This window comes from Corvus cornix, chromosome 1A (genome assembly GCF_000738735.6).
Source record: "Corvus cornix cornix isolate S_Up_H32 chromosome 1A, ASM73873v5, whole genome shotgun sequence".
NCBI classification, from domain to species: domain Eukaryota; kingdom Metazoa; phylum Chordata; class Aves; order Passeriformes; family Corvidae; genus Corvus; species Corvus cornix.
Genome location: NC_047057.1, coordinates 41,298,884 through 41,875,599, shown reverse-complemented (window position 1 = coordinate 41,875,599; position 576,716 = coordinate 41,298,884). Strand labels below are relative to the sequence as shown.

Below are 576,716 nucleotides of genomic sequence, written 5' to 3'. Positions count from 1 at the left end.
GTCAGGCAACAGGCTAAGAGCTTATGAATAAGGATGTTACAAAGATACAGACTTTCACATGCTAGAAGACTAATTGTAGTTCTGAGTTTTAGAAACTGGTGCCTAGAATGACATGGAATGGTTGATCCTAGTTTGGATTATAAAGATGAAATACCCAATTTTTTAAAAACATTTTTTTCTGAATGATGACTCAGCTTTCCCTTCTCACCAGTCCTTTACTATCATTCAATTATATGGTTGGTTCTTCCTTGTTTTATCCACTCTTTCTGATGTGCAATATATTAATTCAGTTATAATGATTATTGTTTTTCAATGTGTACGTTCAAAACACTCAGATTCATATGTGATTTGTGCTATTTCCCTCTTGTGCCCTTATACTTATTTTTTCTTCAATTTGTGATTCCTGATTTGCATTCATTAAAATTATAATTTCTGCCTTTCATTGTAAGATTTTAATTTGACTGCATTTTTAATCCAGTGTGATTTTTGTAATTTTTTCATTTTCCTAATCCAGTGTGATCTCTTCTTCTGAATATCTTGTAAAAAAAAAAATCTAAGGTGATTTCTGTGTATCAGAGCATTTGTTTCCTTTTCTTTGGATGATGATTAATGAATAATGAAAACAGTAATTCTTAATGCACCACATCCTCCTCAGTAAGAGACTTTGCTTTGTTCAGTTTTTTAGATGAAGTTTAGTTCGAGATGACTTGTTTCTGAAATCTCACAAATTATCCTAAGGGGAGGTATTTTCTCCATTCCCCATGAAAGTAGAGAAAACAGATTTTGATGTTTTACCTCTTGCTGAATGTCAGGTGTGAGAACAATGCAATGAATGCTTCTTCCATAAAAAAGTTCAGTCAGAATTCACATCATTGTATACATTAGAGATCTCTTAATGAGACATAAATCTGTAGGTTTTGGTTCTGTCGCTCCGAGATTCACTTGTCAGTGCTGTGATCATTTTCTCTTCTGAGTAAAGAAAGGTCTGTGATGTAGAATGCTACATCCAACAAAAGAATGATGAGAAGACCTGTCTGTCAAAGACTTAGATGATTTTTATTCCATGACTAACCTTAGCATTGTCTAACAAGAGGTAACAAGTCAGTATTTATCATAGTGAAGTTACTTGTGGCAGCACTTCTTACGCTTTACAGATAAATGTTAAAGCACAATGTATTTCCTGACTTCCACCCTGCCCTGCAGCTGCAGAGGACAGCAGCAATTCAGAATTGCACTAACCTTATGACAGCACTCCAATGTAAAATGGCATCTGTGGTGAGGGAATCAGCTGGCCAAAGAGCTGACACCTGCAGAGCTGATGAGATAGGTCAAGTCAAGTTTAAATTCACTCTGAATGTTATGACATGCTGAAGTTTTCTTCCCTGCCATATTTCAGATTCTGACTGCTCAGGCCTGGAGTTTTGATTCAAGCACAGATGCAGGCTGACAATTGCTGTCTGTAGGAGACCTGCTTTTAGGAGGAAGCCTATTGTGTCTTCAGTGGGTACTAGTTATCCTTTGGATAAATTAACAGAATTGGTTTCAAACTGCTAGTTGAGGCCTAAACGCTTTCTGAATTTTCCAAAGAAGATTCATATTTATAGGCAAACGATAACATTTTTCATGTATATTTTTCCCATTCCCCTCTCCAATTTTTATTCTCAAACTCTGATAAAATGTGCAGTTTCTCAATAAAATATATAGAGAATTTTATGTGCATGTTTGTGTAATTTACAATAAATGTGGAAATTGAATATTATTAAATCAAACCACCTTTGAATGCACATTATCTCTTCCCTACCTTTGGAATTTTAATGCTGTTCATTTTGCTCTCAAACCTCAAGGTTAACACTTCAATACCCCTTCTCATAACCCAAAGGATTACTGCTGCTGCCAATTTACATACTCCTTCAATACCAAATCTTAAAAGGAAAGAAAAAATTATCTTTTTCTTTTTGATATTTGCATATTTTTTTCAATGGTTTCCCTAGTCAGCAAATAGGACACAAACTTGGGTGAAATTATACTGAATAAACCTTGCTTCTACAAAAAGCCATATAAAATAATAATAATTATTAAATATGGTCTTTTCATGTAAAATTAGCTTAAGAAAAAAGATCTAAAATGTGCTTTTCTTTTTTTTCTCACTGTGTGCAGAGAGGTGTACTCCTATGTATTATTTAAGCATGTGTTTCACTGTCACACAGTATATTTTATTTTTTTGCCTACCTATTTAGTAACATCTTAAAGGACAAAGGCCTTTTTAATATAATCCTTGACTTTTCTATTTTATTTCTCATGTTCTTTCCTTTTTTTTGTTCATCTCTTTTTCATAGGAAGCAACACAGGTGAAAGTTAGGTTTATTATTTTAATAATTATCTGTGAGATTTAAGTAGAATGTTTCGAGAGGAAGCTTTCTTCCTTCCCCCCCATCCCAACCACACACTTGAGGAATGTATGGGAGTTTTTTTATTGATTTGTACCAATGCAATTATTTAGAAAGGCTTTTAGCTACTAGCAAGCAGCCTAAAGATAACAGTTGTAGTGCATATAGGCATGAAGCATTGTAACTTTTTCATCTGGCTATAAAATCACTTTGGTTCTTTTTAAAATTAACTTTGAAAAGAGTTATGAAGTAGAAATTCACCATGTATTTCAAATACATAGTCCGATCTGCTAAAAACATAACAAATTTTTATACTCTGTTATTAACTCTTGATGCAAATATGCCTAAAGTAAGGGTTAAAATGAGAAACTTCTGTTTGATTTTGTTAATATTTTCCATATAGCTTCATAAGTAAAGGTGTTGTGTTATTATTTTATAGGAAGAATAATACACACCTTATTTTCTAGAACAGGATTAAGAACATAATACAAGAGAAAAAAGGTGAACATTTTGCTCACTGGCAGAGCATGGGAAACTGAAAAGTCCTTGACTTAAGGTGAGCACTATTGGGCAACAACTAAAGATGAGTCTGTCATCAGCATTATTCTTATGCTAAATTCACACCCAAGATTGTACTGGCTACTGGGAAGGATATTAACTCTATCCCAGTTGAAACCAGGACAGCAGTTCTGCTACCTCAGCCAACTTTTCTGTTAACTTCCAGCCTTATAAATTGTGGCCACTGTGTGGCTAGGTATCATCATCACAGAATGAGGGAGAATTACAACAACATTCACTGATGAACTTTCTTAAACAATATGCAAATGTGCAAATCCATTAGGCTAATTTCTTGCACTACAGCACAGTAATAGTGCTCAAAAGATATAGAAAGGGCATTAAATTTGCCCTATTTGCTCCATTATGACTCTTCTGCCAGAACATATCTGTGAAAGACAGGATGTGTCGCCACCTGAAATAGACTCCTACCTCTTAGTCTCATAAAAAATTTGCAAAGGTGGGTATCTATGCTGTATAATTCTGAATACTTTCAGTTGTGGTCTTTGGGGAACATTCTGCTCCATCCATTGCCAAACTTACCATCACGAAATCTGTGCAAACAAAATACTTGACAAAAAGCCAAACATATTTCTGTGTCTTGCCATAGTGAGTATTAAGAAAAAAAACACGTTTTGAGTGTGACTTTTCACAGGCTGTGGATCTATTAGATGTGAATTCTGGCTTTTTCCACCTAGTTGCTGAAGAGTTTCAACAGCAATAGATAATTTGGTGCTGGGAACCCCAGGTATTACCAGTAGATCTGCAGAAATGACTGAGCTATGGTCTATGGCGAGTGACAGAACTCACTCTTATGTGACTGCTGCCCAGTTTGATGTCTGAGCTGTGCTTGAATTGAGGTGGAGAGAAGTTACAAGAGCCCAGCTTACCATAAACCTACTTAGATTTTTGTCTTATGGATGAAAAAATCACTCTCTGGATTTCCAAGTGGAGCTATGCTTATATTGATATTGACTCCTACTGTAAAAATGCAGAAAGAAACAACTAATGTTTATTTTGTATTATCAAGTGGATTAAGAAATGCAAACCTTGCATCTTTTTTTTTAGGTATTAATATGTTGCTAGCTCATTATGAAGAATATGCTACAAATATAGCCTAGATGTTAGAACCACAGATGTTAATGTTATTAATTAATAGTATCAAGTTGTTAATCATAATTTTAAATGGTAGGCCATTTTTAATTGCATTGAAGAACACTGACAGTTTTCCCAATTGTAGGTTGTTCTGAAGAACTGACAGATTTGTGATCATTCTTGTTTCCAAATATTGAAGACAATTGCAAACCTGTACCAGAAATATGCTAGGGAAACAACCTCAGGCAATATTTCATGTTTAACATTTAAAAGTCATTAGAACAGTGGAAACTCATTATGCATCTTAATACGTATCTGTTTCTGCTAGAAAAACAAACAGGTGTAAATTGATCTTGAAATTTTGCATGTTTTTAACATTAAAATGGAGGCACACATTGCACGATACTTTTATGTCTGATATTTCAGAATGCTGAACTGACAGCAGCCGTCAGGAAAGAATGCCTGGCTGCCATGTGATGTACACAATACCTGCTAGCAGGCTAACCTGGAATCCCAGCTCAGCAATGTACCCAAAACGTGCTGAGCTTTAAATGTCACTAAAATTAAAAGGCTTTAGAAATGAGTATAACCTGAAGCAAATAGTTTTTTACTCTATTGAATCATTACCTACGTAGGTGTTGTTTCATTGAGTGAAAAAAATTAGCTAGGAAGACTGATTCTATAAGTATTTCTGTAAACTCAGGCTCCAGACTTTGCTGGGTGGCAGATAAGGTGGATATCAATGACACTCCTTCCTGTTGACTATAGCAAATAATAATGGAATTTTGAGAATAGTCATGGTTTTAGAAATTTAAGACTGAGAGTATATAAGCTCTGAAATAAGAGTGAAATAAGAGTTTGTAGTCCAGCTTTTCCCTTTTGCAAGCATATCAGTGTTATCTGGTGTTGCTGATTGAACCCAACAGTCCTTGTTATTAAGTGCTACCACCTTAACAGTTTTTCCTATAGGATGTCTAGAATATGCATGTTCAGGTTTTTCTTTTGCTCAACAATTTTACATCTAAAATAAATAAGCTATCATGCAGTTTTCAGTCTCACTAAGGATGGCTTCTTAGAAAAATCTTTGGAACTCTGGAATAGAAGTATGTATTTATTAACGTACAAACTGCTCCAAAAATATTGAAGGTGCCAGTGAGATGGGGAGCATTGTTTGTATTATATCATTGAATAATATATCCCAATTTGGAAATGGAAAAAACAATTTAAACTATTATCCTGAGAGCATGGCAAATGAAGATTCCAAGAATTAAAAATTAAATTAATTAAATTAAGCAACTTCACGGTAACTTCTGCTAATGTTACTTGCATTAATACTAATATTAAGAAATACATATTACCAAGTGTAAGGAGATGGCTGTTTACATTTTATTTGTTCTAAGCATTAAACCACAAGAAGTTTTATGGTTGTTCTTTCATCATCTGTCTTAAAGGTTATAATTTGCTCATTCTCTCTTGTTGTAGGTTGCTGCTGTTAGGGATTCATCTTCAAATTATCTCAATACTTTTCTTAGATGAATACCTAATTCTGCTTATATAAAAATACAATTAAAATTTATAATTGGCTTTTGAATCTCTTTGCATTCATTAATCCTACACATTGTTTAAGCAGTGATGTGATTTGAATATTAATAAAATAAGCTTTCAGGTTTCAGTATCTCTGTACACATATTTTGGAGGGTGTTTGTTTATGATATAAACTATATTTCAAAAGTCAAAATTGTCATGTTATTGGTATTCCTGTGTAAGGGTTTAATTTTCAAGAGGAGCAGTTGGATTCAACAGAAAGCCACAGTTATAAAGGCAGAGATGGAAAACCATCGCTGTGCTGATGGGGGTGAGTTTTCACACGTCTCATTTTCAATATATCGTGCACTGGCATGGGTTTTAATGTAGGTACCTGGACCAATCAAGTATTTGATGCTAATGATCTTCCACTTAATTGCATGGCTCCTGAGCCATCCACTGGAAGTAGGGAGACCATGCTGCACCTGCCCAGCCTTGTCAAATGCGACTGAGAATGTTCAGGCAAGATACTGATGAATAGTGACTACCTATACTTTCACACTGAGGGAAACTATCTAGGGAAGAAATTAGTGCAGAAAATTCTTTTAAAGTGTCACAGAAACATCATATAGACAGAATGAAGTCAGTCTTTACTGATAGATCTTGACTTATCACCTCATTCCAGCTGAAACCTTTCAAATTCAAAGCTTTTGGAAAAACATCATGAGTTATCTGTGCTATGGCTAGGGTGTGTTTTATCTAGTAATTATTTTTGATATTCCTACTAACAGAAAATTGTTGAAATCAATTTAATCAGCCTGTGCTTCATGTATATTCAGACCTTAAAATTCACAGTCAGGTTTTGGAATTAGATACAAAGTTGGGACTCTTGGAAATAAATTCTAATCTGTGTTAACTATAAGATCCTCCATGGCTGCACATAAATACCCGCCATTTTGGTACTTCTTTAGTATAACATTTCATAATAGTGGAGAAATACTGAACGTTATGAAGATTCTCAGGCCAGGGTAATTGGCCTGTTATGCGTTCTTATTTTGGCATTCGCCCTTACATAACATGCCAGTGTAACAGGGCATGATGTGCTGTCAAGATGATTTGACAAGCCTGGGAAATTTCAAAGACAGTACCTTGTTGCCTGAGATTTTTTATTTATTAGTAAACTCTGAAGGAATTTTTAAAATATGCTCATTACCCTGTTTGCATAGTCCATTTGGGTTAGTGAGCGCAGTGACATTAAAATGTTTGTTTCCAGCAGCCTGGAGCTGGCAGCATACAGGGAACTACTGAAAGCAAACAGCACAGGATCCATGTCTGGTTTCTCTTTACTTCCTTGACTCTGTATTTTTATTTTGCATAATAATGCCTCATGACCTTGATCTTTACTAGGTCATCTGTTACAATAATATGCTAAAAATAATAATTATGGAGAATTTGTTTCAGTTTGAAACTTGAATTTTTTTCAAACTTTGGAAAAGAACTGGGAGTCTGCTCCTCTGTCTTCATCATGATAAATCACAAATTTGAAAGTACAAATACTTTTCTGTGCTGCTGAATGTCCTTCCTGCAAGATTAAATGACAGTGACAAATACAAGTAAATATATTCCTCTATCTCTTGACAGACAGAACTAAAAAAATTCCCACTAGACTTGTATTTAATGATCATGATGGAAGGATAGTGCAAGTTCCCATATTGTTAACCAAACAAGAATGCATTATACAGTTCCCACAACTTGTGCTGAAGCAACCTGTCTATTTCTGTTCAATGAGGAATTACTATGAGCAGGGAATTATAGAAATGTAGCTATACCTTATCTCAGGCCTTCCTAATCTATTGATGCAGTAGGGCAGCAGTAGGGTTCCTTATACGGACTGGGAATCTCCTAGATGACCATAACATGGTGTTTATCAAGTGTGAAGGAGTCTGGTGCTGTCTTGAAGCATCAGATCTATTCTGTATCCACTAGGTTGGAAAAGACCTCTGAGATCATAGAGCCGACCTATCACCAAACACCACCTTGTCGACTAAACCGTGACACTGAGTGCCATACCCAGTCTTTTCTTAAGCACCTCCAGGGATGGTGACTCCACCACCTCCCTGGGCAGCCCATTCCAATGCCCATCATAATTTCTGTGAAGAACTTCTTTCTCATGTCCAACGTAAACCTCCCTTGGCACAGCTTAAGGCTGTGTCCTCTTGTACTATCACTGGCTGCCTGGGAGAAGAGACCGACCCCCACAGAGCTATAGACTCCTCTCAGGGAATTGCAGAGTGATAGAGTCTTCCCTGAGCCTTCTTTCCTCCAGGCTAAACATCCCCAGATCCTTCAGCTGCTCCTCGTAGACCTTCTCTTCTAGACCCTTCAGTATGGTTACAACAGGCAGACACAACTAGTCTGATGTTATTTCAGTAGATGATCTGGGTGGTCCTTATGTAGAACCATAGAATATCTCAAGTTGGAAGGGACCCATAAGAATCAGCATAAGTCTAACTTCTGCTCCTCACACAGCTACCTAAAATTGAATCATATGACTAAAAGCATTGTCCAGGTGCTCCTGGGTCTGTAACAGTATGAGTGCTGTGACAAATTTCCTGGGAGGCCTGTTCCAGTGATGGACCACCCTGTCAGTGAAGAACTTCTTGTTAATGTGAAATCTGAATGTTCCCTGGTACAGCATCATTTGAAGCCATATTGTCTACCCATTTAGGTTCTGGCAAGTAAGAAAGTGCAGGGATGTTTTGTAACCTTTGTTATTGGCTGGGTGGGAGCTGAAATGAGCTGATCTCAGTATTGCAGTTACAATAGAGCTGCTCTGATGATGGCTTTGTCAGAAGTTCTGTCTTCCCCTGTAGTTTTCCCTGAACTGTTCAGACCAACAGAGGTCTGCATGTGTCAGAAAATGATTATCTAAGGACCTAAATTACGATTAAACACAAAATTCTCATCTCTAAACATCTTTAAGCTTTGCTGTCACAGTGGTGATAGATTGTGCTTGGTAAGGTAGGATTAGGAATTTGTGTGTTACTAGTTCTGGATAATTGCATGCTGTGTTTTGAACTCATTTTAAATTCACTTCATGCCAGCATAACCGTGCAAAATGTGACAGAGTGGAAGCAATCTGTCCTAGCTCATACCAGATCTCTAGATGTGTATTCATGTTTTAATGCATGTTCTATGATTGCATCAATAGTTGTTATATTTTTGTTTAACAGTGTAATAGTTTATATAAATGTTCATAATCTGTTGCTTCTGTTTTCATAGGACTCTTAAGTAAGAGAGGGAGGTACCTGTTAATAGAAAAAAAAAGCTTCTTTGTAATAAAAAATTGAACTACTTTAAAATTCAGAAAATTGTTCATTTTCCTAGTGGCTTTGTTGCTTAATTGGAAAAAAACTCTGAAGCCCTCTGAACTTCTATTTTCCCCCAGGGACTTTTTATTTCTAATACAATATAGTATCTGTCAATAGAGAATCAGATGAATTGCTATGTTTCTCAGCAAATGAGACTGAAAGAAGGTCAACAAATAACCAAAATATTTTATTTTGTTAGATATTTTCTCATATCGTTACTTTCCATTTCCTTTCATATCTTTTATAAATAGACGTTTTTCTTTAATAACTCTAGATATCAGCTACTTCTGATATTATAAATCTCCATAGCAAATGGTGATAATCATGTTCACAGATGTACACAAATACATCAGGACATATTAGTTTTAATACTGATAAAAAATCCTCTGAAATTATCGCAAAGTTTATTGGGTTTTTTTTTTTAATCCTCTTATTTTCAGTGGAGATTTTGTTCAGGCCTAATGATCTCAACTGCTTTGGTCCTTTCCATTGTGTTCAGGGAGTGGGAAAGATAATAACCCTTATTCCCAATTTTTAATTCTGTTTGAACTATTTTTTTTAATCAGTCTTCTCTAAAACTTTGTATCCCTCATGAATGAAAACTGGCAAGGATAATGGAAATTTCTGATTACCTGATTTTATTTGTCAAAAATAAATGAAAAGCCGAAGAATTCTGTTCTGCTGATAAATATCTTTGATCTCAGTAGTAGCTCAAGTTAATTAGGAAAATATGTTTCCAGAAAAATCAGGTTTTTTTTTTTCCTTTGCATTGTCTGGTTGTACTCTGATAAAAGCATATTACGCTATTAAATTTTGAATTTGGTCCCACTGCTCTAGGTGATACTATATCTATCACTTCATTAATTTTACTGTAAATTTCATTAATGAGGTCAAGGGAGAGTCTTATGTTATTGTTTGAGTGTCTCTTTTTATGAATTAATTTTGGTAGAAATCTATTCTAATAATTTTTGCTATTGCTTGTGTGAGTATTTTGCAGGCTGAATTAATTAAGAAAATTGGCCTATAATTACTGCCGTTACCCATATCCTGCCAGGTTTTAAAATTACAGAAATAATTACAGTCCTAAGAGAGTCAGGCAACTTTTCAAATGCTGCATTATACATGCTATACTAAATGCCATGGAAGACTTGGCTTAAATATTAATGCATCTCAGCTGAAAATCCTAATGTGTCTTTCGGCTAAGAGCTTTGCTTACAGATGAAATTATTTTGCTTGAATTTTCAGAAAAGTGTGCAGTTCTGAAGGTCTGTGGGTTTGTTTTTTGCTGCAAAATTGAACCAGTTGATGCACACATAATACCATGTTTTTCATGGTAAATACCTAATATCAATTTCATTTGTGTTTTAGTCTGTAGAAGCTTCAAATACTGGAAGGAAACATCTGTGAAGACATTTAAGTCAGTGAGAAGAAGAGAAAAGAGCTGCTTCTTAGGAAATGGCATTTCTCAGAACAATAATTTCTTCAGTAGTGATGTAACCCTTAAGTGTTTTTAACAGCCTGTACTCTACTATATGTACTGTCTTTGTTTTCATGTTTTCTTTCATTATAATGCTTATATTAAAAGAAAGCAAGTAACATCTGACAAAATTATATAAAGACTCCTGAGCTACCTTTAGACTTGCTATTACTGTTTTTGAGCCTTTAGATGCTAATGGTGACTTCTGTGTGGTGCAATCAACACACAATCTTGTACTGCATTGATGGTACAGTTTCAGGTCCCATAGTACCAGGCTGCTTAGGGAAGGGGCTACGTGAAGCAGAAGATTGGCTTCTCTCCTGCTTCTGGAGGAAGTAAAGTGGAGAGGGAGAGTGAAAAGAAAGCAGCTACAGAAAATACATATCCAGCCCCAAGGCAGTATGGTGATCCAGGCTGTTAGACTTCTGCCTTTTTGTAGTTTCCAAAGTCAAATATTATGTAGAGCCTATAAGTTCCTCTGCTGCAATGATTTTTTGTCTGTAAAACCCCGAATGTGATCCTGGCGCTCAATTCCGAAATAAGCCCTTTTACCTGAGTGTTAGAAAAACTAGGTAATAGAGCCATGATCATCGTGGATCTCTTGCATCTTATGGGAAGTCTACTAGTATAATTTTTCTCCCCATTCCTTGCATTGTCAGACTTCACATGCTATTTTATATCTGTGTTTCATCTTTACCCGTTCCATTTTCTGAGACTTTGTGATAGACTCTTTTTGCTACCTGGCTCCTGACGAGTGCAGTCACCCACAGCCCGTCTGACAGCTTGGTGTCTCAATGTGTTTCAGGGGGAAAAAGAGCAGACAAGCTGAAAACAATTTTTACCCTACTACCTTACGGCAACTTCATATGTCAGTGGTTCAGAAAGGAGATGATGGAGGATTTAGTGACAGTTGCAGTGGACAAGGGTCAATCTCTGCACTCTTAAAACAAGCTGAACCTTCTCTGTGCCTGTCCGTGACACAGTCCTACTCACAAATAACTGAGGTTACTGCTGAACATTGACAGCATGTAGCAAGTGGTCAGAATTTCCTATCCCCTGTGAGCATCTATTTTTTGGATTCATTCGAGGCAAGGATCAAGTATCTCTGCAGATAATAGAGGTGAACAGCAGCAAAAAAAAGAACCACGAAACAAGTGGATAAAATCCTAAGTACTGAGAGGAACCAAAGCAGGAAATATATAGAGATCCCAATTCAGAAACTCTTTTCCTTAACATACTCAATACTGCAAAGAGAAAGAATTAATATACAATTTATGCCTTATGCTCATGGATGGATTTACAAGAAGAATGGCTCTTTGACCTAAGTAATTTTACATTATTAGTCTTTGTGAGTTGCCCAAAGACCAATCTTATTTCCTCCTTTAAGAAACAATGAGATAACATAACAAACTTTTTTTCCCATGCACGTGATGTGTACTAGAACTGTGAGTAATCATTGTTCTTTCTCCTAATAAAAATCATACATATTTGATATGAGCTTATTTCCAGATATGATATAGGTTTTTTGTGCATTGACTCTAAGAACTTGGCATTTTTCTGGAATAATCTTAGTGAAATGGGACATCTTTTATTATAATCTGTATTGAAATTTTGAATATTACATTTGGATTAAATTTCCACACTGCTGAAAACCCAGGGTCCTATTTTCAGGTGTTTAAAAATGTTTAGGATACACTGCCAGCAACACCATCAGCTTTTTTTTCCTAGAGTGATTGCATCTGTTTCTTTTCAGTAAACAAATCCTATGGCTTAGTATTGGACACACTTGGATGTGTCTACCATATTGGATTCTTCCAACTCTTTCAAGCATTTCTCAGCCTTGTTTTGGGTCCCACTTAGATGTAGAAATGAAGCTGCTCAGATCTAGAAAATGATGAACTAAAAAAAAAACCACCTTCTTCCAAGGTCGGATAAGAAAGAATGCACATCTTTTTTGGCCTTTTCTGATGCTTTCACTGGATGGTTTCAAAGGAGTTTCTTTGGTTTCAGAATCATCTTACTAGGAGACTTCATGGAGAATCTCTTCACAGAAACTTCATGTTCTGTGAGAATGCACTAGAATTGCTGCATAGCACTTCTAAATGGTAACACTTCATCTTTCAGAAAATTGTCCCATCGTAAAGTTGCTTATCTATTCTCATCCACTTTTTTATTTCCCAATTTTTAACATTTTTACTGGTTTTTATGTTTCTGACTGCTTTTTTAGTTCTTTATCAATGTTTATTAGGAAGTGGCAGATCTTCCCCTTCCTTTTTTTTTACCTCAAGCATTTAAAAATTTTTAGGTGTATCCTGCAATTTTTTTGTGAGTGGGAGTTTTACTACCCACACTGAACAGTTTCACCACACTCATAGGTTTACATTCCTGTCAGGAGACGCTGATGTAAGAGAGCTCTAGGATATTAATGACAGAGTTTGCATTATAAAAAGGGAGTTACAATATATAAGCAATGGAAGTCATCATATTGCATGAAATATGCTGGATTTGAAGTATGGAAATGTTAAATGAAGTATTTTTAATTACTGAAAAGAAAAACAAGTAGGATCTCTTAAACCTCAGAGATTAAGTACTAAGAAAATTAATCAGGGTGAAAAAAGACCTCACATGTTTGCAGTTCCTGTTTTTTCTAGCTAATGACTTGAGTAACCTAAATAATGCTGGCATTATCAAAATGGATTAGCAAATATATATGCTAGCCTGACTGTTCAGCATGTCTGCACTGATGAATATAAACATCTTGTGGGAAAAGGCTAAATTTGCAAAGGCTTCAACCTGCACTCTGTAACAGGACATAACTTCTTAATATTTCTGATTGCCTAAGATGAATTCTAATGAGCACATTTTTATAACCTAGATCATTAGATGGACGTAAAATATTCCTCCAGCAAGTGTTTGTGGAAAGGATTCTTAACAAATGAATTGCTAAACCTTTGAGAGCTTCTTCATACATTAATTTACGTGCCTTTGTAATTAAACAACCACGGTTTGCTAGAAAATAAACATGAAACCTAGAATTCAACCAAATTAAGGAATATTTTCTGCCTTTTCTTACTATTTGAGTAAAGCATCACTTTTCATGGAATGAGAAAACTATCTAGAACTGACCGAATTCAAAATTGATGAAGAATTACATCTTTCAGATATCAACTTCCCACAGAAATGTCACTAAAGTGGTGTCTATAGACCCAGATGAGAGTAAACTATAGCCTGTTGGATGGGGCAGCCACTAAAAGTTGGAAAGTTGTATGATGGAAAGCTATTTTATGCAGAAAGATTTGTGCACTTGATTCTAAGCTGGATTATGAACAAAGTTCTTCACCGTCTGAAGTGAATGGTCTACATAGCAGGATAAAGAATCAATATCTGTTGAACCAAGGTAAACTGTTAATGTCAGGCAGTAAAACTCTATGAACTCAAAATCAAGCTTTGAAACCTTAATATTTTACTGTATATTTTCTTGCACTCCAAAAACAATCTACACTCAGTAATAACACAGCTCTTGTATTTTCTCCCTAAAGCATTCCCAACACTGACATGAGCAATGTAGTGATGTGGTATTTTTCACCATTCGCAAAACATCATATATTTATGAATCCATCAGCTTTGTTCTGTTCAATAGGGCAGTCCCACCATGTACACACACTAGAACTCTCAGTGCTCATCTACTTGGGGTACATCTACAGAACCTCTACAATACAATACATTAAATAGTTTTTCTTTCCTATATCCATCTGTGGTTTCATAATAATCAGAGATCATGATGACTGGATACTTTGCAGTAAGTCTTCTAAATTAATCCCTTCTATGGATTCCCGTGTGCTTGTGGAATTTCTAGTATAGCAAAACAAAACAAAAAAAATATAGGTCCAGGGCTTCTATGTTCTTTGATGTCATGAAATATACAAACAGAGGGATCTCTACAGGCCGGGTGAGACAGTGACCGAGAGCTAGGCATAGCTGATAACAAATGACACTTTTCATGGATTGTAGCTGCTTGGGTTGTGTCGTACCAGATGGAACGAAGCTGTGAGTGTGGCCAAAAGATCGATCTGAAACTTTCAAGTAGACCCAGCAAGTAAAATGTCTCAGATCTTTAAGATATGGGACTGAGCTCTGCAACCCAGAGATGTCCAGCATAGATCAATGCATCTCCTAGAAGGATGGTTACTTAACATGGTGTTTCTCTTTTCATTATTTTCATCACTAGGATGTTTTTCCTTGCTATGTTTGAAATAAATACAGTATTTGCACTTATTTCCCTTTCATTTTTAATTTAAAAATCCATTCCTAATCTTATCTTTTCTGTGATCAAATTTTGGTTAAGCTGTGTCTCAAATTTCTTTCCAAGATGGATGAATTCAAAATACTTCAGCTGAAACAAGAGATGGTAAAATGGTGTGTTTTTTTTTTAAGGTTACTCTAATGTGTATCAATATTCTTACTTTAGTTGGTCAGAGGTAAGCGGTTATAATTTTCTTTCTATCGAGAATGAGTGTCCTTACTGTGACTGTTCAGAAGAAGATCACATTCTGAGCATCAGAAAGCATTGTGTTGTATTTACATAGATTATTGTAGTCTATGGGAATGTTACTTGTTTGCTTTAAAAATAAGCATGACATATTGTCATAATTATTGTCATAATTAACCTCCAAAAGTAAGTTAAGGGCTCTTTTTCAGCCATTCTTCATCTCTTGAAAACCCAGCTTTGTTCAATGATGTGAACTTCGCAGGTATGAATAATGCAGAATGATTCTATATTTCTTCTTAACATTCTACTGAAATCTTGATCTATGTCTTTTTTTTTTCTTTCTTTTTTTGTGGAGGTAGGGAGCCAAGAGGAAAGAATACTTGGAGAAAGAGAGGAAATAGAGTTACTTTTCAGTTGTAGACATCCAAAAACCTTGGACTAAGAAATATCTATTAACTGTAGAAACGGCAGGTGATGACAGCATGAGTCCATTTTTCCCCTTCAATGAGTAAGATCCTTAGAAAATTTTTGCTTGAGGATATTAATAAATCTATTCTGTGCAAAAATCTGTCATGATCCAATACTTTATCTCACCAAGGAAAAGTTTTTCTTTTTTCCTTCACTCATTCATTATTTACCTAGGCTTTAACCTTTCCAACATCCCCTGAGTTAGCTTACAGTACAGGCTTTTCTACAATGATTTATGTATCACATGATGAAATGTTCATAATAAGCTAGCCTTTTTCTAAAATAAACCCCTAAGACATTTGGATATGCCCTTTTTAAAATATATTTTTACAGTAGTTGATGCCATTTTTTTCCCTGATTAAACAAAACCACTTTACCAGTGCATAATTTTATTAATACCTTTTTTATAAGCAAGTTGGACTTGGCTTACAACTATGCATAGGAAAAAGTTGGTAAGCTTAATAATAATGTAATATATTTTTCATCACCACATGAATTAACTTTATTGTTATCAAGAAATAATAGCATCTTTGTAGCCATAACCCACAAACTTTCTGAGTTTACGTCATATGAGACACATATGGCTAAGAATCTGGTGGTAGATTGTGCCTAGAGGCTGAAGGACTTCAGCTGTGCTGGGTCCTGGGAGGTCCAGGTCTTCTTTCTGCCAGCCAGTGTATGATTTCATCTCTGCTTCTGCCTGCTTTCAAACTGTGAGCATGTTTTCTATATTTTGCCAGAAAATCTCATACACAAATTGAAGTGAACCGGAAAATCAGTCATTTTAAATACAGACCATCTATCTAGTGCACACTAGTTTGCTTTCAGGGGCATACTGTTACTGTGTTAGACCTGATCAGAAAAGTTCTTTTGAGATATTTTGCTGCAGTCAGATTCTTGGCTAGAAATAAAATTGATTTTGGTGAGTTCACTGAGAAAAATGTAAGAAATGCACTGAATAAAAAGAGCTTAGAACATATTTTTATTTATTTTTATAGTCTTTAATTATGGCAGTGACAACACATGAATTGTAGTTTCTACTGGAAATTGTTTGATTTAATTTCATTCATTTACAGAGTGCTTTTCTAATGTACTCCCCAGAAGATATTGAAAACTTTGAAATGTTGACATTTTCTATATAATTAATGTCTTCAATTTTTAAAATATAATCACTAATAAAAGGACCAGTTGCATTTAAGACAAAGGTAAGATACTAAAATGAAAAATCAGATGTGTGGTATCTGACAGTGTTTAAATGAACTGATACAGGGAAGATACTATTGGAATCATAAATAGACAAATTATTTCAACTTGCCAATTACTGCACATAAGCACTTAAAAACAGATGTAAACCATAATGAGCTAATTGTTAGTGAACTAATATTTAGCTGTAATTAATGATTATTTCTAGTATTTGAAGTTCTAATTTTTTAATCAATATTCTATCCACTGAAAAAAAAAAAAATCCCTAATGAGAGGTGTTGTTTCTTGTCTTTCTAAGTCACCAGAAGAAACCCCTAGAAATAAAATGGGAGATAAGTTCATCTGGAGAAAAAATTCACAAAAAAAATTGAAAGGAACTGATAGAACTCAACTTTCCAGAACTGTGGTTTCTAACAAACATTGCTGTTAATTTAGAATAAAACATTTTGAGTACATAGAAATATTTATCTTTAACTAAAAAAAAAAAAGTAAATGAGACAAGTAGGCATATCCAAATTATATTTTATCTCAAACTTTGTTTTTAAGTAACTATGTCAACATTTTCTTGATTAAAGGTGAACACCAATGTCTAAGCATAGCAAACAAACTTGAAGGCAGAAAATCCAGTCTGTTTTTTGTTTTTAGATCTTAGACTACTGGAGATAATTAAAAGTTTGACAATTATAGAATCACAAAATGGTTTGGGTTGGCAGGGACCTTAAAGGTCATCCAGTTCCAGCCCCACTGCCATGGGCAGTGACACATTTCAGCTAAAGATACTTTTAACATTCATCTTGTCTCACTGCTAGAGATCTATTATCCTAATGTAATCTGACTGTTCTAGTCAGAATTCTTATGATTTTGGAGAAAGAATAGCCCTCTTGTTTGTTTATCTTTTCATTAGTGAAGAAACTATGTGCAGTATCGATACTTTGAATAAAATAGTAACTTGCATTAGAAGCTAGAATTTAAGGAATGGGGTGAAACTCCTCATTGATATACTAAAAATTATGATTATTACCCGAGGAGGACTATGCTGGGTTACTGCAATTATGGGTTTGAAGTACATTGTGGATTTTTAAGTTTTAATCCAACAGTATTGTATGCTGTTTTATTTGCTGAAATAAGTAATAGTAGGACAGTCATCCATTTGTCTTATATTTTCTGGGGATTTATTGTTTGCTTGGCTTTTGTTGTGGGGTTTTTTGGTTTTTCTCCTCTGAAATATTTTTGCTGAGGAATGGGAGAGATTTGATCCTGTTGTATACCCTAACTCTTTCTCCAGTGTGGAATACTACTCTTAGACCTTTTAAAATAGTCTGTTTTGAGACTTTCTAAGAGTGATGCAGGAAAAGCAGAATTCAATCAGAGTTAATTTTTAAATATGCAATCACACAGCAAGACAACTGAATTAAATACCCACCTCTTAATAACATAGTCTTTCAAGAAAATGTGCAGTTAAAACACTTCAGCATTTTTAACATATCAAGTGAAATGATGCTTCTGCTGTCATTGTTATGTTGTTACTGAGATGCATCCGAGCAAATGAGGGCAGAGGTGTTCGTGTCTCATATGATCTGTCACATTATCTACTGTTCTTCAATAGATTATATTTTGAATATATTTTTTAGTTGTTAGTGTTTGTCCTGGAATCTGTTCTACTTTCCTAGCAGTCAGAAAGCACATATTTTAAGGAGCATATTTCTGTGTAATTGTAATGGTCATAGTATAATGAGGTTGAAGATGGGATTCATACTTATTTTGTTTTCCCATCCAACGTACCTTTTTTCATGTGGAGTGGAGAGATGTTCTCTAGAGAGAAAGGTGCATCATCATTTAGAATGAAGGAAGGAGGTATCTAAGGTCCAGTTCCTAATCAGTAATCACCACTGAAAAGGGAGTTACCCCCTTAAACTTTTCTTGTGGGGAAGTAAGAATACACACATATGTGCTTATTCCCGTTAGCCTATGCAAGCAGATCTGTGTTAAACATTGTGTTCCTTTTTTTATTAAATTTCTTATCTGTGATACTTTTGCAAACATATCCCATATAGATACAAATCTGAGCTCTTTAAATTATGTTGAAAACTTAGACCTTTCGTATAGGAATATAAAGTAAAATCCTAAGAAAACTGCATGCTAAATACTGGTAGTTCCCTAGGCATGTCTGTCATCAATAGCCTGTGTCTCCAGAATTAAGAACCAGACTATAAACACAAACTCAGCTCATCACCATTCTCCTGAAAGGGAAAGAGAAACATAAAAAAAGTTAGTATAATTCTACATCACACTAACATGCAGAATCAGATGAGAATATAACCTTTGTATTCTACAGACGCATTTTGCTCGAAGCATGCTCTTCTTCTTTCCTTTTTCTCATATACACTAGAATCTTCGCATTCTCAATTTTTTAACCTTTGTACTTGAATTAGCCTTCAGAAACTTCTTCAGATGTCATAAGATAAAGCTGATTTTTTTTTTTTTTTTTACCATCTAGTCTTTTGGGAGAAGAAGTATTTCAAAACATCTTTCTGGAAACATAATAATTTCTGTGGTACCAACAAACTCATCAATTGTATTTATAATGCCTTGTAAAGTAGGTTCTAAAATATGATGATTCCTGTTGGAATAGGTCTATTAAATTTTTATAGCTAAATAAGTGTTTGGATGGATGCATCATTGCATAAGACAAGTTAATAATTCAGATCCAATGCTAGAAATGTTCTGATCCTCCTTTTGTTTGAGCCAGGAAAATGCTGCTTCAGGATGAGAACACAACCGATCATAAAACACATTTTACATATTTGAAACTGTGCTGAACTGACTGTAGAATCTCTAAAAGACATGGAAATGTTCTCCAAAATGTGCTCACACATTCAATGTAGTTATTACTCATCCCTAGCCTGATTGCTATAGCATAGGTTTTTCTCCAGTGGTTGATTTTATAGTGAAGATTTGTTCAGTAGAAGATTTTTGTATAGAAGGAAGCTTTAATCCAATAAATTACTATTTCTTTGGAATTTGTTTTGGGGGTTTATTCTAATGTTTCTGTGGAAAATGTCTTTGATTTTGTTGTTTGGGCTATAGCTTTAGCCTCTCTGCTAGACTGTTTGAAATACATCCTTTAGAAATACATTTGAAAATGAAGTTATTTCATTGAAGCTCTTCTTCGTGTACATTTTCATGTTCCTTCACATGTAAATCTGTCAATCATTTTAATATGAATTTCAATTTTCTATGTAAGGGCATAGTTTTCGTTAAGAATGAACAGAGAAATTCATGAATCTACAAATAATAGAAGTTCCATCTCAGAGAAAAAAATAAAAGGCTTATTTGAAGAAAATATAATTTTCCTTAGTGAAATTCTATTCAAGAATAAAATATCTATGTTTAGTGGTCCAAACATGAGCAGTAGTTGCAAGAGAGCTATTCAGCTTATACTACAGGTCACTCATGGTAGAATTCAGTTGCTTTAACATCAATGCCAAATGCTGTTTTAAATGTTCATGCGTGCTGATATCTCCCATTTCCAGCAGTCTTTACCAAAGGCTGTAGGTTTCTTGAAGATCAAGGCAGTTTTACCTAGCAGTATCTTCCAGAAAGTTGTTTTGCTGACTTCTCAGTAGAGGTAGCCTTTACTTGCCTAAATCTAAGTGCCATTTGAGAGAGACTTAATCGCCATGACTGCAGGACATGACACGGGCAGAATTGTTGAGTTCTCACAGATTTCTAATTATGAATAGAGTTTAAATCCTCTTTTATACTTTGACGTGTTTTCTCCTCTTTTTTGGAATTATTTTCCAAGGGAAACAGTCTGCGAACTTGAGTTTAGCCTAAGTATTTATTCTTAGTTTTCAGTGTATCCATTGCTTTTTGTTTTTCAGTAAAGGAATTGATTTCTTTATTCTTGTTTCTAACTACCTATTGCTATTTCTCCATAAATCCCTACTTCGGAATCTGTCATGATGCAGAATTACAGTGTTTGTTTGTCCTCCATGTTTGTGTAGTGGGTGTTACAATGACTTGTCAACATTTGGAGGTCGTCACTTAGTTCATGTTTTGATGTCTTTTTCATTCTCAGTCTAGGATCTGCTTCTATGTTTTCTAGAATGCTCTTATAACTTTGTTTTTTTTTCACTGGTCTGCGTCTGCAATGACCATCTGAAATCACCATGTACAGTGCCATCTACATTGTCAGGAACTATTTCTTTTTCTTTTTTCTTTTAATTTATCTAAAGGTCAGTTTTGTCTAGCTAAAGGTTTTGAAGTCATTAGCTGACTATGGGTGGGCATTTACAGCCATGATGTCTCCAGTGCCCCCCTGTGTCTCAACTGACCATCCTGTGTAGGTGCACCTTTGTGCCACATCCTGTGTCTCCCCTTCCTAAGGTCTCAGCTGTGACACCAGGCCTATATTTATCAATACAGCATCATTATGATAGTCATAAAAACACTGTGGTATTGCCATATAAAGATAAGATAGCAACAGCCACCTGGACAATTGTTAAAAAAAAAAAATCTGCTAAAAAACCAACCTGCTAAATCAGACAGTTCAGCTAAAGTTTAGAGAGAAAAAGTCTGTCAAACCTCAGTCCTGATTGTATAAAGCTTGCAACCTCTTTATTGACAGCATCAATAGTGCATTATGGGACTGCAAGGTTATGATATGTATATAATTAATACTGATGAAAGATGACTTTTTACAAACCTTGTCTTGCTACATATTCTGCGGGCAAATGCAATAGGAGTAGCATCCCGGCTGACTCAACAGAAGTCGTTCTGGTTAGTATGTTGGATAGTGCAAGAGGTTGAGAACACCAGATAGTATTTACTAAAGAAGGATGATGTACTTGGGCTGGGAAAACAACACCATCTGCTTTAAACTTGTACAAAAAATTCTGACCCAACATTTCATGCTCTAGAAGAGATGAATAGGAGAAAGGTTTCAGCGCATTTGTGAAAATTGAGATGAGTTACAGAGGAAACTTTTTACAGTAACACTTTAATTTCTGTTTCACTTTGTAATCTTTCTCTCTAAGCAGCTCTTCAGGAGTAATTCAGCAGTTACTTTAGTCTGCCTTATATGTCTTTGCCTTTTACGAAACAACTGTGATTTTCATTGTTCAATTGCAATGCTGTCAAAGAATGTTTTAAAGTGCTGAAAAAGTGTTGCCTTATTCCTCACTAAATAGAGGAATCTAATTATATTCTATCTTTTGCAGAAGAGTACTGTGTTAGAAGATACTTCTTGTTGCCTTAGAACTCACAAATGAATATGACCAAGAATGGTTTTCAGGAAAAACAATATAAGTTTTGTTTGGAAATCATAATTGTCCTCTAAAGTATGTACTGGCCTTTTTTTTATTCCCAAGACTATAGTCTAACAGTGCATTCACAGTTAGATATTCCCATCTGTGGGAATCCTCTTTATATACCCATAGTTTTGTGTTTCTGTTCCGTGATTTTGGTTTCTTCAGGAAGGATTCTTGGCAAGTCCAATTATACCATTCTGAGAATGAGCATAATCACTGTTAATACATTTGTCATTACAATGTGTTTCCTACTTCAAATCGACTTTGAATTTTGACCTTTACTTCATGTGTAGTTTAAACACTTGGGCTGCTTAGAGTACACATGAAGGGTGTCTCCTGTTCCCTGTACACCCTGGCACATGCACAGATGCATTTTTGAACTCAACTTCCGTGATTTGGGTGCAAAAGAACTAAGACAGGAATGAACCCACATCTTTTATCCTTTTCTTGAATGAGGTGCTCACACTGCTGTCTAATGACTTCCAGTCTGAATACTTAAATAAGCCTGATAAACATGTCTGTATATAAATAAATTAGACACCTACACTGACAAAGAGAAAAGAAAGCATGGCTTCTGCGGAAATAATTCCTAGAAATTAATTGTAAAACATTCTGAAAACAGACTTTACCGAATCTTTCTGAGCGACAGAATTATCTCCAGGGGTTTTGTAGAGTTAAGTTCTCAGGATCAGCAGTCAAGAAACAAAAATTTTCTCCAAAATAAGTGATTGTAAAAGTATATTAGCTTCCCTCCCCCCCAGCCCCCCACACTGGAACATCATTTAGAAACACAGACTAAAATCCTACCAAAACTTTCAAATTCAAAGAAAACTGGTAACCTGGTAAACTGACCAGTGATTTTTTAACGCTTTTCCTATTGACATATTTAAAGTATAAGGCTCTAACAGATTTTAAAGCCGTGAAGATAAAATGCCATGCAGGTGATATTAGGAAGCAGTTGATGCTTCTGTGAAACCATGTACTTCACATACATAAACATGATGGACATAAACTGAATATTACTACCAGGCACTTCTAGTGCTGTCATCTTAAACAAGTGCAGCTTTTGTTAAAGCTTTTGTGCAGCCATTCATTTTTATTTAATTAATGCCTTGGTTTTAAAGATTGGGATCATTCTGATGCCACATTGTTATTCTGTGCAGCAGCTTACTCCAGGCTAATTTATTTTCATGTCTGCATTCTTTGGGAACGTCAGATTTGTTTATTCAGAGCAGATAAATCTGCCATGTGGTAAATGATAAGAAGGAGATGGTCAAGTATGTTATGTTTCTAACCCTCTGAGTTCTGTCAAAATTATTGTAAAAAATGTGTGATATATTTTAAAAGGAAAAGAATAATGTGTTGTTTTATTCTGTGGAACACTTATGAATTCCATATAGAATACTATTAGTCTAGAAATTGGATGTGCCAGTATACTGTAGAGAAATGAGTTTTTGAATATAATGTTCTGCATTAAATGGAGAATGCTATTTATCATATTATTTGGCATTTAAATAGAACTTTTCTGAGACTCTAAAAATTTTAACATTTATTAAGTGAGGCGCATGACAGATTCTTTGAGGTAAGCAATTCTCTCATTAAATTAAGAAAAAGAGATAACAGCATAGAGTTGGTGGTTAGTCAGAAACATCCTTGTCTGCCTTTCCTAGGCTTCTTACTTCTATGAAACCACAGTCCTTCATTCCTTGAAAAAGAATAGCATACCAAGAAACCAAAGAAAATTTAATATTAAGTTTGTATTGGCTTATTTCATTAAGTAACACATTGGGGTGTATTAGTTTATACCAGTTATTTGTTTGTTGTTATGTTATTGCTTTCCTGAAATATGGAATAAAATTCTCTATTAACTCTTGATAGGTTGGTGGGTGATGATCTTTTAAACTTATACTACTACTACTAATGAACCATTCAAAAGTAGTCTTTTATTTAAAGATATTTCTTTGCATAAGAAATATAATATCCCATTGTATTTATACATACTTTCATTTAGAAAACACATATTTAATTAAATGTATTCTTTGCTATAATTTTTAATGACTCCTACATGTTGCAGATAGAGGTTTTCATAAATTAGTGGTAATTATCCCATTGATTTGTTGAATATAAAGGATTTGTTATGACAAAACTTTGAAAATAGAAAAGAGACTGTTCATTGTGATATCTTAAGACTGAATCTGTCTTTGACCTCTTAAATACTTGGGATTGACCAGGTTCCAGTGGACCCTGTTATATTTTTTATAAAGCACAGATTTGCTAACAGAAATGTGTTAATAACAGAAAGCTATTTGCTGCTGTCATTAATCATGTCATATCCCAAACAGTTTTGGAATGACATTATGTTGGGAAGATCAGAAACTAGCTGTATCTCTGTAGTTTGCCCTGAAGTTCTTACTAGTAATGAGAGTTTAAGAGCCTTCAGGACCCTCAAGGAGAGAAGTAAAATGAAGCCAATAAATTTTATATTGTGGTGAGGAACAAATCCAGATGAACTTGTAAAACTGTCTCATAAATTTGGTGCTTGCACAGAAAATATATTTTTCAATTGACTGATAAAAAAAAGAAAATATTAAAGAAGTTTGAACTAGTTTTTAAAGTGTTCAATAAGAACAAAAAGCAGCTAAGGATTTCTTATGCCAAGAAAAGTATTGTGGGTTTGATCCCTGCATGGGCCATTCACTTAGGAGTTGGACTTGATGATCCTTGTGGGTCCCTTCCAACTCAGAATATTCTGTGCTTCTGTGATTTATATGGACAGGATTATAGACTAGAGCACAGAAATACATCAAACTATGTTCTTCTGTTTTCAAAGGGTATTGCAGAGGCCTAGACATTATGGAACTCACTTCACTTCATGTATCTTCACAAGTCATGACCTTTATGGTGGATATTACTCTCCAACATAGACAAAAACCACTTTTACTAAAGTAAAACATTAGCCACCATTAGCACAACATTTAAGCAACAGAAAGGCCAAGCAAACCTTCACTGTTAAGATTAGAGATTCTAGATGAGATTTTTTTCTAACATGGAAAAGGAGAAATATAATTGCTTTTATGAAAACAAACACTTGAAAAATCTCCAGTGGATGAGTTAATCTTTCCTGTTCTCTCAGAAACACACGGTGGTTTATTTTGTAGTTGGAAAAGCTAGGCATAATGAATGTACTACACAGAACAATAAAAAAAAAAAAAAGAAAATTATAGAAGCAGTCCAACTGGCTAAACTCTACAGATTTCATCTGACCTTAGAGAATTGTTAATACATTTCAATAGTACAGACTGCTAAAAGTGGAAATCCACAGTTTATTAAATAAAGGCAGCCACTTACATGTGCACCAACACTGAGTACAGTGGACAGTCCCCTCTTTTGCCTGGCTAGTCTTGCCATGTTTGATGCAGACCAGGATGCAGTTTGTCTTCTGGGTTACCAGGGCTCACTGCTGACTCCTGTCAACCAGCAGCCCCAGATCCCTTCCTACAGGGCCCGATTTTCACCCAGCACACTGTGAACTCACTGGATATCCACAGCTGGATAACATGTCCAGAAGAATTCTGTGGGGGATGGGAACGGAAGCCCTACAGTTCTCAACTCCCTGGTACAAGATAGATATGAGCATACTGGGCAGAGTACAACAAAGGGCCATAAGGATGATTAAGGGACTGGAGCATTTCTCCTACATGGAAAAGCTGAGAGACCTGGGACTATTCAGCCTGGAGAAAAGAAAGCTCAGAGGAATCTTATTCATGTATGTAAATAGACGAAGGTAGGGTAAAAGGAGCACAGAGCCAGGCTCTTTTCAGTAGTGCCCAGTGACAGAACCAGAGGCAATGGGCACAAACTGAAACACAGGAGGTTAGCTCTGAACATCAGGAAATATTTTTATACTGTGAGGGTGATTGAGTAATGGCACAAGTCACCCAAGGAGGTTTTATATTCTCCTGCCTTGGCGATGGTCCTTGGCAACCAGATCTATGTGGCTCTGCTTGAGTAATTGGGGTGGCCCAGATGACCTCCAGAGGACCCTTCCCACCTCAACCACCCTGTGATAAGCAATGTAGAAACTGTGACCTATGGAGAGCCCACACTGGCACAAAACAGTAGGTAGCAAAGCTTTATACAATTCGGTGAACAATAAGGTCAATTACTTCATATCTACTTGTAGTTCAGCACAGCTGGACAGAAAAAACTGCAATATCTGACTGGCATTCTGTAGCGGTTTAATGCAGAATAATAATAGAGTTTAAATTGCCAGTTTACCAGAAGTGTCATTCTGAGTGGGAAAGCACAGAAATGAGAAGCCAGCTGTCTGTCAGAAAAGTATTACAAAAAGAACTGAAAAGTATTAGTAGAACAGAAAATAAAATAGTAAACAGCACATTGCTTGTTAAACTAGGCATCTGACATCCTAGATTTTCATACGAATTTTTTATTAAAACTAACTGGTCAGACTATTGCAGGAATTCTTTACTATTTAAACACTGTTAGTAGCTTTTTATAAAGCCAATTTACATCAGTATAAGTTCCCAAATAATCAACAACTGAATTCAAAAGTTCATTTGCACTAGTAAAGTTCTTTAAAACAAATGAGTTCTTTAAAAGAAATAATTTTCCAGCGGAAAATTTGAACAGTAAAGATTAACTCCCTAAATGCATAAGAAACATGAAGCAGTACTCTAGTAAGGAGAACTAGAGTTAAAAAGCAATAGAGGACAGTCAAAGAGGAATTTAACATATACTGATAAATATGCAGTGAAAAGAGCATTTTATGTCCTTAAAATCATTAAAAGAGGATGAACTTGCCTGGGAAAGCCATATATATATAGTTTCACAAACTTTGTAATTTAAAAAAGTTGACAGGAACTTTTAAAGAAGTAGAATGGTTTTGATATGATCTTCCCAAATTTAATATCAAATCCACTGATACAGACAGCTTAGTGCTTGCAGGCAAATTCAGAAAGAAAGTGATTTTAGAACTTGGACAACTTTTTTTATACAAATATTTGTGGCATTACATGAAATACATTCACTAAGATGGGCTATCCTCATTTTATAAGGAAAGATACTATATTTTAATGATTATTAGGTTTTCTTACACAGTTTAGAATATTTGATTTAGGTTTATTTTGTCCAGAAAATAGGTGATAAAATTTTTAATGTTTTTCATTTTATAATTTTTATTGTGTAGGTTAAGCATGTTTTAAATGGCAACTCAGAAACATAAATGCAGTGATAGGATTTGTAAAACAGTTTTTCCTTTCAATATTTTTTGTTTCCTTGTGTCAGATACCATGGGGCTACAAAACTGTAAGGAAAGTCTTGATTATGAAATTTACTGTATCTATAGGATTCCTAATTTTCTTCAAGATATCTGTTACAACATCCTCTGTGGATTATCCTTCCATTGGAGTTTCCAGCGGTACTGTATAATATGGGGGTATTGCACTGCAAGTTTAAATCCCATGTTCCTTATTAAAAGTCATACAGCATAGCTCTTTTTCAGCTTTTCTGAACCTATCAACTTCTGTCTCTTTTGATGTTGCAGGCGAAGTTGCTACATAGAAAGGAGTCTTGTCAACCATATTTCTATCTAACTCTTCACATCACTGTCATCCAGCTGTTTCACTATGTCTGCTGTGAAGGAAAAACAGGAATCCCAGAAGCAAGTGATGGGAAGAATAGAGACGGAAATTAAAATGGTAGCTGGTGGCGGAAAGCTTTTGTCAGTAATTGCTTATCTTGAATTTGAGTGGCAGCAGGGTCCACACAGATTAAAAGGCTAGTGTTCTGGCTATTTTCAGTAAGAAATCTGGCAGTCAGATTTTCAGTTTATGCCTAGCTTAGAAGAATACAGTTTTCCCTCAAAACAGTGAAATAGGAAGTTTTGTTACTCAGGGGAATATATCCTGTGCATCACAGGGAATTCATTCTTGGAAACCTTTTCAGATAGAACCGGTATAATTCCACACACTTGCTTTTTCTGAGTTAGAGGTTAATAAAAACCTGGTAGATGCCAGTTCACATGTTTCTCCTACTAGCACAGCTTTTATTTTCTAAGCAATGAAATTTGGTTTGGCTCGTTGTTAGGTCAAGCGCCAATTATAAGTGAGTTTTCCTTGATGAAGAACCACAGAGTTTGTCCCAAAGATATTAAAATCTCCTTCTTTTAGTCAAAGAGTAGTCATGGTAATGGTAATGAAGGAATTGTTTGTCATGTGAATGTAGTAATTCACACTTGGCTTTTTGCAGCATGGGAACATTCTTTTACAACAGACATTACCCATTGCTAGAAGCTGGCTGCCAGATTAAATGAATAAATGGTCTAATCTAGTGTGGCAGCATTTATAAACTGAATGAAATAAAATTAACTTTAGTGCTGTTATCAGTGTACTTGGCTGTTGTCTATATGACAATTCCTTGTGAAAATCATGATTGACTGCTCTCAAGGCAACTGTTCGAATACAAAGGGTAATGGAAACAGGAAAATAAGACAAAAGTGAACAAAATTGTTTGGTCTTGTAGCTGCTGAGATGGCAATGTCAGCAAGTTCTGATCTTTTCATTCAGTCTTGCAACATACTTACAATTTTTGACAAGCTGCCAAGCTCTAAATTTGACTGTTTCTATCTACACTGGCTGTCTCAGACAACTTTTTTTTTCTTTTTTACCTGGGTAATGCACTTTTCTTCCTTGTCATGAGAAAAATGTCTTGCTAACCCAAATTTATAGATCAGGATAGGAGTAATCATAATTAAATTCTGTTTAGTCATACCAGTAGTTCAGGGAGAAGGTTACTGATAGAAGTTTTCTCTATGCAGGGTATATTGACATAAACATCACAAGATAAAACCTGAGAACCACACTTTCTTCTGAGTTCCAAATCAGTTTTTGGGTCCTTACTTGTGGTAGGGATTATGAAGTAAATAAACTTTCAATTCTAACAATTAGTTCCATTTTTTGTTTTCCCAAATCACATAAAAATAGTAATGAAAAATATTAAAAAGTAAAATATAGCCTTAATTTTATAAACTTCCTTCCCCACATATGAGGTTTTTTTTAAGCACAATTTTAATCTTTATTTTGGCCTTCAGTTCCTTCAAAATTGATAGATAGTTGTAGAGCACTGTTAGAGTCCACAGACTACTTTCCTGTATGAAATTCTAACAAGAGTTAAGAAAAGAGCAATTACTGAATTACTAGGTAATCACATTAATTTACTCTTCAACAGTAGTCTTATCTAAGATCTCAAATACCAGAAGAATTTATGTAAAAATAGCATATTAGTTACCTTCTTCTGAAGTTAGGTCTAGAAATTCACTATCAAATGAGTGAACAGAGTCTTTAGTAATAGGAGAAGAATGAGGCAAATTTCAAGGGTTGCAGTGGTCTATGCAGTAAAAGGGATTAATGTCTAGAAGTACCTCTGGTTTCTCACCACAGCTGCAATTCTGAAGTTGTTCAGTAATTTGTAGCACTTTGAGAAAGTACAAAAATTCTCTTTTTTTTTTCAGTAGTCATGTCTTTTTCTAAAACCAAGATGAGAAATTTGCTCTAGAGTTTATTTAGAAATCAATGAATGTTTTTTTATTTTTTTTGTATAATTTTCATTATTTTGAGAAATTAAAGATAAGAATAACACACTACATTCTCAGATATAACCTGAGGGAAATATGTACTGCAGGTTATCTGTAACAGACAACAACAGACATCACACACAACAGTGTGCCCCCATTAAATAACCTGCTAGATATAAGGTGTTACATAATGGCAGCTTAATGAAGAGTGACAGAGAAGCTCTTAAATACACTGTACCTGCATCTGCTTCCAGTGGTACATCATTCCATATGTAGTCTTACTGAAACCAATTGTGGACAGAATTATTTTGCTAAATTTTGAAAAAATGATCTAAAACATGCATGTTTGAACATATGTATTTATCTTATATTGAATTTCAGTACAGGAGTTTTAAATTTCTGTGTAAAAGTGGATATAAGTTTTAGCTGAGCAAAGACTAGAGGATCTGTTCACCTAAATGTAAATTTTTGGTGATTGAGAGAAATCAGCTGAATTAGAATGACATGAGAAGGAAAAAGTTACAATTATCTGTCTGCCCTGCAAGTAAGGAAGGAGCTCTAGCAAGCTGCTCTTAAATTACACAAACACTCAGGTTATAAAATGAAGGCATAGCTATTCCACATTACTTTTTCATGTCCTTTTGTGAGGTAGAATGCCACTAAGTTAGATTGATGGACCCACTGGGAATCTGTCTAAAGCTTATTGCTCTCTTGAACATATACTACTGGTGTTTTCACAGATGTATGGGAAATTACAGCATAGCAGCAGTAGCAAGTTTATAGGTGAGATCAAGGGATTCTGAACTGTGAGGGAACACCTGGCCTTTGTAAAAAACTAGCAGTTTATGCTCCCATTTGTTATCTGCAGCCTCTCCAGAAAGGAGTCTACTTAAGACGTGGTCTACTTAAGAGTATTAGTAAATCTCCATGGTCTACTTAAGAGTGTTAGTATAGGAAGTATATACAACTACTCTTCAGATTGTTAGATGACAAAGATTTTCAGTATTTTGAAAGAACCTGAGAACACATTATATAGAGAGTCTTGCTCTGATTTTTCTTTCTGAAACACAATAGAACTGCAGAGAGATGACTACAGGAAGACCAAAAGATTTAGTAAAAGGCCTAAATGAATCTTCTCAATCTGAGATGCAAGTAGTGACCTCCAATATGCTGATATTAATTTTTGAAAAATACTGTCCTCTGGGATTCTGCAGATCCTTACAGATTTGGTGCCCCAGTCTGTGGCTTACTGGCTGACCTGAATGGAGGGCAAAACAAAACTTTATTATTTGGAAGAGAACAGAAAAAGCGGTAAAGGCACCTTCCCTATCAGAGCGCAGAAAAGGTAGTGTTAGCTCCATTAATCTTTGTAATGACTGCCTGCTACCTGTCCCCATAAGCTTCCTCTGGGGCATTGTAAACTGCAGTAGGCACATTGGCTGAACAAGAAATCCTTCTCCTTTCTAAGTGAAAAGCCAGAAACCGGACCTGAGGGTTTGCCTCATGATCCTCAAGAAAATGAACTTCCATTAACTTCTTTGTAGTCTGTGCTTTATCATGACTTTAATGGTTTAATGATTTAATGGTCCTTGTAATTCTGTTTGCAGATAATGTGGCACTTGGCTTCACTGCAGTTTGCATTTGAATATAACATTTTTCATCTTACAGCTTTCATACATGAGAATTTGCATCCATAAAATGTGTTTAGACTATCTGTACATTCTTTCCTTCAACAGATTGCTTATGTATGATGAAAAATAATTTTTTTTACTTGGTTATTAATTTTTTCCTCTCTACTTTCCCTCACTTAAAAAAGCTTGGCTTTCTGTGAATACATGGAGCAATTTTCAAAGAAAATGAAAATTAAAATGAGATGGGTGTGTTTTATAGCTGCCTTTCCTTATAAAGTAAATATATACATCTCTTCTAAAAGATAACTGCTGTTCAGCATCCCTTACATGCAGCAATCATCTTAATTAAATTTGCAAATGATCTCCTAAACAGTGACTTATAAGATGTTAATGCTTTAGTAAACACAGAAAATTGTGTAATAAATACATAAATATACCTAAATATGAATTAAGTGCTTGAGTTGATACAAATAATTTTAAGTTAGGTTTTTAGAGAGAGCAGGTACGTGTTTGGAAAAAAAAAAGCATTTGTCAGCCCAAATACCCTTGACTTAGATGTGTGCTACTCTCAGCAGGAGTGGCACATCCTATCTCAGTAGTCCTTGCACAAGAAGTATTGCAGCAAATTATATTTTTGATTGTGTGTTTGGAGTTTGTTTTTTATTTGCTTATTTGTTTGTGGATTTTTATTAAGAAATCAAAGATTAAAATCTAGGTGTCAGAAGACATTTATATATGCATATACATATACACGTTCTGCTATGTGATAGGTGGCATATTTCTCTACATTCTGCTTACAATTTTTTTCCCTAAACTTTTCCATATCAATAAGAGATCATTTTTTCTATAATATAAGGATTGTTTATGGAATGTTTGCCTGCAATAACCAGTTATCTCTGCAGAGCAGGTATCCAATTTTTTTCTGCTTGGACCAGAAAGAAGTGCAAGGTCTGTCAAAATGACAGATGCACACAAATTGTAGCACGTCCTTCTGTTAATTAATCATACAGGTCTAATTGTAAATAGAAAAAAACCAGTTTTAAACCCTGTAGTGAAAGTAGTATTCATTGGGCCAATTTTGGCCCCACATGGTGAAAGGCTTTCTTATCTCCTTGGAGAGTTCAGCTATACTGCATTGCAATGCCAGCCTATAACTCCTATTAATACCATCATTGGAATATCTCATGCTTTTGGACTTACTATAAGTATCTTTGCCACTCAGTATAAAAAAATCTTTGCTTTTAAACAAGTCAGTGAAGGGATGACCTTCACTGAGCAAACACTCCACAGACAGGCTGGGACACAATCCTAAAGCCCCCGATTCCTCAGTACTATCAGAGGAAGACTGAAACCTTTCAATCTCCTTTCCACCAAAAAAGTCCCACTTATGCCTTGGCTGCTCATTTGATGAATCCATTCGGGGGTGATGGTGGGAGCTGGGGAGCTTCTCTGTGGAGGACTCTGCATAAATATCTTGCAGCAAGAAGTCGTCCATATTCTAGGCAATAGCATCCACATCTGCCAAATATTTTTAAAAGAGAACATAATCCCAAAGCATATCAAATTATATTGTTTCACTTATGACTTGCAGCCACTTCCTCAATGAACATTTAATCTCCTCTAATTTAGCCAAAAAACCCAAATTAGGCATCTTCACTCCATGTGCAGATGCCACTTTATACAATTAGGTCAAATGGAAGATTTTCTTGACTTGAATAGCCGAGTTGTATGTGTACCTGTGCGCTTCCACATGAGATTTTCCCTTTTACTCATACATGGCTACAAGATTTACATGAGCAGAAATTCAATTTGAACATTCATTTTTTACCATGAAGGATGCATAAATCCAAAATTAACTCTGAGAATCTGAAGATACTCAGATCTCGAATTTTTATGACAGTAATAATGCCAAATTTTCTTCTCAATTAAGATATCCTAATTTCACCTAAGAGAAGCAAAATTCAGCAATTTTTTTATGCTAATTGAGGATCCATCAATCTGACAAACAGCACGTTATTAATTTAAAGGCAGTCAAAATAATCACACGTCTCAGAGATTATAATATGCAGTTACTGACACTGGTGACAGAATGCAGTTCATTAGTAAGCCTTCTGTCATGTTGGTGGCTATTCTGCCCTTAAAATAAAAAAATCCCTTAGTAACGGAATTAACTTACATTGTCAGTCAGAACAGCCAATAAATCAACTCTCTCTCTAATCCTGACTCAAATTTAATTTTGTTGCCTGACTATGCAGGACACTTGAAAGTAAGAAATAATAAAAATTTCCTGAGGCCCAAATTCGCATCAGCTATAAGGTCCACTATCTCAGTTTTTCCTTCCATTTAAAAATTTGAAGCATCAGCTTACCAAGTATTTTAGGAGTTAATTACTACAAATATAGTGCTGGCCAAAAGCAGATTCCACCTCCATAGTTCATTCATATCTCAGTATCTCGCATCTCTCTGGAACTCCATATCTTGATGTTTAAAGTATGGGTGACATATGATTTATATTGGTTTTGCACCTGACATTTATTTGTTTCTCTTCTCTGACAAGATGAGAAAACAATGTGTCTTGTCTTGTCTCAACACATACCACTCAAATTCTGGCTTACAAAAGTGGAGAAACATGCATCTTTTTGTCATATACATGGTTCACTGACAATCAGTTTAGATATTTGTGGACAAGAAAATGCCCCCTGTATTGTTCCTTATACACTGTGCTTTCTCTTTCACTCAAAGCCTTTAGAGTGTACAGGACAGACACCAAGTTCAGTAGTTATTTTTGTTCCTTCAGATTTCATATGTTGAGCTATTGACGGGGTACCCTTCCTTCTTGGACCAGAGTAAAAGAGCAGAGGAGGCTGCTGTTGTGTGAAGTTCTTTATTTCACAGTCTTACAGCTTTCTTGAAGGCAGAGTTCAAAGGGGGTTACATGGTAAAGCCAAGCAGCAGCAGCAACAGCAGGCAAAACCAGTTTCTTCTTCTTCTATATGCTCTATATGCTCTATATGCTCCATATATTTTTTCTTACAGAAGTGTGGATTGTATTTGTTAATTGACCAGTAAGATTAACACACGATTCTAGTTTTCCTTTTCTTAACCTATCCTGGTCTAATTCTAACAATCTTAAGTCTTACACAAGTGCTACATAGGTATTACACAGATTTGTGTATATAGTTTCTATCAGCTCTTATTGTTTATGTGAACACTATCTAAAAAATGTGAGCAGTGTAGTTCTATCTATATTTTGCCTAAAGTAAAGAATTGTGTGAAAAGGTAACACTGCTACAGCTTTTTAATGTTTAAGGCACTTAGCATATATTTCTACTAAAAGTTAAAAATCTATATTTCTATTTCATTTTAGTGTGGCTTCATGTATCTCAGCTTGTCCAAAGGTTTTAATTCAACCCCTGTGCTTTGGCTTCCCTCTGGGCCTGAGTCCAGAGAAGCCTTCACTCCAACATTCATAGAAATATCTTGCTTTTGGCAGTTCATATACAAGTTGAGACAATTCCACCAGGTATTGCCACTAGTGACTTCACACTTCTTAGCGAGCCGGTGAGCAGCTTGACTACTGTTGAGGAGACCTTTTTCATCCATTTTGGCAGGAAGCAGTGGAACACATTTCAGGACAGTCAATGAAATTTAGGTTAGACTGACAGAGATTAAAATTTGCTTGAAGACTTCACAGCAGCTCAGAGAAGAGAACAGAATGAGTTTAGATGATAATACAGACAAATACAACTGTACACAGAGAATATACAGCAATGTTAGAATTGGCTGTATCCACACAGGATTCAGCAAATGTTGTAATTTTACTTCTGTAAAAATCAGTGATTCTGAGTGTTAAAAGTTGGAATTGCTGCCTGTGGTATTGTTTGTCTCACTGAAGAAGACAACATAGGGCCCAATTAACTCATATTATCTTTAGTTAGTCTCAGGACATCACTCAAGCAGAAATCATGTAGCATTTGTGTAGAGGCCGGATTTCTAAACTCAAATCAGTTTTTCAGCTTGTTCATCTTATCATGTCCTGGCAGGAGTGAGATATTATGAGGGCTGAAAACAGCAGCCTTGGAATATTTGAGAGAATGACCCCTTTAAATATATATTTCACATTTTAATTATACATTTTTTTTCATATTTAATTACATATTTGTGAAATGTCCTAATTATTCTAGTTAATATGCTAAGATGTTCATTGCTGACAGATTTAATATATGCATACCATATTATTATTGTGCTTTAAAAGTGTATTATTAATTGACCTAAACCGTCTAATTTCTCTTTCCATCACTAACCTGTTGGCTTGCAGAAAAATGGCCTCAGCATTCTCTGTCAATGTTTCTAAAATACTATCAATTTCTGTCAAACTCCTAATGTTGGTAATTTATCAACTTCCATTTCTGTGAAGCTGTACTTCAACAAAGGCCAAAATCAGCAACCGTTCTTTCGGCCAAGACTCTATCATGCTGGTCTAAGCCAACTTTCATTTAAATTTTTCCTCAAACCCAAAAGTCAGTAGCTGAAATAGATTGAATCTGCAGAAAGAGATCTGTCTAGAAGAATTATGGGAAGGAGAACAAAACTAGAACCATGTTGCTCCAAATCAGAAGAGTAAAAGAGAGATTTTTCTGACCACTTTTTGGCAGGAGAGGGAAGAACACCGGATGGGCTCAGTCTCGCCTCCTGTCTCAATATGTGTAGTCTCCAATGAAGGGATGTTCTAAATCAAATCTGTTTGGAAGAAATGCCAAATGGACATAGGCTGTTAAAGTGAGTAATTGGCAATGTCATTGTGATTGATACGGTCTATTGGTGAAACTTGCAATTCACATCTTTCTACTGGTTTTCAGTCATTTTCACAGCCATCTGGTTTAGGTTACATTTTTAAATAGTCAAAGTTAATCCAAGTAAGACAGTTTTCAGGTATACTGCTCTGAAGAAGAGAGAAAAAGTCTAAATGGTAGATGAAATACAGTCAATATTTTACATGTTTATATTTTGAGTGCAACTGAAGTTTCATATAAGCTCAGAATGGTAATATTTAACTTTACCATGTTATATCATGCAACATAGCTCTATATGACAGCTTAGTGTTATTTTGGAAAAAATCCCAAACCTTTAAATTCAATACTTCAAATACTCTAGAAGCAATAAACTGATGTATAGCCTGAAAACGAATTTGAAGTTCTTAGACACTGTATAGCCACTAAATTGCTATTTTATACCCCAAGGAAGTTATATTCAGAAAATATCACAAAAGAAAATAATATGTCTTTTGCCTAGAAACATTTAAAAAATAATTTACAGCCTAGATAGAAGGCAGATCTATGTGTCCTGGTCTTCCTTACAGCAGTTTTGCTTATTTTACCTATTTCCTCTGTAAAAAATAATTTTTGCTACTGAAGTTTTTATAAAATAAAAAATTACCTGGATATTCCAGTGACAATTTTATTAATATCGCTCTATATTTTTAATTACAAGGTTAAGGTTATAAATATTTGCTTAACTCTAACAATTTGAGATAAAATATTACATTCCAAGTATATCATTAATAATAATCTGGAGGACTGGTTTTTTATGTTTAACTGGCTGATTTACCATGATAATCTTAAGGAAAGTGCAACACATTTTTGGTAAGAAACACAAAATAGAAAAAAGACATTACTTTTCCATCTAGAAGTTTTCTACTGAAACTGTGAAAAACCTCCTTGATTTGGAAAGTACATTGTGATTTGAACATAAATAATAGGGGCCAGTATATATCTCAGAGGAGATATCTGTTTCAGGTGTACTGTGATTATTCCATCCTCAGATAATCAAAGCCTGAGATGTCTGTTGCCTTGACTGTGCCACACAGCTGACAAGGTTTGCTCTGAAAACAGGATGAAACTTAGGAACTGAAAGTGGAATTTTTATTTCTTTTAGAAAGAATAATAGATTTGATCCACAAATCAGATTCAGATCCTTTCATATGTGCACACACAATCTTAATTTTCTTGTTGCACTGAAAAGTGGTCTGTTTTCTTATAGAACTGCTACACATTTTGTTCGTATCTGTTACCAATGGAAAATTGATTCATGCACTTGAATATCCTTCAGGTAGCTGCTTGTACCACACATGAGAACTAATGAGAAAAAGTAAAATAATTATGGGAAGTACATTCAAGTTTGAGGCAAAATTGTGATTAAAGAACATTTTTCAGACCTCTGAGCATGGCTAGAGATATTTTCTCTCTTATTCAAGTTTACCAAATTAATGGCAGAATGCTAGAAGTTATTCTGAAATACTTGAATAGATTTTTTTTTCTAAATTAAATTATTTAGAACAAGGGAAAGAAGAAATTAAAAATATTTATATGATCACAGATAAATAATTTTGGATTGATAAGAAAAGTGCTACAGAATAATGAAGAAATATTTTAGAAAATTACCTGTAATTAAAAAGTTAAATGCAAAACAACAGTAGAAATTTTAGAGAAATAAATTTTAAAGCTTTCTCCAGAGATGTGTGTACTTGTGGAATTCTAGCAAAAACCCCTTGTTTTCTAAGCAAAGAGCCATCTGGTAGTCTGATGGGGTTTAGATTAAATCTAGGATTTTAAAATTTATAAGTGTTACTACTTGTATTCAGAGCTGCCATTCTGCATAACTCATTCTACATCCGAAGAGGAAAGCGCCTTGTTTTCTGTTAACCTTAGTGGAACATCTGTTTTTTTCCCAACTGTTCGGTATTTAATGAAATATTTCCTAACATATGTTACCACCTGCCCCCAGGAAGGCAAGAGTAACCCAGGTTTTGTCAATAGATCCCTTGGCGCTGACTAGAGTGAAACAATTCTGAATGATTGGTGTTTGTAAATACATACATATATGTGTATATATATATATATATATAGGGTTTATTATGGAACAAAATGTTTGCAATTGAAAGCAGGTATGTAGCCATTTTGGTTATTATTCTCTACAGAAATATAGCAACATGAAAGCATAAAAATATTACTTAAGAAAATGTATAAGGGGAAAGAAAGAAAGAGAGAAAAGTCCAGCCATTACGCACCCAAAAACTCACCTCTCTCTCGAGGGATACAAACCTGGCCTCAATAAAGCACACTGCCACCTCCACAAATGGGCAAACATTTTGACTCATTAATTATTTATAGTCCAGTCTCTCACAACATATTATCAAGCATTTAAAGCAAAACAAAGAAACTAAATAAAGTCCTTCTAAAGGAGTAAATGAAAAATTTACTGTAAATTACATCAGCAATAAACATTTACTGGTTTTTTTTGGGTATTTTTGAGTTGGAGTAAATAATAGATGACCCTTTATTTGTATAGTTTATAAGCAATGCTTATGCAACACACTTCTTTGCAATTTACAGTGATTCTCTGAGCCAAAGAAGTATCACACCCTTTAGGAAATCAGAGAAAGATGGTATCCTTACTATCTTCTTGCCATATTTCAGGTCCTGTGTGCCAGAAACTGCCCACCTCAAGGTATGGAGTACAGGAAGGAGAGATGGCATTTGTTTTCCCAAGTCACTGTTTACACGTGATGGAGCCCTGCTTTCCTGGAGATGAGTGAACACCTGCCTGCCATTGAGAAGCAGTGAATGAATTCCTGTTTTTTGCTTAGCTTGTATGTATAGCTTCTGCTTTACCTATTAAACTGTATCTCGACCCAAGAGTTTTCAGTCTTTTACTCTTCCAGCTCACTCCCTCATCCCACTGAGTGTAAGTGAGTGACTGGGTGGTGCCTAGTTTCCATCTGGGGTTAAATCACAACAGAACTATGGAATACTCTTAGAAAAATAGTACCTGAGTTACATGAAAAATAGACTATTCCAGACCTAGCAGCAGGTGAGTGAAAACATGACCAAAAGAGCAGTGCTGGACTGTGAAAATAGTTTTGATTTGATATTCAGGGAATATTAAAGTTATTGTATTCAGGTCTGAGGATCCATCAGTGTTTCAAGGGTCATTTCAGGACAGCAGATCTTCAAGGGGCATTTCAGGACACTGAAGTTATACCTGAATTTTTCTTTGGAAACGCCTCCTTTTCCTTTCTTCTTTTTCTGGCTGTAAAAAAAAATTAAAAAGCCTTCTGGGAATCATCTCCTTTGACTGAAGTTTTCCTTTGCAGGTATTTCCATTTAGTTAATTTAATATAAAGATAATAATAATAGAAAGTCGTATCTTCTAATAGCCTCTGTTTACTTATAGAATAAAGCTATTGGTGCCAAAATTTTTAGAAGTATTTGATTGCAAATGGCAGTGTTTCTTTGGAGGTAATTAATTTTATTAAACAGTGCATTGGTTTTGAAGTCAAAAGTTTGATGATGCACCGTTTTCTTGCATTTGCGTTAAATAAGAGTGCAATTGAACCTGTCCAATCAGCACATCGTGCTGTGGAAGTGACATACTTCAGAAGTGCACTGTTATCTTGACTGCATGGTACACTTTTTAGTTAAAAATAGGTAAAGGATTTTTCAAATTGCATAGATAATCTGAATGATCTAAGACTTAAAAAGCTTGGGCAGCCATTTCTGTAGGAAGGTGATGGAGGCTGCAGCTAAACTATATTACTTTGAACACCTCTTTAGCTTCCAGTCTGTGTTTAAAGTCAAATCCATGATATGAAAATAGGTAGATATGCTAATTACAAGATGACATGTAAGAATATGGGATAATTCAGAAGTATTTATTCACACGTCTGCCAAATGAATATGACAGCAAAGAACTCAAAGAGCCATCCAGTCCAACCACTACTACAATGGGTGTCTAATTTATGGGATCCTTCATAAACTTATGAATTGCCATGATAAAACTAGAAAAACTGTTAGTGGACAGCACTGCTGGAAGGCAAATAAAAGCCTTCATGTTCTACTGGATAGAAATCTTCTGATTTGCAGCTTGAACATGTTAATGGTAAGTCTCTACTCATTCTTTTGCCAACAGTGCCCTTCAGCTCCAGTGTGCTTTGAGATAGCAGTCATATTTTCTCTCACTGTTTGCTTTATTTTAGACAAAAAATGTCTTTTTCATTTATTTTCCACTTACGAGATAGACTTTCATTCTCCTGCTGAGAGGCAGTGTACATTTAGCTCAAGGACAGTGCTGCTGAAGCTGTGCAGCTTCTGAGCAACACAGGTTGAATCTGCCTGGCTGGAAGTGTGTGAATATTTGTGTCCATCAATGTAGGCTAGCCTTTCTTAGGCTTTTCTGTACCTGGATTTGAAATAATCTTTAATGAAGATATACAGGCAGAATTGCAGACCATAGGTGTGAAAGAAGGGGTGTTGAAAGGATGAATGGAACACGTAACAAAGTACTGAATTAAGTCTGCTGTAAGAGTGGTTCATCACAGTATTTGCCTAGTTCAAATAGGCAGTTAAAACCTTTTCTTACTGAATAGAATTTTGAAATTTGCAAAGAATCAGCAAGAATCTTGGTTTCACAGTAAGAATTTATGCAATGGATGAAATTAAATACAAAGAAATATACTTCTGAAATCAATTTTACTATAATCTGAGGCTGCAGTCTTATCCAAACTCTTCCTTCTGCTGGAAGGAATTACTGCAGGATTTTTAATATATAACATAGTCCTACATATCTAAAAACATCAAAGAAAAAGTATTTAGAAACTTGAGACAATACTTTCAGCTGGTCCTAGTATGTTTTCATTCAAAGGGTATATAGATCTTACATCTTGATTTCAAGATTTGGCGTAGAAAGGGCCCAAATATACTTTGAGTCTCCCCCTTCTCACACTTGACTTCTCATCAGTGTCAAGCTAGAAGTAATCTATTATCTAATTAGCCTCAGTTTCAGAAAATGTGTCTTAATGTTCTGTCTTACCCTGTTTTTGATATAGTGAAAATGTAAGAAACAATAAAAAAATGCTTGAAGGATCAGGATGGTTAATAGTACTCTGACATTCAGATTTTATGTAAAATACACTTTTGGATGAAAAGAAGTAATTTTCTTGAACTAGACTGATCACGTTTCTGGGAAGGTGGTCAAAAACAAGACTGCCACCTTGGAGAAATTGTCTGTGCTTCCATTAGATATATATATAATTTTTTTTTGACACAGCTGATGCAAGAGTTAAGGAAATGTTGAATGGGTTGTCCATAACAAAGAAAGACCTGCTTGAAAATGTTAGTCCAATGAGGAACCTCCTGGCCTATGTGTTCCACTGTCACTAAAATTGTATAAGAGACTCATCTATGCATTTCTGTGCTGGAGTTTTACAAACACTACCATGGATACATATGTGGTCACTTGGGAAAATTTGAAAAGTAACTATAAATTCCCTTGTATCCCTAAATCCCATACAGTAACTCAAAACAGCCTTTTTTTCTTTTTTTTTTATTATGGGGTAATAATCTCTGAAGCCTTGAATTGTTCTACTTACATACTGTTAGGACTCCCTTGAAGCAACATTTGTAGAAATGTCTGTCTTTTTTAATTGGGAGCCATTGGTTTAATCTAAATGTGCATATTTAGAAGAAGAGTAGAGTAGAACAGGAATAGTAAGGAGTGGAAAATGTGAGAGTGCAGCATCTTGCTGCGTTAAATTCAACTCTGTTTTCACTGCTCACTCACACAGAAGCGATCTGTGACACCCAGGGTTATTCCTGTACAAATTACCATTCAGTTAGCAGAGCTTTATGACAAGAGGTTCTAATAGCAGTGCCTTGTCATAATGCTGCTGCAAAGCTTGGAGATGGATTTGGCAGATGTAATTTTTTTTGGAGATATATAATAATAAGAACAACCTTCGTGTTATGCAGTGTAAAAAAATCACAGTAAACCAAGGTCTTCAGCTGACACAGTGGCACTGCCAGAAACACAGCATACACTTGTATAGACATAGTAAATGGGACAAAGCTTGCTAAGATAAACCTCTGCATGAATTTGCTAAGCAAGTCAAAGATATTAATTTTATCTTTTATATCATGCCTTAATATCTAATACAATGTTAGAATTCAAAGTATTTGGTTAACTATTTAAAGTTGTGACTGAAATTGTAATCATTGATAAATGAGTAAAGGGCTTCTATGAGTCTACAACAACAAAGTATACAAAAGGGCACTGGATTTACAGTTTATGATATGACTGAGACTGTAGAAGCAAATAGGTGATTTTGCTATTTCTTCAGGTTGGAAGCAGGATACTCATCTAACAAACAAGTTAACTTCCTTTTTGGCTAAAAGAAACTATTATGTTACCAAAAGTATGGTGAGAACAAATAGAAGATTATTTCTAGGAAGCAGATATGAGGAATTCAGAGAGTTGTCAGTAAGAGCATCCTGTGAATCAAAAAGAAGAAATAAAAGTAGTGTTTGGAGAATTCATTTACATTAAATAGATTTATAAGAACAACTTAACGAGTTTTTCCGATTTTTCTGTGAATCGACGTTGGAGTTACAAGTCTAGCTGATGAAATGCTATTTTAAAATGCACACAATTACTTTTTTTTCAACAATAACACGTATGCAGTGGCAAAATATAGAAATTACAACAAACCATTATCACAAAATCAACATGACCATGGACAACAGACTTGTGTGATAAAGCTATTGTCAATGAATGGCTTACTTACATTTTAAGTGTGAATTGAGTGCAGTCAAAGACATCATTTCAGGTTACTCTGTATGATTTAATTAGTTTTTAATTTCTATTTTATTAATTAATTTTTTTTTGCTTCTATTACAAAGAATGATCTTTTGTTTGGCAGAGATATCTTAGTGGACACTTTCAAATAGTGTATTTGTCTGTCTTAGACAGAGAGAAATTTATCATTATATTCCTGGCTCATAAATATAACATTGTATTGCAAACTGTTCCTGTTAATTTACCTTGTAACAGAAATGACATCTGGATTTTTTGAAGGTGTAGCTTGATTGCTTTCAAGGAGACACAGAGGGATTTTAACATTGATTAACATTGTTTGTTCTGCTTCATTCCTTGGGAAGTTAAAACAAGTTTAGTTGAACTATCTGGGAAATGTGGAAAAAATACCAAGAGGCTTTTTTAATGGTGTGGCAAAATGACACTTCTGTCTGTAAAGTGAACCTTCTTGAATGATTTAACATTGCTTCCTTTATTCAAAACAGAGCTAGGATATTTTGAGTAAAATTTCAAGGACTTCTATAGAAGAGAACAAATATTTTGTCTCACCCTAGGATAATAATAAATCCCAAAGACAAAAATAAAAGTGTGCACTGAAGAACACAGTAACTATGAAAAAATCCACGTAAAATACTGGAGGTTTTGCAAAGTTGGAAATACAATCTTACATTGGCAATGCCTCAAACAATTTTTAATCATTGTGAGGCTATCCGCCTCAGGTCTTCTGCGCTATTTTTATTGTAGTGCTTTACATGTTCCAGGTTCACCAGTTTCTTACCAGAAAATATTAAGTTTTTAATATAAATTTTGCAGCTTTTAGACTTTTAAACATCAGCTGGCTGAGAAATTAATGAGCTAAAGGTTATTTAAAGTGTTAAAATTCATGGGCAGTATGCACAATGCAAAAATAGATGAAAAGCTAAGCCATGAATAAAATGCTTGTGTAATGAATCATACACACATAAAGAAAGAAAAGAGTTTGCTAAAAACTTTCTTCTTTTGTTAAAAACTTTCTACTTTTGTTAAAAACTTTCTTCTAGTTTTAACACAGTTTCCTTAGTGGTGTTTTAGAGCAGGAGATAGAGGGAATTTCTGTACTGAGAGACAAATTACCAGCTCATTTTACATCCTTAACTTATTCAAAGTCAGCTTCCTCATTAGGTTAAAAGTCTTGGTCAAGTTCTACTTTTAGCATACAAATGTGATTTTATGTGTGTGCTTGTTTAGGACTTTGTCTGGCTCTAGACATGTGAAGGAGAGTAATTTATGAGCTCTTTATGAATAAAAGTTTTGACTTGTGTTCTTTCTATAATTAGAAGTTTTCTCTGTATAGTTTGCATACTAAACAATTCTGGTTCATCTCTAGCAGTTCTCACAGTGCTTTTTCTTTTTGATTGGATTTGATTAATGTGTCCAAAGACACCTAGAGAAACATCATCATTGATGAATAAGAACAGACTTCTACTGGCTGCATTCTTTTGAACTGTGCTTTTGGTTTGACTGAGGGATACTGTTGGGACTCACACAGATTGAAAAATACTAAAGCAGTAGCATGCAGCAGAATCACATTGTTTTCACAGCTGGCAATGGTCAAGTATATGCACTGGTGTCTATGTCTTTTTTTTTCCTATTCAGAACAAAATTGAATGGAAATACCTCACTAGACGGCCAGAAGTACTCAAAGTTTGTGGCTATATCAAAGATGTCAGCACTAGTCTACATTTTTTGAGGCTGAAAGCCATAGAAAAGGAAAACATACCAGAGAAGTGTCTTTCACTCATACAATATTCTCTCTACAATATTGTATTTCTTTTCAAGCGTTCCGCTTGACTGCTGACTTGAAGTGTGGAACAAGAAATTTATAATGCTGCCAACTTTCCTCTTGTTGAGACACCAGACAATTCACTGCAGGTTTTCTCTTGTATGGGCTTTCAGTATAAATGGGATTCTATTCTGAAAGGACTAATGTTCAGACAGTCAGATTGTGTAAGTCAGACTGTACAATGTGTATGTGTGGTCTGCAGCATATAGGAAATTCACCTAAAAATGTGTGGTGTTCAGAATAGGAAGAAAGCTTGTGGAATCAGGGACAGAAAACCAGAAATGAATATTTTATTATTTTAAACATCCTGCATCTGGTGAAATTTGTCTAATTTGGTCAACACAAAAGCACTGTCTCTGTTTTTATTTTGTCCTATGGCCATCCTCCTTGCATAGTAGCCCTAGTTTGTTCTTCTTTTAGTTTTTATGACTAAGGAACCATTTTTTTATCTTTTGCAGTATTACAAAATGTCTAACTCAGCCTGGCTTCCAATAAGTCTTGCCTATTTAAGTTCCTATTTAAAAAAAACCCCATTTTTTCATATGCTTGATTTCCAATAGGTTTGTAGTAGTAATCAAACTGTAACCTATCCACAAACCAGAGCACCTATAAGCCTTTCTCTGTATATTGTGCTATGTAGCGTACGTTTAAACGTGATGTCACTATGCGAAAAAGCTCATGGATTTAATGAATATGATGTGCAACACATTTAATGACAACCAAAGCTTGTTAGAGTGTTCACTGTGTTAGAGTGTTCTATTTATAAAGCACATAAAATAGAAAATGTCATCAAGGGGAAAAATGCAATATTTCAGTAATAAAAAATATATCACACCGAAGAGATTTGTATACTAAATGAGTTTTGTCATTTGCTTAAGCTTTGCATTTAAAATAATTTTTTGGTGCAAGATAAGTCCTTAAGTTTAGGCATTCTAACAGCCTAAAGTATTCTCTACACAAATTGTAGGCTTTCTTATTCTTAGACTGCTGTCTGGAACAGGAATAGAACTAGACTATAGGATTTCCAAGACACTTCAAAATATCAGTTTTTTAGTTCCTAAAGCATACAGAATACCATCAAGTGTTAACTTGATCTATCCCTTTCCTAAACTTTATTCATAGACAAAATAATTTTGTATTAAAAGCAATGGCATCATAAACCTCTAAAGTAAACAAAACATTTTGGGTCTTTTAAAGACATGTAAATTCAGGATTATAAATGATATTCCGTCTTTACTGTTCTCGTTTGATAATTTATCTCTAACCCATGACTTCTCTCTGTGACAATTCTTGATTGTATATACCTCTGTGAGACTCAAATTTTTGTAATTATTTAAATACCTTATTAGGAAGGTAAAATCTCTCTTAGTCGAAAATACAAGTGTGAATATCCAACAGCCAAGAAAACATTTATTTTTCCAAATTATTTCAAATATATTTATTTTTTAAACATATTAAATTCAAGTACACCTTATAGATTCTGTTATATACTGTTATTGAATAAGTGACTTTTAAAATATATTTTAGTATGGAAATGAAAATTATATACTTCCAAAATTAATAAATGACACTAGATGCATTTACATTTTTAAAAACTTGCTGCAAATATTGACATGTCTCTCAGAAACTGAATGTAGTTTAGTCAGATTTTGCAGTTAGAGAACAGTAAATATTCAAACCTGTTTTTCTGGTCATAGTAATTAATCTTTTCTAACTGTCAAGTCAATTAAATAAAATAAAGTTTTGATGCCACATATGTTCCAACTGAAATACTTCCAACAAGGTAATGTTTCAGTACTGACGTGCAGCCAATGACGTTTAAACATATCTTATGGTTATAAGTGCCTTCTCTGTACATTGCTGATTCTGTGGCAAAAAATATGACAGCCATTGGAGGAGTGATATTTCTAAAACAGAGCAGTCCTTCAAAGTATCCTATTAAAAAGAACTTCTAAAATAATTTCTGGTGTTGTGTTATCGCTGTCAGCTTTTAAGGTCCAAAATGGGTCTGAAAAAAAGTAAAAATCAGGAAAAGATTCTTGACTTTTCCTGGTGGTAGTAACAGACCCCTATTACCTGTTACCTGCATCACTAAAATGTACAAATGGTCAAGGCATACAGTGTTAATTCTGTCCAGGCAATATGGTAAAACAAATTGGATCTTTTATCAAATACTTTGTTAACAACTCAATCGAAATATTAAAGGGCTCTGTTTTCACATTTATGTGAATCCTGGTAAAGTAAACCTGAATGTTTGGCTTTTCTTTAAGAATTACAAAATTCTGCTCTTCTGTTTCTCTGAAGGCTTCAAGTGCATCTAAATTTGTCTTAATCATGGCAATTGTCCTGTGTACAAACCTACACTCATTCTTATTCCTGAAAAATGACATTTGTGTGTGTTTAAAGGAAGTACATATTAGCAACTATCCCATTACTAATTTAGTATCCTACATTCTTCTTTCAAAAGGAATCTAATTTTTAACAAAAACAAACTAAGGAAAGCTGGGGTAAAGAAATACTTGAATTAGCATATTGTAGAGGTAAATCGTTAGGAGGTTTTATTTTATGCTTGCGTAATGCTGCAGTCTACCTCCAGGAAGATATTGTCTGATTTCCTACTTCATACTGTCTTTCCACATTTAGATCAGGACTTTCTTTTTTGCCATTTGGTTGGAAGACAGTGTTAATTAAAATGAAGACAAACTTTGCCAAGATCTAATGTATTTTTCTTATCCAAACATGAGGAATTAGCAAAAAAAACCATTAAATAACACATGGAATCTAGCCGAGCCATTTCCAAGCTTCATTTCCTTATGTTTTTACATCTGTGGTAAAATAAAGCAGAGAAGGAATACTACCACAAGGCTGGACACTGGAATTATCTGGGGTTGTATTTTATATGCAAGTCAGCATTACACTGGATATTACATAATATCAGATAACAACAATTCCACTTCATAGAATCATAGAATGGTTTGGATTGGAAGGGCACCTTGAATATCATCTAGTTCCAACGCCCCTGCTGTGGGCAAGGACATCTTCTACTAGACCAGGTTTCTCAGAGCCCCATCCAATCTGGCCTTGAACACTTCCAGGAATGTGGCATCCACAGCTTCCCTGGCTAATTTATTTCATTGCCTCACCACCTCAGAGTAAAAAAATTTTTCTGATACCTGATCTAAACCTACTCTCAATGTGAAGACATTCCGCCCTGTCTTGTCACCACATGCTCTTGTAAATAGTTTTGCCTCATCTTTCCTATAAGTTTCCTTCAAGTAATATAAGGCTGCAGTTAGGTCAACTCAAAGCCTTCCCTTTTCCAGGCTGAAAAGTCTCAATTCTCTCAGCATTTCCTCATAGAAGAGGTTTTCCATCCCTCTGGTGAACTCACTATCCCTCCTCTAGTCTTGATCCAACAGATCAATGTCATGTGCTGATCCAACAGATCAATGTGCTGGGTACCCCAGTCTCTCAGGAGCAGAGCAGAGGGACAGAATCCCCTCCCTCCCCTGCTGCCCACGCTGCTTTGGATGCAGCCCAGGACACATTTGACTCTCTGGGCTGTGAGTGCCCATGGCTGGGTCATGCCCAGCCTGTCATCCACCAGCATCCCCAAGTCCTTCTCAACAGGGCTGCTCTCCATCTGTTCATTCCCCTGTCTGGACTGATACCGAGGGTTGCCCCAACCCAGGTGCAGCATCTATCACTTGGTCTTGTTACACCTCATGAGATTTCCATGGGCCCATTTCTCAAGCCTATCCAGATCCCTCTGGATGGCATCCCATCCTTCAGGTGTGTCAACAGCACCACTCAGCTTGGTGTCATCTGCAAACTTGCTGAGCGTGCACTCAATCCCCTTATCTATGTCATTATTTAAGATATTAAATAATACTGTTCCCAGTATGGACTCTGAGGGACACCACTTGTCGCTGATGGCCATTGGGAATGTGAGCTGTTGACCACTACCTTCTGGAGGCAACCATTCAACCAGCTCCTAATCCACCTAACAGTCTATCTGTTGAATCTGTCTCCAGTTTGGAGAGAAGGATGTTGTGGGGGACCATGTCAGAAGCTTTACAGAAGTCCAGATAAATGACACTGTAGCTGTTCCCTTATCCACTAATGTAGTTACTCCATCATAGAAAACCACTAAGTTGGTCAGATAGGATTTTGCCAGGATACTGGCTGTCTCAAATTATGTCCCTGTCCTCCACGTGCCTTAACATAGCTTCTAGAAGGATCTGTTTCATGCAGTTCTCAATAAATTAGTTGTTGTGATGATGTCAGGGGGATTGCAAACACATGTTGAAGGGTTAAACTCAGTCAGGTGTTTATGATATATTGGATGTCTGTGGATAATTTATAAATTGCAGCTGTTCAGTTTCTTATAGAGTAGATTGTGTTAGGGACTGAGATGGAAGTACTGGTTTGGACTAGAAAATTTTCCTTTTAGTAGCTGTGACTTGGATTTGTGCTGAAAACAGCATTGGTATCACAGGGATGTTTTAGCTATTGCTGAGCAGTGCTGACACAATGTTAAGGCCCTTTGTGCACCTCACACTGCCCTATCAGCAAGGAGGCTGGGGGTGCGTGAAGAGTTGGGAGGGGATGTGGGTAGGACAGCTGACCCCACTGACCAGAGGGATGTTCCAGACCATATGATGCTTTGTTCAGCAACAAAAACTAGTGAAATAGGAAGGAAGTGGGGGAATGTTTGAATTGTCTTCCCAAGTCACCATAAGACATGATGGAGTCTTGTTTTCCTGAAGATGGCTGAACACTGGCCTGCTGTTGGGAAGCCGTGAGTGAATTCCTTATTTTGCTTCTTGTATGTGGCCTTGCCTCTGTTTCTACTCACAAGTTTTCTCACTTTTATCGTTCCCATTCTCTCCCCCAGTCTGAAGTGGGGCAGTGAGTGAGTGGCTGTGTGGAGCTTGGCTGCCTCCTGGGGTTTAAATCACAGCAATGGAGTATTGCCTCTATGAAAATAAAAAACTGTGTGTGAATGGGTTTGAGAGCACAGATTTTCAGTGTTACTTGCTTTAATTTTAAAGGCCAGTTGGTTGACATGCTTAAGATTACTGGAGAGCTGTCGGGTGTTTTAAACCTTAATTGTTGAGATTAATTGATTACAATAATTGACATTTATTTTGGTGAACTTCCATACCAATTGGAAATATTTCCCACAGCCATTTATGGAAAGGCTTGTATGAGATGTAGAAGTACATATCTGATTACAACATCAGAAAATAGATACATCAGTACCAAAAATGGTTATGTATTTCATAAGCTGAAATAAATGGAATATAGAGAATGTTGGAATCAGTCGGCTTCTCTGAATCATCAAATAGGTTTACAAATTAGATACAAATTTTTGACTCCTTGCATGACTTATTCTCTAAGTCTGAAAGCTCTATTGTGTAAGATTAGAGTATGAGAAAGAAGAATAATGTGATACACTATCTGAATTCTAAAAAATATCACTGAGTGGGATTATGGTTTTAATTAACGTGTAGAAGATCTGGGTTCATCTTATATTTATTCCATTGTCTATATATATAGTATATCTCTATATATATACTATATTTTGTTTAAATTACACCATAAAACAAATAAAAATGCTTTTAGTGGGTTTTTGTTTCCTTCTTTTCTGTCCTAGCTTTCTTTTAATCCCCATATATTTATATGTATGTGTAAATACAGCAAATGCTGGAATATGTATAAAATATCAGTATTTAAAAGTGTGTATGAAAAAAATTGGTGTGTGTGGTGCTAACATCTATATAACTGTGCTTATTATCATGATTTCAAAAGTTGGACACAATCACAAATGGGTATATCCCAGATTTATTGGAGGTTCTCGGACAGCTGTAATCTGCCCATCTTCACTGGGCAGATTACAGGGACATGTATTATTTTGCGTTGTAGAAACAACAGCCACTTCATCAATATTGTGACTAATCTCACCCTGAATCTCAGCATAAAGGTGTAAGAAAGTACAGTACAGTGCAGATTCCTTCTTATTCCTTAGTATGGATGAAAAAGTAGAAGATTCACCTGAGCTTGTGTATTTACACCACTGGAATACAAATGGTAATTCTCTGTGGTTTTTTGTTTACTTCCATGTTTATTAAATCATTTAATTCTTCCCAGCTCCCTCTAGACTGGCTATTGATTTAAGTGCTTTAATAAAGAGATGGCAAACAAAGTAGATAATAATATGTTTTAAAGAAGCCACTGTTTTGCATAAAGAAATTTCACTCTGTGGTCAGATAGATTTGTAAAATGATTATTCAAGGGAGAAATTCTTTATTTGTGCTGCAAAACCCAGCGTTTTCAAGGCTTTCCCTTCTCATTTAATAATCACACCAATTCTGTCTTACTCACAGTCTTACTTCCATAGATAATATACTGCAAATAATAATATAAATATTATTCAGCTATTGTATCTTTAGGTTGTCCTGAGCTGATCAACTTTTGTTAGTGCGTTAATATTTTCTCAGTGTTTGCGGATTGTCATTCTTCTTCTTGTCCCTTAGAATAAAATTGGCCAGACATAAACCCCTGGGACTTTGATTTCTTCTCTCTTTCTTCTGCATTAAACAGTGCTGACAGGATTGATTTTTTTTTTTTAATGCATTTCAAATTATTTCACCAGCTATGAATTTTATTTTTGCACTATAGCTATTTTATGTTACTGGCAGATAAATCTACCATCTAGAAGTTAAAAAGAAACTGCATAATGTGGACAAATTTATTTTCTTAATTCTAATTCTTATTAATTTTAAAGAATTTAGTTGAGACAATATTTAAAAAAACCTTCTCACATGCTAATAATCACTGAACACTGTCAAGATTTTTATGAAACCAGAATAGCATTTATTAACTGGGTTCATTTGCCTTGTATTTTTTTATACAATAACTATATTGGGCTTTCCTAGTGTTAATATCTAACATATATATGTATAAAATTAAGGAGAGTATTAAGGATATGGGAAGATACTTAAGGTCAGTCACTCACTGTCTGCAGCAATTTTCCTTTTCCCTGCAGACATGTTGAAAGAAGCTAGGTTTAAAATTAATGAATTAACAGATGTTTTGCAGTTTACACTTTGAAAGGTATAGACAAATTTTTATAACTGATGCAACAGTGCCTCTGCCTTATACAGCCTTTTCTAAGCCCATTTAAGGACCTATCTATTTGCAATATCTTTTTTTTCCTTTAAGAAATAATCCCTCCCAAACAGACAGAAACATGCAATATCACACCTTCATTTGACAAAATCTAGTAAAATGTCCTTGCAAGAATGGCGTGAAGTCACAGTGTTTAGAATCTCAAACCTTTGAGATGATGGGGTTTGTTTTCTTATTGGTTATTTCCAGTTCCCTTCAATGCTGTGTCTAAGTACAGGAAAAAAATTACATTTCTAAAGCTCCTGTTTCAATTCATGTTTTATTGAAGAGTTTGAATATACTGTACTGGTAAAAATGGATAAAATTTCATGTAAACTTCATCTCTAGGGGATGCCATTACTAAACTGGCTCAGTTATTTTGGTGTGAAGTGAAAGGGAATTGACCTGGGGTTCTCAGCGTCTTACAGTAGATTATCATAACTACAAAATAATACTTTTGTATACAAGTGTCTCAGAAGAAGCAGAGATTCTTGGGTGTTTTTTAGAAGTGAGCATTTTAGATATGATTGCAGATAAATTTCAGTTTATTCTTAGAAAATAAAAGAAAGTTACATACATTTTCATGACTGCAGAGTATCTCTTCCTGAATATTAAATAACTTGGTGCCTTGCCAGGTATGCACCCATATTACTTTTTCATCCTTCAATATTTAAATGTTTTAAACAAGAAAGGTGTTGCAAAGTATTTTAACATGAATAACAGTAACCAATTGGAATTGAATTGTAGGTTACAAATGTAGGCTGTACCTTACAGTAAGTCAAACTTTGTTGTGTTTTATTCTACTAAAATCTACCATCTTCTTTACATTAAGTGTTTTTGTTTCCTTCTTTATAGAAAGTTGTAGTTACTTCAATGGCCTTTAAAATACATCTCTAATTCTGAGTTGTAGAAAAAGATAAATTTTTTTTCTTAGCATAGAAGTCAGTGTGTTCTCTGAGAGAAAAACTATTGCATTTCTTGGTATTTTTTACAGCAACTCCTAAATAATTTCTTTCCATAACTGCTAAGTGAGAAAAAAATCTTTTCCAGGATCTGCTCTTAGGCTAACTAATAAAATGAAAATAAAGAAAAAAAAAATCTGCCAAGAGTTAGTATAATATATATTCTGCTGCCAATTATTATTTCTGATCTGTTTTAGAAAATTTTACTGAGATCTCCTTTTATAGTTAGCTATATAGTTGATTCAGAATTTGAAAAATTATGGAAATTTGACTTTATATGGTTTTTTTGTAAACCCAGAAACACTATGGTAGTTCAACTTTATGAATAGATTTACTGGGGGATTTGGGCAATAACATCTAAAATGTAGATCCTCAGAATCCTGGTCTGGCATGAAAGAAGCTCAATTCCTTGGGCATGTAAATTTCTCTTAGCAAAATCCTATAGATATCTAATTTTCTGCTGCAGGGTATGAAGAGATAGTTGAAATTCTGACAACATTAATCTGTTTGGAAGTTCTCTCCTGTCTAAACTGCAGTGGGAGCCATAAATTACAGGTTCTGTACCTGTCTCTGTACAGAGCCTATTCCTGAAGGCATGGTAAGCAGGAAATAAAATGGCAGCTTTCAGTCTTTATTGTGTAGCAGCTGCCTGTAGCATTTTAATAAAATGAAAAAAATATGATAGAAGAGTTTTACGCAAGACATGGTATATGTAGCATGCTACTGAGATACATAGAGTGATTTCACAACAATAATAGAAAACAAGACTTCATAAACTTTTCAGTTATCTCTGTGTTGTCCACCTATTCTCTTTTTAAACCCTTCCAGAAAAAGTTTTAATCCAATATCTCATGTAGGAGAACGTAACTCAGGGCAACTATCCCCCTGAGCTAGTATATAGGGATGGGGATCAGAATGGCTTCTGCTATCATCCAGGAGGAAGAAGTCAGTGACCTGCTGAGCCACTTAGACACTCAGAAGTCTATGGGACTGGATGGGATTTTTCCAAGAATACTGAGGGAACTGGTGTAAGGGCTCGCCAAGTTGCTCTCCATTGTTTATCATTAGCCCTGATTGATTGGGGAGGTCTCAGATAACTGGAGGTTAGGCAACATGATATCCACCTGTAAGAACAGCTGGAAGGAGTATTTGGAGAACTACAGGCCTGTCAGACTGACCTTGGTGCTTGGGAAGGTTATGAAACAGATCATCTTGAGTGCCACCACACAGCACATACAGAACAACCAGGGGATCAGGCCCAGACAGCATGGGTTTAGGAAAGGCAGGTCCTGCCTGACCAGCCTGAACTTTTATGACCAGGTAACCCAGCCAATGGATGAGGAAAACTCGGTGGATGTTGTCTACCTTGACTTCAGCAAAGCCTTTGATGGAGTTTTTCATCCCACTCTCCTGAAGAAGCTGGCAGCCCGTGGCTTGGACAGGTACAGTCTTTTCTGGGTTAAGGTCCAGTCCAGAGACTAGGGGTGAATGGAACTGCATCCAGTTGGTGGATGGTCACTAGTGCTCCCAAAGGCTTGGCGTTGGGCCCAGTTGTGTTTAATATCTTTATCGATGATCTGGACAAGGGGATCAAGTGCACCCTCACTAAGGTTGGAGAAGATGACAGTAAGCTGGGTGGGAGTGCTGACCTGATGGAGGGCAGGAAGGCTCTGCAGAGGCATTTTGACAGGCTGGATCAATGGGCCAAGGTCAATTGCAAGAGGTTCAATAAAGAGAAGTGCTGGGTCCTGCATCTGAGTTACAACTCCCTGTAGCATTACAGGCTGGGGGAAGAGTGGCTGGAAAGATGCTCAGTTGAAAAGGACCTGGGGGTGCTGGTTGTCAGCTGGCTGAATATGAGCCAGTGTGTGCCCAGGTAGCCAAGAAGGCAGAAGGCATCCTGGCCTGTATCAGGAATAGTGTGGCCAGCAGGACCAGGGCAATGATTGTCTCTCTGTACTCAGCACTAGGGAGGCCACGCCTTGAGTGCTGTGTCCAGTTCTGGATCCCCCACTGCAAGAAAGATATTGAGATGCTGGAGCATGTCCAGAGAAGGGCAACAGAGATGATGAAGGACCTAGAGAGTGTCATATGAGGAGTGACTGAGAGAGCTGGGGGAAAAAAGAAGGCTCAGGGATTCCTTTCAAATCCTTCTAAAACTGTGTTCTGGTTTTTAGTCTAGCCACACCTTATTGCATGTGTATTTCTTTCTGTACCACTACTCCTTTACCAGTAGTTGTGGTGGGTGATTGTCATGCTCTCAGGTCCAGGCTGCAAACCACAACCAAGATCATCAGTGTAGATGGGATGTCTCTGGCCACTTTCTAGAGTTCTAGGAGCATTTGGACAATGCTCTCGGGCACATGGTGTGATTCTTGGACTTGTCCTGTGTAGGGCCAGAAGCTGGACTGAATGATCCTTATGAGACCCTTCCAACTCCAGGTATTCTATGATAAATCTCAGCCTCATTGTTCTCTACAACTACCTGGAAGGATGTTGGAGCCAGGTGGGAGCTGGCCTCTTCTCCCAGGAAACCAAGAACAAGACAAGAGGACACAGCCTCAAGATGTGCCTGGGGAGGTTTAGGCTGGCCATCAGGAGGAACTTCTTCATGGAGAGGGTTGTTGAACATTGAAATGGACTGCCAGGGAGGTGGTGGAATCACCATCCATGGAGTTTTTCAAGAAATGACTGGATAGAACACTTAGTGCTATAGTCTAGTTGACAAGTTTGTGATCGGACAAAGGTTGGACTCAGTGTTCTTGGAGGTCTTTTCCAACATGAATTATTCTGTTATTCTGTGACTCCAGATCTGTCTGTGATAAGGGCTCCAATAAAGACTGGTAGTAGAGTCTATTAGGTAAAAAACCACTTGGAATAAAATGAACATCCAAAAAAATAATCCTTTTCTTTCTAAATGTCCTCACTAGAGTTGTATTTCAGTAAAATTCTCTCTGAAGCACTGGTATAGAAAGTCTGACTTTCATTTCCCTCAAATTTTCTTAGGGAAGGTTATTTTCTGTCCAATGCAACCTTCTTCCACATTTATGGTTAAACAGGTTATGTAGAGAATACTTTTTCTGGTAAAATACATACATTTTAACAATTACATTAAAAATGCTAACATGGAATTTTTCATGACTGCTAATGATTTTTTTCTTATGTTTGTTTCTCTGACCCTGTGATTTCTAATTATATCCTCTAATTCTCTGTCCATTTCTGTGACAGACAATTCCTAAACTTTAATTCTGGGCTATGCATTAAAGAAGAACTATGTAACAAAGCTTGAACAGTATTTTCAATATAGAAGGATGCATAGAAAGTGTTGTGATTACCCAGAGGAAAAGAACAGATCAATAGTATCATGCTGGAAGGTATTTTCTTTAACTTCTCAAGTAGTACCATAATGATTGGTTTTAACAAATGGATGACACAAAGATTATATGAGTAATACAGAATAAGAAATCAGTCTTATTCACCCTTGTCCTTTCTGAGATTTCTGAACTTCTATCACATATCCTGTAAATCATCTCTTTTCTAAGCTAAAAGTACTTGACCATTACCCTTTTAAATATGTGGAGGCTGTTTCACCATCTTTATCACCCTTTGAACCACTTATGTTTATCTGTGCTATATTCTTTGTTTAGGTGAATGAAAATAACTGCACACAGAGTCCAAGGTGTAAGCAAGTCATGGATCTGTACTGTGGAATAATGAAGGGTTTTTTTCGCCTGTCATTCTTTTCTAATTTAAAAAGCATACCAAATGCTAGCAGTGGGTCTCTACCACTGAGCTGGTAGTTTCATGGAGCTGCCTGTCACCAAAATCACTCCTCCACCTCCCTCCTGCCAAGATTCTTTGTTTAGTTAATAAGTAATTTCTGCATCTCTTGTGAATATAAAAAGTGATGCTGTGATTATTCCATACAAGTTACTTTATATTTGTCTACCTGAAATATCATATGACATTTTATTTCTCAATCAGTTAATCTTACAAGTTGCTTCTAAAATTCTACAATGTCTAACTTTATCTTTATGTGATATAGACTCATCAGCAGACTTAAATCCTAATTTTGTTTTGCTGTTACATATGGCTGTGAGGATTAGTGCAGATCCCAGGTCAGATCTCTGCAAAGTTCTTCTAGTGGCATTTGTTTGGTGACTGTAGGGAAACTCAAAAAGTGTTCCCACTCACCTGTTTCCTGCCTTTGAGTAAAATATTTAGGTATGCAAGGACCTTCACACTTCTGATGTGCTATGCTCATACACTCGGGCTGATTTTTGTTCTTTGGAAATTCATGGAAATGACATCATTCAGTTTGCCATTAATCTTGTATGAGTAAGAATTTTACCTGCATGACAGACTTAGGTAAATAACCTAGAGCACAACTGTCTGTAAATAAGGAGTCAGAAATTGCATGGTTTCAAACAAATTATTATAAGAACCAGAATGGATAGCACAGTGTGATGTTAGTTGGTGTGGACACTTGTCTGGAGACTTGTACTGCTTCACTTCTTTATTCTCTATACTTGTTTGCAAAGTAGTGATAGCAAAGGCTGCACAGGAAGCTCAGAAAGAAGAGGAAATAATGCATGTCAGGGAAGTACTTCAGGAACAGATTTTTTTTAGGATATGAAGATTCCGTAAGTACTTCCCTAAAGAGTTTGCAGCAATGACTCATCTGTCATAAGTGTAGAAGTGCTGTATTTTTATTCAGCTCTTATATCTTGAGTATTTCATCCCAGCGACAAATATTTTACAATTATACTATTTTGTCATTGCAAACAGGGCTTGGAGAACAAAGTGATAGCATGTTTGGTCTCTGTTCTAGGCATATAGACTAACTGATGATATGCAGAAACATGACAGCAGTTGGTTTGTTTTGCTCTTTCTCACTTCAATAATGACTATTTGAAACACAACAGCGTTCAACCAGTATGCATCTCTTGAGTGCTACTTCCTTTACAAATATATTCTGTTAATACAGAAAACTGAAGGTGGGAGGAGATAAAGAGGACTCAAAATCCTCTATAAAACCTAAGTAATCACTTTTTGCTGAAATAAGACTGATTTCTTTACTGTCATTTATTCCTTGGCTATCACAACATATATTTCAAGGAAGTTTAAAACAAACAAACCCAAAAAAAAGAGAAAAAACCAACAAAAGTCCTCTCAGAAATAACTTTTAAACCTTTGTATTTTAGTTTTTGATTGACTTTGGCTAAATCTTATTGTTGCGCTGAAAGAGTCAGTTCTGCTGATTAAAATATCAGCTCTGCTTGAATTCCTTTAACCTGTCCCTCATGAGGCATGCAAGCAACACACATAAAAACTGAGAGGTGTGTGCTTTGAATTAGCAAGGGCTGCACAACTTGGAAGGACCTTCACCATTGCTTTTTGACTGCTGTATCTCGAGTAACTTAAATGAATATATTGCAACAGAATACATAGGTGAACAGCTTTGTTGCTTTCGTCACCAAGTGTTGAGTCCTCCAGAGGTCAATGATTCTTATAGTACATATCCTGGGGAGAATTTACATATACAAAAAAGTCAATTGATAGGATAAATATTGGTTAAAATTAAGACTGTAGGAAAAATTGTATAAGGAAAAAGAAAAATTATGTGCTCCACTGAAGTATTAATTACTAAGGGAAAAATAAGCACTTATACTAACAAAATACATGTTCATAGCATTCTTCTATTTTGAATGATAGATCATATATAGCTACATTTCAGAATATTTTTAAACACACATAATTATCAGATACATAGGAAATTTATTTATATTTGAAGATTCTTAGATGTCTAGGACTTGAAGTTCTGTAAGTGACATTTGCTTCAAAGCCTTGCCTACAAAACAAGTAAAGAGGAAATTATGTCTGGATTTCAGAGCTTGGTGCAGAAGAAATCCAATTAACATTTAGTTACATGAGGATCTTTTCATGGAATGCGTGTTCTAGCAAAAACTTTGATAGTCAGGTGTCTGTGACCAGGCTGAGCTTGGCAGGGTTTATTAGCATAAGTGTGATTCTATGCTGACTCAGTGACACTGCTTTGAAGAGTAGCTGTGCTAGATCCTTTTACTGTGCACTACTTTGCACACAGACCTTCTCTTCAGTTATCCTTGTGTTGCAAAGCATTCTCTATTACGATAGAGTCCCTTAGAATCTAAACCACCTTTGAAGGCAGTGGGCAAAAGCTCAGAAATTGGTCTCCTGTTGTTTACTGGCTATTTATTCTCCCAATGAAAAGAAGATTACCACCTGTTTCAGACAAGATAGCTTTTTTCCACTGTACTACTAGCCTTTTTCAGAAACTTTTGTAGTGATTGGGAAGAAAACAACAGTTTCACAAAGGGACATATTTTCTTATTTCATTTCCTGCTGCACATAGGCTATTTTTTCTTCCCAGACCATGAATTTGACTGTTGTACTGAAAAATGCAATTTTTTGGTGGTATTTCTCAGCTCTTTTGTAGTTCTACTTGCATGGGGTGTATGTGTGCGTTTGTTTGTTTTTATAAAACTTAGAAAGAAATTGAATGGAATCCTGAAATGGAATATCAAGTAATAGATGACAAAAAAATTTCCAAAAGATCATTCTCTCTAATTTTAAGGTCATCTTCATCCACATTTTTCCAGCAGAATATCATACCTTTATAATTTGTAGCAGTTATAGGTATAAATCTCTTCTGTATTTTCTGAAAGATAGAAATAGCCTCTCCATTTTATGACAGATTTTTTTCTGTTATTTTCTAATCTTGCCTTTCTCTCCAATTCCTCCCAAATCAGGAGCTCACATTAAATACTAAACTTTAGAAGTCAATCATTTCACATTGTCAAGTTTCAAAAAAATCCAAACCTGAGTAATTAGAAATTTTGCTTTTACATCTTCAGAATACATTTTCAAAGTAGAAAAATATTTGTTTTCTCATATTTTAAAATAATTCCATTATGAGGGAAAAATTAGAAAAAGTTAGGGTAGAAATGTAGGGCCTGTCTGTGATGATGAGGTGGGCCATGTTTTGATTGCCTCATATGCTAGCCCTGCCTGAATTTTCTGCTGAATAAAGTCCTTTTATTGCCCCACTGTTTGCCACATAGATATAAATTAAAAAAGACCTTGCAAAGTTTTCAACCTGGAACCATTGGAAATATAATTGGAAGAAAAGGGAATGTCTTTCTCTTCACTAGTATGAAAAGAAGGGAAAGGCAAGCATTTCTCTGTTCAAAGGCAGGTTCAGTTATGAGATCTCACAGTGAATTTGTCTTTTCCAAAGGATGTAGCAGTGAATCTGGATGTTTTGGCCTTTCTAGCTGACCAAGAGGGTCAGGCTGCATGGTTATGATAGACAGCATCACCACAAGGGTCTAAGCGATCAAGCAAGAAGATATCAGTTCTACCCCACTGTCCTGAAAAGCAATTAGCAAATGAAACCATACATTTCAGATAAGAGATTTTGTTGTTCATTTAACAGGTATTTTTTTAAAAGCTAACAGACATTTGAGTGTTTTTTTTCCCACCAGTAATGGTCTATCCTATAATTCTCATCAGTTCAACCTATGGTTAAAAGGGAATTTTTCAGACACATAAAAGGAGAGTTCCTTCAGGATCCAAGGAACTTTAGGATATTGAAAACCTATAAAAGTGGAGACTACATAAGCTCTTTGAACAGTCTGTAGAGACACTAAAGTTATAATGCTTTATGGAGATGCAGAACAATCTATTGTAAAACCAAGAAAGATATGGATGAAGTATGTCTTGAATAAAAAATCTTTCTGGCAAAGAAAATCTTGTATTTTCATTTAAATCAATCTTAAGGCCTATATTTTCCCCTCTACAAAGCCTTTCTGGGGTAATATCCTTTTTTTTTTTTTTTTTTAATTTATGCAGAGAGATTTTAAGAGTATTGCTTATATTTTACATTTCTCTCTTTGAAATAATTTTAACTCATTTTATCAATTTCCAGGGAAGTTTTGATTATGAATCAGCATAGCATATGGTGTTTGGCAAGTAAAATATCTGCAATGGAAATGCGCCACAATACTCAGATTTCTTTAAGTTGTCATTCATGTAGTGACTTTCCACCTTGAGTATTAACCCAGTGTACTTATGCTACTTGCTTGAGATATCAAGCTGAAGTTATACTTCCTGCAGTTAACTCCTTGAAAAAAAAAAAAGATGAGCTGGTCTGCATCAGACTAGTAACAGTATGTGACAAGCCAAGCATTGAAGCAGGTTTAAGGAAAAAAAAAACCATAAAAAATCTTCCTTCCCAGTTCTTAATGTAATAAAACAAATTATCTTAATTCTAAGGAATTAAAATGGTAAAGTTAAAATTTTGAATGATTCAGCTGTCTCTTTATAATTGCTAAATATAGGACTGCAAATCTAGTGGGACCCATGTAAGCAGTAGCAATTTTATTTTGAAATATTTTGACTTCAAATATTATTTCTCATGCTGTTCATATATTATAATAAAATCTGCAGAGATGCTTTTAAGAAGTGTTTTCCAAAGCAAGTCACAAAAACATCGAGTAAGATCAGTCTTTGTGATCCGCATAAATTCCATTTCTCTGTTTGTAGATTTTCCTGAATGGGAAATGTCTCCTAGATCAATTTACACCTCTTTGGTTATGTCCACTTAGAAAAAAAGTCTCCAGTTAAAGTCTAAAATCTTCCTGTTTTTTCTTGATACACTTAAGAGTGCACTTATAAACCTTGTTGTATTTGATTATATGGTTAAAATAACGTTTAGGATCCATTAAAATAGTTTTAGAGGGACATAGTGCAAACATCACTCAATCTTTCTTTGAAAAGTGGTTGTTGATTGTGTAGGATGCAGCCTCCTGCTTCTGTAGGCTTAACCACAAACAACGCTTTACTTGTGCTCCTTGCTTAGAAGGTAGACTGGGAAAGATCAGCATCTTATCCGTTAAGCCATCAAGGTTCTTCTCAAACAGCAGATATGAAGCTTAAACTTGAATCACCAGTGTGAAGTTCAGCAGTCTTTGGTGCAGTGCATATTGGTATTCAGTGTTCTGAGTGTCAGTACACAATGACAGACTGTCAAATACGTTGAATCATATCACTGAAAGCCAGGAGACAGAGCAATTTTCAGCTAAGTCCAATTTATGTTTATAAATGGAAAGCTCAGTTTGAGCCCTACTTAACTGAACAGACAATGCCTGCATGAGGTTAGATTTCTATATGAGCCTGTTTATCTCTAATTATATGCTAATCAATTTGATTTCTCATTTAAACTCAAACTGGGAGGCTTCCTTGTAATAACCAGCTCACATTGAAGCAACAAAGCAGCTTTATATTTACCACATCAGCAGGGTTTAATTGCACATTTGGACAATGGAAATTAAGATGGATTCATTTTCATTGTCCTTGCAATGTAGCAGTATACAACACACTTTTAGTTTGAGCTGACACATTTATGGTAGACATATTAAACTATAACATCCAAATATTTGCTAACACATTGCCAAGCTATTTTGTTCATATTGTTTTCTAAATGATGCACATTGTCTTCCCACTGTTATATTTCCCACCACTTAAAAATACTGACACTAATTGTATTACTTTGGTATGGCATAGGTCAAAAGAATAAAATTAGGATAAGGTATCTTTCTATAAAAAAGAGACATAGTCCAAATTATATGTGAGGAGCACAGACACATTTCCTAGTGCAAGTCCCCAAAGAAGAAATGACAAGCATGCTATATTGCTAAACCTGTGTGAAAATATCAGGTAGAAATCAAATTCATTTGTGGGCACTGCAAGAGAAAATTTGGAGAGGTGGTAGTACCTCTTTTTCTGCTCCCACAGATATATAATCATGATGATTTAAAGCACACTTGAATCATTGAAGTTAAAAGTTTTATTTCTTAATCATGGCTTTTAATTATGCAAACCTTTAAGTAGTCTCTACATACATGACTGTGAATGTACCCAAGGACTTTACTGATTTCAGTATGAGATAAAACTGATATCCAAATATTTGTGTGACTTACTCTATTAAAATGGACAAATGAATATCTTCATGAAATATGTCTGATTTATCTGATTTACTTTTGAACCCTTTGACACATATTGAAAGTGTATTTGTATGAAACCTTTATCCCAGCAGAAAACATAGCAAAATGTAATACTGAATCAATCAGGTTGCTGAAAAGACAAAATTAAATCTTATAGCTAGGTTCTTTAATTGGATGTTAATTGTTAATTTTATGAGACATAAAAAGGAATATTGCATTCATTGCTCTGAAATGTATTAAAACCTTGGAATTTTTGGATACATAAAAATTGTCACTCCTAGTATAAACAATTCCATAGAGCATTTGTGTGATACTGTGCAGCTCTTTATTGCATTCTTGAGATGCATTGACTGGCATGGCAAAGCCTTTCTTGTGCAATTGCTGTTCAGCACGGCAAGACAAAAATACTTTTACTTATAGTAGTATTTCTACAAACTAGACATTTTGAAAACACTCAAAAGAGTTGGCCTTTGATCCAAGGCAATCACACTGTGAGGAAAATAAAGGTCTTGTACGTAAATTTTGACTGTGAGGAAGTGTTTTCTATGGTTCTGGGTTGAATGGTTTTTTTAGCGTGATCCGGTTTGCACTCACATTGTGGCTGAACTAGTAATGTATAGACATCAAATCTCACTGTTTTCCAGCTGGAACATAGTAAAAACCTGCTTCATTCACCATGTTTGCAGAAGACCACATAAAATAAATTAATTTTCTCTCAAATGTTTGGCGACTCAAGCAGTTATTCCTGTAATTTCTAGAGAGGAGTCCATTAATTTTTCAGAGGATAATTTGTTGTGATATTACAGTCCTTTTTTCTTGGAGCAGTGACCATCTCTGCTGCTGCATGAATTGAAGTACATGGTGCTTCAATCTCTCCACTCATTTTCAAAATAATGTATGCTAGAAAGCTGGCATTATCAGAAGACTGCCATAACCAATGCTTCTATAATGGAGAAAAAGTTGAAGTAATAATTGAATACGTGCAATTTCAAACAGGGTTGTAAGTGAACATAGCAAAGCATTGTTTTTGTTGATAAGCTTGTGGAGGTCATATATTGTGCCAACATGAAGAATTTCGGCTAGTAAAGGCAGTCTGAGGCTGTTTGAATGTAACATATAATTTAAAACTGGTGACCGTATGTGATATGAAACACAAATATTTATGCAGACTTTTAGAAAGTGGACAAATAATGTTTGGTGAAATTCAGAATCCTTTTTTTTTTCTTTCTCTTTTCCAAAACTTAAATGATTCAGCTTAAGTATAAAACAGTTTCCACCACACTAGAAAAGATTTTGAGAGTTAATCACTTTGTCAGGTGAAAAAGATTCAGTAGTTGAGCAACAAAACCTTCAGTTGTCTCTGTCTTTTGCTGAACTACCAGCCACACTGAAGTAAATTGCAAGCTAAAGATAGAACACGTGTACTTAGGTTCTCCCTCCAAATAAAAATTGAACAGAAACATGGATAATTTTTAAACTGTTGACCCACCTTTTCTTTATAAACTGTTGAAGAGATGTCCAGGAAGTATGAAATAACTGCATGTTTCAGAAAAGGCAATTTTAACAGAAATTTGTTGGAAATCTTGGATGAAAAATGCAGAAAATTATAATAGTAATATCCAAGTGATGCATAAGACAAATCATATATGCAGTACAGTGACTAGGAAAGTGGCAGAAAAAATTTAGATCTTAATTTTCTGCTGTTTGATATTCCAGGAAAACAAATAGGCATTAAATTTTCTAAGGAGAAAATTTATTTCACATTTGAAGGTTACTTTCTTTTTACAGTTTCATACCTACTAGTTGAAAGCTCAGATTTAATAGGAAGTCAGGTATATACGTATGAATATTGGTCTGTAATAATTATAATTCAGTAATCTTAGCAAGTACAGCTATTCTGCAATCAAGATACATTTACTCTTGTCATTTGTCCACAGTTTAACTATACCTCTGTATTTCTTGCTGCTGAGTTGTCTTAGCTATTCCCATTTCCTTTGCTCAAGTTTCCCTTATCATTACTTGGCACAATTTACATTGACTTGTTATGTCAAATATATTTGATGGTTGCAGTTGGTATCTCCGTATGCAGGAAAAAAGATTACAGCTTGTGCTTGGATGCTTTAGCTACTTTACAAGGGAGTCTGCCGGTCAGATTTGTATTAGCCCATACGGGTGCTGTCATTAAGATTTTCCCTTTTGTGGGTGTAGGCAAGCTCTCAACCAATTCCAAACAAAAAACTATGCCACTGTACTAAGGTGGCAGTGAATTGGTGCTGCTGCAGTACAGCACCATACAGAAATGAGTAAGGACCCTTTCGGTTTGGCATTCAGCCGCCTAAGGAAAGGGACAGAGTTTTCACATGCTTTCAGAAACAAAGTGAGGATGGAATCACTGTAAGGTTCAGCTGTTGAAAATTTCATCTCGTTGTCTCAATTTTAGTACTTTTTAGGGTGTAGCACATTAATGACACTGCAAATTTTAATGAGTTGCCCAAATTGGCCAAGACAATCATTCTTTATTTCAACTGGACAGGTTTTATCAAGTATTGGAATGTGACTGTGGTAATGTTTCACAAAATATGATGGTGATAATATTTAGCAAAATGTGCAGCTGTCAGGCTTCAACTCTGCATTGTGTACTGAAAATGAAGAAATGAGTTTTTAGTAGTTCTTTTTAAATGGTCACTGTGGCTCTTATAAGGGACTCTAAATGAAAGCCCTCTTGATTCTGTCTTGGGAAATAATGTCTTCAAGTCTCATCAGCTTCTGTTCCTTTGCCATTCACCGTTTCATTCCCAGCAGCTTCAATTCTGTTCTGTTTCAGTTGACGCAGTCATTTGGTGCTACTTCATCCTTGAACAGGTCTGCTGCATTTTATCTTATCTGGTTGTCTGAACACATTCTTCTTCTCTATTATTTCAGGCAGCAGTAGGAACTCACCCATCAGGACCTTCCCTTGTGGAGACTGTTTTGCATTATATCTCCTGCTCAGCACAGGAATGGCTTGTTTGACTCCTATCTTGGTAAGAAAACAGAGACCAAGTAAAATGTATGTGATAAAAAAATCAGCTGAGCAGAACCTTGGGGAAATAGTGTGGAAAATAGCTGGGAAGAATGGAAACACAGGTTGAACAAGAGGAATGTATATGAAGACAGAAGGCTAAGCAGAGCATCTATATTTATAGTTTGATAACATTGGATGAGAAACTATCATATGATTGCTTTGCACAGGTATAATAGAGGGAAGAAAAGTGAATAGTAAGGTCTTCTTAGGTGAAATATGTATATATGAAAGTATTCAGCAAAGAAATGAAGTTAAAAGTATCCTATGGATGATAAATATATATATGTGTGTGTGTATGTGTGTAGTGAACTACATCATGTCACATAGAAAAAGAAATGAACTGGATATTATAATGCTACTATTTCCTTTATTTTACATACATTATTCAGCTGAACAAGGACCAAGAACCAATTAAAGTTCATGCCTAAAAAATATTTAGGACTATAATTTTAAAGAGCCGTGATTCCATTTTCTAAAAATAAAATGTATTTCAGGTGAACAGACATCTAATTCAGTTCTTTCTCTCTTTCTGAAAAGTACTTGAGAACATAGAGGAAAAAACTTAAACAATTTTGCAGTGAAAAAAATTGTGAACAATAACAGACCGACAGAAAGGCAAAGAAAAGGGTGAAAGAGCAGAGTATAATGGAATTTCAAGAGTCAAAAGGAATGTGTATGAGAAGAGTTTAACTATAATTAACAAAGGCATAAGTGTTTTAGTGTTGTTAAGTAGTAATGTGAATACTACACAACAGGAATTCTACAGATAAACTGTACAATTGCAGGGGTCTGGTTTACACTTTTTATCACAACTAATAAAGTGTTCAGGACAACTGGCAAGATAATTTCCGTTGTATTAACTCATATGTTATATTTTAGATTTGTCAAAATATATTTATGGTGCAAGCTTCCAAATAATCACAGAATGACTGAGGTGGGAAAGCCCCTGATCAGGAATGGATGCCACAAGCAAGGTCACCCAGAGCTGATTGCCCAGAAATGTGTCTAGATGGCTTTTGAATATCTCCATGGATGGAGACTCCACAACTTCTCTGGGCAACCTGCGCCAGAGGAAAAACTTTTTCCTGTTTTTCAGAGGGACTCTCCAGTGTTTCATTTCATGCCCACTCCATCTTCTCCTGACACTGGACACACTGAAAACAACCTGGCTGTGTCCTCTGTACACCCTCCCTTCAGGTATTTGTATGCATTGACGAGATTCTTGAGCCTTCTCTTCTCCATACTGAACTGTACCAGCTCTTTCATCCTCTTATGGAGAGATGCTTTAGTCTTTGAATCATATTCGTGGTCTTCTGCTGGATTCTCTCATTATGGCCATGTCTCTGGTGTATTGTGGAGACCAGAACTGGAATTGGCACTCGAAATAAGGCATAACCAGTTCTTTAGTCTTGAAACATATTTCTCTCATTGATGAGAAGGATTTCATTTGTTGTTCAATATTGGGAATATGTTGTACCTTAGATGTTTAGTGTTTTACATCTAGAAGATGCCTCATCTCAGTATGAGACACAGAACTGAGTTGAAGGGGGGAAAAGAGCTCTTAGAGAGGAAAATATAACTGCACCAATGATCTGTTTTGATGTTGACTTCAATCTCCTTCACCAGACTTTTATACTTAGATTACTGACAATCAAAGATTTATTTCTGATAAATAAACACTTTCCTGGAACCAGAGCAATTGGGTAATTTTATGTTCACCTTCATCTTTGTTAACCTGACATATTGCAGAGAAAATAGGAAAGTCAGAATAGTCAGAAATCAGAATTTATTTTACATTTTAGCATACTTTAAGCTTTGTTCTACTTTTAATAAATAAGAAAACACATTTTAGAAGACAGTCTGAACATAGTTAACAAGATGTTTTTGAAAGTAAAACCTTTTTATTTTCTAATGATAACAATTTCATGCTGTATGTCTAGAACATTGTCTTTCAGAGGAATCCCTAAGCACTCCCTGTAAAACATTTCTATTTAGAACTTATTGTGTTTATTCAGACATGGCATTGGGATATAATGAGTTTGGTATTTGAGCACTAAGAAGCAGCAATATGTTACATTTAGGAAAGAAGGGAGGAGGGACTTTTTCCCATGAAATTTCTAAGATCATTTAAGTGGACAGAATGTAATTAATTGCTAAATTGGAATTCAACCAAAGGACTGGAACTAAATATTTCTTACTTGCCAAAACAAACTGAAAAGCCAAAGAGAAACACCGTGGTGTCTTTCATGACAACTGGTGGAGATTTGAAATGTAAATCATGTTCAATTGATTTAGTGTCCAGAATTTAAAATGCTAATCCTCAACACTTGTTATTTTGAGGGTTTTTTATTCTAAATAAAATGGAAACCAGTTGCTTTCATGACTGGAACAGTCACAAATGCAATTGATCTTGGCTGCCTGAGAGAACATCTTTGTCAACAGTCAGAGATGCTATATTTCTGTCAAAAAAAAAAAAAAAGAAAGACATTTTCCTATGTTGTGCAGAGAAAGCACTCCATGACCTAGAAATCTGGGCTCAATATTAAAACCAAAATATCTTCCAAAAAACACCCTATGACAATCTTGGTTTTGTAATCAGCCATCAATTATTTGGTATGTCTCTCCCTTCTGTTTTCACCAGTGAATTGCTATGATATGTTCCCAGGTTGATTATTTCTTAAAAAAAGGAAACACAAATAGAGCAAGAGTTTTGTAGTTCTAAGAATTGTTGTTCTGACAATCTCACTGCTTTTTAGACTATACTAATGATTAATCCATAGCAATAGATATTTTTTTGGTTTTACAAATTATTTTGAACACTTTGTTTATGTGAACTACAACTCTTTTCCATCTGAATTGCAAGGCTGGCCTCTGTCAGAAACATAATAGACTGTTAGACAGTTGAAAATAGTGCCTCTAAGATTTGGAAATCCAATTAAACTTCTCTTAGAACTGTGAGGGTGTGGGATAGGAGGAACCTTTGAGAGGGTGGCTAGATTGTGAAAAGTTGTGTTGGCTATTAGCAGAAAAGGATGAAAACAGCAAAAAGAATACTGAAAGTTTCTTGAGTGACAAAAATTGTGACATTTCTTTGAACTAATTTGAAATACCAAAAATATCTGGGAAAGAGTCATTCTGTGAAAGTTAGAGTTCAAGAAAATTGTTCACTCGTTCACCCTCATTTACTCTGAGGGTGACTTAAGCACTTTAACGGGTTGCCAAAAGAGGTTGTGAAGTCGCCCTCCTTGAAAATACTCAAAAGTCATCTGGACACAGTCCTAAGCAACTGTCTCTAGGTGTCCCTGCTTGAGCAGGGAAGTAGGAGCAGATGATCCACAGAGGTCCCTTTCAACCTCAACTACTCTGTGATTCCTAGTCCTGGTACTTCCAAGAATGGCATTATTCAGTTATCTTCTGGAAAAATAAATATTTACTACATGTGCACCTGCTCTTCAGCATTGGGTTACTGATAGTTTTTGTTATTTCATTGACTTACAAGTGATCAAAGAGGGGGAAAGTAAGGTGAAATCTAAGTAAAGACCAGTCTTTGAATAAAGACAGGGCACATCTGAAAGTTGATCGACTAGTTCTTTATTCTGTACTTGTAAATGTTCTCCTGTAATCACAACCAAATCCTTCAAATCCAGGGGCACTTCAGTTTCCCAAACTGTGAAATGGTTCAAATGTCATGTAGTAATAATCTTATCCATTAATATAATTTCAGTTCAAATTAGAAATTTTAATTTCCATTTAAGGGTGATTAATGTAATTTAACTGCTAATAGAAAATGCAGCGGAAGAACCAATCCTTTTTTCTGACGGTCGTGTGCTGAAGGACTATATTATGTGCAATAGCTTTCGAAAATACTGTGGAGAAGTTTTCCTATTGATAGAAATCCAGCATGAGCTTTGCTCAGAAAAGTAAATAAATAACTAAGAGCAGAAGACTAAATTGTGAATTGAAATGCTGGAGGACGATGGGAATTAGGATCTACAAGAGTAGCGGTGTATTTTATGTTGATATAAACAATGTATGCTCTGGTGAGTTAATGCTTTGGTTACCACAAAAACTAGTTAAATGTGCTAAAGAAGGTTTAGTATATATGCAGTTGATAATAACATGGAAACACAGAATTACAGAATGCTTGAGTTTGGAAGAGACTGTGGAGGTCATTTGGTCCAACGTCCTCTGCTTAGGCAAGGTCACACAGAAGTAGTTGCCCAGAACTGTGTCTGGGTGGCTTTTGAATACCTCCAAGGACAAAAAAATTCATACTCTCTCTGGGCAACCTGTGCCAGTGCTCAGTCACTTTCACAGTGAAAAGAAGTGTTTCCTGACGTTCAGGTGAAACCTCCTTGTGTTGTGAGGTAACCTGGCAGGTTACACACATCTGCTTGTTCGCTCCTCCACACAGTGGGATGGGGGAGAGAATGGAAAGGAAAAAAATGTAAAATTAATGGGATGGGATAAATACAGTTTAATAGGACAGAGAAGAAAAAGATAATAATAGTGATAAAAGAATTTGAATATAAAAATCAAAGATGCACAATGTAATTGCTCACCACCTGCTGGCTGGTGTCCAGCCAGTCCCTGAGTAGCAGCCCCATGGACAACTTTTCCCTAGTTTATACAATGAGTGTGATGCCATATGGCAAGGAGCATCCTTTTGGTCAGTTGGGTTCAGCTGTACCAGCTGTGTCTCCTCCCTGTAGCTTCCTCTGCTCCCTGTCTGCTGGCTGGTGGCGTGGGTGAGAAGCTGAAAAGTCTTTGACACAGAGTAAGCACACCTTAGCAACAACAAAAAACATTAGTGTGATATCAAGATTATTCTCATCCTAAATTTGAAACACAGCCCTGTCAGATACTAAGAAGAAAATTAACTGTAAGTCAGGTGAGACCAGGGCATTGGGTTTCAGTTTGCATCCATTGTCCTTTGTTCTGTCACTAGGCAGCACCTGACAGTCCTTAGTGCATCTTCCCTCCATTCTTTTATGCATTGATAGGATTTCCCAAAGCCTTCTCTTCTTCAGTCTGAACAGTCCTAGATAAACTTTCCTCATAAGAGAGATGCTTAATGTCTTAATCATTTTCACGGTTATTTGCTGGAATCTGTCCAGTATCTCCATGTCTCCAACAGATCTATTTAAGTGGTACATTTTTTTTTCTAAGTATACTAATTGTTATTCCAAGAACCTTAAGCCTTTACTCCTAACTGCCTGTGTCAGTAACTTTTTCAGGATAATTTTGAATTAAGCAGTGAATAATCCATATGATGCTAAAATTTAATGAGATTATTAAAACAGGTGGAGTGGATTTACCTGCAACATACCATGCCAACCAAACTAATATTTTTTCTGAAAGGATAACTGAAATACTGAAAATTGGAAAGCATCAGACAGTAAGAACATATCCCAGTAGCTTTTCAGTACTACCCAAGTTACAGTGATCGAGATATTCTCCGAGCCCTCTTCTTTCTTATAGAGTATCTGGAGGTCCTCTAGCTCTTTGGAGTCCTTCAGGCTTTGTTTATACAGGCATTCTCTGTAAATTATCCTGCATGATAGGACAGGAAATCCCTGGTAAGAGTTGTAGGTACCACAAAGGGTCTATCTAAAATTTCAACCCTTAAACAAATTTCTTCTGCTATCTGAGAATGTTAATACAGTTCCCCATAGAATCCCTACCACTTCTTTTATGAGGCTGAATATACAACCACGGAGAAAACTTATAGGAGGTATTTAAATAGTTGCAATTACATTTTTTTTTAAAGGATGTGTGCTTTTACAGAAGAGTTCAATGAAATATTAAGTAAGTTTTTAACAAATTGCTGTGTTTCAAAGCAATATGTTGTATCTTGGAAGCAGAGGGAAGAACCAGACACAACATTTAAATACAGAAGGCAGCAAAATGAGGACACCAAAAGTGTATCAACAAGCTTGCTTATTTGCTTAGATAGATTTATATAAATTCTGTTAAAACTAGACTAGATTTTCATTTGTTTTCAATTACCAACATTATCTGCCCTAATGTTTGCATGTTACATTTACAGTTTACATTTTTTTACATTTTTCTCCTGTTAACAACCTTTTGTTTTACCTAAAGCTGTATACTATTTCAATTTTCAGGTTGGTTTTTATTTTTTTTTTTGCACTAAGTAGTGCAGTTTTTGTCTCTTTTTTAAGTGTGCTGGCAGACTGTTCCATTTAATTCATATCCTCTGGGTGGCTTCCTAGAAGAGCACTATCTAAAGTTATTGTTACAAACAACAGTTCTGGTGTAAATTTCCTGGCTCTTTCTTGGGGCGAATAATGATGATGCTTCCTTATACTATACTGAACACAAACGATTTCATTTATTTCATACCTTTTTTTTTAATGATGCACGTTTCTGAAACCAGACATAAGTTTTTTTCTTTTCTCAGAAGCCTTCAACATTTCATATTCAGAAACAGGGAGGTTATTCTAGATACTTAACATTTTTCTAGCTTTAGATTTTTTTTCTTTAAGTTCTTGGCTCATTTCCAGTCCTTAGTCAGTCCTTATTTGAAAATTATTTCATGGTTAAACTGCCTAAGGTAGTAATACTGTTCTGAAAGTACTTTCTTTGTCAGTGCCATATCACTGAGGAAGAGAAAAAAAGTAACATGGTAATATAAAACTTTGATTCTGTATTTGGTATTTCTCTCTGCAATTTTCCTGACTGAATCTTATAGAAGCCAATTTAATAATGATGATTTAATGTTGATTTTTTTAAAAAATGAACAACATTCACTTCTACTTATATTTCTTACCTAGAGATATATCATCATGAGTAGCTGAGGCAAGACTGCAACATTAGTACTTTATAATTCCATCATTGTCTTAGATCATCAGTACTTTACAAATTGTAAGGTATCTTGTAGCAGACATTGTCTTTGAGTTTTCCAAGAGGCTTGTGATTTTAGTGGTTACTGCTGCTAACCTAGGAGCAGCCTTAGCTCAGGGGTGACTCTGGCTGCTGACATTTTGTTGGAAGACTTTGCCATTAACGTTTAAACAAAGCTTGAGACAATGAGCTGTGTAAAAACCTTCCACCTTTATGTGGCTGAAGTCATATGGAAAACTGTGCTTGAGCAGGGCTCTGCTTGGGAGCCGCTATGTGGCTACCACGAGGCTCTGGTCATCAGTGATGCAGGGTCTAGGAGTTAGACATTTAGACAGAGGAATGGGCATGATGTATATCCAAAGAGGAGGTATGTTGATGCCTTAGGATTTTAGCTTTTATATTTTTCATATCCTGTAATTCTTTAGTATACAACTCTAAACTCCATATACAGTGTTAGCTGCTGTTCTGCCATTTTGGTCAGACAAAACAATTCCTCTCTAGACCTGGGAATTAAGGACACCTTGCTGTCTCAGGCCCCAAGAAATGTAAACAGAAGTGATTTGGGGGGCAGCAAACTTGGGGTAAATGACTTCATTACCTGAAGCTGTAATTGGAGAATTAATCCCCAATATGCAAATGGACCAAACTTATAAAAGTATGAAAACCCATGACGCTTTGTCCATTTTTGGGTGTAGCCCCTGGGGCGGGCTTTATCTGCTCTAAATATACCTGAAGACCCTTCAATAAATATAACTGGTTTTTATTATCTGAATTTTATCTAGCCCCTGTTCTTAGGTAGTCCCAAAAAAGCATCAATGTGAGCACTTTGACAGTATTGGAAGGAAGAGAATGAGTGACAATGTATGGAAATTTGCACTGGAAATCAGAAAGGAGGTAGAAACTGAGGACCAGTGAGTGTTCTAAGCACCAGCAATAGTCATTCTATTTCTTTAGACAGATGGAGATTTAATTGTTTTACAGAGTGAAAAACAACTTTGAACAAAAGATTCAGGATAAAATGACATCCTCTTTTTTAATCTGACAGATTATTGATATATTAAAAATTTTCTCCTTGCTCTGTCTTTTCTGATTGTGACTCCTTTTCTTATTCTGGGGGGATCCTGACCGTGCACTGAAAGAGTTTGCTAAAGTGATCAAAAAGTAACCTGACAACAGCTGTTTTCATCCTATCCTGATGGGTTGGATCAGATCAATAAAAGGACTGGAGCAGCAGAGTACCTTCAAAAAAAGATTCAAGAATATGCAAACAGAAAAATGACATAGGAAGGAAGTAGAATAAGCAGTAGCAAATGTTGAACTCTGATTAACTGAGACATAAAATACAGTTTAGTCTGGTGAAAATCATAGGATTTTTTATAGTTCAGTGTTGTTATCTGTTGAAAGATTCATTTATAACTGGATTTTGATTCGAATCCATGCTCTAGACCACAAGAAAAAAAAAAAAAGAAGAAAGGATTACATTTCATTTTCCTTCATCTTTGATACATTTTAACCACCAAGCATCTTGCAAGGCTCACTTTGTAATTATTATAGAGCTAACTTAAAACACTGAAATAAACCAATTGTGCTGATATTTATCAATTCACTCTTTGCCTGTCCCTCGATATCAGACATATATTTCCAGAACATGCAATTTTTTGATGCATAAGTGAGGTGGAATGTATAAATGCGAGAGCATCTACTCTGCTCTCACAGTTGAATTATGATGTTATTCCCAACAGAGGGTTCATCTGAACCATGCTGCAGAATAACCCTTTAAGTGCTCTGGTCAGAAGGAGGAGTCTATTTGCTGTTTCTCACAGAATAAAGATGAGACTGAAGACTCATGTGACATATCACAGGGTAAGGTAGAGTAGATTCTCTGTTTCTGTGATTGTTCAAGAAATCTTACTGATGGTTCTCCATACTGTGTTTTGTTGCTAATATTGGAATATTTGCATAATGTGTGGAGATATTATTAGTATGTGTGTGGAGATGTTATTGGTAGCATCTTGAACAAAAAATGTTGCAGAAAGAGAGGAAGGGTAATTAAATCTGGAGTAAAATTATGATATTCCATGCTAAACCTGGAAGTTGGCTTGCTTTCCGCAGATGTTGGCAGGTACTCTGACCACTTTGGCTTTCTTCTCTTGGACTTTTTTTGTACAATGTGTTTTTCAACTTGTAATGGCCTGAAATGGTTAAAATGGCCCTACATTAGTGGTCCAAAGGAACTGTGAGGGTACTGAAGCCAACAACACATTTTGTACTTCTTTCTGTCATAGACTCAGTTTTAGAAAAGATTAAAGGGATAGTTTCTGGTGCTGCTGTACAACACCTGTAAAAGGCCTTCACTGATACCTCACCTATAATAAGAGAAAAAATATTTATGATTTTTTGAGGTGATGCCTAAATGTTTTATCTTGATTTATAAAAAGTTTTAAGAACCATACTGGCTGGTTCCAGTGGAAACATGGAAAATAAAGGGTTATTTACAAGCAGATTGTGTATTATTCTAACACTGTGGTTTTGAAGGTTTAATATAATTGCTAATTGTTTTCATCTATAAACAAAAGTGGATTAGTATACTACATGCAGTCAAAATAGATGAAACAGCGGGACACATTTCATTTAGTAGCTTTTTTATGTTAAAATATGTGAGTTTTTCTTTGATTCCAGCATTTCTTGCTGAGATAGAGCTATTATCAAATTTTGGAATAGTCTTTCATAGCAGTACTTCACTAACTTTCTTTGCACATAAATGAAAAGTAAATAGGAATTAGATCTTGCTTTTACAGTGGTAATTTAAAATTGTCTCCTAATAGAGCTTCTCATATTGTAATCTCAGTTTTCACTTATCCCTGTGGTGGTTCTAGCAAAATCATTCATGTTTGAATGAAGATTTAACTTTTAAGAGAGGATAATAATACCTAGAATAATATGAAGCTGAGTCTGGGGTGGTTTATGTTAAATATCAGTAAAAAATATTTCACCCAGACGGTGTTTGGGCTCTGGAACAGGATTTGCAGAGAAGTGGTCACAGCACCAAGCCTGACAGAGTTCAAGAAGCATTTGGCAACACTCTCAGGCACATGGTGCAATTTTTGGGGTGTCCTGTGCAGGCCAGAAGTTGGACTCAATGATCCTGATGGGTCCCTTCCAACTCAGGATATTCTATGACTCTATGATTTGAAACTTCAAGTTAACACAGTTTATCACATAATTAAAAAGTGAAATGAAGATTTTTAGGCTTTTTTTCTATCATCAGTGTAAAATGACTACTAAATAAGTTTTGTCACTGCTTAAAGTGGTAAACATTTTAAAATTCTTTAATTCAATCATTATAGACCTGTATTTTTAGAAAAACTTAAAGTTTATTTTTTTAGAAAGAATTTTTTGGAATTCAAACATATTCTTAAGATGTTCTTTCCACTTCTGTACTCAGTAAATTTTTTCCATTAACTTGGACTAGCCAAGTGCTGGAACAGAATAAGCTTCTATTTAAAAGGTTTTTCTTAATGAAATCACACTTTATATGAAATCACTCTTTATATGAAAAAAATCTTGACCTTTTAAAACAAATTTTTCTTACAGTAGGGAAAAAAAGGGTATGAGAGTCACATCTTTGTATAACAAAATTTAAATTATATATGTAGAGTCATAATTACCTGTGTAACCTGCATAACATTGCAAACTCAAGAGTAACAGAACCCCCATGCTAAATGGGAGCCTATGGTCAGTCAGTTAATAGTCAACTCTTTTGAAGGAAAGAATTTTTTCTATAAAAACCCAATGGCAAAAATTTTAAATAATTATGTTTTAGTTTCCATTATGCCTAGTGCTACAGTGACCCTTGTCACCAAAGTACAATTTGAATAGTAGTTAATTTCTTAATATTTATTTATTAAAATTTAAGGATACTATTTGACTATAGGGTGGAAAGAAGCTAAGGACAGGGGGTTTTCAAAGTCTTCATTCAATTTCCTTTTCACTTACAGTTTTGATGGTTATTATGAGCATAGATTAATACTTAGCTCCAAGGTAGAATTTGTTCTCATATAAAATGGTAAGGGTCATAAAAATATACCAATTTTTGCTTAGCTCCAGCTAACCTAGCACTTTAGAAACACTCATCATGGAATCTATTCTCTTGAATGCCGTGTGTCAGGAAACATATCACTGTTATACGTATCACCATTAAACCTTAGCTTTCCCTTAGGGCCTGTTTCCAATACTTTATTCATGTAGATTTTTAAGTAACTTGCTCAGCACTCGTTTCAGTGTTATAAGGAATAGATTATACTTTAGCACAGTGCTACTCTTGGGTTTTTTTTGTGCTGAATAACAAACCTAACAGAAATATTCCTTTTGTAACGGACACTGGTAATTATTATTAAACTGACACCAAGGTGGTATGAAAACACAGAAATACTGTCAAGAAATGAGGGATAAGCTGAATGAAAAACAAAAGTCCCTCTGTATTTATTTTAAAATAAATATACATATATACATGTGTGTGTAAGTGTAAGCACAACAGCTGTTTACTATTCAGAAATAACAAATATATTGTAGCAGTTCAGCACTAGTTGAACTAAAATGCAGCCATTTCCATATACTTTCAAAAGCATGGTAAATCAACACCGTGGAATATTTTGTAGGAAAGCAGGATGCCAAATGTGTATTTCAAGGATGACGAACAGAAATGCAGCAACAAAATGGAATTTCTGTAAAAACTACCACTAGCGCTGTACAGCAATGGTACATCTGCAAGGTTTTCATTAACTCTTCTTTCTGCATGTGACCAGAAACATTTATAATTTGAACTCCCAAGTATTTACCTGGAAAAATCATTCTGAACTTCCCAGCGCATTGCTCCTGCTTGCCTGTGCTCATAGCTTTCAGAGATTTACCCCCTAGTATCTTGTAGAAACATACCTAGCACTAGTATTTTCTTTTTGTTGCTAGCTGTATCTCAGCACCTATATCAAACTGTCACCATGGCTTTTTGTACTTCAGTCCCTTCTTGTTCTTCCCTAAAAGATGTCCTCTTGATCCTTTGTTGGAGAGAGGTTCCTTCTATCTCCTCAGCTTTCTCTTTGGCCTGTATTTTCCTGTCTCCTTCCAGCTTTGGTAGGACAGTAGTACATAACAATAAAGCTTTCATAATGACTCTCAAAGTCCTGTCCCCTCATAGAATACAACAGGCAGTGTCATTATGTTGGCCTTTTCAAAACTTTTCAGTTCCTTCTAGTTAATGTGTTTGATGGGGAATATGTGGTTCACCTTTCTGTCCTTCTTCTCATTTCAGCATCCTCTAAGTGTTTCCTGTACATAAACCTCCTAAGAAAAGAGAAATTTGAGGTATACTTAGAAATACTCCTCCCCAGCTCCTATTTCAGGGAATTTCTGCAGATGTCTCAGTCTCTTTCTGCTTCCTTTCTTCTTTTACAAGTATCAGAACTTATTCAATTCTTAATCTCTTCAGTTATTGGTCTGTTATTTGGTAATTTAAACTCAGATTGGCTAGACTGCCTTAATAAAAAATTAGAAAATGTTTCCCTGAAATGCCTTTAGTACTAACTATCGTGGGCACCAGTGGTTTGACAGCACAGTATAGGCTGCTTCACCCTGCCAGAGAGATATGCCAAGGAATGGAGGAACTCTCCTATGAGGAAAGGCTAAGGAAATTTTTCTTGTTCAGCCTGGAAAAGTGAAGGCTTTGCGGTGACCTAACTGTGGCCTTCCAGTACCCAAAGGGTGCCTACAAGAAAGATGGAGAGAAACTATTTACAAAAGCACGTAGTGAGTACAAGGGAGAACGGCTTGAAACTGAAAGAGCATAGGTTTAGATTAGATATGAGTGAGAAATTCTCTGCTCTGAGGTTTGTGGAATAAGTTTCCCAAAGAAGTTTTGGATGTCCCATCCCTGGAAGTGTTTAAGACCAGGTTGGATGGGGCTCTGAGCAACCTGGGCTAGTGAAAATGTTGGAATTAGGTGATCTTTAAGGTCCCGTCCAACCCAGGCCACTCTATAATTCTATGTTATAATGTTAAAACTTGAACGCCCTAGTATGTGTAGGGATAACATCTGCAGCAGTTGGGATGAGACAAACTGTCCAAACCCAGAGTATTTTGTATGTAAATAATACTTGAAGCAAAAGAAAAAAGCTCCTAAAATACTGCTAAATCAAAGCCCTTAAAATATTGCTAAAAGCTAATCAGCTCCACATCTACCTGGATTTTCACATGCAGGTGGATCCTTACAATATGCAGTTGGATTGGTGAATTGTGTAACTCAATTGGTAAAATATGCAAGTTCTCAAATACTAAAATAAGCAACACTCAAAAGTATGCTGGCTGATTAGTGAAATATGCAGCTTGAGCAGTAAATTATATAATGTGATTAGATGACTAGATGTATAATAGAATTAGGAAAAAAAATTTACTAATTTGTATACTGTCCTTGATATTTCAGGAAATACGAGCGTAAAATTGTCACTTTGAAAGCTTTGGTACATCGTTTTGCAATAATTTCAAAGACTGTAGTGTCATGGGCATTTTAGTATTGATTTGAATTGAACTTTTGATCTAAGTAGACCATATAGAAAACACAAAAAACTATGAAAAAACAGTAAAAATGAAATTTTTTTCTCTTAATATAAAAAGATTTCTCCTTCTTATTCTATTTCTGTATACAGGATTTTCAAGGGCCAATGAAATCAAAAGTGCAATGGACCAATGAAAAAATGTAACAAAATTGGTAGAAATTGTCCCTATTTTCCAGGGAAATCTTCTGAAGCCAAACAATCAGTTTAATTTATCTCTTTATATTTGAGAAAAATATTTTTAAGCACAAGGGTTTTTGGATTTGCATCTTCTGTTCCCTTGATCTAGTCAAACACACTGTAACGAAGTTAATATTTCTTTAATTCTCTTGATAGTAAGAATTAATATTAGTTAATTGTTTAATATTATTGTATGTAATAAATATTAATATTTATTACAAGAAGTAAGCCTTCTTTCTGTAGATGTTGATCCTGTTCAGCTCCTTGCATTTCATAGTCTGCTGAGATGGGAGAGGAAGATTTTTCTGGGTTGGGACTTCTTTCTGCTTCTGATGGAGTTGTAGATGGTAGCAACTGTCATATTTCCCAGGGATATAAAGTGGAGGAACAGTGGTCACTGCTTTTCAAACTGATTAGTCAAAGCTTCAAAAGTGAAAGCATATTTTGCAGTCTTGGCCTTTTTCTGACACTAGTGTTAATTACAGATTTAGTAGCTTGTTTCTGTAGTCTCGCTAATGCAGCACTCCCCACCAATACATTTTTAGCCCTAAAATACTCTCAAAAAGTCTAAGAGTTAGAAACCTCAGAGTTAGAATAAAAAAAATTCAAAAAAATTTGAAGCACAACATTTCCCTTTAAAAATACTTTCAAAAGAAACACAGTTCAGGTTGCTTTCCAAAATATATAAATATTTTATAGCAGCTTTTGTACTTAAGAACCAGGAAAACTCTTTTAATAACTTGAGAGTGGCTACAGCCCCTATTATGGCATGTAACTTACTGAGGGATACGTTTTTAACCTGATTACCTTGTCAAATATGCAATATATTGACAAAAATGGCAAACCCATTATAAAATTTGCTTAAATAACAAGCATTTTTCTAGTTTTGGAATACTCACTGTCATCCAGCAGAAACTCACCTTGGCAGACTGCCATCTTCTTTTCCCTTCCTTACTCTAGTGACTGTTTCTTTGAAGTAAACAGGCCTCATGCAGTTAGGTGTCAATGTCACTAGCTCTAATTATTTGTCTTTTCTATCTCTCTCCCTATGTACCACTAAATTACTGTCCTCATTTTAAGGAGGAATTTGTTAGACATGACCTTTACATCTCTTTCAGTAAACAGAAAGAATGATCTAAGAATAATTCACAGCTATATTGTTAATGAGCTGGAAATGTCTTGCTAAGAAATATAAACAAATCATGTCCTTTGATTTTCAACTAAATTGCATGATATGCAGCTTCAAATGTCCTTTGTAGGTGTAAATAAAATGCTACTCTTCCAGAAAATGCTGAAAAGTCACCATTCTTTTTATTCCATGATACCACAAAATAATGCTCATGATTATTATGAATGTTTAACAGTGACTATTGTTTATGAATGTCACTCATGTATTAATGCTATTAGTATTTATTTTGAAGACATTTGAATTTGCAAGCAATAATTTTTCCAATCAACCAGTGTAAAATAGCAACACTTTGGTTTTTACTCTAAACAATTTCATTGTTTTCCATAAATAATGTGTTACATTTACTGAGTATTTCCTCAAGGAAAAGAAATGAGTGGAACATAAATCTAACAGTCTGAATTAAGTCATTAGTCAGTAAGTACATGTTAAATGTATATGTTCATAAAATCCATAACGTTTCCTTCCTTCAGTCAGACCAAATGATTCCTGATCTGTGCTGTTTATTTTAATCCAATGTTTCCTATCCTGTCTATGGACAACACAAAGAAGGCAAAAAAAGTCTGGCTCACTTGGCTTGAAATACACAAATATTTCAATAAATAAGTGTTCCTAAATAGTACTTTTGAGACTCTCCAGCGTCAGGCTTTTAATTCATAAGAGAGGAGCTGGCTCCTGCCAAAGGTGGTGGTTTTTGTTACATTCATGGTTCCTAATGCCATGCCCTAGGTGCTTCTCCTAGATTGAGAAGGCCAGTTCAGAAGGTCAATTTCTCTTTGTAGCATAACACTGTTCTCAGTAAGACTAGTTGCTGTGCTGTCTGCTCCCATGGAAGCCAATGGAAGATTTGAGTTCTGATGTTCTAGTATGGCTTAAACAGTTGGTTCTCCATTCTTGTATAGTCTTCAGAATACAATTATTTCTTATATATATATATATATATATATATAATATTTCTTATATATATAATTGGTATCAAAAATATCAGGGACAATACCTGTATGGGTTGTGAGCAGGCTGATGTTCTACTCAGCCTGGTGGTACAACTTAAAGAGAAAGTGGAAAGGTGAGGGAGTATCAGGGCATCTGAGGAGGATTGACTACTGGAGCTGCTCTGTACCAACCCTGAGGCAGGGTAGCAGCCCACTGCACCCAGGAAGTGGATGATCTCCTATGCTCTGCCTCACAGGCAGGAGGGGACCTAAGAGACAGAAAAGAGTGGAGGCAGGTCTCTGCTTGGGGTAGCAGACAAATCCCTTCTTGGTCTCCCTTCCCACGCTGGCTGCCCCTATGGAAAAGATACAAAGCTCCGGAAACTGGAAGCCAGGAAAATTATAAGGTAGGTGAAAGACCATCTTGGACATTGCCTCGGGTGAGTCAGCCAACCTCCTGTATTGAAACTGGCTTTACAAAGCAAAAAAGGAGGGAATCATCATAGGCAACTCCCTTCTGAGGGGTACAATATACTGACAGGACACATCCACAGGGAATTTTGCTGCCTCCCTGAGGCATGGGTATGAGACTTTATTAGGAAACTCTCTGATCTGGTATGGCCCTCTGACTGTTACTCTCTGTTGGTTATCCAAGCTGGTAGTGTTGAGATTGAAGGAAGAAGCCCTAGGGAAGTCAAAAGGGACTTCATGGTACTAGGGTATCTTGTCAAAGGAATAGGTACATGAGACGTGCTTTCAATTCCTTCGGTTTCAGGCAGGAATATTTTGAAGCCCACTACCCCAACAGAAAAGAAATACTATGAGGGAGTTAAAGCCACTTCAGAAGTTGCTGCTAATGAAGCACGGTTCCTCTTAGTGTCACAATTGTATGTGTTAAACTGGATGTGCAAAGGAAATATCCTCTCTGTCTTCCAAACACTATGCATATTGAGGGCCAACTTCCTAGGAACTGGCTGGACGTTGCTGCCTGATAGGAAGCGGAGAATAAATCTCCTTTGGTTTTGCTTTGCTTCAGTCTTTGCCTTTTTTTTTCCCTTCCCCCCCACCCCTTTCCCTTCTTTGCCCCATTAAACTTCCTTTATCTTGGCTCACATGTGGTTTTTTAATCTTTTGTCCTATTGAGGAGGTATGCAAGGGCACCTTGGTGGGCATTTGGTAGCCAGACAAGGTTAATCCACCATGATAGCTTTTGAATAAAGTGAAGGGCAGATGGTAGACCTTGTCTAGGGACATCTAGACTCTAGTAGACTGCACAAATAAATCTTGGAGAGGTTGCAGTTTTTCAAAGCTCTGTGGTAAAAGAAATCTTAAAAAAAAACCAAAAACCTGTCTTGCAAAGACCACGTAAGTTTGCTGCAAATCCTTTTAAAATTTACCACTGAGAAATATTTAACAAAAAGAATTTTCATTTTCCTTTTTCTTTTTTCTACATCGCATACTCGTACAATGATATGAATCTTTTGTCAAATCTCCTATATATCAAGGTTCCTAAAACATACTAGTGACAGTGCTGAAATGCAGACTGTTTCAGTATGGCAGCACCTTCCCTTTTTCAGTACTTGAGCTATTACCTGAGTGAATGGTTGGCTGTCTTCATGTGACCAGTTACCTTGAATATGTAAATAATAATAATAATAATAATAATAATAATAATAATGCAATCACCTGAATTTACCAGCCAGTTACTAATTGGATGTTTGGTAGTAATTAACAATTGTACACAAAAGTAACTTCAGATAATTGGTGTGCCAATGTGGTTGAGGAACCTCAAGTGACATTGAGACAGGCTGTACCTGTCCCATAGATATGATCAAGGCCAAGACAGGGGTATAAGGGTCACCATGGCTGTGGTGGGAGAGGGGCCTCTTTTGTGATGGTGAAGAAAGCAGGCTGAGAAACAGCAGGAGAGCAAGGAAGCATTAAAATTGAAAATGCATCTTTGCAGGGATGGGAGGTTGAGGCAAGGAGAAGACAGAAGGAACAAGTGCCACCTGCAGCCTGCACATGGCTTTCAGCACAAAGCAGGCAACTGCCCAAGTGTCTTTGCCAGTCGTGATGGCACATTTGTAAAACAGTACTTGTGGCTCCTGCTGGCGCACCTGGAACTTCAGTATTACAAAAACCAACAAACTTGGAAACCCTTTTCTGTCTTTCTGCTTTTCATCGAAAGATATGGGCTGCTTCTGAAGTTATTTGGAATATAGCGCGGTGGTGACTTAGTCTAGTGAGTAACTCCAAGTGACAGGATAGGAAGAAGCTTTGTAACTTTCCTTGACTTTCACCTGCCATATCTGCTTGGAAACTACTCAAACCTTTGAATTCTTTTCTTGACATAGTATGTGTTTTGTTTAAAAAGAGGCAGAATAAATGAAGACATTAATTTGGGATGTCTGGCAACATTCTTCATTGACTGTGCTGAAATGTAAGATAGAGAATACTCCTATTATAGCAACAATGTGATTATCTGCTGACACTTTTATCCTCAATGGTAACTTTTTAATACATATTAGGATCCTTTAAACAGTGCAACTGATATAAGTAAATGAGTATAAACTAATTAAATTTTTAAAATTCTAACAGCAAGAATATTTACCAAATTTAAAGGAAATAAATTAAATAAAGAAATGTGAGTGATAACATTGTTCAACTTAGCTTTTTCTAAACTTTTTTGATTGGTTAGAAAGCCATTTGTAAAAAAGAATGACAAACCTAGGTATAATATACTGTGCTAAGTGTAGGAAGCTCTAAATTAAAATTCATTACATTCAAATAGTGATTGTTGTAAATATTCATGTTTTAAAATCAAATGCTTACACTTCTTCATTTTTCATCTCTGGCCATATGTGTGTGAAAGATGTTGAGTAATTCATCCATCACTTGGCAAGTTAACAAACCTGTGTTTACAAAATGTAGATCAGAAGGCAAAAATATCAGCTGGGGGAAAAACATAGTCTTAATCATGCATTTGGTCGTATTTTTTTTTTCTTTATTGGCTTATTTTTAACATTTATTGTGTTAAAGATTTCTGCTAGGAAAAATCAAGTGTGGCACGATGATTTGATAAATGTTCTGTGTTGAAGCTCAAAACACGGGTTTGGCAAAGCTTTAAAAATCTGAGTCTGTTTTTGACAACAAACTCCCTGTGTCCTGAAGCCTATGATGCCAATCTTTCAGGATAATTGAAAATGCAAGATGGTAACAGTCTTCTTTTTGGCATATTTTGTTAAATAATCCAAAGTACTTAGAATCTGTGCATTAATTATGAAAAGAAGTTATGGTATGGAACTAACAACCACCATGTGCGTTTTTCAAGGGAAAAAATTAAAGACTATGTTGCTTTTATTCACTTTATTCAAATTACTTTAACTTCAAGAATGAGTCAGCAAGAGCTCTCTAATTTTGGTGATGATATACACTCAAAGTTCTACACGATCTGAAGAAATGAGACAATGAGTATGGTATCAAATTTTTTAGTCAACTTAAGAAAAAGTAATTTACATTGATATGCCAGGATTTCTGCGTTAGACTGGAGGAGAAGTAAAAGAAATAAAAAGAAGTAAAGGAGTAAAAATTGTCTGGTCTAGTGAAATTTGATGTAAATATTTCTAAGAAATGCAAAAAATAATAATGCTTTTTTAATAGAAATTAATATGTGCACGAAACAGGCCATAAGCAGGATGTTCCTCACAGATCAGAGCAGAGGATCTTTTTTTCCCCTCTCAAAATACCAACAGGTATGCTCTTGGAGACCTTAGTAGTCATACTGTACTGCTAAAACAATATATCTATTTGCATGTATGTGTGCATATATACATGCACACATGATTTCAAAAACTTTTTCTTTCTCAGGAAATCAGAGGTTTGTTAGTAAATGTAACTTTAGGCTTAGGGGGTTGCTGATTTTTTTATTTTATAGAACAACACAGAAAGGATGATTATTTACTAATCTCCCTGATCTATGGATATGGTGTTTCATGTATGTATTTCTTTAATATTGTCAAATGCCCTTAATGGGTAAAATTAGAGCTAAATACCTATGAAAAATCTTAGAGTTTGATTTTCTTCATCAACCACTGAGCTCAGCTGCATAGAAATGGAGTCAGGACCTTAAGATATCAGAAACTGATATGATAATGATGAGTGGGCATTGTGTCAGAACAGCTTAGCTAGAGACAAAAATGGTCCTGCCTTTGACCTGTTTCACTAATGGAGTAGCTGTTTATATGCATTTCATGTTCAGCACATTTTTACAGTGATTCTGAGTTCTGTTTATTAATATGGAGAAAAATACACTGGTTTGATTTAGCATTGTACTCTTGGAGGAAGTAAAAATTATCTTCAGTTATTCTGAAGATATTATATTACCCTCTGTTAAGGCCAAAACAGTTACTCATGTCTTGTTCTTGAGAAAAATGGCTACACAGTTTACAGTTAAAATTAACAAGAAGTCTTTGTGATCTTCTTTATGGCTGTTTAAAATACAAAATTTGTTCTACAATTATTTCTTGTGAATACTAATTATAACAATATACAAATACCTACCTCATAGTTGGTAAACTCTAATGTAATAAGTCTAGTTCTTGCTCCTTAACTTTACTAATGATTGTAAAAGCAATGTTGCTACTTATTTGTAGCAGGATCTCCCTCACCTTCTGTAGATAAAAGAACTCTCCTGTTTTTAATTTGCTATCAAACACATTTTATTACTGCAAACTCATTAGTAAAATTAAAAGTGCTATCTTTTGCTATTAAGTAAATTAGTGTTAAATTATTTATAGGATAAGTAAATTAGGGCTCAAAGAGTGTGTCTTAGTCTGGGTCTTTGTGCATGCACTCTGCTCCAAACTCCCTCACAGCAATAGGATTGATACCAAGTCACAAAGTAGAGTAAACTAGGACACATTAGAGAAGCACTTCTACTCAGGTGACAGCTAACTAATCCTCAAGTATGTCTTGCACAAATCTCAAGTCACATTTCCAACCTGAGAAAAATCTTTTAGATCTAAATGATAAAATACTTCAAATCTCACCTCTATGCCTCTATTTTTCTTCAGTAAAACAAATAAATTGTGTGGATACTTGACTAAAGTTCTTGAAATATAATCCATGTTATTTCTCTAAGCTGGAGGCACAATATAGTTTGATTTGTGTTTGAACATTTTGAAGAATCTAGAAGTGATGAAAAGAAAATTAATTGCAGTTGATCCATGGTATTCTGTCATATACACATAAATAACTACTTTCTCAAAGTATTAGTATGGAGTAAGGGTTCTCTGTATGTTTTAATATATTTAGTTTGAGAACTTTTATTTGTGTTTGATTGTAGATTACTCTTTGGATCATTATGCTGTTTACTCTCCCCGAGACTAGTCAAGTAAGAAGAGTACCATCACAACAAGGCTGTGCAACTAATTGATTTTTTTGGTTCATTGGCTGAAAGAAACAATTGTGGAAATAAACACATTTAATGATTCGGATTTTCATGCTGAGAACAAAAATAAAAGGTTTAAATGTATTAAATATTTGATATTGAAATAATTACTGTGTAGTTCAGTTATGCCCTAAAAATTGGTATTTTGTTTAAAAAGTAGACCTTCTATGAACCTAATACCAATATTTGCTCCCCCTTCTTTTTATTGCAGTGGCAATAGTAAGAAGTTTGTTACTGTGTAGTTGCCTATGTATGGCTTTTCAAAAGTGATTCAGCTCTATTTCCATAAAATATATTTTCTATAAATTTCTGTTATTACAAAATGTTTTGTGATACAATACCCTTATCATGCCACTGTCATTGTAATAATAAGTGTGATTTTTTTCTCTTATAGACCCTTTTTTCCTTTGTTAAAAAGCAATTTTATTAATCACAACTTTAACACTTGGATTGCAGCATTAAGATATAATTTATTAAAATTTGTTCCAGACAGCATGAGTCATGCAGTCAAATATTTATTACTGTTTCCAACATTTTTGGCAGAAAACTGAATTTTGAAAAATAAGGAATTATTTTATATATATATAATATATTGATGATATCAGTCTGTAAAATAGTTACAGGGTTGTGTGGATTTTACTTATCTAGACACAGTCTCACCTCTAGCATTCTCATAGACAAGATGATTGAGCATGAACTGGGGGGCAGACTAGGGTATAGACAGATAACTAGCTGAACATCTAGGCCCAGAGTGTTGTGATCAGGAAGCTGATCTACTTGGAGGAGAGTTCCAAGTAATGTACCCTAGGGGCTGATAGCAAGCCTTACACTATTTAGCATCATCATTAGTGATGGGACAGAAGGAGCCCTGAGGAAGTTTGCTGATAATACAAAACTGGGAGTGGTAACTGATACACCAGAGGGTGGTGCTGCCATCCAGAGGGACCTGAACAGAAGACCTTTCCCCCTGAGGGAGGAAAGGACTGACAGGAACCTAATGCAGCTCAACAAACTGAAGTGCAAAGTCCAGCACTCGGGAAGAATAATGTACCTCTGGATGCTGACAGGCTGTGAAGAAGGTTCGCAAAATAAGGGATGATGGTGCTGATGGGGATCAAATTGAGCACGAGGCAGCAAAGCATGTTTGTGGAAAGAAGGCCAGCAGTCTCTGGGGCTGCACTAGGTACAGTGCAGCCATCAGGCCAAGGGGTATGATCCTACCACTCTACTCACCCCTGAGGAGGCTACATCTGAAGAGCTGAGTCTAGCTCTGGACTCGTCAGCACAACAGAGGTATTGGGCATACCAGTGTGAATTGTGTGAAGATGATGAAGGGCCTGGAGCATCTTTCATATGAGGAGATGCTAAGGGAAGTGGGGCTGTCTAGTCTGGCTCAAGTTTTACCTTATCAAGGTGTACAAATATTTGGTGGGAATAGGAAAAATGACAGGGTCAGGACAGATTCAGTGGTGCCCAGTGACAGGAAAAGAGGCAATGGACGCAAGCAGGAGGAAACACAGGAAATTCCATCTAAATATAACAGAACACCTTTTTATGGTGTGGGTGATGAAATCCCAAACCAGATTACATAGATGTACTAGACATTTTAAGGGCTACAGTTGAAAACTACTGTTTAACTGGAGGCTGAGCTAATGCTCAGTGCCTTTTCCTTCAAATCAGTAATATAAAATATGAAATTAATTCCAATGGATTTTGCAACCACAGGAAGAAGCTACTTGTTCTTAAATTTCACAGCATTTTATCTAGCTTATTTAGTGTTACTTGCAACACATTTTGAATCAGTCTGAGCTGCTTCCTACTTTCACTCCCCAGTGCAATTCCAACTCCAGCTGCAAGTGCCTTCTCCTTTTTTTGTGTGCTAGTATTAGTGCTTTTTTATCCTTTGATAAATGGATTCAAAATGCCAAGCTGGAAGAAATCTAATCTAATAGAAAAAAAAATGCTATCTCATATCAAGAAACAGAAATGGATGATTTCTGCATTAAAGACAAGGCTTTATATTATAATTTTGTATTTATAAGACTGTGGCTTATAAAACAGTGGCTTATAAGCCCGGAACTGATGTGTTCTATTCTGTCCCAAAGAGCTTGAAGTTTTAAGTAATATCCAGGATTAACACAAATGTAGAGACTTTCCCTCCTTCCCACCTGCCCCTGACTGCAAAATAACCTGATTCATCTACCTCTTCAGAAATCTATACACCCCCAAACCCTTCAACTCCCCTAGCTTCTCTAATATCTGACATCACTAACTTCTAGTCAAGACCTACTCTCAAAACTTGTCCATGTTTCTTGCCTTACTACTTGTCACTTGATCTGACTCAGTCCTCTAAGTCGAATGAAAAAAACCAGAAGGGTTTTAAAGAGGATGCACTCTTTTATTGGTGGTAATTCAATGCTTTTTCTCCAGTTGAAATATTTTATTCACTTGTGGATTTAGTAATCTATCTTCACAAAAATTACAAGATTGTTTAGATAAACAGAACATCAGTCTTATTTTCTCCAAAATTATTTTTCTTGTGAGAGGTGAATTTTAAGGGACAGTGAAGCATCAGTTCTGGCGATGCATTTAAAATTATGGCACTGCAGAAAATTATTTATCTGAAGGAAAGGGAAGAATGTTGTTACTGCTTTTTGCATGGAGTGACTCTTGCTCTGTGAAACATCATTTACAGTTCCAGAGATAAATCAGCTGGGCTGTGCTCTTGCAGACATCCTTATCTTTCAAACAAAATAGTACTAGGTCGGTTTTAGTAAAGAGATATTCCCATTAATGTGTTGCACGTTTTATTCATGCTGTTTATATATTTAAGCAGAGTACATAATAATTATAAAATAGTGAATAAAATTTTTTTATTAAATTTTGACAATGTTAATAAGGTTTACATGCATAACAATTAAACACATCGTATTGAGTTTGTCATCTTATTTTAATTCAAAAAAGTTTAAATAAAAATGTATTTATTTTCCAATTTTATTTCATGAAACTTAAACAAGATCAACACAGATCTTGTTTGATCCAATTAAAATTTGGATTCTTTCACTCTGGCAATGCAAATTAACCTAGTAATCAAGGCTGATCCCTCTTCTCAGTGTGTACCGTGGATAGGTTTTGAAATCTATGAAAATATGATCGTTTTGGCTGATGAAGAGTTAATCTTCTTCATAGTAGCAAGTATGGGACTGTGTTTTGGGTTTGTGGTGAATATGGTGTTGATGTCATGGGTATGTTTTAGCTGTTGTTGAGCTTACACAGAGTCAGGGCCTTTTCTGCCCCTCACACTTCCCCACTAGCGAGGAGGCTGGGGCTGCACGAGGAGCTGGGAGGGGGGTCTGCTGGGACAGCTGACACCACTGACCAAAGGGACCATATGGCCTTAAGGGCTTCATGCTCAGCATATAAAACTGGGGGAAGAAGAAAGAAGAGGGGACATTATTAGTGATGCCATTGTCTTCCCAAGTAACTGTTTGAAGCGATGGAGCCCTGCTTTCCTGGACATGGATGAACAACTGCTTGCCCATGGGAAGTGGTTAGTGAGTTCCTTGTTTTGCTTTGCTTGTGTCTGCTGCTTTTGCTTTACCTACTGAACTGTCTTTATCTCAGTATAAGACCTTTCTCACTTTTACTCTTGAATTGCCTCCCTCATTCCACCAAGTGAATGAACAGCTGTCTGGGGCTCTGTTGCTGTGGCTCTGTTGCTGGGGAGAGATTCAAATTAAATCATTATTAACCTGTTAGTCCTTTACTTATGGATGATTGGATATTCCTATTCGTGCCAAGGCCTTTTTTATTTTATGAGAAAATAAGCAAAACCCAACCAATCAACCAGCTACCCACCCCCCAGAAAAAGAAAAAGAAATCTGTAGTTTATAGTGGTCCATCTTCAAGGGAAATTTTGTTTCTGATTCTGACTTAATGGACACTGTGACACAACTTCAAAAATCTGTGAAAATTTTCATTTCACTGAAAAGACAGGTCAGAAAAAATTGTATAGTTTACTGTGTCTGCAATCTATAATTAGTTCTATTAGTTGCCGAAAAAAAAACCCATTAGCAAATTTATATATTGTGAGGAAGTTCTAGCTTAAAAATTTTTCAAAAACTGAGTTTGGATTTTGGACATACAAGGCACCATTGATGTTAGATTTGTACTTCTTGGTTTGTATCCAGATGAAATCTGGGAGCACTTAAACAACAGAAAAATCATAATATTGTTGACATGGTTCTTAGAGATCCAGAATTTGTTCTACATGTACTCCATACTATTCAAATACATAAAAATGCATTTTTTCTTGGAGACCTTATGATTCATACTTAAAAGGAGACAACAATTTTTAAACTCATTAAATCATGCATGTTGGGTTATCTGACTAGGGAAGTGAATAGCAAGATCATGGAGTAGAAGATAATAAAATCTTACATAGCATTTAGGACACTTTTCTTCTACCTGGTTGGAAAAGCCTTCTGTTTCAAGCAGAAAGGTTTTTTTTCTAGGTACATGATATTTTTAAATGAAAGACCTTTAGTTCTGGATATTTCTTTCAGAAGAAATATCAGAAGTCTGTACAAAGATTGTTTGCTAACCTTTAGAAGACAATGAGAAGCCTCCTGGTTCTCTCTGTCTTTGCTGTTAAGTATCACTGTGTGATTTAAACTACAGTGGAAAGTGAATAGGAAGTTTTGGGGGTTTTTTTGTAAAGATAGATTAGGAAATGCCATAATTACTTTATGGAAGTGAATTGATTTGCATTTCTGTAAATCATTTAGTGAAATGTATATTAATGTAGAATTTTAGATTCAGTATGCACCCACTGAATTTAAATAAGTTATAAAAATTCTTGTAGTGAGACTAATTTACATAGTTCAGTGCATTTCAAACGGTTCTCACAATAGAATGTGTTATATATTGCTGTCAAATACAATGGTGATAACACTGAGCACAGATTAAGGCTCTACTGGGTAAGGTTTGATAGTGCAAGAACAAAATGATGGGATGCATTCTGGCCAATTCTGCATGGTTGAAAGTAAAGTAAATAATGCTTTTGACTTTACTAGAAAGATGACTAGATTCAGGTGTGTGGTAGTCCTACAGCTGGAAAAATAGAATGCTCTTTTGGAGGCAAGAAAAGTCAGACCTGTACAGTAAATATTAGCATTTAGCTACACAGCCAAGCCATGCTGTAGTTAGAGAGAGACTTGCCAGGTTTTGAGTGACACAAAACCCCTTCCATCTGACCTATAATATTCCAAATCAAAAATTCTAAGTGAACGATTTTCTGTAATTTAAAATTATCTTGCTGGAGGATTTAGTTATCATTTTGTCTGGTTTCCTTTTCATGTAAGAATTAAGATATAAGGTCAGGTAAGGTTATTGCAGAAAGTGTACTATTTAATGGATTTATGCAATTTGCTAAATAAAACAAAATTCTAAGAAATTGAAAGCCAAACCAAGCCTGTGATTTATACGTAGACTCTCTGGAAAAGTAAATCCATGTGAGCAAAATTCTTATTCCTAATATATAAAAATGAAATTTTTCACATTGACATACAACTTGATTTACGTGTTACAAGGATTTAGCACTGTGATAAGGGTATTGTTGACATTAGAAAAATGCTATTTCTATCTCCTAAATCCAAGTACTCTGTTCGGAGGTTCTGTAACAGAATATTTCTTTAAAAGGTTTAAGATTTCATATCAAACATGAGATTGCATTTTCAGAGCCTGAATAAAATGGCAGCTAGTCATCTAGGTTATTTACTGTGTTCACTAATGTTGCTATTGTTTCTGAAATCAATAATGTTTTTTTGGCTCTCAAAATACAAGAATTGAATTTTTCATCTTTTCTTCAATACCAGCTAATGCAAAATTTCAAGTCTTCCCCCATAAAATCCCATGTCTTCTTATAATGTTCTTGAGGGTACAAAACACAATGAAAACAATCCTTCTAGTTCTGACTGAGATTTAATATCCTGCAAACAGGACTAGGGGATAAAATAGGTTTTGCTTACTTGTGCAGTTCTACAGCACAGATACTTGTATTTTTTTATTGTTATACATTATTTCTAAGCGTTCTTTATGACATTTCATCTTGACAGATGGATAATGATTTGCATAATTCAAATATATTTTTCCAAGGAAAATGAAAATAAAGTAGATTAGGTAAAATATTTAAAAAGTGATTATAACTTCTACAGGAAGTTAAGAATATTAAAAAGTAAAGATTTTGTGTGGAGGAAGCCGTATCATCTTTCTCTCAAGGAGTTTTGCTTTGGAAAAGAAAGAGATTTTCTTACAGTTTTTGGGCTATGGCTAAATAGGTCGTTTTTAACTCAGCATCTCATCCTATAGCTTTGGGCAGTAGTGAACATGTGCATGGCATGCATAATTTCTTTGTAATAGAAATACCTTCTTTTCTGAATTCTGCTATTTATGTTTCTCTTCAGAAACCCCTGCTTTTATTTACAGAAAAGAATATTCTATTAACCAACTTTCTTTTCAAGTTTTATTTTTAATTAAAAAAAAAGGGAAACTCAGACTGGAATTTTGTTTGCACATGATTTCATGCCAATCCTGTAACAGTATATTTTATACAGTTTCATAAAATTAAGCTGTAAAGAATTAATAATGTCCACTAGCAGCACAAATAAAAAAGCATAACAGATAACTGCATATGTGACAATCATTACTTAAACAAATATATGCTAGAACATAGAATTCCCTAAATACACAAAAACAAACCAATGTTGTGAAGCAAACATTATTCCCCTTGAAAAATCTGAATTCCCTTTGTGTGTTGAATTTCTTAACAGCTTTTTCTTTCCCTCTCTAGTTCTCCTACACTCAGACTAACTAGTTTTTTCAGTAGGACAGCCACACTGAGGGCCTGATGGGTGAAAACTATTGTTCCACAGAAAGGCTCAGACTTCCTGTAGTATTCTACAGCTTTTGGTAGGTACTGTGTCATAATAGCAAGTTCTCCAGGTACACCATGTGGTTACATAGATGCATTAGAGACTGTATCTGTCCTATCAGAGAGCAGACGTACAGAACTTGAACATTAACCCTCAGAACTATCTGCAAAAATCTTCATCTCCTGGATCCCTTGATGCTGACACCAAAGATGGTTGTTAAGCCTTACTTTGAACCTGTACCAGTCTACATACCCCTGTACCCACCTAAAAAAGTGGTGTTCTTGTCTCAAGCAATTTTTGGAAAGAAAGGAGGTTAGATACTTACAAAGATTTCCAAATTCCACTTAAAACAGGAAATTATTTTTTAACCAAAGAAACATAGTCTCATCCCTAAGAAATATTTTTGTGACTGGACTCTGCAAATGTGAGAAGCCCCTTTATTTTCAGGAGTGGTCCTGAAGAGCCTCAGATTTGTTGTTTTGATGTTTAATACCCATAACATAATTTTCTCCATGCAAAAGTGTTGAACTGCATCCTGAGCTGTGTTTGCATTTTTGCTTAAATGGTACAACTTTCCCATCTCAGGGTGTTGGGTATGAAACAACACCTTATGGTACTTCAGTGGACTCTCATTTGCTCAAAAGTCCTTTGAAATTCTAACCATGGTTACAGGGAGCAAAACTATCAAGAAGTTTGTCTACACTGCACAAAGGCTCTTAGGGATAATACACATTTTGATGGACTTCTGCTCTGTGTTTTTGTGGTGGTTTTGTTGGTTGGTTGGTTGGTTGGTTGGGTTTTTTTGCTGTTGTTGTTGCTTTTTTTTTTTCAAATGAGTGTCTTTGAGATCTATATTCAGAAAATCATAAATATTGTGGGGTTACTGTTGTAGTCTGTATATCACTTGAGCACAAAAAGATTTCCCTACTATGTATAGGTCTTTAAGTTTGTTTATCAATACAGAAAATATTTTGCTCTTTTTTTCAATTTCATAGAATCCTGAAAGTATGTGGCAGCACAGCAGTTCTCTAGCTGAGTCAAATCTGAGAGAGAGCACATGTATGTTCTGCCCCACATAGCTCTATGAAATGTAAGAAAAAAGGCTTACAACTGGAAAAAAATCTCTAGTTTTGAATGCCTGGTGTGTATATAGATATATATATATACACATACATATATATACTTGCTGTGAGAATGTACATCTGTGCTATGTATTAAACACGATATACTGGTTAATTACATCTTTTTCATTTTTATTTAGAGACAGTTTGGTATGTGGTCTGTGTACTCTACTCCAAAGCATTCAAATATATCCCAGAAACTAGCCTTGGATAAAGGCAGATCCTACTTCCTGTCAAAGCTCAAAAGGTGGAATAGACATCAGTCAGTTTGGATTTTTGTCTGAAAATACGACACAAAATTTAATCTCTTTAGAAGATAACACAACAACAACAATAAAATCTGTCTTAATGACAATCAAAATCACCCATTTTTCTCCATCATTTATTTTGAAGTTATGATCTGATAGTAATTGTTCATGCCAGATACATTCTTAGAGGCATTTCAAACAAAGATTTTAATTATACTGTCATCTCTGAGTTACTTTCTGGCAATGACCATTTTTTGCAAATGCAGCATCTTTTGTGATGGCCACCCCACAGTTAAGTATCTCTAAATTTTATTTCTATTCTGCTTTCATATGCATAATTTCTTGTAAAAATCTCTGCATCATTTTTGAAATCAAAGACCACTGGGATGGGAAAATTCAGAGGACTAATAGCCAGATCAGTTTTCAACTGTAAATGAAGTTCATTCACTAATGACACACTACTTATAAGTGGTCAATCCTTTTTGTAAATTCATCAGTTCTTATTATCAGTTCAATGCATCATTATTAATATATATACAATACCTATAAATATATATATATACACACACACACAATACTGTTATCCTTTAGCATTTCTATTATAATTTAGCTGTGACTATACCATACCATGGACTAGAAGCTGTATTGTTAGCAGTGATGTCTACTGTCATTTGTGCTTTTAGCAATTTAACAAGAGAATTCATAACCAAAGTGGGCTTTTTGACACATAAAATGGGTTTGTGGTGCCTATATCAAAGTAATTTAGTGACTTGGATATTTCCACCATAATCCTGAAGGACTGGATATTCAGTTGTTCTCCGATTATCCTAATCAGTGACCCTATTGTGGAAGTTAGTATTGTCTAATGTTTTACAGAAGTGAATCAATATAAGAAGGTAGGAGTATTGTTTCTGCTCAAAACTCATTGCATTTCAGATAAATGGTGAGCAGACACCCAACATCTTAGAGAGGGAGAATGTTTTTCTTCACAGAAGTAGCATCTAAATAATGTAGGATTTGGGATAGGGAGATCTTTCCAAGCATTTCCTTTTTTATTTAGTGTTTGATCTGACAGAGAAATCAAAACAGAACCTGGGTTATGGATCAGATAAGAAAACATTTCTTTCCATGAATAATATTCTACCTAAAAACTTGAAGAGTAGGTTAAATATTTGATTTCTGGGGATTTGCTTCTTGGGGGTTCTGCCTATGCAGGAGTCCTACATCCATAAGAATTGTGGACAGTGATTGAAGTCTTGTCTATGCTATAATCTAGAAGATAAGGTACTGGAAAGAGGGTAAAGTAAGTTGAATTCCTCTCATATTTAGGAAGGAAATGATCCATGAACACTGATTTCCTACATGTGTTCTCTATTTTTAGTGGCTATTATTATGTAAAAAGTGGACACTGTGGACATCATCATTTCAAAAAGAGTGACAGCTGCCCTCTATAACTCATGATAGTTATATGTCTATCCACAGTACAGAATCCAGTGCTCTGAATTCAGAGTAGATGAGCTTGATAGCAACCTCTTTTCCTGCTGTCTAAATTCATGAGGGAAACTTCCTCCTCCATCAATATGTCTGACTGGCAAACTCAAGGAGGCTCAGAGCTTAAAATTCAGGGATACTCTTTGGTGATGCATAACTTTCATGAGAGACAATAATGGTTGTGCTCCTAAGGGAGGTGTCTGAACTAACCCTCCAAATCTGAGGAGGGTGAGCAAGATAGAATGCCCTGATTCTGAACATGTGCCTCTGTGACACATTGAGAATATTTGGCAGTGGATTCAATTTATTTTGCAGTGCAATGCAAAACTCCTCTAACTACAGTCAAATACCATAAAGGGCAGAGCTCCAAACCGGAGTTTATCCTACAGTCTCAGTATCCCTTATCTTTGCTAGTACTAAACCTTAATCCCAGATACATTTTATCAGAGAATGAAAACATTTAGGCTTGGTTGCCACTGATTGTAAGTGTTCACACACCCTCCTTTTGCCCACTTACCACACCCAGCCAAAGCATTTGCTCAAGAATAACCCATAAGATTTCTGTAAGCACCTCATTTGAATATTTATTGCAGTGATATTCAACATTTACATAACTATTATATGCGTTGTGTAGCACTTCCATAAGAATGACCTCTGAGGTCAGCATTTCTTGACAATTAATGACAATCCAGAGGAGTTTGCCCCAAAGTCATTGGCTGTGAGAAAATATTAATCCCAGAGGCCATTATCTATAAATCATGCAAAATTAAGAATATATAAAGCACTATTTCTCTACGTCTTCTGTATCTCATGCTCTCTATGTGATGCTCTTTAGGTAATTTTCTAGCAGTTAATGACTGGTGCTCTAACAATAGGAAATCAAGGCTTCTTTTTTTACCATTCCATTACCCCTATAATAAGTTCTGAAATTCATCTTCCTTCCTTTCTTTCTTTCTTTCTTCCTTTAACAAAATCTTTGTCAGTTACTGATTGAAAAGCCCAAATAATTGGCATTTTAAGTGCCATCTTAACATTGTATCTTGAGTTTCTTTGTTAAAGTTAAGATGAATGAATAAGCAAGACTTGTTTTTTTCCTTTTCTTTTTTAAAAGCTTGCTAAAAAAACAAACCAAAAAACCCAAACCAAAAAAAAACCCCATACCAATTTCCATGTAACATATCTTAGTTCAGTGCCACATCATACAACTCTCACTTCAATTTAGTGTCTGCAAAATGTCTTTCTTAGATATCTTTGGTATCATATATGTATCAATTTGACTTTTTTTCTTTTTCTGAAATTTTTATAGCTTGATGTTTAGGTTGTGTACTGTTCTTATTGTGACTCCTTTGGATGAATTTCAGCTTGCCTATTGATGAGTACTAAATCAAAATGTAGTTTAGCTCTGTGGCTATGTGTATTATTTAATATCTTTCTTTTTCCTTTAGTATTTTAAATGTTTCAGATTTCCTTGAATTATGTGTTATAAATTTCCCATACTAACCACACATATTCTGAATTTTGTCCTTGACAAATGTAACTACTCCTGGACAAAACCATTTTACAGACCACTTTAATATATTTTATCACCGGAGGAATATTTTTGCTATTCCAAATTTTGACATTTCTTGACAGTATTCTTAGATCTGTATCTAACTGTGAAGTTTTTGCTAGACAGTAACTTCAGGGATTTACATTTTGCATGGTGGTACAAACCATTTTATTTCTTCAGTTATTGATGGAATATCTCTATCTGGATATTTTAGTAGCTGGAGATCCTGTTATTTATTGTTCTGAGGTGTGTTTTGAAGATTGAGATCTGTCAATATAGATCTGCATTTTTTCTCAGTGCATTATTCAGTTACTTTTGTAAATTGCCTAAAATCTTGTGTTTAGTATTCCAATACAACAGTGTAGTAAAACGAATTCAAACTAAATTCCTTTCAGTGCACTAGAGCAGGGAACATACTTCACTATACTTTTTTAAATAGATCTGTTCCATTTCATTCCTCCTTACTCAGTGGTTTATTTAACATGTGTATTTGGAGGTTATTATTGACTAGAAAAAAACCACAGGTAGTTAAAAATAATCCTTTGCATAGTGACAGAAAGATGGATTTTATTCTTTCTCAGAATTCTTGCAGTCATGTCCTATTCTTCAAGAAAATGTACTTTCCTCTTGATAATCTGAATTGAAAAATGGTAAAATTCTTCAAAGAAAAATTAGTATGATTAACACTGGAGCAGACATTACAAAGAAAATGTATAATTTTTTTCTTATTTGAAGTATGTATTATTGAAAATATCTACTTATATGAAATAATTTAAACACAGTAGAGATTGGTTTAAACTTTAAACTTGCAGAAAAATTACCATAAGCTTAGCATTAAAAGTATTAAATGTGTGCAGGATGAATGGAAATGGGGAAATGCTCTGAGCATGACATAAAATGTAATAATACTGAGTGTTTAATGACAAATAAATAAAAAATTAAATCATACAGGAAATAAAGAAAATACTGTGACATCTGATTCAGAGATGAACTGTAGCCAGATGCTTTCACAATTTCAGGATTTCAAAAATACAGAAAAAGGAGCTTTACAGTGCGGGTAGTTAGCTCCTTTTCATGCTACCCCCATACCATGCAGGTGGAAAAGGGCCAGAAAAATTGGATGTCTGTTATCCTCAGACATTATCTGGAGTGCCCATTGAAGGAATATCATGGTCTTTGATATTTAAACACTGCTTCTTCATGAAGTTGAGGAACAGAACATTAAAAACACTTAACAGAAGTAGCAAGATATAAGACGGAAAGATTCACCAGGAATATACTTTAAAAAGCTATCTGGATGATTGATAAGTTGAAATTGTCAGTGAACTTATCTGGGTGAGATTTTTAGACTATGCTAAGAAGATACAGAGCACCTATGTTTCTCAATTTATTATAAAGTGAAGAGATAAACCTTTGAGCAGGTTTTGAAGAGAGAGAAAGCCTGGAATTGTATAGTACATCCCTAAAAATACAGTGGATAACTATTGATGACTTCTAAGCAAGAACAAATTACATTTTGAAAACCCGTTTAAACAAACACAGTGCAAGGCAAAATGTAATGACCTACTAGCAGAAAGATTTGAACATCCAACCTAATAGAACTTTTTTTGCTAATAACATCTAACTGAAGTTACCAAAATCTTGAAATCAAAATCCTTTAATATAATAGCTAGACTATAATATTTCATATTCTTTCAATTGTTGCTAAAACTTCAGGAAAATTCCTACTTGCTTATTGACTGTCTCTAGAGGTAGTACATTAGGATGTAGAATGCCTCATATAAAAATCAACTTGTGTGCAGATAGGATGTTTTGAGAAAGCCCCTAAAGAACCAATCCATTTGGAAATATATTCCTTGATTTCCTGATGATAGGTCTTTTCCCAAGTTGATATTTTTCCTGTTTAGATGAAAAAAAAACTGAAAAAAACCTACAAACAAAAAAAAAGTTGCTCCTTGTTTGATTTAATGCATAGAGTTGTAATAAAGTGAATGGTTTGGAACAGTGATCTTCAGACTTTTAGCAGAGTACAGATAACTTTTAAGTAATAAAATTTATCGTGATTCTAATGAGTTCTTACCACAGTGTTTATTGGAAAACATTTTCAAAGTGATATATTCTGCAGGTTAGCTAGAGGCTGTGAGTTTTGGATTGCAGTCCATTGATGCAAACTACAAATATTGAAAGGTGATGTTCTGTGCAGGAAAGGAACCAGAGGGATCCTTAGGGAAAAAGAAACTAAAAACCATTCTAGTAAATAAATCCAAGTTCCAGAAAATGTTGCAACTGAATACTACTATCTGAATTTTGCTTATCAAATAGATTGGCAGATTTGCTTTGAAACCAATTCAAAAGAGGTGCAAAGCAAATTAGTCCTGGATTGAAAGTTCAGAATAAACTGATGTTTGCTTCATTAAGCACTTGCCATATTGATACTTGGATAATAAACTGTTAACATGATTAAGATATATTGCTACAACCAAGGAAAGGCTAGATGTGAAGGAATGCATTTTGTGTTTTACTGGTGTCTCATTTTCAATTGTACAGGAAGTTTGCTAGAAGCAGGAGAATCCATTTAAAAGTCATGTTAAATTACAGTGCTGTTCTGTCTCTCAGCAACTGGTTAATTCAATCAGAACACAAAGATTTTTCATCATTATTTAATTTGCTTAATTTCAGGGAGCTGTTGTCTCAGAAATTTTCTCATCGTTCAGCTCTGTGACTATTGCATTCATGCCTTGTGCTATTCTTTCTCTGTCATTTCCATTTCAATATAGATTTTATAGTTCATTACCTGTCAATCAGTTTTAAATGGTACAGTTTCCATTTTATCATGTTCTGTAAAAGTTGCATGCTTTTTTCAATGTGTTACATTTATTTCAGTTTGAGCTCTATTTCTCTAAGCACTGTAGCTATCTATAGTTATATTCATTTTAATGAGTATTTATTTTAGCAAATGCAGTATTTGGTTTTACATTGCATTTATTTGGCATGTTGAATCAAACAAGTGAATTCTGACTCAACTCTGAAACTCTATATCAATTTTTTCCATGATATTTTTATTTGTCACAGAGCTCTCAGTCTTCATCATAGCTTCCTTAAAATAAAACCAGCAAATTAACACAGAAATAAATACTTCTGTACAACAAGTTCCTGCTTTTTGTTCTGAACCTGTGGATCATGCCTTACCTCACAAAAGAGCCTCTGCAATTTCCTGGCCAGAAAAAGTGGCTTTAGTTATTTAGTAAAAGATACTTCAGTTGACATTTTCTGCTCACATTGGGCTACGCACAGTATGCCATTATGTTGTGGAGAGACAAAAAGGTTTTTTATGTCTATTGATGCATGAAAATCTGAAGTTGAAATGTATCATGTTTGTTTGTTATTTGGATTGCTGGTAACATCCTGAATTCTCTGAGAAATTTACAGGATGAGATTGTGGACAGTGAAAATAGTATACAAATTAGAAGAGTCATGAAAATATTTTTAATTAGGTAAAGTCAGTATCTATTGTCAGTAGTTAAGAATATAAATTCAGTCTAGATGTGCTCAATCCCAGCAGTGCGACCAAAAACTGTTGGATGTTTTGTGGTGATTGCAGGTTATTTTTTTATTTCTGTCCCAAGACAAGCATGCTACTTCTGTTTTCCAGTGGTAGAGTTAATATTTTGTAAAACTTAAAACTTTCCTCTTGCAATTGTAAATGCTTGGAGACGGGGATAACATGGACAGTTTATGGGAAAAATAGAGGTATATATCAGCTGTTGGGGGATGTATCAGTTCTCCACTCAGTTGCACAGATCGGGTGAAAATGGAAGCTTGTGCATATACGTTTAATGAACAGTCATTCAGAAACAGCTGTTGTTGCCTTCATAGTGCACTGCAGCATAGCAACTATTAAAAGAGTTGTTCTACTATTGCTGCTTGCTGTAGTGAGTCAATATAACTGCATTTCCTTGCTGTCATCTATATACACTTACCAGCAGTAAACAAAAGTCTTCAGCCTTGACAAAGAACATCCATGACTTTTTAAAAATATTTGTTATTTATACTGCCTTTTTTTCCATAAAGGAGTATTTTCTATTCAACGTGTATTAAGCTAGTATTTTTCTGTTTTATGATCAGTATTGCTGCAGTGCATCTCTCATTGTCCAGTCCTGAACATTGTCACAAAAATTCAGAAATTTTTACTGAAAACATACTGTTGATCTGAAATGTAGACTCACCCAAAGTGCAGACATTGAAACCATTCTACTCTCCAGAAAGAAATAAAAATTAATTTACTATTGTGTTTTCTGTTCCACTGTGCAGCGAGAGAAAGATGGCATGATATCTGCTTCTGATTATAATTATTAAAAGAGAGAAGCACACCATCCAAAAGGGAAATAAGTTAGCTGTTAGGCCTTGACCTTTTTCTAATCCACAAATGGCAATTCAGAAACTAGGATTATGTGTTGTAGTCTGGAAGGCTGCTAGCTAAAAATGTGACAGAACTTAATTTTTTCCCATGCAGAACGCCTAGAAAATATAGATGATTATATATATAACATATATAATAGAAATATCCTAGAAATGAGAAAATTGTATGTAGGACAATGCTGCTTTGGATATCACATCTAGGTCCATAATGGTGAGAACTGTCCTGAGAAAGCACACGGTTGTGGCTGCAGATATCTCTAAGGAATTGCAGTTCCAAGGGCAAGACTCATGTTTAGTGTATATACTGATGTGAGCTCATCCCACAAATATTTGATGGACATAATGAAATCTTTAAATTTGCCTCAGTCTTGATCCAAGTCCATATATATGTCCACACAGACACTATTTATTTTACACACTAATTCTTTTCCAGGTAGGCCCTGGTCTATGTACAGGCCTGTCTTTGCATAAATAATCTTGGAGACAAGCCTGATGGAATTATGACAATATTTTCATAGTATGGTGAAGTGCATAATTGTTGCCTGCCTTAGAGTGACTATCAAATTTCTCATCCCAGCCTCTTTCAAGGGACTAGGTTTCAAATTTACATTAAACAACCCAAATTATAATTTCTGGTGACTGAGTTATGGCTATCATAGGCAAGGATTCTGCCATCCTTTTTTTATTGTATTTAAGATACCGCCACTCTGTCACCCTGGCTTTGTCCTTCTCAAGACCTCTTTCTCACAAGAAAAATTAAAGTTAGTTTGTCTCAGAGTAAACTACTAGATGACTTTGACTTAGAGCATATTTGCTCTCTAGAGAACACTCTTATAGACAGCAGAAGAAATTTTAGTACATCTACTTGACACATTAAATCGTTGCATTTGTATACTGGTGCTGTCATAAGTCACGTTTCCCAGCCTCAATGAAATTTCCAGTTCAAAACTAAAGATGTGCAGCCTGTAATTTTCTTCTGTTACAGCCAATTTAGCAGTCATTGTGGCTTTATGTCTTCAGGTAAAAGATTAATCAGCATTCTCACTCCCCTGGAGAAATTTTTGAAGGGTCTAATAGGCTTTACCTACAGCTAAAGATCTGCTTTCCAGTATGATATGGATAGGCTCTTTCAGTTCAAAATGCAGGCTCTGCTAACCTTGAATGTTATGATGTCTCCTCATTTATCTATCAAAATAATTTTCAGTAGCTACGATTTCTACAGGAAAGCTTAGATCAGATACAGGGTCTTAAGTCCAATTCCCCTTGTGTCATTTCCATAAGGAAAAAGCAACATTTAACAGGCTTTTCAAGGTTTTCCAGAGGAGTTTTCTGACTGCCATGCCTCTCCTGAGTCTCATGATTTCTCAGTAAATACGACTCTCTACACACTAGAGTATAAATTCTCACTGTCCTTTCACACTGGAAAACCTCCTTCAGGAGGTTTCTCAATGTCCTTGTGTAAAGGCTGAAAGACCTCAGGGGGTGTCAGTGTCCTCACAAAAGTTACCATCCTGGTTATCATAACATGCAAATGAATGCTATCAAACTGCTAGCAGAGAACCTCCCTTCTTGCAAGGGCTCATTTGGCCATTTTAAACAGTGGCAGTGGCTTCTCTGTGGAACACTGCACACTTGGCATTTGCAGAGAGGCCACCAGGAGCTCTGTTCATACTTATCCTAAGCATTATGCACTTGCTGAAGCATCCAGTGATCATGCTGCCTTTGGGAGTTATTCTTCAATCTTTGTTTAATTAAGAACTCTAAGGGTCCTCCTCCAGGTAATTGTTAGTTGCTCCTCTTCTCAGTCACCCACGGTGTGAGTGAACATATAGACAATTACTTCAAAGATATTTACAATACTCCCTCTATCTCTCATTCTCTCAAAGTCTTACCTAATTTGCTGTATGTTTTAAGAGGAACTGAAAAGAAGGGACAAGCTATGCCCTGTATTTATGGCTATCATTCAAGGAGAGGAGCACGAGGAAGGACAACACTAATAGAGATGATTTCCAATAGTATTAATCAGTGCATACTGACATTGTGACTGTCACACAGATAACACATCTCAATGAAGAAATGCTATAGATGTGTATATCCAAACACTCTAGTTACAGGAAAATTGGTGTCTTAATTTTGTAGGGGAAAACAAAAGATGTCTTCTGAGTGCAGTGTTTTTTAAATTCCAGTTTAAATACTGAGGTGAATTCCTGCTGACACTGTTTCCCTAAACATATCTTTAGGCAAATTTTTATTTTTTATGGACGTTGGTGCAAATATTCTTATAAATTTACAGATAATCAGACCAGTATAGCAAGTAGATTTGCTTCGTTTGCACGTATCTGATGAGAACTTATGTTTATTATTCATATAGTACCTGCTTTTAAGATGACAAAGATGTTAGATCAAATACAGGAAGACCTTCTTTTAAGCTAAGCAGCAAACCTACCTTGAAAAACATGGAATCAGTTAAATGCTGCTTAAAGTAGTGTAAAAAAGTGATTGACAGGAAAAAAATAGAAGCAATCTAGATATAAGTGTGACACATTTGAAATCAACATATATATTCTAATATCTTTTTTTTTTTAGGAATATAGTACAAATATTGGAAAGGAAACATCTAAAATAGAGCTTAGTGCCTAAACACAATTATGTCATATAATCTTAAGTCTGTTTCATAGGGTAATTAAATTCACGTTAGCTGTGTTTTTTCCTGTGCTGTTGAGTGCAGGGTTGCTCTTCTCTTTTAGAATCATAAATCTCCTTCTCACTTCTGGTGAACATTACTTACTGTCACTTAAATCCATTTGTTGTTGTGAAAGCTTTGTCCTTGAATTTGAATAGCAATCCTCCTTCCCTACTATTCAAGTTCTTGAGTATTTAAGGACAAGTATATTTTCAGACAGTCTTAATTTTGGTCGGCTAAATATTTTAAGCTTTTACCGTAGGATCCACTTCTAACATCTTTATTCTTGTATCAACCTTCCATTTTAAGTTCACTAAATTCTTTGATCTATTTCCACATATACATTCTCATTAACTTTCACACATTTCCACTTATATTCCACTATGCTCTGGATAAAATCTGAGAGAAAGAATACAATTAATAATATGTTGCCTTATCCTCAGTGAAAAACTGATATATGCCTGTTCTTTCTTCTTTATTTCTGTAGTGACAAAATCCTTTCATATTAATTTCCTATCTTTTTTCCTTTTTGAAATCTAAATCAGTCCCTTTTTATAAATTGTTCGGAATGGCAGGCACACCGAGGATCCCAAAATGATTTGCAGGTGCCATATAGCCCTGTAAGTCTTAAACACAAATTCTCAAATTTTTTTTCTCTAGCTACAATTTCCTGAAATCATTGAGTCACTGCTTATGAATCAATATTACCTGGAAACACCATAGTCTTGCCCATATTAAGTAGATTACATCAACCCCTCCAAATTCATGCTTTTCCATCTTTCTTGCCTAAAGGGCTCAAAGCAGCAAGTAGTCTTAGAGAGTGTCCAAATCAAGCAGCAACTTTTGATTTTCATCCATCAAACCTTGGCTGAAGTCTGTTACTCTTCACTTGTAAAGCAGAATCATATTTAGAGGAATCATACATGAAACTAGGTTTCCAGATTCCCCTTTAAGGTGTCTTTAAAATTTATCTGATGAATATTTCAAACAACTCCATCCATTTCAACACAGTGGATAGCTAAGATTTTAGGCACTGCCACTGCTTTGAAGCCTCAGCTTTTTCCTTAGAGTGTGTTTTCTGTATACACCATGCATAGAACTTGACCTGTGAGCTTTGAGACCCAATTAATTAGTGTGTGTGTTCTTTGTTTTGGAAGGGTTTTGTTGTTGTAGTTGGTTTGGTGGGATTTTTGTGGCTTTTGATTTTAAGTTTAGGGTGCCTTAAATAATGAGGGAATTGTGGCAGAATGGTCATTTCATTGCATACCCACAAGGAAGGTTGTTGCACATGAGATTCTTTTATAAGGCGTGAGTGTACTGGGTATCACTGTAGGTCACTTCAAGTTCGAAAGAACTAAACTTGGTGCCTTTTTTTTTATATCACCTATACACAAAAATTCTAGTGGGAATGGAATAGATTATTGGGCTGCCTTTTGTCTGAGCAGGAACAATTTGTTTTCACTTTGAAAGAAATCCAGAAACTAATAACAAATATTCAATATAAATGATAATTGGGAGAGAAACCCTTAAAATGGGAAGAAAATGATTTGTCAATGTAGGCACAACCACAATCACTATCCTTCCCTCTCTCTGTGAAGAATGTCTTAAAAACTTATATACAAACTGGGATAACTAAACAGGAAAAACATTCAAGCTGTCTCTTTAGTAATATTAAAATCTAACTTTATCTGTATCCTGACCTGTTCACCTACAGCAGATCCTTGTATTAAAACAATAAAATCTCTTTTATAGTCTTTTCTCTGAATAATTCTAGTCAAGGCTAACTATGTTACATCAGGTTTTCCATCTTTGCAAAATCTTATATTTTTTATGAGCACAAAAATTAATTTTAGCTTATTTTAATATTTTTGAATGGCTTATGCCCTAGCATAACCTTCCAGCTGTGAAGATTCTTCTATTATTATAGCATTTATTCTCATGCATTTCAATAAATTAACTAGTTTCTCCATTTTGTTATTTTATCAAATTCTCTTTGTTGTTTATTTCAGATCTCTTATATTCTGACTTTGCTGTGTTGTGTGTCTGATGGTTAATCATATTGGTATCAAACCTTACTCTTTACTTATTTGCACAGCGATCCCTGAAAAAAAGCCTCTACCCTTTACTGTAACCTCATGAACGTGATTTTCTACATCCCCTATTATAGCCAGGCATGGAATTTAGAGTTGCCTTCATCACTGTTCTCTCTTGTTTCCTGTTTTAAAGCTCTTATAAGTCTCGCCACACTGGATCCCAAAAAGACCACACTCGAGAAACAGTTGAAATCTATCTAAAAAGAAAAAAATTCCTTCCACAGATGCTGGGAAAAATCAAATATCTTCATAATTGCATCATGACTCCTATTCTCAGGCCACCTGCTGAGCTTTACTGATTTGCTGCACTGTATGATGTATTCACAGAGAAAACATCACTGGTGCCTAAAATTCTTGAAATTCTTCTTCAGCCAGATGACTCAAGGAGAGAAATACCTAACATATCAGATCCATCTTGTGAATTCTCACTGGAGAGAGAGAGAACTCCTTTCTTCTTCTTGCATTATACAAAGGAAAATTTTTGTAAAAAAAAAGACAACTGATGTGCAGAGACAGTAAACATTTATTGATAGACAGACAATCAAAATTTTTTTAAAAAAACAAAGAAAAATGCCAAGAAGATACTAACAGTTCACTTACAGTGATGTGAGCATTTAAGAATCAGTTAGTCAATTGCAGCTCCTTATGTATAAACAAACAAACGAACAGGTAAAAAATGTTATATGCTGACCTTCTACCCCTTTCTCTGGCTTTGTTCTGGCCTTCACTCCAAAGTGTGGTCACAGTGAGTTGTCAGTGTTATGAAATCATTGTTGAAAGAAGTATGACATCCACGGAAGAGGTTCTTTCCCCTCACTTGTGGGCTTAACTGGAGTTAATCTATTAACTTTGCTGACATGGTCTAATTTATCATTCTTTTCTTATTTACTCATAAAGCTGATTTTTTTTTTTTTTTTTTTTTTTTTTTTGGTATATGGTGTTTTACATGTATGAGATATTTGTTCTTTTCTTTCTTTTTTATCCTTAAACCAAGTTTAACCCAGCTCAAAAGGCTGTTTGTCTGCAGTTACTGCTAACCTCTTTTTAGAGCCCTTAGGGTTTCTGGCATGATGCTGTGTTTGTACTTTCAAACATGGTTATTATCCTGTACATTTAGATATCACTTCCTTTACCTAGGATCATAGATAACTCACTCTCCACAGAGCAATTATCTGTAGTTGCTGTATAATAGTTACAAAAATGCATAGATAGTATTCTAGCAATAAATGTTCAAACATATAATTGTGCAAAGCTAAGCTAATATAAGCAAAGCTAATATAAGTTAGATAGCTGTTACCTGGGTGTAAAAAATCTGTGATTCTCTGGAAATCCTGAAAAACTAGCAAGTTCTGGGTCCTTGCACTGTTGAGTTAATACAAAGTTTCTGATCCTGTTTTTAGAGACAGCAATGTCTTCACTGGAGTATACGCTCTATAAATTGAGCTGTTTCAGAATCTTCATTCCTGCCTTTATTTTGTCATCATTGCTGTGATTCTCTAGTTTTCTGTCATCTATTCTTTTTCTGCTATCATTTCTTCAACAACATTCATATAGAATCCTCTTTTCTTTCTTAGATTCTGATGATTAGTTCTTTTCTTTTATCAATTTTTTTCCTCTGCTGACAAGATCTTCCATTTTTTGTTTTATTCTCCATATTTAATTACTAATGAAATCTGAGTAATAATTGAAAATACCTATTGCTTAAAAAAAAATTGCAATAAATTATTCCATCAGTCTGCAGTGGGTTTTGTTGTTTTGCTGTTAGTTTCAATCTATTCCTGTCAGGAAAGCATGAATCTAAATTATTAACAGTCTAATAATATATTGCGCTTACTATAAATAACAGTTATTAAAATGTGCTGAACTATGACATGAATTTTTATTTATGAAAACATAGCTATTTAAATTTTAGAGCTTTAAAAAGGCTGTAAATATCTGATGCTTCTTATATTTTTTAATCTCAATTTGGATATGATGGTGAAGCTTGAAGCATAAGACATAAATTACTAACAAAAACTTTTCCAGGTTCCTTTGTCATGGACAAAAATAAAAAATGTTATATAAGGGGGTTTACATAACTGGAACCATTGATTTACTAATACCACACTATCATTCTTGGAAATACAACTCAAAATGCTTCAGCTTTGAAGATTAATGCATAGCTTGGAGCACCACAGCAGTTCAGATAGCAGTTGTTATGAAGCCCTCTTTATTGTGTCAATAGGGCAGAAAAGATTAAAACAATAAAAAGAGAGTGATGATTCTGAATTCTTCCATTCTTCTTATAGCTCAGTCAATACAACTTGGTTACCTTTGAAGCTTTTAATATTCCAAAATCATCCTTAGTTATGTTTTATTATAAACAGGAAGAGAAAGGTTGTGAAGGGGATCCTATGAAATATAAGTTTTATCTTGAGGCAATTGCAAACAGCAGACAATAATAAGTAAGAGTCTATGTTTTTGATAGAACTCAAACTAAGAAGTATTATCAGTGTTTTTGTGACTAGCTTTCAGATAATGGCATTGCTGCCTCAAGTGCTTGTAGCCTACTGCTATAAATAATGAGAGGACATAAAACAAATGCAGCCAAGTAGCTCAACCAAGGCATAATGTCTTTTGGCTACTTTAACTATTTGAGTTTACTTTGAGGAACAAGACAAAAAAGAAGGAGTATGACTGAGAAATGAAAAAGGAATTAGAATTGTGTGTGTGCAGAAAACTTATAAAGAAGCTTTATTGTTCAGGCTATGAATTAGTTCCTGATCATATAATATTGCTTGTGTATGAGAGTGCCTTTTGATGTTTGTTTGCCTATGGAAATTTTTATGGTACTATCTAACTTGGTGTCTGAGCATTTCACAGTAAGCAAAGTGAAAAAGTTCTTTTTGTGCTTCTATTTTATATAGCAAAATCTGAGCAATGAAAAACAATAAAGATACTTCTTTTTCATTTTTTTAAAGTTGCCTGAGCTAAAAAAGAGTTTCTGTTTGCCCAAGTTTCAGCTGTGGTCTTAATGCACTGACCCTCTGAAACATCAGATGAAGGTAATGCTTATCACTCATCTTCCCAGGTATTCGGTCTAATAGCGAATGTGGGATGAACATGAAGGCATGATGGGGCATACTGGGTTTCTAAAATTGCATGGTTAATATGAATGCTTGAAAGTGTGAGGACATAATGCGGCCTTTCAGAGCAAATTAAGTTTCGAGAAGATGTGAGCAAGACAATTTGGAATACTTTAGAATTGCTCTTGCCATATTTTCTGTCTGCCTTTTTCATTGTATTTTTTTCTAATTTCCAAATTTCATTTAATTTTTTTCCCTTTGTTTCCTCCTTGAACATTTTTTTTCATCAGCGTGGGTAAAATGCATCAGAAATTGGCTAGGGTGTTGAGAATGTTTTCTCTTAAGAGAGCATGTGCAAAATAGCAGGAGAACATAAAACTTATAAAGCTAGGCTTTCTTAGAATACTGACCCAGACAGGTATTTCTTAATTGTAAAACCTTAGATCTACTGGCTAAGAGAGAGTGAAAGTAGGGAGAGTTGTATACAATCTGTACTTTTTCTAGTGTGCCTTTTCAGGATGAGTATTTGCTCCACTGTTTTTATCCTTTACAACAATGCAAGACAACAGCTGAGTGCCATCACACTTCAGCTGATGCACTCTGAATCTCTGTTCTGCCTATTACCTTATGCACTTCGCTGGTCACCTCTGTCCTATTCTTTTCAATGGTTTCCCAGCCTCAGCTTGGCCATGATATTCTTAAGTTGATTTTCTATAAGCCCCTCAGAAGACTCACGCTGAAAAGTTCAGACATTTGGAGGAAAAGAAAAATTTAATCTTTCTAGAAGTTTCTATCTCATTGAATTACAGCAGCCAGGAAAGACAAATAAGCAGCTTTTTGACTTTGCTGCACAACCACCCCTTTTTAAAGAGGTACAGCAAAACCTGGTAAGCAAACAAACCAAGGCAAAACAAAAGGACAGTCATGATTGTCTTTCATCTGATCTTTATAAAACATTCTTATTCCACTATGTTCAGTGAAACAGATGACAAAGTCTTGCAAAAAGGAGGAGGCAAGCTATGGTAACAGACCACTCCAGTGGTCACTCTTATCTATCTTTACACAGCTTTTCAGTAGTGCAGATCCTAACCATCTAAGAAAAAAACTGTGTGCTTTTTCAGATTCACACATCAGAAAAAAAATCAAGGTTTTACTCGGGACATTCTCTCTTTTGCTCCTGAAGAGAAATCCTATCAGCATATTCTCAGATGCACTTTAAGCAGAGTGCAAAAAATACTAGAAATGGCTTGATTTTTTATTTTTAGTCCTAGGATAAGTTGAAGCAATTGAGGAGCAGAAAGAAGCTATTATACATTGCTGGATTTGCTTTGATCAGCACCTTCTTTCTATACAGTGTAATAGAACCTACTGCAGTTTTCAAATGATAAACAGAGCACCTGTATGATCTGGCTATCAGTAACCTAAATTTCACTGCAGACTTTGGTTTAACACTTTTATACTGAACCCAAATCAGAAAATGTTTTGCATGATTTATATCTTTTTCTTAACCTGGAAATATAAGTTGTTATTTCAAGGTACAGCCTAATCTGTGGCTGAACCAGATAACTTCAGCTATAGATGAACCTGAAGTGGAACAGGAATGTGGAGGCCACCCCATAATTTCAAATATTTATTCTTTAAATCCTTTTTATGTCATAAGGGGCATCAGGAGGAGTATGATGTTAGTGGAAGGAGGTTTCCTCCCTACTTGTGGATCTACTTGGGTTTGTTCTTTTTCTTTTTTTAAACAAAATCCTCTTGTTCTTCATTAATTCACATTTTCATTTACATTCAAGTTTTAAGATACACATGGTATTTTATATATGCTGGATATCTGCTGTTTTTTCTCTGTCTGATCTCTAAGACCAGTTTCACCCTGGTCAAAAAGTTACGATCATTTAATGACAAGTAATTATTCATTCATGATGATGATTATAGTTGTGTGGCCTCTATATTTTTCTGTGCTTTTATTTTGAAGAACTCTGTTAACATCCTTTACTTATACCTTTGGGAACCTTGTGTTAAGATCTGATTACTGAGAGATGCCTCTGACCAAATTAAGGTGCAAACGAGAACATATGCTGAAGTCAGTAACACAGATATTATTTAACAGAGAAATAGAAAGAAATAGAAAAGTGATGGGAAGGGAGAGAGGGAGAGAGAGATCAAGAAGCAGATAGTCACCACCCATGGATTCTGTGGCCTCTTGCTGGTCCTTCTTCCCCCTGGGCTTCTTGGTGGTGGGGGTCCTGATGTTCAAAACTTTTCACTAGTTATACATTTTATCAAATAAAGAAATTGATGCTCATTGGCTACACAGTTCTCTTATGCTACTGGTTAAATGATTTCCTCACTTCTAATGCTAATTAATCCCGTGCCCAGTCCTTCTCTTCTTTTGAGTTGGAGGGTTTCCTGAGTCAGTGGGTAGTGAGGTGGTGACTATCTCCCCTTGCTGAAATTACCTTTTACCCAGTCAGAGCCGATTTCAGCACAGCTGCTGAGTTGACTTTCTTTGTGACCCATAGATTCTGCATTCTTTATGTCCATTATCAGTGATAGATCCTTCTCCCTCAGCTTGTTAACCTCCCCCTAGGTCTGAGATAACACTTGGACATCTTTTTCTTATCTCAAGTTCCTGTTAAGGTGGCTTAAACAATCCACAATGAAGTGACACTGCCTACAGAGAAGACTAGGATCTTTTGTTGAAGGCAAAAAAGAAATGAAAAAGTCTGAAAACCTGTCCATGTTCTGCCATTTTATTATTGTAGAATGGATCCATCTCTCCAGCAATTGTCTATGTCATTTCAACTTTCACCAACTGCACATTTTACCTTCTAAGAAAAAATTGCTTTTCATTCACCTCCAAAGATTTTTTTCTACATTATCATTTTATTTTGGGTCAGGACTACATTTTCAGAGCAGATCTCCCCAGTCACACTATTTATTGTGCTTTGGTTTATTCAGAGTGGTCTCAGCAAGCATAAAAACTAGCTGTTTTTTTCCTTTAGCAGCATTAGATTGGAAAATGCATTTCAGAAGCACATAGTCCTATTGCTAAGGTACTTTCAGTCCATGAACCATACTAAATTTAAGCTGAAGTAAATCCTGATGAAGTATATATCCTGCAGTCACCATGTCCTTAGCACCAGTTTTCTCCACAGGTCTGCTGTTATTGAACTATGCTAGCTGATGCTGAAGGCACAGCCGAGGATGTTTGTCCTGAGAAACAGGAGTTTCCAAAAAGTGAGTCTTTTGGCAGTCCTGAGAAACTCTGTTTGTTGCTCCTTTTGCACTGCAAGCTTCTAACTGCTTTCTCTCATTTAAAACCTCAGTCCAGGAACTTATTCTATCCAACCATGCTTAATTACTGTCAAGGAGCAGGACATCACTCCCTCACACCAGCCTCACAGACAGTAGTTAGAAGCAGTAAATTTATCTAATCTCAGCCTTGTGATGTAAAATTTAACATGCTAAAAATAAGGGATAGTGAATAACACAGAAAGACAATAGGTATTTTCTGACACAAGTGAAGTTCTTGCTGGAAATAAAAATGTGAACTTTACAATTTGCTAGATTGAAATATTGGAGATGATGTTGCAAATGACTTAAAACTCCCAGTCTCTTTTAAGAGTTTTGGATGAGTTGGATATTATGATTCAATTGTGAATAGATGTCATGCTGTGTCTATTATGTATGTTTATACACACAAATACCCACATTTCAAATTATATATATAATTCTCCATAGAAAATGAAAGCACACGCAATGTGTTTACATGGGTTTGCAACTTAATGCACAACTCATAATCTATCAATTAATTTGTATCAAACCCATGAAATTTGTGTCAAGCCTCTTGTGAAGCTTTTTCTGTTTAATATATGCTTTGATTTTCACTAGTATTCCTATGCAAGGGGAAATGAACATGGAATGCTAGTAACATCATTTAATATCTAACAGTCTCTGTCCACGCATTTCTTATACAAACATTTAGAGAAGAAACTTGAAAATGTTCATTACTTGAAAATGAAGGTTGTTTACTATTTAACTGCTATTACCTCCCTAAGTACTCTATCAAAACACATTTAGACTTTTCTCACAAGGTTCTTATTTTTTGTGGGTAGTCAGATTTCTCTTATAAAACAGATGGCTGAATGGTGATTCAGGATGATAATTAGTCTTTTTAATAATGATAATTAGTCATTTTCCATCTAACCTTAGGTAGACCCATTCCTCTGAGATTATGCTATTCATCTCTATACACCAGCAGATACTCTCTAAAAGACTTCTGTAATGAACCCTTCAGGAACAAAAAAAATCATGATTAACTCTGGTATAGAAAACACATGAAACCGGCAAGATGCTTAGCAGCACTGTGGCATTTTCAAGGAGTGATTTATATGTTTCAACATTGTCTTACTGTGAGGACTCTTCAAAGAGAAGTTGGAAATACTTGCAAAGGTTCAGGGAAAGCTGCTAATTTGTTGGACCTGTGGAATTTGCTTTGGAATGTGGTCATTTATCAAGAGATAAAGTGAAAGGGAGACAATGTGGTTAAAAAGAGAATTCAGAAGAGAATTCTCACTTTTTTTTCCTCCTATTTTGATGAAAAATTCCATCTTGGTTTCAGAGACTTTTGTCAGTCAGCTTTCATAACTGATATATTTTTTACAGCAAAATTTAGTCTTGATGAATTAACAAATTATAATTACCACTGCTCCTCGTTTAAAAAAAAAAAAAAAAAAAGCTCTTGAATGCTGAAATATTAGAGGTGTACTAAAACCAGTCCTAAGAATGTCTGTCCAGTTCTAGCTATTCAGTTAGTCAAAGTTTTTTGTCTAGTCTGAAGCAGATATGTAATAGTAATATGTAGGTAATTATTACTTAAGGAAAGGAAAGAAAGTTGAGTATCTTGATATTTGTATCTTTTGATAAACTCAGATAAGAATGAAAGAATCACTCTGACAAGGTAAATAGCAGTACTTATGTTTTGAGTAGCCTTGGTTCTACTATTTCTTGCAATACTAGAAAACATTTCTTAAAGAGAATAATAGATGTTGGGAACCTGGTCTAAAATGCATATTTGAGATGAACTCACATTTGGGTTAAGTATATAGATCAAATTTTATTTTTAAAGATAATAAGCATGGGGAGAATTGGTTCTGAGAGGTTAAAGAGGCTGAGCTGGAGGGAATGTATAAATTGGAGATTGATGCAGAGCAAAGTGTGGTTTGAACCTTTCCTTTATCCTTTCAACACTGCAGGGAGAGTCAGATAATTGACAATTTCATGGATGGCTTCTAGTCTTTTTAATTTTAGAAATTTAATGTCATGTTTATTATTTTCTTATTAAATATAAATACTGTGGCTAGAGCAAGTACTATACTTCTTTCTTGGCATGCTTGTACACGTTCTGAGGTTATTTCAGCATAAGACTTATACGCGTTGCTCACAGGAGGTGATTTTTAAAGGATAAGGGTCAGAGGTAGCAGCTAATAGGAAAGCATCTGTGTGAAAGGAAGGCTATTTCTCTGCAAGAAATACTTTCAATTTTGTTCTAATCCTGACTCTCTCTATTCCAAAGTCGTTATTACGTTTCAAAAGATACCTGGCAAATATTTTAAGGCAACATATGAATACCTTATCATTCTGTACATTGGTCAGATTCTGAAATGTGGATATTTAAAATTGTGCTTATAAATCCATATTTAGACATCACTCTTGCAGTAATTTCCTTTTCAAAGGTGCCAAAATGAGCCAGAATTTGTATTCCTGTTTTGAATTACCTACCTGGGTAATTCAGAGGAAGTCACTTTATTTTGTGTTTCTGTAAGCGTATGGAAGACATTTGCAAAGTGAAATAATGTCGCTATAAAATACTGCATTGTACTGGTGTCTAGGTCTATTCTAATTAACTTCAGATTAGAAGACTGTCTATGGGTTCATTTGTTGTTGTTGTTTTTTTCTTGCAATGCTTGGGAATTGAAAAGGCATTTAGTCATTCACGAAGATCATTCCTTTCTAACTTAACTATTTATTCAGCACAGCAATTATTAATGAATTACAGGCATACCATGACCTTAGTTACAGTTCCTTTTGTCACATGTATAGTTGCAATATGAAATATATAAAAAGAAAGTATAATCATGTCATGGTTTTGCTAAATTACGCTAGTTCAACACTAGTCTTTTATTCTAGACACTGAAATTCACATGCTCCAGCCAACATGGACTTTATGGTAAATTTTGAGACTTGAAGTGACATGCTTTGATATTTATCTATCATGAGATCCACTAGATCTACTTCTTGGTGATTTCAGTGTGGACATCTAGATCTCAATTAATTATCCTAAAGTCTGTTTCTCTAAAAGGTTTTACTTTTTTTTTTTTCCACAGATCTACCTTACACTCAGGAGATTCACAGTGTAGAAGTGACTATTTCCTTTTACTATATATGGAAGGTCTTAAATGACTGCTTTAAGTGACAAACTTTTATTAGAATGACGATTTTTCTCATCTTTTATATACTCTTCCTTTTCTAGATTTTCCCAAGTATTTCTGCATAGCTGGCTATCAAAGGAACAGAAATCTCATACTGTGTCAATAAAGCATGTTTAGAACATGTTTAACACAAGTCCAATTGCTCTTATGTCCGCTCTCCTAATATTCTCTAAGCCTGAGAACTGTCAGAATGCTTGACACAGAGCAACTCACAGGCAGAAACCTCATATAGCTGTTACCATGATTGATTTTTTTCTAAACCTAAAACTACAATGCACTGGACTGGAAGGGACTTTACAAATCATTTAATCTAATCCATTCTTTGAAAGGCATCTATATAGCAATAACACATAATTTCTGGAAAAATCTGGCAATAAAAGCCAAAATGAGACACAGAGAAAGAATAAAAGATTTCCACTTTGATAAACATCATCAATTAGACTGTACCAGCAGTATAGAGTAAGTAACAGAAATGTACAATAAAAAAAGGACAGACAAAAATGCAGAATAATAATAGCACCTCTATCTACCTCAGATGAAGAAAAATATGTATGAGCCATTGCTGGTCAAAAATGTCTGCTCTTAATACCACTTTAAAATTGTCTGCAGTTGCTTTAACATTAGACATAAAATATTACTATCATAATCTATATTATAATTTAGAAGGAGGAAGGAAGTACTCTAAAATATCAACAAAAATAAAATGTCTGTTTACAATACAGAAATCATCAGTTGTTCAATTATATTATCTTGGTTTTCTAAAATATTAATAATGCTATTTTTAAAGTCTGATATCTATTGTGACTAGGGTTTAGGTCGTCAGGGGGACTCCAAGTGTGGCTTGGAGAGATGAGAAGATGCCAGAAACTCACCCCATGTCTAATAGAGACATTTGCAGCAGACTCCAAGATAGACTTGCTGCGGGCTGAGGCTGAGCACATTAATAATGGCAGTAGCACGTCCAGGATAACAGATTTAAGGAGAAAAAACTGTTGGGCAACAGCAGCTGGAGAGAGGAGTGAGAATATGTAAGAGAAAGAGCTCTGCAGACAGCAAGGTAGGGGAAGAAGGAGGAGAAGTATGTGCTTCAGGTGCCAGAGCAGAGACTCTGCTGCAGCCAGTGGTGAAGGCCATGGTGAGGTGGCTGTGACCCTGCAGCCCATGGAGATCCACAGGGAAACTGAGATCCATCTGTAGCCTCTGGACAATTCCATACCAGAGCAGGTTGATCTGCTCTGAAGGAAGTGGTGACTTTATGAAGAGTCCATGTGGGAGAAGGCTCCTCGAAGGTTGTGAAGAGAAAGGATCTCATGCTGGAGCAGGTTTGCTGGAAGGACTTGTGACCCTCTGCGGGTCTCAGGCTGAAGTGGCTTATTCCTGAAGGACTGCACTCCACAGAAAGGACCCAGTGGAGCAGTTTTTAAAGAGCTGCAGCTCATGGGAAGGATCCAGTTTGAAATAAAGGACTGTTTCCTGTGGGAGGGGACCTCCTGCTGGAGCAGGGAAAGAGCGTGAAGAGGAAGAGCAACAGAGACAAAGCAATATGAATTGGCTGCAACCCCCATTCTCTGTTCTTGTCCCCAGGACAAGGTAGAGAAGCTGGGAATTAAGCTGAGCTTGGGAAGAAGAGAGGGGTGGGAGGAATGTATTTTTTAGTGATTTTTTTTCTTATTTCTCATTATCTTACTCTCTTAGATTTGCAATAAATTCAATTATTTCCCCAAGTCAAATCTGTTATTTTATAAAACTAGATCCATAAATATTCTTGAATGTTCATAAAACAAATAGGGTCTCCTTTATGCTTCAGGAATCTCTGGAAATATGAAGGCTTATCTTATATTTATTAACATTCAAGCGGCTTTGGATCAGGGCAAAGGCATAAGAAGTACACAACACGTTATATTTGATTTTTTTTCTTCAGGCAGAGATATATGTTTTTGTTGCTGTGAATGTGTACGAGTAAATAAATTCAAAGAACAGTCTTTTTGAAGTTGACTAAAATACATTCCACTTATCTATGTCTTTTTATACTCTGAACTGTACCCATTAGGGTAACACTAGAAGTTTTATTCAAGATCAGTACCTTTTGATGTGCATAGCAAGAAACTATTTTTATGCTGAAAAGCAAGCACTCCAAACCACCAAATGGAATGGAAAATAAAGTGGGTTTATCCTCATCATACTGATAGAAAACCACAACGTACAGATAAAGAGTTATATTCTGGCTTCCTTGATGTTAACAGCAAATTCCCTTTGATTTCACTGAGACAAAATTTTTAGTTGGCGTGTTTGCTCAGACATCATTAAGAAAATCCAGCCAGAAATTCTTTAATTTGCATAAATTTTTTTTATTTTTTAGCAGAAAGATTAGTCAGTTTTGGATCTTGTCATTTTATAGCACATATTTATGAAGAATTCTAGATTTCCTTATCACTGTGTATTATTAATTTTCTAGTTTTTGAGACTCCTCAAAGACCTGAAACAGTGTTGTCAAATAATCTCTAAAATCTTTTGAGAAGAAATAAAGGAGGTGGGTTTTCACCCACCCATTTGAATGATTGGTAGCAGGCCCGTCTTCTGGATCAAAGTGAAAGTTACCTAGAGACAATAAAACAATACAGATAATTGGGCATTTATCACAGAATGATCATAGAAAAGATTATTATGATTATTATGATTTACTAAAAATTCTGCAAGCATATATCATTAATATATATCTTTAAGCAATATAAACAAACATAGTGACTTTTCATACAGTTACAGACAAGTCCTTTGAATACTTTTAATGTTCATTAACCTGTCTCCAGAATGTTTGCTGGAATATGATTGCCAAGGACATTTGCTAAGACTTTCACATCCAGGTAGGACCTGCAGTGCTATTATTTCTCTCTGTTATTCTCTCAAAGGGTAGAGCTGAAACAGGCAAGTTTATCTTTAAAGAGACAAATTTATCTGCTGAAGAACACAAGTGTCAAGACAACAGCACTATTTGTGTGAAATTTAACCAGTAATCCTGTGCATTCAAATGTCCAGTTGATGCACTATTTTGGAGCAGTGTACATTTCGATTTTCATTGGGATAATATCAGTAAATACAGAAAAATTTGCACTTATCATATCTAATTATTGATTTTTTCCAAACAACTGGCACACCTAAATGCTGTAATATTGCTGTAAATACATCAAGTAGTGTACTTTGAAGTATAAATGCACCTTCTTAAATAAAAAAAAATCTTTCATCTCCTTGCACTATTTTAGCAGGCAGTGTAGGTTTATATACTTCAAGTTGATCAGAGTAGCTGGGAAAGAACAATGTGGCTGTCCATTTTATCTGATGAATAATAGGGGGATCCAGGAATTACTACAGACTTTTCGCACAGAATACATTCTGAAATTGTTTTCTTTTACATCTTGTTTGTATGTTTGTTTTTCTTCTATTGAGTCTTTATACAAATTGGTGAGAATGTATGAGTTTTAATACATAATTTGTTATTGTTATAATGTAAAGAAAAGACAAATTTATCCAAACTAGACTACTATTTGAATAGCATTAGGACAGTAATGTTAGCTGAAAAATTCAAGCAAAACAGGAAAACTATTTCGTAAGTGTAACAAGAAAGGTTGTACTAGAAACAAAATTTATGACAAATGTGAAAACATACTGTGCATGACAATTTAAGGATAAAACCATTGTATTTATGCTGCAAAAATCAATGACAGCCTTAATTTTTTTTTGCATAAGAGTTTAGCCTAGGTTTAACTTAGCCTAAAAAAGCTAAGTGATGGATCATTTTGTGATCTCTTTTAGTAGGTTGGGTTTTTTTTAATATGTTGAGTTTCACAACATTTGATATGATCATACTTTCAAGTGAATTAAATTTAAGGTAGAAATGCAGAGGTAAAATATATATATATATCACTACCAGTGAATTTTGTCAAAGAAGCCTAGATATATTTCTTTAATGTTTTTTTTAGAAATGTGGGGCTACTTGGTCCTGAGAGACAATCTGTGGAAAAGGGAATAGAATAATGTGTTCTGCACATCCAGGGATTTCAGTACTTGTGAAATTAGAGCTAGCTGTGCTTTGTGCCAGCTTTTCATTTGCTATATTTTCAGTATATATGGTATTTAAATTTGTTACAGTCTATTAGCTTTCAGCTGTGGGCTGATAAGAAGGAATTTCATCAAAATATAAACCTCAGAAATGAAAATCTGAAAATCTGAAATTACAAAATTTTTGCAGTAACTTTACCTTAATTACGGCTCAAAGAACAGCGGTGGCGACAGTTCATTGCAAAGTGCAGAAATTAAATCAGTGATGAGTGCCCAGTGGTAGTGCTCAACATTACAAAAATTACACAAATGATCTTCCTTTCTCATTATAATTTTCAAAGCCCTGCTGCTTTTCCTAAATTGCTGTCAAGTACATTCTAGGTGGGGTCAGAATGAAAATTTGTCTTCTCAGTGTACACTGCAGTCCTGACTGTCTGCAGCAGAACATGACCAGAGCTGCTCAGAGATAATGTTCTTAACAAAAAGTAACAATGGATTAAAACTGCATTAATTTGTTAAGTTCATTTCAGCTTTGATAATTTAATTAAAAATAAAAGGTGGCTATATTTTTCAGATTGTCTACAAATGTTACTGAATACATGGTTTTAACAAGCTGGAATTTCATCTGTGAAATTTATTTACATGTACATATCAAATAAAATAAAAAAATAAAAGTTATTTTTAGCTATTTTCATCCATTGCTTAATTTTTCAGGAGGCTGTCATCATCTTTTTAGTGACTCCAAGCAGTGAAAACTGAGCAAACGTTCTTTAGCTGTGTTCCTGTAGGGAAGATGTACAAGACTGAGGGCTGTGGAGTTTTCTGACACATCTTTGAGAAATATTCTCAAATCCAAGGAGACAAGAACTTTTTTCTGATACTGCTATATGATAATATTTAATCACTTTGTGGGCACACTGACTGTTCCTCTTTAAAGATAATTTTCTTAAATCTTTGGATTTGTTTTCTGATCTTGCTCCAGTACCTCACTGGTAAGTATATCTTGCTAAGACTGATGCCATTTTCATTGGAAATTGAAATAGATAAGAGGATTTCTATTTGTAAAAATATTTTGAAATTATTTCCTGTTTATTTCCTCTCATAGATCCGGATTCCCTGACAAATTGGACTGTACAAGAAAATTAACTGAAAAGTATTTGAACCAAAGTCCTTGGAAGCAACTTCTGGACTCAGAAGCTTTTTCCTTGGCATTGCTCTATGGCCAAATCTTTTTCTTCAAATGAAAGACTAATCAGTATGCCAGACTAAGAATGCTGCTTCTTATAAGTACTTTTGCCTTATATGAGGCATGTGACTATCTAATTTGCTAATTACCCATCATTTGACACCCAACACATTAGGAAAAAAAGTTTATGTTCAGAGTGCTCATAATAGACCTCAGAGCAGCAACAGTTGCTTTGACTTTGAAGGGATGTTTCGGTTGGTAACATTCAGAACCTGTTTAAGTTTTCAAAATGAGTAAAATTACAGCTCTGCAGATAACCTTTCAGTAACCTACTCTGGAGGTACAGATGTATAAAAAAATATTATGAGCCATATATGTGTGTGTCACAGCAAATTGCACTGCATTTCACCCACTTTTAGATCTACTATCAAACTAGTAAAAATAGAGAGTATTTCCTGTGCTTGAGGGTATAAGGTGGAGTTTTATGAAGACAGCAGAAATCTGGGTTTATTTCTAATTTGTGTGAAATTCTGAGTATGTACCATCCCAGGGGTTGACACTTCTGGGTAAGTGCCCATTCTTGAGTCTGTCAGTGATTTCCCAGGCATTTTGTAATTTATAAATAAACCCACTGATGGTTTTAAATTCACATATTTTGGAAAAAATATAGGGATAAACACTTGCATGCTTTATAAAGTGATAGATAGTGAGAGTAAAAGTGGTTTTTACAATAAAAGAACAAGATAATTTATTTAAATAGTCAAGTACAGACATTTAGATTTCATGCCTCTGAGTGCCTCTGAGCCACTCCATTGACTCTAGCATTGCAATTTTTTACCCTTATGCTGCTTTCTATTTCTGCCACCTATTGAAACATCACATGGCAACTGTCATATTTGATTATTTTGGCCTCATTACATAATATTTACGTAGCTCCAGCTTCATGTAAGATTGCCCAGAACTGTTCCCTATTTTCGAGGACAATGCACGGTATAATAACCCCCAAAACTTCAACCTTCCTCTGAAACTGTAAGTAGTCTACCAGATGCGCTTGATTCAAGTCATCCAAAAGAGTGAATTGTTCATTTCTAGAATGGTGCAGTCCTGAAAGCACCCTTGGCATATGTATTCAAAATAGTGTTTTACACCATATTTAGCACTATTTTGCCATCCTGGTACAGAAATTATTGGGGTTGAATTTGGCTGAAATAAATTCTCTGTGAGGCCAGATATATTCTTTAGCTATTAAATGTTCGTGACGGAGTGTTGATGAAAGCTGGTGCTAGATTTTGTGAAGTGAAAATATTCTCTGATATGCCTATTTTTGATTTTTGTAATTCAAATAGCTCCAGATGAAACAAAATATTATTCAGTCCATGGAATACGGAATGTCAAAATTGTTCAGATATTGATAATCAATTAAACAAAAGGTGTTTTGGAGGGACTTGCGTCCAGGTTTTTAAAATAACAATACTCCAGAAGTGTCAGGTACTATGAGTCACTAAACATAGAAGCAAAAGCTTATAAACATACAAGTACTGGGAGTATTGAAAGTATGATGACTTTTCCTGCCAAACTGTGATTTTGTGGGATTCTTTTATATCCTATTCCTGCTTTAGACAGGTGGAAAGAGGAAAGGCAAATTGAGTTGTAGATGGTACTTCAGCCTTCACTTCAGCCTTAAATAGAGCTTTTGAAATATAGGTAACTGCGTATTACATAGAAGATACTATTGTTTCTTGGACAGAGAGCTCATACTTATAGAGTTGTGTCATTTTGCTTGTCCTTTAAAGTAAGATGATAACTGTTCAGGTCAAATTTCTAGAAAACTTAAATCTACAGAGAATATTGACATTCAAAAGTTATTTACAACATGAAATGAGGAACCCAATTTTGGTTTTTTTAATTGTTTCCATTTTTAAATGGTTTCATTTTTGTTGTTGGGTTTTTTATTTCTAGTGATGGTGATGTGTTTTGTTTGGTTTTGTGTTAAGGTTAAGTTAGGGTTAAGGAACTGTTCTTTGTTTCTGATGTTAAAGAGTCAGAGTTTTAAGCTGTATAAGGTGATTTTAAGATGGAGTAGTGAGAAGAAGCAAAAAAGAATTGCCAAACTTCTGGTAACATTATGGGAGTCCTAATGGTGTGTAATGTGCCTCTGTTATCTTATATATTGTCTCTATTTCAACTTGAATAAGAATATTTTGAGGAGATCAAATAGTAAAAACTACTTAAAATTCAGTATGTGTTCTTGAACAAAATTGTAAAGTTTTTTTACTTGGTTTTGATTCTAAAATAATGAGCCTTATTCTTCTGTTCAGTGGTATTTCTCTCTGATATTCTCTTTGGCAAAGCACATAGGCAATCAATCTTGCATTTAGCAGTGTGTCACAGCTTTATGCAGCACAGTTCAGTACAAATGTTATCTCCCTCATACCAGATACCATGAACCAAGTGACTGCACCTCTGCAACCACATATTTACAAGTGGAGAAAGAGCAAAGTAACTATTTATCACAAAATATATCTTTATCATTATCTGTCCAAATAGCTTCTACTTCTGTTGACTGATTACGAAAATTTTCCCTGAGAAGTCTGCTTTACATCTAAATTCAGCTCTCGATGATGCTAAAAAGTGAGAATGATATTTTAGTGGTTAAATTATGATAGACACAGATGAGAATAAAAGGCCTTGGCCTTTCTTCAAAATGAATACGGAGACCAAGGTGCTAATTATAGGAGGAAAGAAATAAAGTGGGAGTCACAGTCACTGTATAGCATTCAAAAGTTAGTAAAGCAGAAACACCTAAATCCTCATTTGTTTGTGTATTCTTTTTCCCTTTTGCAAAAGTAATATTTCCTTAGAAGGACAATAACTATTAATTTCCCCTTATATCTTGAAAATATATAATTCATGGACTTCATTCCTGCCCTTTGCCCATGGCAAAAGGAATGAAGCTCACGAATAAATGTTCATTTCACCTGTAGTGAGTAAGTAGCCTTTAAGTTTCTTCAAAATGATATAACATCAGGGATAAACCTGTGGTATAGTAGGTCAGGGCTTCATTGAAAATTTAATGATGTAATAGATAATGATTAGCCTGGTAGTGCTTAGAAACCTGACTCTTTTTATGATGAGCTAAGAACTAGCACCAATAATAGTTGTGGCTATTGCAAAGACAAAACCGTTGCTGAAGGAAGCATTTACTGTGAGTGCATGTCTGAAATATAAGTACAGCATTATCTGCCAAATAGTCTTGAATAGCATTTGGCATACATTAATGTATTTTACATTACTTTTCCATAGCTTGTTGTTGTTTTTCTTGATGCAGAGCATATTTTTTTTAGAATAAAGATATATAATGGAAGAAATTATGAATTTTTTTTTATTAGAAGCCTATTTTGAAACATGCAATATATGAGATACTTGGAAATACATTAGAACACTAAGCATAATTTTAAATAAAAGAAAGATACGGAAATGTTGTGGTTTAAACCCAGCCAGTAGCCAAGTACCACACAGCTGCTTTCCCACTCTCCCGCCATCAGGACTGGGGAGAGAATCAGATGGAAAAAGGCTAGAAAGCTTGTGGATTTAGATAAAGACAGTTTAATAAGGAAAGCAAAAGCTGTGAACACAAGCAAAGAAAAACAAGGAATTAGTTCACTGCTTCCCCTGGGCAGGCAGGTGTTCAGCCATTTCCAGGAGAGCAGGGTCCCATTTCACATAACAGTGACTTGGGAAGACAAATGCCATCACTCCAAATGTCTCCCCCATTCCTCATTTTTCCTCCAACTTTATATACCAAGCATGATGTCAATATGGTCTGGAATATCTCTTTGGTCAGTTGGGGTCCTCTGTTCCAGCTGTGTCTCCTGCCAGCTTCCCATGGACTCCCAATTTTCTAACCAGGAAGTTATCTCTGTGTTATCTCTGTATTCAACCCTATGTTCATCACAAGTCCAAAACAGCCTTATACCAGACACTAAGAAAATTAATTCTACCCCAGCTGAACCCACCACAGGAAGTTACCTGCTTGTCTTGTTTGTGATAATTTAAGTACCAGTAGTTTCTTTGCTACAAGCAAAATTGCATCATCATCAGCAGCAGCAAAGCTGCTCTTGTGGTGAGACCATTCTCTAAATTCTGGGAGATATTGGAAAGTTCTCTGCATGCAGAGAGAACAGTTATGTCTGTCTGCATTCACTTAGCAAGTCTATTGTTTCAAACTTTGTTAAGTATTGGCAGAATCAGCTGACATATGAGCTAGATAAAGCAGCTGTCAGTGGTGTGAAACTGGAACACCATTATATTTTGAGGGCTTGATATGTTGCTTTACTAAACTGTCCAGATGAGTTATTGTAACTCATAGGCAAATCTGATTGAACAAAAAGTGTTAAGTTTTCATGCAATCAGCAGTGAGAACATTATTGAGGGTCATATCTAAGAGAGCACTTAAAAACCTGAAAATTACATATCAAAATTCTTAAATGGCTACAAATGTACTAAACTAAGGTTGATTTCTAGAGATGCATCTCCAAGTTGCACATGAGTTAGGCAGAAATCATACATCCATGCATACCTATGCCTAAACCCAACTTGACATGCCTAAACCCAAGCAAGAAAAAGTAGTTCTGTCATATATCTCATTTTATTATTTCTTATTGCTGGCTTAGTTTGGTATGCCAGGGCTCATACAGCTGAATTTTGTGCTACTTGAGTACAGCTCCTTTCTGTTTGATGGCACAATATTGATATTGTGAATTGCATTCTTGTGAGGTGAAGGCTTACTTTTGTTTTGTTTCAGTGCCAAATTTCCCAGTATTGTTCTGGTTACTTCCATAAAAATGGATTAGATAGGGAAACTGATCTAATCCAGAGTAGACTTTCTAATGTTTTTCTTTTTTTATTGTAATGTACCGTGCTGTAAATTTTTTAGTACATTCTTTCATACCATAATTTTGAGAACATAGCACTATTAAGCAGATTTTAATTAATACTGAATTTGTTAAGGCTTCACACTGAAATTACATTAATTTTACCCAGCAAACAACAAAATGAGAAGGACTTTTAGCATGAATTGCAGAAAATAATTTTAAAACATTTCTTCTTGATCAGATGTTTTCACATAATCTTCAGTTAGATTTAACACATTCAGTTTAAAATTTTATCCTTTAACAAAGTTTACAAAGAAAACTATGTAGAATTAAAATTTCTATATTTGTTCCTGGAAAAATTCCAAAGGTAGATGATATTACATAATCTATAAAGATCTTTTTATTTTTGGGATGTTTGTTTGGGTTTCTTTAAAGTTTTGTTATAATGCCAGAATATGTATGACTATGCTTATTAGCAGGAGAAAATAACATAATGGGGATCTTATTAAAGAATATGGGAAAGATCTGAAAGATAACAAAATATATAAAATTTTGACTCTATGGAGATAAATAGACATAACAGTAACATCTTTTTTGCTTTTCCTGCACTTCACTTTAATACTACTGAGCATCGTTGTATTAGATAATTTAACAGTGATTTAACCAAATAAATAGGTCTGCAGGTCCAAAAGTAAGTATTGCTTTTAAGCTCTTACACCTTCCAGAAACTGCTTGTATCATCACTTTTCTTGTCCCTTATGCCAGTATGTCTTGAGGGGACCAAAACTGTAATGTGAAAAGATGCTGCCTAAGGACTTTAATAGCTATCAACAGAAACACCGCAGCTGTAATATAAAAATTATTCACATTTGGTTTTATTAGGTCCTAGAAGGATATTTAAGAATTGTGAAGCTTTCATACTAATTGCAATATTTTGAAATATACTGCTTGTTGTATTGGCTCACTGGTTTCATCATGTTCACCTGGGAGAAATTGTTCAAAAAGAACTATCTTGTAAAGAAACAAAGTGGAAATTGGTTCCTTCACTTCTGAAAAGCTAAAAGATTAAATGAGGGTACAATGAGCAGTACTTGAGCAAAGACATCTGTGTAATGCCCTTACTACTACATAAGTGGGTAGTCCTGATTGAAATTTTTTGCTTCAGCAGAATATCTTTTAAATTCATAATTATAAGATCTTAAGGAAGCATTTATGAAAAATAATAAAAGGAAATTAATGCTTCAGATTTTTAGTGAATACTGTAATCTAACACACATGGAAAAAAAGATTTTCCTCATATCTATGTTCTGTATTATGATTTCTAGACTCTGAACAGAAACTCTTCCTGCCTCTTTAAATTCCAGAAAAATCAAGAGTTACTACAAAAATGATACAATTGTTCCCAATATAAACATTTGAAAGGATAGTGAAGCTTTCCTTTGCAGAAAAAAAATATTTTTTGATGTAAAATTCATCATTTCCTATTACTATGCTAGGATTGTGTTATACAAATGTCATATAGCTTATGCTGTTGTCTTGGGGTGACTTTATGATGTGTATCCCATATCGCTGCCCTATGCCCAGAAATTAATTTTTGTGCCTTTCTTGCCTTTAAACTGAGCCTGAGAGGGGGGAGGAAAAACTGGAGGTCTTTCCACCGAGGCCTTGGCCCTAGAGGTAGGCCCACCATCCCGTCACAGCTCCAAGGAGGGGGAGAGAGATCTACGGAAGGACTCTGAATTTTCCCCCAGGTTCCTCTCAGCAGAGCGGGAGGTTTTATTATTTAGCATCATTATCCCTTTTCCTGTGTGTTTATTAAATAAATGTTTTTTATCTCTTTCACGTTCCTTCGAGGAAAATTTATTTTTTCCCAAACCTGGGAGGGGAGGGGTGGTTATAGCCTGCCTTCTCTCAGAGGATATCCTTCTAGATTTGGCCAAACCGGAACAGCTGTGTACTACAAACTTCATGATTTCTTCTCATGCAGCTTTGTCATTGCCTCGAAAACACTAATTAGACAGTTGGTGTCAGCTTCTTATTAAAGAACATTTTCAGGAATGGAAGATTCAAGATGGAACTTTCTCGGTCATCTCATTGTTCTAGACATACTTTTTTAAGGGGTATTTGGACCTGCCTCAATTGGTATTTTGTTATCTTAGATTTTCATGACTGATAGTACACACAGAATAATTAGGGATTAGGGACATAGTTTTCTTGTATTTGAGCTCTGGAAATTGTGAGGATGAATTCTTATACTATTCTTTCATTATAATTCTGTGGATTCTGCATTTTCTAGTAGCAATATAATAATATATTGTTTGAAAGAATAAAAAAATAGATCAGTATCTCAATTTGAATACCATGACTTTCCAAACTTAGAGTTTAGACTGGAAAAATATTGTGATAGAGCATACACATGCATAGAATCTGAGCATCTGGTCTAAAACTTCTCTTCTTGATCTTAAGTGGTATTCAATTGTTAGCAGACAAGAAATTTTGGATTCTTTTTCAGAATAATAATTTCAGATGAATATGTATTTGTTAAACACTGATAAAACATTGACCTAATTGTAGCTTCAACTCTGAACTCTGGTACCAAATACAAGTTTCTAGCTCAGAAAATTTTCTGTCATGGAAAATAGTCATATAGTACTTCATCTGGGGAATGTATAGCATTGCAAAGAATGCAGGCTAAATCACATTTTCTGTCATTTGTGCCACAAAATATTCTCAGGGGTAAAAAAAGAAATCAGATTCAAATATATTGCCTGAAGCTGGCTGGAGGAGAGCAGAAGAGTCTGAAGCTGTTAGAATTTATAATACAGCATAACAAGAAGATGAGAAGAAAAGATATGGTTAGATCTCTCACTGCAAACCTCTGATCTATTGCTTTTGGCAATGGGATATCTCATTACAAGGACCTTAAAAGCTTCCCAATGCTGTAAAGGATATGTAATAGTTTTATAATGGGAGGTAAAAATAATCAGAAAATAAATTTCTGCTTTCCCCATTTTTTTGTCACCTTTTAAAGTCTTTGAAGTGTATCGAAGATATGAACTCTAACATTATAAAATATACAGAAGTTCCACCACAGGTATTTCAACTGGGCATTACTTCAAAAAAAGGCTATTTTTCTAAACGAAAATAGGCATTTGTGATTCCTAATTTCCTTTGGATGCTTTTGAAGATCTTCTCTTAAACATTGATAGACTGTGGTATGCTAGTTGCCTCACCAGGATTGGAAGCTTTTCTTTTCTGGTGATGAGCACCAATTGACAAAGAATACTCACAGTATCACGTTTGGGTCCACTGAAAATCCTTACTGTGCTGTCTTATCTGTTGCTTGAAAATTTGCTCCTACACAGGTATTTTCTTATGACTACTGGTTTAGCATCCAAGGCTCCCTGTTCTGTATTAAGTTTCTACACAAGCTGTTGTGTTTTTCCTCCAATCAAATTCATGAAAATACCTAAAGACCACATTATTTGCTGATGTGTAGAGGATATGGAAAATTAATTTATTTCTTTTGACTCAGTCCATGCTACAGTTATTATGGGGGAATGATGAGAACTATTTTTGTACCCCTCCCATGCTAGTCAGGTGTCTTAAATATGTAGAGCCAATGGGAGCAAGTTATAATAAAACAGGGAAAGATAAAATAATAAAGGGTCATAATCAAGTAAATTACTCACTCTGTATGGAGTAGGGAGATTCTTTTTTATCTCTGTCACAAATTTACTGAGCAGGGCTGTCAAAGTGCTGCAGATTCCATGGCATACTTCACTTTATAGTACGAATAGTAATACCTCTTCCTATCCTTTTTTTTTCCTTTCTTGTCAGTTTAGGTGCAGTGTTTGGATATTCAACATATTAGCTTAATAACACCAGAATAAATGTATTTGCTCAAAACTCATGACAAAATATACAGTTGTTTTCATTTTCTTGGTAGTCAATATTAATGAGGAATATTTTATAAGAGGTGAGTTTCTTTTAAAGAGTTACCAGGAGGGAGAGCTGGGAAGTGTTTTCCATTCATGACATATTTCATAAACAATCTTTTCACCAAATACTATTGAATGTTAAGCCTGAGTACATATATTTGGTAAATAGCGATAACCTAATAGCAGGTGGTGAATTTTCACATCCCTTTGTCTACATATTATAAAACCTATAAATTCTTTTGTGTGTCTTGGGGGTCCCTGTAGTAGATGTTGTAACCATAGGTCTTATTTCTGCTTCTTGGAGAAATTCCAGTTTGGGTAGGGTCAAGGACATGTACCTTCTCAGGTTCTGTAGTGTTTACTGGAGTTCCATTAGCTAAGCCTTCATTCCCAAAGGCTTTCATTTCAGGACAATGTTTCATTATCGGTACACTTTTTGTCAGGATGCTAAAGGATATTTCATTTTGCAGTTTTGGCTGGGCTATACAGAACTATTTTATTTTTATAAAGATGGATCTAACTCATGTAGATTAAGTTAATTAGAAATCTAGATTTTCGTATTTTATCCCACATTTGGCTGATGGTTCGCTTTTGAAATGTCTTTGTTCCCTGAAAAACTTTAAAATAGATGTGAACCACTTATAAATTAGGGGGCATCAGCTCTTCATGTAAAGAAGCATTCAGTTGGATTTGAAGACAAACATACTTCAAGTTTGTTGAAAAGTCAGAAATTTTATACTGGTATATGTATTAATCTGGAGTAAAAAATTTCCTGTAAATAAGACTTTCCATTCCTATTATTTAAATTATGTTGCAGACTGAAGGCCCTATGGGGTAAATGCATTATGCTTTCCACAACTGCTAATTTCAGAGCTCTGAATGAAGATGCAAATTTATCTCTGATAGCTTATAAGAATAAATACTCTATATTAAGTCTTACCATGCAGTGGTAGAGGACAAAATCATCTTTTTCACAGTTGCAGTTATAGGTACAGATTACTACTATTAAGCAAAATGGAAAAAAAAAAAAAGAGGAGTGAGAGAGAAATGAAAGAAAAAGGTACAAAAAGCTACTATTGTTTAGGTAGCTGGGATATAAAAGATGAAAATTCAGTCTTCCATGTGCTTCTATAAACTCTTTACATATTAAGATAAACTCATTATGCCTTCTTGGTGTGAATTCGTGGGAGATTCAAAAGCGTAATTCCTTACTGCTACTCTAATGGTGTATTAGAGAAAACAAAAAAAATTTCGTTCATTTGCTTTCTCTCTTCAAAGGTCTATGTCTGAAAAAGCATGTAGAATAATGTCGGGAACAACATCTCTCACCAATCTTCTATCTATTAAGCAAAAAGTTCAGTAACCAGCAGAGTGGAAAATAGAACTAATTCATTCTAAAGATAGTATTTCCATAAGGCAGAAAAGACAGTGTGAAGCATCACTGCAATTAAAGAGGATCCAGCTTTCTTTGTCTTCTTTTCCAGTGAAAAAGCTTTACTGGTATTTCTCCTTTAATATACTCACTACCCTATTGCAACATCAATATCAGGACATAAATTCCACTTTATACAGAAAGAACTCTTAAGAAGTATTTTAAACGATTCTGCCTCCAGGGTGTATCCAAATTGCTATCATCCTTTTATTGATGTGAGCAATGACACTTTGCCGTTCAAATGTGAGGGGGGAGAAAATCACTTTTTAGAACCTTTCCTTCACATTTAATATCACCATCAAAATATAAAAAACCATGGATTAAAAGGATTTACATTCTCTCCGAAGGACCAAACTGCAGAAGAAAACTGTAGAAGTTGCATAATTCTACATTCAGTGCATTAATTTTACATGACTACAAAGGTTGTTTTTTACTCTTCCCTGTGCATTCTGCTTGTAGTTTGAGCATGATGACAGTCTTGTTTATATAGAAGACCTTGTTTCCTTTAAGAGTAGCATGAGTCTGAAAATTGAATTGGTTTTTAAATGTTTTGGTTCTCATTAGTAATAAAATCAGAAAACAAACTTTTATCCAATAGTTTTGAAATAAAAGATTAAGAAGACTATACTAAAATATCTTATTTTTCAAATTACCAATGATAATGTACCAATAAACCCTTAATTTCTTCTGCTGTCTCATCACAGACTTGTTTCAGAGACATTAGATAACTTTCATTTCAGTGAATTCCAATTAGAGATGCATAAAGGCATTTAGCAAAGAAACAAGATTCTAGTGAATAAAAGTATCCTAGTTGTTCAAAAAAATGTCTCCAGGCTATCTCTGTCCCCTTCTCAGAATTGTAGAGGCTGGATAGGAATATCCAGAAACAAATTCTATTTTTGAAGGACTTTTCATAGTCAATTTTGATATTTTTGTCAATATAGGAAGCTCTTATTTTTGATTTATTTGTTAGTAAGGGACCTAGAATTAGAGTGATAAGAAAGGGCAAAACGTTTGTTTTGTATTAGGTAACTCTAAGCTTCATAAGACATGTTTACATTGTGAGTTTTCTAGAATGTAAGCAGTGAAGGGGAGGGGCAGTCATTGATCTCTGCTCTGTGGTGACCAGTGACAGGACCTGAGGGAACGACCAGAAGTTGTGTCAGGGGAGGTTTAGGTTGGGTATCAGGGAAAGGTTCTTCCCCCAGAGGGTGGCTGGGCACTGGAGCAGGCTCGCCAGGGAAGTGGTCACAGCACCAAGCCTGACAGAGTTCATGCAGTATTTGAACAATACTCTCAGGCATGTGGTGTCATTCTTAGAGTGTCCTGTGCAGGCCCAGAAGTTGGGCCTGATGATCCTGTGGCTCCCTTCCCACCCAGCTGGTTCTGTGATTCTTTGTTTCAGTGTAGGAAAAAGCCTGTAATTTCTAAGCGCAGGAAAGCTGTAATTATATATATGCTAAAATCATCTCATGTATAGCTAATTCATATTGTGGGGGAAAAAAGGCGGGGGGAATTTCGCTGTCATGTGGGGACAGAGTTATTTTTTAAAATTTTATTTTTATTTTTGACACTTTAAACCGTGTCTCTGCTGGGGGATTTCATTCATTTACTGGCAATGCCTTTATGGTATTGGTCTAAACCATCACTGAAAGGGATTGGTCCCTTGTAAGACTGGAAAAACTACAGGAAAAAAATGTGCTCTTGGAAGGTCTTAGAAATTACAAGGCTGAGCTAGCTTTCATGAATTTAAATTAGTGATGTGGAGATACTCATCCAGCAATAGCATGTTAATAAAACTGCTGATAGAATATGTAGCATTAATTAAAAGAAAAACGTCTGAAATGAGAGAAGTTTCAAGGCTCGCAACAGCAAATGCAGTTGCACAGAGCTCAGTGAGAAAGTGTCAAGTGCTTTGATAACAGAGTTCTTGAGGACATTGTGTCTGACTCAGTTGTTTGCTACCCTCAGTGCTGCAACGTGCAGCCCTTTGTAAGTTCTATAATTTCAGTGTTATCTTTTGTGTTTTATATTCTCTAAACCCCAAATAATGTACAGATACTAGATAAGTGTTTTAATTACTTTTTAATTTAAAATCAGAGACAGAAATCCCTATAGCGATCAGGTTATAGAAAAAACTTAAAGTCAATTAAAAGAACACAAGCTTTGAACTCCTGTATAATACCATTTTTACTGCTTGTAATTAGACGTACTTTTGTTCTTCTGTTATCAAAATTAATTTGTAAATCCTTAAGGGTATTGACATATCCCATTCCAGAAAAAAAAAAAAAAAAAATTTGACTGCCAAATTAATTATTTGAACAGACTAGTAGTATTTTAGTAACTTGGGTGAAAATATAGATATTTCAGAAAAGTTTATTTGCACTATTCTTTTTGTAAGAACATACAATTGTAATGGACACAAAATAAATCACATTGTGTGATTTTTTTCAGTGAATCACCATAGATCAAGATCTTTCAGACTTAAAAAAAAATTTTGTCTTTACAGATTACATTTTCCCCATAAGATTTAGGTACACCAACCTATATCTTATGTTGATTAGCAGACGGTTGTAGATAATATTTATATTGTCCATTACAGAGTTTTACACAGAACAGTCTTTCAGCTTCATAAATTGAAGACACCAGCTTGGACTGTACTTCAACTGCTAATTTGGCGTAAGAGGTATTAGCAGGGTAGCATCTGTGATCCAAAACCTTTGGAATTACTTAGGCAGTTTTCACAGCAATGTTAGCTTGCAGTTCAGTGAGCATGACACATAATTTATCTTGAGCTATGCAAAAATAATTCTTTTATAATTGTTTTGGGATTGTTCATTTCACATGGTACTTATGAGAAATGGCATTTTGACTAATCTATGCCGTAGTTTGTTGCTGCAGGAATTGCACTTATTCAAGTGGCTGTTTTAGTAAATAGTGAAATTCTCTACATAAAGTGTGACATGGTCCAGAAAGGGAGTTTAAGTTCTCTATCTATCCAAACTGCAACCACTAGAAATAAACTCTTATATACAAGTGTCACTGGAACCTTTTCCAGGAAGAAACACAGAAGGTCTAGTTAGTACTTGAAAAGTGCAATAAGAAAAATCTATCAATAATAGTAATTACAAAAGTTGTTACAAGCTTTCAGGTGCTATAGATTACAGATTCAGCTTTTTCGCATCTTTTCACTATCACATCAATATTTTCTAGCCCCAAATGTTTATCACTCTTTAATTGTATGTCAAAATTGGCGCTGATTTTTTCTCTCCAATCTAGCATAGTGAGATGTATTATATGCTTTTATATCTTCTGCTTTTAACTGCAGATGTTCTTCCAAAGTTATTTAAACAGAAAGAACTGAGTGTGATGAAAAGTGAATGACATCTGGATGAATATTATAATCTTAAGCAAAATAAGTCTAAATTATAGAAAATAATTTAGTCAAGGTTTTTTTAAATAAAAAATCTACAGCAGTATAACAAAATAAAATTTATTGTATATTTGTGTGTGTGATCTGTGTCTGTTTCAGCAGATGCTCTGCTGCTGAAATCTAGATTATAAGGCAGTGAACAGCCTAAAAAACTACAAAGAGAGCAATATTAATCTAGACGATATTTAGAGATTACTAGTGATCTTACAAGAAATTTTTGTTTGTTTTGGGGTTTTGATTTTTTTTTCTTTTTTTAGTCATTTTTTCTCTTTTTTATTTAACACTTTTCAAAAAGATTGGAGCTTGTGGTTTTTTTCACCTTATAAGTCCAGTTTTACTGTAGAAGTTAACTTGTATGTTAACCATCTATTCCTAGACAGCCTTTTGTTCACATCACATCATGAATTTGGGATCTGTATATTTATGCTTAGAATAAACGGCAAGTCTTAACATCCTGTTTGAACAGAAAATATTAAGTGTGACCCATTTGAAATAGAAAACCTTAAGTCCAATCCCCACAATCTAAATTCACAACCCATGGCTGTGAAAGCTGTGTATTTTTTTCACTTGTGCTGTCCTGACCCCCTTTCTATGTCAGGCCTTCTACTAACAGTTAAAGAAAAGCCCCAGTGGAAATACAAATGCAGCCTCACTCACTGGACAGGGTAGCAAAGTATCACATGGTACACAACTTCAAAGGGTGTTACAGTACAGGACATTGAAAGCAGGTGGCTTTTGAGAATAATAATGAGAAAAAATCAAAGCTGATGCTGAGATGCTTATATACTGATACAGAATTTTAAGCTACGTATATAAAAATCCTAATTAAAGTGAAACCTACAGATGCATGCCAAATTAGGTACACTTGTGAAATTGAAACATAAGCGAGAAGACCTAGTTTATATAAATATAGAACACCGTGGAAGCAAATGTAATGCCATTTGTAAGTACATGTCGTTAGACATCTTAAACCACACTCCCAAAAATTCCTTCTCTCTTCACTTGTACTGCCTCTAATATGAGAGCTAAGGTTGTCATTTTTTGTATGGACATACACCAGAGAGTAATTATCTGGATGCACTTTCTAGAGCCACGTGCTCTAGAAAGACCATGCTTGAGCAGGAAGGTTGCACCAGACAACCTCACCAGTGCTCCCATCCAACCTTAGCCATTCTGTGATTTTGTGTTTCTACATATTGCCAGCTAAGAGAGCCACTCAAAAAGATGCAGATGTCCACAGTCTGTGGGCTAATAGAGGTAAGCAGTGATTTCTCAGTGGAGAATGTAGACAGTATGAGTCACTGTTCAACACTAAAAGGTCTAAAGGACTTTAAATGTCTACTTTTCTTCAGCAGACTCACATTCCAACTTGTCTAAACCAACAAGGGCCAAAAACTTCAGTATGTCTGAATCCTCTGAGCACCAAATACTTCCTGTGGTTTCTGAAACCTCTACATACTTTAGAGTTGTGAATCCTCAGTTTTGGTATGCAGACACAAATCTCAAAACATTGAACACACTACGAGAAGCAGGTTTTGTAGAATTCATAAAAAATCATCTAATAATCAGGTTTTTCCTTTAACTTTTGTATGTATTTATATATGAATAGGGAATTAAACCTTTTATCTTAAATTATAGAGAACTCAAAATTATGCATTTAAACTTTTGCAAACTAGCATGGATGTTTAAGGATTCAAAGAATCTCTTTCTAAACATTTGATTCCCATTATTAATATGATCACCAAATAATTGTACTAATTGTCATGCCCGTGAAGTACTTCAAGTATTCTCACTTCAAACCCTGTTTTTTGTAGGCTTCTGCATACCATGAAAAACTAACAGCTCAAATTTACCTCTTTTTAAAGTAATTAAGAAGCACACCAAAGAACTGTATGATCTGCAGACACTCTAATGCCGTTAACTCTTATAATGTTCTTGTGCAACAAGACCTTAAATAATTATTCAACAATATAGTTAGCATACTTTTCAAGGGTCTCCTGTTGTTGCATAAAATAGGAGTGTACAATTTTATTCAGAGAGGACCTGAAGAGATGACCCAGTCTTTTCTTAAACTAAAGCATTTGTTGCTACTCAGAATTCATAAATCCAATACTCATCACTACCCAGAAAGCAGTTTTTGCCTTCCACTATCAAACAACAACCAGAGAGGTGAAATATGGACTTTCTTCTTATATCACAGTTCAAGGGATACTGCAATTACACAACATGCAATTTTCCCACTGAATTTTTTTAAACTGATTTAAACCTTCATCTTTCATCCATAAGGATTACGACTACTAGATCAACACAGAGATAGCTAAAGATATTTTATTTGTATACTTAATTAAAGAATTGTTTTTAAGAGGGAAAGAAAGCATCAGAGAGAAGGTATATGAGAAGGTATATAGCATGAGAAAAAAATAACTCCTGTTACAATTCTCTTTCAATTTTTGTTCTATTTTCCTGGACAGCTACTAGTTAATATAAAAACTGAAATACTAATTGGCTCAGGTACAAGGACAGCCTGGGTAAGCATCCTGATCACTAGGATGGAGAGCTGTGGTAATTTACATGATGTTTTTGGTTCTGTTCATCTCTATTTGTGTAAGAAGAGTCTGAAATTTTTACTGCCAATTCCTGCTCCTAGGAATATCCTCTTGTAGACCACATTATTTTGGAGTGCCAAGAGAGTTACCAGAGAAGAGAGGAAAGCCTGCATCATTTCAGGCAAAGAAAATAATTGAGCCCTCATTTTCTACCTCTAAAAACCCTTGTGGTCTGTTTTAACAGGAAACCTGATCTTCTAAATCTGTTCAGAACACACCAGACTGCCTCAAGCAACTCTGGTTGATGAATAACTATTCTATTAATTTTAACTGGATTTGTAGAAGAGACAGGTGAAAAACTGTGAACACTAAGGAACGTCTGTGCTTGCTTGGAATAGTAATGTCTTAGGCGTCTGGGAATCTCTGGACATTACATATATCCATAAACAGATAAAACAGTGTGTAGAGTGAAAATGGATTCATTTTATGCTTTGCAAACTCCTCTGAACCTTTGCAGCCAACTACTCAGCATTTGTGCAGCAGGAAATACCCAGGGCATACTGCTCTTTAATAGATGGGTGGCTGAGCCCCTTTCATTCCTGATGTTCTGAAATGCAGCCACAGGGGCTACACATGAGGAAGTGGATCTGGAGCTGAAGCAGAACTTTAGCAGCTCCAGCAACTTCAGTACAAAGCCTTAGATTCAGCACTTCTGATGTGCTTCCCAGCTAAGCGTACTTAGAAATCTCCAGAACTTTAGGCACACAAAGTTAAGCTAGGTATAGCCTTTTTGCCTTTTATTCTGGGAGACTGAATTACCTTTTAATGGAACAGTGGGTGTAAGTCTGTCCAAAATTAGTGTAATAACCAGTTTTATGCAGGGAATGGATATGCACTGATTAATCTTTAATGTCAATAATTCAAATTCACATGTCTGGATTAGAAATTATTTTAGAACTATCTGGTGTTGAAAATTTGCCAGACTCCTTGTTAGACTGGACATGGATCATATAAGATGACAGAGATAATTACAAAAATATGAATAAATATGAAATAGAATCAGGTGTTTGTAGTTGGTTGGTTGGTTGGGCTTTGTGTTTGATTGGTTGGGGCTCTTTGTTTTGTTTTTGTGTATTTTTAGTACAAATACTTTTAAAAGGTTATAAAAGACTAGTCTACCATTCTTTGCTGGTGGGGCAGAAATTTTTAAACGGTAACAATAGCTTTTAGAATAATTTAGTGTCTGTGAAGCTCTAATGATAAGTGATGGTGATTTTTTTTTTTGGAAAGAATATTTTTTAGTTTTATTAGCCCCATTGATGTACCTAGAACTCCCCACCTCTCCCAAGTTCTTATAGGGTTCCTGGAAAGGGATGTTTGGCTTAATTAAAAATTGAAGAAGAGGCTATGGTCTCTTTCCAGTTAGTTCTAACTAATGAGAGTATTTCAGTAACGGGAGCCAGAAACTGTTGAGGAGCTTCTATATCCAATGTAATGGCTTAGTTCTTTCAAGTAGTTGGCTCCTCCCCCCCCCCCCCGCCCCGCCAAGATATTGCAAAGCATACATAATCAAATTATTCTTTCTTTCTAGGTATCTAATATCAAAGGAGATTGGAGCTTTTTTAATGCAAATTATAGTAATTACTGCACTTTGATATGTATCCAAGCTAGCAGATAAACTTAATTAATTAATGTGGTCTTCCTTTGTTCTGCACTGTGAACAAATTTGGTTCCTATATTTTCCACTCCCAAAGTAAAGGCTTTCCATCAGTTCTTGTTGGGTTTTTTTTGTTTGTTGAAGTGTCTTAAATGATCTTAATATATTTAGTTATTAGAGATTAATTCTCTATTTTTCAAAAGGCTGTTGAGCACCTGAATGGTGTAGTTAGAACTAGTAGTTTTACTTGTATAGCATTTGAAAGTTTTTAAGATAAGTACAAACATTAACCAGTTCTAACTAATACATAAAGATTTAAAGCACCGGTTTGATTAGATTGTCAATTATTATTTTATAAGTAATCAATGCTAACAGACAATATAGGGATAAAAAGGACTTGGGAAAACAATAGAAGATACTGTGATCATATATTTGAAACCTTTGAATGTTGTTAAACTTATTTAATTATTCCATAATTTTTTAGCTAAATTCAGGAAGAAATCTAATGTTCAATTCATATAAATTGCTCTATTGTTCAGAAATATTAAAGGAATGAGCACAACTGAGAACTCCTACTTCATAGTACTTCAGGAGGAAATTAGCAGATCAAGAGTAATGACTCTCCATGAAATATGAGTGAGCATGCAAAGACCATGACATATTATTAGAGAGAAAGTTTGGACCTATTTGTAGTCTGCAAGGTAATTTGGATTTTATTGCATAATTGCCATTTTTCTCCAGACTATGACTGAACTGTTCTTTTGAGGTTGGCTGATGAAAATGGACTCCTCTGTGTAATTGACAACAAAGTCAGTTGGTTGAGTTCATGGAAAAATTGTGTTTGAAGAAACAAAAATTGTAGGGAGGAAGAGCCATACAGTTATACTTTTGTACTTATTGCACTTAAATGACATGAACCATACATACATATATCTTCATCATACACAACACCATGGGGCCAGGGTGTAGACCTGAATATTAATGCCAAATATCTCATTGTATCAGAAGAGTTTATAAATATTCTTTCCATTAAAATGTGAATACAATGTCCCAGTATTCGCAAATGTGTCAACAGGTCAAACATTTCTCCTTTCACTATAATCCTTGCATTTCCTTCAGCCAACACGTTCCAAAACTCTGATCCTTCGAGATGGAATTAACTAATCAATTCTTATTATAAATTTTGCATTTAAATTATGGATAATCTTTTAACTGTTCTTAATTTACTTGTTATACATCTCAATCAAAGTACATGGCTGCATATGTAACAGTTGGCAGAGTTTATGTGTTTGTTCACATAAACACTCCATAATTTACTTTTGCTAATTTGTGAGTTAAGAGAAAAAGAAGAGGCTGGAAACTTTTCTCTCTCTCACTTCTCAGGCATGCAGTCCCTAAAACAATGTGAATACATTTCACAACTTTTTACCTTCTGTTCTTAATATCAAGGGCAAGACAAAAACAAAACACAACAAAAAAATTCTAGACTATTCAAACTAAACAAACAAACAAACAAAAAAGCCTTAAGTAAGTGAGATAGTAATGAAATTTTCCTTTGCAGAGGATTTGATAAGGAAAAAGTGGCCTTAAATATTGTTCTTTAAGAATATAGAGGTGATTAAATAACGTGATGTTAGGTATTGTTAAAAACTGACTGATATTCACATCACAGCTAAAAGCATAAATAACTGTGCATGAGGACTTATTTCAAACAGTCATATAGGAATAAGTTTATCTAAAGTGGACTTGTTACATGAAAGGAAAATAGCAGCTGTTATTTATATTCTCCTTCTTAGAAATTGAACTGTTTCTCTGTTTTTTTTGTTTGGTTTTTTATTCTTCTTCTTTGGACAGAATAAGTTATTCAGTAGAGGTCTCTGCCATTTGCCTTTATTTCCTGGAAAGTTACATACAGCTCTCTTTGTTGAAGTCCAGTGATGCTAGAACCTGTTTTCTTGAGGTTTGATCTGTCCTGAAAATTGTGTTGTGTTCTATATTTTGTTTAGTCATAAAGTGCCTTTGGAAGCTGATATACTGTCTCAGTTGTTTTGAGTTTAGTATTGGGAATAAATTAATAAAATAAAAAATCTATTAAAAAAAAAAGATCATGGCTACTAAATTTAGAAATTAATAGGTTGTGGTTTGTGTAAATTTATATATATGAACAAAATGTTTTATTATTATCATGGGCTCTATTAATTGTAGGTGAGCCATGTATACTATGGTATATAATTTTTAACAGTCACAATTGATACTCTACATTTTTAATTTATCTCTTCATATGACAAATTAATTTGGTCCTTTTAGAAACTTCAAATGTGTGTATCAAAGTCCCTGAATAATGATAAAACCAGAAAAAAAAGCCACAGAACTACCTTTGATTCAACAAAAACCCCCCTAATTCTGTGGTTTTTTCTAGTCTTCTTAGCATTCTAATTAAAATAATATATAGCTGGTGTACACATTTAATTAGCTTTGCCTGAATTTTTTTGTTCCTTTTAATTTCTTCCACTAGTGAATGTACATCAGATTGGAGCAGAACTGGTGACTGGAACACTTACACAGGAACAGATCATTTACAATTCCAGCTTCTACCAGAACAGAATAATTACTTAAAATACTACAGCAGTTTTCAGAACAGAAAAAGGAGTTTCTTTCTCATATGAATGTTCCAACAAGTGGCTGAAAAACAATTCCATTCTCAAACTTTGGCTTAATAAATGTGTAATTATTTTCTCCTTAATGATATGGTTTCAAAAAACCAGAGTGAGGGTGTCTAGCACCGTGATATGTCAGTTACTGTGCTTAATATGGGTTTATTTCCTCTCAGGTCAAATGGAGGAACTGAACTAGATATCCGCTTATCCTGAGCCATTGTGTAAGCGTGGCTGCTCAGAGATGGGGAGGGCTTTCTCTATGAGGGCTAAGAATAATGCTAATTAGTCACAGGCTTGAACAGGATGCTTGGATCTTCTCACACTGAGAACTAAATGTTTGCAACAACTTTCAAAGACAGAATTGTACACTGTAAGGAACCTATAACACCAAGAGTTTAGTCAAGGATAAAAAGTGAAATTTTTAATTGGCACTAAGAAAATATTTAATTAGGATATATGCAGACAGGACAAAGACACCAAAATCTTTTTATGACCTTGATACCTGGTTATACTTGAAAAAATAAGTTCTTTTTTAAAATGATTTTATTTCTCTTTTGTTATGGGGTTTTATTTTATGTCTTTTATGCTACTTCTCCTCTTCCTTTGTTTATTCTTTTATCACTTCTTAATTTAATATGTTTTTAGGGTAAATTACCTAAAGTGACAGGATATTAAGAAGTCATGATTTAAAAACCTATGATCGGTTTATAACAGACATGACTGACTGTTACTAAGCCATCCTTTATGTGCTAAATGGACTCTGCTCTATTAAGGATTGAAAATACAAGTTTAGCCATGTTACAGAAGCAGATCTGCTTTTCAACATCTTACCATTGTAATTAGTTCTTATGCTGAGCAAAGGGACTTTTTGTTGAAAACATCTTGTGAGAGAAAAGTGAGGGTAGGAGGTGAAAGTTTCAAGGTGACTGTGACATTTAAGGATTTAAAGCCAGCAAGCGGTCATTCCTGCTTAAATGCCTTATCTAAGTCTGATCATTTCTTTATGTTTGGGGCATATTCATCCCTCAAGCAGAGCCAGAATCTGTAGATGAACTTGATTATTTCATACTCATCCAGTCGACCCAGATGAGCAACCCTATTTTTTTTAAATATTCTTTTGGTGTAAACTGTCCTCATTTTAGTGGAAGTTATTAAATAAAGACAAATTATTCCTATAAAAAGTAGTTGCAATATAAATATGAGATAAAATATGTTGAAAACCCTATTGTTGAAATATAGAAAGCACTCACAGCTTTCCATTTTTAATTCACCACAATTACATAATTTTTCTTTCCTCTGTAAAGTCTGTTTTGCTCTGTAAAGCCCATGTAAACTGTCTCCTCAGTTTCTACAGCACTATATACTTTCATATTTCAATCTACAAATCTCAAACATACAGCACAAAAAAGATCATGAAGATTAGATTAACATTAGGAGTATGCACTTGACCCTGAAACATGCAATTGTATCAAACTACAACAATAGATACAAGTACACTATTCTGTAACATAAGGATGTGGAATGTCAAAGAAAAAAAGGATAAAATTGACTCTCAGAAGTGTATAATTTTTAAAAAGATTGATAGAAGATTGTACTCAGAAGTCGCTGGAATCGGTAGGAAGCCAGTATTAAATACTTCAATCTAATATTTCAATAAGTCATTAACAAAATATGATTTTTTCATTTTTATGGTTTCTTGCACCTGCTGCTCTCTCTTGAATGCTAGGGATGCTACGAGTGGTTACTAAGGAGACAGAGATCTTTGGATTTAATTAAGACTTGTCAGGTAAAGCTCTTTAGGTTGTTTGACTGGGGATTTTTTAAGGAGAGAAAAACAACTTTAAAAATAATGTATCTTAAAATCAATCTGCACATATCTTGCTACTGATAAAAGCTCCCAAACAGATTTAAAACAGCCTGCAGCACTTATCTCTTATTCATTTGCTTAGCAATGAAAATGGCCACTTCTAATTTACTCCTCATTCTGTACTATCCTTTTAAAATGAAAATAAACTATACATAAAAGACTATTTGGGGTCATTTAAAGTCCTTGTGTGTTGTAGCTTCTATCACAGTGGGAAATAATAGCTGCTTATGGCTTACTTTGATAGCAGTACTTCACATTTCACTGATAGCTTAGGTTTCATGATTTCGTGTTGAATGAGTTTGTCATATTGAATAAACTTTCCAAGGGTACAATTATATGGCAGCAGAATTCTTATCTGTCAGAGGTATCCATTTCCTCCTCTCCATGGTAGGTAAGGGTTTATATGATGAAATAAATGCGGCCTGAATGAGTACTCAGTAACTGTGGAGCTACTGAAAACTGCTTAGACTCTAAAGCTGACTGAAAAATCATAGACAAGGAATTTTAGGCAGGCACCCGTCCCACAGAAAACCATTAAGAACATGCTGAAAAATGTGGGAAGAACAACATTCTTAAAGGGAAGATTTTTAAATTAATTAAGGTTTTTTTAATGAATTTCATTAAGACGTACACATCTTAAATGTGTATATCAGACAAGCTGGAAAATGAGTCAATTTTCCTGTTCTTTGACATTGTAGTCTTTCTTTTTGACACTGTTCATCTTCTTAGTTGTTAAAATTAACTTTCCAGACAACACCAAAAATGTAATCAGAAAAAGGAAGGAGGTGTTTGATTTTTTGGGATATGTGTGTGTGCGCGTGTGTGCGCACGTGTACTTTATTTTTTCCCCTGGTCATTTTGTCTTGATATTCTTCCTTTGTTATATCCTCCTCAGGCATGTTCCCAGGTTTGTACAGTTCTCTGAATTTTTTCTTAGGCTAATCTTATGTTTCTTTAACCAGATGCTGTTTTCTCGGTGCCTTGACTCCCTCTATTTCTACCTTCCTTTGCATTTACTGCAAAGCTACCGTTGAACTCAACGTCCTCTTCACTCTGAGATCTTAATTTTATAGCAGACAATAATGAGACACTGATAATGAGCAGTAATATGTTAGGAAAACCCAGGAGTTCAGAAACGTGTAGTTCTATCCAAGACCAGATAGGGAATCTAAAATACTAGCATGATAAGCATCTGCATAGTCCTGTTTTGTGCTTTGCTTTTCCTTTTCCTTTGATTTTTCTTTGAATTTTGCCAAATAAACAAGCCACAAATGGAAATAGAAGTGATTACTTGGGGAGGAAGAGAATACAATAATTCTGTAAATTTAGGTCACCATTTTGTTCAGATTAAGTTGGATTTGGATATTTATTTGCATCATCCATAGATCGGTACATTCTACCATGCCTACATATTTAAATGCAATTTACTGTGGAGGTATCCTTACAGCTTTTTACCAGCTAGTCTAGTAGTCCAATACCTTAGAAAGCCTCAGGCAGCCTAGAGAGGTAGCATGGGCAATCCAGCATTTCAGTAGCTCTAAAAGCAGTAAATGTATTGGCTGCAAAGCTGATACCACCAGTAGAAGCAAAGAGGGAGAAATATAGCTCCCAGCTTGCCTAATTTCCCGCAATTAGAAGCTTTCAAAAGAAACAGAAGCACACAGATGTTCGCAGAAAGAGTTGCAAAGCCAAAGACGGTGGGCCCTGCCTTGGTCCTTTCTTTTATTCGGAGAAGAGGAAAGGGGAGGACTGGGGGCGGACCTGGGGTGACCGACCAATCAGACACTGCTAAAGAGTTTGAGTTACATTCAGTTTTGCCCGCGCTTGCAACAAAGAGTTTCAGCTTGGGGAGGGGGAGGGGAAGCTCGGTGCAGGCACCAACAATTTACCTTATTACTTGGATTAAAGCAGTGCTAGAGTTAGACTGTAGTCTACATAGATATCATTTCCAATTACATTCATTCCCACTTCTCAAGGTATTTTTAAGAGTTATAAAGAGTTGCTTTAGGGTTTGATGCCATCACTATATGATAATATATATATATATGACAATATACTGCTCAGAACACAAAGAATATCACATCAGTTCAGAATAAATTGGATCTTAATTAAAACAAGATATTGGAAACTAAAAAGAATATAGAAACATAAAGTCCAGCACGATTTATGTCTTTAGTTTTACCTGGGGATTTAATTTTACATGAGGATTCTAAGGTAAGTGCAAATGGTTAAGTTTAGCTATGCAATAACTTCAAGCTCTCCTGCCACTGAGAATCATTTAGGTTGGAAAAAACCTCTCAGATCGTTGAATCCAACCTAACTGTGTCAAGTCCACCATTAAATCATGTCCCATCTAGTTGCATGTGCTGATTTTGTTAGTGATTTGATAACACCAGTAAAAACAATGAGTCTTCCAGCATGCTGATCCAGCACTAATGCTGAGGAATAAGTTGTCCAAAATAGTCACTATTAATGTTATACTGTGCATCAAATGGGTAATTTCTGACTCTGTCCTGTCCAGGTTCCATCGAAAACATTATTAATTAATATTTAAATAGTACCTTAACAAAATGTGCAATAGGAATGTGTCATTACTTAGACATATTGACATCACGAGTGGTGCAACAGTCCTGAAAATTTACATTAGTTTTTACATAAAATTTTAGAACTGAATGTAACTAAACTATGATTAGAAACAGATTTTTTTTTTTTAAAGATGCTAGCTGGATTGTCTGATACTGACAGTTTTAAAACTGTAATTCTACTAGAAATTGTAATACAGCCTCACATACGTAGTATTCTTATTTAAAAAGTTATTAAAGCATTATTTAAAGCAACTGATATGTCAAAATGTCGTGGTTAGATGGATACATCAAAACTGCCACAAGAAATCTGGCATTTTCATTAAATTATTAGCACTTTTGTTATGATTTGTTATGATTTTGTTATGATGTAATATAAGTAGGCTTGCATGCATGATTTTGAGCTGATGATTGGATACTTCAGTGATGACAAATACATAAACCTTAAAAACCACAAAAGACACATGTCTAAATTTTAATTTAGTTTAAATTGCTTTTATTTGTAACACAGTGTTATTCATTTTCTCTTCATATGCAACTCACAAAAATGTTTCCCAAACAACCAGAAATCTGATTCACTTGTAAAAGTGTTCTTGAAGGCATCTATGATCACATGTAATTTAAATACTCCTCCGTTTGAGCAGTAAAGGGCTAAAGAGAAACAAACAAACAAAACAAAATCCAACAAACATTTAAAACAAGTTGCAATAGCTTTGATTATAAGTTGAAGGACAAAATAATTTCCCTCACGTATCTATAGGACTGGCATAATGAAATATAAAGCTTCTTATATAGTATAGTTTTATAAATATTTGCACAACTTTTAATGCTGCTTAAAGATTGTTAGCATGGAATTTATATTCTGTTTAGTGACTGCTCTGCAATGCAAGTGGAAAGAAATATTATCTGCACATTATATGTAATGGCTTGTCCAGGGATCAGGATGCATGTACATATTTCAATCCTGGCTACTCTTTATCACAGATGGACTGCTCTATACATCTTTCAGAAGGGACGTGTGAGAGATTCTTTAATAACTTCTCAAGTAGGGCAAGACCTTATCATGTAAATAATCCTGTAACACTCCATTCCAGATGCACAGCATAATTCAGTTTGCAGTGTAATAAAAGTGTGTAAAAGATACAGGAGGAGTAATCTAATTGTTCTCTTACTTGTAAGCACAGTTATTACCTGGGCTATAACCTTGGTGCTTGCTATTTGTTGCTCTTTGAAAATGACTGTGACTGAGCAGCATTTCTCTTGCAATTAAAGGTAACCTATGGTTTAATAATATTTCCTGTTGTTAAGCAACAAATACTCCATCAATTTTTAGTGTTCTACAAGTCAGAGTCATAGAACTGATCTAAAATATTACAGACGTTAGTGGTAAATATTTCCTTTTCAAACAGAAATCTGTCACATGTGGGGTCCCACAAGGATTGATAATGGGCCAATGCTGTTCAATATCTTCATAAGTGATCTGTACAACAGGATTGAGTGTACCCTGAAAAAGTTTGCTTATGATACCGAGTGGGGAAGCAGACACCTTGGAAGGGATAGCTACTCGGCATAAAGATCTGGATAGGCTGAGAGGGTCTTATGAAATTCAGTGAGGACAAAGTGTAAAGTCTCATGTCTGGGAAACATAATCCAGGAGTGCAGAACAGGCTGGCATTTACCCACATGGGAACCTGGGGGTGCTGGTGGACAAGCTCCTCATGAACGAGCAGTGCTGCTGCAGCACAGAAAGCCAACAGGATGCTGGACTGCATCAACAAGAGCATCACCAGCAGTGATGAAGAAGTCTCTATTCACTCTATTCAGTGCTGGTCAGTCCATGCCTGAAAGAGTGTGTTCTTTTTTTGGTCCCTGCTACTCAAAATAGCTGTGAACAGGCGACAGAGGGTTTAGAAGAGGGCCACAAAGATAATCAAGGGGCTGGGAAGCCTGCCATGTGAGGAAAGCCTAAGAGAACTGGGTTAACTGGGTTTGTTCAGCCTTGAGAAGAGAAGGCTGAGGGGAGACTTTATCACCCTTTTCCAGTATTTAAAGGGAGGTACAAAGAAAATGCAGACTCCATTTTTATGAGGAGTCACAGGGAAAAGAGGAGGGATAATAGGTGCAAGTAACTTGTGGAGAGACTCCTACTGGACAGAAGAGGAATAGTTTTCACAATGAGAACAATCAACAGTTGGAATAACCCGGCCAGAGAAGTAGTGTTCCAATATGGCACAATTTTAAGATTCATCTCACCAGGATGCTGGACCCCCTTGTCTGGATTGTGCTTTTGCCAAGAAAGGCTGTACCAGATGATCCTTGATGTTCCTTCCAACCTGATATTCTATGCTTTTCTGATTCAGTGATTCAAATAAAATCACATTACAAATTATCTTTCTTTACAGCCTAACTCAGATAATCTCAAAAAAATACAATTTTAAAATATAATTCACATACTAATTTTTGGAATTCACGGTTCATATTTTAGGAGTATTAATTACATTTTATGCTATTGTATTACGTTTCTATGTATATATGTAGACAATGACAGATTACTTTCCCATGTGGCAGACAGTAAAGTAGATCACAATGTCATGGATTTATCATAGGTTGTTTAGATCAGTCCACACAGTCATAAGTATATACATTATTTATGTGGGAGAGTAAGATTATAAATAAAGAATACTAATCAGCTTGTAAGAGAACTGCTGTCTTTACATTTTTCATTCTCCCTCATAAAATGAAATCTCAGGCAGTCAGCTTTTGTTTGTACTGACATAATATACTACTGTCCTTAGTACACACATGCAGTCAATGAATTGGAACCCATGTTTAAAAAAGAGGAAAATAAACTAGGAAGTGAGGCAGACAAGATGAGAGAGACAGACAAGATGAGAGAGACAGACAAGATGAGGAAGGCAGAATTACACCAACATGTGGGAGCATCGATGAGCATAATTGAAAAACGAATGTCAAATACTCTTTGCTCACTTCACACAGGTATTGCATCATTATAAAGTTACGAAACCCTTGGAGTCATAATTTCTCATGTAAGCATGAAGAAATCAGTGATCAAAATGAAATTTACCTTGCTAAACACAAGTATCTATTTTAAAGTAATGGAAGCAATCACAATATTTTAAGAAATATATTCAATAGATGATTATCCCATATGGTTAGTTTTCAGGTGATAGTTCAGTAAGTTCATCATCAAAACTGTCCATGGGACTGTCCTAGTTTCAATTGCATTTTAATCAGTAAAGACTTCTATATAGTTGAGTTCATATCAATTAGGAAAGAAGTCAAAGCATGACTGGTATGACAATTAGGGCATATGAAACATTATTTTATGTCCCATTACTTATTAAATAAAAGAAGTGTCAATAGAAGGTATTATTGTATAAAGGAAAAGTTCTGAGGTGTTTCTTGTTTGGATTGGATGTTATTCCAATTAATATCCTCTTGCTGAAGAGGAGAGGAACCCCAGGAGAACCTTCTTATTGGAAGGTCTTTACTACTTCCCATATGAGCACTTCCTAACCCTGTTATTTTGCAAGATGACCTTAAGTTGGATGTATCCCATCAACAGAGGACTGGGAATACAGCTTTGTGTGTATCAACCTTCATCCACTTTCCTTAACCAACAAGATTATCTGTATATTGATTTATAAAGGGGAAATGAAATTAATGAAGTAGAAATATGAAACTCTCACTTCTGTAAAGGCTGGTGGAGCAGAAATAATAGAACTGGCTATTCTCTTATTTTGACAATAACATTTAGTCTTTTCCAAATGAGCTCAGAATACTCTGTTATTTAAATTTATGTCAAAGAAAATGTGGTACTAAGGTTTTTAACTATGACTTTCAGGGACGTGAAATGATCAGTCAAATTGATATTGTTCTGAGAACATATATTCCAAGCAATATATTTTGAAAATATTTTAGGTGGATAATATTTGTTGCGGTGTGAGGTGAATGAAAAAATTTTAATAGACAAGTATGTAAAAAATCACGTTTTATATATGTCTCAACACAGGAGAAAATTATTGCTTGCTCTATACAGACAATTATAGATAACATTTTATCTCCACAGAGGTTTGCAAAATCTATATTGTTTCTATCCTAATGTTTATATTGTGAATTCATCTTGTTCTTACCTCAGAGCGTCAGTGTAGTTTTAAGCCACAGAATCCATGCACAGACCTATAGCCTTCAGTTTTTTTGTGATTCTGGTACATGAACGAATTTTGTAGAGAGAGTTTGGGGTTTTATTGAGAAAGCTCTCATAACAGTAAATTTTTGTTTTGCTCTTAAATTCTTAGTGTCTGAAAGTTTCCAGACTTGAAGAGTAAACATCGTGCATTTTGTCTCAGAAGTGGTTTTCTAGCATCTAATACACATTTATAGTTTATTTCTTTGTAAAGTCTTTATCGGGATTAAATTAATTTTCCTTACGTGATTTTAGATTCATGGACACCAACACCAACCTCTGTATACACACTTCACCATTATGCTCAAAATAGGCTGCACTGTATTTTTAATTTGAAGGTTTGGAAGATTGAGTACATCAATTTCATTTTAAATAGTAGGTGTTCCCTATTTAAACATAATCTTAGTCAGATTCCTCAGCTTCTTTCTCTCATTTGATATGAAATTCATTGCTGAGACTGTATATAAAGAGAAGCCTTGGGAGTGATCATGAGTGTGCTGGCTACCTGGATCAGTTTCCTGATCTGTTTATGCCTGAAACTGGCTATTGAATTGAAGATAAGCTTAAAATTGACCTCATAGTTATTGCTTCCTCCAAATTTACATTTTGACTTACAAAAAAAATATCCACATAATTAGGTAGCTGCTCACACTTCTGTAGTCTCTGTTAATGTCATGTCCATAAGATGTGGAGCAACTTTGGAAAATTTGTTACACAGTCTGTGAAGACAAGAATTAGTTTTGAGTTTCATGATATCCTTACAGAGAATGTGGAGGTATCTTCTTATAATGTTGTCTGTATAAGACTTCTGCTCAGGAAAATCTCCCTTGGAATTATTTTTGTGAGCAGCCATCTCCACAGCATGTGTGTTCTGATAACATCACTGAGAATGATATAGCAAAGGAACTCTTTTGGTGTAAAGATACCTCAGTCTCAGCTCTTTGTCTTTGGGCCTGGTTCAGCTTTGTTTCAGATTCAGACATACTTAGTAAGATTAAAAGAGCTCAAATTTTCTTGTATAATTTGGAATTTAGATTCTAATGCTGAGGTATTTTTAGATGGAGTCCTGATATTTAATCCTTTCACCTTTTCTCAGACAGGATGTAATTGTCCATGAATGCAAAATATCATGGCTCTTTGTTATTGATTTTTATACATAAAGTTTACAGAGAAAGTCCACATTTTGAACATCTTACTTCTATCAGTATATATATGGGATCCTTTCCAATACAAATCCCATTAATTGCCTTTTAGTCTTCATTCAGCTATATACCTACAATTCAGACCAAAAATGCTTCTGTACTAAGGTAATGTTTAAATATTTCAAGCAATAAACCAAAAAAATTTCTGGAAAAGTTAAAAAAAATACATCTATTGTATACTTTCTTTTTGTTGATGAAGTGAACAAGGTTGAAACAAAGAATGAAATTTTTCTTTATATTGTTTTCTATAACATGAAGAAAAGTCAATATCAAATGTATTTTAAAGAAAAAAGTACAAAATCAATCTTGCATTGAGTTTTCAAAAGACAATTATGTAGACTAAATCCTTTTTTTCCCTTAGCCATCACATTCCAGTGGGAATAAAAACTCTTAACATAAAGAATTTTTTTGTAAAATACCTTCATTTCTTCTACATTGTAAATCAAATTTTTGCATTAAAAGTCATTACTTGATATAATGTATACAACACACAAAACATCTATTTATCTCTGAAATAATTTAATATTTCCTACATAATTTTTTCCTATTGTAGACACAAAAAAACAGCCATTAATTGAACACACTGTGAAAAGTTTGTCTTGGATTTGGAAATTTTCCTCTGGAATAAAATCACCCTGACTATGACAGTCATGTCCATGTTTATGCCCCCTCTTGCTCTCTCCTGGAATAAAATGAAATAGAAAGTGTTTTCCCTGAAGAGATGAATTCAAATATAAGGACTCAAGTAGAGTTATCTATTCTTTCTTGGGTTAACAAAGTTCAAATTTGAACTCTGTACAGCAGAGCTGTGTATACTAGGTACTGGAGATGCTAAAGGGAAGGGAGGTAAACACCAGATGGTTATGTCTTGCTGAATGCTTAAGTTTAAATTACTGTATATCAAGCTGTCATCTTTTTGCTATGTTAAGTGAGGCAAGTTTACTGTAGAAAGGCAAACCTACAAATGAAACTGATGGAGTCCAATCATTTGTCACATCAATAGGATTCTTAATTAAACCAGCAAGGGCCTCAGATGTATACTGACTGAAGATTTACTCATAAGGACAACTTATTCTCTATTTCTTGCTAAAGAAGTGCATATAAAAATCCTGTTACAGTGATGCAGGGACTAGCAGAATAGTTACACAGTAAATGAGTTTTGAATTTAAAATTTTGCTTAAGCAATTTATATTTTCATTGTTTATTTTACATGGAGTCTTATCCTTTGGATATTTAATTATTACAATATTCACTGCTTGATGGTGGAATCACTGATGTTACAGATTTATATACCCAAGATACATTTTTGTTTGTTTGCTTGTTTTCCGCTGTTCCTTTCCTTTCCTTTCCTTTCCTTTCCTTTCCTTTCCTTTCCTTTCCTTTCCTTTCCTTTCCTTTCCTTTCCTTTCCTTTCCTTTCCTTTCCTTTCCTTTCCTTTCCTTTCCTTTCCTTTCCTTTCCTTTCCTTTCCTTTCCTTTCCTTTTCCTTTCCTTTCCTTTCCTTTCCTTTCCTTTCCTTTCCTTTCCTTTCCTTTCCTTTCCTTTCCTTTCCTTTCCTTTCCTTTCCTTTCCTTTCTCTTTTCTCTTCTCTTCTCTTCTCTTCTCTTCTCTTCTCTTCTCTTCTCTTCTCTTCTCTTCTCTTCTCTTCTCTTCTCTTCTCTTCTCTCTCTTCTCTCTTCTCTTCTCTTCTCTTCTCTTCTCTTTTTCTTTCTTTTCTTTTCTTTTCTTTTCTTTTTCTTTTCTTTTCTTTTCTTTTCTTTTCTTTTCTTTTCTTTTCTTTTCTTTTCTTTTCTTTTCTTTTCTTTTCTTTTCTTTTCTTTTCTTTTCTTTTCTTTTCTTTTCTTTTCTTTTCTTTTCTTTTCTTTTCTTTTCTTTTCTTTTCTTTTCTTTTCTTTTCTTTTCTTTTCTTTTCTTTTTTTTTCTTTTCTTTTCTTTTTTCGTTTTTTCTTTTCTTTTCCATTGTATCACTTGGGATGAGATACCTCTGCTAAATTCTGTTAAATACAATTAAGATGGCTGTGTACGAAACCCACAACAGACACAAGTTGTGTGTGAAGCCTGTGCTAAAGCATGGTGTTTTTGCCGGTTTTTGTCGCAGGAACAAACAGGTAAGGATTGTAATTTCTTCTCCCAAAGACCTTTGTTTGGCTGAAACTTTTTTTCAACCTGTAATTCAAATGTAGATTGGAGTATAATTAGTCATGAGATTTGTTTTAAAACAGGCAGTTACTTTGTGTAGCCAACTCTGAACAAAATTACAAACAAAATGTTCTAGTGCCTAAGTTGAATTTTCAACCCCCACTAGTCCTTATATCATCATAGATATGCTCTCCTTTGTTCCTAGGATAATTCAGATATACAGAAGGGGTGATCAAAGATCTGAACTGTTAGATAAAAATGTCATTAGTCATATTGACCCGTAATAAATGTCATTATTGTGAAGCTAAAATTATGATCAGTTGGTGACTATGCTTTTCTTGGAACATGGAAAAGTATAATATAGCTTAAATTAATGGTGCACTGCATGCATGTGTAAACAAAGTTACTTAGTGTATTTCTAAAGGAACTAAAACTAATACAGTGTGGGTTGAAAATGAACGAAAAAGTTGCTAAATGACAATAAAACCAAAGCTATTGATGTGTACAGATATCATTTTTCAATGTCTTGCTGTATTGATGAACAAAGTTTAGAGCTCATGATTGTTTTGGTTTAGATAAGGAGTGAAATATGTTGGTACTATTCATAAACATTTTGATGTGTTGCAATATGGAACTTGTACTGGAATTGCATAAATCAGAATAGAACATGCAGGAATTAGCCCACCTCCCAATGCCTTTGACAGTGATTCAGAGCTATGCAAATAACAAGAGGTTGTAACAGAGCAAGATAAACTTGTTAAAAAGTGAAAAATAGTTTGCTATCAGCAAAATTTTTTGGAAATTATGAGAAAGACTGCTTCTCAGGATTGCTTCTCTCAAGAATTTCATTGTTTTTCTTGAACATGGCTCAACAGTAGTTTTATTTCTAGTACTAAGGTATAAGTAGCATAAGCATAAAGGATCTGTGATTATTTCCTTTTGATTAAAATATCATGGTCACGGACAAGATGAAAATAAGAACCTGTGCCCCAGTTTCTCTGATCAGTTTATTTTAGATGTTTCTTTCTCCCAAAACCTTTCATTTCTTTCAAAGGCAAAACAATCTTTGTGAGAGAAACTATGTGGTATTTAGATGCTGTATAAAAAAGTTCCAGTCAATTACTACCCGATTTTTTAATATACTCTTTGCAATACTGTTGCAGTTTATTAAATTAGTGAGTTTGCATTTTTGTGTTTCCTAGATTTATCTAATAAATGTATCTGACTCTTCTCCATCTCCTGAGACAATGGGAATTTCACTGAGTCTTGAAAAGGAACAAAAATTTTTCTCTTCAGATTTGTCTTTATAATCATCAAGGGTTTTTCAGCAATCCTGTTGCAGTTGTCGTGTATAGGTCTTCAAAAATAGTTACAGCTTTTTGTACGTCCATAAGAAACAAAAAGAGGAGTTATGTTCTGAGCTATTTTGTCATGGCTCTTCTGACAGCAGAGAAGAAAAGCACTTAAATCTTTAAAACAACCATTCCCTTCTCTCTCACTACTTTCCACTCTTTTTCTCTTCCCCTCTCCCTCATTAAAATCCAGCAATGTCATTCATTGTCAGCCTTTCCAGCAGGAGGTTAGAGGCTATGTGTTAGCCACAGGTGAAATATGATCCAAAGCAAATCTTGCAGTCCAGGTATACATCCTTTCATGACTATCAGTCACGATGAATGGCGCTAGAATAATTTGTTTTGAAATATAGTAGTGATTGTACAGAGCTGATATTATTTTCATTTGCTGTGAAAATCTTTATTATAACAGGTTTATGACATTTCACATTTGCTGTGATAACTGTCAAAACAGTTATATAGTCGTTGAAAGATAACAGTAAACAGAATTACCTTTGATTTTGTTAGCTTTTTGAAATTTCATTTGCTAGTGAAAATTTTTCATGATTACAGCTTTAGTAATCTGTAAGCAAATACAGAAACAAACAGGGCACAAAATGCAGAATATCGAAAATGCTAAAGTAATACAGGCAGACTGCAAATACTGTAATCTCCCTTCAACTTTAAAATTTAAGTTTCAGTAGTCATGACTGAGGCTACACTGCTGTGAATGCTCTATCTGTATCTAACATCATGTATCAGGATATCTTTTCTGGGAAAAATATCATTACTTTTGTGTCTTGGTGCTCTTCTTCCTTGCTTCCTTTCCCATGCTCATGGCATTTTGAGAAGCAGCAGTCGATGATAAATTCATAGTCTGGTTATAGAGACATTCACCAGAGCCAGAGGGGACTAAATAAATTCCGTTTAGGCCTTTTGCATCCAACGTGTTCTCACATGTACTGGTTTGAAAGCAAACCAGTGAGAGACTCGAAATCAGAACTACAATTTAATAGGAAAATTAAAAAATAAATGCAATAGTAGAAAAACACTGACAGTCAGGATGCAACATGTCACCCTGTCAGTCAGGGTGGTGGTAACAGTCCAATTAAGTGGTGGCTGCAGTCCTCCTGAAGTGATAGATATGGTTCTGTCAAAGTGGTGATCCTGCAGAAGGGTCTGGTCTTCCCCTGAAGGTCCACTGGTAGTTACATAGCTCTTGTCCTCAGGGAATCCGTGAGGTAAGGTTTGAGTGTGGTGTTCCAAACCTCAGATTATATCCAGGTAGGAATGCTTGGTTCCTCCCCCTGGGCGGAGCATCTCACAATGGGATGATGTAATTTTATGAGTCATGCAGTGATGCTGGATGGCCCATTAACAGAAAAACATCCCTCTGGAGGGAGCTATCAGGGATGTGTCATGGAAGAGATAAAGAACACTGCCCCACCTGGTTTTAACAGCTGGTGATAGAATAGATACTTTTGGTTACATTTTACATTGTAACCTAAGACACCACACCGCATGTGAGTGATAATCTCAATTTGTCAGGGCTGCCATACAGAAAACTGCACAGCTCCATTCCTGTAAAGAATAATTATGACTTCTAAGAATTGTTAGGATATGGCTGAGTATAGCCCAATATCAAAGGAAAAATGGATTGTAACACTTTTACAATCTTTTTACTAATTCTGTTGAAGCCAAGACTGTCGTTTTTCGGAATATTGAATCACTGCTGTTTCTTGTATATTTTTTTTCATTTTCTCTTTTTTTCCCCCTTATATTTCAAGATTTCTTCCTGTTCTGTTGCAATATAGTCAGAATTCTAGAATTTTAAGTCACTATGTTTATCATTAATGGAATTATAGCCTACTAAATTGATATTGGTCATAATTTTCTGTGCTCTCATAGCATCAGACCTTCATGTCTGATATTTGCTGCCACAGTGTTTGACAGTAGGGACTCAGGGAATTCAGAACAGAATTTAGCTCATCACTTACCATTCTTTAAGTGAGATTTTAGTTATTGGTGTGAAATGAGGTCCGCTTCAGCAAATGGCGCCAATGCTCTGCTGAAGACATAATTAATGTCTATGCTAAAATCCCTGAGGGATGATATCAGTGTCTGGGTACTAGATGCTGTCTTGGTCATGATATTTATTGGTCTTCTGTCTTTCATTTGCTTTTGGTAACTAGGACTTCTATTGTGCAGCTGCGAGATACTTTGGAGAGTTGTTGATTTACCTTGGTCTTTTGTAACAGAAATTTATTGTGAGCCATTTTATAGCTTTTGCTTGCTCAAGTGGAATACAGATAATGCAATCTTGTAAAGCACTTGGTTTCAATTCCTAATCTTTGTCATAAGTCACTAGAACTATGAGGCTTTGTGGGGTTTTTATTGGTTAGAGGTTTTTTAAGGATTTGTTCAGCCTTCTATATTACAAGCATAATGTCATCCAAATATATAATTTTGATGATAGTGTTGATATATGGTAAAGGTTTAATGGGAATGAAGGGGAAAAAAAGAATATTCGAGTGTGGAATCTTAAAAATCTATTGTCTGTCATATCCCTGGCTTGGTTGCCAGGATAAATTTTCTGGTTTCTATTGCTGAGTGTTTTAATGATAAAGGAAAAAGTGAATAATGGTGATTCCAAACACAGATAAGAAATCAAGGAATACATTTTTTATCTTTTTACTTCTCTTGGTCTGTAGTTGATCAATGCCAGCATGTGATCACATGAACTGCAACAGGATTTAAATCAAGTTTGCAGAACTGGACATCATCCTGAAAGACTGAAAATTTACATGGAAAAAAAAAAGATGATCAAAGTGACACAAAAAGAGAAAAGAAAAGCAGAGATTTTCTCAGACTTTATAATTTGAACTGAAAAGACAGTATTCCCTATCTGGCTTTGTTTGGGCAAGCCTAGAGATATTAGTCAATAACTTGCTATTCTTCCGATTAAAATTCTTGATCAATTTTCAATTGATCAAGAGTGTGAATATTTCCCTAAAAAGTAAATAGATATTACAATAATTCACTTTGTGTTGGCTTTCCAAACGACTGGCAAATTAAATGTCATTTTTTAGCAGGAGTAGCTAGAACTCCAATGTCTGTTTTAATGATATTCCTAATGATTTTCAGATATCAGATTTTTTACTAAACATGAGCAAACTGGTGTGCGTTATAAAAGGTCAAGGTTGATGCCAAGGAAGTTGTTACCTACATTGATACTTTGAGTAGTAATCCAGTTTGATTCTGCAATGCAAATTAGTCATTAGGCATATAGCAAACTGTCCTGCTTACAAAAGCAAGTACTCATTGTTAGCAGCATAAAATCAATATTAATTTGTACCTGAAATTAAATATTCTAGTAGAGATTTCCAGAATTTTAATCCAAAATTATGTTTGGGATGTGGAAGAGCTTCACAATCCACTTCTTATTTGGGGTAAATCTTCATGGCTTCATAACTTTACTGGAGCTGTGTTGGATAATCTGATGATATCTATTCAGTAGGAATCTTATTGTGTTTATCATGAATTCTTCTGAGAGGCTGATAGTAGGCCTGTGACACTCCTTGCATTCCTCATAGGAGCAAGTCTCAAAGCATTAAAAAAAATAACTTTGTTAGGGACACTATCTCTGTGATGGATGACACCACCTTGTTTTTGATGCTCATAAAATTGCAAGAAAAGCATTTTGAGTCACAAGATTTATCATTTGCCTGAGTGTTAAAAAAAAAAAAAGTGGGAGCATAAAAATTACTTTATTAAGGTCATAGTCCAGCAAAGCTGGTAAACAGACATTTAAATTAAAGCAGCTGGGTAACTCTACCAATGTTAATTGGGCTTCCTTACATAATAGGTGTTTAACTATTTACGTAGGTGAAGGACTTAACTGCACTGCTATATATTTTATGTATTCCTCTTGTCCAACTTCTGCAATGGAATGAGGATGTAACTAGAATGAAAATGTCATGTTCTTGTCAATTAAAAATTCAAATGAGTTAGAGTCATAAGAATGCAGGAAGTGGTCCTTGATGCACCAGCTATTTTAGTTTCACGTGCAAAATGCTCACCACAGAGCACGCTACCTCAGCCATGCTAACTCAACCAGAAGGAAGCCCTTCTCCCTGGAAGAGATCCCTCCCCTCCTCTCTACCCGCCCCCCCCTCCCCGGCAAATGACCTGGGGTGGTATGGAATAATCTCTGGGTCCTGGATATGCCCCCTCCTAGATATGGCAAAAATTAACTCTGTTCTGCCCAGAATCAAGACAGTAACATCCTTTGTTCACAGTGATTGAATAAATAAAATTTCCCTGTATCTATTCTACAAAATTTTGGACAGAGACATAAATTAATAAGAAGGCTATAAATCTTTATAAATCTTTATTACTAACTGCAAAGATTATTCTTTGCTTTCATTTTGATCACATTTCTGATAATTTAGTTGGAGGATGGAACACTTCGATGGTGGTTACCTGGGAAGAACAAGAGACATTTTTACTTCAGTGCATGTGAATTGTCTCATAGCTTTATCATTTTACATAGTTCTAACTCTTAACATAATTGTATGTTCAAGATTCTTAGACAAATAATGAAAATAAATAATTTCCAAGTATTTAAATTAATATCTCAGTCCCTTCTGTGTGAAATCTTCTGAAAATTCATAATAAATTCTCATATGGTTTAATAGGACTTATTCAACAGTTGTGGATACTAATACAGTTATTATTCAGATTTAATTTTAACCATGCCAATGAAACTTTATGGAAAATAATGAGTCAAAATTGTTAACTGTTAGCATCCATGGATTCATTTTATACCAGTTTTACAGCTTTCTTTGTTTTAAATAAATTAAACAGTATCAGAATACAAAGAACTACAGTACTTTTAACTGTTTTGAAGAAGAGATCAAAATCTGGATTTGGCTTGATTATGGCTGAGGACTGTGATTTCTGTATTCGTACTAACATCCTTTTTCTCTAGTTCCTCTGCCCATGGAGGAGGCTGCAGCAGGCAGTGGAAGTGATTCTGTAATACCATGATGGTTTCCTGTTCTTATGAGATAGAACACCCTCCCTTGCCCTCACTGGCCATCCCCAGGAAGTGTTGCCTCCAAGACTGGCTTCTGCACTTGGCCCTATCAGCAAGGGGATTCCAAGTAGCCAGTGACCCCCTGGCGCTGCATTCCCATTGTATGGCTCCCTGAGCTCCTTGCTCTAGTCATGTTGGACCAGGTTGGGATTGCAGCACACAGGGGAGGCAAGCAGGAAAAAGGCAATGCTGCAGTGCTAGACTGAACTAGCAGCAGGAGTGCAGAAAAACGGCCATAACTGATCAGAAAAACGGAAATACATTTATATGACAAAAGATCCTTCCCCACCTCCCTGCCCAAGTGGCCCAGAATTTGTGAGAAGGGATGTAGATGTGTAAGAGCCCTGTTTCTTATGTGCATCCCAAATAGCAAAAGCAAATATATATTTAAGTATGTCTTAACTAGTACATTTGAAGTTTCAGCAACATCCTTTCAGGTTTATAGATTCCTTAACAAAACAGTTTAACATTTGAAAACAAATCATGAGAGCACTGAATATACAGATATTTTTCTATGCTGTCTATAAGAAGATACTGGAAAACAAATGGGAATTAAAAAGAGCCTTCTTTGGTTTTTCAACCTTTCCTTTGAAGTGTCATTATTGATTATTTGCTACTGGAATTATTCAGGCAGTGTTTTTTATTGTGCCTCAGGTACACACATGTTTAATTGTTTCAATTACATTTACAAATTACCATTCAGATTTTTTTTCCAGGATTCACCCCTCTTTTTTCAGATGCTTGTCTTACATACCTCTGATGACATAGTTGTTTTCTTTGAACTGTTCTTGCCCCCAATAAACCAAAATTATGTTTTGTCTATTAAAAGTCAACAGTAAAAAGACTAAAATAAAAATGCTAATAAGAATTTAACTCTCAGTTGGTACACCCTTCATTTTATCCAGAATCCTTAATGCCTTAATGCACATTTATTTGAAAAATTGCTCTTCTATGAACTATCTTTGCTCAAAGCAAGTGTTTTTCACCACTGAAAAGTTGTTTTAATAGTGCTGAGACTGCCCTTTCCTAAGTAGTCAGTAAAATGACATGAGCTGGTAAAGTACCTCTCAGCGGCAGATTCCCTAAAATCTATTTAAATTAATCCCAGTGCAACTTTCAAAGTTCTTGATAATTCTATGTTTTAAGGCAAGTCTATTCTACAGTTAGGATAGTTCTGCTAATTAATGGTGTGAATTTAAAGACAATTAAATTCTTGTATGGAAGTCTCCTCCCTTCCCCCAAAAGCAGATTAACACTACCTGTCTTTTGAATGAGATAATCAAGGAGGTGTTTAGTACATTTTATATTCACATCTTTAGTTACCACAGTTTAATTTTCTTTAGAACAGAAAAAAATGTACTTGTAAATTCTAAACTTTTAATCACATTATGACTTCCATAACTAACCATTTCTCTATTACTTTTAATTAGAAAGTGTTCCTAAACTGCATTCTCTATTTCATCAGTTTCATTGCCAAGGGATATCAGGATGCTACCAGCAATCTTACTTTATGTGAACAATGAACTATTCTATTCTGCTTTCCTGAACTCATTTACTTGTTCCTAAAATGCTTCGAATCAAAAAGAAATAAAACTCAGACAGTGATGAAATTAGAGAAATATAGATGAAGAGTGAAGTATAATGGCACAAAGAAAAATTGCAGCAGCCCAAAGGGTGAATGGAATCAGTATTACAAATAAAAGGAAAAAAAAATGAGGCAATTTTAGTTAAAGTCAAAAGTAGAGACAATGCCAAGACAAAGATTATATTCAATGTCTCTTTTATTATGTTATCGTTGTAATGTAGGATTGTGCATTTAACATAGGATGTATATAATGTCACTTTGGTCTAAAAACAAACTGACAGAAAATATTATAGTGATGCATTAAATTAAAAAAAAAATCTTCCTTATTTCTTTAAAAATTGTTCGGTCTCTCAGACATATTTCTCACTGGTGGCAGGAGACAAAAAGTACAACAAAAACGGTAGATGAAGATGCAAACACCTTTTGCAATGAAAATGGAAGAATGGTAGTAGGCACAGAGATAGGATAGAGAAAGGACAAAAAGAAAGCTGCAACACCAACATGATTTCTTTGAGGTATCTTTTATTGGACAGAAAGTTCTAGAGATGTGTTGCCTCATATTAGCTTTGGAAATAGGTTTAGAATAAAGAATAAATTATTATGCGTTTAAACTGACACTTCTGTTTCTTCTATTTTTAAAATTTCTTTTTTTTTTCTCTCTTGTTCCTTTAATTCCTTAATCATCCATGAAAGAAATGATTTAATTTAAATGTTGCTCTCTAAAAAATAGATTATTAAATTTTGTGTATATTTTAGAAGTTAAAACACCTTTAGGAGAACATATAAAATGTGATTAAAACTGCTGTTTTAAACTTTTTCTGGTCAGGCTCCAAAGTAAATGGAATATTTGGATTAATGAATACATTGGTAATTGTCCTCAAAGTAATCTCATAGACCCCTTTAAAAGGTGAAAGATGATAGATAGACATAGTATCAGAGTGGTTTCAGTTTCCACTGCAATGGCTTTCCTGAAAAGGTAGGACCATGTTTTATGAATTGTTCACATACTGCTGTCTCTGTAGGATTTTTGTGTTCTCACTCTCCTTGTTCTTCCTCTCTAGATGAAACCAGCATTCTTTTTCTAAATTCTCAGTAGGATTTTATGTAATTCAGAGCTGTACATTTATGCAGAGAACTGGGGAAATAATGCTTCCAAGAATCCCTAGCTTTCTCAATCTGATCAAGCATGAACAATTTAAGTTTCATTGAAATTCAAGGGGGAAGGAGAAGTAACAAGATACTACAGAATCAGTTTCCAGGAATGAGAGTAGCATTTTGCACAACTAATAATTTACATAACCACTTTAATTTTGTGGCTATAATAATAATAATAATTACAAGCAGAAATCTTTAGTTAATTTAATTAAAGTAATACAATATTATATCTGGATAGGACCAATGTCATTTGGTAAAAATAAGTTATCCAGTACTTATAGCTTATTCATACATTGTTGCTACATTTGGAATGTGCTGATTGTGAAAGCTTTAAAGCTGAGTAGAATCAAAGAAACTAATTTTATTTCAAAACTCTTCTATAATTGTTCAGGTTAGAACACTGAGTGAAATCTCTTTCCTTCCCTGTCTATGTATTATTCATAAAGGCCTAAAACTGGCCCTCTGCGTCCATGAAGACTGTTCTTTTTGAATTCTAATGTAGTACTATTCTTATGTACTGAATTATGGAGCCATCAGATCAGCACCCATGGAGTGAGGAATTTAAGATGATTAGAATTCTTAATGATTAGCTCCACAGTGTAAGTCCTACTTTGGCTCATTTGTATGGAAAAATGCTTCTGATGCTCAGCAAATGCCCCACTGTTGTATTTTAATGAACTGAATTTTAACGTCATAAAGTTTTAAAAAGTCTGCCACGCCTCCCCTCCAGAATTTTTAATGGAAAAAAAGAAGGAATGAGGATTAAAATTTTAGCATTCTTGTCCGAATTAAAGAAGAATCGTTTCTCTAAGGGGGCAAAATATTAAGGATACATTTCGCTGATTTACAGTTGGTAAAAAAAAGGTACATTTGCAAGTGTTTTGAACACTTCCACCAATCTAGTTTTCTATCATAAAATGCATATTGGTGACCTGCTTTATTTAAAAAGCATAGATTTTACACTATTTCATTTTTCTCTTCTACAAAAAAAAAAAAAAAAAGCAGGGTAATGATTAATTTGAAGAGCAAAATTAGCTTTTATTTATTTATCAATTATCTTTCCATTAAAAATACCTTACATTTGTGTGTATTAAAAGTATAAAATATAAGGTGATTAGATATATGTAACTAAGGTTTTCTATGTATAAGTGTATAAAATATATTATATATACAAGTAATAGGTATAATTTATTTGAAATTTAATGTGTGTATTATGTAATTATAATATATAATAGAATATTCAAAGTAGACTAAATGATATAAAATTTTCTTTACTCATCCATTTCAGTTTTCCTATATTAATTATATTATTTTTTTCTCTAGGTTCAGGTTTGTACTAAAAAAAAATCAAAAATAAGTTTTAGTTTAAAGAAAGGTCACTCTCTGAATGCCTGAATCTACTTGCCCTCATTTATGTCAGTGCAATCCTAGACTTAGCTGATTTGCATCAGTGAATAGAATAATTGACTAAGGCAATTGAGAACAAAATTTCTTACCCTAACCTTCCTAGAAGTCAGTTTAATTCTCCAGTGTTAGTAATTTAATGCCCCACATATACTTTAACAGTTAAAAATATTCAATTAAGTGTATTTCAGTGACAGTGATTTTACTTAGTTTCATTCAATTATCTTTCCCTTCACTGTTTCACCCCCGCCCACTCCACTTCAAGATTTAATCTATCCAGAAAGTACTGCTGAACCTATTGACTCACAGATCATGCAGGCTGCCAAATGCTGGGTTCATAACCAAGTTAGGTGTTCAATGCTTGTAGGGGAAGCAATCATTTGCTGCTATAAATAAATGCTGAATTAGGCATTCCTTTCTGCCCATGAGCCTTATGCTTTTGTCCAGACTATACACTGTTTTCAGTGATCAGATCATGCAATAACAGCATTAGGAGTGTGTAAAAATAAATGTGATGTGTTTTGTGTAACTTGTGCTGTTTGGCACTGTGTTGCAGTTGGGAAGCTAAATATTCAATAGGAAGAAGTGAACTAGCAATGCTAACAAGTGAAATACAGGAAAATTACAACCTTCAGAAAATCAGTCAAGCCTTTGGAGTTCTTGAACTAACTAATTTTTCTATGCAGAAAGTCCAGTATCACCTCTGAAAGTAAAGAATATGGTATAAAACATTGGTTTGGTTTTGTGTGGGTGTTTTTGTATGAACAAAGGGCTGTATTCAGTTTTTTATTGTGGGGGGTTGACCAGCACCTATGCAACTACCCAGTCACTCTCCACTTGTGCCCCAGCAGGATGGAGGGGAGGATGAGAAGGCGAAAAGCTGAAAACTTGTGGGTTGCAATAAGGACCGTTTAACAGGTGAAGCAAAGCTGTGAATGCAAGCAAAACAAAACAGGAATTTCCTCCCTCCTCCCCACCAGCAGGCAGATATTTAGACATTTTCTGGAAACCATGGCCTCAGCATGGGCCAGTGTTAGTTGGGAAGAATATGCTGCGCTTATTACTGTGCACTTCATTGGGTTTTGTTGAAATACCTACTTATAAATCCACCTACTGCAGCATGAGACTAAAGAGTTGATTCACACAGAGCTAAAATCTGGACACACAAATTTTGGATTTTTAACCGAGATGTGAGTCCTCTAAAAGAAGTTTAATACCTGCTTCTAGAAATTGTATCAGTGAGAAATTATATTGACCATAAAAAGAATATGACACTGCATAATTTATAGAAGAAAAGAGCAGAAATAAAAGAAGATTGTACTTGAACAAACTAAATCTCTAAAAAGTTTAAGCATGTAAACAAAAAGATTAGACATATATTTTCCTCATTTTATTTGCAAGATGTAAAATGGGTCTCATAAGAGTTATTGGGTTTTTTTCCCCCATTTTCTCAAATATTTTCCAGTTACTTGACCACTTCAAATGCAGTTCAGAATCAAAAATGCCATGAATTAGTGGGATTTTTTTTTAAAACTGCCTAGTTTTAGAGGAATGGGTTATGTAAGCCACACAATTGAAAATTTTAGATGTCCACATGCAGAAAAAACCCTAAAATAATAACCTCAAGTTATTACTAATCTATATTTTTTAAAAAATTATTCACTAGTGTGGATTTATTTTACCTTTTTCATAGTGTCTTCCTTTTTTAATTCACATAATATCTTTTTCCTTCTGTTTCCTAAACACCTCTCATTACAAATAGTTTGCTGTCTCTGTCCATTTATTTTTTATTCTTTTTTTGTTTCTGTTAAGTGTATATTATTTTCCTGTATCTATTTTTTTTCACCTTTAATAAAATTGTTTCTAATACTCTTTTCCAATTTAAACAGTCTCTAGTTATTTTTTCTTTTAATCTCTTCTCCCTCCAATACCTTTAATTGTATTTCTTCATTTCTCTGTCTTTCATTCTTCTTTCCACGTACAGTTCACATACACATTTACCCAGATAATATATCTTTTTTTTCTCCCAGGTACTGTCTCTGTTTTTCCCATTTTGTTTTACTTCAGATGTGTTTTCCTGTGATTGCTCTTTTCACAAATGAATAGATCATGAGGCTGTGTGTTGAAAGTATTCAAATTCCAGTAACCTTTTTTCAGTCTTGCACACACCGAATACTAAATTGATTCAGGTCTTGCTCCCAAATTCAAGCTCCAGTGGGATTCTTCAGCTGCAAAATAAAGAACAGAACCTGATGGAACAGCTAGCTGAGATCTGAAGGAGGTAACATTTGTAGACAGTCTATTTTAATGGATATTTTGAAATATTTTTATGTGATTTTTTAAAGGAATGGCATGCTCATCACAGTTCTACAGCTTAATATCTTCTTGATGCAGTAAGAGAAAAAGAGACAGAGGATAGCCAGTTATCTATTTCTTTGTCAAAGGGAACTTTTCAAAAAGATGAAATGCCTGAACTCTGTGGAAGTCTACTTTCAGTTTTACTTTTAAAAGATAAGATCAAGCATCTGCCAAAATACATTATTCACAGTGAAACATTTCACTGGTTCTGCACTGGAGATACCTTGAGGCCTATATCTTCTGGCAGTATTACTGCAGCAGCAGAACTGACAAGAGGGAAGGGTTATTTACAGTCATTGGGAGCAGCTCTTCCCTGACGATGGGCAAGCTTTTGAAGCTGAACTTGTATATTGGAAAATGGAGAGAATTTCCTTTGTATGTTTTATCTCAAAGGACAGCAGGGAGCTGCAGTGAATATTTTTTTTCTCTGATTTTGTTTTCTGGTGACATGACCTATTTAGTTAATTTTTCTTTCTTAAAAAAAAAAAAAGCAAATCTCAAAAATCCTATCTAAAAACAAAGCCCAATTCCCACCAAAATTAAAAAATTAAAATAATTAAAAAAATTTAAATCTCTCTCTTCTGCATCTTATAATCTCTTCAATAAGCATAAATTTACCTTTTTGCTTTTCAGTGTAGCAAAAATTCAGTGAGATGGAATAGACCTCCAACTGTGTCTAAAATTGAATTTAACTCCTGGCTGTGGTAGATTTTCAAAATTTAAGAAACAGGTAATATCTAGACATACTATTAAAAAATAAAATTTCCTCCTGCTCTTATCACCTGTATGAGGTGTCATCCAAGACCCTAAATTTATCAGGAACTTGTAGAGAAACCTAGAGACTGAACAGAACTAACTACCCCAAATCCTTAACCATTTGGGGAAGAGTTAGTCATTGAATCCTGCCCAGGTTCTTCTTGGCAGGTCTGGCAGTTCTAGAATGGTCAGTCCTAGGCTGGTCAGAGAGCTGGGATCATGCCCCTTAAATTTTAATTCTCTGAAATTTGTTTTCTGCTACTTTGTTCTCACTTTCTATCATCAGATTTTTTTTTTTTTTTCAAGAAGCAGAGCCTCTGTGAACTTGTTATTTCAACTTGGGCTACAGAGAGGCCAGAATACTTGATGTTTCTTAGAAGCACCACTTAGAGCTCATATGAAAATGAGAGGCTCTGAATGAAAAATAAGTTCTATTTTTCCAACTAAAAATTACCCAAGGAGTTGTGTTAGATGGGGGAAGTGAAAATTTGAAAGGAATTTATATAAGATAGACAAGTTCATAAATGCCAATTGCTTCCAGCTAATTAACAAAATAATTATATTTTCAGTCATAAATACTAATTAAATTATGTAGTGCTTATTATCTTTGTTTGCATAAGTAACAAAGCTATGGAATATTTATAAGTCTTACCTGAGATAAAATATGAAATTTTGTTGTGCCAAATTTGAACTGGTCTTCCTTGTTCTCTTCATAGCCACAGGAAATAAACAAGCATGCAGTGACTTATTCCAGCCTAAAACAACAATCTAAGGAAAGAAAAGCTACTTTAAGTGATTATTTTTTAAAGGTTTATGCCTATATTATAGAGGAGTCTAAAGAGGTTAGATTATGGCCAAATGAAGTCCTTACATTTTAAATAGCTGGAGTTAAGTGGGGTCTCATTATTAGAAAAAAATGAGTGATGCATTCAAAGAATGAAAATTTAAATGGATTGTTTAATATCTTTTGCTTATGATATAGTTTTATAAATGTAAAAGATGTGGCATTAAATTCTGCTGTTCAAGTGGATTTACAGAAAGCAAAAAGAAGAATTTAAAGCATCTCTCCTGCTCCTATTTTGTTACAACTAGTCATAAAGGAAGAACTGATTCCTTTCTAACAAATCACAAAAAAATTCTTGGTGTTAGCCAGCATAACAAAGGGATATCTTATTGCTACACTGATCTATCTAACAAGTCTGAGGTCACATTGCTTGTCTCATTCAATTTCTATAAATGGATGACAAAGTGATTCAGAGGAATTGACAAATTTCATCTAGCATTGAATATGCAAATTATCAAAGTTTAATTGCGAAGATTTTAAATATCTAACAAATGGAATATAAATATCTCCATTCTTATGTGATCACAAAATGTGTTTCACAAGTCTGTTACACATAAAAATTGATATATTGGGAATTTTCAGAATTATTGTTATTACTTAATGGTTTCTTATGCACATGACAGTTGTAGGCTCAATTTAGGCTCAATTCAAAATATTCTCTCACAGAAAGCACTACAGTCAGTATTTTATTGATCTGTTTAAAACAAAAATTAGCATTTAGTGACAAAGTGTTTTGATAGTTATATTTTTTCTTAATCATGATGGAATAGCATGATTAATAGAAAATACTGCTTGAATATTGTTGCTTTGTGTTGAATAGACATCCGCTGTAGTGTTGAATTTGGTAATAGGTAATCTCTATATGTTGATTATACTAGAGGACAAAGTCAACTTTTGTGCTGCTTTCTATGCCAAGATTCTTCAAAATACGGACAATTTCTATCCTAATTATTTTTATCTGAAATTAAATAGAAGATGAAACAAGCCTTCACACAGTGCGAGCACAGTTAGCATTCTAACGGAGACATCCTGTGGATATATTAAACTGGGTAGGATGGCAAATTCAACCAATAAATAACATTAATATTACTGAAACATATACACATCAGGTTTTTTCCACACAATGATGCACTTCTTATACTTTAAAAAAATAATCTCTTTCTTTAAGATAGTAACATTTGTCATTACTTAGAAAAATATCCCAAGCACCATGGCATAGGTTTTGGAATAAGAACTAAGTGTTAATGATGGACTTGAGTGTGTTTTCCCTAGTGACTAATGATGTGATTATTTGCATTCTTTTTCCATATTAATTAGTATTTACATTGATTTTCTTTTTTTTTGGTAAACAAATAATACTATTAGTAAGAATTGAAGTTGACAGCTTATATGTTATATAATGCAGTGTTCATTTTATAGAAGTAATGTTTAAGCTTTCAGCATTTTATAGGTATCCTAGAATCATATATTACAGTGTAAATTGTCCTCAGGAATATAATTTTCCTCACATGAAGGTTGCTAGGCAACAGCACTCTCAATATTTTTGTTGACCACAAACTTAGCTCAGTGTGGTCTCTGAAAGAAGAATGCATTTTCATTTTTCTCTGTAAGGGAAGGTAAATATTAACTTTAATCTCCCTAGAAGCAGATGCAATAATAATAATAAGATAAAACTAACAGATATTTATTAAAATCTCTACACTTAAGATACACTGCCTTTACTGCATAACGATGTTACAAGACCATTATTAACGCAGGAAGGGCTTGGTATCAGGAAAATGCACCTAAAGGTTATGGTAAAAAATTTATTATATGTTTGGCTGTACAATTTGATGTTTCTAAAATACTTTGGTTATCTAGTGTGTTGGAAGAGAAAAAGCAATTTGGGGCTAGAGTATGGCTATCTGTTATAGAAAAACATGTTGAAAAATGTGTAGGTAAAATCACGCAGACACACACAGTGTTTACAATTACCTCCACCCAGTCCCCCTGAACTTGAAAGCTTTGTGGATCACTAAATCCAGAACTGACCCCAGACTCTACCCTGGCCCTGCATGTGATCTTTAACAAGAGTGAGATCTGGCCTCAGCCTGGAACCTTCACCTTCATCAACATCTCACTGCTCCTTGCAGATACCTTACTACAGCACATTGCAGGACAGGATATTTAGAGACTGGCTGACACTATAGATACACTTTAAGATACATCATTTAATGTACAAAATATAATCTTTTTAGGATATCAAATGATTTTGAGTAAGTAGCAATAGAAATAACTACCTATAATAGCTGCTTTTTTGGTATTTTTGTTTTTTTTTTTTTTTTTTTTTAAGTATACCTTGAAAACACTGCAGTTTAGCCATTATGAAGCACAATTTTGTTTGATACTTTCTGGATATATAGTTTCGGACTAACACGTGTGGGAGTACTATGATATTTTGTTAGTAGATGATTTACAAGTAGATATGTTAATATACTGTTCATACCATGAAATATTCATACACTGAGTTACTAAATATAAAATAAAGGAGTAAAATATACTAAAATATATTAATATTGTAGAGAACTTAAATACAACTAGTACTCCTTAGGTTATAAGAAACTACTAATTTAAGCAAATAGAGTGAATTCTTTATATATTGTTATGTAAGTACAGCATGAAAACATTTTTCACCAGTTTAGTTTTATAATAACTAAAATATTTTTAATTTTTAGGGGTTTTTGTTGGATATATGGAATATTAGATACTTGTGTATACCAAGTTTAATTGTTCTTCAATAAAGCATTTATGTTTAATGTGTATGTAATTAATAGACTGTATAATTTCAGAATGTTTACTTGCATGCCATAATACATAAGTTTTATGGCATGGGTGAAGCCATGCAAAAAACCATATGCAAAGTCCTATGAGAAGTGTAGAATGAAGCAAGCATATTCAGCTTTACTGAAATTTCCAGAAAGACAGTTATGTTTTGTAAAAAGTTCACACTCAGCATCTCATGAGTAAAGAGGTATTTCAATTTACTTTGAAAAAGATTAGCTTGAATGAGGCATAAGAATAAAGCAGGTAATTGAGGCATATTTACAATGGGTAGAATTAAGAAATTAATACAAATATTTTTGGAAATGCACAGAAATTATATTAAAGGTACTGTTTGTTATTGAAGATGAAAATAAAACAAGTATGATAAATAGCAGGCAAACTTTTGCATCTGGATAGCTAAAAATAATTCTTAATGCATTAGAGCCACAGATGGCTTGCAAGAGTAAATTCTACATTTCTGTGTGGGTATTTCAAAGGTTGCATGAAATGAAGTTTCTCTTCTGATCCATATCAATTTGTAAAGGTAGGTAATTCAGCTCGCTTTATGAAAAATATTCTTATGAAGCATGACAAAATCCAATTTACCAGTAAAATCCATTTAAATTAAAATCAAAGTGTAATCTTTGTATGATTCACTACTTGTACCATAATGATGAAGTGAGATCAGATACCTATAATCATTTTTGTACCCTGATTATTTTCAGCCATATTCAGCAGAAATTATCCTCAATGCAAAAATGACAAGAAGGTCATTTCTTGATTTTTAACTCTGCCAAATTGTTCAAGCACAAAACTATACTAGTGGCCATATGACAGATTTGCATGAAAACTGCTGGTGTTTGTGTATCTGACCAGTGATATGACTATACCTACCTCCCTCAGAGAGGGAATTCACCTTTCTTCCTTCTCTCAAATTTCACTCTAAAATAATTTTAGAAAAAGTTCACATTACTGTAAGAAGATGTTCTGGGATGCTTTAAAATAGTCTCTTCTTTTTTAAAAAAATCTCATCGAATCATGGAAAGATTGGAAGGTACCTTAAAGATCATCTAGTTCTAACCCTGTGCCATGGGTAGAGATACCTTACACAGATTGCTCTGAGTCCCATCCAGCTTGGCCTTGAACACTGACATGGTTGCATCATCCACAGCTTTTCTGGAAAACCTGTTCCAGTGACTTGCTAACCTCTGTAAGGAATTTTTTCCTTATATCTAATCTAAACCTACTGTCTTTAAGTCTAAAGGCACTTACCCTTGTCCTGTCACTATGAGCCCCTGTAAAAAGTTCCTCTCCATCTCTCTTGTAGGTCCACTTTAGGTACTGGAAGGTGTTATTATTTCCCCAGAGCCTCCACTTCTCCAGTTGGAGCAATGCCAACTCTCAGTTTTTCTTCATAGAGGAAGTGCTCCAGCCCCCTGATCATCCTCGCGGCCATTCTCTGGACTCGATCCAGCAGGTTCATATGCTTCTTATGTTGATCCCAGAGCTGGACACAGTAGTCCAGGTGGGATCTCATGAGAGTGGAGTATGGGTGGAGAATCACCTCCAAAAGCACGTGCTGGCTGCTTTTGATGCAGTGCAGGATATGATTGGCTTTCTGGGCTTCAAGAACACATGGCCATGCCACATAGAGCTTCTTGTCAGCCAACACCACCAAGTCCTTCTTGGCAAGGCTGCTCTCAATCCATTGTTTTCCCAGCCTGTATTTGTGCTTTGGGTTTCCCCAAACCACTTTCTAGACCTTACACTTGGCCTTGTTGCAACTCATGAGGTTCATACAGGTCCACATCCCAAGGCTGTGAAGGTCCCTCTGGATGGCATCCCTTCCCTCCAGTGTGTCAACTGCACCACACAGCTTGGTGTCATCAACAGCTAGCTGAGGATGCACCCAATCAAGCTGTTTGTGCTGCGAGCAAAGAAGTTAAACACTGCTGGCCCCAATTTTGACCTCTGAAAAACACCTTTATATTAAGTATTTGATGTAGTATCATCCAGTAGAAATAATTTCATCCTGTAGTATGACCTGATTTTTTTGAGGATTTGGGGACAGACAATTTCAAGTAAAATAGGAGGAGCTGAAAATCCTTCTGAAAACCAACACAGGTTACATCTGGTCAGTTATTGGTATATGATGTGATATTTTCTTCAAAGGCTCATATTATGTTAAAATTTTAACAAAAATTCAGTTCTGATTCACCAAAATGTTTAACTTAGTATTGAAATCTGTAGTCAAGGAAAACATTTAAGTTTGGTTTTATATGTGTACTCAAGTTTTTTGTAAGATATTTTAACTAGTGTTTGAAACTATCATCATTTGCCTACTCAAAATGAAGCAAGAAAAGAACAAATTGCTTTCATTTAAGTAGGGTATTTCTTGACTACCAAGCACATATTGAAATACAAAACTATTCATGCTTAGAATGGACCTTTGAAACTTCTACCTAAATCTAGTTCAATGTTGGAGATTTCAAAAGGTTTTCAAAACCACTAATTCCCATCAGACACTCATTACTGAATTCTTACGTGCAACTTTAAAAATTTGCTCTGATCATGGTCAATCAGAAAGAGGGATTTACAGTAATTATCTACAGTAATACTTAGTTACTTAAGGCATCAAAAACTTTCTGAATAAAGCTGTTAGAAACGTTAGATTTAAGTGTGTATATTTTTTTTTAAAGAAGACAGAAGTGCTCATTCTGCTTTATAAGACAGTAAAAACAGTATAAAGAACTTGGTAAGGTAATGCTTGAAACCATATTGAGGTTTCAATATGGTTTTGAGATATGGTTCAAGATATTGAGGTTTGTTAGATGAAAAATGTGGGGGTGGATGTTTCCCCACAGTAAAATGTCTTTATGAAATTTTAAAACTCCTATAGTGTTTAAGACAGGATTTAAAAAAAAAACCCAAAAAAACAGAACAAAAAAAACCAGGCAAGCAGAAGTTACCATATTTATTGTGGTGTAAGTTATAAAGAGCAATGATGCTTTCTTTTCTAAATTTCAATATTTTTAAAAAATTGCAAAGGAAAGAAAAATCATGCCAGTTGTCAAAACCATAGTATGGCACTGTAAACACATTAACATAATAGTTCCCTAATAATTCCCTTTTTTTGGAATTGCTAAGCAGTTTAAAATTTGAATCTGCATGTCAACTAAATTCAGGAGGATAAAATACCTGAAAAAAGAAGTAAAAGAAAAGAACTCTGATTGATTTTCGTATGCCTGTCCTTTGATATAGATTTCTTGTTGGGTACATCACTAAAAAGGATCTTAATTGTTTATTGATATAATTTAGGAAGTCAATTACCTGTTTTGATAGAATCAAATTAAGGAGTTCTATCAACAACTGGTCTAGATCTAGTTATTCAGTTAGAGTGTCTCGTAAGCATTAGAGAGTTTCTGACAAGGGTTAATCCATCATGAGATAACTTTCCAGTAGCAAAAGTTCTCTTTAAACTGAAAGTTTAAAAAAAGCTCGCTTTTCATCTTGGACTCTGCTCACTAAATAAATTCTTAAGAGATTGGACTGAATTGGTAGCTCTTCTTGTGGAAGTACTAGTTTAGCATTGTTCTTTAAATCATCTCACTGATTTCAATACTAGGAAAAATAGCAGAATTTAGATCTTGAAAAGTCACAAGAATGGAACAGAAAAAAAAGAGTTTTTTGAGTCTCAAAATAGACTCACTTTGAATTTTCACTGATTTTTTATCTAAATTGTGAAAGTTTTTAGCTCTGCATTAACTAATATGCGGTTTGCAGTACAATCCCGACTAAGTTAATCCTTTTGGTAGGTTATGTATTGGTTTGGGAGTTTGTTTTTAAACATTGTTTTAGGTGGACAAGTGGGTTGTCCATCTCCAAAAAATGTACTTCTCCTTAGGGTACATCTACTTGGACAGGGTTGAGAAATAAGTTCTTTGTATCTACAGCTATCAGATTGAGTATCATTGGAGTCATATCATAATTGAAAATAATGGGACTGGAGACATAAATTTTCTCCAACTCAGTTCATCATTAGCAAAAAAATAACTGGTTTGGTGATTTAATTATGTTTTCTCGTAGGCAGAGACTACATTTTTAATAATCATATAGTGAGCAAGCATCTGATTACCCAGCCACTACCTGAGGAAAAGCAGAGCTGGTGGGGACAGCCAAGGTCAGCCACAGCTTGGTGTGAGCCAGACAAGAGCACAGTCGCAGCAGACAGCATTCAAAGCCAGGCCAGTTCATTCGGCCAGGCCAGGGACAGGGATGGGCATGGGCATGCTTGCAGCACAGCTCCAGCCAGGGCAAAGGGAAAGTGCTTGGTACCCAAGGCAAAGGACAAAGTTCCCTAACTCAGCTTCCTCACAGGGGTTTCTTCCAGCAGTCTGATTCATGGCACCTCAGCTGCACTGTCAGCAAAGCTGGCCTTGAGCACAGGCAGCCATAGCCCAGGTTGGTAAAGGCTGCAGAGACATGGTCTGCTCAAGGCCCTAAAAATAACAGTGTTTCAAGTACTTTTCTTCACTGTCATGACTTTCTTTTTTTGCTGATGAATCTATTACTCAAAGAAAGAGGAAAATATGTGTTTTGTTGAGTGACATGCAGTGTGTGGAATGCCTCACTGGTTGTTCCACTGATATTTTGTGTACACTGAGGTGCAGATTATGTACACTTCTCTTACAAAAAATTCTGCACTGGAGAAAATTGTATTCATTTACGTTTGAAAACTTAAGGAGAAAATCAATTTTGTTCATTGTGCTTTCTCTGAATGGGCTCACATAACCCCAATTGTTAAGTAGCCAGATATAATTTTAACAAAGAACATTTAATTACTCTTAAATGAATGCTGAATTGCATTTTGAGGATTCTAAACCAGACTAATTTAAATCACCTCTCAGCAGTTTGTGTCAGAAGAATAACAAACTATGTTTTTTCAATGAATGCTAAATCAAAGGATCTGGTAAGGTTTTTCATTTAATGCCCCATCCAATACTTGTTTCCATCAGTCAACAAAGAATAAATCCTCTTTCTCAATTTACTAGCATTTAAAATCTATGACTTGTCCTAGCAAAGAGTGGTAACCTGCAAAAAGGGAATACACAGTTTGTATTGATGCCTTTTCCTGGTCTTAAAATCAGGAGTCAAACATGTTTAGAAGGGGAAAAGGGATTTTACATTGGTATTTATTTTAAGGATCCTTAGGTGCACACGTCCAGTCTTAGCTATTTTTTTGTTCTAACCTTGTTTTATTTCATGGGTGTTAAATTATTCAAAAAACATGCAAAACAAGAACATTATTGTTTTTTCCATTTAACTCTACTCTGTATGATAACATAAATACAATCTCACTTGTTTTAATGGCAAGATTATTTTATTTTGAAGTTTATTTAGGAAGGGGGAAAACCCAAAAATACTTAGATTTTACAAACCAATTCTTATTGTTTCACATTGAATATGAATTTAAAGTTAAAAGTTCTGAAAGATGAGTAAATCCTATGGATGTTTATCTATCTATCTATCTATCTATCTATCTGCATTTTCTTAGCATACCTGTAGGCGGGAGTTATTTGACTAATGATTTAATCCTAGATAGGAAGAATTACAGTTTTTGTTCTCCCTCTAGAGGTAATTTTTATGTAAAATTTAATGCTGGTTCTAGAATTAATATTGTCAGACTATGTTGTATTTTGAAAAACTGATTATGAAATTTAAAGTAAATGCAAGAGAAAAACTCTTCCTCTCTTATTATGTTCACATTGGCAACCAATTTCCTTCTGCGGATTATTTAGATTAGAAATTTGTTTAATTTTGGTAAGTCCTGGTTAAAGAGCAAAAGTTGTCTTCTTGTCATCAGTATAATGCTTCAACCAGGGTGAAGGCCAAAAAAATACATATAATACAGTCAATGTAATTAAATGAATTATAAAAATGAGCATGATGACTAATTACGTGTTGTGGTTTAGCACCAGCCAGCAACCGAATCCCACACAACCTCTTACCCACTCCTCCACTAGCAAGATCAAGGAGAGAATCAGAAGGATAAAAGATGGAAAAGTCCTGGGTTGAGATAAAGACAGTTTATAAGGCAAAAAAAAGCTGCACATGCAAGCAAAGCAAGACAAAGAATTTCTTTACCTCTTCCCGTGTCTTACCTTCCCACAGCTCTTCAGCCATCTCCAGGAGACCAGGGCCCCACCACATCTAACTGTTGCTTGGGAAGACAAACTTTGTCACTCCCATTTTCTGCCTTTCTTCCTTCTTCCACCCACTTATATGTTGAGCATGATGTCCCATGGTCTGGAATATCCCTTTGGTCAGTTGGGGCCACCTGTCCCACTTGTGCTCCCTCTCAACCCCCTGCTCAGACCCAGCCTCTTCTCTGGTGAGGAAGAATAAGGGGCAGATCATCTACAAATATATTAAAGAGAGCTGGCCCCAGTAGTGAGCTTTCAGGAATCCCATCAGTGACTGTCCACTAACTCGATGCACAGCAATTCACTGCCACTCTCTGGGCCTGGTCATCCAGCCAATTTTTAACCCAGCAAGGGTTTCACCTGCCCAAGCCATGGGCTGCCAGCTTTTCCAGGATAATGCTATGGGAAACTTCATCAAAGGCTTTACTGTCCTGGTAGACAACATCCACAGACTTTTCCTCATCCACCAGGTGGGTCACTTGGTCATAGACGGAGATCAGGTTTGTCAAGCAGGACCTGCCTTTCCTAAAGCCATGCTGGCTGGGCCTGATCCCCTGGTTCCCTGTACATGCCATATAATGGCTCTCAAGATGATTTTTTTCATAATGTTCCTTGGTGCTGAAGTCAGACTTGACGGGCTTGTCGTTGTACAGATCCTCCTTGTAGCCGTCCTTGTAGACAGATGTCACATTGGCCAATCTCCAGTCATTTGGGACCTCCTCAGTTAACCAGGACTGATGATAAATGATAGTGTCTTGGCAAGCTATTCCTCCACCTCCTTCAGTACCCTCACTGAATCCCATCCAACTCCCTAGGTTTGTAAGCGAATATGTGGGTCAGGAGGTCACTAACTACTTTCTCCTGGATTACAGGGGAGGTCCCTGTCTACAGGCTCAGGGTCAGGTTTCCCTAAGGATAATCATTCTTTAAAGACTGAGGCGAAGAAGGCATTAAGGTATTGATACAAAAAAGGGTACATGGGTGTTTTAAAAAACTAAATTATGAGATATTTTTCCCATAGAGAATATTTTTAAAATTGTAGAGTTCTTGAAGAAGAGACTTCACATTTCTTTTCTTTTCTAGTATATTCTTGCAGCAGTCAAGCAGCCATAGTAGGTGGTTATAGCTCTTAATTAGAAGCAGTGAGAGAGATGACATGCCTGAAGGTTTTATTAGAGCTTTAGGGAACATGATTCATTCAAAAGGACGAAAAAACTTGACACCTTCCTATCCTCCAAAGTCCCCACAGAGGTACACAGAGTTGTAGGCTCACTACCACCTCTTAACAATGAAAGATTGAACACCACATGATGAGATAAGCTTAAATAGCTTGAATAAAAGGGACATGAAAAACCTTAGATAACAGGCAAATGTGAAAGAAATAGGGGTGTAAATATTTTGGAAACTAAAACAGGAGACTTCAGTTTGTGTAGAGAATAAATGTTTCCAGGAAAAAAAGACCCTGCCACACTGCCTCAAGGGAAAAGTTCTGTAGCCAAGAGATTTTATATAAAGAAGTCTGGGAGTAGAATAGTTGTTGATGAGGTGAGATTAGAACTGTATTTACCTAGCTGTGTCTTTAAGTCATTGAACTCACATTCCTAGTCAGGCAAGCAAATCAGCATCTAAAGCATGTTGTCTGAAATGAATTAAGTTAATCTAACCAGCAGGAAATAATTCTGGAGTTAACCTAATTCTTTCATCCTTCTTACACAAACTGAATTGCTGACTTTAGAAATGTAAAAAAAGAAATGCATGCAGAGAATTTTAAAATATTTACTCATTATAGAAGCATGATAATCTACAGTCCTGTTCCAGACATGGAATTTTTCAGTTTCTAAACAGCTCTTCCCTCCAAAGGCTCACCAGGGTGACATTGGCTTTTCAGCATTTTTATTATTTCAAGTGAAAAAAACCTCTTACTGTCCTGTTTCTTTTAAACACTGCCATACATCTGTCCATCTGTGAGTTGTGTCAACTATGCTTACACAAATTTTAGCCAAAATTTCACTGATGCATTGAAAAGCAGGTGTAGTGAAATAAAATACATCAAAGCTTTGAAGGCTTTGCAGATTTGAGGAAAATAGGTCATCTTGGGGAAAGAAGAAATGTTGAAGCTATTACGCCCATTGGGATTTATTCTTTATCATATTTTAGAATGACAGAATAATATAAGTTAGACTGGACGTCTGGTGTTCTTTGACAATCAGAAGAATTCTAAATTCCTTATTCATTGTCGGAAGCCTTCTCACACCTTTCAACATTTGCATTGATGCTGTCTAGGTCTTTTTGAGTGTCATTTCTGAAATAAAGTACCTTTTTGATATAAAGGGACCAGAACTGCACACAGTGTGTAAACCATAGGCTGATAACAGTTATCTTCTGTATTTATTTTATTCTTCATTCCTTTCCTGCTAATTCATTACACTTGTTTTGTTGTAAATGGTCCCCACTGAATACTAAGATGATGTAATCCCAGAGATATCTTCCCTACCAAAACTCCAGGTAGTGGTAAATTAGAGAAGACTATTAGTAGAAGACTGTAGATCTACAGAAATCAAGGGTTCATTAGTTCTGCTTGTGCACTCGATGTCTAAAGCTAGGCAGAACTTCTGCAACTCCATGAAAATAGACTATGCTGACTATTTAGATGAGAAATACATATTTTTAAAGGGCTAATGTTTTAGAGATGGTTGTTTAACACTGGATTGCTGGTTTCTTCGTACCTTTCTCTATAGAGTAGAATTCAATTGGTGAACTATAATTCATACAGAAAAAAACCCAAAAAACAGCAAAGCCTGCAGATGTTTTACTTATGTAAAGGGACAGCGTGTGACAATTTTAGTTACTTTCTTTAAAACTTTCTGGAAGGAAGAAATGGATCCACTATTTTACATTTGAAATATTCTGAAAAAATAATTTGAAATCACATTTTCTGCACAACCACAGAAGTGGAAGATCAATATTTGAAAAACATCTTTTGAAGGCTTAGGACTAAGGTAGTACTTCATAGGCAGTTCCAGCTTTTATGCACACATTTGCATCGTCGACCAAAAAAATCCCAGATGAATTATGTCAGGCAAATCCTGCTGTTCAAACTCCTTTTCATTAATCCTAACCCGCAGATAAATATACAAGGAGGCTGAGATTTGGAGACTGCATAAAAGATTACCTTTGAAAGTTGCCCTCATCTTTTGAGGTGTTTACATATGCTGTAAAGGGCTTTTCACTTTGCTCTTAAACAGACAACTTTCCTGAGAATTCATTTCTCAATCTCCTAGATTCCATCAGAAGCAAAATGTATTGTAGGGAAATAAGTGTATTCTAGAACACTTTTAAAGCAAATAGCAGAAAATGAGACAGAGGGGAACACAGAGATACTACAGCAATTTTGCAAAGAAAAAAAGACTAGTGTAAAAATCTTAAATGAAAAAACCCCCTTTTTATTAGATTAACAACATTTTATGAATTTCAAATTTCCAACAGACATCTACATCCACAGTCTTCAGCATCTCATCTGCTCAGACTTGGGGCTGAAAATGAACTATACTGACTCATAACTTCTGCCCATCAGAACAGCAGACAAGTTTCTGTAATTTGGTTTTATACAGAGTTGCTCAGGTCAAATGAAAATGTCTTCAATAGACTCCCTAATGAAGTGAATTGCATATTTCCTGAGTAATGATAAAGAACTCCAAAGTGCAGTCCTTTCCTCCTTCAGCCAGGTACCAGCTGCAAACTGATTTTCACAAGTGTGTCTTCTTTGAGTTTGATGTTAGGTCTGATTTTTTTCCAAGCTCAAGAAATCTAAAAAAGGTAGAAAGAAAATTTTTGGATCACGAAATATGTGATTTTGAATAATTTTTCACTTGAAGAAAGCTCTGAGTTGTTTCTTTTTGTACTGCATAAATAAGTTTCTTTCTTCCCCCCTGACTTTTCTGTGCTTTAGTATTACTTGCTTATAACATATTTGCAGTAATCAGGGGTTCTTTTAGTCATTAATCATTGATATTTTTATTGATGTTTCAGGTAGGTTTTCTATATTTGTTTATTTCACATATGACATTTTCACCTCTTCATAGAAGGTTATAGCTATAATTAAGGGATTAACTAAGGGATAACCTAGACTAAGCAAAGGTTTAAAGATATTTTATGTCATTTCAGCTACTTATTTAAAGTCTGAGTTTAGATTTCTCTTAATTTTTGTGGAACTAACCATATGAGCTCCTGGCTATGAGTAACCAAAACTGGAAAAGTTTCACATTTCCATGAATGCAACTACTGTATACTCAGTATCTTCTCCATTACTGTGGGATAACAGAAGAGCATAAAGTGTACCACAAAAGTTATCTGTACATTTATTTTAAAATTAATCTTGTCCAACATTTCACTTAACAGAAAAAGGAAAAAATAAGTTTGACTCTTCTGGTAAAAAATAAATAAAATAAATTAATTTCTGAACAAAATATTTGTGTGTTTTCTTTTGATTTCTTCTTTCACTTAAACACATGACAATGTAAAATAATATTTTACCAATTTGAAGAAATCAACATGAAGAGCTCACAACCTTCTCATTTATTTGTATAGAACTGCATTTTTATAATGTTTAATACTTATTTAGTAAGCATTCCATTATTTTAATTGCAGATATAAAAATTAACTGATATCAGACTATAACGGTTATTTTTGATAGATTCTTGCTGAGCTCTGTGCTTGTGTGAATCTGTGTGTTTTGTACACAGGAAGCTTCTGGGCTTCCTGAAGCTGTGAGGAACACTACCTAACATTAGTGGAGCCCATGAAACAGTCGTATGGTCCTGGGGTACTGATATCTGTGCTTCATAAAAGGCCAAATTTTGAAGGCATGCTGTTTCTTTAGATCTTTTTCCTATTTGTTTCTTTGACAGGCTGATATTTCTGACATTTTTGTCTTCCAGCAAAGGCCTGGAAAACAAGAATTGTCACCAAAACCCCCCTATTTTACTCTTGGTAGTCTTACTCCATTTTTTCACATTACCATGTAATATAATATTTCGTCTTATCCGCCTAGGATGTGCACTCCAGCCCATGGTTGTGTGGGATGCTATTCTAATATGTTACAATCCAGCAGCAGGAGGAGGATGATAACTTTTGGTGACAGATCAGAATAGGATGGCAGATTTCCAGAAAGAAGATGCAGGTTTGACTGCATTTCAACTCTATGTCATGGCCTTCATCTTGGAGAGATAGAAAATCACCTCAACTGAACCAGTTTCCCATTCTGGAAGTGGAGAGCCGGAATTATTCATGTGCTAGACATCAGAGAGTTAGCTAGGCTGCCAAATGGTAATTAAATGCAAATATAATCATTCAAATCCTTTTGCCTGTTTTTATCCAGTGTCTGTGACTATGTTGGAAAGCAATTTTATTGACCCTGGTCCTTACTTAGAGAAAATAAATTAGATTTTCATTTTGACTATGGTTGGAGGACATGAAAAGCTTTGAGCTGAAGAAACCTGAAGTCATGGTTTATTCTGGCATACTCAATTCTAGTGAAACAAATTTTAAACTACTTACACATAATCATGAAGCAGTTCCATTCCATCCCAAGAAAACAGAGTAGGGGAATCTTCTATAATTACATGATAAGATCAATATTGATACAGTATTAAAAAGAAGCTTATAAAATAATAATCCTTTTATATAGATTTAAAGGTGTTTGGAAGATTAAAACCAATATATTTTGCCATGCTTACTCAGGAATTTTTCTACGTTAGGCAGCCTTAAATAGATAACAGTCCCTGAGGATAAAACTGAATGATTTTTCTCTTTTGCTTTGCAGTGTCAGTACTGGGAGGAAAGCTTCCAATAAAATAAAATTTTCCAAGTGATATACATTTCTTCTAACAAAAATTTCAAATACATATGTAGTTTTCTGTATGTATCTTTGCTTGTGGTTATCTTTTAATAAGTAAATAAATATATAAATGTATAAATATAAAAATATATAAATGTATAAATATAAAAATATAAAAAATATTTATATTTATATATAAATATATAAATATATAAGCTGCAAAGTAGAAATATTAGTAATTTGGAGATTTCATAAGGAAAATCTAAAATATCATACCCCCTTCACAAAACCATTATAGGCTATTTATAGAACTCTAAGTGGCATTTTCTCAAATGCCATGATTTATGATCAGCTTCCATATGTATTTAAGCAAGGTACAAAACTTAGACTTACAGTAGGAAAAACCCGTGAGGTAACACTGGTTATATTTATAGATTTCAGAGGTGCTATGGGATTGGGATATAATTCAGAAATTCAATATGGTTTATAAATAGCTCCTAAATTCTTGTCAAGCATATTCTTTCCTCCTTTACTCAAAAAGTAGTAGAATAAAAAGAATAGTATTATATAAGCATCTTTAAAATGAAACCTACATGTACAAAGTTTGATGCTAGAGTTGCATTTTGACCCTATTGACTATGAAAGATTATACAATCTCTAATAGCTCCCACATGCCTAATTCAGCTACAGTAATTTTAAAATCTTCAAAAGCGTTCACCTCATTTATAGTTGACCCAGATTCTAGTCATACTACTGAGCGCGTTACTGATACAGGGCATAGAAATATTTTTATAGAAGCAAACCCCCAAAAATTATGAAACAAACAACAGTAAGGTAGTTTAAAAATAGGCCACAAAAAATCACTAGGAATATTTCATTTCAGTAAAATCAGTATTTTATCTCTGAAAAACCTGATACATTCAATAATATTTGGGTTTGTTGGTAGTCTTCTGAGAAAAGCTTAACATTAGGAAACTTGTTTGGATTTAGAATTAAATATTTCATAAATTCCAGCTCTATGTATATTATTTCTCCATGGAGTAAGCATCACCTTCTTGTCAATATTAAAGAATATTCTAAATGCCGAAATTCCTTCGACATTTGTCATATTCTTTCGTGGATGCCACTGAAGCTGTGCAGATTCATGATAGCGATAATTTCTTATTTAAAAAAGTTGCACATGTAAATAAAACACAGAAATGGTGAATAGGACATTGAATTCAAGACTACCTGAATTTGTCTAGTAAGAATGTTGTCTCATCACTGATAGCAAGGCTGTATTCGTTAACTAAAACATGAAAGTAATCCCCTTCTCTTCTTTGGTCTGTACTCTTTAATTGTCCTGTGTTCTTACATCATCTATTTGTACTTAGGGAATGCAGCCAGTTTATACATCTTTTTATACATTGGAGAAAAATGGCATGGTCAAGATGTATGAATACTGGTCACAGAACTCATGAAATTTAGTAACTTCAATTCTTTTGGGCCAATCAATTTTTTACTTCTCAATTTTTCAATGAAGTGCACATGGAAATAGAAGTAACATTGAAGTTTTCTTCAAAATTTTCCCTTTCATATCACAAGCCATTTTAAATGTTGCATATTTAAATTATTTTCCTTTGAAAATCCCTTTATGATCATGATTTAAAGTTTCTTGCAAATTTTCCAAGAAATCTGTAGCTGAAAACTGCATGCAACAGAGTAAAAGAGTTGGGGATCCATGATCAAAATAGTAACATTTAAGATGGCTGAATAAAAGTGAATTTTTACTATATTAAATTAGTTCTCTTCCATGAAGAAACACTCTCAGAGAGCAGCAGGAATTTTTCTTTAATAAGAAAGACAAATGAAGACAAATTAATATTAAATAGTATAAATTTCTATACAATTAAAAGTACAAAATTGAGCATATTTAAACAAGGAATGGGTTCTCAGGATGCTGCTGTTAGTATCCCTGAAAGGATAGAGCTCAAGTGTATCTGGGGTTTGTGCATAAGTAGTCTGCTTATATTACATGCTCAGAATTTACAGGAATGTAAATTCCTAAGGAATGTAGGAGTTTATTGGTAGAATAATTTTATTTGTGGCATCTTTCCCAGATTTAGAAATAAAGTAGAACTTTTATGATAATTTGGTTTGATCTATTGCACACTGTGACAAGGAATTCCAGTTGAAGAAAAAATTACATAAGGCTGTGTTCTCTGCAAAAAATGACCATGTTCTTTCAAACAACATTTAATTCCTCTCAGGAACTGCAGTAACAGAAAATTCATTACATTCCTTCGTAAATTATTCCACTTCTGTGATTAGTCCCACTCTTTATAAGTTGGCACATTATTGTTAACCTGAGTAAATTTTTCCAGTGTAAAGTTTAAATGTTATTTTTCTGATGCTCCTTTTCCTAGGTAAAAAACCTGCGTAGTTTCATAAACAAAGATCATAAATTATCTCTACATTTTAACTTCTCTACTGTGAGGGAAGATTTTGACAATTTCATTCTATTTTCACCCTGATCAAAGATTAAGAGACAGTACATTCCAGGTAATACACACAAAGAAGAAAGTGGTATTTTTCTTTCATGTCTAAGATTTTTAGATGTGTCTAAATTTTCTCAGATTAATTCCTTAGGGGAAAAAGTAAAGAATTAAAAAAAAATAAGCGATGTCATTTATATGCATCAATTCCATTGAGAAAAAGAGTCTAATTGCTTGTAGGCTGCTACAGAATTACACTGGCCCAGGTCTGTGATTGGTTTCATTGCCTTTTACACACCAAAATTTTGCTGTGCTATATTCTAAACACAGACTTAAAACTCCTGGTTGTTTTCAGAGGAATTGGGGAAAATTAAACAAAAACAGGCTTAGATATTTGCTGTACAATCACATGCATGATAGCAATGGCCAAAATTAGACATTTTTAGAAAAAGAAGGAAAAGATTCATAGACTTTATGTATTTATGTGTTATATATATTTGCATGGAAAGATGAAGTTAGGAAGAAAAAGGAAACAAAAAAATTGATGATTTAAGCTCAAATGTGAGAACATATTTCACCAGCAGAAAGAGGAAACATTTATGCTGGAAGTGTACCTTGTGGTGTGTACTGGGGTAGAGCAAAAACCTGTCCCGCTAACTCTTATGGCAAAATTCTTATTAACTTCAGTCTGCGTGTAAAATGGGTACAAATCTTTCCAGAATCCAAAGATCGGAGTCAAGTAACATAAATCACCTTCCCCAAGGTAACCTTACTTTGCATTAATAGCTGCAGAGTAACCTGGAAACAGGTGGTACAAAGCAGTATCTCATAGTTAATAGACGTTTTTATAGAACATATGTGCAGCCACAGCTCTGCGTAGTTGTCATGAGCCATGAATTCCACAAGATCATATCAGTGCTGGTGGAATTGCACCTTTCTTTCAAAAATTTTGTGATGCCTTCAAAATACTTTACTAGTACTAAATCTCATCTCCACATTCCAAAACAGCATTTAGTTTTCAAAATATGACAAAGATGGACTTTCTTTCCCTAGCTACACAAAGGTATGAAAATACAGATACAAATGACAATTAAGAATGACAAAGGTAAAAAAGAGAAACACAGAAAGAATAGAAAATTGAACAGGAAAAAAATTAATGTATCTCTTAATATTTTTCTTTTTGTCTGCTGATACCAAGTGGTTGTTCTTTGTTTAAGTGACGCCCTGCAACTCATAGTCTGACCCTCCTATTTCTCCAAAAGCCATTTCTTAGATAACGTGATTCTTTTCTTTTGTGAAGACAATATTTAATGAAATTGCTGGGCTTGATAGTCAATATACAACCCAAAGCTTAAGCTGAATTGAGTCCAAAAGGTGCAGAATATATGTAAAAGAGTTTGGGCCAAACTCACTAGTTCTGGGGAAGAGATAAAACACCATGCCTCCAGTAAAACCAACCAAATCAAATTTGTAGAACTATATCATCTGAACCAAGGGTGTCTGTTCATTCACAACTTTGAAATGCTGATCTTTTTCATAATTGTTTAGTTTCCTTTTGTATTATTTTTTCTACAGTACCAGAAGCTTTGGATTATGTGATGCTGATTGTTAGCCACAGTGGCAAACCTCCCCGAATGAGTGAGTTTCACTCCTTGTCTTTTAGTTGTGACTCTCTACAGTTCAGAACTTTTTTCAGAATATATTGTGCTTGAGCTGTACTGTGTAACTGAAAGGCCTTCAAAGTTATGATAAAATATAGAAAGATTCTCAGCAATCAAATCCTGGTTCTTTTTTTAGAGATAATTAAATAAAAAGAGTCACACATATCTTTAAGGTGTTAATAGTGACATCATTGTGTACAGATGAGAATTTAATGCCTGAAATTATACCCCTTTTCAAAGGAAGGATTTAGTGGATTTCAGCCTACAATATATTGTCAAAATGAAAGCCTTAGAGAGTGCTTCATTAGAATAAGTTTTGGGTTTTAATTTTTGACAGGTGTGAATGAACTTAAGTTATTGCTTTTTTTGTTGTTTTAAGGTAAGAGATATATTCCAATTAAGGTCAGAGTAAAGATTTTTTGTAAAAACGTCCTTTCACTATAGCTAACCATATATGAAAGAGCAGTGTTAACAGACAGCCTGCACACAAACTGGGTTCCGGCCATATCAGGCAGCTCCTTTCTGAGCCGTGACACTTCACATACCATGGGGTGGATGGGTTTGGAGGGGCAGAACTGAATTAGCTCCCTGTCTAATCTTTCAGCAGAAATGTAGTAATATAGGGACAGCTAGGAAAGTAAATTGCCCCTTACCTGATTTCATACAAGAGATTAGAAATCTTTTTCTTCTAAGTATAGCTAACTGGGCTATATAAAAATATCCAAATATGCAGTTCAGTGTCTTACCATTTGGTCAGTTAAAATGTAAAAAAAAATTTACATTTCTTACCAGTATGAGGATAACAGTACATAAAGCTAGATAATATTATTTTTATAACGTGACCTCTCTTTTGCAAAAGCAATTTATTTAGTCATCCGCAATTAAACTATGCCAACAGATGGAGAAGACAAAACCTGCTAAGTCTGTAGACTTTTATAAACTTTTATCTACTAAGAGACTAATTTCTCAGCATTGTCTTTATGTGATTGAAAAAATTGAGACTATGACTGGCAAATAAAGTTAGAAACGTGAAAATATAGATTCTACAGTTAAAAAACTAGTTAAAATAATCTAACAATCTAAGCTCATTTCCCTTTTTTTTATAATACCTCTCCCTAAAGAAAAAGATGTTAAGCAGGTGCATGGAAGGGTGTAAATATATTACCGTAAAATTTGTTTAAAATGGTTAACACAGATCTTTGAGGATGTTTTCTGCTAGTTTTTGTATTCCCCCTGACAAGCATGTATTTTTTTCAGCTTGGATGAAATGTTCAAAGAAACCAACTAGCTGCATTAAAACACTAGCTATCAGACTTTTAGTCCCAGGGTGGTCATCTGTGTCACCTGTAATGAAAAGAGTGAGGTTTATTAGATTGGAAATTATATACATTACAGGAATTTTTTTCCTCCTTAGCTTTTCTTTTCTCCTTTTAGAAATTCATAGTACATTAACAAATGCTCACTTTTTTTTTTTCATTTATGTGGTCAAATATATTGCATGAGTACATTAGGAAAGTATTTGCCAAGAAAAGGTGTAAACCTGATGACATTAAAGGAAAAATACAGTTATTTACAATTAGTAATATTTTTTTTGTTGTTTTTGGACATATGCTTAAAATACTCCATAGAATTATCATGCAATTTGATTTTTTGCCAGTTTGTCTTTACTGATCAGGAACCAACTTCTCCATTCTTGCTCTTATCTTGATGACTCTTTTTAAGGCAATGGAGCTGTAATGTACAAAACTAGGAACCAAAAGCATGCTGCTAAACCAGTTGAGAATATATTTAAAATCAAGAAAATCTTGAAAAAACGCACTACTTAATACTTCTCTGCTCTCTGTGACTTAAGAAAATGATGAAATGATGTGAATTAGTTTTTGTATTGCTATAAAAAGTGGGAAATGTAGATATGAATTGCCAATTAAAAGAAAAAAAATTAGGCAATTCCCAGGAATCTTGTAAAGCTAACAAAAAAATATTCACTGAGTTCTAAGAAATTTCTTTGTGTGCTATGGAAAACTTATGAAACAAATTGCCTCTCTGTACTAAAATGCTACTTTAGAAAGCCTAATTTGTTGCAAATCAGACTAAATCACAACTTAAAATGAGAACATTGCTACCTTGCACTTGACGTTACAATGCTGCATCCTAACAGCATGTAAGCCATCACAAGATTTAGAGCTCTGCTCAATCAGGGACAACAAAATTAGAAATAAATAGAGACAGATCAATACAAAGTGTTGTCTGGCATAATGAAACAGCCTCTAGGTAGAAAATCTATTTTATTTCTCTCTCAGTAGATGTACTCTTCGACAATCTCTGACCCAGTCCAGTAAACAGTCAGGTTATTTATTTTATTGAGAAAAAACATGGAGTTACATGTCTTATATTACACAAATACTATTATGTTGATCAATAAAGTGGTTAAACAATTTAGGTTTTATTGCTAAAGATACTTGTGTTAACACTGCTTTTATTTAATACAAGATTAAGAATTACCTTGTATTTTATGCTGTTATGGCAATCTATGGTTAGTAGGTAATGTCATCCACCGTGCTTTTATGCAACATCAGACTTTGTGCCAGATGTTGTTGAATAAGGACAGAAATAAAAAATATTCCTTATATGACTGAACAGTCAGCATCTAGTGTGGAATGCTCAGAGCTCTGATATTTATGTCAAGGTCTAAGGAAATACTTGTCTGTATATATTGAGATTTTTAATATAGACCATTATGCCACTCATGCCTCTGTGTGTCTTTTTTTTTCAAAGCCTCCCTGGATGCAGAAAATTCTGCTTCTGCACATGCTCATGGGTAGTTCAGTCAATAGGGATACAGACCATGATTTCAAATCTATTTGTTGGGAATTAAGATGTTCTTAACACTTTCAGCTATTCTTAAGTGGATGATCTTGGCAGTCTTTTCAGATTGCTATTGACTGGCCCTATTACTGCACTATCAACAACAAAAACAAAAGCAAAACCAAACAAAAAAAGGATGTGAGGTATATGTATCCAAGTACACAAAAGCACTTTATATTTATAATCAAGGCATAATGACACTGAGTTCAGAGTTTGAAATATGCTCCATCTCCTTTTGACAAGCTTAAGAAACTTCACAGTGTCTTCTATACCTTGTTCCAAGTGTGAACTAATTTAGATTCTGTTCAAAGCTGTCACAACTCCAGAGATTTGATTGCTCATTTATGCAGATAATACCAAGTAAATAATAATGTTTTAAATGAAATACCAAGGGCAAGATAAAAAAGGGAAAAAAATAGTATGTTGTACCACTACCACATTGATCCATTATATTTTTTCTTAGAATTACTACGTAGAACTTAAATAAATCATTAAATTCTTGATGTTTATAGCACAGAGCTGCCATAGTATCCATACTATGAAATGTGCTTGCACAGGGAAAAGGCCTTCTTTATTTTTAATTCTTTGTTCCAGTAAAGTTATGAATGTTTTGAGCCATCCACAAAAAACATTAGTCAGTCAAAATCCCCTTCCTAACACTAATATCTGAAACAGAAGCAAGGAATTATATCTTGGTAAAATTTTGTAAGGTTTTGATAGTAAAAAAACCTTTCTCCTGATGGAGAAGTTTGAATATTTTATTTCTTCAACTGTGTCTATTTTTGTATTCAGAAGTCTGAATATGGTAAAATTACATGTATGTGTTAGACTAGCAGCACTAAAGAGTCTATCTAGAAAATCAGAAAATGGGAACTTTCTTAAAGAGAACTGAGGGTGATTGTCTGAATGCTATAGGTGCTCATTACTTAGCATTCAACAGTGTTATTCTGAACTTCGTAAGTATGAACTTTTAGAGCTTAAACTACCAAAATAGATGATAAATTTGCATCCAAGAGTAGAAAAGGCAGTTTTCATATGCATGTTCTAACTTTTTAACCTGTGTTTCAGTAACAGTGATTGGTTTACGTAGTTCATATCAATAACAACTAAAAAATTGAATTTTAGAAAATGTACTTGCCAAAAAAATTCACAATCATGGTCAGTTAAAGTTCTAATTTGGTCTAATAGTTGGCAATGGTTTTTCGGTTTTTTTTTACTTCTCTGTAAGTTCTATATCTTTCACTGTGCAGTCTAATACAGGGAATGAGAGGCTGAAGAGCAGCATTGTGGAGAGGAACCTGGGGGTCCTGGTTGACCGAAATTTGAATGGGAGTCAGCAGTGCCCTGGCAGCCAGGAGGGCCAACCTGAGGTGTCCTGGGGTGCATCAGGCACAGCATCACCAGCTGGGCAAGGGAGGGGATTGGCCTGCTCTGCTCTGCACCGGGGCAACCTCACCTCGAGTGCTGGGAGCAGTTTTGGGTGCCACAATATAAAACAGATTATTATTATATAAAAGAATAATATTAAATTATTAGAGAGTGTCCAAAGGAGAGCAACAAAGATGATGAAGGGTCTGGAAGGGCAACCTTATAAGGATTGGCTGAGGTCACTTGTTCTGTTCAGCCTGGAGAAGACTGAGGGGACACCTCATTGCAGTCTGCAATTTCCTCACGAGGGGAAGAGGAGGGGTAGGCACTGATCTCTTCTCTCTCATGACCAGTGACAGGATCCAAAGAAAAGGCATGAAGCTGAGTCAGGGGAGGTTTAGATTAAATATCAGGAAAAGGTTCTTCACCCAGAGAGTGTTTGGGCACTGGAACAGGCTCCCAAGGGAAGTGGTCACAGCACCAGCCTGACAGAGTTCAAGAAGGGTTTGAAAAATGCTCTCAGGCACCTGGTGTGACTCTTGGGGTGTCCTGTGCAGGGCCAGGAGTTGAACTTCAGGATCCTTATGGGTCTCTCCTGACTCAGCATATTCTATGATTGTAACAAATACGGATGAATTTTAATACTTACTGCAAATATGAAGATTAGAAAGCAGCAATATCTGATACTTCTAGTATCAGATATTAAGAGCAAAAAATAATATGGCCAGACACACTGAATTTATGTTATTCTACTCTTCACAGAATCACTAAAAAAGAGTAGAGAAGGTGCATAACTGCTGTTTCAGCTATAAATTTGTGATGATGTAATACTGCTGTAATACCTCAGCTGTGGGTGAGAATGGACACCCTCTGCCTAGTTTTAATCCTCTTAAAAGAAGCCTCTTGAGATATCACCTCTTCCTCAGCTGTTTAGAAACAGGTCATTACTTTATCTGACATCTCAGCCACCATCTGCTAAGAAATTTTATCTCTTTGTGTGTCTGCTTATTTATATGCCTTTCCATAGAAATGGAAAGAGAAGAAAAAACGGCACAAAACATTTTTAGAGGCATCTCAAAAATCTCTTAACAGCAATTAGAAATCTAAATTGCTAAGACACTGCATTTTTTCTTTATAGCTCAAAAATATGTCTCTGGATTTAATATTAATTCTGTATGATTAAAATTTATTATTGAAACAGTATATTTCTACCATATTCTATTTGATCCCCTTATTGTTCACGTTCATTGATCAAATTCATTGTTCATCTCTCCCACCTCAAAATTTGAGTTTTCTATTCTATGATAATAGCAAGGTTTTTGGGTAAACTTAGAGTTCTTTTGTCTTTAATTTGAGGAGGTTTTAACACACAGTTTTAATTTTTTATTGTTGAACATTTACTCATTTTGATTTCTGTGTAAATTTTCTTTTAATGTAAGTATTTGATAGGAACGGAGCCCTGTATATTCCACTTGAATCAGAATTTACATCTATTCAGTTGGGGAGTGTTACTTAGTATTCTCTTGCTATGAAATGTCAAAGTTTTTTTCCCCCAGTAAGTTTTCACATGAAAAGTTTTTCAGAAATGGAGTAACTGAAGAAGGTCAATGAAGTGTGTTCGGAATATGCAAAGACATTTGGGAGAAAAAAACCCAAAACAATCCCCAAACTAAAATCCAATAAAAGGACTGAAAAGGAATTATTTTGAAAAGCTACACAGTAAATTACAGTTCTGTCATCAAGTGCTATATTGCATTATTTTCTCTCAAGTTGAAAAGAATATCAACTAAATTGAAAGGTAGCTGACAAAAGCAAACAAAGAAAACTTAGTTGAGTAATCACCAGAACTTGCTTGTGGAAAAACCACTTTTCATTGGTAAGTACCTAAATATCTTTGAAAGCTGATTTCACAAAGAGATAGTAGTTCATGCATTCATAGACATAACCCAGAGTAGTTAAAAACACAGTGTCCAACTAAGCAGACATTGAAAAAAATATATATGAAACTAACATGAATTCTGCTTGTTCTAAGTACTAGTGACCTTTAAATGAATGGAAACCTTCTTTAGATGAGACCTTTAATAAGCATTTTCTGGGATATTTTTCACATGCTCTCCTAATAAAGTTGGCACAAGCTCTTGATGGAGACTAATAACTGGACTAGACAGATGGGTAACCTAGCCCTGCATCACTAATTATACATTCCTCACCAGGAGAGTTTTCTATATTAACACATATTTTTCAAAGCATTTCTTTTCCTTCTGAAATTTTTATTTACCCCTTCATTCAATACAAAATGACAATGCTTCTTGTAGACCAGTTCTCTAGCTCTGTTGTGCTATTTTTCTTTATTTTTTAACTTTTAATGATAGAAATGGCTAAGTCATCTACAGACATTATTTTGCACTTTTCTCTCTTTCTTCTTGATTTTTAATATTAACAGAAGAAAAATTTTAGTCTATAAAAAAGATAATACTAATATGTACAGATTAGTCTCTCAGATTCATCTTCCCCTGTTTGCCTCTCCATCAATTTCTATGTATTTTCCACTCTGAGTGTACATATTTTCACCACGTGAAATCTGTGGAAATCTGTGGAAATTTGTCTTTTTATAGAGGGCAAAATGATATTTAATGTATATGTGCACACTCTGTAATAACCTGTAGTCTTAATACCTTTATGGACATTTGCGTTATCCTTCAAAATTCAAACTATCTTGGTACTTCTTTTGGGATTTTTAATTCTCAAGTGAATTATATTTGTATATCTTTTTTAGAAGAACAGGACCTTCCTGGGATAGCAATTCATAAGAAAGAAAGTTCATAGAAAGTTCATAACTTCTTTCTCCTTTGGTGACATTTGTGTTATGTCACATTCTAAATTAAATGCTTTGCTTAGTCCTGGCTCTCCCTAAGTATTTTTAAAACTCTTAGTAATTTTCTTTTTCAATACAATGGTTCAACATTATTAATTACAATATCTTTTTCTTATTTTTAAAAATAACCTTGTTGTTATTTAGAGATGTCTAGAGCTCTCTTGACCCTGCAGGTCACTTTCTTTCTGTTTTGTGCAAACTTCATCTGTCTTTCATAACAGGCAGGCAAGTATTATAAATCTTTTTTTAAATTATTATTTTTCATAGTTTTGCTTAGTTTGAAATTTCAATATGCTATATTTTCTAATTTTTTAACCTTCAGTGTGTCAGAACTATTGCCATAAATTAATGCTGTTTACAAAAGCTGCAATTCTATTAATTTCTTATTTTATTTTCAAGGTGAACGCATACCTGCCTTAGCAAAGTTCTTGAATAAGGTATTTACGATATGCTTTCAGTGACATCACTGAGATCATCACGTTTTTTTCAGCTGGTTCACTAGAGTGAAAAAACCCTAGAGCAGAATTTTTTTCATGATAGTGTGAAGTTAATTTCATCCTCATTCTATGATAATTTTTGATTAAAAGCTTATGCCAGAAAATTCATAAGCCAGGTGTGAATATTTGTAAAGAGATAACGTTGTTTATCACTTCCTATCTTTCCATCAAGGATAGACTATTTTCTATAGCTTATAAATGAGGCTGAAGATTCATGCATAAATTGTTATGTAAGGTTTTTGCTTTTGATACCAATCAGTATTGCAGAAAAAGAAAGTCTTGCTGAATAGATTCTGGCTTTATAATCCATTTAATTTAATAGTGAAAGTAGGATTCTGGACAAGACAGCTAAGCCACAAGATTTTACATACCCAAAACACATGTCATCCTGTGGGAATGTAATCTAATTGTGTAAAGGAAAGGTGGCGCTTGGTGTTTGGAAACTGAAAGTAGTTTTGAAGAGTACATGTTCTTTGATTTACAATGTTTTCATTGTAGAACCGTGCAACTTGGTTTGTACTGATGAATAAAACAAGAAATTACCATTTTGTTTACAATTTGAATGCCATATGGAGATAGGACAGCAGTAGTTGAAAATTGGGTACTGTCCACTCAGCTTTCAACATTGTCACAGTAAATTGCATTTGCAAGTTTTATAACTATAATAATGTTGTGCCTGTCTGACCACAACTTAATGCCTGTATCCATACCTTTGGATACTTGACAGTTACAAAAATACTTGTCCTTCACATTTCAAATGTACTTCATGGAAAAATACTTTATTTTTTCTTTCTGAATGAATACATTAAATTTTTGCTCATTGCTCACATTTATAGGTGTTCCAGTGAAGGACGGAACAATGGAAGTTATCAAATTAATGATGTGTTATCACCAGGTAACATAGGAAAGGTGTAACGTTTTTAATAGGAGAGACTAGATTAATGTCATTTCAGCCACCAGGAGCTGGGAATCAATTTCAATGCTAATCAGTGGTTTAAAGAATAGATTAGCAATGCAGTAACTGCCATTAACCTTTCAAGCACTGCCTCTACATGAAGCTGCCTGCAGAGGTATAAAGCAGTGTGCAGCTGTGACATAAACAGAGCAAATACAATAGAAAAAGGTATTGAAGATTTTCTTGGTCTATTTTATGACAAAACTGTGCTCCAAACAAGTCTTGCTTAAGAAATAGAAAAGCCTTACCCTGTTGAAAAAAAACCTAAACAAATCAAACCAAACTAAACAAAAGAAAACCCAAAAAAACCAACCCAAGCTCCAACCAACTTTTTTAATAAAATACTTATTTTTGAGCTGGAGTTTCCTGAAATATGAAGCACCACCTGTGTGAAGTGAATTTATGCAGGTAACACCAAGACAGCCACCATCTGCAGCTAAAGTGTGAATTAAAAGGTTTATTCCATTATTTCACTGGAAGAGAGGCACATAACACTGCTAAGTTAACCCAAAATGATCAGGGACAAAAAACACATGTGACAGGCCCATTCCCTGCTTTGATATAACAGTGGGTCAGGGACATGCACATTCCTTTGCAAAGCTGTGATTTTACAGTCTCTGAGCTTCTCATCTGTCTTTTCTTCTCCTCCCACACCAGGAGACCTAGGCCTATGGAGAGTGTTTTTTAGTTGTTTTGCAGCATTCTATTATCTTCTACAGAAATTCCACTTCTCAAGACAGAAAGAAAACCATAAGAAATTTTCCAGGCTGAATATTCTTAGCATCTCCCACATGCAAAGTCATCTTGAGTGAAAAAAATTCTAAAAAAACCTCTTTCTCCTCATCAATCTTCCATTTTTAACCCTTTAATCCCAAAAACACCAGAACTAAAGTTTTTGTGCAGATTATATAATATTCACTAGTATGAAGCTTGATTTACAAAACATGATGGGTTTTTCACAACTTCATATTAAAATGGTGTACAAGAAAATGTATAAGTGGCTTTTTAAACTTCTGCACACACATGATCATTGTGAGATATTCTAATATTATTTACAAGTTTTCGCATCTGTTTTAATGGAGATCATGAATTCGGCAGTGACACGTACCATGATCACAGTGTTCCCCTTAATGATCTCAGCAAGAAGGAAAACCACATTATTTAACTTTATGATGGTCAAGAAGAAATAATTTCCTCTTGCATGAGACCACAAAACCCACTGGTACTGGAAGAATTTGGTTTCTAAACTCTAAGACTGATATGAATGATATCTGAACTTGGCAGTACAATAGACGATAACTCATGAAGTATTTTTCTGTTATGCTCATTAAACATTGTTCTCTAGGTAGTTAAAATGTTATACTGGTATCAACATTGTAACTATCATCTTATTTCTAATCCCCAAGGGTTAAAATTACAAAGGTATTTCGCAACAACACACATTCTATGTGTAAGAAAGTTCTGTGACCTTGTAGAATAAAATAGAAACTAATTCCCCTTGTATAAGAGTAAAGACCTTGGAAATCTAAACTTTAATATCAGCTATTCTCTTTTTCACTTTTTAATGTTCAATCAGAATGGTGAGATGATGATACATGTTCCCCAAGCTTTCTAGTACTGGTATTCCATCATTTTGAAAGCATTGTTGATACAATCGATGAAGATAAATGATTCATCTCACTTAATTAGGCTGAGAAAAAAGTGAGATACTTCAAACAAAACTGTTTTTAAAAGATTTAGCTGTTAGAATTTCCCAGCCTCCTTCATTTTTATATATGTTAGCATTTTTTTCTATCCCCATTAAGATAGACATATCAATATTTCATATGTTTTAGATTAAGACAAAATTAAATTAATTTCTCAAGTGCAGATTGTTTCCAGCCACAGTCTGTCTTTTTTTGGTTGGGTTTTTGTGTGGTTTTCTTTTTTCTCTTGTGACGTAATTGAGAAAATATTATTTGGTTGATTTGTTTTACTGCTCCAACCAAATCGTTATCATAAATACTAACTTCAACAAGCAGTCTATATATTTGTTTGGGGAAGATTACAAGTCAGCACCATTAAACAACAAAACAAGTTGGTTAAAGATGAACTGACAACTAAAATTAGGTTTATAAAATGTAGGTAACACCTTTGGTGGACAAAGGCTACCTTGTATGATTATAGTAATTACTAGTGTTTCAAAGACAGGAATAAAAATCTGTCATAAAAAACAACTCTTGTGAAAAAAGAGCCTAGAAATTGGAATGGAAAACATAGTACTCTAAGCCATTGCTAAAACCTTTCTTATCTCCATTTCCAATGCTAGAAGAGGCTATGTTTAGTCAAGAAAGGCTGGAAAATATTGAATTGTGAAAGAATAGTAATGAAAAGGAGAAAGAAGAATAAAACCCAAGAGAAAAAATTTATGCACAATTTATGCTCACTGGCCACTGACAGATGCAGTGATCAGTCCCTCCTGGCCAACTCCCCACAGTTTATATACTGAGCATGCCATACTATGATATGGAATATCCCTTTGTATAGTTTGGGTCAGCTCTCCTGGCCATGTTCCCTCCCAGCTTCTTGTGCATCTCCTCAGTGACACCATGTTAGGTGATGTTATTTATATTATGTGAGGTTCTCCTAGAGAATAGTAGATACTGCAAAGAGCAGTTCCATCAGTACAAGTCGAAGTCTTAATGGATGGTGTTTACCTTCTGACCCTTCATTGTTGCAATGCAAACCATTTCATTCACTTCTCATGTTTATCAACAAAAAATAATGAAGTTTAACATTAAAAATTAAATTAAGGGACACTGGTATAAAAAAATACTTGAATGTTTTGAGGATGACTCAAAGAGATGACTTACGAGTTGATGCATATTAAATGAAATACATCTCCCCCAAACTCTCCCATCTTCCTATCTCCCTGTAAACAGTCTCTAGAAATTTAGAAATATGAGAAGATATTTGACAAAATTAATTTAGAATCTAAGTCCCAAAGGGCATTTCTTCAAAATGTCAGTGCCTGGCAATAGAGAAAGGATGATCTTGTTTTGATGGCACTAAGCTGGACTTTGAGGGGATTGTGTTTCATTTTGTCCTTACCATAAACTTCCCTAAAGAGTAACTGTCTTCATCTGAGCTTGTGGGATCTTGGCTGACTTGAACTAAATATGTGAAGTAATCAAAAACTAACATAAATACAGTTCACAGGAAAAAGTAAAATACTCATTATTCTTTGTAAAACTCATTACTCTTTTTGTAAAACTGTGTGTTTTACATCACATATTTCAATGCATATAATCATGTACAGTGAGGATTTCATTCAAAGTCTGTCTTACATCATTTAGCAGCGTTAGTGAATTTTGGATTATATTCTGGAATATTGTTTTACCAGGAGCAGCATCAAAGAGAAGCTCCTCACTGAATTCTCAGTTCTAACTTTAAATAAAACAGAAGGATATTGTAATGCTGGCAAAAAAAAAAAAAAGGATTCTAAAATTCCATTGATATAAAAATATGAGGTGCAAAATATAGAGAAACACTTCATATTCCAGTGGCAAGAGTGACTGAAAGTGAAAGGCAATTTGCACCAGATGAAGCTCTGTCCCTTTTAACTTTTAAAGGTGATTACCAGACACTGAGATCTGTGTAACACTGAGCATGTACATTCTAAGTTTAGTATTAGTTTTTAATAAGAATCTTGTAATAGTTCTGCTAAACTAAGAGTAGAACATCAGAACATTTATATTCTAGTATTCTCCTATGCAGTGTTTGTAGCCTATTCATGAGTCTGATCATTTTTACACTCTTAATGCACTCTTAATCAGGAACATTGAAATTATTCTTGTAATTTCTATTGATGAAAACAAGTTTCCCAGAAAATACTCCATGAAAAATTGTGAATGATTGATTTTAAGCAAAACCTTTTCAAACTTTTACAGTTTAACTTGATAGCTGCATGAAGGAAAAGCTTTATTAAACATGCTGTCAATGATCCTACTGTTATGTATAGTCAGTGTTGAACACTACTTATATTCTGCAAGTATAGGCTTATCACTATCATATCCTGAACTTTTCTGAACATGAAATGGGAAAAAATGTTTCATATTAAAAATTCTTTACCTCATGGTTTCCAGCTATACCTGTTACCCATTTCTTCCCTATATATTTGTACAAATGTGACAATCTGTCTGGAAAGAGAAAACAAACAAACAAAACTGCCATAAGTTTAAATAATTCCTTAACTGGAGAAAGTTTTACAAAAGAGTAAAAATATTCTGTTTCAGCTTCACCTGATCTTCATACTCTTTTCTCACTATCCAGTTTGTTCCTCAAAATAAAACAACTAAAAAATAAAAAGAAATATTTTGTAATACTCTAAGTTGCCAGGGGAAAAAATAAAAAGCGAAATAGTTATTTTTATATTAATTCAAATATGGGTAAATGATCTTTTTGTTTATGAATATTGATACTTATTTCAGTAAAAGAGACCTTTCCATAGAACGGACAACTTATAACTCTTCATTTTGTCGCAGTGATACTTGCCTAGGTTCTTCTAATAAAACCCAACAGAATCACACATGGAGATCTTTTTAAACAGTGACAAAAGCTTCTAATCAGTTGATACCTCCATCAAAATCATCAGCTTGATTATTGTATAAGTCTCTATGACATATCTCAAAGGATTTTTACATTTCACTCATCCTTTATGGAAGCTATTCATTATTTCTAGAAGACCTGAAAAACTTTAACAATGATAGAAGAGCCATAAAAAGAACATTTTGTTCACTTCCAAAATATCTCTTACCTCTGGTAACCTTTTCTGCTTCTGAACAGAGATTCTTTTCATGAGAGCTTATTTCAACAGTATTTTGGATCCTATTAACATTCATAGTACTAGAAAAAAGTTCTTGTATGGTTTCAGAAGAAAGGATTTAACTCCTGACACTTTGATCCCACAGAAACTATGTCATGGGCTTTCAGTGAGAGATCTCAGAAAATCAAATTCTTTCATTTTACTAGTGCAAAGTTTATAAAATAATTCTATTTTTTCCTTGCATGTTTCAAAAGGAAAGACATAGAATAAGGAAAGTATGCAGAAAAGTCTTCATGTACACTGAACAATATGTAAAACTGCATTTAAATTACAGAAAGTTCACATGGCTCACAGCTTCCATTCACAAGTGTCTGACCAAATTAGTGTTATGTCTCAGACAACTGGACCATCTTATACTCAGTAGAAATGCCTGCCGTTTCTTACTCAGGGGAGGAGGCTGATGGCTCTCCTTCACAGCTGAGGTGAGACAGGGATAGAAGGGGTTAATGTCACCGTGAGTAGTTGCAAATGGCAGTAAATCTTCCTTGACTTTTAAACCTTAGGAAAATGTAGCACACCATGGGTTTTCACAATACCTTTGACATTCAGGTCAAAGGTATTATAAGCAAACATTAAGAGTACCACCACTGTATTTGTTAACACAGTAAAGGGATTCAAGATCTGTCCATGGTAGATGAACAGGTAATTTGTCTGTGGAACTGATAACAGTGGTCAGATAAGATTTAAGTAAGATAGGACCAAATAAGATAGTTCTTGTAGTTCTGTTTCAACCAACAGCCTCAGACACAACTACAAGACATCACAGTTTTATAACAACAAAAATCCAGCATTTGTTAATGTGCACAACCCCTCTGTGTCTGCCTTTTATGTCCTTGTCCACTCTCTAGTTTCTAGTCATTGGGAATCACTTTCGTATTTTCAGGTTGCTAGCATATAAGGTAACTAGTGCTTATAAGTTATTTAAATTATTAAATTTCATTATGTCAAATTATCGGCACTTATCATATTATCATAATTATAGAATTGTGCTGTCTTCCTTAGTAAAGAAAATCTTTTCTTTCTGATTGTTGAGATGTCCCAACTTCAGACAAATGACTTCTGCTTTTCTTCCATAATCAATAGGAAAAAGTCCTCACAGCCTCTGATTCAGTAAAATCTATCTTATGTGTGAGGATACTTAGAAGCAATTTTCTAATGCTATGCTGAGGTATTAGACCTAATTTTTGTGTGCATTTTTTTCTAATGGTTAAACAAGAATAGAAGCATAAAAGCTTCTCACTCTTGGTTCTCATACAGATGCATATTAACATTTGCTTTCAAAATGTATTCCCAGGCCAGCTTCCATAGATTATTCTCTCAAATCAAGAAGATGTTATAAAATTGTAACAGGAATATTATATTGACTTGGTAGAGAAACTTTATCTTTTCACAACAGAACAAGAAATGGAATGTTCTTTTTCTTAAAAGATAAAATCTGCATTATTTTTCATAAAGCTTTTTAATTTCTTGGTTTTACAGTTTATTTTATTCTGTTTTCCTAATCCATTTGTATTTTACTGTTTTAAAGAATACAAAGCAACCAAAAGTCAGAATAATTCTGAAATGAAACAGTTGGAAATCTTTAAAAACCTCTTTTTTTTCCTCTACTTGATCATTTAGACCTTGTTCTTTCTTCCCCAGATCCTCACACAGTTAAAATATACAGGAAGAAAACTGACTATTAAGAAGCAGATTTAGTTTAGAGAGAATTTATTTCACATGCTTGGTGACTATGTTCATGTCACAAAGTAGACCACAGTTTTGAATTTCTAGTAGGCTACAGAAAAGAGATTTCTCTTCTATGGTCATCTCTATAATTTTCTCATAGTTTCAAAACTTAAACTCCCAATTTAATAGAAGTTGATATTTTTTATTAATGTATTAAGTTAAATACACATCCCCTTGAGTCTTCTTGCATTTCCTCTCTTGCTATAAGAATAAAAGCATAAATAATTTTCTAGTATTTGAGTTTCTAAGTAGATTTAGAAGAAACATTTTATGAGACAGCAACTACACTGTTAAGAGTTCTGACAAGAAGGTTATTCTTTCAAAGTCAGACAACCTCTCTGGTTTATGAAAGCAGCTACTTCAGTTCCGCAAGATGGTAATTTAGTGGTCCTTGTGATAGAAACTTTTGGGTTGGGTTCTTGACTTTCATTTACAGATGATAAATCTGTTTAGAATTGCTGCACTTAATCCAGTTAGTAAATTGCACCCAATCTGACTTTGCAATGAAGTGTCCACACTTGAATATTCTAGAAATTCAAGTCCTGTGTGAATGTCTATGACATTCAGGTTCCTTCTGGTAGTTCTGTTAAGAATATGTTCTTAGATTATGTATGTACTGAATTAAACACAAAGCTTTGTGTTGGAGATCACATATTCAAATATATCACCTAGATTATTATTTTCACTAAGAAGTATTGCAAGATATTTTACTAGATCCAAATGATTTTCCTCCTTTTCTGAATGGTACTTGAGACTAATGAGAATTAGTTATATGTCAGCAAATATATGTCAGCAAAAGTTAGTTAGTATTAGTATCTCAGGATTTGGGGGTTTTTGGTTTTTTTATTCTGATGTTTTTCACTTAATAGGGATTGAGAATTTAAATATGGAGGTACAACAAAATGAAAGGAATGATACAGTGAAACAAATTATTCTCTCTTCAACACTCTGGGCTTATAATATTCATACATATAATACATGTTGAAGACTTTCAGTTACAAACAGTCCAGTTAGTATCCCTTTTCCACAGCCTAGTTCCTAAACACAGCAGTCAGCAGTAAAACTTGCAGTGTCATGCATTTCTGAAGTAATGAAAAATCTTTTGTGGTGCACTTTGAATTAATTTTTGACATACACCTACTACAGATTTACAATAATTTATCTTGGGTGCTGAATAAGCCTCCTATTTTTCACACCTCACCACACCACTGTTGTGAAGCTTAATTACAATGTTGTCTGTTTTCCATTTAAAAATGTCAGAATTTATATTATAACTTTCATACTTAAACCAGTTAGCCCTAAATAGTCGTGTAATCCAAAACCATGTTCCACTGAAGCTGAAAAAATTAATTTTTTTGCAGTTAAGTCCAATCTCCTACTGGTTTCCCTTTCCCCCCAGGAAGGCTATGTTCTATAACTTAACAACCAAATTATTGATAAAACATGTAGTTCTGAAGGATTGAGATAAATGTATGTTAGTATTTTTTGCCAATTAAACTTAATAAACAGTGCCTTCAGCTTGAAAACACATTCTGAACAGTTTGGGGTGAGCTGACTGGTATCTAGGAATTTTGCAGAAAGAAATCAAACGGTTTCCTTAAAATGTGAAAATGTTTTATGATATTTTTATTAAATTGTGAATTCATACCACTTTTTCTTCACAGTAATTTTAATGTGACGCACTCAAATCAAATGGGTGCTTACTCAGAATCAAAAAGTTGTTCTATATTTAAGAACTATGTATCAACCATATTAATTTCTGTACTATATGCTTTATGCTTTCAGAGAATATCAAGTTCGTGAATTCCAGCACCCACTCAGGTCCCTGAAGACCCGATGGTTTAGAATGTATTTCTTCATTTTAATTAATTACAGAAAAATTCTCTGGGAAAACAGATCAAAACAACCTTCTTATCAACTCTAAAAAATCTATCCTTAGTGGAATTAACCCACACATTTTTAATGGAGAATTATATCATTTTAGGTAACATTTTTCATGGAATTTGTGATTTTGTGTTAATTTTTTCCATCATGGAATATGCAACGACTTCGTTGAAATATAGTCAGTTGTAAAAAAGTTGCTTTTCTCTGATTCTTCCAAGAGAAAAGCATTCCTGTGCATGAATATTTTCTCAATAATGCTAAAGATTTTATCAGCTGAGTTACTGATACACAACACAGCCCAAGATGTTTTCCCCTGCCACTTCTGTGACAATCCTGTGCTATGCGCTGAAGCTGTTATCTCCAAGGGATCAGCAAAGGAGGTTACAGGTACTGAGATCGAAGCTCCTTGGTTTGTTTAACTACTTTAGTTGAGCCACTCAGCATCAAATATGGTGAATTTTTAATATTTATTTGGCAGTATGCATTTTCATTCTAAATAAATCTGAATTTTTCTTAGTAAATTTTGCTATAAGGAGTTCATTTTTATGAAGTAAGGAGAACATGCACTGCAACTTGCCTGGGAGAGCCCTGGCAGACTCTGCACTTGCGTAATTTAACCTTTAAAACAGACCTTAGGGACATTGAACAAGATTTCATTTTCCAAACTCTATTTCCAGTTTGGTCAACAGCCTCACATTTACAATACCTCAGTATCTTGGCAAAGGATTTCACTATGGGCATAAGGTATATTGCATCTCATATAAGGTGAACCTCCTAGTGTCCGTATGAGGATGCTTCAAGGGACAAAGGTAACAGTGATGTGAACTGTAGGTGTGGTGTACACTCTTGCCTGCCCCAGAAACCTGCCACAGACCACTGTGCAGCCAGCACACAGCTGAAATACCTGTACTGTTCAAACACATCCAAAACACAGGATTCTTCTCTCTTCTGTTCTAACACAGTACAGACCAATGGATTCTCTCACCAATGATAAGGTTTAGGTAAGGCCAGTTTGATTTGCTTTCCACCACACTGCAGATGATGTTAGAGACAATCTTTGTATTTTGAGAGACTTGTAAAAGAAAGTTTTATATAAATAAAAAGACTGAAATATTTCCTTACAATACGAAGTGAATGTTTAAAGCAGTATTAGAGAAAAACACTTCTATCTGAAGTGCTCTGACATTACAACCCTTAGAGCATCTCATTAGTCTTCTCAATTGCATCTGCCAAGTTCAACTGACTTAGTACTGAGGACTGTGTTTTAAGTCTCAGGAAATGTTTGATTGTAGATGAAGAATGTTATCAACAACAAAAATATGGAAAATGGACCAATAAACTTTTCAACACTTCAACAATTCTGAAGGTTTTAATTTTTCTGTAAAATGTGGTTTACAAATAGAAAGAAATCATGTGGTATGTTCTAATTGGTTTTATTTGTTTTTATATATATATAGCATATATATACAGAGAGAAATTTTTTAAGGTTGGTAGATCTGAAGAAGAGAATCCAGTTTGGCACTTCCAGATGCCCTGCTGTGCATCTTTGCCAATGTGCAGTTGTCTCTTTCCTTTCAAATAGATTTGAAGTTTGTAGAATAGCTGGCAATGATAAATACAAATTCAGTGAAGCAGACAGAAGGTTTGTTTTATTTTCTCTTGCCTCCTGTCCTAAATATGAACACAACAACTACACAGAACACAATGTAGTACACGTCACAATATTATGATTCCAGGCGAACCCACTCATTGATGGATGTGAGAGCAGTAAAAGGTACCAATTCAGAAAAAGGAAAAATTGATTTAAAATATGCAAATGTTTCACATAGAAACATGCTGTTATTTTATACAATATCTATGTTAGATAATTATATTTGCCATCCTGAAAGCTGGAGTTGTAGTCTTTAATGTGTTAGTCTGTTTTCCTGACTATCCACAGAACTTAGTCGGCTTAGTAATTAGTTTGAAAACCTGATACATTTTGTTAAAGAAAAAGCTGTGTTTATTAAAAATTCTGAATAAGTTCTTCCTTGATTTTCTTAATTTTCTTTTTAAAATATAAATGACTAACTCAACTATAACGTGTGTTTGACAGAAATAATTTGAAAGTAATTATACAGAGCCAAGCATTTAAACTCATGGGTAATTTGAATGCAGCTTCTTTCACCCTTTGTAATTATGTACTTCTGGTGTTGTGCTATTGAGTTAACATTACCGTTTAAAAAATGCAAAGATGTAAGTGTTCAAAATTCACTCTGCAGTAGGAGGCTTCAAGATATGGTACAGTAAAATAATGTAGAACAAAGAAATCCCTTCTGTGAAGTACAGATGTATTTCCAGCAGGGACTTAGTACTCTCAAAACAGGTATGAGAGACTTTTTTCCTGTTATAAAAACAAATTCCCTACTTTGAAAAAAGAACTGTACAGACAGTGTGTCTACGGACAGAGAGCAGCCATCCATAAGCCTAAGATAAATAATCTTATTTTTTCTGATTTTGATTTTGCCTCTGCTTGCTCATCAGTAGGTCAAGTGAGATGGCTATCCACTTTAATGGGTTTTAAACCTACATATATTATTTAAAATGCAGTGATGTTTTCAATAGAATTGTTTTGGACCGATCTCAGTTAAATAACACAATTTTACAGTAGTGGCTCTTCTTCAGTGTGTTTAAATTCTATGATAAGGGTCATGTCTCCTCCCTGATCTTGTTAAGCAGGACAACATAACATCCTCTGGTACTGTTCATTTTTCAATGATCATCCATTGAAGCAACAGAAAAATCATAAATACCAACATTTCAAGAAGGACATTACTTTACTGGCCTTTAGCTCCATAACATATTGGAAGTTATTGTAACACAGGGAAGTTTCCTCATTACCAGTCTGTAGTGTTGACATGGGAAGGCTACATATAGTTTTTTGTTTTATTCTGAAGAGGTTGTGACTTTTTTTCAAGGCTTGACAAGAAATTTGATATGGACAGAGACAAGTGTTTTATAGGAATTAGGTGGTCAATGAAGAAAAGTAATATAAGTGTGGCCAACAAATGGAGAGTGCTTCATAATTTATGAAACTAAATTTTAGCAGGAGTAGCAAGGTAGAAGCATCATACTGGAATTAGGAAAATTTGGAAAACTGTCTCCTGTGGTTAGAAACAAGATGTGTGTTGATTCATGTTCTTGAGACCACTCAAAACTTGCTGATAGTAGAGTTTTTCAGTACATCTTTAAACTCAGAATTTCACAAGAAGAGTTGAATTGTTTGTTCTCACTGAGTTTAAGACCAAACTTGTTTCTTTAAGAAAAGAATAACTTAATTTGTTCAGGTAAATTACAGATTAAACACTGACTTCATGTAAAAATGAAGTTAGAGATATATATTTGAAATGCAGAGGTCTGATAATTTGTTACCTTATTGCCTGTTCTGCATATTTGCTGAGGATGAATCTAACCTTCGGCAAGATACTATTGTTGGATGTCCAACTTCTTGCTGTGGCAAATGTCAATAATTTTGCCAGTTTTTTATTTTCTATTTTACAACTATTTTACTATTACCGTCAATTGACTCCAAGTGAAGTTGAAATTAAATATTTAAACTCTGTGGGTTTTCTTGTTGACTGATTTGAAAACTGTACTATATGTTCATTCCATATTAGTGACTTCCTGTGTTTTCCCATCAAAAAAGAACTTTTAGACAATGGGGAATTACTAAAGTTTAAATTTGCTTTGGGTTTATGTTCAGTCTTTCAGAATGTAAATAATGACTCTCTCATCTTGGAGAATTTATCCTACACTTATAATTTTACATTGTTTTTCTAAATGATAATGCTTTCTTTGTCCATACTTTCATGAATTCCATTGCATTTGCTGCAGTACCTGTGAGGGCCTCAGACGAGTGTGGTCATAAAGTGTTTTGTAGCAAATACTTTTTGAGAAAACTCTGTTTAAAATTAGACAATGTGGGACATTTAGAGTTACTGCTAGAATCCTTATGGTTAATTATACCCTCTAATAGTGAAGGAGAAACTGGACCACTGGAAGTTCATGGGAAAACAAAAACAACTATTCAGAGATTCACAGAATCAACAGAATTCATTGGAGACTGGTATCAGGTACTAAAATATTATGTGAGCAATATATAATAAGTTGTTAAAAAATTGGATGTTGATTGCAAGGTGATTATTATTATATTAGTCCACCTTAGTAACCAAATGATACAATCTAGTAAATATATGTAATTTTGAAGTTAGAAATGGTTAACATTTCCCTCTCTTGCATGGGATATGCCACAGGTCATCCTTCTGCCCATTCAAGTCTATGTTACAATGCTGCACTACACTGCTTGTGTTGTTCAACAAGTGTGCCATCATAGTTACTATCATAGGGAGTAGAAGGCATTTTTGGTCATACTTGCCAGCTTTCTGCAATAAAAATGGAATGGCCTAGGTATTTATATGTTTGAAAAAAAACCCAGGTATTACATGTCAGAGACATGTAATATATCTAAATTTTTTTCTGGAATGTCCTGGTCATACATTTATCATTCTCCTGTAATATAAATTAATATCCTTATCATTGCTGTTTCTGAACCTGACAGATGTTCATGGTAAAGTAAAAGTTTAAATTACACTTGTTTTTTTTTTACTGTTGTTTATTCAATTATTTGAAAGCATTCTATCAATTTAAAATGTAGAATTAATTGCCCATAAGGCACATGATGAATTGAATCAATTTTAATAATGATGCCTATGACTGTGTAGCAACCAGAAATCAAGTGGTTTGCTGATGATTCCTATGTCAGTGAAGATATGCAGAACAGATTGTCAGACTCCTACTGTCATTTTTTTCAAAGGAAAAATCCTGTTGCTTCCCAGGAGTTTGTTATTTTTAGTGAGTACTTACAAGCTGATGGTTTCTTCTTTTCTTTCTTTTTTAGTGCTTCTATTTGAATTGTACTTAGGAGGTGTAGAAACTGCTACATTGAAGGCCTAGAAGAGGAGCATAGAACACTGATAGAACCATCATGCTTTTTGGCTCCAACTAAAAAACAAAATAGGCAAACTCCCAATTCAGTTTACTCTGTAGGTTCCCAAGTACACCAAACATTTATTTACTTCACAGTAACTTTGTCTTTGATCTCATTTAAGACAGTATTAAGGTCTTACTCAGTGATCTGTTCTGAAAATGAGTAATAGGCAAATATAAAATATTTAATTCCACTCTCAATCACTTTTTAAAGTTGTTTTTCGAGGTTTAAAAAAAAAGTTATGTTATTAACAACTATGTCCTAGTACTTGTTTAACACAGAGTTCTCAAAATTTTGGGGAATGAATGGACCAAAATTCCTTTACTGGTCTGTGGTGGCCTTGGCAGACAGTGGCATAACTGTACTGGTAAAAGCATTAAACACCAAAACATTGTCATCATAATTTAAGACAGAATCAGAGATTTATGCAGAATCATTTAGATTAGAAAAGACATTTAAGATCATGGAGTCCAATAGTAAACCTAAAATTGTCTGGTTCACCACTCAACCATGCCCCTAAGTGCCTCATCTACCTTGAGGGATGCTGATTACTCCACTTCCCTGGTCAACCTGTTCCAGTGCTTGGTAGCTCTTTTGGTGAAGAATTTTTTCTTCATATCCAATTTGAACCTCCCCTCAAACAATTTGAGGCTGTTTCCTCTTGTCCTATAATTTATTATTTGGGAAAAGAGACCATCCCCACCTGACTACAATCTTCTTTCAGGCAGTTGTAGAGAGGGACAAGGTCTTCCTTCATCAACGTCTTATAAGACTTGTGTTACAGATACTTCACCGGCTTTGTTGCCCTTTGCTGGACTCTCCAGCAACACAATGTCTTTCTTGAAGTGAGGGGCCCAAAACTGAACACAGAATTTGAGGGTGTTGCCTCACCTGTACAGGGTGTACAGGGGGGAAATCACTTCTCTACTTCTGCTGCCCACACTATTCTGGTACAGGTCAGGATGCCATTGACTTCTGGACACACTGCTGGCTCACATTCAGTTACATTTATATATAGCAGTGAGAGTCTTTGCATAATCCTTCTTCTCTTCTAGAGAAAGCTAATACATATGGATCACATAGAACCTGAAATTTCTGCCTCTCTGAAACTTTTGATTTGTGAACATGCACAACAATCAAACAGTTATTTTCTGGCTTCTTTCGTACAAGAGCATTAATGATAATTTCAGAAGTTTTCTAAGAGAATTTCTCAGCTCTGTTGGTGGTGACTGTTTCCTTCTTGTGTGAAATGATCCCTCACCCCTTCAGCAGGAGCTGTACACTGTGCTTGCAGAGACACCTTGATACTGTATGAGCAGCTTTAACTCACAACAAATCCATCTTTGTCTCAGATCCTGTGGTGTCTTTTCCCTTCACTTAGCAGGAAAATCAAACTGAACAGAACACAATGTTCCCTTGTCTCCAGCATTGTACAACATTTGGGGAGTTGCGGATTTTTTCCACTAGGAGGCAAAAGTAAGCATGGTGTTTCTTTGATGCAATCCTGTTTGCAAGGATAGCACAAAGTGCCACTTCTATAAACACAATGGGAAGCAGAGTAGAAACAGAGGAGTGTCTTAGTGCCAAAGCGTTTCTCAGAGCATTTAGTTCACATGTTCTTTCAGATGATGCCATTCCCTGATCTAATTTTCTTGCAGTTTGTTTCACTGCTTCTCTTCTCTAAGAGTGTGGGTCTTTCATCCTTCCCCTCCGTATGAAATAGGAAATATGCACAGATCAGCACCAAATGAAATTCCCTCTAGCAGCGTTTGTGTGCTACATACATTCTGTTTGGCAAAGGGGAATAAACAATTGTCAGTCTAAGGACACTATTTATTTCAGCTCTTTGATCCCACAAAAGTTTAAATTAACTGATGTTATGTTTTTCAAAAAATAATGGAATTTAAAGGTATGGGATTTAAAATGGACTGAAAATTTAACCTGAATCCTTCAGATTTTTTTTTTTTTTCTCTAATCTGTAATGAATTCTTCCCTTGTAATGAAATTTTCTTTCACCTGAAATATGAACTTTTATGAATATGACATTTTGGAACTTTGTAAAAGAAATTACACCTTTATAAAAAATTAACTTCTATTTCATTTATTTTCAAATTACAATCTAAATAAAGTCACATAATCTTGCACTATGGACAGTTTTCATTATGTCGCTTTTCACTGGAAGCAGTATAATTTCACAGTTTCAGACTACTAATTGTACAGTAACATTTAGACTGTGGTTACAAAAGCCTTTATTCAATTGGTATGTAAATTAATTAGGAGGATTAATGTGTAACTTTATGCCACCAGACATACAATATGACCTTATGCTTTGCCATTAATGACCTTAGAATTTGCAAGTAAAAGGATGCTAATGTAATGATTGCGTTGGCAAAATAACATTGGGTAAAATGAAAGCACATTTCAGATTTCAAAATTTTTTTAAGTTTTCAGGAAAAATGCTGTTCTATAAAAGAATACTGGATGTTTTATACAAAGATTTTTATCAGAGCCTTTAAGAAAGGCTAACTTTTTTTAACTCCTTTGGACTTACTCCAACAGGCCAATTATTTCAGGCCATATTTTCTCATCTGACAAATGAGAATATTGTGGGACTCAGTGCCAAAAGACCAGGAGAGGTCAAGGTACAGACCTTTCAGCCATCTGCTTTACACATATAACCAATCTTTGTGAAAAAATTACCAGTTCATCCAACACAATTTGCCATTGTTAAGTCTATGTTGACTATTCCTGATTACTCACTTACCTACTCATGCCTGGACATATATTCCAAAGAGACATATTCTCTTCCAAGAAGAAAGAAGAGCTTGGCCAACCCACAGTTGTCCAGGCTCTCCTTCTGGTATGTCTTACTGAAAGGCATAACATGAAGTTTTTTCCCAGTCATGGATCCCTCCTCCAGTTGTCACCCTTTTTCACTAAAGTTGTACAGGCACCCTGGAATCATGATCTACCAACTCTTTCAGCACTTTCAAGCTGAAATAGCTGATGAAATGTTCCTGCTGCTCAAGCTGATGAATTTAAATATATCCAGTTTCTTCAGGTATTTCTAAGGCGTTGCTCCCAGATGTTAGCTGTCTCACTCCTTCTCAGACTGTGCTGTTACACACAGAGGTGTGAAAACAGGCAGTGTCTATGAAGATCAAGTCATAAAGGCACTGAGTTCTTTAGCTCATGCAATCTCTCGTTAGTTCCCCTACCCATCAGCAAACCCACCTTTTCCCTGAACTTCTTTTTGCAATTAGTTTAACTGCAAGAGCCTTTTTTACTTATCTTTGATATTCCTTGCAAGGTTTAGCTCCAGCTGGGCTCTGTTCTTGGATTTTTCCCTAAGTATCTGAGAAATGCTATGCTACTCTTCTGTTGTCTGTCATTTCCATCTCTTGTACACTGCTTTTGCATTTTCATTCAAAAGTTATTAACATATGTGCAAAAAAAGTAGATCATACTCAGGATGAATAAGTATTAGATCAGGATAAAAAGTTACAATGTTTAGAGTTTCAGGGATGTGAATATTCTGGTGAGATAGAAATTCTGGACTACAGAAGAGATATTTTGAAAAGGAAAATGTTACACATACATTGATGTGTTTTACAGCCCTATATTTTTGGCAGCTTCTAATTAACAGAACAACAAAAGAAATCAACCAACCAACCACACAAAAAACCCCAAACAACAGTCTACAGAAAGATGCGGTCAAAATGTAAACTCTGCATGCAGATGACTTAAATAAAACCAGATCATTAAACTAGTATATCTTCATTAACAAGTTACTTGAACATAATTTTAGGTTTTGATACCATTATTTTAACCTAATTCCTTGTAGTTGAAAAGAATGTCAGGCTCCTAGAGTAAGGTAGGAAGCAGCAGGGATCAAAGAAGATGTTGCATGTCGATTCATCCAGAGGAAATATACCAACAGAAAAATGGAAAGATCTGTTATGAGATGTTATAGAGGATCATAACTCACTCAATATATGTATTTATTCTGTACCTGTGTCCAAGGGTACAGAATGGACACGACTTTTACTTTCTGCCTGTGATTTCTCCTACATTAATGTGCCATTCTCTGTAGGCTGTATTATATCTGTGGGCAAAACATAAAAACAATTACCACACCAGTCAACTGAAAAAACTGGCAGAGCACAAACTGCTAGAGGTGAGCAAAGCAGTAACAGCAGGTCCTGCAGAAAGAAACTTCATCTTGAGCCAGGTAGTACTTTACACTTTACCCAGTTTATCCACATTAATTTCAAATTGTTTGAACAACAAACGCATCCTTGAAGAAAAGAGTTCTTTAAAAAAATCACATTAATGAGCTATTGATGCAATAGCTGGCAGGCTGTCTGTCTTTACAGAGAAAAGGAACTGAAGTAGGGAAAGGACCTGAGGATGGCTTTGGAAAGAACTTGCCATCAGGTAAAATCCAGGCCACTGAATAAAAGCAAAATAAATCATCTCACATGATTGAGAACTGTTTCAAGAATGCTTTTATTTGCCTTCTTTCTTTCTTTTATAACTCTAAATGTCCCAAAAAATAAAATGTAGGCTAGTAAAATTACGCTATTAATTTTTAAGTAATGATTTATATTTCCTTTAAATTTAAAAGAAAAAAAGTTTTGCTTCTTTTATTTTCTCTCAAATTTCCTAATTTATAGAATTAAATTTTAAAAAGAGACTACGTTGCTGGGGGAAAAAGAAAAAATAAAACAAAATAAAAGCAAACAAACAAAAAAAATCCAAGAAAAATCCTTTATGGTTCTCACTTAAAGACTCAAATTAGTTTTGATTAACTTATTTTGTGTCATTAAACATCTAAAAAACCAAACCACTTTCAGACATCTATTCTTTATCCTCTGTGGAGTGGTCTTACACTAGAAGTACTCTGCTTTTGTAAGGGTTTAACTCCCATGAATTGAAGGTATAAATTGGACATCAGTTCTTCAAACAACTATGTATTTCTATAGATAAACAATATTAATGAGCTACTCACCTGTTACAAAACAAATGCTACACAAAATAACAATGTCCTTTATGCCCAGTTCACCCCACCACTTCAGTCTTTGTTGAAATATGGAGGGTTTTGCCTGTGGTGTGGAGAATATGTTTGCTTCCTTGGGGTAAGCTGGCTGTTTTTAATTCTCTCTCTTCTGTGACCCTTGGGGGTGGAGTCTGGACAGATTGACTGATTAGTGAAAATTAGTGTCTAATGTGGAGGATGTTTTATGTATTATGTGTGTGTCTATTTTATCATTCTCTTTGAAAGTCCAGATTCACCAAAAGTATTTCTGCTTTTTGTCAGTCTGATACAGATTTTGATGACAAATTCTGATTAATAAAATGGCAGTTAAACGTCTGTGACTTGTTACAATTTATGTAATTTCAAGGCTGCACAAGGCTCTTATCATAATATTCTTCTGTGAAAACCTGTAGAAGAATAATAAAATTTTTAGTTCTGGTCTGAGAATATCTCTGTTGGTAGAAGGAGGCATAATCTTTTTTAATTAGGGCAAAACTTGCTTAATCTGTCAGTTGATTAATCTGTCCAATGCCTAAGTGACATTGCTATTTAATAACTGTTCTAGTTTTGCTAAGATCTACCCTGTAGAAGTTTCTAGAGGGGGAATTGGATGAACAACTGCTTTATTTCTGACTCACTAATTTAAATAAATTATAGTCTTCCTAATTAGTCATATCTCTTTTATATCTCCTATGGCCTTGCTCTTCCAGGTGGCAAAGTCTGCAGTACTTAGAAATATTAACACTGAAATTAACATAAAATACTAGCTTGTAGAATTCCACATTATGTCTTCATGCTACTAGACAAAGATTTTAGTCTCAGTTGTTGATGTCAGAAAAAGATGGGAAATCAGTAATACAAGATATTAAAAGAAATGTCTAAAAATCTGTTATGTTTATGTCACTGTGACTCTTCAAATAGGGGAGTTCATTTAAAGGTAGAATACCATGTGCTGGATCAAGTTCTATATGTAACTATCTTGTACAGCTAGCTGGAGAACTTGGAAGAAACTTTCTCATACCAAATTTTCCTATTTGGGAGTAGTGTTAATAGCTTTTTGCTCATGAAAGTATACAAATTATATTACAAACAGAAATAAAAAAATTGTAGCAGCTCAGCTCACTTTTACATTACCCCAGGTACAAATTCTTGCTTGTCAGAGCAGCTCTCAGCTGCATTTCTTCAACATTATCTTAACCACAAGAAGTTCAAAATCAAAATATGTTGAATAGCAACAGCTGGGTTTTATTGCCGAGCCAGATTTCCCCAGGGTTTTAGAAGTACAAGCAAATTATTTTTAGTGGTATATTATAGACTAATTAGTTTAACACTCTCAAAGTGGGGTTTTGTGGATACCTCTGTCAGGTTTTTCTCTGTGTAAGACATCATTCAACATAATAGTATTCCCCAAAGACTGATGTTCCCTCCCCTCAGCTGAAATCCCCAGAGCTCTGGTCAGTTTATCCTTGCAGAAAAACTGGCAGGATTATAACCGTCCCACCTACATGAAAAATAATGTCTGGTATGTGAGATGTCAGCCACTGAATGTTACAACTATTCCCTACTCCCTTTCCCCTCCCCATAAACCAATTTTAATTGTTAGTGGAGGAAGAAATAGAAGTGTTAAGTCCTTGTGAGAAACAGGTAGTGTCTGAAAACCTTGGCTAATTCCACTGATAACGCACAAATACAAGCTTTTAAGGTATGCGTACTGTTCTAGCAGCTGATCTCCCAGTCTCTGATAAATGATAGCTCACTTCAGTGAAAATAAACAGAATATATGATATTGATTTTACCACGGCTCATTGAAAGGTCTGTTGTATAGGTAATATTGTGGAATTGCAGTATGATAAAGTGACTACTGGGCAGGAACATTCTTTGTCACTTCTATCTCCTCAGTTTTCTCCTACTTCATCTCTGCTTCATGGGAAAATGTAATCACTGAGAAACTATACATATGTACTTCCTAATATTTTTGCAGTCAGGGAAAAAAGTTGAATCAACTTTACGCTTAATCATAAATATGTTCAGCTTATATAATTTCATGATGTTCCTAGAGCTCCTTGTATACATCAATTTAATCATCAGCCTAAATATTTCCATGTTCAAGTCTTGAAATTCCAGGACACCTGAATGTCTTATTTGGGAACGCATTTCAAAAACATTGCATTTCAGAGCTGCCTTTAGTATCTTAGTATAATACAGATGTGGAGGCATACCCTGGCATGATTTCAGAGCTTTGACAAATATAAGCTTTGTCATATAGAAACAGGTATATGCCTAGCTTGGTTTAGTGCTGAGAGGAACTACAGAAAATGAAGAATGGGTAGTTACTTGCTGTTATTTTCTGTCACTGGTAGTATTTTTTTTTTCTTCTTAAACTTATATTGCAAGGACAGAGCAGAATAATAAACCAGAAATGGTCAGAGCTAAGGAGCAGTGAGCTTAACTGATGCGCTTTATAGCATAAATTTTTGAATAAATCAACAAAACTTGTGCTAAACCTTCATTTGCATTTGCTCCCAATAGAATGTGTGTAGTTATAGGTGAAATTTCTAAACCAAAAATTACTTTACTAGCAGTAATTTCCTGTTGACAGCAGTAGGGAGTCTGGTTGTATATAGAGGATTTTATAATGCCAAAGTCTTGTCAAAGACTGCCTGAATCACATTATCTTCCCCAGCTCAGAACGAGTATAAAATAATTAGTGGTTTACAGTTCTTGATTAATTGGATCCAGCTTTCAGTTAGCATCAGACTTCTTATTATAGAAGATGTAATGGAGCTGTGGTAGCTATGAGAAAAAATGAGAAGAGGAAATTAATATAAAATAAAAATGTCAGAGCAATGGATCAAGTGTGTTTAGAGGAAAAAGGGGAAAAAGAGGACAAATTGTTCACCATAGCGTGTGTTGCCACATGATGCTTGAGCCCTAGAATGATCTCTTGTTTTTATTCACTGTTCTGTATATATTGTTTATATTTCCAAGCAGAAGTTTGAGTGAGATCCCAATCAAAATGTATGCAAGTGCTGGTGTAAATACAGTGTTACTGGTGTTACCTTCTGAGGCACTAAAGCTTCAGTTAGAGCTACACAGGTGGGGGATTTCTTAAATAGATATAGCCATAACAATTAGTGCTCATAAGTCCTTCTGACCCTGTGTGTTTCTAGTATTGCCCTTTTCCTTCAGCCTTGCTTTTCATACAGCAACCTTTGCTGACCTTTTTGGTTGCAGCAAATTCCATGCAGGTACCTCTGGGTATCCAAGAAAAGTCTTTTCAACCTCCTGAGAAGTCTGGCTGCGTATCTATTCACTGCTCTACTCAGGATCCCCTGATTTCTTCTTCCTACCAATATAATTTTGCACGCTTTTTGTCATCACTTTTTGGGATCAGGAAGCATCCCCAAACTGAGTAATCTTCCCTGATCGTGTGATCATCGAGTTGCACCTTTTTGTACAAACTTCCTTTTTCTTCTCCTCTTTCTTAAAACTGCTTCATAAATATATTGAATTGTTTATGTTTAGTAAAAAGATCAGCTTGAAGTAATTTTATTTTGCTACTACTGTGAATTTCATTATTTTTATATTCATAAGTGGGTTTGAGGGAAATACTTTGTGTATGTGGGTTTGTAGATTTAAACCAAAATGTCAAATTTTACAAAAAATTTTGCAAAGCAGATTACTTATGAAAAAAATTTGTAGGCCTCAGAAACCTCAGCAAGAAATGGAAGTACCAAAGTTACAGGAATTCTTATGGTCATGGTATGCTCAGTTGTCATCTGCAACTTGAACGGATGGATAGAACCTTTCTTTTCTACTTCTCCCTTTGTGGTATTGGGCTTCCAGAGGGCACAGATGTAGTAACAAAGTTAAATGATTCATTTCACTCTATGCACACATTCTTTTGGGGATAATTAATTAGAATCATTTAACTATCTAAGAAATTAGCCACAGGCAAGACCTCTATTCTGAAGTGTCAGATAGCAATGAAATACTTTTTGAATCTGGAAGTTTTGGAAGATGTTTATTTGAATGAACTTTTTTATACAAGTTGTCAGAGCTGTCATAAGTGTCCTCAGTGCATCTGACACCATAGTGGAGCAAAGGATTTAAATGAACATCTGTGTTTTACTATAGATCATTAAGGTCTGGCCGGATCCTGCACAACATAAAATAATCTTAAAATAACTCCAAACACATTAATTAACAATATTTTCAAAAGAACTTATACATTAGGTGAGAATACAATCTTTCAAAAATGCTTCGACCTTGCTTCACAGCCCCAAAACAAGCCTGATGAGATAAAAAGACTAGAATCCCACATTGATCAGTCAGGTAACTATTTTCTCATTCTAGAATTATTTTGTACTTTTAAATGAGGGACTCCTAGCATAGCAAATGCTAAGTTTAGATAATGCACTGGTAGAATTTCTGTGATGTGCAATACAAGGGAAATGTAGGGTTCCATCTTGCAATATGTTTTTTGAATATTTTTCAATAATATATACATAACTAAAGTACTTTCAAAAAACAATGTGGGATTTTTTTGTTTATTATGCTGAAAGCCTTATACTGACTATAATCTACAGTAAATATTTCTAATTGCTGTTAATCAAATGCCATACAGTATGTATCATAGCTTAAGTATGTTGTATTAATAATCTTCTTCTGAGTCATAGTAAAAGGTACCATATGGACTGACAAAAAAGAAATTGAAATTCAGTACCAGTTGAAAACTTATTTCATATTTTTCTCTTCATGAAGTCCATTTCTAAATTTAATGACCTATATGTATGTGTTGGTAATGGAATGTCAAATGTTTTGTGGAGTAAATTAAACCCAAAAATATGTGCTCCAAGGTGATTTTTACCACAAGAAATTTTTGTTGAGTAAATTACTAGGAATAAATTTTGGTAAAGTGAAATGGAAGAATAAAAAAATATTCCTCAGTGGTCTGTAGAACCTGGTGTAAACTCTGTTGTCCACTATGTTTCCTGCTGGGATGAACCACCTAACAACTCTTAATTACCTGGAGTACTGTATTTTCACTTTCAATCTCAGTACATTTTACCTAATTTAGAAGTTAATTCTAAGGTACCACTGCACTGTAAATTTCCTTCTGCTGAAAAGTATGTGAGCAACAAGAGATGTTTTCAAATGAATATTATCTAGTTAAAAAAATCTGAATATGCAGCTGTTTTTAAGGAAGAATGTGGAATGGAGAAAGCATCTGTAGAATTTTTTTTTCTTTGTGATTACACATGATCCAGTTAGATGCATTTGCACCAAAGTAACAAAATTAATAGGTTATTCAATGTCATATAATTATTGTAGTCCTTTACTGCCCAAAGCAGTCAGTTGCAAAGCATTCAAGTGCAGGAATGCATGCTTATATCTAGCTATAAAAAATGTTTGGTGTAAAATGTTTTGCATTTATATTTATTTTGGGGACATAATCTCACGATATTATCTGGAATGTGTTATTAAGTGAATAGATTTGGTTAAGAAATATCATGTGGGCTGGAATATGATTAGCAGCTCTAATGGCATTTGATATATCAGATGCATTAGCACTCAGGTGAAAAAGGAGAAGGTCTCCCACACAAAGCATGCTACCTTAACTATAACTAAATGGGGGGGAAAGTTGCTTTAAAATAATAATAATCTAAGCTATTAAATACATCAAGAATAAAATTACTCCACTTGCTGTGTCTTATTGTATGAAAATGCATTGCATGAAATGTTTCAGAATAATGAAAGCTATTCATAATGAAATGAATATAATCACATATGTAACTTCATTGAAATTTATGGTAAATACAATGTATTTGCTCTTAAATATTTAAAATACACTATTATAATTAATGTGGCATTAAAAGCTTCGGTTCTTTTGTTTTGTTTCTTTTTATAATACTGATAAGAAGGAACTCCAGAGCTGGAAAAGAAGGGCAATTCTTTTTTGTTTAAAAGGGCATGGTCAGACTTCTTCAGATAAGGTTGCTTAATATTAGTCGTTTTCATTTATACATTCTGGGCAGGTCTTCAAAATTATACTAGAAATTGTCCATGTGGAGACTTAAGGAATAAGACAGGGAAAAGGGAGGCCTGAAAGAAAGAAAGGAAGAGAAAATAGATGCCAAAGAATAGATTTCGCTGTAATGTTTGTTGCTGCCACTAGCCTACTGCCAAATAAAGCAGCTGCCTCCAGGACACAGAAGACATGTGGTGAAGGGAAAAAGCACAGCTTACACAGAACCTTTATCCAGTTTTGCTTCCTACACTGTTGATGCGTGTTAGTGTTGCATATGATTCAGAAAGGTGAAAGCTCTTTGGCTGGAAGACCTATCTATAGTTAGACCCCAGAGGAGAAGTACTTTGGAAAATATGAAAGTGAGCATATTGTTAAGCCTATGATTTGGCTGGACCTTTGTATGTTGGGGTCTGAGAATGCCATGTGGTAGAGTTTGTAAGAGACCATAGTCTCTGGCATTGCTTCTGGATCGACACCCTGGGCTTTGCAACAAAACCCTTGAAAGGGAGTATATATATCAGGAAGACTTTTGCCCAGTTCTCATCATCTCTCTGCCCCACAGACAGCAGCAAGCATGAAAATGATGCTAAAGAGAAGTTTCTGTCACAGTGCTTATAGTTGTTTGCTTGAAAACCACTTTTTTTATAAGAAAAATTGTGTAAAAAAAGTCAAGACCATGATATTAAATTAGTCCAGTAATAAACTTGTGATATTTAGGATGGGGAAGGGCAGGGCAGTGGGTGAGAAGACTTGCAGAGTTTATATGGTGGGAAAGTATTTTTAAAAATCTGTGGAAGTACAAACAAAATCTATGCGTGAGGAATTAGCTCCTTAAATATGCAAATAATTTATTTGTGAAAGAACCAATATTGTTTTCACCACAGAGAAGAAAACTGCCACATTAATTTACTTCACAGTAGAAAAAGCACCAGGAGAGTAAAATAAGCTTTACTCTATGTTGGATTTAAATGAATATATGTTCATGTTTCATTGGAGTATGCATACATTTTGTTGTTATTCTCCTTCTCTCATGTTCCCCCAAATATTTCAAAGAGAGTTCCATTAAATTTAATTTGGTACATAAAAAATGTAGTTGGTGTAGAGGAAAAAGTTCTGTAGTTAAGCTGACATTTGAGAGAGAATTAAGTACAATGAAAGTTTAAAGTCAATGTTTAGGCAGAAATTTTTCATTTTACCTCCCAAAGAGGGAGGGAACTTCTCATCAATGAACCCTTTTTATACTGTGTTGTAAATTATTTAAAGTGCAATCACTGAATTCAGTATGTCAAATCTGCAGTTCGATTTACAGGAGGCTTTTTGAGACTGAGTTCTCTAAGTACTGCCTTTTTCAGATGATGACATACTATAACAGAACAACTAAAACATGCCTGAATTAGACATCTGGGAGAATTTTTGGTGGTACTACAATGGTGAGAGGTCTGCTTTTTATGCAAAACAATCCATCAAAATGAAAAGGATATGAGTGCAACAGTAACCACACCATCAACTGTCAGGATGAGTAAAGGAAGTCTTAGCAGCTGTTTAAACAGAGACGCGCCAGTCTCAGAGGGAGACTGATCAGTAAGTAATTAATTGGTTGCTTTCTAAAATCCATAAAGTACAACTGGAATAATCAAGTTAATTTCCTGCATAAATATGGACAACAGGCCTGCCTAAATTATTACTGTTTGAAATCCTAAATACTTAGCCAAACTTAAAGGACTTGACCACCTCATTTGCTTAAAAGACATAGTCTGTCACCACAAGAAAGGACTTTGCTAGGAATTGACAACAAGAGATAAATCACCTGGATTTATTTTAGGTCTGCCCAATTTTTCAAAGATCCATTTTAGTCTGTGTGCTACAATTCTTAGGAAAAAAAAAAAAGGAATTAGATCATATTTAATATTTCTATTAAAGAAAATTTTATGCTCCCCCTGCATGCATCCTGTTGAATCACGTACGCTGGGAATCCCTTTTTCCATTAATATCCTGGAATACACAAACTCATTTTAAGGAATACTATTTTTGTTGTTTTTTGGTGAGTTTGGTTTTCCTTTATCAAAAAATGTATGCCATTGCATTAAAAAAACACAGTCCAGGAGTCAAAGTCGGAGTTCCAGCTGGTTGCTGTTCCAACACAGAGATTATTTTAGGAATCTCATTTATCAGATTTCAGACTAAAATCTCGATTTTATACAATAGGAAGTCTGAGCTGTTTTTGAAGCCTAAATTGATCTCCTAGTAACCATTAATCTTGTTTGGTGTAAATTTTGAAAAGTGAGTGATGGGACCCATACAGTCAATTGCAATGGCTTTGTTTTCTTGAGGTTATCTTTTTTGCTTTTGGGTTTTTTTATCTATTCCTTTGGACTGAAATTCTTGTACAGTATGCCACTTACACATATTCTATAGCTGATTATTGTCATCTATAGAATCATATAAGAGGGTTATTTGGGGGCTTTTTTTTCGTTTGATTACAAATAAATTCATTGCAGTCAACATTTATTTCATTTTCCAAATATGCATGTGTTCTTCATGCTAGGAGCATATCTATCACTGTAACTTTGTGCAACACGGTTGGTTGTGCTCACAGAGCTCTCCAATATGAGAATGGATTAGTGCATTAAATAGAGTTTACTAAAGCACCTTCAAATTCATTACTGGAAAAAATTATAACTTTTTTTTACATGACGTGCATAGAAAGCTGTGCTTTTCTCACTCTATAAAGTTGCTTTTTCTAATGAAGACAAAGGCAATGAAACTGAAATAAAGCTTGTTTTGAGGTTTTTTCATTTATTGTGAATTGTCTTAAATTATAGGTCTACTGAGAATTCACACATGTTCTGTATAAATTCAGGCTGGCACTTTGCATTTGAAATGCAAGTCTCTGTAGCATATTTCAGAATCAAATCCAGGTACACAGAACATGAAGAACTATGTTCAATGCTAATAAACATGGTTTATTTGGGAAGATTTCTTTTGAAATACAAGCACTTTCATTCCATTTCCTTTTTATGATGTAATCTATTGAAAAATATGTATAATAGGAGATAATTTTTATAAGAAATTAGGTTTTATATCCTGAATTCTCGTCCATGAGAGAATCATTAGACACTTCTCAGCACTGGATACATCCAAGGATATCTCATCACCTGTCCAGTATTTTCATCAGAGAGAGCTTCTTGTGTAATAGGATTGTTATTTTCTAGACAAATTTTTAGATAAATAAAAATTCACAATGAGAGCTTTTTTATCAAGATGGACTTTCTTTTTTCTTAGTTTTTAAGATTCATATCTGTCTATGTTCTACATGTGAAATGAAACATGAAGAATAATACCTTGAAATTTTGAATAAAAGCCTGAAATAGTCTCTTTTTATGTATATCTTCCCTTTTTTCATTCTTCTGTTTTGATAAGAGAATTGTAAACAAGATTTAAACCCTCCTGTGTTTTCCTTGCATTATCCTTAAATAATCTGCTTGTAAAGTATGAAGTGATAAAACAAGATAAAATGAGGGTGTTTTACTCCCAATATCTTGTTTGTAAGGTAATCTTAAGATTGAAGACAATTATTCCATTTCAATAGAATAAGTAGCAGCCAATGGTCCTTCTCATCTTTATTGTCATTATATTTATAGATTTATTTATTTATTTACTTATTGGTATTCAGGATATTCAGGGAAGGTTTATCTAGTTTAATCACAGCAAAACCACTCAAAAATACCCCAGAGCTAAGGAAAAGCTTTCTGAACAATCTAAAAGGTGTGGACATGCTTGAATGTGCTCTGAATTCTGCAGTGTACTCCCACAGGGTACATACTGTTTATATTATGGGTTTTTTCCCTCCTTATTTCTTATGATGTTATTTCTCTCATTAACTATTTAATTATATTATAGTAGCTTCTAAATGCTAGAGTAGCTTCTACTCCATTTGTCTGAAATTATGTAACAGGGGTTTTTTTTTATTTTCCTCTAGTACCTTAATCTGTTGTTCTCTGAACACATAGAGCTGCTGAGACTTTGGGCTGCATTAACACAAGTTCTGTGGGTTTCAAGAGAGACACATTAAACTTGCCTTGAGTTTTAGAGATGAAAGTTGATGCACGAATTCAAAGTAAGACCCCATTCACTATAATGCAAATAGAGAACAAATGAGGGCAAATGAGAGCTGAAGGAAACAAATATGTAGCTAAAAGATTGATTGCAGGAAATTTGAAGAATCTTTCATTGAGTGTTGAAATTTTAAGAGCACATATGTCACCCTACAGTGCAGCCAGTGGTGGAGAGAGAAGAGTGGAAAACAAAAAAAGAAATGTTTTGTGTATCACATGAAAACTGTTGGGAGACTTCTTCATGAATAAGACACCTATAATCACACTGAAATAATATCTCTGAATCAGCAAAATTCTATTTATTTTGTAATGTATGTATTTAATTTCTTTCAAGGAAAAATCAGATTGTAGTTTTGCTGTGGTATTTTTTAACACCAAACACTAAAATATATTAATGATATATTTATTTTGTTTCTTTTTAATGTGCAATAAATTAACCGAAGAAACATAAGCAAATAAAAGAAGAAAAAAAAGGAAAAAAAACCCCAACCAAACCAAAACTCTAAAGAGCCAAACAGCTTGGAAATTTATGAAAATTGAAGTATGAAATCATTGAATTATAAAAGTCTTTGGGCTGGAACAGATTTTCCAAGACCATGTAGCCCATCCTCCCCTCCCCTGGGCAGGAATATCTTTCACTAAATCTTTCCCTATAGGAATAATGTTTTTAAATTACATGACTGACTGAAAAACTTCCAAGTAGCAAGAAACCTTAAAAAACAAAAAATAACAGTAGCAAAAGATTTGGATGAATGAGGGGAATGCTTTTTTGGTGGTCTGCTGAAGGTTTTTGGTTTAACAAAGGTAGATCTTTAACAATTTGAATTATAATGGATCACAAATCCTTTTTCTTTTCTCGTCTTTATCTTTGTCAGGTGTAGTACAGTGGTATATACATTAGCATTTTGGTGCATGCATCCTATGTATTCCCAGTTTCTATTTTTCTCCAAGGAGGGGTGTCAGAGAGCATGATCTGGTTTCCCTTTGGTTGAAACAAAATAAAACATAAAAAAAGACTCACCCTAGGAGCACACATGATACACTCCAGCTGCATATTCAACAAGTGGAACAAAATTAGATACCAAGGAAATAAACCTCTGGAAAAAAATACATAGTGTGTGACGTCAGGACCCACCAGTGAACTGTTACATTTTACAGATCTTACCTTTCCAGTCCTCACATCTTGCTAATAATAGGTATAGTTGACTTCTCTTACAGTAAGTATAAGAGTGCTTGTGTGCTCTTCCATTCATAAAATTGTTCAAAAACTATTTAGTCTGTACATAGGTTCATAAGAAGAACGTGCAGCCTTTAATGGGAATCATGTGGTAAGTTGTGAGCCTAACTTGGAAGTAAAGGGATTGTCTCACTTTTTGTCAGACAATGATTGTTTAACTGTGTATAAGGCATAATTAGGGAAAACACATGCAGAACTTTAAATGAAGAATTCCTGGATTATGCTGATTTTTTTGTCAGATCTTTTACTTATCTGTGGCCAGCCAAATACTTAAATGGGCTCGGAATATACCTGTTCTATTTTCTTCTGTTATTGCACAAATGTAATAAGGAAAGAGAACCAGCCCATACTTAAATGGGCTCGGAATAGTTCTATTTTCTTCTGTTATTGCACAAATGTAATAAGGAAAGAGAACCAGACAATATACCTACATGCTTATTTTGAGGAGGGTAAAAAAACCCCAAAACAAACCCCTTGCTGTTTAATATATGCTTCTTCATATTATTATTAATTTCCTTTTTATTGTCTTTTTAAAATGCACAATGAAAAAGGCAAGAAAGCAGGAAGTTTACAGTAATCAAAAAGGAGAATGAACATCAGCATATTAAAGTCATAAATTTCCATCCTTCTTCCCCTCACTAAGTATCAGCTACTTCTGGGAACCACATAACATGGCAGACTGAAATTGCAAGGGAGGCTTTAGCAAATTCTCCCACAGGAGTTGATGAGTTGAACCCAAATAGCACACCTAGGTCTCAATTTCCTCTTCAAACTCACATACTTCTATCTTGAATGTCATTTCCCATGTTGTAAGTGTTTACTGTATGAAAACCACTGGCAGAAGGGCATTATGGTCCACTCATAATGGAAGCCAACACTTTCTACTATTAACTTAAGATTAGGCAAAATATTTTTATGTGTGTTTTATTTTCATCCAGACCTAATCCTCTCTGAATCTAAAAGAGGAAAACTAGCAGCAAGCTATGGCCTAAACACATACAAGCACAAACCACACGTATTCCAAGAACAAACAGTGATGAAACATATGAAGCATCTAAAATAAGGCAAGAGCTCATTTCACAATAATGAAAAAGAGACTTCAAAAAGTTAACTAAATGTTTATATGCATACACATTGCAGTTTTTTCAATCATTACGTATGTATGCAAAATACAATATACAGTAGCAAAAATGTCTCACTTTGTGTCACTGAAGTTTTCATCTTTGAATTGCATATCTCTTATCTCGTTGGAGTTCCCCATTAGAAGTTCTTCTCTGCTATGGAAACCTAATGCAAGACAGGCAGGGTAAAGCTAGGAGAATATATTCTGAATTTATTAACCAGTATTTTGTCTCCAGTGAAGAATGACAGAGAAAAAGGAAAGACAAACATTTATCTAAACTGAGATCTTTTACTTATTGAGAATTACCAGTTGCAGGAGATTAGAAGTTCTAAAGATTTAGCCAAATACAATTTTTTAGTGCATTCTATTATATAGGAGGGTTTTTAACATTCTATAGAAATCTGCCTTGTAACTGTGGTATCATGCTACTATTTAAGTTTAAAAATTAAATAGGCCCAGTGTATAACTTTGGTTTATAGAAATCAACTTTCCTAAAGTTTTGAGGTACCCAAGTCAAAGTGCTCTTAAAGCAATTACAACTTCTGTTGCCCAGGCAGGTAACATGCCACAGAGTTACAATGTGCACAACTCCATGCTCACCTTTTTCACCCTCTGCCTATTATGCTATTGCTGTCTTTTGAGGTTTTGAAAGAGGTTTTCATAACTGGATTACAGCACACCAAAAATATCTAGTATGCTATGCCAACAGTGTCACCTCTGCTTCCATCTGGGACTCTCTGATTGATTGCAAAATGATATTAAACTGTGCCAGTAGATAACTTGGAAAGAAAAAACAAAGCAAACAACAGGCAAACAAACCCCACCAAAACTAAACCAAACCAGAACAAAAGCCCTGTTAATTTTTTCTCCTGGCAATGTCAGAGAATTTCTTGTGAATTTATGTCTTGTTCTACTACTCTGCAAACCAAGTGACTTTGCTTTGCTGGCTGTCTTGGGCCTAATCCCTGACAATCCTCAGGGACTACTAAACCCTTTTTCTGGAAAAAAACAATTGTTGCATTCTTCCTTTCTCCATCTGATACCGAAAAAGAGGCAGCTGAGAAGAATATGTAGTCAAAGGTCAGAACTTTACTACGGCATTTTGGTTACCCAAACTCTGTTTTGGTTTCTAAACTGGTTCTCTACTTCCTTCCATGTCACGCCCCAAAATTCAGTCAGAAACCTTCCTAGAAACTGACATGTCAATGTTACTTATTCAAACCAGTGAATATGAATGAATCATACCTTCTAAAATAATGATACCACTAGAAAGAGTGAATTACAATTATTATATATTTTTAATTTGTTCAAGAGAATAGATTTTTATGAATAGAATCTGAGACACTGATGTAGCTTTTTGGACCCAAGCTGCTGAGGGATCAAGAAAAGCAGCAGCTTGTCATTTGTAGCTCTGGCTGAAGCAGTAGATGTTGAGAGGGGGGAGGTGTGAGTGATTCTTATTCTAAAATTAATAATAGCACACAAACCACACTGTCTTTGAGGCTAGCAGGTGGCTTTCAGCTCTAGAAAGACTTCCATCAAGCCTTTCCTTATTGTGAAGAAGGATAACTTTGGGGTATCTAGGGCTGGGCTGCTGCACAGTGAGGTCTTGGCAGTTTTATCAGTTTCAGCACCAGATGCTGCAATTGTGTGAGAGGAAGAAAAGAGGAATCTAATAATCCAAATTTATTTAAGGAAGATGTTTTGAAAAATAAAGGCTAACAAAATTAGGAAACATTTAAACAGAAAATCATTATGAACTCAGGATTTTGGTGGTTCCTAAACAATAGTGAAAATTGCAGAATTATTGAGGTTGGAAGGGATTTCTAGAGGTCACCTAGACAAAACTCCCTGATCAAACAGGCCCACCTAGAGCTGGGGGTTTGGACTAGATGATCTTGAAGGTCTCTTCCAACCAAAACCATTCTGCAATTCTATGACTTGCAATATTATGATCTGTTTACATGGAAAATATACAAATATTGATGGCAAGGACTGGCAGCACAGCCAGTGTCACCTAGAAATTTGAGTGTTACAACAGCATAAATTATCCTAGAGCAAGGCAGCATGGGATACTTTTTAATCCCTTTGGAAATACGTGTTATTTTTGGCTATGTTTATGTGTATTGTATGTACGGAACTGTTGGATCTGGTCAAGTGCTTGCATATGCTTCAAGGGGTGGTTGCTGGGGCAAAGGCCAAAGGAGCTTCTGTTTAAAAAATTAGGCTGGACATAAATCCTTCAGCATAAAATAAAGAGGCTCTGTGGAGCTACGGCTTTAGTAAGTTAAGCCCCAAGGAAATCTATTAATGTTGATCATGACTTTTCACTTCACCTGGCAGAGTTCTGCTAATGTGAGTGCATGCTTTACCCCAGAGCATGGGGAAGAAAAGAGACTGCTGCAGTCATGTCCTAAAGATTTTCAGTCTCTTCATGCCTGTTTGATGAAAACAGGGTCTATATCTCTTTTTTGGCAATATATTTACTTATCATTCTCAAGAGTTCTAGCACTAAGGCTATATTCATATATATTCAGCTGCATCTCTGTTTATTTACAGCATAGGTGGAGGGGCTGAATTTCCATGATATTGAGAAATTTCAATGTAAAAACTTTTTACATAACAGTAGAAATTAGTTACTTTGTCAAATAACTTTGGCACTAAAGTGATATTCAGAAAACTTAAATTCTATCTTTTTTTGTGAAATAGTGTGAGCTGTGGTTCATAATTAAAGAAAACTTGTTACACAATATTTTTTAGAGGCATGGCAAAACATCAATCACATTTTTTTTGAGGATTATCTAGGATTATCTACTAAGGCTAAACATGGTGATTGTTCAGAATTTTAGCTGTCACTTCATTTTTTGCCAACAAGGGGAAAATACTGCTCTTTCGTTTCCTAGAATATTGAAAATGAAGATAATTGCAACATGATACTTATTAAAAAAAAAAAACAAAACAGAAAGAACAGAGAGTGGAAAAACGAATTGAGTATAAGCAGATAAAGTTTTGGAAACAGTGATAACTCCCAACACAGATTTTTGGGCATAGTTATATTGTGAAATATGTTGCCATTTATCAACTTTAAAAAGTTTGAGTATTTTTTTTTTAATATAGAAAAATCTAGGATGATGCTTTTTTATTTGGTTTGTTTTTTTTCCCCTTGTCCTGTCTCTTTTTTCAACCTGTGGCTTGAAAGAAAGCAGCAGTGAGAATGAATTTCATGCTAGTAGACACTTTTAAGACTAGATTTAGCTGCAGTCACATTAGCTTAGATAATGGGAGAATTTTTCTTCATTGAAAATGCTCCCTGTCGCTCAAGAAAAACTCACTGAGGCAGCCTGCCATCTAGCTTTTTCACAGCAAAATAGGCTTGCAGACTGCAGATGAGAGACTCGGGAGCAGAGACAATTTTAACTTAGCCATCCCTAATTTATCTCAAGCTTTTTCAATTCATCTTCACTGCTCTATGCACACTGGAACACCAGATTGTCGACCCCTGGGAAAAGAATGCAGCCAGGGATCTAGAGAGCTGTCACATCCCGAGAAATATTTAAATTGTGCTGATTTTCTTCTGGAGTGCTGAGCAGAGGGAATGAAACTCTCCATCAAGTCATAGCTTTGCGGGCAATAGATCAGAGGATACTGCCAGTTTCTCTAATGGATTATTGTTATCGGGCAGGTTCTTCCTGAAGGTATGTAGTTACTCTCTCAATTCATTACCCACACTATTTATCAGGTAATGATCTAATGAACTAGTAATCCAGATACATTAAGAAAAATGTTAACTAAGTAGTCTGTATTGATTGAATGATGGCACTTTATTGCAGCATGTTTGCAGGTAAAATACTTACTGTAGATGTGTTGTACCTACTGCCAAGTGCTTTGTCAGCAATCCCCCCAAGCAAAAAACAATCCCTAACCTTTAAACAAAAAAGCAAAAATCCATTGTGCTGCATATAACATTGCCATAAGTTGATGCTGACTGTCCAGAGGATGTTGTTTTTTGAAACAATGAATAATCAATAGCAAAATAATTCTTCTGATTTTGAATTGGTTATAGATTAATATTAATTTTACAAAATATTTTCCAAACCTGGATATATGCAGAACTCCCCTTAAAGTACTACAAATTAGTTTTGGAGTTAGATATCTGCTTGTTTACTATGATGTTCTTCCCTTTCACATGGAGAGTTACAATATTTCATTCTGAAAATCTCTGATAGATATGTAACATAAGTCTGTTGTTGCATCTGTACTGCCACACTCCAGGAGCTGCTTAGTAAAGCATAAGGATTATATACCACAGCAGGAGGTTTAAAAATAAAAACTGTAAAGAATTTCTTGCCTTTTAAACTTCTCTGTTTATATAGGAGTTAAAGCATGTTCCTTCTAATCTGAATTGCTTACTGCATGTCTGTAGCTTGTGAGGCAGCCTGACCTAAAAATGAAAGATCTCTAAAATGCAGAAGCAGCCAGACATTTTTTGAACTATTCCAAGCGCGGGAGTTGCTGCAGAGATGGAAAAAGCACTACCACATTAAAGTCCTGGCCTTGTTTCATTTCCAAGTTGGCACTCTACTTGAGTACAAACAAAATTGAGCACGAATTTTCAGGTGCAGGGCTAAGCAAGAGTTAAGCCCTGAGAAAAACAAAAATTCTTATCTGTAGCTTCTTGTCCAGCACACTGGCTAGGCTGCTGTCATGCTACCAAGAGTAAATGATGTATGAGCTTGTCTGTGGTGTACTGGATAGTGCAGTGGATATGCTGAACTGGATTTTTAGTTACAAGTGACAGGCGTTTGTCATATTTTTGGATGTACTGCTGAAAGAAAGCAAGATAGAAGTAGGTAACAAAGCTGGAGGAGAAGGGGATCTCAAAAGCCTATATTGGTTAAAAGCAGTAAGTCTGAGATAAGAGCATTTTCTAGTATGTTTATCTTCCTCTATTTAAGGAATATAGTATATTCAAGGCTTTAATAAATATTACAGTAGTACATATTGCTCCTGTATGCAACACTTGAAAGTTGCTTTCGTCTAGTGCCTTGGAAAGGCTAAAGAATAAAGAAGAGAGATTGATTCTATCCCACTTCCAGTGAACTCTCTTAAAGCAGTTCCTTTCCTATGGACCTCAGAAAGACTGAGGTAAAGAGGCTTTCATTAAGCTCTCCCTAGGGACTCCTACCATCAGCAAGATATTTTTTAAAGGAAATGTGCACATTAGCTGTGTTTTTCCCAATCTCCTAGGCTTCTCATTTAAATATATAGAGGCATCATAACGTGCTTCTAGATATCCATGGATATTTCAGCATTATATGCTATCACTTATGAATGTCACAACCTGAGAGGGTAATACAGCCTTTTCTTATTATATATCGCTCATATGAAAAACTAACTTTTCTAGATCACATTCCATATTGTCTCCTTTGGGCCCAATTATATGTTTCCTTTTAAATGTTTGGCTACTGTAACCACTAGCTCTTTAAATATATTTTTTTCTGATATATGGGTTTGGGGAGTAACCAAGAGCAACACAAAATTATCTCAATTTTTTCTCTAAAGTAAGATGAAACAAAACACATTAAAACTAGATTTAAATGGGAGGATGATATTAAATAATAGAAAGTAAATGAAGATTAGTAGCTTTATGTTCTATCTTTACCTTCACGTTGTGTTTTTTTTTTCTTTTTTGTCTATCATGTTGTGCAGTAATAGCTCTGCCCCATTCTCTTGATAGAGACTTCTGATGTACCCACATATTATGCCATTTTCAGGTGGAATCTTCTGCTGCCTTCTGATATCCTCTTAGGCCACTTGTGAAAAGAACTGTATTACAAAATTTGGTATAGCACAGATAGATGAAAATATTCTGGGAAGAAAGCTGAAGCACAAATTCTTTGTTATGGTGTTAAATTTATAATCTGCAGTCTTCTGCCTGTCCTGGTTCCACTACTATCCCTGTTCCACCTTTAGTTTACTTTCTTTCTTCTTTCCTACATTAAAAAGTTCCTAAAAAAAAGAAAAAAAAGTTTTGCATAGGAATTTACAACAATACAACAAATACACCCATTTTATTTACATTCTTCAACAATCCTTCTCCAACACTACTTATCTCCTGTGTCCAATTTTGCTGAAGTAAGTTTAAGTGTTGGCTGTATTCCTTTCTTGATACCTTAGGTTCTACTCCTTCCTGTTCTGCTGTGTACTAGACAAATCATAAAACCAAAAGGACAATTTTGACCTTTGTATGCAATGCCCCTGGTTTTCCCTTGTGCTTATTTATGAGCTGTTTGAGTTTAGAGTTTGCTCTTCTCCCCGAGTGAGCCTCTAGAAGGTAAAGATATTACATTGAATGGATACTAAAAAGACAGCTTTTTACTTGTGTCATTCCTCTTCCTTCTTCTTTGAGATTTGTCAATGTGTTTGTGATAACACATAATTCTATGCAGTAGATAAAAATAATATCTCTAGGAATATTTTTTGAAAAAAACTAATTTGTGACTGTTTATCATCTATTCTTTGAACTCTAACAGGTAACTAGTGGGGAAAGCGCTTAGAAGAAGAAAGAGCCGGGGCATGAATAATAAATGTTCTCAGGGAAAACCTGGATATTTCTAAGATCAGGATGTGCTATGAACTGATTTGTTTCTTCCCTCTATATGTCTTTCTAGGTTTCAGGACTGATTTGTCACTGTTTAAGCATTTATTAAATGAATAACTTTGTTTCATATGTATCGTTTACACAGGCCATTAGCTAGACAACACATATACACTAATTCTGCTAAGATTTAAGTAAGTCTAATGACCTATGTATGTTTTCACACACTTAATTTCACAATTTTGAGTGAACAAGAGTGAAAAGATGGTTTCCCCTGAGAATAATTTCTGATTATTGTAAAGAAATTCAAGAAATAGTGGTGGAAAGAACACACAAAGCTAGTTCACACTTGCAAAGCTGTCTTATTTTGGTTGAAATTCCTCAACACACTCTCAAAATGTGATCCAGCTTCTTAAATTGTGGGATACCTTGCCTAGATACAGGTACAAGTCCAAGGCCTCGCACAAGTTTTGTGTTGTATCTTTTAGCCCATTATTTTAGTAATGCAAAATATCTGAAATTTTAGTAAGCATTAATATTTAAGCAACTGAGTAGATATATTTTCATCACTTAAGAATTAAAAAAAAAAAGAAAAATAAGCACTAGAATTCACTTCTCCTTCTTTACTTTGTCTCCATCTCTTAAGAGAATTCAGGTGAAATAATAACACAATTTTGGTCACTTATATTGTCCTAATAGAAAAAGTGTAAAGCAGATGGTATTTCTGTTGAAAAGGACATACCTCACAAAAATATTGATAAGTCCATGACTAAATGAATTCATATGAACTTCAGGGTAATATCTTTCAGATTATGTATTTTTAAGTTAATTTTATAAAAGTGGATGTTATTTCTCTTGTTCTATGATTATCTTAGTTTGATATATTTTAAGTAAAGCATTTTGTTTTGAAATACTTCCAAAGTTTTGGATTTTTTCTATTTGTGCCCCCCACCCACTCCCCACCCACCAAATGCTATGAAACCACATTTGAAAATCTGTAATAACTACCTGTTACTTTTCTGGAAAGCCCAAATTTTAGAGTAGGAAAACCTGTAAGTATATGGTTCAAAGATAATTTAAAATAAAGTTTTTACTGTAAATTTGATTCTTGTTCTGCCTTGCTATGCAGTACAAAGTAAATATGCCTCAAAAAGTGAGAATATTATATACCCTTAAACTTTTCTTACATTCTTTCTTTCTTTCATATATTGCTGAGCATAGAAGTTATTCTGAAATATCCTGAGCTGGTCTCTTCTTCTTGTCAACAAATCTGCAGAATTTTCTGCAGTAGGTATTTTCAGGTGCAATTAAAAATTTGGTTTGTTCAGGGAGATTCAATATTGCTTTTCCAACCTAATGCTGTCATTACAATTACTGTCTGACATAGAGAGATAAATAACATTACTGAAGAAATTACAGTAATTTATCTTGTTCTGAATGTCAATTAATATCCATTTCGCCTCATTCTCACACTGGTGGATGTCACTACATTGAAGCCAATGGAATAAATGAGAGTGGAATCAGATTCAGTATGTTTAAGTATACCAGTTTGCCCCTTAACATCCATCAGCATGAAGTTTATATCTTAAATTGTGTCTGTTAATGAGGTTTTGAAAGGTACATTATTTGTTTGCACATAAAACTACTTATGCTTTGCTTTTCTAGCTGCTGCTGAAGACTGGAAATGTTTTTCAACTGTCCATATCTTCTCAAATTTTGAAAACTACTTAATCAGAATTTAAGGCAGATGAAAAAATTCTATCTCAAAAAATTTAAAATAATTCCTTGACTGCTTATTACTTGTGATGCCCCAAATTTTCATTATTTTAAGTGGGTGAAATATGTATTTTGTATGGATCTTATTAGAAAGACACTCCTGAGATGTACTGCCATTAAAAAAACTTCTATTGAAACACTTTTTGGGTTCTAATTTGACTACTTTTGGAGCAGCAATTAACTTTAAAAAACCTTGGCAAGCATGCAAATTTTTCTGTGAGCCAAGAAGCATTTCTAGTTCGTGTTTTCAAATGTACCAAACATTATATGGAAGGATAGGAGAGTTCTCTGCAAAATCAAATTACAGTATTAAAAAAGGAGGAGTCCATAAATGTCTCTAGTGAAGCTTTACCTCCTTTCTGCAGTATTTCCTCTAATCCTATTTGATCAACTTTCATTTGTCAGGTTGAAATTTTCTGATATTATATGACAAAAGTTAGAGTAACTCAAATTTAAGAGGTTTTACTTTATAAGACTATTATTTTTGAAGAAATATAGTGGCCAGTAGGCTTTCCCTAGCTGTTTGTTCATATGCATTATAAGAATGAAAGAAGCTAATAAGGTATTTTACCTATCTTCCGCTTGCAAATTCATGAAGAAAACAGAATAGATAAAAGGAACAAAATAAAACCAAAACCAAAACCAAACCAAACCAAACCAACCAAACAACAAGAAAACCACAGATAAGCAAAATATTTTAATACACTAGGGAATATATTTTGTTTTATTTTCTGTGTTCTGTACTCCCAATGGATCTCTTGAAAATAATGTAGAACAGTCTCTGGAATTTAGGGATGATTTTTAGCACTTTGAAATTACTGAAATATCACTCCCATAGATGGCCTTACACACTCAGCAGTTGAATCACACTCTCCTGTGTTGTAATCTATCATATAGATTAACCATCATATGGTATTCTTTACTACTATTCCTTGTAGGAAGTGAGTTTGTGCATCAGTATGATGCAACAGCATGCACTTCAGCATCTTGCCAACACCAAAAGGAATATCATGCTAGGCCTTCCCACTTCAGGAAAGGCTGTGACTGTGAAGTTTGCCAAGCTTCTCCATGAGCCAGTAAGAACAAGTCTGATGAAAAGCTAGCTTCATAGAAGAAAATGAATAGTTTTTCTATAGGTTAGTAATTTCAATCATTTATCTAAGTATCTGATGAATCTGAGACCTGAATCACATCATCAAAATACCAGGGAGACTAAGGCTGTCAGAGTAATGAGGTGGAAGGAGGAATTTTCTCCTTTTTGCAGCTATAAACTGTTAAATTACAACAGCTATGACATTTAACCTCACCTTAAAACTGCCTTGCACTTTTTGCATGTCTTTCCTACCTCCTGTCAAAAAGTGTCAGTGGAGGAAAAATGAGATCTCTGCTCACTTTCGGAAAAGAACTTATTGCTCTGGTGTGTGCCTCCTTGGGGAAAGGCAGACTGGCAGCCAGACAGGGAGGTTTAAATCACCTAGAGCTCTCAAGCTTCCCTTGCCATCAAAACACCTGCTGCAACACTAGTTAAACTGTTAAGTCAATAAGGATCTTTAAGAACTATCTGTACAGTTTACCTGATCTTGTTAAACCAATCCCAGATCTGATCAATTTTTTAAAAGTATTTCACTACATACTTGATAGTGAAGTAGTTTTTGGGTTTTGTTGTTTTGGTTTTTTGGGCTTTTTTGAAGCAAGTTTTTCCAAAAACTTATTTTCTTGGTTTTTGTAATTCTGGATCTGTCAGTCCTCTGTGAGACGCAGACCCCCATCCCTCCTGATTCTGTGATTCTGCAACTGGGACAGAGTATTGCCAGGCTCTAATATAAACAGAGAGAGGAGTGGCTGGAGAGCAGCCCTTCAGGAAGGGATGTGAGGGTACTCCTCAGCAGCAGGTTCTACATGGGTCAGCAGTGGTCCTTCACAGCCCAGAGGGCAAAACGCATCATAGGATACAACAAACTCTGCATGATCAGGTGGGAAAAAGAGGTTGTTATCCCACTGTACTCAGTGCAGCCTCACCTTGAGCACTGTGTGCAGTTTGGGACCCACAATTTGAGAAGGAATGAGAGTCCTTCCATGCATCTAGAGGATGCTGATGAAGGGGCTGGAGGGAATGTCTTGTGAGGAGCAGCTGTGGACTTTGGCTTTTTCTGCTTTGCAATAAGGGAGTTTGAGGGGTGATAATAAAGATATTAAACAGGACTGACCTTAATTTGAGACATGTGAAACCTCACTAGTGACCATATGCCAACCTGATGTAGCATCATTCACCACTATGAACATACCAAGTGGAACTTAACCATGTACAAATCCATACCATTCTCTTAGTTGCTTTATTTAGTTTACTATTATTAGAGGGGAAAAAACAAAACAAAACCTCAGGAATGAAAGACAAATTCTTGCTTGAAATTGAAATTACCTGGCCATGTAAAAGCAACATGGGCATATTTTCCAATACTGATTTTGAGTAAATATTGGTAGACAATTACATTAATAGAAAGAGTTCAAATTCCATACTGAAAGCATCTCCACACATATGAAATGAGTGAGTATAAAAGAAGAGATAGATAGAAACCCAGAAAAAACATGTGAGCAGAAATATTGAACACATGGCAACGTTCACTATAGTGCATTGCTTCATAATGATCTTGGTAGAGAAAATTGCCCGGGTGTATGGATGGAACCATAAAGAGCAAGCAATTAAGTTTAGAGACAATAAAGATCACTTACTGGATGTGGTGCATTTATTCAAAATAAAAGTACTGCAAACAGTATCTCTAATGCTGTAAGAATGGCAGACTTCCAGATCATTTTGGAGAAATACTTAGTCTCTGTAGGCAATAGCAGTCTTGTAAGTACATGCAGATGAAACCTATTATTTTTTTTTCCTAGAAATTAATGTGAAAAAAAAAAATCCTGTATTGATAAAGAAGTAGACACACTCAGTGCCCAGGAAAATTTTTAAAATGCTCAAAAATTTAATCCACAATTCCATGCAGGTAACTGACTGTTCTCCTCAACAAAACCTGCAGGTTATCTTTTCCAATCCAGTATTTTTATAAACATATAAGGGCAGACTATTTATTTCTAATAGCTTGAAACTTCCCAGCCTCAGGGATAATTTAACTGAGGGAATGAATCTTTTCTTGTGAGTATCCCTCCTATCGTCATATGAGATTTGTACAAAAAGATATTCATTAACACTAGATCTTCTTGATATTAGTTTTGTTCCATATCCAGAGACTCCTGTTGAGATTTCCTGTAGGTTGTCTTCCTGCTCTGTGATGAGGATTTAGATTGTTTGGTATTGTCAAACGCTGTAACAGAATCTCAAGAATGCACAGCCCATTCCCAGTCACAGGTACAAGATCTGCAAGCAAACATACTTGGTTCAGTGCCATTACTGCATGTCAAAATTCTCATCTTCAAATAAAACCCATCTTACCCAAGTAAAACGTACACAAGGGCTCATACAGAGGCTTTCAAAAGCCTTAAAAAGGATTTTAGTTTTCAGTTGTGTAGACTTTTGTTTGGTTTTTTGTTTTTAATTTAGATTTAATTATGTGCAATATAAAAGACTATTTCATCTTGAAGTGAAAATCTGTTTGGCGAAGAAATAGAAAAGCATTTCTGAAATTTATTGGTACATCATGCCAAATTGAAATAACTTATCATCCTGAAATTTTAGTCATTGAACTATTAATCCAAAAAAATTGTTTCACCTTTTAGAGAACTATTACAAATTTACCATAGAAGATTGTTGTGTTCAGTACTGTGACTCTGACTTTATTTTACAGTGTGTTATTTCCAGTATCTACAACAAAGAATGATGCATCTTTTATAAACTGTTAGTCTGTGTTCTCTGCCTCCTTACTTCAACTAAGACTCCATTGTTATTTAAAAGCAAACAAACAAAAAAGGGTGGCCAAAATGGACTTGCTTCTAGTGTTAGGTGGGAAGGATTTTGTTGTGTGTATTTTTGTGATAGATATATAGATATGGTGATAATGAAAAATAATATCTTGTGACTTTGAAATGTAAACAGAACATTTTAATTTCTTTTGAAACTTAGTTTCAAGATCCATAACATTCTTACATATACAATTACACAAACCTCTATTTTCTATAATCTTTGCAGATACACATTAAAGAACCTATCTGAAACATAAGAAGCTCTACTTAGCAATTAAAATACTGATTAGCCGTGTTCTGATTAGTATACTTAGATTGAGACATAACTGTTTTATGCAATAGATTGTTAAAAGACTATTTCTTTTACTTTTCAAAGACTTCTAGTATGCTTTACAAAAAAGTTTAAACAAGACTATTTTGTAAAATAATACTTGTTTGCCCGAATAATGATTTTTCTGAAAAGTGGAAATATATTTCAATGTACACTTTTGGGAGTCAAGAATAAGATCCAGATATAATTTACTGGATAACAATGTTTACTTTTTCCCCAGAAGCCATCTTTTGCAAAGGGCAGGATGAAATAATTTCTTACATATAGAAGTATCTATATCTTTTAGTGCAAAATTACTAAAATTCTAACTGTCTGTTTCATGTAATACTTGGCCATTTTCCTTTCTCCTCCATATACCCCCATTTCTTCATTCAACCACCAACATTATGTCTAAGATGCTGGGTTAGGCAGCCTTCTGCCTCTCAAGACTTTCTCCTGACATTGCTTCTCTTATCAATATGGCAGAAAGGAATGTACAGATGGCTACATGGGTAACTAAACAGGAAAGTATCAAAGAATAAGTGCCTTTCTGAAATATTTTCCCTTCTCATTTAAGCCATCTAATTTGAGAAACTCGTGGGATAACAGCTTTGAAAATAGGCTGCTTTATTAGCATTCTGTCTATTCTTCACTCTTTTCCTTTCACTATGGCAGATGTTTAAAGGGGCACTGACTGAAAGCCCTGTTACCTTTGTAAGGGTCTCTCCTGTTGAGTGCAAGGGTTAGTTGACAGAAACAACTTCAGTTTTTAATGTAGTACAGTGCAACCAGGAGCAGATTCACTTTAGTAGCATGGAGGTTAGTTTGTACACTCTCCAAAAACTAGTCGTAGATTAGTTCAAATTCACATGGAGTCCCACATACCAGCTCAGATTTCTCCCTGTTACCAAAACAAGTTAAAGTACCTGTGTTTTGCATGGCAATCTCACTGTAAACATATATTGCACCTCCTTAATGATGCCATGTTGTTATTGGGCCCTTGCTGTCCAGGTGAATCCTTAGAACATGAGTGGTGAGGCCGTGTAAGTGTGACTGGCATCTTGCTTAGTGTTTGCGGTGTGGAGACAGGGACTAGTATCCTGGTCACTTCTGCTGGATATGCTATACAGATTTCTACTACAATTGACTGGCATATCTTTATTGAGAAAAAATAATTTTAAGGTTTTCCTTGAAATGACTGTTCATATCACAATCTTACACAAATATTTAATGTCCAACAGAAGATTGATTACTGAAATACCAGGTTCAGTCACGATTTTAATGAAGACCAGTGCTGCTTAAAACCCAAGCTGTATGTTTCAATAGCACATAAATTTATCAGCTGAGATATGTAATGTTCCCAGACTGTTGACATGTAGAGTGTGAGTTTTAATGAAATGAGTTTGTGCAATATGGAGAGAATGCTACCACAGTACTGCTTAATCGATTAGCAGAGAAGACTACAAAAATATCCCCTTTCTGTAGATACTGGGTCCAATTGCTCCATACACTGCTGTTGAAGCAGATGATGGATATTTAATACTAAATAGGTGCCCTGGTTTGTATGCTGAAATATTTCCCATTACTTAAAGAATGTGCTTATAGAACTGATATATTGCATTACTTTGTCATATCTTGTCAAGTTGAATTGACTTGTAATGTAAACTATGTAACATGATATGACGTCCTGCAATTTGCCGTAATTTGATATAACATAATTTAGCAGGTCAGAAATGTAAAACAAACAAAAATTTGTCCATGAGGAAATTCATGCTGTTCATTTAGGCAAATGTGAAAAGTGTTTTTGCCAGAAAATAAAATAGAAACATATTCCACCTGATGGGTACTTGCCTAGAAATATTCCCTATGCAACAGAGTAGAATTGTTTTACCAAAAGAAATCTTGGAGATGATGATTACTTAGTTTTACTCATCATGGGTCGAAGTAATGTCTTGAACAGTTGCCATTTTCCTCAAAAGCCATCAGAATACAACACATTAACCTAGGATCTGGCTTTCTAGTAATATTTTAGTACAGTGAATGACAAATTTTCAAGTCATTAGCATTGACATGTTAACGATCATGTTGAAGCAGAAAAAATATTTTTGCATGTAGGAGTTGATGGACTCATAGCTTTGTGATCATTGAGTCAAGAGATTTATGTTAACATGAAATCCATGTCAACCAGAACTGACAGTGTCAGGCAGGTGTCACCTGTAGCATCAAAGAGTGATTGACAGAAAATTCATTACTTGATTAGGGGCTTAATTATTTTGCTTACTCAAGGCATCTCCTTCTTATCAGCCTCAGGCACTAACCAGGGCATAAAGCTCTGGGGCTACAGAGAAAGAACAAAAACAAGGTGAATAACATGGAAAAAAAGACAAAACTATTCCATTTGTCATGCAGCAATTTATAGTTCTTAGACTGTCCATATAAATGGGAGAAAAACAATGCTTGAAATAAAGCAGAAGACAATCTTTGGCAAAATTACTTTTCTAAGCTACAGCTATGTGAAATAATCTACAATTGAAATTCATGCTGAGCTTTGAGATGCAGCAATCTCCCAGCCTTGCTGCAACACAAATCTTTATAATGGCCAATCAAAGAGTAATATATGAAAAATTCTAAATACTATCAATCCATGGCAAGATTGTTCTTTTAAAGCTGTATTGTAAAATTTATTCTTTATTTAAGATGTAGAAATGAAAAAATCTAACTTTATTTTATAAATATTTTGTATTATACATTGTTAAAAGGTACCAAGATTCTTGATACCCACTATTATAGCTAAATATCACTGTATTTTGTATGAGAGACTTTCTGGAAGAAGCAAAATGTTTCAGAAACTTTTTTCAAATATCAAATATATTTTGTTTCTTTTATCTGTTCAGTTAAGTAGTTTCTGATATTAATTACTTAATATTAATTAATGACTTAAAAAAAAAAGATAAACAAAATGTCTTATCTTTTTCTTTATTATCCCACAGACTTTTTGGAATGAGCTAAAGTGACACTGGGCAAGAACTAGCAAAACAGTTCTCTTCCTAAGAATATCTGTATCCAGGAAGCTAATAATTTTGAAACTTCATACTTGTTATTATATTTTGTATAAAACTGAATCAGTCACATAATGTCTCACAAGAACTCCTTCTAACTAATGACATGAGGGAGTACATGGAGGAAATGGGCACCTTGGTTAATTACTATATCGTCTTCCAGACCCTTTTGAAGAGCTGGTGACACAATCACTTTGCTTTAGCCATATAACATCCCTGCTCTGACTGGGGAGGCTAAGTCAAATGTCTTTTGTATATCCTTCCTCCCTAAATTAAGCTATAATCCTGTGAGTCTATGTAATAAAATTATTTGAGCATGTATAGGGTTTTAAAAGAGTATATGCACAAAGAAGCAATGTTGCAGAACTACAGAATGGCTGAGGTTGGCAAGGATCTCTGTAGATCATCTGCTTCAATCCACATGCTCAAAGCACAGCCAGCTAGTGCAGGTCAAGCAGGTCTGTGTCCAGTTGGGATTTGGTAATCTCTAGGGATGGGGATGCTGCAAAATAAATGGCAAATCTTCTGTGTTTGATCACCCTCATAGTGAAAATATCTTTACTATATTTTAGAGGAATTTCTTGTATTTCAGTTTTTGCCCATTGCCTCTTGTACAGTCACTAAATAACACTGAGAAGAGCCTGGGTCTGCTTTCTGAGCAGCTCTCTTGAATATGGATAAGATGACTTCTCTTCTCCAAGCTGAACAGACCCAGACCTCAGACTCTTTTTTATATGAAAGATTCTTCAAGGCCTTAATTATCTTAGTTATCTTTGTGGTATGTTGATGAACTTGCTCCAGTAAGTCCATGTCTCTCCTGGACTGAGGAATCCAGAACAGGATGCTCCAGGTGTGTCTCATCACGGCTGTGAAGGGGAAAAGGATCAGCTAACCTGATGGCAGTGCTCTGCGTAATGCATTCCAGGGTCATCTTGGACTTCTTTGCTGCAAGGCCACCTTGGTGTTTCATGGTCAGCTTGTTCACCAGTACCTCCAGGACCTTCTCTGCAAAGCTGATTCTTAACCAGTTGATCACCAGCGTGCATTAGTGCCTGATGTTGTTCTTTCCCAGTCACAGGACATGGGCATTTTTCTTTCTGGAAATTCATGATGTTCCAATGTACCCATTTATCCAGAATTTGAGGTCCCTCTGTAACAGAGTGCACCCATCTCATGCATTCCTGACACTCTGAACAGTTTTTTAAAATCATCCATGTTATTAATGAAGAAGTAAAAAAGCTTTGTCTCTATTATTGGTCAGTAATGATTGAAGGCATATATAACCAGCAAAGACAAAATGATCAAGGCATAGGATACCTCAGCCTTTCCCATGTTCTTTGTCACCAGTTCTCCTTCTCTAATCAGCAAAGATGATGGTGGGCCTTCAGCTTCCTTTTGCTGATGATACATTTGGAGGAGTCCTTCCTCTTTCCCTGCATATATCTCAGCAGGTTCACAAGTCCAGGTGGAATTATTCTTTCCCTGCAATATCCCTTGCTTTTTAGGATAAATCTCTTTATATTCCTTCTGGTAACCAGGCCCTGGTTTCACTTCTTTTATGTTTCATTTACGTTTAAATTTTGTTAGGTTCTCCTTGTTCACCTGTAAAGGCCTTCTGTCACCTTTTCTTGGCTGTCATTTTTGGCTTGATATATTTTTAGAGTCTGGAGGAGCTGATCTTTGAGAATCACTGACTGTGTGACTTATTGACTCATTCTCTGTGTTAGATGTTAAATAATAGACAGCTTTCTCGATTTTTTTTTTTTTTTCAGAACAGTGATAGTTCGCCTTGACTTAGAATATGCTTAGAATAATATTAAAGTGTAACTAAGTAGGGAAAGGGACTATTTGAAAAGATGTTGACTTTCTGGCAAGAGATGAATTATAATCAGCTCACATCACGTGCAGAATGGTTACTTTTTAGCTAAATAAAAAGCTTTCTCTAAGGGCTTCCTTTGTCAATGTTAAGCATGTCCTAAAAGTAATATCTTATTCTGGCAAATAGCAGATAAATTGTGTGTAACAGAATCAGAACTGTAAAAGATCCCTGATAAATTTTCTAACAATATAATATATAATTGTTCAATTTTAAGAGTGTGAAGTTACCTTTTTCTAGAAACATCTTCATATCTAATATTCTATTTAAGAAGAAAAAAAAGAGCCACAACAAAATAAAGCATTTTTCAAGCATGAATCATTATTCTATCTTATCACAAGTGTTTACATATATGTATAGAATATATTATGTGTAGTATAAAATATTCATGTAGAATTGTCAATCTTTATTACCGCTTCCCTTATCAAGCAACAAAATAATTTTTACATAGCCTAATATGTCAATATTCCATCTTCTTTGTAGTTACCTTTATCCAAATTACACCAAAATGTCCAGCGTTTTCATAGCAAGTATGAAAACAGGTACAAAATTAGGTGCCAGTGCAAAGAGAACCGCTGTGGACTCTGGCAGAGTTTTGTTCTTTAATGCCCACCTGACTTGTTGCTAGGTGCTCAGACACAGACAGCCTTACTGAGATACTCAGGCACTTTGGGACAGAGGAGAACCAGAATCTTCTCGGTGCTAAAAATGTGCACATGTACAGTGAGGTTTTTCCTCTGACATTCCCCAAATAGCAAGGGTCGTGTCAATGAGTGTCTCTCTCCATGGCAGCAACTGACAAAGCCTACAATTGGGGGTTTATGTGCTGATTACCCACCTTTAGCAATTTGTTCTTAGGGAGATCACATTCTAGTCAAATTCCAGCAGTCACAGTCTTACTAGAGAGCAAATTTCCAAGTTGCTTGTTTAAATTCATTAATATACTTATGTATCAGCTCATAACGATGGGGTGGGAAGTTTTCACACTTAACAAGAAAGACCCTAGGTTGTTTGGGCTTTTTTTATCCTTAACATGATAAAATACTTCTGTGTAGTATTTCAACTTGTACTGAGGGAAAAAAAATGTTTTCCATTTAAAATGATATCCATGGCTGAGAAGCTTTTAAACTCTTTGTTAGAAATGTGCCAGATGAGTATATTTTTTCAGCCTTACTGTACTGCTATGGTGCTAATGTCTATATAAATTAGAAGAGCTTTTCTTCCCAGAATGACTTCTATTAATTTGGATACAGACCAAAAATCTTCTGAATTTAAATTCTTATCAGCTCCTCATTTCACAATAGGTTTTTTTATTATCATTACTGAACTTTTTGAGAAAATGAGAATCCAATATTAATACTATGGCTAAATTGATGTTATTTGCACAACATTTATCCTAGTTATTTCAATAATAGGAATTTCATTATTTTAAGCAATTTCTGAGATTTTAAGGGACAGTATAGAAGTAAACCTATTGGTTTTGGTGATGGATAACTTTATAGACTCTTTCTGAACTTTTAAGTGCTAACATGATTCACAAATTCAGTTTTCATTAATTAATGGCATGTTATGATATGGAAAGAGTCAACGATGAATCAAGGCCTGATCAAGGTAAAAGAAAAATGATAGCATTCCTTCAGCCTGTAATAATTCTATCAGTATTACACAGATCCGTTGCATTTCTATGGTTCAGTTAAGCCTACAGCCAAGTCTACAAGATGGAACTGTACATAAGGGCTCTGTTCTTACTTAGCAGAATGACAATGATAGTAACACTAAAGGTTTGAAGCATTTTGAATTATTTCTGCTCATTCAATATCCCAAAATGTAAATAATTAGCAAAAACAAAATGGCCTGTAATCTATTATACTGTGATGCTAAAATATGGTCTAACTGCCTAGCTTGCTCATTCAGTTTCTTGCATCCATGCTTTTTGTTTAAAAAGATGTAGCCAAGTAGCAGAGAGGAAGGTTCCCTGGCTATGTTTTTGCCATTGATTCCACTTTAAAGAGGAGCGATTTTTTGTAGAGGGGAAAGTTCTCCTTCCCTGAGAATTCACAACACTTAGCTCAGGAGAACTTCTGTACTATTACGTGAAACAGATAGATGTGTAAAATCCAAGAAGAAGAAATCCTGAAAAATCGAAATAGGTGGGAGACTGCTGAAAGAAGCAGAGTAGTTTTTCAGCTAGTAAGTCACAGGCACAAGAAACTTTACTTGGACTCGCAGGAAGGACATGGAAAGTTTTTCTCTGTAAATCAAAGAAAGTTGCTGAAATGGAATAAAAGAATCAAGAGGATGACATTTCCTCCAACAAACCATTGGGATGGTTAGAATTGCTTATCAGATATTTTATTTACTTTATTTTCTTCAATATCTTATTTTCTGTGCTTTAATAAAACCTAATTTACAAACCTTTTGCTATCTGTTGTCAAACTTACATGAAGAAAAAAGAGGTAGTAGGATGAAAATTCTCTCAAGCTTGTGGCTGACTCATAACCACCTCACAATTGTATGCAAAATTGTCATTTATAGACTATTTGTCCAGTGCTTCTCAGGAAAGATGAAACTGTGGATGCCTCTTTACATGTAATTTTAAACAGTGCGTGAATCGGAAACATTCTGCTGTTCTGTAAAGTTTTCTGAAAAATGAAGTAACTGTTTGCTTCTACACTTGAATAAAACAAAGATCTTGGTTATGGTAAGAAGACTTGTTCAACTGCCTTTCAGTTGATGTGTCTGTAATCCAAGCCATACAAAGAATGTTCAACCCTTGTTTGTTAGGAAATTTCTTTATTATTTCCAGGATTCACACAGTACTTTGAGAGTAAAGTGACTCTGGTTCAAAGTAAATAAAAATCCCATGTTTTTCCTAAATTTGGTTTCACTCCAAAAACCAATGAGTTTTTAAACATGATGTTGTTATATACATTGAAAAGGTAACATGGATGGATCAGGGAATGTTAAAATGATTGTGTGGCAAGTGTGTGCATATTCTTCAACAAACAGCAGTGACAAAACCACTGTCAGTGAAAGAAAATGAGAGCTTTTTGGTATCAAAATGGCACCAAATCTGTATATTTTTTTTTCTTTCAAAAGAGTAATATTTTCCTTTATTTCTTCCAAACTAAAACTGCCAGGAGGAGTGCATGTTTATACTGGGCTTATAAGATCCATTTATAAGAGTTGAAAGGGTCAAAGACAGCACTCATGGCCTTTTGCATAATAGAGTTTGATTTCTTCTTTAACATTTTGATTTTTAACTGTTAATGCACAGGTTCTCAATGCAGAAAAGTACCTATTTAAAGAGGGTGATTCAGATCATGGAATATGGGTGTAGAATTTCAGAAACTTAAACGTCAGACTCGAAAATTCAGCAAAACTCCCCCCAAAACTAGCATGGTGAAGATTCAGTGGAGACAGATTATTACAAAGACTTAATATGACAAATGCAGTAAGTTGTTTGGTGTAACTTTGTAACCACTACTAGTATAAGAGATAAAATTTAAATCTGCAGAACTACTTTCATTTCAAAATATTTTGCTGTTAAGGTAAGAATAAGTTTTAATAGGTAATCTCTAAAGTGATAACTTCACCAAAGGAACCTTGCTCAAAAAGAAGGTGTTAGTTTCCAGAAAGAGCTATAGTTCTTCAGTGTGGCTTTTTAAAGTGTGATTTCTTATCTGAAATCTCTTCCTATCAAGATTAGATGCCAGCACAGTACTGAATTCTTTTAAAAAGATTTTAAACAATTTGTGGTTCACATGGATGCAGATAGCAAATGCTTCTGATATACTTCGATGATCTTGAGAAATATTATTATGACTTTAAAGAAGAATGATGAATTGGTGTGATTTCAGGACTTTTTGAGACTAACTGAATAGACAATTAGGTAAAAGCTTTTGCCCTGTACAAGAAAATGCGGGGTTAGATTTATGTCTCTTTAATCTATAGTTTGAATGATGAGTAGTTTGCATCTAGATTAAGGTCTTGGATCTAAGGTAGTCTTTCTTTCTGTTTTTCTCTTGATATTAAAAATTGAGGAAATTAACCTAAAGAATAATTTTAACAGGAAGCAATTAAAAGACTTTTTAATGTATTCATTTTCTCAGTATGCATTTCCTCAGTAAATGACCCAATTATGTGTTTTGAGATTTTTAAAGTTTTATCTCCTTTTATTAATATCTCTTACTTTCATTGTTGTAACTAATTTAAACAAGAAATTTTGCAAATTTCTTTGATATATGTTTGTATTGAGCTCTCTCTTAAGCAGATATATTTTTTTGTTTCACTGTAAGATTTTTTCCAGTGTTATTGTTTTGTAAGAATGGTACCACTTCCTGTTTGCTAAGTAAATTATTTTTTCATTCAGGTACATATTATTTAATCATTTTCACAATATGTAATTGCTTAATTCCCTTTGTGAATACAATGTAATATGATGTAGAACTGCTGAAATAAACATCTGAAAAAACCTGAGCCTTTCCCTTTCTTTTCACTAGACCTGTTCTCACATTAAATTGTGGATTTTGCACTTTACTCTGCGATGTTATCTATTTCTAATATACACTGGCAGTAGAAAAGTGCTGAAAAGAAAATTTAAATTTCAAGCTTTGAAGTATCTGGAATATGTTAACACGAACTCTCCAACTAAATGTGCTGAAGAGAATCCTCCAAAACTAGGATTTCATAGTTTCCCTGACACTTAAAAAGGGTTGAACATCCTATCAGAACTGAAGTTTGGCTTTCCTTACCACTGAAACGTGTGGAGTGATACAAAATTATATCTTATCCTGTCATGGAGTTCAGGCTAGAAAAAGGGATATGGCCAGACATGAGACTTGTAAAGTGCTTCCATTTCCCACACAAGCTAACCATACATCTTTGAAACTAGCACACTGCTAAAGAAACACAGTCAATAATGCTTTCCTAGTTCCTTTTCTGCTGCATTTTAACTTCTGAAGCAATAACTATCATTGATTGTTCTTCTTGGGATACTGTATAAAAGGAATGCATGAAGCAGAGTATTAATTTGGGTCAGATATTAATATCTATCATTAGAAATGCAATAGAACTATCAGTATTTGCAAGAGATGTAGGGTGTTTCTGCTACAGTTTGCTGCTTTACCATACCTGAATATAATTCATGCAGGAAATGATTGTATAGGTTGCATATCCACCAGTTCTCCCTGGCAATAGCTGATTCTTCATTTTTTAAGAAAATGTGAGTGGGAAAGAGCTTTTCCAAAAAGGAACAGTTAGGAGCAAATGAGATTCTGGCAATAATTTTCTGCATATTTTTTGAAAATATGAAGGAAGTTGCTATGTAATATTTTATCACTACCTCATTATTAAAAAATAAAGCAATTGGTATTGATACCATAATTAATTTTGCAGGCTCCAGAGACAATTTTGAACAATTTAATATTTGCAAACGGAGCTGGAGAAGTAATCAAGATAGATATGGTACCTATGAGGGATGCTTCCTCTTATCCATGTTAAACCTTGTTTGTACTGAAATGGCAGTGCCAGACGTAGGTAAAAAACAACTGGATATTTCAGAAGAGATAAACAAGCAGAGTAATAGGAATGAGTACATTGGAGAAATCTTTGAGCCACAGATTTAAATTTTTTTTTATATTCCTAAATCAGTAATACTATTAATTAATTCTTCTATGATTATTATAATGCTGACTAGATAACTTATGTCAGAAAATATACTTAGTAAGTCAAAATTGCTTTTATTGTAGGAGAAAATATCTGCTTCTAGCAAGTGACTTAGAACTAGATTTTCAAGCCCTTGCGAAAAAAATAATCATGATATATTTATATTCTTTACAGTGAGACACAGGAACAGGTTCCCCAGATAAGTCTTGGATGCCCTCTTCCTGGAAGTGCTCAAGGCCAGGATGGATGAGCAGCCAGGTCTAGTGAAAGGTTTCCCTGCCCACAGTAGAGGAGTGAGAATTACATGATTTTTAAGGTCTCTCCCAACTCAAAGCTTTCTATGTTTCTATGATTCCTGGAAAATTGATTTTCAAAAAATGCTGCTATTCTTTTGTTTGGTTATTACTAAGGATTTATGTGATGTGTAGGGTTCAGAGCAGGAATGTTCAGTTTGTGTAATTTGGTGGGCTTCTAAAGGCATTTATCAAACTCATGCCACACCTCCACTATCTTGCCTCCGTTATATTTCTTCTTGCCCATTGTAATACTGCCAAATTCCCTACTTATCATTGTGTTATTTTTGGCTTTGATAGGATAGTGACGCTCAACGTTACTTAAGAGACTAAAAGTAATTTTATTTACTAAGTGAGAAGTACTGAGGTTCCTGTTATCTAAAAATTACTCTCTGTCCATATGTCTTAGTTTTTACGCCTGTCTCTCCTTCTTCTCATAGATCTTTCTTTGAAAATTTGAATTTGAGTGGCAATTCATGAGCCTGATGGAAGGACAATCACAGTCCCGTACCCTTTAGGATGGTAATCTTATAAATATATTAAATGATACTTTTTGATCTAGGAATAGATTCAGATTTACCATTTAGGATCTAAACAGTTATTACAGTATTCAAAATGCAGACCCCCAGAACCGACTCACGCTTCCCTACATGGTCAGTATAGCAAAGAGCAATGTGTGACTGTAAGCAAAAGACAGGCTGTGACAGAGGAAGACAAGAGAAACTGATTTGGTTAGAAATGGGCATGTGGACAGCTATGTAGGGACTAAAAATGAAGCATTGTAGAAAATCTCAGTGTAAGACTTTGAAGAATGGAGAGGTGGTTTTGATTTTAAAGTAAAACTGATTTAATTTCTGTACATTTTCACAGTCAAGTGCACAAATTCACAAGCACCAAAATATGTGTGTCTGTGCAGCAGGCGGCCTGGTAAATTTTTTAACTGCTCTAGAATGCCAAAAAAGTATGAAAACTGGTAAATAAGTCCATTTTTAGATAAAATAAATAAGTCCATTTTTGAAGAATAAGAGGGGAGAAAGCTGATCATATTCAATTTGCTAAACAGTTGATACTTTTATGCTTAAACTCTAACATCATCAGTATTTCTCTTAAAAAGGAAAAAAACCAAAAAGAAACTATGAGATGAGCATAATTATAATCCTCAAAGAATCCAGACCCAGCTCTATTGTGAGATAAATAATTTTTTCAAGCAAAATAAGAAATCTGCCCTCATTGGCTTGTTCAATGTTATGTGTATATGCAGTAAAGTGTATCTTTTAAGTAAAAATCTGTTCCTGACAAATTGACAAAGTAATTTAGAGGCTGTCTTTGCAATTATCTCAGCCATGGCAAGCAGAAATTACGCCATATAGTAGTCAGGGGATATGAACACTGTATTAGGCCTTTAAAAATCCATATTAATAATGAGTATTACCAATTTCAATGAACATCCACAAAAAATTGAAAATATTAGATTATCTGTCTCAAAAGATTCAGCCAAAGCATCCAGATGATCACCTGCTTTGAGAATCTTCTGAAATTGCCAGATCAGGGATCTTGTAAATAGGTGGGGGGAAGAAACTGTCTTCAGGGCAGAGCTCACAATGCTGGTGAAAAAGACACCTTGGAGATCCACTGTTTCCTCACCACGGGAGTTTTCCAGTACTTTGCCATAGATGATAGTCAGTTTTTAGAGTTAATCTTATTTGAGTGAGGTATGGTCTCCTTGCTGTGATCCATCATAGCATGTTCTTGACATGGGCTGGGCATGATCAAGGCTATTGCTTGCAATTGTAAGACACAACGTGATGCTTCTCAAATTACTGGTTCAATGAAGTAAACAAAATGCATTTTTTTAAACAGGTAGATACCAGGTTGCAGCTGTAGAGCTGGTCCTTTACTGTATTTGGTAGATGTGATTCGTGGTAAATGTTTGATAGACTCTGAACTAAAACAGAACACAAACAGCTGTCATGCAGACAGTAGGATTTTCTCTCTGTATGCTGCTAGCAGACTTTACCAAGGGCTCCTCCTGTAAAGAGGGACATGCTTTTTAATGTATAAGGCTGCATGGTAGCAACTGCCCTGTACCACTTAGGAAAAATGCTTATTAAACAGGCCTTCAGTAAAAAGAGCCTCAGAGATAAATGCTTCATGTCTATGACTCAGTGCAGAACTGGGACTTCATCTCACATTACGCAATGTAATTCTTCTATATGCAAATGTCTAAGAGGGAATTTACTGTATGATAACATGCATGAAATGTGATTATGCTCATGCTTAGCTTGTGTTGTTGATTGTCTTTTAAATAAGCATAATGATCAGATAGTGTACAGAAAATTGCTTTATTATTCATCTAACTGATCACCTGTCCTTTAATTTTTCACATTTATAAACATAAGCTTCTGAAATAAGAATACTTAAATTTTAGCTTTTCTCCAATTAATGAAAAATTATTCTCCTCAACAGAATGTCTTCTGTGTTCTCTGTTTTCTCCTTTCTGTTCTTCCTTCACCTTTTTTCTATCAGTCCTTCGTTTTTAATTGACTCATAAAAGTAAAGAATATTTTTTAAAAAATTTTCTTTTACTGCTTCTGTTCAATATTTATAACAGAGGGAAAGAAAAAATTTTTAACAGTCACAACATCTTAGAAAACTAGATTCCAGAAGGCTAATCTTACCTTTTTCTGTAACTAGTGGTATGAAAGATACTTCTGCTTATAATTGTCATGAAGGCAGTGAATGCCTTCTCTGTTAAGTAGAGAAGTGTCTGCTAAGATCTTTAAAGTATCTGACTAAGTGCCTGGAGTTAAATGATGTGCATTCATCCTTCATCTGGATCACAGATCAACCAGTATTCAAAAGTTAAAACATCCTTTGCATATTGTCCAGGTAAGGCTCTCTGGAATAATTTCCTTTGAGGCATTCAGAGGAATGTGGCCTCAAACCACCACTCGCAGGAGTCTGTTTGGAGAAGGTACCTGCATCCTGCTTGACTCTCCCCACCTTAATTCAATCTTTCTCAGCAATCTCAATCTCTCCTTGATAGCATTAAGTCACAAACTTGGACACGCAACACCTTCATTCCACGCAAACCTTATGAAGTTTGACAAGGCCAAGTGCAAGGTTCTGCACGTGGGTCAGGGCAGTTCCCAATTTCTATAAAGTCTGGGGATACAAATGGATGGAAAAATTGGATGTAAGCCAGCACTGTGCTCTTGCAGTCCTTCAAAAGAAATGTGGCCTGCAGGTCAAGGGAATTCATTCTCCTCTGCTCATGTGAGACCCCACGTGGAATCCTGCATCCCGCTCTGGGTTCCCCAGTGCAAGAAAGATATGGGCAGATCAAGGGGAATACAGATGAGTTCTATGAAAATGGTCAGAGGGATGGAACACCATTGCTATGGAGAAAAGCTGAGGGAGTTAGGGTTGTTTAGTCTGCAGAAGAAAAGGTTCTGGGCAGACCTTATTGTGGCCTTCCAATATATAAAGATGGCTTATAAGGAAGATGGAGAAAGGCATGTAGAGATAGGATGAGGGGAAATGGTTTTAAACTGAAAGAGGATAGATTTAGAGCGGACATAAGGATGACATTTTTGTGGTGAGAATGATGGGACACTGGAAGGAGGTTCTGCAAAGGCCAAGTTGGATGAGGCTTTGAGCAACTAAATCTAGTGGAATGTATACCTGCCCACAGAAGTGAGGTTGAGCTAGATGATGTTTAAAGGTCCAACCCAAACCACTCTGTGATTGTCCCATTCTATGATCACACTAAGCTCAGAAGAGCCCTCAGAGCAAATGCTAAACAGGGAGGATATGAACAGGCCAAGAAGCCAGGGAATGGTTTATCAGTACAAATGTGGGGGAAAGTCTTCTTTTCTTTCTTCCTCCAAAGATTTGTATTCAAATATCATTTAAGTGAGTTGGGCTTTAAGGGAATCAATTTCCACAGAAAAGTTTGGTACTATTGTGCACAAATTAGACACACTTACACAGTAACAACCTATACTGAAAGGAAATTTTCAGAGTTAACCCCCCACTTAGGTATACCTTATGCCAGAGAATCATCTTGGGCTAGCTCTGTCTTCTGCTTTCACATATACTTTGTATCTAAATTGACTAAGAATGAGCCTTCCAGTAATTGTATTTATGCATAAATAGCACTTTTTCTTTCATTGAAACAATTTTGTGGAATTCCTGATTTTCTAACAAATATTTTATTCTGTTTAAGAGGTAATGAACTTTTTTTCTAATAAGAGTAAAAATACAAATGAAAAATTTTTTTCAACTGTCTGCAAGAAGGTTTTTTGCCTAAGTAGAAAATTCCATCATGGGAACCATTGAAATGTAGATGAATAAAAGGAACATATTAAGAGTGGAATGACACTTGGTATATGTAAAACAGAATAAAGAATGGAACCATGCTATTGTCTTATAATAAAATAGCCTGTAGACTGCTTATATTAATTTCTTACAAAAACTCCTCTATACTGGCAGAATAATAGACTCCTTAACTTGACTTTTGTGACTATAACATATTGAAATTCTACCAGAATATAATGGCTTTAGAATTAAAAACTTATCAGATGTATAGAAATTTTTATGGATATCAGAATCAGCTGAGAATATTTCATATTTGCACTAAGAGAATCTCACAGTGTAAAGATTCCAGAGAGATGCTGCTTCCAAGTTTCGACTGTAGCTGGGATTTTTTATTTTGAAGGATAACTTAATTATCATGCTATGGAAAAGTATTGCTATAGATGGTGTGTAAAATACATGATCCCTTTGAAGTGGAAAAAGACAAATATATAAAATTATTTACACAAATAAACCATTACAGTAATATTAAAGGGATGAATAAGTCTCTATATAACCTTAAAAAAATTAAATAAGGATCAGGAAAAGATAATACGTTATTTCCTTCACTCTACTTTTTCTAATGGTTAAAAGCAGCTTACCCTGGAGTTTTACTGTGTCTGGATAATTTTCTTCAACTTGACACATACCTCCTACTTATTTTCACATAGACTAACAGTGTCCAGTGAGGTTTAACACCATTGCTATCATGATTTATTTCCTGCCAATCCTCTTCTGTATAAATGGTTCTGTTTAAAAACAACAACAACAAAACCAATAAAGCCAGAAAACAAGTGCTAAGTTTAGTTCTCAGAAATTACCCATATCAACAATTTCATTGATTTCCTGGATTTAGGACTCTGTAGTTATTACAGGAGACTATCACCACAGAGTATTTGAAAAAGATAGGAAAGAACAATTAATGAGAAAAGGAGATACTGATTAACCTGACATGAAAAGGTGGAAAACACGTGAAAACATCTGATGGGAAAGATTTTTGCATCATCAGCATCTCTATTTAACTAAATATAGAGACTAGATAGAGATAAGTCAAGGCTTAGGATAGGAAAAAAAGAGGAGAAACTATAGGAAGAATGAATAGTCTCTTTTCGCCTGCAAATAGTACAGGAACTTATTTTTGAGTGCAATGCATTTTGTGTGTTTGGTATTGAAGTCCTAAACAGGGTAAAAAATATAATCTTACAATTTTTATGGTCTTGGGTGGGTTTTTTATTCTACTTTTGTATTGTAATTTCTGTCTCCATGTATAGAACAGATTATAAACCAAAGAAACTAATTAATTTTTTTATGTATACTTACAAAATACCTAATTGCAAAATATTAATCCAGCCATTTCTCACAACAGTAGATCAGTAAAATTTTGTCATTACTATTTATAGAACTGGATAGGTGGCACTTAAGCAACACACAGAGTTTGTATTATGAATTCCTCAAGTTTTCTAACAACTAAATCTAGTACTTCTTCTTCACTTTCAGGGATACATGAAAATTTATCTTAGCTTAAACAGTGCATGTACTGTATCTTTGATACACAGTCGCTGAGTTTATCTTGCTGTTTTCCACTCCAGGTGTCTGTTACCGTGTGAGTGGTCGCTTCTAATTGACTCATGTGTTCCTTCTGAAGAGAGTTTCTTCCTGACAGTATTTTCTCCCTGCTGAATGTTCCACTCTGTTGCCTATTAAATGATATATATTTTTTCAATGTATCTTTGCGTGGTTATCCCTTCCTATATTTGGTTGGGTTTTTTTTGTTTGTTTGTTTTTTTCTATCATTTGTATCTGATTCTAATTTTGGGTTAGAAAGTTATATGTGTTCTAGAATTAAAAAAAGTATTTTCTTATATTGGCTTGAGCAGTGTCTTAAGAGCCCTTTATTTATCTAGGAATGGAACTTCAATTCTAAGTGTCTCTGCTTACACCAGCAGAAATTTTATCTAATATTTTCTTCCTAAAAACAAAAATACTTGAAATAGCTTCTAAATGGAATAAACTATGTTTAACTATTTTTCCTAAAAAGATTGATGAATAATATAAGGATGCCTGGGGGAAGGTCCAATTTGTTCTTTGGTAATTCTCTCATATTTTCCTGACTTTTTGAATCACAAAGTGAATTATTTAACTAAACATGAGCTTGTTCAATGTTACAGGGGGTTTTATGTTTATACCATCCACTAGTGATATGTGAAATTTGCCTGATATCCTTAAATGGCCTTTTTGGCTGATTTCCTAAAATGCGGCTTTATCATCAAAGCTCAGCAAACATTCTACAAGAGGGAACGATCTGTAGACACTTTGATACTTGATAGCATAAAACAAACACAAGTACTTTCTCTGTGCACGTAAGCTTGCTTTAGGAGACTCAGAAAAACTTCCCTAGAGAATCCAAAGTTGGTTAAAACTGTAGGAGGAGATCTAACTTGCCACTTTACTTCAGCATCCTGCATTCAGGTCACAGCAGGTGAAAACAAGTACTGTATCTGTACATCACAATCGCTTACACTAGCAGTGTAAAATTAAAATAAATCTGTAACTAGTAAAGGCATTTGTTACTTTGAAGAGTTAATGGTGTTGCAGGACAAAGGTTTGCTGATACAAAAGCCATTATTCACATTTCATTTTAATATTGCTGGAATTATATCTTTATTAAACATCCATTATCCATTTTTTTTTTTTAGGATTCTGAATTTCAAAAGATATCGAATGTTTCCGCTCTGGCGCTCATGAAAGTTTTGCAATATCTGTCTAAGGATTGCCTATGCCTCTGCATAGTGTAAATAATACCACACAATCTTTCATTTGGAGCTCTGATAATATACTCTTCAGAGTGTATTGACTCTTCCAAGCTTGTCTATCATTACAAGGAGGAAATCTCCCTAAATAAAGGATAATATTTTCCCCACATTGTAGCTGTTTTGCCTTGATGAATTCACCAGTGGACTTATTCAAAGTAAGAAAAAGTTCAAAAGGAAAGAGTACTAGATTTGGCTAGGAAATAAAATTACATTACAAATGTGGAAATGTTTATTTAATCTAACTTAGAAAAAAAGAAAAATAATTAGGAAAAATTTTTAAATTTGCTGACTTTAAAGATTAAAAAATAATATTTTGGGTCATAGAATTAAAGACTTCCTGAAAGAATCTTTCATGTAATTTATTCTTTACTGTTACCCTCCAGCAATTTTCTGTTCACTTTTTTCCCCCCTCCATGCTTTACAACTAGAAATTAAGCCAGAATATATGTCTGCTGGGCATTGGCTTTCTTATTTTTCTTCTTAAATCTCAATCTGATTTTCTACAAATTCTAGATTTTTAAAAAAATAATTTTTTAGATATTTTAATCTCAGATATCTTCTTTTTTTGCGCTGTGGTTGATTTGCTGGATTCTAAACTTGAGAGCAAAAGGATGACTGTTACATTTGTGCTCACACACACAGATAGAGCATTTATTCAAAAAGACATGTCTGCTGAGTCAACAACACGCTCATAAGAACACCTCCATTTCAACTGAAATAAAGTTTCTAAACAGTATTTCCAAAAGCATTCACTTAATCTGAGAATTTTACTTAAATGATAATGTTAATATTTATTTCTAATGCTTACAAGTCACACTCAAGGTCTTTTTATAGAGTTTGGGGTTTTTTGAAGGGTTTTTTTTTAAGGAGTAATGTTTGTACCAGATTCAGGATAGTGATAACTTGTCTTGTTTCCTAACCTTTATTTTTTTGTGTGTATATCTGTCTGTATGTCTACATGTGTTATAGTTTTATAAGTTTTTATAAGTTATAGAAGCCTGAAAATTACTTTTATTTCTGTCAGATTTCTTCAAAGCTTTTAAATTTTGTTTTTATTGAAATCAGATATGCATTATGTTATATGACTTCATTCCCTCTTTCAAGTTTCATTGATAAAAAACCCAGTTTTTAAAAAAATCCCTCAAACCTTTATTAATTCAACATAGCAATATGGAGCCGTAATAACCGTTGACTCAGTACAATATGCAACAAAGGTGTCTATGTATGATTCAAGGAAGTAAAAGCCCTAAAAGTCACAAAATCTCACTGTCAGCAGTGTGATAGTACAGTGCCAGAATTAAGTTTTCAAATGCTATTGTCCAGCACCAAGATTGTCTGTCTGGCTAAGGGCTCTGCAGTTACAAAAGCAGTAAATAGCAAATCAGTCTCTTGTGTGAAGGTAGATGGAAATTTGCTGCTGATGGTTTTTGTGTATTTTGGGTTTAAATTAACTCCAGAAGGATGTCTGTTGGTGGTATCATAGACTCAGTATGCATTATTTTAATAAATAGCTAGTTGATTTCTCACAGGAATGTTAAATATATTTAGGAAATACATATGAAGATGCTTTACAACAGAACATATGTATCAATTGCTCAAGCATGTTAAGAAAGTCAACCTGATGAATGAGACTCAAGTGCTCACTTTCTCAGTTCCTATTGAAAAACAGTGTCTTTTTCCTTTGTGCCTATCATATGGTTCACAGAGAAAAATAAGAATTTCAGAAATGCTTATTGCAGAAAACTGAATGTCTCCGTTTCAAAGTGTGTTTAAGAGAAAGAAAAGAGATATTTTATTTGGCAAGTTATTTCTTTATGTATTTTTCTGTGACTCATGTGACCTCTGCAGGGGGAAAAAAAAGAAAAATATTATTTTCCTTCCATATATTTCTTATCTTTCAACTTATCTTATAAGTTTGGATGTTGGCTGGGGTGTATGATGCTTGCTGATGACCCCATATGTTCGTTTGCTATTAACAAAATTTTCCACAAGTCTTGGCTAACCTTCTGTTGGTCTATACCCACACAGTATTTCTCTCTGGTTTTGATCCAGAATACCCGGATGAACATGGGATTCCTTCAGAAGAGGCAGTGCATGATTTTATGTTTGATTTAAACATCATGTACTCTAACTTTCAAAATATTTCATCTGTACAGTAGAAATTTACTCAGGGTTTTCTCTCTAATTGTTACTACCCTCTGATGTTAAGGAATTACCTAAAATTCTGCAGCCTGGCACTTGAACCAGGTGACTGCACTCTTAGTCCCATATAACATACCGTGTTTGTTTTATCAATTGAAAAAGTAATAGGCAATGCAGAAGGTGAATTCATGCATGGCAGATATCCTCAGAAAGAAAAGGGTAAATTGCGTAATGTCATACAAGAATAAGATTAGTGTTCTGTCTATTTCATCTACTGTGAGTAGCAAAAATATCCACAAACAGCAAGAGGGCTTTGGTATCAACTGTATAATAAAATAAATAGGCAAAGTATTGAGGAACATTTTTCTGTCTTCTGTCTTTGAGCTAGAAACACACAAAAAAGCTAGGCATATCTATTATGGATGGAAAACCAAGATTTTAGTGGCTTCTTTTGAGTGTTCATCTCTTAATTTTCCAGTGTTTCTTTGATGTCTCCCAAAAGAATGGAATGTTTAAAGGCATCACTCTTTCAGCAGGGACAAAATTAGTTTCTGCTATTGGATTCTGTAAATGGTCAGAGGTAATTATCCAGTTCAGGTCTCGTTCTGCATATGAAATTTTCCCTTTCCTCTAGTGATCAGAGCCACTTGACTTTTTTATTTTACCCATATCCCACTTAATTTAAAAAGTGCATGCTTTTCTTGAAGCACCTGATATATTAACTATATAACACAATAGTAAATTCCTTTAAAAATTGGAATCTCTGCATAACGAAGTTAAATGAAAAAAAATCCCTATGACAAGTGTAACTTCTACAGCGGTTGCTTTGGTATTTTAACTGTTCTTTAATGGTAACATCATCAAATTGTAAATCTATCTAATAATGATAGCATTATGATCTACCAAGCCCATTAGTTTATGTTTCCACTTACTTATGTCTAGAAAGGAACACGGTTTTAATGTCATGATCCCTCTCTGAGTCCTCTAACCTTGTGACCCACATCTGTGATCTCTTAAATTGAATGCATTACTCATTTATTACTAGGTCTTTTAAAATTTCCTCTCCAGCTAACTCTACAAATAAAAGACTTCTAGCTGTTTTAATTTTCTCTTCTGACAGCAAAAGACATATCTAGATGACTAAAATGCCAGATATCTTTTTAACTGTTATCTATTACCTTAATTAATAGAAAATAGCAGTAGAATTTCCATGGAGAAAAAGCATGACTCTAAATCTTAGTTAATTCACAGTTATCTGCAAGGTGTCATTTCTCCCACTCCCCTCTTATTTTTTGCCTTTATGTGTATTCATTGTTAATAAATACTTCCCTAACAAGTATGATGTATAGTTGCTGTTTGCATCAATATGAAGTATGCCCCCATTGTGGTTGTATTTCTCAAGTTGAGAAGAAAAGGAAATTTCTTTCGTAAAACAAAAAGGCCTTATTAAGAGCCTAAATTATATAACAGCAAACAGTCTGTATGACAATTATATATTTTTTAATTAACTGAGACTATAGACTGTAGGTTTATAGTGTAATGTATTTTTTCAGTCAGAGCTTTCCCTAAAATTAATTTCTCTTCTATTCATAGTTCTGAGTGGAAGTTCACATCTTATATTAAATGCGCTACTCTCAAAGTGAGCTCTGTTTGCGTGAGGTGCAGAAGCAGCATGTCATGCTTTCACAGCTTGGCAGCCTGACATGAGTTGGAGTGGAGAAGCAGTTCGCAGTGATGATAAGAGAAAGTGTTTCAGACCTAGTATTTGGCTGAGGTTTTTAGGGTATCCTTTAAAATTTCTGTTGTGGGCAAGTAGCCCCATTTATGATAGTGAAGCTGCTTCCCCCCTACAAAATAGTCCTGTGAAAACATTAATGTTAGGCAAACTTCATGAGCCTTGCTGGAAACATGTTTGTTCAAAAACTGGGAAGTATGGATTCAAAAAACATCCCTGTAGGAACAGGGACTTGTTTTGCCTAAGATGGGACATAAGGATATTTTACATCAGTTCTGAGAATGTAGGTTTCTATCTATATGATTTTTATAGCCACAATCTTCCTCTGGCTCTAGAATTCAGCCGTTTTGGTTCCTCTGGCCTCTTATCACAGACCTCAGCCAAATGATCTTTTGGTCTGCAGCCTGGAGGTCTCCAAGAGACCCTGGGATCTTCCTGGGTTTGTCATTTTCTCCCTATATAGAAGGATAGGCACAAATCTTGCAGAGATTTTTGAACTCTTTACTATAAAATAAATCCTCACATTTGTTTAATTCTGTACCATAAGAGCTTGAAAATGTCTGTATAAATTATGGTGGTGATATAACTTTGTAGAAACTGAACCAACCCCGCTGTTTTATTTATTTATTCCTTTGTTTCAGTTTTTTCGGGTGGGTTTCACATTTTTTTTTCTTATTTAATGGCCAGTCATGATCTATGTATATATGCATGTACTGATAGATATCTAGCTATTTTAGGTGTAATTTAATAGGCAGCTTAGGAGGAACATAGTGATTTTTTAATTTCTTTATTAAAAATGCAGGTCTTTATAAGAATCCTCAAATAAATATTGGCATACTTTTATTTTCTAGCCTCACCTTGTCTTGTAGGAAAACTCTAAAGAAGTGCTTCAGAGAAAGGGACCTGAAGGAAAAAAAAAAACAACCAATCTCTTTCTCCAGAGAATTCTGTATCTAGAAGCGGGGTTCTTCTCATCTTTAATACCTCTACAATTCACAGAATAGCTGTTTGTTTCAGATCAAAGCCAAAAATTGCCAAGGACCAGAAAGAAAACTTAGGACTCTAGCAGGACTTCTTTCTTCTTGTTTCCATACTGCTGCTGCAATAGGTTAATATAAAGATCTTTTATTCCTTTTTCTTACAGAGGAGAGTGCATGATGCTGCTGTACTTTCCCTGTTTACCTGTACATAAGACAGAAATCAGAGCCTTTCCGACAGTACTGAAGAAGAGAAATACTATAAAGAGCTTGTCAGAGAGACAGTTTTGATTTTTAAGGAAAGTTAATACTTTTAAAGGCAATTTTGAAGTAGATAGTAACTTCTTAAATTTTAAATATATTGAATGTCTTTTATACTTAGAATTCAAGGAAAAAAAGGTTCACAAAATTATTTCACTTTGTAAACAAAAAGCCTGGCATCTGCAGGTTAATGCATTTACACAATATTTTATGATAATTATATTTACCTTAAAGTGATAATCTGTCATTTGGAACACGCATTCTCTTTAGCAGATTTTAAATGCCAAAGAAATTGAGACCAATGGGGTCCCAGTGACCTCAGAAATATATTGATTATGATGTATTTGAAAAGTGTGTGGAATAATATATTAAAGTAATGGACAAGCAATTTAATTTCAAACTTTGTTGCTCAATGACAGTAAAAAGATGTTTAAATGCCTCTGTAAGTGTATATGTATACTATAAAATATTTTATGATGTTGTAATTTTAAATTTCAGTCGTTAAAAGTCTGGCTCAAGTGATTTTGTAATGCAGAATACCCCAACAGCTTAAAGTATTTTGAAATACTAAGGAGATATTATTTATATGTATGTGTATATATCTCAAAGAAACATAATAAATACCTGAGAGTTTTAAATGGGGTAAAGTCAGGATCCCCAGCTGTGATCACACTTTCTCTTTTGTCTTCCTGTTTTATAACCAGGAGCTAATAAATCATAATGTTCTTGAAGATGCACTGCAAAAGTGTTGCTATGGACTGATGCCTTAAGAGGCCTCCTAGACACAGAGACTGGACAGGAGTAAAAGAATAAAATAGGTATTTATTTGAAAAGCCTTCAAAGGCACCCCCTGGGAGCCAGAAGCTATTGCCAAAATTGGGCCCCAAGATGGACGACAGGTCACGAGTTCTTCACACCTTTATAGGTTTGGTTCATTTGCACATCAGGGCCAACTCTCCAACCAAAGCTTCAGTTCAATGATGTAATTTCCCCTCCGCTGGCCCCCCTCAGAAGCCTCTTGGTTTCTACTTTTTGGGCCTAGGACGGTCTGGGTGACCTTGGAGAGCAGTCCTGGAGGGGCCCCGCCATGCCTACCTAGCACAAGTGAGCAGAAATCAGCAAGCCACAAGAAACCTCAGAGTTACACTCTAAGCAGTACAGAATCAGGAAAATATAAAAGTTAAAACCTAGGCATCAGGACTGTTTATATTGGCTTATTGTCTGAGTAGATTACAGTGCCCATTCAGCCAGGTAAGATTGCATTGTACGTTGCTTTTAAGAAGGAGGTCCAAATAGTTGTAAGTAGTTTTATGTTTCTTTCCTTATTTTCTTCCCCTAATTACGGTTAAGTACGTGTTACCTTCTCCGCTATTAGCTGGTAATTTAAAAAAATTTAGAACTTCTTTTTTAAAAATAATTTAAAAATATTTTTAAGTTAAAAATGAATAAAATAATACAAAAATAGTTGCAAAACAATCTATGCCTATCAAACAATACTCTGGGCATCTTTTGAAAACAAGTCAGTCAAGAAATCAGTTCCACTCTCTGGGTCATTGTTTTGGTAATGGGGTATTCTTTTCTGTTTTGAAACAATGAAGGCACAACTTTGTTCATATGTGTTCAATTCCGAAATGTGAGTGATCTACCAAATACAATTTTGGTGAAATTAATTTTGTATCAAAGTTTATATGCTGGATTTTTAAATCCATGTAAAAAGTTGAAGAGGGGCTAGAAAGTCTTTGGGAGGAAGTCTTTTGCATACCAAGCAATGTTTCAATCTTTTGTGAAAGTACATGAGCAGTTTGCACACTGAAAATCAGGATATCTTGCTATTGAATTTAACTACGTTCTGATTTTAACTACGTTCTAAAATGTCTATCTATGTTGTTTTTGACTCTTTATTTTATTTTGGTTTTACTCTGAAAATGTTTTCTGAGAGAAGCTTGTAATAAATATCTAAGAACAGCAAAATAGTGTGTCTTGATTTTACAGTTGATAGTTTTAATTAACTTCAGTTAAGCAACCTTGATATGACTTAGAACCACCCACTCAAATGGTTTTTGGTAATATTTCAAACAGAAAGAGAAAACTCTAAAAGCATCAACATTCTGCTTTGAGTTTTTTTCTTCTAACTAAATTTAGGGACATCTACTACACTTTTTACAAAAGTTCAAGGAGCAGCTACATCAAGAAATAGTGAATCTGAGTAGCTAGAGCAGAAACAATTCAGTTCAACCTTAAAATAATTTCTCTAGGTAACTGGGAACCTTTCTTTCACTAGGAAAAAAACATAGTAAATAGTGTTTTATTCGATATCTATGTCGTCATAGCCAACGTTTGGGCCAATTGGACCTATTATCAAAGTTCTGAAAGGGACCAAAGAGCAGGGTTTTAAATTAATAAGTTCAGAGCTGTTAGAAACTGGAAGGAAAGTTAATTCAAAGCCAATTAAGGGTGATTATTCAATGATTAATCTGTAATGAAGAAAGCATTTTCCTTAACCTTGTGTTTGACTCATTTCATAGCAGTGCAACTAATATGTGACTTTGTAAATGGGAGAATATTTGGCAAGAATTATCAGACTACTTCTTGGAAGACTGTAAATATAACTTTGGCTTCATTGAAGTTAATTTCAAAAATCATGGTGGAACTTACTAGGATGAATGTTTCATATGCAGCACTTAAATGATTCAGAGACATAAAAGTTGTTATAGGAAATGGATGACATACATCCTGTAAAATGCATTAGAGCCAAGAATCTTTTGAACTTCTACAACCAAATGAGCAGCTTCTTACAGATACTGCTTGACACGACTTAAAAGTCCTGACATAAACTGCGTTTATCCCTAAGTTAACGGTGAAAGAACAATTAAATAAAAATTATCTATTTTCCTTTCTTAGGATAAGGAATGCTAGACTGATGGGATAAATGGTTGTCACTGCTGCTAGAAAAGGGAACTCTCAGGTTAAAATACATTTATGCTTCCTATTTCATCTCTAGAAGAGGAACCAAGGAATTCCAAGAATTCAAAGCAGCTCATCAGTTCTGCTAATCATCAGTTGCACAGTAAATTGCTTTGACTTTAGTAGACATTGTTGCCAGAATGCCCACCATGTCCACTAATCATGTGGCTGCTATAGATGGGAAGACAGAACAGAAAAGTACAGTTTCAGCACTTTCAGATATGGCAGCTTAGTAATTCTTTTACATACTCGTGTCTCTCGTACCAGGTACATTTTTCATTTGGAAACAACTTCACCATATAGCATATAGATGGGTGTAGTGATTATGTTCTGATGTATTTTTTATATGAGCATAATTCTTGACAGATTATTTATTAATTCTTATGTCCCATGTAATTTTCAGTGTAATTTTTATATCTTCCTGCTAACTTGTCATTGTATCTTTAGTTTTTAAATTTTACCTACTGAAAAATCATCTTGGACTTTTCCAAGAATTTTTTCTTCCTTTGTGAAATATTTTGTAGAAGAATATTCTTTTATGTGATAAAAAAAATAAATTGCTTTCTACTGTGCAGTACCATGTCAAAACAACAGCTTTGGAGCCCTTAGATCAAGGATCTCTGTATACTGTCCCATCAAGTCTTACACAATTTTGTAGTCAATGCTGTTCGGCCAAGGTTATTCTAGAGCTTGCCGAGAATATAATGGTTCTCTGGAGTGTTTCAGTCAATACACCTGACTGTCTGAATACTCTCAAATCATAGCATCAATCTGTTTATTTGATCTGCTTATAGTGGAGAAAACATCCTTCACTTTTAATGAGTTTACTTATTAAAATAATTCAATACTCTAATGTCCTTCATGAAAGTTATAAAGTTTTTTCTTTCCTCCTGAAGCTTTAAATTTTTCTTTTCTTTCATAACTGCCAACAACCATCAGTTAATCACAAACAGACCAGCAATGATGAATTAAACATGAAGCTTCTTTCTTTGCCTCTGGCCATCCCTCAAGTATCAACCTTTTGAGAACTAGTAGCTTCACATCCTCATGTTTCTTGAATTGAATCTTGGAACTGTATGCTTTCAGTCAGTTTGCATATGTCATGTATTTCAATTTGGGACCCTCAGCATGGCAACAAAACTTATTTTTAAACTGCCATAACTTAATAAAATTATTTTCTGAAAAGATTCTTTTAGGGGCATGAAGAGGTGTTCATCAGAGAGCTCACCACTATTTCACATTGAGCTAATAAACTTCTACTTTTTAAGACTTTCCCTGGGGCATTAAAGTTTGTCTACAAGAAAGATGATGCGTTTGATTATTAACAACCTCATTTAGATATTGGCTAAATGACAAAGTCTCTGTTTTGGTTCCTGAAACGTAAAAAACTTGAATTTAAGGCACCACTTGCAGACTTTTTTCCTGTTGTTATTTTGCTGAGGTGAGTGTAAATATGACTGTTTAGTTCTAATTAAAATGTTATTGCTTCTTGAATATTCAAAAGTACTTATGTGGTGTACACTGCACCTTGACAATTTTTTTCTGAAGTACCTGCTGTAATTAGGTTTAGGGACTTTATAATTACTTTGATCTTTGGCTAATATGAATATAAACTAACATAAATTAATATTCACCAAACACTTTGCATATTGTCTTTTTCTTTGTAACAACTGGCCTTCTTTTAATTCCAACACTTCTTTTCCCTGACATTTAAATTGGAACAAAAAAACAATGTAGAGAAAAAAAATATGAAGTGCTGTTTATTTTTTCTCATATTTCTAGAGAAAACTCTGGATCAAATACAGCAAGGATACTGGTGGTAAATATGTGATGCATGGCATTCACCTCCTTTTTTTTTGCTTGTTTGTTTTATTTAGGTGAATTTGGTCTATTCACCTAAATCAAAACACAATGCCCTGGAATTTTTCCTAGTTAGGTAAAAAAGAGTGTAAAGTGAATGTACAGTTTTCAAGTAGTGAATAACTGCAAAATGTGGGAAGAGTTGGTTTTATGTTATTTTGCATGAAGTCTAACTGGCTAACAGGAGACAGAGATGCATAAATCTACGCTTATGAACGTATAACAGTGAGTAGACTTGACTTTCATCTCAACTTTACATGCTTGCCTTTTTCTTAACCTGTCATTAAGAAATCAAATGAAAAAGTTAGCAAATTTGCTTAAGGGAAAGGTAAAAAAAGACAACTTCACATCAAAAAAAGAATTTTTCAATAGTCTTTACACTGTACTATGCGGTGACAAAATAATAATAAGATGTCTCTTTTCTGCCAAGATTTGTTAATCGTACTCCACTGTAATCACACTAATGAGGCACTCCTCTCAGCTGGAATTAAATCGTCCTTTTGCATTAAAAAAGAGTTACTCTGATGTACATTAAAAAATCATTTATATGGTTATTTGAAGTACTGAATCCACATTAAGTTGCCTCAGGACCATAGTATGTTATAGTGAGGGTATAAACATTACACAGTCTACTTTCTACAAGGTTTATGTAAAATAGACCTTGTTAGGTTTTTTTATTGTTATTTCTGTCATGGGCAAACAAAAAGACAAAGGAAGTCAAGCTAATTTGCAGATTTTGTGGTGGTGTTTTTTGGGTTTACATAAAGTATAAGCCTCTTCATGATCCTTCAGCCTCTGGACAAAGTGGAGAAAAAAATCCAAAAATCTGCTCCTGTGTACTTCAGTCAAGTAAATGTTATAGATGTTATATATATATATATATATATATGATGGATCAATGGGAGTTACTTCATCACTTATCAATCCTTTGGATAGACTTCCTTCAGTTACTGCTATTAAATTTTTTACTTTTGATCTCCCAAACAAATGAGTAACAAATCAATAGTAAAATTCAACCTGTTGAAAGGATCTAGAGATTTTTGTACAGAGAAACATGATTCTATTACGTATCTTTGCTTTTGATTGTATCCTGAGATAATGTCCTTTTAAGAAGTGTGAATTAAGTTTTCAGAAAGCTTGTGTGACTTAGAAATATTTTTGAAAAGCTTCCAAAGTTCAGAAGACTGTGAGCTAAAGCTGAGTCATTCCATGAGTTGTTGATTTAACATTATATTCTGTTTTGAAAATAAAAATTCTCTAGAAGTGGGAAAATTGACTGTAGATATTTTGAGCTACTGTTAATACTTGCCATTATGTTTGTTAACTGACATAACATTTGATGCATTCCCATCTGAAAATGTTGAAGAAGTGTTATAATTTTATGTCTTCTTCATATTAGAAAATACAATATGAGATGTAGGTAATTTTTTCGTCTCTTATACTTTTAACACCTCTGAGACTTGATTTCCAGTTTTGCCTTTTGTTGTGATAATATACTTTTAATTCTTACTTCCTCATTGCCTGTGAAGAAGAAAACCACATAAAAATGCAGTATTTATTAAGAGAAGAAAAACTAATTCAAACTGCAGTTAGGTGATGCATTCTTTTACAAGTTTTAAAAATATGTCAAATAACATAAATACAATCTCAAAAAAATCAGTCTAAGCATGACTTTAATACTGCACATCTATACCAGTCATATCATCTAGGATCATAAAAGTGCTGAAAGATAATACATCAAGAACAGATTCTGATATGCACCATCTTTCATTCTACTTTCATGAACTGAATGGATAATATAAAAAAATGTGGAAATAAAATTTTAAAAAGTCTGTATAATTTTGAGATAGAGCTCAGCAGACCAATAAATCCATAAAAACCTTTTTTCTGGCAGTTGTCAAGAATCTTAAATGAAATGTATTTATTATGATTATAGGGTCTTTTATTTAAGAGTTCTAAGTGACTTGCCCAGTCTTGATAGGAGTCTTGCTATCAATTACAGTGAAAGGTGGATTCAATTCTAGATCAGTTTTGGACCTTGGTCTTAGTAGTGGCTTTCAAGCCTATTGGTGAAGGACAGACAAAACTTATCAAAGTATATTCTTTTGGTATTCCAGAGAAGAAAATATACTTTATCTAGGTTTTTTTTGACCCTTGTTTTTTCAAAGTGATGAATTTCTTTCCTAAAATACCCAATTGAAGTACATTGTACCAACTCTCAGATTATTAAGAACTATATGATAATGTTTTTTTTGGGAGGATAAGTAGTGTGTATCATAGGAGAGCTAGTAAATGCACAAAATGTAAGTTTCAATTATTTTAAAAGTGCTTCTCTTCTGCTATGTGAGAGAAAGGTACAGCTTTCTGTGAGGATCACACTTATACTTAAAAAATTCTCAATATTCCAAAGAACGGGCTTTGGCTAAGAGGCAGGAAGCACAAATAATGAAAATCTGTATCTCACTAACCCTCTCCACCCCTAACACCAAAAACATCATTCTCCTACCCTCCCCACTTCCTTTACCACCACCCCCCCTCAAGCCCCCCTCCAAAAAAATACTTTTCATTTTCTCCTAAAGTGCTTATGGGAGCCTTAATTTGACTCTTATTTCTGTTTGGAAAGTTTTACTTGGAATATGTATTTTACTGAACACTGTACATACAGCATGGATCCATTTAATTTTCTATATCAGATGGTGCAGTTGGTTTGAGTTTTGTCCATTTCCTTCTCTGCATTTGCTCTTTTCAATATTATTGCACTCAACACCTGCTCTCCAAATCGTTACACTGAAACATAGGCATTCATTAATAATAGGTCATATTCAAGGATATGTTTATTAGTTCAATTCCAAATGTAAGTGCTATCCACATGTAACTGTTCAGCTGATTTAAAGTGAAATGTTCCTCATTTGCAAATGTTTTTAAAAATAGAAAATCATAAAGCAGTAAATTGGGTATTAACTACCATCTAATCTTAGTATTGTTTAATAAATATCTTTCTGAATAACTCATCCACTGAAGAACTGTTAACTCAGTTGTATTAGAAGCTATTAGCACACTTTTCACATAATTTTATATCATTCCATACTGTATTTTTCTGATGCGATGGCACGAAGTTTGAGCTTACCTTATCTGAGTGGATTTTTTATGTCTGAATTTTTTTTCAAAATTATCTTCATACACACTTACATGTAGGAAACCTCAAAACATAAAGCCAAATAAAAGATTTCAAGGCAAGTCTAGGTGTGAAAAGTCAACAAGTTAATTTTCTTGCAGTGGGAAAATTAGAAATATTTGCATTTGTAATTTGATTTCCTCTGCTGCCTTACTTTCTTCCCTCCAAAAGTATTTTTTTTTGTTTTCTCCATCAGACAGGACTAAACACACACACACACACGGATATTAGAAAAAATATTACGCTAATATGAATACTTATTATGATTTTTTTCCAAAATACCACCTTTGGCAAGAGTATATTCTTTGGTTTCTAATGTGCAAAAGAAAAAAAAATTAAAGTAGAGGCTGCTGGGCAAAGATGAAACACCGAGCTTATGAGTCAGAAGGAAATTCTCAATAATTTCCATGGAAATAGGTATTTTATCCAGTTCCACACAATTTTGTGAGTTTTCCTGTGTCTTTTATGTTTTTATAATTGCAACTTAGTTGCCTATCTTGATTATATTTATAATAGCTCTATAAAAAATTATACCTAGATAACATTTCTAGCATTAAATGTAATGGAAATTATGATTTTATTTTCTTGATTTATCCTGTCTTTTTTAAAAATTTTGAGTGCAGCAGTGATTTGTAACACTGTGAAGTGGCATGGGCAGATATCATTTGTATGCACTTTCAGTCAAGTGGCAAAGAGCCCCGAATTTCTGCAGTGAGCAGCTTCTTTATTTACTTCCTCCTCTTTGAATTTATTTTCATAGATTCTCTCGAGAGTAATAATTTCATAAAGTAACTTTCCCACCCTTGAATCCTGGCAGGGGGCAAAATTGCTGCTAATTATTATAATTGCATGTTTCAATCCATTCTGGAGCACCAGGAATTAATCTTATATGAAATGTGATCCGCAGACAGGTCCCCTAGCTCGTTAATTTGCTGTTAACTAAATCAGTATTTTGTTTTACTCTTGATGCTTGAATAGATTCATTCCATTCTTGGCCTCAATTAGAGTTTGTTTGAACTGTGTCCTACTAATCTGTCAGATTGAAAAATCAATCATATAATTCCATTTTGCAGTGATACTAGTTGAAAAGGTATTTACATACTATCATTTATATAAGAATCGCCATTAATTTAATGCAGATACAGTTTTAACAGAACATGATTAATTGTGAAACAAATTGTATCTCCTTTAGAGACTGAATAAATCAATGCAAACATGAAAATTCTGAGGACTTTCAGAGATAATATGAATTCAAATGTCAGAGAAAGCTTTTTAAAACTGAGAGTTCGTACTTGGTGTAAAAGTAGCACTACATTAAAAAGTCTATAATAAAACAGCAATTCTTGTGCTCTGAGCACCTGGATCAATACTTAGGTATTGTCAGATGTACAGTAGAATCAAAAAGATTTCAAGAATACCTTTATTAAGGGCTGTTAAACCAATGAATATGCTGTCTGAAAATGTTCCTTCCATGAATAAGAATTTGTTATTGATGGAGATGTACATTCTTGTCACAATTTTCTGATTTTAAATGTTGGAATTAACATAATAAACTTCAGTACAAAAAGAAGTCAAATTTTCAGCCTTAATTTGTTAACCAGTGATCTAATTTTTCAGTGCATTGTCAAATTGTATGCCCTAAAACACCATGCTAGACAAATCCACTCATAATCATCTAACCTTATATTTTAATTCCTTCAGGCTCAGTAGACCAGATATTTTCAAATACCAGTCCCTCAGTTTGGAATAAGCTTCCTTAGTCAGAAAATTAATTTTCTTAATCCTAACATTTCTAATTGTAAATTGTAGATGACATGCAGATGCTGAACTTGCGTCAGTGCAGCTCTGAATATAAATTCATCTTTGGGGAAGAAAGGATGGAGAGTACTCCTACTGAGAAGGATATAAAAGCAAACCTGACCTGGCAATGTGCACTCATAGCCCAGAAAGCCAACCATATGCTGGGCTGCATCCAAAGAAGCATGATCAGGCTGAGGGAAAGGATTCTGGCCCTCTGCTCTGGCCTTGTGAGACCCCACCTGGAGCACTGCATCCAACTCTGGGGTCTCCACTACAGGAAAGACATGGATCTGTTGGAGCAGGTCCAAAAGAGGGCCATGAGGACAATGAGAGGGATGGAGCACCTCTCCTTTGAGGAAAGGCTGAAAGATTTGGGGTTGTTCAGCTTGGAGGAGCAAAGGCCTGGGAGGGCCTTATTGCAGCCTTTCAGTACTTCAAGGAGGCTAATAAGAAAGAGAGCCTGTAATGATAGGAAAAGGGATAATGGTTTTAAACTAACAGAGGGTAGATTAAGACTAGATACAAGGAAGAAATATTTTAGAGAGAGGGTGATGAAACACTGGAACAGATTGCCCAGAGAGATGGTAGATATACCATCCCTGGAAACATTCAAGGTCAGGTTTGACAGGGCTCTGAGCAACCTGATCTAGTTTACGATGTCCCTATGCATTGCAGAGGGATAGGAATAGATGATCTTTAAAGGCTCCTTCCAAACCAAACTATCTTACGATTTTATGGCACGTGATCTGTGAAGACCTTGTCTTTCTTCACAACAGTTATTTTAAAACTCTCATGTTTCTGTCCACGTGAATTGAACGAGTCAATTGGTCATATTTTTTAGTTCACACAGATAATACCATTTGAAGGAGGGTTGACAGAGTAAATCACTGCTATTTTTGTTAGAATTTGAAAGTAAAACATTTTTGCTCATTTAAATTACTAATTAAAAAAAAGTTTAAATACTTTTAACAACAAAACTAACATTTGTTACTATGATTAATATAATAGTTTCAGATGCAGGGCTTTGTGAATTAACATTTTAATAAACTAGCTAAATATTGCATTAGATTTTGTACATCTTTACTGTATATTATTTAATTTATAAGTATAAATAATAAATAGTTAAAAAAAACCTGTTAAGAAACCCGAAACAAATACATAAATATGTCAGCCCCCAAAATTCTAAAATCTTTGAGTAGACATATAAATCCAAAAGCTACAAGAATCATATCTGTTTTCTAACATTAATAACTAGCCATGTGGAAAAGAGACAGGAGAAACTCCATAGGATATTGCTAAAGCAGGAGTGCATATGAATTGTGTATGCATATATGGTACCTGAGTACATAGAGTTATTTGCAACAAAGGCCTTGGTCAGGAATGATGTGATATGTATGTATCAGTCTTACTTTTTCACAAGTTCATTAAATCCTGTAACAAGAATACCAGGCACTCAAGCAAAATCACAGAGGTATAAAATAAATAATTGATTTGATGCGGAAGAAGAGAACTAAACCTTCAGCTAGATAAATATTGCATTAGAGTTTGCAAATTTTTACTGTATATTACTGAAGTTGAAAGTATAAATAAGACATGGATTTGATGGATGTATACTCAGTGGATAAAGAACTGGCTGGATGGCCACACACAAAGAGTTGTGGTCAATGATTCATTGTCCACGGTGAGACCAGTGACAAGTGGAGTCTCTCAGGGGTCAGTACTGGGGACAATATTGCTGAACATCTTTCTTGGCAACCTGGACAGCGGGATCAAGCACACCTTCAGCAAGTTCACTGGTGACACCAAGCTATATGGTGCAGTCAACACACTGCGGGGAAGGGATGCCACCCAGAGGGATCTTGTCTGGCTTAAGGGGTGGGCCTGTGTGAACTTCGTGAAGTTCAACAAGGCCAAGTGCCATGTCCTACACCTGGGTTGTGGCAATCCCAGGCATACTGTGGGTTGAGCAGAGAAGTGACTGAAAGCAGCCTTGCAGAGAAAGACTTGGGCGTGATAGTTGATGAAAAACTCAACATGGGCCATTAGCGTGCTCTCACATCCCAGAAAGCCAATGGAGTCCTGGGTTGTATCAAAAGGAGCATGGCCAGCCGGTCCAAGGCGATGATTCTACCCCTCTACTCTGCTTTTGTGAGACCCCACCTGCAGTACTGCATACAGTTCTGGTGTCCCCAAGGTAAGAAGGATATTCAATTTTGGAGCAAGTCCAGAGGAGGGCCATGAAGTTGAACAGAGGGCTGAAGCACCTCCCTGATGAAGACAGGCTGAGAAAGCTGGGGCTACTCAGTCTGGAGAAGAGAAGGTTGAATGGAGACCTCATTTCTTCACTAAAAGAGTTATTGAGCTCTGGAACATGCTGCCCAGGGATAGGTGGAATGTTCCCCCCTAGAAGTGTTAAAAAACTGTCTAGAAGTGTCACTTGAGAACATGGTTATCCATGAGACATGTCACTTGAGGGCAGCGCTATGATAATGGTTGACTCAATGATCTTAGATGTCTTTTCTATTCTATAATTCTTAATGATTCTATGATTCTGTGCTTCTCTGATTCCTTTTAGTTAAGGCATTTAGTGTCTTAAGATGAGCTCCAAATAAAATACTGGTTTTGTCTACAGATCCTGTAGCTTCTGTTTCTGTCCTTTATAGCTGTTTTCATTTACCAATGAATTTGTTTCCAGAGAGGATGCATGAGTCAGTCATGACTCAATTCATTACACATCCTTTCAAGTGAAAAAAGGAAATAAAAGGAAAAAGAACAATTTATTTTCTGATTACAGATTTCAATGATGCTACAGGTTCCCTATTTTCAAGTGATAATCACTCTGCACTGAGAGAGCTGCAGATGTGCCCTAATGATAATTTTATCACAATTAATATTTTATAAACACAGAAGTAGGACTTGTTGCATATGCTCATAAATATGGCTGTGAAGGTGCAGAGGACTACTTGTGTGAAGAGAAAGAGTTAGCTCTATGGTTTGATTTAGCAACAGGTGGAGAATATACAAGGAAGAGTATTAGTATGACTAGTAGCCAAAGTCATAACTAGTATCTCATAAAAATATGCCTGTTATGGTATTCTACAAAATGATGGATTAAAGATTGAAAATAGAGGGAATACATGCTGTGAAAAAGAACACTCTTGGAAGCATATTAATGAGTTCTTATTATTCAAGATTTATTTTTTTTACTTCATCGTTGAAAAAAACAACCTCTGAGGTAAGTAACTCATTATCTGAAAGATTTTGTTTCTTTCCACTTAACTAGCTGCTATACTCCACTGCTCTTCTGTGATAAGCATACTTTTTGCCACAGTGTTTGGAGGTTTTTATAAAAACATAGTTTTAAAATCAGTTATATCTATAGTTTCATGTCCTTTTCCAAGAGTAATTAATTTAAAAAAAATAAATATGAGCAGAAAAACAATCCAGGACATGTTAAAAAGAACTTTTCAAAGAGACGATGATAGGAATCCTAAGTACAATCTATTTTGTCAGTAGTGTTTTACTTGTTTTGTCTATTCCTGATATAATTTCAAATAGACTAGCCTACCTGAATAATTCCTTTTTTATTTTGTTTTGGTATATGTAATATATGTTTAAGCAACTAGCAGTTAGCTTTTTACTTATGAAAAAGGAATCATTCTTTGTAAACTGTAAGACTGCTGCTTTTGGGGCTATTAAAAGTTATTTTCACACAGTATGTAAGAAGAGAAATCAATATTTTGAAGGTGACCTGGTATTAATAATTTTTTATTTGTATTTCATGTACTACATATGAATTTCTGTTTGCAACTTTTAGATGAAAATTTAGTCAAGTCATGCTATTGTGATAATAGAAATTTAGATAATGTTCTCACTGTCTTTATGCTATTTTATATATGATTTATGTAAGAGGTATAGTTGAGAATTATTAAATAAAATGGAAAAATGCCAGATTAGTGAATATACATCCTTTCATTAAAATAGAACTGTTTTAATAAAAAAAAAAATTGTGGAAGTCGTGGAAGCTTTCCTGAGACATCTTTTCATATCTGTATACAGACAATGACAAGAAATCCTTTCTTTATGGGCTCTAGACAAAAATACTGCTCTCTTCTCTCCTCCTTCCCCCTCTGATTTTTAAAGTGAGTTCACTTTGATTTCCTTTGGTCACATTCCTATGCAATAGATAAAAGATTTGTGATGTTTTTGTTTTTCTATCTCCTCTGGAATATTTGAGAACATAAGCAAAATAACATCAAAAAGAAGTAGATACCTTTACAGCATGAACATTGTTTCCTTACATGGTAGGTGACCAGTAATTGAGTCTCTCTCTTAGTAAGATGAGAGAGATCTTGAACTTTCATTCATCCAGAAGAAATCAGCCTGTTCAGTACATCATTAGAGGAATTGGTTTTATTTTCCTTTCCCACAAAAAATTATCAACTTTGTTTATTTGCACTGTAATGGTGGATAAAAACTGATGTCAAAACTTTGGAAGTTTTTTGTTCCACAGCCAGTCCTAAGAAAGAGAGATTCCAAAAGATTACAACACCCCATGACACAATATAAGAGGTAAACTATGAGTTGCCATTAACAGTCTAAAATGAACAGTCTAAGCGTAAGATGGAACAGTATAGGTTGATTTACTGTAGAAATTCACTACTAAAATGCAACAAGATCTTAAGGGTAGAATGCATCTGAGAAAAGATATATTTCCAGCAGACCTGGGAGCAGATTGGAAATACTTGCATTCTCTGAGAGGTGGTTCCAAGTCTAAAGATAGGTCTATAAAAGACCATGAAGTTATATGTAATTGAAAAGATGGAAAGAAAGTGGATTAAAAATAGTGAAGGAAGACATCAAATATAGAAAATACAACCCAGTGAAGCCTTTATAAAAGAGATAAGTGTATTCAGTCAATATAAAATATATTCATATGTCCTGAGATATATTAAATAGTAATAATTAAAAAACACTTTGTTTTCCCACACAGTCATTTCAGTTGAAGTAGATATTTCTCTTTAAAATGTTGGAGTGAAGGTTAAGAATTTCATTTTATAATAAGATTTTAAGAAAGAGATAAGATTGTTGGTTGTGATGATTATATTTCAGATGTTTGCCATAGGCATCAGATGCTTCAGGACTTAATTTACTCTCTATCAGGAGAGAGCAATTTTGATTACATGTATGGGGAGCACATGTTTCCAACACACCAATGTCCTTTTAATATCCTGGATCTATTTGTTTTTCAAACATCACTACTGGACAAACTCAGTTATTTCCTTAGTAGCCAATCATGCACAAGGCATTGACCATCTCATATGAAATGAGCTTCTTTTGCTTTCTTTTTCCTAATTTCATTTTCTTCTTTCATCAGTTTCACCTATAACTACCTATCTGTCACTATTAATTCACAGTTTATAGACTACAAAGGTTCATTACTGAACTTTCCTATGCAAACATTATTTTTCTCTTATTGGTATTCCTTCTAACATTTTGCCAGGCTTTTGTTTCACTGTTCCTTATCTTTTGCTTCAAGACTTAAATTACAATGTGTCCTGTTCGATTTCCTTCCACTTTAAATGTCAATATTATTTTATCATAAATCCTTGGTTAATTAATAATTTTAATTTATGTCTCTTGATTCTATTATTTCTTTATGTTGTTGAGGTTGTTTCTCTTCAATCCTTAGCTTTGTGAGGGCTAAAATTTAAGATTAATTTTAAACATACACCCATGGCCATTACTGACAGGGTAGCTGCTTAAATTGAAAAATTGTGGACTTGCATGTTTATTTTTAATCCAAATTCTTGTCTATTTTGGCAAATGAGAAGAAAAGTTTGTCTAATCAAATGTCTTCTTCAGAACATAGAAATGTAGGCTTAAGGATTTAATAAATTATTCTTTAGATTTAGAGGTACAATTGCACTAAAAATATATACAGGTGCATAAGAGTCATGGATGACAAGGCAGCAAATGATAGTTTGGAAATATTTATTAGGAGAATTGTAACTTCTCAAAATCTTGCAATATCAAAATATTTTAGACGTGAAGGATGCAGAAATTTCATTGAGGAAATGTGGAACACTTACAGATGACTATGTATTTTCTTGTTTATAATTTTCCACTGTCTTTGTAATCAGCAAGAGACTTCTACATAGCAACATTAATTTTTGGATTGGTTTTGGTTTTCCTTTTATTTATTTTTTTCTGATTCTGATGCATGTTTGTATCACAAAGGTTTTAGAGGCAGAAGTATATTTTAAGATTCAAGCATCCTGTTGTGTACTACTCAGCTTTTCTCAGGAACAGTATCAATACTATTTATTTCAGTTGAAGAGCTGAAACCTCTTCAACATCATCTTATCTTTAAACATGTAATTTAAGGCAAGTAGCTTAACCTTAAACTAATTTGGTTTTTTTCAGTTTTAGAACAGGTCTATGGTGTTCAAACAAGTTTAAAGTCAGTGTGAGAAACTAAAATGCATTCCTTGAAAGACTGGGAAAATATATTTTCCCTTTGAAATGTGATTCTAGTTTTTATGTCAAGCTATTTTGTCTTCTTTCCAGTTAATATCCTTGTTAGAAAAAATTTGTTCTGCTGGATTTTTCAGCAAATTCCAGCCTTTAATTACATCATCTAATGTGATTCAGGATTTCCCTTTTTTCCCTTACCATCTTTTTATTTTTCTTTTTGATGTTGATGATCCTGCTCTTAAACATAATTTGCTTTCTTTATATGGTGAAATTAATGAGTATTTGGAATAGATCCTACCCCAATGAGCATAAGCATTAAAGACTGCAGGAGCGTTATGTAAAATTGATTAGTAAGTTTGGATAAGACCAGTGCTCTCCTCAATCAAAACAAACAAACAAAAAAAAAACCAATTAGAAGAAGCACCATATTTAGACCATATTTAAGTTCTTGGTTAGTATCAGCATGAGAAAGCCCATCTTGAATATCCAGATGGCACTAACAAAGGAAAATAAAATCCAATAAAACCCCAACTCCTGTCTGGTATTTTGAGCATGTCATATAATGCGTAGATAATACAAGTTATAGCCAAAATGAACTTGCCAACTTCAGAATTATTTTGTCTCCTGGCAATAGAATTGCAAGTGCTCTAAATTCTCTTATTATTCAGCAGTCTTAAAATGGTGATGTAAAAATAAAAACAACTTTTGCATGGAAATTTTAAGCAGCTGGTTGTACATACTGCCAGGTGAGGAGACAGATGACCGAAAGCAACTCAAGTGATGGAACAACTTCACTTTTCTCATTCATTTGATGGAAGAACTGCACTGTTCTCATTCATTTGATGTTTGAAATGCAAGGTGTAAGGACAATGAAAATGTCAATGCTCAGTCAGTTTAACAGCTGCACAATGGAACTGGTTATATCAAAGTTGTTCCTGAGGAATTTAACAGATGGTGCAGAGATAGAAGAGGTATTCTATTATTTGCTGAACAGAAAACAATGCATAAACATATTTCATAAAAAAGCGAGCACTGATTTGATAAACTGATGGTTTTCAACAGGGTGACCAATTTAATTTCTACCTCTGAATTTGCATTTTCTTGAAGTTTTTTTCTGATCTAACAGTTGCCTATCAAACAGTAATGCATTTTTTTTTTTAATTTACTGAGCTTCGGCTACCTGAACCTGGCTTCATTTTTACACTTCTGAGTATTTTATTTTAGAACTAATTTATGTCATTTTGAGAATCTACTTTCAAGTCAATCAGAAACAATCAGAAAAAGTAGTTCTAGGCTGTTTGTATATATAAATATATATATATATATATATATATATGTCTAAATCTCTTTAAAAAACAGATCTGGTCCTAACCTTTATTTGTGTAAAACGTGTGATTTACAAAGAATTACATTCTTGTGTAGCATATATTTCTCGTCGACACTTTTCTGAGATGTGACTCATGCAAGTGACAAATTCTGGGAATTGCTTATGCTTACCTCCTGTTTTTAGATCTAGAGATTTTTTACATGCCTACATAGTCATGTAGCTTTTACTCATTCGTAAGAAATTATTTTAATCCTTTTTCACATCTTTATTATTGTCATTCTATCTCAATAATACACTCAACTTTGTTTTCCTCCCCCTACTTTTCCACATATATGCCACTCCTCTCTTTATCTCATTGCTTCCTATGCCTGTTCCACTTCATATCTGATTTCCCATACATTCTGCCCAGTTTTCCCATATTTATCAAAATTCCTGGGTACTTTGAAAAAAAAAACTAGCCTTTTTCTTAATTTTTTGTTTCAAATGTATTGTCTGTATACTTTTCCTGAATTTGAGTTGTTCCAGTCTGCTATTTAAATCAGTACTGTTCATCACAAATATCTATTCAAAAAAGAAATAATTCTGCGTCATTTAGCAGTATGGTCAAGACAAGATCTTGTTCATTTGAGCTGGCAGTGTATGCTTTCCTTGAAACTTGTTCCTGTGAACTAGCCACATGATTACGTGCAATTCTGTCTTCCAGTTAAAAACTAGAAGTTTAATTAACCATTTATTTTCAAGAGAGAAGACAAGCTGTTTAATTTCCCCTTTGAGATATTCAGTAACAGGAGGGGTAGTTTGTTTTTTTTCAGATAAAACAGTTTGATAATTTCAGGAATGTCTTGCTTTTCTCCGTTTTACACAGAAGTTTATCTAATTAATTGTCTCTGGTTTTCTTGTGCTGCTTCAATAGAAGGATTTGCTGGACCCACAAATTTAAATGAGTAAGACACTCTGTTATTTGAGCTTAAAAAATAATAAAAATTTTATTTTTATTTTCTGGAGCCTAAATAAATATCTGTTAAGAGTTATTGGAGTTGGGATAAAGTTCTTCCTGAGTATGAACATGACCTTATAGCTATAATTGAGATGGAGTAAACCCCTAGCCTTGAACATTCATATGTTGGTTCAAAATCATGACATAGATCCCAATAGTAAAAATTAAATATAGGCTTACAGGTAATAAAGCAACATTTAAGTAGAACTCAGTATCTGCAAGTATATTAGCAAGTATAACAGCCTCAGTAACAAAATAAGAGAAAATAGATAAAACCCATGGATTCAAACTGCAGTCTCTCTCTTGTATTGTAATTTTTCTCCTCACTGTAATTTCTGGAAGTGTTTGAAATGTAATATGTAATTAATAAGTGTGTCAAAGGATGTTCTAATTAAAGACAAGATTTAGTATTCCAGTAGGGTTTCAGCTGAATATGTAAATTTTAATTATGCTTTTATAAAGCTAACTTAACCAACCACATTTCTAATACAGATTGAAAAGTATATATCCATATTAACAAAACACCTTTAAGCAGAATAACACATTATCTGTGTCTGTCAGTATGTTTATCACTTTTGGAAATGGACAGATTATTTGAGATATTAAGCATTTAAGTAAATGTATTAACAGCATTAAAGGTATTATCCAAACTGCCAATGAAAATTAAGGCAGAGAAACATAATTCACATGTTCCAAAAGTGCCCTGGAAAGAGTGCTAAACAAGGCTGCTCGTCCTGGCAGAAAATATATACTCACAGGTGGGTTCAGTAAGTGGCTGCTTTGGCCACTAATGATATGTGTGAGTTTGGGCTCATTTCTTATATTCCTCCATAGATACAGTTTGGCACTATCCATAAGTATATATTTTAAAATAACTCATCAGAGAGAAATACTGTACACAATGTCATGACTTTACACAGCCCTGTTTCTGCATTCATTAAGATTTGCATTAATAATCAGTTTTAATTTAGATTTATAACCCATCATGTTCATTTGGAATTCTTTGTGCAGGCGGTAACAGCTGTGCTAATGAATTTTGTGCGATACTTTATGAATAAATAATTTTCCTTGCTAGTCTCGCTGAAAGAATTAGCCCTATATTGCTGACGTTTAAGAGCATATCAAAGTAAAACACAGTTTTTCACAGTATTTAAAAAAAGTGCTGTACTATGTATGATTTATGAAAATGAAATCCAAGGGAAATAGTACTATATATGGGTGACATAAATGACATATAGGGCCAAGGGTACATTATAGAGCAAAGAGATGAAATGTGAAACAAATCTTCTCCACATCAAAAACATAATTTTCTACAAAATAATAAAAAGGTGTTTCACAACATGATGGCATTTTGTCTTGATGTGAATTTTGAATATGAATAGGAAAAAGTTTAGAAAGACTTTTATTGCTTGTTTGGATAGAAGCTGAGCCAATTTTTGTTGCCTAAATCTAACCCAGAAGACCTTTGAGAATGTGCCTGAAGGATTTCAGCATCCTGGACAAATTGAACAGCATCTAGTAAAATCTCCATTTTCAGTGAAGGCTCTCTATTTCTATACTGTAGTGCATACTCGTTTGGAACTTCTTTGAATATGGGAAGCTTGAAAAGCTTGAAAAGTAATTTTTATACTTTTAATTGACTGGTTACCATATCCATTTTTGAGTTTTTATTTTTTTGCGTGTTTGTGAAAGAAAGACATCATTTAGAAATGGATATAATTGCTGTTGATCTGAGATAATGGTATAAGGGGTATTTCAGGTAAATCAAAATGGTCTTCTTTTCCTTTTTCCTGATAATAGATTAACACATTATTATATCAAACGTAGATCAAATTCTAGAGTAACTATTTAAGCAAAAGTCTCACTGGAATACTATTTTCTGATTTACTTCAATGCGAATCCGTAATAACAGTACAGCTCAAACCTTACAACGAAAGTAGTAACCAATTCACATTTCAGTATATACTGAAATAGAGTAGGAGTCATTGTGGTTAAGCAGAAAAATAAGATTAGTTATTTTATATAAATATTTATTAAATTGTGTTATTTGATACACTTAAAATTCCATATGTTTAGTGAACATTGCTTTTTAAACATTTTTGCCATGAATGTTAGCTGGATTATTTTATTAAGTATTAGTGCTTTACAAATTCTATTGAATATAACATTATATCTGATGTTAAATCCTGTTAAAGATCTTTTGATTCCCATGGGTAACAGACTGAAGATCTTCAATATTTGAGAAAATCATAAGGAAGATCCTAAAATGCAAAATTCTGGATTAGGAATTAAAATTTAGAGAACCCCTTTACTACTATCATCTGACAGTTTTCTTGGATTTCAGAAATGTGGTTGCATATCAGCAGGTACTGAAAATAGAGTAAAACAATTCTGAAATAATTTTGCGGATGAAGTTTGTGGTTGAAATAATGAAATTCAAAGAGTTGATGGTTTTTCACTTGTGTTATTGTTAAATACCCAAAGAATCAAATGGTAAGTACATACATTTTATTAATATTTTTTAATCAGAAACTTATCATTTCCTTGGATTTTAGCAAGATACATACATCTACTTATAAACATATGCATGCATATGCTGTCAGTGTTTTTGTAGCTCTTCTGACTGGCATTTCAAAGGCTATAGACAATGTAATATAGCTATAACAACTCAGACTACAGTCAGTTTCAAGAACATAAATATACAGGTTTTATCTTGGACTTATACCTGGGAAACTGAAGGGTGTTTCTGAAGTGATTTCATAACATGATTAATACTTCCAAATGGTAGGGAAGGCAATATAAATTCATTAAGATTTGTTTTGAATGATAATGCAGGAGGTTAGTTTTCAATGTCCTCACGCTGTAACTTCAAAAGTTGGGGTTTTTTTGTCTTAATGAACCCAAGTGGTTTGTTGGTGACTTAACATACTTTTTATTAGCTTACTAACAGCATAATGGTTAGAAAGAGGTTGTGTTTTCTAATTTACTAATTGATTTACTTCAGTTAATTGATTTACTTGTTTTACATGGTTGATAGATTTGAAGAAAAGAAAACAACTACAGTAAACAAATTATACTTCTTATCTGTGGCGCTCTTTCCTTATCTCTGTAAAGGGAGTTAATGCTAGAAAAAATTCTGGGAATAGGTGTATTGTGCTCAATCCCAAGAATACTGAAAAACCTTTGAATACTTTCAACTATTTGCAAATGAAGATGCTATTGATTTCCTTACTGCAGTACATATAATTAAAGTTTTTTTAGATCAGTCCTTTTTGCTATGTTAAAATGAATCAATGCTGTCTCTCTCTATACTTTTAGGAGACATTAGAGACTAGTTATGCAGTGTTTGACTTGCTAACAGTTTTCGCCTGAAAATGGTATCAGATATTTTAGGATACCAAAAGTGAAAACTTTTTAAAATGTGACCTGCATGCTAAGAAATTAGTGAGGGAAGTTGTTAATAATAATTTTTCTAAGTTATTAAATATCCTGTCTTCTTGATTTGATTACCTTAATACCCTGATCTGATTAAAGCATCAAAAGAAACAAAGATTTACAAAACTAGAAGAGAAAAATGTGGTGTTTCCCTTATATTCAGTAGCTCAGCAACATAAATTTCAGAAAGGGCAAAATTTTACTTTCCTTTTCCTGAGAGGAATCTGCATCTGTGCCTCTCAAGTAAAAGCTATAATGTACATTCCTGGAATAAAAAATAAAGGAAGGAAGGAGCTGCATAGAATTATCTGATAAGAGCAAGATATTTCAATTAAATGAATTGACTCAGAAAATTCCTTATATGGGTAAATGCGACAAAAGAATGAGTGTGTTTTTTTCTTCATAATTTTTTAAATTAATACACAGTCTTGGTAGGGGGTTGTCTAGGCTTTTGGCTTTTAATGGACTTCTGGAGGTTTAGTCCATTTGTTGTTGCTCTGCTGGAAAATATCCTTTCCACCAGGTTACAGGAAAGTATGAAATGCAGTCACCTTTCTGAATGTGAGTCATGATGTGAGCAGGATAGGGAGAGAATAAAATATAAAGGCCTTGTATCTGCATTAATCTGTGAAGCTTTCCTCTGAGAATGGAAATTCTTTGATTCCTTCTTGTGTGTGTACACCTCTGTCCTCTAACTGTGGCTTGAAAAACAGTCTGTCCTTGAGTGTAAGAAGAGAAATCATGCTTTCCTTATGCAAAAGAGCTCCCCTGCCTATTAAATGTTAAGAAAAACAGAGGCCCTGTGACAAGCTTGAAAACCTGATAGCTTGAAATTCCTGCTGCTTAGATGAATGTGATAGTTAATTGTCTTAAGCAAATCTAAGTCAGAAGCTCTAATTACTACAGGAAAATTTAGGAATAAATATTCTAGGTTTCCTGAAACTAAACCTGAGGTTCCTCTGAGATATACCAGATATCAGTTTCTCAATGCTCCCAAGATTCAGTGACCTAGGGGAAAAAAATCTTCCTTATTTCTGCAAGGAGCTTCACCTGCTACTATTTGAAGATTTCTAAGCTTCTAACTAGGAACTCTAGCCCATAAATTTGCTTCTTCTTTTATTCGTGTCCTTCATTTACATCGTCAAAATCTGAAGGTTCAAGAGTATTTGTGCTATATATCTTCTGTTCAATAGTAATGAAGATTTCTAGGTGTGTAGTATAATTGCACTGTTTCCATTTTTCAATATGAACACTAAATAGCTTAGTCAAAAATCACTGTGGTCACAGGATATACATAACTTAGAATTTTGTGTCCAAAGAAAGATGCCATGCACATCTTGAGTCTTGAAGTAATTTAGGCCTTTGCAACTCTCCTTATGTCATTCATGATGGTTGGCGTGCAAACAAGTCTTACTTGGAATATAATTGGAAACATGAATAATGTTCACCTTCACATGAATTTCAATAATCATGTTCTTTGCAATGAAAATATTCTTTTTACCATGGGTTGAATTTTCAGCAATACATTTTTTCAGGATAGAACAACTAAACATGTCCTCACTGCTGACTTCTCAGAAGTGCATAACTTAATGAGAATAAGAATGAATAGAAGTAGGTGTCTTAGCACTGTGTTTATCTGCTTACTAATAGCTCATTTTTCATTAAAAGTATCTTTTAAATGGAATAAGGATACCTTTCAATGGGAAAAAAACCCCCACTCTGAATATTAATTTTTACTTTAAATATGAAATATTATTCTAATTAAAAATAGAAAATATGACTTAGTTGTCCAGAGCCTTTCATATATAATGCCATCATACCCAGTAACTACAAGTACACTTTCCCCCATCCCCACCCTCCCCCTACTTGTTTTTCTAATCAAGGACATGCTTTTTCCCCTGAGGCATGTGGGAGTTTAACAATTACTTGCAGCTCTAACACCAAGCAATTTCTTCTGGGACTGCAATCTGTTAGAGTTCAATTTTCTCAGCCATAGATGAAATGATCAGAATGAATTTGTTCCTTCAGACTGAAACAGAATGAATAAACTAAATGTGATTGAAATGAACTTCTGCAGCACTTGTATGAGTGCAGGCTTCTTTTGCACGTAAGCATTCTGTCACATACAAATACAAGTGCTGGAGTTCCAAATAGCTGCTTTCCTTATTTCCTTCTCCTGCTTTTCATTTCAGATGTGACTTTTTACCTACAGAGATCATTAAGAACACAATTAGGAATGTTAGAAACAAAGTCATTGCACAAACAAGTGGGTAAAGATTGGGATGTTTTTGTGAAGAAGCAAACCAATATATTTAAGAAGAAATTGATCTACAGAAAAAACCCCAAAACAACCAAGCAACAATTCACAACAAAGACATGCACAAACACACATCAGAATTATATCTCTGCATTTACTTGGAAATTAACTACAGTCCCAAACACACTTTCAATAGAACTTCTTTTTATTTCATCACGATTTACAAACCATGCAGGAATCTGTTTGTTGTAGGACAATCCAGCCAGCTTTCTAAGCAGACTTGGGAGTTGAAACTGTGACTGATATTTACATTTTTGATTGAATTTGATTTTATTTAAATTATTTTAGTTGGTCTAACAAACTTCATTTGGAAATTACATGAAATAGAGGAGATATTCACCCTTCCAGTAGAACATAACGTAGGTTTCCTTCCATTCTTTCCAGAACCACATGAAGAAATAAAACTTCTTATGAAGATTTACAAACAAACCAAAGTACGTCTTTAGTTTACTGCTTGCTTCTTACTCCTTTGTGCTCAAATGTCACAATTTTATTGTCTCAGATTTCCTTGTAATTCAAGTCTGTGTCTGATGTTGAAGCATTGTAAGCAAATCGAAATGGTGTCACTGCAGGTGATTATTCTTTGAAGAAGCTGAAGAGTAATTAATTCAATCATTTGTATTTAACCATGTCTTGTTTTTTCTCTCAAACCAGGCGCAAATTTAGATAATGAAACCTTCAGAGACTTCCTCACAGGCAGTTGTAATACATGGCATTACAAACTGCAGAAAACCCCTGAAATTATTACTCTTTTGCAATAGTTTTTGAGATTTAAGCCCTGTGAACTATTGAGTTTTCTACACTAGTTATTTTCAGGGTAAAAACTCAAATAGACAAACAATAATATAAACTTTTCTAGAGCGGGTTCCAGTGTTCCATCTGACTGTGTGAACGTGGTGTGAATAGGGAGCCAAGGAGGCACCCATCATCGTCTCACTGTAGCAGCCCTTTTTTGAGGGCACCTTGGTCCTAGTTCAGGGGGTGCAAGTGAGACTGTCAGAGTGGCTCCTGGAGGATCAGACAGGAAAGTTTCCTCAACACAAGGCTGGATGATACTGTAGCAGCAGGGACCTATGCACTGAATAAATCAGTATGAATATAAATATGTGCAAATACTTCTTATTAAATAATGAGCAAATGTTCAAATTGCACTTTATTTTTAATCTTCTTTATAGTATTGTAAAACATTTTTGGTAGGTGATGAGTTACACAGTCTTTTTCTATCTAAGGACCCAAGGTGACATGCACTTAATTCAGTCTGCATGAAAATTCTAATAAAATATAGGGGTTTATGTACTATAAGAGAAGATAAAAAATAATAAATTAGCTACTTTTAATTTTGTGTCAAGTGCTATTAAATATGAATTACTTTTAAAATGGTTGCTGTTCAGAGGCTGCCTTTTGTAACACGGCCAAGTAGAATATCCTTTGGAACACGTGAACTAGTTAGGCTAGTGCTAATAATTCTCTCTTATGTGTGAAAAATAGACTGACTGACTTTTAAAGTGGCTGTGGTAATCAGCTGTAGTAGGACTTCATAAATTCTATTCAGCACTCTTTCCTTAGGACAGGATATAAGTAATACGTCCAAATCCCTGAAATCTTTAAAATTAAACCATCAAACATTTTGGGAATGCAGAAAACCAACATGAGTTTAAATGGTGAAAAAGACAGATCTGTCACTAACTATGTTTGTCTCTTTAAGTTGGAGCAATGCTGATGTTAATAGATATGTGAAAATATTTGTTCATAACTCATGACCCTATCTATCTTCTAGATGCTGCCAATATGCTTTCAAGGTAGCTGACCAGCGACACTTTCTTGAAGGAGCTATTCTTTGTGTGCTCGTATTTTGATTTCTGGTGTATAAAATGGGTTTTCCTTTAAGATGCCCATGCGGACAACACACAACAGAGCACTTCCCTGCTCTCCCTCTCCTCCTCTCTGCTCTGCTAGAACAAGGTTGTCATCTTACAGGTCCTTAAAATGTGTCTCTGTAACCCACAACAAATCACATACTGTGGCAAGATTCAGAAGAGCTTCGAAAAGGAAAGAGGGAAAGGCTAAGGTACAAGCTCAGAGTTTTTTCTTCTTTGAAAACTACACACACAGAGTAAAAAAGTATGATTTTTATACTCATTCAAATTATTAGCCAAATTCCTGGAAATTTTGCATGGTTTGGCTGATTAGAAATGATATTAAGACCTTTATGCTACAAAGTATATTTCATTTTTTTAAAAGCAAAATTGTTGCTGTCGATCCTTCCAAGTTTCATATGGCGTGCAGTGCTCAACAGTATTAACCTCAGAATTTTGGAAATTATTATAAAACTGCATGCCTTATGCATTTAAAAGAATGACTACTAGGTGCTTGATATTTATATTTTCTGTTTCCGCATTGAAAAAAAAAGTAAGACAGAACACAACTCAAGTATTTTGAAAGGTTTGCATCAACTGCAGGTCTCAAAGGGATCTCTGTAATACTTCCTAAATGTTCTTTAATTTCTAGAAGCTTGAGTGAATCATAGATACCTATGTGTAAATTTGCAGACACTTATAGACCATCTGCTCCAATGCTCACAGGGGCCTAACATGCTGACTGCTATGACAATTTAATATATTGACACAAAATACAAGGGTTAAAAAGAAAGAAGAAATGAACACAAAACTAAGCCAAAAGTCAAAGTACCGAAGTGTTGGCAGAAAGCCAGGTTATGAATAATAACAACTAGAAATACAAAGAGAAGGAATTCTTAATTGCTTATGTACATGTGCAGGGAGTCTGGAGAATATAAGAATTATAGCTGTTTATTTGTGAATCTGGAATTTAAAATTAATTGGTATTCCTAAAATTTTCTGGAAAAATTGTATGACTGGAAAGTTAATGGATTTAATTAAGGTAGCGAAAAGGTGATGAATGCAATTTAGAAGATGGGAAATGGGGTTTACTGTATATTTTTTCAATAGAGTAAAAAAGGCAAGGTGACTCCTATAAAATCTCATCTGTGTACATACGTTATTATTTCATGTTCTTTTTCATTATACACAGGAAAACCTTCTGTGTTAACAGTGGCACTGGATTTAGGCATTTTTTATAAGACTGTGAATGCAGATAAATGGTACCCAAGAATTTGAAACTCCCAAGTCTTCCTGTGTTAGTGTCCATAAACTGTAGAATAGCAGAGGAAATCAACAGAAACAGAGCAAAAAGAAACTAACTGTTTGCTCCCTGTAAAGAGGGAGAGAAATAACATGCCTGATATCGAAGCTGAGTAATATACTGATGTGAACAAGCAATCATTACCAGATTGAAGAAGAGGGAACAACGAACAGATGTTTAAAATAATTCATTCTGATTAATACAGATCTCAGAAGTATAATTTAATCAACTTTCTTTTTTTATTAATAAATGCTTGCTCCAAGTTTAATTATAGAAATTTATTTAAGCTGCTTTAAAGCACAGGAATTCACATGGTAAAGCATTTAAAAAAGCAAAAACATTAAACCCACAATTTGGAGACAATCTGATACATCTTAAAATGCTTTTCTGTGTAGTAGCTGGTGGATGTGTTTCTATCTTACTTCTGCAGAAATCACTGGTATCTTTGGTAGTATTCATCTAGTTTTTATCCCTTTCTTGACGAGGGAACACAGAAGTGTCACTGATGAAATTTGAGTGTGGGATGACGATAGGGATAGGTGTAGGCAATTAAACATGCCAGTTATCTGAATCCCTAAACAGTCAGGATTAATACAAACAGCAAGTGTATCACTGCATCCTAGTGTAAACTGACTGGTGTAGAAATTAAGAATTCTAAAGATACACACAATGCAGGCATCTTCATCGTAGGAAGCAGTGACTGGGAAGAAACTTAGACCATGGAGAATAACCAACAGACTACAAAAGAACTCCATTACACATATAACATTTGATTCCCAGTGAAGAATATGGCCAAAAATACGCTCTGCATTTGGTTTTTATATAATTTCAGCTGTATTTCTTTGTCCAGCTCTGGCACTCAGAATTCAAAAAGAGGATTAAAAGATTGAGTGTGTTCAGAAGAGCCACAGAAAAGATAAAGGTTTAGAAAGTGTACTGCAGTAAAAGATAGCCAAGCTTTTTTTTAAAGTTACATATAAACTATTACTCTTCAGAAGTTATACCAAAAAAAAGAGAGAAATTTTCTCATAAGCAATTACTGACAAAGTTGTCTTAAGCTAGTGATAGGTAATTTAGAATGAAGGACTGGGCCTAGGTTGAAAAAATAATATTTTAAAATAAAATTAATTTATGAAACTATTCACAACTAAATTCTGAATTATTTTCTGTAGATTCAGTTGCCTGGAGCTTATTCAGTTTTCATGGAAACACATTAATTTGCTGTTTAGGAAGCCCATAAGCAAAGAAAATAAACTTGATGAATAGAATCTCTTTACTTTTTCCCAGGGCATTTTTTTTTAGGGCATTCCCCCACCCAGGGTGCCATGAGGAATGTTGTATCCATAGAGGCATGAGAGGAATGAGTCATTTCATTCCTGTGGGCCTGAGCCATTACACACTTGAGGAAGGAGAGGCAATATCATTGTCAATTTCACCTATTTTGAGTCAGGCATTATTAAGATGTGAAACAGTAAATAGGCATTTCCTACAGTATAGATCAGTAAACAGTTCTTCAGTTTCTCTTAATAAAGTGATCATGGGCAAACACTTTCAGTTATTAACACCATTTGCTGACATGTAAAAGTCATGAAATATAGCTACATAAGAGTTTATGGTTTCTTGTTTTTTTCTTTCGATTTGTAAAACCTAAGTACTATTTCTCAGAATGATTTTGTTGCCAGAAATCACTATATCTTATTGGACATGGTTGGTTAGAATAGCAGGAGTCTCTTTTAATCAGATGCCTCAATAAATTAAAATGTGTGATTTTATTTTCTCATTGAAATCTTTTGACTAGTCTGGTTTATTTTACCTAGAAAAGCAAAATGTATCCTTTAAATTTAAGAGAGTCAGACTGGAAAATTTATTATTATAATTGCTTTTACTATTGATAAAATTATTTTTAATAATACTAGTTTCATCCCTAGTTTTTGAACATGGGGTGCATTAATTTCATATTTCTTATGGGATGAAAGAATTTGAATGAACAGTTGTTCATGTCTAACATTCTGTAAGAAAAGCTAAATGAAAACTTATGAAAGCTAAAAAATTCTGGCATTATCAAATCAGTATAAATGTCATATTAATTAACTCATTTTCATAAAATAAGTATTGTAGATTTTAGTTATAGATTCTCTTTGAGTGGAGAAAAATGACAAGAATATATCTCTGCCACAGCAAAATTATTTTTATAAGCTTAAATTAAGTGTACCTTTCTTAATCAAATCCAATGACAAATCACTATTAATCCACTACTGTTATTAATATGACTTGCTGTTCTTAAATTGCAAATATCACTTCTTTTGTCAGATTTTCTAAAGAAACAAAGATAACAATTAATAATACAACATCCTTGTCACTCTCACAAGAGGCAGAACATACCTGATGTTCCTAGTAGGGACTTTGGACAGATAGAGCAATGCTTTCTGCAATTAATTCTAGTTTCTAATATTTCATGTTTCATATCCTGACAGATATTTTTTAATGAAAAAGAAGAGGTAAACAGAAGTATGTGCTTTCGCAGTAGACCAAGTGTCAAGCTAAGATTCCAAAGTACCCTGAATTATGATGCAAATTAAGTGTTAATGTGAGTTGCCTGAAATTTTTCAGCCGCTTAACCAAATAATGTAATGACCTCCTTTTCTTTTTTTTTAATCTTCTCTAGACAAATCTCTAATGTATGTAAAGTATTTTGTAATTAGAACTGCTTTCAGAAAAATTAATTATTAGAATATTTGACAAATAGGGAGAAAAAAAGAATCCACATTTACGCTAAAATTCTTACCTGTGTTCACACAGATACAGTCTAGAAAATATTTCAGTTTTGGAGTTCATGGAATGCCAGCACTATGGAAAGATAATCTGAATTATACTTAAAATTTTAATTTAAAACAATTATAGAATTATTTTAGTTGCCATTTCAAAGAAATGAATTTTGATGTTACCAAAGTAAGCCTGTCCAGTAATCAGCTTTCTCTGTTTTGAAAAGAGCACGGCAGTGACAGTCCTGTAGCTGCTGAGGGAGGCTTCCTAGCTTCTTCAGATATTGTATTTTCTTGGATACGCATCTCTCCATTTAGAATTGAAGGTGGCCACTAAGTTCTATTAGTTGATTAAGAGGAAACTTTTTTGAAACTCCAGTTGTAGGTTCATAAAAGCTTAGAATTCAGATGTGTGATTTGTTGTTGTGATTGTTGGGTTTTGTCTGGGGATTTTTTCTTGATTTTTGGGGATTAGGTTTTGATTTGGTTTGTTGTTGTTTTTTAGCTTTTTTTTTTAATTTCAGACGAAGTAGTTTAATCTTCAGTGGCATTTACCTGTTTTCCTCTGAGGCAGTCATTCCCAGGAGATACGATATCACTTTTCACTGTAATTCAGGACTTTCAGAACTTCTTGGTTGGAGTCTCAATTTTATCATATGAATAATATTTCATCTGACTGAAGATCTGCCAGCATGAGATGCACAACCATTGTTTATCCAATGATTGCTTTAAAAAGCCTTTTTGATGTTTTGTCTCTCTCTACGTCACCTCTACATGAAGAAAAAAGGGCTAGCAGACAGGAAAACAAAGTAGAACTTTAAATTGGATTTGCAGTCTGGACTTGCAACTGTTGCGAAAAAAGAGAAAAAAACCCTAGGTGTACACTGTGATTTTTCTGAGAAATCATAAACAGCAGTCAAATATTGTTTTGAATTACTCAATATGCACTTGAAATGTGTGGTTTAATTCCACATCATTTTAGTAATGAACATATGCTTGAAAATAAATTAGATGAGTGCCTTTAAGCTAAATCTGAAATTGATGTTTTAAAGAGTTGCCTGGAGGGTAAAATTATACTAATAAAAATTATAGATATATCTATATAGTTAGATTAATGCTAATAATTATTAGCTTATGTCTACTTCTGAGATAAAGTGGGAGACGACAGTCTTTATTTCCACCAAGTGAAAATACATATTTTTAACATCAAATGGGATGAAAAATGTCTCATCTAATTTTATATTTGGGCTATAATTAAACAGCAGTAAAATCTGAATGAGATTCTATTGTTACATATTGTGCTTGTATGAAGTGATATCAAATATTGCTGGCATTTATTATGAATTCCTTTAAAAAATCCTGTAGTGTTCAGGGTCCAACAGTAGCATGATATTGCTATTGTTCCAAGGTTACCTATTTTGTTTTTAGAAGTATGAGAAATGAGAAAAAATGCAACCTACATTTTCATACTCTTACTCTGCAGATGTCATTCCAATTTTTCGATAAAAAGACATCTAAAAGAAAAAATGTGTTATTAAGGGAATGCCTCAACATGATAAATTTAAATGAACTTCTCAAAGGACTAATATAAGTGAAAATAGAAACATTAAGTCTGAAGACAATTTAGAATCCAGGCAGAGAATGATTGATATATTCTCAGAGTGTGTTTATGTAAGAGATGGACAGAAGTAAAAATGGCAGAAAAGAAATTGGATGTGTAGAAATAGACATGTCAAAATCCTTCCTAAAATGAGGAGGGTTGTTCTGTTATGGGACTTGAGAGAAGGAGTGAAATGCCTACTTTAATTTTTTAAAAAAATAATAGTTAATAGCCACCAGAATTATGCTTAAATGTTGGGTTTATATCTAACTATAAGCAGTGGTGAAATTTTCTGACTGGGCAGAACACTTGTCTAAATGTAAACAAAATTTAAATAAATTTAAATATGTAGCAACTCCTCAGTCAGTTGTTGCTTGTGAGCATTTCCAATTTTGTGGAAAAAAGTTTATTAAATTAATGTCTAAAAGTTAGCTGTAAAATGACTAGCAAAGTGCTTATAGAACATAGAACTTTTCATTCTTTTTAGAATAGCTGCAAAAATTCACCTTTTCTAAAGAGATAAGGAGTACAGGTAGCAAGCAATGCTTTCTACCACTTCCACCTTAAGGTTACAATATAAATGGCTAACGATATTTTTTTTTCTCTTTTCCCTGCTCTCCTATAACATAATTAGGGCTGAAAAGGCACTGATGAGAATAAACTAGCATTTAACGCATAGGAGGGAGAATCTTTCAGTACTGCACTGAACTGTTTCTTCAGTAGCTTTGTCATTTTAGTCATGTTTCCTACTACATATAGAATTGAATCATATGAAAGTCAAGCTTTTAGCAATTTTTTTTCTCTAATTGGCTAGCAAAATAACTATTCTTATGGAAAAGCAGTACAGAACTAAGACCCTGAGATTAGCTAAACTGGTTAGAGCATGTTGCTAAAAACACCAGGGTTGTGGGTTTGATCGCTGTACAGGCCATTTACTTTGGTGCTGGACTTGATCCTGCAGGATCCCTTCCAACTGAGAACATTCTGTATGTACCTTGCTTAGGGTCTGATATAACAGTTCTGGTTGCATTTAGCATAATTCCTATGAAAGTCTTTTCCTGTTTTCATGTATTGGAAAGTTTGCTGTCTTCTCTGACAAGCAATGCAAGCATACATATATCTACACATTTTCTAAATAATTATCTTTAAAAATACATAATAAAAATAAAAAAATACAGTAGGTAAGGATTATGGTAAAGATGAGATATTATGAAAAAATTACTATAGAGTCTGCATTTGCTAATGCTGGGTTGATGAATCTTCATCTATTTTTGGAATTTATTATTTTTTCTCAGTGGCTTCACAGAGTCAGAAAAGTAAGTTCATGCTGATCATTTAACCTCATTTCCAGCATAATGAGACAAAGACCTTATTATTGTGACATGTTTCATAATGCTTTTGAACTATCTAACAATATCTTGATTTAAAAGGTTCCAGTCATGAAGAGTTTAGCTCAGCCTTAGTTAATTGTTCCAATGAAAAATGGCCTTCTATTGTCAAAATTTATTTTAAAAATGCAGATCTATAAAAACTTGCTTTTGTTTGCAGTATATGTAGTTTTACTCCAGCTTGATGCTTTATCATAACCTTATATGCCAGACTGGGAGCTCCCTATTGGGAAATTTCTATTCCCTAGAGACATATTTAAAGACTGCATAAAATTGCTCCTATTAAACTGAGTTGACTGAGTTCCTTGAAATGGGACTTGAACAGGAAACAAATAGATATATATATACACTTTTTAATCCTTCTTATAATTGTGTTTGAATACTCCTCAGTATTTTGCTGAGTTTTTTGCAGTTTTTTTGTGGTCTGGAATGACACACTGGATGCAATAGCTGTGTCACTGGTGAAGAAAGTAATTTCATGTGGTGGATTGACCGTGGCTGGACATCAGGTGCTTACCAAATCTATCCCTCCCCTGCTCAGCTGGGGAGGGGAGAGAAAATACAACCAAAGATTCCTGGTGCACAGCTGCCTCACCACAGTCTTCACCACAGGCTGCAGGGGAATCTCTGCTCTGGCTCCTGGAGAACATTCTGGCCCTCTGTTTTCACTGATCTTAGCGTCTGCAAGGCTGTTTCTCTCGCATGTTCTCACTCCTCTCTCTGGCTGCTAATGCCCAGGGATTTTTTAATCCCTTCTAAAATCTGTTATCCCAGAGACACTACGGCCATCACTGACAGGCTTGGACTTGGCCAGTGGTGGGTCTACAAATAGTAATACTAAAGTAATATTCATTATGTTTCATGAACTTAATACAAGCTGGACAGGATCCCTTATAGGTAAGAAACCACTGCTTTTAATTTAGCAGTTTTTCAGCTGGAATGAAGTTTAATATAAAATTTATTCTGTTGCATGCTTGAAAATACTTATTTGCTTATATTTGTATTTACTAATTCTTAACAAATTTCAGAGGGGTTTTTAGTGCTGGAGGCATCTTGTCCATCATATCACCCTTCACTTGCTCTGAAGTCCTACAAAACATCTCACATTTTTTCTTATCCTATACAGAAGTACCTGAAGTGTGCAATCACATGTTCTCTGCTGTGCTTAGGGGGTTTGTAGCTCACAGTGCACAAAAATAATGAATAAGTTGTTTTATGTAAAAGATGGTTTTTTTCTAGGGAAGATAAACAATGTTCTTAGAATTGTATGTTCTTTGAACTGTAGCATGTATTCAATACACCAGATATAAAAGATAATTTAATTGTCATAATTAATGGCTGCTGCTGATTCTATGATATGGCACACACTTATCTTTCTTAAGTAGTGATAGAAGTCCAAGGACAAAGCTGAAACATTTGAATATATTTCTGCTTAGAGTGACACCAGGCACCATCGTAGTCCAGTAACTTGTGCTGAAAGTTAAAAGCTAAACAACACATCTAGTTGCCTCATTTTTTTACAAATTCACCCCAAACAAATAAACATCTAACCCAATTCTGAAATAATTACATGTAGCCAACAATAACACTCATGTCTCTGCTGCAAGTAAGTTACTTCTTTCCTTTTTACCCTGCATAAATACCCATGAAAAACAATAATTTATAAGGGTTTTTTTAAAGACTAGGTTATGCTTAGTGAAAACTTTGCTTTTCATGACTTGACTCTCCAAAGGAAGCATTTACTTCAAGTAGGAATTCCATGGGCTGTGCAGGAACATTAGACGAGCTGATATCACTCTTTTCCAATAAATCACTTTTCTCTTTGCCTCATCTAGTGCTCTATAACCACAGCTTTCTTGTCTGATTGGATGTTAGCCACCTCAGCAGCTGTCTATCCTTGAACTGAGGAAAACATCCACAGTAAGCTCAAAGGAAAAACAGGTGTCTGTTCTAATGAAGATCAATTTACCTCAGGATTAAGACTATGAGAAACAACACCAAGTTCACCTTCCTCCAGTCAAGACCTTCGGAAATATAACAGACCTTTCATCTGACAGGAAGAGGCTTGAGGAAAACAAAAGATTTGCTTTGCAGACAGAAAGTGTTGTCTCTGTACAAAGCTGAAACAGACTCAGCACTATACACTACACAAGCCTTGTACATCGTGATAGCTTTATTTTAAACACAAAGGTTTACGAGAAAAAATTAGGCAAGCTTTTCTTTGGGGAAAGTAATGCATTTGCTACTCCTTCTCTGGATATCAAATTAAAATCCCACAAGAAAACAAACAATAGATCTACTAATTTTTTCTTCTATTTAATAAAAAAAGGCTTCCTAGGACAAGAGTAAAGAGGGCTTTATATAATTCAGCTTCAGAAATTTCTGATAGATTTAAATCGCTTTGGTTCTGGAGACTTTTATTGTAGATGTAAAACTTTTTATAATGGCAAGTAGATGTTGCAATATTTCCCTTTACTGGGTTTTTTAAAATACAAGCAGGTCAGGGTGTGTAATATATTAATACTGGTTGTCTTTATAGGCTTTGTATTTTCAGTGCCTTATTTAAAATTTCATTGTATTGAAGAGAGAATTACTTGCCTAAAATATAACCCTTGTCACTTTTCACTCAATATGGCCTCTAACTGAGTTTTACTTTTCTGACCCTTAAACCCACAAACTAAATGGAAAATATACCTAATCTACTTTTAGGAAAACATCAAGAGCTGATTCAGTTGCTAATATTATACTTCTAAAAGTTCCTAAATGCCCAGTGCTTCTTGTAACCCTCTTAGCAAAATGCTAGTAATCCACTGAAAATAATTTTGAGAGGTCTTCCGTAGATAGTACAAACTTACAGTGGTGTTAAATCAGCCTTGCTATTCCAAGTGTCATTAAAGTCTGCAGGCTTTGCTGGCATTTTAAGTTTTTTTGGATTCAAGTCTTACAGGGATTTTGTTTGAGCTAAAAGGAAAATCTCAGAGCAGTGTCTGGTATTAGAAATTCATTCAGCTGCAAGTTTGTAAGGCACTATCAGCCAGGCCATAATTCCATGGAAGTGTCAATTCGTATGCGAGTGGTTCTACACAGCCTAGTAAATTTGAGTCTTGTCTTAGTGGTACTTGTAGGGGTTTTTGCTCCAGAGCTGACAAAGATTATCAATTTAAAAATTACTTGAAATATTGCAGAGCGTATTCATGAAAGTCCTACAAATACACTTATACTACCTTTCCTGTTCCAGTAAATCCCTTTTGCTACCGAAATGCATATTCCCTGGAATTACTAAAAAGTCAATCTCTGTCTCTTTTTTTTCCAAATGTAAAGTGTAGTTATTTAGTATTTTCTACAGTGTTAGTTCTTGGTGTTGGGAATTCTTGCCTTTGTCATTGTTGAGAAGGTAACTTAAAAATCTGATTTTCATCATATCTATGAACAGACTTCTAAAATGCAAAACACTGGAAGCATATTTTAAAGTTTAAAGCTCAAAAGTATAGTTTAATTAAAATTTTGTCCTCAGATATTGTTCTTATCAGAGCTTGCCTTTTTCAATTTTCCAGTCTGATAACTGAGTAGCAGATGGGCAATTGTGACACCAATTTAAAAATGTTTTTGGTTTTTAATAATATTTCAACAGCTTGTGTGTTTTGTTCTCTTTTAATGTCTTGGAGATCTTCCTCTATAAATTCTGATAAATCTGTGAAAGATACTGGGGTTTGATTTTTGTGACTTGGGTACTTTTACCAGCATTAAGAGTCCAATGAATTGCTCAGCTTCTTGCAGAAACTTTGAATAATGTTGAAGAGAGGTTGAGCAAATAATAATACACTCTTGGTTATTTATTTTTTCAGTGATGATTCTGAGTAATGCTGTGGCAATATGAACACAGATTTTCTTGGTACCCTTCAGATTTCATAATTTACACCCAATGACGTTCTATGGAGGGTAGAAGAAAAGAAACTAAATTATTTCTTTTAGCTTCTTCATTAAGCTTTCCTTGCTATGGATATTCCATGTTATCTACATGAGAAAATACTGAGGGAGCTATGATGAAGACACCTTATAGTGGGGTTTGTTTCGTGTTGGATTTTTTCCCCCTAATTTTCAGGAAGTAGACCAATTTGCATTTCTCAAAGATTTCACTATTGTGACTGGAGTCAATCACTGAATGCAGTGGGGTTCAAAAATCTCAGTGTACGTGGTGACTGACCACCACTCTGTTTTCAAGTTACTGAAAACAAACAATATAGATGAATAATCTATTTTATTTTTTTTACTTTATTTTTTACCACAGACTATAGTCTGCAAAACCACGTTTAAAATAATTCCAAAATCATTCCTAGGAGTGCTGTGATTTTCTTTCTAGATAATTCTAGTACCTCTGGACTGCTGTTTCAGTGGTTTCACACATCAAAAACAATGTGAAAGACATTTAAGGCCATTTAAGACTATGTCTTGGACAATTCTGTAATAAGGTGTGTGTGTTTATTTTTATTTTAAGGGAAAAGGAGCTACAGTTCTGTGAAAAACAGCTCTAGCCTTAACTCAGTCTTTAGAGTAGTCCTCCATATTGTGTTTGCACAGGTTTGGTTCAGGTCTCTGAAAGAACTGTTAAATTCCCCTGGCATTGCCCAGACCATGCTTTCTACAGAGTTGCCTTCTCAGGGCTCACACAGTGATGACTTTCTCCCTCTTTTTTCTTTAATCTTAGCAGCACCTTAAACTAGATCTTCACCATACCTGATGTGAGGTCATTGCTCTACTCTGTATTGAACATCATCATCACTACTCAGTGAATTGTCCTTCAAACACCCTGTCCGAATAGTTCACCTGGGAAATGGTCTGCAGAAGCATGAGGAGTGGGGAGGGGGGAAGATACATGACCCTTTCTTATTGTTAAAAATGGTATTTTTGAATTTCTAATGTCTTATACAGGGGAATTCACATGAACAATATTGCATCATGTTTTGAAATACCTTCAAAGAGTGCCTCTCTCTCTCTGCCAGATGCAGTCAATGGAGTAGCTCAGCCGTATCTGCTCTCAAACACCTTCACATGTGGGGATATACACCAAAGTCACATATAGATAACAAGAATTTGATGAAAAATCACATTTTTCGCTTGTTTTCCCAATCTTTTAAAACACGACTCTCTTTATACATTGTTTTTATATGTATATACTTTTACATATAAAACTTTAAGATAAATGTATATAATTACACTTAGATAAAACCTACAATCATTTTTAATTTTTTCACTTATCCTCCATGCATATTAATATGTTGAAGAACATATTTTTTTCTTTAGGTTTTTTTTTCCTCCCTTACCTACTCTTGGAGTAGTTTAAAATGTGAAATATTTCCTGCAACAGGAAAACCTGAAAAATTCAATCCAGCTAAGTCTTGATTTTGAAAAAAAACATGTAGAATTAAGGTTATTACCTTATATATTTATGGGGATTTGACAGACAAGAATTTATCCTTGTCTAGTATGTAACTTTTTCTAAAAACATGAAGACTTGAGATATCATTCAGAGCAAGAAATTCAGTGTTCTTCCAAAGAATTTCAGATTTGTTTTGATTTCTAATAAACAGAAAATTCTGCCTCTCATATAATTTAGGACATGAAGACATGAGTAAACAAATGTGTCATGTGATGAAAACTTAGCTAGTATTGAAGTAATTACTGCAGCTTATCTAAGAATTAAGATACAAAACCTCTGTTCTTTAACAACTTGATATCCTTTTTATTTTTCCTGGAAATGTCACCAAATCTAGTTTTGTTTTGGTATCATTGTTTTTTTGTTATGTCCCATTTTCTCTAATTTCACATCTTACAGGCTGTGTAGCACAGTGAATGGCATGGATTCTTTAGTCTTTCCTTGTTAGTTACTGTTTTGTTAAATAGTCTGTGATCTGTAATTGATGTTTACAAAAATAACTGCTTAAGGTTTTGTTTATTTGTTTCATTACACTGCAATATAGATTTCTAGGATAATGGAAATTTTTCAGCATGCTATTTCAGAAATGTATTTTCATTATATGCCAATGTTTATGCATAAAGCATCCTGTTTACTTGTTGTTGGATGACAAGCAGCTTGTCAAGTATGCATGAGTGACTTTCTTCTAAGAATATTTAAAAATATTTATATGAAGATCTTTATATGACTAGATCTCCTCAAGTAACTCAGTGAGGGGAAAAAACACTTTACTGAATATTTATAGTTTTGATGGCCTAAGTACTTCTTTATGGAATTTTGTTTTCCTTTTTTTCTTTTTTTCTGCTCTTTAATTAGTTAGGTCCTTCTTATATAGTAATGGCTTACTGGTAACATTAACCCAATATTTAACTCCTGGAAAAGAGGATTTTGAACTTGGAGAAACAATGAATTAGAGATTAAAATACCTGAAGAATCTGAACTCAAGGTGTTTCCCAGGACTTAATATGGGGAAATTATTTTGGTGAAAAAAGTGTTGTGCTAATGCAACAATGATTGTAATTTATTCAAACTTGTTTCAGGTTATTGCAGATATTTCTCTGTTGTTTTCCTTGCCTTAGTCTGTTCTGCATTAGGGATAGGACCATGAAACACCATTACTAACTATAGAGCTTGATGAAACTATATCTGACACTCTGAATATGTAATCGTAACAAAGCTTTCTGCAGACTTACTAAGCTCAGTTCCTCAGCAGCTGTAGAGCACTAAGAAAGCCTGATTTAGCTGACTAAACTAATTCTGTTTGTGAGATGTTTTGTTTATGCTCCTCTGCTGGTACCTTTAAGTACCTTTTTTTGTCTGGGCATATATGTCTATTTGTGTCACATGCACTGGCATTAAAGCAAAAATTAAACTGTTGATTTTGACTGTGAGTATAACAGCTATATTTTAATAATGTCCACTGTATCAAGTGCAAATAATTAAAAGACAGAAAACTCACAATATATTGCAGGTCTTCAGGATTTCCTTTCTTCAGCAAGCCCTCGGCAAGGAAGGGATTTTGGATCTGTTTTTGTGTTACAGTGAAGAGTCATATTGTAAGAACCCTTTTGAATCTCATGCCCAGCTCTAAGAACCCTACAGAGCAATCAGAGTTGGATGTAAGATCAAATTTTGCTGGTGAGGGCCTGCTTACAAAACAGGTTAAGCTGTATTGTAAATGTCAGAATACTAACTCAATGAAGGATTCTCATTTATTATCAAATTCACTCTTTTTCTGTCATGGATAATTTTTTCCTAATTAAGTTAAACCCTATTTCACTATTTCTTAAATAAATTCCATCCCTTAATTACTCCCTTTCAGTAAAAGATTCTCATATGTTCTTCCTAGGTAAATTTTAAAAGTTTCATAACACTTAATGTATACCAAAATAAAATTATTTTTCTATGTGCATAATTTTTGTTTCCTGTTTTGATTTGCATCTTTATATGATATTTTAACACAATGTATTTATCTATACCTATCTCTAGCTAACCAACAGTGTGGATCTAGATAAATGTTTTACTTTTGCTGACTGGCACTTAGTTTGCTGAAAGATATGTTAGCATTGGTGATGCAACATGGACAACCAATTAACAATGAGGTGACCTTTTTCTTTCATTATATGATTATCATTCAGTAGTGCATCTAATGAGCATCCAGAGTTCCTGAGAGCCTCTACTAAAAAAGTATTGTCTCTGATGAACATGCTGGTGGTTGAAGTTGCGTTTTTATAAATGTATACCTTTTATCAGCCTTTCTATCTGGGACCCATTAGGAAAGGTTTCACATTGGGAATCATTTACGGAGCTCAAGATGTAGAAATATATTGAAATAAAAATGCCATTGAGGTCCAATCTTAAATATAGGGCCACACTTCTACATATAAAAGTAATAAGGTATAAAGATATAAAGGTCATTTAGGCATGCAAATGAATTATAACTACAGCATTTTTATACAGCATTCTTATTTTTGTGAACCATGTTAACATTTTCATACACTTGACATAGTCCATATTAAGAATAGACAGATTAGTGTTTTGATGCACAAATATCTATCTGCAAGATTTTTTGGGCTACAGCATGATAGGAAGAGATGTAGTTTATAACAAATTCAAAGGAGAATTTTTGCCAATTTTTGTTTGTATGAAATCTGAATGTATCTCTCAGGATCAGAGAGAAGAACTGCATTTGGGAGGACGCTGATGCTCAAAGTCTCATGAAGGCTGAAGCAACAAAAGTTACATAACTTTCACAATGAGGAATATATGGGTTGATTAGAAATATTCAACAAAAGCGAAAATATTTTGTATAAAGACTTTTTATGAAACACGAGAATTTCTCCAAGATAAGTGAAGGATAGAAGACAAAGCTGACCTGTTACAGAGTTGGGAAAGCAAGTGAATAAATGAAAGATGGTAGGGGTTAGTGGACATGTGACTGACCAATAAAGAGCTCATGCAGTCTATCACCTTTATGGAAGAGTTTTGAGGGAGAAGAGTAAGAAAGAAACTGAGAGGAGAATGATAAAAGACAAGTGATACATATCTTTCCTTAGAGGCCTGACATTAATGAGCCTGTAATGGGCTTATTAGACTAAGTTATCTTTTTGCTGAAATATGTAAAGTTAAGCAGTTATGCTAATAAGAAAAGGAGTAGCAGGACAGATTAAAAAGGGAAGAGTCAAAAGTAAAATATGGAACTGTGTATTGTCAGTCAGTTACATGCAGTTTGACCATGAAATAGATATAATTTAGGATTATAGGACCTTGATATTTTCAGCTATGTAGTTCGAAAACTAAATTATCTCCTACAAGATGATATATTTCTTACACAAACATTACCCCCCAAAATATTGGTTATATATGAACACACACATTCACATAAACTTATGTGAAATATTTCTATTTTTTGTACTGAATATAAAAGGTTAAGATGCTGTTTTCTTTTTAACAGACGTTGCCTGTTAGTTGCCTCTTAATATAGTTGAGAAACTCTTATGCTGGACAGTTTTTTTGGCTCTTGAGACAAGCATGATGGCATAAATCAAACAAATCACTGATGTATAGTATAAGATACATTTTACCAAATACTAAAGTACTCTTTAATGGGTAGTGTAGGTGGTTGGAGAAAAAGGTTTTTGTGTTTTTTAAAATATTTTTGAGTTTGACCAGTTTTACAAAAAGTATGGTCTAGCTTTATCCCTGCATAGTTGCTATCTGCAAAACCACGCACCACCCTCATTAGCTGAAGTTTAAACTAAAGTGCAGCAGTTTAGGATGTGGTTTATTTGGTTAGGTTTCATCTTTGAAGAGTTTCACTCAAAATGATTTTCAGAGTACTTGAATCCAGGATAGTATTTTGACAGGCCACTCTCCCTGGACCACTGGATGCCTTGCCATAAATTGAGGACCCTCCCTGTAGGCAATGGAATCCTCATCATGGTACACTACAACTGCCTCTCAGCATAACCCCCTGGGTTACAAGGTCCACAGTTTGGATGCCATTGCATAGTCCAACCCCACTGTTCATACCAGGGTCAGCTTGAGCAGGTTCTTCATGGCTTCAAACAACAGGTTTCCAATATCTCCAAGGAGAGACACCACAGGTTCTCTCAGTAATCTGGTCATGTTTGACCACTCTCACAGTTAAGTCGCTTCTCACACTTACATGGAATTCAGTTTGTGTCCAGTGGTTCTTGTCCTGCCACTGGGTGCTACTGAGGAGAGTATGACTCTGTTGTACACCCTCCCATCAAGTGTTCATACCCTACTACTTGGAATGCCTGCTTTTGGGCTGGTGCCAATTTATATAGAAGGAAGAATGATAATCCTTTTAGCGGTTCTTGCTGCAGAGCTATACTTTAACCTGGAAGACCTGTTGTTTTTGAGAAAATCTAGAAGAAATAACAACTAGAAAAACCTAGGATATTTTTTCTCCTGGGAAGTTTGAGAGGAAAATTTTTCATTTCATTTGGACCAAAATGGAATAATTAAAAACAAAGAACTAAATACCTGCAGGTGGCTCATAATCTTTACTCGTGCTCTATCTGCACTGCCTAGACCAATCATATTTATCCATCTTCCCCCCTTTGATGCATAATTCTGCCTGTAACTTTATTAGACTAGTTAACTATATAATTTAAGCACAGCTGAAAATTGTACAAGCATTTCAAATAAAATTGTTTGTTTGGGGAAATTTATTGGTAAAATGAACTCATGCACTGAATGGAAAATGTGGAATGAGATTTGTGAACGGAATAAGTACAGGAGACAACTGAGTTGGTTTTATAACTGTTAGTTCTGGGGTTTTTTTCCTGATCAGTAGTACTGCAATCTCTACCATTTTGCTTCTAATACATTCATTCATTAATTTTGGTGTGTTGCTTAAGACCAAGATAAGATTTATAGCTGTTATTGCAAAACGGCTATGCTAATTCAGAGCTTAGCCACATTCTGTATTTGAATGCTGATCAGCATGATGTAATATTTTACTGCTCTCCTTTCCATTTAATTTTATTGGATATCATTGAAAGTCATAGATATAATATGCTCAACTCCCAAAACTATTGTGAACTCCTAGCATTTAGGAGGTTTTGATTTGGCACTGAAAGCATGTGTGGTTATAGAATAGAATTTATAATAGAACACATTTATTTACATATTTAAATGAATATTTATCAGGGTTTTTTTTCAAACTTGGAATATGTTCACTGGAATAACTTTGGGTCAGTATTAATAACTGTACCATATGTCTCTGTATTTCCGAACCAGGTGGCTGGCAATCATGTCTCCAGATGAGCAGTGGTTCAGTGACAGCAACAAAAAGCCCTCTTCCATGCACACATTGCCATGAACAATCCCTGCTTTCTTTTTTAACATTTTGTTTATTTCTGAATACTGTTTTAGTATCAAACATTCTGTTGTTTGATGATAATTCAGTACTGGATAACTAGAATTTCTTTCATATGTGATTGAAAGACAAATGTTGCTAAATGAAGAACGTCAGTATTAGCATTAGCTTCTCTGGCGTGTTGGTTAAGTTACTACTACTGTACATCTCTTGCTCGACTACTTGGCCTAGTAGGTGCTGTATCATGTATTCTCTAAATTTATATGTTTTTTCTATAGTCAGAATAAACAAATTTCTGTAAACCCTACTATTTCCTACCTATTTTGTAGGAATAAAACTTTTTCACATCAATTGATCGGAGTCTGTACTTCACACATATGATTTTTTTTCATTCCAACTTTTCTTTTCTTAGACTCCTGGAAACTATTACAGCCATTAGATAGAGTTGGTCTAATATTTTCGAAGACTTTTCTTCAATGTAATCTCTGACTTTATATGTACTAATACTTCCCTGAAATATTCAGCTACAAAGAAAGTGGTAAAGCAGTTTTCAGGGTTTTTTAGTTTGTTTATTGGCTATAACTTTCCAGTTACTTCAAGATATTACTGTGCGCAATTTTTTTTGCATATCTAATAAATATTGTGTATAATGTGAATTTTTAATGCATATGTTTTCCTATGTGTCTTAAAAAAAAAAAAAAAGCCTGTTCTTTCATTGGAAGATTCATACTCAAAGCATATGGAGTTGTTTATTTCCATCAAACTTTGAGAAGTTCAAGTGACACACAAACACTTTACCTAAGGTGGTCTCTTACTTTTATTTTGTACAGAGAGAGAGAGATATTTTTAAGAACATGGAGAGTTTTTGTTTTAATACAACTTCATCCAGAAAAAATCATAGTTTTGTTTCGCTCATAAATCTTGAACTTAAATATAATCTGTTGTTTCAGAGGGGAAATTTTTCTTTTATGGATAAACCTGAATTTGTACAGGTACAGGTATAGGCTATTTTTTTGAGAGACTCCCATACTGTTGGTGTTTTGACTTTGTCTTCACTTTGACCAGTTTCCTTTTTTTTTCTGTACTTTACCTAAAAAAAGACAAAACCCCAATGCTGCAATTGGCTTACTAATACAACATTGTGTTTATCATATTACTTGGTGATCTTTGTCTGTGCTGTATACTTTGGCAAGAAATGTGTAGTGACTTATATTATTTGATCCTCTCACATAAGCCCATGTCTATTATTTCCAAGGATATTTTCTACAAGAAATATGGTGTTCAGAACTAACTGGTGAGTGACTGCTGGACAAATCTGACCTGTTCTGTTGAGACAAAAATAGCAAGGTGCTATTCAAAAAAATGTTAGCTGAGCAGGTCAGGAGGAATACCTTATATAACTTTTGTCACAGAAGAAATAAAAGTCTGAAGTTCTTTGTCTCTTCCACAAGTTCAGGAAGCTCTATGTCAGAGAAAGTCTCAGGGATTTTATGCATGTTTAAACATGAAACAACCAACTGAAACAAACAAACAAATTATGCACACATACTCTTAGTGTGTTGCAGTAATAAGTGCTTGCCTTTTATACATCATCTTCATAATCAGTTATTTTGCCCTGTCTTCTACGAATCTGTTCCTATATCGAGTAAGTAACTTTATATATTCCCCACAATCTGCAAAAGAGTATAAGAAAGGGCTAAGCACAGGCATACTTAGACAGTAATGGTTCTTGCTAATTCATCAAGGTATTCAGCAGTGTTTGCTATATCTCTTCTGTGAGACAGAATATCAAATACACAGGCTGAGCAAGGGACATAAAGTACTGAAAGCTAACATGTCATCTATGTGTCTTTATTACATATATAGTGAGATTTCTGAGAGTGCTCCTGTCTATTATGTGCATTGTATCAATAGTTAGCCCCAACGGGGAATAAGAGCTTGAAGTTCTCCACCAAAATTCTTCCTCTTGCCTCCTAAGACAACTTGTGAGAAACCCAAATTCAGAATACCTGAGAAACTCTGAATTGATGCATTCTCTCTTACTCATCTTTTACAAGCTTTGAGACATTTTTCCTAAAGGTTTTTCTTGTTAAGCATAACAAAAATCTTAACTAGGCTTTAAATGCCAACCTAGAGCATTCTGTCACAGAGAGTAGGACAGATTGATTTTAGTATGAAGGCATTCAATACATTTTGTTATATCACTTATCTTTATTTTAGTTTCTCTTTATTTTAGATTTCTTTTTATTGTTTGAACGATAAATTTTCATCTCATAAAAAGATGTATATAAGCACAATATAAAGGAATATTTCCTCTAAAACTTCTATTTACAGAAATAGTTTCGATATACATTTAGAAGTACACTTTTAAAACTGTTAAAAATACAAGTTCATCAGCATAAAGAGTTCCCAAAAGGAAAACTAAAACTAGATGTATCCTATCACTGGGGGTAGCAGGCTGAGCTATAATATTTCAGCTAAATATTTTTTCTGAATTTTCTGATAGAAAATAAATCCTTTTCTGCCTGAATTGCCTGTCATCTTATGGAATGAATTTTTTATTCATTATCCCCCCATTTCTTAATAAATTTTTCAAATCCTGCAATTTAGAAAACATTTATTATAGAGAAAGAGGTGGTGCTTCCTGGCTTCTGTATGGCAGTATTTATGGTATGCTTGCATGACATATTTAACTTAAGTAACCTTGTTTTACGGGAAAGGCAACTACTAATAGATGAGAAGTGATTAAGGACAGCTTAGTTCATAACTTTCTGTGATTACTTTGTGATTCCATGATCTAAGTCCTTCCTGGTAATACAGCAGGAATATTTTTTGTCCACAAAACCCATCACAACTTTCATTTCTATTTTTGAAACCCAAACTAAAATTTGGCACATTGCCAAGAAAAAACTAGAATGTTTTTGAATGTTTCCTCCAACCAACCATTCATAATTTAGAATCCTAATTTTATAATTCTAAATGGACTGTATGCAAGTGGTTTTCCACTAGACTGCTGAAACACTTCATCACACAGACGAAAACCAAAAATAATATACAGCTATTGTTCTTCGCTATCCTAGTTTGAAAAAAGGCTCATTGAAATTTTGCCTTGCACTTTTGCATATGGAAATGTCACTGCTCCACTGAGACTATGAGACTATGTGTAAGAATTCTCCCAGTACAGTCACCACACGTAAGGAATGTGAATTCTCTGGTTCTGTCCCTAGAATATCCATTTACTCTCTGAAAAGTTTTTCTCCTCATGAATTACAGTGTGTGGACCAACCCATGATAGCACCAGGTAAGATATATTATCCTGAAAAAGTTTAGCTATTTTGTACACAATAGGATGATTTTGTAATGTGAACCACTGTGTAAAAAGAAAGAGGAAGAAAAGGTATTCTGAAAGATTTACACAGATTTCTTTTTTCTCTGCAGATTCTTTCACATGAAGCAGCTGTAGCTTGGATTTCACTGTGTGACCTTGACACTTAGTGTCAAGCCCTTCAGATAGCTGCTAGATTTGGCAAGGTTAGAAGGTAAGTGAAATATTTAATGTTAAAGCAAATCACTAAGAAAACAGAAACCCCTGTATTTAGTAGGCATTGTTATTATGTATAAAAATGACTGACATCCATAGTGTGAAGTGCTCTTTGCAATCTGTTTCAAATTTTATTGCTTTAATTTTCTCATGGTAGTTTCTAAGATATAAGTTAAAAATTAAACACCTACATGAAGGAAATAGGAAAATGGAATTGTAAATGAATTGTCTTCTATATAACTTGGTATCATTAAAACAAGAATTCAATTTTTCAAATCTAGGCGTAACAAGAAGGCAAATGAAAAAGGGTATAAAGACCGTGATGTACACATTAGACAAATGTAATTATTTTTTGATTTTTTTTATTAGTGGATTTTAGTTGGGATATTTTTTGTAAAGCAGAAAACAAAGAACTGGCCAACCTTAACTGAAATAATCAAATGAAAAGGAGAGAGTTTATTTAGCAGAGGGTAAACAAGTATGTCTTGTCAAAACTTGGTCCTTTACATGATGCTGACTGCCTTTTGTGAAATAAGCCTCAGTAAAACCAGTGTCATCAAGTATATCTATTTTACTACTCTTATAGACAGATTAGAGAAAGCATATCTATTTAATCAGTCCTTTATATTAAACATAATATGTAAAATGCTCACTTAAAACTTTAATTAAATCAAGGGTAATTAAATGAATGCTATATAAATCAGCATTTCTTTCATCTCTAAGAGAGACATTTTTCATCCTTTACATATTTGTGGGTCAGATATTGCCTCAAGGAGAAAGAAAGTTATGAATAATTTAAGAATCACCATTTTTACTTCTGATGAGAGCAGTAAGAAACACTTTCAGGGCTAGTTACTTGCAGCATATTTCAGGGAGTACTGTTTATTAAAAGAAGGCTTTTCTCTTGTATTGGAGTCCCCAGTACAAGAAAGACACGGACCTTTCAGAGAGGGTGCAGAGGAGGGACTCAAAAATAATCAGAGGACAGGAACACCTGTGAAGACAGGCTAAGAGAGTTGCAGTTGTTCAATCAGGAGAAGAAAAACCTTAAGACCTCATCACAGATTTTCAATATATAAAGGGAGAGTTAGAAAACATGGAGAAAGGCTTTTAACCAATTCCTGCACTGATAGGACAAGGGGCAAGGAGTTTTCATTGAAAGAGTCGAGGTTTATGTCGGCGATTGAATCACGGACCCAGATGGGCAGGGAATCTGAACTGTTTATTCAAAGGAATGAGCTGGTTTTATACAGTTTTCCAAGGCACAGCATTTCCTTATGTGGCAATCTTCACTACGTGACCTAACCCATATTGCCTCATCAGCAACACACTTCCTCAGTGTCCTTCTATGGGGTGATCACTCGCTGTTCACTGTCTGTCAGCTCCCGGCAGGCTCCTCTCCGTAGGGGTCTGTCTGCTGTGTGACACCTCCTCTCCCCAGGGCCCGGTGGAGACAAGCCCCTGTGTGCTGCCATGTGCTCCTTTGTGCTGCCATGTGCCTCTGCAGGCAGGTTTTACAGCTCACAACCCAATTCTATCTTATAATTCCCCATAGTTTAGATTGGGCATGCTGAATTTTTTATTTTATAACAAGGGTAATGGTACACTGAAGCAGGTTGCTCAGAGAAGTTGTAGATGCCCTATCCCTGGAATTGTCCAATGTCAAGTTGGAGGAAGCTTTAAGCAATGTGGTCTAATGAAAGATTTCTCTGCCCATTGCAGGTGGGTTGACTAGAAGGTCACTTAAGGTCCCTTCCAACACAAACCATTCTATAATTCTATTGTGTGTCTGGAAATAGAGTTTATACTTGGAACTGCAGGGAATATGACTGAACAAGTTTTTGTCCAAGTCTCATAAGCAGAGTAAAAATCAACATCATGAAATACTAAAACCTAGAATAATAAAAGTACTAATTGTGCATTAATATTATTGTCAAGAAATTGATAGAAGGGAAAAGTCTCTAGAGAAAAAAATTACCCCTACTGTATGAAACTATTAGGAAATTGTAATGACAGATCTAATATGATGATGTTAGTTTTTCCTTCCAGATTACTGTGAATTAATTATTGCACTATACCTTTATATCTTTTTGAAGCACATGTTAAAAACTCTGGTCAAAACTGAACGCAGAAGCTAGTAAGACTTTTACGTCATTATGTACATTTGTGGCCCAGAAAAATGGAACAAGTTAAGATGTGAAAAATAATTTATTGAATTAAGAAAAAGTAAGGATCACTTAGGAAACAAGCATACATTTTGGGTTAATAGGTAGTGCCTGTGGCCACCAATCCAGGTAAATTTTTAATGAGGTGATGGAGACAGGTTTCTGCTCGGTATTACTTTTCCAAAACATTTCCTTTCTATTATTAGTAGCTCATTCTTCAGATAACATTGTTAGAAAATACATTCTTAATAGTGTTTAATTTTTTTCTTCAATACTTGAATTAAATAAGTCACTTTTAGCAATCTGCTGACATGCAGTTTTTTCTAGTTCATTGAATTTCACTTACATTTGACTTATATTTTTAATGAATAAAAATAGTGTTTATAATTCAACAGAGAAAATAATTTTCTTTAAATAATTGTCAGTGTAAGAATATTTTAGCAATACCTGTTTGGTACTTATTTGTCAGGAACATAAGCCATACTTATTCAGGTGATGAATTTTGCAGTTCAGTCCTTGTGCCTGACAAAACTAATTCCAATTTATGCTCCTTCTGGTCATAAGAAGAAACATGACAAGCCTTTATTCTCTGTACCTTCAAATCTTACAGGGTTCCTAGTGTCTGACTATACATGATCTGCTTTATCTAGCTGATTGCATTGCACTGCATTTTGCAGAAAATAAAATGATGTTTCTAATGCAACCATAAATTCATCTTTTTTTGTTGAGCTCAGGAGCTAAATCCTTAACAAAGAGGATTTGACATATGAAATCACTTTCTGGTTTCTATTTTGATGGGCTTATATATAGTTGCTAATAAAATCATTAACACCTATATCCATGTAATATTGTATACACAAGAGAGGAAGATGTAGTAAAAAAGTGCAACTTATTTTACTTGATTGACTATAAACTCTCTGATGCATTTCAGGTGGTGAAAACAGTGTTTCTTGATGTATTTCAGGAATAAATCTTTTATGTCTGATTAAAATGTAGATGAGCATCATAAACTATTGTAATTTGTAAGGGTTGATCTCCTGATGCAATCTTCTTCCATCTGCTTCAGGTGTAGAATTTACAGAGAATTTGCTACAATTACTGACTGCAATTCAGGTGCAGATGAATTACCTACAACCTACAACTCCCTATACAAATGAAAACTCCTTTATAATACTATTGATAATATCTGCTATTTCAAAAAATTCTGCAACTTTATAATAAAATCATTTTTAGCGATGAGGAATTATGGAAGTGCTATGGAAAATTTGCATGAGAACACATGGAAAATCTGAATGAGTCTGAGGTCATGAGCTAATCTCATATTTCAAATCTTAAAGTACTGGTAATGTTAATTTGGTAATTTTTAGTTCTTAAGCTGTTTACTTAATACATAAGGAGACATATAACAAGCCAGAAGTCAGTTTAATTGTCCTAAAGACATTTATTTCTGTGTTTTGCAGATCAACTTTAGATTTTATTGACTGTTTACTATGGTCTTTTATTATAGAATTGCATTACAGGACTAGTTTAGGGAAGGGAAATTATCCCAAAATCTCTTATCTCTGAACATGGTTCTTTGGCTGTAAGAACCTAAGAGTAGTTTGTAGAGCCTTCATCACATTAAAACAACTAATAAATGTGAACTTTACCACACCTACACTTACAAATTAGTAGAGGGACACAAATTTCTTGGAGTAATGGTCACTAGACAAGAAAGACTAGGAAGTGAAGAATTATATTCTTCAAAGGTGTCAAAGAGAAAGGGAAATGTTGCCCAAAAGGTAATTTTCTATTTAACAGATGTTATATAAATAGATCACATTGTTACTTTTAAAATATTTTATTTTTTCATATTTGGTAGGAAGAATAACAAACCTGTGCTTTCAGTAAAATATTGTACACAGCTTCTGCAAAACAAATAGTCTGCTTTGAAAGTTGGCAAGGAATGCAGGTATCAGCAATGATTTGACATTGAGAAATTAAACGGAGTTATTTAGTGGCAGGAAACTGCATTCAATGAGCAGAGAAAAATATATACAACACTTAGCTTGCAAAGAACAGTAATACTCTCTAAAAAGGTTGCCTGTCAACGGGAGCATTCTTTATAACTTTTTTTAATGGAAAAGAATAATTGAATAGTCAATTCACTCTCAGTTGATTTTTTGATAGGCTGGGTGTAATCATATGGTAATTTTTTTAAAAAGTGTTATTTTTAAAGGATATCTGTATAAGTCCAAATCTGCAAGATTTTTTTTCTATATGATACCTGGAGTTTTATGGCCATGCTTATGTCCTGAGCAAGAACTCTGCTTGCTAGAGTACTATACCCTTGAACACTAGAATGGCATCTCTTAGACTGATGAAACTGAAGAGAGAAGTAACATAGAAGAACCGACAGTAGATAAAGACAGTAAAAGAAACATTCTTGAGGGTGAAAGAAATTAAAGACTAAGTGATCATAAAAATTTGGGGTTTAGAGTGTATTTCTTAGTGGGTATGTGTACTTTTATTGCAGATAGTACCTAAAAGTGAATACGTCTCCAAGAGCGGAGAACAGCATCTATGTAGAAGAAAAAAATAAAGATCTTGAAAGTAGATTGTGTTTTATTTTTCGCCTTCAAAAATGCAGAGAATAGCATAGCTCTATTAATTCCTATGACTGTGTAGAAAGAACCTGACCTTCCTGGCCTTTAACTCTTACACGAGTGAAAATTGGCAGTGGTTGTTCAATTAGGTTGATGGCTGATACTGTGATGGAAGTTGCAAAGAAAGGGTGAAATGTAACGGGTAAATTGTAAGTGAATAATTTCTGATATATTAGAAAGGCTTTAACCTAAATCAGGCTAAGTTTACCAAATTCTGAATATGACAAAATAACTGCCAGCATAATTGTCTAATAGCAATTTTTTCAGCTTGCTAGTCTGAGCAAGAAATAGTCTCCCTTCAGTTTGCGTCTTCATAACTGTCATAAACTTGGTTTCCTGCTCTGGTTTTTAATATCTTTGTCGCTTTTTATTTTTAATATTCTGTGGCTCTTACTGCTGGCGGTGTGCTCTCAGATTCTATAAAACAGACTGGAATTCTGGGGAATTTTCTGTTTCCTAATTCATTGTGTGGAACTGTAAAAAAAAGGAAGAAATGAAGAAGTTAAAGCTCCTCTTAGAAAAGAGATGACTTGTAATCATAAGGTGCTTTTTGCCTACTGAGGAGATGAGAGCTTTCCTGGTGGTGCATTGGAGAGGTTTCAAAATATGCAAGAATAAAACATTCTTTTTTCTTTCTTAACAAAGAAATTTTCCCTTGAAAAAGATAAAACATTTTTTAAAGTTCTTGGGTTTTTTTTCTATTCTCTTTATCGGTGCCAACAGTTGCAGATTAAATACCTCTAAAAGCAACAACATACTAATTCTTTTAAAATGCTTATTTTTTCCTCCCTTGATGTCATATACAATTTCCATTAATATTAAGTATAAAATCAAGCTATGCATATATATATATATACATATATATATACACACATAGAGAGGGGGAGAGAGAGGTGTATATATATATACATACATATATATATGAAAGACCCCAAAAAAATACCCGATTGAATAGTGGTGATATAGCTGAGCAAATCTAACTGACTGGATATACCAGTCCCTTTTCCATGCTTCCTTTTCTATTCTCAGCTGAATATTACTTCTAGCTCTACTGCTCCATAATGTGCTCATCTGATCCCTTCACAAATTAATTCTGCCTAGTAAGGCTAGATCGTACCATAGAGGGAAAAAGAAATAAAAGATTTCTTGCATATTCAGATCTCAGAGGGGTCACTCTAATGACAGAATTTAGGAGGCAACACTGTGTGGCAGCAGGGGAGGACAAGGAATGGGAAAGATGGGAGAATTGCTCCTTTTGCAACAATCATTAGTACGAAACATATTTAACACTGGAATGCACCACCAATTTGTTTTTCAGGAGGGGGTTTGTTTGGGTATTTTTGGTTGGTTCATTGGTTGGCTGGTTTTCATTTGTTTTTTGTTGGTTTTTTTGTTGATTTTTTTCTGAACTGCTTGTCAAAATTTTTTTTTTTTTCAATGTTAGATTAAGCAGCCTTCAGCTTTTCTGAAATTCCAACCATTCTAATATACTACGAACAGCCTACATTTGCACGGTTTTATATCATGAATATTGTTTAAGTCAGGATTGTTTTTACAAAAAAAAAAAAAATCATTTTTTTCCTAGTCATTAGTACGCCTCTTCATGCGCTATGGAAATGTGCTACTGGTTCACAATAGCAAATAATATACTTACTAAGTCACTAGATATACATATTGCTAGAATTTCCTGCCTCAGACAATACTATACTACTGTTCTGTCATGTTGAATGCTTACTGAAAATCTAAAAAAAATGGTTTTATAATCAGTTGTTACTTCTTTCAGTTGCCTTCATGATCATTTCTATTATATCAAGATATATCAGTAAAAACTGAATCTGGGAAGTGGAAGGGATATTAATTGTGAAATATACTGTGAAAGTAAATAAGAAATTCAGATGTCAACATGTCTGTAGTTGTATATTTCTCTGATCATTGAAAACAAAGATCACCAACACACCATCATCATTATCATCCCTTGTCCAAAATTATTTCAAAGTTCTTGAAGGGTTGGCACTGGGGGAGTTCTCATTACTATTTTAATTGAAATAGAAATTACTCGTTCAATAGCAATACTTATGTAGTAAAGTGTTACCATATCAAATTCTGTAATTTATCTGATCTTTAAAATGTATTATGCTTATATTATGCTTTTGCATTTCAATTTGCCAAAGTTCTTCCTCGGTTATTCTAATTTCTGAAATCTATTTATGCTTAGCTGTGAAAAGGACAAAAAGATTTTATGCAAAGAAGTAGACCATTAAAATCTGCATATATTTTCAATAGTTGCTAAAACTGAATCCCACTTAAGTCGTGAATTTTAATTAATAAATTATAATTTAGCAATATTATAGCACTAGATAGAACTCCAGCAGAAAGGCAGCATTAGGTTTTTCAGAGTTTTTATATTAATATATTCATAGGATTTTCAGTCTACTTTCCTTGCTGGGAGAAATTTTCTTTTGAAGTCATTGAAATGTCATCTGGTATTTAAAACAATAAGGCTTAGCAAAGTGACATGAAAATGGGTCTTCCAAGTGACCTGACATCTGAAGTTGCAAAAATTTCATTTTGATTAAAGTATGGAAAAAACCCTGCAAATCAGGAAGAAATACAAAGAAACCCAACCAACCAAGCCAAAGCAAACCAAAAACCCACCAAAACAGGGCAAAAACATGTGTGAAATGTTGACCTCCAAGAACCCACAATACTTCTACTCTGACCAAAGTCTAAAAACTGGCTGGCCTTGGTGCGTTGTGCATTGTGATTGACAAGTTGTCTTAAAGGTAAAGGTGGCAATTTTCTGATATGTTGTGCTGGTTACTAACTAGTAACTGTTGAAGAGCTGGCTAGTACCCATCAACTGTAAAGGAGAACATACCTTCAATAACTAATGAATCATTCTAAGATTACAAGAAGGTTTTGTCTGCCAGCTTTTGTACTTCTCTGTAGCAGTTTTAAGAGAAGACCTACTTTGAGTGGGTTTTTTTTGAAATAAGAACAACCTCACATTGTCTCACAGAAACAGTAGATGTCTCAAAAGATAATTTGGGTGGTAATATAACAGTTTTCCTATCTAAGGCCAGTATTAGCTGTATATCTGGCAGGAATATCCCACTTCTAATCTGTTCTAAGGAACTGACTACTAGTATGCTTCAATATCCTTGCTCTTGGTTTTGTTTGCTTATTTTGTGGCTTTTTTTCATTTTCTGAATCCTTTTTAATCCAGCACATTGGTTTTTGTGCTATTAATCTCAGTTGCAGAGAAGTCTACCTTTCCTTCCTCATTGTCCTATAACGTGCTTGAAAACTATTTTATCTCCTCACTGTTTTTCTATTAAGAGGGTAAACCAGACCAGCTTTTCATGACATATTTGTAGGTGAAGGATTGATTTTCTTCCTACTACTTTTTTCTAACCTCTTTTAATTTAGTTTGTACTCCTTCTGACAGCAATTCTCAAAAACTAGGCTTAATGATGTAATGACTGTTCTTTCCAGTGATAACCAAAGTAAAATACTGGGTTTATGTGTCTTCCTGTCCCTCCTCCCATACAGCTCTATATCATCTTCACAAATCACTGAAGACAAGTAATTTGACAGCCTGTATTTATACAGCTGATTATTTCTGCATCAGATATGGAAGTCTACCGACATAATTTCTGTGTAAATGCATGTATTTCTAATAAAAAACCATTCTATTGCTCTGGAACTGTTCTGCAAATTTTTGAGGTAATTGTTATTTCTGGGCTTTTCCTAGAGCATGCTAGTTGACCTCCATTGTTTTGAGTTGGCTGGAAATAAGATATTTCTTATTACATTATACAAGTATTTTATTAAAATATTGAACAGAGCTAGAACCACAACAAACTCTGCTTGACCCATCATCCACTTCAGGAGGGTTCCTACCAATGTGGGTTATGCCAGCAAACTCTACCCAACAACAACACCAGTAATAAGTCCAGAGAACTTGCCCCATCCCTGGAACTGTTCAAGGCCAGGTTAGATGAGGCTTTGAGCAACCAGGTCTAGTGGGTGGCATCTCTGCCCATGGCGGGGTGATTGGAACTAGATGAAAGTTCTGGTATTGGAACCGAGACCATTCTATGATTATATAAATATCCCTATGTTTAATTTAGTTACGCTGATTTTTTCTACCTCCTTCTTAGCAATGAGTTTTTTGTGAATGAGATTTGTCTTGTAGAATTAGACACCTGGAGCCTAGGGTGGAACAGTCTTCATGTGGCTGTTCAGAGAAGCAAGGACAATTATCTTGCTTGACTCTTAGGCTAGTCATAAAGTCTTAAAAACAAATGGTTAAGTTATGGTATACATTTAAAATGTGTTCAATCAATTTAGAATATAAATAAGCATGGCATTTACTAGTTCTCTATTGCTAATTACCAATGAGGTACAGAAATTTTGGGATGGGAAACTCAAATATTTGTTTGATTTCTTTTTTGTTTTACATTCCTAATTTAATCTTGCCCCGTGGAAATTGGTAGGTTAATCGAGCTAATGAAGCTATTAATTGGTAAATCAGTTAATGGTTGTTAACCCAGTTAATTAGTGGTTTCTTCTTCTGAAATAATCTGACTTCTTAGTTATAAAACATACAAAAAACCCTCAAGGTTTTCCCTTGATGAATAGGCTGATTTTGTAAAGAAAAGAAATCAAATATTTGATGAAGGGAGAAATTATAATGTTTTCAGATATTGAATGAGAGGGGGGAAATTACTCATTTCTCAGTATAATGCCTTCCTCTAAAACTTCTTCTAATTTTTGAAGGAAAACTTTTTGTTCCATTGTTTTAAGATGAAACAGTATTTATCGTTTCTGCTTACATGTAGTTGTGTATATTTGGGAAAAGAATAATGCTAGTATCAAATATGCTGAAGAAATCTGATTTTCAAAAAGCACTATATGAGACTTGTATAAGTGAAAACTCATTTTTAAATAATTTTTAAGAGTGAATTATAAATAGTTTGTCTTTCTGAAGCTGTAGGATAATACAAAAATATGGAATTATGACGACTAATCTTTTATTATTCAGCGAGTGTTAAGTAATGGACATTTTATGCTCCATTACCTTACAATTTAGAGCGCTTTTTCTTTCTTCTCCCATTTTCACATGAAAGAAGACCATTTACTAAGGCTTCAACTGCAGCCAGCTTTAACAGAGAACACAATTTAATATTTTAACAGACCGAATACAATGCTCTAAATTGAGTGATCACTTAAAAAAATTCCAAACTTTTAAACTTGTGTGAGCTTAGAAGCCAGCAAAAGGAAAATGGTTGGATTATACATTGAAAAGGAGAAGTTTATTTCAGATTCTTACACTTTCACAAATAAGGTCAACTCTAATTCAATGGCTGTATGTTCATATAAGATCTACAAATAAGAGCAGTCAGTAAAAAAGAAAGGCTAAGTTTATAATGCTTTTGTAAAAAAGAGACTATTATAATTTTTACTAAAGGACTATAACTGTGTTCTAGACACAGAAGACACAGTTTCATAAATTTTTTTTAATGTCATGAAAAGCAGGTTTAGTGATTTGAACAATTTTAAGTCTTTAATATGTATTTGTTCTGCAATATGAATTAATATTACATGCTTATTTAGTGGTCTGCCAAATAATATAAGAAAACTTTTGATAGCTTTTCTTTCTATTTTATGTTGAATGTTTAAAATTAATGCAGTTTAGATTTTGTGTAACATGCTCCAGGTGTGGTTGCATCACTGTTTAGTGGAGGGGAAAATTTATGCATTTCAGAGAGGCACCTCAATCTGTTGATTTCCCAGAGGCAGTCTGATTGGTCCTTTTTCTATAATGGTGAGTTGTGGGCACTTCCTTGCTTACATGCAAATGCTGCAGGTGACCCTTCTTTATCTCTATTTTGTTGATTTTTTGTTCCCTTTTATTCACATCATTTCAGACCCTCTACTCATCAACAGTGTGTACCTCTCCCACACAGGGATGTTAGCAGCTGCCTCCCTCTCCCATCATCACTAGTTTAAAGTCCTCCTTACCTTAAAACATTAAATGGTCTCTAAATACTTTATCACAATATATTGAGTTGTAAGAAAAAATGGAAAACAGCCATCAAAACCAGGTGTGGGTCTGCAGGTTACTGAAATTTGTTACTGGGACTATTGGGGTGTTCTAGAGATATTAGGTCATAGGCTCCTGCTGTAAATTGAAAACATATTCATAAAGACTTCCATTGCTTCCATGACTATTGATTTACCTTAAAGCATCATCTGTTGTCAAAGAAGATTTTAAAACTTGATGTAAAAAAATATAAAATTAAGCTCAACCAATGCAAAAAAAAAGATGTATCATCTGCACAAATTCAGGATCTGTAAAAACTTTTCCATATAACAATATTTTATTATCTGTATATAACATATATATATCTCTTTCTCTTTTTTTCCCCCCCACCTTTTCCTTCCCTAAAGATCTGATTTATTTCCAGATGTTATCCAAGTAGTGCAGAATAGTTCATTTAGAACCCAAGCATTTATATAGCACCTGAAAATATCTGAAATACTCTTTTTAGCACTTAAGTACAGATTTTTCAAGCTTGACAGCAGGGAATAAGTAGGACAAAATACTCAATTTGTGCTCATTAAAACTGGATTGTGTATGAAGAACAGTCACAAATAATTAAGAGAAGTCATCTAATTGAAGAAAAAAGTGACGTACAGATCAATGCATTTGTTCTTTAGCACAACATCTCAGCCTATAAAAAATCAGAGGTTTGAGAAATCCAAGGACTTTAATACAATTATCTAAAAGATAAGATTATTGATTTGAACTTTGCCAGTTCAGTTGTTTATAAGACTGTATTAAAAAAACTTTATCAAATTGAAAAATTACTTCTAAGCCAAAAAAACCCCAGTGTAATAGGTTTCAATTCAGTCCTCTGCTTGAAGCTTCACATCTCCTTCAAAGCAGAAAAAGAGAGAATACTTTGACTTTTATATTAATAAGTACTAAAATGTCCCTTCCCAAACAATTAATTACCTTTGTTTACTTGATATTTAAATAAAAGAAATAACTGTAAAATATTTTTGTCTTCTAGATTTTGGGTTTATCTACTATTCCTTGAAATTCTGTTTGACTGCCAAAACAGAAATACCAAAAATTTGCACAGCATGAATAAAACCTGTGAAGTTTCCAGGATTCTTTTTCCTTTACACAATCTAAATAATAGCATCACTCACTTAATAAACCCTTCTCATAGGCCACTCTCTTTTCCAATATATGTATGTAATTTTCTACAATTTAAACAAGTATATATGAAACGATAATATGCATGTTTTATATTCCTATAAAGCTTGTGTTTAATAAGACATGTTATATCAAGAGGTTTATAATTACTGTCATATTCTTTTATTCCCAACTACATATAGTTACATATATATAATGAACATTGTATATATATAATGAACAGCATGGGTTGCAGTTAATGGCAGGATGTGCACTTTTCACATGGGCACTGCATAATATTTTAAAATTAATTCACACAAATTTTCTCACATACTTTAGCTACACTTTAGTACATTTATTACTGTCTAAATTTTTTGTTCTGGGGCTAAGGGTTAATTTATAATAGGCTTAACACAGATATCCATAATAACAATCTATTCCTATAAATGTAATTTTTTGTACAAAATCTTTGTTTACAGTCTCTGTGAGGGTTAGTACATGACAGAAAGGGAAAATATTGTAAAAAATATAGAGTTTCAACATCAAATATAATTGCCAGACTGAATGAAAGCCATTCAACCCACATTAACAACACACTTAGATATAAGAATGTGTTATTATAGTACCACAGGATGTTTACATAATTGCCAGATTTGCCAAGGATTTGCTCTACAGTTAAGACTGCAATGAGAAATCTTTCCTTGATACATTCAGATTGTGTCTTTATTTCAGAGTATCTTGAAGTATAAATGCAACACCAACACAAACCCAAAAATATTGGTGCAGGCTTAGTAAAAAGGAACAGTGGTGTTATCACTGACTTCAGAATTACTTTTAAAATAAAATTAAAATGGAATTACCAACATTTATCCATGTAACAGTAGAGGAATATAAAGTGAACACTAAAAGATCTTGCTAAAGAATAGAACAAAGACAGTTTCACAATGGAACCATGGCAAATTTTCATTCATATATATCGATGTACATGCTTAATTAGATATTTTTGATCAGAATTTGTTCAAGGATGTAATATTTGATTTTCTTTTCTTTTCTACCCACCCATATTAGAAAGAAAATATGTGCTTTTAAATTTGGATGTAGTCTAGTTAGGTAACTCATACAAATGGAATAATGAGAGCAACAAAAATATGATTCAAGATATATTTTCTTCTGTGCATCAAAACTCATTCTAGATCAATTGGAAGGCTATGACTACAGCAGATTGTACAAATTAAATGTTTAATTAAGAACTCCAAATAAAACCAGAATTAGTCACAAGATACTGATATTGTTCCTATTCACTTATCAAAAGGCAGAAATGGTATGGCAAAGATGTAGACACAACACCACCCCAAGTGACACCACTGTGACTTACCTTTTCCAACTTAATGAAAATTTGAAAGAGAAAATATAATTGGTCATGTAATTTCTTAAAATAGAGGTTGTCTACCATCCAGTTGTTTTTCCAGCTTAAATCCTGCATTCAGTCATGATCAAGGTCCCTGGGCTTTCAGGAGCACTCACTGAAGGACAGTAAAAGTCCCTACGGCTTTCCATCTGGAACGTGGAAACTGTGTATGGATATTAAATCTTTCCCCACAAAGAGAGTTTGTCAGATCACAAAGTCTAGAGCTATTTGCAAGATGAGGCACCATTTCAATGCATAAATATTAGGACTCGTTGATAAACATGGAGAATTGTATAAATTCTTAATTTTGTATACAGCATTTGAGCAAGGTAAGCCATGAACACATTTGCAAACAGTATATTTGATTATCTTCACATAATTATCTGAATTCTTGAAGAAATTATATGTCTAATATTTGCTCTTAGACGATCCTTGTTTTTCCTAACTATATTAGTAGGAAAATCCTCAGGATTAGCATGTCCTCCATGGCATAAAAATAACATTAAAATTGACACTGACTTCAGTCAGCTGAGAAAAAATGTAAAGTAGTTCAGCCTCAACCAGACAGAATTTCCAGAAGAGTGTACAGTTGTAAACTTGTCCTCAAGGTTATACATTGGAATGAAAAGGTAATGACTACATTTTGAGTGTATGCTTGCAAAAATGAAAGGAGGTGAATACATTCATGCATTCAAAGAAATACTTCAATAAAATGACAATGAAAAGGAATCATGGAGCTTCTTAGAAAATTCATCCAGAGAGATTAGAAATATCTAAATTGATTAAAACCTGTAAAGTAAAATGCACATTTTCACCCAGACTTTTTTTGTACAGTATGTATACTTTTGTATAGTATGTAGACTATTGTCTATACCAATATACAGTGTTTGCTTGTGGGAAGTGCAAATTTGGAGATAAAAAGCATTAATATCCATTAATGTCTTACGCAAAACTTATATCAAAGGTCCAGAGAATCAAATGTTAAATCACTTCTCCAGTTCTGTGTGGAAAATAAAAAGTGTCTGTCTGATTAGGAGGAGTTTCTCTTTACCTTTCATATGATTACTCTTGGTTTATGCTTCAAGAAAAAGAGAACAAGTTAAAATGGTGGCAAACCCGAAGCAGAGAAGGGTAGTAGATCCGTATTTAAAGAAAAAATCCATGTCTTTACTACTCTATATTACCAGAAAACACAAGTCTGCTAAGTAATAGTGACCTAATTACAAGGTCAGCATCAAAATCAGCATCTTTTTCTCCTTCCAGAGACAATGTTAAAAATTAGGAACTTATTTTTGGAAACACCATTCCAGCATCCTAGGTTTATCAATTAGAAGATATTATTTTGCCTTTAAAATTAAATAAAATCAATGATGAAGAATAAATGACTGGTCAAACTTAAAAATATTACCCATATGATGAAACAACTAATAACATTTTCTACATCAAAATCCTTACTACATCAAACAGTGGTAATTTAAATCAGTATTAGGGCAGAGAAGAAGAGGAAAGATAAAGCATCCTATACAGAGTGCTTGAGATAGTTTCCAAGTTCTATAACAAAAACAATGAACTTGTGAAACTAAATAATAATCTATTTTCTAAAATACCCATTGTCTACTTGGAAACTTACTGTTTCAGCAACTCAGTCTGTTTGCTGTCACCATTAACATTCAAATTATAGGATCACAATTTAGGGTTAGAAGGGACCTCTGGAGATCATCTAGTCAAACCCTCCTGCCAAGGCAGGGTCACCTAGAGCAGGTTAAACAGAAACTCATCCAGGTGGGTTTTGAACGTCTCCAGAGTGGGAGACTCCAAAACCTCCCTTGGCAATCTGTTCAGTGCTCTGCCACCCTCAATGTAAAGAAGATCTTTCACATTTCTTGAGGGGTTTCACATCTCTTGAGGTGGAACTTATTCTGTTTTAGTTTATGGCCACTGCTCCTTGTGCTGTCGCTGCACACCACTGAAAAGAGTCTGGCACCATCCTTTTGAAATCTGCCTTTGAGATATGTATATGCATTAATGAGGCTCCCTCTCAGTCTTCTCCAGACTAAACAGGTCCAGCTCCCTCAGTCTTTCCTGATAAGAGAGCTGCTTGAGACCCCTCACCATCTTTGTGACCTCTGCTGGACCCTCTCCAGTAGCTCCTTTTTAAAAATTGCAAGGCTAGGATTTAAGGGAATGAAAAAATAAAGTAAAAATTAATTGGCTGGACTCATGACCTTCAATCTTCTTTTGTTCTAAAGATTAAATATTAATTTTGAAGTCTCAGGGAACATGCTGGAAATAAGTCTATTGACATTGTTGATGGAAAGAGTAGCACAGTAATAGAAAATCATAGCTTTCAGAGTTTATAATAATGAGTGAGGATGTGCAACAACCACAGTAAAACTTTTTCTTTTTTTTTTTCCAAAGTGATAAATGTTGTGACATGTGGCCCAAATGGTAAACCATGTCTCTTATTCTGCCTAGTAGATTGAATTTCTGTTGCAATCCCCAGCAGATCATCCTTGCCAAAATGAGTCAACCCCTCTAGGTTACTTCTGATATACGAAAACAATAGATTTCGTGCTTTTTTCTTGCTCCCCAAACACAGAATTTCTCACAACAGCCCAAGATGACTAGTTATCTCATAGATACAATAAAAACTTGAAAGATAGAGTGCCTGAATCAATCCCCACTGAGGGTAAAACTTTTCAGACTGCAGTCTTTTCTCAGTTGTGGTACCTTTATTGGGAGAATACATTTATCATTTAACCAGGTGTTAAAACAGTTTGAGAAAGAAAATACTCCAAATAAATCTGTTTATAGGCAATGAAGAAAAATATTATCTTTTGACAGAAAAAGAATGGTTAAAATAGTTTTGTACATAATCACAATGACGACTAAGTACTTTTCTACATTTACTGTGTAACACATGATTTTATCCAGCCTCATTGGCCCAAAAGACCTACAGATTTCTGGATTTCTTTCAAGAAAAAAGGGTGAAAAGGCTACTCATTACCCCAAACACAAAATTAATTTAAAAAAAAAATAGAAAAAGGAAGAAAAGAGGACAAGAACAACATAGATATTTCATCCTCTTTTTTTTTTTGTTAATATTGTGAATCTCCCTCAGCCTCCTCATATAATAATCCTAATTTACTGAATTTAGAATCAGAGCAAAAGTATTTTTCCCCTTCAAATTTAAACACTTTTATTTCCACTGTTTTCTACCTCCCTTCCCCCCCAACACAGCATGGTATATTTCTCTCACAGTAGATTCTGCAAACGCTCAGATTTTATGCTTGTGGCTATGTAGTACAGAACCTGATGAGACGTCTCTTTTGCTTTTGTTCTATTTAACCCATTATTCTTAAATGCAAACATAATATATTACGAGAGATTTAACCACACCAGTACAGCTCCCTGGTTAAAAATAGTTTAATATTATTTACAAGTTTAGTGTGTTAGGAATTTAATTTTGTATGTATCACTCTCTGTAAGAGATGTGTCAGGAAGATTGGTCTCTTAATAAAAACAAAGAGAATAAATATTGACTTTAATAATTATTTGGATAATTAAATGTGTATTAACAGATATTTCATTGAGGGAATACATTATTAATACTCTACACTTAGTGTCTTTCCCTATTCTAGTCTAGCTACACTAAATGAATAATATTTACAGAAAATAACAGCTACGGTTTCCATCTAGGCAGACAGAGGTTGCGTGTTTCACAGCTGCACTTGGCTGACCACATCTTATTATATAGCAGAATCTCAGTCACCACAAGATTCTAATAGAAAGCAGTGCAAAAATGGCAACACAAATCTTACATTTGATAAATAAAAAGAGGAAGTGGACCCAGAAATCCTAGTGTCACCAAATTTGTCATAACCCAGTAACATATTTTTTTCTGCAAGGGAGGCTGGCATTATCCTGGACTGCAGAATACTTTAAGAAGAAGCCCTGCCAGTAGGTTGAGGGATCCTTCCACTGTACTAAGCACTGGTGAAGAGATATCTGGAGTTCTGTGGCCAGTTCTGAGTTCCCCAGTACAAGAGAGACATGCAGATACTGGACAAAGTGAAACAAAAGAGTCACAAAGATGATTAAGGAACTGGAGCATCTCTCCTATGAGATGAGGCTTAGGAAGCTGGAATAATTTAGTCTGGAGAAGAGAAGGCTCAAGAGAGATCTTGGCCTGAAGTGTCTGAATCACAAAATAAGATGAATTGGAAAGATCATTAAGTCCAACTCCCAGCCCTGCACAGCACCATCTCTGAGTCACATTGTGTGCCAGAGAGCATTGTCCAAACACTTCTTGAACTCTGTGAATAATGGGACCACTTCCCTGGGAAGCCTATTCCAGTGCCCAACCTCCCCTAGCAAAAGAACATTTTTCTAATATCCAACATAAACCTCCCCTGACACAACTTCAGGCCATTCCTTCCAGCCTGGTTACCAGAGAAAGGAGATCAGTGTCTGCCCCTCCTCTTCCTCTCATGAGGAAGTCATAGATTGCAATGAGGTCTCCTATTACAGCTGGTGAGGGGTCAGTAGCTCTGACCGAGGAAGCTGTGACCAGTCCGGAGACATGGTCCCAAAAGAAATCATCTTCCCGAGGCCTGGTGTCTTCCCTCAGCTGCTGGCTAGGAGAGCCCGTGCAGAAGCTGCAGCTCTTTAGTGATTGTCAGCTCATGATTCCAGCTCAGCTCTGCAGGGCAGCCTCCAGGCCAGACCACGGAGAAAGAGAGGCCCGTGTAGCTGTTCCACACGGGGTAGCTTTATTGGTCCGTACTCCGGCGAAGGGGAGCCAGGGACAAACATCTCTCTGCCCTTGCAGGGGCAGGGGGCTCGCTTTATAGGGATACAGGGGGTGGGTGTCAGAGGGTAAAGGCCAATGGGTTACAAAGGATCTGCATAGGGTCTCCCAGAGGAGTGTGGGTTTGTCTTCTTCTCGCTGTAACTGAAAAGTAGTTGCCTTTCTAGGGGAGTTCTGCTGGGAGATTTGAGCAATCATCCTTATCTCAGCAGATGTCCCTCCAGGGCAGTGGCTGGGCATACCCTACAACTCTCCCTTCTGTATTTAAAAGGCATTCCCAGCAGCCTTTCTGCAGCAATGTAGGAGGCAAGAGAACATAAGTAACACAATAATAATTACAATGAATACCCACAAAGCTCCCTTAATCAAAGATGCAATCCATCCCGTTAGTGTCCCCTCAGTCTCCTCTTTTCCTGGCCAAGTGACCTCAGCTGCCCTTCATATGGCTTCTCCTCAAGGCCCTTCACCATTTTTGTTGCCCTAGTTTGGATGCTCTAGAATACTTTAATGTCTTTTTTACATTGTTATGTCCAACACTGCCCCCAGCACTGGAGGTGAGGCTGCCCCAGAGCAGAGCAGAGAAGGACAATCCCCTCCCTTGCCTGGCTGGCAATGCTGTGCCTAATGTCCCCCAGGACAGGGTTGGCCCTCCTGGCTGCCAGGGCACTGCTGACTCATGCTCAACTTTCTGCTGAATACCTAAAAGAAGGGTGTAAACAAGACAAAGTGACAAGACAGGAGGCAAAAGACAAATTAAAGCACTTCAGCTTCACCCTGAATATCAGGAAAATTTTACTGTGTAGGTAATGGAACACTGGAAGAGGCTGACCAGAGTGGAGTTGTCTTCTTGTCACAAGCTGCCTGGACATGGTCCTGGGCAACCGGCTCTTGATGGCTATGCTTGAGCACAGGGGCTAGACCAAATGATCTCTAGAGGTGTCTTCCAACCTCAACCAGTCCGCAATATTATGATTTTGTGATTCAATGTTTTCAGCAATTTTCACTGTTATTTTTTCTGCTACAGAATTACTTTATTTGGAGAAAAATAAGTATTCAATGTTCATATTCTCCTTTACCAGTCTTTACAAATACAAGGAAATCCTCCATGCTGTCTTCTAAGTACTTTTATTATGGTTTTGTTACAAGTCTTGCTGCAATATAATAGAATTGATCAATTTATCCATTGCGTTCTTGATGTTTTTAAGAATCTTCCCATGAATTTAATTTGGAAAAACACCAGCTCTAGCATTTCTCTTTATTTGAAAGTTATCTTGCAAATGAAGAAAAGAGTCTAAAACTGCAAGCAGTCATTGATAGGCTACTGATACAATCCATACCTCAAAAGGTGTTTACATTTTAACTTAAAATTGCATTAGTTAGAATAATCTTACAGTTTATTTTGGTAAAAAAGAAAAAACATGAACTGTTTATTATCCATACTTCTTTTATACATAGCAAAAATCTTCCATGCTCTATTGTGATACTTAACTTATGTTATTTTTTTGTTATTTTATGGGATTTATAGTGAAACCAAACATTCAAAGGATTTTCCACACATCTAATAGTAAGACGAAATCTGAACAGTTCTGTGTTTACAAAGTAAAAAAAATTGCTAAACCCTTCTTTACTACCTTTTATGCTTCTAGCCAGAGCTCATAATATGAACATGGAATAATTTGATGGACCTATGAAAAAAAATTCCTGAAAACACCAACAAACACCATCCTCTCATGTACTGAGACATTGATCTACTTGGTTGCCTGCGCACTGAGAAACTGCTTTACAAGATTGTAACTTGAAATACTGTTTACTGGGAGGATTTTTCCATAACCTTTTGACATTTCACATTTTTTACAAGCTGCAGCATAAATTTTTGCTTACCATTCCCCTTTATTTCCAATGCATTATTAATGCCAGAATATTGCAATCTTCTCTGCAGCAGAAGTAAAAAATACCCTTGCTTCACAAGTAAATAAATTAATATCTATTCTCTGAAAATAAAATGCAATGTCTCTGAACATCTAAAATTCTTACATGATGTTGTGTATTTTTTAACTGATTCTTTCCACTATGAATGACTGTCGGTTGTTCCTTTATTAAAATAAAGACAATATTTGAGTGAATAAGAAATTATATGAAAGAAGTTAACTACAGATGGCTGTGCAAGAAAATGCACTAACCTAAAGTGGAATATTCCCAAAGGATTTGTTTATGTATGTGCTTGCATTGCTTGATGCCTTAATAGCAACTTCAGTGGAAAGCTTCCAAAGGATTAATTGCTTGGTTTTGCACAAGTTCTTTATTTATCATCATTAACAGGCTTGTTTGAAAGAGTTTTTTCATGGTGTAATGTATCATTTACTGAAATTCTCTTTCTGGCCAGCTGACAAAACGACTATATTAGATGTTATGCTGTCTAATTACATGGCTTGATTTTAGCAATCATTTCCAATTTGTTGGTCTCAAGACACAGGAAGATAGAGCAGTAGAATATTGTAGCTCAAAGCTTACAACACTCCCCATCAGAGCTATATCTTAGATAGAATAAAGCTGTTGGGAGAATGTATTTAGGATGAAACTTGTGCCAAAAATAGTTAAGTCATTGGAGAGATTTTCTAGATTGCCCAGAGTGGGTGAGGAAATAATTAAAGAAATGAACATACCACAGAATCTTCGCTTTGAGTAATGGTAGAACTATGTCATAAATTCTAATCTATTCAAAACTGGTATTGAGGGCAATTGAACTGTTCAAAAGCAGATTATTATATTTAGATTATTTTACAGAGAACATTTATTACCAATTTTTACATAAAGATTTCCCTGTAAGTAGTAAAAACATGTTAACGATAAGATAATTAGATCTGGAATTAGTATACAAAACACAATCATTACACTGAATTTTTCTTATAAATTAAGAATGCTATTACTTTCCTTTATATATGGTGAAAATACTGACTTCATACATTAATTAAACATCTGCAATTGTAATAAACTTCTCATGTTGTAATTTATCAAAGTTGCTACTCCATTTAAACCTTTTTGAGGATGTTGCAGCAGCAAAAAAAAGGTTAATTTTTCATTTAATGTGCTTTTCTGTAGAGGTAATTACTTCTCACTACCTGTTTTTTTTAGTGTGAGGAGATTAACAAATTAAATAAAAATAATTCACAAAGGCAGTTGACAAATCATTTGCACTATTGTCACTACAGGTTTTTTAAATCTAAAAAAACATATGGTTACCTATTTCCATAAAAATTTCCATAGAATGTAGTGAAGAAAGTAAGAGAGTTACTTTTTGTCAAAGAGCAGAAGATTAGGCTTCCTCTTTATCATATTTTTTTTCACTCCTCGCCCTCAGAAACAAGTACTTCAGATAAACTAATCTGAAATTAACCCAATCTTTCTCAATCTTATAAGGACTTTCATTCAGACAGATCATGCCTGCACACTTTATGTTGGCCCTACTTGTTTCCAAATCTGTTTTTGATTAATCTCTCCAATTTACACCCGAGTGGGTTTATTGGAATTATTCATTTTCCTGTCTTCTCTTGAATCATAGCTACTCAGGATAAAAGAAAAAGGGTGGAATTTTGATATCTGAAAGCCAGCTTTGACAAGACAAAAGGACTATTTAAACTAAGGACAGAAATCCTATTATAGGAAGAAATGGCTACTCATTTAGAAGAAAATGGTAAATTCCTTAGAGAAATGGAATTCTCAAAAATCTTTCCAAAATCACTGCTGAAAGCAGCATTTTCCCTGAGGTTATCAAGGCAGTAACTGTACGATGATCTCGAAAGGATCACTATAGGAGGTTAAAACAATCTCATTCTCTCCTCCCTGCAACATTTTTGTATAGTGAGAAGATTAGAAAACATTCTAGATGTGCAGTGATACTTATGTAGACTCCATATATAGCAGCACAGAATTATTTGAGTTGAAAAGGAGCTTCAGAATTATCAAGACAACCCACCTGCCACGGGCAGGAACACTTTCCACTAGAGCACACCTCCCAGTAGACATCTTCAACAATTTTTTGTTAGGCTGTAATTCACTTTTAACTTGAGCTAAATTAAGATAAAAGGTATGTAAGACCACTTATGATATCAAAATATGCATAGCTGATATATTTATAAAATACATGGAACCATAGGAGGAAAAGCACTCCATCTATTTATATTTGATTTAAATCTTTAAGGTCATAGTCTCCTAAGCCAACTAATTAATGATAAATGCTTTTCTGACACACACCTCACCATGGATGCTGTCCTTTTTATGTATCCTGTATATCAGATGATATCAGATGCATTTTTCTTCTATTGGAGGAAGTCCGTTTTCACAGCTTACATACTTGTTGGGGTCCTCTAAAGAAACACAGAAATATATTTCACACTTTGTTGCCAACCTAGTGTACTTTCTTTCTCCCCCAAGCATATCTGCATCTATATCTTTTGGAAGAAAGAACCAAATTACGTCTTGTTTCATGCTTTTAGATATACATATAAAAAAGGTTCCTTTGTCAGATGTCAGCTTCTGATCTTGATTTTAATTCAACAATTCCTAAACTTGACAAGTGGTCCTTCATAAGCAACTCATGCTGTAACTTTCAGTATGAGTCATCTGCATTCACTGAGTGGGAACTCAGAATACAGAGAATACATCTCTGCCTGTTTTGAAGGGTTCTACCCCCCTGGACAACGCTGGTTTTGACCTTTGTCCATGGAGAAAATTGCCTACCCTCTGGGAAGAATTAGAATCTACACTGGTGTGAACTAGGTGATAGAATACTATGTAAGATTGTCACAGGGTGAAAAATTTGGAGGTTTTGGGTTTATTAATATAGTAAGTAGATAAAAGCAAAAAACATCAAAATGGAGGATTGTTGTTGTTCTCCAGACCTTCTTCTTCTTCTTCTTCTACTACTCCATACTCTGCAGTAGAAGTAGTTTGGGATGACTGGATAAAGAATTCTGCAGTTCCTGTCTGCGTGACTAGATGATTTATTAGACATTGGTAGAAAAGTGAAAATATCTTGTGTTTTAAGTTTTCATTGGGTGATTTACCTTTAAAAAGGCTGTGTAATCTTGATAATTCAGCTTTTCCTGCATTCTCTGCTTCATGCTATGTCTGGGTCATGTCAGTGGCTTGTAATTTTTTGATAAGACTTAATAAACAACTACAGAAGAAAGGGAAGGCTAAAAGCAATCTCTGACTCCTGGCAAAGACTCCAAAAAGTCTCCCCCATCAGGGGAGACACAATTAAGATGCGGATTGCATCACACTGTATTTTATATCAGTCTGTACATTAAGCGCATTTGAAAAAGTTTTCAAATGGGCTTCATACAAGTAGGTTCCTAATACACAGCACATAATAAAATCAATACTTGGGACATTGGCTATCCTGATCCATATCTCTGTATTTTTAAAAGAATTAAAGTAGAAAACTCACTAAGTTCCTGGAAAAAAGAGTTAAAGTAGGTGTTTTAAAATGTATCTAGTTGTCAATATTGTAGGTGATAGTTTTTACTTTCCGTCTCTTTCACAGTATGACTGTTGTCTGTTAATGTCTGATTTTTACAAAATCAGAGACTAACAAAGAGAATCTAAAACAAAGGAATCTTACCCTTTGGATATTTTAGAATGTCAAAATATATACCTAGTCAAAATTTAAGGAAACAGATTCTTTTAAAAATTAAATTCAGTATTAAACTTTTAAAAATACTGCTTTAGGTAAAAAAATTGATTAGTCTTTAAGATTTTAAATGCACAAGTATATTAAATGGACTTTAAACACATATTTCTCTAGTCTTTTGAGTACACATATTAGTTCCTGCTGGAAAAGGGAATGTTTATTCATTTTTCTTAGGTCAGTACTGATATTTCCTTTAAAGATCTTTCTACCTGAACGTATGGAAAAATAATTTGACTTTTTATTTTTATATTTTGTTATTTCTACTTTCTGGAATGGATGAATCAAGGTCTGTTGTAAAGTTACTCTATCAAAAATGACTGGGCAAAATATAATGGATATTGTCTATCTAGGCCTTGAAGACTTCTGTGGAGTATATGATATTTAAAATTTCTGTGAGAAACTGAGACCTGTTTCACACCAGTATTGTATCACTGAGGATTTTAAAATGCCACAGACTAGCCTGGATATTGCACAGATTTAAGTGTGTTATCACAGCCCAAACCACTTAAATTATATACATCTCTAAAATGCTACTACTCCTTTTGCATAACACTGCAGTGCATTCTTTTCAGGGATAATCTTATTCCAAACAGAATAGTACAGGTGAGATGGACTGTGTATAGTGAGCCCTTGGCTTTTCCTGCATTCTCTGCTTCATGCTATGTCTGGGTCACGTCAGTGGCTTGTGATTTTTTGATAAGACGTAAAAAACAACTACAGAAGAAAGAGAAGGCTAAAACCAACGGCACTGTATCATGTACCCTCCAACCTTTGCATAATCTTTCATTTTCTGTCTCTGATATTTTTTAGGTAATATTTGAAATCATTCACTACAAATGGTGGCAATGCTACACACAGAATATTACATCCTTTTTTTTTCAGGGAAAGATAAATAACCTTGTCAACCTTGTATGTTGAGTGGGGTAAATTACAAGATAGGCTGCCTGATTCTCTCTATTTGGAGAGAAATATCTTTGGAAATGACATATTTAATAAACATGTAAATAAAATATCATTGTGCTTCTAAGATAAATCTCTGGGTGTTGTTCTCATAGATAACTCAGTGAAAGAGTGAAGGGCAATTTAACAAAGTGAAGGTATCATTTTATTTAAATCTTTACACGTACTTTCATTCCAAAAACTGTTTAAAATATCAGACTTCTTTCAGAAATTCAGATACCAACGTGTTCTGATTTATTCTTCTTTTTTTTCTGAAATACAGAGGATGTTACAATATGCAGCAATAATGTCTTTCTTAGGTAGTTGCATCATAGTAAATCTCTAGGGTAGAGATCAGACAGGCTTGAGCAGCTAGCACTGCCTCCTGTGTACCTTACTATTTCGCAAACTCATCTGTTTTTCCCAGGCCTTCAGAAACAAAATCTGGACACAGACATAAAAATCACTCAAGCTGGCAAGGAAATGAATTTGCAAGGTTTTTCTCAGGAAAATAAAAAGATTTTGCCAGGCAATGGCAATTTTTTTTCCCTTTCTTCCTCATTTGTAATCTAATCCCCTTAGTCTTATTGCGACCATTGTGAAAAGAAAGAATCCACTGTTTTCTTAAATACATAGTGGGAACCCAACATGAGATGGGCTGAAAAATGGTGAGATCAAATCTCGAAAAGAAAACCAGAGATATTTGAAGTTTGATACATTTAACCTTTCTTTTACTCCTTTAGGAAGAAAAAGATGTTTTCTTCACCACTACTGTATAATCAGAAATGGGCAAGCTCTAGCTCTAATTTACAGACCAATCACAAAAGAGAAAAGCTAAATATATTAGATGAATGGGGAAACAAAAGCAGGTACTTCATGGGAATCTTATGAAGTTCAACAAGTCCAATTACAAGGTGGTTCACCTGCTTCCAGGCAATCCCAGACATGCACACAGAATGGGAAAAGAACTCACTGAGAGCAGCCCTGCAGAGAAGGATTTGGGTGTTCCGGTAGATGGAAAGCTGAACATAAGCCAACAGTGTGTGCTTGCAGCCCAGGAAGCCAACCACATCCTGGGCAGCAGGTTAAGGGAAGGGATTCTGCCCCTCTACTCTGTTCTCATGAGACCCTGTTTGGGGTGCTGTGTCTTCAGCACAAGAAAGACATGCAACTGTTAATACAGGTCAAGAAAATCTGTGAAGATGTTCAGAGGGATGCAACATCTCTCCTGTGAAAACAGGATGTGAGAATTGGGGTTGTTCAACCTGGAAAACAAAAGGTTTCAAGGTCATCTAATTGGCAGCCTTCCAGTACCTGAAGGAAACCTACAAGATGGAGAGAGACTTTTTACAATGGTATGTAGTGACAGGACAAGGGGGAATAGCTTCAAACTGAAAGAAAGTAGGCTTAGATTAGATATTAGGAAGAAATTCTTTACCATGAGGCTGATTAAGTACTTGAACAGGTTGCCCAGAGAAGTTGTGGATGCCCCACCCCTGGAAATGTTCAGGAGCAGGTTGGATGAGGATCTGAGCAACTGGTGGGTTGTCAGGTTTTTGCATGCTAGCTCAAAGAGAGTCTGGAGGTCGAGCCACAACCCGACTGCACTATGGCAGGCACAGACACACAGAAGCACAGGCAGATGAGGGGGCCGTCCCTAAACAGGGTGTGAAGGCACACAGGCAGAGGCAAAGAAGGGAGAGAGAGGGGACTCTCCGTGTAATTTCAGTGCAGAAGGTTTATTGAGGTGAGACAATAGGGGGAGAATATGGAGAGCCAAGGATCTGACAAGGGTCCAGGGATTTTATAGTGGGGATAGGAAAGGTGGGGATAAGGGATACAGCAAATGGGATACTTGACAGGAGGCAGGGTTGAGTGCAAAGGAACCAATGGAAATAACACTAAGTAGGGATTTAGGGAAGGAACCAATGGGGCATCGAGGAACAAAGAACTTTCTAGAACTGATACATATTAAACTTGGGAAATGGATATACACAACCTCATATATAAAGCAAGGAGGGAAAAACATTAACCAATCAGGGGAAAACAAGCAAACAGCAGAATAAAGGAATCACAGGTTCTCACCATGACTGCAAAGTTACATGCTAAACTTGGGTTGCTAACCACCACAGCTCATTGTCTAAGTTTTCCTCAGGAGACAGAGCGGCTGGAGCCGCCTGCACTGCCACAGTGGGTGGCATCCATGCCCACAGCACAGGTGTTGGAACTAGGTGATCTTTAAGTTCACTTACAGCCCAAATCATTCACTGCTTCTATGACGTGAAAAAAAAAATATTGTTCTTTCACTGGATATCTCTAAGCCTTAAAATGTTTATATTTGAGCTAGATTTCATAAAACTATCTTTGAATCTCATCCCCCAACCTTTTTTCCACCACTATTACAATTGGACTTTCAAGGATCTCTGTTCAATTTCATGCTATAAGTTGCATAAGTAACAGGAAAAAATATGTTTCAGCTAAACAATATTTTTTAAAGTATGAAGCACTAGCATATGAAGTAATGAAGAAAAAGTGAAATGTGGCTTATATAGAAGTAAATAATAACTTATATTTCATCTAGAAAAAACGCATATCTTTCTAAGTCATGCACAAATTTCAGTTTCTACACTGTCAATAAACAATTGGCCCCAGCAGAGAAAAAAAAAACAAACAAACCAGCAAACAACACTGGACATAAAACAAAAAGAATAAATTATTTTTTTATTATGATTCATACCTACAGGGTAATTACTATTCCTCTTTGTAAGGAGGAGTTTTTTCTGTATTTTAAACGTTATTTAGACTGCCCTTGTGCATTTTAAATATATTTTAGTTCATCTGCTTGCATCAGTAAATTAAAAACTATTATATAAAGCATTTTTTAAGTACTTCCTTTCAAGGCAAGATTTTTTTGGAAGTTATGCAAAGTTAGTGTTTGTGACAAATCAAACTGTGGAAAATTACATTCACTACTTGTACGCTATATGAGTTCTATCTCAACCAGTATTTCTAAGTCAAATAATTTTTAAACATTGCTTGAATATATTCCTCATCTAGCACTTTAGTTCAGGCTTTACATAAGCATCCTTGGTCTCGAAAGGGAATGAGCATCAGTTGCCACAAGTGTATAACTCAGACCAATGTTAGAGCATCTTAATTATTTGTGTGTTAGAAAGTGAACTTGCCAATATTTCATAAATTTATTTCTCCATTTAGATCTTAAAAGATCAGTTACTTCAATCAACTTCATGTGTAAAAAATGTGCCATTTGACTTTTTTCTATATTTTGCTGTATATCATTTACTTCTATGTAAATGTTTTCCTGATATGAAAATTTTTTTTTAAAAAAATTTTCTAACAGTTATTGTTCTTGGTGTCAATGCAGCCCCAGAGTAGTGTGCTTTTGTAGTGGATCCATTTTCATCTCCACCTACTGGGTTGCTCTTCATGAAGGATGAACTTTGTTCAAGTGAGCAGATTCCCTTTGACTGAAATCAGAGGGTAAGATTTAATGAGGAGTTTCTTTAACAGGAAAAAAATGGATCAATGATTTGGCACAATCTTCCAGAATGTACTAGCATGTATGTGCTAACAAAGTTTTGAAAACATCAGGCTGTCAGCCCACACTTTGGAGTACCTGTTGTTTAATATAAAGCATGTCTCATACATTTTTGAATTTGTTGTTGTACTCAATTTCCTTAGTGACGACTCTTGTTCTTTCCTCATTGATCCCGTCTTCCCCTTGTCTCAGTATTATTTTTTGTCTTTACATGCCTTATGTTCAGTTGCCCCTTCTCAAAAGGATCAGTTGTCCCTGGTCTCCTCTTTTGATGTTTTCGAAGAGACATTCCAGTGTGATGTCACTCAGGACTCCAAGGAAATGGAACAGCTCATCAATCTTTATCAAAAGAGGAACAAAATCCAAAGGCATTGATGTACTGCTACATTCCTCTCATCCTATTTAATCTCCTGAATACAGATTATTCCTTGTTTTGAAAGCATACACAACTGAGTACTATTCTAGGTGTCCTGACTCCTTGCACATTATGTGGATATCTGACCATATAGTTCCTGAGAAAACTGGGTCCTTACACTTGTGGTCTGAAGAGAAAATTTCACCATGTCTTCACAGAGGCTGTGCAAGACACATCTGGCACCCATAATTAAGAAGACACTGAGAATGCTGGTGTCTGATCTGTTACGTGAAGCCATTTTGCACTCAGGCAACCAAAATCATGTTTTACAGCCATGTGACATGCAAATAAATGTCACGATATGTTCTATCATCATCTGACAATAGCCAGTGTTTCTGGAGTATAATGTCTCCCATAAATACATTGATATCAGGGTTGAAAATGTTCCTGTCTGTCTGAGAAAGGTGTCAGCATCTCCTTTGATTCTGGGGCACAGTAACAGAACTCAGCTGTTATGCATCCTTTCTGGGAAACCTTTCAAACTGTGCTTTATGCTATCATGAATATCCTGGAGTAGGCACACCAGTGAAATTTGGAGCTTGTCAACACCACCCCCACACCAGGAAAGCACAGAGACGAAAAGAGATGAGCAATGAGAAGAGATACATTTTCCATATTTGGATGGTGTCATCAATATTTCTCATATACATTATCCAGGAGAAAGCTTCTAGAGGTGTCCTATCCAACTGATCATTCATTAATTGATAGCTAGTGGGGGACTAAGAGCTCCACCTAGTCATTTTTTTCTCTACATTTAAAAGCTCCTTAAAAGCCTTCTATTTAAAATAAAGTTGTGCAAAATTGTATAAACCATCTGTAGCAACAACTACAGCTTCAGCCATGCCCTTCTACATTTGAAGATTCAAGAGCTGGCACAGGCTGTCTCTTTCCAAAGAGAAGGAAATTCAACCAATTTGTTGATGAAGTTGTTTCCAGGGTCACTCTCTGGTCATAAAAGTGCCAAATCTAACAAGGCAAAGACTAAAAAAGTTACTGTCTGTTATCTTTCTCTTCACATTAAAGTACCATCAGGAAGTTCAGGCCAAATCATCCAGGGGGCCCGCGTGTAGTAACTGCTGTAACCACAATAACAAAGTCACTGTTTCATGCCCCTCACACAGAAATTCATGCACTCACCATGACTGTTTGCTTTGTCAGTGATGGGTCTCAGAGGTAGGGGTAGGTTCAGGTAGCAGAACTGGCGACATAACAAATTATGTGCATGTTCTGGTGGTTGTTGCCTTTCCAGTTACTCATTCCAGCTTCACATTTCCATCCTTGTCCTCTCCTCTGCTCTAGTTCAGTCTCATCTGCTTCCCCGTGACTAACCGTCTGGGAAATGGGCGTGTGAGGGAGCATGTGCCTTCATGCACATGGATAAGGGAGGAAGTAGGTTGAGGTGAGACAAACTGCAGTCAGAAATATTTTTCATTGATTTACAATGTGTTTTATAAGCAGAATAGAAAGAAGGAAGCAAAAATATATACACATTTTTCTTTTAGGGTGGTTTTTTATAAAGGTAATGTAAAGGGCAGGAATAAAATTGACGTAACTGACAACCGTTTGGGAACAACTTTCTTTCTACTCAGGGTTAAGAAAACGTAAAACTGTGGTGGAGAAAGAGGTAAATGTATGCTGTTAGTCTTGCCAAAATACTTTAATGTAATGATAAAATCTGAATAAGTTCTTTATGAGAGACTTCTCTGAGTATGCACAAAGACCTAATGCAGTTACAGAATGAAGAGCTAATACCTAACTCTAGCATCACTTGAGTGTTTTAGAAACAACTAAGGAGCATAATGAGGAAATGAATGAAAAAATATGCGTATCTAGAGGACATTTCTAGTGCTGTTGTTTCTCTAATTTGTTTGGGTTTAATGCCTTAAATTGCTCTTTCTGGCTTTCACTTAAACTGTGGTCTGCTCCCATTGCCTAGCTCAATGGATTACAACCTGCATGATACAAAAAGCCTTACTGGCAACTTTTCAGGCACCAGAGGGCTACAACTAATTTGTATAAGAATTTACGTGAAAATACTTGAAGTTTGCATCAGTTTGTCTTCTTCCTTATTCTGTACAGGGAATAAATAAGGTTTGAATAAATCAAAAGTACCTTAACTTCTCATGGTCAGAAAATCCATCATGACTACATTTTATCAAGTATTATTATTATTATTATTATAAGTCTTCAATTTTAACACTGTACTTCCAATATGTATTCCTCTTCTATTTCACTATAATACTGAAAGTTTTCTTTTCTCTTAGATTAAATCCAGTCCATTCAGTGAAACTAAAGTGAATAATTTAAATGCACTAAATTATTCTCCCTTAAACTAACATCTTGTAGTCAAGGATATTTGAAAAGAAAAAATTTGGTGTTCTTATGATACCTTTTTATTACTGATGTATTTTGTACTTGAATATGAAAAGTTTGGAAATAAAAAAATCCCTTAACTTCATCTTGTGGCATTTTTGTTGGAAGTTTAAAAAAGTGATATTGCAATGGCTTCTCTTTTATTAATAAGGTAATTTTCTTTTTTTTTTAAAAAGAAGTCAGCTTAAGGAAAGAGGAGTCAGAGATGTGAATTTTGTATTTGCTTTTTCAATAGAAATGAAAAAACCTGAACAAAAAAGGAACCACTCTTAAGTTTTGAAAATTAAGTATTAAGGGATACCAAAGCCTTCACTGGGTAGCCAAGAACATGATCTTGATTTGCAAAAATAATTTGAACATTTCTCACTCTGTGTGTGTGATAGGATTGCTGACTACTCTTCTTGTCCCACGGCTTTAAAATGGACAAAATATTTTGGCTGGTTTTGCCACTTTTTTTCTTCTGATGTGAGTGCATTTTTGTGTTAAGAAACATTCACATCACAATTGCTTCAGAATACTATACAATAGAAATAAAAATAGAATAGAATAAAAAGAACCCCTGCGAATACCAACAGAGTACTGATATAGGGGCATATGTGACCAGTTATCTTTAAACGAGATTTAACTTCAAGATGTAAACAGCTTAAAGGATAGTCTACACAATTTTAGAAATATATCTGATCTATTCACAGCTTGATAAAGAGAAATAAGCATAACATGTTCTTAGAACACACATCCATGGTACAAAAACCTCCTTAGTTCCAGTCCATTAAAGTTTTTGCTCTTTTCCATCATGTGGGTTGCAGTGGGCAGCAGAGTGCACATTGCACTTTGATGAAGTCATCTTTTGAATGAAGTTCAGCCATGGTCCTTCTATAAATGTATTTGAATAAGCTTTATGATCAGAAAAGGATTCATAGAAAAAGCTGATTTATAAATACAAGACAAAAATATCTACTCTCTTGATTGGTACATGATTAAACACATTCTAGTATATTTTTTCTGTTTATTTCATTACGTTTGGATTACCTGAAGAGACAGTAAAGTCTTGGAACACCATTTCTCTGTGAGGGAAGGTGGGGAAAGTAAGGGAGGCAGAGTAGAAATTCATACTTTTTGAATACTGTAACAGGCAGTCTGAGCCTTTCTCCTTTCATTTTTTAGGCACCCTACGCTGGTATGAATCACAGTGGTTACATTGTTAACAGAAGAGCTGTACCAGATTATGTCGATTGATGTGGGTCAATGCCATTTTATTTTATTGTTGCTGTCATGCATTCCACTATGAAATGCTAAATATTTTAAGGCAAAGTAAAGTGCCTGAAGCAAAATAAACACCTACTTTCCTTTCAGCTCTGTTTTATACTTATTATTGTTTATTTCTACATGTTTTAGCATTGCTGATCCCTCATCTTTCCTAGACATCCACTTCTTTGACAGAGTTTCTTTCTTTTTTTTCTAATTTTGACCTTTCCTTCACTGTTATCTTCTAGTACTTCACAATTTCTATTAGTAAAATTTTGCTTTTTCCTGTTTTTCAAATGCTTTCATTTCATTGAACTAGTGTCACACCAATAACTGGCTATCTGCCAGTCAGTGACAATGATTTGTGATCCCACTTTATCTCTCTCTCTCTTTCTCCTCAAAATATATCTATAACTATGTTCTGATATCTCTACTTTAGAATTTTTCTGACCATTCAAATTGAAAGAAAAATCTGTGCTGTCTTGTTCAAAAACCAACATAATAGAAAAGGTACAATATTCTTCTTCTCTTCATTATTAAAAAAAAAAAAAACAGGTATTTTGAGATATTTTTACCAATAAAGTCTATGATCTCACTGTAATTTTATCCTGATGAAGCTTCCTTTATTCCTGCAGTGTAAAGTTTCTAAAAATAAAATAGAATGATAGGACAGCAGCCTTTAATACTATTACTGTGGAAGGCCAAAGCAATATCTAACACAGATCAATATATTTGCTTTGAAGAGTTATTAAATTTAGGAAGACATGTTTGTGGCATTCAAAAAATTCTTATTCTTGTGCTCTGATCTGGAAACAGATAAGGCAATATATAGTATCTTTACTATATATAGATTATTATATCAAACTCTAATGCCGTATGTTTATATGGCCTGATATGCCATGATTTACAGACCACCAAGGTCTGACTCCTCTTCCTCTTTTTGTGTAACCAGCTTGGGTTTCCACCATGTTGTACCCATGTTGTTTATGTATATTGTACATGACCATAAAGATAATGCCAGCACATTTTTAATTTTCTACAACATTTGAAAACTGAAGCCTCATTCTGCCTGTAGTACGTTTGAGAAATTGTTTTTCTCAAAGTATTTTCATTGCTGTGAATAAAAAAGGCTCACTTAATATAAGGAATAGGTTCTTCCTGATTCTGAGTTGTTTTTAGACAACCTTGACTGCGATATAGTATTTCTAAATCCATTCATCAAGACCTCTCTTTAAGACCCTGGCATATTTGTTATAATGAATAACTTATAGAATATCCTGAGTTAGAAGGGACCCACAGGGATAATCAAGTCCAGCTCCTGGCCCTGCACAGGACACCCCAAGAATCACACCACGTGCCTGAGAGCATTGTCCAAACACTTCTCAAACTCTGTCAGGTTGGTGCAGTGACCACTTCCCTGGGGAGCCTGCTCCAGTGCCCGACCACCCTCCGAGTGAAAAACCTTTTTCTGATATGAAGAACCTTTTCCTGGTATCTAACCTAAGCCTCTTCTGGCACAGTTTCTTGCCATTCCCTCAGGTCTTATCACTGGAGATGTGTCAAAACTGTCATAAGGATGTTGTTGCTGCGCTGAAAGGGATAAAACAGATATTCTAAAAGGAAGTACTTATTTAGTGTAAAAGGAATAATGAGCTACATGGGTCTTGGAATCTCTTAGAATGTACATCACCTGTGTGGAAAACCTGGTTTTAGGTGATTCCTCGTTTTGAATAGATGTGGTAGTAACATAACTTATTTTTGTAGCTTTCTCTTTATTGTGTCTGGCTTTTTATCATTATTTGTAGGCCAGGTATTTTCTCTCCTGGCTCCTGATGGAAACATACTTATATTTCACCTGGGTGTCCTTTATTTGATAAAAATCATCCATAATCTCCTACAAAATAGTTAATCCTTTCTCTCTGATATCTTCCAATAAACCTTGAACACCTCTGGAGTGGCTTGAGTACCACATTACTTCAACAATATATAGACTTTTAGCCTTGATTCATGAATAAGAAGTTCCTTATCACAGACTGAAGATAAAATTATTTTATACTTCACACATTGCCCCTGTTATATATTTCCTACAAATTTTTTCTTTGCTTAGCAAATTTTCTTTCTGTAATATAAGAAATCAATTAAAACATTTTGAACATTAAGAATTTAGATTGTATTTCATACTTTTAAAATTCCTTCGCTTTTGAAAATGTCATGATCTCAATTAAAAATGCTTAGTTGTAATTTTCATATACTATCTCAGTTTTGTAGGCTATGTGAAATAATTTTGGAAATATCTCAGTAGAGCCAGTTTCTATATAAGATGCATAGAAAGGATGAAAGTTACAATTTATTCCAAGATTTCTGACCTGCAGATTCCTTATGTCTAGCTCTGATTTTACTTGGTTGCAGTTTCCTACTGACAAGGGACAATTTTACTTCCTTGATATTTTACTCTAGTTTTCTCTCTTCTTAATTGTTTTTCTCCTTTTGACCTAAATATAGTCTCCAAAACTGAGCAGGCTGGAGCCTCAGCAGTTCCATGTCTTCCTTCTATTATATCTACAGTTAAAGCCAGCCTCTCCTCCATCTGTTTCTCCACAAGGTCACTTCTGTTACCTTAATGACATGGCTCTCTTGAAGAGATTGCTCTCATGTCACTTATTATATATTCATTTCCTATATAACTGGCTTTTCTTTTACCTCCATATTTCAAGCTACAGACCTTTTGTATGATGTCAGCAAATATATCATGGTTGGTCCCTTTCTGGGGACACATTCTATTGCCTTTCTCTAATTCAACCTTCATGGGCAGTTACCTGTAAGCATCACACATTTTAAATTGCTCTTCCTGCAATTTGAAAAGAATACGAAATATTTGACCTATTTAATATGCTGCCAATTGTGGTGCTCAATAAAAACAACTGCCCTATATTCTCAAGAATTGCTTGCATTTTGCAGAAGGTAGGTTTTATGTCTTTTGGACTGAGTAGCTGTTCAGATGATTGAGGTTATATCTTAGTTTGCTGCTTGTAATGGAACATCACTCCAGTGCTTTATCATTTTAGGAGCAATAGCACTACATGAGCTACTCTGTCTTGGCTGCTATGTGTTCACATATACACATCTGCTAATGTTTTCCTGCTGCTGTTTGAAAGGTTGATTTGGAATCAGGGCTGCTTACGCGTAGTTCCCAGGAGACTAGCAAACCCATTTACCTAAGACTGTTCATTGAAAACACATCGTGCTATTCAAAGTAAAGAAGTAATACTTCTGGCATAGTTGTTACAGAAGTGAAAAAAGCAAAGTACCCCATAAGAAACATATTGAGTGACCCATTGGTTTCAGATTTCTTACTGTGAATAAGAAGCGACTCAAAGATCAAGCAGTGTCCAAATCTCAGCTGAAATGCCTCATCCATCTTTACCTAATACAACACTTAAATGATGAGAGACAGTAGAATTCTGTGTGTGCTCAAGCACTAGATACAGATCAAGAACTATCCAAGATTAAATGACTATTCTGTAGTTTACCTGATGCAAAGACTTACAGCCTAATATTTTAAACCATTATCTTGTTCTAAGTGCCATTCTTAGAATTGTGTAAGAATAACTTTCCAAAATCTTTATGGAGCATTATATGTTTTCTCCTGGGTGCAAAAGTATTACAGGGTTCTTTCACAAAGTAGGATACTGTCTGTCAAAACTGCTGTTACTAAAGGATCCTACCCCTCATTTTTCATATAAGACAGTTCGGTGTTCCTCTTCATCATTTGTGTCTGTGTATACCTACATCATTAATTATATCTGTGGAGCTCTGGGAACAATTCTTGCTAATTAACTTCCTTTCCCTTTGCTGACTAGCTGCCAGTGCAAAATATAGACTACTGAAGAAATTAAGCCCTGACTGTTTTTTTGCTCATGTGCTCATCCTTGTTTTAGTTTGTAAGTGCCTTCGATTTCAGAGAAAGTAAAACTGAAAGTTATATCTACACTCTTTGACATAATTTGATGATTTATTCCACATCTTGAAACTATCTAATAGGTGAACTGAGAATTTTTGTCTCTGATCATCTTAAAATGGTAGGGTGTAAAATAATACTTTTCTTTATATTCCAATATATCATATAAATTATGAAAAGGTATTTTTAAATGAAGGGAAACACTGCTTTTGCTGAAGATCATTCCACAATATCTCTTCAACTGGGAGAGTTTTTGAATTCAAATTCAGTTTGAAATTATTCTTTTTCCTCAAAGTACTTTCAAGGTGGTCTACTTCAGCCCACTAGAATGACTTTTCAGAAGATGGAGGTGAGATCATCACTGCATGTTGGGTGGTTTTAGTTTATATTGTATTTTGTTTACCGAGTGAGAGGTTGGAGGTCATTATCTGTGCTCTTAGAAAACATTATCTGGTTCTGCATTATCAAAACCAAACTCAAAATCCCGTCTTGATGTCCACATCTGGCATTTGAACCAAACTGCTATAAGTGAGCATGACTACTTCAAGACCTCACTCCTGGTGTGAACTAAAACACTAATGTAGACTTCACTTGGCTGGCAGAGCAGTTATGATGATCTCTTGTCTAGACTTCTTTCTGAGTGTTTGGGAAGGGAGACAGAATATGACGATTTCAGATTGAAAGGTTTTCAGAAGGTTTTAGTATTTTGAAAGGTCTTATTTTAATGACTGCATACAAAACACCCTAAAATACACACAAGTACTCATTAGCCTAGCAGAAAACAGAAGTCAGAAAGGTAAGATGAAGGATGATATAAGAAGGAGCTGGCTCAGAAATTCAAGGAGCACTGCAATTCTGCCTTAGTTCTAAGGACCATTTAATCTCTTTCTGTGCCTCTTGTCAAAAAATATTCAGCCAGTTTTATATCATCTTTATTTTGCAATCAGTTTCACATTAAGGAGACAATTTTCCCTGCAGCTTGTGAAAGCTCTCAATGGAACACCAGAAAGGCAGTGGTGCAGGGCTGCCAACAAGGGAGGCAATGCAAGTCTAGATGGAGCCATATGGTGATGGATCAACAGGCTCTGATTTATAGGTCTAGATCTCTGAATAGTTCTGAATACTAAGAGAATTATGAATCTCTGAATTCATAGAACAGGGGATTACCTAGTATATGGGGAAAAACTAAATTTATAAACCAGAATATTGCATGTCTCATTTTCCATTCATTGAAGAGAATGATTAAATTATAAAACCTGAGTGCTTTTTAAGTTTAGAAAAACTACACAAGTATGTGCTTTCTATTGCAAACTAGCTGGAAGCAATTTTTTTCATACTTACTTTAATAATTTTCTCAGTAAAGAGACTCTGCATTATTTGGACATGAATGAGAGACAAAGTGTAATCACTGATAAATTCAGATCTCAAGCACTGACATGCTTGGTAATTATATCATTTGGAAGATGGATTACCTTTGTTTATGTTGCTGTTTTCATTGTCTCTTCATTAGAAGATCTAATTATTGTTATGTATACATTAACATGGACTTTTTAGATTAAGCAGTGAGTTTTAAAAGTTTTAATCATAGTGAGGACTGAAAGTTTCCCACCTTTGCTTCATAGGCTTTTCTCTACAGTTTAGAGTATGTAATTGTCTGCGAACAGTCTAACTTGCAATTATCTAAAGCTAACCCATTTTAAATTAATATTCTTTATCTGCTAGCCTTTCCAAATTTCCTAGTATTTTTATAAACATTTAAAAAATACTGTTAGTATAAGATTAATCTACATGTCTAAAACTATACTCCCTCTAATGGTCTGGTTTATAAAATGTATGTCACTGAGTTCAAAGAATGTGATAAGTAATTTTGCATTTTCCTTTGCAGAGAATCCATTTCTGGTCCAGGTTAAATAACTATAATAAAATGGTTACTCAGTGCTTTATATAGCACACCAAGTATTGGTTATTTTGTTGCTGTTTGGAAAAAACCAGCACGCTTTATATTCTTCTTTTACAGTAGGATCTATTCTGCATATTGGTTGCATATTGGTAATTCCACTAAAACTCATTAGTACCTTTCCTTCCCATATTTTATCGTTTTCTATATGCAAATTTAGATGTCTCAGCTGACATTCTCTGAATGTCACCAATAATTCTGTAGAAAGCAGTCTGTGCCATGTCTTTAGTATGTCCTAAAATAACTAGAAAGAAAATTTGCTTATGTCACAGAAAGAGGAGTCTTGTGAATATTTTTTTAATTAGAAGAATCATTATAAAATAAATTTTTTAAATGAAAAATACTTTGGAAATATTCTGAAAACTTTATAATGTGAAAGTAATGTCAGTATAGAACAGTCTATATGGGATAGTTCTTCACTTCAGTCAAACATTATCACTGGATCATTGTATCCTGAAATATAAGGAAAAACCTCATTGAAACTCACAGTTCTATATTTGTTTTTTTTTTATCAGTACCATACCTAATAACATATTCCAAATACAGGGAAGAAGACCATTTTTACTGTTTTGAATTACAATCACTCTTCAATTCAATGAAATTGAACGCAAACTAAATATTTAAATTAAAACTTTTAGAGGACAACTAAAATACCATAGAAGTAACAAATCACATGAAAGGCTGGTGAAAATTGAGAATTTCATGGAAAACCATATATATCTATGATAATTTAATATAATATTAAAGTGTGTCTTATTTTTTCTTTTATCTAGATAATTTACACATAATTTTATGAATAATATGCAATTTTTCTTTAAAATTACATATTATTCTACTAAGAATCTATTATTCATTTTTTATAACAAACCCTTTTCCTTCTTTTTCTAATTCCGTTTTAGATATCTTGAATATTTTTGCAAGTTGCCAATGCACATTATTGCATAGAGTTTTGATTGATCTGTAATTCCATTTTAATTCAATACTTTTCTTCCTTTCTCCATTTCTCAGAAGTGGTGTTTGATGCATTATATTCCGTTTGTCTTTCCATTTGTCTTTCCACATTTATACTGACTATACTATTTCAGTAAGGACACACAAACAATAATTGCTGTCTTGCAAAACATATAGGGACTGCAAACATAAATTCATTTGTACATTATGAACTGGAAGGTAGCCCACTTGTTGAAGTCATAGTCCCTTAGTTTTCATGATAGTGATAAGCAAATATGGGCTGTCGTGTTTCGCTGTTGCTCTTTTAGCAAAGTAAAATTCTAACGGGAAAAACTGCAAGGAAAATATTGAATTAACTATTTTACTTTGATATTATGATGTATTTGCATTACAGCTTAGGTATCATAGTCTTCCAGCAGGTCAGTTGAGGTTTTTTGCTACAAGTCGTGCAGCTTAGTGGACCAGCAAGATACAGTTTATACTCAAAACAAAGAATTTAGCATCATTAGTCTCAATGAGTTTAGCATTTTTTTCAATGAAATCTAAAAAAAACCCCAAAAAACAAATAACAAAAAACCAACAAAAATATTATTCCAGATCAATTATGAGAGAAAAAGGAGGTAAAGAATTTATTACATTATTATATACAAAAAAATTATAATTTTTTTATACCCAGTTGACCCCTTATTTTCTGGTGTTACAGGAAATTTTTGTAGATTTTTGCTGCCCTTATTATTCCCAAGGTCAATAATTGTACAACAGCTCATTTAAAAAGATGTTCCTTTAGTTTCAAAGTTCTCTATTCTGGAAGATAGGAATGCTATTCTGCATTACAAAATTTTTATCTTACTTAAGTTCACCTGAAGTTTTTACTTGATTCTGCAGTTTGCAATTAAGAACAGCTAACATGATAATATTTTGGCTAGTCCATGATTGTCTTTTATTAAGAATAATTTTTTGTGTCTTTAATTAAGAATAAGGGATTAGTTTGGATTTAGGTTTATAATTTTTAAGAGTGACTGACAAACAATCCATGCCGAAATGGTATGGGAAGAGGATTGTTGAATTTTGATCACTTCATAAAGGAAAGAAAGATTAGATCTAGTTTTGTTCCAAAATGAGTTTGTGTGTCTTTTTTTCTCCCAGTAGAAATTAGTGAAACATTTCTTTTTCTTAGCATGCCCTCTGATTTTGACTCCTATGAATATTCTTTCAAAGAATTCTTCCTTTTCCTTTGTTTTCCTTTACTTGTCTCAATTTTTTACTGGTTTTTTATTAAATTTGATACTAAAGGAGAACAAATCAAAACAAGAAGCAGTATATTAATAGTCTGTCCTTTCTCTTAAATAGTAGCTTTGTGCCAGGGTAATTACAACTTTATTTCTTTTAAGACATGCAGTTGAGAAAAAATATGAAACCTACTATGACATGTGGCATAATAAAACAAGATCCATAGTTGTGTAACCACAATTTACTTGTTTCAGGACAGTGTACCCATCTATTTTCTCTTATAATTAGATTGTAAATTTCAACAGGGAAGGCTCCTTGTCATAAATCTATCAAATACCTAGCAGCATACAGTCCAATTCTGCCTGGAATGTCTTAGAATATCTACCATAAAATAAAAGAATAATAAGTATTGAGGACTTACTTATAAATATTCTGTTCCATTTGTCTCTCAGCATTTCCCTAACACAAACAAACAAGAGACGTTACAGTACATAATGATTTTCTTGCCTGTTCTTTCTCCACGAATGATATAAATTCTCAAATGATGCATGTCTACCTTCCTGTACGTGACAGAGAGAGGACACACTGTAATACGCACATTTATACTAAGGATTAAGAACTATGGAATTCTGCATGCTAGTCAGAAGACTCTCTTGAACATGGGAACATGGTCCTATGAAGTAACTTTACTGTCATGATACAGTTTAAGCATTTGCATTTTTCCTAATGGTTCTTAAGTTAAGCTTTCACACATTAGCAAATGTGAGCAGCTGCAGTATTCATCCTCTGAACTAAGAGAACTTTTGTCTTTCATGTCACTTGGAAATCAATTTAAATCTCCCCAGAGAAATGTCTGCGTATCTATAACTTGGATACTTAATTACTTCTATCCAAGAGGGAAATGCCTTTCTATCTCTGTCCTGTCCTGTTTACCAAAGAAACACATCTAATTATTTCAGTCTGCCATAAAGTGAACAGTATGTGTTAGTAGCTGGCAGGGGCTTTATGAGTTCTTCAGTCAAAAGCACAATTTATAAAAGGAGGAAATAATGATCTTATTTACAGCATTAAGAAAGAAAAATGTGTTTTTCCCACCATGATTCTGTCAATCTTCCACAAGTTAATACTTATGTTTTTTATAGTTTCCTATCTCAGAAATATCCACCAATTCAAACTGAAAATACTGGTTCTTTGCTTCTTTTGTTCTTGTGTATTTCAGATCTGTCTTCCATTAGTGTGACTTTTTTCTGGTAAGAAATGGTAAGATGAGACAGTGTTTAATTCTGCTGTTTCTATAAGGTAACATAAGCTATTCTGTAACTTTAATTAGTTTTATGGGGTATTAATATATATTAAAATTAAATCAAGTTAAACAGTATTTTTAAAATAGTGAACATCCCAAAAATCAATCCAGAAACTACTAAAGTCTCTTTGATGAGGATCTCAACAGGCAGGTGCAGCAGATTTTCTCTTTCAGTTAAAGCTTCGTGTTTCAGTGTTGTGGTGAAAGGCTTGGTGCCAATATCTGCTTTAGCTATACTTAGTAGAGGTACAAAATAAGATTCATGTTTGAAGATCTAGTGGGAAGATACCCTACTATTCTCAAATAAAAAGCCACCACTCCCAGAAACTATTATTTTGTTAAAATAAGGTCACTCTGAATTTACTGATACAAGATTCATTCACTTACAGACCAGTTTTTTGTTTCTATGTTTATTCATGTGATGTCTAATACAAAATGCACTAATAATCTTGGAGTTGCCCTTAGAAAGGAACACAAAATCTTATATCTCCTCCACCTCCTCTTGATCCCATCTCCACATTATAATCATAAATAAGGCTAGTATTTTTGGATAGCTTTTTTTTTTTTTCATTTGCTTCCATTCAGCCTCATTATTTGCTTTCCTGGCTAGATAGGATTCTTGAGAGGTGAATAGCAAGAATCCTTGTGTGGGAACACAATTAAGAGTACTTGGGGTTCAGTTTGTCTGGTTTGGGGATTTTCTTTTCCTAGAGAAATAGGCTAGTATTATCTGTGGAATGTCACATTTCTAGGGTTTTTAAGCAAGTACACAACTGTGTTCCCTAAAATGCAGACTGAAAAAAACCTGTGTAGGCAGTGCTTCTCAGACAGGGAGCAGGGGCTCATAATAGAGACCAAGAGAGGAGCAAGAATGCATTAAGCTGGAACTTTGGCCAATCATTTCATAATGTGGAGCCATGCTTCAGGCAACAGAATACATTAGTGCCTTTTTCTGAATCACTCCCACTAATTTAGATAGCTGAAATCCTCATAATTTTCACTTAAAGAAAAAAATGTACTGAAAATCTTATCTATTGAGAACAGAAATACCTATATCTAGCAATTAATTCAAATGTGTCATAAATTCCCTATCTAGTAAACTAAACTGCTGTTATACTGAGGTCATTTTAAAGCCAAAATAAGATTAATCTCAGCTTTTCACCGTCTGTTCTACTCATTCTGAATGCAAAGGAGCACTGTCATCCAGTAGCCTTAAGGGCTAAGGTATTAATTACATAAATACAGCTGTATGTTAGACACCTTTGGAATGCTACTAAAGAGTCTTGTGTTACATGCGTTAGTCACAGGAAAACATTGTTGCACCCAAAGACAGGAGTGTTTGAAAGACAGCTCGATGGGATCATAAAAGGCTTTTATTCACTTCCCTGACGTTTTGATTAGAAATAAAAATACCTCTCCGTCCCAAAAATATTCATTTTAACAGGGAAATATTTGAAAGTTCATTTTAAAATAAGTGTAACTGCAGTATTTTTTGTTGTATTACTCTCTGTTTGGTTATCCCTTTGGCTGACTGATTACCATGCAACTGTATGTTTGACTCTTTCATGAATCACCAGTATCCCATCTTCAGTCTCAGACTTCTAGTCAACAGCGTTCCAACAGTGGGCTGATGACAAGATTTAAGACTGTAAACCCCTGACAGTTCACTGTGATGACATTATCAGTTCTGAAATTAAGTTAATATTGCAGCATTTGTTCATTTTCTGAGTAGAAGGGTGTTAATTAATTCATTTACTAATGTAACATTTTTCATAAAACGTACCATTTCAGATAGTAACCTTATTGAGAAAGTGTTGATGATAAAGCAATAAATGTTTTCAACTTGGAAAGGTGTTGTTTGTCTGTAATGTAAATTACACGTGAGACCCTAATTTGGCCAGTCTCAAGTCTGTAATGTCGTTTTTCATTTGCTATTTTGGCAATACTTTCCTGTAAGTTAAAATTGTGTTTTGCCTCTTGAGAAAGGCACGAATATCATACACTGTTCTATTACTCCAAATGTACATAAAAATCCTTCCTAATTCCATGCATACCTTGAAGTCATATTTTTAAGACATACAGTTTATGCTAGTAATTTACAGTAATATCATCCAGGAAATTAATTTTCTTCAGGAAATACACCATACAACCCCATATTCACAATATTAATATTTTATCATCTTTGAAATTCCCATTCTTCCAAAGGACTATATCTGTGACAGAATGTGCAAACTTGACATTTTAATTTTATCAATTTTTCTAACTTCTCTGATTTACATATATGGATTTTTAATGAAAAGAATAGACAGATTTTGAATGTCATCACTGAAGATTTTTTTTTATATTCCTGCTATTTCCAGTAGATCAACAACAGCCATAGAATATACATGCTAGCTTTAAGGTTTTTGAAAAGCTTCCTAGATGCATTATATAAGTCTGCAAGTTCAGAATATGCTGAGGACAGTCTGCTTCTGAAACCCATATATTACAGTCAGAATCATTCATATCAAAACCATTATTTCCACGGACAACTGCTGAAGTCAAGTATATATTATTATTAATTCAAAGTGATTCCTGTGAAATTCTTAACTTTACAGTGACTTTGACAAACTGCATAATTCATGCTGTAAGTAACTTCATTTAATCCTAACTTCACCATTTATTTTAGATTAGCATTTTAATGATGTGCATAACAAGGCCGTTTAAGCTTTGCAGATTTTCTTCATATGCTTATATACTTATGTTTGATTATAGAGTTTTGGTTTTCCTCTGGTGTATTTAAAAAGATGAAGGACACGGTATCTGTAATTATAGGGAATGTTAACAACTGGGTTAGGGGCACTGCAGTATAAAAGGAAGCAAATCAGAATCAGCAGTGGAAAAAAAAAATAGAAAAAGGTGTTTTCATTGTTACATACACTTTTTACATGTATATATTGTAATATTACTAATGTTGATGACTTTTTACAGCCTGAGAAAGATACCAGAAAATTCATTATATTTACAGCTAAATATTGGATGCATTCTATTTTCTAACCAGAATGAGAGTAGTTGTGTGGTGTGTGCACATGCTAAACCGGTAGCTGGTTGTGCAAAATAGAGAGCTCACGCCTTTTTATTGTCAGAGGCATGACCAATGAATCAGGTTTTGGTTTTCTTTTTGTTGTTGTGATTTGGGTTTTTATGTTTTGTACTTATTCTGGATTTTGGAAGGTTTTGTTTCTTTTTTTTTCTGTTCCGCCAGTGTTATTGCAGAGCTGTGCTGCTTCCAAGACTTTCTAAATCCACTAAAAGCTAAGAAATAGCTCTAGTATTGAGTTAATTCTGTGATTAGATGTTCAGAGTCAGCTAGGTGCTGGAAAAAACTTATCTTAGATGAAAAGCAACCACTGTTGGCTTTTGTACTGTATTTTTAAAGAACTTGAAGACAGTGATTGGCAGACCTACTTTGCTATTTCCAACTTTTCAAAGCTGGATTTTTTTTCCATATCCAATTTGGATTTTCTTTCAATTATTTTGGGACATAATAAATATTCAAACAAATAATTTAATACCTCTCCACAAAGAATGATGAAGTGGAAATTTGACAAAGCACCAAGCCTTTCTACTTCCTTCGCAAAGTTTATACAGTAAAATATGTTTTGATTTTATCAGAGACATCATCATTCCTTTAGAGGTGAAGAAACTCTAGCAAGTTTTTGACAGCTTCATCACAAGGAAGAACCTCTAGAGTCTGAAACCTCCGTCCAGTATGCCTGTGATAGAATAAATTAACATATGATTTTTTTTCTCTTTGAAGTTATGGCAGTATTTTGGCTAGATATGATTGAAAAGTACTTAGGTGTTGCAAAATAAGATGTCTATATTCTCCAGAGCATGACCTAAAAATGTAGGTGAAGCAATTAGTCTGGAAGATTTTTCTCCTTCTGTCTAGGACATTTTCAAATTCAATTTATAAAAACAGTAGACAAGTAAGATAAAACTTTTTCTTAAATAGGATTTTAGTCAAAGCAGCTATAGCATTCAACGATGATTTTTTTTATCGCTGAAGCTGTTGCAGGAACATCAGCCATAATTTTTGGGTAGTGCAGTTATCTTTGTGGAAGATTAATAAATGTATTCAACAACGTGCTTTGTCTCTGGTATCATTTAGTTTCATGTCTGTTCTATACAGCTGCTAATAAGCTTCTAGGTATGTCCATGACATTTATGAATCTTAACTAGAGCGTATTAACTGAAGACGTTCCTCTGTATTGGGCAAAGATGTGTGGAATTCTCTTGTTTCAGAGAAATATCTCAGTTCAGCTGAATCACATTTTGGAATGGGAATAGTAGTTGCTTTAAGTTATTGCCTGAAGGTCCTCTTTATGTCCTCACCTTCAGAGCTTAAGACAATCCATCCTTGGTTAGTACGTATAAGTCCAAACCTCATGAATTTATGGAAATACTCCAATTCAAATATTAACTTCCAAACAATGGAGAAAGGCAGTGCTCAGAATGAACATTTCCTGATTCCAGGGATGAAAAGAACTTTCAAAGTGATGACTTAAATTTATGGTAAATTGAAACTTTTACTTTGCATCCAAGTTTGGCATTTATCAGGTTTAGTATCTTTAGTGTCAGATTTGAATTCAGTTCTTTACCTAATTTTACATATTTCTTTTCTTCAGTTTAACTTTGCCGGAAAAACACTGAATTTTAACCCTCAAAACCCCAAATTGTAATTCAAAACCAAATCCACATGTATAAAAAATATTTTAGAGGTAATATTCAGTTTTCTGTTCTTCTTTTTTACATTGAAAAGATTTAAAAGGACCCTACTCTCAGAGCAATTACAGACAAACCAGGCTTGAATTTCTCAGACAACAGAAATTCATAAAACTGAATTCTGTCCCCTAGGACTGTTTTGTATGGCTTGAAAGAAGGTATTGCTTATTCAAAGATGATTTAAAAAAACATTTTACAAATTACCTAGGAGTCTGAGTGATGAAGATACTATTTTGAATGTCCAAAAAAGTATGGGTTTTTATATTTTCTTCTCCTTTTTAGCACAATTTCATTAAGAAGAGTTTGTGCAATCACTTATCTATCTGTCATTTCCATTTACCTGCCAGTCAATTTAAACTAAGTTTGACACAGAACTACCAGAACTACTGGTTTTGGCACAGAGCTCAAAACCAGTATATGGTTCTGAGTTTTTAAAATTCATGGGTAGCTAGAAAGAAAAGTATATACCATATTGAAAGAAAAGCTGCTTCAGGAGCTCAGGAGTTATCTATTCTTTCTGAATTCTAGGATGACTCAGGTTGACTTGAACCCTGGCAATTCCTGTTCACTCCTGCCAAGGTGATAGGTGGGAAAAGGGCATAGAAGGAACCAGAAATAAACACAAGGTAGGCGAGAAGCAAAGCTGTAAACTCAAGATGCCACAAAGCAGATGTGTCGTAGGTAGAAACAACACAAATCCCTGGGAAAATAGTTCAGCTTGTTTCATTGTTCACTAAAAAAAGCGACAAATCAAAGTTGGTTTTTAACTTTACACTCCTGTAAATGCTTTTGAGAAAATACTGAGACAAAAATAAAGTAAACTGCTTAGAACGTGATGAGTAAATGCTGGTAAATTCAAGAGTGATATGATTATATAAGATGTTCAGGTACAATACACTGTGATCCAGGGGCATAATCAAACTTTTATGTATGTTATCGAGAGGTCACATGCCAGCTGAAATTAGTATCTCTATTTCAGGACTGCATTTAAAACCTTGAATCACAGTAGATTTTGTGACTTTAAGAGTTACCTTAAATACTTACATACGCACAGATTTCCTATTTGAAAGATGTTTTCAAATTTTGTACTACACTTTGCATCTCTGAGAACATGTCTGGTTCTGGAAGCAGAAATGAATGAATAGTTAATGCAGTCTTTAGGTGTCTAATTTTTACTACAAATTTTTAATAATCTAGGGACTTTGCATCCTATACCCGCATGACAGTCTTCATCTTTCTTCACCACATGAAGCGTGGTTGGAACCTTTGAAAAAAATTTGGAAATGCAAGCTGCTAAAAAAAAAAACTTTGTTACATAGGAGGTACAGGTGAACTAAAGGTCAAAATCTGCTTGATGTGCACTGCATTTTGCTATGATTTGATGTAGATACAAGCAAATACATTTGAGCAGAATCCAGTGTATGATCAAAGTCAAATGCACATGAGTTTATAGGTTTTGAACCTCATATAATCTCTTTTGAAATTCATAAAATCTTAATAAACTTTTTTCCCCCTTTTGAGAATCTGGTGTTTTCATAGTGCTTATTTTTATTTCTGAAGCCACCTTTTTGATTGCAATTTTTGTTATTCTCAAAAACAACATCAATAAATAATTGCAGCAAGTTAATAATTTTTGCCAATCTGTCTGACTAATGCATGCATTTTGGCTTTGTTTGGATTTTTTCGGTCAGATGTAATTTGATTAAAATCAGGTTTTATGAAACAGAAAATAGCTTTAAATTTTGAACAAAAATATTACTGAAATAGGATTAACTTCAGCGTTTTAGGCCTAGAAACATAAAAATACTATGGCAGTCTGATACATCCGGCTGCTGTATTTGGGGGATAATCTAGGCCAACCTCTGGCCCAAAGTAGGGCTGAATTCAAAGCTGGAGCCAGATATCCCTTTGTCTTTTTGGGCCAAGCTTTGAGTTTCTTAAGGGCAAGATTTCACTGCATGTCTGAAGAAGCTGGTCCATGTTTAATCTCACAGTGCAAATAGCTTTTCTTTATATTTAATCATAATTTTCATATTGTCAACGTGTGCCTATTGCATCTTGTCTTGTGCATGTCATCAAGGAAACTGGCATCTAACAGTTGATTTTCAAGTTTGAACTCCTGATTCTAACTTTCTCAGGTAAGTAGCTAGAAACAGGTATTTACACATTCAGTGATGGCACTCAGTCATCTCCAGCACTGCCTCAGTGAGCTGAACCTCCTCTGACAGTGCCCATTTCTCTGACTGCCATTGAAATACAGGTTAGTTTTGTATAACTCTTTCCGGTAGCATGGCTTTAAAATAAATTGAATACTAATGCTTCATTGGGATTGGAAAGATATCTGCATTTATTTCTACCTTTATATCTTTTTACATATTTATGCCTTTTATAATTCAATCATCAATGTTATATTAGGATAATGAGTAACACTTTTTTATTTGCATACAGATTCTTTAACTTATTTTATAGATTTTCTCACTTTTGACAGTGAATGTTCTGATTCTATTCAAATATGGTCTGTCAGTGTCTGGTCTTTTGTGTGTGAGAGGTCCAATTAATGATTAAAAATTCTGAAGCTTAGAGGGGAAGTTTTGTCATAAGGCTTATAAAACCTTTAACAAGGCTACTAAATAAATAGCGATATGTCAGTTTTTCCATTTTTGGGTATTAGAAGACGTGAAAGTTTTAATAAAGGACCTTCATGGTTAAGAGGCATGAAAAATTTTGGAATGGATTTGCTTTAGTTGGGAGAACCTAAAAAGACCTGTTTTGATGACGAAGAAGTAGCCATCCAATTCTCATGTCTTCAGTTAGAAAACTGGATTGCCACAGTCATTGTGCCATAGATAAATTATCTGTGATGCACTGACAGTCAGTAAGTGCATTTATGGAATGACAGGTGACTGTACTAATTTAAGCACAATAAGTATCTCTTATTAGCTATAATAAGAAAAAGTGTTAGTTTATATTAACTTGTTTTTTTCTATTTTCCTATATGTTTTCTTTAAAACTTCTTCTGAAAGTGAAAAGTGTTGGAGAATGGTTAGAGGATCAGGGACATGGATCATTGATAAAACCAGATCAATAAAAGAACTGTACAAGCAAAAGCCTGCAAGCAAAGGCCTGCATGAGAAAAAGCCTACATGAGAAAATGCCTGCGTGAGAAACAGGCCTGAGAACCAAAAGGGAGTTCTAAGGAGGTACAGTCCTGTGCTGATAAGATATACTGACCATGAGAAGGGAGGAAGATCTTTGATCTCTCAAGTCAAAACATGAATAATAGAAGCTTGTCTTCTATCTAACCCAATTATGTAGAAGTAACAATGCACTTTTGTAAGCTTAAACCAATCAAGAACTGACAAGCATATACACTGATACTATATAAGTGCCTCTGTATTGCTAATAAACGAAGCTTGCTTTATCAATCACATTGATTGTCTGCATGTCTTCCCCCACCGAAAGTCAGCAGAAAAGTATATTAAAAAGCAGGAAATACAAAATGTCTGAACTAAATGAAGGTGATTAAAAGAAAAAAGTTACTTTTGATGGTTCTTGTCAGACTATAGGTTCGATTTTCAAATACTTTTATTCAGTATGTCCTAAATATGGCAGATCCAGACAGTTTACTTAAATTTTGTTTTTTCATCTGCTGTTTTCTAGTCTTCCTGGTATATTGGCCAAGATGAACCTAAAATAGATTATAGGAAACATTTAAAATATGTTATAGGAAAACATCTTCAATATCACTGTGGTTATCATAGGAAATGAAGTGATGGAGGATTCTTTGTCACAGTAAACTAATTGGTCTCTCAACACATAGTGTATTTCTAGGAAACACCAGTAATTTATTTACTTTATTCATCTGCTTTCACTTGAAGTCATAATTATTTTTTGAAAAAACTCTGCATTGCCATACATCCATGAAAGGTGATGCCTCTGTTGATAGCCTCTGTAAAGATGTTTCATGGTCACAATGCATAATATATATGCCTTCTCCTGAGAAAGGAATTTTACGATTTTTTTTTTTGAGTGAAAGGAATGTGGCATGAGACATAATACTTTAAGTACACTAGCAATAGCGTTTATGTATCCCAAGAACACTGTGTCTTAGTAAATCACTTGTTCTAGGTAAATGATGGGAAACCAAACTTAACATTTTTATAGGGTTTACAGACAGAGGTGTGATGGAAAAGATATACGATTCTTTACAGAATCTGAATTGAAGACAGGATGAAAGTATCTATATGCACTCAGATTATAAATTTGTAATTTTATGTGTGTAAGGGTGGAATAATTTGTGTTTAAAGAATACAAGAAGTATGTTTCAGTATTTAGTTTTAGTTGAACTTTTACATTTTTTATATATTTTTTTAACTCCTTTCCTGAGTTTACCTTAAAAAAGAGAATGGAAAAGTTTGATTTTGATTAAAAGAGTAAAATAAATATATCTAGTTCTATTTTCCCTGTCTTCCTATAGGTTTAGTGAAATATCCAAGGTACAACAATATAGGAAATGAGAAATAGAAGAATGGCTAGGAGTGCAGTCATTGCTGGTAAAGCCTTTGTCGTCTTCCTTAAAAATTAGTCATCTACATGGGGAAAAACCTGGCTTCAGTTTTCTCTTCCATTGTAGGAAATATGAGTCTTGCACATCTTAAAGACACATTCTCTTTTCTGATGTCACATTTTCCTCCTGATCTTTCAGTTCAATAATTGTTACTCTTGTAGCCCCTCGGAACAAATGAAATTGATTCCAAGAAGACTATCTGGAGAAAATGATCTGAAGTTGTTAGTAATTTTGATGATACCTAAGCTGCAATGTTACAGAGATAGATTTTCTTCAAAATTTATTTCAAGCTGGTATGTTGGAGTCCTTGAGAAACAATCAAGTAAAAAAAAAATCCCAGCAATGCAACAAAGTTCAGGGAACTTACAAGTGATGAATTTTCCAGATTCTGCTGTCCATATATTCTTCTTCAAAATTCTGTCTGTGCATTGCACTCAGGTTTGGTAACTGATATAAGGAGCAGGGGGAAAACTACACTAAATATCAAATTTTGGCTGTGGTTTCATATTTTCTTTTTCTGTGTTTGCTTTCAGATTTATTCAAAATATAATGGCTAGAAAGAAGCGTTAACAATGCAGAAAAGAAATTAATATAGGCTAGAATCTCAGACTGCAGAAGAACATCAGACTAGAGAATAATATCAGATTAGAGAAGCAGTTAATTCTACTAAAGTAATTGAGGCAGAGTTTTTGTTTCTGTTTTTAATCTGACTTTGGATGACATTTCATAATTTCCAAGAACAGGTTTACCGAAAGTAGTCTCAATCATTCTGATTGACAGGAATGGCATTGATGGGAATAGGTAGATTCATCAGGTCAATGCTTCCTGGAGCTTGGCGGCTCCAAGGCTGCTATCATCAGAAAAATTTTGGGATTTTGACCATGGGATGATCTATTGACATCTGACAGAATGTGCCTTTCTTATAGGGGGAAAAAGTTCTAGCACAGGAGCTAGTGAGGGTCATTGATAGAGCTTTAAACTATCTTGGAAGGGGGAAAGAGACAAAACTGGTTCTGGTAGACAGAAAGTTGAACATGAACCAACAGTGCCCTGGCAGCCAGGAGGGCCAACCTGGGGTGTCCTGGAGTGCATCAGGACCAGCATCACCAGCTGGGCAAGGGAGGGGATTGTCCCACTCTGCTCTGCACTGGAGTGGCCTCACCTTGAGTGCTGTGTCCAGGTTTGGGTGCCACAATATAGGAAAGAAAGTATTCTAGAGCATCCAAAGGAGGACAACAAAAGGGGAAGGTGAAGGGCCTTGAGGCAAAGCCGTATGAGGAGTGTCTGAGGTCACTTGGTCTCAAGCCTTGAGAAGAGGATAGTGAGGGGAGACCTCATTGCAGTCTATAACTTCCTCATGAGGGGAAGAAGAGGGGCAGGCACTCTGGTGACCAGATTGGAAGGAATGGCCTGAAGTTGTGTCAGAGGAAGTTTAGGCTGGATATTAGAAAAAGACTTTTCACTCAGAGGGTGGCTGGACACTGGAACAGCTCCCCAGAGAAGTGGTCGCAGCACCAAGCCTGACAGAGTTCAAGAAGTGTTTGAACAATGCTCTTGGGCACATGGTGTGACTCTTAGAGATATCCTGTGCAGGGCCAAGAGTTGGACTTTGATGATCCTTGTGGGTCCCTTCCAACTCAGCATATCCAGTGATCCTGTCTTAGAATTTTTTTGTTGTGCTACAGCTGTCCAAGTAAATCTAACATATCTGGATGCATTTCTTAATAATGGAATTAACATGGCTGTGATTGTGTTTAATATTTTATACAACATTAAAGTGGAAACTCCTACTTCAGAATAAAAGCCTTAAATTGGGATAATTTACGCTCTTTACTGATTAAATTGCAAAGAAATGAAATAAAAAATAAATTCAAATTCATTTGAACACTGATTCTATAATTCTGTGAAAGGCAATTCTTAGATTCTACACCACACAAACCTTTTGAAATGCACAGAAAATCAGCTTTCAGTGTTCAGTTACCCTATTAATTTTGTATACTGGGCAAGTGCAAACAATGGTATTGTCTAGTTCTATTGATACTTTTGTGGGGTTGGTGGGAGAAGTTTTTGTAAATATTTCTAAAATGCCCTGTTATCAATGATCAATGTTCTAAATATAGATTTTGAAACTTCTTAAATGTATTGTTAGTTAGGTCTGCAAATAATTTCTTTAGTACAGAATGGGTTTAAGTTAGCATAAGCAATAAAAAGTTGCAAATAAGAGATTGGAAAGCAATCAGAAATTTAGGTGAATATGTGATTATATTTCTTCTGAAGTTAGTTTATAGATTCCTTTTCCAAAAAAAGCACATGTAAACATAGCTCTGGATGGAGTTGTTGCAGTAGATATATTACAGTGAATTCTTTAGCAAATTTTTAATCGACATGATTTGTGAAAGTCATCACCTCTGCTAATCTTTCTATACAACGTCAAAACTCAGAATGAAAACATCTATTACTCAGTGAAGCGAATGGAAAAAAATGCGGCTTCATGCATTAGCAGTTAGTTCCGTGAATAATTCCTTTAGTACAGAGTGAGTTTTAGTTAGCAAAAGCACTAAAAACTTGCAAATAAGAGATTGTTCAGGAATTCTAAAATACTGAGACGCTGCAACTGGATTCTTAGCAGATGACATTATTGCCTTGAACAATTAACAGTCATGCATTATTAATATCTTCCTTTCCTTTGAATAAAATAATTAGGAAAACAACAGAAAGAGCAACATATGCAGTTGTGTATTTTTGGTCTGTCAATAAGGATATTCTTTGAACACATTAACTAAATTAAATGCTGTTTATGTTGATAAGATAACTCTGCTTTCACATATCTAATAAATTTTATACTGTCCACCATCTTTATATTGTCCACCATCGACAAAAACTATGGAAATACAAATCATAATTTTTTTGAAGAACAAGTGACAATTTAAAAGAAAGCTATCTAACAAATTTTGTTAGTACTCATTTGTTATAAGTTATCAGACCCACATCTCTGCAGTGTTTTTATGCCACGTATACCTGCTGTTGCTTTTGCTGCGGTGGTGGGTCTTCATTATTAAAACATTTGTAAGAGTTGTAGTTCCTCCTCAAAATCACCTTTAGCTTCCATACCATTTTCCACTACTTGAATGCAGAAATTTGTCAGAATGTTTTTTTTTTTTTTTCGTCATTGAGAACAGCTTGATTCCATGGAAACTGTTAAAGTTTTTATATATTTGTGAAAACTATTTCATATGCCCCCTCTTGCCAGCCATTCAGGTGAGCAGGGGGTTGTCAGAGGGCCATTTGGAGGCTATTTAAAAGAGCTGATTGAGCAGCTCCCACCCTCTTTCGAGCCATTCAGGTGAGCAAGGGTGGGGGGGGGGGCGTCACAAGGCCATTTGCAGGAGATTTAAAGTGCACTGGAGAGTGCAAGAGACCTGGAGTGCAGCATGGCTGTTCACGAAGGCAGGGAGAGCAAGAGGGGTACAGCAACCTTCCTGGAGGTGGGCTGTGTGTCAGATGGGTATTCTGACTGATTTACCTTCCCCGCACCCCTATCCCGACTTGGCTAGATCCAGCAATGGTCTATGAACCCTTAAAAGTAATTTCTGCTGCTGCAAGTAGGGGTGTGCTACCCCAAAGAGAACCCCCCCCCCCTCCCCCCCAACAAAGGATGCTGCTGTCCAGGTCGCTGGCTGCAGGGAGTGTCTGAGCCTCCTGTGAGTACCAGAGTGCAAAAGATGCCTGTGTGCAGTGTGAGCAAGTGAATTATCTGCTCTGTCTAGTGGCAGAGCTTAAGGAATAAATAGAAAGGCTAGGGAATATTAGGGAGATCAAAAGAGAAACAAGCTGGTGGAGCTGTACCCTTCCAACCCTGAGAGAATCTCAGCAGGAGTCAGAGGAGTCCTGCCCCTCTTGCCATCAGGCAGAGGAAGACTTAGTAGATGGGGGGAACGGAAATGGGCTCCTGCTCAGGGAGGTAAAAGTATCCCCTCGCAACCCCGATTGCCTTCCCAGGTGCCCTTACAGAATAGATACAAGGCCCTGGTTCTAGAGGGTCAGGCAGATGACACTACAGAAAAAAATCTGTCTGGAGGGTCTCCCAGTTGCCCATCGTCTGTCATATGGGTTACAGCCCCAAGTATTAAGAAGAAAGGCAGTTGTAGTGGGTGACTCCCTTCTGAAGGGAACTGATGTCCCTGTACGTTGACCAGACTCATCCTACAGGGAAGTCTGTTGCCTCCCTGGGGAATGGGTATGCGATCTTACCAGGATGCTCCCTGAGTTAGTTCATCCCTCTGATTATTACTCACTTCTTGTTGTCCAGGTTGGCAGTGATGAGATTTACAAGAAGGGTACCATGGTAATTAAAAAGGACTTCATGGCTTTGTGTTGATTGGCTGATGGGGCAGGAGCACAGGTGGTGCTCTGCTCAGTTCCTTTAGTAGCAGGGATGAATGATGAAAGGAATAGGAAAACCCACATTATCAAAAAGTGACCTAAGGGCTGGCACCATTAGCAGAATTTTTGTTTCTCTGATCATGGGGCAATTTTCACAGTGTCAGGACTGCTAGAGTCAGATGGGCTTCATCTGTCTAATGAGGACAAAAGGATTGAGCCCATGTGTTTGCAGGGTTGATTGAGAAGTCTTAAAACTAGGTTTGAAGGGGGAAAGGGATGAAACCAGGCTCTCCAGAGATGAGCTGAAAAACAAGTTTTATATGGCCATTATGATGTAAATTACATATTTCTCAAAAGTCTGTATGTGATCTAAACTGGTAACACACTAGGCAAGCCCATAAAAATTGGTTTAAAGACAACTAAAATTTTTACTTCTAATGCAATTACCAGCATTTTATTTTCTTTTAACTTGTTTTGGTATATTGTATTTACAAAATATGACAGAATTGAATATATCCAAGTTAAAATGAATAAATGAAAGATCAGACAATAGTGCAAAGAAATGATATTTGGAATGCTACAAATATGCTATATATATTTGTAAACAGACATAAAATGTAATAGAAAAAATGTGATTTATAAACCAAGCAGAATCTTACAGAATTCTTAAGGTGATATTTTGAACAATAGCTGTAAGAGTAATTTTTGTGGTTGATTCAATTAGTTACTGGTGGCACAACCTTTTTCTATTTCACGCCAGTATCACAGCAAAGAATAGTCCTTTGCATATCTTACAAAGCCATCAGTTGAGCATCCATTACACTGGTGAGCCATAGAGTAGTTTTGGAATTGTTAATGTCTAATGAAATTTCAATATGATGAATTGTCTTTTGAAAGATGTAGCAATGTCAACTTTAGACAGACAAAAAGTTGTACTGTATATTGCACAACTGTATTTGCATAATGTTCTGCCATCAAACAGTACTTTAAATTCAAGCATTAAAAACATGGAGCACAACAAATTTAAGGTTTATTAAAGCTGGAATATATTCTGTGTGAACATCTGAAGTATTGTAATTAGTTTTACATAGTTGTTGCAATCATATAAACTATATGTTTCAGATTATTCTTGACTTGGCAATATCTCCTATGCCTGAAAGTTTCAGTATTAATTACCAGCCAGTTCATTAATTTTATAGATATGATTTCTCAGTGACAGACAAAATTCATTCTCATTATTCTTTAACTGGGAATGAGCCTGCAGTGAAAAAGTTTGGAGTCTCAGCAGCAGAAATCATGCCTAGTCCAGCCAATTGCATCAGGAAGACATTATATGTTCAGTGGCTACAATGGAGGAAAAGAAAATTCCTCAGTTTTTCTATGCTCAAGAATCTGTGATTACTGGGCAGCTGGAAGAGTTCTAATGTGTCTAAGCCTGCTTACTGGCAGTCTGTCTGACAACACAGATTTCCACACCCTCAACAAAGCAGGAAACCTTAACCCTGGAACAGTTCAAAGGAAAATGGGGACAATTACATGGTGGGGTTCAACAACAGATGCCAAAAGTTGTTTTACATTATACAGATATAAACTGTAGAGTTTACCTGTAAAGCATGTTTCAGTGAAGGATTTCTGCCACGTAAGCCTTGATAAGGGGAAAATGAATTCTACTGACATAGGCAGGGGAAATATCGAGTAAACTAAAAGGATATTTAGCTTGCTTATCTTAGTCTATGATCATCAAGTTCCAAACATCCCCTTGGCAATACAGATTTTCCCACAAAGAATCCAGCTGAAGCTCCTCCATATGTTTTATTCCCTAGTAATTGTTGAAGACCAGGTCTTGTGCTCAAAGTGATGTCTTTGAATCCTCCCACTATGCAGTTCATATAATATTAAGGATATGTAGCCCCACCAGCAAACCAGTTGAGAAGAAAGACTGCATCTTTTTCAAGTAGAAGTTTTATCAATAACTTGAGATTAAGCCTTCTCTTCCAATTAAAATAAACAAACATGCAAGCAAGCAAAACCTAATAAAAGGAAGGTAGTTTCAAATATTTGAACTTAGTGTATGGGGTGTCAGACCAATGCTTTCTCCCCAGCCTCAAAATCTTTCTTCAAACTTGCTAAATAAGAGACACCGTATACTGCAGTGTTAATGACACTGGCATCTGCATATCTTTGGTCATAACTGAATAGCAAGTTATGTTCTTAGTTGCTGATCTCAATTCCCTTTTTGCTAAAATTCATGGAATGGCTTAACTGCTTTTTTATCCTAATTGGTTCATGTGTCTGCCTCTAAAATTAAATTTTTGTCAATAATTAGGCAATTATAATTGCAACTGTGAAACTGTTACAAAGCTTTTTATTTTCTTGTAGTTCCACTTCGACTGTTTTGGAGCATAAAAGTGGCATTTTTAGGAGGCATGTCTTCCTTTGTCAGGAACACTAATCCTTCTTAAAGTACCATCTAAGAGGTTTTTTCACTTTTCTTTTTCCTTCCAGAAATAGTTCTTGGAAGACTTGAAGAGAAAATGTGCGATTTAATTGCATGGGGGCAAGGAGATATGATTACAGAAAGGGGAAAGAGTAAAGGGTATAAAATAAACTTTCCATTTCAACTTTCTATAAGAAAAAAACCTTAAATTTCCTCTAGAAATTGCAAATTATGTTAAAAGTTTCAGTGGCTGAACATCTGTTAAGACCTTACAGATGTACTAAAACCTATTTTATTAAAAATTATTATAACATTATTTATATGCGTAACCGTCCAACACTCTTTATAATACCAACAATATTACTTTCTTGGCAATCTCTGATAAACACCTGATATTTTAAATCAAAAAATTAAAGAATTGAATTAATAGTGCAATGGTTATGATAAAATTATGATACTGATGATAGATTTTGTATTTTGGAATATTTATAGCTACTATAATGAGTTAACTTTTAGCAAATTACATGTTAGGCAGAAGGACGAAAAACATTTTTAAAAAATACACAATTATGGATTACATTGCTCCAATACCAATACAATAAATTAAGCATAGTCTTTATGAAAATATTTTATATGGGAAATATTTTTTAAAGTTGCTCTTTTGACTATATATCTACCTTGTTATGGATTTATATGTGCCAGATCTTCTGTTACCCACAAGGCTGTAGCCTCCAGAGGGCTGTTACCATACGTGGTAACAGAAATGAAGTGTTTCTTTCACTAAGTCTTTCTCCACAGTACTATTACATTGTTTAACATAACTCTGTCACCTACTTGCCTCAGCAACGAAAGTGTTAAAAATACCTACTTTTGTATAATTCCTGATGCTATTTTTTACTACAGAAAGAATAAACTTTTTCTGAAGGTACGACTGAAGTCCATCTAAAACCACAAAGTCTTGTTCTAAATTTAAAGATACAGAAGTCTCAGGTTTTCTGCATTTTTTTTTCTATGTCATGCTTCAGTGCTTAAATTCTAATGTTATGATGTGCTATAATTCTTGTCAATATTGAAAGCATATGTGAATAGTCCTCTAATATCTGAACTGTATTGAAATATTTAATTAAGCATGAAAACTGTATTTAAAGGACTCTCTAATCACTTCACTTCCAAGTATCTCTTCTTAATTCCTGTTTTACTAGTAAGTTATCCAGGAAAAGAAAGCAGATAGAGCTATTGGTAGATTCTTAAATGATTTGTAATCATTTAAGAATAATTCAAAACCCCTGGCCTTTCATCTTAGTGGTACTCAGTTAAGTTCCAGTAATAATATTGTGAATTTTAACTTTTAATATCTCATTGATTATAAAGGCATATTAGAAATAAAAGATTATCATATGATGAAGCCTGTACCCCACTGTGTGAAATTTTTAACAAATTGCATCAGCATACATTATAAGGATAAAGTCAAATGGCTAAGGACAGCTTGAACAAATGAGTATGACCAAGTGTGTCTGAGAAAAATGCATTCCTTTTAGGATTTTTTCATTGTATTTTATCCAGTGACCACTTATTACAAAATTTGGACTAAGTTCAGGGTGAGGGGACTTTTGTTTACAGCTGAAAGTAATCTTCACTGGATAAAAGTGTGTGAACCTCTTTGCTATTCAGCTTTGCCCATTTCATATTTTTGCTACATTGAGACGTATTCTCAGGTATGAAAACTGAGATATTGGAAAAGCACTAAATATTCCTTATATCATCCTCAGCAAAAGGCAACAGAGAATCCTGTCAAAATGTACTTCTTTCCAGTGTGTATAACGGAGTCAAACAAAAGAACTAACCACTTCAGAAGACCCTGTCCCACCAAAGCAAAGAAGCATAAATTTCCTGCATTCACTAGCGTGTGGGGAACCAACTCCACATCCATTGCCTTATGTCTCTGAAATACACTTACCAAGCTAAAGATTGACCCCCTGAATATTATTTTTGTCAGGTACTGTATACCTGACACAATCTAAATTTAGTCTCCAAAGCTGATACATATTTTACAGAAAATTGGAATCAGGCAACTAAAAAAGATAACATTTGCATTTTAAGCCCTGGGTAACTCCTAAGCAGGGCAGTAAGAATTCTGTTTAAAGGCAGCAGAGGAAGGAAAGAAATACATGCAGCTTGCAGCTTGGGGGAGTCAGTACAATATGCCATGTTTTCCCAGTATTTTCCTTTAGTTCTGATGCTGAATCTGAGCCTGTAGTGGATAAACTTTTCATGGAGTTTCAATGCAATATGTGTGTTATTTGAATAGTTCCAGGTGGAAGGGACCTACAATGTTATTTAGTCTGCCCACCTGACCACTACAAGGCTGACCAAAACTTAAAGCATGTTATAAGGGCGCTGTTCAGCATCACATTGGAGTAAAATGTAGCATAGGAAGTTATAGTTACATTACTAAACAACATTTCAAGCCAGCTGCAATAGAGAAAGAAAAATCACAGAAAAACATAGTGAACCCTATATTTTTCATATTAAAAATGGAAAAAACTTAGCTATTTTAGAGAGCCATATTACCATGTATAGCCTTGGGACTTATGTTACAGGAGGTTCTACATATTCTCCTATCCAGTGTTGGATACAGCATTAAACCAACCTTTGTATAGCGTTTTATTTTGAAAGTGATTATAAACTTTCTAATTGTTCAGTGGCCTAAATGATGACAAGCAATGAATGTAAAAATGAATCAAAAAATAATAATTCTTTGAATGCTTGATCTCAATTTTAGTTTTAAGGTTCTTGAAAATAGAACTGCATGTGGTATCATTGCTTGATCTGGAGGCTACTAAATTAGGATCTTCCCAATTATCTGTCTCAGCATTAGCTGTGAGGAAAACTGAAAGTCTGACTCTAGGTTGTGTAAAATTAAGAAACGTACCTCATGCATCTTAAGCGTGTTGAATATGTATTAAGACTGGCATAGAAGACTGTCTAGAAGACAGTCAGGGCCAGTATCAAAGAACCTGCACTTCTGTATCAAGTACACTGCTGAACTAATTTTAAATTCACTGCATTTGTTATACTATAGTAAGTGTGTTGATGTCTTTCTACAGCTTTATTCTTGTCACCAAGTAGCTATGTGAGAATGCAGGAACAAAGTACATTAAAGTAGTTTCTAAAACAAAGAATCAAAGTGGAATGGAACGCAAAATGACATTTGCTTTTACTGTAAACACTTCATTCTACTTGGAGTGTGCATTAATTGGCGATGTTGTAGCACAACCAAGGAAAAATAAGAGAGCAGGTTCTTAGAGAAATGATTGTTATGGGATGGGTTTCTGAGCTTTACTAAAATATCATTAAGCTCTATACACTTCTCTTAATGGTAATTCAATTTTACTTTGTTAGAAATTAATCTCAATTATGAAGCTTGTACAATACTTATAAATCACCTAGAAAATTTCTATGTAACAAAAACAATCAAAGGACTACTCTATAATAAGAGAAAGAGGATAAATCAGAAAACAGAAATCTGTCATAAATTGGCTGCATACAGAATAAATGGTGATAGTGCTGAAACCTTTAGTCTTACTGTTTGAACTGAAACAAAATGTGATTTCATCCGCTTACAGAATATCATTGTCACTGTATCAAGAAAAATGCTACCAACAGAAATCCCTAAAGAGAGCATCATTATTCAATTAAAAATTTACAATATAACTTTTTAAAACTGACCAGCAGTGACTGTGCTTTCTTACCTTGTTTTATATCCAAAAGCCATAAAAAAGAGAATATCTTACATTAAAAACATAGTAAAATTAATTAGTGAATACAGATTTCTTTTTTTTTTCTGATACATTACTATGCAGCAGTAATTCAGTGAAAGAGGATACTAGTGTGTGTCCCCTCGCCTCTGCATCCCCATCATTTTCTGGCTACATATATAGCAAAATTATCAGAAATGTATGTTTTACATGGGGAGATAAGTTGATGAGTTGCCTGGCAACAACATCTGTGTCATTTTCCCTTCGGTATGTACTATGTATCCATGTCTAGAATGCTATTTATCTGCATTAGACCTAAGCAATTTAGGTTGTGTGGTGAGCATTAGCTATCTGATAACCATATATTTTGGGGTCGACCAGATGCACTTACAAGCAAAATAGAAACAGCATAAATCCTCTGTCGTCTATTTCCAAATTATGGCATTATTAACATTGGAGTATTGCCTCCCACTCCTTTGGTCCTTATTCTTATTGGTATCCATTAATCTGTGACAAAAGAAAGTGAAGATCAGCCTTTATTATCAATTTTCCTTATGGCAGTGACATTGTTCTAACTATGACTGTCTTATCATAGCTGCATCTCTTGCATTTCAGAAAAAAAATTCTTGATCCTTTTATCAGTGTATCACCCAGTAAGTATGATAAACTCATTAAAGTCACTAAACACATCTCTGGATCACTATGTACACAATTTCACCTTATTTAAAAAAGAAAATAAATAAATTAACAACATCAAAAAAACTGACACCAAAAAAAACCACACCCAAAAACATAGACCAAAAAACCCAAAGACTTCAAAACCCATAAAACAACAACAGTAAAACCCTATATATGTCTCTATATGTCTATATTGAAACATGCATATGTATACAAATATATCTACAGATATGTGTACATGCACATATGTATCTGCATATTTACATAAACCCCATTGACATTTCTGCCTCAAAATTGTGCTGCAGTTGCAGTACAGAAATTAGCAACTATGCTACAGTCATCTTACAATGATTATTCCTTTTCAGAAGGAAAACTCCAAACCATTGATTCTGAGGAGATGTAGAGAACAGCAACTCTCATATCCTTAAGATTTAAAAAAATCCTTTCATAAAAGTTTGTATTTTGAGGTGTTTCTTATGCTCTGCTACTTATATCTAGCTTACAAAACCTTAGTGCATCAGATTCTTAAAAGCAATGCTTTTAACTAGGACGTATGTCAAAGGATATAGAGAAATATTAAGAGAATTACAGCTTCTTGGATGGGGAGGGAAAAAATGTTATTTTTCTAGTTTAACCTGACCCTTTTATCCATGTTGAATATAATTCTGACAAAAGAGAAAATTTGAAAAAAACATCAATGCTAACCATTTAAATTCTGCTAACATGTGTGAAAATGAGTTATTTTTCTTTATCTCTTCAAAGTGTTATGTGAAGTGTCACAGCAGGTGAAATGGAAACTAGAAGTTCTGTTCTTTCAAATAACCTCATCTTACTTGTACATACTACGCTTATTGAACTCACTGAACAGCATAGTTGTGTGTTTAGATTAAATATATATGTACATATATATATATTTAAATTAATCTCCTGTTTAGACAGGATATTTAATGCATGGATTTCCTTTCTTCTAGTGATTCATCTTCTCTTTCATGACTAGCGAGAATCATTATGCTGATCTGGTAATACAGCACCGTCACCAAATACTGAACTTCTTTTATTATTATTACCCAGTTGTTATCTTAGACAAGCAACTGATGGCTTTTATTAACAATGTCAGGATTGTGGAAGGATTAGCCAAATAGATTTTTACTGCACCTTTCATTGCTGTGATTTCTTTTGTTCATAGATTATTTGTAAATAAAGATCAGAGTATTCTTCCAAATCCTTAAATTGAAAACTTAAAAAATCCCTCAACAACCCAACAAACAACAGTTAATCAGATTACACAGTAACTATTGTTCCTTACAAGATTATGATTCAAATTCCTGATTGAATATGGAAATAGAATATGCAATTTTGGTTCTATAACTTAATATTGTCCTGAATACTAGGGGACCATTTCTTGACATTACAGTGGATAGTCTTTAGAAGTACCTTGGTATTGACCTGTGACAGGTCAAGAAAGGGCTTCAACAATTACACACTATTTGTCATATGAAAATCTCTATCCTGAGTTTTGCATTACTATGACTTCTGACTTTGATTTAAAAATATATTCAAGTTACAAAGCAATAAAGAGAGAGATTTACAGTTTTCATTTGGAAATGTGCTTATAGGAAATTGAAGATTTATATTAAAAGTCCATACTATTTATCTTGAACATTGTGTAACACTTAATATAATTTAGAAAACTAGAGTAGTTGATCATGTAATTGCTGCCATAATTTTAGTAGGGAAATAATGATTAGTAACAAAATTGCACATTAATTTTGTCTTCATGTCTCTTTAGTTCACAATTTTGTCAAAATCTTAGACAATACCTGCCAATCAGGTATATGATCATTGACTGAAGTACTGCTGAATATACTCTTTTCAGTGACCTGAGTAACATGTTTCATTGATAAGAATATTTAATTGTGTATGCTGAATAATATTTGTGCACATAAGAATTAGAATATGGAATAAAATAATATATGTGATCAGAAGGTTCTCTTAGTTTTACTCCTTAACCTCAAAAATTAATATATGTGCAGATCAATTTTTTTTCCTTAAAGTCCATTTTCAGTTTTTTCTTAAACTCCAATTTTACAGGAACACTCGTGTTCTCACCCATCTGTGACTATGATCTCTGATCCATGAGACACTGAGTGTAATATCCGTGACTGAATGTAGATATCTAGCAACATCTTAAACGCCTTGCCTGGTCTGAACTCCATTAGTTATTGCTGAAGAAAATAATCTTCTCTGGATGTCATATGTCCAGCCCAATGTGAATATCTTTGATATTTTAAGATCCTTAAAACAGTATCTTAAAAATACATTTGACTCCCTCAATCTTTTGTCAACAAATATTTTATAACTTTTTGTATTCATAAAAAATTAATGTTAAGGAGAAAAATTTATGAAATTCTATAACATTATTCAGCTAAGGAATTAGAGAATAAAACCCCCAAAACTACCGTCAGCTGCAGGATTTATGATTATTTCTGACTTTCAATAAGTGAATATATGTTGGCTGCCATGCCCACTCCGCAACAAGTAAGCTGTAACCATGGTGTCCTACTTTTTATACTTGGGATTCCATAGGGAGAGAATTTCGGTATGCTATCCAGATGGGTGTTGGTTTTGATTAACAGAGGGTCTGATGGGATGAATAAGACCAAGATTGTAGGAAATAACAGAAAGGATGCAGATGTATAAATATTCTTTCCTTCTCCCAGACCTAGCAATGAGTTAACGTGGCTGTTCCACTAAGCTATCATTTTTATGGTAACTGTTGATGTTAAAAAGAAATAAAACAAAACAAGCCCTGGATGTCTCCCTAAGCAAAGATATGAAATTTGGGCATGTCAACAAGAGAAATCATTGTATAGTAACTTAAGATATGAATTTCAAAATGCCTTACTGAGGGACATTTTACAATTACTAATACAAAATGACTTTCATGTTAGCTGTACAGTTACCTCCTTATATTCACACTGTTTCAGTGGTTTTGCTTTTCTTTTACTATTGTTCATTGCGCTGCTTTTACAATGTTATAGCATAAAGAAACTTTTTTCTATTAAACAGAGTAATTAAAAGCATATTTTCAAGACTGATTTGTCAAATCACTGAGGGAAATGGCTTTCCTGTAAAATCAGGGCTGTGTACAGTGTAAAAGACACGATTAACAAAATAAAAAAATAGTCTACTCAAAAATAAATCAAGATATCTCTTCTGCAAAGTGTATTTTGTTGCATTAATTCATGGATTGTATATGCTATCCTCTGAAGTTCTTTCTGTTGGAAAGAAAAAAATGAAGGGTAAGATTATTTGAGAGAGTATTGGATAAAAACACTGCAAAGAGTGAAGGACATTTGAAACAGAAGTCTTGGATTCAGAAAGGTGATACAAAGTCTGGGTGAGATAAGGTAAAGAAGAGTTTCATTAAGTGAGCCTATGGTTGATACATATGAAGGGAAAAAGGCACAAAGGAACTGCAGGTGAAATTGTTCTGTCTGACCCTTTGGCATCCAGAAGGTATTAGCTTTTTAATGGGATATGAGAAAATACCTATAGAAATACAGAAAAATGGTGCTGCCTTTGTTTTTTCAAGTTACTTAGCCAATTATAAATGTCAGTGTTTGCATAACAGATTTAAATACTAACAGACTATATGTCTGTATGCTATGAGCATTGAGAAAGCAGTAATAAAATGTGGAGAGGTTATAAACCAGGAACAATAACGGGGTGGATGGAGATAAGGATACTACCTAGTTATTCATAAAGAGACAGGTGCAACTGTCTCCTCTGCTGAACAAAAATTTATTTTCCTTTGGTGGCTTTGTATTGAGAATTATTGTCAGAGGTGGAAGTCAAAACAGCAGATGGGTAATCTGGAATTCAGTAAATAGAGCAGTAAAATTATGTTAAAGGTGAAAGCATATGCTTCATCGAGGTTGTCTGATAATCATGGGCTGTTTCAATGCAAAAAGGAGTAATAAGTAAATGGGGCAGTGTTAAATAAGAACACAGGGAGATATAAACGTATTAGACAACAAGGGGTAACAGAAACAATGGCAGAGTGCAAAAATCCATGGTTAATTATTGGTAGACCTTTACGAAATCCCATGTAGAGCTCTAGAGAAGGCCATGTAGTCTTTGCAACTGATAAAAAAGGGAAAATAAGATGAATTTGAGGATTTTGGAATTTTTAGGGGATTTGTGAAGCTCTGCAAAGTGTTTTAGGGCATATTTAGGGAAAGAGAATCAGGGATATAAAAAGTGCCCATTCCATGTAAAATACTGCATGTCAGTACACCTGTGTGACCAAGTCCTGCATCTGATCATCTCTCTAATCTTCTGAAATCCTTTCTTAACTCTGTTTTCGTGTAATCTCATCTGTTTTGTGCAATTGAGTACTGTAAAAGACTAGTGCCAGCTACTGGTGAGGTGGGTGTCACTGTGAGTTGAATTGGTGTCATCAACGAGGGTTCATCCAGGGCGTAGGAGCCCCAGGGGTGTCAACTGCCAGAGGTAGGAGGGGTCTCAGCGGCAACCACTGAGTTGGATGAGGGTTTTGACAATCTATCAGAGGGGAGACAACAATGCATGTCCCATAAAACCAGCCACTGGGAGAGACTGGCCTGACTGGGATGAGTGAGGGCCTGAGCACTGATGATAGAAGTGCAACTGTGGCTCACAGCTCATGTGCCTGGTGCTGGCTGTTGAGGGGGCAAAGTATCTTGCTTTCTCTAAACCTGCATATTGTGCGGTTTGCTAGCAAAGCTCAGGCAGGACAAGCTGGGAGTAGTTCCAAGGTCCAGGCAGGGGTATCAGGCAGGCAGTGGACCTGTCTGTGTAAACCTGCATTTAGGTGAGTCCTGAGAGTGGATTTACATGTTAAGGAAACTTCCCTGACCAGCTGACCTGGAGCCACTCTGGCAGTCACACTGGCACCACCTGAGCTGGGACCAAGGCCCTTTCACAGCTGCACACCACACTCAGACAGTCACACAAGGTTTCCTCACCAGCTCAGCACCAAGTTTCCATAACAGAGTCTCAGACATCTTGATCCTTAAAATACTTTAATCTTGGTCCAATACCTAAATAAGAGAATAAGAGCCTGAGCTGGTGTTTCTGAGAGGGACCCTGAACAAAGGAGTCCCTGTGGTTTTTTTACCCTCACAGCCTAAGCATGGTAAAGCCTTGGGGGCTGCTAGCTCCTTGTCGCTGTTTGGTCACCTGATTTTACTACCACTTGTCACCTTCCTCCCTGAGAATTGTTTTCAATAATTGGAAGATTTTCCAAAGTTGTTGTTATGTATTATTTCTCTAAGCCATAAGCAATAATTCTATGCCATATTGTAATAATGACCTACACTGAGTTTTTTAGAAGCGATTTATTAATAAATTTCTCGGGAGGCTGGAAGTATGCAAACTTTAGCCTTATGCTTGACAGTACACTTGATGCAGTTGTTAATGAATCAATAAGGCACAGTCTCATGTGTCTTAATTCCAATTAAAATGTTGGAACTATGTGAGACGGAGCTGATGTCTAGATAGATAATTATATTTAATAATCTGTGTCTATATGCATAAATAAATCCACATCATTCTAGCTGGTTGCGAGAGATATGCTATCCTCTCTGCATGTCCAGTAGGATTTGAGATTTAAGAATTTCTTCCCTTCCATCTGGGATTTGAATACAGAATTCAAAAAGCTTATTGTACAGAATTAAAACTAACAAAATTTGTTTTTAAGTAATTTAGAACATTCACAGTTTTAAAGAAAATGCACCAATGATGTACAGAAATACACTCATCATCTCTGAATTACCTGCACATATTTTCTCTTAATAGCTGTAATTCTTGCTTAAATAATTTTTGAGGATTTTGAAAAATTATTTAAAATGTAGATAAGTCTGTATATTCCATCAGTTTGGCTGAAATCCTACAAGCAAATTTGACTGGGATTGAATGTCCATACATCTTTTCTGTATACACTACTTTTGCGGAATAAATTTGATGACTGCGAAAAGATTTTTGATGTTTCTGAAAAGTACCGTCAATTCAATATGAAAATGTTACATTTTCTCAAAGATTATAAAGCAAGCTATATTCTATTTCAGGCTTCAATAGTTGGACATTGGGGAACGATATACTCTCTTAGCAAGCAGATGTTCTTTGTAGGCAGGCAATAACCTTGCTCTGTGAAGAGAAGTAGCCTCCTTTGCAAAACAGTTTGAAGACCAAATACTCTACCCTCACTCTGTTGACTAATGAGAGTCTAGGTACCTAATATTCCCACAGGGTATGCCTGGAGTTAATTAATGAGAAACATTAAGCACAAGAATCTATCTAAAGCATTGGCTAACCCCAGGCTGAAAAGCAGGCATTTCCTTACTTGGAAAGCAGAAGTCATTCTCAAAAAGTGAATATCCCATAAAATTGTTTCAAAGCACCGGCTCTGTAGGTATTTTTCTTGAATTTTTGAGGCTAGTTCTCCTTCTATCTATCAATTTGCTGACAGTTTTGGGGAAGAACAGAAAAAAAGTATATATTTTTTATTTATTTGTGATCTAAATATAACTAACACATTTTGAGTATTACAATTAAATTACAAATGAAAAAAAAATAATTCCAAATATAAGAAAAGGACAGATGTCTAGTTTACTAATGGACAAAGTAAAATACTTAACATCAGAATGTTTGTAGTGTCTCTAAATATATATGTACATATATCTATATAAAGCTGAACATTTTTTACTTGAATTGCAAGTTTTCTTGGTATCTGTACAAGTATTAATATTATTGACATTTTTGATTCCCCTCCCGCCCCATACAACTGGCTAAAATAATTTGCTCCGTAGTATTTCTAAAATTACCTCCTTCTTGGGCCATTGGAATTCTGAACAGAAAAAATATATTACTTTAAATAAACAGGTAACACATAAAGCTGAATATAATCCCCATGTTATAAAAATTCCCTGCATTTTACAGCTAAGCAATAAAGAAAATATTCTTTACATTCAGAAAAATCATATTTTGTTTCAAATTTTACCATGATATGAACAACTCTTTTCCTCAACGTTACATTTTTAAATTACATTCAGTTTTTGTTAGACTTCACAACTAATAAACGAGAGGATCATTAGAAATAATAAGGGATAATGGAGACAGTGATAAAAAAACATGTTCTGCTTTCTTTTTCCTATTGGGAAATACCGTATCTGATTTTCTTGTCTTCCAAAACTCATTTTAGACAATCAGTTGTGTATTATTTCACATGCCCAAAACACTTTTAATTACAAAATATTTTTCAAATGTACATAAAGTGGAATGTTGGTTATTGTTTAATCGAATTCTAAAATGCAGCCATCTCTGGAACATTATATAAAATATACTGTGTGAACTGAATATCTGCAGGTAACCACGATGGCCAAAATCCACACCTGAAGTGCAAAGAGTAGATTTATTCCATCACTACACTGGCAGAATGGGGACACATGCACTGCTAAGTTAACCCCAACTTAGCAGGGGCAAAAAGTGCAAGAACCCTGCCTAGCCTCACATTAAAAAAAAAAGGTCTTGATGCAGGCACAGTCCTTCACAAGGCTGTTTTGCAATCTCCAAACTTCTTATCTCCCTTCCTCCCTTACAAGGAGGGCCAAGCCTATAGGAAAAATGCTTATGTCTCTAACAGCATCCTGTTAGCTGATTTGAGAGACTTCCATTTCTTTTCAGCAGACAGAAAACAACCTGAAACAAACACATGTATGTGAATTTCCCACGCTGAGTATTTTTAGCATCTCCCAGATGCAAGGTTGGTATTTCAGCAAAGAAAATTCTAAAACCAGCTTACTTTTCTTTCTTTTCACCAATCTTCCATTTTCAACCCCTTTCTCCCCACATACTCTTAACTGCTGGGCAGAGGAACAAAATAGAAGGTTTTCAGAGAGGAACTGAAGTAAAGCAACCTCAAAAAATTATATAATCAGTGCATGAATTTTCTACATATAATTTCTCTGAAAGAACTACAGGAATGACATTCAAAAAGCCACACTATATTATTTATGAGATTTCTCCTAATTTTGCATAAGAATGTATCTATCTGCTTTGGGTCTTGTTTTTTTGAGGTCAGAAAATTTAATTTACTGTGAAGGAGTGATATTTGTCTACTTCTTTAGATAGCTGCCTAATTTTTTTCAGGGAAAGAAAAGTGTCTCACATTCAGCTAACTACACATTTTTTCTGAAATAATGTAAAGCATACAGAAGTGCTTTTTTTCATACTGAGTCATTTAAAAAATCATCTGTAGTTCTGTAAGTGCTAGGTTTATAGCTTTGTGGTTCTGGTTTTGCTGATTGATATTTTAAAAAATTACTATCCTGGTAGAAGTCTTGCTTTTTTAACAGAAAGTTGAAAGAAAAGGTAGGGAAAGAGAAACAGTAATTTTTCTTCATTATTTTATTATCTGGCAGTAGAGCTGTGTATGCTGCTTATAATGGCATATTCATAAGTAATACACTGGTGACATTAAACTGAATAGTAGCAAAAGTGGAGAGTAGAAAGAGTAGGAAATATATCTCATTAGGTGGATAGTTTAGCTTAGCTTATTTTAAAATTACTGTGTTTGTTGTGTCAATTTTGCAACTTTTCTATCTGGTTAATCAATTATTTCTTCTTTAATGTATTTGAGATAATTGATGTCCCTTTGCATTCTTCTCATTCTGAACTTAAATGATCTAGTTTTATGGTATGTGATAAGACATTAAGTAGTGCTGATTTTGAATATGCTTTGTTTTATTATGCCCTCCAAAATTCATGACCTTGAGCCAGTATGTGTTCCCAATATTTGAATACAGTGAGGAAATTCCATGCTCTTAGAAGATGAACTGAGTCCATAGTTTCTCTAGGGACTGCCCTACAACAGAAATGCAGGGAAAAGTTATGTTAATGAGAACGTTTGTCTAGTACTAGTTCTGGTTTTCCCCACATTTATATCCGACAGAAGATCAATCTTCATTAGCATTTTAGTTTGGAATAGTAATGCAACAACCCTCCTGAACCTTCTCATTTATTGTGTTTGGTTTTGACTGCCAAGTCAAAGCAAGATTACTTTCAGATTAAAATTAACTGAAAAACCCACTCCAGCAGAGCACACTGTTTTCCCACATAGTGCAGACAGGAGCATCCAAAATACTGGGGTTGTGCAGCTTACTTCAGTGGTTACCAAGCACTCATGCAAAAACAAAGCTTTCAAACCACTGAGAACTCTCATCATATTTGAAATGCTCTATATGCAGAAAAAACTAATTTGTCAGTCACCAGCCCTCTGGTTTTACAGCTCATTCCTTTGCCTTCCACAGAGGTTCTTTTCTTGTCTTGGTATAATTTCCAGTCCTTGCCTTTTCTTTGGCTACTCTATCTTGTTACTGAACCCCTTTAATTTTAATTTTTTGTATTTTTTTCCTTGCTTCTTTCTTTTCCAGCCTATCTCAGTTGGGCTTACCAAAAGTTCAAGTGTAATTTTATCTGTAGTTGTGAAAAAAGTGTTTCATTTCAGTCCAACCTGTGGGCTGACGTCCTGACCCAGCTTCACCCTGAGTCCATCCCCACAGACCTGTACAGTTACTCCAGGGTTTTATGAGACACTGGTTCCCCTCACCAGGTCAGATCCTTACCCTTGTATTTTAAACCTCTAGGGAGAGACTATCTAGTCTCTATTGTGCAAATTATTAAATAAGATCACTGCATAATCATGAATATTTGAGTGGGTACATACGAGTTATGACTTCCTTTGAGGTCACTGATATTAGTGAAACATTGGGGAGTTCTCTGATGATTTTAATAAATTCCTATTATTTAAAATCGTCAATATTTTAGTTATTCTATTGTTAGAGCATTGCATCAAAGAAAAGGATGCCTTTTTTTACACATAGTTCAAAAAAGAACTGTGCTAACTATCGTGAGCCTGATCACCCACTTTGGAATCTTCAGCCAGAAGTAATCTCTCTCATCTTTTTAAGACTACCAGGTTTCTTGCCATTTGCTTAGACTGTTTTTGAACTATGATTTTTGCAAAAATGACAGTCCATTGTTCTGCTCTATGTCTTTCAAATTCTAACAATGAAATCAGGGGAGGAAGGCCTATATTTCGTCCACTTTCCTGTGTGAGAAATGTTATTCTTCAGTCATTCTTCCCAATCTTATATTCAGATGTGTAAGAATAAAAAAGCAATGTGACAATAAGCTGACCATACAACTTTACCTGAAGATGAAATATCTTTCTTATAATGTGACAGCAGAATACATTACCTGAGAGAGAGTAAAAGTTATGCAGTTTACCTCTTTACTACTTTTTGTTTTGATTTCTTGAAATTGTCTCCTCTATTCTTTGAACCTTGAAATTGAGATGCTTTAAATTCATTTTAGAATTCATGTGAATGAGAATGCTAGTTATGCTTCTTCATACCTTCAAGACCTCTTTCTGACCTCTTTTAGCACTTTTGACATTTTACAACATAGTTACAAGAGGACATGAAAGAGGACAATAACCTTTCTCAATGTATACACATGCACAAATTTTTGTTGTTTTTGTTCCCTGAGACACATCATCATAAAATTTGAATAATATCATCATAAAGCTTAAATTTCATCTGTTATCACAACCTTCTAGTATGCTTGTCCGTAAGGTTCAGACCTTTGAAACTGAAATATGAACGGCTGCTTAGCTGATATTAAGAACAGTTTTGTGAGTTAACTCCCTCTTGCAGGTGGATACTGCATGTATCATAAAAAAAGTGTTCAGAACATGCAGCCATGGTTTATTAGATAATGAAGCTTACTCAACATGATGTTCTTGGTATCTCCCATATTTATCCATGAAGAAAGATTAATCCAGCCCACTGGCTTTTTTTCCCACAGATAAAGTACTTTTTACTACAGTATTTTTCAAACACAGAATCTATTCAGTTTCCCTTAACCCTAGAATTATATTTTCAGGCATATTTTTGTTTCAGTTTTAGTTTTTATTTATGTTTTTCAAAAATAAAATTACGTTTTTATTTTTAAAAAAAAAGCGAGAAAGATCTTATTCCTAGTTATGGAATGAAGTCCTGTTAGGCAGACTGTTATGTGACTTCCTGGAATACCTTGAATTCATCAAAGTTAGATTTCATCTTGGTTTATATATTGTTATACACACTTCATACAACCTTATCTGAAATTAATTTTTAGCAGCTAGCAGAAAATGGAAAATAACTGTGATAACAGGTACTATTCATTTGTAAATATACCAAACTGAATCTTTATGATTGATGATATTGCCACAAATATAGTTAAAGATTTGACAATTATAAAAAATTGTGGTTCCTCTAACAAATTGCCAGAACTTATGTATTTTATGATTCTGTCATCTTTAATTTATTCCAAAAATTGTAGTAAAACTTCTTCAAATAGGGTCAAAGTTTCACCACGAATAGTAGTTCTTCTGATAATTGAGGCTTATTTTTTATTGAATTGTATCAGACATGTTAAAATCACTGGAGAATTACCTCACTATATCTTATTACTTGTTGTCACTTTAATGATGATTTATTCTTTAAGTTTTAATTTTGATCTAAATGATATTTCCTAACTGAATTATAAGTTTGAATTAATCCTTTTCTGCAGTATGTATTACAGTTAGTCAGGCTTTTGGTATTAATCGCAAAAGCATAATATTGTAAATACTTCTGACTAGGTTTATTTTTTTTTTTTATAAAAGAAACACCTTTTGTCCTTGAAATCATACTGCTCTACCAACTGTAAATGCTTCTCTATGGCATAGTAATGCTCAAATAGAAATTAAGTAATAAATTCTTAGTTTTACAGTTTTAGGTATGTTTTCCCTTCACTGGGACTGATGAGGTTTGCAGGAATTTTATTTGTCATTTTTATAATTTTACTTCTGATGGATCTATTGAGAAGGATAATTCATTGTATCACTAATAGAAGATATCAGAAATGGTTATCTTCAAGATGTGGAGTCCAGTTCTTCTTGCATTTGCGATGGAGGTAGTCATGAAAAAATTAACTGAAGTTGAGACAAAGCAGGCTGGCAGTATGGAAAACTGCATTGAATATGGAGTTTGGGGAAATATGAAGGAAGAATTCTTTGCAAATTCAGTGAAAAATGGAAAAGATGCTTTTGAAATTAAAATTGCCTTTCTACTGACTTTAACACTTTTGTTGGAAAATGTTTTCCTAGTATGGAAGTAATTGTAGACAAGATACTTGAGGAAGCCTCAGATGAGAGACACTATCCGTGTTACTAATGCCTGAACTCAATTAATGCTTTTTTACTCAGTTTTATCCTGTATACTGCTGTTTCAGCTCCTCAAATATGTGAAATCAGAAAATCAGCTGTAAAGGAACAATGGGAAATTTGGTATATTAAGTGTGAAAGAAATTATAAAAGTAGAGAGAAGTTAATTGTGCAGCAAGGCGAGAAGCAAAGGTTCCACACTTTTTGACATATTAAAGTTCTTTAGACAGGAAAAATACTTACATTTACTTTATGCAGCACAAGGATGCAACTTTTTTGAAATCTGGTTGCAATTCCCACCTCACTCTGCAGTTTCCAGTGTGTAAGATCTATCTTTGGTGACATGAGCTAAACAAGAAAGATAATATTTTAGGGCATGACCATGACTGACCATGACTGGTGCTGGCAGTGGGGTCTGCAGTGGCCCTCGTGAAGAGAGGCAGGGGCTGCCCCAGGCCAGACACAGACGGATCCAGCCAGCTCCAATGCAGCCCCACAGGGCACAGCTGTGCCTGCCCCAGAGGTGGAGGCACCTTTGAGAAAACAGATTTAAGAAAGGGCAAAATGCCACATGGACAGTGGAAAGCAGCAAAAATACATGAGAAACTATCCTGCAAACACCAAGGTCAGTGAAGGAGGGACAGGAATTGCTTCAGGTGGCAGAGCAGAGATTCCCAGCAGCCTGAAGGACATGATGGAACAGATATACATGCTGCAGCCTAAGGACGACCCCCTGCCAGAGCAGAGAAAAAGTATAAGGAGGATGGAGAGGAAGAGGGGAGCTGTTGTGGACTGATTGCTCATTTGCCTTCCCCTTGCACTGCTTGGGGACATGGAGCGGGTAGAGGAGTTGGGAATGACAGAGTGAAGTTGAGCCTGTGGAAAAGCAGAATGGAGGACTGAAGGTATTTTAGCCTTTTGCCCTTGTTTGTCACCATCATATTGTAATTGACAATACATCAAATCAATTTTCCCCAAATCCAGTCTGTTTTTCCCATGATGGTAATGGATAAGTGAGCTGTCAATCTTTTCATCGACTTATGAGCTTTTCCATCTTAATTTTTCCCCATGCCCTGTTGAGAAAGGAGAGTAAGAGACCATCTGGGTGATCACCTGGCAGCAATATGAGGTCAACCCACCAGGTAAATATTGGACCATATGACTGCTTTGGATATAATTTATATAAATCTTGTAACAATTCTCTAAGTGCCTATAACACACAATTTAAGTATTTTTACTGAACTGGTGATATACATAGAAATTCTAGATTATGCTTATGTTTTGCACCTCCAGTTTTCTAAAGGCATTTTTTTCAAACACTAGGCCTAATTGTTCAATGTTAGGCTACGGTATGCATTGAAAGAGGCTGAATAATTCTGTAGTATTGAGTAGATGAAGCAAAATGGGACAGGTATGGGTGTGGCTTCTGGTCTCAAGCAAATCTGTCACAACAGTCGGTGTGAGTAAGGGTGACTTACATCCCTATTATCAGATTATACTTCTATTGTTAAAAGGCTAGCTGCAAATCAGTTGTGCACTGGTTCTTGAACCAGATAACTGAGAAGTTGATTTTTTAGCCATTGATCACAGTTGCATATCTCTTTTCTTTGTGTTGCAACCTAGGAAAATGTTTTTCAAGAGTCTTGGCAATAACCATGCATTACCTATTTGAAGACATGAATTGATCTGTATGGGGCAAAAAAAGGTTATGATTGAAATATTTATAAGCACATTTAAAATTTTTCAACTAATTTTATATCTGGTTTAATATGAACAACATGAGCAGGTTACCTTGTGTAGGATTTTGTGCCTTTTCTTCCAGTGTTTTTACAGTTTATCAACAAGTTAAGTGTTTTAAGAAATTCCGTGTGTGAAATCTTCTTTGGCAAAAAATGGAACTTCTTTACTTCCTTGATTTTGAATAATGCAAATTATTCTAGAGATAGAAATACTTTCTATTTAATATGTTATGTCTTTTATTTTTACCTCTGGTTGTATTTGGTTACTCTGAACATTGTTATTACAGCCTTAGATAATTATCCAACACTTTTTTCTTCAATCTGTAACGCTTTAGGTACGACTTATCAAAACTTTCTTTAAAACAGTTTTTGTAAACCTTTACTTTTCTGCCAGTGCTGTATTTCCTTTTTCTTCTGAAGGCTGCTCAGTACACCAGTCTCACTGCTTTCTCTGTGTAAATCTTTTGTTTCTCTTTTCCTCTGTACCTCCATTGAGGGGATCAGGTTCCACGACAGCTCTTCTCCTTGCTGCCTTTTCCAGCACATTCTTTTCCCAAGAGAACCTTTCTTGCTTCTTAGTATTTTGCTTGGCATTGTTTCCATCTTGCTGACTACCTTTGAAAATAATTGTCTTGTCCATTGTTTTCTTGTCTTCTGGTAACCCAAGATTTAAGGGGAAATATTCAAATTCTTGTGTCAGTGATACTGCATGCTACCTATTCCCCACTGATCACATAAAAGAATGACTAGGGCATATTATCTTAATCTAAATAAGTAAGTAGCAGGGTCCAAAGAGATCAGCTTCAGACATTTCCAAAGTGTGTAACAGTACTTTCAGTGAGTGGGGTAAGTGTGCGTATACTGCAGACGAGGAAACAGTGTGCCAGACAAAGCCATGTTAATGATGACAGGAAAAGGAGAGGGATAGTACTCCCTTGCTTCTTCCACTTCCTGTTGAAGTTAGTTATATGCATACCTATGTTTTCACATATACAAAGATAGATAGAAAAATAAAGGTAGAGCTATTCATAGATACAGAAATGTGTGTAATATATGATATCTGCAGGAGAATTTCCTGCTTTTATTAGTGTGGAATATTCCCAAAATATTTCTTGGCATAGAAGTAAGGATCTTGCCTATATAATATAAGAAGGTGTGTTATGTGACATATTTGGTGAAGTAAAATCTTTTTAAGGAATATATGAATATCTGAATGTATATGTGCAAACACTAAAAAATATAAACATTTATAATCTGTCTAATCTGTCCTTTTTTTAAACACATTTTAGTCTACTCAGCATAAAATGTGCACTGTGAAAATAGATTAATGATACTCAAGGATAAACAAGGTACATGAACAATTTTTTAATTTTAGAATATAGAAATACCTGAAATACATTTTCAGGAATTTCTGAGCATGTGCTATAAATGTGTTTTTTTCAAGTATACTTCTTAGAAAGGATCAGCTCTACAAAAGAAGTAAAGAGGTGAAAAAATTCTCTTAAGGTATTGCAGATAAGATAAAGGCACTGAAAGCAACATGCATTTGTAAGAAGTTTTACAACTGAATAGGACTAATCAATCTGCATATTGCTATCAGTAATTGTAGATTCCAGGGCACCTAATTTGTTGATAAACATTTTTTCAGCAAATTCTAACAGTAATGGTCACTCTGGTTAAATTGTTTTTAACTTTTCCAAAAGTTCCATTTAGATTGTACAGATACTGAAGTGTATACATATAAAATTAAGATAACAAATTTGCCAGGCAATGCAGTAGAAATCAATTCTTACTAATAAAGTTCAAGATAAATTAATTAAATTTCTCTCTGCAAAATCAGCTATTTTTCCTGAAACCGCTTATGACAACATTTCAAATTTAAATTAATTATTAATACTTTACAATTATTAGTATTTTTTTCTGAATGCACAATAAATAAAGATAGAATAATGGAATATACTTCCTTAGATGGTCTCCTTAACTAGCAGTCATAACAATACAGAACAATACAGATATATGTTTAAGAGAACATACATAATTTTTCATCCAAGCTTTCCAATGTAGACATCTCACCCAGTTTTGAATAGATGTATGAAATCTAAAAATGAAAATCAGAAGAATCACAGGTCTCTAAATATGATGTTACTTGTCTCATCCAGCAATATATTTAGTAGGTATCTATGTGGCTGGGGACCAGTTGAAAAAGTTATTCCTATAAAACCAGTTTAAAAAGAAAAACTATCCGTCTGAGCTCAGTCCACTCTTGCTTGAATCATATGTTTTAATATACAATCTGAAGAATGCAAAATGTTGATATAACTACACATATATCTAAAATCATTGGTGTTTGAGCCTAACAATTTTTAATGGATGACTTGCTTTTGAGTATGATTTTATGTGATGTGTGCATTATAATAGGAGCCAGGTATTGACAGTAGACACTTTGATCTATTGCCAAACTCATATTTGAATAAATGTGCATGCACAAACTATTTCATACTTGTTAAATTCTTTTATTCCTTGCACACACAGAATATGTGTACGTGTAAAAATTAATATTTGAAGGAATAGGAAGCTAAGATACTGTCTTTGTCTTCTTTGTTTTAACAGGAATTTGCCTTGTGACTTTTTCAGTCAGACACCCAACCTGTTCCTTAACCTGATAAGAGTACTACTGGATATTGTGACAGGTAATTCAAATTCACCTTATTACTACCACTGATTGCAAATAATTAAAGACATAGCAAACTTCTTAGCTTTAAACTCAACCACTGTAACATTGTAAACATTGTCTTTATTAAAGGAAGAACATATTTTCAGGTTCTTTTTTAATTAAGCATCATGCTGAAGTAAATGGGTTTTTAATAAAGCACACATTTGTATATGAATTAAGTGATCTAGGTATAAGTAATAAATATTTTATTAATATTTTAAATTAATAGTTTGGAACAGACTACTTATTATTTATGCATGTTTACAATTGTTCCCAACATAAATGATGCTTTCCAATATTTATGTTAAAACAGGTATTTTAATATTCCTTAGTTTTACTAGACTTCAGAGAATATGTAAAAGTTCTAAATAATTTTTATGATTCTTTATGTATTTTTAGAAGTAATGGTAACTACTTAGGTAAATTTGTTGAGATGTGAGTTCTCATCTCATTGTCTTGTGCTCAGTAAACTTGTTTGTGTTTGGCAGCTTCTCCCCCTGAAAGAATCTCTTTTTATAGTCCTGCTGTTATGTTCTTGACCTTTGCCACGACCACAACCCTGAGGCGTTTGAGCTGTCAGATAAAAGAGTGGAAAGAGGCTGGTGAAAGTTGTAGAATGCAAAAAGCTTCGTAATGCACTGGTGACTTTCCTGCCAAAACTTCACCTCCATTGCTGTCACATTTCCTTAAATAATAGGGAGACTTTTCCTCTAATGGGCAATGGAGGCTTTGGGTTTGACTAATGAGAACTTGCAGAGGCAGCCTGCCATGTGTCTCTATCGTTTAACTGAGGTGAAACAATCTTGCCTGGCTACAGACAAGGGCTAGAAGCAGTCATATTCAAATGTACCTGTCAGTAATTAATCTGTTTGGGCTTTTTTTTTCCCCCAAGTATTCATATATACTGTTCTATGTGCAGTAAAGCATTAAATTGCTTTGCACTGGGAGTAAGTCACATTCAGGGGTCGTCAGAACTATGCTACTGGATGGAACATGCTTGATTCAGACAGGTTGTTTATAGCAAGAACTTGGCATCTGAAATCTCCAACTACTCAGGAGATTTTATACGAGATTATCTTTTCTAATATTTCTAATATTATTTTGGAAAAGCTGATTTTTATTTAGTATCATGTAGATAGAAAAAAGCCATTCATGGATAGTTTATGCCTACCTCTGATGTAGCCACTGAATAGCCACTATTTGTTGTGTCAAGATTCTTAATGAATTTTTCAGTATCTGCTAGCAAAGCTTTTTGTTGAAATTACTATACATTAAAGATAGATGCAATTTTTTCCTTTGTCACTAGATCATCTTTTTTGTTGCAAATTACTTTTTTTCTCCTAGAATGGGTATGAGAAAAATGCTTTATTTTACTGCCATTTCCCAACATGTGATATGAAATTAACACAATAAAGCACAAATAAAATACAATATAAGACCAATATGGAATTAGCTTCTTTCCATTTTACAAGAACAGTATATTGTAGACCAAATGCAAAACTTTGTACTGCATGGATTAAGAATTATTCCTTCCCCACCACTTCCACTGTAAAATATTTTTTAATATCAGTACTTATAAAGGCCTAATGAAAGACAGATTATTAAATCAGTATTTTAAAAATCAAAGTATTTAAATGAAAAAATCTCTAAATTAAACTTGGAAATTTAACTTTGTGTATCTATCTAATAAGCAGTGATGACAAATACAGAATTTAAAAGCATTTATAGAGACATAATTATTTTTAAATTGTTAAATTCATAATTCATTTTCAAGAACAAAAAACTGAATCTCATGTCTAGTTACACATTTGCAAGTCAAACATGAGTTTCAAATACTGAACAGGAAATCGCATCACATGAAAAACCAACATTTTTTCCCCTTAGAGACATAATATATTCTGTCTTAGTTGACTTTTGAGCATGTAGTGCTAAACTTAATGAATACTAAAAAAACTATACACAGTAATCCATACAGAGTTTTTCCTTTTTAGATGAAAATATTTTTGCCTAACATTTTTGTTTGCATTTTTAATCTGGGAAATATCACCTAAATATCACAGATACTATTTCAATGTTTCTGTCTTTCACTGATGAATTTGGGTTTTTTAATTTTCTTATCCTAGTTGTGTTCATTTCCACTTAATGCATGAAAAATAAAGGAAACTAGTCACAAGGAAAAGGGAGTTATTCTGCTCTAACTACCTTACTACTTAAGGAAAAACTGTACATGGTTTTCTTAGTTCTCTGGAACATCAGCAGTAGTTTAGGAAATTACTATTTCAGTCCTAGTTGTAGAAATTAATGTTTCACTGACTGATTTCCATTTTCTTCTTGTGCTCCACAAGCCATAAGAAAGATGGGCTGTCTGGTAATTTCACAGCAATGTTTCCATTTTTTTTTTTTATTTCTTTAAACCGGATATTTTCATTTTTGTTTAAAGAAAATAATAAATGAAGGTATAAACCTCCTGCTGAATGAAATACAATTCCTCCTCTATAATTCTATATTTGAAAACTGTTTTAATTTTATTTCATTTTTTCAACTTATTTTGTTGGTCTCTGTTGAAAAGAACATATACATCCTGCTGTAAGACTTCTTTAATATTCATTAATATACCTGGCTGTCCTTTCTGAATACATAAAAAATTACTGGTTTTTTTAAAATTTGAAACTGAAATGGTCAGCCAATTAAAACAGTATCAAATATTTAAAACGTGGGAAATTGTCCCTGCTCTATCATAGCAGAATATGATTAGAAATTGTCATGTAAATATGTTATTTCAGTGAAAGTCTAAAGTAAGTTCCTTGTCATGATAAGAGAGAGACAATATGAATATCCAAATGAGGTTTATCTACAGATTTTGACTGAAAATGTCCTCCACACTGACTAGAAAGAGAGGAGCTAGTAGTCAGGTGAAATATTTTTTCCATTCATACTTGCAGATACTGAGATTGCTTAGAGAGATGCAGCACTATGAAGACCTTTAAAACTTCCTAGAAAAGTCACGTAGTCACAGGACAAAGATTTGCCTTGTGACAGTTTCCTACACACTTTATTTAGTTTTATAATTTTTGAAACTCACTTGCCATTGTAAAAATGTAACTGAATATTATAACTTCATTTTTAGTAGATCTTGCAAGAATTGGTGGTTTTCTGAGAATCTAGTGGCATCCTTATTCATTGTTTTGAATAATAGATGTGCTTTACAAACATTCATCACACCTCTGCAAAAATATATCCAGACCTTAGCTACCTGGAAATCTACAATAATCTGATAAAATAAGTTTTCTGGGAATCAGAACTTTTAGCAAAATTTAAGGCAGTAAATTCACCTACCTTCAAATCTTTCATCACTCTTTCAGTCTTCTTCCTTTCCCATTTTCCTTCCCTTTTCTGTGATACTCCTGAATGAGAGAGATGTCTTTCAAACAAAAAGACAAAAAGGAAAAAGAAACACCCCCCCCAAAAAAAACCCACAAAACAAACAAATGAACAAACAAAAAAAACCCCACAAAGCAAACAAACAAAAAACAACAACAAAAACCAAACCAACCAACCAACAACAACAAAAAAAGCCAAGAAACCAAAAAACCCCCCAGGTCATGCTAACAAGCATTCATGGATATGAAGAACCTTCCTGCTACCCTCAGTGCATTGCTGCCTTAATTCAACTGCCTGAAAAAACTATTGTGTTCTCTTTTATTGCATTCTATTTACCTTAATGGATGAATTATCTGAGGGACTTACGTTGCAAAGATTTTAATCTTTAATCTTAATAGTTTTTATTCAGTTTTGGTTTTTCTAGAACTGTGGCCATTTTTTTTCAACTGTAAGAAAAATGTTATTTGTGAAACAGTAGCTACACCATCCTATATTAATCATATAGAGTCTTAGTGCCTTATGAGATTTATTTCTTAGCACTCCAAAAGAGTAACCCATCAAATGTAAGACTATTGTTGCAGTAATACACAGGTCATTATAAATATTAGAAAGTCAGAGGCATTTTGCGAGATCCTTTTTTTTCTCTAAGTGTACCCTGACATTATTATACTGGCTAATTGGTTTGTGCAGCATTATTCCAGCATGAAATAACAGACATAAAACTTCTGTGAACTGTGACTTTTGTGTCATCCTGTTAGTTGAAAATAAGATTGCTGACTATAAAATGCCTTTTCTGTAACGAGTATCACTGCTGTATCCTATAAGATTTAATTACAAATTGACTAGTTCAGCTTTATACAAGTCCTTGGAGATTAAGGTTTTGGCATGGCAATAAAGGCAGCTTAAAAAAAATGTTCTCCCTTCTGTTTGATCTGAAAATCAGGATTTGTATAGACAAAGATATGCTGTGCAAGCTATATAGCATTTTAAGAATTCTCTGAAGAATTCTGCATGCTCAGTGTTTGTATATTGCATTGTCAGTTGTGTATAAGTAAAGACTCCAATAAGTAAAAGGTAGATTTTTTTACAGGACATTGTTGAACATATTTATTCCATATGTCTCTCTAAATAAGGATTACTGTATTCAGCATCTGAGACCATACTGATTTTTTTGTGTGTATGAGCCTTCTGAAAATTGGCAGAAAACTGGACAGTCTGGGCATAAGGTGAAAACTGCAGAAAATGTCTGTGCCTGAACCCACTAATTATTAACTCTTGCAGACACTCTTAATGTGAACAGCACAGTGCAATGTACATCTCTAGGTGACTGGCTATGGATGTGTTGAAGAGAGAGAATAAAGAAAAAGCACAAAAGTTACACTGTCTGTCTCTTAGCAGGGAATTTAGATCCAGAAAAAAATGTATCCAGATCTAATGGGCTACCGTGAATGCCAGAATTAACATTTAATACTCATATAATCACTAGATTGGAAAAGACCTCCAAGATCATTGAATCCAACCATTATGTAGATGTATCTCGATTCACTGCTGTCTTTTGCGTGACTTACAACCATGCGGTTGTCTTGAAATTATATCCTTTAGTGACTACTTATTCTGTGACTGCCTTTGATCTTTCAATGGCAGTGTAGTTAAGAGCATTTCATTTTATTAGATCAAAGTTACTTTATAAAAATATTCTGAATTGTTATATGTAAAAATATTCTATAATATATTGGTAAATAACTGTTCTATAAATATATGCCACTGTAAAAAGTGCCTTGTTCTATTGCTGCTCTATGCAAACTGAAACACAGAAATCTTCTTATAGAAAACTCTTAAGGTTTTTTGAAAAGTACTTTTCTTGTCTGAGGCACTGGCTACATCTCAAAATCCAGATGTATCAAAGGAAATCTGCAGTAAAATGTATTAAACCAAAATGAAGTTTAACATATTTCTATTGAAGAAAATTTTCATATTCTTGTTACAAAGGAAGATGGGAATAGAATTAATAATTTGAACATGTACAAAGTTCTTTAACCTACAACCTTTCATAAAATTTAACTTTACAGATATGATGTCAACCCTAGAAATCATATGAAAGGCCTGTTTACTGAACACACCACTGCTATTTTACCTTGTAAAAGGACCATTACTATCATTCTCTTATGTGCTGCTGGAGGAAATACTGGTTTATTGATTTGTCTCAGCTAGATCAGGTCCTTGGGAATCAGGAGCTTATATTATCCTGGATGAATTATTTATTTTTATTATATTTTGTCTTGGACTGTTAATAGGAAAAGAGACCCACACAGGACAGACTTCATAATACATGAAACCTACTTTCTCTTGGCAGATAGCACATGAAGAAGAGCAAGGTGCAATAGGCTAGAACCAGTTAGTGTTCTTCAATCTGGGGAAGATATATCAATATGATTGGCATGTATAGATGTAGCAACATAGACGTCATTTTTTGTTCTTTAGTGCTTTAAAAGACAAAACAAAATATTATCCTTCTGTATCTCTTCAACCAGATTTAATAACAGTAAGATAAATACTGTGGGATCTTAACATAAAATTCAATCTCAGAATCCCTTATGCACAAGGAGTAAAAACAAATATAACATGTTAAAACTCATGCTAAAAGTCTAAGAGTTCAGAAGTATATAAAGACAAAGCATTTTAATTTATTTAAAAAAAAATATCTGTTGCTATTATTTTCCTCCAGAATAGCAATCTGCATGGTTTTGATGAACATGCAAGGAGGGATTTCCAAGAAAAATGTGACTGAAATAATACTTTTAATTCGGGTAATGCTTTTAATATATATATTAATTTTAAACCATAAAATAGTATTCGCTGTAATACATAGTACATCAACTTATTGCTCAGTCTTTCAAGGCAAAGTAGTCCAATGCCTGAAATACACATCAGGGAACAACTCTGAACTGATGGAATAAATGCCATAGCAAACCTTTAGGTCTTTTACTTCTCTCTTTTCTTACAGAATACCTGAGTCAATACTAGTTTATCTTTCTCAGCTACACAGGCTAAAACATTTCAAACATGCAGGAATACTTTGAATGGAATCACAGGAAACTCTGAAGCTGTACTTTGTGTCTCTTCTGCAGGTTTTGGGGAGAAAAAAAATCTGCCACTTCTACAAACTTGAATTTCTCTTAGCTCATGTGTTCAGCTTTTTGACAATCTTAAAATGTAAATCAGAATGCAGTACTTACCATGACAATGTATACATCTTTTGGATGGCATATATTAAGAAAATCAAGTTTTTTTTACTCAGATTGTAACTTTATGTCAAAGGGAAGAATTTTGCTAATTGTTTATGTGGGCCTTGTCTTTCACTCTCATCTCTATCACTTTCTGTAGCACTATGACTCTTCAGGATTGTCATCCAATTAACAATAGCTAAAAACGAGATACAAGTACTTTGCAGGTCTGCAGATAGAGCCATCCAAATTTCATGGTTTTCAGTTCATTAATTTTACTCATGCACAGGCCCATATCAAAAATGCACAAGTCAAATGCTTAACTTCAAGAAAGGATCAGACTGTGAAATGATCATAAAAGCAACGATAATGGGCAAGATAAAAGACTTCTACTTCAAGATCTTAGACAGTGGTCAATTGTGGATGTGAGAATAAATTAATGCTTCACTCAGTTTAACCTCACAGCTTCTGACATTCTGTAGTTTAGTGCCTTCTGAACTGGAATTTGTCTCTACATCCTTCTGTTTGATATCACTTAATAACTGCAAAAGCAGTTATATTGGCACAGCATGCTGCCAAGAAGTTTCACAATTCATTTGCACATGAGTGAAAAAACCTCCAAATTTCAGTTCAGTTCAAGAAAAGTTCTCAAATATTTCTTTGGATTATTTCGGGTTTCATATTGTGGGAAATAATGAATAACTCTTATCTCTCTCTATTGCAATCATATATTCTTCTCCATTAATTTACTTTTCCAGGTAAAGAATCCCAGTTAATTTAACATCTCTTTATACCTAAGTCTTTTCATACTTCTTTTTTACTTATACCTTTTTCTTTTAGTTGGGGAGACCTGAAAGATCTTCAGCATTCAAAATACATTGAAATTACAAAATTATGAAACATTGCAGTAACACTTTATGATTTTCTTGTATAGTTTTTCCTCTTCTCTAATATCTCACAATTTCAATTGCTGCTAGGAACTGTTTTCATAACATTAACCACAATGACCCTAATTCTTTTTGTAGGATATTAGTTTAGAACTCATTTCCATATATGCACAAATTAACTTTTTACCATCATTTTTCTTTACACTGTTTATACTGAATTTCTTCTGCCATTTTATGTTTCGGTTACTTAGTATCATAAGGCAATTCTGCAACTCTTTGCTGTCAACTTTAACCTTTCTAAATAGTTTTGATATAATTATATTTTTGTCATTGCTTAATACCTTTTCCAGATTATACACCTAGGAATATACTAAAAAGCACAGGTTCCCTAAAAGCTAACCAAGAAATATTTGTTAAAACAACTATTTATTCCTGGTTTTGGTTTGCTGTTCTTTAGCCAGCTGCTAACTCTTCATGGTGGTAGCACATACTTATTGTCTGATTTAGAAGATCTCTATACTGACTGGGCAAGTGTACAACTTACTAGAAGACCACCTCATAGATTAGGTCAGAATGTACTTCCAAAAACACACCTTAACTTGCAAAGATATTAACACCTTTGTTTATCAACATAACTACATCACTATATTTAGATATTTAAATATTTTTGGAAAGCTATAATGAGATAAATTTTAGCTGTCTGGAGTGGCAAAACAGTGAGCTAATGAAGGTGCCGTTGACTTCAAATTTCAGGCTCATTCAGAAAGGGCTTCTTGTATGGATGAATATGCCCCAAAATGTATTGATTGTAAAGTACTCTAATCTCCAAACATATTTTAAGAGTTAAAGTTTGCAAGTGACTAGAAATCAATGTGAAATAGAAATTAATCTGTTTTTTAAATTACTTTTAAAATTATCAGAATGAAGGATTTTACTTTCTACCTACCTGATATAAGAAATTTACAGTCAGTAGACACCCTCCTATGAAACCACTAAGTATAGATTCAACCTAGAAGGTTTTTTTATTCTAATTTAAGTTGCAATATTTTCAAATATATTTTGGGGGGAATTGTGAAATTAAGAAAAAAATAAAATAATAATATGCATATGTCAGTTTTATACATGGGGAAACCTCATTGTTTTCTATTGTATGGATACATTGACTTAGTGACTCATACTTACAGGTCACTAAGTTACACATATATATATGTATAGTTCATAGAGGTGATGATAAAGATGCTATATGAAAAAGTTAATATAAAGTTGTTGAAACTCTAGAAGAAAATTTAGGAAAAAAATTCAAAAGCATATATTAATTTGATAATACAAAAAAGATATGTTTATCTGCATGAAAGATAAGTAAATATTGCAAATCATTGGTATGCAAATTCTATACTATGCTTATTGCCAAACCAGTGAAATATATAGTGTTGTCCCATCTTTCATCATCACTGATAAACACTATCTTCTCCAGGGAGTCATTTTCAGTACAGGCACTGCAGATATCTATGTAGATTACTAAAATTAGCAACAGTGTTTTGGGCATAGACAACACTGCTGACAAAATGCAAAATGCCACAAGGAGTAATCCAAATAATACTGGGAGGAAGCATTACATTAATGCATGGATGATGTGAACTACTAACACATTTTAATGTGTTTGTTAATTCTTTTTGTGATGAACATTTTTTATAATGTGCTAATTCTGCGTTATTTTGCCGTTCCATCCAGTATGACGGTCGGCTGCTGATAGAGGTTAATAAGCAAATATACTGAAGAGAGGAATTGCACTTCTAGTGATTTGGATAACACTTGTTAGAGTTCTGTACCATTCTACTATGTAGAATAACTAGTATGATGTGACTATGTATCTGGTCAGTAAAAATCAGTAATCCATTGTCCTGCTGCTCTGATTATGGATACCAACATGGATTTCTGTGCAACTTCTTCCCAGGCTGCTGCAGGTCTTGTCTAAAAGTGACTATGTTTGGTTGCTATGTGTGAGCAAAGCAATCACACTTCAGCATCAAGCCCAAAGTACCTGAAGTCTCACTGGCTGTGGACTGAGTGTTTAAATGAATATTATAATGGAAAACATGCAAGTTTGCTATGGTTGTTTTGATTTTGTGTCAAAACCCTTCTTAGTTAATAAGTAGCTTCCCTAAGTAGTTGTTCCTCCCTGCAAATCCTCTGTTGTATATTTACAATTTCCTGATTCTCACTACTGATACCAATCAAATTTCTTATCCATCTCTAGGTTATTGTAATATTGATATGCCTCTAACACACAGTACTGTTGACTATAATTCTTTAAAATGTTTCCTGGAAGTTTTTTTCCAAGATATCGGCTTCTTACTAGGAAATAAATTACAGTAATGCTGGCAGGACTTGAAGAAGTGTAGATTGCAATAAAAATGTCTGATTCTTCTACCTAAAACATTCATGAAACTACTCACTAAGCATTGATCTCCTAAGAGTTTATTCCTTTTTAAAATGAATAGGTGACACAATTTTTTGTGTTGCATGCCCTCATCCATCTAAGTTATATGGCAGATTGCTAAAGAATTTAGAAAAAAAAAAATGTTGTAAGGGATTAATGCCCATTCTAAAAATTTATTTTATGGGTCTTTTGCTTATCATGAGACTTGCAGAAATTTTACAAAGCTAAAATGAGATAGAAAAGAAAAGGAACATTTGTGGCTAAAGCTACTAAGAGTAATGGATATGTATGAGGGTGTAAGTAAATAATAAAGAAATAACCCCATCCTTTCAATCGTTATCTAGCCATCTAAAGGTTTCACTTGATGTTCTCGTAATAAAATTCTCTTTTCTCCTTATAGTTGTAGAAACCATTGCCCTCCACCAAACAGTCACTCTCAGCAATGCACCCATAAAACAAGACATCTTAATCTCAAAAAATGCCATAACTCAGCCTGGTTCACATCTTTGCTGACACTAGTATCCATTTATTCTTTCTCTCTCCTTCCTTGTTGCACCACATACATACTGAAGAACAATTCAAAGGAGAATCACAGAGCAAAGGTCTCTGGTTGTAGATGAGCAATTGCCTAAATCTACACTCTGTAATCTAATGGAAAGGGGAACATGGAACAATTTCAGCTATGCACTTTTACCCAACTTATCGGCAGTTTAACGAGAAAGAGACCCAAAGCAGTCTGTTTATGCAGCCCTACAATCAGGGCTATTACATTGAGTTCCATATTTAGTGGAATTATGGTTATCAGCTGAAAGAGACTAAATAAAAAACTTTGGACTCCTTGGTATTCCCACCAGTTACTTTTTAAGTGTCTCAAGAAAATGAAGAAAGCTGGTAAGACAAGCAATGATAGTGTCTTGAAGAAAATCCCAGTTGCTCTTTGCTTGGTAGAAACCATGCACGTACATTTCAGTATTGAGCCACATATGCTATATTTTAATGGCCCTTGATGGATTTTGGTTCAACTCAGATCACAGCTGAAATTCAGTGAGTGGAAGAAAAGAGGCTGTTGTGAGTATTTATAGCTTCTTCCCTAACAGTATCCACTTAAACCATCTAATGTAACATTTAGCATATCTAAACAGTTCTTCATAATTTTTTGGATACCTGTTCATGGAAAAGGTTAATAGAAATGACAGATAGTAGTACTATCACAAAGATTTTGATCAAATACTACCTAATTCTGTAAAATGCTTTTGCTCTTGAAGTCCTGAAGTTTACGAATTATCATAAACAAGATGATCATAAGCACTAGAAGACCTAGGGTCTAATTTACAAATGAGAAACCAAACTTTTCTCATTAATCTCTTGCACTGAAATTTATAGTGTGCGTGTAACTTACAGCTGACAGTACTGCAGAGTGACCCTGGTCAAAGCTATTAAATTTGACAATAATTTTGATTAATGGAGATGTTTACACCTCCTGACAGGGAGGTAAGGTTACACATGTTGTCCAATGGAATGAAGGAAAATTATCTGTATGTTATGATTACATAATTTGTGGCAAATATGATATTGTTGGGAGGAATGTGAATTGAAGAGGGAGTGTGCAAGTGTGCTTTTGATTTTCTTTCAGCTATTTTTGAGCAAATTCATATTATTCCATAGCTGGTTTGAAGTTGTAGAAATAAATGGGATTCTATGTGCATCTATTATTCATTATTGAGATGTATTCATGTCGGAAGTTACACTTAGCAAAGTTATTTGTGCCACCCCTCTTAGTATTTGTTTTCTTATGACATATGAATTTTTTCAAACAGGGGTAATTCTAACCTTACTTAAGTCCATAGTGTTTTTGTTTGGTATAAAGGAATATATTTTTGTAGTATTTTAAGTTTGATCATGCCTCTCTCTAACTAATAAAAGTAGCCTTCATCTCCTATTTTCTTTACAAAAACATACAGCAAAAGAAAAACATAGTATAGAGAAAAAAAAAGTAAATAAATATTTTATAGTAAGGCATTAGGAAATACAAATGAAAATGGAATCCTAAACATTAAAATTTCCTGGTTAACTGACCATTAAATTTAACTGCAACAAAAATTCAGGGCATATCAACCCTAATTTCATTAAAGAAAACTGTCAAAATAAACAAATCCTCAGAATGGTAGAGCTACTAAAACTGTCCTTTATGATAATTTCTCAGTTCTTTCTCAGGACTCCTAAATACTTTCTGTATGCATGTCAACATATACATGTATATTCAGCCCATGATTCAGAACCGTGACTCTGATTACCTTTACCTTGGGATTTATAAGTCTCTGTGTAAAATGTCTTGTTTCCCTTGGTTATGCCCTCTCACTTTAAACTTTTTTTTTACCATGTTATAATTGTAAATAAATGAGAGAGTAAGGTTTGTCTTTTTCTCTAGGTTAAGTTCCTTGGCAGACAAGAAGACGCTGGGGAGCCAGAGTTTGTCTCTGTTAGTTAAATCAAGGATATCGATCATGACCTGAACATAAATTTCTTGACTTTTCCCTGGTGATAACTTCCAAGTAGGATTAATGTTCTTTAGACCTAGCTCACAAGAGATTAATAACTCTTCTTTTTGGCAACTGTAACTTTTAAGTGAGTTGCCAGATGTAATCCATGGATACCATACAGAAAATCTTACCAGTTTGACTTAAGGGAATAGAATAATCTTTATTGTAACTGTACTTTATCAAAATAATGCACTCAAATTCTGTAGCTATACAGTACATAGTGTATTTTCAAATATGAAATTAACATTTCACAATATATTAGCAAGTAAAAAAGGATATTTAATTTACTCTTAAATTTTGCTTCTCTTTTAATGTGATTTAAAAATTTTCTATCAGTCTGACCTTCATAACCTTCATAACCACCTGAGTACGTTATACTGTGCCAGATAATCCATATGTTCATTTAGATTACTCATTCCTTTTCAACTTATTAAGTAGCCCTGGACAGTCAGTTTGGCATTCTGATAGTATATTGCAAAAAGACACTCACAATTCCTTACAGATATGACTGAAGGGCCAATCGCCCATGTCCTTTCAGCCCTCATTACCAGCTCTCCCAGTGATGCTATTGCCCTAGTCCAGGAAGATTAAATTGAAATTCTTTTTCAGAAACACTAACTTTAACAATCCTTTTTCTTCACACTCACAGTGATTCTTATTTCTATGAGATCCTTCGACTTTACATATTTCAAGTTATATAACTTATCATCTGTGAGAAAAACTGGTTTTGTTTTCTTTCTTTTGTGTCATTATAGCTTTATTTTGCTACTTTGTACATACAGAATCAAAATTATTAATATTTTAATCTTCTTTTATCTCCCTAAATTCTCAAACTTTATTTGCAATAACCTCTCCCTGTTCAAGGTACCAGATTCTGTTGTCCAAGTTCTTTTACATGTTATCAATATACAGGTTTACATGGTACTGAATTAAAACCATGGATAATCATGTGCTTTAATGTTGTTTGTATTTTTAACCCAGCTCATGCTAACCATAGTAAAACACTGAATTAGATGACTATTGAAAGGCTTCTCCATGCATTTTTCCATGTTTCTATGTATTGTCTGGAACCTTGAAACAATCAGCTGCCCTCATACATAATGTAGTGTTTGATAAATGACTGAGTATGGCAGGTATGACAATCCTTGCTCTATCAATAACTGCGGGTGTTAAAAGTTTCTTGTTTTCAGTAGTAAATCCAACCCTGAAGCAAACATTTCTATTTTTCAAAACTACATGAAAACACTTTAAGACTTCTAGTCTTCAGATCAGTTACCTCCTTATTAAATAACATATCACAGCACCACTGATTTGACTTTAATCCAAAATCACGTGGGTTTCAAATGGCCTGTAACTTTTGTTCAGGTTCCCATAATCAAATTTATCTATGCATAATCTAGAATACTAAAAATGCTTGATTTGTTTTCCACATACATTTTTACTGCATTTTATACTATCAAGATGTTGAAAAATCTTTCAACTATAGACCCAGATTTGCACTTTTCTCCATTCAGTTTGTTTATCTTCATTTCAGATACAGTGGTGATATTTCATGTATTATATTACGTGAAATATTAAATGCAAAGTCCTATTAGATTACCAATCATTTCCTCTTGTGCACATCATATAATAAACCAAATGTTATACCATATATGACAAAACCAAGTAAGCAGTATTTTGCATTTTTGCTGATTGTTATTCTCCTTTCATTAATTTGCACTGTTAGTTTTCAGATGGATTTCTTCTAAGACTCACAAAATCAACAGGAAATTACTTTATAGTTAACTACATTATTTTATTCTTTACATTAGAAAACAATTCTTAAAATATAAGTAATATTTTGTGAGTATAATCACCAAACAATAAAGCCTATCTTTTTTATATTTCTGCATGAACTCATTGAAAATATTAAAAAGTAAGCTTCTACTTTAAACAGTTATATTATTTAATCAGAATACAGTTGGTATATGAAAATATAAGAAAATATGGCATTTAGTTTTGTGTATTACACCATTGTGCACATTGCCATGTTTGACTGGGTAGCGGATTGTTAGAGAAAAATGTAGGCGTTGTTTTTCTAAGCTGCTCATTGAAGTGATGTCTAACTTTCTTGACTTTTGAGCATAATATTGAGCAAGTAAGTGCTGAAACATGCTTGAGCTATGTATCAAGTGTTCTCAAGTCATAATTAGAAACAGGGTTTTTTTCAAAAGAAACATTTCCCCTATTTTTTCATGAGAATAAATTTTATTTTCTTCATTCATGTTTGAAGGAATTTATGGATAAATAAAACAAATTATTTTTCCATTCTGAGATTTTTGTAAATTCTCAGGAACCCTTTGGGTAGAAATGCAAATCTGCAGATTATGAAAAGTGGTTCCAAGTTTTGAGAGTAGAATGTCTCTATGGAAAAGGCCAATTCTGTAAGCTTCAAAAGAGAAGTAAGATGCACAGAATATTGCATTCATTCCATTTTCAGGAGTGGATGAGAAAAATTGTGATCTGCAGAGACTAGAACTCAAACTACACTGATTTTCCTGACTAAGCAAATAACTTGAATAGCAGTTTCCTCTATTTGATTCATCCCCTTCTTAAGTGCAGCAAACTCTATACTGAACTGACAGTGTATGATGATGAAATGTGACTGTTCGTCCCTGTTAACATTTTTTCTCAATACTTTCTCTCTTTGAAATTATAATACTTTATTTTATAATACAGGCTGACTCTCACAGTTTCTTTCACTCTTGTTTAGAATATAATAGTCTTGAAAACTGCCTCTGTAGTCCTCCCAATTATATTAGATCTATAATCACTGGATCAGTTAGACTGCTTTTCTGCGAACCTTCTGACGTAGATTATGTAGGTATACATGTGTATTATCCAGTTCTACATAATTTTGTGAAAAAACTTGTCAGGGCTTTATAATTGTTATGATGGGGCTATGTCAGTCATTGCTGCATTCTCTCACCTTTGGAAAGCACTAGTGATACCTATGTGTCAGTGTCTTCTCAGTGAACTGCATAATTTCCTTATTTTATGGAGGCTTTTTTTTTTTTTTGGTATGTGTGTGTATGTACCTACACACCAGTATTATTTAATATCTTTATTGATGACATGGATGAAGGCATTGGGTGCATCATCAGCAAGTTTGCAGATGATACCAAACTGAGTGATGTTGACACACCTGAAGGACTGGATGCCATCCAGAAACCTGAACAGGCTTGAAAAATATGCCCATGGGAATTTCTTGGGGTTTAATAAGAGCAAGTGTAATGTGCTATACCTGGGTCAGGGCAACCATCCATATCAGTAAAGGCTGGGGGATGAACAGATGGAGAACAGCCGTGCCTAGAGGTTGGTGAAAGGCTGGACATGACCCAGCCATGTGCGCTCACAGCCCAGAAAGCCAAACGTGTCCTGGGCTGCATCCAAAGCAGCGTGGGCAGCAGGGCCAGGGAGGGGATGCTGCCCCTCTGCTCTGCTCCGGTGAGACCCCACCTGCAGTGCTGCATCCAGCTCTGGGGTCCCCAGCACAGGCAGAACATGGACCTGTTAGAGTGAGTCCAGGTGAGGACACCAAGGTGATCAGAGGGATGGAGCAGCTCTCCTACAACAAAAGGCTGAGAGAAATGGATTGTTCAGCCTGGGAAAGAGAAGGATTCTGGGTGACCTAATGGTTACCTTCCCAGTAGCTGAAGGGAATGTACTGACAGGAAAAGGGGGAATGGCTTCAAACTGAAAGAGAGTAGTTTTAGATTGGATATTGGGAAGAAATTCTTTACTGTGAGGGTGGTGAGGCACTAGAACAGGTTGCCCAGAGAAGCTGTGGATGCCCCATCCCTGGAAGTTTTCAAGGTTAGGCTGGATGGAATTCTGAGCAACCTGGTGTAGGTACACCTGCGTATGCCAGGGGGCTAGAACTAGATGGTTTTTGTTGTCTCTACAAACTCAAACCATTCTATGATTCTATGAGATATATATTTAAATAAATTATAGTATTATATATAAAGGTAATATATATTACACAGTTATATGGATGCAGGTAATATATATAAGGTATACTTCAGCATATCAAGATATATATATATATATGCATACATTGGGAACACCAACTATTAGAGTATATATTACATTTAGGTTATGTAAGATGATATACCATTGAATTGTACACACTTTAAACTACAATTGTACATGGTAAATATTACACAAAAAGGAGGTTTTAAAAGTATACAGTTATTGTTACTCAAATAAATCCACCTTATCTTCATGTATCCATTAGATTTATAACTTTAAATAATGAATATATTTGCCTAGGTGAGTGTACATGTATAGAGGGTGAAGTGGTGAACAAATTTTGCATATCATCACCACAGAAGTGCAGATTTACCTGAGACACTGTTATTTTTTCCCCTTTTGCTTTCTTTTATTCATAATTCAGTTTGGAGCATATAAAAGCGAGCTCCATGCTTTTATTTTAATATAATCAAAGTCAAATTAGTTGTTTTGTAGAGGGACAACCAGAATTCAATCCCACTTTAGTTCTAATTCTGGTAGATACTTTGCTCTGACACCCCATCCAAAAAGAATATTTTTAAATTATTTTTTGCAGCTTCAACTTCATAGTATAGTCATTTTTAATGAAATTTAGAAATGATGCTGTTCCCTTGCATTCCTTTGAAGTTAAAAAAGAAAACAATAAAACAGGTACTAGTTCTCCAGACATCAAAAGTGAAAACCTCTTGACAGAGGTCTGGTGTGATTTGATGAGCAACACTCAATTAGTTAACCACCAATTAAACCCAATTCCAGAATTTTCTTCATTAAACTACTGCTCATTTATTGCTGCAATTCCTTATGTGATGGTGCCTCCTTTCCTTGCCGCAACTCTTCAGATTTGGACCAAGACTCTTGGACAGTGGAAAGTCCAGTCCTTATTAGATCATTACTGTACTTAGGCCCATAATAAAAGTCATAGCTCTACTGTTATGAACAAATTATTAAAATTATTAGAAATGCCTCTGCCCAAATTAAGGTGCAAATGGGACTATACACCAGTCAATATTACAGATTTTATCTAACATTAACTTTATTAAATGAAAGAGAAAGGGAGAGAGAGTGGGAGAAAAAGAGAAAGAAATAGAAAAGAGATAGGGGGACAGAAAGATCGTGACAGGACAAATTAAGGAAAATGTCATCATTCAGCGGATCCCAATGATGTCCTGTTGATTGTCTCCATCTGATCTTCTTGGCAAGGAGGGTGCCCCAAAAAAACCTAGAGTCCAATGGATTAATATATGTTTAATCCAGGTGGAAATGTCCAGAGGGGGGACAAGTTTGACACAGTGCCCTGCAGCAGACTCTGGATCTGTTTCTTCACTTCACATCACGTGCAGTCCTGTGGTGCAAAGCCTCGGGAATGAGTCTGGGGGCACTTTGGGGGTCTTTGATGGATTGTGACACCTCCTCAGCTGCCTCTCACATGAAGTCCCATGGATGTGGCCTTCCCGGGGTGGGGAGGGCTTTACAGATGAGTTTGACAGTTTGTGTGAAGGAGGATGGGTGTTCACTCCCTCTGACCAGAGGTTATGCCACACACCCAAAACTCTCCTCCTCCCCCCTTGGCTTCGGGGGAAGTCTGTGCAAACCTGGCCTGAGCAGATGGGCCTGTGGGCTGTGGTCTCCCCCACACTGAACCCAGCCAGGGATGATTTTCAGTACAGCTGCTGGGTTTGGCTTTCTTGTCCCCCTTTCTCCTCCCTCAGCCTTGTCTGCTTTTTCTTAGACCTGAGATGATGGAACAATAGTGTCACCCTTATCTTATCTTAGGTGTCTTAGTTCACAGTCCAAAGTTTCCCTCAGAAGGCATCTTCAGGGACAGGTGGGTTTCGGTGGTCACAGCTTCTTTACAAAGATTACAAAAGTCCTTCATAGCAGTGTTTAAGCCATGAAACCATAACATTTCAGTCTCTGACATCTACTCAGTGGATATTCTCTACAGGCATTCACTACAAAAATATTCTGACTGTGAATCTTGAACATTATGGAGAAGCAGAAGATTTAAATTTCCAGTGCATACTTATATTTTCTGAAGCATTCCTCCAATTTTGGGCTACCAACATGCAAACACAAAATACTTATATTTCAGGGAATAGTAGGAGTCTTTCTGACTTGGTTTAACTTGTTTTAAAATTTCCAAAGAACTCTTTATGTACAAAAAGTCATTCCAGCTAAAGCTAAAATTAGATATGAAGTTCATTGTTTCTTAATTATTTTCTGCATATTAATTCAACTAATTCTAGAATCAAGTTTTGTCTTTTCCAACACTGAATTATGCATAATGCAAATTAATTTAAGAATACTTTGAGCAAGGACTAGTAGAGCTGTCAGTTCAGATGCCATTGTTTTTGTTAAACAGAATTGAGATCAGTAGTCTAAAAGATGTGTAGAGTAGGATCTGTACCACGGAGCAATTTTTCCAGTTGTTTTAAGAACTGACAGGACTTGGTTCCTGGATAAAATGTTTAGCAATGTCCCAAGACACCCATAGTCAAAGCAATTCAATCTGCATTCTTGTTGTGCTGTGAGGGGTCATTTCCCAGTGCTATCAGGCAAGTGTCAGCGGTGACAGCTTTACGAACCGTGAACTCCAGTGGAAAAGTGCAGTTACTTATCTGGCTTCATCACTATACAGAAAACTTACAAAAAAAGTAACTCAGGCATTTCCAAACTCTCTATGTTTATATCAAACTATTCATGGAAAACCTTAGTAGCTTTTTTCCCTCTCTTGCACTCTAAATATCTGTTGTACTGTTCACTATATCAATTAGTGCTCTGCTGTAATTACTAGATTTGAAATATCCAGTAATCCTGGTTTAAGATGCTCCCACTTTTCTTTCCATTCCATACCATGACTGTTCCATCCGTACTGTTTGTGCCTCCTTAACCAGCCACATTTTTTTTTGGCAGCAGCTACTGGTGGAGTCATTTGGTGAGTGGGAACAGCAAACTGATTCAAGTTTTAAAATGAGTAATCCCACCTTCTGTCCCCATTGCAAGAAGGACATGGAATATTTTAAGTTGGTATTTCCACCAAACTCTTATTTTGAAATCACCTCTTGACACTCCCAGGTTTTTGTTCTATTCAATAGTCACATTTATTTGGAGAACATGAAGAGGCAATTTTTATTTATTTTTAGCAAAGAAGCTGAAGAAACTAAAATAAAAGCTTAATTGTATAAAATTGTTTCAAATACCTTGAGTGTTGTAAATGAGCAAGTAAAAAAACAAGTCAGATGGAAAGGTGCAGAAATAAGGATGCAGTGACATTTCTGAGTCACATACACTAAAGCTGCTCTCTTCTACACACGACATCTTTTGTTAAGCTCTACTGTAGTTTGCGGAAATTGCTGAATTTGCAGCTAATTATTTGATTGCATACAAAGTGTGAATAATGGGTGGTACTATAAACACACAATGTTTTGATTTTTCCTCCCAGGAGTAAGTGCAGCTAACAATGGAAATAAAATAGTTGTAAAAAGAAAAAAACATGTAGGGAAGATAAAAATATATTTGTGAGTATGATCATGTTTCTATGTTGTATGACATACACATCTTTGGTTTTGTTTACTAGTTGTAAAAATAACTATACTGAACAAAAAATTCCAACAACACATCACTTTCATCACAGATTAAATCCTTTCCAAATAGAAAAGGAAGTAATTATATATAAGTATTCCCATTCTATGAGATGTTTCTCGTTTCACCCATGACAAACAAGCTCTAAGAAATTTCTCTGTGTAGCAATAATTATATTATAAAGTAGCTACCTTTAAAGACAAGATATCTACAAATAGCTCCAATAGCATTGTAAATACAAGAGGAATTTACACACATGCTGCTAATGGAAACCAAATGTAGTATCTCAGAGTGTTTGGATATTAAAATGAAAAAAATTCCCAGTAATCTTCACAAAATCAAAACATTAAAGAATGAAATATGTTTTATAAATTACCTTTATGGCTCACTATAAATGGAGGGTTAATGTTGACTATCACAGTGCTTTTGGAATCAATTTTAGTTTCAGATACAATTCCATTCGATTGCAAATATATATATTTTTTTTTTTTTTTAAACTTTCCCCCCATTTTACTAAACTAAGTAGCTTAGTAAAGTTACTTAATAAGTTATTGCAAAGAGCAGGAGACTATCTTCTGGTACTTAAAAAGCATAAGAGATTCCATTCAAATGAAGGAATAAATCTGAATCTTTAGGTCAATATATTAAATAAGGTATAAATGAAAAAGAAGCTAAATAAGAATAATTGAAAGTCAGTACTGAGGAGCTCAACCCTGGAAATTGTTCTGAAATTGGAACAATTTACTTTTCAATAGCAAAATCATTTACTTCCAGAAACTGAACAAAGTCATAATTTTTGCTCCAAGGAATTTGTGAAGATCAAATCATACCATGAATCACTTACTGAAATTACAAAGTAATTAATAATATGACTCAGACTTCATTTTAATATCTGTTCCCTTGAGGGAATTGTTAGAGTGCTGGACATCTCATCTGTTTGTTCTGTTGGGGGTTTGTTCCCCAGCAATTTTAAAGACATAATTTTTTCATGAAAAATTCATGAATTCACTGATATTCATGAGTATGGTTTGTCTTGAAAAGTAATTGAAATCTTGCCTTTCATCTTGTTTGACAAATTTTTTTGTACTTCTATCTGCATATCATGAAAGCAATTTTCACCTGGAATGTGTCTGCAATGTCTACCAATGATTTTTAATCAAAAATCTGATACTACTTGAAATTGTCATTCAGGTGTAAGACACTGCTTTTTTTCCTCATATCCATTTTATGAAGCATGGATTACTGGAAAAATTTAATAGAAGTTAATTATGGTATTTTATATTAGCTAAAGAAAATATTATGAAGCGAAGAGCAATGCAGTGAAAGGACTTTAGACCATAAATATGGATATATGTTGCTTACTTTTCTGGTCCCCTAATATGGAATATGTTCATAAGCTGCATGGTTATTTAGTCTTTGCAGTGACTGGAAATAGTTGCCAATGTGTGCAGTTGTCAAACAGTGCATGATTTTTAGACTAATATGTGATAGGAAAGGGTAGGAAAAGGTAGAGGGAGTTCAGCTGGGCTCTTTGAAACCTTCCAGTTATTTGTGCTTCACAAAGTTACTATAAAAAGAACCAATGACCACTCCAAGACTACTGTTAGACTTGAGGACTTTTGGATATAATGCAGCTGTCTGGTTACTCTTGATTCATTTTTGGTGGATACAGTACACATACCATGCTCCTATTAGAGTAAAGGTAACAACCTTTTGCATCTTCAGCACTGCCCTGCTCATCTGCTGGTGTACCACTATGTGTGTGTAGCTATTTATTTCTTAATACATTCTATTCAATACATGGGTATAAAAGATACATTCAAGACATGTAAGATTATTTCTATTTGCAATAAAAGCCATTTTAAATCATTTCATATCATATTTTAAATGCGATCATGTCATTTGTAGTTAAACACATATATAAAGAAGTTTGTTTACTTATTTCTTTAATCTATACCAAATAACTAACATAATATCTAAGTGGTCTATGTTCTGCTTCAAAAGGAGGCAATGTTTATTCAAAAGAGAATATATCGCTCTCAACTCTATAGAACTTAAACTTACATTTATGGTGTTTTACCTTTGTTATTCATAAAGGAAGCTGAAATCTTGAAAGTTTTATATCCCTAATATTCTATATACTTTATAGTCTACACAGCTTTGTGATTGGTGGAAGAAATAGTAATATAAAATATACAACTAAGGCAGACAACCTTTAGATGTATTGGAGAAAAAATCTGTAAAGAATTGTAGAATGGAAATGTATGTCTCTGAAAATGCACCATTTACTGAAAATATCTATTGTAAAAGTTTTATATCACCCTATTTCTGTATATTTCTGTACATTGCTGTATATTTCTATAGTTGTGTTCAGATGGGTTATTTTCAATAGGCTGGGCTAGCATTGGCAGACTCATCTATCAGTTTTGTTTCTTTGCTTGGCCATAAGTGTAGTCCAAGGCTAGTTGTTTTCCATATAGGCACATGATGATGTCTTAATTACTTTATTTGTCAGAAGTTAAAATAAAGCCTTAATCTATATATGGAAAACTTCATAGCATTTAAATAGAAATCTTGTTAAAATATCTACATGTGAAGTTAAGCAAGCAGTTCTAATTTTATCTTTTGTTGTTTTTCTCTCTTTTCTTGTCTTTTCAAATATTACTCTCTAAAACAGATAACTGTAGAAGAGTTTCTGGAATTGTGGCATGTTGATGGTATTTCAAAAGTAATACAGGTCATCTCCAGGCTGCCTTTATGCAGGCAAACTGTCAGTGCTGACTAACAATCAGTTAATGGTTGGTGCACGTACAGGTTCTCAATACAATTTTTACCTGCCAAGAAAGACAGATTTGATTTACAGTTCTAACAAACATAGTTCTTTTCTTTTAGCATTTCGCTGTGAATGACTGAATGCAGCTAATATAGAAATATTTTTTTCTTTAAAAATATTACCCTGAATCTACAGCCTAACATTGATAGGATGGCCTGTATGGGGATATTGTCCAAATAGTTTAAGAGCAAACACATTTGTTTGGATGTGACCCACAGAGGTTCTGCAGGCCCAAAAAGGCTCCCATAGCAAGAGGAAAATACATAATTTTCAGAAGCTCAGTACATCAGATTTGTCTGTAAGTAGCAGAAATGTCTGTCTAGGGGAGAAGTCTACCTGCAATCACTCAGAGAAGAACGATTAGATTACATCTGCTCAGTTGTAACTGACAAAATTTATCCTCTTTTATGAGCTGAAAAACAAAGAATCGAGACTTGAACTTTGTAGTGCAACTGATGCAATATAGGCTGTATTTTTCAGCAGCTCCCAGTGGCTAGATCATTCAGATATGCACTGGAAAACCACAGGAGGACTGGTGAACAGTGAAAGACTTCCTTTTAGCACCTTTGGGGCAGGAGGCTAGAAGGTGATATTCAATCAGAAAACAGTGGCTCACTGCCTGTATACATGAGGAAAGTTAAAGAGATTAGCCTGGTCATTCCTGATGAGACAAGCTTGCAAAGCAGGCGGAGGAAATGCATGCAATAGTGAGGGACAGTTTTCTTCACAATAGAAAGGATGGATTCCAATTTGTTCCTTGTTGTGTGCTTCTACAGGTGTAAAAGTCTGTTAATCACTATAAAAACAAGTTTCTGAAATACCAGTGAAATACAATAGTGGCATCACTGATGTTGCAAAAGATTTCATGTGTTTCTAAAGGTAGATGTTTAGGCATGACAGCAGAAATTTCAGATCTGTGAGTCTTGAAATAGAGAGGCATACATTTGTTCATTAAGAAGATTCAGAGGACCTAAATCTATACTTATATCCCAATATGAATACCATGAGAAAATTTAAACTAAAGAGAATGAGAAAATTTTGTCTTGTGGTTCATAGCTCGTGTACAAAAGCCATCTTTTTCTACAGGCACCTAAATGCTGTTTTATAGACACTCCAGCAGCTGTTTAATGCTGTCTCATAGTATGAAATAATCTAATTTACATATAGATTAAGAATCTATTTATGGCATCTGTGATACTACAAACAAATGTGGGGGTCACAAAATCTTTATTGTATTTGTTCAGTGCTGTTTGATTTCTGTTTTCTTATAGTCCCATTAATGTTGCCACTTTAACATACAGCATATGTCAAACATTTCTTACCAAAACGGGCTGACTTCATGAAAAACTTATCAGTAGTCAAGTGTTAGGTTTAATTACTTAATCTAAATATACTTCAAGACTTAAACAAATTGGGGCATCACATATTGCAATTCTACTGCCTACTGGAGAAAAATCAGACATATGTTCTCTATTATAAAAGCAGTCACAGTGTCACAATATTAAAACTAATATATAAGCATAGTTATCTGTAAACCAGGAATCCATTTAAATTGTAGGATTTTTTTTTTTTAATGGAGGAAAATACAAGAAGGCTTCAGCTTTGAGATTGCTACATTTTTAAGGCTTATGATCGACACTAAAAACTAAAGTTTTCAGCTGTTAGGATAATTACCTTTGTATCCTGGAGCCATTCTTTTTTAGTAAAATGTTTCTGAAGAGTCCATAAGAATGATGTATATGTGGTCACATATTTCCATTGCTAGAGAATGAAAAGAAATTACTTGCAGGTTTTGTTGGTAGTACTAATTTGATTTGACTTGATTTTTTGTTTCTTTTTTAATTTCAATGGTTTAGTACATTTTTAAAATTTTATTTTATTGTTTCTGAAATATAATTCTCAACAGGGAGAATGAAGCTGACTTATACAGTCAGCCTACATGAGGGACATGGGCAAGATTGCAACAGTAGCTAGGACAGAGGCAGGTCCAGGAGCTAAACTGAATGAAAAACTTCAGCTGAGAAGGCTACAACTTAGACATTGAGTCTGAAGATGGCAAAGGTATACAAGACTGCAATCATGTAGCCCAGGGTCATATTACAATGCATATATAAAAGACTACTGAAGTAATACTGTGCAATAATGCTGTCTTCAAATTGTCTGAACTTCAAACAAGTGAAATGTGTGTTTCTATGATGGTTTATTTATTTATTCAGTAAACAGCATACTTAATAACAGTAAATTCTAATTTTATACAAGTTTTTTCTGTCTTATAAATTCTAGAAATTTATAGTGTTTTCCAAGTTCTTTTGCTTAGAAGATACCATTTGCCTATCTTTCTTCAATTTATTAGGAAATGCAATTGCTTTGTGATGTTTTTCTGCCTGCTTGCTCCCAAAAGTAAAATCTGTGTCATGAATTCCACAGACCACTTAATTCACTCTCTACTAACATGTAGCCAAAAGAAAGCATGGAGGATCTGACAAATGATGCCAGCTTTCCAATTCCATGAGGGCGGACCAAGTGGGTTCAAACTGAAGAAAAGTTAGAGAAAAGCATCCATCTATCCTTAACATATTTAGACAGCTAGATCTAGAGCATGAAGAATATGTAGGTTCCTTAGAGTGATGACTAGCTGTCATCATAGTGATGTGAAAAGAAAGAAAAGAGTGCTTTAGAATATTTATGTGGCAATTTAGTTTAAACTCTGATAATCTGGATTGAGCAGACTTCATTTCCTGAGAGAAACTAGAAGTGGATAGAAGAGAGAAAAACATAAAGGAAGTAAAAGAAGGGGGAAAAAAAACCCTAAAACCCAGGAAAACCCCATGCCCAAAACACATCCCCCTTGTAAAACCACCAGCAGGACTTTTTTCATAGAAAGGGAGGCAAAGGTACTTTTTATCTTTCAAAGAACTCTGATTATGATACTTACTAGGTGATGTACTGCTGTGGATACTAAAAAGCTAGGGGCAGAAGAATTTTCCAGCTGCTGCAGCATCCTTTGAAGTTTTCCTTTCTCATGCAAGCTAGGTGAGAAACAGTTTGAGGTTTTTGTAAACCAAGGCTCTACCTCATACCTGCAACCTTGTTATGCATGGTTGTTATGGTACACTGGAAAAAATATTTTGAACGGGTGTTGTAAAGCTTCTACCAATCACTCAGAGAGGTGGATGGTCAAGTGGCCAATGGTGTCATGTCACCCTTGTGAACAAAGCTATATAAACTGATTTATATGATTAAATATAGCCATTTATTCTGGACTTGAATTGTGTCACTCTTTACACCGTCCCTGGTGCAACAGCGACATACTGCTACCCACAAAAGTTCTTAAGAGTAGTCACTGTAAGTCTCTGTAATCAAGGAGGTACCTTGTTTGATGCTTATGCCTATGAAGTACTTCAAAACAAAGCTGTTACACACACAAAATCTAATAGCACCATACTCTGGTCACCAGGAGAAATGGTCTCCCCAATGTACATGCACATACCATGTCTTTTTCAGGAGATGTGCCCTACCACATTCCCTCCAGAAATAAGCTTACTAGAGAATAAAGAGAGGAATGCTTAGTGATTAACGATTAAGATCAGAGGAAATCAGAAATGGACTTTTGTTGTTTTGCAAAAAAATTGTTCTTTAAGAAGGGGAAGACTGGTTTGCTCTATGAAAGGGTTAAAAGAAACAGCTCCACAAAATGCAGACAGTGCTGAGAAGTGGATCATTTCTTACCACCATCAATAACAATGCAGCAGTCTGGACCTGGCTTGTTTAATATTTCACATGAAGTATCCTCGGAGGCTGACTTGACAGACACAGCATCTTTGGAGTAAACCGACAACTTCAAAATAGAGAGTCACTGCTCCAGATGGCATATACACAGAAGTCTAAAAAAGCTTAACTGTGCAGTGACTGAGCCGACAACAGAAAGATACAGTCTCTTATTCTAAGCAGCTAAATGGCTCAGATGTTTGTTAAGCAGAAATTTTAACTGTGCACTGATTTCACTGAATCACACAGAATTGTTGTGGTTGGAAGGGACCTCTGGAGGCCACCTGGTCCCACCCCAGTGCTCAAGCAGGGCCACATAAGGTCAGTTGCCCAGGACCATGTCCAGATGGCTTGTGAAGATCTCCAAGGATAAAGATTCCACAACTGCTCCGGGCAGCGTGTGTCAGTGTTCAGTCACCCTCAGAGTAAAACAAGAGGGTTTTCCATCTGATTCCATCCATGTTAAGATGGAATCTCCTGTGTTTCAGTTTGTGTCCATTTGCCTCTTGCTCTCTTTTAATTATGAGTTTAGCTACATATTTTATCTGTAAATGTTATAAATATTCCCTGGGAAACTTTCACTTACATCAGTACATGATAACTTGCTGTTCAGAAATAATTAAAAAATGAGTCTTGGAATACCATGAAATAATGAAACATACCCAGTAGGGCGTCTACAAAAAAAAAAAAAAATCTTTCACTCAGTTCTTCATTTGAATTTTAGATGTCAAAAATGCAATGAATAAAAGAAATTTCAGACTTGCAAAACTGTGTTCATTTGGTTTCGTATGGAATAGCCTATAAAGAAAGCAAAATATTGATGGAAGAGAGGCCATGAAGATATAGATATAACTATATCTATAGAAAGTACATATAAAAGTATGTAAAAATACACATTTTAATCTCTGCTGCTAACTACGTCTCTTAACATGTGCAGGTCTAAATGTAGAATCTTTCTATAACAACCAGGATGAAGAGGTTTTCAGCAACAGTGAGTTTCTATAACTCCTTCTGTGGATTGTTCAGTTTAAAGAGATTATGAGAGGATTTTTAAAAGTGTTGAATCATTCAGTGGACACAAATCTCTGATTCTGAGAAAATGTGTTATTCATATGACTAATATTGCTTGTACCAGATAAAATAATTGGGGGGGGCTTTTTATTATTTTTGAAGGTAATACTTTTATACTTGGCCAAGCACCAGCAACTCTTAATTTCTGGTTAACTGGTGTCATAACTTTTATCATAAAAATGTCACCTACAGACTGAAATGTTCTGCTTCCCCTTTTGTTTTAGTAGAAGAAACTGGATTTTCCTTGGGCCAAATACAATCATTATATTTAGACTCCTAGTGTGAAGCAGTTGTCAATTTCTTATCCTCAATAATAAAGTTAATGATGGTATATATAAAGTTAGCAATTTTTTACATGCAAGATGGAAAAAATGTCATTTCTTGATTGGGTGCCATGTAAATATGAGATATTTTTACAAATCATTTACCATTTGCTAGAGATGGAATCAGGCCAGAAAGAAAAAAAGAAAGATGTCCAAACATAGAAAATTTGTTCAGTAAATTGAAGATTGAAAATGGAAAACTTTGATTTGAATCTATGTCAAAGGGTATCTTTTAGCTTTTTTTTTTTCTTTTGATTTTTTTTTTAATAAAAGGCAAGTTTTATGAAGTGTTTATCTTTGAAATGGATTATTTGCATACTCTGCTTCTTGTTCACCTTAATCTTCTGATGTAATTACTGCTTAAGAAGGCTGGTTTGAAAATGCAGTATTACACATTTGAGAGCCTTTATCCTCAAATATTACACTCAGGCAAGGTTGAAATACATTGTCAGCAATAGCCACTTAATGTGCTGTGCAAACAACTACTTCATGTGACCTTTCAGAGAAAATATATTCCGTGATTTCTATAGTCATCCAATAAAAAGAAAAGCATATTAAATTCTTTACATACCTTTCAAAACATTTCTCAATGACAAGCTAAAATTCTGTTCATGTTGCCCTGTAGGATGATAAGTCAGTCTCAGACACCTCCAGCTTGCAACTGAATGGTGTATGAGGTGCTATAAAAACAATACCACTATTGTTATAAAAAACCTCATATATGAAACCTGAAATATGAATCAACATATTTTATACTTGCAAGCTAAAAATCAGCCTGTATTTCTAAGATTTAATTAATTCAATCATCAAGATGTTCTAAAAACCCAAAGGAGCTTAAGCCCAGGATTTACATGTCTAAAGGGGTTCATGGATATTCCATGATAAAATAGTAAATACCCTGCCACAATCATTTTTGAAAATCCCTATAAGGTAATTCCATCCTTAACCAGAAGGAGAAAGTAGAGTAATTTGGGGAGTTCGCAGGTGAGTTTACAAACCTGTTTATGCTGAGCAGATTTTGTTGCACAGTTTGATTTATGATTCAGTACACAAAATAGTCAAGAACATAACACATAACTCTATGAATAAACTCACACTATGTCTCATTCAGCAAAACAAAACAGTCTTTCTCCCAAAGAAAGCTACGCTATTGTATAAAGCATGGTGTTACCCAAGAGTGTAAAATTAAGAAAATGTGAGGAGAGAAACAAAAACACCTTTGAAATAAGAGAAATTTCAAACAAGCTATAAAATTCATGCAAATCCTCTTGGGTCTGCTGTTAAAACTAGGCATTTGCAATGCAATCTCCTTATTCAACCTGATGTATCTGAGACAAGTCTTAAAAAGTCGTGTTTAGACAACAAATCCCATTTGTTTGTTATTGTCTGTGGGGATTTTTTTTCAGCAAATTGTGAATGTGTAAACATTTACAGATGATGGTTAGGTGTTATACAGATATAAATGCTTGGGGATTTGGGGTGTTGTTGGTTTTACTGATTGGAGGACGATTCCACAATTTCCCCAGTAAATTAAATCATGTAGACTAAAACGAGGCTTTGAAACAAAAAAAGGGTTTTCTATTTTTTTCAGAGAGTGAATGCTGTGCTTTTCACAGATTAATAAGTTGAGTTGAATATCTACAAGAAACTCAGAAAATAAGTTTCAGGTAAATCTCTGAAGTTTTAATTTGTACCTGGACTGAGTGAGTGTACTTGGACTCTTTTTGACAGAGATCAAAAATGCTAATTGTTTTTCATTAATTATATAATTAATTATATAATTGTGAAGGGAAAACCATAATGAAATCTGGGTGCTGTGCCTCATCAGAGTTGCGAACTGGTTTCAAATATCTCCTCTGGGTTCTGCTGTACATTGCCCTCTTATTGAAAGATTTAACTTTCTGAAGTTCATGGCTACATCTAAAGGAATCTTGAGTTAAGCCAGTGGAGAAGAAGATATAGAAAGCAAATAATGTTTGTATGTTTAGTAATTAAGTAAGTAGTGAAAGACTAAATATGTGAACTTAAAATTTTTGGAAAATTTAATATTGCACCAATTTTATATAGCTATATAAAAAAAGCAATTCTCGAACATATTTTTTCATATCAGAGGTAGAATCCTGTGTCTAACCTTGGCTTCATTGTTTTCCTGGATTTTATTGACCCTTATGTATTGACTCCAATATTAAAATATGTCATAACAAAATACACAGAAAAAGAAAGTGTGTCCTTTTTGCATTGATTGACCTAAAAATAGAACAGTGTCCATCATGTAGCCACAATATACTCTTAATTGGAACAGCAACAGATTTGACAACTATTACAGCGTGGAGGTTTTTCCCTTTTCCGAGGTAGTGAAAATTTTAATATCCCTATTATCAAAGTTCATTTTGTTGTGTAAGAATGCAGGAGAGCAGAAACACAAGGAAAAAAGAAAATTAGACTGACAATCATTCTTCAAGACTAGAAAAAACCTGGATGAGAATTTGTTTTAAAAATCTTTAGAAATACTTTTCTTTCTTATCACCTGACTGCTCACGTCTGTAAGACAGTTACATACTCTTGAGTGTGTTTGAATGTAAATGCCATGTAGACTGAAACTTCAAAAATATTTTATGAATAACGTAGTCAGTACCTCACTTCAGAGGTTTTTGCATGATCTTTGAAATAGGTATGATTCTGCTGAAGTTATAAGAACTATGTTATGTTATTATTTTAATGACCAAGCTGGTCTTCCTTAAGTCGACTAAGTTCTTCGCTACTTACATGTACAGTTAAAAACTAATATATGTCCCCGGATTCTTTCACTTTCCATTCAGCCATCCTTTGCCATATTTTTTTATTAAACTCTGTGTTCATGTTCCCCTTTTCATTTTAAAGAAATTAAAGTTATTCTTAGATACAAAGTAGAGTAAGTATCTGTAAATGAATTCATCATATACTGTAACTTTTACAAAAGTACGGTGCTAAACTGTAGTGCCAGAGAGGAGCTTAGTGGAATATAGATTTCAATATAATTGGCAGTTAGCTTGACAAGCTTGTTTCTCCCAGTATAGTATGCCCTAAGTACCACTGGTAGAGGGTTATTTTGTTGTATGCTTTTTTTAACCATATCTGTGAGAAAGAGACAGTAGAAAAAGTTTTCTTTCCTTATAAAGCCTTCCAGCTTCAGAAACTGAGTATCGTTAACAGAAATAGGAGAAGCCTTCAAGAAAAAAATTGCCACTTGAAGCTAATGAATGCATCTACTCATTTAGGATGTTTTGCTCATGACTTAGAAACTATCACTTATTGCCTTTTTTTTCATTATACCCTGGTCTTGATTCAAATCCATTCCAAATAATCACATGCCAAAGAAATTTCTGATTTTCCTGTCGTTCTCACTCTAACCTCGTGACCTGCTGTAGCACTGCATGCTTTCCTAGGAAACTTTAAAGCACTCTCTCTGTCACAGTCTGAGCCCATAGTACACAGGCCCAGGTAATCCCATTCATACATGCATGCAGACACATGGTGTGTATTCTCAAGCTTTGACATTTTTACTGGTCTATCTGTATGCCCTTGTAGCCATGTGAATTCCTAATGATATAAAATTTCTAACTCATATTGATCCTACCTCCTACTGCCCTTCATTACATCCTTGGAGATCAGTGTGCTCCTCTTAGAATACATTAGTCATTCATTACTAATGCCATAAAAGCCCCGGAGTCCTAGAAAAGAAGAGCCTTTCCTTTTACCTTTCTATTCTCTCGCTATTAATAGATAACTCCCAACTGCTATTTCATTTTTCTTCTGTCATGAAAGCTGTAACTACATGATTAAAATGGCATGCAGCTCTAAAACTACTATCAATTACACTAATTAAGGTCAAATAGAATGGAACAGCACTCTTTGTGGAAAACAATGAAAGCAATGTAAACCTCTATTAATTTAAGGACATATGTACATATGACAGTTTCTACACATCTTATTATTCATTCTTAGGTAGTCTCTTATAGTGACTTCTCTAGGATGTATTTTGTTCTTTTCCTTCTGAGAACAAGAAACCCAGACGGGGAATTTTTTTTTTAACCATGTAGGTAGAAATGACCTTTTTTAATTAGAAAAATTATTTTCTTGGGTTTTGTTTGTGCCTAAAGAAAGCTCATTATGAATTTTCAACATTTGCCTTCCCTGCAGCTACAAGGAGGATAACAAATCAAGGAGGACTTGACATAACTGTAAGAAATATGTTCTAACTAGGTCTAAAATCTAGTTTTACAATGGAAAATGAATGTTTCCTCTCAGTGTCTGTCCCTCAATACTGTCTATCTGAAAGACACACTGTAGGAAATTACATTTAGTGGAAAATACTATATATATCCTAAGAGAATTTTTGAATAAAATGGATGTTTTGATTTCTATTTTCAATCATGTAAATTCTTTTCATTCTGAATGAGAAAGAAGAGGCTGAAATTTGGCTAAAGGAATTAAAAAAATAAAACAAACCACCAAACCATCTGACCTTAAATATTTCAAATTATTTACTAAAAAAATGATGGCATTTTCATCTCTTTAGTGAGAGATCCTATCTAAACAATAACATCTCTCCTCATGTGCAGTCGTCTTTGAATAAACAGTCATTCTACTTAACCAGTAGGCAACTTCAAGGAAGATATTTTTCATTTTAAAGGATACTCAGAACTGGAACATGTTTCCTCTTTTGTTATCAGCAGTGTCCAGTCCTGACCATCACAGTGAATAGCTGTTTTCCTACATGTATGGGAGTAGGGTTCTTGAAGGCAGCTGAAAGAAATTATTCATCATGGAAAGTTACTATTCACAAAGGATATCATCCTTGAACATAATAATCTTGATGAACAGTTATTTAAATACAAACCATGGCTAGTTCCAAGTACAAAACAGTGTTTCACAATGGAATATAAGAAATACCAAGTAGGAATCCCTTCTTGTTAAGCTTTTGAAGCACAATCATTGCCTCTTTATGAGTGTTTCTAGCTAGTGCTTCAAGGTGTTGAATAATGCATACAGAAATAGAAGGTGGGTGAGGGATTTAAAAGAGCTGCTTGAGAGAATAAAGGATCATAGGCAGCAGCAATGACTCATTGTAACACAAAATGCTCTGTAGTTAAATTATTTAGACTAGATGGGTGTTGTAATTAAAAGTAGTTACCATTCCTCCCTGATTACATCCCAAAGAATGTTTTTTAATGAACAGGATCATTTCATTAAAATATTTTTAGTGATCAAAAATTTAGAAATATCTTCTTTTAAATTTCTTCTAAGTGACCTCAAATTAACCTACAGAGACATTTCACTCATAAGAGATATTTTGATACATAGTGAAGGCTTCAAATGAAATTTTGACACAGTCTTCTTTAATTTACAAAGACACAACTGAATTTAAACAAATAAAAGCTGCACAAGTTTAAATCTGCTGGGGATTCAGCCTCACCTAACTTGAAGGCAATAACTAACAATTTGTTATTGATTACATGTTCCCTATCAGCTTGAGGCAAAGCTAAATAAAAAGGTTGCAAATTTTTACACTAGTTCTATAGATTTAGGAGCAGGCCTTCATTCGGTAGACCTTCTTTCTTACTTCTTTTTCACCAACATCCCATTCTGCTTCACACTGGCTTCACCTGGAGTCCTGTGTGTAGTTTTGGGTAACACAGTGAGTAAAAGATATAAAGGCATTAGACAGCATCTAAAGGAGAGCTATGAAGATGATGAAGGGTCTGGAAGGAAAGCCGCATGAGGAATGTCTGAGGTCACTTGGGCTGTTCAGCCTGGAGAAGTCTGAGGGGAGACTTCATCACAGTCTAAACTTCATTGTGAGGGGTAGAGGAAGTCCAGACACTGATCTCTTCTCTGTGGTGACAGTGACAGGACCCGAGGGAATGGCCTGAAGCTGAGTCAAGGGAGGTTTAGGTTGGATATTAGAAAAAGGTTCTTTACCCAGAGGGTGGTTGGGCACTGGAACAGGCTCCCCAGGGAAACGGTCACAGCACCAGCCTGACAGAGTTCAAGCATTTGGACAATGCTCTCGGGGGCATGGTGTGATTCTTGTGGCTATTCTGTACAGGGACAGGAATTGGACTTTGATGATCCTTGTGGGTCCCTTCAAGCTCAGGATATTATATGATTCTATGATGCTCACGTAGTATTTTCTATTTTTGAGGCAGGACTAGATGACCCACTGTGGTCCCTACCAACCTTAGCCATTTGTGATCCTTTTAGTCTGTGATTTCTGATTCTTGTCTAGTCAGGAGCCATCTAGGTAATGTAGTCATAGTGTGATTTCTATGAAAAAATGTGATTCTTAAATGCAAATTTCAATCGCAGCTTAGGGATCACATGGAAACAAAAATAATGACTGACAAAGAGATCTTAAGCATAGAGGTTGACCAAAGGTCTGAAATGGCATCTTGGAGTTCTGAAATATGAAGTAAACAAACATTTCAACCAGCTCACAAAACAGACTTAGAACTTACCTTCAGTTTTTGGTGAATCCACAAAGGCCATTTTATTTCAAGAGTCAAGTTCAGTTCATGTTAATAATTTCAAGCCAATTGAACACATAAAGGGAAAAAACCCTCAAACATCCTTCTTGTCAATAAGAATACTGACAAGTAATGTGAAGAGTAATTTTTGATTTTTGTTTTATAAGAGACACAATTTATACCAACTTTGAAAGTTCATAAAAGTCAGATGGTTTTGATTGGTTTATGTCAGGGTTGGTTTTCTGGTTTATTTTTCCCCAGGGGGCTTTTTTTGGGTTGTACATATCTAACAGTTGCAAACAAATAGACAGGGGAAACTCTATTGACAACTCTCATTTGTATGCAGAGTGATAATATACAGTCTATTTAAAGGCTCCTGTTGGACTTAGACGATTCACAGACTTTCTTCTTACCTTTTGCCACAGGGATGAATTACAGCCACAGTGCAAATTTGATTGTGCACAGAGAGCATGTGGGAGGAAAGCTGTGTAGCTAGAGGCTCAGCGTGCACTTTACTGAGACAAAAGAGAAACAAAATGACAAAAATACAAATAAAACATAAAATTGTTAAAAACTGAAAACATGTCTGGGATGGGAAGGGAACACAGAGGTGAAAGAAACTCTGTACTAAAGCAATAGATTAATTGTTTAAAATAGTGTTTCTTAATGTGTTATTGTTTCAGACCTTTCATGGAAATGAAGAAATGACGGCAAGAAATTTGTTATAAGGAATTCTCTCATCTAAATAAAAATTAAGATAAACTGATTGAAGAAAACTGTTAATTTTATTTAATGAGACAAAGCTGGGTTCATCAATTCAAGACACAGAAAGCAAAAATAGGTACGAAGATTAATTTTAAGTCAAAGAAAGGTAGCAAAGGTCATACAGATAATTAATTTCAGAAAAGAAAAGATAAAATAGTATTTGAACTTTATTAATTTCATCCAAAGCAGATGAATTGGAATATATGAGTCATTAACTTCAATAAGGAAACTCAGAATAGATAATATTTATATAATTTTTTAACTTAAAGTAAGGCAGAAAACAATCAAAAAAGGGACTAATTATTAACTGAATCCAAAGCAGGGTTATATCATAAGGTATACTTTAGAATCCATTTTAGGACTTTATTTAGATTAAAACAAGGTTAATTTGGAAAACATGAGTCTATGTTTTGGTTTAGCAGTGGTGGGGGGGGGAAGGCCTCTACAAATGAAGTCAGCAGAGTCAAACAGTGGTCTGTTTTGACATCATTTCAAGCAGCTCCTCAGTTGTGTAGTTTAAATAGGAAGAAAACACGTCACTGTAGCATAGTTATTATCTCCTCAAAAAACAGAACATTCACTGACCCAGCAATATATTCAGAGGACTGTAGAAAATTTTTATGTGTAGGAAAGATATGTTTTATAGAGTGTATTGGGTTTACACGGCCAAGTTTGGGTAGCGGTGGAGGGGAGCTACAGAGGATGGCTTTCTGTAAGAAGCTGCCAGAAGCTTCCTCCATGTCCCACAGAGCCAATCCCAGCTGGCTCCAAGATGGACCTGCTGCTGGCCAAGGCTGAGCCAATCAGCAATGATGGTAATGACTCTGTGATGACATTTTTAAGTTATTGTTCAGACATAATGGTGGCCAGAGGGAAGCGGGGTGCGAACATGTGAGAGGAGCAGCTGCAGACACCAATGTCGGTGGAGAAGGAGGGGCAGGAGGTGCTCCAGGCACCAGACCCGTGGTGCAGACCATGGTGAAACAGCTGTGCCCCTGCAGCCTGCAGAGGTCAATGGAGGGCAGAGATCCCCCTGTAGCGCACAGAGGAGACCCATGCTGGAGGAGGTGGATGCATAAATGGAGGCTCTGAAAGCCATGCTGGAACAGGCTCCTGTAAGGAACCTGCAGACCCAGGGAGAGAGGAGCCCACACTGGAGAAGTTTTCCTGGTAGGACTTGTGACCCCATGGGGGACACACATTGCAGTGCCTGAAGAGCTGCACCCTGTACCCAGATTGCAACAGTTTGTGAAGAATTGTTGCCCATGGGATGAATTTATGCTGGGGAAGTTAATGAGGAACTATCTCCCATGGAAGGGATCTCACACTGGAGCAGGGGAAGGTCTCCTCTGCCTCAGCAGTGGCAGAAACAACTTGTGATGAACTGACCATAACCTCCATTCCCTATGTTCCCATGCCACTGGGGGAGGAAGGCAGAGCCCAAGAAGGAAGAACGGGTGGGGGGAAGGTGTTTTTAAGATTTATTTTACTTCTCATTATTCTGCTCTGATTTTTTTAGTGATGAATTAATTTAATATCCTCAAGTTGAGTCTGTTTTGCCCATGACAGCAACTGGTGAGTGATCTCTCCCTGTCCTTACGTTGACTCATGAACCATTTGTTACATTTTTTCTCCCCTGTCTAGTTGTGGAGGGGAGTGATAGAATGGCTTTGTTGGGTACCGGCATCCAGACAGGGTCAACCCACTACACCCAAGCAAACAAAAAATCTACTTCCTGAAATTAATTACAAGCAAGAGAAACACAATAGAATTAATATAGAAATAGTGGATTACATAATTTCATGTAACCAAAGTGTTACAAATTTGCAAATGCAGTGAGGTATTGTGCTAACAGGTGTTAGTGCACACAAATAATTCCTCAATGTGGCTTTCAGAAGCAAGCAACAAGAGAGAAAATCTTGCAGCAAAGGTCTAACATAGGATGCAAGTCCCACATTTTCATGTTCGTATTTCTCACAGATTTCTCTTCTGAGAACATTGAATTTCAGTTTTATGCAAAATGAATCAACAAACACTCTGCTCTAGATATCCTAATGTCTACTTCAGCAAATAATAATATATAATAATATTTGTTTCACAAAATTAAATCTATTAAAATCTCAGCCTCACAATTGAAAAACAAACATCTTATGGAGAAGTCCCACCTCAGAGATCACATGTACTCTCAAAATCCTGCTGATGGAAATAGATATATACTTTTGGTTTTCCTTCCTTGGTGTACTTTAGGTAATACTGAGATAATAAAACATTATATTGATTATCATTCTTCCTATGCTTCACCTTCAAGTGCAAGATCTATATGCAATTTATGCTCACACTCTGTAGAATTACAATAACTGGGTTTACTTTACCTCACAGTTTAGTTTTTAAGTACACATCAAAAGGGAAAAGAGGTACAACATGAATTCTTTGCAAAGTTGGTTTCTGGGTTTTTGTAAATTGCTGTTTGGTTGCCTGGCCTGAAGACCTTAGATGAGGAGGGTGCAGGTCTCCTCTAACTCCAGTGTTCACCTGTCACTTCTCAGAAAGGAGAGTTCAGCTACACTGACAGGTTGATGCTTCAGATACCCTTGGCCATCTCAAATAATATTAAAGATATTATTTAGAACAACTCTTGTATTTAGGTGACTATATCTGTCCAAAGATACCTAGTTTAAAGCAAACTGAACTTATTTCTAGGCTCCAATGATTGCACTGATTAGCTCTGCCTTGATTATAAAGTGAGTTAAGATACCTAACCCACATGCAGATACCTGGACTTGTTGAGTGTTAATTTAAAACTGAACCCCATATATGGCAGAGATTTACCATTTTAAATCATACAGACATATTTAAACCAAGACAGATTTAATCTAGCAGGCTAATAGAAAATTCCCCCCAAAATTCAACTGACTATCTTGTACAGAAAGGTTTGACCAGCTTTAGTTACTAAAACTGTTTTAAAACCTAAGATGTTATCATTTTAATAGATTGTGCTTAATAAAGTAGTGGTTAGTATTGTATCTTGTATATGTGTGCTTTACTGAATAATAATTCCAATTGCATCTCAATGTTGAAACATTCAAAACATTGTCTGTGATGGCAGATGACCCATGCTAACCCATGACACAGATAATTATGATTTTGTCATAAAGTCATAGAATCATAGAATGTTTGGGATTGGAAGGGACTTCAAAGATCACCTAGCCATGGGCAGGGACAACTTTCAACAGATCACATTGATCCAACTATCCAAGCCGACTTTGAATACTTCCAATGATTGGGCATCCACAGCATCTCAGTGTGTGTTGCAGTGTCTCACCACACTCATAGTAAAGAATTTCTTTCTTATACACAATCTAAATCCACCATTTTTTAGTTTAAAATTATTTTTCCTCTCCTGTCACTACTACCATTCCCTGGAGTTTTTACTGAGCCATATTGAATACTTGCATTAATAATATTTTTTGTTATTTTCTTTTACTAGATTATTTTATATGGATTAGAAACGTCAGAAACTCTACTTTAAAATATGCCTAAATGCACGTTATGACATGCCTCATACACCATATTAAACTTCATATATTAATATGAATATAACAGCAATTCGCTATCATTTTTGAATCCATCTCTCCAGTCACTAGCAGAGACCTCTGACAGCAAGCTTTTTCCACTTCTCTTTCTCAAAGCAATGTCAGGATGAAGATAATGTCTTCAAGACTAAATCACTTCATATGTTATCATCCTCAAGGTCTTCATCTTGTATTTATTATTCCCTTAACAATCAACACAGAAGATGAGTATCTTGCATAGTATCTTCCTTAAAAAGTATTTTCTTCCCTGTATTTTCAGTATGCTTTTTTTAATAATGCAATAACTGTATTAGATATTGCTACAGATGCTTTTGGAAGTAACCTTTTTTGTGTACAGACAACAAAAATGTAGTTATTTGTCAGTTCAAATTTAGCTTAACATTTAACACATCAGAAAGGTTGTTTGGTCAGTCAGCACAGAACTGTACCTCAATCAGCCACCTCTGCCTTTTTAGTGTGACATGGTTTTGTACACTGTCATGCTAGCTGCAGAAACAAGCTCTTCATTTCATACTGGCTCAAAACTTCCTAGTAAAACACCAAACACTGACATATTTATTCTGAATAATTTCCTCTTTGATAAAATTTCAACAAAACAGCTGAAAAAGTTGTCATGTAAGGATGACATTCAGGAACAAGTTTAATCCCTGTGTGAATGAGGAAAGGTTGTACACCTTCTACATTATTATATCATATGATGCATTAATGACATAATGTATGTCTTTTGTAGATGGTCATTAATATCCAGTACTTTTACTTTCCCTTGCAAATTGGCATTTGGTATGCCCAACACTGGAAAACTTCAAGAGATGAATGCCTGTATCATATTTTGCAGTGATCATGAGAAGTGTTCTCAAAGACCAGTATTTCAGACTTGGACCTACAGAAATTGCCTTTGTCTGCTGATTTAAATGTTAACAGAGTTCTCCTCACTACAGTAGTGTCTGAAAATTCTGCTCCAAAATGGTCAACTATCTTACAGGTCAAGATGATGAAATGAACATTAGTATTCAAAACACTGTTTTCAGGAAGTTCTACTCATTCTTTTACCCCTGTGATACTTACTTTGGGTAAACTATGTAACACAGCAATCACAGCTTCCAGCAGTGCCTTTGATCTTTCTGTTTGGGGTTACACTCACAGATAGTGTTATCAAAACAGAAATTTAAATTAAAAAAAAAAATCTGTGAAGTTTATATAATTCAGGTTATGTTCTGATTCCCATGTATGAAGTAATTAAGAGTTTTTTCTTATATTTGTCCTTACCAACTATTATCTCAACTTTGAAATTTTTAATGCATTATCTAGGCATCAATAATGAAATAATTTAGTATCAAAGTATAATTGATTAATAAAAGCAAGATTTACAAAGCAATTATGGAAAATAGGTGTTAAAGGGATGGTTTGCAAAATTATCCTATTTTATGTAGAACATTTGTGCAACTATGTTCTTATCAGTTTTGTCTCAGAATTTCTTACCCTGAGATCCAATAACTCTGAGATCTAAAAATTCTTCAGAGTTTTTGTATGAATATCATCCAGCTCTGGAATCAGATTGGTAAAATGTTTTTCTGAAAGTTCTAGTTTTGGAAAAATTACAGCCATTTAACAAGCTTGTGACCACCTTGTGACCAGTATTGTGGTGACATGATCATGATCATCAAGGCAGTAGAAAATATTTCCACATTTCAGTAGATTTCATCCTCTCTTTCACTCTATCCAGATGATGTCTGCATCATGCTCTAATGAAGGTCAGTCAGCTGACACTGTTCCTGGTTTGCAACAGCAGTTCAAACAGGCTCTGTTTTGAACAAACATGGTATTGCTCTTAACTGAGCCTACATGACAGGCACTTGCTCTCTGTAGCACGTCTGAGGCCCAGTGAGTACATCTTCATGGTTGTGCCCTTTCCTGTGAGAAGATTCTGGTGCATTCACAGCCACCTCAGCAATCTCTCAATTTATGCAGTAAGAAAGCTGAGTCTCAGATATGTGCAACTTAGAGCTTAAGTCACTTTTTCAAAAGTGATTTAGCCTCCTATGTAGACACTTTTATCTTAAACTTTTTTTCTGAAAAGTTTTGTATTCAGTGTAAAATTCAATCTTCTCATTCATACTTTCTTATTAAGAATGTTGCAAATTCTTGGCCCAGGTAGCTTTAGTCTATCATTCTAATCCATATAAAATTGCCTGTTTTTTTCTTTAAAAAATGTATTAAAATAGACCCTCACACAGTAAACCCAAAATAACAGCCAACTTATGCTGACACAGAACATCGCCCCCACATATACATGCACAGAAAAGTTGAAAGTCTTTTCTCCTGACACTTTTCACAGTTAGTTTATGGAATGAACATGTAACTTGGTGACATAAATGTATTTTGACACACTCTGATGAAAGACCAGCACTTCTGTTATGACAATACTCTGACGAGTAGTGTGCTGGTGCAGTTGGCTATATGAACTACTCACTCTGGGATTATAATTTGCAACGAATCATCTGCTCTGAGATAACTGAGTTCAGGCTCATGTCATGCATTGGGCAGCTTGCCCAATCTTCATACAAGCCTAAACCATCTTAGACTGCCTTTACCCTTCTATCATATCACCTTTTCTCTTTAGACCCTTTTAATCTACTTTTCTTCTGCTGCACACCTCAACCTAGGCAATGCTGATGTGACCTAGGCTGCCAAACATGATCTTGTCCTCTGGAATTTCACGTCTCAGAGTTGTGCTTTTTCCATTGTGTAAGATGCTGAGAGAGCAGGTATGTGCCTCTAAGCCATGAATCATGGCCTTGCTGCCTTGTGAACAAGTTACTGCCCATTAGCTGATCCATGATAACCATTCATACAGGTACTGCTGCCCCACATTACTTAAAAACAGTTTATCTCTTTTTCATTAAGATGCAAATCACATTAATCAGTTCTGCATTTGCTACAGTCTATAAGCTCCTGTCCACTGATTTATAATGATATGTGCAAAGGGTGTTGATAAAGGGTGTCAATGATAAATTTTAGGTAACTCAGAATTCCTTTCTCCTCTTTAAGGGATCAATGATTCCACTCCATAAGTGCACGCAGACAGGTAGCTAGGCCAGATAATTTCCTTTGAAATGGCTGTCCCATGGGCAAACTTTTTCCATGTTGAATTATGCATTGTTTTAGTAAAGCTTCATTTTCATTTACTGGGTTTCATTGACAAGGAAAATGCTTTCACATCTATTTTTGCTAATCATTTCAGCTGTGAGTGAACCCCTTGAAAAGAGCTAGAACCTGCTGTTTATATTTTTCTGAATTTTATTAATTTCACAAGGCACAAATGGTTATTAATTGCCTGTGGTTGATCCATACATATAAACATCTCAGCATTTTTTAACTTAGAAATAAAGATATCTATTATATTTTAGTAATATAAATGAGCATTCTTGATGAGTTTAGGTATAAAGTAAAATAAAATCAATCATTACCTAGAGAGGTAACCTATTACCCTAAGTTTCCTTTAGGCAAATAAGCATTTCCTTTTCTATCAGTAAAACCTTTTGTACTCTTTAAATTGAATCTGTTAAAGGTTATGCTGTGTTTGATGTCTAGAAATTGAAGCATGAAAAACATGGATCTTGATGGAGATTCTTTCAAAACTCAAACCAAAGATTTTGCTGTTAAATGTTCTTCCTATAGTTTACTCAACACTTGGCAAATTTTACTTCAATATTGGGGTTAATTAATGGTCATCTCTTGGGATTGTCTGGGGATTTTTTTTTTAATTCCTCAGGAGATAGAAAAACATATCTGCTATAAAATGAAAAAAAAAAAAAAAATTACTCTGTTATGATTTTCAAGTTGAACATTACAAAAAGGAGTGACCATGCAAACAGAGCTGCCATCTTGTGGATAAAAATCTCCTAAGAGCAGGTAGCTCATATTGCCTGAATGCAGGAGGAAAAAATATTTATAATAGTCATCAGGTCTACCTGACTTGGCATTCATCTCATATACGGGATTATGAGAGCTGTAATTTTGAGTTTACACAATCAATCTCTAAAAACTCATCACCTGACTGAGTTCTAATTTCCCCAAAAATCTTTAAACCTAGCCCTTCCAATATTAATAATGTATAGGTTAAGCAACACTGAAGAACCGCTTGTGTTTTTCAATTAGTGTTTGGTGCAGAACTATGTTTGTAATATAAATAATTGGTTTAACCGTTAAACTGATGTGACAGAAATAATTGTCAAGCAATTAAATGCAATAATGATTTTGGCTCATGGGAAATATATACTAATAAACCTGAGTTTCACTTTGCTCGAGGACTAAAATATCCCCTCTAGTTAAATTCTTCAGCATTATTCATACATTGATTTCTATTAGGTTATAGAAAGAAAACCAGATAGTTATTAAAAATCATTAGTCACTTCTCTTTCATTTTCTTGTTCTTTCCTTCTTTCTTTTTCTGTGTGATTTGAACTTGAAACTAAAACATGCCAAAAAATATCACTGCCAACAGCGCCTTTATTTTCTGTGGTAGGCGTGAGAGTTGACAAGCCAATCTCTTCATATATGGAACCCATGGCACAACGATAGGAGCGTATGAATTCTGTGTCCCTGGATTTCACACACAGTCATGCTTTGAGCTCTTGTAACCTATTCAATATGTTTATTTCACTGAAGAGATTTTTCATTTAAAGAAATGGCCTTACAACTTTTTCTTTTTTCTGAAGTGACTTGCTGCTACTGCATATTTAAAAGCTATAATTTAAATATTATCATATATTTTCATTATTTATATTTCAAACTGGTTATAACACATGGGCGACATCATATGGAAGTGTGAAAAATGCTGTGTGACTTGATTACAATCATGGAGTTGTTCTGTTTTTTACAACAGTTACTTTGTTTAGCCTAGATCTCCAATTTCTTCCATGTTTTTAAAAGTACTAGTGATAGATAATTTTTGAAATGAGCATGGAAAACCTGATAGTTTATCAGTAAATTCATAAATAGCTCAATTTCAAAGCATTCCTTAATCACATATTACTGCAGAAAAATGACTTTTTTTATAAAGAAAATGTCAAATTTTACAGGCCATTTACTAAGAAATATTCTGCACTAATATTCCAAATTAGCATTGGTACTACACTTTCTCAGTAAATTTTCTAATTTACTGCTTGGTTCATAAAGCATAGGTTCTCTATTATCACTGGAGAATAACACTTTATGAACGCTGAGAACTTTTTAAGAATATGGCACTCTACCATTAAAGATGGTCAAGCAGATAATCTGTGAGTGATATGCTCTTTAAAGGTGTAAAGCATACTCTACATAAGAATAAAAAATGCATAGGACTTTACTTCATCATTGTAAGATTAACTGGATATGGGAAATCCAGGTATTTTTCATGCTGAATCAACCAACGTAATAAAATTTTAGCAACATTGTGTCGGTTTGGTCCAGACTATATATAGCATTAAATATTCAGGAGAATATAACTTCTACATATGATATATCTAATCATACTTTACCTCATCAATAGTTCTTTTCCTTATGACTCATGTTACGATGTCTTACCTTTATCATTTCGTAATCATACAAAAGCAAAAGTGACATTCCCATTGTCCAGAAATTAATCTTTTCTGACCTGAAATTCAGTTTTGTCACTTTGCATAGCAATGAATCTTTTTTTATATACATTTTCATCTGAACTACCATGTTTTCTGAGCAGAAATAAATGAACAATGGCGTTCATTTTGACCGAAAGTAGGTTTTGGCTAGTAGGTTAGCCTCCAGATCCCCACACAAAACTGGTGTTTATTAAGTCCCCAGAATTTTATCTTCTGAGTCTCTAAAACTTTGTGAAAGAACCACAAGAAAATGACAGAGCTCTTTATCAAGTTTATTCTAGAAATCTTGTCTTAAATGTCTTTTAGATTAAGTTAAACCGTGTTTGATTAGATTTCATTTTTCCTGGGTTTTTTCGGCTTGGTGTAGTTAGTTCTTTGGTCTTATTTTTTCCCCAGAGAACAAACTGAGCAACTTTCTTTTTTTTTTTTTTTGAGGGATAACAGACCATAAACAAACTCATGTGTTATATTATTTACTGTAAATACATTTTGGATCAGGTTCCTACCCATTTAAAGAAAGTATTAGTTTCCCAAGATTAAAAAAAAAAATTGACACAGAACAAAAGATACAAATACAACATGTGCTAGATCAGATTTTTTGCTTTTTTCTGTCGAATAATAGGATTTTTTTGCCACTTAAAGATGAGAGATCAGACTATTCCTTTATAGAAAAAGCAATTATTTAAGCACTGATTTGGATTCATTTTAAAGTTATCATGATTTATGATGTTGCCTGTAACATAGCTAAATACTTAGTGCCACTATATTTAGGACATCATACATTTGGCAATGTGTTTCATGCCTCATTTACTACAGAATATCTGGGCTACTACTTAGTATTCAAAGAATAACTCTGCATGTACATTTGTGCATCCCTATACTTTTGCTGTTAGTTTTAAATACTTAAAAAGACACAATAATCAACCTAACATTGCAATAGTGCAACATTCTTGAATTTACATCCTTTTCCCAACGTGTGCCTTTATTAATCTCATGCCTTAAGAGGAGGCAATGCAAAATCATTAAAAATGTGAGTTCTCCAGGTGCTGCATGCATTAACCTTTCCTTTAATATCTCTTTTGTACAATATTTTGATCATTACTATCATTTAGTAAACAGATGATGAAAATGCAGTTACCTGAGGGTCTTGTTTAATAATTTAGGCAAATTAGTTTGTAGAATTTATTTAATTGCTACATTCAATAGCTAAGCCACAACAAGCATCTGGTCCCCAAAGCAGGAGCTTCTTGTACAATCTCATTTGCTACAAGGAAAAAAAAATAAAAACAGAAAAATGAAAAGGGAAAAAAAAGGTAAAAAAAAAAAAAAAGGAAATAAATGAAAGGTGAAAAAAAAATTGGGAGAAAAAAAAAGAAAGAGGAAAAAATAGAAAGCCCCCACCTGTGTGTATGTATGTAAGGATTAAAGAGGCACCTTTCAGTGGGCGGCCGGCAGTTTAGGGTTAAGGGCCGGTCCAGGTGAGGGAAGCCAATGAGCGCCCGCCCGGGGCCGTGCCTGACATCATCCCGCCGGGGAGCGCCCAGCCCGGCCGGGGCAGCGCCCGCCGCCGCCCAGCACCGCCGTGATGGATGTTTACAGCTCCTCCGTCAAAGCCAATTATCTCGCTTTTGTGTGAGGCCCAGGGATCGCTCAGGCTGCCTGCTCGCACACGACACTGCTGGATCCAGCTGAAGCAATTGTTTTCCCTGTGTCTGGTAAGAGTCTGGTCTGGTTTGCCTTCTCTTTCAGAATAAAGGTGATGCGCCTAACCTGGGAGGGGAATTGCTTTCGTAGTTCAGAGGCTTATATGCCTATAATATGTAAAAAGCAGATTTTTACTGGCAAAAAGGAGATCCTTTAGAAAGGGAATGGTTTTAAAGGAAAAATAAGTCTGTGTCTGGCAAACTCTACTTTGTAATACAGAAATAAATAGCCTGCATGTTTGAGCTGCTCTTCAGGTGCTCTAAAGACTTATTAGGCTGACAAGACCATCACAGAGACCAGTCATTTAATAGCAGTATTTTTCCTTTCTTTTCCTTTAACACCTGTGTTTTTCCTTTGAAATCCAGCTTTTTTTTTGATGAACAAAGAAATGGGAAGATTTAAGAAGAGGGAATTTAATGTTGAAACAACTTTAAAAATGTTCTGGAATACTTTTGCAGATATCAATCAAAAGAATAATACCATGATTTTAAAGTTTCCAGTTCTGGAATTAGTTATAGTTACTGTGTTCTGCTAATTTCTTTAATCTAAAGTGGTAAGAAACTGAGTCAAAGATAAAAGTGTTCAATATACAATATGCTGGTAGCAAAACACCCAACAGAGTTTTTTGTTTATATGTTTTTCCAATTTACATTCTGTAGCTCGTCTTAAAAAACATGTCATTCTGTAGCTCTAAAAGTGTACATATAGAGGATGAAGAACCAGTGCTTATATCTTTTGCATTGTTGGCAGCTTTGTAGCTTGCACAGAGAGAGGAGGGAGAGGGGAAGGATTCTGTCCATGTAACTTCTTAGTTTTGCAACAGATTTAGTACATTTTAAAGCTTCTGAACCTATGTGGATTTAAGAGATTAGAAGTGACAGTGACACTGACAAATCAGATTCAATAAAGAATTTAATTGACTGAAGGAGTTCAGGGGCTACTGTATGAAGAATCCAATAACCAGTTTAACTAGTCAAGTAGTGTACCTAATAGGAAATTAAATAGCAGGTTCCAGTTAATTTAAAAGCTTGATGACATTTACTTTATAGTGATTAGAATTCACTAGGTCACTTAAGAACTCTCCGTCTTTATTTCAGTAATCCATGATTCTACAATCCATGATTCTACAATACAAAGTTTTAAATAATGACATATGTAGTGAGTATTACAAGTGCCTGCAAAATCGAGATATACATTCAATTTAGCTATGATCATCTCTGCTCCAGACACTGTCAGAAGAATAATAGTTATTTTCATCTCAAACACCACTTAAGACAGTAGGGCTTCTCAGCTGTGTTACACTTTTGTGCTCTTTACTAGTTCAGTCCTGTCTATGCTGTTCCTGGTACTTACTGTTGTGAATTCAGCTCTGGATAATAATGTGCCAAACAATCCCAGACTTTTCTTAAATGACATATCTATAATATGGGTGGCATTAGAAGAACATATTTATTAAGGTGAAACCTATATTACTCTTTCCTGTCTTTTTACTACCAAATTTTGCTAGGTGAGATGACCATGGCCTATAAAGGAGAGTAGTATTTAACATTTTACTACGTTACCCTTCTTGCTTAGATCATTATTAAAGTTGAATTTATCATATGCTAGTGTTGCAGCTATGCCTTTAATACTTATTAATTTAAAAAAGAAAGTGTTTTCACCTCTCCCTCAGGGTTACATACCTACACATTGCATAGGTCCATGTCATTTATCAATGCATCGTTATTAGGCTTCATGTTAGATCTCCAAATATTTCTGTTCCTACTCAGTTTAGCCAAAATTCAGATATAAACAAATTATCTGTTATTTCCGTTAAAATACAGAATGATGCATATAACATGGATGCAAGGCTGATTTGTTACATGCTCAGTGTTCTGATCCAAAGCATTCAAAGACTGTTTTTAATAAATGTGCCCTTTTATGTACCAATAAATGTTGCTTTATTAGATAGTAATCATGGACTTAAGAAAGCAAAGGAAACTTAATGATATGATAATCCAAACAGATAGCAATCAGCTTTTTGTAGGAAATGAGACTTTCTTCTTTAGTTTAACCTTTCAAAAGGAAGAGAAATAATTTCTAGTGCAACATTTTATGGAAAAAAAAATATGGAGGTTTTTTTCTTATTTTCAATCAGAAACTAAGTTTAACAGGAAAAAAAAAGCAAAAAGAAGAAAACCACATTTTTTGGATAAAAAGTGTTGTGTTTTTTTTTTTTCTTTAAAATAATAAAGGTAACTGTGGTAATGCTAGCCCAAGGACTGCCTAGCAGATTGACCATTGCTTTGGAAAGGAGTCCCTCTAGTCTTCTACTTTGTTATACTTGGTAAAGTCCATATTACATCAATGGCCTGCTGTATTAAAGGAAGAATTAGCATGAGGTTGCTTGATTGTATGCCTAGGTCATTTTGTTCTTCTGATTCTCTGTGAATGAGTCAATTTGAACATTTTGACAGTGACATCAAGTAATAGCCCTTTCAGTGCAGATTTGAGTCATTCCTCCTACACAAGATACTCTCTTCTCTTGTCAGGTAATTTTGAGAAAAGTGACAAAAGGAGTTTTTATTTTTTATTTGCAAAAATTCAATGCATTTAGCATTTCTTAAAGAAAATAAAGGTGCCAGCTAAGCAGAAATATGATAATAACATCAATTTCTCAAAAAGTATCCATACCTCTAGTACTAAAAACACAAATTGAATAGAATCCTTCTTCCTCTATAACTGGCAAAGGAAAATTAGCCCTAGAAAAATACATATTAAAGTCGTTTTGCAATAGCACATTATTTTTGTATCTGATTTCAACAAGTACAGGAGACAGAGGAGTTTTTTCATACTCCAAGCTTTGGTCCATGATTCAGATTTTTGGTTTATCTAAAACAGATTAAAAGGACACTCTTCTAGGATTTTCCAAATTATAAAAACAGTCTTAAATCCATGTGCTGTAACCATCCTCCTTGTTCATCAGTGAGGTCCTTTATGTATAAGGGTGCCAGATGAGACCTGAGAATCTATTTTGTTCCCTTTGCTTTTTTATTCTTCTATTCTGTTACTAAAGTTAAAAAAAAAAAAAAAAAAGTCCTTTTCATCTATGTAGTGATGAGGAGATTTTTTTTCTTCTAAATTTTTCTCTTACTAAATTCAAAGGCGACAGAGATTACAGAGAGTATTTCTAAACCAGGAGAAGTGAGATGCAGATCTACATCTGTCCCTCCAAGTCATCATTTTCCTTTGGAAAGAGATCCAGATGTACAGACGTGGAGAACACATCTTGGATGTTCTCCAATAGGACACCTGTCTGGATGATGAAAGGAACAGTGATGTAGATCACAAGTTTGTCACACAATACAGACACAACCTTTTCTTCTTCTCTTTTGTTTTGAATCTTCAATGAAGTCCAGTGGATGCCCTGATACCTAATAAATATTGTGCTAAAAGGTGATTATGGTCAAGGACTTACAACTCAGATTTTAAAGTGGTTTTGTACAGTATGGTGCTTTTTGTTTCCATAATTTGGGTATTACCACACAGAAGTGTGACATTGTGAATGCATTAAGTCAATCCTACATGGTTAATGGTGTCGGTTTTGGCTCATTTTAGCCAGGAAGTTTCCTCTTCTAATCTGTGGAGAGAAAGGCATCTCCAAAAAAGAATTCATCTCATCATTAAGATATTTATTTCAGATAGATGAGCTGAATCACTCTCTGGAGGGGAAAAGTCACCGCATACAGACAATCTACTTAAATACTTTCAATTATGTGTCAAATTTCCTGACTTTTAAATATTGTCTAATTAAGATCTCTTAGATTTGAGTAGCATTGAATCCCACAAGTAACATAAATAATAAACAAACAAACAGATAATTATACTCATTATTTGCTGCACATAGGAATCACAGTTACTGATTTCTGCAATAGATGGACTCTGGACTTCATGTCTGCAGTGGCAGGGGTGTTGAACAGAGCACTTGGTGCAAGACTTTGTGGTTCCACAGGTATTTGCTGGCAGTCTTGTCCACTGGTATTTGCAAGAAATGTAAAGGTTTGGGAAATGCAGATCTACAGCTGGCAGTAGGGGGAAGCATGCTCCATCTCTTACATTCGTTCAAGCATTGTCTCCCATGCTTAAAACTTATAATTCCTCTCCCTGATGATTTGTTAACCTGCTGTCAGAATCATTGGAGAATCTAGCTATTGCTCACATACACTGCATATTTTCAAAGTATTGCGATTTGGCTAATTTTTTTTCCCCTCTTTCTTCCTAAAAGACAGAACACAATTTTTTTTCTGCTGAAGGTCTTCAATTCCCTGCACTAACTCAGGGGACTCCCCAGACATTCACAGTATTGAGCATGGACAAAGAAATATCACTTGTCTAGCCTCATTCTTTGACAACAACATCAGGTGTCTAGAATCTATAATTTCAGGACAAATGGTCACGAGTTTATCCTTTCAGTTGTCAGTCCATCCCATTTGGTTCACCCTCTATGCAGGGGTTCTTAAGAATCTTCTGAACAGTGTAACAGTTTACTCTGCCCTGATGCAAAAAAAAAAAAAAAAAAAAAAAAAAAAAACCAGCCCAGAGTATTTAATAAATCCTTCATTGGGGCCATGATTTTGGTTGAAATAGTTTGTTGCAGTTTAAAAATACAGGTATGTAAAATAATAAGATTTCAAACAAACATGTGCCATACCTTTTAAATCCAGACACATAGCTGGGAATTTCTGGATACAACTTTGAAATTTTGTTCATTAACTATCACAATCAATCTCTTAGTAAAGTTTGGATTTTAGGATCTTGACTTTCCTAGAATCTTAACTGACTGAGAAGTAAAGGATTATAATGGATAAACAGAAGGTGAAGGGTACTTTCAAGAAAGGAAGAGAGAAGATTTTTACATTGTTTTCTATTCTTTATAAATTTAAAAATTAAACAAAATAATGTGGTCAAAATTTCAAAGAGTTGGAAGAGTGTTTCCTGAATGAAACATAATCTCTTACAATCTATCATCACAGAATAATATTACATTATCACTTTCAAATGAGAAGTACAGCTTTCATAGTTGCCAAGCTGTACTTATCCACATCTGATGGTCTCCATTAATTTTTAACAATTGTCCTGTCACCAGTCCAGTGAGCTGTAGAAAATTCTGTGGAGATGTCACATTCCTTGATGATTGCAGTTAATGCTGCTGCCCGTCTGAATCAGCATGAAATGTAGACACTTTTATGACTGAATCTGCAATTTGGGATTTGATCATGCTATTTATAGTAATGCTAATGGTCTGTAGCACTGACAAGGGGTGTGTTGAAGTCATTCTCTCAGTTACCCTTGTTTTCAGTTATAAAGGCAGAACAGACATCTGGATTTTATATTTCAGTAACTAGACAGAAAATAACAGCACGAAGCAGTCATGACTTCCACTGGTGGAAGATTTTAATAGGCTTGTTTTGTTGGATTTTTTTTTTAAATATCTGTGGATGCTTTTTAACCAATATTTTGATCTAGGAAAAAGGAGCATATTATTTTGATCTAGTTTCTAGAAAGTCGATTTCAGTCACATAGTAAAATAAAGGAGGCTTAGTGACATCTCAGGAAAGTAAAGTTGAACTAAACAAATACAGCTGGACGTGGGTTTTAAACTTACCATGTGTTACTATACTAGCAAAATGCAATTTTCTATTTTTTTAAAAAATACCTTAGAAACACTGCCTCACTTCTGAAAAAGAATGGTTTACTTCCAAGTCCTCATTGTGTTTACAAATCCAATTCCTAAAATGTGTTGTATCTAGTTTGTTTTAATTTTGAACCTAAAAAACCCCGTTATTTGCTCTAGAAAACAATATCTGGGAAAAATCTTTCTCAAGTTAATAACATTAGAATATTTAGGAGATTGCCAGATTTTTATCTCTCTCTGAAAGTCTGAATATTATCATGCCCAATAGCTACAAAATTATCAAGAATCCTATTTAATGCTATAGTTCTCGTAACTGCTGCTGTAACCAATGGATAAAGAATAGTAGGAATTATGGCATCTTGCTTCATTATTTCATCTTTTAATTCTCACAGAACCACAGGGAGGAAAATAACAACAGGAACAGCTAAGTACATTAATGATCCCTGGAAACAGTGCTTGATTTCTTATGGGTTTGTGTCCCTTAATTAATTAACTACTTAAGTGATTTATACTAAGATTTCTTTTTATCTCTCCATACGCTTGTAAAAATTAAGCCATTCTTCTCCCTGCAGGACGAACAAGTACTGGCTTGTGCCAACTTGTTAGAATCAAGCACCATCACCAGCTTACCACCAGAGCTGTTTTCTCACTGCCTCTTGGTTTCCCCCAACACAGAGCACAGGGAGTAAGAGACGGGTTAATCTGAACTGCTTTAATTGGCACTAGATTGGCCCCCAGATGTCTAACCTTAGTGTCCTCTACTACATTCAAAAGTTCTTCTGTGGGGAAGAGTAGTCCTATTTTTCTCAAGAAAACAATAGGTTTTTTAAATGTATGGACACTAGAACTCTATTACCAAAGCTCTGAGAACTTGCATCAGTTGAGGATATCACTGGAAAATGGATCTGCCCTCTTCCATAGGGGTGCTGGGAAGCAGCTGGAAATTTCAAGGTTTTAGAATAGCCCTATAGGATGAACTATAGAAGTATTACAATTCATGGACATTGTGTTATGAGGACAGAGCCTGTAAAATATGTCCAGAAACATGCTAAACATTTCATCTGTACTCTAGTATATCTTTTGAATTTTTACAGTTAATCTTTCCTATGTACTAATTTAGCTTGCAGGACTATGATATAGTAAGACATTGAAGTAGGCTCTCTATCAAATCCTTTTCTACAGGTTCTCAGAAGTACCAGTAATTCATTGAAATCATTGCAGAACAAGTAAAACTTCTGAAGGCTGTGGTTATCTAAAAAGATATATTTCTTTTTTTGGTTTAGCCAAAAATTTCTAAAATTAAGTGTTTCATTCCCAGTTGGGTAATTATTTCTCCCTGATATCTGATAGAGACCTTTAATTTGCTTCTAAGTTAGAAGCAGAGAAGAGAATAAGCAGACCAAAATCCTCATAAGGCTTGATAACTTCCTTCCTGTGACAGACAAAGAGAGGAGGGATCTGTTTCTTGCACACCTGCAGTGAGTTCCCTTCTGAGCCTTGCAGTGTTTCACCCTGGCACTGCACTAGGCTCTCTGAGCTCCAGGAGAGCCACACTAAAAGAAATAGCTGCAGTGACTTTGCTAAGAGTTTCAGAAATTCAAGTCACAAAGGATTGTGACAGACAACTGTATTATCATCTATATGGACAACCATACTTAATCATACAGACAAAAGGAACTAATTGACTAGGTTCCACCTGCTCCTGTCTCCAGATGCATTCAGTGACTAAAAATCCGTGCATTTGTACTGGAATCAATCTTCCTCTTGGGACAGCCTTACTCACTTTCAGTTATTTGGTTGCATTAGAAAGCTTACTTTTAATGTGTTTTGTTTTTTTTTTTTAATTAAGCATTCCATGAATGAATACATATTTTTCTTTTTTTTTTTAAGTCACGTAATATGCTCTCTAGTACATCCCAGGGACTATATGCATCTGAAGTAAAAGCTTTTAAGCAGCTCTGTTCTTTTATTTAAACAAGATGACAGGAATCTTGAAATTAAATCACATGTTAAAAGCCTGAGTTCTTGGCAAACTTCAGTCTGAAGGAGCTGAAACCTATATAGATGTATTTATGGGATCATATCACAAACACTCACCAGCAGACAAAAACCTCTTGTCACCCAGCTAGTTGAATCTGGGATATTGTGCAACCATAGGAATACATGAGTATAGGCATGCTGGTTATGTAGGAAGTCAAGTAGCTTTACAGCTGTAGTACTCTGATTAATGAAAAATGCTGCATTATTTTTGAATTTTATCCAGGGACTGCTTAGTACAAAACGTACAGACAACTCAGAGTTGCCTGCAGAACCAGGACAATTATGTTCCAAAGAACATACAGCGTAACAGATGCCTTCCCTGGTGCACGTCATAGGCTTTGTGTGCACACCATGACTAGGTCCTCTTTCCACTTTGGGATGAGAGATGCCTGCATCCCTTACTCCCCACTGAAGGAAAGTCTGTGTACCACTGTGTACTAATATAGTCATTTGGATCTGGATAACTGGGAACTAGGACAGTGATGCAAAGCACAGACTACCCACAGGTAAGCATGGTACTCTTTGTAGACAGCCTGGTCATAACCTTTGTATGTTAGCATACAAACTTCCTTAATAATCACTCAAAGACATTTAACTGATACAGATTGGGCGTCTAAGATAAGCAATCATTATGGCTCACTAACCACCTGTGTTTTATGTGGTCTAATACTTAAATTTTCTGACTAAAATTAACAGCCTGATTTTGACCTTAAGCACTGCAAGAAGTGCTACTCAGAGAATACATTACTCTTCCTCCTTCTTTCAATATTTCGATATTACTTTCAAAATATTTGCTTAAATCACGAGAAGATAATTTTGGTAGTTTATTTGGTGTAAGTTCTCCTACACTGGTCTGTCTTCCTTAGCTATAGGTCTACTTTACTACTCTTGAAATCTTAAAATTAATGAATAAAATTATTATATGAAGGACAGAATAAATTAAGACAGTTCGAAGATATCTGATGTGGTGTCTTTCCCTTAGTAAAGACTTGTGATTTCACTAGTCATCTGTAGACTGGGACAGGGAAGAGCCTTTGGCACACATTAGGAAAGCCTATTAGTTCTCATACATTTCCTTAAGTGACTATTGTCAGAGAAAAACCTGTAAGTTCTAGCTAAATGTAAAATATATTGGTCTTGTCAGAAAGAAATTGGCTGGGGATATACTAATGGGAATGCTTGCTAAAGTGGTCATATTTCTCTGTAGTCAGGTTTTTGGGTACAAACAAATTGGTGCTGGGTTATGAGGGGAAAAATTTTTTTGCACTTTTTGCTTCACCTGATTTCACCTTTTTTAAAGTTATAGACCACAAAAAGCAACATCCTCTTTCTGCGATATGAAACCACTTTTGCCCTCTGACTAATGCTTCTCTGGCCAATGTCAATGTACACATTTCCTTAATATCTGTATCCTCACACTTCTGTGGCCAAAATTTGTCAGTATAGAATCTCAGATTCTTGAGAATTATAGAGCTCAAACTGACATTTTTAATTCCCTGTTGATTTCCTATACAGGTTTTGTATTGACTAAAAGTTTATTTCCAGCCTAGAAAGCCAACTGTTTCCTGCATAAAAAGAAGTGTGGCCAGTGGGTTAAGGGATGTTATTCTCCCCCTCTACTTTGCTCTTGCACCTGGAGTGCTGCATCCAGCCCTGGCATCCCTAGAACAAGGAAAGATATGGACCTGTTAGAATGGGTCCAGAAAAAGGGCCACGAAGATGATCAAAGGGCTGGAGCACCACTTCTATGAAGAGAGGATGGGAGCGCTGGGGTTGCTCAGCTTGAAGAAAAGAAGGCTCTGGGGCAAACTCATTGCAGCTTTCCAGTACATAAAGGGGGCTTGTGAGAAGGATAGCAAGAATTTTACCAGGGTCTGTAGTGATAAAACATGGGGCAACAGAGAAATTTTGGATGCTCCACAGTCCTGAGAGCATTCAAGGTCAAATTGGATGGAGCTTTGATCATCCTGATCTATTGAATGATGTCTCTTCCCATGGCAGCAGGTTTGGACTAAGAGACCTTTAAAGCAGCCTTTCAACCCAAACCATTGTGTGTTTTTGTAATCTACTGGGTGTTTCTATTTCCATCAGTGAAAGCCCATTGGATTAAGGTCATAAACTCTGAAATTAATAGCTTTAAAATTACATTTTTTTGTGAGCTAATACACATGGTCTTTTTGGGTTTTTTCAGGCATTTTTAAAGTAATTTTCTGTTCCACTCATTCCTCAGTATTAACAAAATGTTGCTAGTATTTCTGTAAAATATTAAATTGATTACAAATTTATGGTTAGGATCTTTACCCATCTGCATAGCTATGAGGAGATCCTCAGCCACTGGTAAGGCCATGCCTGAAGTACTGTGTCCAGTTCTGGGCTATCGAATATGAGAGGCATTAACATATTGGAAAGAGGCCAGTGAGGGGCCACAAGAGTGATTAATGGAAAGGGGCATCTCTCCTGTGAAGAAAGACTGAAGAGCTAGAACTGTTCAGCCTGGGAAAGAGAAGGCTTGGGGGGATCTCACCAATATATATAGGTACCAGAAGGGAAAGTATAAAGAGGACAGAGAAAAAGTCTGCTTTTCAGTAGTGCCTAGTGACAGGACCAGAGGCAATGGGCACAAATCAAAACATGGAAGGTTCCCTCTGAACATCAGGAGACACTTTTGTACTGTGAGGGTGACTGAGCACTGGCACACATTGCCCAGAGCATTTGTGAATCTCCCGTCTTGGATATATTCAAACGCCACCTGGACGTGGTCCTGAGCAACCAGCTTCAAATAGTTTGCATAAACAGGGTGGTTGGGCTTCCAGGTGTCCCTTCCAACCTGAATTCTTATGTGATTTTGTGATCCTTAATCTTTTGAGGACCCTTCAGTAACCCTGTTGCTTTTTGCTTAGGCCAAACGAATTAGAAATATAATGAAAATTATTGAGCATGAAGAATTGAAGTGGAACCAGATCACCCAGTGTGGTGGGTCCAACCTTACCTATTCTGTAATACTTTAGACTGGTAGAATTTCAGGCCAGTGTCTCAAAGCTACACTGCTTCAAGCTCTATGGTTTGCCTCCTGCAGCTGTACAAAGCCCATTGATTTTGTGGGTGTAAAGATTAGGATCTAATAATGGCTAATGTGGATCAGTGGCAACAACACACCAGAAGTGATCTCCTTTCCCTCATCATTTGGAGTAGGGATGTGACCAACACACCCAGTCGGTTTCATGGCCTGGGTTTCCCTCTGTCTAGGTTTCATCACGGAATGTATCCATACGCAGCCTGGAAGTGCTATGTATTACTTACAGTGACTAAATTAGTCAATATAATTTTAGATTCGCTGATACAGAACTGAACATTCTTCTCATGATTAATCACTCAGAGCCAAAAAACTTGACAGACATTTGCTTCATTTAGTACTTGGGCTCTGAGCAGCACTGTGTGACCCAAACCTTTGTCTTGCAAATGACTGACTACAAATCACTCATACCAACTCTTCTTAAATTTATGGTTCACTAACCCTTTTCTCATTTTCTTCACGTTTGCTAAAAACTTGTGGGGTTTGTTTTGATAAAAAGAATCCATTAACATGCAGAAAATAATAAAAAAGAAAAGGACAATGACTGGTAAATATAGTCTAGTTTCTTTACAGAAGTTCAATGTAAGTATTAATGAGACTCTAACAGAAAATAGAATATTGTACATTTTATAATATAGAAATATTATGATTATGAGACCTTGAAAAAAATTGCTTGAAAGAACTTGTTAAAAGAAAAATGAGGATGATGTTGTCATTGTGACTTTTTTTTCATTTTGATTTGGTAAAGATTAATGAGGTAATTCAGGCAGTCTTGAAAGAGTTTTGTTGATGTTGCATTACAGTTCAGTACCAGATTGCAGATGTGACAGCTCTCTGGTGGCCCAGTAAGGACCAGCTTCAGTAATACAGATATCTATTTTGGTAGCACTGCACTGTCTACTTTTGCAGCAGCAAGATTTGATAGGATTTATAAGATATTCCAATTTCATCACAAGTATCATTGCAATATAGCTTCAGGTTTACAAAAATAATTTGGTCATTGGAAAATACTGCCTATGTAATGCCAATTTTTGTGCTAATGTGAATTTCCAACTGTGTAAAATAGAAGTGTAGGTAAATTCAATTTAACATGCCCAGAGGCACAGACTTGCATACTCCTTTCCGAAACTAATCAGGTACTCATTCATGAATCTCATTTTTCTCAGTCATATCTACATAGTTTACACTTCAACCTTACATTGTCTTAATTTCCAAAATTCAGGATTCATCTATGAAAAGTGAAAAACATTTAATTGATTTCTAAGATACTCCAAATAAGCTATTTGTAGTTCATCTCCTTCCTCAGAGAGAACAAGTATTACTTGGCTTCTTTTTATAGCAAATGCTCACTCTCTTCCCTACCTCCTCACAATTTTAAACTTTTTATCTAGTTTAATATACAAAGCCAAAGTTTAGATAAGAACACTTCAGGTTCTGTTAAAACAAATTGCAGAATGCAGAGATTCTGAAAGAAAGGCAGAAAAACCTCATTGTGCATTGACTGGCAGAAGCCAGATGCACTACTGGGACATGCAAATTGGCTGGTGAGGTGGTGTTCCTAAAACTTCCATCTGCCTCATGGCTAGTAATGATGTCACAAGTGTCTACTTCATGTGGAGCTGACTTAGGAAAAAAAAGATACACATCTAGAAGAAAGCTTTTCATCAGTTCTGTTCTGAGAACAAGTTTTTCCTGCTAAATATTCCTGCTAGTCTGTGATTATTCTTAGCTTATTTTTCTTCATTTGCATTTCTTGACCAATATCCTCCCTTCTCTTTACTCTCTCTCTATTAACTTTGCACTTTACCATTTTATTTCCTACTTAGTCATATTTGTTCCTATTCCTTCTCTTCTGTCTGGTGATCATGTCTTCAAATTATTCTAGTGTTTGTCATCTTGCAGCATGTGTACTACAGGTAGTTCACAGATACCAGAAAATGATATATGAGGTGCTGAGTTTGTTTTTTAATTCACACATTTACACACAGATTTAAATAAAGCAGCAAATCAGAGAAGGTCATAAAGGGGGTTGCCACAATGTAATTTGTTATTATTTTTTTTATTCTTGTAGAATTTTCATTGAGGACCCCATTTGACCTGTAGTTACAGACACTATTTTTTTCATCTCATGTGTTAGCACAGTTTTCCAGTGTGCTAAATAAACAGTCTGCACTCATACTGTTACAAGAGATACGTGTTCTGGACGAGTTTCTAATAGTCTCTCTATGTTCCATCTACCAAAGAATATGTAATATAAGATGGAATCATCTGTGGATCCTCTTCCTGTGTATTAAATTACTAGGGCTCAAGTTTTAATATTTAGATTGAAATTTTTAATGAGATCTGCTCCATCTGTTTTTTTCATTATTATTTTTTATTATTTTAATACTTCAGTTGCATTATGGTTTTTTCAGGCTAGGAGAAATCAGACATGTCTCTGCGAGACTCTTTATATTATGCTACAAGCTAAACAAAAGCCATGTGGCTTTCCTGGTGCTGGGTAATAATTTCTGTCATAAAGTAGTTACAACAGGCAAGATATAGCCATCCCAACATGGTGATTTGGCTTTGCAGTTCAGCTGGTCTTCATCCTGCTCTCTTGTAATGCTGCACGCAGATCGAACTTGCGTCTTCTTGCAGTGCAACGTGTTAGAGTTGAAAGTAAAAAGCAGTAGACAAGAGTAATATCTTCAAGATTATGTTTTTTTTCAGATTATTACATAACCTTTCCTTTTATTCTCAATTAATCTGTTTTGTTGGTGTTGTGGTTTAAGCCCATCTGGAAATTAAGCAACACACAGCCACTTGCTCAACACTTCTCTCTCTCTGCTCCCCGCCACAGTGGAATGGGGAGGGGAGTCAAAGTAAACTTTTACATTAATATAAGAAAAATTTAATAATTTAAAATAAAGTAAATACAGTACTAGTGGTGAATGATGATACTACTACTAATAATAAAAGGGAAAAACAAGTGATGCACAATGTAATTGCTCACCACCTGCTGACCAATGTCAGACCCTGCTTTCCAAACCCAGATCAGCACTTCTTCCAGGTAACTCCCCCAGTTTATATCTTGGGCATGATGGCATTTATATACTAGGATGATGACACTTCTCAATAGCCCATCACCTTCCCTGTTTATCTGTTTTGATAAACAATCATACAGATATCATTCCTTCAGTCTATGGAACACTTCTGTCAAATGTTCATAAAATGTCCCCAAAAAATTTTGTTGGATTCATTTAGTCCATGACTTTGGCCTTCATCCTGAGTAACAGTCTTTCAAGCAAGAAAGATGGTGTGAGGTGTTGGATTGTTGCATGCTGCACATTTGAGTCAGTTCCGACCCCAGTACTGCTGCACTTCTTCAGTTTCATCAAAGTTCATTCTTCACTGGTGAGTGTGCTGATCAGAAGAAAGTCGGGCTTGGATCCCCAGAACATCTGTGGTTAAGATCCATCCTGCGAGGTGATGCACATAGAGCCTAGAGCCATCACAGAAGCAGTGTTGAATAGTTATTAACGATAGCTATTAACTACGGTTTAATTCACTGGCTATTTTCACCCAAAATCAAATCATCTTGAGGCACACATTGGACTTCCTCATCTTCCTGCATTACCCACAAAGCGCACCCAAGTCCTTGAGCAAAAGTAATCCTATGGATGGTTTTACCTTTGCCTGAGGCAGTAATAACCCATAATTTTTCTCCAGCATGTTTTTAATGTGCACTACAGGAACTTTATGCCTTTCTATTGTATGTAGTATTCTGATTGGCAGATCCTCTCGTGTTGACTAGCCAGGTGGCTTTTGCTAAATATGCATCCCAATGTTTGAAGGTCCCACCACCCATTGCTCTCTGTGTAGTCTCCAATAGCCTTACAGAAGTGAGGCTGCTGGTGCTCCATGTGCTATGTCTCAGTTTAGTAAAAATTTTCTCTGTAAAATTAAACTAAGTTTATTCAGCTGCACTGCACTAAATGAATCCTTGAATTTCATATAACTGAGCCTTTGGGAAGTGGATTTCAGATTTTCACTTGATATAAGGCCAGATGGATACAATAATACTTACAAAATAAGCAATTATTAAATTAAAAATTAATCCTAATTAATAAATTTAGTTTTGTAGTAGATTAAAAAGGTGATGTGGAAATGTAGCAGCACCATAAAATCAGTGTAGAAAACCAGATTCCCAGCAGCAAACCTAAGGTCCTGATCAAAAGAGTGAACTTAATGCTCAGCATGTGGCATGACAATGCACTGCTCAGAGACAAGCACATGTTCAGCTAAGGACAGGGTTACTTTTTAAAATTTTCTAAAGAAGGATATATTCATATAACTGCTACTCAAGGGATCAGAAAATTTCTATGGCATGGTTTTGAGCCCACAAAAGTACTCTAGGTTGCCTTTTAGCCACGTACCAAATATTATTTATTTTTCTATATAATGAAGACAAATAACTATAAACAAACAAGAAAGAGAGAATATCCAGGGCTAAAGGGTTTGCGGTCTTTTTCCTGTAGTGATTGCAAAGTTTGAAGTCTAGAACACAAGTTCAAAACTTTTTGCCAGTTTTAAATATAGTAATATTACTTATTGAAAATGCGACTACAAACTGAAAAGTTAAAAGCTTAATGTAGAATGCATGGACATTTTAAGCATATGGTAGACATTGGTAGTTAAGTTAGCATATTGTACCCAAGTTCAGGATGAGAAGATTAATTGTGTATGTGTGAAAAAAGAATATTTTGGAAGATGGGGAATGCCAAATAGATTCAAGGGAAAAAAATCATCCCTCTACCTCAATATATATTTTTATTCTAGCGTTTTACTAGTAATCAGTTACTCTTCAACCTACAGCAAATTCTTTGAATCTGAAAAGGTAAATCTAATTTCTTTTTTGTTCTAGAATATATACAATATTATAACAATATTATATACCTATATTTTTATTTTAATGTTATTTATATTACTACTAACTGTAAACAGGTTCTGACCAGTTTACTCTTCTAGTCCTGCACAATGTTCTATCCTAAGTAGTGATAAAGCAAAATATTTTTAAAACAAGTGTCAAATTTTGTCTTTATTAAATAACCAGAAATAATTTCACAGGACAGTGACAAATTTTAAGATTGCATTAGCATATCTTGAGGCAGTGGTTAAATCAAGTATTTTTTACTAATTTTATACATTTTTGTGCATTTTATACAATTAATAATAAATTCACATTCTGTACTAAGGAAGGCTTTTTTCCCATTCATTAGGTAAGATGGAAATGCTTGCTTTCTTAAACCTTAACCTTTGTATCGTAACTAGTAGTATACAGCTGCACTGATTTGACAACAGAATTTTAAACTAATCTCTAATTCACTAGAGATTGAAAAACCTGTTTCAGGAAAGCTCAAGCCTTTCAAAATACATTGCTATCACACTTCACAGCTGGGCTGAACTTTAAGACATTTGCAACACGCTGTAAATAGTGAAGGGAAGTCTGATCTTCTGCATTCCAGAGTGAATCTTAAAATTATATGAAGCTGAAAATTTTGTGAGCAAGAGTATACATTTTCCAAGTTTCCCAATGAATGTGAACATTTTTATTTTGAAGGTTTAAGAACTGAGACGTGACTAAACTTTGTGCTAAGAAAGAAACTAAACATATTTCCATATTTTAAAATTAATACAAAACTCAGTTCTTTTCTGACTCCTGAGTATTAGATTCATTACGTCATCCAAATGAAAGAAGAATACGCATTCAATCAATGTTGCAATATAAATAAGAGGCTATAAACTCTCTTTATTTGAATGGGAAGATTTCATCTCCTTATCAGCACAAGGTGAAAATAAAACAGAATTCTGCTTCCATTGGAAATGAGCTTCAGCACAGGATTTTTTTTTTTTTTCTGTAGAAGGCACTTTTCTATATACCAGAGTAGTTCAAGAACATCTTTCTCTGACCTTTTTCACAGATTAAATGCAGTGAAACAAATTGTGGTATACCGGGTATTGACTGCAAGTTGAAATTCTTGCATCAATGAATTTTCCATTTAGTAGTATAGTCTACTTTCTTACTGGAGTTGTAACTAGTGTACTTTTGTTATATTTCTGACTCTGAGTGCTGCAAATGTTTTTTTGAGATTAATAATTAAATGTTTAGGGGCTGTAGGATATCCTAATACAAATATTACAGTTTATGTGGCTATACGGAGATTTTTCTAAAGAACTTTTAATTTAGACTGTCATTTTGCAAAAAAACCTAATTTCAGGTACATCAGTTAGAGGTTTTCATTGAATGAGGAATATAGAAATGGGCTTCATGTTGCTAGTGTCTCATTAGGTAACATATTTCCATTGACTTAACCTCAATTTAGGAGTTGGGTTGTTGAGTTTCACATTACCAATGAAGCCATTTAATCTAGAATTGAGTTTGAGTGTAGGAATTTTTTATGTTCTTCTTTTCATCTGCTGAGTGTGGATCACTTCGTTATCTGCTTTTGTTTTCACATACTCTTACTGTCACATACAGCATACAAGAAAAAAGAATGCCTCAGAAATGCTTAATGAGGTTTTATGCTCTTTTGCCATCTACACATACATGTAGAGGAACAGTTTCTTTCAGTCTAACTCAATACAAATATCTTAAAATAAATTTGTTCTGCTACTAAGTAATAAAAATAGACATTAGCTGTTTTGAAGACGTGGACATATTCATCTAATATCTGACAAAGAGCAGAGATGGGATTTCTGCCATGGAGGCTTGATCCCATGCAGAACTGACATTTCAAATGGTAATGGCTTCTGTAACATCACCTTTTTTCCTTTCAAAACATAAATATATAGCTGAAGAATAAAACTAACACAGTAATTATTACTTAAAAGAACTTTACACAATAGGAAATTATTTTTAATTATTTGAAACCCAAATGCTATGTCTTAATGAATTCATTAAATCTAAAATGAACATCAAAAAGTCTTTGTTCTCAAAAAGAAAAATCATTCAAGGCATGAACATGTGTGTGACCTGCTGTAGTAAAAGCACAACTGATATTGTTGGAAGAGATAGATGATTGGCTTTTGCCTTAAAATTTTCTGCTGGTATGTTTCTAAATTTTTTCACATAATAGAGGAAAACAATTAATTGAATGGATCAGTTTTCCTACCTCACTATTCTGTGTAGTATCTACATTAATGAAGACTTTGGTGGGGGTAATACAGGAATCTTCATTCTGTCTTTTAAGACAGAAAAATATCATAATTATTTGTCACAAGAATTTTGGAAACTGGTTTTCTGAGTTTCATATTTACAGAACCATCTTGGTAATAAAATGTTATAGGAATGCACTTTTTTTTATGAGGTAAAGCAATTATGTCTTCCATGAGTCCCAACACCAATTCCACTGGACCTTATTCAGGAGAGTTTGAGTTTTCATTCTAATCCTCAGCAGTCCAATAATCAATTACATCACTTGGTAGTTTAGTAAACTTGGTGTGTGTCCTACCCAGGACTGAGGTTTTTTTGTATAAAGAGGAGATAATCTTCTTGATTTATGTGGCTGTTTCAAGGACTAAATAAATGTCTGAAAAATTTTCTGAGAGACGTAAGAAAAAGTTCTGTGTAATAAATAATGGTATTACTCTTCCGCCATATTACATCACAAAATAGGGGAGTAAGAATTAGTCTGTCTCCAAAATTCTAGCTAAATTACTTTTGGTTGCTTGCTTTTCTGAATGTCCAGCATGTTGGCAATTTTCTATGGAATACACCAAGCCCAGATTTTCAAACTTTTACTTCAGCTGGATGACATTTGTGAATTTAAGATTTACTTTTGCCTAATGCTTTTCAGCAAATGGATTATGAGGTTAAAGATTCTCTTTATAAAACACAAACAAACAAAAACACCCTACAAAAATCAACGGTGGAAAGAAAAGGTCTGAATGACCAACTTAGCGGAAAACCTTTAATAAACCAAGTTTAACCATTTTGGAAGTATTCATTTTAAACACTAGAGAGATTATATTTGTTTTGAACTAATCTGGTTTGTTGCTTGAACTTGTGTGAGGGGAATGCACCAGTGTATGTGCTACCAAAGTTCTCAGTTGCAAATGAGTTCTGGTGAAAGCCTTATGCAACTAATGTGGTGGTGATGAAGTGAGACTTCCCCTTTATTCTAAATAGGTCTCCCAGATACATCAGAGGGAGATCTGGTTCTTCAGGAAAAAGTAGAAATGAAACCTTTTAGTCCTTGTTTTCATTGCAATTTCTTTGTCTTTTGTTACTGAAGGTCATGTATGACCTCTGAGTTTTAACCTGAATCCTCTAGAGACCACAGAGTGAACAACAACTTGCATTTTTATAATATTAAGACAGCAGAGCTCCACTTCACTGTGATTTCTGCCTTGACTAGCAGACCATGTTGTTATTTTATTATTACCAGAAAACCTCAGTCATTCAGACTGATGATTGAGAAACCTATTGGAAGTTACTGAAATACTGCAATGCTCTTCCTCTCTACCCCCCACCAAACACAACTGATTCATTGATGTGTATCAATGGTTTTAAACTGATTTTCCAAACTTCAGAAAATGGAATGGGATTGCAGAAAACCGATAACCATTTTTTTTAAATATCACAGGAGTGAAAGAAACATTATAAACAGGATGAGTACATGTGCATAAGACTGTGTGAGAATATTTGTTATGAGCAGTGCAGCAGGCTCACAAACATCATTAAAAATTACAGCACAGACTTGTAGGTGTAGAATTTGCATTCCTCTACTGCTATAATTTGTTTCTTGTGTTTTGATAGAGCCCAGGAGTCCAGTGATAGACTCCAAATGAACTTCGTTTTCTGTATTGCAGAACAAAAAGTGACTCTCTGTCCTCATTTATCTCACTATGAATCGATTAACAGGTTTCTATGTATTTATACAATTTTAAAATGTAAAAGTATTTTTAATTATTTCTGATTATTAAAGTATGATGATAATCTAGGGATGAAATGTTTTGTTAGAATTAATGACAACTGTCATTGTATTGCAAAACCTCATGGGAACTGGAAACTAGCAGATGTTTTCCAATACTAATTAAAAATCAATCTTCCTTTCCAATTTTAGAATAAACCACAAATTTTTTGTCAATAGCTCATTTAGAACAGAATTCAAAAGAGAGATTTGTCAGTGCTCTCATTATGGCATGACTGTTCATCCTATACTCCAGTATCTGGAAAAAACAATAAAACCAGGCAGAGCTGCAGAGAATGTAGCAAACTACATCCAACATTTTTGTTCAACATGCATTTTATTCCAGAGCTGAAATAGGTGAACATCTTCCCAGCTACAGAAAAAATCTAATGTCTCCAACTACCTTGAGGTCTTTCCATCATTCATTTGTGTTGCATGCAAACAGTATGTTATTCATAACCCTCAAAACAATCTCTTATTGAAAGCTGTGGTATTTTGGTTTTTTCCTAACCATTTTTCCATGCTCTATTTCATCTTTTGTTAAATGAAGAAATTAGCCTATGTAAAAGACACTTAAAAGGGAGTAATTATACAAGATTTCCAACCTGAAAATATATGCATTAACCTTGAACAACGTTTTCATCTCCTGGATATTCATCAAAATGAAATTAACTCTTTTTTTCTCTACAAATTCTTCCTTTAACGTGTGCAGTTATACATACATACCAACAAATAGGCACATGTAACACTATGAGGAAGAATCATGTATTCCTAAAGCAACTCTTATACTTCAGTAAATATGCATGTATACATACATAAATTATATGTAAAGTTTCTCTTTGTTCAACAAAAAAATCTCCTGCAGTATTCAAGAAAATACTAGTTCATCACAAGGAGTCAGTGAAATTTTCCCGCTTTTTAAAGCACATTAGAAATTCAGAGAAATGGGTTATATATTTTTAAAAATTTGTTTCATCCTTAATTACTAAGCTTTGTACTTAATTTCCTTTGTTGTTTGAATACTGTCTTATTAATCCATTATGTCAGAAGCATAATTCCTTCCTGGTTCCTGAACAAATTATTCACAAAGAGAATAAATTAAAATGCTTCTGGGAGAACTATCTGCTTTATAAGCAACCCAGATACCTAATGTATTAGACCTAATTAATACCGTTATCTGAAGCACTAAAAACTTTAAGTTGCATTATTAGACATGCTTTTGTTTCTTCAGAGGTATTCAATGTAACAGTTGTGCTGGTGTTCTTTAACCATAATGTCTGTGTAAACACATTCAAGAGAGAAAATAATCTCTTCCATAGTCTTATATATTCTCCCCACTTCACACACAAACTAAGGAAAGAAAATCAAAGTAGAGAGGCTGGGGAAGCAATTGTTTGATTGTTTGATAATTGTCTAATTTCCAGTGATGTCTTTTACTACAAGTGTAGCAAGAGTGATGACCATGTTCCTTTTTTTCTTCATCTCTCAAGCTGCCAGGAATGTGTCTGCTTGGTCTAAGTTCTGCTAGTGGAGATTCTAAGGCTCTAAGGTGTCAAAGAGAAATAAAGTGTTATGGTGATTTATGCTTAGTATTTCATTATGGGTTAAAAAGAAATCTGATCAAGTAAGGAAGATTATTTTCATAAGAACCATTATCCTGACACCATAAGGAATTTATTGATTTTACTTTAAAGATATTAAGTTCTGCTTTCAAGAGAATTCTAAGACAGCTGTACATATCTATCACTTCATATAGGATTGATTTAGCTTTCTGACCTCCCATTTCCAAAATGAAACAGTTCTCTCCCAAATCTTAAGGTAAAAATATTCCACCTGGTAGTGCTTTGTATAACTTTTTCTTTAATACATGACTCTGGTTGGTAGCATAACTTCTGGGAGATTCTGAAATTCACATTAACTTCAAATCTAAACAATGTCAAATGTTTGAAATCTTATAATGCAACTCTAAGAAATATTAGAATCCAGCTGTATCTTGATAATACTGAAACTAATGATTTTTAACTTTCCTGTTTAGTATATAAATCAAAAAATCTAATCCAGTACTATATAGTAAAAATTGTTTTACTTTACTGGAATATTTTAGTTTGATAGATCATACTTTATTTACAAATTTTAGTACAAAAATGTGGAATACTTTGCTTGAGGAAAATAAACTATTCAGTCATACCCAATTCAACTGACAGGAAATCAATTCAATCTTAAGAAGAAAAAATTATTTTAGTTTATCAGCATTACATGAAGAACAAGAAACAATGATCTATCAGAATGTTTTCAAGAAGCCTTTGCAAAATGCAATTGTTGAAAACAGGACTATATCTTTTTTCTACCAGGCTCCCCAAATGTTACTGGTCCAAGTCAACAACTACCTTGTGATGCCCATGTTTCTGGATTTTACTTGACAAATGGCAAAGGAGAAGATAATTGTTGCTTTTTATAATACTTAAAAATCGAATTCAATTGTATTTTAATTCTTTATCAAAAATATATTGCTTGGTTCTGAAAGAATAGTAGTAAACCTTGACTTTGGTTAGTGTACATAAAAACATGAAACACAAACTTCAATCTTGTGATCTACCATTGTGCATGTGCATAACATCAAAAAATATTTCAGCAACAATTTTGCTTTTTGTGTGGTTACAATGAACATTTTTTTGGTCCTTATGGGAAGAACTGAGAGCAGTCATGGTGTACAAGATGGAGAATTCTACAGTGATGCTGTTGCGATTCCATCATCTTGTGTTGAACACAGCTTTTAAGGGGAATAATTACACTATGGGAATAATTGAGTCCTCAGAATCTCTCCAAAATTAAGAGTTTTATATTGTTGTTTTTTTTTTTTTTTTTTTTTCAAACTAAGCTCTCAGTGTAACTGAGGTGTGTGTTTAGCTTGTGCTAAAAGAATCTGCCCTTCTCCATTTTCCCATCTGCATAGGTCTGCAAACACAAGGCCTAACCATTTGTATGCCCTCATAACAAGACATTATACTGCCAAAAACCAAAGAATAAGAGGTTAGATAGTCATCCTCTTTAAAGATATTAAGGCATCAGCACTTGGAGTGAAGTAATAAAAGTGAATTAGCAGAACAGTACAAGGATTTACATGCACTGTTGTAAGAAATGTTTGTTTTCATAAGTAGCACAGAGAGCAAATTTAGAAAGACCTTCTCAATGTCAGTCTGGGGAAAAGGCTGAACAAACCACTTATTAAAAAAAAATCTTGAAAAATGTGTTGAACATCATAAGTTTCTTAGCATGGAGCAGGGTTTGGTGAGCCAAAGGGCCCATTCAAATCTTACATCACATGAAAACAATTAATTTCGATTCCTTTTCTATTCATAATTGTATATTTAGTCAATACTGGAATACGTGATTCTTCTGAAGCACATTTTATGGGAAGCCTTTGACATATTTCCCAGATTGTATGATTTTAAGTGATGCACATCAGCATTCCGTTGTTAAAAGACCAGGAAGGTCATAGGGATTATACAGAGAGTTTATTCTTCCATGTCAGTGTTTTTCTATGAATTACTTAATTTTACTTTTTTTAAAACTGATGATCAGACAACCATTTGTCCCACTAATATTGGAAGAAAGCATATAAACTTACAAAACACATTATTGCTTATGTTTTCAAGAAAGAAAAATTATTTCTTAACTGTAAAAAATGAAAATCAAGATTTTTCTCACCATGAAATGTATTTATTTTCTAAAGTTTCTTCTGTTAAAAACACAGGTATCTTTCATTTTACACTTTACTGTTAAATTATACTTTTTAAAGGTAACAATAGTGGATATGAAATTTTATTCAAATTTTCCTGAGTAGTACTGCAGCAATGTAGCACAATTGGTATTTTCTGCCCAATTATTTCCATAAATGTAAAATACTAATACTTTGAATATTATTTTAAAATGCATTAATCCATGATTTAAAAAGTTCATAGTCATTTATTTCTCCATCATACAAATGCATCTCATGATCACTCCAGACATAAGAAGCCACAGTTCATATTTTCTTGAGAACATCTTTGATAATTGCTCATAGTGTTTTCATGCTGACTGGAGAGAGTTCCTTGGGGACTTGGTCCACAGAATCTGGTTGTTTAGCTTGACTTTGCTGATCCTAACAAGAATGAATTCCCCTAACACTGGTGAATCTAAAAATACTGAGGCCTGTCTAATCTGATCTTGTATACAAACATGAAGTAGGATAATTTTTGTACAGAACAATTATGCGCCTTAAAAAGAGATCATATTCTGTTACATAGCTCTTTCGGTGAAGTCTCATGAGTAAATTCTTCATTCTTTTCATCACAGCAGTCTTAACATGGAAAAATTGATCTCGTTACTCAGGTGTGTCTGATAAAATCTGCGGTTGAATTTTTTAGGAATGTAAGTTTCAGTGGTCCACTAGAACAGTAAAGGGTTTCAGCAAAAAATTTAAGGTATTTGTTTTCTGTTGCTAAGTGACTGTGAGTCATAGTTACAAATCATAGAATCACAAAATCATAGAATGGTTAAGGTATTAAAAGAAATCTAAGATCAGCAAATCCAACCATTAACCCAGAATCACTGTGTTCACCACAAACCCATATCCCCAAGTGCCACATCCGCACACCTTTTGAACTCTTCCAGGGATGGTGATTCTACCACTTCCCTGGGCAGAAGGTGCAAGTTTTTTTCTGTCTTGAGCAGGTGATGGTGTTTATAAAAATGTAATTGCAGACACTTTGTGAATATTGCTGATCTTCATGTATTGCAGATTTGTATCTGAGTATGGGCTGATAAGGTATTAAAGACCTATTAGGATTGTCACTGAAAATGAATGACTTAAAGGGTTTGCATTTGACAGCTACATATATATCAATTTTTTTTGTCTCAAACCTTTTTGTGTAGTCAGGGGACAAGAAAGTCTGCTGATTCTGAAATAAATATAACTAATATACTTAAACAATGAGATGTACTGCCATTTTCTGAGAGACAAGCAAGAACAGTAAATATCACTGCACAATGGAAAGCTATTTCCATTTTAGATATTATTGTGGTATCTTCTTAGAACTGGAGTTAGCTGAATCAAATCAATGGTGAATATTCACTGCTGCTGTTTGATGGCCAACAAGATACAGAGACAAAAGAGATATTAGATTAGATAAAGAGGAAATAAGAGGAAATAAAGATTTTTTTTTATATATATAACCACGTCTGTTTCTTGTGTATTATGTCATTTGTAAATAATATTTTAAATATTTCTGCTCTATGTAGAGTATTTCTTATTATTTTTTTCTACTTTGGATGGAGAAACTTGAACTTATTTTATATGATTTGCTCCATCACCTCCACTCATTCCAGAGGGAGCCTCTGCAAATTGAGAATCACATTAGGAATTAAGAAGTGCCAATTTACTGCAGTGAATCTCAAAATATATTTAACATAAACCCAAAACATTAATGTGCACAGGGTTCTAAAATCAGCTAGAGTAGAATTACAATGAAAGAAAAGCTGGGAGCAGTCTGCTCTGGACTGTCCACAAATATTGAAAATTAATTAAACTGAAATGCATAATTAATATATAACCTAGATCAGAAAATACTTCAGAATATTTGAGGAAACTATTTAGATTATTTATTTGTAATTCAGAGAATTAAGTAAAATTTTAGACATAAATAACCTGATAACATCAGCCATTCCATTTACCATTTCACTTTTAATATCTTTGGATGAAAGAGAACATATATACCATATATATCATATGTATACATATATTCATATATATATATGGTATCTTGCATCACCATACCATCTGCACTTCTTCTTTACTGAGACTGTCCAAAATAACTGTTCATAGAATCATAGACTCATTGAATAACAGGCTGGAAGGTACTTCAAGGATCACGTGGTTCAAACTTTCTTGGCAAAACCATCATCTATACAAGATGGCCCAGCACCCTCTACAGTTTAAAAGTGTCCAATGTTGAGAAATGTCCACTACTTACCTGGGAGATTATTTCAATAACTGATTGTCCTCATTGTGAAAAATCGCAATCTCCTTGTACCCATCTTTCCTATGTGAAAGACTCCTTTTAAAAAGGGAGTCTCTGTCTTCTTCGTAGACACCCTTTAAATACTGGGGTATAGTGATCAGGTCTCCCCTCAGCCTTCTTTTCTCCAGGTTTAACAAACCCTGTTCTCTCAGCCTTTCCTCGCATGGCAGGCTTCCCAGACTGTTGATCTTCTTTGTGGCCTTTATCTGGACCCTCTCTGGCATGACCACAGTTATTTTGAATAGCAGGGACAAAACCTGAGCACATTATTCCAGGTGAGGCCTGACAAGCACAGGACAGAGTGGGATAATCTGATCTGATGGGGAACTGATCTCTGCTGGTGATGCCCTTGTTGTTGCAGCCCAGCACCCTTTTGGCTTTCTGTGCTGCAGCAGCACTGCTCGCTCACAATGAACTGGTCCACCAGCATCCCTAAGTCCCTTTCCACAGAGCTGGGCAGAAGCCAGCCTGTGCTCTGTTTCTGGATTATGTTTTTCATGTGCAAGACCTTACACTTCTCCTCTTTGAACTTTGTAAGGTCTTGTTAGCCCACTCTTCCAGCATAATCAGGTCTTAATGCAAAGTGACTCTCTCTTTCCAAGTGTTCACCGCCCCACTCAGTTTACTAACATTAGTAAACTTCATCAGGGTACGTAAATGACGTGCTGGGAGGGGGGGTGGAAAGAGCAGCCACTCACACACACAGAGCCGGACAGCTCCTGCAGCGTCGCTCAGGATAAAGAGGCGGGAGGGGTCCTTTGCATGGAGTTCCGAGGGGTTTATTGAGGTCCCCACTCGAAGGGACCCAGGGACAAAGAACCCAAAACACCGAGGGGTCCGGGGTTTATCCGAATCGGCACCAGGGGAGGGCAGAACATCAGAGCCTATGCTTTGGGGGTCCAGGGGGTGGAGAGGGAGTGGGGTAACAGTACAGAGAGCAGTGGAAAGGCTGGGAGGGGTGGAACAAGGGACTTGGGAAAAAGTGGGGTATCAAGGAAAGGAGAACTATCTAGAACATGATCTTAAAAGGGGTAAAAGGGGGTGGTCTTAGACCTCTGAGCCTGCTCACCAGCAGATCTCCACTGTTTTGGGGCTCTGTGGCTCCTTGGTCATTCCTGCAGTAAATTCAACCACTGAAACTCATTAAATCCCATTCTAGATAATTTATTAAGATATTGAACAGCACTGGGCCCTATATTGATCCCTGAGGGTCTCCACTTGTGGCACAATGTCATTTTGAAAAGGAGTTATTTACAACTACCCCTCTGGATGCCACTGGACAGACAGATCCCCACCTGCCTGGACCCTAACACATAGGTTTCTCTGGGAGGAGTCTGTGGGAAACTGAATTAAAAACCTTGGAGAAACTCAGGTAGAAAGTGTCTACCCAAAAGGCAAGAACTTCTGAGCCTCATCTGCAGACCCAGCCAGGCATCCCACCTCAGTGGAGGGGGCAGCAGGCAGGTTACACAGAGGTGGTGCATGGCCTCAGCTCACAGAGGGCTGGAGCAATGTGACCACACACTTCTGTAACCTGACTGATTTGTCAGTTTAGATCAGTAATTTGGATACCAAAAGAGCAAGACCATCAGAAAATCTCAAGCAAATGCTAAAATTCATCTTTTTATCTAGTGCAAAAGACTAATAGTCTGGTGGCCTAGCAGTTGAGAGAGAAAACAGATGCCCTATCATCCTGATAGACATCCCTGTCTACAGACATTAATTTCTAACCCATTCAGAAATTAAACAGTCTGTCCCTGTTTTGCCAAAAAGACATACTCGTCTTCAAATAGGAGGCTGAATGGGGAGTTCTGCCTTTTCCAAGTGACAAGCTTTAGCAATATTAACAGAACAAATTTTTTTCCTAATATCTGAAGATGAAGGGTTGGTCTTTTGACTTGTGCAATTTCAAATCTGTGCAACATTGACAGCAAAAGATGTTCAAGGCTCTTATGCCTTGCAGCCCTTCTGAATATTTTACCAATTGAGTATTGTTCTAGTTTTATTTTAGTTTTGTATGGTGAATATTTTACTTTTTAAAAAAATAAAAATCAGGCCATCAAGAAATATTTGCAAAGCAGTATTTTGTAGCTAACAATGCTTTTTGTTTCTTCCAAAAGTAATCTGATATTTAAATTTAAACAGTTCACTTGAAGATTGAATTATATTAATTGTTTTGTTTTACCTTAATTAAACAGGGAATTCATTAAATGCAGATAATTTCAAAAGTTATCTATTTACTTATCATCTTGAATGAGGTGCCTAGTTCCATCCAGATCTCAGAATAGCTAAGGGAACACATATTTATTTAACCTTCTCACTACACTGGGGATACATGCTTTTTATAAATGTATCACAGCTTGGAAGTCAGCTCTGGTTCTCATGCTACTTTTCAACAGACATAGTAGCTATTTACTTACCAAACAGGGGTAAATGCTGAAAACTACTAATTTATGACTGATGTCAAGATACTCTGTGCTGTTGTTTTAGACAGGTGGCATACTGTTAGACGGTGTATTCACATACACAAAAACTTCATAAAACATCCTTCCCTTTAAGCTCTATTCTGTAGCCCTATTTTCTGCTGCTTTTTCATTTAAAGATACCATTAAAATAATTACCATCCTATATTTAGGAGATTTATAACAGAGACATTTTATCTAATCTCAGTCTATCAGTGATTGTTAATTGATCACACTCACCTAACTCCTATAGGATCCCAATCTGTTAATTGTGCTTGAGTTACATTAGTCATGTTTAAGCCTTAAACATATTCCATTACAGTTCTTAAACCTATTCTGTCTCAGATGGGCTCAAGATGTGCACCGGGCTTGTTTTTAAATAGGAGGAGTATGCCTTATGGATTGAGTGCACCCAGGTGTATAGGCAGAATTTAAGAAAACATTTGCAATTTGCAACAGGCTCCTTAATCTGAGGCAGCTCAGAGTATAGGTATCCGAGGAGATTTGTGATCAAAATTTGTGATGTGAAGTAATTTTATGACTGTATGCTTCTTACAAGGTGATGGTCAGAGCAGCTATAATTCTTTGCTGCCTCATATAAACAGGGAATTAAGCTCTCTGAACACAATGGCATATTTATTTTCTGAAATATTACAGGATCTGTAATTGCTCCTTAAAAACCTGTCAGGTTCTCTCTCATTTTCTTGCAAGTCTAAACAAAAGTTCATTTTCGTGCAAGTCTAAATAAAAACTGTGCAACCTTAAGTTTTGATTACATCAAAATTGTTGCTGTTTCTGTTAATTTCATAGAACTGGGAATTTTGCCATGCTTAGACTATTATCCCGCCCTACCAGTCCCTGCTATGAATGTATTCATTTGGTTTGCTATCTCAGTAACTTATTCAGAAATAATATGAGTTTAGTATATGTAGTGGCATATGCATAAGGATTAGAATTTTCTCTTGTGTGTGTTCTTTGATAACTTATTTTTTTGCTGCTTTTTTTCTGAGATATGTGAGATACATAATGTATGAGCTCCTTTAGAAACTAATGTATGAGCTCCATATTTACTCTTCCTTCCTGTGAATGCAGACGTCTGCTTTATGGTCTCTTTTGCCACTAACAATGCATATGAATTGCTACTTGTTATAAAGCTATTTGTATTTCTCATTTTGTACACCTTGCAGTAAGTACTGATGGTCATGTTGATTGAACATAATGATAATATTCATAATTATAATTTAGGTAAGATACTACTGCTGCTGTAATCAGACAGCCATCTTAATCCTTAAGTATAGAAAACTATATAATTTTTCCTTCAAATTAAAGCACTTTATATCAAACGAGGCTATCTTTTAATAGAAAGATTGAATATTTCATACAGTAAGTAATTCTTCATGGAAAGCTAACAATATTTTTCTTAAGTAACTAATATGATGGACTTCTGTGTTTGTACTGTACCTAGCAGTTAACACAACAGGACCTCAATCTTGATAGGGATATAGGCTGTGACAGCAGTATAAATATTTAACCAAGTTAATTAAGTGTAAAAGGAGGGTGTTGGGAGTAAACTCAATGTTTAAGGAGTCTGTTAGATTGACTGAAACAGCATTCAGCTGAAAATATATCAAAGACCCATAAAATTTGAAGTTAAGAAATAAAAATAGAAATAGCTATTTGAGGCTACTGTTATACTTTCACATACTTAAATTTAAGTAATGTCCCCACAGTATAGTGGGGTATTAAACAGTTACAGCTGTTTAATATGGTAGGTAGCTCATTAAAACAGTCTTAATTCTGCAATATGTCACAGTGGGGAAGAATGCTGGCAAAATGTGGCATCTAAAAGGACTTTTGAGAGACTGAAGGAGAGAGGAAAGGGAATATAACAGGGATTGAAAAGTAGGCTATTGACAAGCATATGCAGTCAATTATTTTACAGACAAATAAGAGTATGACTTGAAAATAAAAGTAAAATTTCTTAAAAATGTTCAATAGTAAAATTAGTATTAGAGAACGAATAATAAGGTAGATTAAATTAATGGCATAGAATTGTTAAGAGACTTACAATGACTTTTACCTTAACATTTCAGAAAAGAAGTTTGAATATCTCACAAAAATAAAATCTTTATGTTGAGGTTTTTTGAAGGGTGGTAGTGAATTAGAATATTATGTGTACCCTTGGATAAGAAATACTAGGTCATCTCAAATGTCAGTATAGAGTCATGTTTAGACAAAATTATAAGCCCTTATTCAATTAAGCTTGGGAAGTTATTCGGGTGAGAAGACACAAGGCGTCTACCACAGTTTGAGCAGATTCTCTGCAAGGATGCGTTGCTTTTCCTAAGTACAAATCAGTTGGGTCCCCAAGGATTCCTAAGATATCCTGAGCTATCTCTGGGCAGCTGGCCTTTACCTGCTAATCCAGGGGAACATACAAGAAGAATTCATCCTATCTTCCAGCCCTTTGCAGAGCTCTCAGATACCTTAGAATATCTCAGGATACTTAGAATATTCTCAGTATAGCAGAGCACTAGCTGCCTCTGTGGGAGTCATATGAAGCCATACATCACCTCTGACAATGATGGGTGCCTACAAAGAGTTCACATACACACAGTAAATCTACACTGAAAGATGCTAATCTTGAACTGCATCCCACTCCAGGTACCTGTACATGGACCTTTGAGCTACTTTGTTGGATGCCAGGCCCTTTGAAATTGTGACAGAACAAAAGCACATGAGTTGCCCTAAGCTATCTGGGACAGGCCTGAAATATTGGATGTGGAACCTGTGGTCTTCTGGAGGGGAATGAGGTGGGATACTTGACAGTACCTCCATGGCATTGGTCACCTGTGTGCTGAACAGAGTACTGAGCTAAAGTGGGAGAAATAGGCACTCTTTAAAGAGTGATTTATGTGCCATCTTCGCCAATAACACTTAAGCAAGACTGGAGCAACAGGGCCAATGGAGATATCTCCTCTGAGAAGTGTTTGGTAAAATGATTCTCAATTTTTTTTTAATAGAAGACTTATTTTCAGAAAACTCATTTCACTTCCACTCCCATGAAGTGAAAACTGGCTGTGGGACAGCACACAAAAGGAAAAACATTGCAATGTATTAAAATGACAGAAAGCATTTCATATACTACAAAAACAAATTACTTGTTGGGCTGTTCTTTTAAACCTTCAGTATGGTTTAGCAGAAATGCATAACAGAGTAATGAACCCTGAAAATGTTACTTCATTAGGAGGAACAACCAGTTTCAGGATTGATTTGAAACCTTCCATCTTTGACACACAAGTGATATGAAATAATTATCCCTCAAGAGGCAAGCTAAAGATAATTCATAGTGACTTCCTGTTGTGAAAGCTTAGCTTGTTAAAGTTACAAAAGATAAAGTGACAGAACACCAGAATTGTGACTGAAAAGATTTTATTTGGTTTTCATACTCACTTCTGATTCAAACAGCGGTTTTCTCTGACATGGTTTCTCAATTTGCAATGAACAGTCAGTATTTTAAATTGCATATTGAATCATTTTTCAAACCACTGTAATAGGATGTAATGATTTCACTTTCATATAAGATGACATAGAACAGAATAATAAAATTTCAGTCAGTTGAAAGAAGCTTTATTGAAAGTTTTCAGACAAATAAAGAACTAGGTTAAACTACTACATCACATATTAATTATCAAAAATATGCTGTTCAAGGAAAAGGATAGAGATATTTCTTTCTTGAGAAATGTGTGAGCATAAAGAATATCTACATGGGCATCTGTTCTTAGGTTATGGATTAAAACAAATGTTCTAAATATCAGAACAAAAGAAATATCTGGAAGAAGCTATGTCTTTAGCTGAAGATTATCCCCAAAAATAAGAGTTTTTTCCTAAGTCTTGAAGAGTTTATGTATGCTTACATATATGTCTGTATATACACTCATAGCAAAATATAGTGGAGAATCATACTTCTACTTAAGAAGGAGATTGAAGAACTTGTATGCATTCCCAATGAAAATAATTTCATGTATTGATGTCAGGTTTGGGGCAATAATGATTTAAACATTGGTATTTGGGATATTTAAAACATAATATTAATTATGTATTAATAATATCAGAATAGTAATAATTGTGTATTAATAATATCAGAAGCACTGAAAGGGGGATTTTAGCTTATGAATTTATGCAAGTCATTTTTATTTTCATTTTTATATAATAAATCATAGAATCATAGTGTAGTTTGGGTTGGAAAATATTTTTAAAGATGATCTAGTTCCAACCCCTCTGCCATGGCCAGGGACATTTCCACTACACTAGGTTGTTCAAAGCTCCATCCAATATGGGCTTGAACACTTCCAGAGACAGGACATACATAACTCCTCTAGGCAACAAATCCCAGTGCCTCACCAAACTCACAATGAAGAATTTCTCCTAATATCTGGTCTAAACCTACTCTTTCAGTTTGAAGCCATTCCCTCTTGTCCTCACTACATGCTCTTGTAAATAGTTTCTCTCCATTTTCCTGCAGGGTCCCTTCAGGTACTGGAAGGCTACAATCAGGTCACACCAAAGCCTTCTCTTTTCCAGGCTAAACAATCCTAATTCTCTCAGCCTTTCCTCACAGGAGAGGAGTTCCATCCCTCTAATGATCTTGGTGTCTTTGTCTGGGTCCACTCTAGCAGGTCAATGTCTTACCTTGTTCTAGGTACCCCAGAGCTGGATGCAGCACTGCAGGTGGGGTCTCACCAGAGCAGAGCAGAGGGGCAGAATCCCCTCCCTCCCCTGCTGCCCACACTGCTTTGGATGCAGCCCAGGATATGTTTGGTTTCTAGGCTGTGAGTGCACATGGCTGGGTCATGTCCAGCCTCTCACCCACCAGCACCCCCAAGCCCTTCTGGGCAGGGCTGCTCTCCATCTGTTCATCCCCCAGCCTGCGTTGATAACAGGGGTTGCCCTGACTCATGTACAGGACTTCTACTTGGTCTTGTTAAACTGCATGACATCCTCATTCGCCCTCTTCTTGACCTTTTCCAGGTTTGTCTGGATGGCATCCCATCCTTCAGTTGTGTCAACAGCACCACTCAGCTTGGTGCTCTCAAATCTGAAAATTTGGGGAGGGTGCTCTCAATTCCTTTGTCTGTGTCATTAATGAAGATTAGTATCCCAACACGGACCCTGGAGGGACACCACCTGTTACTACCACCCACTGGGACTCTGAGCTGCTCACCACTACTCTGGATTGCCTATCCCATCAGTTCCTGATTCACCTAACAGTCCACCATTCGAATCCATCTCTCTTTGATTTAGAGTGAAGGATGATGTGGGGGACCATGTCAAAGAGTTCACAGAAGTCACAGGTAAATCACATCTGTAGCCCTTCCGTTGTCCACTGATAAACTTAGTGACTCCATATTAGAATGCACCTAAGTTGGTCAGGCAGGACCAATAAATGTCTATTTTATTTGCAAAAAGTATTTTTCAATTAAATTAATAATCTCATTCTTAATCTTCTAAATGTTTGTTTTATTTCTTTTTACTTCTTGTTTCCTGGATTAACAATATTCCCCAGAAATATTTTGCATAATCTCAGACTGGATCAAAAGTGCATATTAGTACTGGTGTATAAATGTTTTGACACTTTTTACAGAATCAGCACAACTCTGCATTTGCTATGTCCACTCATGCTCAAAGTATTAATAAAAAACCCCCTTATTTTATGAGAGTCAATATTGCTTATATCCAGGCTTCACATATAGATTCCCACAAAACAATTATTCCATTCAAACAGATAGAAATAAGCCATGTTCAATGACCTTTACAATTTCTAATTACAAAACTGCCCATTCTCGCAGTGTTTTCATTTAATTATTTTATTCTTTTTTTTTTGTTCATTTGTCAATCAATTAAAACTGCTGCTGTTTCAGGCAATAAACTAATGTTCACTATCCTCTTGGCACATATTATTTTGCTGAATAGAGGCTAAACATTTAAACTGACAAAGTCAAGCTCCTCCATGACTGTATCCCAGATGCTGTTAACAATTTAACTTCTTGATCTTGTTTATTTTCAAATAAATCAAACCCAGCTATATTTACAATTGTTTAAAACTCTGCATGATCTGTAATCCATGACCAAAGACACTTTAATCAGCTCTGAATTCTTCCCTAAAAGAGTGGCTATCCCAAAACTATCCCAAACTATAAAACTTTTATATATTAAATGCTTGAGCCTTATTTGAAGGGAATGAAATGATAATTAATTATCAATTTTTGTCAGAGTACCCACAGTACTTGTCTGATTTTTCTGCCCTGTTGTAAAGTGTACTTCAGTGTTTCTATCACTGATTTCAGGTTCATACAAAGGATCAAAGGTTTGACTAATTTTTTTTTGCAATAACCTAAAAGCAATGTATTAAAAGATCATACTTCACAACAGGAAGCAATTTACAGTTAAATTTAGGAAGGAGTGGGTGCCCCAGCTGGTTAATTGACAAAGGTTATTCTTTAGCTCACTAACTGAGTGATCAGGACAGAATCAGCAGAAGAGGGCAATGGGTAACTCTGCCTGTATTGCCACATTATTTTGTCATTCAAGAACAGATCTTCAGCCATTATTTTAACTACATTCTCTCTAGTGGGAATATGAGACCTTGTAATTCTTAAAGATTAAATCAACTTAGTTTTCTGATTATTTGATCTATCAAACTCTTTGATTTTGCATACATCTATTTCAAGAAAGTATTTCTAAATATTTCATGTGGAAGAAGACAATTGTTTCTCTTCACTTACAGATATTCTCTGGCTTGAGTGTTTTAGTCCATCCAACAGAATTTAAATAATAGTGCATTTTCCTTTATAATATAAGGTTTATGCCTTTTTGTTTATTGGATCATGTAGGTTTTACATAGATCTGAAAATTGTGACTCCAACCATCTGAAATGTAATAACTCAAGCACGGGAAGTCTACAGAAAGAACATTAATTCATTGGGGTTTTTCTCAGTGCCTCTTTCTTAGTTTTACTTTTTAATCCTTCATTGCTCTCTTTGAATGTTCTTTGTCTTAAAACTGCCTTTCACATAAGTTATTTTGTTTTGCTCATTCTGACAATTGTTTTCCTAGTGTATAGCCACTGTAAATGCATTATTGTTGTTGTGTAGAGTTTCTCTGTTTCTAGAAGGAATTTAATTCCTTGAAAATTGTAGTCATGCTGCTGATTACTTTTTTTTTTTTCCTGAGGGAATTCAAGGTTCACTAAGACAACGAAATAATTTTCCTTTCTATCTGCCCCCATTCCTGCCCTCACTCTTTCTTTTTCCCTCCCTTCCTCTTTCCACTGTCACAATAGCTGTTTATTCTTACAATGTGGCAACAAGTTGGCATCATGCTGTGGACTTTTTTACATAGCCAAAATGAATCTACAGCAGAACCGAACCTGGAATATATGTCTATGGGCATTTTCTGTATATTAATCCACATATACAGCTTACTTAGGTAGTTTATTTTCACTAAAATGGTGTTCCTATTTTATATGTTTGCGAATAAACTCATGTTTTGAAAGGTCAGCTATATGGTAGAGTGTTTAGAGTAATTTCCAAATTACTTACATAGCAAGGATTTCCCAAATGTTTTGCCTTTCTCTCCAAAGGCAGTGAAGAAGTAGCGCAAGGTTTTCCAACCTCAGAAGATTTAAAATCTGTGGTTAACAATTTTTATTTTATTTTGCTCTTATGACATCACAACATATCCAATTTTTACTCCTGCTTTTCTCCCTCCAGAGAGTTATTGCTGTGCTTGAATGTATAGCATATACTCCAATCACTTCATATCATCATTTTAATGGATTTAATCTGGATGATGTGTATTTCTCTCCAGGAAGTTCTCTCCTCCTTCATCTTTTGATGCAACAAAAAACCAAAACCATGTGGCTGGTGTATTAGGAAACCTATAAATGTTTTAGAAGTGTGTGTATACAGAGATGCTTCAGATGACAAAAAATCAGAAATGTGTAGTCAGGTGTGACAGGTGTCTCTTACTCTGTTATCACAGTGTGCCAGGAAATTATTTCTGGATCAGAGAGCCTCACTTTTGATCAAATTTCTACCAGTCAGATTCCCTCTCTATTCTATATTAAGCAAACTTTAGTATATTTACAATGCTTCAAAGTGATATGACTTGTATAACAAGATTATTCCAGGGTCTTTCACTCTTTATACTGTTTTTTTCTGAAACACCTATATTTTCTGTCTTAAACTCACTGAAATTGGAGAGAACTGTGCATTACCTTTGATGCATCGATATTTAAAACCAAGGAGACCACTTAATTCCAGAGGTTTGTGGTACACAAATATTTTAAGCACCCTAAGCAATATGGCTGCTCACAGGATCCCAAAAAATTGTAGATGAAGGATAATATTCTTTATTTCCAATACTGTTTTATCATTAATTGGAAAAAATCAAACAATCTTTTCTTCAGTGGTCAGCTCACCTCGTGACAGAAGTCTTATATCCCCCATGCCACACAGTACTGGCCTGGTAGTGAAATCTAGGGACCAAAATCTATAAATATCACCTTGTGATAATTCTGTAGCTTTTATTCCTGATTTTTTATAAAAGGACACTCAGTTATTCACACAGCAATCTGGGCATGTTTACTTTTTTTTCCCTAGCAATGTGATTGAAAAGGAACATCCAAATATATGTATCTACTGGGATTAACATTAGTGAAATAGATTTCCTGACATTAAATTTATTTTAGAGCTAGAGAAGAGTAAAGAAATTTAGGTGAGAGTCTCTGGAGGAAAATTTGAGAAATAAATTGGAAAACAAATTCATTGTTTGCAGCAAAATTGCATCTTCACCTTAGCTGCTGGCATTTTACTTGCTCCTCAACTTGGAAGTGAAATACTTTACAATGGCATTTTTCCCTCTGATTCCTTTCGGGAAGACAACTTTCAGGTTGACAAGGAAAATGGGCTTTGGGAATGTGAGTATTACGCTGATAATAATTCCTAAAAAAAAAAAAAAAGGATAGAAAGTAGAAAGTCAGGGGAAAGTAAACCCAAAAAATATGGAACTTATTCCATTTAACTCCTGTCAATGTTCCTATTTTTCATTTTTAAGTTACAAAACAAACAAGGAAATTGCCAATAAAACTCAGGACTGCCACAGCATAGAAACAGATGCCTAAGATCTAAATATTTCTTGATGACCCCATATTCCTGACTCTGCATGAAACCCAGCTTCTTAAGAGTTTTCAGAATGTACCTCTGGGAGGACTTTCCATTTACTTCTATTTTGAATTATTATAATAATAACAAAACCCTTGTATTCAACTTAAATACAAAACAAAGCAAACCCAACCAAACTAAACAACTCATTCCTGACCACAAAGGGTTTCTAGTGCTTACCTAATTCTGATATTTGGGCTATGGGTTTCAGGGAGCATTTGTATTTTGGTTTTGCCCTGTTGCACAGGCATATCAAAATCTGATCAACTGAGGAAAAAAGAAAAAAATTACAGACCTGCAAATATTGGAACAAGTCAGAATTACTGAAAATTAATCCAGTGTTCAGATGAAAAATTGAAATCTGCCAGTGAGAAGCTTTTGTACCTGCTCAAACTTTTATACCACAAAAGGCCAAGAATACTTTTTCAAGGATCTCACCAATTTTCTCTTTGTTTCCAGTTATTTTGTAGGCGGTCTTATCTTTCAAGCTTATAGTTGTGTTCAAAGCTTCACATCAATTCAAATCAGAAACAAGAACCACTACTTTTACCAGACAGCATGATTCCAAAGACTGGTACATGGTTTAGATTAGAGAAGTCATGAGCTCCTCTGAATAGCTGCACTCTCTAATCATGTCCCAGTTATATACAGAAGCATATGTAAACTCCCCGCTTTTCCCAAGGAGTGTCTTGTACAGAAAGTATGTGTAGCCACCCCTGGCAGAAGGTCTGCTTTGTTCCTGACAGGGTGAACTTTGGATGGTAGGTATAAACACTGTATTTTTGAGCATTGGTACTCTCTGAGCCAAAATCACCTTACTGATTGTAGCTGATTCAGAACATACCATTGCATCTCACCCACTAAATTGCTCGCCCTATTATTTCTTAGCCTTAATTATTAATTTGCAGTTTTCAATTCTTACTAACTCAGAAGTACTTTTAATTTTTCTGTTTTGTAGACAATCCTTGGATTGTTATCTAGTATGAAACATTTTCACATTATCATGCTTATTGTAGTCTGGTCACGGTGTGTGGGATGCACAAGGTGACAGCGAAAGTAAGCATATCTCATTTCTGGAGTATATGATAGCTAATTCATCCCTCCTCCCCCCATCAGATTCATGATTTCTTCACAGTGTTACATTCTATAAACTTACAGTAAAAATTAAATATCTGAAGGAAAAGGGGGAAATTGGTGCATTTCACAAGCAGCTACCAGCCCTGCTGTAAAATATTGGTAACATGTACTTTAATATGGTTGATATATGAAGAAATATATAATAATGAAATAATTTTTAGAAAATAACCCAGCAGCACATCTTATTTTTTACCCAATGCAAGTATAGCATATATTCTTTACAGGTGAGTTTTCCTGAAACTTTTATGCTGTGCCACTCCTTTTGTTAAGTCTGAAGAGAAAGCTGTATAGGAAGAACAAATTCTTTTGGAAATTTGGGTTGAAAATAAAATAAAATTGATGCGTTTAATACTTAGGTAGTTAAAAAGAAATTGATGTTATAAGTCATATAGGGAAAGAACCATTTTGCTTATCTCTGTTGATTGAAAGAAGCAAGGGAATACTATTTTTTCAGAAAGAGATATAAAGCTCTTTATGTTCATTTAATGGTAAATTCTACATACAAGCCTGAATAGAAAGTGTCTTTTCACTCTGGGTGAGCTTCAGCAATCTACACAAACTTATCCATCTTGTAGATTTTTGTTAGGCCTTTCCTTGTCTACTTTTGATCCAGTTTTGACTGGTTTATATATCTCTGCTTAAGGCTACCCTCTCTATCACATTTCATGTACCAATCTGATGCTTTTATTCATAATAAATAAGAAAAACAGTACACAAATTATAAGATAAGATATAAATACACAGTGTTTCTTTTGTTATTAGCATACTCTGGAAATATAATAAAGGAAGAACTGTTTAGAACAGCGTGAATTTCTTTCATAAAATACAAATTATAAATATCCATCCAATGGGCTAATCACAATGCATTAAGCATCTTTTCTGATAAGCAGGAAAATTGCAGAGAGAGATTCAGATAGATACAATTAACAGAATGTAGAAAACTGGAGGAAAAAGGTATTTCTAAAGAGGCTCTAATCACAGGGTTCAGAAAGAAATCCTTTTTACAACAATTAATTACACTGCAAAATACACTTTCCTGATCATCAAAATAATAGTTTATGTATGGTCTTTTATTATCCTAAATAGCAGAGCTGGGAACCTCTCAGGATAGAGATGGTATATTTTATTATGCTTCTGGATATAAGTAATATATAAAGAACATTTTGTGAATGAAGTCTTAATAAAAAAAAAAAATATTTTGCAAAATAATTATAGATTGTGTTAAATTTGCCTTAGAGTTTGGTCCTCCGAAAGTTTGTTCAGCCTCATATTTTCTAAAGTATATTATCCTTTGTGTCTATGCTGTTTGATTTTTTTCCCAATTAATATAATGCAACTTACCACTTGATTATTGAAAACACTGTTCAGCTTTTTCACTAATAACACAAATTACACCAATAAAATTATAACATGAAATATTTCTAACAAAGAGACTGAGGAACCCTTTTCATGTAACAATTTTAGAAAGCAGGGGAGGAGTGGCCCAGCAGCACCTGTGTTGATATATCTAAATCCTCAGAAGTTCATAAAATGAATGTTTATGGATCTTTCTGCAAGCAGAAATCATTTTTCTTCTCTAAGCTGTTAGAAGATATCATGGTATAGTTCTCATTGAGACTTCCCCCATCAAAATTTGTTGACATGTAAGTAAGTATGACTCCTGAGGACAGTACAGTATTCCTTTCTTGAAGACTGTAATATCCACTAATGTTGAGAGGCAGCTGTAAAACCAGTAACTCATACTCAAAAGGAGGTTTTCTTGGAAGAAAAGGTATACATTTTCTGTTGAGTCATGAAAAACCTTTGAATAATGGATTACTATGAAAATTTACAAAGTATCCAAGACATATAATTTTTTACTCTTTATGATCTCTAGAAATTGGGGAAGAAGTATGGAAGCATAGCCTGATTATGGTGTTACCTGTTCAATATAGAAGTTTTTACATTCTTTATATCAAGTAATTAATGAATAAAATGCATAAGCAGGTACTGAAATTCAGGAACTCCTCTCCAAGTTCAGTCTCTAATATACTTTGTTCTTTGCTGCCTAGTGGACACGTCTATGTCAGTATTTTAGTATAGCTCTGGGGTGAGCTTTTGTAATGAATTGTATTATTTTCTCCATTTCCTAGCAATTACCAGTGGCACAGCTATTGCATGAAAAATGGAATACTGTGTATTGCATACTTTTCAGACTTTTCTCTGTAAAAGCAAAAGATGGATGTGGATTTGAGGCCTAAACTTAGGCCTCCTGCTTCCCAAGTACTCCTTTACCGGGAGACCAATTTTACATTAATACGGTACCTTTTGAAGGGACACAAAAGAGACAGAGAAAGCAGACGGGGAAGTTCATGTGCAGTGAGCACCCTAAACACCCCAGAAGTGCTGTGGACCTTTGAAATTTGGTTCTATCAGACTACAAGTTAAGATATTTTTTGTACAAAGCTCAGAATGAATCAGAGGAGACATAGAGTTGAAAGCCAGCCTTTTTTATTCTGCTATAATCAGCCTACTGTGCCTTTGAAAAGAACATCTTTTAACCCAGATTTCTTCCTAGGACCAGAATCTTTTCAACGGCTGTCTAAATCATGATAAGTTGGACATGATCCTTTCCAGATGCCTACAAGCAGTTTTTCAAACTTACAGGACACGTAGATCTCTATATATGGCCCTTGAGCTTCTCAGGACCCCTCAGTCCCTGCAGTGGTATGGTTTCCCAGGTCACCACCACCACACCCAGTCATATCTGCCTGCACTCTGCCTCTGTGGCCCAGGAAAACCTACATATCAAGTGGCAGGAAAAGACAAAAACATCATCTTTCCCTCTGCAATATCCTAGTAAATAAAAACGTCATACAATAACATGTGCAAAAGCAGGCCTATCTGTCACAATTCATCCCACATCTCCACAGCACTTTCAAGAACGAGGCATCCTAAAATACAACCACAGTTATGGCATTTTGACTTTGGCTTTTGTACAAGGACTGGTCTCTTCTAAGAGACACATTCTCTTCTTTCCCGTTTTTCACACTTCTCTAAATTTAGGGAAATAACACTCATTAATGAACAAATAAAGTTTACTTGAACCTATTATACCTCTTCATCTGAATATTTTAGATAACTACATATGTTTTAGATACCTAAGTTCTTTGACTGCCGTCCTTCATGTAATCAGATATCATATACTAATAGCTTCCCCAAAGGGCCAGACTTAAGCAGTCCAAGGCAAGTTGCTTCAATTCTGAATTAACAGTGACCACTAGATATCAAAATAAATACAAAGAACAACGGTTAAGAAAAGACCCTTTTAAAAAATTATGTTGAATACTGTGCACTATTTGATCTGTTACAAGTCTGTTTATGCTGCTTCATATTCCATAATTTGCTGTTTTAGTTTACAATCCAAAACTGATTAAGACTCATTTATTTTGGCATAGAGGTATTAGTTCCAGGAGTAGAAAATAATGATACTACTGATCAAATACTGAAATCGCAGACTTGTCAGATGATGATGAGAAGTACAACCATTAAGGGGAGTAATATGTAGTCAACTTAGTATTAAGTTTTTCAGCAGTATCATTGATCCAACTTGTGCTGAGTATCAGAGTCAAATTCTGATTGCCATGCTGAATGAGAGGGTGAGAAAATTGAAACATGTTTTCCTTTCCCTCAGTTTCTGTCTTTATAACATCAACTATTTTTTTGCCTTTAAATATATTGTGTCCATAGTCTGAATATGCCATGTAGAAATATAATGGCACTGGAGGACTACATTTACAGAACAAGATTTCAAGAAAAGATGTAGGAAAAATATGTACACTAAATCCTGTGGAGAAATGTATATTACCAATACCTCATTTGACTATATTTCTCAGTGTAATTTCTATGTCATTCTGTGGTAAAAAGTAGAACTACTCTTCATAAAAAAAAAAAAAAAGCCTTATCTTTCATGAATATTCAATCTGGAGTTCAGTAGTCCATGGGGAAGTTACATCTCTTTTTCATGCAAAGAATTTAATTACATAAATCTTGTTTATGCAGAAAAATAACTCAGAATATGCAGAATAACTCCCATGTAAACTTTTAGCATTATGGTTCTCTCCACCTTTCTTTCCTTCTACAATCAAATATATTAGGGGGTTTTTTTAACTCCCCTCTGAAATAGGTTTTTTTTTAGTTTCTCATTTTGGAATTTATTCCTCCCTTCAGGATTAGCATTTCTATTCTGGAATGGTGCAATAAAGAAAGTAGTTTTCATGACTTTAAATGTCAGAAAAATCAGGATATTTTTAATTTTTTTTTTTTTTTTTTAAATAATGCCTAAACATGCTTCGGAGTCTGAACTGTATGGAAGGTTTCAGTCTCTTCAGCACCAAAGTCAGAGCTTCATACTGTCATGTATTGCTCTACCTTCTGAATAGCCTATGCTACATATACTGTAAGAGACGTGGTACAAGTGATCTATTTTTAAAGTTATTGTTATAATATAATCCCTTGAAATCGATTGCCTGAAGAGAGTGTAATTAGAACTAAACTGGAAGAAAGGCTTAGTGATCCATCAGCTGAATAACTCTAGACCTGCCAAGTTTGTGGTTTGATATACTGATAAAGATACATCTAAGTTGAGTTTTTTCCAATATTTAAATTCTAGTTTCCAAGTGCAACCGAGTTCAGAGAAGAGTTCTTCTACTAGGGTTATTCGTATTATTTTTACGGAGAGCATTAAGTGAGATTTCCAGACATATATTGAGACATAAAACTCAAACATGACAGGTTTTGACTAGGCAGAAGAATTCTTCAAATGTGTGAACAGAATCAAGGTTGAACATTGTACGTTTTAACTGCTGCTGATTTTTTCTTCTGCCGTAAGAAGATGACAATGATACCTTGTGTCTTAAAAATCAAAGCTTTTGAATCATGAGTAGAATATTGAAAGCAAGAATGTGTTACACTTTCCCAGGGGAGAGATGTTTCATTACAATACATTACTTTGTAGTTGTCTGATTTCTGACCCTGTGATTTCAAACCACAAGTAAAATTATTACCTTGTTTTTAAGCTGTTCTTTGAGAACTACCCTTGATGTTTTGAGCAGTTCAACAAGAATTTTCTGGGAACACATTTCTGAAAGTGGGAAATGACTTTGAACAGAGTAAGTTAAAAATTTAAATAACTAGATACCAGCAATATGTGGATGGACTTGCTAAACCATGGGCTATAATCCACTGAGCACATGTAAAATACATATGCATTACCTGGATCACTGATTTCACACCACTTAGTCTTCTGTTGAGCTTGTTAGCATCTACTCGCATTACTGTTTGGATAATCAAATTCATTTTACATAATGTTGAAAGACTATCATGAAACTGTGGCTAATTTATACCAGAGCAACCCATTCTTGCAGTGCTGAGACTCAGGATTTGGTCATCTTGTATATAAACATAATTACAGAAACTGTGCATACAAAATATTTAATGTCTATGTGAATTAACAGAGTAATTGATCTTTGATTTTCCATACTAAGAAGATTTATGTACTGGGAACTTTTATTTATGATGAAATTTTATCAGAATGACAACATTGTCCACCATTACCTGTCTTTTCTGTGACAAGGCAAGATTGAAACATTTTCCACTGCAGTTTTGTTATTTTTTTGAAAGTAGGCAGTTGATCGAGTGCCCTACGTGCCTGGAATAAGAAACACACATTCTGAAGATAATCAGAGCCTCTAAAATTATATTTTTATATACATGTGAAAGCCTAAAAAAAACAAACAATCTTTTAAAAAGGATCACTGGATAGACATCTAAAGAAAAATGCAGGTAAATCTCATACATCCATTTACCTGTGGGACTTAAATTCACATGGAACCCTCTCAACCAATTAAAAAGAAAGGTGATTTACTGTAGCTGCTTTTGTTGGCATGAGAAATAGTTTGAGTAACTGAAAAAAATAACCAAACAAAACAACCAACCCCTAAAACCCTCACAAAAATATCCCATCCAAAGTAATTTAAATATTGAAATCAGAATGAAACTCTAATTCCTAATAATTTTTACTATACCTGCAAGTTTTTTTGTCTCTTAAAAATGAAAAGCAGCACTTGCAGACTGACATAATAAATTGTATTAATAAGAGAGTCATATTTGAGTATATAATGTATTCTTCCCCCTTTTTCTGCATACCTCTGGGAGTAAGCAGCATCTGTTCTCCCCAGATTCGATGAGTAGTTGAAGAATGTGCTCAATTACCTTTATGCAAATCTTATCATGTTTACATGTTTGTAGAATACAACAATATTCTTAAAATATTACCTCTTTTACCTCTAAAAAGAAATGAATAACATTGCTTTTATAAGAAAATTCTTGTATTTATATTGGCAATAGAAATAATTTTGGAAGTAGGTATTGTATTTTATGATAATTTACTTTAGTCATAATAATATAGAATATAGAAAATAGATAATAATATATATTTTAATATAGAAAATTATTTATGGTGTTAGCTCTGTTAACATCTATATGTTATAATACTAATAACTTTGTAAACAATATATAAAAGGGTTTTAAGTGTATTAATTTCAATAACGGGAAATAGAATTGCATTATGTATGGAAGAGACTAGATTTTGTGAGCTTTGTTCTGTCTCTAGAAGACATGGATCACTTGAGGCCATTGTGGTAAAGGAAAGATGGTGATGGAACATCTACCACTAAGAAAAAAGTAGTTTCTTAATTGTAGGGCATCTGACTACATGGTATCAAATATTTTGGACCAAGAATTACAGCATACTGTCAGCACAGATGTTCCTAGATTTAGTCTACACCTTGGACCTTAGGTAGTGTCTAAAAAGAGCTCTTATCTTGGCAATTCTATAGCACTTTATTACTTTGTACTTTTTACATTTCCAGGCCAAATTATATGATGTTGGGCAAAAAGCACAATATCACAAAAATTGTCAAATTCTTTCTTGGTTTATGCATTTTTGTTGCTAAATGTGATGTTATTCACTTGGTTTAAGTTTCCTTTAAGCTAATTCACAGGAGAGGATTTTCCAGGACTCCCTGGTGAAATCCCACCAGAGATTTCAAGGGAAATCTGTGCTGGAAGGACAGGTAGATCTAGAGTTTCTTAAGGAAGAGTCACAGAATTGAGTTTTTATAGAGAAAAAAGGCACTGATTCAACTTGTCTGTTCAGCAACATGGAGAGTAATGAGCCTAAGTGGCCTGATATAAGAGCGTCTCTTCCACACACATGCTGTTAGACACTACCCCACTGATTAGCACTTACTGCATTGAAAAATGCCTGGTAGCCAAGTTGATCCATTGTATAAATGTAATATTCTGCATTAAGACTGATTTCTGTGTACAGCATGGACTATCCATGTATGTCTTTCATTTTCAGGTACTAAAATACATCTGAACTAGCTTTTTTTTCTCCAACAAAAACTAAAATCTAGTGATCTTTATCACATTTTTTCTTCTTTCTTATCTATTAAATTAAGTTACTAAGAGCAAATGTTGTAGAAAGAAATCATAAGGTAACGAAGATAATCAGAGCATGCCAGTTTATCATAAACTTTTCTTCTCACAAATTTTTATGAGAGGAATAATGTGATATATTCCTCCAAACTTATGCTGAGTTTTGGTGGGATTTTTTTGTTTTTGTTGGGTGGGTGGGGTTTTTTGTTTAGGTTTTTATTTGCTTTGGTTTTTTCTTTACATTTTTCTAGTGGGGCATCAGAAGAAAAGAGGTTGTAAACACCTGAGCGGTGAAATCACAAAATCTCAAAACATTATTGTAGAACAACTTTTCATACTTCTTGTACCTTGATTTGTTCAGTCTTCATGACTGTATCATAAGACCTAGCACAAGTCTATATTTTCCAGGGTGCCGAGAACAGAAATGGCCCCACAGATCTTTAAGGGTTACCCACACCATGTTTCCAAATGATACTCAAGAAACAGGAGCTTCAGTTTGACTTCTGCAAAACTGAGTAACTCAAAATCAGGTCAGTCCTCAAAACTTTGCCTTAAATTTGTCAGTCAGCCAACATGACAATATTGTTGCAGGTACTTTTTTGCTTCTTTATTTTGCCTTATAATATCCCATTAAGACCAATTTTTTCCAATTGTCTGATGTCTTTCAGCAGTACGCAACTTAAGGAATCTCAAAGTAGATTTCTACCACCTTCCTGGAGATTATTACTGCTTAGCCCTACTCTATAGAACCTGACATAGCTCCCACATCTTTTTCTCCATCTACTAATAGAATTCCAAATTCTATTGCAAAAGTAGAAAAGTGAACATAAAAGCTGAAATGCAAACATACAACTAACTGTATGTACTACTAAAAACCAAAATAGGCAACTTCCTTTAAGTGTTCCAAAAGCCAGCTCTAATTTTTTCTTTCTATGAGATGTTTCCTACACATTTCATTTACATACTACTTCAACAAGTTAAAAAGATAGAAAAGATTTTAAAAGTTTGCTTTGTTCCACATATATGCTACTACAGAAGGTGTTTGGCCCTGATCTTATGATTAATTTACTAGAATTAACATAATTTTTTTTTTCTTTTTGCATATTTGTAAGTGGATGACACAAGAAAATAAACACCTTCATTTTGTTGATGTTTTGTGTAAGCCAATGACACTTAGCTTTGGAAATGAAAACCACAATTCATTGACACTTACTATAGGTCAGAAAATGCAAAAACATAACTTCTCATACAGAAAGCATCACAAATCCTTCATCACACCCGTGCAAGCAAGAAGGCAAGGAAATAATCTCAGTTTTCAGGACACGATGGTGAAGTAGCACCTTGCTGAACCATTGATTAGAGTTTAGATTTCTGGTTTGACTTTTTGGATATTTAGAGTTGAGATGATTCTGCCTTACACTTTCAAGTTGTCCTATGTAATAGAACTCCTACTCATGGTTGGCTAGTAACAAGTGAAGATGATGGGGTTTTTCATTAACATTTCCTATTTTCTATTTATTATACATTAATTATATATGTAATATACATATTTAATTTCTCTTCCTATCTTAACTATCATCTTAAGATGGTAGAACAATCAAATCATCAGTGTCTTCTCCTCTACATTTTTTTCTTTTTGGACATGGTCCTTTAAGGACTGTAATTAATGCACAGTTTTATGCTTTTTCTTTTCTTCTCGAAGTTTAAATGAAAGCTACCTCACAACTTGTAAATTATTGACTTTCTAATTTCCTTTCCTCCATATAACTTTTCTTCTTGGTCTCTGAAAATGCTTTTGATTTCCTATAATAATTCCAGCAAGGTTATTTCCTTTTTTCCAAAATTTTTTAAGCTAATTTATGAGATTGCCATATTATGCTTAGGTAGGAAATCTGGAGGTACTAGAATGTCAGTTGAATGTCTTCTTGACCTTACTACTTACATTTCACAGTACTGTTGTTATCTACTGCAGAAAGAATACCTTACCAGACCCTGCTGCTATGGCACCACACAGACAACAGTCTTAATGGATAGCCCTAGTTTTCTCTGGTATTTAGAGGCTGTACAACACCTGGCCCTTATTCCTTCAAGTATGGGAGAAAGTGTGGGAAAAATTTTCACTAACGTCCTAGTCTTCTCTGGAGTGCTCCAATCATAAGGATAGTTCTTTAAGGTACCAGGAATTGATCCTGTTGGTAGCTTCTCTTAACAGTGGAAGAAAAAAAAAAAAGAGAGAAGAGCTGGGTTTGGTTCATTTGCTGATATTTAACAGAGGAGGAGGGAAACAATCAAATTGAATTGCATGAAACTGTGCACTTAAATAAAACCTTTTGTGTCTGAAACATTAAGGAGACAGAAGCACAACATTTACTAAGTCAGCAGTAACAGCAGGAATTAGCGTTACATTAGAATTAGTGTGACATCCATATTTGAAGCTTGTGTTGGATTCGGTTTTCTGCAATTCCGTAGTTATTTACCCTCGCTTGTCAAAAAATCTTTATATTCATAATTTAAAGAAATACAACCTGTTAATGTGTTTAAAATGAAGAATGCTTTTAAATGTTTTGCTAGGCTGAGGTCAAAATATTGAGCACATATTACTGGAAAGGTGTTCTCTGTCAGACCGACATCTGATGGAACAAAGAAAATGCTTTTCCTGTGTTTTTATAGTGGGTCTAAGAAAAAATTGCATGGAAAGCAAATACCTTAAATACTCTTCAGCTCTTCTGAAATATCCTTTGCAGAAATAATAGACTAAATGTTTAGAAATCAAATGTAGATGAAGTCAGACGTGACTCCAGGTTCTTTATTTCTTTAATTATGGAATGCATAAAGCTTAGTAAAATGCAAAGAGGTTTTCTTAATATGAAAAAAAAATTAAAGTTACTAATGTTTGGTCCATCTGAATGAGGTCTATCATCTCACTATCTTTTTGACATTATTACATTTGAAATCAAATATACACTTAAAAATTTTAAACTGCATTGAAATTGCTAACAAGACAAATAATTTCAGACATGTCTTTGATGGACTTTAGCATAAGTTTTCACTTAGAAACAAGCATTTATAAGCTGATGTGACGACAGAGTACAAGATGCCCTTTACCCTTTTAATTGGCAGGTTTTTTTCTTATTTCTAAGAAAATTCAAGAAAGTAAGGATAGAACAATAGGAATGTCAGTGCTTTCAGAATAGCATTGAAATGCAAACATTAATTTCATTCAGATTAGGTCATTTGCATGCAAACAGTTCAGACTTTAAGCTTATCTCATTACTCTCTCAAGCTTGTGATTTCTCTCCCTTTTACAGGTGCGTTTACGTTTAATAAGATAACTCCCTTCATTGTATATAAAATGTGTGACCACTACATGGTTTCGGCATGATAGTAAATTGTTAATAACCATTTTTCTTGTTGTGTTCCAACACAGCCTTCTTAATTTGCCCCACTTGAAATAGGATATGTGGCAACTAGTCACATACCAGGATTTTGTTTCAGTTTCTTCTGAATATTTTCCTTCATTCCTCATCAGTGTTTTTTTTTCCAAATTGGATACTTTATTAGTGATCACCTGTAGTCCTTTTTGTCAGCAATATTTAATTGAATTAATTATTTTAAATAAAGACATTCTTTCATTCACATAGATTATATGGAGTTTTTATAGTCTGTCATCTGGTCTTCAAAATATGAGATGCAGAATTTTTTTACACTTCCCCGTATCAAAACCTTCACACCTTGCACAAATTTCTAGTCTTATAACTAGATGTAAATACCTTGTAGATGACCCCTAAGCTTTGGACTTTGGAATCACTCAGAGGCCAAGATATGCTGAAGTAGAGACTTTGTGGTGGCTGTGAGATGACAGAAAAACTGGACCCAAAGAGGAAATTCTAGCCTCAACAATTTTCCCACAGAGTCATATCATGGATAGTGAAAGAAAATAGCATCTAGGAAGAGGGAGACAAACAGTCCTGATATACAAGTTTTTCAGTCTCAGAACTCTCTCAAGCCCTGTCCAGTCTGCCACAAACAGAAGGGAGAGAGGGAAGGTCATCAGCAAAAAGTGAAAATATCTTGAAAGTTTGTGATTTCTTCAGACTGTCGATAGCATAAGAATTTCCCTGTGGAATGGTACACAGCTGTTAAGGCAGAGTGGGAAGAGTGTGCACATGCCCTCAGCATGTGTCCTCAAGCCCTAAGTAGTGCTGAGTTTTGTTTGATTGCTGGCAGTTGATGGGGAGTAAAATGGAAGAAAATGGGTAGAGAACATTTCAGTTGTGGAAATTATCTACGCAGAGCTCTGGATGAATAGGGAAGAAAAGGACAGATCTTCCCTTGTCTCTGTGTTTATAGTGGCAGGTGCCTCTTTGTGTTAACTTTCTTTTGATGACTGGTAGGGCTCTTTGTCTGGGCTGCTACAGTGCAAGGTAATTGTTTATTGAATCTGCCCTTCATGCTGAGGACAACAATGCTTAAATAACTAGAGGCATTTAATCTTTCAAATAAAATAAGGCCACAGTTACAAGGAACATCCAAGAAAAGTAGGTAATTTTTTTGGTATTCCTAGAAGATGTTTGAGATAATTTATCAAATATAAGAGATTCATTTAGCTGTTGGGTTGTATCTATTAATGCTTTATATCCTGCCATTGATCATATTTTAAAAGTTTTAGAGATCAAAAGTAGGTCAAGCTAATTTTTTAAACTTATTTCTACAGGAGTCAAAATATGAATGACAGTAAGGAAAGCAAAACAGCAATAGAGGTCACAGTCACCATTCATCCAAGGAAGCATATGAATTGGAACCAAATACAGAATAACAGATCTAAGGACAGAATTTCTCATTCACACATACATATAGAACAAAAGATAACAATTTATGTCAAGAGCATTAGCTAGTCACTTTTTCATTATCACTGAAATAATTTTCTGCTAAGAGTTTTCCCTGGGAGGATGTCCTGTCTATGTTCTGAGTTAGCAAGAAAAGAAGGATGCTTCTATGGTTTGAGTCATTTTCTAGGACTTGGCCTATATGCCTTCAACTATCCATTTTCTTACAATTTTTTGATGTGAATTTGTATAGCTTCCATGCGCATCAAGACCCATCTTTAAAAAGAAATAGTTAGACTTATAAGAGTACTATGAGGCTAATAATATGAAATATATTTATATATTTACAGAAATAGATATTCAAGTATTCATGTAAACAAGAAGGACTTTATATTTGCATGCACATACACAATATATTCATATTTATATTTGCATAGATATTATGATTGTGTATTTATAAAGATATGTATTTATATATTACCTATTTAATAATATTTTTCACTGTGAATATAACACCTTATTTATATAAAATAATAAATATATGAAACAACATGTACTAAAAAGCATATGTTCCTAATCTGATTGTCCATAAGTAATAACTTGCCTGTGGGAGTTTAAAACAGGATTACAAAGAAGAACAGTTAATATTAATTTCTGATTTTCTTATGAGATTCTTTTCTGCTTTGCAGTTTACAATGGGAATGGTTTCAAATATATTGTCAATTTTGCTAATGAAGTCATCTTAATAAGGTACTGTGTGAAACTTTATTATTAACCCAAATATATTCTTCTGTTAGATTTTCATTCATTATGCCCTGCTCTAATAGACCTGTTAATAACATAAGAAAATCCATTTCTAAAGGCTAGAATGCAATGTTATTTTTTTATCTTAATGAGTTAAATTCATATTAAGTCAGACAAAAAATATAAGTGAAAATTATTTGTTAATGCCATTAATTTCTGATTGGACACACCATGATAGATTGCAATGTAATGTATACCTGAAATATTAAAAATCACTAAAAACATGAAATGCAACAATCTAACAATTTTAAGAACTTCCCCTGAAGCTTATAATTATCTGTGATTGTATCATCAAATGGCACTCTATATCAGCTCTTAATGAATATTTTTACTAAAAATATAATCAGTATTTTAGCTGGTTTCTTCTTTATTCTCTTAGATACCTGTCCTAAATTCTCCCTGGATAGCAAATTCAAAGACTTCCTTAATTTCCCCTGCATAAAGAGAAATGTTCCCTTAGGTTTATTGAATTAAAAATAATCTATTAATTTGAAATCACCTATTTTCCACAGTGATTATAATGTGATACTTTTACTATTATAAAATTATCTTGAAATTCTGAATCTGATTTTTTAATTCCTGATGCATGCTTTTTCTAATTCTTATTGAATTGGTTGCATTTTGTCTCAGTTTTGGAGACAAAACTTCCGGAGGAAACACTCCGCAATGAGTGTCTCCGCCAAAGGGAAAAGGGCCTCCCCTTTTCCTCCACCAATAAGACAAGTGGGTCACAGCAAGTGAGAGCGGAAAAAAGCCAAACTGTTTATTAACAACAAACAAAAACAGGGATAAACAGGGAAAAAACCCCTCAAAATACAACAAGTTCCCGGAGAGGGAATAGAGACGTGGGCTCGGACCAGCTGTGGCCACCCGCAGCCTCCCCAGACTGGAGAGGAGGGAAGGGAGGCAGTGAGGCAAGGGGAGAAGGAAAGGGAAAAAGAACAAGATAAACCAACAGAACCTTTTTCCCGCTAGCTGGAACACAAAAGAACCCCAAAGAGCAGCACAGCGCTCCTGGCTCACTCCCTCCCGAGCCCGGCCGAGTCCCCGAGCCGCTGGGCCCAGCCGTTCAACTGCCCCACACTTGGGTCCATCCTAAAGAAACAGTGTCCTTGGGCATTGAGCGGATGGTCAAAGAATAAAGCAGCTTCATGACATCACCCCAGGACAGATTATAAACTGATACTGTTACTATTATTAGAAATAATTTGAATTTCTGAATCTGATTTTTTAATTCCTGATGCATGCTTTTTCTATCTCTTTTTGAATTGGTTGCATTTATTTTGCAAACCATATTTATGGGAAACCCCTCCCATGGAGTAATGCTGGTATCTCTTCCCAAAACTGCAGAAAAAAAAAATCTTTCTTTCACTCATTACAGAATTATATATACACATTTATTGTGTTTTCTTCATGTGCTCCCTTTCCCAGATTCTATTAAGTGTTCCTGGACATCCTTTAATACTTCTGTGTAAAATGATGACTTAGAATTTACTAATTCAAAGTATAAACTTGTAAGAAGCCAAGAGATAAGGCTTTGATTTAGAAGCATAGAAAAAATGTGTAGTTGGAAGGGATCCACAAGGATCATTGAGTCCTACTCCTGCCCCTACACAGGACACACCAAGAGTCACACCATGTGCCTGAGAGCATTTTTCAAACCCTTCTTGAAATCTGTCAGGACGGTGCTGTAACCACTTCCCTTGGGGAGCCTGTTCCAGTGCCCGACCACCCTCTGGGTGAGAAACCTTTTTCTAATATCCAACCTAAACCTCCCCTGAAGGAACTTCATGGCTCTCCTTTGAGTCCTGTCACAAGTCACACGAGTGAAGACATTTGTACCCACTTTGTGAGGATGTTGAAGACCACAATGAGCCCTCAGTCTCCTCCAGGCTGAACAAAACAAGTGTCCTCAGCTGCTCCCCATACACCTTCCCCTTCAAACCCTTCACCATCCTCATGGCACTCCTTTGGATGCCCTCTAAGAGCTTAATGTCTTTTTTACATTGTGGAACCCAAAACTGCCCCCAGCACTTGAGGTGAGGCCGCCCCAGTGCAGAGCAGAGCAGGACAATCCCCTCCCTTGCCCAGCTGGCGATGCTGTGCCTGATGCACTCCAGGACACGGTTGGCCCTCCTGGCTGCCAGGGCACTGCTGGCTCATGTTCAGCTTGCCACTGACCAGGACCCACAAGTCTCTTTCAACAGTGTTGCTCTCCAGCCTCTCATTCCCCAGTTTATACACACAACCAGAACTGCCCCATTCCAGGTGACACAACCAGGATTGTCCCATTCCAGGTGCAGTATCTGGCACTTGCTCTCATTAAATGACATATGGCGGGTGACTTCCTGTCTCTCTACTTTATTGAAGTCTCTCTGCAGGGCCTCTCTGCCCTTAAGGGAATTGACAGCCTCTCCCAGTTTAGTGTTGTTGACAAATTTAGTTCATATTACTTTGAGTCCCACATCCAGGTTGTTAATGAAGATGTTGAATTGCACAGAGCTGAGGATGGACCCCTCTGGAACCCCTCTAGTGACCGGATGCTAGCCTGATGTCACCTCATTCACCACAAGTCTTTGTGCATGATCTGTGAATCAGTTGCTCACTCATCACATAACCTGGTTATCCAGCTGTGTGCTGGACTTTTTGTCCAGAAGGACACTGTGAGAGACACTATCAAAAGCTTTGCTGAAGTCCAAAAGGATTACATCTACTGACTTTCCTAGATCAGCTAGGTGGGATGTCCTGTCACAGGAAGAAACCAGGTTGCACAGGCAGGACTTTCCCCTTATGAAGCCATGCTGGCTGTGACCAATGACTGCTTTGTCCTCAAGGTGTTTTTTAATACCTCCCAGAATAATGTTTAGCATAATTTTACTGGGCACTGAAGTGAGACTCACAAGCCTGTAGTTTCTGATGTCCTTCTTCTTGCCTTTTAAAAGGAGGACAATGTTCACCAGCTTCCAGTCAACTGGGACCTCTTCAGCTTCCCAAGACCACTCAAAAATAATTGAGAGAAGTTCTGTGATGATATCAGGTAGATTTTTGAGGATTCTTGGATGAATCCCAGCAGGCCCCATAAATTTGTAGGGATCCGGCTGTTATATCTTCTTTGAAATATTATTTCACAGACAACAAACAAAAGGTTTGCTTTTTGATTTGGTTTGGATTTTTTTGTATACTCAACATACTTATTTTCATCCTATTACTCTGGTTATGCATTCAGACATTTGTTCCCTGCTGAACTAAATGATGCATATTTTTGACTTTATTATTTCCTTATTATCAGAAATAAATTTACCTATCATTTAAAGATAATGTTCTAAATCTTCGAGGCAAATGCATATTCAGCCTAGAGATGTTTCGCCTTCAAAATCCGGAAATATCAAAGATTGCCTCCTTTATCATTTTCGGGTATTGCAGTACCATTACCCAAAAATATCTTTTCCTGACATTTCAGTCTATCTTACAGGTTATAGTCTTCAAGAAACCTGCACACTCAGACTAAAGTGGCTGCGATTCTGCAGTGGCCAAGTGGCTTGACAATTAAACTTGTCATTTACTAACGACAGAATGTCTCACGTGTTTGTTGACCTGCATCAATAGCCTGTCTTGTGGCCTGTGACTATGAATTAGCTCTCTGTGCTGAGCATTTTCTCAAATTTTATTTCAGGAAATAAAAAATTCTTTACATCCAGCAATAATCATTCCCACGTAGAAAGCCAAATATCTATGGCAGAACAACGGTCAGATATCAAGTAGCTGTTCTGGTGCGAATCACTTACTTCAGAGCAACAAGTTTATTTCTTTCCTTAAATAGCCCAAGTCCTGCCAACCCTCTAAAAAGTTCGACTTTGAACTCAAAAGTAAACCAGTGGGTAGGATTAGAAGACACAGGAAAAGGACGGGGGCTGGAACACGGAATATTTAGAGCATAAATAGAACTGTTACCCTGCTGTGTGCTTTTGAAGCACTGCATACACATCACACCCTCACAAAATACCTGGGATGTGGATCTTTTAAGTTAGTGAATGCACATAGTTTTATAAGAGAGAAAGGACTGTGAGGCATGAAATAAGGACTAAGCTTCATGATAAATGATATTCTGTTATCAGCAGTTATTGATTTTGACACTATCAGTGAAGAAATTCTTTATCAAAGGATAAGAAAAAAATGATAAAATAGTGACCTTAAATGCTCCTTCTGGAAAAACAGAAAATGAAACGTAAGGTATTTTGTGAAAAGAAGTTGAAATACAAAGTATTTTATGAAGAACATTAACAAATAAGAGGTTGTATGCCTCACTGAAACATTCAACTGACTGCTGGTGCCTGCAATGTGGAAGCATTAAAAACACTTCCATATAAAGCCAATTATAATTAATGAGTGTTGTTGTAATAGGAAGAATAAGGAGAATAATTAAACATATACAAAGTTATGGCTTTAAAGAGAAATGTGTTTCATAAACTTAGAGCTTATCAGCAATCCCAAATGAGGTAGGCTATTTGTTGCTATCAAGCATTTTAATCGTGCATTTACTGGTTTCTGACATTACAGTAATATCAAGAACAAGATGAACCTCAGGGGAAGTTTATGCTCAGACCACTGACTTAGAAAAATGTTTTAAAAAAACTTGCTGTGATAGGGAGGCAAGGGAAACAGATGAGCTACAGGTAAAATTCAGAACCTTTGTGAAAGCTAAAATACAGAAAGGAATATTAAGATGAAAGTAAGGGTTTAGAAGACTACAGTGGAGATTTCAGATGCTGCTGATATCTTATGTGACATGTTCAGGCATATACTGAAAAGAGACACCAGTAACCATGAAAATGAAGAGGGGGATTTTTTGAGGATACAGTTCTACAGCTTCCTGTCCATAAAATGAATTGCATGCTGCATGTTTACAGAATCAGTCATGTCCTGAGGAATGTGAAAAAAAAAAAGAGGCCAAAAATGAGAGACTGGTAAGATATCTCAAAAAAATATATTTTATGGTTTGGTATAGAAAAAGAAGATAGAATGAGATACTAATGATTTGGGAGGGGTTTGTAGGAGTCTCAATATAAAGAAGAGTGACTATCAAATATGAGTGAATTTCCCAAACACAAAAATTACAAACTTTTAAGTCACAAAAATTGTAATTCCAGAAACATAGGACATATACAAATAGAAGCCTTGAGCTAACATTTTCAGATGCTGATCTGATTTGTGAGTAGGGAGTAAAAAAATTGAAGAAACTTAAAAGTTAATGAGAACAAAAAGCTTAATATTTTACAGCATTCATGATAAATTATTTAAGGCAGGAAAGGATAAACCAAACAATGTTTTGCCCTTTAGTTCTGTATTTTGAAATCCTGAAAGTAAATATAAAAAACTTGAAGTTTTGCAAAAATATGATGTAAAACCACTGCAAAGCATCTTACCTCAGTGCAGTCAATAGAATGATATTTATATATCTATATTATAAAAAGGGATTATAGGACAGAATATTATTTGCAACACCCAGTAATCTGTTCTATTCACTCTACAGTAATTATCTACAGTAGATGGCACCAATTTGGAAAGTTTAAATATCTTTGAGTACTATTTATTATTAACAACTTAATAAGAAAGCATGACTATAGTAGAAATTTACTTTATTATCCTGCAGACAATTTTTAGGTTAAAAAAGACTATACACTATAACACTGCAATGCTACAATGTCATTATCTATAAGAAAAGAGAACTTATCACTTAATAAATAGAAAGACAACTATAAACTACTTAAAAATATTAAGAATACAGAGGCAATTTTTTAAAACAGAGAAAAATGATAAATGAAAATGATCTAAAGAATTCAGAGCTCTTTGAAAAACTAAATAGAGCAAAGCAGTGAAATGCCTACAATATGATTTGTCAGGGCCTGCAGTTAAGAGTGACAAAAGCTAGACTAGCTAATTATTTAATTGAAGAGCATTCCTCTTTTTCTCCCTCAGGGGAAGGGAGGGCAGGACTTTGAACAGGAGTAGAAAACTCTTGACGTGGATTAGCAGAAGGGAGGGCACAATTATGACAGAACCTGAGATCCTCCAGAGCTTAATGGCATCTAATATAAAGACGCTTTCAGAAAGAAGGAGCAGTTTGGATGCATGGAGCTCCTTTGTAGGACAGATGACAAACCGCTTGACAGCTTGTGTGGTAGAGTAAGAGAAGAGGGGAATGGCAAATACTCTGCCTGGGAAGGAATAACAGCTTCCTTTCTTTCTATCTGGAAAGAATAACATTCTTGCCAGATAATAGGACTGGCTGGGGAGAAGCTCTGCTGAAAAGTCCCTGATGCATGTGGCAGAGAGAAAGCTCAATATGAGCTAGCTGTGCTCCCTGATAGCAGAAAACACCAATGGCATCCTAGACTGTCTTATCTTCTTTTAATAGATATTCTTTGACATAATAGTAATAATAATAATAATAATAATAATAATATAAAATGCCCAGATTTCAGGCCTCCTCACTACAAAAAATAAATTGATAGACTGAGTGAGTTCAGTGAAGCCACCAAAACCATCAAGCAGTTGGGACATCTGACCTGAAAGGATAAAGTTGAGGGTCTGACATTGGTGTTGTCTGGAGTGAAAGGTTTTGAAAGGATGTAACAGTGGCTCTCCATGAAAGTGGATGAGGAAACAGAGCCTCCACAGTGCATGGTGGGAGGACAAGAAACAATGGGTATAAAAGAATCGAGGGAGGCTCCTACTGGATGTGAAGAGAAACTCTTTTCCTGTCAAGCAATGAAACAGATTCCACAGAGAGGTGAGCAGTCAACACCCAACTGGATACAGCCCTAAGCAGCCTGGTCTGACCTCAGAGCTGACCCTTCTTTGAGCAATAGATGGGATTAGGGACTATGTGAGGACACCTGATGCCTGAATTATCCTAGAAATAGTCTCTACATATGAACTTTATTCTGCTTCCATTTTGCTTCCATACTTTTTGAGGAAGAATCCTAGGGAGAAAGTAGTAACATTTCCAAAAAATCACTTAGGGCGATGCTTAAAGATTTTTAGTTTTTTATATATTTTTCATATATTTGTAACTTCGTAGATTGTTACTATGTAGTTATTACTTCTAGTACTTTTCCTGCCCTCTCCCATAGTTTAACAAACCATTACTAATACTTTCTTGAAATTCTGTTTAGTCTTGCCTTTAAGTCTAGCAAGGACATTTTGTTTTGCACCACACATCATACACAAAATAAAGTGTAGGGCTAAAAGATCGGGGGGGTAGGGGGGCAATGGGGAAAAACCTGGGGGGAAATTACCTAACCAACTGCTTTTCTAGTTGGACAATGTTTGTTAGATATACTAATTAACTAACCTTATAAAATTGTAGAAATACTGTATCACTGCATACCACCATATTGTGCACCTGAAAACTTTCAATTAAAGATTTGCTTCTATACTATCATTTCAGTACTGTTTGGAAAGGGTTTGTGTTTTATTTCAGGCAACAAATGAGGAGTGAGTTGGGTTTATTGCTGCACTTCTTGTTGTCAGGCCATGACTCCTGACCTAGGGAAATAAAAGTGTGGATTGCGACAGTGTTTCAGCTCCTTTCTTCTGGCTTTGGTTGTTCAGTTATGGAGGATTTTTTTACATTGTTTTAGTTTGGGTGTGGGGTTTTTTAGTGATTTTTGGCACTTACTCATTTTCATTTGGGTTGAAACCACAAGTTACTTAGCAGGTCATTGAATATTGTTAAATACTAGGAACAGGTCTGAAGAGTGAAACTCAGTTTTGACACGTGGGGTTGAAAAGAGCTAAAGAGCAATTGGAAATACAAAAGGGAAGATAAGTGAAATAATTAAGAGAGGGCAACTGATGAAGTGCAACACTGATAATTGATAACCCATGGTATAGGAGTGAGAATCCAGACATGGTAAACTGGTTTTCCAAAGTCATAGAGACATATGATCAATAAAATTCAGAGTAAGAATGTGGTAAGAGATTTTGTCTATGTTAAAGGTATTAACCTTAAGAGAACCTGGCATCAAGCTTTTAATAAATAAGAACAATGTGCATATCCTGAAAACAGAAAACTATCTGATTACAGTAGTGCATGCTTATGTACACATACACTCTTGCACATATAGAGTAAATAATTCTCTAGAACATTTCAGAATGATTGGTCTGTGCATGTATATTATATTTACAACCATGCTGTTGAAGTATTTTAGCACAAATTCTGTCGCTATGATGAAATATTTAGCTGGAGTGATGGCACTTGGTATACATCATTGGAGTAGCAGCTATTAGGGTTATGTAGTACATCATCAATGTGACAATTTTGAGAGGGCGTGTAATATATAACCAGAAAAGTCCCATTTGGACATCAATATGTGGCATTTACTGGTATTAATAATGCAGTGGTTTTAGTTTCACACAGCAAATAGACATAATTCTGATTCTAAACATCAGTGAAGTTCCTGTAAATAGTGCCACAGCAGCTTCTACCATGCAGTGACCTTCGTGATAAGAAATGATTCTCAGCCTACAGTCTATATATACTGATTACCACCACCCACACTGCTACGTGGGTGAAAAACCCACCATCAACACAAGAAAAAAAAAAAAAGTCAAAACCAAATAAGGCAAAATATTATAAAATGAAATCAAATACAAACAAAACTGGTCAGCCATTCCATCGGCAGAACAGTGTGGTATATGGTATGAATTATTCTGCAAGCAAAAAGGATCAGTGAGAGCAAAATGAACAGCCCTGAAAAATAAAAAAAACCCCTTGATGGTTGTGGAAATCAATATACAACATAGATGATATACCTTCATTATTTAAACACCAAGTCATGAAAATAGGAGATTCCAAAATAAACTCAAAGTATTAAGGAAACTTCTCAGTCTGAGCATTCATGAGACTGTCAGTCACCCTCCCAGCACCAGAGACTTTCACTGCTGAGACCGAAGCCCCTTCGGAGGGGGCAGCTCCAGTGAGCCCACGGGTGCCCCTCTTGGCTCCCTGCACACCCCACTCACACAGTCAGACCAGGTTTCCTGACTGGTTTAACCCCAGGCTTTCCATAGCAAAGTCTGAGATGTCTCATTCCACAAAGCCATTTATTCACAGTGCAGCAACACAGAAACAGCCTGAGCTGGTGCCTCCGAGGAGAGACCCCCAACAAAGGAACCCTGGGCTTTTACACCCTCACAGTCTACCCAGGCTCAACTCTCATTTTTCCTCCTGAGGCCTCCCTTCCTGCTGTGTCTCCCAGTCTCCACCCACCTGGCTGGCACCACCTACTTTGTGCCATTTGTTGACCAAAAGGTTGGCACTTCATGGCCTCTTTTCTCAGGCTCCCACCCAGAGCTTAACCTGCATCTCAGTCTGCAGTTTGCTAATAGAGGCTACCTGCACCAGATGTATCCCTCAACAAAAGGAGTGGTGAATGTATCAGGATGGAGGGGTTTTCAGCCACTGGGAGCTGGCAGAAGGGGGTTTTACCCCTTGTGTGCCGACACAAAGAAGCCCGGAGGTCAACGCTGAAACCTCTCTGGAAGGCGGCACTCAGTGCCCAGCACACAATGAAAAAGGGTTAGAGGTCCTTACCCAAAAGGGCTGTATCTTCCTGTCACCGTTATGCAGGCACACAGGCAAAGGGAAAGAAGTAAAGAGAGGGGACTCTCCGTATGTGTTCCACGCAGGACTATTCCCGTAAAAAGACAGGGATGAAGTAGCCGATTGGTGGGGGGGTTCAGGGATCTTACACGGGGTATGGAGTAGGTGGGGAAAGGGATCTCAGCCAATGGGATAGGGACAAGCAGGTGGGGTTGACAGCAAGGGAATCAATGGGAACAATGCATAGGAGGGACTCAGGGAAGGATCCAATGGGGCGTCGACGAACAGGGAACTTTCTAGAAGTAATACAAATTAAAGAAGGAAAACGAGTATACATAACTTCATACGTAACACAGGGAGACAAAATATTAACCAATCGGGGGAAACATGCAAAAGAAAGAACAAGGGAATCATGGGTTCTCACCATGACTGAAGTTACATGCTAAACTTGGGTTACCGACCACCACAGCTGGTTGTCTGAGTTCTTTTCAGGAGAAGGAGTGGCTGGAGCCACCTGCACTGCCACATTAGGATATAATTTTTGTTCCTTAAAACTGCATATATTTTGTGGTATCGATTAAAACTGATATTCTTTTTCTTTAACCATAAAAACTTATGTTTGCTTATCTCAGTTATTTCTGAAATTTAAACTTTAAAAATGGTCTGAGTATTGAGTTTAATATTACAAATATATTGTCAAATCAGCACTGCATCTGAGAATCTTTACTACTCAGTCTTACCTCTGAAAAAAAGCATCAGGCTTACAAAATCATGGAATAACTCTAGTGGGAAGGGACCCACAAAGATCATCAAGATCCCTGTTATTCACAGGACTATCTACAAATAAATTTTCCAGAAAGATTTAGGAAACAGCTAACATAGAAGTCTAGTCAGTCCAAAGAAAATGTAAGGCTTCTAGATACAAAGAAAATAGTCTTTGAGTCTTTGACCACAAATATATCCTAAAATACTTCCTGTGTTAATATTATTTTCCTCCTTAAAGCAATATAAATTTTTCTTATGTTACTGTGTACATTGTTTTTTACTCTTGATTTAAAACATGGTACCATAGCTGTAACTGTAGAAATTAACGTATTATAGAACTATAAACCAGCAACACTTAAATGAGCAATGGCTGAGGTGGAATCTAATAGCAAGTGAAGACAATGCACAACAGCCTTGCACTTGTTCAGCACATCTCCTAAGCATCTAGTCCACAGATCTTCCATAAGTCCTATGCCTCAAATACCTCTTCCACCTTAATATTGCTTGTACCTCCATCATCTGTACCAAACAATAGCAGCAACAAAACCCAACAACAAAACAAATGTATTTTTTACCACTGTATTTTGAGTTATATCTGATGGTAAAATTCAGTTCTAATAGCCTTACTTGAAGGATTTCAGTGATTTTTAGTAGATTTGTGTCATGCTCTAAAGACCTATCATTTCTTGATTGGAGCTTAAATTTTTAAAACCAAGGTTTTTCAGCATTGAACCTAAATTTCCTTCTTCCTGTTAAAAAAGTTTCCTACTGAAGATGGCTTCAGCATTTGTTCCTTACATTTGGGCATTCTTGAACGAAACAGGACAGGCAGCCATTTAGCTGAATATATGAACCCAGTACTCAATGTTCTGCAGTGTAATTCTTTCCTTGACTAATAAACTGGTGACTTCATTAAGCAACATGTTACACAATGCATATGTTGCACTCTGTACTGACAATAAAGTTTTCTGATGGCTAGCAATGTTCTATATCTAATTTTACCCTTAGAGACTACCTACAGATTGCTCGTTTACATATTTGTACCTCCAACTGTAAAGCTTACTTTCTGATAAATTATCAGTTAAATGTGTCGGAGAAAGCAGGCATAAAAAAATATGTGAAAGATGAGTGAAGAAAATACATCGAAAGTTCACATGAATAACATTAAAAGGTTTTGCATAATGTTTATTAAAATATTCTCACATCTTTCATATAATTTTTTAACCTTCAGTATTATCTAGCTGGAATGTGTCCCATTTGGAAGACATGCAAGAACATTGTATGAATATGAATTTAAGAAATGTGCAAATTTTAGCATTATACATATTTGTAATTTCTTGTCCTTTGCCATTATGCTAAAGGAAAATATGCATTTTAATGTTTTTAACAAAATAACAAAGATAATTCTTACTAATCAGAAGAAGGCGTTCACTCTAAACTGATATTTATGTATTCTTCATGTTATCAGTTTGACTTGATAACAACCATAATGATACAAATAAATAGATTCCAGGTACCTAAATGCACAGATCACTTTAAATGAGTTTCGGTTAAGAACTAAATTTAAAAAAATGGTTATTTCATGTAATTACATGTGACTTTTAATCCTAGGTATTTTTAAGAAATGAAGGTTGAAAGCAAATGTGTTATTTTTTGCTCTATTTCAATTTGAAGGTTTTTTTGATTGGTTTTGTTTTTACTCTTTAACCTAAAGTTATTTATAATAAAAACTATGTCCCATCCGATAGCACAACAAGGAAAATGACCAAACACTGACACACAATTAGGTGCTTATTTCAATGTCATTTACCAGCTATTTCACATCAGTGAATGGAGACTGTGATTTTTGGAAAATAAATGGTGATTTATAGTGTAATTAAATAAATACAGTTCAACAATTTTCTAGCTAATAAATCATGAAGAACCCTTTTTTAACTATGTCTTTTATTCTTTAATTATTGATGATCATGTCTTTTGTTGTAATATCCTTCTAAAACACTGTTAAATATGATGTAAAATAATGTCATATTATTGAGAGAATAAATAGTAAGTGCCATCAAAATAGCTCAGAATATATTAATGCCTTTATGTTTCTTTGTTTGTTAACAAATGCCAGTCTGCTCTGCCCTTGTCTGGTCTATTTCTACTTTTCTTTCCTGTTCTGATCTCCCACCCTCAAATATTTCAACTACTGTACAGGTTTGACCTATCTCTTTTCAAATGATGTGCTACTCCTAATATTAATGAAAAATAATTAATTTTAACTTCTGTACAACTCATGTATTGCAGCTCTGGTATTTGAGTCTGATGAAAAACTCCTTTCCTTGCGCCCTTTTTTTCCTGCTGCTCATCATTGCTTCCTTAGATATCGGAGCTATTCTCCTCTGAATGCATTAGTCACTCATGAATAATGGCATAAAAGCCTGTCAATGCTGTAGAAGAAGAGACCTTTATTACACTTTTCTAACAACCATTAATATTTCTAATACTCAGCAGTTTTCTGATTTTCTTTTGTGAAAGGATGAATCATGACTACATGGCAAAATGGCATGGGGTCTGCAACTATTACTGCTTTAATTAATGTAGCTGAAATGCAAAGAAGCAGAAAAATATGTTTCCTCTGTGTCTGACGGGAAATTTCTAGGTTTTCAACACCTCTTATCTGCTTTCATTGAGTTCATAAACCCTAATTAGAGCAAAAGTCTAGCGTGATGGTCACATCATTTTTCCTGATCCCTGTGTCTGAAGGACAGCAAGACTGCACAAATATCAAATTATATCCTTCTTCATGGGAAATATCATCAGAATTATTTTTCACATAGTAACAAAAAAGAAAATTTAAAAAAAATTACTGCCCTAGTTCTTCTTCATAAGGCTGTATAAGGGGTTATACTTAAAAGGTGTGGTCCATAGATGCTGAAATTCATGGTGGAAGGCAGTGAGGGTGGGGAGGAGGAAAGAAAAGTAGCAAAGCTAGTGTTTCCTTGTAATCTAATGACTCATTCAGAATACAAATGTATACTCCCAAAGTGACTTGCAGATTTTTCTCTAAGGATACATAGCACAAATAGGAAGAGATGACAGTGATCCAAATGTATTGTCTTAACAAAAACCTTGATACGCTTTATGTACTACATGTACTCATTGACTGCACTCTGATTAATTCATTGAAAACTTGTATTTAGTGTTTTCTCATTAAATATTAAGGCAATCTTAAAGTCTTACTATACTTGGAAGGCAGTCAGTCAGATTTTCTACCATGAAGGATCAATTCAGTCTTGTTGAGGAGAACTCTGAAGCTACATGCAAGGAAATGTAATTTGACTCTAAAAAAGCTTCTCAGAGAAATTAATACAGAGGTACTTTGCAGACAACTTAAGCCTTCAGGCGCATGACCAGAACAGCTTGTCCATGAATGATATAAAAGTTTCTACTTTACCTTTCCCAGCAGCAGTAGTCAATATGACTGCCTCCCAGGCAAAAGATTGTACTAACGTGCCTGAAGGCAGGTCAATACAGACAGACATATGTCTATAAAAATCTAAACTCAAAGTGTTCATGTTCTAGCAAGAAACTATTTCAGAATACATCAAGAGAGAGAATATATCTAAAGCAAATTTGTTAGCATATAACTTCTCTGAGGCTTAATAGATCAATAGACAGTTTTCTACTGTCACTTATAATGTGTATAACAACGTCAGAAGTGTACATCCATAAAATTTTTAGTAATTTAAAACTAAATTTAAATTCCTTTTTAAGCCTCAAAAAATTTGAAAAGTAGCAAAAATAGATCAATAACAAAAACTGACACCTTCACTTTATAAAGTGTTGTCAGGTATGGTATAAGCTCTACAAAACAAGAGTTTAAAAAAAAGTGTAAGAAATGATCAAGCTTATTGATACCATTATTCTTGCAGTTATCCCTTCTCCCTTTCTCCACCATGCTCTGGGTAGGGTGGGGGGAAAGAAAAAGGAAGTAAATAAGCACTTCCTAAGAGCTCTTGTATTCCACTTCCACTGCCCATAAAGACAATTGTTGTCATTTAAGGTAATGCACCTTGTAACCCCATATTTCTACAAGCCATTATGTAAAAGATAGATAAATATTTTTAATAGAGAAGACAAATATCCAAGTATATTTCCAGTATACTTTTCATTTATAGCTGGTAGTAACTGAACTGGGTTTTAAAATCATTATTTTTCAAACAGCAATCCTTCATTTTTTAAATTTTTTTTTTTTTCTATAGAAATAAATGCTATATATTTATATCCCATCAGGCATCTTGTCTTGAAAAATATAATGTAAATTAAGGTATGTCACTTCAGGAGAAGCCTCACGGGAGACACACACAAAAACAACAAGCAGTAAAAATAGAGAGATTTTTTAGTATTTCAGTTTCCCATAGCAACACACCTTTTGGCCCACTTTAAAATATTTTTTCCATTTTTACCTGATTTTTGATTTTCAAAACTAAGCAAGAAAAGGAAATAATCATTACTGAGACCTATCTGAAACTTGATTCCTAAAAGGATCGACTGAACACAAAGGTGCACGGAGCGGGGTTGTGTAAAGCCTATTTTATTTTCATATTTTTTCAGGAGCAAGTTTTGTGTATGTATAAAAATGTAATGGCAGTATCTATGTCTACTTTGTTTTGGCGTTTTTTAAAAATTATCATACATGCCTTATATAACCATATATAACTTTATCAATACTAAAAAAAACCCACAGAAAGTAAAGATAGATCAGGTAGATCTAAATATACTGTAACTATGTCACTAAATGTTAAAATGTACAACAATGAAAAAAAGTTTGTTTGGTCTCCTAGACTAGTTTCATTGTAATAGACAATTGAGTCAATATAGAGTTGCTCAATTTTTTCTCCAATGAAATTAACTGGGATCTAACACATCAGTTGAAAATGTATTTCTGGGAAACTGGAAGAAATTTTCAACTGTCACTGAACTGAAAATTGAAGAAAAAATTACCACAAGAAATGTTTTGTAATGGTATTGTCCCTTTCTGACTTCCCTTGTGAGCCTGTCTTCAGAGAGAATTGCAACACAGAGCTGAGCTCTGACTCTAGCCTGTTCCTACTCTCAGCTGCGAAACACAGGGCACTTGATGTACATTTGTAAGACAGGCTGGACCGTGGTGACCAGTGCTGTTCTCTCCTTCAACCACATCCTGGAGGCTCTGCAAGAAATAGCTTTTTTTTTTTTTTGTCTGGTATTTGTGGTCTCAGTGATCCCTGACGGCAACAGATGGTGATAAAAAGTGAACCAAACTTTTACAGAACTTAGTACTTCTCTGTAGGGTGCTTGGTGTCTCTCAGGATGTTCACCTAGCTTGACTAGTTATAGCTGCATATTATGTTGGCAGAAAGAGGTAATATCAACCTTAGAGATATTTGAATGAAAATACTGAATAACGGAATTCAGTGACCAAAGAATTCATGCTGTGACATCTGATATTGAAGCACTCCCCATTTTCCCATAGTCTACTTATAGTCTGCAGATGCTGATAAATATTAATAGTAGTTGAGCAATCCCCATTTTTCTATTTTATCTTAAACAACCTCCGTCCTTGATATTTTTCCTGCTTTTCTACTGTTTAATGACAATTTATATACTTAGTTTACATTCTGTGCTCCTCACTGATATTTATCCAAATAAGCAATTGGAGCGGTTTCGGTTAAATTTTGATTGTATTTGTCAAACAGTACTTTAACTTCTACGTCATTTAGATTGCTGAAGAAGCATACCTATTTTCAAATTATTTAGACAATAATGGCACAAACGGATACCCCAGAAAATATCCGGGGTGGTAATTTAAAAATTTTAATGAATTTCTGTCTACAAAACTGTCTTTCAAAAGTTAACCTTCAGGCTCTTATGTTATTAAGTAGCCAGAGACGCTAAGTATTTTTTAAAAGTCTTATAAATCTACTAATAGATTATAAAGTTATTTTTGCTCTGCAGCTGTGCAGCAGACATGGCCATAAGTGTAATGGAAATACACATTTGCATAGCTAATCCACACTGCTTTATATTGGATTAAAGATTTTTCCATCAATATAGCATTCAAACTAAAATGAAAAGTTTAATTTGCCGTTCATTAAAGAGCTATGTACCCATTCGGTTTATCATAGTGTTTGGGGTTTTTTCCCTAAAATATTCATTGATTTTTTTTTTCATTACAACTGCAGTTTGATTTTTCAAACATATATTTACTCACTAGAACTAAACTTTATGTCTAGGAAATTAATCCCTTGATAGTTAAATTGTAAGTAGACTTGATGGTGCCATGATAGCTCTTGAAGAGGCACATTACAGATGTCAAAAGCAACTGTTTCTTACAAATAAAAAGCTAATCTTCAGTGCAAGTCTAAGAAATATTCTTCTCCCTTTATAAATCTGCAACAAAAACTCAGTCATTGCACTTGCAGCACACTTTCCCCAAATGGACCTCTATTCTTTACACTGGAACTGGTTCATTTTTAACTGTCTTATTAAAAATTGTACTGTCAGGTATTGTCTCTGTTGATTATCAAATAACTTTGGGGCCACAAAGGCTCTGGTAGTCAGGAAACTGGTAAGGAATTTACAGTACTGTAACACCACAGTGTTTAAATGTGGCTCGGTAAAGATGTAGTTTATAAAAATGTGATGGATTATGGAAGAAAAGTTGATGAAAACACTAAGGAGGTAAGGAAACTATTTTTAAAAGAAATCCTATATCTGCAAAAGAATTTTAAGATGCATTTTTCTGTTTTTCTATAATATTCTTTAAAGCTAACTTTAGTAAGCATGATGTGTAATATCAGTGACTAAACTTTATACTGCAAAAATAATACTGAAACACTTCAGTAGCTTCTGCGTGTCACACGCAAATTACTACTTTCCAATCAATAGGGATTTTAAACTAAAATTGATATTCTGGAGCTGTATTACACAATTTGTGCTACAGATATTATATATTCAAATCATAGATATGAGCTCTAGAGAAACAATTACAATACATGCTGCAAATGCATATTAAAACACAAGTTCCATTAACAACCATGCTTTAAAAGGAGACATAACCCAGGCTTCAATTTTGCACCTGCAGTCATTTCCAGAATCAACAGGATGGTCACATAATTGCAAAACAGATGATTGTGTTTGTGTTGCAATAGTTAATTTTCAGGTTCAGTCATCCAGTTGCATATTTAAATGCTGTAATTTGTGTCAACAATTCTGAATGAATATAAGATTTCCAATACAAAATTTATTTGGCTTTTGCCAACAGGGCCTTGATATCTATGCACTATATTGTCTTCAGGTTCATTGTTGGTTGAAGGAAAGGGGGAGACTTGCAGTGATATATAAAAGGACATTTGGTGTTTTATTCATTGGGGTTTTTAAGCCAAGTATGCATTTCTGGTGAAATTTCAAATTATTTTTTATTGCATTTAGATAAGCTGACAAATATGGGGTTTCAAATATGTATAAAAAATATTTGGGGATACGGAGGGTCCAAAGCAGGTTAAAGCTACTTACAAGTTTTTTTCTTCCAAATTTCCAATGTTAGAATTTTCTTAGACCATTTTGACTACCTTCATTACACCTCAGAAGCTGGCTTACTGCTATTAGCCATTTGACTGTGAGCATGTTTTTTCCGCAGACCAGCTGTGGTGTGTTGGAGGTGCTCACTTCTGTGCTGGATACAAAAAAACCCTGTGCTATCAACAGATCCTCCAGTATCCCTTACTTTAAGATAGTTCTGTACATAGCATACACAAAATCTCAAAATACTGCCTTAAATTTAGAGGAAGGGTTAGACGAAATGTTCTGGAGCTTAATGGAACACTACTTGTTAGTGAAACTTGGCTTTGTCAGAAAAGTTCCAGTCAAATTTCTCACTTCATGTTATTTGACCTTTGAGTTGCCTCTTGGAAAGTTTCTTGTAAAGATTGTAACTATGAAGATGAAAGACTACCCAGCCATTCCCTACACTCATGTTTTTAGCAATCAATGAATGGATTAACTACATTTGCGAACAGATGGGTTATTCTGAATACAGTTTTGTGTTGGTCTTCCACATGACCAAACCACAGACTACTTACTTCAATGAAACACATTAACAAGAATATTTGACTTTGTGTTTGCTAGTTATTCACAGCTACCAAGCCATAGCTCAGCTATAGAAAGACGAACATGACCTCTTTAGGAGAAGCACTAAATGCAGTGATTCTGCAGTGCAGAGGGATGGTTGCTTGCCACACCTCAATGGTGCACTTTCTAAAACAGATCTAAGATGTCTTTATGCCCTAAATACCTTTTTACACAGATTTTTTGAGCCATGGAAATAGCTGATTTTCTGGGTATTTGTTACTGTCAAATGAAAAAGATCACGTGAACTGCCTAATCAGGTATCCCTGCCCTTCAGTTTAGGATTAAAACCTGGGGCTGAGAATACGCAAAGTACTGCCGGCACAGATTAGCTGACGTCCCATACATGTTTAGAGATCATGTATATCAGAAAAAAGGTGCAATAATCAGAGAACTGTGAATGGCCTTGGAGTTTGCCTATTATCCAGAATAAAAATATTTTACAGCGGTCGAAATGTGTTCAGAAAAATGATGGCTAAATTACTGTAATCACTCAGGGTAGGATTTAGCACACAGATAGGACACAAATGGGTATCTAGGTATCTAGTCAATATTGTCAGTGTTGCAGACAGGATCTCAAAAGCCACCCAAACACAGGACTGAATTTCCTGGAGACATCCGTTGTCATTGTAAGCACCATGAGACATGCTCTTGGGCTTCAATTAACTCTTTGTTTCAAAAAGATGAGAGTCTGTAAGTTTAATGTTATATCTTTTAGCCACATAAGCATGATTCACATGTACCAAAGGGTCAAAAATGGCACCAAATTGTAATAGTCTGGAATTTCACCTTAAATTGCTATTTTACTGAACTGCTGAACTGTTACCGGCTGAACTGCTCCTTAACCTTCACTGACTATGTTGAATATCATGGGGGTAACTTCCCTTCAAGAAGGCATCTTGTGTCATTTTAGGTGCTCTGAGTTATCTGCAATGTCTTCCTGGATGCAAATACAGTGCAGAACCTACAGAAGAGCAAAAAGCCAATGGCACGGCAGATGGAAAGATCCTTGAGTGAATTTCAGTTGACAATAGATGACTAATGTGCAGATGAACAGATCTGTAGTTCACATGTGAATATATACATACAGACACCTTCATCTGTAAGCACAATCTCAGTGTCATGAGCTTTTTGTAGTACACTTTTTATTTTGAATACATGAATTTGTATGGAATTTACCTAAGGTGAAAGCAGATGTGCTTAAAAAATGGGAGGGACATCCTGGTAAATATAAAGATCTGATCTTTAGCTGGTGTAGGTAGATACACGTAGCTTTAGTCTTTTTGATACTGCTTTGCATTGTATGGGAGCTGACTGAGCTGTGACACAAGCACTCAGTGTTTTCTGAGGTCTGTATTCTGTGATGCTAAGAAATGTAATCTGTCATATGGCAGAATCAATTATCCTTAAAACCCCAGAGAGAAAAATAATAATTTAAATTGTCCTTCACTTAACCGTTTTAACAGCATTTGCATACAAAGACATAGTTCTTCAATCTTTCATAAGTGCAAAATCAGGTATTTCTTGGAAAGACACTCCTCAGAATTATTTGAAACTAGCTAATTCTTCGAAGTATAGGAAACCAAAAAGCAGTAATTTCAATTATGAAATAACATTTTTTAGAAAGAAAGATGTTTATGTTTTACTAAGTAAGAGAGAAAGAAATAGCTAATTTTGCAATTAGGTGTTGTTGATTTTCTAACAGCTATAAGAAATACCTTGATAACTCTCCAGTCATAATAATATTAGCATTTAATCTTAATATCATAGCTCTATTTGTTCAGCTGTAGAACCTCAGTAAAAATTAATTCATAAAAGATCTGAAGCAAATCCTTTTTCTTTTTTGTGATGTCTTCTTCATATGCCCCTGAGTGCATTATTTTCTTGGTTTTTTTATGGAACATTTATGAGTACAAATAAACAAAGCCGTATTGAATTGATTATTGTAGGTTTACTTTGTTTTCATATAGGCTTGTGCAGGTATGAAAAATAAGTACGTGAGATGGAGTCGCATTTTCCTTCAAAAGAAAAGCCCACATTTTTGTACTCTTTTTGAAGCAAGGTTTTGAGTACTTGATAAAGTTACTGAGTATGGTACAAACTAGTGACCTGAATCATTAAATGCTGTCAAAAAGGAGCAATATTCTTCTAGCAACATCAATCAAATGATAATGCCCACTGACATTATTCCTAAAGGACTTTGGAAACTATAGTGGACAGCTATGGGAGGTTTTATTATTGTACATGAAATGCTGAGCAGAATTTCTGAGTGGGCAGAGGGATTACGTGCTACACCATAAACACAAATCTTATTTTAATAACATCTATATATATATGAGAGAGAGATATATATATATATATATAGGATCATGTAGCAAGATCTTACAATTTTGGTCCAGTCTCTGGGATCAGAAAACACCAAACAATTAGACTGCAGTTTAACCCTCGCAATAAAGGTTGGTGCTTCATATCATTAATAATTTCTAACCCAAAGTGCTATGGCCAGGATAGAAATATTTTTAACTTATTAATTAATAAAAATAATTAACAACCTCTGAAGACATGCCTCTATTTTTGCTCGGGGCTAAAGACATTCGTGGTGCCACTCAAATAAGCAAATAAAATAAATAAAGTCAGAGACAGCAGTAAAGACAACTTTCAACTTTTCTGACTTTTCCAGCTCTTTATCTTGATCCAGTGCTGAGATGGTTTCTCATTTATACCAGCTGAAGGGCTACTGAGATCTCACCTTTCTTCACCTCTGGCATTTTTTCCAGAAACAACTAGAAGTAACATGTCATGAAAAATTTTCAATATCATCTTTACAGCCCCAGAGAGATCCCTCTGCATTCTAGGAAGCCCAAGCACTCCCTAAGGGCATTTTCCTGGACTTAATTTAAGCAAGTGGATTAGGAGCTAAACCGGGTACATTTTTTATACCAGAAAAACTTCAAGTTATGAAGAAGTTTCATCAATACTGTAATAAATATTTTAGCCCTCCAAATATAATTTTTGCCTATGATTAGCCATCTTTTTTTTCTGTTAGATGGAACATAACTTACATTTATGACACCCATCTATATTTGTAATTGGAAACCTGGCTGCCACAGGAAATGATGTGTCATGAGACATTTAATTTTATATTCTATTTTAAGTGGAGTAAAAATTCACTTTCCGTTATGTGGTCAGATAATGTCCAAAAGTACTCTGTTTTTCCAATACTGGCATTCTATTCTTAGTGGAATAGTGAAAAGAGGCTGACACCTGAATGCTGCTGGGAACAAGAAACACATAGGCTGGGATCACAAAATGGTGATGAAAGCATGTAACGTCAACATTTGAATTAATTTTACCCCTACCTTGATTAAATCTATTAACTGATGATTAATTCTACTAAGTTTGTCGGGTTGAGGGGTTTTAGGAATGATTTAGATTACCAGGATTTGACTAAAAAGAACAAAACTTAATGCTGAGCAGTGTATTAGAATTAAGCAGGAATAGATTTTAGTAAAATTATATAACAACTTTGCAGCAAATTCCATGAATGTAAACAGATATAATAATAATTTTTTTTTTAAAGTGGTCTCAAATATCTGTATATAAATTTTGTCCAAAATTGGAGACGGTTACCATTCAAATAGCAACTACTTTTAAACAAGACATTTCTTCATGATCAAAATATCTACCTACAGACTTTCCAGAAAATCCTTTTTATTTCACTACACGTGGAGCCATCAAGCACTGCTATAAAATGAGGGGAAATGCAACTACCTGTGAAAGTTAACAAAAAAACAAAAAGCATTTTTGTTTATAACAAATGGTCTTTTATTCAAAGAGTAATGTGTATTCTGAGACATGACTAAAAATCTCAACAGGAAATTACAGCTTTTTTGTGTTTGAAATTTTTATGTAAATGAATATTTAAAAAAATTTATAACAACACAAAAAAATGGATGACGAAATGTACAGTTAGCTCCACATACCTAGCATTCAGTGACAATTATGTGATAGATATATGTTTTTTCATTTGTCTGTGCTTTTTTTTTTTTTTTTTTGTGCTGGTAGATATTAGTGTGAGTGTGGTATCTCTGGGAAGGTTCAAACACAGTCATCTTTAAAAAGAGGTTGTAAGAGTCAAGTCTTTTTTGTGTACTTCCATAAAAGGCTAAAATGCTTTAGGGAATATTCTTCTTGGTATGAACATGAATAATTCCCATTAGCCATTCTGGTAGTGCAGTGTATGCACAGAAAGGGGAAAGGACCTTTTATGACGACTTTAAAAAAAAAAAAAAAATCGAGCTGGTCACTTTTTGCCTGCTCCTTGGAAAATTTACTACTTAAAGTGTATCAATTCTGACACAGATTGATAAAGTAGAATTGGTAAATACATCAAAAACAGGAAGAATTTTGAATTTTTTTTTATGAGATTGAATAAGCTCATTTTTCTTTGAGTCTATAAAAGAAATATACAGTTGCATACTATTCTGATTATAAATAAGTTACTGAGAAATCATTTACTAAATTTATATATATGAGACTATATTGCAAGTAAAATTGAATAAATATTTTACTGAATGTTGTAAGAGTGTGTTAAAATTGAGAGGAGAGGATTCAAGTTTGTTGAATGGGAGGGCCGTTTTTCCACTCTCACGCCAAGTTTGTCCATTGCCTGAAATACACTTTGTGTATTCTTTGGTAAAATACTTCTTTGAAGCAATGTAAAGAATGTCATCTTTTCATTTTTGCTGTCTTGAAGTTTACTATTTGAAAATAATAACTTTATCCTATTTTATTTGCATATATAGCTAAAATTTTTCATTGTTATCAAATGGTTCGATTAAAAGCAATATCGTCTGCTTTCACGTGAAATTTGCATTAAATCAAAACCACTACCTTTTCTAACTTGCTTGTGGTTTCCAGTTCAATTGAAATGAGTCAAATCTCTCACTTCAATTCACATGCTTGATTTGCTTTTTAGTCCCATCTGGGCTTTCTTGATACTAAGCCTGTATGTGCAGGAATAAATATGTTTTTTGTTCCTAAAGTCACCCTGGATCTGCTATACAATGAAATGGTTGAAAAGCACAAACAGTCATAACCTGCTACAACTCTGCCTGTTTGTCTCAGAGGACAGATTGTTTTTCTGGTGGTAGTACAGCATTAACAATCCAGGCAATGTTATAAAAGAAAGAATGTACCTTACAGGTGTGTTTCAAAATAAGTATCAATCAGATTCTTCTGCGACTGTTGCAATTTTCTGTTCAATCATTTTAAGATAGTCATTGAAAAAAAAAGGTAACCTTTATTGAAGTACAATATTTGCAAGAAAGAACCCTGTTACAAATTCACTTGTATAATCTTAGTATAACAATATCAATAAAAACTGTGTTTGAAACAAGCACATAGACTTACTCAGTTTATTTCTTTTCTTGATATCTAAAAGGATACAGATTATTTTTTTTTTATTTTTCTGTCTGTGCCCTGGGGGGTTCCTAATAAAACATAAGGGAAGTCTATTTGATCATGAGTTGTATCCAAAAGACTGTGGAGAGGTAGCTGTAATCCACTTCCAGGAATGTCATGAAACGTTGCCACTGGTTGCGTAATGAACTTCCAGTTGTCATTGATGGTAATGATAATCTGACAAGGCCTCTTTTGTTTCTCTGATTTCATTTTTATATGAAGAAAGAAAAAGGAAGAGAAGGATATGTAATGATCAAGGAAAAGAAACAATGAAATATATTTTTTAATGCAGATGTGGAACTGTGTTTGCTTAAATACTTCATTTTTAGTGTTGCCATAGGGCAATGCGCAATTGTACAGGAATTATGAAGAAAAGTTAAAATGAGTAATGGGAAGAAACAATTAAAGATAACTAGGAATAGGTCAAGATTAGCATATTTTGTATCTAGGGAAAGTGAGGTTAACAGCATGGCATTTCAGAAGCAGTCAAAATTTGACAGGTAGTAAACCACAGAATAAACTCTGAAAGAAAAGAAAATCCTATTTAGCACTGTATGCTTTACAATGAAAATTTATTATAGATCACCTATTAAGCTTCATCATTTGAAAACATGTATAAAAAAAATTCTTTTAAGAATATAATCCCATTCACCTTTTTCAGATAAAAATTCCCTTGACCTCAACATCTGGGAATATATTAAATTAAAATTTCCACTGTCTGACCTATTTATGTTGCTGTATGCTAGCAAAGCATGCAATTGAACTGGACTTTACAACTTTCTCCCAGTTAAGATCACAGAAAATTTTGTTCAAATACATTAGCAAATAGTGGTTGCAAAACAAACTGTAGAAAATTATTACTTATACCTATGGACTTGTGAATGTCAATGTGAAATAACTATGTATTTAGATGCTGGTTCCAAACAGACCCTGCGATGGTATAGTGTTATTTCTACATAAAATCATTTGTCACATTTGTTAAACGTGCTCTTGAATCTCAATGAAGACTTAAAGAAACCGCTTATACCAGAACAACATTAAAATGTTTGTGTAATGTAGGAAAGTTTTATGATCTGTTACCTGAGTAGATGTTATCCAGGTATCTTGCTTTTGCTTTGATAAATAAAATAGTGTGCAAGAAGTTTCCCAGACAAGGTATTCTGAAAAATGCAGATCAGAAAATTCAGGATTTAGGACTGAAACAGACTTCCTATAGATCACAAAGATGGGGCTATACCAACATCTGTGTACAGAAATGTGATGTAATAAAAAAATCTTCATTTTATCGTGTCTAAAGTTGACAGTTCATTTCAATTCAACAGAATAATTTCCTTAGTAATTCCATGTATTTCAGGCAGACTGCTTTTGGACATGGTTACTATGCAGGTATGTTTCTGTTACCACCTTTTTTATATGAACCCCTTTCTGTACATTTACTGATGGATTTGGATTAGATCGATCACAAGATGACCGACACTCATAAGGAAGGATCTCGAAACAGTAATTTTTATCAGTTCAAGCAAAAACTGCAGCAACAGATTCCTGTAGAGCTGAAAACAAACCACAAATATCCAGTTATTATCTGTATAAATAAATGCAATATCCAAAGTAGAATAAACATTACGGATAGACTGAGAAAGGTAGACAAGGGAGAGCGTAAGAAGAATTTTAGGAAAGAGGTAAATATGTGTGGTGGGTTAACCCTGGCTAACAGCCAAATGCCCATCCAGTCACATGCTCTTTTCCTGTGGCACAGGGGGACAAAATGCCATGAGAAAGTTGATGGACCCAGATAGAGACAGGCAGACAGCTTACCAAGTACTTTCATGACAACTGACTCAAGTTGGGGAAAATAATTTAAGATGAATTAAAAAAGATTAGGGTAGTGAGAAACAAGAACAAAACCACCAAATGTCACTTTCCTCCGTCTTTCATAAGCTCTGTTCTGAATTCCACTCCTTCATTTCCAACTCCAACACATCCTACCCCAAAAGCTGCAGGGTATGTGGAATGGGGGTTGTGGTCAGTCCTTAACAGGTCCCCTCTGCTGCTCCTGCCTGGTCACAATTTTCCTCTGCTCCAATACCCAGAGTATCTCATTCCCTGACCAAAGAACAAGTTTCTTCTTGTTCCATTTCCTGTTTCCCAGGGTTTTTTCTTCACTGTGATCACCGGTGTTTTTCCTCATCTTAAATACATTTCCCTGAGGAGCCACCACCTCAGCTCTCTCCTCACAGAGGCCCCACAGCTTCCACTGCCAGTGCCAGGGCACCTGCACCCAGGACATATAGTAAAAGTTGAACAGCTATAGATATGATGAGACTGAGAAAGATGTAGTGATGAAGCTTACAGGCAGACTTGGAAAAAAAACCAAGCCCTCTTAACAAGTCCTCTTGGAACAAAAAACAAATCCTCTTTTTATGATTAATGTAGTAAAAGGGAAAACAGCGATAAAAGTTTTACTTAAGAGGCAACCAAAGTAATTGAAGGCTAGTAAGTGCTGGTGGCTGTTTCTAAATCACTTAAAAATGCATCTGTATGTGCTATGAAATGAATGTGTTTCTTCATGAGCCTAGATGGAAGAAAAGGTCTCAAACACAATGAAGACAAAATAAAGGAGCAAGAAAACATAAAAAATTCTGGCCAAGAAGATCTATACACCTTTTTTTGTTCTTCCAAAACTCTCTTGGTTTCCACACTGACTTGCTCTTTACTTCCGTGTTCTTTAATAGAACTATATTTTATTAATGGCAAATAAATAGCTAGGACATATTGCCTGGTATACTTTGTAATTATAATATCTGTGAGGATGAGAGAAATAGAAAGCAGCCCTTTTATTTTTGGAAAACTAATGGGAATAGTTAGTTTTCATCCTTATTGAAAAAAAAAATTAAAGCCAGGAATATTAGGATAAATAATATGATATGTAAAAAAAATAAGCTAAGACTTGAAATGTTTTTATCTTTCCTGCAGAAAATAATTCTCTATGGGCTTGTCAGAACTTTGCCTGTCTGGCAACTGTCAGAGAGCAAAGTCTGGTCAGGCTGTGTCCATGGTCAGACATGTTGTGACAGCTACCTCCTTACGTTTAGACGAGATAATTTGTTTAGATTCATCCATCCCTTTGTTATTAATCAGACACAACTCTATTCTAATTTTATATGTTTATCTAAATATCAATATTATTGATTGTTCTGAATCCTTAATTTTTTATCAAATTACATTTCATAAAATTATCTGTAGTTTCTGAATTAAATACATAAAGACAGATTATCTAACATATGGCAAGTTCCCCCTTTTTCCACCAAAATTTTGGGAATAAATTGTTTCATTTAATAAGTTTTCCAAATAGCTAAATATAAAGACTATTCTATTTTATTGTTTCTAGATAATAGGTAATCACTGTCCAAGTCTGAATCAGCCATTTCAGATTTAACATTTTTCTTGAGCTATGGTTTGCCATAAAGTGTGTATTAGGAATGATGAAATATAACAATAACAACAACAACAAAAGCCCAAATTTCCTTTTGCTGTTTCTATACTATGAAATCAATGTAAATTGTATTTTAAGGTCTACCATAGGATAGGATGTATAGAGACATCCAATGGTATCTCTGGAGGAAAAAGCTTCAGGAAAGTAGTAGACTGAGGTTTAGTGTGAATTTTCCATCTAAACAAGCTCAGAAAAAGACTCTGTTCTTATTGTAAATCTGACTTGATCGGAATCACACAATGTAACTTTGGGGTTTACATGCCTTTGCTTAGGCAATTTCCATCCAGAAAGCCTATGTTTTGGTAGGCAGGTTGTCCACAGGAATAGATTTTTGTTTTGATCAGCAGTGATTCATCCTCGAGGCATGGCTTCTCTCCCACCTCTAATGTCCCTCAGGTTTCTGTCAGAATCAAGTAATTTCAAATCCCACAGCAGATATTGATTAAGAGTTGGTGCAAGCAGAATGGTTTCTCTCTATGTATCCTCAGACTTTATATTGTTGGCTGTGATTTCTGGTTTTGCATTTAACTTATTTTATGTATTTAAAATGTCAAAAAAATATGGCATAAAACTAACAAGGTATTCTAAGAATATTGATCTTTATAATTACAGTGTTTAGTTGTCATCATCTTGATATGCTTGGGAGATCATCAAAGACTGGCTTTAGGTCAAATTCAGCTCATTTATTTTTACCTCTCTCTCTGCCTTTTTCCCTTGTGTAAGGGGAAATAGCTGCCCAAGTGATGCTTTCTTTTGCTTTGTTTTAAAGCCTGGCAGAAAATCAAGCTGCCAATGGGCAAATAGGGTTCTGCCAAGGGGTTAGCAAGCAGTTACTGAGAAAAACATGGACAGCAGCCATCACCAGGAGGGCATTTCTCAGCCCTCATGAGAGAATGATAATCAACCAAAGAGTCCTGAATCAAAACTGAGGACATAGATTAACTATTTAAAGGTAAGATTCCTATGTGAAGACTATGCAGACTATAGGCTATTATTTAAATACTGAGGGGTTTTGCATACTTTATTCTAGGAGCTTACATTTTCTACCTGGACACAAATTTTAATGTTTCCCTACTATTGCAATTTACTTAAATTGATAGCTAAATGTGTATGTCTTTTAATTGTGCCATTCTGTTTCTTAGATAGTGTGTAGATAATCTAAGGTCTATAACTACTTCTGTGATGTACCAGGTGTGCTTTACCTAATTAAATTTTACAATATTTAGGTATCATTGTGCATGTAGACTGATTGTATGTATAGAGAAGACGCATGGATAAAACAAATTGTGACTAATATTCTATTCAAAACTCATAACTTTCATTCTACAACGTGTTAACATCCATCAAACTAAATTGATTAGCAAAATTTTTGTGGAATACTAGGCAAATATATGTGTCACAGGAAATAATATGATCTCTGTCAGAAGCTGGGTTTGTGTGAAAACAGGAGAGAGCTTTAATAAATGGAAGGCTTATCCAGCAGTAATCATAGAGTAAGATAAGAAGGACATTCATTCTACTGCAAATATTTTTCAAAGCTGTCTGATTCATTCTCCATGGACAACAAATGCTTTTGAGAATTCCCTGTGATCCATGTATAAACTACCAGCTTCCCACTTCCCATTGCTATCAGTCAGATTCTTCTACATCTCAGAACAAAGCTCAATGACAGTAGCCTCAGACCTTTTATTCTGTCAAGAAAAAAAAGAAAAATATATGTTTAGCTAATTTAGAATACACTTCCATTATATGAACCCAATTAACCTGTCTGTAATACATTTCATATTAAATTGCAAGATTTTTCAGTGAAGCCTGTTGCTAGTTTAAAATTCTATATTAATTTGGGAAGTATTAAAAAGTGCTTAGGTTTGCTTCATAATAAGTCCTAACTTCACATTAAATTGCTGTTTTAAGTCTCCTTCAGCTACTTCTTACATTAAAATAATTCTGAATTAAGTGTATGAGAAAAGAAAAGAATGTATTTTTTTCTTAATCATTTTCTGTTCTTCATTATCCATGGACATTAATGGAGTTTTAATTTGTGGTAACACCAAAGTTTTACACTTCATTAAATCTATGTGCCGATAATTACGGGCCTTATTGATTTCCTGTCTTTTTAGGTATTCAAGAGCTCTTCAGGGTTTGTCTCCTCCTGAATTGTTTTTCTCACATTGAGATGTGATTGCTAATCTTTCAAAAGAGAGGTTGAAAGCATTTAAGCTTTCTGTAATACATTCTCATCTTCTTAACCATGTTACAATTAATTAGATGAACTCACAAGACTTTTTCCCATACATAGAATAATTCAGAATTTTCTGTGATAATTCTTCTATAGCAAAAGATTAAAAAGACCTCCCAGTGGTCTCACAATATGCAACAGGGTACATTGTCATCACAACGATTTAGTTTTTCTATTAATTCAGAGCAAAATAACCCAGTTAGACAGATAAGGATTGCACAGATAAGGATTAATATTCAAAACTGAGGAAAGGATTTAAACTGCTAAAACATAATGCAGGCAGATAACAGTTGCCTAAATACAAAGCACTGATCTCTTTCAGTTTATTGATGACCTAATTGTGTAAGTATCTAAACTCTCTGGGACTGCCTGATTTGACCTACAGGCTCCATAGAAATGCAATTCCATCTGCATCTAGGTCTGGAGCAAACCAAACCCAAGCATGCTAGAAAATAAACTAGTCAGCAATATATGAGATGCAAAAACTTGACAGAATAGAGGCATTTCTTTTGGAGGACTTAGAACTTCTTAGAGCATATTGACAAAAGAAGAAATGTAACAGAACTGTAGCAATATTTTGCCCCTCAAAGTTCTTGGAAATTTTATATTTTCAGATTATTGTTTAAGGTGTATGGAATAATTTTCCATTTTTCCTACTCAGTCGGGAAAGCTGTGTAATAAACAACACAACATATATAGGCTAGACGAAATAATAAGTTAAATAACAAAACAAACAAACGATTAAAATCAGCAAATAGCAAGGAGACTCATCTCTGGACAGACAGTTAGGAATGTCAACTATGACAAAGGAGTCAAGAATTTGGATATGGATTCCTTTTGAAGTGATTTTATTACCTCATTTCTGTTACTGTGTGTCCTAGCTCTGGCCAGAGGTTGTCGTTGATTTTTTTGGCAGCCAGGAGGGGGCACGACTAGGACCTGGAGGTTATTCTGTACCACCTCACATAATTTTATGGGGTAGCAGGAAGTCACGCCATAGTGACTGTGTTTTGATATGTAACGCAACCTTTGATTTCTTATGAGATTAAATCACATAAAAGCAGTATTAGATATGCCAGTATTCAGGATGCATTTGCCTTTAGTTCTATAGAAAACATTATTTAATATTGTAACACATGCAACTTTATGGAATCAGTTGATTATCAAGTATGGCATAATTGATAATAATGGCATTGTATTTCTCAGGACTGTGAGAGTTATGTCTGATTTCAGTTGTCCAGGGCTGCCCATCAAAGTTCAGGAGTGTTAGAATATCAGCAGTTTACAAACAGTCCCATGCAGCCCAATATTCAATTCCTTGTCATTCACAGTTGCCTCCCTCATGGACAGATATACAGACCATAACTGGCAATTTTACTGGCAAGGATGAAGGGGCTGAAGACTGAGCATTCTAAAGAAATTCTCATTCTAGAGCAATTACAAATTATATGACTAAGAATACAAATATTTCTGAATGTTAGTAGTAAGAACTAACCAAGACCAAATCATTATTTGATCTTCAAGCCAAGTGGATGTTGAGTCCTACATAATATAGTACTAGAAGTGATAAGAATGTTTTTTCATGCAACAAAATTATTGCTCTATTTTTTGTCTACAAATCATAGGAAAAATTAAGAGATTTATTTTTTTCCAAATGGGACAAAAATATTTATTTTACAAATAAAATATGTGCTTAACTTGCTGCCAAGAATAGTCTACTAGATGTCATGTTCCCTCAATTATCAGAAACTAAAGCACACAAAAAACTCCTGCCAGGGAATCCAGGTAGGCAAACAAGACTCCAGTGATGCCATATTTATAATTAAGCTAGAAACACTGACAGGTGCTCTTCAAGCAAATATTTTTTTTTAAAAGGATCTCTTTTAAGGGGATTATTATCAACCTATTATTTCTACACTGTTTGCTTATAAAAATCTTTTAAAGACAATATTATGAGATTATGTAAATTCAATGGATTGCCACACCTGCTATTCCTTTTCTATGAACATAATTATCATCACAAAGTTCGGAATTAGATTGCTCCAGTATCTACATTTATAAAGAAATACATATTGTATATTTAGTGTTTTATTATCCTAGAAGTAAATATATAAATAATGTCTAAATCCTTTTCCTAGTATATTCTCAAACGTCAGAACTAGACTGTTTTAGCTATGGTTCCCCAAGTACTGCCTTTCCTCCCTTTTAGTAATGAGAGATACTACGTCTTTCTTTACCTTATCTCAGTGTTTTATTTCTTTCAAGGATCTTTCTAATCTCCATAAAATCATAGAATAAAAAGTCAAAGATAGTTTGGGTCTTATTTTTTCTCCAGGATTTATGGGTAAAATCAGATCCTTATCTTTAAATAATTGATTAGAATTGGGTTTAATGTGTTCTATCTTTCTTTTGGTATTTATATCTATCCTTCCAATTACATTTCTTCTTTTTTTTTTTTTTTTTTTTTGCAATTCATTCATGTGTGTTGAGGAGTATCTGGTCATAATATTTTCTGATGAAAACAAAGGGAAAAAGGTTCCTGTAATTTTTTCACTTTTCAAAGTAGTCTGCTTGAATGCTCTCCCTCCCTGGTAGGTAATAGAACTACACTTTCTTTTTCTTTTCTTCTTAGCATGTACTCTATTATCACCTCTACCCTCTATGGTTTTAATGTTCTCAGACAACTGTAGCTCTTTTGTCTCCTTAACCTTTCTGACATTATCCTTACATGATTGCTTGCCCTATGTCTTCATACTCATCTTTAGTAATACATGATTGCTTCTACTTTGTGAATGACCTTTTTGATTTCAGTGCCATCAAATTACTACTGAAGCAGTCAAATATACCTCTTCTTATGGTTTACTCTTGTCTGTGGGCTGAATTCATTAGCTTTTGTATTCATAAAACTTTTTACTGAGTGTCAGCTTACTGTATTCCCTTTTGGCTGCATAATTTTTTTCTAAGAGAAATTAAATATTTGACTTATTGAGGTCAGCTTTTCAAGGTGTATTATTTTCTTTTTCAACACTTTTTTCTTACTAAGTAATTTCGTAAAAATTACTTTCAGTGTTCAGGTTCTTATGTTCCTCCATTTTCAAATCAGAAAAAAAAAAATCAATTTAGCTGATATTACCTCTTTATAATTGCCTTCACTCACTGAACTGAAATGTTAAAGTACAAAGAATTTCCCATGTTAGTGAATTCAGTATATTGCACTTGATAAGCCTTAGAACTGCTGATCTAAACTGGTCCATCTCAATCTTAAACAGCTTTGTATGAGAAAGTTGTTATAAACCTTACCTTTATTTAAGTTACAACCCAGCTGTGCTTATTGTATGCATTAAGTTCTTGTGCCAGTTTCATTCTTCATTCTCTTTATTTTTGTCCTTCATTTTGCCTCCTTTTTCCCTTAAAAAATATCAACACATTTTAAGAATATACTGAGCTTTTTATTCTATTGTATTTTTCAAAAAAGAACATTTAAACGTTCGTTCTAGCTAGACTTTCAAGATTTGTATTAGTATCATACTGTATCTCTAGAAGTAGAGTTGAATCAGCAAGAAGATTGGATTCGAGTCTCAAGTTGCATTCTCATTATTATGGAAGTTTAAGATCTGGGGTTTGGTAGTACTCAAATCTTTTGCTACAGTCAAAGTCATCTTCTTGTCATTAAAGACATTGAATCCACTTGCATTTGTTCCACATTTACATCAGTGTTGCTGTAATCAAATATCTAATGGAATTCATCTACTAACAAGTGGAGAGACTTTTAGGGTCATTTCAGATAAAGATTTTCATACTCTTCAAAAATCATGATGGAAAATGTTAGTACGTTAATTTCTACAGTGTTTAATATATATGAATGGGATGAATACAGAATAAAATTTAACGCATTTGTTTACATAACTGCAGTCACTACAGGGATAAACATCCCTGTATAACATTAAGTACTAAATGAAACAGAGGAAACAAGTATTTAGCATTAATTTAAAAAAACAAATAGCGATGTTCTTACTTACATTTTAGTTCAACTGTCTTAGTTTGCACTAAAGTTGCATCTGTAGGAAGACTTCATTAGCATCTCTTTCACACTAGCTAAAAAAAATAATCCACAACTAAGTTATTTTTTCCATCAAGCAGCCCAGCACAAAACAAAAAAATACATAAATATTGGACAATATTCCATTATTTTATCTCCTACAATCTGAAAATGACTCTACACTGCTCAAGCCTAAGCACTTAATATGCATCTTCAGTTTTGAACTTTAAAATGTCATTTAATATTCTGTATTTTAGAAAACCATCATTACTGGAGTCAGAATCAAACATAAGATATTTTCCAGACAAAACTTGCACCTTTAATAATGGTTTATAATTATTGTCTTCTCCTAAGTGTTTTCTAGAAAATGGTAGGTTGTCTAAAATGTGTATGATTTGCTCACAAGATAGTGTTCCTGGGAAATCCAGTGAAAAAATAGTGAAGAAAATTTAGGCTGGTTTTTTCAGCCCATGTGACTTCAACTTTCCTAGTTGAGACAAAATGACTGCACAAGAATACTTTATCAGTTGAGTGTTGGTCCACACTGGCTCATATTCTGAGCTCCAGACCACTTTAGAGTGAGGAAAAACTGTCAGGACCTTAATACCAGCTCCAGTCTGCACTGCCTGCAGCAGGCCTAAATAAATCCAAGTGCATAGCAGAGCCTTTTACTTTTGAAGTCTTGTACTGGGCACAAGTGGCTGGGTCAATGGAGGTTGAAGGGACTGAGCACAATGTGAAGGGGAGTTTAGACAGTTCACATCTTTGTTTCTCAATACATGAGTCAGTAATTAAAAGCTAATGTTAATTGGTTACAAATGAAATTAAGCAAAATTTCCCAAATCAAGACCTGTCTTACCAGCAACAAAACTCTGGGTTCACACTATTTTTAAGCCAAATCAAAAATGCAGATAGGAAAAAGTATGGTCATGAGACTCAGCATGCTTGAGCCCAGCTGTATTGTCCTCCGGCAGTGTAGTTGGAAGTTTAGTGTTCTAAAGCTGTGCCACGCAAGTAATCAGAGATAACCATTATTAACCATTGATGAGCAGTCATGCTAATAATCACTGGTGCTTGTTTTCCAAAGTGGCTACCAAAGAGAAAATGATATTATAACTTTTAGAAGAATTGCAGTTTACTGTAGCATTTGGGGAAAGCACAGCATGAAGTTTCATACTAAGCCACACAGCGGTGATGAATGCTTTTTCTGTCCTGCTTCCATGAGTAGCTACAGTGCTGTTCATTAGCTCTAATATGGCATTAATACCAGCTAGTGACAGTAATGCTAACATTGGTAGGTTCAGAGATGCTGAGATGGGATCATAGATGTTAAACCAAATAATTTTTTTCCTCACTCTGGATACTCAGTATTTCTTGAAGTAACATTGAAACACCCATCTCCAATGGATTTTAGTGGTTCATTACATGGGCCCATACAGATGAAAAATGTGGTTATTATTTAAGTTGAATTTGTAGCACGTTCCAAGTACCTTTGGAATGATAAAAATAAGTTGAACACAATTTTCAAGACTGAGATATCTCTAAACCACTTACTACATCACTTGAAAAATTGCCTAATATTTTTTTTTTCATTTTAACATTAAGATGTATGAAAACTAAGAAAAAATGTGAAGAGAACCCAACCATTTGCATCAACTATCAGCAATTTCTTGTGCTCAGCACCAAAAATTAAATGAAGGCTGTTGATTGTCTTCATACAGCTTGTTTTTAACAAGTGTAGAGTTAAAACTAAACCCTGCTATGTTTAGCGTTACAGGAAGTGAGTGGTCTAGGTTAAAGTCCTAGACACTCTTTTGGGGTTTTTTGTTGCTAGGTCTACTTCAAGTTATATGGCTAAACAGCATTGCTAACTAATAAATGTTTGTACAAAATTAAATGCAATGCTGGTCCTACCCTAACTTTTGGTAAGACATACTCAAATGGGGCACAATCAAAACAAAAGCAAGGACTGAGCAGATGGAGCAACCATACCACTTCACTAATCCTATAGTTTGCTCGTTTCATGACTGAAACTAATGTGCAATATACTTTAGGAGAACATGTTCATTTTTCCTCATGGGAAATACTTAGCCTTCCTATCTGCAGCAGAACATTCAGGCATCTTGTTCAACAGTTATGGAATTAAAGAGCAATTCTCTGCTTCCTCAGGATAAGTGAAAACAAAATAACTTGTGCCTTTATTGCTATTATATCCCAGGGGCCAAGCTGAGAGTGAACACAGAGTTGTGAAGAGAGTGAAGAGACAGTTGAAGTATTTCCTAATTTTTGACTACTTGGCTTTCAGCACCGATACTGACCTTTTAATCCAATTTTGTTTATAATATTAAGAAATTGGACTATTTAACTTGCCTATGTTAGCTCTCTTTTAGAAGCTGAGAATCAAACCAAAACTGAACTCCTTTTATTTGTTTTTCTTCTTTTGTCTCTAGAATGCTGTAACATTCCTGTGTCTATGTCAATTATTCTCTTCAATGTTTTTTAACTTGCTTCTGGCATCTGAATTCTAATGGCTTAAAATTTAAGAGGCTTTTTTCTCATCATCATTTGTCCAGTACTTCTTAGCTTTAAGTATAGGTAACTATTACATGGTATGTGATCTTTCTTTTGTTTCCCTGAATAGCAAGTGTTGAGTTGAGGTCATCGATCATACCAGAATTGTTGCACATGTCAAGGTTGCATTCCAATTCTAATTTCAAGTATTCTTTTCATTTACAGCAAGTGTTTTAGTGAAATGTGTTTGTGTCACTTTTTTAGTTTTCTAGGACTAAATTTCCCTAATTCTTTTACAGCTATTGCTAGATAGAATGGGTAATGTTGAAAAAGATGGAAGAAAATGCTACAACATAAATATTTAATATAGGTTTATGTGGAGAAAGTATCATATGTTTCTGAAACTGAACAGCTATAATACATATGTACATACAGGTACATTTATGGCCCACTGCTAAGCTGAACGTATTAATCTTGTGATTCAAAGTTAGCTAAAGCTTCTTTTCATAACTGTATGGTATCATATTTTAAAAACCCCACACCAATATTTAGCATGTCTGATGTTTTCTGTTACACATTATTATCAAAAACTTTTCTTTGTACAATTGGAAAAATGTTATGACTTGACAAGTGATTTTCTCTCTGGAAGCAGTGATTTCATTGTCTCTTGTGAGAGTCTGCTCAGATTTAGTGAAGTTTATATAGTATTAAAAATATTTTTTCCCCTTTTTCACCCATATTCCTTCAAGACTTCCTGCTGAAATCACTGAATGTTCCCAAGTGGAGCTAGAGTCTTGCCATACACTAGAGACACAGTGAGGGTTCACTGAGAAGAAATGTTTGTTGTCACAAGGCCTTTGTGTGAAGAGGAGGTAGAAACAAACCCTTCTTCTTCAAGAGAGCTCTGTGGAGCTGAATTCCTCCCAGCCCATAAGATGCTGACAGAGAAAAGCATTTTTGATTTCTTTCTTTCAAAACAACTTTCATGCAGGCAAGAGGCTATCAGACTTTAATGATGGGAATGAAGAGAAAAAGGACAGCTTCATCAGGAAAGACTAGGTCAATACATAACTCCAAAACTGCTGGGCATGTAGGAATTAGATAGACAACACAGACTATGTATAAGGAAAACACAACAAAAGTATTACCTGGAGGGGAAAAAAGAAAAATCTTTACAATAAGAAAACTTTGTTTGCAATTCTATGCCTTGATTCAGTAGGCTAGCTAGAATATCCCAGGGAGACGATACCAGCACAAACAGATTACAACACAGTCCCTATATATATCCTAGCAGAATTCAGTTTTTTAGTCTCTTGTCATAAAATACAGTAAATGTTTCTGTGAGCAATACTCATATTTTTTTATAAACTAGATTATTAAGGGCAATGCTCCAATATCTTAATTAGAGATGGTGGCAGTTGAATTATGTGAAATTCTTCTGCTGTATTGGTAAGTTCTCACTAAGATTTTACAAAACTTTTTATTTGGATGCTTTTTGTTGAATCACATTAGTATTTCATAAGAAAGATGAAATGTACAGAGGAGTCTGATCGTACTGCTAGCCTCTAACATTACTCAAAAGATCACAGTTCGTTTCAACATTCTTTGTAAGAAATTTGGACAATTATGTACTGTGGCTTTGAATTATGGATCATTTACTCAATTCTTCTGATATGGTAGTTATAACAGACTATATTCTGATATCCTTTCACTAAAAATTTGCAAAACATCCAACACAGAATATTTCTAATCAAACATTAACTTCGACAGCACTGAAAAACAAGGGCTTTTTAACTTGCATTCAGTCTTCTATTTTTTAATGTGTATATGCATACACGTAATGCCTATATGATGCATATGTGTATGCATAACTTAATGCATATGTACATATTTAACTGCACCAGAATTAAATTTAAAAATAAACTAAAAACTAAAACTTTCTTTAAACAAAGTAAAAGTTAAAAAGAAAACCTCTTGCATTTGCTTTACAAAAACCCACCTAATCATCCTATTGTATGTTAGTTTGACCATGATCTATTAATTCCCCTTGCAACTCTAAGGGATAGTGATTTTTTCCTTTTTTATAGGCAGAAGTTTCTATAAACTTGAAAACTCAATATTTTCTGCTGCTTCGTATGCTTGGAAGGGATCTTAAGGGTTTCATTTCCCAAAATGTTGCCACCCAACTACTTTTTAGGGCTGTGTTATGCACAGAAATGGTGTTGAAGGCCTGAGGGTTACAATAAGAGCCTGCATACTCTCTGTCATAACCTGTCAAATTCCACAAATATTTCCCCTGTGAAGTTTCGAGCTTCTGATTGCTTGCAGAGCTCTGACCCCTGGTTTACAGCAGATCAACATAACTTTCCAACAAAAGGTTTTAACAAAGACAAAATCTCAAGATTTGAAGGTGGAGAAGGTGAAGAAGGATTTTTTTCCTTACAGTTATATCTGTAAGAATTATTGGTAGCTTTATTTGTTTATGTTGGTTTCATCTGTAATTTGAGGTGCAGCTGGTAACATCTGAGAACTTTCTCTTAATAAATCCATCCAGAGTTGTAGCATGATGACCAGTGCCTTTGATCTCCCCCACTTCCTTTTAAGGAAGTTTATATTCCCATTCTGTGAGCTTCTGCCCTGTAAATCTAAATTTTCTTAGATGGGAGAAGTGCTTTCTGATCCACAGAGAATGTGCAGCTATTTGTGGATTCTTTGGGATGTCATGCCTGCTGTATAGCTGTAAAACATTAGGTCAACAACCCAGAGGATAACCTTGGTTACCCTGAACTAGGGAGCAGAGCAAAGTGTCTTGACCTGGCTGACGCGGATTATCTGTAGGCAATACCTGCTGAACTCAGTTTTCCCAAGACAGGTATCAGCTCTGATATTTTGCTGTTTTGTTATTAAAAGAATGTCTATCTAATAAAAATACTCAGGTTTAAGAGGAAAATATATGTTCCTTAATGGAAACACATGAGCGATTTTCAGGTTATATATAAAGATGACATCTCCTTTTTTCTTAGAGAAACTGATCAATAAGACTTCAAATTTTTACTGTTAATACTGCCAAATTTTTGATCATATTAACATCTTTTTCCACCAATTACTTAGCTCTTGTCTTTAAATATTCAACTAAAATGCATAATAGTCCACTGTAGACTCCTAAAATGAAGCTCTGTGATGCATGTAAAGACTTATATAAAAATATATATATTTCAGTGATCTTTACCTAACAATGAAATAAGTTTTGACTTAAAATCCCCATCAATCACAGCATTGCTTTCATTATTTTTCTGAATTTAGTAATGCAATTGTAAAGCTATCTCACAATGGTGGTGAGATATATCTATAATCAGTAAACATTTAACATTTTGACTTTCGAAATATATAAATATACATACGTAGGAATTAGTGGAAAGCTGTTCATTATGCTGTTCACTGAGCGTTATTTGGGAACTGCAAGACTCTACATGATTCTCATTAAGTGAAATATCTGCAATGATAATATATTATTGTGCCATCTGCTTAAGAAATTGGTATAAATTAGCACTTTAATATTTGACCTAATATTAATCAGTACAATATAAACTATGTGCAAATCATGTATATCAGGATTAATGGATTTTCCAGGCTTGTCTGAAATTAAATTTGAATATACTCCAAAAGAATATTTTAGTGAAAAGTCTTCATAACACAGGTCTGCATTGTGGTACCCAGTCCTAGCCACAGCATCCAGCTGGATGTTGACATACAGGGATACCATCCCTCTGTGCCTCTGAGACCTATAGGGGAAATACATGTTTGTAGGTCAGAAATACAAGCATGGCACAGTCTACTGGCCCGCACATCTGGAGAAGAAAGGCAATATGGCAGTGGGTTGCACTGTGGCTCACTTGCCTACTCTCTACACAAATTGAGCAAATTACTGACTATTGCGACCAAGGATGTTCCCAAACTTGAGAAATCATTTCAGTCCTATTTGTGTCTCAAAGTAAGAAAGTAAATAAAGGTAATAAAAATAGGAAAAATAATTATATCTGGAGTATTAACACATTTGCCATTTAGAAATTTCTATGTTAACTATTGGATTATTAACTAAACTGTTGATTCCTTTGTTAAATGTGTATTCAGAAATTCGAAACACTCCAAAAATTTTATTGTTGAGATACTTCATCCTGGATACCACAATAATTATTTTTTCTAGCTCCAGTATGAAGCACATATTTACATTGAAAAGACAGTTTTGCACGAGTAGCCTGTGAACTGCAGGATGAATCAGAATATGAAACATGGAGCAACCCTTGCCAACTCTTGTGCATGTTAGCATTTTTTCAGGAGTTTTGCTGACTTTAATGAAATTCATGATGCACTTATGTATTAGTCATGTCAGAAGGACTAATCTGAAGGCATTTCTAGAGCAGCAGATAGCTCTGCTGCTTGTCCTAGTGACAGTGTTTCTGATGAGCCTGCAGGCTTGGAATCCTTTTCCGCTCTAATTGTAGTCTTGTTTTTCTTGACGTAGACACAGAAGTGGCAATGGATTGAGGGCCTTTGTATTGGTCTGCAGCAATGACCTCAGTAATCTTATCCACTAAGGTGGTGACAGGAGTCTCGAAAATAAAGACTTCCCTACCACTGTCCTCTCTGGAGCAATGAGAGAGGCTTCCCTATGTGAAGGTGAGGATTTGGTACCCATTATGTAGAAGCTGAGAGAGTTCAGAAGCTGTGTTTGCTCCTCTGCCCCAGGCAGGAGACTTACCTGCCCTATGCCTGTTTTGCTGCACGTACCTCTCTAACCTCCAGGTTCAGGGCTGTGCACAGCAGGACCTGGCTGGTGTTTACCTGTTCCTTCACATGCCAGCAGCTCTTGTCCTGCCTGATGCTCAGACACTGTTCCTGAAGGACAGAGGTAACCTGCCCGTCCCAAATGGGATCCTATCATAACTCCTTCCATAACTCCAGGTCCTGCCATCTATCCACTGAGCACCACAGAGGATACTACCCAGAGAGAAGGAAGGGCCACGCTGCCTAACATCTGGAGATTTAAAATTCACTACATCTGTAGAATCTGTAGATACCAGACACCTATTTCTTGTTTGTGTCTTTTTGGACATGAGGGAGAAATACAAATTACTGGATTGCCTTTTTTGGTTCAGCTGCCAGGCCCACTAAAAGACAGTATATCAGTGGACCTGCTACTGTGTGAACTCTGTTCCCTCTCAGAGCTGCTGGGTTCACAAAGGACTAAAGGTGACTCAGGATGATGACTGGACTGCCAGGGTTCTCTGCTTCAAGAAGTTTAGATTAGACAGAGACATTTAAGTCTGTTTTCCTGGGCTGAGAGAGAGAAAGAAGGTTAATGAAGATAGTAAACATTTTAATTTTGCTAGAATGCTTGAAGGTAGATGCCCCAGTGTACTTTCTTCTTGCTGTCTGCTGGTGTAGGGCAGTGTGAGGTGCTGGATGTGCAAGGTTCTGAAGGCAAGAAAAGACCAGAAGTGACTTACTGAACTTTCTATAAGGGAAATGTGGAATTTGTGCTCATGGCCTGCTAGTGTGTATGTATGCATGTTAATTAGAGTCTGTAGGTATAGTTTCTTTCATTAACATATCTTTTGGAAAAGAGAAAGGTAAGAGATACAGGGCTGCCAAGTACCTTTCCCAGAGAAAAGGATAACACTTTCAGTGAAGAAATGTTTCTTAATACCCATTCAAAATCTCTCCTGGAGCAACCTGATACTCTTTCTTCTGGTTCTATTTCTTGTTACTTGCAAGAGAATGGCACCCACCTGGCTACAATCTCCTTTCAGGTTGTCATAGAGAGAGATAAGGTCTCTCCTGAGCCTCTTTTATTCCTGAGCCTCTTTTTGTCCAGGATAAACAACCTCAGTTCCATCAGCACCTCCTCATCAGACTTGTGCTCCAGACCCTTTGCCAGCACCATTGTCTTTTGCTGGACATGATCCTCCACCTCAGTGTGTTTGTTGTAGTGAGAAGCCCAGACTGGAGGTGAAAGAAGAGCCCCAACCTTAGACTGCAAATCTAAGAAAAAGGGACTGCCCTCTGTGGACACATGCTGTGAAACTTCCACAGCCCATCCAGTGTGTGTGGTGTTTGCCAGCTCCTCATCTTCCCTGCATTTCTCCTTCTTTTGTATTCTGCACAGTATACACTGTGCTTTGTCCTCAGAGTTTTTCCACCTTTGCTGTACTGGGAGAGCAGCTTTGCAGTGTGAGGACAGGAATGAACAGCTCACCATGTAACATGGGCTGAGAGCCAGTCTCGCAGAGCAAGCTGGCAGTGTGGGATGTGCTGGGTGCAGAGCCTTCCACTGAGCCAGTCCTCCCAATAAAGTGCGGTTTTGCAGAGAACTATCCTTCAGCAGGTCTCTTTGCTGGGGACAGAGATGCCCCTCCACATTCTCTTTCATATGAAGTGCCTGACAGGGAAAATTCACTGTGAGAATGTCAATGCTGTTCTAAGGGTCTGATATTCCATGGGGATCTAACTAACAAGCAAAGATCAGTTTTCCAAAGTTTTTCTGGAGAGGGAATAGTCCAGGTTGTGAGGAAGGGAGTATGGTGGAAAGATGCATGTCAGGTGATGGGAGGAAAGGCTTGGTGCAAATGTCTCAAAGAGGGTGTCCCGTATAAGAGTTCCAATCATAACTGCCTTTGAGCTAAATCGCTGGGCTACTATATGGGGACGGCAGAGTGGGGAGAAGTCTTTAAAGCAAAATGAACTGCCTACAAATAGTGAGATTCAGAAAAATGCTGAGAATTTTATTTGAAGTCTAATTAACCATTCAAAAGTGGCTCATCAGTAGCCAGTAAAAATTTATATTTTGCATAATATACTCTTTTGTGAAGGGATGCATTAAATGTCCAGGTGGTTCAGGCAACAAAAAATTACTTCGTTTTGAATGTAGTCATACCTCAAGAGTTTAACAGAAAGCAGTATAGGAGAACACACAAAAAAAAAAATTTCTTACCAAGGTGCTTGACTTTCCTTCTGAAGTGATAATGTAAAAATATTGCATTGGTCATTTTCTCGAGCACCTGGTGTTTATACATGAAAGAATTTTAGTCAAATATTAAAGCAAAAGATTATAAGAAACAATTTCTTTTATGAGTTTCTGAAAACCAAAATTGCTTTAAAACTATTACAAACTGGTTTTGGCTCTCTTTCAACCAAAACTACAACCTGTAAGCTTTCAAAATATTTTCTAGAGGTTGATAAAATATCAAAAAGGAAGTAATTAACCTTTTATATGAGTTGTACTTTATTCTTAGTATGTTCTCACATGGCTATAGATTTCTTACAATCTACTAAAGTCAATTTAAGAGCACTTTCAGTTTCTAGAAGCTCAGTTCAAAAGACTTTATGCATTATTACTGAAAAGCTTTTGGTCTATTTAAACTGTATATCATAATTATGCCACAAATACGTCTCTAAGTAAAGCATCAAATTAGATAATTTTTATAATGCCACAATTTAGCCATTCAATATCTCTCAAATTCTAACATACAGGAAAATTCTCCTATTCTGTCAATGGTACTTCTAAATTTAATTTGCCCATCTTTATTCTGAAAAAATAATTTTATTTTTATAAGGACTATGAAAAATAAAACATGAAAGTAACTTATAAATGAAGGAAGCTGAACTTTAAGTGCCATCATTCAGTAAAAGAATTTTCAGTTATATTTTGTCAATGTAAACATGTTTACTACTTCAATTGATATGACTGAGACCTTTTCTTTGAGAACCAAACTGAAAATACTACAATACATTTACAGTCACACAGTAAAGTGCATAAGTGTGAAAAAACATTTCAGATGTTCATTCGGGGAAAACATTACATTCATAAGGTGACTGAGAAGAAAAAAATCACTTGTGAGACCAACCTGTTTTTCCATGATTTTGCTGGCCATGTAGACCTTTTCCCAGCACAATATGTCATGGTGTGAGTTGCTCACATGTGTGTGTAGATGTATGGCACTGCAGAACACTAGAGCTGTTCACTTGGCTCCAAGTATTGACTTTGGAAAAAAAAGAATAAGTTTATGAAACGTTTGTCCTTTGGAGAAGTTTGGGTTCAGATTGGGTTTGTAGTGGTTTCTGATTTTCAACACCCCCTTCACCCGCACCCCACTTCCCAGGAAGGTACTTCTGACATTTACACAAGATTAACACTGGAATAATTTTGCCAGTCTGCAGAAAGCAATCATTTCTCCTGCCCAGTAAATAAGAAAGAGCATTTTGTTCTATAAACCTAGCTACTCAAAGATAGATAGATAGATAGATAGATAGATAGATAGTCTTGTTTGTATTTCTGCTGAAATGGAGAAAGAAAACCAGTGGTTTGATTTGAACACATATATGAAAATCTTCTTACTATTTGAATGCAGTATGCAAAAACAATTACTAGAAATTCATCTTACTAAATGAGTAGCATAGATGATTGAAAAGATTAAATGTCTTTTGACAGACACTGACTGTTTAGGAAGAAAGGTGCAATTCTTTTGCAGTTAAAAACCATAGAGTGGCTTTGTAAAACTTTATAATACCAAAAAATAAAATTAAACAGGAAAAAAAGAGTCAATGCAGACACCTATTAAAAAACATATTTAAGTCAAAATGGAAGATAAAAGTAAAGGTTTTAAGAACCCCAAGTGTAACTTTTAATATCTTATTAAATTCTACTGGTAAGTCTTTCACATATGTGTGTTAGCAAGCATTTATTTATTCACAGATGCAAAAGGAATAGTACTTAAAATTATGATATGGGCCAATTTTAAGTTCAGGAGAATTGGAGGTCATGTTAAATTATTTCTTAAAACCACTCAGGTAAGGCTTTAAATACTCCAGCCCATCTTGCAGACATGAAAACTTCTCTATTGCTGTGAAAAACAATCAAAGCTGATATCAGCTGTTAAATGTAAAGAAAAAAATATGTATGAAATAATTTTATTTATTTGTTTTATTTTTCTGGACTTAGATTCATAGATTTCACTAGGCAAATTGAATTTAACATCTTCAGAAAAGATTTTATAAATTCCTGTAAGTTATACTTGATCTCTCTGGAAAATGTCCCCCTGTTTACACTTCAGAAACAGCCTTTGCTGAAAGAGATGAAACCATGTAAAAACAGCCCCTTTGCATCCCCTGCTTTCCTTCCTGAAATCCTTAGGCAGCCCTAGAGGTAGGTTCACACCGGGCAACAAGAGCCGGGACTGCCCGGTACAAATACCGGCTGACTTGGCACAGTACTCCTCACATCTAGCAGAGCTTTGCTCTAGAAACAGAGCAGGTTCAATGAATGGGCTTCAGAGCAGCTGGCAGCATTCATTCCTGGCAGATGACAAAAGGAGATGTGTGCCATGCAAAAGCCTCTTGCTAGGTTTCGAGGTATTAAAGAAAAAGTAATGGAAGAATGTGGCACAGGGACAGGCTTGCCTATCATCCATGAGGACAACTAGAAAGAGAAAAATCTTTATGATTATTTGATAGATTAGAAAAAATATTGGTGTGAATTATAAGACATTGCCCTTAGCAAAAATAAATATGGGAACAATATATTATGGATATGCAACATATGAAAATCAAAGCCATTTAAAAAATTATTTAAGAATAATTTCCAGGCATGATTCTGAGTCTATTTTCAGTAGCTTATACACATTAAAAAAAGAATCAGCTTTTGATCTGTAACTGGAGAGAAATTAAGAAACAGCATTCATTGTTTACCTTCCTTTTCTTTGTCTGTTGATATAAAAAATTAATCTGGGGGAGGCAAACTTAAATTGAAGAACAATTTCTGAGATGGCAGAAAAAGCTGATTTCAGTATATGTGTGGCAATTTGCATAAACCAAGGATCTTTCTTTCAGCCTTCTCCAAAAACAAAAAAGGGGGGGCCTGGGGGGCAGTATAATTTTGGCCTATTTACTATTTGATCAGTTTGGTTTCTGTCGTTCCTACTCCTCTATCACAAGCAGAAACTCCTCAATGAGAAGTCACTGCTCTCTGAGACATGAGCCAGGAGCTAGAATTGTTATTATCTGTGGAGAATATTATTGTCACATAGTGGAAGCACTGCACTATATAAATGTCAGACATTAGAGCTAAGTTATATATTAATTATTTTTCAGTGACTAGGGTTACACTTCTGCAGATTTGGATTTTTCAGCTTTTTTCCCTTTTTTTTCCTTGTATGCATGCGCACAGCCTCATGACGAACGGCCAGAGATAAGGCTACAATTAGCTGACACTCTAAGAATCTTTGCTCCCTACAATGCTTAGTGCTGAGATAACTTTCATTGCTGAGAGCCTGAGGATGCATGCAATTTAGACATGAGTTCTGCTTTTCCAAATTATGCTCTGATTTTTTTTTCTTTTGGTGGTTTGACATGCTCTCTGCAGCATTATTATTATTATTATCATCATCATCTACGATTTAACACCTCTCTTTTTATAGCTGCTTTAAAGTCCCCACAGTCTAAACAAATACACCACTGACCATCATTTATGTCTACAGTAATAAAAGAATTTATCATTTCAGCAATTTTCTCAGCTATTAGTAAAGGGAGTTTTATGCTCTCTACTCAGGCTTCATTTTGTTCTGAAGACCAAGGGGTGCTTTAGTATGTGGAGGAATCACAGAAGCAATCTATCTGTCTACTCAAATTTTGTGTTTAACGGGTAACATCACTAAGGATTTAATGGCAAAGGACAGGCTGAATCATTTATCTTAGTACAGCATCCCTATGCTGTTTTCATTCCAACAGAGGGAACTTATAAAACTATAATTTTAAGTGAGACTGTAATTTCTCATTTCAGCACAGGATAAAAAATTCTCTTCATTTTATCAGCAGAATTATTCCCTTCCCTTCCCTTCCCTTCCCTTCCCTTCCCTTCCCTTCCCTTCCCTTCCCTTCCCTTCCCTTCCCTTCCCTTCCCTTCCCTTCCCTTCCCATTATTCTCCACTCTTCAGGTATCCTTTTTAAAGCATTTTCTTCTGCAGTTTGTAGAACAGCTTCTAGGAAAATAAGAAATACGTTCTCATATTCCTAATGTGCCACTTATTGTAGCACTCTCCCCTTTTTATAGCTGTTCAATAATGCTTTTGGAATTAGTGTAATCTGATTTACTTTTGATGAAAACATTACTGGTTTATTGGAGATTCACAGGCAGATTTTCAGCTGGCTATACTCATTCGAATAAGGTGTCTGAAGAGATAGCACACTTCAAGCTGTGATTTTCCTTCCTTCTATTTTCTCCTTTTCACTTCTTATTTCTTCCCAGATACGAATTTTGAACTACTGTTGAGGGTGTGATATGAGGATATGGGTTACCTGAACATTGGTAGCACTGACTATTAACTATCAGATTCTAAAATACAGATGACCGAATATCATTTACATTTAATTGTATTATGAATAATAGAATAACTTTCCCATTGATCTAAACTGGTAGTAATTACCATAGTCGTTCCTAATAAAGTTGATGAGATTTGAAAAGTGTATTTTCATTTCTTGTCTTTCAGTTTCTGACTTGGATCTCCAAATGGTAAGGCATTCTACTAGGAGAGTTTTCATGTCTTTGTTATGAGCTGTTGCATGATGACTTTACACTGAAGTTTTCAATTCCTGCATCGGGTGGCACAAATGAAATGTTGTAAGTGTTTTTATGACTTTTTTCATATTTAATTGTCATATTTAATACTAGGTAATTCAATTGTAGCTTTAGTTCTCTACTAATGTCAGAGATTACAGCCTGAGAGTTCCAGATTAGACACCTGGGCAAGAAAAATCTACCCGAAGGGCAGGGCAGCATTGGAACAGGGTATCCAAGAAGGTTGTGGAATGTCCTTGCAGATTTTTCAAGTGTTGGCTAGACCATCACAGCTCACCTTTTCTAGTCTTGGTTATAGTCCCATTCCATGCAGGAATTGACCTTTATGAACTCCATTGACAGCCCTCTCAACCAGCACTTCTATCTTGGAAATGGGAATGCTGTGACTCAGTAAAACAGAAAAGGTGAAAAGAGTCAGCCGCCATCACAAGGGCTGAATATCAGGATAACCATCCTGGAGAATTAATGTCTTGGGACTTGTCAGTTTTCAGGAACTGCTCAATATCACACCGACATCCTGTAATATAAAGGGATGATGATGAAGGTGATCACTTCTCTTACCTAGTTGGCACAGTGCAGAGAAGTGTATCACAAACCAGAGTCTCATTTCCAAGGCTTTTTTTAGTCTGGTAAGGAGTTGCACCATTGTTTGCTCTGGACTGTCTGCAAATTACATAGTTGTGTCCTTGTGACCTGAGTCACACAGTCTTGGCAGGACAAACAAGGAACTTAACCTAGGGATTGTTCAGCCAGTCTTTAAACCTCATATATCACTACATTATCATCAAAGGATAATTCATAGCCAGCCTTTTGTAACTGTCAAGTATTAATGGAATTATAACTAATATTTTTTTCTATGTAAATTCATTGTTTCCTCTTTGCCATAAGCAAATGTGTCATTCCTGCTACACCTCAGCATAAATAAAGTTATTACAGAGCACAGTACAGTCCTTCTGTTCTTATATTTTCACATTTCACTAATGCAAGCAGACTCACTAACAAAACTATTTGAAATGTATGGTCTCCCCAAGTGCCTTTACTATAGTAAATGGTCCTTGATGCATTACTGAGGTTCATCAGTGAATGTATAAAAAGAAAAATTTCCTTTTTATATTTTTTCTAATGCTAAAAAATCAAAAATGCTGATAGGTTAAACTTGAAATTCTTCTTACAGAAATCTGCAGCAAAGGGAATTGTTGTTACCTTATAGAGTGACTGCATAAAATGAAGCACTTAGGTAGAGTTAAAAAACCCCACACCTCCCCACAAATAGCGTTCATCATATTTTTCTATTAATGGGTATGCCATTATACTTGTGTGTGCTAATGTTGTTTCTGCTGCTCAAATGAAGCACTCCATGCAGTGTTTCAGCTAACAGTGAGCAAAAACAATACTTTACTATGAAATCTCTATTGTAGTTTGCATTTTACCTCCTGTTTGATACAGATAAATTCTTTAGCTGTGCCACATTTTTCCTCAAGATTGGGCAGATCAGTGAGGACCATAAAATATTAGTATGAAAGCTTAGAGAATTAGATATGTCTGTGACTGTAGGTTTGTCTTGTTGGTAAATCTTTCTCAGTCTAACCTATTTCTACGTTTTAACTCCATCAGAAAAGATGCACTGTAAAAAATATTATGTCTGTTTAGATTAAAATATATGTGATTTTTCAGACAAGAGAAAGGGTATTTTTTTTTATTTAATGCTCCAAGTTTATTTAAGAATTTTATACATTTTTTACTAGTTTTGTTGTCAAAAGCAGACCTGATTGCCAGTATGCCATTTTCTTTTATTTCTCCAATCATCACACTATCCTGCAGATCACGTGGAGCTAGGTGAAAGGGTAGAAGTAGGGAGAAAGAAAATTATAGCTTAATTTGTAATCTTGTGCCACCACAGGGAAAAGATACTTAACCAGCTAGTTGCCTTGGTGGGTAAGATGTGTGTCACAGGAGAAGCTGTTGAGAGACCTCGAGTTTTTGAGTAGGCCCTGTGATTTGGGGATTGAAGAGGAATGGGAAGTTATCACGCCATCTTCCTTTCCAACACCTTTTTTAGCTTATGCATTTAGGGCTTGCTTATATTAAACTAGATGGTATCAAAACTTCTGTCCCAAAGGTGGAGGATTGAGTGGACCTTTTCTTTGGTTGAGAGATAGTTTCTTTTATCTTCCTTGTTGCACTATCTTGTATTTCTTGGTATTTCTTTTAGTTAACTGCTATTAACATGGTTTAGTTAAATAGAAACAACTCTTAGGCTGAGGAGGCAGCCATTTTTTTCAAATTAATGTTAGCCTGTGCTGGGCAGATTTTAATGAATTATCCATGTAGCAGCATAAATGGGAATGGGCATCCTGACTCTGCAATGAAAAGTAAAAGTAATTACACAAGAACAGGTCATGCTAAATGTCCTTGAACAACAATAAGCTGTCTCTAATTACTAGTCTGTGACAATGTGGATTTTTACATCTTTGGAAAATTAATTGTATAGCACTAGGAAGATTTTGCATTTTTCCTCCTACTTGACTCATGCTGCTTGCCATGCATTTGTTATTTACATTTTCCTTTGCTTACTACTGTGATGGGATTCTATCAACCTGCTTAAAATAAAATTTGGAGAAAATGGCTCTACTTGTCTAGACTTCTCAAAATCTAAAGCAGTATCTAAAGACAGGAGTCACCTTACCTAACTTTACTCTTGAAAAAGTGGAGTAAATGGAAAGGGACAATTTGCCTACTCAGAACACCTTTCTGAAACAGCTATCTTAGCATTCATTTAATTACTTTATAATGAGTATCTGTGTAAGCAGCATGGATTATGACTAATGCTTAGGTGACTAAAACCAGAGGATGAATTCTTTCCTAATGCTTGGAATTGTTGCTGTTTCTGCTCACAGCACTATCAACCAGCTTCAAGGTACTGCCTTCATAGCTCAAAGTGTGGTAGACAGTGACATAACAACTAATTCTTGGTTTTATGCCTTGTCTAGGCTTGGTACTACATTGGTAATTCCAGTCTGTCTTTTTGATTATCCTATAAAAAAACATTTCCCATCAAAATTCCTTGTTAAATGTATACATCCACCAACAATGGGGACCCAAATCTCACGATCTCCATCCCAGACTCCCTCAAATTCACTATCTAATATTGTGTTCCTGAAGTACACCCAGGAGATTCCAAATTTGGTGAGGTTTCTGGGCTCCACACATATTTTGCTCATTGCCAGTATCTTCCTATGTGCACTGCTAATGGTTTGCTTAGAGGATTTCCAAAAGTCATAAGGGGTGAGGACTTTCTGGTGAGGCATAAGCAGGACAATGAAACACTTTTGACATTATACTTTCCATTCTTATGAGAACAACACTTTTCTCAAAATGTTAGAAAAGAAAGTTTCAAGGAGACTTGCTACCTTCTAGAAGACACCATAATATTCCTCTTGAGGTGACCAGAAACCCTATTGTACAAAACAGTTTTGTCCTGTGCCCAATGTGCCTAACAGATCAGAGCTAAGCTGACAGTGGTGGGTGAGAACACTAATCCATGGAATCTAACTGGTCTCATCCCTACCAAACTTTCACTTTTTAACCTTGTCTTTCGTCTATTAAAAATAAAGAAAAAAGGAAAAGCAGCTTTCTTTTAGTCCAGAGTAGAATGAAACACCAAGTCATCTGTTTCACAAGAGGAACCAAGCAGTTTACTATTTCATGTTGGCCTTTTGCATAGTGTTAAATGAAATCACACATTGCTCAGACTTTCTAATTAACAGTATGCTGTGTGGAGGAAGTCTTTCAGTAATTAACCTTTCAGTTAATCAAAGTACATTTTCTACTTCTCTCCATCTTCAATCTATTTCATGTTTTTTCTCCCTTTATTTCTTATTATTTACTTTGCAGTCTAGATCTTGCCTTTGAAATACTAAGATCAAGTCCCAGATTCACAGCTATCAAAATTTTGAGCTGCACTGTAAGATAACAGGGAAGGGTAAAGCTTATTTTAATTCTAATAATTCTGAATAAAATATCAGTTTTAGTATGATAGAAAAATAACTCTCATGAGCCATTTTTCTTGGCTGAAATCATATACACTAATAAAGGTGTTCTGATTTTCATTCAAAATCAAAGGCTATTCACTTTAGGAATGTAGAACTCTTTTTGTAAAGCGAGACATAATTGATCCTTATGTATACAATAGAACTTCATCAAACTGAAAACTGAGCTCATGTATCGCCTGCAGATTTTCTCTTAATTTTCCACAATGTTCCAGATTCTTAAGCATTTCTTAGGTAGTAATATTTTTCATTTTATTCTATAAAAATATGGAGTCATTTATAAATAAAATGTAGTACAAAGAGGAGGCTTACAAGCCAATGTATACAGATTTGAAAGTATAGAGAGGTCAGGTAAAAATCCTGAAATAATTGTCTGTTTTATAAAGTAATAAAAAGAGTGGAAACTCTTTAATAAATGTAGTTTCTCCAGCAAAGAATAATATTTCTTTTTCTCTCTTGTATCCACTTAAGGAAGTAGAATAATGTATTGACTATGTGGAAGAGACTAGTTGCCAAATAGTCAGCCTAAATGATCTCCTAGTTGATGTTTTATCAATATTTTTGCTGAATTAATTAATCATTACTTCATACATGTGTGTTTGCGTATTTTTATCTTACATAAACTTAGAAAAGCCTAAAAATAATCTTCTAAATAGAGAGCATGTAGTGACAGGACAAGGGGAAATAGATTCAAACTGAAATAGGGCAGGTTTAGATTAGATATGAGGAAGAAATTCTTTACTGTGAAGGTGGTGAGGCACTGGAACAGGTGGGCCAGAGAAGCTGTGGCTGCTCCATCCCTGGAAATGATCGAGGCCAGGTTGGACAGAGCTCTGAGTAGCCTGGTCTAGTGAAAGGTGTGCCTTCCCATGGCACACCCCCATGGGGGCTTGGGACTAGATGATCTTTAAGGACCCTTCCAATCCAAGCCATTCTATGATTCTATGATCTAATTATTGAAATATTTTATATTTTTGCACTAAGTCATTGCACACTCTAAGCCAGTATAAAAACGCAAACTTCACTGTCATGTAGTTTAACAGAAACAACAAGCAATGAAAAATCACTGTGTACTTACTGAGCTACAGGACATGAAATATTCATGCAAAATAAACACAAAAATGTAGGTAAGGTATAATGTCTAATTTATTTCTGATCATCTTTGTTTCTGTAGACACACTAATAAAAAATAACTAGGATGTTTACTGTACACAAACTTGCTGAAATATACTTCCTTTAGGCAACTAACTTTTCAAGCATCATATTAAAATAATGTATTGACATAGCTCAGTGGAATCACAGAAAGGTATTATTTCACCTACTGATGTTACAAGGTTATATCATGTTGATGTTATAAGATTTGTACAGTCAGAGGTCAAAAGAACACTAAAAGCCTAGGCTGATATCTACAGTCCAGATGTATTAGAAAGTGACACAGAAAATGATAGGTTTATATTAGAATCTCAATGGCCATTAGAGCTCAAGCCTTCAGTGGTATAAAAATTTCAATAATATTGAAATTCTTCTACTTCTCCTCCTAAGCCCAAATTTAAAAAGTACTGCATATATCCTGAGCAACTATTAGATACTATGTCATACTGAGAGCTGATGGAACCTAAAAACATAGCTGCATTCTGGCTTTTGGTTTCATGCTCTCTCATGAAGTCACCAGGAAGAGTGTGAAGCAATCACATTATTTTCCATGTAACTTCACAGGTCTTCTTGAAGTGCCTACTCCCAAAATTCATGGTGAAACATTAAAAATACCCCAAGCATGTAGAAATTTTGCCAGCAAAGAATTCTAAAAATGTTCTAGTACATAATATAAGCCACTCTTACTACCATATTTACTTCAATCAAAGACTGACAATTAAGAAAACCAGTTTTTGTCTTTTCCCCTTCATTATTCTTCCTGTGCTTATTATCTTCATTAAGGATTCATATAAAATTAATAACTGTAAACTTAAAACAACAGAAGCCAAGTATCTGTCTGATTTTCCGCTTGCAGGCAATTCAGCCATTTTCCTCTAATTTACTACAGTTATATGTCTGAGTCACATATTTCCAAGATACAAATCAGCAAGTCACAGTGTGCTTGCTTGGCTGCATTTGCAGATATGTTTAGTCCCACTTCCCTAATCCACACACAGAAGAGCCTGTCATAAAACTTAGTTGCTAAATATTTACAGTTGAAAACTATTGATCATCAGCAATACTGTGAATAATTTCTTTCCCAAGGACATTGTGCCCGCAGTTGATGAAGATACATCCGTGGTCTCTGCAGCTTCCATTAAAAAGCATATTCTCACACAGCTTGCAGCAAGAAAGCAGGGCTTCAGCTTGCATAGCTGCTGTTCCAGAAGGCAAATATTGTAAATAATGAATGTTCCCCTTCCTCCTCCTTTCCTTACCTTTTATATCTGAGCTGACATTATATGGTACAGAATATCCCTTTGATCAATTTGGGTCAGCTGGCCTAGTTGTGTCCCTTCCCAGGATTCTGCCAACCCCCAGCCTACTGAATGTGGACAGACAGCCTTGGTGCTGTGCCAGTGCTGCTCAGCAGCAGCCAAAAACCACCAGTGTGTTATCAGCACCTTTCCAGCTACCAATGCAAAGAACAGAACTGTGAGGGCTGCTGTGGGAGAGTGAACTCCATCTCAGCCAGACCCAATACATGGGCTGAGTACCCCGTACTGCATTGAAATGAAACAGCTCTCTGACTTACTGTCCTGCCATACAGAAAATTTATTCCACCTGAAATTTGTTCCCCCATTAACACAACTTAATGGCATGAGTCCACTATGGCTGTTAAGCTCTTCAATGGGTATCTCTTGCAACTTTCATATATCCTGCAGTAAAGCTATTAGTTACTCACTGTGTGGCATACAGGTAATAGTCTGTCTGCTTTGTGCTGTACTGTGATGAATCTATTAAATAGAAACTCTAGAAGCAGCAAAATCATGTTCTGGCTAAAGCCAGGGCGGAAGCAGCAGAGTCTGATACCTGGAGAACTGGTTTGTGAAATGCACAGAGGGAACTATCTTGGGACAGACAAGCACACTCAAGATTTTTAACGGAAGCAAACTTGTAGCAGTCTACTGCAGACAAGATGTGCCAGCCATAGTGCCATAGATGGGGATGATAGAGGATGTGACCTTGTGTTATTGTAGAATTAAGACATTTCTGTGCTGAGGATATGTGCAGGTCTGTGCTGTAGTTCCATGTTTTGGAGATAGAGACAGCAGCTTATTGTTTATGTGCTGTCCTTAAAAAGGAAGCGAAAGGAAATTACTAAGGGAATGTGAAAGGAATTCCTTCCTTTGGGTACCTATAACTGAGTATGACATCTCAGGCTGGTTTTGTAGCCAGTGAAGAGAAATGAGCATTTTTGAGGCACAATTCATCTGATATATTTTAGAAAATTGTCCTTTAGTGAGATGAATGACAGTTTAGAAATACTTACTTTTCTTCATTGGCTATAAATGGAGACCAAGTGGGACTAGCTCAGGCACTCACATCACCAGTGTCTGTGTTTGGCCAAGCAAATACCATTTTAAGAAGACAACGAAGCACAACTCCAATGAGTTCTCAAACAATGGGGCATACATCCAATGGGCATAACACCCAACAATCAGTAGTGGAGGAGTGGCCTGAAAGTATCGCCTCAGGAACTTTGTGCATCTATCAATAAAGTTATTATGTGTTCTTTTGCTGTAGTCATTCCTGAAAGCCTTATTTGAAAAGGTGCCACGTCTCTTGTCCTTAAGGTTCACTAAATCTATTTACATTGTAATTCATTAGAAAAACAGAGGGTACTGAGATTTTATGAGTGTTTACAGCAGTGTTTCTTGCCAATGCTGAGTTAGACTGTTATTTTCCCTGAGCTCTCTGTAATATCACTGGTGGTGAGAACCCTCTACAGAAGGTGATTCAAAAGGATATGGCAAGGCTGGTGCTTTAAAGGAACCGGTTTGAGCAAAGTGGAACGCACATCATTACAGAAGACTCACCATTAAACTTATTTCTGCATTTTAGGAGCTATTTAAAAAGCTAGTGTACCTACAAAGGACAAATTTGGGAAGTGATGTAAAATAGAGAATAAAAAGGAAATTATTTTTTCCTTGCCATGGAGATTTTGTTTCTGTTCTTTTTATTTTACTCTATTTAAGATACTGTGGATATTCTGGTTGTTTTTCTTCTCAGTAAAAATGCTACACTTTGCTCCTAGTACATAAGTCCAACTAAAATTTTAACTTATCAGTTGGTCTAATTTGAACTGTACTTGCAAAGGAATGCAGTTTTTCTAGTGAGAAACTCTTTTATAGCATTTCTTTTTCCCCAAACTCTAAAATTCTCTTTTCTTCCCAAACTACACTGTAGCTGTTGGCATTGTAAAAATGAGAAAAACAGATATTGAAAGTGCACATTTAGATTTATTGAGCTTATTCTTGACCATAAAGTGAGAAATTCCTTCCTGTCCATGTATTGAATTTAATTGAAATAACTGATTTATTTAGTAACCATATTTTTATATATTGATATAACTTAAGACACATAAAAGAGTTTTCTGTCACTAATGTGAAGCTATATTTAATAGCTTCTTCAGAGGAAAAGTGGATTGGAAGTTTATCTTAAAACACTCAAGAAAAAAACATCAAATATATTTATTAAAGATTTATTCACCTTCTGCTACTAAACTTTGATTATTTAACAATTTATTTGGAAAAATAAGGAATTCAAAAATATTTTTTGTATTAGAAACCTTGATAACCAATAGTATTATTATTGCCATGACTTGAGTTTATTTATAATAACTGAAAGATAGAATAGTAGAAAAAGTAATTTAAGCCTTTGTTGATCATCAAGTTTTCTGTGTGGCAAGGATAAAAAAGCCTATTTGGCACACATGACAGGTTGAGTATATCATCCAGATACTTTGTTGATGTTTTTTTGTTTTGGTTTGTTTTGTCTTGTTTTCAAGAAAGGCAAGGGGGAAAGTTTTTTGCTTAGGTTACAAAATTATCCAAGGCACAACCTAACAGATCCCACCAAACATAATGCTAATAAAACATAAATTGAAGCTAAAAGTAAAATGAATTAAACATCTCCTAGAAAAATGGGAAACTAATCTTCTACAAGACAGAAGTAGTAACACCTTCTCCTTCGCCACTATCCCTTTGAATAATGGTGCATCAGTTCAATGAAATCAGGCTTCAGCTGAATAGCAGAGATTTCCACAGGCACAGGCTTTGGAGAGATGTTCCCTTCTCAAATGGAACTAGTTTTACTTGACAGGTCACAGAGATAAAGGGCAGCATGGCCCTGCTCACTGAACTCAGCTTTAGATAAGTCGGTGTGCTTGCAGAAATCCCATGCTCCTCAGTTTCATGGATCTGAAATGCCTGTTAGCTCGGCATGTAGCTATTCATCCAAGGCCTCTTCACTCTGCCTAGACTCACTTTTATGAAGTCTGTGGGAAATCTGATGATTAAAGTTGAATTCATCATCAGGGCAATTGAAAGCTGCTAGTGCACCTGGTCTGCTTCCTTTCTATGAAGGATTTATTCACAAGGTCTCTAAACTAATATTAACTCAGAAGGCAAAAGCAGTGCTGATTCTGGCAACAGCAGCTATTTACTCCTCCCACTGCACATCCTGTTTAGCTTGCATGATCATATTGCATTAGAGTACAAGATAATGTTGCAGATTTTAGGTACCTCTAAGACCATCTTCCTTCCTTGCACAGTCAACATCAATTAATGTAATAGATCAAGGCCAGACTGTTCCATAAATAACACAGTCCACTCAACAGCAAAAATTATTTTAGTTCTTTCTTGCTAAAAACCAAACTAATGCAAGCAAGACTACTGGTTTTTGAACACCTGAACAGCTTTGGAGATATAAGTTGTGTTTCTGCTAGTTAGCTTGACTGCAGAGTCAAAGCAGAAGATAACTAATTTTGGATGTGTTTTGTCCACACATTGGATTGCTCCTATTGGAAAAAAATTATCAAAATTATATTTTTATGTGACTATAGATGAAGACACAAAATGTTAAAAGAAAAATTAAAAGTGACAAATAGCAGCATTTTATAAAGAATTTGTTTCATTTTATATATGGTTATTCATCAAAATTTACTGAAGTGTGTTTTGTTCTTTTTTTCTTTTTTAAGTAATAAGCCAATTGTTGGTCACACACCCCCATCCATAGTTTTCTAAGCCTTCTCTGTAGAATGAGTTATTTTATTGATCAGGAAGCTGGTGCCTGAGTGCTCATTGGAAAGCCTTAATGAAACTCTTATCTTAGAAAGACATTAGTAGTATGGCCAGTGAAAACAAATTTTCTGGCATTTAATTTTCTAATTATTTTACATTATTTCCCAGGGGTACCATGACCTCCACAGATACATGGCTTTGTGCAAATATCCAATTATATGGTAGAATCTCATGAGTTTGAGAGTTGCCCCTTAAAAGTTAGCCAACTTTCTAAAAGGACTTTTTTACTCTTCTGAAAAAGTTAAACCTAGTCTAAGTAGATGGTAAAGGACCCAACCATGCCATTAATTAAAAAAAAAAAAAAAAATTAATAAAAAAAAATGTAATAAAAATATTTGGAAGTCACCCAGTAAAAAAAGTATTTACTTTTTGATCTTGTCAGTATCCCCCAAATTCAAATAATTATGTAATCTCTGTGAAACAATATGTAAGGATGCCAGGTAAAACATTGTTCAATACTTGACATAGGTCCATTATTTCCAACACCAAGAGTATCTCCTCAGAAGTGAATACTTATCACAAAAACTATCACTTGTTCCTGATCAGATAAAATCCCTCAACATTGTGCAGCTCTGGTAATGCTGCCTTCTGACGAGCCACAAACACTGTGAAGCAAGAAGAGGATGGAGAATTTTTGTCACAACTCAGTCCCTAGAACCCTCTTTAGGGTTAAGGTTACATCAAATGATAGGTTGATACCAGTCACACATATATACAACTGCATGGAGGCTCTTTGGTTTGTTTAGTTGAGGGTTTTTTTTGTCCACATCAGGTTTACAAATAACTAAATGATTGTAGATGACACAAACCTGAGAGGAGTGGCTGATATGCCACAGAGTTGTGCTGCAATTCAAAGGGACCTTGAGAGGCTGGAGAAATGGGCTGAGAGAAACCTTAAGTGTCAACAAGGAGAAGTTCAAAATCCTGCACTGATAGCAACCCCATACACCAGTATATGCTGGGGACCACCCAGCTGGAAAGCAGCTTAGCAGAAAAGGACCTGGCAGCGACAGTAGACATGAATTTGAAGAAGAGCCAGTAATTTGCCCTTGCAGCAAAGACTGTGGGGAAATAACAGAAGATTGGCAAGGAGTATTGTAAACACACACTCAAGTGACTTACAGCTGGGGTGTCAAAAACCACATATATTATATTAATTGCTGTTTAGCCTTGTGTGTTTGACAAGCAGAACATCTGTGTTTAGATAATATAGGCCTGTGATAGGCTTAGAGGCACCCTATCAAACATTCTGGAGATTTATTCTCTGATGCAAGAAAGATCAAGCACAGTGGTAAACTGTGCCTCTGCAAATCCCTGATACACAGGCAAAACCAGTAGGTTCAGTGACCCCCTAGTGTGGACCAAGCTCTGCAGTGCCTGCATCTCTGCTTGTGTACCTGGGTGCTGTTTTGAGGATCCCCAGCTGGTGGAGTAACAAAAATAAACATACTCTGTCTATTTTGTTGATATTTTTATGTTTGTTCCTGCATCCTGCCTGTGCTGACTCACACAAAGGTAAATGGTATCTTGGGCTCCGTAGACAAAGCACTGCCAGCAGGTCAAGGGCTGTGCTGTACTCAGCACTGGTGACACCAGTCCTGGAGCGTTGTACCCAGTTCCAGGTTCCCCAGTAAAGGAGAGACATGGACATACCAGAGAGAGTCTAAGCAAGAGCCACGAGGATGTTTAAGGGACTGGAGCATCTTTGCTATAGGAAAAGATTGAGACAGCTGGGACTGTTAAGTCTGGAGAAGATGAGGTGCAGACGGAATCTTACACTGTATATGAATACCTGAATAAACGATGCAGAAAGAAAACAGAGACAGCAGTGCCCAGTGACAAGACCAGAGGAAATGGGCACACACTGAAACACAGGAGGTTCCCTCTGAACATCAGAAAACAGTATTTTACTGTAGGGTGACTGAGCACTGGAACATGCTGCCCAGAGAATGTGTGGCTCTCACTCCTTGCATATATTCAAAAGCTGTCTGGACACAACCGAGAGCACCTGGTTCCAGGCAGCGTTACACAGATGTGGAGAGTGGGACAGAGGACTTCTGAAAGTCCCTTTCAGCCTCAAACTTTCTGTGATTTTGCAGTTCTCTGAAACAGCCACTCACCTTTCTATTATGTGAGGCTACAGAGTGTGCTGTAGAGAAAACCATGAACTGATTTCATCAGAATCAGATGAAACTCTTTTCATCAAGATTAGCTGGCTTTGGACAAACACCTCTAGTCATTTTTTTTTCATACCAAAAAAATGTTTCTCTCTCTCTCAGTGCAATTCTATTAAAACAGGATTGTCCATGGCACTTGACAAGCTCTTGGCTCTAAACCTTAAAGGCTGTGGAACATTGAGGTGTAAGTTAACACAGAGTAAGTGTTGCTGAGACATTAGCTCATATAGTCTGTGCTTTGGGTGAAGGGACTGAGAGCTGAGGTATCTTCATACCAGGATGTCACTCTAGTTTATTCAGGCTGGTCCCTAATAGACTCAAGGAATTTAGTTTATCTGATAGCCTGTAGCTTCTGATAATCCCAGTACTGTCATACTGCGTAAATGTACTGTGTGACAACAGTTTACTAAAGTTTTATTTTCTGTTGAATCTATCAGTACTTGTGTCCATGTATTCCTTTCATTATTGATAAGTCAATGGCTAAAATCTAATGGATATATATGTAACTCGATGTCTATCCTCATCTTTCTAAAAATTCTTTCCTCAGAATGGTGCCCAGTGCTGTCTTCAACACACAAGGGTTTCTCCTTGTATTTCTGATGCAGATTTATACCCCACTCCTGTATCTCTAAAAGCTTCTAATCTCACTCTCCCCAATGTCACAGTTATCTGTTTCTTCCCTCTTCATGGCCATGTTGTTTTATTTGGCTCTCTGCTTTGTCTCTGTGGAACAGAAATTCAGGGTTGTTTCAGGTTTCTTTGGGTTTCTTTTTTTTTTTTTTCTTATCTTCCAGGCTTTTTCCACATGCCATTAACTCACTGTCTATATCATTTTTCTAAACCCCATATTTTACACTACAATTTACTTGATAAAATATATCCAGTGGTATACAACCATCTAATCCAGTGATGGATTAGATCGTGCTTTACCATCTAAGTCAATGCAACTTCACACTTCTTAGTCATCTCTTCCCCTTGATTAGACTTGACTCCTCCATGCCAGAAGAAATGCTCAGAGCATTACAGCCAGAGTTTTGTGACTCCGTTTTCTATCACTCTGAAGCTGTCAGACAGGAAAGACACTTCATCCACCAACACCTGCTTTGAATTTAAGCTCTTTGCTTTTCTGTACTGTTCAGTAACTTGCCTTAGCTGAATCATCTCTTTCCTTCCAAACTTTCATCCCTTTTCTAAAATTTTTGGGGTCTGTCTACATCTGTATGCTATTTAGTGTTTGAAATAATCTCCCACTTTCTGTGGATCAAGGATCAATATGCCTTTCAAATTCTTTTTAAAACCTACTTCTTTTGCCCATCCTTTTATCAGTGTCAATTTTGAGCAATCTGCCTACTAATACATCTCTATTATTTAACATCCTGTATCTAGAATCTAGATTTCAGACCATATGATAATCTTTAAACCATTTATTTTAAGCATGCGTAGCCACACAATCTACTTATGGCTAGTTTAAAACCTGAGCTCTACCCTCTGAATTTGTTAGCCTCATTCTGAGTTAAACTTTCCTTTCCTTCAGACCAGTTTTTACTTCCCTGCTGCCAGTGACAGCGAACATCCTGTCTGTCAGCCTTAAATGTTTTATATGTATATTCAGGCTTTCACCAAGGCAGACAGTGAGTCTGGTTGAGAGTCTGTCTGAGCCCTATGGAATAGCCTATCCATTATAATTCTCTAGTAAACTACCCTCTATAGCTCAAATCTACATCACAATTCAGGATTTGGTTTTTTAATCTTGTATAAGAAAACCATGGCCCATGCAAAATGTAATTATAACCATGTAAAAACCATGTAAAAAAATCTGCTTTTTTTTTTTTTTTTCCTGAAAGTGTTTCCTTTGCAACTTTATAAAGATAACTGAATGCAACCCTTGAGGTATTGTGTGCAGCCTTCCAAAAAGAAAAAACTGAAAAACACATTGGATGAGCATTAAGAACTGCAAGTAAAGCAGTTCACTAGCAGACTGGTGGAATGGTGTGTCAAAAAACTGAGGAATGAAGTGGCTGCTTCTGAGTGTCTCGGTCAAATCATGGATTACAATAAAGTTCACAGGGGTTTTAATAATCCAATCATGTTATTTTTGTATGTTATATAATAATGTGGCAGTGGATTAGCTCTACCTCTTGGAATATGGACTCTACAGTGGCAGGTAAAGCTACATGTCTTATTTGGAAATGTTAAAATATAAAAATAATTCAGTCGCCATTTCTGACAGCCATCAGTGCCTCTGCAAATAAGCAACTTTTTTTTGAGCTGCTGCGGCACAGCACTCAAGCAGACCAGAATATAATACAAAGATGACCTTGTTGGTCCATCCCTGTACAGCTGTAGATAGAAGCAGATTCACTGTACTTGTTAGGTAAGGCTAAGTCCTTAACTCGTGTTGGCATCCTTAAGGGTAAAGTAACATCACAGGGCCTTTTTCTGTATCTGTTTCTGGAGGAAATATGTCAGGAAAGCAAATGATAATCCCTGAAAGCAGGACAAAGCACAAATCCCTAGTATTATCAGAAAGTGATGAAGAATTAGAATGGATCAAATATGAAATGGTTTACCACAGTGAGTGTGCAAGAATGCGGCCTAGAGAAATTATTCTACAGATGGCAAAAAATCTTTTACTCTGAAAAGAGGAAAATAAGGAAAAAAATCTTGCTTTATGTAATTTTTTTCCTCTTGGGAATAGCCATATTGAAACTCAAATTGAAATTTGTTTTAAAATTTAAATAGACATAAATTTAAATAATTTAATTCTTTGGCTTCAATGACTTAGTTTATTAACAACAGACTCTTTCTGAATGGTCATTTGGGATTTACTTTTATAAAAAATGTTAAAATTCTTCTGAGTGCTACAAATTCTGCAAGAGAAAACCTCACATGGTGTAAAAATCAATTTTTAACCTTTTACACAGCTTTCATACCTCTGTAGATCCTATAAAGAACAGCCTCTACACACTGTAAAGTTATGCCATTGCATTTTTCAGCTCACCACCTCTTCACTGTGCATCATTTTAGTAAGTCAAAGGAATTATAATTTCACATGACCATTTAAAACTGCACATGTATGTCTGATAGGAACACATACATCTAGAGACTGAGGAAAGCAATACATCTCATTTAGAAAGGAAAAGATTTATAATTCATACATGTCAATTAATTATTTTGTTTAACTGCTTAATGCCAGATTTATGAAACAAATTGCATTTATACCATCCTGATAGCTACTTAATTGTGCATGAATAATGAAGGCATAAAGTCTTCAAGCAAAGCTGTGCCTTCAGAATTGAATTATGAATTGAAGCCTTTTCTTCAATATAAAAGTCAAACATTTTTAGTAATGGTGAATATTCTGCTCAAATGTCTTAAAGAACACCAGGGGTCTCACTGCAGGAAGTTCTGAGACTATTTTTCAAAAGGTGACAGACATTACTTGCAAAAAAAAGGCAAGATTTACCCTTTTTTCTGCGCAAATTTCACTGGTGCAGCGTTCCACAAATCAATCCAAAGATTGGATACAGAGATGCAAGAGGCAGCAGCTCTGGGAAGAAGTAAGGAATTCTGCATGTACGTATGTGTGATTCTGGGTGTGTTCTGAGCTAAATGCTTACAGCACGAGGATGTCAAGCAGCACCTTCAGGCAAACTGGCTGGGGGGACTGTGTCGGGAGGACTGTGCTGAGGAACGAGCTGGGGGCTGGCAGGGGCGAGCCCGCGCTGCCACCTGGTGTCGCAGCGGTGTCAGAGCCTCCTCCGTGACGGGCTGTACCGGGGCGCGCCCCCCTTGGGGCGTCCTTCCCTTCCGTGTCTTTAGTTGGTACGGACCTACCAATAGATCTGATGAACAAAAAACCCTCTCTGGCACAATGTTTAGCTTTCAGCTGTTTCCACGTATAAAACAGTGATGTAATGGCTTTGTGAGAAACTAGCCTGAGGAATGCAGATGTCCTCTGAGTGATGACTTACTGTGCTCTCCTCTTTCTGTACATCAGTTTTAGTCATGACAGTCATATGTTCCTCTAGCCTCACCTATGTAATTCCCTCTATTTTTATTCCTAATCCAACATGGGAATTATCTAATACAGTATGACCAGCAAATACAGTTCTAAGCCTCTTCCTCACCCTTGGGGACTTCAGACAGGCAGCTCAGAGGAAAGATGGGGGACCTGTGTAACGCCACAGTCCAGCCAGCAAATATGACATATGCATTCATCCTGTGACTGAAAAAAACACATTTATTTATTTCCAAGTTTTTAAAAAAAACCCAATCGATAAGGTTTAGAGCTAAGTCACTGACAGTGACTGCAAGCACTCTAACCCAGATTACCTCCATTTTCAATAGTCAGGATAGTTAATGCCTCTGTCTGAGAAGTGTCAGTATTTAATTCATCCAATGATCCTCTGATTGTTTTTTAAAAGAGTGTAGTGGTTTGAAAATCAGTAATTGTACTGTGAGAAGAAGAAGGGAGAGGGCAGGGGAGAAGAGAGGGGGTGGGAGGTGGCAGGGAAATAAACAAAAATGAAACCCAAATTGTAGTTGTAACACAGTCTTTTCTAAAACAGGGGCAACCTTTCATTTCCACAACACCCTGCTGGAATCCACGGATAACTAGCAACCACAGTGTTGTCACAAGGAGTTGCAGGGGTATAGGGAGGCCTAGTGTTTGGAAATTCATGTCCTTAAAAGCTCCTTCCTGAGGTTTATTTTCAATGTCCTTAGATACTAAGAAAAAGGAAATCCTCTATGTGTCTTAAAATAATATCTAAACTGGGGTTTTCATCTTCAGAATAATCTGGCTTCTGTAATTCAGCCCATCCCAAATAAAGACAGACAAAAATCTATATTGTTACTGATTCCTTTTTCTTTCTTCATGCAACCTGTAAATCGGTTTTATTCTCAACATAGTGAATATAAAAACATTCTGTGTACAACCAGCCTCCATTTACTGCAGTTCATATAGATTCCTAGCAGTTAAACATTTGTATTACTAATATTTGATATATTTACCTCCTGGTTCTCCAAAGTCTAATGGACTCATATTTTATACTGTTAAATATGTTTATTCAGTTTGGCAAAACAAATATATATTGAATTTTTTGCTTGTTATTTGCTCTGTTATTAGGACAGAAAATTTTCTATATGACATGACAAATCATTTATGAAACTCCTAATATGGCCGATTTTGTATCAGTGTAGATGTTCAACACTTCAAAAATGAAGGTATTTAAATGCGGGGTTTAACCATTGCATGTGTAGTGCTTTTAACTATTTCACACAGGCTGGCTTTAAAGTCTCCGTTTGTATATAACTTCTGTATATTAAATCTGATGGAAGAATCATGAATTGCTATGGAAAATTGTCAAAATATGAGTAAGAATATAAACAATAATCTTATAATGCATTATTTTGCTAATAATCCCTGAGTTTGAGCAGTGAGATCTTTAGTTTGTGGCCAAATCTTGTTCAAACACATGCAGTCCTACATGTTAGTGCTAAGGTTAGTGTTTACAATTTGGTAGACAAGACAGCATTCATTTTGTTTTAAAGTGACTAAAATGAATATGCAACATTGTGATATGACTAGATAGTCCTCTGTCTTGATCTTGAACAGAAGTGCTGAATGGCTTCTCTGTGCCACCCTTCTCTATGCCACCCTTATTTGATTTATCTAATAGGGTTGGTAAGGATTTCCCAATACTCTGCTTAGACGTGTCTGGTCTAAGGCAGACACCCACCTTTCCTCTGAAGATGGAAATGATACCTCCACTGAGAGTTTTTCCATCCTAGTACAGAGGCCCAAGGCTATGGGATGTTGAACAGTCTTGCTACTGCTTTTTCACTTCAAGGAAGGTACATGTGCCTGGAAGCTCTGGTATACAGAATTCTTCTATAGGTAACAACACTTAGTCATGCAATAACTTTGTCCTTGCCTGTTCGCCTGACCTGTCTTTGGGAGGATACACAGGTACATAGGGAAACAATGCACAGCATCATCTCTAGCCACCAAGTTGGGATCTGACAGTTAAGCATAGCAAACTAAACTGTTGATGCACTCCTGCCACAGTGACATCATAAGCCCACCCTAAAATGGGTGCGACAGAGGGTATGTGTTTTTTCCTTTCTGACACACAAAAAAAGTTTATAGTTAAGATTGTATATTGATCCTGAGGATGACAACAATTAAATGAAATTAATTCTGCCTGAAAGTGTAGTCTATGTATGTTTGAAGGGATTTGATACATCTGAAGGCAAGTTTAGTTGTTATCATGATTATCAGGTGGAACACTCTTGTAATACTGTGATTTTTTTCCTAGGTGACAGTATGCAGTTCTTCACGAGACACAACTTGAAATATTTTGATAAAATGAGATGCTTGCGGAAACGATCAGCAGTGTCATTCTTAGGAATCCTTGTTGTTTGCTTGCTGTTCATGAACTTATACATTGAAGATGGTTATGTTTTGGTAAGTTGTTAAGTGATCCTGGAAAAACAAACAGGATACACCCTAGTGAAACAGTAAATTTCATAATTCTTTCAATTTCCCCTGTTGGGGTACCATTAGCAGTGAAGTATCCTCCAAGTGTGTCCTTTATGATGAAACCATCTTCTTAATATATACTGCAGACAGTGTGCATCAGTTAGACCCTAACTGTCCTTTTCACAGAAGTAAATATCTCACTGTTTGTTGGAAGTATGGGAGATAATGAATGTAGTAAAACATGAAGATATCTCCATGAGGTGTCCTTTGAGGCAAAATATCCTCTGTATTCTCCATACTTCTGGATTTCCCTTAATTTTAATGTTGGAGATAAACTACAGCTGAACTATTTGTGTGAGCTGAGAGCTCGTTTTTCAGTATACACTGCAAATCTCACCGCTGAATACTGCATTAAAAGCTATTATAGAAATAAAATTATAAAAGAAAATGTACACCCATTCCATCTACTTTAAGCTCCTTGCATAAATAATTTCATTTTAGTGGGTTTAGTTTGTGTTTTTCTTACATTTTGTAATTTAGATATAAATAAAAAAATTACTTAGATTTGAGTCTGACAGGTTCAGTGCTACAGCATTAACAATTAGACATAAATGAAACCTAATGTAAGTTTATGATTTTGAAAAAAAAATGCAAATATTGATGTTAGGAATTTCAACAAATAAGCTACCAACAACAGAACATAACTCTACCGTTTATATGTAACCTAGGGGTGTTTCACTGCTGAATGCCAAGTAAGCCCTGGAGACTTGATTAATGGATTGAACTTCCAGTTCTTTGGAGATTGGACTGGGCCCAGTAAAGAACATGGTGGCTGAAAAACTAGACCTTGCAAATAGTAAAATGACTAAACTGGATTTGTTATGTTGTGATATGATTAGATAGTTCTGTCTTTATCTTGAATTGAACAGGGACAGCATGGGTTTTCCAATATTCTGAACGGTGAATTGTGATCTCGTTTGCATCTGAAAAGAAACATAATAGTATGTCAAGAAGTGTAATACACAAGCAGTAAAATACTTACATTATTTATCAGAACCATATATACATTCCTAATTATTTTAGTTTAAAATATTTTAATTATAAAATTAAACAGTAACTATAAAATTATTGTAAATATTTACAATATCAATACTATGTTAGTACTTTTTTTAGCCATTGAAAAGATAATCCATGCTTGTAGCATGTAACTCCATTACAGACATATTTCTTTGTCTAACACTAAGGTTTTGCACTCTTTTATTTATTTAGCATTTCTTGGTTATGATTAAATTTGACCTGGCTTATCACATTTTTTTTTCCTAGTGGCATTTTCCCTAATGTTTCTTCTCTGTTCACTAATTGCTTCAAAGTCCCCCAGATGTTTCTGAAAGTGCTTTTATTATCACTGCTAATGGTGTTCCTCTTGGCTTGTTTTTGAAATCTTTTCCCGTCCTATTTGCCAGCTCCCCAGATGGCTCCATGTCTAATTCTTAATTTGCTCTTCCCCCCCTCCCCCCCCCTTTTATAAATTCTCTTTCATTGCTTCTCTCATCACAGTTCTGGCATGTTTACATTCATGTAGCTCTCAGCCAAGTCTCTTGCCAAGTCTCCTGAGAGTTCTTCCAGGTCTCTTGATACCTTTATGGTCCATCAAGTGTTTTTCAAGTGTGTTAGGATGTTGACTTTTTAGCTTATTTATTTAGTTTTATTTTCAAATTTCCTGACCCTCCTGACAGCTCCAAACACACCATGTCTGGGGTGTTTTCTCTGCTGATGTAAAAGATGAGCAATTTCAGCATTTGTGGTGAGGAGAAATATAACTTGGGGAAAGCTTTTGAGGACAGCAGGCTAACAAGTTTCCCTCAGGGAATGAGAATCTGAAAGTCCTCAGAGCCCCAAGAGCTCTTTGAATTGCAGCCAATCTCCTGCTGGACTATCTTCTAAAGGCAACTGGTAGAAGGAAGACAACTGACCCAGAGTTCTTCCCAGTCTCAGGCAGCAGGCTGTGCAAGGGGTTGTGGGACTGGTGTCTCTGGCACCAGATGTAAGACAAGTGGTCTTTTTCAAAATGTTAGAGTATTAAAATGAGATTCATTTTGGCAAATCTTAAGAAGGGAGAAGAGAAACTTTCTGGTTTTGCTCAAAGAGTCTCACATGTCCAGAGAATCCCTTCACTGTTTTTTGCAGGGCATTTGTAGCAGAGATGGAAAGTAAGGGCCCATGTGGCAAAATAGCTGAAGTATGTTGGGTAGAGGTTATGCAGTTATGCAGTGCTGATATGTGTGTATTAGAAAAGCAGTTTAAGGTGCTTCATCTGCAGCTATGAACTACATTTGATCAAGTATCTTGAAGAGGTACTAAGCTAATATATACCAGATATCACAATATGCACAAGGGGAGTTTCATACCTATTCAGAGCTCTAAGTGAATGGTAAGTGAAGCTTGTGTTCTGCACTCTTCTGTGAATACTAATCGCTATTTTGGGCACTGTGCAAAGAATAGCACCATTGTAGTAGACACAGCATCCTTAGCAGAGCAGAGTATCTTCAATAAAGTGTGGAGAACCCTGGCACATTATCCTATGGCACCCACATGAAACTCCCAGCCAACACTGGAATGTAAGTTAGAGGTTAGTTAAGAGATGAAAGCCAAAACCATTACAGAAGAAGCTTGATAATAAAACCAAGAAGAGTTAATCAAACTCTTCATCTTCACTGACCTCTACATAGTAGTCAGAGATAGAAGAAACAGATTTTAATCGTTGGAAAAAATCCAGATTTCAGTTTTGCCTGTCATTCAACAAAGGAATGAAATAACAACTATTAAAAAGAAATGTTAGCCACAAAAGGCATTTATTAAAGAGGGGAAAAAAAAGGGAAAATTTTTGTGGTCAGTTTAAATATCTTGCTTGTTAAAATCAAAACATTTTCTTCTGACATTGTCTATTTCTAAACATTTTGTGTAGCAAAACCTCAGCAGAATAAGTTTCCATTTCAGAAACTTATGAAACAAGGAATTTTGCTACTCCATTCTGGAACCCATTCTGGACACAATGTTTTGATATTAAGGAAAGGGTTTTGAAAAAAGGAAAGTTTTGGACCAGCCCTTTGCCTATTCCATCTGACATTTTTCATGGAAAATCTCCTTGAGTTTTGGTGTATTTTCTTCCTAGATCATTGAGTTACATTTTAATCTTGAATCTGATCATCAAACTTCGTCTCGTAATTTATGAGCAAATGCAAAGTGGCACATAAGCACTAGAAAGAAATTACTCAAGAGACGCTGCAGATCAGAATAGCATAACAGTGCAGGTAGATGTCCCTGGATGGCTGCCAAAGATCTTTACTAAGCTCAGAAGCGGATTATTTACTACTTTTATGCAAGAAAAACAATGAACTTAAAATGAATGTAAGATTAGTTTACAGAAACATTTCTTTGTGCTATAAAATATACTTTTGACACATTTTTTAATATTTATGCCATTAAATATGAGTGCTGTTTACTGTGTCTGTGGTTGTTCTTGTTAGCAGTAGTACTATTACCACACAATGCTCCCATTTAATGACAGATCAGGAAGTTTTAGTGCATTAACATACTGCATATATCAGAAGAAATACATGTGCCTGTCATCAGACTAAAATCAAACCAGGGAAATTAAATAAGCATTCCTACTTTTAAATTCAGTCTACATCACCTGTTAGATATTTTCCCTTTTCTTAAGGACTAAGGAAGAGATTTTCCCTGAGACCCAAGTGACCTTATAGATAGGGCACTAGTGATGGAGCCATTCTTTCCCTTCTGTGCCTTTACTCTGACTAGGGGAGCCTCTTGGAAGAAAAAAACTGAAGAAGGAGGCAGGAAGAGGAGGCATGGGTGATAAATGTACCTTTTGACTATACCATCAAAAAGTGTTCACCAAATTCGGAGAAAATTTTGCTGTCTGCCCCTTCACATGCATTTCTTCTTATCACAAACCTGAGTCAAAGCTACTCAGAAAAATGACAAAATGAGCCAGTGCCAGGATCTGGATTTGTCTTTCATTTGCAGCAGTTTTGGTGGATTTTTTAATCACTGAAAACATTTTTTTTTAAATCTCCCCTGCTTCTATATCTGGGAAAATTATCCATTTCTGACTGATGTTTTCTTATCCCTCTTTTGAATATCACAGTATTTGTTAACCAATAATTTAAAGTTTTCTACCTTTCCAGAGTTTTATGCAAAGTATTTTTTTTCTTTTCCTGTTACTGTAATCTGAAGGCTTATGGTAGATTTTCTGTAGCGAAAAATGTATGATATTCAGTAATGCTTGTTGGTTTGGGGGTTTTTTGTTTGGTTGGTTTTTTATAAATGAGGTGACATCTACATGCTTTCACGAAAGCTGACAGTGAAAAATGTTATTCTTGGAAACCTGCCTGTCCATGTTTCCTCTCTAGCTGGCATTCACAAATGTGTTTCTCTCTGTCTCTCTCCCTTTTCTGTTCCTTTTGTTTTTCTGCTAATAGGAAGGGGACAAGCAAATAATCAGAGAAACAGCCACGCACCAGCTCAACCCAGAGCGTTATGTTCACAGTTTTAAAGATTTGTCTAATTTCTCAGGATCTATAAACATTTCCTATCGCTACCTAGCTGGCACACCTTTGCCAAGGAAAAGTAAGTAACTTCAATTTGAATGTTACAAAATGAGGTAATTTAAAAAGGGGTGAAATCCATATAGTCCCTGTGGTATTTCTAGGCAAGAGGGGCTGAGTTAAGCGGTGACAATCTCAAGAGAGTTAGTGGCACAGCTATCATAGGCTGGTCTAGAGTGGCTGCTAGTCTGGACCTAGCAGAGATAGCCCCACAGTGTGATTACCTTCTGACCAACTACCTGACTTGTAGATATTCTGCAGGCATCCCCTGGGTGGTCTGTGTGAGCATACTTCTGCGGATCTCCTCCCAGGCAAGAGGAAGATGCTTTAGAAAGCAGAAGCAAGGCACATGCTGGTGGTTTTCTGCAACCACCCTCTGAGACCATACTGTAAATCTCTATATAAGTGGTAAATCCAATTTTATGTACGCTTGACATCGCATAGATACACCCTTCAGGTCCACTGTCCTGCTGGCCCAGCAGCTGCAAATGGACCTCCTTGTTCCTTTAGCTGTGCTAACAAGGGAGCTGAATTGTGCTATTATCGGGACAGTAAACGAGGATTCTTCTCACAGCCATCTGCCGATGGACTATTTACTTATTCCTATTTCAGACATGGTTCAACATTTTTCTCTAAAAGTGAAATATGGCCTTACCTAGACTGTAGACAGGTGTCCTTTGGGTTCCAAATCAATCATTTCACATATATAAACAAGGCTCTGAAGTCCAAGACCAAAAAGTAAAATAAAATAATGTGTGAGTTATAGAAAGCTATAAAGTTTGCTCAAATTAGATTTGAAAATTTTGTGGCTCTGTAGGCAGTGTAAACGACTCCTGGGGGTTGTACTTCACTGTACAACTGCATTTTGAGCAGATTTAAACCTCAAGGGAAACCCTGAATCACTATCAGAGCAGTCTTTTACAAACAACTATATTTTAAGAAAGTTGGGGTAGGTTCAACTTAAGTACGCCCTGTCAATTACGAAGCCTTGACATTTTTTTACATCAGAAGTTACAAAAATAGAGATATATTAGCAAATATTGAAAAAAAGCTCCTGATTTGGAATGCTGGTAAAAATGAAATGACAGTGACTACAAAACAGCAGAGATGAAATTTCTTCCCTTATAAGATATATCTCTGTCTAGAAAGAATGAACAGCATTAAAAACTATTTGTACAAGCAAGGAGAGGAGTTCTCTTCTACTTTAAAATAGTACCTAAATTGCATCTTGCAAGAGGGTGTTCCCTGTAAAATGCTCAATGAGTCCTGAAAGAGGATTGGAAGAAAAACTGCTAGTAAGGAAAAACTAGACAAATTCACCTGAAAATGAACACACTGAGAAAAAAATTATCCATGCAAAATTCATAAAACTGTGAAGTTATGCATAGATGTAACTAGACATTTAGAGGGCTTAAAAAGATAAAAGTGCTGCATTTAGTAGTTCCTTGCTTTCAAAATATGGTGTGAATAAGCCCCTCATAATCCCCCCATAATCCCCCTTCTTTTAGCAGATTTACAGCCTTATCATTGTATATGTGGTTTCGTCTACTAAGCATATATGTACACATCGCTTTGGCATTTGTCCACAATGTGCTACTACTGGCAGTAAACAAGAAAATGTTTAACACAATAGTCTCCATATGTCTATTTGCTTGCAATATCATACTTCTTAATGAAAAGGCAATAAAGGTCCTTTATTGCATGCAACTTAATTAGTTCACATACCAAATTTCTCAGTCTTCACCATTTACGAGGTTTATTTAATATAAACACAGCTCTGGAGAATATCTTTGTGATGAAATCTTTTCCAATATCAGATACTCAGTTTTTGTTTGATTTGTCTTTCGTACAGGGTATCTTACAATTGGACTATCCTCTGTAAAACGGAAAAAGGGAAATTACTTACTTGAGACCATCAAGTCCATATTTGAGCAGTCAAGCTATGAGGAACTCAAAGAAATTGCAGTGGTAGTACAGCTGGCAGATTTTGACTCAGCCTGGTGTGAAGGGATGGTCCAGGATATTTCACAGAAGTTTGCACATCATATAATTGCGGGCAGATTAATCGTTATTCACGTCCCTGAGGATTACTATCCTGTACTGGATGGCCTTAAGAGGAATTACAATGACCCAGAGGACCGTGTGAAGTTTCGATCAAAACAAAATGTAGATTATGCTTTCCTTCTAAACTTTTGTGCTAATCTTTCTGACTATTATGTGATGCTAGAAGACGACGTTCGCTGCTCAAAGAATTTTTTGACTGCTGTTAAGAAAGTAGTTACCTCACGAGAAGGATCCTACTGGGTGACTTTGGAATTTTCCAAGCTGGGGTACATTGGAAAGCTTTACCATTCTCATGACCTACCACGCCTGGCCCATTTTCTGTTGATGTTTTACCAAGAAATGCCTTGTGATTGGCTGCTCATCCACTTTCGTGGGCTGTTAGCTCAAAAGGAAGTGATACGTTTTAAGCCATCTCTGTTCCAGCACATGGGGTACTACTCATCTTACAAAGGAGCTGAAAACAAGTTAAAGGATGATGATTTTGAAGAGGAATCATTTGATATTCCTGACAACCCACCTGCAAACTTGCACACCAATATGAATGTATTTGAAAACTATGAGGCAAGCAAGGCTTACAGCAGCATTGATGAGTACTTCTGGGGCAAAGCTCCTTCTACTGGAGACTTCTATGGGATTGTATTTGAAAAGCCCATTAAAATCAGTAAAATTAAAGTTGTCACTGGAACTGAAGATCGGCAAAATGACATTTTACATCATGGGGCCCTGGAAGTAGGTGAAAAGATTGTAGGCAGTAAAAAAGGGAGACAATGTACTACTTACTTGAGACTAGGGGAGTTCAAAAATGGGAATTTTGAAATAACAGATGTAGAGCACAAAGTTCTGTTTGATATTAACTGCATGAGAATACTTGTTACTAAAAGTCAAAAAGAATGGCTGATCATTAGGAGCATTAGTGTCTGGACTTCTCAAACACCAAATCCATAAAGCAAGGACACATGGGAAGGTAAAGAGTGCATACAACCAGCTGGGTCACACCTGGTGCCATTCCCCAGAAATACAGACATTTCCAGCTCTTCACTAGAGACACAGAAAATGTGGGGAAATAACAAGTAAAGCAATTTATTTTTTACCAGTTTGGTCAGGCAATATGCAAACATTTATTTGTTGAAAATTTTGAATTTTATAGAATACAAAAAATTCTCAAACCTCTCTTGAGATCTTTAAACCCTTTTTTATTATTATTTCTCTGTAAGAGAGATCCTGTGGACAATACAGAACAAAAAAAAAACCCATCTTATAATTGCCAAAAACTTTAAATCTATGACCAGTATGTTGTGAAAAGAAATTGGATTGCACTTTATGCACATAAAAATTTAAAATCTTATGGTAGTATGCGTTTGTACTGTAGTTGGTAATGTGTTTCTTTTCCAGGCAATTGTGACAAGGAAATCTGTCCTGAAACTGGCAGTTTACTTCTGAGCACTGTAAGAAAATAATGTGGCTAGTCACTGCAACTTCTTGTCAAAAGGGAATGTATAAAATTATAAATCTGACATGACAATTATGTAAAAAATAGATAATTGCATCTGTTATTCTGTCTCAACAAATATCCTTTGTTCTTTTTCCTGGGTCTTTTCGCTGAAACGAGCACTGCTTGGATTCTATATTACTTAAGGGACCAATTTACTCTCCTTACTTTTTCAACTCACACTAAGCAAGCCTTCTGCTTGAGTACCAATGTCACTATCAAACCCAGGTACTTCAAGGGCAGCACTGCTCTCTTAGACAGGCCTCTAAACAGATCTCAGCTTCAACATTTTCTGTTCCTTCATGAAATGGAGAACTCCCCCTGAGAGATTTGCACATAGATGAATACTACAGCATGGTTTCTAAGGATTGTCATGCCTTCCATATCTACATGTCCAGTTCATGTATGATACAAATGCAAAGTGTACCGGGTTAATCAATTCGGTCTGAATGTAATCTCCATTCTGTCCTGGGTGATCCATAGTCAATAGAAGACACACAAAGTGAAGAATCCTCATTCAATGAGAAATTAATATGTTTCTGAATTGGGGATTTTTTGGAGTGTTTTGGTTTTGGGATTTTTTAAGTTTTCTAATTCTGATTGTGTTAGTCTTGTAGACATCTTCCCACTGCCTCTGATTATTTACTATAAACATATTTTTCCTGACGTTAGACAATAAGCAGAAAAGTTCCCCCAGTCCGTATGACTTCAGTGTTAGCTCTGGGCTTCTAGTGCATCACACAGGGAGGCTGTATAGCATATGATTAGTACTATATGTATACATTTATATTAACAGAATCTGTGGAGGTTTTTCCTCTAAGAAATTCCCTAGATTGTCTGAGTAGACACACTAAGAAATACATGAGTAGCAAGTGTGACAGAGATGAACATTGTACTGTCAATCTCATGAATATTATGGTTATCATCTGATTGCATCTAGGGGATTTGGTTAAACCCGGAAGGCAAGAATTAAATTTCAAGAACGCTTGCGCTGACAAAGAGTGAACTAGCTACTGGATGAATACATACAAACCTAACAAGTATATTTCAGAAGGATAAATTATGTTTAAAATCTACAAAAAACATCAATGCAATTGATTTTCCTGGTTCATAAATCTGGATAAAATCAGATCCAGGTTTGGCAAATCACCCAATACAGAGGTGAGGTACATTGTCAAATATATGCTTCTACATAATTCAGAAAAACATCTTTTTCTCAAAGAAAGTCTTTGTTTCTTTTTCCTTAATATACACCTAAATCTCTGCTTTTTATATATGTATATTCAATAAAATAAATTAAAAGTGCCATACATGTTTGACTTGAAAAGGAAAATAAAACCCTTTTTTAAAAAAAAAATCCAATACATGCTAATCTTAAATTATTATAAATACTTATGAAGGACTTGCTTTTTAATATTGATATTCTATGTTTCAAAAATAATTAGTTGGTAATTAGTTATTTATCAATCCCTTTTTTTTTAATAAGCTGTCATTCTTCTATTTTTCCTTTTATAAAATCAGAATGGTTTGGGTTTAAAAAGACCCAACAGATCATCTAGTTCCAACCCCCTGCTATGGAGAGGGATGTCTTCCACTAGACCAGGTTGCACAGAACCCCATCCAGACCAGTACTGAACACCTCCAGGGATGGAGCATCCACAACTCCTTCAGGCAACTTGTTCCAGTGCCTCTTTGTCATCGCAGTAAAGAATTTCTTCCCAAGAACTATTCTAAACCTACTCTCCTTCAGCTTCAAGCCATTCCCCCTTGTCCTGCCACTACATGTCCTGGTAAAAAAGTCCCTCTCCATCTCTCTTGTAGGCTCCCTTTAATACTATAATGTGTTATAAAGTCTCTACAGAGCCTTCTCTTCTGCAGCTGAACAACCCCAACTCTCTGAGCCTTTGCTCACAGCAGAGGTGCTCCAGCCCTCTGATCATCTTTGTGGCTCTCCTCTGAATTCACTTGATCATTTGACTGTTAATTTTTAATTCATTAACTTTCCTTGATCCTTAACTCTTAAGGCCAAAACAAATATCACTAGGTTACTTTTATTCAGAAATGCAGTATGTCTGAAGCAATCTTCTAAATTAGAATTGAAAATGCACTCAGTCTCAAGATTTCAAATACTCTTGTAATCAAAACCATAGATAATGTGAATGGTTAGTACAAATTAAATGGTCTCAACAAAAGCCAAAGTAATTTAAATGGTATTTTTGAATTACAAGCTGAACAAAACTGCTTTCCTTTTCAAAATAACATTAGTAATGAGTCTCATCTTTAGCATAATGGCTTAGCAGCAAGATCTCCCATCTGGTTGTTACCAGTCTTAGGAGATCAAACCCACAAATGCTCTCAGAGAGAGCTTTCCTTGGCTGTGGATACTGGTAAGTGCTAAGAATGAGAGGCATGCACCATTCTTACTGTTGAATTTGAGCTGACTTGGAAAAAATTGTTAACAATATACTTATTCCAGGAGAGTCTAGAATTCAGTTGTGAAATCTAATGTTTTGAGCACTCACTGTAGGGCATCCATCTTCTCCTTCATTGAATGCATATTTTATCCACCTCATTCACATGAAAAAGGTTACTAGATTTTGGAAGAAAAAAATTAAAAAAAGAAGCCATAAAATCAGTGGTAACTGGTTTTCAGGCATATTTCAAAAAGATATAATTGAAGACATGGCTTTTTCATGTGCTAGGAAAAGTGATTGTCTTCCGCAAGGAAAATATTTAATCAGACATTTATACAGTTGGTGACCATATGACTGAGTTGTCTTTCAGGTGTTTTTCACCTGAATAATCATCACATCATAACATTACCAGGCACTGAAGTGAGACTGAGACACCAGTAGTTTCCACAAATACTGGAAATATTGCTCTGTGGTCTGGACAGTGATGGATCTCTTCTGAACTTACCTACATATACTGTTCCCATTATCATTCTTTAGGATTCCTCACTGTATAAAATAGGGAATTCTTGGGAAGTAAAATACTATTCACTGCAAATTAAAAGAAAGGAGCCCTTACTGAAGAATAAACAAACCCAGGACATGACAATTTTCAGGAAAACCAGTTTTAGAATACTTAAGATAACTACTATGATAAGGGTAATTCACTAAGGTTCTATACAAACATATTTTTAGATCAATCTTCTAACATGGTGCTCTGTTTTACTCTCTGCTCAGTATTCCCTTGTGTTAGACACTAATGTTTTCGCTTTTATAAAAGGACTTTGGGAACTTGTTCATTGTTGAATTATTAAAAGTTAAATAAAGAGCAAACTGTGACACCTTAGAGAAGATTTCATTCTGGAAACTTATTGAAGTAACAAACCCCATAGTTAACTGTCTTAAAAACTGCAGATTACATCAGCTTTCATTGTGAAGCATTTCAGAGAACCTGATGGAAATGATAGTTCTTACTGCTCTCTGGTTAAATTTGCAGATCCGTTAGGCTACATTTAAGTAAGTATTAAATTATGAGTAGTAATGTAGATCATGTGTCATGATCTCTAGCAGCATCACATCTTCAAATGGTAAAGTGTAATGTTTTATAAAAAGAAGTGGAAAATACAGATGTATTATAATGAAAACAAATTCAATGATTTTTATGTCATATGCTATATACAAAGACAAATTAATTCGAGCATCTCCACCACTCCATCAGCTTTTCAGATAAAGCAAAACAAGGGGCTTAATCTTTGTTTTTCAATCCTTAGTCCTTGGAGACAAAAATTATGAATTTTCTACTCTCTTTAATCAAAGCTGTATTGACCTATATATCAGAGAAAACTGAAAGGGTGATTTTGCAAAATAATAATATATATATATGCATATAGAAATATTTGTCTTTTCTTTTTATTTTAGTTTTAGACATCCTGAAAGACGGAAATTAAGATATTATCCAAATAGGTGTATTTTGGTATTTTCAGATGGCATTTTCCCATACCTTGCCTCTTTTACTACTTTTGCCACAGCAAATACATTCTGTGTCACCTAGGTATTCATGCCCTTCTGCAGAACAATCAGTCATGTAAACCAAGGCTCTGTTGCTGCTTTTGCTGTAAAAGAAGAGAAAGAGGAGCATGTCCAAAGTCATCCCACTTGTACAACCCTTGTCTAAGATCTGATTCCTTCTACTGATGATGATGGGAGGCCATGCAATAGGTTTGTCCTGTGCATTCATCTCCTAAATAATTAGAGATACAGGAGATTTATTTTTGTATGATTACATATAATACATATAAACCTTGATAAAATCACATGATACACAGTAACCTTTACAGATAATTTCCTATCAGCAATACAATTTTTCCCAGAAGGGATGTTCACTATCTTCCTCACAAATACTATCTTGCAATGAGAATAATTTGTTGAGCTTTAAAAAAATGAATATGAATCTCCACCTCGATCCAAAGAATTATTTATTACATGTTGGTTTAACAATGAAATTAAGTACAGAGAAAGATTAATTTCAATAACATTTCCATAATAGTAGTTTGTTGTTAAATTGGCATGAAATTGAATTGGCAACTGGGCAGATATTAGACTATTTTTCAGCCACATTTCTAGATATTTTCCAACTGTCATGCTACCTACTACTAGTTCTCAAATAAAATTCCACTTTGCTCTGATAGTTGTAAAAAGGCTCTTAAAATTCCATGTAGAACTTGAAAGTACTTTAAGTAGTATTATATTGCTAATTAAACCCTTTGCCAGGCCTTTTCTGGGCTTATGTAAGAGTTTCACATTTAACAAGTGAAGCTGAACATCAAAAGCTAATGTTCATTTCCTCTGTTCAGGCAGTTAAATAGCTGCCTTCCTTCTTTCTTGCTATTTATCCATTAATGTTGGGTTTACTTTTGCCAGACTTCAGTCTGGAGCAACAGTTTAAAATATTCTGGCTTTTTTTTCTTCAGTATACCTGGCACCACTAAGAGCAGAGATCTAAAGGTGTAAGTTAAACCTTTACACCAGCCTTTGCTGCTACTTAAAGTCCCTTTCTGTGTGCTGATGCCACCTGGGATTTTTCAGTTCATTTTCAACTTTAGAGTCTATTCTATTTTCATGTTACACTTTCACCAGCACACACACCCGGTCCCTTCTTTTCTCTTTAATTTCAATACTGCATAAATGAACATCTTCTTGGGTGAATATTGCCAAACCACTTTTACCTCCATTCAGGAAACTGGGATGGTTACTGGCATTTATTTCTCAGAATTACTTCCTGCATTTGGCCATAGCTCACTACATTTAAATGCCACATCTGCTGAGAAGACAATAAGCATGCTCTAATGAGACACCCTTTTAAAAGAGAAGGACTATTTATTTTCCTTTTTTTTTTGCCATATAACTCTAACAGTGCACTATCTGATTGTGTCAAAATTATATGCATACCATTTTACCTCCATGAAAATCTCCTAAAGCAAACAGGTCTTGTTAATCACTCCTGCAAATGATTCCTGGCAGCAGCCTGGTTTCGCATTTGCAAAATGAGCCAGGTTTCTCTCTTCCAGAAAGTTGAAAAGCAACGTTCAAGGAAGGGGGAAAAAATATCCCAAACAGGTCTTCTCTCTAGTGGTTTTCTGCTAACTTTCAAAGATGCAATTTCTTCCCTATGCTTCCTCTCTTCTCTGCCTCAAAATTATACATTAAAATCAACATGAGGGGCTTCTTCTTTCCAATATGTCAACTCACTCCCATCTGCGCACTCATAGTTTTCTTTTGGGAAGGGATAGTTTTAATTATGCAGAAATTCTTAACTTTTAGGGCATAAATGACACAACACAGACAACAAATTTTTTCAAAGGTCCATATTTATTTTTTTAAACATTCGAAGTGTGATATGCAATATGTTCATGCAAAGTAGAAAATATGTTTACTCAAGCATATTTGTGTTAACTGCTCCTCACACAAAAACAAACAAAGAAAAAATCAGGTAGTACATAAGTGCATTAATAAAAATGTTTCGGACCCCCACATTCACAGCTGTCTTTTGTACCAAAGAAGTTAAACTTTCTGGCTAAGGAGAGAAACCAGTGTGCCAGAAATAATTTGGACATTAACTTTTGTACAGTTAATCACTCTTTCTTCTGATACTAAGCCAATTCCATAAAATATAATCTCTTGAGTTATATGACTTGCTGAGTTGTTTTGTGAACAGATGTTACTTTTCTTGAATATTGATTATAAATATTGTACTTACCTTGTCCGCAAACTATTGGTAACATTTTTTCTTGATTTGTTCTATTTGAAAGCTCTTTTTTTTTTGTTTTAAACTGAAGAAATATATTTTTTCTTTTCAATAGCTTTAGCATAAAGGTTATAGAACAAGGCAATAGGAGTCATATGTGTAATCTGGTATGAAACTGAAATCAATGGTTTTCATAATATCATATTTGATAAAAGGTATGTAAGCCATAAAGGTATATTTAAGCATTTATCTGTTCTAAAGAAACATAGAATATCTTTGTTTCAGGACTCTGTGATTAAAAAAATGCCCATCTAAGACCATATTATTGGAAAAATTCCATTTCCCACACTCCCATTTCTTCTGCCAGCAGTAAGAAATCATATTTCTTCAGCTCTGCTTCATGGTCAGATCCCCACCAGGTTTGTATGCATTTAGTTAGTCAACATTTACTTTTTTATGCTTATTAAAGATTGAACATGTATCTTGCTGCCTGTCCTAAAGAAAAAGTATTGTAAAATTCTGGTTAATGTTTCTCATTGTTTTGATAATTTTGGCTAATATTTATTTTTATTTATTTGCCTTCACAGACATAGCTTTCCTGAGTAGTGAAAGGGGAGAAAAACTGGTTGCATTTCTGCATCACCTATGTCTGTCATCACTTTCTTCATATCCAGATTTTTCACTTGCTTACTGCAGGCACATGCTCACACAGTGAAAACACAAACAGAAAGGCAATAGGTTTCAGGTAGAGAGGGGATCATGAGAGAGACTTAGAAGCTGTCTTAGCTATTTAAAGTTCAATACAAGGAAAGCTAAAGAACATTTTCTTCTACTGCCCTGCCTTTTGACTGTGACATTTCTTCTGTTTCATGTGCCTCTGTGGATACGTGATCTGAAGCTCACCACACTTAGTTGGAAATTTTCTACTAATTTTGCACTTCTTCACTACTCCAGCTATAAATCTTTTGTCATGTAAGCCAGTTTGCTTTCTGGTTGAGCTACACCGTGCGGTGTCAATGTACCCTCTAGCTGTCTATGTGGTTTTAAATCTGGGAAAAATTACTAACCCAGCAAACATATTTGCAGATGTTTAAGTTAGAGAGGTGTCTGCTCCTGCTGAGATTGGGTACTGGAGTCAAAATTGGCATGCTACATCACCTAGAGGACTGCTTGGGCATGCATTATAGTACCATAGGTCTGCGACTCGCACCCAGCCAGCCGACAGCTGGAGTGGTTTAAACCTTACCACCAGCCAGCTTTTGTGGTATTCCCCTCTCCTCACTTTGCTTAAAGTTACAAACCCAGCAGTGCAGCCAGAAGAAAAGTGATCAGCAAATCCATTGCTCAATGCAGTGTCTTTGCTAAATGTGCATCCATCAGTATTTTAACTATTCTGAGAGAATGAGGACCTTGCATGCCAGAGGCATTGCCCCACGCTGCCCTCTGCTCCTGCCCAGCAGGCAAGAATGGTGGCAAGGAGTTGGTTGTACAAAAACTTCAGCTGGCCCTTAAAACTGACTTTTTTCGGGTTTTTTTTTCCACATTTCCTTCCCTGTAAAAACTATTTTGCTTGACATTTTTAGTGGAGCTAACACATTTCAGAGCAGAAAAGTTTTTTTTGAATAGCAAAGCAATAAAGATGTTAAGGAAATAAAAGAAAAAAAAATAAACCGAAAGATTTCAACTCTAAAGTTTCTGAAATTATTCATGAAAGAGATGTTATATCCAGTAAAAGATACAAGATATTTATCTTTTTTCCCACTCAAATTAGCTTTGTTTTGTGGTTTGGGTTTTTTTTTTCTTCTTGCATTTATGAGTTGCAGAGGCAGCTAAAATTGAAAAACAACAGCAAACCTTTCCCACCCTTACTTCACAGTTTGCATAGATTTAAAACTTTTTAAATATTTACCCACATGGAAACATCTACCATCTGGTGAGCATACTTTGGTCAGACGTTCTGCTCCCAGTAGTCAGGACATCTTGGAAAAATTCCTAGTCTTTAAAAAAGGAAACAAACCTTTGTCTGTGCCAGCATAGTTTGTGGGCCAGATGCTTATCTGAATTACACTGCTGTGAACAAGCACTTTCGATACTAATGAAAAAGCAAAAGTTTGGTTGGGTTTTTTTCCTTTTTTATTTTATCTTCTTCAATTTATTACAGTAATTAAATAGACCAAGATTATTAAGAGAGCCTCAAAAGTTTTTTAAAGGTAAAAGGATCTTTATTTTAACTTGGAGTAAGAAGTCAGCAGCTTAAGGTTCCTTCTCTCTCACAAAAGGGAATGTTACAGCAGATATCCCAAGAATTTGAACTTTTGAATCTCAGGAACTTGGAAGAGATAGATTCTTTCCTCTTTCTCTATCTCAGTATGAGCTATAGAAAAGCACCTTTCTTCCAAAATAGTCTTTATTCCAAAGGATAAATGGGGTGTACATGTACTAGAACTCTTATGGGAGCTTCTTGTGCCTGTGCCACTGTTCTAAAATACTGCATTCAGTAGCTTAAGAGTCTTCACTGCACATGGATTAGTAGACCCAGTTTTCAGGTTTCAGTCTCTAATGACATAAAATTTAAAAACCAGGAATAATTTCTGCTCTTACTCTTTGCTTCAGTTCACTGCAGTTTTCAGACAAAAATGTGGGAGACACAAAGAAAAAATTAGGAAAAAGGTTTATAGTCTTATAGTCTTCAGGAGAACTGTTAATTTTTAATCCCTTTTGTTGGATAACAGATATTTTATCCCATATGGCATCTCAGAACAGAGCTAATATGCATTCCGAAATGCTAATGCACGTTTTTTTTTTCCTTCAGCTGCTTTTTTTAGTTTTCTCTAGTGTCTAAGCAATCATCTTCTGTTATGAACCCAAGGTGTTATTTTGTGGTTTTGTTTGTTTGTTTGTTTGTTTTCCTTTTTCAGCTGTACTGGAATTCAGATGAGGACATCCTAAGTGTTTCTTTTTGGATTTTTTTAATCATTATTGTTTCATTTTAAAATAGAATGGGTACTATTTGTAAGAAACCGTTCATCTGATCCATTTAGTTTGTTTTTGGTTTGGTTTTTTTTTTTTACTACTACAAAAGAAAGGATACAGAAAGAAGTGGGGCTAAATTTCTAGAGCACTGTTACACTTCACTTTTGAATGCCCTGCCATGCTGTGGCAGTGAGCATGCAGGGTGGCACACTGGATACCATCTAATCAGAAAAAGCAGGGAAATTGCTTTAGCTGAAACTATTCCTTGAGGCTGAAGATAGCAATTCTGTAGTTACTGAAAAGGAATCAGATGCAAGAAGGGGACAGTTGATAACAAAACAAAGGATGACTCAGGTGTTTCTAGTGCTCCCAAAATATGCCATAATTAAAAATATTCCAAACAATCCAAAGACCACTGAAATCAAAAGGAGTGAATGCCTTCATTTTAACAGGTTTGATCACATTCTAATTCAGAAATTATTTTTAATCATTAAACTAGTCTTAGTGATGGCACTTTGAGACAATTGCCGTGAAAACAAAGTACTGTTGGTATTGAAGCTTTTTTAAAAATTGTGTTTAGAGTTACACAGAATTTAATTAAAATTTATTCACTGTTATTTCCCCTGGACTGAAAATAGGGTTTTAGTGTTGTTGCTCCATTTCCGTCCTGTGTTTCCACCCACTGCATGAACTATGATGGTACAAGTACCCAGTGAATCAGATAGTAAATCAAATAAAGAAATATAATATGGATTATAATCAAGCAAGAAATAAAAACTGTGGTGTTAATTCAGTCACCATTTGGCCATATTTGCATTTTTACTGACATAGCTGAGGGACTGGAGCTAACATGATTCAGTTAGATGAAAAGAAGACACTGTGTAGTTAATGACTAAGCAGTTGTGTGCAGACCCAGAGATATTTCTAAACCTTAGTGTCTGTATTAGCACATATAATAATCTTCTTAATGTCTCAGATCTGAAGACTTAGAAACAATAAATGAAGAGAGAGAAAGAAAGATTAATTAATTCAAGAAGATGAAATAAAGCAGAGAAATACTAAGAGTTACCAAGACCATAAAATAAAACTATTTCAGAGCCACAAGCTGGGCCCAGATCTCCATGTGTTCTCATTGTTCAACTGCAAATATGTTGTTCTGATTTTAATTCTTTGGCCTCTTATAATTTTGCATAAATATAGCCTCATGGCCATAGGAAAAGCCCTCTCAAAATAATCATTTCCTATTACCTTATCTAATTTGAAAATCAATCCCTGTAAATAAATTATCTTTAATTCATAACTCCCATTACATTTTTGCTAAGTATGGTTATATATATAAAGATTTTCAACACTCTGAAGTCATACTGATTTAACTTCAGCTTAAAATCCATAAATAAGACTTATTTGAATAACAGATATGTGTTTAAGTCTTCATACACAAATAGGTGAATGCTGTTGCTAGCAGACTTGTAAAGAAAACTGAGTATAAACCGGGAGCTTAATGGATAATAAAGAAATTATAAAAAAGCTAAAACCAGAAAACCTAGGAATAATCTTCCAGTTGCATTAAAAATCTCTTCAAATTAGAGCTGGTATGTCTATAAATTCTTTTCCAAAATTCATTCTTAATACATTATAACAGCACAATGTTAATAAATGTGCATGGCATGTCATTAATAATTGTCAGTAGAATGCATGAGGTTGCAGGGAATAAGCACTGTTACTACTGCAGGACCTCAGAGTTATCTTGTTTTCTGTGTTTAGATTTCTCCCTTCAGCACATCCCACAGTTCCCACTACTGTGTGAAGGTTCCTACTTCACCCAAGACATCCAAGAGTGCAATCAGAAGACAACTGTGGAGGCAGACTTCATTGCCAGTAAACAAGTTTCATAGCAAGAGCATGCAAATTCAGGGCACTGTGGAAGGAATGTTGTGGGAATAAAAAAAGAGTGGTTTTTTGGCATAGTTTTAAACCTAGGGATAGAAAACAGAAGTCTAATTGAATTGTCTTGTATAATTTTCTAATGTAATTTCCACAATCACTTTCTTTAAGATTGAAAAGGTCATTTGGAGTTGCATGGTTCTGTAAAAACACATTTTTTGTTTGGAAGACGAAAAGAAGCTTTCAGCTTTTGAAATAATGATATTGAAATTTTTTTTTATAGTACGAGAGAGGAATTCCAAGGCTGGAAAGGATAAATTTACATCAATCCCTTCCATTTCATACAGGGCTGGATACATAACTTAAATTGTTCCTTCTTTAATTAAGATTTTTAATATATCTGTTTCAGATTAGTGTAAAAATTTCAGAGATTTTTGTACTCACAATATCTAATATATGCAATGCTTCTTAGTTTAAATTAAAAGTTAAAAAAATTAAAGTAGTGGAAAAAAAGAAAAGAAAAATAAGGTAACATTTCATAATTTTCAAGTTAATTTTACTTGATTTTAGTTATATAACTGGGAATAAGAGATAGGAAAGGTTGTAATTGTTTGCAATTTTTGCCTTCAGGAGTATTGATGTTCAGATGTTCAGTACCATTTTAGGCATTATTAGATATTATTTTGTATTGGAGACATCTGAAATCCAGAGTTAATCAATAGGGTAAGGGATCTTAGGTAATAAACTTCCTAAGTGACAGCTGGTGGCCAAATATTACTCAAAATAAAAATCAAAGACAAAGGTATCTGGTTTCAGATAACCAGTGTAGGTGCATCTATAGTCAGGACAGAGATAGGGGCTCTCCAGAGGGCCATTCATTGCATGCTAGGTGCCAAAAAGTGAGGTGGTATTCCTCAGGGTACTCCTCTTGCAAGAGGATGTAATGGGGAGAGGATGACAGGCTCAGACAAGACTTTCAGTGTTAAGTGCACTGATTGAATGGCATGTATCCTATGGTTTTGTCTGTTAGTTCAGCTTCCTCCGATGCCTCCACCCCAAAGAGAATTCAGACTGATATTTTAAACTGAAGATCGTTGTGTGTATACCTTAACAAAAAAGAGCGATTCTTGCAAACAGCTTGTTATACTAATTTCAATTAACAGTACAAAAACTTCAGGACCAGTTTGAAAGGATTTCCATTCTACTGTAACATCTTGTGACTGGCTTTTATTTCCCAGGCACTGACATTTTGCTGTAATCATTTCAAAGTGTATATCTTCAAGGAACAGTACATTGACCAATTAATGTTAGAAACATGGAAGCATTCAGGTTGAAAAAGGCCCCTACGACCATCCAGTCCAACCATTAACCCACCACTGAAGCATGTTCTGCACCTACACGTCTTAAATATCTGCACAGGTGGTGACTTTACTACTTCCCTGGGCAACTTGTCCCAGCTTGACAGCCCTTTAAGTAAAGAAATATTTCCTGTGTTGTTTAGGTCAATTTTGTTCATAATATCTTTCCCTAGTCTAAGAATTGCCTAAACTAGTAAACAAGCTTGTTTACCAAAAAAAAAAAAAAAAAAAAAAAAAAAAATTGCAGTGTTCTCACAAATTAAGCATTAAGTTACTGTGACATCAAGTTCTTAAATGCACAAAAGCTTGATTACGAGGTGGTAAAAGCATCCTACGTGGAAAGCTACGGTGTCTAATTCCAGCAATACAAGACTTTTGATAACAGAATCTGACTTTTTCACAGTTCACAGCCTTGCCTAAACTCTCATTCAACTTGCCCAGTAATCTTTAGAGTGGGTACTGGAGTCTGAATTGGCTAATAGGGGAGGAAAATATTCACAATATTGAGCTACATAGCAGCTATTTGGTTTTATTTCTCCCCCCCCCCCCCCCCACCCCCCCCCCTTTCTATCTCTGGAATAAGGGTGCCACCTACTGGC

The 576,716-nt window shown here is 34.9% G+C and overlaps 1 protein-coding gene across 9 annotated transcripts; it reads left to right on the top strand.

Annotated features, from left to right (window-relative positions):
- The first annotated feature begins 231,329 nt into the window (after window positions 1-231,329).
- On the top strand, window positions 231,330-564,967 carry MGAT4C (MGAT4 family member C). Of its 9 annotated transcripts, XM_010413782.4 has the most exons (9): window positions 231,330-231,716; window positions 311,319-311,419; window positions 390,510-390,589; window positions 488,521-488,581; window positions 536,447-536,577; window positions 554,171-554,268; window positions 555,363-555,511; window positions 560,029-560,176; window positions 562,007-564,967. In XM_010413782.4, exons 7-9 carry the CDS (start codon window positions 555,371-555,373, stop codon window positions 563,161-563,163), a joined length of 1,446 nt encoding a protein of 481 aa, XP_010412084.1. In that variant the 5' UTR covers window positions 231,330-231,716; window positions 311,319-311,419; window positions 390,510-390,589; window positions 488,521-488,581; window positions 536,447-536,577; window positions 554,171-554,268; window positions 555,363-555,370; the 3' UTR covers window positions 563,164-564,967. The 9 variants fall into 9 exon arrangements, with proteins under 9 accessions (XP_010412084.1, XP_010412085.1, XP_010412081.1 ...); XM_010413783.4 differs by lacking the exon at window positions 554,171-554,268 and having other exon boundaries at window positions 536,447-536,469; XM_010413779.4 differs by lacking the exon at window positions 554,171-554,268.
- The last annotated feature ends 11,749 nt before the right edge of the window (window positions 564,968-576,716 follow it).

Coding starts and splice junctions, on each gene's coding strand:
- MGAT4C (XM_010413780.4), top strand. Junction 555,512..560,028: donor TTGAAGATGGTTATGTTTTG/GTAAGTTGTTAA, acceptor TTCTGCTAATAG/GAAGGGGACAAGCAAATAAT. Junction 560,177..562,006: donor CACACCTTTGCCAAGGAAAA/GTAAGTAACTTC, acceptor TCTTTCGTACAG/GGTATCTTACAATTGGACTA.